The sequence below is a fragment of the Eurosta solidaginis genome, chromosome 3 (genome assembly GCF_040869045.1).
Source record: "Eurosta solidaginis isolate ZX-2024a chromosome 3, ASM4086904v1, whole genome shotgun sequence".
NCBI lineage: Eukaryota > Metazoa > Arthropoda > Insecta > Diptera > Tephritidae > Eurosta > Eurosta solidaginis.
In genome coordinates, this window is record NC_090321.1 from 286,708,883 (window position 1) to 287,285,598 (window position 576,716).

At 37.1% G+C, this 576,716-nt stretch overlaps 15 protein-coding genes across 43 annotated transcripts; 7 read left to right on the forward strand and 8 right to left on the reverse strand.

Annotated features, from left to right (window-relative positions):
• Positions 1 to 12,719: 12,719 nt before the first annotated feature.
• Positions 12,720 to 27,294, reverse strand: LOC137245786 (lysM and putative peptidoglycan-binding domain-containing protein 4). Its single transcript, XM_067776957.1, has 4 exons — positions 27,004 to 27,294; positions 26,728 to 26,944; positions 26,338 to 26,659; positions 12,720 to 13,812 (listed from the first exon to the last, which is right to left on the reverse strand). Exons 1-4 carry the CDS (start codon positions 27,015 to 27,017, stop codon positions 13,538 to 13,540), a joined length of 828 nt encoding a protein of 275 aa, XP_067633058.1. The 5' UTR covers positions 27,018 to 27,294; the 3' UTR covers positions 12,720 to 13,537.
• Rpt1 (26S proteasome regulatory subunit Rpt1) lies at positions 17,937 to 19,417 on the reverse strand. Its single transcript, XM_067776956.1, has one exon. It carries the CDS (start codon positions 19,314 to 19,316, stop codon positions 18,015 to 18,017), a length of 1,302 nt encoding a protein of 433 aa, XP_067633057.1. The 5' UTR covers positions 19,317 to 19,417; the 3' UTR covers positions 17,937 to 18,014.
• Positions 27,295 to 41,950: 14,656 nt separating the features above from the next.
• On the forward strand, positions 41,951 to 43,133 carry LOC137245789 (mitochondrial inner membrane protease subunit 2). Its single transcript, XM_067776960.1, has 2 exons — positions 41,951 to 42,410; positions 42,470 to 43,133. Exons 1-2 carry the CDS (start codon positions 42,317 to 42,319, stop codon positions 42,889 to 42,891), a joined length of 516 nt encoding a protein of 171 aa, XP_067633061.1. The 5' UTR covers positions 41,951 to 42,316; the 3' UTR covers positions 42,892 to 43,133.
• Positions 43,120 to 43,922, reverse strand: Tcs1 (Threonyl-carbamoyl synthesis 1). Its single transcript, XM_067776958.1, has one exon. The coding sequence runs from the start codon at positions 43,920 to 43,922 to the stop codon at positions 43,161 to 43,163; it is 762 nt and encodes a 253-aa protein (XP_067633059.1). The 3' UTR covers positions 43,120 to 43,160.
• A 55-nt stretch (positions 43,923 to 43,977) lies between these two features.
• On the reverse strand, positions 43,978 to 44,512 carry Polr3K (RNA polymerase III subunit K). The gene is made up of 2 exons (XM_067776961.1): positions 44,240 to 44,512; positions 43,978 to 44,164 (listed from the first exon to the last, which is right to left on the reverse strand). The coding sequence occupies exons 1-2, from the start codon at positions 44,378 to 44,380 to the stop codon at positions 43,979 to 43,981; spliced, it is 327 nt and encodes a 108-aa protein (XP_067633062.1). The 5' UTR covers positions 44,381 to 44,512; the 3' UTR covers position 43,978.
• On the forward strand, positions 44,508 to 45,177 carry LOC137245792 (dolichyl-diphosphooligosaccharide--protein glycosyltransferase subunit 4). 4 transcript variants are annotated; one of them, XM_067776964.1, is made up of 3 exons: positions 44,508 to 44,656; positions 44,881 to 44,996; positions 45,057 to 45,177. In XM_067776964.1, the coding sequence occupies exons 2-3, from the start codon at positions 44,896 to 44,898 to the stop codon at positions 45,073 to 45,075; spliced, it is 120 nt and encodes a 39-aa protein (XP_067633065.1). In that variant the 5' UTR covers positions 44,508 to 44,656; positions 44,881 to 44,895; the 3' UTR covers positions 45,076 to 45,177. The 4 variants fall into 4 exon arrangements, with proteins under 4 accessions (XP_067633065.1, XP_067633063.1, XP_067633067.1 ...); XM_067776962.1 differs by having other exon boundaries at positions 44,509 to 44,656; positions 45,054 to 45,177; XM_067776966.1 differs by having other exon boundaries at positions 44,570 to 44,699; positions 44,879 to 44,996.
• On the reverse strand, positions 45,073 to 45,940 carry l(2)k10201 (lethal (2) k10201). Its single transcript, XM_067776959.1, has one exon. It carries the CDS (start codon positions 45,907 to 45,909, stop codon positions 45,199 to 45,201), a length of 711 nt encoding a protein of 236 aa, XP_067633060.1. The 5' UTR covers positions 45,910 to 45,940; the 3' UTR covers positions 45,073 to 45,198.
• A 4,764-nt stretch (positions 45,941 to 50,704) lies between these two features.
• On the reverse strand, positions 50,705 to 52,862 carry SdhB (Succinate dehydrogenase, subunit B (iron-sulfur)). The gene is made up of 4 exons (XM_067778352.1): positions 52,670 to 52,862; positions 52,017 to 52,315; positions 51,820 to 51,954; positions 50,705 to 51,406 (listed from the first exon to the last, which is right to left on the reverse strand). The coding sequence occupies exons 1-4, from the start codon at positions 52,718 to 52,720 to the stop codon at positions 51,013 to 51,015; spliced, it is 879 nt and encodes a 292-aa protein (XP_067634453.1). The 5' UTR covers positions 52,721 to 52,862; the 3' UTR covers positions 50,705 to 51,012.
• Positions 52,863 to 79,381: 26,519 nt separating this feature from the next.
• Epac (Exchange protein directly activated by cAMP) lies at positions 79,382 to 298,666 on the forward strand. Of its 19 annotated transcripts, none has more exons than XM_067776973.1 (22): positions 79,382 to 80,166; positions 91,872 to 93,020; positions 105,498 to 105,582; positions 120,624 to 120,766; positions 134,240 to 134,331; positions 273,875 to 274,021; positions 284,802 to 284,853; positions 284,976 to 285,067; positions 286,035 to 286,121; positions 286,593 to 286,734; positions 286,807 to 286,993; positions 287,075 to 287,220; positions 287,295 to 287,439; positions 287,571 to 287,747; positions 287,852 to 288,013; positions 288,767 to 288,920; positions 288,992 to 289,199; positions 289,265 to 289,518; positions 289,586 to 289,756; positions 290,183 to 290,316; positions 290,900 to 291,249; positions 291,469 to 298,666. In XM_067776973.1, the coding sequence occupies exons 4-22, from the start codon at positions 120,727 to 120,729 to the stop codon at positions 291,594 to 291,596; spliced, it is 2,868 nt and encodes a 955-aa protein (XP_067633074.1). In that variant the 5' UTR covers positions 79,382 to 80,166; positions 91,872 to 93,020; positions 105,498 to 105,582; positions 120,624 to 120,726; the 3' UTR covers positions 291,597 to 298,666. The 19 variants fall into 19 exon arrangements, with proteins under 19 accessions (XP_067633074.1, XP_067633070.1, XP_067633068.1 ...); XM_067776969.1 differs by lacking the exon at positions 105,498 to 105,582 and having other exon boundaries at positions 79,382 to 79,590; positions 79,746 to 80,166; XM_067776967.1 differs by lacking the exon at positions 105,498 to 105,582.
• A 40,025-nt stretch (positions 298,667 to 338,691) lies between these two features.
• LOC137247240 (aldo-keto reductase family 1 member B1) lies at positions 338,692 to 340,481 on the forward strand. The gene has a single exon (XM_067778353.1). The coding sequence runs from the start codon at positions 338,894 to 338,896 to the stop codon at positions 339,827 to 339,829; it is 936 nt and encodes a 311-aa protein (XP_067634454.1). The 5' UTR covers positions 338,692 to 338,893; the 3' UTR covers positions 339,830 to 340,481.
• Positions 340,482 to 348,313: 7,832 nt separating this feature from the next.
• Rho1 (ras-like GTP-binding protein Rho1) lies at positions 348,314 to 352,539 on the reverse strand. The gene is made up of 5 exons (XM_067776987.1): positions 352,320 to 352,539; positions 351,493 to 351,653; positions 349,291 to 349,440; positions 349,154 to 349,234; positions 348,314 to 349,092 (listed from the first exon to the last, which is right to left on the reverse strand). Exons 2-5 carry the CDS (start codon positions 351,646 to 351,648, stop codon positions 348,901 to 348,903), a joined length of 579 nt encoding a protein of 192 aa, XP_067633088.1. The 5' UTR covers positions 351,649 to 351,653; positions 352,320 to 352,539; the 3' UTR covers positions 348,314 to 348,900.
• Positions 352,540 to 361,198: 8,659 nt separating this feature from the next.
• Ric (Ras-related protein interacting with calmodulin) lies at positions 361,199 to 370,838 on the forward strand. Of its 2 annotated transcripts, none has more exons than XM_067776989.1 (6): positions 361,199 to 361,311; positions 365,279 to 365,467; positions 365,545 to 365,601; positions 365,657 to 365,922; positions 366,023 to 366,151; positions 366,433 to 370,838. In XM_067776989.1, exons 2-6 carry the CDS (start codon positions 365,386 to 365,388, stop codon positions 366,544 to 366,546), a joined length of 648 nt encoding a protein of 215 aa, XP_067633090.1. In that variant the 5' UTR covers positions 361,199 to 361,311; positions 365,279 to 365,385; the 3' UTR covers positions 366,547 to 370,838. The 2 variants fall into 2 exon arrangements, with proteins under 2 accessions (XP_067633090.1, XP_067633089.1); XM_067776988.1 differs by lacking the exon at positions 361,199 to 361,311 and adding an exon at positions 361,512 to 361,775.
• Positions 370,839 to 373,009: 2,171 nt separating this feature from the next.
• On the forward strand, positions 373,010 to 376,760 carry LOC137245799 (polynucleotide 5'-hydroxyl-kinase NOL9). 2 transcript variants are annotated; one of them, XM_067776991.1, is made up of 4 exons: positions 373,010 to 373,904; positions 374,016 to 376,107; positions 376,180 to 376,332; positions 376,399 to 376,626. In XM_067776991.1, the coding sequence occupies exons 1-4, from the start codon at positions 373,097 to 373,099 to the stop codon at positions 376,415 to 376,417; spliced, it is 3,072 nt and encodes a 1,023-aa protein (XP_067633092.1). In that variant the 5' UTR covers positions 373,010 to 373,096; the 3' UTR covers positions 376,418 to 376,626. The 2 variants fall into 2 exon arrangements, with proteins under 2 accessions (XP_067633092.1, XP_067633091.1); XM_067776990.1 differs by having other exon boundaries at positions 373,011 to 373,904; positions 376,180 to 376,328; positions 376,399 to 376,760.
• Positions 376,352 to 377,563, reverse strand: mRpL34 (mitochondrial ribosomal protein L34). 3 transcript variants are annotated; one of them, XM_067776993.1, is made up of 4 exons: positions 377,454 to 377,563; positions 377,044 to 377,092; positions 376,754 to 376,985; positions 376,352 to 376,625 (listed from the first exon to the last, which is right to left on the reverse strand). In XM_067776993.1, the coding sequence occupies exons 2-3, from the start codon at positions 377,067 to 377,069 to the stop codon at positions 376,763 to 376,765; spliced, it is 249 nt and encodes an 82-aa protein (XP_067633094.1). In that variant the 5' UTR covers positions 377,070 to 377,092; positions 377,454 to 377,563; the 3' UTR covers positions 376,352 to 376,625; positions 376,754 to 376,762. The 3 variants fall into 3 exon arrangements, 2 of the variants coding, with proteins under 2 accessions (XP_067633094.1, XP_067633093.1); XR_010951403.1 differs by lacking the exon at positions 377,454 to 377,563 and having other exon boundaries at positions 376,689 to 376,985; positions 377,044 to 377,201; XM_067776992.1 differs by lacking the exon at positions 377,454 to 377,563 and having other exon boundaries at positions 377,044 to 377,201.
• Positions 377,564 to 379,337: 1,774 nt separating this feature from the next.
• Positions 379,338 to 494,954, forward strand: Dg (Dystroglycan). Of its 4 annotated transcripts, none has more exons than XM_067776997.1 (16): positions 379,338 to 379,716; positions 410,855 to 410,972; positions 461,834 to 462,293; positions 476,618 to 476,821; positions 477,171 to 477,296; positions 477,713 to 477,855; positions 477,924 to 478,016; positions 480,574 to 480,640; positions 482,477 to 483,523; positions 487,565 to 487,615; positions 488,340 to 488,713; positions 488,786 to 488,985; positions 489,164 to 490,120; positions 490,197 to 490,391; positions 492,147 to 492,308; positions 492,378 to 494,954. In XM_067776997.1, exons 3-16 carry the CDS (start codon positions 462,162 to 462,164, stop codon positions 492,500 to 492,502), a joined length of 3,876 nt encoding a protein of 1,291 aa, XP_067633098.1. In that variant the 5' UTR covers positions 379,338 to 379,716; positions 410,855 to 410,972; positions 461,834 to 462,161; the 3' UTR covers positions 492,503 to 494,954. The 4 variants fall into 4 exon arrangements, with proteins under 4 accessions (XP_067633098.1, XP_067633097.1, XP_067633096.1 ...); XM_067776996.1 differs by lacking the exon at positions 410,855 to 410,972 and adding an exon at positions 421,780 to 421,841; XM_067776995.1 differs by lacking the exon at positions 410,855 to 410,972.
• Positions 494,955 to 576,716: the final 81,762 nt, after the last annotated feature.

The window sequence follows — 576,716 nt, forward strand, 5'->3', positions numbered from 1 at the left end:
CAACAAGGCTACTCGTTTACATAAGAAGCAAAACAATATATCTTATCATTCACCTGGCGCACATATTAATTCTTAAAAGCTATTTTTGGTACTAAAATTTGCAAATTTTTATGTTTAACAGTATATAAGTATATGTAGAAACTGACAAAACATATTGAAAAGCACAGTTTCGAAAATAGGGTTCTTATATAATGCCCCTTTTTTAGGACCTAACACTGGTTGGTACGTAAATCTCTTTTAAAGTACAAATGTTAGTTAAGTTTATGCTTGAAAAAAATTACATATTTATGGGAAAAATGTACATACAAAAAAACAAAATTATATAATTAATAGTTTCGTTCAGCTTTAGACCAAATGCTCTCCCATCGTAAGTAATAAACTTTTGTTCTCTAAAACTACTAATATTTACTAAATTTCTTGTATGGGTGATATATCGAAATGAGCATCAAACTTTAGTATTTAGAAACGATGAATACACACACTTTTATTTCAAAAGACTGAGCAGTGTTATTAAAGGCTTCGGACAAATGACTCAATGTTGATTTTAATTAGACTTAGCAGAAATTTTGATGCTTTTTTCGCAGAATTAGAAGCAAATATTTAATTTATTTTTAAACTTCCGTAAAAGATTATCCACAAGTTAGGACCCTTTATCATAAAGCACGAATAAATATCGCTTTCTAGTGCGGGAACCTTTTTATACTCAGTTGAGCAGAACTCACAGAGTATATTAAGTTTGATTGGATAACGGTTGGTTGTACATATATAAAGGAATCGAGATAGATATAGACTTCCATATGTATATCAAAATAATCAGGATCGAAAAAAAACTTGATTGAGCCATGTCCGTCCGTCCGTCCGTCCGTCCGTCAACACGATAACTTGAGTAAATTTTGAGGTATCTTGATGAAATTTGGTATGTAGGTTCCTGTTTCGAAAATTTCGAAAAACCGGAAAATTGCGATAATTCATTACAAAAGACAGATAAAGCGACGAAACTTGGTAGATGAGTTGAACTTATGACGCAGAATAGAAAATTAGTAAAATTTTGGACATTGGGCGTGGCACTGCCCACTTTTAAAAGAAGGTAATTTAGAAGTTCTGCAAGCTGTAATTTGGCAGTCGTTGAAGATATCATGATGAAATTTGGCAGAAACGTTACACCTATTACTATATGTACGCTTAATAAAAATTAGCAAAATCGGAGAAGGACCACGCCCACTTTTAAAAAAAAATTTTTTTAAGTAAAATTTTAACAAAAAATTTAATATCTTTACAGTATATAAGTAAATTATGTCAACATTCAACTCCAGTATGATAAAGTGCAACAAAATACAAAAATAAAAGAAAATTTCAAAATGGGCGTGGCTCCGCCCTTTTTCATTTAATTTGTCTAGGATACTTTTAATGCCATAAGTCGAACAAAAATTAACCAGTCCTTTTGAAATTTGGTAGGGGCATAGATTTTATGACGTTAACTCTTTTCTGTGAAAATGGGCGAAAACGGTTGATGCCACGCCCAGTTTTTACACACAGTCGTCCGTCTGTCCTTCCGCATGGCCATTAACACGATAACTTGAGCAAAAATCGACATATCTTTAATGAACATAGTTCACGTGCTTACTTGAACTCACTTTATCTTGGTATGAAAAATGAACGAAATCCGACTATGACCACGCCCACTTTTTCGATATCGAAAATTACGAAAAATGAAAAAAATGCCATAATTCTATACCAAATACGAAAAAAGGGATGAAACATGGTGAGGTAACTGGATTGGTTTATTGACGCGAAATATAACTTTAGAAAAAACTTTATAAAATGGCTGTGACACCTACCATATTAAGTAGAAGAAAATGAAAAAGTTCTGCAGGGCGAAATAAAAAACCCTTAAAATCTTGGCAGGTATTACATATATAAATAAATTAGCGGTATCCAACAGATGATGTTCTGGGTCACCCTGGTCCACATTTTGGTCGATATCTGGAAAACGCCTTCACATATACAACTACCACCACTCCCTTTTAAAACTCTCATTAATACCTTTAATTTGATACCCATATCGTACAAACACATTCTAGAGTCACCCCTGGTCCACCTTTATGGCGATATCTCGAAACGGCGTCCACCTATGGAACTAAGGATTACTCCCTTTTAAAATACTCATTAACACCTTTCATTTGACACGCATATCGTACAAACGCATTCCAGGGTTTCCCTCGGTTCATTTTCCTACATGGTTATTTTCCCTTATGTTGTCACCATAGCTCTCAACTGAGTATGTAATGTTCGGTTACACCCGAACTTAACCTTCCTTACTTGTTATTACGAATAGTTGGCCTACTTTTTTCTCTACACACACACACACACACATACACGCACACGCATTCATGCTCTGATATTGTTTTATCCAAGCAATTTTTATAATTACCACTTTTTTAGGCTATAAAAAAAATTTTTTTTAAATACCAAAAACATAGCGGCTTTACTAACATTGTTGGGCTCACTTGTCTTTTTCTATACATTCTCTTTTCATAAAACAAACAAAACGCAACAAAATTATCAAAAAAAAAAAAAACAAACACAAATTCGTCTCTAAACATTTGGTTAAATATCACAAATGAAACACAAACAAAAATATCCATACATACATACATATATGCATCCAAAACAAAACCTCAAAAGGGGACACACCAAGTAAACGATACATCACAAGTAATTGAAAACCCCATCGAACCCCAAACCACATTATATCAAGCTCTGCCCGCGCATGTGGTGGAAGAGTCTACATCCATTGAAACACTCTCAAATCAATCAATGCAATCGGTAAATACCACCACTAGTGATGACTCGGATACAGTGCGTATTTATGATTTCAAGAAGCAGCAAACGATCATCGTGCGAAATGGTTTCAAGGTGTCGCCAACAGCTTCAACCGAGTCACTACCTGTCGATCCTTCCGATCCCATTTTGCTTACAGCCGCTACAATATCTACCTCCGTAGAAGACTCAGCACCAAATTCGCCGAAGACAAGCCGGCCCACAGACTTTCCATTAGAAACGAATAGTACCACATGCAGCGTAGCTACAGCTCGTACATCAATCACACCGACACGAGGCTCCACACCGATAGCATTTAAATTCCTACAACCAAAACGAAAATTAATTTACCCGAGCCAAATATTATCGGTGGACGAAGGCGCTAATGCGGTAAGTTGGGGCTTGTGGGGTTGTATCTTCCTCGAGAAATTCTTTGAAATTTTACTGGGATATTCTAATTATATTTATTTCTAGCTTACAATATCACCATCAGTTGAAAAGGCCGTAGTTGAGGAGGAAGTGGCACAGGTTATGCCATCCGTGAAGGCGCTGGCGCAAGCGTTTCTGCTTAGCTCTTCAACTAAAACAACGTCAGCTGAGAAACGTTGGAGAAAAGGGGTAAGCTATATATTTATGTAGCCTTTTTAAATTATAGTTATTATAATTTCACCCGGATATGTTTCTGAGCATTTGTACCCCGATCCTTTTTTATCATTTTGTAGTTGTATTTGACATCACTTGTTATACCCAGCTGTACTTGTATACATTATATTATAACTTTAATTGTAAAATATTTTGCGGGTTGAGCCATGTCCGTTCATCCGGCTTTCTGTCCGCTAACAAGATAACTTGAGCAAAGATGAATACATCTTTACCAAATGCGGTACGCGGACTTATATAGACTTAGAATGGATAGGTATTTGAAATGGGCGAAATCTGACGATAACCATGCCCACTTTGTCGATTTCGAAAATTTCTAAAAAGTGGCGAGACCTCAGTTTATCAACATTTCTTAATGGCTTAAGCCGATATCGAAAAAGTGGGCATGGCTATCGTCCGATTTCGCCCATTTTATATACCAACCTATTCTAGTTCTACATAAGCCCGTGTACCGTGTTTGACAAAGGTGTTTCCATTGGGTAGGCAATCGATTTTATGATGTAAGACATACATTTTTTGGAGTTTTGGAAAACAGGCGTTGCACCGCCCACATATAAACTCGATCTTAAATAAGCACAATCTGTAAACGACCATGCCATGTAAAACAAAGCATTCAAAGGTCTAACCGTAACAAAGTTTACTGATATTTGACCTCTGCGGTGATATGGTAGTGCAAAGTACACAGTTAAAAAATAAAAATCAGGTAAAAATGTGCTTGGGGCTTTTAGGATTTTGCACAAACATTAAGCTTGTAAATCGAAGGGACGTCGGCAGGTTTGGTTGAACTGGCCGGTCCATGAGGACCTCACATACATAGACAGAATGAGTTCGTAGTGCTACCAGAAGTTTGTTTAACGATCAAATTGAAAAACCCTATCAAAAACCAGGCCATATGCTATAAAAATAACTCCGTACTTTTGGCAAATACTAGAAGCTTTCTAGGACCTATGTCACTTGCTGCTTCTAGATCTGTGTATCGGGTATGTATGTATATCCCGAAGCGCCTGACCCATCAAAGAGCTAATCATTGGGAGGCACTTTCCACTTGTGACAAGCGTCCACAGCAGATGTGATAGCACCCCGCCCTGCGGCACCTCTTTAGCATGCCGTCGATCCATCTGGTTAAGACTGGATGTACTTCAATGTAGGTTAGAGACATTGTTGAAAGCCCGGGCAATGGCTAAGAAAAATCCCAGCATACTCCTTATATTCCACGGCTTTCCCTTGTTTATTACCACCTATGCAGTGCCTTTGGTGTATGCATGTTGTTGTTGAGAGCAGTTTTTTTATCAGCCTATCGGAAATGATGTTAAGCTAATTGGCCTATAGTATTTGGGATGCATATGAGCGATCTTCCACGAATTTGGTAGGAAAGCTGCACGAGCAATTCTCCAAGAGTGCGGTACATGATTCAGTCTTATGCACCTATCAAATATTATTTTAAGCCAAGTCCGCTAAGGTGATCGAAGTGTAACTGCTGTCTGCTGGCTCTTCTGAATCATCTCCCGATGGCAAATGTGTGTCGATAAGCACAACAAGAGACTCCTCACCAGTACGTGACCATTCCCCGTTCCCTTACTTTATTAGTCGCAGGACTATGTTTCCCCTTGCTGGGACGTTCGTCAACCTCGCTAGAGCACTCGATGTTCACACAGAAATTTTTTCATGTTTCTGGAATTTCTTCCAGTTCGTTGACCTAGGGTTTCTAAAGATTCCTCCCTTCTCTACCCTCTTTAGGGGGATGCTGAAGCTGATATACGCATGGTCGAAGAAGGATGGTCTGGCAAGAATCATCCAATCATAGCTTGATATATCACTTTGGAGCTCAATGTAATATCAAGGACATTGCTGGATGTTAGGCCAACATATGTAGGCACACTTTCCCTGGTGGCTATCTGCAAATGGGTTTGCACGATATAGCAATATAGAGATTCGCCTCTCTCATTAGTATTTCCTCCGCCTAACGCGGTGCGCAATTGCATCCGCGACTATTGCCAACCGCCCTTGCGCCAAATCCCTCCTCAAGGGTTAGGAAGAGTTCGCTCAACGCCGCTTTACTGTGTTGGAGGTTTATCTGTAAGACTTGCAGCACCATTGGGCTGTTTGTCCTCCTCCAGCATCTTTGGCTGTTTGTTCTCCTCTAACACCTTCGTGGTGACATCCGCGTCCTTGCCCCTTTGATCTTAGGCGCTCGAGGTCCTTTTGGACTTCGCTCACTTCTAGCGTGTTAGGAATGTTATACTTGGGACTCCTTTTCCTGATATTTTGCCCAGCTGCGTATACAATATATCCTCCGCCTGCTTGTTTATTTGGAAGATGTAGAACTGACCCTTCTCCGTAAGCCGAGATTCAGTAATCCTGTGTCGCTATATTTGCATTCTGACTCTGCAGAAGTCTTAGCGTATGCTCCGGCTTGTAAACGCATGGTATACATACTTTAACTTTTGGTACCATGGGGATCTGCGCTTTATCCACCACCTCAAACGGCGCATTCGTGCCTCGCCTTTGGAGGTTTGAAACCACTTCCTGCAGCCACCGCAAGCTCGCGATGTGGGCGAACGTTAGCATATTCACACCATTATATTATATTGTTCGGTCGACCACTGCACCCAAGCGTTGGACAATTCTTAGTGTTGCGCGGTACTGCGACAAAAGCTCCCTTACTTCCTCTTTAGTACCGTTCTCCACTCTACTTCTCCGCTTGCACTGGTATGCTTTTCTAACACGGAGCTCAATGGCTCTCCACTACTCTCGATCCCCGAGTCCGACACTCAGTCACCCCTTCCTCATCCTCCTTATTCAAATTAGATCTTGAGTCGTTCATCTTGGTCGTACGACCACCTGCCCGACAAGGCGGGCTAAGCGGTCCAGTATAAAATATGGGGAAAGAACCGTCCATCACAGCACCGTCCCTTACTGTGGTAAGGCCATCAATACTTCCCGAAGTGGCCCGGTATCGGGAAAATTTCGTTGGAATACAGCCGAATATATCCCCGTGCTGCAAATCGTCCAATAGGCACGGTCCAGGGTGTTATGGATTAGGGGGTTGCCGAAGGGACGCATTACTAAAATAAATATTTTTTTGGAAGTGGGCGTCCTACTATTATTTTAGGCATGTTTGCAAAAAATGAAAACGGCCGAAAACAACGCTCACTTCTTCAGTTTTGAAATTAAATATTTATTAAATTACTTACTTAATTGGCGCTTAACCGTCTAAATGGTTATTTATTAAATATCTGTATTTGATTTGCGAGACATGCTCATATTGCTTTATAGAATTGTTTTTATTATTGATATTAGAGAAAAGTTACGAAGTTTACAAACCGCGATGGTTACTAGGACATGTTTGTGAATTTCCCTTCTTCAACGGCTAACTAGTGGGGAGCTGAGTATTGAACTCGAAATCTCCAACAGTCGTACTTTATTCACTGAAAGAAAAATACTGGTAAAATCACAAATACGGTCAATTCAACCGAAATTTCTGTCAATTTTTATCATCGCAACAAGATGTTGAATCAACTGCGAACAAATCGTTGATTCGTAATTGACCGTTTTAGGAGTCAAATAAACAAAAAAAAAGTTGTTTCATTATACTTTACCCATAGTTTTGTTAAATTAACAATTATTACTGTCGCTCTAAGAATACGAATCAAAACTGTTAATATGAAAGGGATTTCTGTTGATTCGGAATAACCAGCGTAAACTGTTAAATTAACAGTGTTTATTGTCGAAATGACACTGACAGTGAAATCTATTGAAATAACAGATATTTCTGTTTTTTTCTAGATTAATAGCGTAAACTTTTACATCAACAAAGTTTTCTGTTCATACCTATGTATGACATTAATACCTGTGGAAAAAATAAAAGCCGACTAAATATATTTTTAAACTTACGTAGTTTTTTTATTTGTATAAATTACACATAAGCACATTTCATTTCTAATTATTTTATTGCTATATTTAGTAATATTAATTAAAATAATAATAGCTCAAATCTCAATTCAAATAAACAAAACTTATTCCGAATCACCATCGAAAGCTTACGAAAGTATGTTGCCATATATATACTACGTAAATATGTGAATATATAAATACGCATGCTTGCTACATATATATGTATATGTATATATGCTACATACATATTCACACACGCGTTAGTATATGCTCTAACGAAAATAAGAGCATGTACCGTTTGTTAAACCACATTGGCGCGGGTTTCAAGAACTTTATTTCCACTTTACAATTAAACATTATACACTTTATTACTTTGTTTTATTAAACGCACTTTCACCAAATTATATTTTTTATAATTTATTTAATTTATAGTTTTGAACTTGCTTACATTGCAAACATTGTTGGATTACGTGTTCCATTTTCTTCATGTTGGAGTACTCTACCAATACTCCTTTGCAATGCGTTTGCGGACCACCATTAGCCGATCATTGCTCGTTTTTTAACGACCGTGATCACAACACGATGATGATCGAACAGAGTTGCCAAAAGTAAAATATTGCATACAAATAACTGATAATAAAATTTTACTATGGCAACTCAGATAAAATGCAACCGCGCACTGTTTTTATGTATACATACTATAGTAAAGAGAAATATTAGTTTCTTTATTCACTTACTTACTTACTTAATTGGCGCTTAACCGTCTAAACGGTTGTGGCCGCCCAACAAGGCGCGCCTGTCGCTCCGCCAACCGGTGCCAATTGGTCACACCAAGGGAGTTTAAATCGTTTTCCACCTGGTCCTTCCAACGGAGTGGGGCCGCCCTCTACCTCTGCTTCCATAGGCGGGTTCCGATAGAAACACTTTCTTGGCCGGATCATCATCTTTCATTCGCATAACATGGCCTAGCCAGCGCAGCCCCCGCGTTTTAATTCGCTGGACTATGTTGATGTCTGCGTATAGCTCGTACAGCTCATCATTAAATCTTCTTCGGTACTCGCCAACGCGTAGAGGTCCATAAATCTTTCGAAGAACTTTTCTCTCGAACACTCCCAAAGCCGCTTCATCTGCTGTTGTCATAGTCCATGCTTCTGCCCCATATAGCAGGACGGGTACGATAAGTGACTTGTAGAGTATGGTTTTCGTTCGCCGAGAGAGGACTTTACTTTTCAATTGCCTACCTAGTCCAAAGTAGCATTTATTGGCAAGATTGATTCTTCGCTGGATTTCAGTGCTGATGTTGATGCTAGTGTTGATGCTGGTTCCCAAATAAACGAAGTCTTTTACTTTTTTGAAATTATGGCTGCCAACAGTGGCGTGGTTGCCAAGGCGCATATGCGCTGACTCTTTGCTCGATGACAGCAGGTACTTCTTTTTGTCCTCATTCACCATCAAACCCATCTTTACCGCTTCTTTTTCCAGTTTGGAGTAAGCAGAGCTAACAGCGCGGGTGTTTAGGCCGATGATATCAATGTCATCAGCATATGCCAGTAATTGCACGCTTTTTATAGTATATTGTTCCAGTGCGGTGCAGCTAGTATAATTTTCTTCAGCATCAATGTAAAGAAATCGCACGATAGGGGTCATCCTGTCTGAAACCTCGTTTAGTTTCGCACGGCTCGGAGAGGTCCTTCCCAATTCTCAATTGCTTCTCAATTGCTTCCCAATTGCTCAACGTCATTTTGCACAGCCGTATAAGTTTTGCGGGGAAACCAAATTCAGACATAGCGGCATATAGGCAGCTCCTTTTCGTGCTGTCGAAGGCGGCTTTAAAGTCGACGAAGAGGTGATGTGTGTCGATTCTTTTTTCACGGGTTTTTTCCAAGATTTGGCGTATTGTGAAAATCTGGTAGATGGTAGATTTACCAGGTCTGAAGCCGCACTGATAAGGTCCAATCAGCCGGTTCACGGTGTGCTTCAATCTTTCACACAATACACTTGAAAGGACCTTATATGCGAGTACTCTATGGAATACTCACAAACAAAGCGAGAGTGGGATCACCTACTCCTAGGACATCGCAATGTTAATTGGAGCACATTTTTTGTATGAATACAGATTAGATTTGGAGCAGTCCTATACTCCCAAAGGAGTATTCCTTACATTATTTATGGAGTACTCGCGTTTTTTGAAGGGTATTCTCAATTTCTTCACACGCATGTAGAGTTCCCACACATGATTTTTTCGAACAAAACTTGTAGTATAAATGTTTGACGTAACATTTTAAATAGAGAACTTGTAAGCTATAGAAAAGTAAAGAATGAAATCGCTGGAGTAACTTTACATCTAATTCGGCAAGTTCAATTTTCCTAACACTTTAAGTTGAAACGATTCCGAAACAACTCAAACTTTTATGTTGTCGGAAACATCAACATTAAAAAAGGATGTTTTTTATTATCTTATTAGGTTCGTTCGCGTGAGTGAAAATTCGTAAAAACTTGAACAAAATGTTACTAACTTTGGAAAAATCCTGTTCGTTCTAACAAAACTTTTGCAACAAGAGGGCGCAATTTTGCATTTCGCTTGGAGGAGAAGTTGCAAAATTGTACCCGACAAATAGGTGTCCTGGTATCGCATAATTTTATGCAGCTTTATGCAGAGTAAATTCAAGAAAGGGATTTTTCGTTTTGTATTGATAACTGAAAAACTAGTTTTTTGTTGTTTTCCAAATTTGTGTGTTTTTTCTATTGGTGGTTTTCTTATTTTGGTGTTTTTTTTTAAACAAGTCGCACCATCGTCATAAATACAAAGTGGAGAGCTCAGTGAGCGTAAAATTCTATTTGACATTTGTTCATGCATTGACTGCTGTTCGCTGTTGAAACGACCTGTAAGATCAGTTGTGTTAACAGAAAAATCAGTTAGATTGATTAGGAATCGTGTCAATTTTACAGAATTTTATTAACTTAAGAGCGACAATTTCTCTTCTGTTGAAATGAATAAACTAATTTGTTCGCTTGACAAAGGACACGGTCGAAATAACCATAACTCGATCAATTTCACCGAATCTCCGTTAAGTCAAGAACAACAGAACAGATTTGTTGATTTTACTAGCACCATTTCTTTCAGAGTACTAGTGTAATGGCCTTTATCCACTCAGCCATATGTTTGCCCCGCTGCTCGCTTTGCAATTGGTCTCTAAGTGCAACACTTCTCTAATATCAATATTTGTTAAATATTTTCCAAATAGTTTGGCAATCCCAATCCATTACAGAAAACTGGAAATAAATCATTATAGCCTTTTGTGGATGATGTTATTGCACGTGTATAAAAAAATGTATATTGGAGATTTAGTATTCTTTATGTTCGTGGCAAATTCTCTTTGATTTTCTATATTTCACATGTATATTAAACATGTGATTCTACAACTGGGTATATAACGTTCAATTCCAACCTTAGACATCCTTACTTGTTTTTTGTTTTTATTATCCCTATTCTTTATTTTAATATGCAGGTCCACAGCATGCCACCCACCTCCGAGAATTATAATAAACAAGATGCAATGAAGAAACCCGAAGCTCGCCTTTCCCTTGCCGAAGTAGCGGAGAATGCCACGATTGCATCGGATTTATCATCGTTGGAATCGTTAGTACTTTACTCTCTTCATAAGATCACCCCAAAATCAAACATTTATTTTTGTTTAAATTGTAGCGCTTCAACAATAAGCAGAGATGATTCGGATACCAAATCAGCGGCCGCACTATCGCCGATATTCCCATCTCACACCGAGCCAACTTCACAAAGCCACGCAGCTAACATAGAAGGCAGTAAAAGTACAACGAATGCGTTGCGGCGTGTCAGTATGTTGAAAAGTAATATTGCTTTCTTTGAGAACTTAAAGTTTAAGTAAAAATTACTGTTATAAAATGTGTAAATAATAAGAGCAGCAGCGCAAGAAAGGTGCACCGCTATCACGATTGTCGATTTTCGAACTAACTAACAGTCATCTTATCTATAGAACTTTCTGTAAATAGTCGTTATGAAGACTTGCAGCTTTCACAGTCCGAAAGGTGATACTTACTTTGAGATGCTATTTGGATTTATATTCAACTGAAGGTCTCGACTATTTCTGGATTTCTGGTCGGCAATACAACTTGGTCTTAAAGACTCGACTATCGAAACTTGTGATAGGGCTGTTAATTTTTTTAATACTCAGTGCTAATTGAAAAATATTTTGCGTATCTAAATATTTTTACTAATTGGTGCTATGCTGCACCCTTCAGTCATTGAATGGATGGATATGATCCTGGATTCGGTCATACTTATAAGGCATACATATGTATGTATGTAGGTTCATATCAACGCATTCGCGTGGCCAAGGGAGGATTGGGTTCCTAAATACGTATGTGTCCAATTAATATATAAATCTTTAGGAGAGGATCATGATTTTCATAAATTGGTTGAATTTGAAGGCCACCCAAAAACTAACTTCCTTATGCTATATATTTCGGAAAACAGTTTTTGCGTAACATTTCTACAGTGATGTTAGAACATTCTACATGTCATGGAAAAATTTTTCAAATAGAGAATTCGAAACTTTTTCTGCTGATGCAGCCTATGGAAGTTGTTTAATCCCCCTGATTTTGTGTCTGGCTACGCCTATATACATAAGATATGTATTCTTAAAAATATACTTGTGCCATTGACTTTAATTATTAAGTTCATCATCTTTGTAGTTCCCATAATATCAGTCGTTAATTTAAATACCTACAAAAATTCGTTTATTCGATTTGTATTATATTTTATTAATACATACATACATATATATATATATATATATATATAAATATAATACGAATATGTTTTTATTCTTTGTGCGTCTAATTATTTATTTTAAATTTCATCAGCATATGTCGGTATGTTTATGCCAAATTTATTTAAAACGTTTATGCATCCATAAAAGGCTAAACTGAAAGAATTGAATCACGAAAGAACCGTTTACCTTATTTTAAGTGTTGCTTTGTTTAAAGTTTTCTCAAGGCTAATATTTTCGTAATCGGCTGCGTTTCGGTAATGGACAATTAGCGTAGTTAGATCGTGCGATCAGGTGCCTTTTTTAAAGTGCGTATATAAGCTTTTATGAAAATATGTATTAACCTTGAGGAAGCTTTGCACATTTTCTAAATGAAACATTAAGGAGTAAGTCGATTGTACCAAATATTATTAAAAATAAAATAAACTTTATAAAACAAGTTTCGGGTTTTACTCATCAATTTGCACTTGGCCGTCTCGCAAGAAGGCGTGTCATGACAGCCGCATATGGACAATGAAAGAATGCAAGAAAACACAGTTTGTATTGTAAAATTAGGAATTTGCCACATCATTATCTTTTTATTTTTTACTTTACATTTCTTTATTATATTTTGTTTTTTGGTTTTACATACAAATCCACTTGAACTGTCTAAGTTAATTAGCAAAAAAATGCTGGAAGATTTATTTCTATATACAACTACACATTCTACCTTAATTCAAATCTTATTTCAATCAACTTTTTTGAAATTTTTGACAGTATTTAAGTAAAAGATACTTCTAGGTTTTTATATAATAAAAACATCGTACGACATATACATATATACAAACGAACGTAAAGTAAAAACTTTTTGTAAAAGATAACTGGATAAAAAAATTTATTTGAAAAAGAAAATTAATTTCAGTTCTTCCGCACTGTAACGAAGGCACTTTTATGCAAATTTACAAGTAAATTATTTTCTTAATTCAATTTTATATCATGCCGAGATAGATTTCTTATTAGACTCAAAATGTAGCTCCTTGTGATTCTTATTACCTCCTTTTTTTTAATTTCTAAGTTTTTTCCGTTTTTTTGTAAATTTTAAATACTTACATACAAATCTGTATACACTTACATACGTACATATCGTTACCTTAAGTTAAAAAGGAGCTAACCAAGAAACTGCGCTTTTTAATAGAATTTTGCCACTTGTAAAAATTGATGTCTGCAAGAGCAGTAAATGTGTTTAGGTCTTCTGTAAACTCTTAAATTTCTTAGTTAGGGCCTTTATGAATTAAGCTATACTAATATAAATGAAAATTTTTGCCCGATATCGTTCGAAAATTAGACACTTGTCAGTTAGCTCTTAATTCAATGCGTCAGTTCGCCATCGGTGTATTGCTGCCGCTGTTGCTGCTGCCACTACTTGTGGCGGTGTGTGGATGTGTCCAAAATATCACAATTATCAGTGGTATGGCGAAACACAATGCCAAGATTACAACAAATAAACACACCCATGTCATATCACCGTCGGAACCAGACCAATGCCAAGCATTTAATGATGATGGTCCTCTTATAGGTCGTGCTTGTGTTTCAGCAAAGTCGTCATTGAGTATATCATCCAACAGTGCTGTTGAGTCGTTCGTATCCGATTCTAGAAGAAAGTATTTGAAAAATATAAAGAAAGAACCGCACACGTTGTTACAAATAAAAAAATAATATGAGTGGGGATTCATCGAGATCTGGTTATCAACTTATCCGCTTGTGAACGGAAATCCCTGAAATATGCACACAATTTTGTGAAGTTATATGAGAGTCGATGATATCCTGATGACGTTTTTAGTAAGATTCCCTCCCATTCCTAATTTGTTATTTATTATACATATTTAAAATTGTTTGGTTTTCCTTCAGAAACACTTTTTTGATACCAGTCCGCGGATTTTCTATTAGGTTGGGTTAGAAAGCTAAGCAAGCCAGCATGAACCTTAACCTTGTTGACCCTAAACCGTTGTTTTGCTTACTGGTATGTTCATTACGATACGATACATCTAAGATTCCCAGTAAAAACTGGCATAAGCGGTTGTAAGCAATAAGGAATACTAGTTTCACTCCTCATAGATGAACCCTAGAATAAGATAAATAAAGCACAACAAACGCCTTTTAATAAAAACTTCTTTTAGGCTTATTTACGTTACAAATAAGCTTTATCCCTAAGGTAAATATACATTAAAAATAAACGTTGCCCAACCTTGATACATGATAAATAAAACCTACATAAGTATCTATAGGCGATCGTAATATTTTTAAGGAAACTGGATTTTCTTTTCATTTGAAATAATATAACGCCAATAAAACTAGTTTCAATAAGTAAATCTACTCTTTATCGTTTCGAAAAATCAATTAAAGACGTCAATTTTCATTTCTCGCTGTCTGAGGAGATATATTTCCGGTTTTAGGTATACTGCTTTTTTATTTTTCCTATACACTGGCGGGAGCTACATTGTTTTATGTCGGTTTCAAACGACATCTTGAAATAGCATTTGGTAAATGAATTTCCGGGCTGCCCGAACCACTACCGAGAAGTGACCCCGTTTAAGAAACTTAAAAAAGGATTGTGAACATAGGAACTAGAAGTCAGATGGTGTATAATTATAAGTTCTTTGCCAGCCTGATTTTGTAAGAGAAATAAAACTTATAATCATTTTGTTACCTATTCTACCTAGTTCATAGCCATTTAATCACGTTATTGTACTCAATGTATTATCCTATTATAACGCTTTATGTGAGCCTCGTTTAAGTTGGGTTAATAGCCTTATATAAGAGGTCCTAATACAGCATATAGTATTTTAAAATAAGACCTTGAGTAAGCCTTATTTTATTTGGTCCATAAGCTTTATAATAGGGTTGTTATATTCCATCCAATGGCTTATAATAATTCCTTATGTAATCCTTATTTTATATGGGCTATAACTTATAATAAGCGTATAAGCCTTATACATAACATTATCTTTCATATAAACGTTATGGAAATGCACAATAAATCTGCACAAAGGTCGAAGTGCTTCCAGGCCTAGTAATAATAATATAAGCATTTTGCCTGATGACATACTTACTTACTTAATTGGCGCTTAACCGTTTAAACGGTTATGGCCGTCCAACGAGACGCACCAGTCGCTCCTTCTCTCTGCCAATCGGCGCCAATTGGTTACACCAAGGGAGTTTAAATCGTTTTCCACCTGGTCCTTCCAACGGAGTGGGGGCCGCCCTCTACCTCTGCTTCCATAGGCGGGTTCCGATAGAACCACTTTCTTGGCCGGAGCGTCATCTTTCATTCGCATAACATGGCCTAGCCAGCGTAGCCGCTGCGTTTTAATTCACTGGACTATGTTGATGTCTGCGTATAGCTCGTACAGCTCATCGTTAAATCTTCTTAGGTAGTCGCAATCGCCAACGCGTAGAGGTCCATAAATCTTTCGAAGAACTTTTCTCTCGAACACTCCCAGAGCCGTTTCATCTGATGTTGTCATGGTCCATGCGTCTGCACCATATAGCAGAACGGGAACGATAAGTGACTTGTAGAGTATGATTTTCGTTTGCCGAGAGAGGACTTTACTTTTCAATTGCCTACCTAGTCCAAAGTAGCATTTATTGGCAACAGTGATTCTTCTTTTTCTGGATATCAGAGCTGATGTTGTTGCTAGTGTTGATCCTGGTTCCCAAATAAACGAAGTCATTTACTATTTCGAAATTATGGCTGCCAATAGTAGCGTGGTTGCCAAGGTGCATATGCGCTGACTCTTTGCTCGATGACAACAGGTACTTCGTTTTGTCCTCATTCACCATCAAACCCATCTTTACCGCTTCTTTTTCCAGTTTGAAGTAAGCAGAACTAACAGCGCGGGTGTTTAGGCCGATGATATCAATGTCATCAGCATATGCCAGTAATTGCACGCTTTTATAGAATATTGTTCCAGTGCGGTTAAGTTCTGCAGCTAGTATAATTTTCTCCAGCATCAAATTAGAGAAATCGCACGATAGGGGGTCACCTTGTCTGAAACCTCGTTTAGTTTCGAACGGCTCGGAGAGGTCCTTCCCAATTCTGACTGAGGTGATGGTGTTGCTCAACGTCATTTTGCACAGCCGTATAAGTTTTGCGGGGAAACATAGCGGGATATAGGCAGCTCCTTTTCGTGCTGTCGAAGGCGGCTTTAAAATCGACGAAGAGCTGATGTGTGTCGATTCTTTTTTCACGGTTTTTTCCAAGTTTAGGCGCATTGTGAAAATCTGGTCGATGGTAGATTTACCAGGTCTGAAGCCGCCCTGATAAGGTCCAATCAGCCGATTCACGATGGGCTTCAATCTTTCGCACAATACACTTGACAGAACCTTATATGCGATATTAAGAAGGCTGATTCCGCGATAGTTGGTGCAGTTTGCAGTATCCCCCTTCTTGTGGACTGGGCAAAGAACACTTAGATTCCAATCGTAGGGCATGCTCTCGTCCGCCCATGTTTTGCGAAGAAGCTGCTGCATGCGCCTTACCAACTCCCCGCCGCCGTATTTGAATAGCTCCGCAGGCAATCCATCAGCACCCACGGCCTTGTTGTTTTTCAATCTGGTTATTGCTATTCTGACTTCGTCATAATCGGGTGAGGGGACATTTATTCCATCATCATCGATTTCGGGATCGGGTTCGTCATCCCTGTGCGGTAAGTTGCTGTCTCCATTTAGCAGAGCATAGAAGTGTTCCCTCCATAATCTAAGTACTTTCAGGACATCAGTTACAAGGTCGCCGTCTTCGTTCTTACAGGAGTTTGCCCTGGTCTTAAAACCATCCGTCTGTCGCCGAATTTTTTGGTAAAATTTTCGGGCGTTATTCCTGGTCGCTAACAGCTCAAGTTCCTCGCACTCACGCCTTTCTGCCTCTGCTTTTTTCTTCCTGAAAAGGCGTCTCGCTTCCCTTTTTAACTCGCGATAGCGTTCACACACTCCTCTTGTTGCGCTCGCTTTTAACGTAGCCCTGTAGGCAGCGTGGGGTAACAAATAAAATGGGGTTACACTGAAATGACAGTCCTTGGTCGGGAAAAATCTCGAGTCGTTCCGGTACATAGAGCCGACTGCCTTGGGAAGCGAGAACCGACTGCCTTGGGAAGCGCGGCGTCTTCTCTTTCGGTTGCAACGCGGCATTCTTCATCGTACCAGTTGTTTTTCCGTGGCCGCCGGTAACCAATTTTTTCCTCGACGGCAGTACGAAGTGCTTTGGAGGTATGCTCCTACTGCTCCTGCATTCTTTCAGGCTGAGTTGAGCTCTCAGAGAGCAGGTGTGAGTCGAGTTGCGAAATCATTGGCAGTCTGTTGCGATTGCAGCCTTTCGACGTCTAGCTTTCCTTGTGTTTTTAGTTCCTTGGTTTTAGCCGCGCAGAGGTGGGTGCGTATTTTGGCTGCATCGAGATAATGGTCCGAGTCGATGTTAGGTCCTCGGATCGTGCGCATATCTGAAACACTGGAGGCATGCCGTCCGTCTATCACAACCTAACCGATCTGATTGCGAGTATTTCGATCGGGGGACAGCCATGTAGCTTGTAAACTGATGACATATGTACAGAAAAGTAAGGAGTATTATGTAGAATTCGCCAGACAACACAGATTCCTTACCGTTTCAAAACTTTGCTTTCAACACCACCTTGCCGTTTCGAAACTTTGCCTACGGTAACATGTCCTCAGTTCGGATTTCAGTATAATGCTTAACACAGTTCTTAATAATGACTCAAATACAAATTTTGTTTTATATTTTATTTCAAGAGTTTTTAATTTTTTACATATTAATGATTGAAATACTTAATCTAAACATAAGTTTTAATTGTATGTCATATAACGTGGAGTAGCACTGAATTTTGCATAGCTCTTGATAACCTTATTTACTGCCTCCAAAAAGTCTTTCTCTGTTGCCACTTTACGGCGAGCACGTATAGCAAACATGCCCGCTTCAGTGCATACTGAACGGATTTCTGCGCCAGTTGAATTGGGACAAAGGCGTGCTAATAATTCAAAACGTATATCTCTCTCCACCGACATGGATCGTGCATGAATTTTAAAAATATGGGTTCGTCCCTCTAAATCAGGAAGCCCAAATTCAACTTTACGATCTAAACGTCCCGGTCGCATCAATGCTGGATCTAGGGTATCGGGTCTGTTTGTTGCCATAAGTACTTTGATGTTGCCACGCGGATCGAATCCATCCAGTTGATTAATTAACTCCAACATGGTACGTTGTACTTCATTATCTCCTCCAGCGCCATCATCAAAACGTGCACCTCCAATCGCATCAATTTCATCAAAGAAAATTAAGCACGCTTTTTTCGATCGAGCCATTTCGAACAATTCACGCACCATTCGTGCTCCTTCTCCTACATATTTTTGTACAAGTTCAGAGCCGATAACACGAATGAAACATGCATCCGTACGATTAGCTACTGCTCGAGCACACAAAGTTTTGCCAGTTCCAGGGGGACCAAACAGTAAAACTCCCTTAGGTGGCTCAATACCAAGGTTAACGAATTTCTCAGGGTGCAACAGTGGTGTTTCTACTACTTCTCGTAACTTTTCAATCTGTTCCTTGCAACCGCCTACATCACTATATGTAACATCAGGTTTATCTTCAACTTGCATCATGGTAACTGTGGGATCAATTTTTGGTGGTAATGGAATATGGATCTGATATTTATTACGATCGACACCAACACGCATTCCTTCCTCGATATCGGTTGGAGCAACTGAATCAGCCAGATCAACGACAAACTTTGCAAATTGTTTCACATTTATAATGTACTTAGGATCATCCGAATCAGCATTTATTATTTTAGTACAACGTGCAACTTGCAGTGGTTGCTCATTTTGTAGTATCTGTTTATCAGCTGCCAAATCCCAGAGGGCAGGCGGTGCCAGACCAGTGTCGCTTTCTTTGATGCCCGTCAGTTCGTTGACTTGTTTCACTGCTTTTTGGATGTCTTCTTCAATAGTTTTAATTGCCTTATGGTATTGACTCTGACCATAGGTCTTTAGGAGTTCAATATCGCCTTCATCCAGAGATTTTATTTCTTTCTCTTCGATTTCCTCTCCTTTAACTTTACGTTGATCATCTCCCAAATAATCCGGCATTTTTAGTTTTTAAACTAAATTAAGTTGAGTAAATATCTTAATTTTTATGGCAATGACTAAACAATTTGGAAAATTGTGCTGTCAACACATGGTAAAAATAAAGTTTGCACAAAACGTCAAAAAGTGAAACAAATGGAAAAGAACAACAGGCTGCTCAACATTAGAACAAACTTAATACTTCACCATTTTTTTTTTTTTTTTGATGTGTGCCAATCAGAAAATTTTGCCCGAGGCTACAGAAATTGGTAGCAAAGTACTTTGAAGTTAAAATTTTTACGAAATACGAGATGAATTGAAATTTCACAACTATTCGAATTTTGGCAGCGGAACTGTTTTTTTTTTTTTTTTTTGAAATTTGATTGCGTACCTTCTTATCGCTGAAAGTCCCAGTTCCAGGTTATTATCCAATGCAAAGTATGTATGTACGTTTAAGCTGCAGACATTGGTGCTTTATCGGTAACCGTATCGGTAACCTTTTAACAGCTGATTCGACCAACCTTATGAGAATCAATGCAATCGATTATTGGTGCCGCTAAGGTCGTAACCGTATCGTAGCCAACCAATTGAGTTTTGGTTTACCGTCGTAACGATAAACGGCTGATTACGTTAGGGATACGGATACAGCGATACGACAAACGGCACCAATGAATGCAGCTTTAGTTATTAATTATCCATTAATTTGTTGGTTTGAGTCAACAGTATTTTCAATTAAATTATGGTAATAACTTTTCGGGTTTCTAATTTTAGTAAAAGCATTTCCTTCGTATTTAGGGGGAATATTTTGAATAAGGTGCCACGATTTTCAAACTTTTGTTGATTTGTAGGGGTATAGGGGGTCCTTAAAATCACAAAATTATCATCGACAACTCTAGGAAACTCTTAGTTTATGAAATATAAGCTTTTCAATTTCCAAATTTAGTAAAATTTCAACTTAAGTACTGCACTTAAAATTCGGGTCGCACATGTCGATAGCGGTATCAAAAGACGCGTATTTGTGTCAAGATTCAGAATCAGAATGCAGAAACTATATTTTTTATCTCGTTTAAAAGTTATTCGCGGAAACACGTCGGTACTATTGTCGCCTTTTTCGTTGTTGCAATTAAACAAACGAAAACAAATGAAGGTGGTGAATAGTGTTGCCAGCTCCGCAATAATATCTTTTTATCTTGGTAGAACATTATAAGGTGGTGGCACGTCGACATAAATGCAAACAAAAATACACTATCAATGTACAAAAGTTTCAAAATCGTGGCACCTTATATAAAATCCAACCCCTTTGATGATGATATCATATCATAAAAGTTATGAATATGTGTAAAACGAAAGTTTTACTTATATGCTTTTATTTCATGTAATTTTGAATTAAATTTCTATGATGACAATATTTTTAACATTTTAATAATTTTATTTGATTTTAATTGATCCGGATTTTGACCGGTCGCATTAATATATTTCTGCACAAATTGCATAAACGACGAAGTTTTTAAATTGTGTTATATATCTTTTTTGAATTATTAGTTCACATGGTTAAAGCGTAAGCTTATTAAAACACCAGGTTATCACTCCCAAGCAGCGGAGCTGTGGTGGTTAGTGCGCGTCGTACACTTTCCCGTTATATACAGTAAGTTGGCCAATTTTGTTCGCGTGTGAATAAAATTTAACAAATCTTAATTTAAATCTTTTTGGTGGTAAGTAGTCTTGGCTACTTCAAATAAAAACTTTGTTTTCTTATCCATTGCACAATTATGGTAACGTTTTAAAGGACGGTGCACCACCTAATTTTTATCAAAAATTATCAAAGGTGGTATCAAAAAAATTTTGTTTCTGTCGAAAGTTATTTACAAAAAATCGAAAAATGACCCTGAGGGGTTCCAAAATATGGGGCCCGATCCATAGTTTTTCTGCACAGAACACCTTTCTTCGTTAGCGGCCTTCGACCGCGATTTAAAAAAATAACCCTGGGTGGGTGCGACACCGGTTTGGGGATCAAAACTAAATGCGCACATGTACAACAAATCTGGCAAAAAACAACAACCACATGAAAATTTGAACCGATTTTTCGCTTATATCTTTTGACAGTTAATAAAAATTTAAATTTAAAAATTTTTTTTTTAATAATAAAAATTAAAATTTTCGCTTTCGGATTCTAAAAAGGTCGCGTCTTTTGATACCAACTTTGATAATTTTTGATAAAAAATAGGTGGTGTACCGTTTTGTAAAACGTTACTCAATTTTGTTGCAAAATTTAAAAAAAAGGAAAAAGTTTATAAAGTTAAAAAATGTAAAGCACGTAAAACGTCGCAAAAAGTGATGTCTTAAAGTGGCGTCACCGACTCCATGGTTGGTGCCGTAGAATATGGATGAAACTGCACAATCGAGTGCAAAAAAGCTTAAATAATTAGCAATAAAGATGTGAACAATTTTTATGAGCCCTCCATCGGTAGAGGACTAATAAAAATTAAAGAAAAAAGTGAAATTTCTGAAATGCATGTACATGCAATTTACCAGATGGCAGTCGGAGCAATTCCGCAACCAGCAATAGGTCTCAAGCCCTTAAAGGTAATGATGGCGCTTATGCCATCAACCGAGATAACGTTATCAAATAATCTGTCGAAAATAAAGACGATGATACCAGATAACAGTTCCATTAAAACTGTACTGGTGCCATTACAGCTAACTTGAACAACGCTGCGCAAGCTAGCGATGATGAACAAATCAATTCTCCAAAATTAGCCGTGTTTTTTTTTTTTTAATTCCTAAAACAGAAATAAAATCTCAAAAAAAAGGAAATTTCACTTCCTTGGGTTCAATTTCAGATGATATACATATTTAAGTAATGATTCGAAATTATCTACGAAATTTTATTTTAACCGTACCACATTTAAAAAATGAAAGATAAATTTTGACATTTGGCAAACCAAAGAAATCGTGCCTACATGAGCCTTCATGCAAAGGTTCCATTATTTATATCTCTGCAAAACAATCAGACCAATTCTAAATATTGAACACTTCGTGTTTAAACGTCGTCGCGTCAAGTTCGTTTCCCCACAGCTCAACCGCGTGCTATAAAGGGACGCGATTCATGCGGTTGACAACAAAATGGCGGACAGTGAGGGAAGCGAATTGACAAAAAATTTAACTTAAAACTAAAAAGTTAGCATACTTGGAGTAAACCATTAAATCAATATTTAGTACTTGGAGTAAACCATTAAATCGAGATATATAATCATTGTTTACTATATAGTTTGGCAGCTTAAGTAGAGGTTATGTTGCGAATAGAGTGGAAGGCAGTGGACTAGGCAGTCGAATGTCATATAATGAAGGAATGGTGTTCGGAGATTTTTCAAAGTTAAAAAAAAAAATGATAAAAGCTTTAATATAAATAAAACTATTGTTTTAATAACAACAAAAACGCCATATATATTCTGTATACATAAATTTGTAATGATTATCTTACTTTAAAATTTGAATTAAATAATCTAATTTTTTTTTTTTTGAAACTGAGTCGAGAACTGTGCGTGTGAATGTGCGAATGTTCACCGATCAGCTGTTAGTTGCGCTACTTGGTAAAATTTACAATGTATATAATAACATCACAAAATTAAACTGAAGAATTGGCGTTGGCGTTTTAGCTTTCGAGCTGGCCAAATGATTCGAATTTTATTCGATCTTCATCCGGTATTTTATATACACGCAATGAAGTAACTTAAATCACAAAAAAAAAAAAAAAATTCTAAATATTCTCGCGGAATTTTGTTCTCGCGGATTTTTTTATTCCCGCGGAAAAATTCCTCCAATTCTGTTCTCCTAGGGAGAACAATAATTGGGGAATAGGAATGTCGAATTTTCGAAGTCAGCTGTTTTGTCAATTGAAATTTCGTTGCACATTTCTTATTTTGTTTAAAAAATTGAAAAGTTTAATTATTGTTGCAAATTTGTTGGAAATTAAGAAATAAAATATAAACATTGCACAGTATTTATTGCATTTCATGTGGTATTCACTGAAATGAGTAATGAATTGGTGCCACAGCAACATCAACAGCGGAAAATAAGAAGAAGACGGCCGCATAACACAAATCTGCCGGAGTTGCCTGCTTTCATTCAGCAAAGCAATTTTCTGGCGGCCAAGTTGAATTGAATTCGTCCTTCATCATATGCCAAAATCTATTTAAGCCTTATTAAAAAATCCTTGCGCAATTTCTGGATGGCTGCATCAAATTTGTATACCAAGAGCTCTACCGTTGCTTATGATATACTTTTCAACTTAAAATAAAGAATATTGTGGTTGTAGCTGTTGTTGTATTAGAAGTGAGAATATTGTGGTAGAATATAAATACATCTTTTAGAACAAATTTGTACAAATAAGTGTTCTTTCTTAAAATAACCAATTTCCTTTAACTATTTTGATGCATTCCCTTTAATTTAACAAGTGAAAAAACTCCTATGAAATGACAGAGAAATCTTCCTCTCCCTCACATTCATAATCAGCCCAATTCTAAACGAAAATTCCGTGCGAGTTTTCTCCCTTCTCCCATTCCTCGTATTCTAAATAAAAATTCCTTGTGAGTTTTTTCACTTCTCCCTTTCCTCCTATTCTGAACAATGTTCGAAAAAGCGGAAACCGGTTATGGGAGAAAAGTAGGTATTATGAATGTGAGGGAGAGGGAGATTTCTCTGCCATTTCATAGGAGTTTTTTCACTTGTTAAATTAAAGGGAATGCATCAAAATAGTTAAAGGAAATTGGTTATTTTAAGAAAGAACACTTATTTGTACAAATTTGTGCTAAAAGATGTTTTTATATTCTACCACAATATTCTCACTGTTAATACAACTACAACTACAACCACAATATTCTTTATTTTAAGTCGAAAAGTATATCATAAGCAACGGTAGAGCTCTTGGTATACACATTTGATGCAGCCATCCAGAAATTGCGCAAGGATTTTTTAATAAGGCTTAAATAGATTTTGGCATATGATGAAGGACGAATTCAATTCAACTTGGCCGCCAGAAAATTGCTTTGCTGAATGAAAGCAGGCAACTCCGGCAGATTTGTGTTATGCGGCCGTCTTCTTCTTATGTTCCGCTGTTGATGTTGCTGTGGCACCAATTCATTACTCATTTCAGTGAATACCACATGAAATGCAATAAATACTGTGCAATGTTTATATTTTATTTCTTAATTTCCAACAAATTTGCAACAATAATTAAACTTTTCAATTTTTTAAACAAAATAAGAAATGTGCAACGAAATTTCAATTGACAAAACAGCTGACTTCGAAAATTCGAAATTCCTATTCCCCAATTATTGTTCTCCCTAGGAGAACAGAATTGGAGGAATTTTTCCGCGGGAATAAAAAAATCCGCGAGAACAAAATTCCGCGAGAATATTTAGAATTGGTCTGAATACCTACTTTTCTCCCATAACCGGTTTCCGCTTTTTCGAACATTGTTCAGAATAGGAGGAACGGGAGAAGTGAAAAAACTCACAAGGAATTTTTATTTAGAATACGAGAAATGGGAGAAGGGAAAAAACTCGCACGGAATTTTAGTTTAGAATTGGGCTGAATGTATGTATGAACATGATGCCATTCAAAAACCAGAATTTATGTTATAAAATAACTCTGTTCTCTTGGCAAATACTACAAAGCTCTCTAGGCCTATGCCACTTGCCGCTCAGGACAGGAGCACAAAACTCGATCGTTTCCTCCTCCAACCATCCTCCTTCCTACTTCTATCACTGACGAAGCCTAATTTAAAGGCATGTGACGCCAGAAGGTAGCGTCCAGTCAGAAGTCTAAAGTCCGCTCTATAGTATAAGGTTGCAAGACCTACACATAGTCTCTGACACTTTACAGCCGCACCCTTGGACCCACCCCTTTCCCGCCGTGCACCTCTCGCCTTCTCCTAACCTCGCCCAATCTTATTGGGACGACTACGGAGCAAGCTTCAAGGGAAGTGCCCTTTCTAGGTAATTCATCCGCTTTTTCACTCCCATCTATTTCCATATGCCCTGGGAACCAATATAGAAGTATGCTTCTTCCTGTCCCGATTCTTTCCAGGGATTGCTTACACTCTAACACACAAATAAATAAAAATAAACAAATGTTTGCATAGCTGCAGTTTAAGGTATTTTCTTCCAGTGTTTCTACTGCCTTGGTTACGGCTAATACTTCTAACTGAAAAACGCTCCACTACAATACCGTCATCTGCTTGGAGCACTAGAGAGCTGAAAAGTCTAAAAAATCAAAAGACCCGTTCGTTCAAACGCTGCAAGCAATCTGGAACAATGACTGTCTCTGCCGCTTACTCTATTTTATGTCACAAGTATAACATGGTGAGCTCTTATAAGAACTATATAAATAGGATTAAGAACTAAATTTTGTGTGACCCAAAGTCGTTTTACAGTTCCGTTAATTCGAAAAGGAAGATTAAAGTGTTTCCTTCTACGATGAAGCTAAATGGTCGGGCTAGCGCCTTAATGGAGCTGTGTTACCGGAGCGTACGAGATCTGTATCCGGCAAAGGACCATCACATTTATAACACTCCCCAAAGCATTCGGGGAGCAACCTTATCGCTACAACAACAACAACAACGTAAACCTAAATCTAATTATTCAAATAAATCAGACTCTCCGCCATCGGATTATCCATTCAGATTGTATCCACTCAATTTACAGGTGGGATCTTATATATGTAGTAATGATGTTCTAACTCATCTGGAAAATCTGAAAATTTTCCACTCCACTAGACCGGATCAAGAGAGAGAAGATCTAGGGAATGTTTAATGCAGTAAAATTTTAAGTTATAGAAAATATCCAACCAGGAACTGCATTGGAAGAAAATTCACTACGATATCTGCCTGGGGATTAAAAACGCTGTGTTCTGGTTAAAATTAAAAAAAGGCGAATTTCGAGTTTAATTTTCCCAGTGGTGAATTTCTACTCGCGATTTGATGGTTAACTGTTTCCAACTATTCGTTGCGTTGATAGTTCTTAAAGCTTCTAATTTATTTACTTACCTCTATCTGTGTAAGCGTTCTCCTTTTTCAACAGCTTCGAACTTAAAATTGCTTTGTTAATATTAGGCTGCTCATCAGTTCTCCTGTCGGACGAATTCACGGACGCAACGATAAGCTTTTCCCCTAACACCACTTTAGCATCTTCTAAAGGGTTTCTTACTATGCTTGCTTCTCGTTGTTCTGGACTATTACTTCCGCTTTTATGGACTATGGGTAAAGTTTCTAGCAATATAGAATGAGGTGTTACAGGTATTTTAATTACTTTTCTCGCGTACATTTCATTATCTTTATCAATTTTATTGAGTCGTTTTATATCTGCTACCTGTTGGACAGTATACATAAGATTTTAACTCGTTGTTCTTTTAATGATAGCATAATGTATTGGCTTACTGTGCAATGAAACCTTAATGCTAAAGCTTGTAATGACTCTCCCCCCTCAACTTTGGCCTCAATTGTGTTTTCAAAGCGATTTGCAGACCCACTAAAGCCAGAAAGCCGTTCCATTTGAAGAAAATCATCCCCATTGTTGGATTCCCTATTCAAAGCCATATTTGACATGCTGGCACTTTGTTCATCAATATCAAATACTTCTGATTGAAATCCTTTTCTAAAAAATAAGTTCAAATATATTTGCATTCATTAATGTGTTTAAATGCATTAATTTACCGCTGCCTTCGCATTTCATAAGCTATTTCTCCTTCAAATCACTAGCCTTAAGTGAAAATTTAGTTCCTCTTGGTCATACACTTTTGTGGTAAATATTGCACTCAGCGAAAACAGCCTGAATTGTTAATGTACTTCAGATTATATTATTAATTAATAGTTTTAGAAAACGGACTTCCAACTTCATAATATGTAGAAATGATTACAAAATCTATAGAAATAAATAATCCTCCAACTTCGATCGACAGATTTCGTTTAATTTACGTGTAATTACACACAACTCGAATAACGAAAAGTTCCGAAATGATATGGAAATGAAATAGTAATGTAGGGTGGCCCTTTTGTGCTCAAATTTTGAATTAAGACGTCAGTCTTGTTATCTACCATTTCAATCCAATCTTGCTATCTACCATTGCAATAGCCATCATCCAGTGATTTTCCTAGCTCCAGAATTTGTACAGAATGAGAAGGAGTTTGTGCTAGATTGCTACCACACATCTTCCAATTTCAACGTTCACCAGTTAACAGTTTAAACTGGTGTTAACATTTCTTTGATTTTCTCTTAAGATGATTTCTTTGAGGGTGTTATGTATTTACCAACATTTGGCAGCACTCTTTTTCCTACTGTCATTATTATTATATATATATATAAATACTCTTTCCTTTTTTCATATAGTGATATAATTACTACTGCTATAGCTATGATGTAAAATTCCTCACACAAGTAAATTGAAGTCTTTATTATATAGTATAACCTAAAATCAAGCGCGTGCATTTATTCCTTTTTAGGACATAACAATAGAAATGGCGACGAGTAGTAAAATCGGAAAATAATAATTTAGATAGACGGTCCAAAAATTTTACTAAACGTGTACAGATGTGTTAATTAATGGAAGAAAACAAAACTTCGAAGTCGACTCAGGTGCCGGCTACACGTTACTGCCGGAAAATCAATTTATGAAATTAAATATCAAAACACCGCTAAGGAAAACAAATATTGCCGTCCGCGTTTATACAGATGATGTTTTTGTGCCAATAGGAGTCGTTACTGTGGACGTAAAGTACAAAAATAGGAAATCAAAAGAAGGTTTGTACATTGTATCGTCGAAACGTACCGCATTACTGGGACGTGTATGAATACGCCATTTGAAAATTAATCTACATGAAATTGACGAAGACAATTCTAAAAACGACATTAGCCACAGCATATAAATTCTATATCAGAAATCGAACAGCAATTTTCAGAAATTTTCGAAGAACGTGTTGGATACATTCCAGATTTGGTTTGTAGTTTAAAACTCCGCCAGGGTGCAAAGCCAGTGTTCTTAAAAGAAAGGCCAGTGCCTTTTGCCATACGCGAAAAAGTAGAACGTGAACTGGATAATTTAGAACGAGACGGTATAATTACAAAAATTTGGGTTCACCTTTGGTGGTAATTCCAAAACCTGATGGTAATGTACGACTATGCGTCGACTATAAAGTAGCCGTTAACCCTCAGTTGGAAACCGCTCATTATCCAATCAAAAGAGTCGATGAAATTTTTAGTAGTTTAAAGAATTCTAAATATTTTTGCAAGTTAGACTTATACAAAGCATATCTGCATGTACGAGTTGATGATGACAGCAAAGAAGTGCAAACTACTTCAACGCACCGAGGTACGTACCAAATGAAGCGATTATCTTTTGGAATTAAAACTGCTCCAAGTAAGTTTAACCGTATTTTAGATCAAATATTACAAGGCCTCGAAGGTACAGTCTCTTATTTTGAATATATAATTATACATAGTGCAACGTTGAAAGAATTTGAAGAACATCTGATCAAATGCTTTGAAAGATTGAATAAATATCAACTGCACGTCAACAAAAGAAAATGTGAATATTTTAAAGAAAAAATTAAATACCTTGGATATATAGTAAGTCATAACAAAATAGCAAAATGTCCAGATAAAGTAAAGGCGATTATAGACATGCCAAAACCTCAAAATGTAGAGCAATTAAGAAGATTCCTTGGAATGATTACATATTATTCAAAATTTCTACCGGATATTTCGACAATTAATTCCCTTTACGCAAGCTTTTAGAAAAAAATAAAAAGTTTAATTGGACAACACAATGCGAAGAATCATTTAAAAAGCTTAAACAGGAAATTCTTAAAGACAGGGTTATAGTACCATTCAACGAAGCTTTGCCGATAACATTAGCGTGCGACGCAAGCCCAACGGGCATAGCTGCAGTACTATCTCATATTGTTGAAGGAGAGGAACGACCCGTCGCATTTATTTCAAGAGCATTAACAAAAGCAGAACAAAATTACAGCCAGCTTGACAGAGAAGCGTTAGCAATTATTTTTGCCGTTGATAAGTTTTTTATGTATTTATACGGAAGAGAATTTACATTACTGACAGATAATCGTCCTCTAACAAGAATATTTCATCAGAGTGCAAAAACACCAGCCATGACCTCAGCAAGACTACTTCGTTATGCTTCATTCTTGCAGGGATTCAACTACAAAATACAACATCGTAAAGATGAAGATAATGTGAACGCAGATTTTTTATCGACAGCACCTAACAACGAAATATCGACGTTTAAACATTTTTTGGATGAAGAAGTACGCAATATTCAGGACGGGACGATCAATCAAATATCGACATTTTCAATCAACGCCACTACTATTTCAAACGAAACAGAGCGTGATGTGGAACTAGCAAAATTAAAGAAGGACTTACTGGATGGCAAGAATTGTGATCCCAATTATTCGTTGCAAGATGGCGTCATACTTAAAGGTGACCGTGTTGTTATACCATCAAGATTACGTGCAGAAATTTTAAAAGAGCTACATTACACACATGTGGGCATAGTAAAAATGAAACAGCTCGCTAGGAAGTACTGTTTTTGGAAGGGCATCGACGCGGATATAGAGCGACTTGTAAAATCGTGTCCTAGTTGTGCGGATGTGAAAAAGAGTCCTCCAAAAGTTGTAACGCATCATTGGGAAGAACCAACCGAAAATTTTCAAAGAGTGCACATTGATTACGCAGGACCATTTCGAAATCACTATTTTTTCATACTAGTAGATGCGAAATCGAAATGGCCGGAAATTCGAATAATAAGGATGCCCAACCTCTGAAAAGACTATAGATTTAATACAAGATATTTGTGCGACACACGGATTACCACAAGCCATTGTATCAAACAATGCAACGATATTCCAAAGTACAATGTTTAGAGAATTTTGTTGCGAAAATGGAATTATTCAGAAGTTTATAGCCCCTGGACACCCAGCAACAAACGGATTGGCTGAAAGATACGTCCAAATTCTGAAAAGGAAGCTAACAGCGATGTATGACGAAAAATTACCATTGACTATCAAACTACGAGAAATCCTGTTTCTATTCAGGGCAACCCCTTTGGCAAATGGTCAAACCCCAGCCCAAATGTATTTAGGACGTGAATTAAGAATTAAATTGGATGCTATGCGGCCAGTCAAACAATTGAAATCAGCAACACATAATCCAAAAGTGCGTCATCTAAATGTAGGCGATAGAGTTCAAGTGCGTTGGTTGCACAGGAATAAACCTAGCTAAAAATTTGGTGTTGTGAAACCCAAATTCGGACATCTCCACTATCAAGTTAAGCTGGATGACGGTTATGAGTTGAAACGACATATAAACCAATTGTACAAGTCTGGTATTGATCAACCTAAAAAGCATGTAACGTTTGCTGAACCTCCCGTGCAAGAAAATTCAAAAAAGGAGGAAATCTACATTGAGCGTACCGTTACCACTCCGACTACACAACAAATACCAATGGTACAACCCAATCCAGTATCAACGCCTGACGAAACTGTAAGAAGATCGAGTAGGATCCGAAGACCTCCTGCACGCTTAGATGACCATTTTCTCTATTAAGCGTGGAAGACTGTTATGTATTTACCAACAGTTGGCAGCACTCTTTTTCCTACTGTCATTATTATTATATATATATATAAATACTCTTTCCTTTTTTCATATAGTGATATAATTACTACTGCTATAGCTATGATGTAAAACTCCTCATACAAATAAATTGAAGTCTTTATTATATAGTATAACCTAAAATCAAGCGCGTGCATTTATTCCTTTATAGGACATAACAGAGGGAATATAAGTATTTAATACGATTAATTATATTTAACTTTTATTCTTTGTAGGAAAATGTTTGCATGTTTTATGTTTTAATATGAATTTGAATTTAAATAAAATAATTTAGAAATTTAAAAAAGATAGAAAATGCTTAATTTGATTGGTAAATGGTGGGTTGAATATGGCATTGCGGCGTGGCAAACACGAATATACGCCAAGTTGGAAATCATTGTAAATTTTACCAAGTAGCGCAACTAACAGCTGATCGGTGAAAATTCGCACATTCACACGCACAGTTCTCGACTCAGTTTCAAAACAAAACTTTAGATTATTTAATTCAAATTTTCAAGTGAGATAATACTTACAAATTTATGTATACAGAATATATATGGCATTTTTGTTGTTATTAAAACAATATTTTTATTTATATTAAAGCTTTTATCATTTTTTTTTTTAACTTTGAAAAATCTCCGAACACCATTCCTTCATTATATGACATTCGACTGCCTAGTCCACTGCCTTCCACTCTATTCGCAACATAACCTCTACTTAAGCTGCCAAACTATATAGTAAACAATGTTGGAAATAAGACAACAGAAAAAATTAAATATGTTTGGCACTTGCAGCACTTGTTTGAGGCAAATTCGCTAATTTTCGATAAACAAAAGTCGATAGGTCTATGTCATTTTGCTCATTGCAAAAAGGTTTTCTTTAAAGTGCGGTTGACGTAATACGAATAAAAGTTGGTGATAATGTTGCTGTTGTTGAGAGTAATTAAGAAATTTATAAGTAAATAAAATAAGTATGATGTATGTATGTAAGTATGTGCACGTATTTTTACATGGGTAGGGTATTTACGCACACCACCAAAAGTACCTCAAAATGAATATTAAATTTGTTGGGTACATTTTTAATGTAGTGTTACGATTTGAATTGCAATTTTATTTTATTTTATATGATCAAATATTTTGAATATTTACCATGTAATACTTCTAGTTTAAAATCGTTTTATTTATTATTGTAGTTTATTATATTATGTTGTTGTTTTGTACATTATTATTATTTTTTGCTAAACTTTTTTTTAATTTTATTTATTGGGTACTATATTATTTATTATTCTCTAAATTTAGGTTTTAATAATTATGTATAAGTTCTTAAATTATTCTAAATATTTCAAATTTATAATGAGATATTAAATATCAAAAAAAAAAAAAAATGAAAATTATAAAAATTTTTATAACAAATAAATATTTTTAAGGAAATTTCTTTGAGTGTATAATAATAAAAATTTAAAAATTAATAAATTTATATTAAATTTAAATTAAACTATTTAATTCGTTATTTTTTTATGTAATTAATTAATTTTTTAATGTAAATACTGATACAGTTTTTTTTCTTTTCAGATCATATTCTTAACACGCGTATATTTTGTATATGTAGATGTAAATATATTTCGTAGAATGAGTATAAAGAATGAACTATTATTTGATCTGAATATGTATATAAAATGAACTTTTAAAAATTTATTAATAATATGAATTATTTTCTTTTTTTGTCGAAGGCCTTCAATGCAGAAAGGGGTTCGGCACAAAAATACTATGGATCTCACCACCGACTCGAGGTAATTCTTCGGTTTTTCGCCAATATCTTTTGAACGAATCAAAATGTTTATATTTCGCCTTGGGAGTATTAATACTGATGTCTAGACGCGTCGTTTGACACATCTTTCGATGCGTATTACAAGTCGACTCCTGTTCTTGACTTTTAACCCAGGATCTTTGCGACGGGGAGATGCCTAATCTACGATATATCACTGATTGTGGATTGACGTGGTACATTCCCATGATTCAATTACTAGAGGTTAGTTCTTCAATGACGGCAGAACTTTGACACTCCCAAATTGAAAAATCTGGACGGGTTGCTTTTACGAAGTAAGGAAAACGGGTAATAATTCAATCCCCTTTAGCGAAAATTGTAGTACAAAAGTACCTTTAGTAGTATATTAGTAGTGATAAAAAATTTGTAAATGGCAACAGGTTTTGGAGGAAATAATTAATTTTCTACTAAATATTTCATGAATTTATAAAGAGCTATGTTGGTTTAGAATTTTATTCAAAAATACACTATCACAATTTGTTTCAAAAACTCCCTATATGAGCATAAGTTCAACGCATTTTAACATAAGGGGGAGTTAATGAAAATCATTCTGAGGCGTTCTTCAATCTAATTCTAAAATAGGGCGTTTTTGTGACAAATCATGAAATGGGAAGTTTTTGAAAAATGTTTTGAGATAGGACTATATTTAAAAGGCAGCCGACATGGTCTTCCAAAAAAAATGTAAAAGAAAATGGCTTATTGTCTTAGAACTTTATGTTCCGGCCTTGACTTTGACAGAAGAGTTCAGCTTTTATGCGGTCCTGCTACACAGGGAGTTTTCACCTTTTTACTCTGAAATTTCGGAAAGCTCCTTTACGTTGAGTATTCATGGAAGTCTTCCGTTAATTTAGAATATTCGGAACACGTTCGTTTCATACTACCTCACGAAGTCCGAATATATCAAATAAGTATATGCTACATAATATTCCAAATATAAACCGATTTCCCAAATTCTTAAATGGTGACGAATTTTCCGAACGTACGGAATGAATAAGTTAACATGCTCAATGAGTACATTTCGTTATGGCATCTCCGATATTTACTAATTACATTTTTACGTAAATCGATTTACTAGTCGAGTTTTTGACGTTGAACGATGAATTTCGAAGTGGTTTAGGCTTCGTCTGTTCATAGGTTTACGAAAGTGCACGATTCCTTGATGTCCGTACTTTTCAAAAAATTACCTATGTTCAGCCACACTAATAGATCATGGCATAGTTAATAAATTCATCATAAAATTAAAATAAATGTTCTAAGGAATTATGCACTTCAGTACTTATCGGGGATTTGTAAACTGATTGCTTCCTATTTCTACTACTAATATTTTTCGAAAAATTGCAAAGAAACAACACTGTTAACGGATGTCAATTCGATTTGGGAGCAAAATGGCTGCAATTGTCAAAAAATTCGTCTGTCGAGCAAACCTTTTCTGATTGAATCATGGTACATCCCCATTTCTTAGATAAGAAGACGAAGAATGACATTTCACAAAAAGAATAAGCACAAATGAAACGGCCAAAACTTTTCCTTAGATAAGAAGCCTTTCCGTATATTTGTCAAAGAAATGGGGTAATTGCTCCGTTTTTTTTAAATTACAACAAAATCAATAAAAAATATCCATATATTTTATATGAACTAAAATTCGCATACGAAACCCAAATATTTATTGTGGAAACGAAAAGCACATTCAAATAATCGGGAAAGTGTTGCTGGTTTTCATAGAAGTTCTGTTTAATGGCATTTCGGAAATTTGTAAAATCTGTATTGATAGGGATTCCGATTGGTATAACGTTTCTCGATTGTGTGGGCTATGTTGCTCGAGTTGAAAAATTACCGAAGTCATTCACCTGTTCAGGTAAAACATGAACCTTTTAAACTTATAGTACAATTACTGAAATCGTTTTACTTGTTCAAGTGAAACGTAAACTGTTCTACAAGTAAGTGTTAGGGTTGGTATTGTTTCGGGTTTAGTTCGACTCAGTCACCCAAAAAAAAAAAATGTATACAACAAAAAGTTTTGTTTTGCTAACGCAAGCCAACCCGTATTACTTGTTATTTGCGTCTCTTAATATAGAGTTAATGCATTTTACTGATAATGCAACTGAGCTTGAATTACTTATAAAACTTTATTCCTTACCGAAACAATATCAACACTTTTGCTCACTCTAAAATCATATTCGCCACGATGGCATCAATAAAAAAAAATGTATTAGTAAAATTTTACCACAACGCAAAGCAGATTTTAATACCTGAAACACCTTTTTCTTTGTTTCACAGGCAGTATAAATTGCACACCCATGACCATTAAAATATGCTTTGTTTTTTTGTTGGTTAAAATTTGTTTCTTGTAGAAAAAAGGCAATTTACTATGACTTAAACATTACATAGATATATACTCGAATATGGTTTTTTTTTTCTTCTTTTAATTAGCTTTATACCCTTTTTTTTGCAACACTAAATATTTACGTTAAATTGATCTTCGTGGTTTTTAGTTATAGGACATAAACTTTACATTACTATCAATCTTGAGTTGTTTTTATGCTTTTTTAATATTAGTGCCTTTAACTACAGGGAATTCATTTTTCCATTTTTCTACCAAATTGCAATCCTATTTACAGTGCAAAGGTATTTAGCACATTGGTCTTTGTGTTTTATATAAACAATTCACTTTTAATTTAGTTGTGGCTACATTAACATTATATAATGTTGCGGAGTCAAAAATATAATTAAAAAAAAAGGTTAAGGCTACAAATACATAGTTTTAGTTCAGTAGTGGAACTAACTCACCGCTTTAACCGCTGATGTTCGTTATCGCAATTGGAATGCCCACAGGCCTATATTCGCTGTCCTGTGATTGTCATTGTAGCAGGTTTATTGTAGACCAATCTTGTCGTAGTTGGTAAGGGTTGCGCTAGTAGTGTTATTGCCGATATGGACGCAGTTAATAAAGATGCGCTAGTAGTGTTATTGCCGGCATGAGCGCGGCTAGTAAGGATGCGGCTGGTATTATTGCCGGTATAAGCGCAGTTAATAAAGGTGCGCTAGTCTTGGGGTCGGTGGAACCGCCTGTTGTTGGTGTTAACCTTAATGGCCTCAAGCCTATGTACGTGGCCCCGCTACGTGCGTTGCTACTGGTGTGGCGGTACGTCTGATGGTTGTTGCGCTCGTGGTTGCGCTTATGAAGGAGTTGGGGGAGGTACTACCGATGGTGATGCCCGTGGTAATAGTAGGCACCGTTGGTGGTGGTTGGCGCGGTGGTCCGAGGTGAACAAAAGACCCAGGTGGCGATAAAGCTTCGTGCTGGCCTTTACGCCAGTGGTAGTGTCCTCAATTGCCACTTGAACATGCCTAATGGTTGATAGGTTAAAATGCAGATCTAATTCTGGCGTTGTTTCATTGATGGGAAAATGTTCACGTTGTAAGTCCCAATAATCGTTTAAAAACACCATCGGTGAATACGTTTTACCACCATCATCTAATTTGGTGTCGATTTGGCCGGCAACTTGATTTTTCTTGATTTAGTTTCCCTTACCAATTTTTTTTCTTTCCTTAGGTGTATACGGCGGAAACTCAATCTTCCAAAAAAAAAGCGATTAGAGTTGGGTCGTTTCGTTCTGAACTTGTTCAATTGACCGGGTCTCTCAACTGAACAAGTGAACTAGATCTTCGATTTCGGTTCTTTTTGTTCTTTTAGTTCATTTGTTCTTTTAGTTCGTTTTATCCATGGTTCAACTATATACAGGTTGGCTCATCTGTAAAGCAACAAAATATGTCTGTTCAAATTGTCAAAAACTGTGTATTGGTGTTGGTGCGAATGGTATGGAATGGAAACATGAAACTTGGCAGTTTTTGTATGTGTAAGTAAAATGTTGCCAATGTGTTGGTTTCATTTTGAGTTTGCCATCTCCTTTTGACAATCCCTTCGACCATGCAATGACATAAATAAAATCAGCTGATGAGATGAGCCAACCTGTACATAATTTAACCATGGTTTTATCTAATGTTATCCTTTCTCTCTTCTTGTTCGCGAACATTGTAAATTCATACATATATACGCAGAAATTCACAGTGAGCACGAATGTCGACGATGCCACTTACACTAAAGATATGTGTGGCCATCTTTGTGTGTGGCACTGCTAAAACAATGTATGTATGGACTATTTATGAAAAACATGTTTTGTAAAAATCTAATTATTACATTTATTAAACTTGAAAAGTTCATATTTATGTACAATTTGTGTCTGTACTCTTTCAATTTCCTGAATCTTCAAAAATTTGTAACTTTTTTTGAAGTTAATTATACATATATATAAACTTATTTATTCACTACTCATTTAAATATACGTACACAAAGCATTGCTGCATACACACCCCCATCTATACCTTGTTGCCTTTTTTCGCGGGTGCGAGCAGCAGTGATCAAATTTGCTTGAAAAAAAGAACAGATGAACAAAAAGAACAACTTGTTCGTTCATCAGAAAATGAACGAAAGATTCGAATCTCTGAAATGAACGAAAAAGCACAACTCTAAAAGCGATCTTTTTCGTAGTGAAGGCAGGTCTGTCTTTTTCTTGTTTTTTCGATATCTTTTTATCGCAACTTTCGCCACATCGCTAGGTGTGTTCGCGTGAACACGCTCCCAAGTGGATCGTAGCCGTAGACCGTAGCAGCAGACCGTAACAAACTACGCCAGGGTGCAAAGCCAGTGTTCTTAAAAGAAAGGCCAGTGCCTTTTGCCATACGCGAAAAAGTAGAACGTGAACTGGATAATTTAGAACGAGACGGCATAATTACAAAAATTGGGGTTCACCTTTGGTGGTAATTCCAAAACCTGATGGTAATGTACGACTATGCGTCGACTATAAAGTAGCCGTTAACCCTCAGTTGGAAACCGCTCATTATCCAATCAAAAGAGTCGATGAAATTTTTAATAGTTTAAAGAATTCTAAATATTTTTGCAAGTTAGACTTATACAAAGCATATCTGCATGTACGAGTTGATGATGACAGCAAAGAAGTGCAAACTATTTCAACGCACCGAGGTACGTACCAAATGAATCGATTATCTTTTGGAATTAAAACTGCTCCAAGTGAGTTTAACCGTATTTTAGATCAAATATTACAAGGCCTCGAAGGTACAGTCTCTTATTTTGAATATATAATTATACATAGTGCAACGTTGAAAGAATGTGAAGAACATCTGATCAAATGCTTTGAAAGATTGAATAAATATCAACTGCACGTCAACAAAAGAAAATGTGAATATTTTAAAGAAAAAATTAAATACCTTGGATATATAGTAAGTCATAACAAAATAGCAAAATGTCCAGATAAAATAAAGGCGATTATAGACATGCCAAAACCTCAAAATGTAGAGCAATTAAGAAGATTCCTTGGAATGATTACATATTATTCAAAATTTCTACCGGATATTTCGACAATTAATTCCCTTTACGCAAGCTTTTAGAAAAAAAATAAAAAGTTTAATTGGACAACACAATGCGAAGAATCATTTAAAAAGCTTAAACAGGAAATTCTTAAAGACAGGGTTATAGTACCATTCAACGAAGCTTTGCCGATAACATTAGCGTGCGACGCAAGCCCAACGGGCATAGCTGCAGTACTATCTCATATTGTTGAAGGAGAGGAACGACCCGTCGCATTTATTTCAAGAGCATTAACAAAAGCAGAACAAAATTACAGCCAGCTTGACAGAGAAGCGTTAGCAATTATTTTTGCCGTTGATAAGTTTTTTATGTATTTATACGGAAGAGAATTTACATTACTGACAGATAATCGTCCTCTAACAAGAATATTTCATCAGAGTGCAAAAACACCAGCCATGACCTCAGCAAGACTACTTCGTTATGCTTCATTCTTGCAGGGATTCAACTACAAAATACAACATCGTAAAGATGAAGATAATGTGAACGCAGATTTTTTATCGAGAGCACCTAACAACGAAATATCGATGTTTTAACATTTTTTGGATGAAGAAGTACGCAATATTCAGGACGGGACGATCAATCAAATAGCGACATTTTCAATCAACGCCACTACTATTTCAAACGAAACAGAGCGTGATGTGGAACTAGCAAAATTAAAGAAGGACTTACTGGATGGCAAGAATTGTGATACCAATTCTTCGTTGCAAGATGGCGTCATATTTAAAGGTGACCGTGTTGTTATACCATCAAGATTACGTGCAGAAATTTTAAAAGAGCTACATTACACACATGTGGGCATAGTAAAAATGAAACAGCTCGCTAGGAAGTACTGTTTTTGGAAGGGCATCGACGCGGATATAGAGCGACTGGTAAAATCGTGTCCTAGTTGTGCGGATGTGAAAAAGAGTCCTCCAAAAGTTATAACGCATCATTGGGAAGAACCAACCGAAAATTTTCAAAGAGTGCACATTGATTACGCAGGACCATTTCGAAATCACTATTTTTTCATACTAGTAGATGCGAAATCGAAATGGCCGGAAATTCGAATAATAAGGATGCCCAACCTCTGAAAAGGCTATAGATTTAATACAAGATATTTGTGCGACACACGGATTACCACAAGCCATTGTATCAGACAATGCAACGATATTCCAAAGTACAATGTTTAGAGAATTTTGTTGCGAAAATGGAATTATTCAGAAGTTTATAGCCCCTGGACACCCAGCAACAAACGGATTGGCTGAAAGATACGTCCAAATTCTGAAAAGGAAGCTAACAGCGATGTATGATGAAAAATTACCATTGACTATCAAACTACGAGAAATCCTGTTTCTATTCAGGGCAACCCCTTTGGCAAATGGTCAAACCCCAGCCCAAATGTATTTAGGACGTGAATTAAGAATTAAATTGGATGCTATGCGGCCAGTCAAACAATTGAAATCAGCAACACATAATCCAAAAGTGCGTCATCTAAATGTAGGCGATAGAGTTCAAGTGCGGTGGTTGCACAGGAATAAACCTAGCTGGAAATTTGGTGTTGTGAAACGCAAATTCGGACATCTCCACTATCAAGTTAAGCTGGATGACGGTTATGAGTTCAAACGACATATAAACCAATTGTACAAGTCTGGTATTTATCAACCTAAAAAGCATGTAACGTTTGGTGAACCTCCCGTGAAAGAAAATTAAAAAAAGGAGGAAATCTACATTGAGCGTACCGTTACCACTCCGACTACACAACAAATACCAATGGTACAACCCAATCCAGTATCAACGCCTGACGAAACTGTAGGAAGATCGAGTAGGGTCCGAAGACCTCCTGCACGCTTAGATGACCATGTTTTCTATTAAGCGTGGAAGACAGTTGGCAGCACTCTTTTTCCTACTGTCATTATTATTATATATATATATAAATACTCTTTCCTTTTTTCATATAGTGATATAATTACTACTGCTATAGCTATGATGTAAAATTCCTCATACAAATAAATTGAAGTCTTTATTATATAGTATAACCTAAAATCAAGCGCGTGCATTTATTCCTTTATAGGACATAACAGAGGGAATATAAGTATTTAATACGATTAATTATATTTAACTTTTATTCTTTGTAGCAAAATGTTTGCATGTTTTATGTTTTAATATGAATTTGAATTTAAATAAAATAATTTAGAAATTTAAAAAAGATAGAAAATGCTTAATTTGATTGGTAAATGGTGGGTTGAAGATGGCATTGCGGCGTGGCAAACACGAATATACGCCAAGTTGGAAATAAGACAACAGAAAAAATTAAATATGTTTGGCACTTGCAGCACTTGTTTGAGGCAAATAGCGAATTACGAATTTTCGATAAACAAAAGTCGATAGGTCTATGTTATTTTGCTCATTGCAAAAAGGTTTTCTTTAAAGTGCGGTTGACGTAATACCATGGTTCAATTATGTACAGGTTGGCTCATCTCATCAGCTGATTTTATTTATGTCATTGCACGGTCGAAGGGATTGTCAAAAGGAGATGGCAAACTCAAAATGAAACCAACAAATTGGCAACATTTTACTTACACATACAAAAACTGCTAAGTTTTATGTTTCCATTCCATACCATTCGCACCAACACCAATACACAGATTTTGACAATTTGAACAGACATATTTTGTTGCTTTACAGATGAGCCAACCTGTATATAGTTGAACCATGCGTAATACGAATAAAAGTTGGTGATAATGTTGCTGTTGTTGAGAGTAATTAAGAAATTTATAAGTAAACAAAATAAGTATGATGTATGTATGTAAGTATATGCACGTATTTTTACATGGGTAGGGGTATTTACGCACACCACCAAAAGTACCTCAAAATGAATATTAAATTTGTTGGGTACATTTTTAATGTAGTGTTACGATTTGAATTGCAATTTTATTTTATTTTATATGATCAAATATTTTGAATATTTACCATGTAATACTTCTAGTTTAAAATCGTTTTATTTATTATTGTAGTTTATTATATTATGTTGTTGTTTTGTACATTATTATTATTTTTTGCTAAACTTTTTTTTAATTTTATTTATTGGGTACTATATTATTTATTATTCTCTAAATTTAAGTTTTAATAATTATGTATAAGTTCTTAAATTATTCTAAATATTTCAAATTTATAATGAGATATTAAATATCAAAAAAAAAAAAATTGAAATTTATAAAAATTTTTATAACAAATAAATATTTTTAAGGAAATTTCTTTGAGTGTATAATAAAAAAAATTTAAAAATTAATAAATTTATATTAAATTTAAATTAAACTATTTAATTCGTTATTTTTTTATGTAATTAATTAATTTTTTAATGTAAATACTGATACAGTTTTTTTTCTTTTCAGATCATATTCTTAACACGCGTATATTTTGTATATGTAGATGTAAATATATTTCGTAGTATGAGTATAAAGAATGAACTATTATTTGATCTGAATATGTATATAAAATGAACTTTTAAAAATTTATTAATAATATGAATTATTTTCTTTTTTTGTCGAAGGCCTTCAATGCAGAAAGGGGTTCGGCACAAAAATACTATGGATCTCACCACCGACTCGAGGTAATTCTTCGGTTTTTCGCCAATATCTTTTGAACGAATCAAAATATTTATATTTCGCCTTGGGAGTATTAATACTGATGTCTAGACGCGTCGTTTGACACATCTTTCGATGCGTATTGCGAGTCGACTCCTGTTCTTGACTTTTAACCCAGGATCTTTGCGACGGGGAGATGCCTAATCTACGATATATCACTGATTGTGGATTGACGTGGTACATTCCCATTTCTTAGATAAGAAGACGAAGAATGACATTTCACAAAAAGAATAAGCACAAATGAAACGGCCAAAACTTTTCCTTAGATAAGAAGCCTTTCCGTATATTTGTCAAAGAAATGGGGTAATTGCTCCGTTTTTTTTAAATTACAACAAAATCAATAAAAAATATCCATATATTTTATATGAACTAAAATTCGCATACGAAACCCAAATATTTATTGTGGAAACGAAAAGCACATTCAAATAATCGGGAAAGTGTTGCTGGTTTTCATAGAAGTTCTGTTTAATGGCATTTCGGAAATTTGTAAAATCTGTATTGATAGGGATTCCGATTGGTATAACGTTTCTCGATTGTGTGGGCTATGTTGCTCGAGTTGACGGTTAGTATTATATGCATCTACTTAATTAAAAATAATTAATATACTTCAAAAACATTTAGGTATTTCCATGCAGCCAGCTCTTAATCCAGATGCCAGCCAAACAGATTATGTATTTCTCTCCCGTTGGGCTGTTCGAACCAGCAGTGTTGAACGAGGCGATATTGTATCTCTTATTTCGCCCACGGACCCTTCACAAAAGATAATAAAACGCATCGTGGGATTACAAGGTGATGTTGTGTCTACGCTGGGTTACAAACACGAAATAGTGCGTATACCGGAGGGTCATTGTTGGGTTGAGGGCGACCACACAGGGCACTCATTAGATAGTAATACTTTTGGTCCTGTGGCACTGGGATTAATGACAGCTCGAGCAACATATATTGTATGGCCGCCAGAACGATGGCGTCGACTGCAAACCGAATTACCTCGGCGGCGTAGACCTATACAAGTAGCCAAATCAACAAGTTATCACAGCCAATAGTAACAAAGTGTGATAAGTATTCGAGATAATTAATAGTTTAGTATCAGGGCAAAACGTTATGCCAGATCGGTTTAAGAGTTCTCAAAGTTTTGATTGAAAATATGTACAATTCAAATAGTTAATGTGTTTACGTATAACATTTAAAATTGTCTAGTTATTATTTATATTCTAATTGTAAATACGGTTGGTAAAGAAAAAAAATAAAAATCAATAAAAAATGCTTGCCAATTTTTTTAAGTGCGTATATTTAGTTTTTATTTACAGTTTTATTAGTTTCGAGTAGATTTGTTTTTCAAGTCGTGTAATGTTTTCAGAGTTGATTTTAGAGCTACGCCTTCCCTTACTAATTTAAAAAAACCCGGCTGAGATAAATCCACTACCGTCGATGCGAAGCGACGTTCTTCACTCATGCCTATTTGACCTGCATCGAAAATGCCTCCTAGTTTTGGCCAGATTGCCTCGAATTCGTGAATATTTAAGCTGCTGGGCTCACCGGATCGATTAGCACTTGTAAGGGCAAGTGGTTGTTCATCAAACATAGAGCAAAGGTTTTGTATAAAAAGAAAATCAGGAATACGTATGCCGATTTTAGTTGTATTAGGATTTAAGAAACGATTACTTAGTTGCGCTGAACGTTCGAGGATGATGGTTATGGGGCCAGGAAGCAGCCCCTCTAGCAGAGCATCCTCTAAATGATCGGATTTTCCATAACGGCGCAACGCATTTAGGTTCTTCACACATATGGCTACTGGCTTATGGTAATCACGTCCTTTTATATTATAAAGCTTTTGTATGGCTTGCTCATTATTTGCATCGCATGCCAAGCCATAAACTGTGTCCGTTGGCAAAGCAATAATTTCACCATCTAATAAACACTGGCGGGCAAATAATAAAGCTTTCGGCTCTTCTACTTTGTTTATTTTATTATCTTGTGAGATGTTCAGCATTTTTTTAATTGTAGTAAAATTGGGCACGTTGAATGGAAGCAAAGTAATACCGGGTGGAAATGACGGTTTTAGCATGGAAATCATTTGGAAAAGTACAAAATAAATCTTTTCTGTCGTAAATATAGACTGAAGCAACTAAATTAGTCCCTCCAATTATGACCACAAATCTGATTGCAACACTTGTAGAATGTAGTCATTGGCTCATCAGCCGAACGCGTTTGCATTTGCATGAAATAAGCTCTTTTGTGAGAGCATGAAGGGCACTCAGCATCTGTAGAATCTACGTTCTCCCATGCAGCGGCACCACCCATAACATGATCAACTTCCTATGATTTACAATAATGGTGAACGAATGAGGATAAACCAATCAGTAAATAGATCCTTGCATCTAATTTATTTACCTTTAAACGTGGAAATGTTCGTGTTGCAATTTTCCGTTTGATGTTACAAATATATGGACATGTGTTGCAAGAAAAACGGTGACCACATGTATCCTGTTCGACCATTAATATATTACCACAAGTCGGACAGTACAGAAGCATCCTTCATACGTACATTCGATAGAATACAATAAATATTTGAGTTATTTGTCTTAATAAATTATAAGGTTTACTTGGAGCTGGAAGGAAATAAATAAGCTATCGATAATCTTAAATTCAATAAGCGCAAAAGTTGGGTTAGTAAGGGACTTTTCTAGAATGTTGGCATTACTGGCGCACCGCTTCGCAAGTGCTTCCAAGTTCAAGTAACGTCAATTGGACAATCTGAACACAACCGGCTGCGTCTTATAAAATTTTATTAAAGTTAATAATAAAGAGGTAAATTAAACTACGTACTTTTTTGCTGCACTTCTTGCTGTAAAGATGGGACATTGCATTTATGCAAGCTATTTCAGAAAAATTTCTCTCAAATTCGTCTAACAATCAATTTCAATAATACACCATGACGTGTCATTGTTTTTTGAGATAAATATTTTTAACTTTGTTGACGTGTTATTGCTCGTACAATCGCTAAATTAAAATCACACTTCGCTTGTTTACAGATCCGAAAGTCCAAGATGATAACCGACGTGCAATTGGCCATTTTCTGCAACGTTTTGGGTGTTTTTCTATTTCTTTTGGTTGTGGCATATCACTACATTACCGCCAATGCGGTCAAGTAAGACTAATCCTTTGAATGTGTAATTAAATCCCTTAACCTTTTGTTTTGTTCCAGAAGTACAACAAAAACCAAATAAATCATACTAAATATCCGGGATTTCTTGTAACATGCCACAATTTTTTTTAATGAATTTCTTTACCAGTTTTGAAGTATAAATATATGTACAACTAAACTTAAATTCTTACGGCTCTATAATTATTTAAATTTCTTCTAAAGCTTTATTCAAGCTAACCATATCGTTAAAGGAGTGTTTAATTCTTGATTTTGTTTTGACTTTGAATGTTTTTTCCTTTGGATGTCCAAACGAAAACGTTTTCGAAGCAAACGGATTTGAGGTAATCTCGGAAATGGCCATTGAATCCAGTGGGTTAGCAGTCTCGCTTTCTCTCGTATTTCGTTCATTCTTTTTGTTATTTGCTTTTCCACATAATTGCTCAAACCTATAATTACTAGGAAATTTGTGCACGCTAATGCAATGGTCCTTTCGTTGCTCCTGAGTTAACATCGTTTGTTTGCATTCCTCTAGCAAACATGCGTACATCGCCTTACCGCGTTCTACGAGAGTTGCAAAATAAGAATCGTGACGCTCGGAAACATGCAAATCGAGCAAATGCGCAGTGGGCAATGACCGCCGACAAATGAAACACAAATATCGATGCAAATTATTGAAATGTGTTTGGTATGCAGTGGCATCTTGGAAGATAAGCTGGCAGCCGGGTACATTACAGAAATATTCCGTAGACTTCAGCGTGGTTTCATCTTGCAACTCATCGTCAGTAGTAATTACGCCAAGCTTTTTGAATTTTGGAATGAATGCTTCATTCGCTGCAACAAAGAAATCTTCATCAGGTGATTTATAACCAACTGGAACAGTATTTAGTATGTTTATTAATTCCGAAACAGCCAACATTACATCGAAATGAAGAACTTTTATTTTTGATAAACACTTACATGAAGTTTGGCAGCACTGCCAATGTTAAGCTACAACTCCATAAGTTAACTGGTTTATCAATTATGGCCGATAAGCAATGTTTCTCATAATATATAAGCGTTCAACGCAATGTTATGCATGCCAGTAGAATCGCCACAATCGCGCAAGATGATGAGTTTGTAAATATAAAGGAACTTCAAAGTTGGTAATTGAAGTTTTTTTCGCCTTGCCCATTCTCATACAAAATTTCGCGAAGCACTATTATAAACATTCTCATTATACAAGGAAAATACTTGCTAACATATTTTGTGTCCTATTCATTTGTTATATTGCAGTTTTCAACTGTGAAAAATGTTATTAAAAGCTACCAACGAGTGGGAAAAATAATTTTCTCTTCCAAGGGTGCAAGCACCCTTAGCCAAAGCAAATGCCAAATTCTTCTTCTTATGCTTTGCTAGCAACAAAGGTTGGAAATGGCTATTTTTTCATGTCAGATGGCGCCAGTGTCGCTCAATCTGCCATTCTCGTTAAAAATACGTGCAGTCTACTCATAATGAATAAGATTGCGTTAAACACATCTATATGAAAACCTGCTTATGGGACGGGGCTTTTAGTTATATGAATTAGCTGAGAAGCGATGTGGAACTCTGCATCCACCAGAGACTCGCTGTGTAACTGAATCCACATTTGATGTGGTTTTTTAAACTATAAAGACACTCTCCCAAGGTTTTGGGGAGTGTTATCGGCGTTGATTTGCCGTGGTTGTGGAGTAAGAGCTGCGACAAAGATGACATTCCAGCTTGGAACTGCTCTCTCAGTCATGGCAGTCGGAATATGGGAATTTTCACATAAATTGGTATTATCCTTAGTCCCCTTTTATTTATTTATTTATTAAAAAGTAGCCTACGGCTAATTCAATAATTTCTATACAATTATTATTATACTCTGTTGAGCAGAGCTCAAAGAGTATATTAACTTTGATTGGATAACGGTTGGTTGTACAGGTATAAAGGAATCGAGATAGATATAAACTTCCATATATCAAAATCATCAGGATCGAAAAAAAATTTGATTGAGCCATGTCCGTCCGTCCGTCCGTCCGTTAACACGATAACTTGAGTAAATTTTGAGATATCTTTATGAAATATGGTACGTAGGTTCCTGAGCACTCATCTCAGATCGCTATTAAAATGAACGATATCGGACTATAACCACGCCCACTTTTTCGATATCGAAAATTTCGAAAAACCGAAAAAGCGCGATAATTCATTACCAAAGACGGATAAAGCGATGAAACTTGGTAGGTGAGTTGTACTTATGACGCAGAATAGAAAATTAGTAAAATTTTGGACAATGTGCGTGGCACGGCCCACTTTTAAAAGAAGGTAATTTAAAATTTTGCAAGCTGTAATTTGGCAGTCGTTGAAGATATTATGATGAAATTTGGCAGGAACGTTACTCCTATTACTATATGTATGCTTAATAAAAATTAGCAAATCGGAGAACGACCACGCCCACTTAAAAAAAAATTTGTTTAAGTAAAATTTTAACAAAAAATTTAATATCTTTACAGTATATAAGTAAATTATGTCAACATTCAACTCCAGTAATTAGATGGTGCAACAAAATACAAAAATAAAAGATATTTTGAAAATGGGCGTGGCTCCGCCCTTTTTCATTTAATTTGTCTAGGATACTTTTAATGCCATAAGTCGAACAAAAATTTACCAATCCTTGTGAAATTTGGTAGGGGCTTAGATTCTAGGACGATAACTTATTTCTCTGAAAAAGGGCGAAATCGGTTGAAGCCACGCCCACGCCCAGTTTTCATACACATTCGACGGTCTGTCCTTCCGCTTGGCCGTTAACACGATAACTTGAGCAAAAATCGATATATCTTTACTAAACTCAGTTCACGTACTTATCTGAACTCACTTTGTATTGGTATAAATGACCACGCCCACTTTTTCGATATCGAAAATTACGAAAAATGAAAAAAATGCCATAATTCTATACCAAATACGAAAAAAGGTAATTGGATTGGTTTATTGACGCAAAATATAACTTTAGAGAAAAACTTTGTAAAAAGGGTGTGGCACCTAATATATTCAGTAGAAGAAAATGAAAAAAATCTGCAGGGCGAAATAAAAAACCCTTGAAATTTTGGCAGGAATACTGTTCGTGGTATTACATATATAAATGAATTAGCGGTATCCAGCAGATGATGTTCTGGGTCACCCTGGTCCACAGTTTGGTCGATATCTGGAAAACGCCTTCACATATACAACTACCACCACTCCCTTTTAAAACCATTATTAACACCATTAATTTGACACCCATATCGTACAAACACATTCCAGAGTCACCCCTGGTCCATCTTTATTGCGATATCTCGAAAAGGCGTCCTCCTATAGAACTAAGGCCCACTAAGTTTTAAATAATCATTAACACCTTTCGTTTGATACCCATATCGTACAAACGCATTCTAGAGTCACCCCTGGTCCACCTTTATGGCGATATCTCGAAAAGGCGACCACCTATAGAACTAAGGCCCACTCCCTTTTAAAAAGACTTATTAACACATTTCATTTGATACCCATATCGTACAAACACATCCTAGAGTCACCCCTGGTCCACCTTTATGGCGATATCTCGAAAAGGCATCCACCTATAGAACTAAGCCCCACGCCCTTTTAAAATACTCATTAACACCTTTCGTTTGATACCCATATTGTACAAACGCATTCTAGAGTCACCCTTGGTCCACCTTTATGGCGATATCTCGAAAAGGCGCCCACCCATAGAACTAAGCCCCACGCCCTTTTAAAATACTCATTAACACCTTTTATTTGATACCCACATCGTACAAACATATTCTAGAATCACCCCTGGTACACCTTTATGGCGATATCTCGAAAAGGCGACCACCTGTAATGTACCTTAACTTTGGTACAAATTACTTTTGTTAAATTAAATAGAACGATTGAGAAGGCACGTGTTTTATTATAGTTCGTGTCTAGAACAATCTTTAATAATATGTATATCAAGAGTGTGTACAATAAAAGTGGTTGTGTAGTAATATGTATATATAGGAATGTGTATTGTGAATCGATTATATGTGTGTTCCTGAACCGATGATAGGTTCGTTCCTGACACCACCTATAGAACTAAGGCCCACTCCCTTTTAAAAAGACTTATTACCACCTTTCGTTTGATACCCATTTCGTACAATCAAAATCTAGAGTCACCCCTGATCCACCTTTATGGCGATATCTCGAAAAGGCGTCCACCTATAGAACTAAGGCCCACTCCCTTTTAAAATACTCATTAACACCTTTCGTTTGATACCCATATCGTACAAACACATTCTAGAGTCACCCCTGGTCCACCTTTATGGCGATATCTCGAGAAGGCGTCCACCTATAGAACTAAGCCCCACGCCCTTTTAAAATACTCATTAACACCTTTCGTTTGATACCCATATTGTACAAACGCATTCTAGTCACCCCTGGTCCACTTTTATGGCGATATCTCGAAAACGCGTCCACCTATAGAATTAAGCCCCACGCCCTTTTAAAATACTCATTAACACCTTTCGTTTGCTACCCATATTGTACAAACAAATTCTAGTGTCAGCCCTGGTCCACCTTTATGGTGATATCCCTAAATGGCGTCCACCTATAGAACTATGGCCCACTCTTTTTTAAAATACTCAGTAACACCTTTCATTTGATACCCATATCGTACAAATACATTCTAGAGTCACCCCTGGTACACCTTTATGGCGATATCCCGAAAAGGCGTCCCGCTATAGAACTAAGGCCCACTCCCTTTTAAAATACTCATTAATACCTTTCATTTGATTCCCATATCGTACAAACACATTCTAGAGGCACCCCTGGTCCACCTTTATTACGATATCTCTAAAAGGCATCCAGCCATAGAACTAAGGCCCACACCCTTTTAAAGTACTTATTAACACCTTCCATTTGATACCCATGTCATACAAACACATTCCAGGGTTAACCTAGGTTCATTTTTCTACATGGTGATTTTCCCTTATTTTGTCTCCAAAGCTCTCAGCTGAGTATGTAATGTTCGGTTACACCCGAAATTAACCTTCCTTACTTGTTTCTTATTAGCCGTGTTTTTTTACACGCCGTATACGTTTCGTTTGCGCGTGAAAAAAATGCCTATCCTCGCTTAGATAAAGCTTAGGAGACCCATCTAGCGGCAGTGGTTAAATAACTACACCTTCTCATTTTCATATGACGCTTTCTCATTTAAAATTGGAAATGGTGAAGACACAAATTTAAAAACAAAATGACTGAAAGTGGTCCGCATGGGATTTCGCTCCATAATCTAAGCGTTATGACGAAGATTTATTGGGAAGCCCCCTTTCTCTCATATTTCGGTTCGGTCCGCAATTGGTTGGCCATTTGGATTTTTTTTGTATCTTTTATGTATGTATTTGCAGAAATGTGACACGAGAATTAGTTCTCGACTTTACTGAAGTAATAAAAAAAATATTCCACCTAACGAGCAAAGAAACATCAAAATCTATAGAAGTTTTTTTATTATAAAAATTTTCAACCGGGTCGCCCCTGTGTAATGGCTTGGCAAGCAATCCGAGTGTATTTCTGCAATGAGAACCTATTCGGCGAAAATCCATCTGCTTGGAGGGGCCGTTCTGAGTCGGCATAAAACAATAGGCCCTTTCTGCCAATTCGTATGAAAAACTTCATTAATAATTGACACAACAACAAAGTCTGTCTTCGTTCAGGTATAGTGCATTGATTTGCATCCATTTATTTTTATTCGTAACCGTTAATCGCGTGTAAACAGTCAAGTGGTAATTACATAGTGTCCATAAAATAATTAGACATAATATTTTGGTATGAGCTTTAGAATACAAATTTCAAAAATAACACTAGGATTTAAGTACAATGAAGAGATTTGAAACAATAACCAAATATACTTTACAGTAGATCAAAATGGTTTGAAGCAAATAGCAGGTATCAAAAGTTGAACTTTCGATTAGTATGTATGTATATATCTTACTTTTTTTACTTTACGCGATCTCTACTTATGCAAAGCGGCCGTATCCAGCTTTGGTGCCGGCTTGCTTGCCATACCTGAGAGCAGTTTCTTGATTTCGGCGATCGCACGACCAGGATTCAAGTTTTTAGGACAAGTGCGTGTACAATTCATGATTGTGTGACATCTATAAACACTAAAGGGATCCTTTAACTTGCTTAGACGTTCAGCGGTATTCTCATCACGTGAATCAATAATCCAACGGTAGGCTTGCATCAACACTGCTGGACCCAGATACTTGTCTCCATTCCACCAATATGATGGACATGATGTTGAACAGCAAGCGCATAGAATACATTCATATAGCCCATCCAGCTTTGAACGATCTTCAACTGACTGCAAATATTGTGCTTTTCCCTTTGATTCGCCAACTTCGTTTCTAGAATTAAAAGAGTTATGGCCTGGTATAAATTGATAATGAGGAAAGGAAGACTTGTTTCAAAGGTGTTAAAATTAAAATCATAAAACAAAAACAAGAAAACATATGTAAATATATTAAAACCGTTATCAAAATATGTTCAATATTAAAGGCTAATAAGGTCCGCTTGCAGAACGGTAAGTTATATTTAGATTTTTAAAGTTAATTACATATATAATTTGTCAAAAAATGTACGAGTTTAACCCTTCATTAGAAGCTTACTCTGAGTTAAGAATATAATTTACCACTCTGCAAGTGGGCCCTAGAGGTTTTTATGTGCGTTAATAACTATCCAGTCATGCTGAAGACAACGAGCATTTAAAGTGCGATCTATGCTATCCAAGCACATCTTCAATTAGAAATATTCAACTTACTTGCGTTGTAACCACGGTTGAATGGAACGGTATTGCTCATAGAAATTATTCAAATCTGGAACTAAATCCCGTACAACATACATATGGGGCAGAGGATACACCTTCAAAGGTTTTGAAAGATTTGTATCAATTTTGCTGCAAATAAAAAGCATTTGACAAAACCAAAATGAAAACACATAGCACTACGCTTTTCTCACCTTATACAAGCCAAGGTATTTATGCCCCCAATATTCATTGCACACGATCCGCAGATTCCCTCTCGGCATGACCGACGGAAGGTTAATGTTGGATCCACTTCATTTTTAATTTTAATTAATGCATCTAAAACCATGGGTCCACACTCACGAAGATTTACTTCGTAGGTCTGCATATAAGGCTTCTCTCCAGCATTGTCTGGGTTCCATCGGTATACTTGAAAGCTCTTGATTTGTGGTACCCTTGCCTCTTTTGGTTGGGCCTGCTGGTCTAAGTGCTTTCCCGAAGTGAGCAAACGCAGCTAAAGTGATGTCATAAAAGAAAAATAGTAATTAGGTATAATAAATAAATTGATGTATATTTAATATCACTAATGGGTGTATATGGGTTGATTGTATTTATTATAGAGTATGAGTGAGCATTTACACCGGAAAAGGCAATTTTCGCATTGTGAAATAGCACTGTTTTCACTTTTATGTAATTAACATCATGTCAACGATTTAATACCGAGCAAGGCCGTTTTTTTGGTTTTTATGTGTCTTAACAAAGATCTGGAGCCAAAAATTGTTGAAACACAATCTTAACAATATTTTTGTTATGTAATTTAGTGATAAAGCTATCAATAATCTTTGTTTAGGTAGATTTCTTATATTACCTGCTGTCGTCCGGCTATAACTCCAACGCGATTTAATGCGACTAATGCCATGTTGCACTTAAGTTATGGTTTAAATTTAATTATCTCGGCTTTATTTGCAAATATTGTTAGATACAAGCAGACAAATCTACTTGTTTTGCTAAACACTTGTGATGGATGACAGCAGATGACATAGTGTACCTATACAAGTTGTTCACTAAGCGATAAACGTCAAAACTACAAACAGCCTCGCTCACCTGATGGAAATCTCAGGTCTAGAGTCGCATTTTTGGTCTCAACGACAACATTTTTGACTACCAATCGTATCGACTTTTTCAATCATTGTAAATTTTACCAAGTAGCGCAACTAACAGCTGATCGGTGAACATTCGCACATTCACACGCACAGTTCTCGACTCAGTTTCAAAAAAAAAAATTAGATTATTTAATTCAAATTTTAAAGTAAGATAATCATTACAAATTTATGTATACAGAATATATATGGCGTTTTTGTTGTTATTAAAACAATAGTTTTATTTATATTAAAGCTTTTATCATTTTTTTTTTTAACTTTGAAAAATCTCCGAACACCATTCCTTCATTATATGACATTCGACTGCCTAGTCCACTGCCTTCCACTCTATTCGCAACATAACCTCTACTTAAGCTGCCAAACTATATAGTAAACAATGTTTTCAATTTTTCAATCATTCGGCGCACTCGGTAATGGTATCCATTTTGAATCCGCTGTCATTCCGAATCCAGCGAGCGCCTGTCAGAATGCTTGACAGATAAGTCAACACACTTGTACTTGTACACTATGGCAGATGACAGCAAGTGGCGGCTGATTTTTTGCCACTATGTTTTATGCTTTTGGCCATAGTGTACCTATACCAAGTGTGTCAACTAAGCGATAAACGTCAAAACTACAAACAGCCTCGCTCACCTGATGCAAATCTCAGGCCTAGAGCATAGTGTACCTATACCAAGTGTGTCAACTAAGCGATAAACGTCAAAACTACAAACAGCCTCGCCCACCTGATGCAAATCTCAGGTCTAGAGTTGCATTTTTGGTACGTAAGAGTACTTCAAGCTGAGTTGCATTTAATAGTTAAATAAAACTTTGTAGTATTTACAGATGTAATAGTTGCATATATTTCCGCGGAAATAAGAATACTAGATTTGTAGACTGCAACAATGCAGAAACATACGGATAGCAAAATTTATTTAAATTAGAGTCAAAATATAAAGCGCCACACGTGTAACATGGAAAAATTTCACTTCTAAGGCTGTTTACACAAATGCATAAGGGCAAAATTATATAAAACGCTTTGGTCACTTCAAAAGCATAAACACTACTTTATTTTTGCTTGGATTATTTTTCTTGTATTTTCTCTTATATTTTTTGTCCAGGGAGCCAATAAGGTTTCAATACTGGTGGAAGTATGTGAACTATATTTGAAAAAACTAACGAAATACAAGAAAAATTCAACGTAGTTCATTAAAAACAAACAAGCCAGTTTGTATTTCGATAGGGTTTTTTGACATTAGGCAGTTTTTCTTTATTTTTTCTGACAAATGAAAATTTTGTTTTTAGTTTCAAAATTTTGTGCATAAAAACACAATTAAATTCAAAGTGTAAATTGTGTATGCAAATGAGTTTTCAATAAGTGTACATTTTTCAGTTTTTCATAGTTAAGGAATTGACCTCCAGATTCTTGTGTTACACAAATATAGTGAACTTGGGTACAGAAATTCAAATTAAAAAGTTTTTCACAATAATTTGAAAAACTACGTTTTCTCTCCTTTTTACATTTAAAGGAGTAACTCTCCGTAATAAATTAAACTTTTAATGAAAATCAATAACTCTGAACTGAACACTTTTCGCCAAAATATAAAATTAAAATGCTGTGAAACAGGAGCAACACTTTTGTTACTACATAAACCCTGTTTCAATCTTTTACGTCTCTTCACAGAACCCTAATTGACCGTTTTCAACCGAAACAACAATGGCAACCCAGATTTTCCCGTTATGCTCACTTAAGCGAGTGCCTGTCAGAAAGAAGTCAACACACTTGTACTTATACACTATGTTCACACGCACAGTTCTCAACTCAGTTTCAAAACAAAACTTTAGATTATTTAATTCAAATTTTAAAGTGAGATAATCCTTACAAAGTAATGTATACAGAATATATATGGCGTTTTTGTTGTTATTAAAACAATAGTTTTATTTATATTAAAGCTTTTATCATTTTTTTTTTTAACTTCGAAAAATCTCCGAACACCATTCCTTCATTATATGACATTCGACTGCCTAGTCCACTGCCTTCCACTCTATTCGCAACATAAACACTACTTAAGCTGCCAAACTATATAGTAAACAATGGTGGCGACTGATTTTTTGCCACTATGTTTTATGCTTTTGGCAGAGGAAGACTGTCAAGCGTTAACAAGTGTGCCCAAGTTGTAGAAGAGCTGGAAAACTATCGATATTTATATTATGGTCCGATGTCGATTATTTACTAACAGCATAAGGGCCGTTCCATTGGTTTATCGAGCTCTGGCTCTGGCTCAAATCTCATTGGAACGATCTGGATCAACTTTATGAAAACTGGCAGCACTAATATAAAACATCTGTTTTGTTGAAAATAAGAAGAAACGTACACAAAATTTTAAGATACTGATAGAATTATGAACATTTAAATAGTTTCGCACGTAAGTAAACTATTTATTTTCCTTACATCATCTTCAAGTTGTTTACTCTTTCAGTGTTTTTGCTTTTAAATATGGCGAATTCTTTTATGTATACACAAATGTACACATATTTAGTTCAGTGCTACAATGGCTCAACTATATGGTTGGCTCATCTCACCAGCTGATTTTATTTTTTTCATTTCACTGTAGTAGGGATTGTCAGAAGGAGATGGCAAACTTAAAATGAAACCAACGAATTTACAACATTTTCGGGGAATATTTTGAATAAGGTGCCACGATTTTCAAACTTTTGTTGATTTGTAGGGGTAGAGGGGGTCCTAAAAATCACAAAATTATCATCCGCAACTCTAGGAAACTCTTAGTTTATGAAATATAAGCTTTCTAATTTCAAAATTTAGTATAATTTCAACTTAAATCCTGCACTTTAAAATTCGGGTCGCACATGTCGATAGCGCTATCAAAAGACGCGTATTTGCGTCAAGATTCAGAATACGAAAGCAGAAACTGTATTTTTTTATCTCGTTTAAAAGTTATTCGCGGAAAACACGTCGGTAATATTGTCGCTTTTATCGTTGTTGCAATTAAACAAACGAAAACAAATGAAGGTGGTGAATAGTGTTGCCAGCTCCGCAATATCTGTTTATCATGGTAGAACATTATAAGGTGGTGGCACGTCGATATAAATGCAAACAAACATACACTATCAATGTACTTTGTTTTGTAATTCTCTGAATAATTTGAAATTAATGTACTTAATTGTAACAAGTGCAGAATACATACATTTGTCAAAAAAGAAAAAAAAAAACGGACTTTATAGATATTTTTATGTTGATTCCAACGGTAATTCTGCGTAGAACACCTTTCTGCATAGGCGGCCTTCGGCCGCGCTTATAAAAAATAACCCTGGGCTACGCCATGCCAAGTCCGGGTGTGTGGTATAACCGTGGCTACCGCCACGGTGATGTCCTTCTGCGTAGTACACCCTTCTGCGCGGCACCCCAAATAATATTAGACTTCAAATTATTAAAACTGCTTTACAAAAACAAAATACATTGATAGTGTATGTTTGTTTGCATTTATGTCGACGTGCCACCACCTTATAATGTTCTACCAAGATAAAAAGATATTATTGCGGAGCTGGCAACACTATCCACCACCTTCATTTGTTTTCGTTTGTTTAATTGCAACAACGAAAAAAGCGACAATAGTACCGACGTGTTTCCGCGAATAACTTTTAAACGAGATAAAAAATATAGTTTCTGCATTCTGATTCTGAATCTTGACACAAATACGCGTCTTTTGATACCGCTATCGACATGTGCGACCCGAATTTTAAGTGCAGGACTTAAGTTGAAATTTTACTAAATTTGGAAATTAAAAAGCTTATATTTCATAAACTAAGAGTTTCCTAGAGCTGTGGATGATAATTTTGTGATTTATAGACCCCCTCTACCCCTACAAATCAACAAAAGTTTGAAAATCGTGGCACCTTATATAAAATCCAACCCACATTTTCTTACTACATAAAAATGCTGCTTAGTTTTATGTTTTCATTCCATTCGTCTAACAGGAACACTCTGATTTTGGCAATGTGAACAAATGTATGTTGTTGCTGTAGAGATGAACCAACCATATAGTTGAGCCATGAGTGCTACCAACTCAAAAGTGGTTAGCTGTAAAAAAATCTACTACAGAAAACGAAACGAACAGAACTGCTATACGGATCAGAAATTGAACCAGATAAACATAGTGTACCTATACAAGTGTGTTCACTAAGCGATAAACGTCAAAACTACAAACAGCCTCGCTCACCTGATGGAAATCTCAGGTCTAGAGTCGCATTTTTGGTCTCAACGACTACATTTTTGTCTACCAATCGTCTCGACTTTTTCAATTTTTCAATCATTCGGCGCATTCGGTAATGGTATCCATTTTGAATTCGCTGTCATGCCGAATCCAGCGAGTGCCTGTCAGTATGCTTGACAGATAAGTCAACACACTTGTACTTGTACACTATGCAGATAAATATCAGGATCACAACGTTGTTGTTGCATTTGCATGTTAAATGTCTATCCGTATCTCGCTCAAGTCTCAATGGAACGTAACTATAGTGATGCTAATATTTGCCACACTGCCCTCCACCTAAGTCTGATCGTCCTGATCAGACAAAGTTTACGATCTAAACACTGCCAGCCTTTCCAAATGAACCACTTTCATTTTGTTTCGTGGTTTGCCAATGGGTTGAATGCGGTAAACTACATCGTTGATCCGTTTTTTTAGAACTTTGTATGGGCCTTCCCAGTTACACTGAAATTTCGGGGACAAGCCTTTTTTCCGTTGTGGGTTGTATAACAACGGTAAATTTCCTTCCCGAAAACCTTCCGAATTAATTGCTTTATCGTATCTGGCTTTCATCTTGTCACTCATAATCTTCGTTCGTTGCCTTACAAGATCGTGTATTTCTCTCATCTCTTCTTCCAAGACACCAATGGATTACTCGGTATTTCTCTCCACAACGGCATCTATCCCAAACTTCAAATCAGCTGGCAGTCGAAGGTCATTGCCAAAAATTACCTTTGCGGGAGTTTGGCCCGTTGTCTCATGCACTGCCGATCGGTAAGCCATCAAGAATAATGATATGTGTGTATCCCAATCTTTATGGAACTTGTCCACTTGTTTCCTTAAGAGCTCGTCAAAGGTTCGATTGAATCGTTCCACCATGCCATCGGACTGAGGATGCAATGCAGTTGTTCGAATTTTTCCAATGCCCAATGTCTTACACATTTCTTGGAACCCAGCTGATTTAAAATTGCTGCCTTGGTTAGAATGTAACTCCATTGGTACACCATACCTTGCAACCCAATTTTTTGTAAACACTTCTGCTACTGTTCAGCTTCTTGATTTGGGATTGGGTATACCTCTAGCTATTTGCTGAAATAATCCATAACCACCAGCACGTATTTGTTTCCGCGGTTGCTAGTTGGAAATGGGCCTGCGATATCCGTGGAGATCCTTTCAAATGGTGCACCTGAAATATACTGCTTCAGCTGGCCAAGACTTCGTGTTTTGGGCCCATTCGCTCTGCTGCATACCTCGCGGTTGACAATCCACTCGGTGACCGACTGACGGCAACCAACCCAATAGAATTTTTGCTCTCGAGCGTCTTCGTAATTCCAAGATAACCTCCTCTGGGACCACTGCCTTGACCATCCTCACTCTCCCATATTCGTGCAGGCAACAGGATATCAATTGTAAACTGTTCCCCTGGGCCCAATATGACTTCGCAATAAGACTCTCTGCTGACATCTCCTCTCTATTCGGTCTTTCGTTTCGTTCGAGTCCTTACATAACATGTGACAGATTTGTATCTTCTTAGTTGTTCCATGTCCCATTCATCCGAAGACGTTATAGTCATAAGCCGGACCCCTATGGTGTCCTCCTTAGCCCCAGCTTTCGGACAGTGTTTGCATTCCAAATTACATGGTCTTCGTGACATTGCATCGTCATTCCCATGGGTACTACCTTTTCGATGCTCAATGGAAAAGGCATAGCTTTGTAGTCGCTCGATCCACCGTGCCAATTGACCTTCTGTATTCCGGACTTCGGGAGCCTTTTCAACGCTGCGTGATCTGCCCTGACGCGGAATCGCTGCCCGTAGAGGTACTTGTGAAAAGGTTTAATGCACTCTACCAATGCCAACAGATCCTCTCTGGTCTGATCGGCTGTAATATGCAACTACCTTCTCCTGTCCATCGACCAGTTTTGACAAAACGCCTCCTATAGCATATCCACTCGCATCTGTATCTACAATAAACGTTCCTCCTGGAATCGGATATGCCAACACAACAGCCATTCAAAAGCTTTATTTTTCCTTGTAAGCTCATGGAGGCTGTTGGCTATACTGGCAAAATTTGGTACAAATAGGCAGTAATATGTGTACAGCCCAAGGAAACTTCTTACCTCATGCAGATTGTGTGGTCTTGGCCAATCCTTTACTGCTTCTATCTTTTCATTCGCGGTGCAGATGCCCTCCGTCGTTAATTAATTAATTAATTTATTTTTTATTTAAAGTCGACGACAAACTATGGTCGACTGCATAATATAAAAGATATATAAATATACAACTCAAAAGATAAAATTTAAGATATATCGAGATTTCAACAATGTTATATTACAAACAAAGATATATTAATGAACATTACACTTTAATTTCAGAATATAATAATAATAAGAAATACGAGCAGAAATAAGATCTTATGCCGAGATCTTATACTGGTGGAATGCATCAGATTCCGCTCCGCATGATTTCGGAATGCAGTGGATTCAAATCTTGCTGTTGGAATGCAACAAGATTTCAATCAGCATGTCATGGGAATCCGTCAGTGCTAAGAGTAGGGTAATGAGGATACGCCATCACAAGGCATAAAAAAGTAACATGACTTGTGTTGTTGGAATGCACCGGATTCCAATCAGCTCGATGCCTGACCCATAAGATTATACTGCCAGTGACTCATGAAAAAGCATGTTTTTTGGTTGATTTTCCGACAGGGTGGATAAATGATGTATATTGGAACGATTTTCCGTCATCCCTTGTCAAATTTGGTTTTGAGACAAACCGGTTTCGGCGTTGTGCCATCATCAGTGTCGATTTTCGTTCTGATCTGTTGTTGTCGTTTGTCCTGTATTTATAGTTCGTAGGTATATGAGCAGGTATTGTCAAATTGATGCTTGTGTATATTTAGCTTTGTGTATGTGCTGTGTGTTCATTCAGAACCGAGGGTGGTTTACTAATCGATTTGTGTGGCTGACTGGGGTATGTAGAAATCTGTGATTTTACTCGTTTGACCTTCTTTGTCGGTTTTTTGTTTTGGTGTGTTAATTGTTTTGTGTTTATTTGTTGTTGTGTGTTTATCTGTTGTACCTGTGTGATTAAGTTGTTTCCTGTAAACAAGTTTAAAGGCTCGAATATTGTGTCAGAAATTGTGTTTATCTGTTCGTTTATTATTCTACCGTCGAATGTTTTCTGTTTGTAGATTTCCATGTTTTCGAGCACGTTGCGACGTCCGCCCTTTTCTTGTATGTGAAGAACCCTAACCGTTTTATTGATGTTTGCTGGGGAACATTCATTCTCGACCATGTGATTCGCGAAGTTAGACTCGGGTATAATGTTTGGGTTCCGTATTTTTTTGTTGTAATCTCCAATATGTTTTCTGAATCTCGTTCTTATTTGCCGTCCTGTTTGTCCTATGTAACTATGCTGGCATCCGCAGGTAAGCTTGTATACGCCGTGGCTGCTAAACGGATCCTCTGAGTTAATGTTAGTTCTTAGTTTTCGCCCTAGATTGTTCGATGTTTTGAATGCTGTGTTAATGTTGTATTTTTTAAAGAAGTTTGCCAATTTATATGTTGCTTTTCCAGTATATGTCATAGTCGTCCAGCTATTATTTTCCTTTTCATTATTTCTTTTTGGTTCTCCATTTGTCCTTCTGAGCTTATCTACTAGTGCTTTTATATCCGTTTTTTGCAGCGATATTATATATGACCTCAAGTTCTCTCTTATATGCCTCTTGTGTAAGAGGTGTTCTTTCAAGTCTATGTACCAAGTGCCTTAATGCTGCATTTTACGCTGTTGAGGGTGATTTGAGGTATTGTGTATTATTGTGTCGGTGGCCGTTGACTTTCTATATATGTCATAGTTAAATCTTTTGGCTTCTTTATCAATATTTATCGTGAGGTCTAGATAGTTGATTCCTCCGTCTTTTTCGGTTTCCATTGTAAATTTTATATTTTCGTGCTGCTTGTTGAGGTACTCCAGTACAAGCTCTTCGTTATTTGTAGTTAAAACGCATATTATGTCATCCACGTATCTAGCATAAAATGACACGCCTAATTTGGACTTCAGCTCCTGTATGTACTTTTCTTCCAGATTTTGCATGAGCACTTCCATAAGAATTGCTGATGTGGGGCTTCCCATTCCAAGACCGTTTGTTTGTCTATATATTTTATTGTTGAATTGAAAACAGGTTTGACGTAAAGTGGTTCTTAGCGTATTTGTGATTTGCATACTTTTCACTTTGTTTTTTGTGTTATGAACTATTGTTGAGCTAACTATGTCCAAAGTCTCCGATAGTGGTATAGATGGGTATAAATCTTTTATGTCAAAAGATACCAATTTGCCAAACCAAATTTGACAAGGGATGACGGAAAATCGTTCCAATATACATCATGTTTTTTACGTTGTAGGAATGCATCAGATTCCAATCAACACAGTACTGTCTTGTTCCTTCTTAATGATACATGTTGATAAATGTTCCTCCATCCTTAAACGAGATAGTTCCTGTTTTTTATGGAAGAAATAAATGCCGGACAACTAAATTAAATTAGCTTGTATCTCTTAAATTAGATAGGCAAGTATTGTATTACGTATAGTGGCAAAAGTACATTCAAGACTGATACAGCTATACAAGACATTGTAGTGCGCGCACCAGATAAGAAGGCGATTATTTTTAGCAAAGTTTCGTCGAAAAAGGGGTAAATAAAAAGGAACGTAGTGTCTGGATACTCTAGGGGGAACCGCAAAAAACAAGCGGCTGAGAAGGTCCGCAGAATCAATTTCTCCAATAATGAGCTTATGGATGAACAATACCCCCAGTAATATTCTCCGTTTTTCAGAGTGGGTAAGTTAATAAGAAGAAGTCTACTTCTGTATGGAGGAAGGTGGAGACTTGAGTCCCAATTAAGGCCGCGCAATGCGAATATCAAAAATTGCTTTTGAACTGACTCAAGACGCTTTATATGCTTTTGAGAAACAGGGGACCAAACGCATGAGCAATACTCGAGTATTGGACGAACCAGCGATGTGTAAAGAACCTTAATAAGATACGGATCATCGAACTCTTTAGCCCATCTTTTAACAAATCCAAGTAAACCCAACGCTTTGATATACGCTCCAAAGGCGTACCATCTATTACATAAGGTTTCAATGCTGGCTTCACTCGGTGAAATGTCATATGCTTACATTTAGAGCAATTTAAAGCTAGTAAATTTGTTGTGCACCAACATTGGAACGAGTCCAAGTCGGGTCCAAGGAACTCAAATCGGTAGGACAGTAAGTGTAGCAAAGTTTTACATCATCCGCATACATTCTAGTATGGGAATATAATATTGTCTGTGGCAAGTCATTAATGAAAAGGGCAAAGAGCCTAGATGACTTCACTGGGGTACACCGGAGAAAACTCCGAACGATTACGACAGATTGCACTTGAACAGGACCTTTTGGGTCCGGTAAGAAAGATAGCTTTTCAGCCACATTAATAGGTGAAACGGAAATCCCAGTAAATCAAGCTTATGAATAAGTAGCTCATGGTTGACGGTATCAAATGCTTTGCTGAAGTCCGTGTAGATGACATATTGTAACGAATGTTAGCAGCACTGAGCGATGCTATCGTCTCTAAGCCGATGCTAAGCAGTGACGTGAATTCACATCCATAGATCAATCATTATCTATCTACATAAACGAAACAATAATTGCGTCTACACATATGTACCATGTACGTATACGAGCAGCGAAGAGTCAATGCACAAACACATGCATATATCTGAGATACTCCTATAAGTATGCAATGAGAAAAACTATAAAATTGTGCAATTGTAGTTACAGCTGAGAAGTTTGAGAGCTGCTGGACTAGTAGATTCTGGAAGCGCCTAGAAGATGCGAATGTTGAAATCCTAGAGTATAAAAGGCGGCAATTGTAGAGGCGCTGGAATTCAGTTTGATTTGAGATTTCGATTAAGATGCTATCTAGCGAGCAAGAGCAGTATTATTTTGAATAGTAGAGTTTCATTTGAGCTATCAATCAGTTTGGTTATTAAGCAAGCTATTCGTTGCACAGTTTGAGTGTTATTGTGAAGTACTTTAATAAATGCCATTTTGCATTATTACAAATTGGAGTTATTTAGTCAACAGTTTAGTGATTCGAACTTAGCAGAGGATTGCAAATAAGAGGATTTGCAAGTAAATTCGTTACAATTGGTGTCAGAAGTGGGATTGTTGAATAAATTCCAGAGGACAACAAGGACATGGCAAAGTTCAGTGAATTGAAGATCCAGCAACTGAAAAAGAAGTTGGAGAACCGTGGATTAAATACAACGGGCGATAAGATCGAACTTCAAGCACGGCTACGAGAGGTAATGGAGTCGCAAGGAATTGATGTGGACGAGTTTGTCTTTTATCCTGATGGGGACGAAGCAACAACAAAAATTTAAGAGAAAAACGAAACATCGCAGACAGTTACGAGCACAGACTTGAACATGATATTGGCTGCAATAACTGCTCAAACATCGACAGTGGCATCTCAACTGGAATCGCAGGAGACACGCATAACATCGAAGATGGAAGAACAGAAAACGAATATGTCATCACAGATGGAATCACAAGAAACACGAATAACATCTAAGATTGAAGCACAGGAGACGCGTATTTCTGAAATGTCGACACAGATTACATCCAAGATGGAAAATCAACTGGAAGAGCAAAAGACATATATGACATCTCAGTTGGTTGAGCAGTTGAAAGCACAGGAGGCCCGCATATCCTCGCAGCTGGTGGCACAGGAGATAAGGGTAACATCAAAGCTGGAAGCACAGGATACAAAAATTGTGCAGCTCGAGGACAAAATTGATGCCGAGATAGAAGCTTTGAGAGGTCGTATACAGGAGATGCAAATGAATCGCCCAGCTGTTTCAGCGAGTAATCCAAAGATAAAAACACCATCTTTTGACGGCTCTGTTCCTTTCCAATTCTTTAAGCTACAGTTTGAGAAGACCGCAGCAGTGAACAACTGGAGTGCTGAAGATAAAGTTGCTGCACTATTCATGGCGTTGAAAGGGCGTGGAGCTGAGATTTTACAAACCATTCCAGACGGCGAACGGAACTGTTATAAAGCATTGATGGGCGCTCTAGAGAGACGATACGGAACTGAGCATAGGAGACAGATATACCAAATGGAGTTGCTGAACCGCTTCCAGAGGCCTGGTGAAACATTGCAAGAGTTTGCGTCGGATATTGAAAGGCTAGCACATTTAGCGAATGCGGACGCAATCGTGGAATACACTGAACGGGTAAAGATTCAGAGCTTTATAAATGGCATACGGGACGTCGAAACAAAGCGAGCTACATACGCAAACCCAAAGCCAACATTCGCAGAAACGGTGTCACAAGCTCTGATTCAGGAAACAGCATCGCTTCTGTGTAAGCCAGTTTACAAAGCACGCCGTGTGGAGGTAGAAAGGCCAGAGTTGGTAGACGCAATATTGGAGGCGCTGAAAGGATCGCATAAGCGGAGTGAAAAAGTTATCAAATGTTTCAAATGCGGGAAGTCCGGTCACATTGCCAGTCATTGCGATCTTGATCCTAGTAGTTCCAACAATGTGGGTGGCCGTAAACGCAAAGCTGGAGGAGATGAGCAAGAGCGAGTAAGAGGTAGAGATCGATAGCTAGATCCAGCTATTGAATGCCCTGTGATATCTGTGTTGCAGTCTTTCCGTCAGAGGGAATGTGGATGGCAAAGAACATGTACTGACTGTAGATACGGGCGCATCTCATTCCTTGATTCGATCTGATTTGGTGTACAGGAGAGTAAAGTCATTACCTGGAGCAAGGTTGCGTACGGTCACAGGCGAGTATAACCAAGTCCAGGGAGAAGTGATATGTGAAGTCCTAATTGGGAAGGTCATGGTTTTACACAAATTCGTTGTGGCGGAGATCGTTGATGAAGTCATATTGGGAGTGGACTTCTTGGTTGACCATGACATCAGGATCGATATGCGGAGAAAAATTATGCGCTATAAGAACCAGGACATACCACTTAACTTTAGTTTGGAAAAAGGGTTCAGCAGTAATCGGGTACTGGTTGAGAAGACTCGACAAAGGCCACGAAATTCAAAGCTAAAGGTTGATGGAACAAATGGGCCAAACAAATCAAAACCGAAGGTACCTGTGAGAGAAACACTGGCATTGAAAAGCCAGAATGCAAGGGTGGTTTCAAGCCAAGGCACACTACTGCTGTGAAGCGTCGGAACGATACTGATTATGCAAAGCAAATCCGTCCAGCGCAAGCTCTACGGAGTAGTTCATTGGCCAAACAACAGAGTCTGAAGGAACGGCCCAGGGTAATGAGTAGTAAGATGAAACACTGGCATGACAAGAACTTTAATTCGGAAGGTTTCTTGGAGGGAGATTTGGTACTGTTAAACAACCCTCACCGGCGGAAAGGTGTTCCAGCCAAATTTCGGTGCAGTTGGGAAGGACCGTACAAGGTTGTGAAGAAGATCAGTGATACCATCTACCGCATACAAAGCATTGAGAAACCACGGAGTAGAAGAGTGGTAAATTTGGAGATCCAAGCGACGTTTAGATCGGGAGATTTGTCTGATCGGGATGAGATGAAAGGAATTTCCATCGGAACCCACGACCAAGTGGAAAATTATCTTAACTCTCTTGGTGTTACCAATTGGTGCCAGATAGCCAAATGAAGATGCGACTTGTTAGACGGCCGAAATTATCAAAGTAGGTAAGTTTCTTGCAACGTTTATTGAAAAGAGACATTGTGGCATACGCGACTGGCAAATACAAACATTTTAACTCGAGCTAAATATCTTGGCATGATTGTCGACTTCATATTTAGCTGGAAAATAAAAGTACAAAAAAGCCCTAGCAGCGTATTTTATTTGCAAAGGGCCTTCGGGGGGCACTAGGGATTATATACAATCCAGTTGTTCTTCGAACGATACAAACCTATGGCGCTTCAAGCTTTTGGGAGACGCTAACGGCGAAGGCTGGCATGCTCCCCCAGCGGGTTAGGGGGTCAGAATATACCCGCGGTAGTTATGCCTGTCGCAAGAGGCGACTAAAATACCATATTCAAGGGGCTATGTAGCGAAACCCTTCAGATTGCCAGCGCAATATATAGCTTCTCCAAACCCAATTGTCAATCTCACCTATCCGCGGCGAATCCTGTTTCACTAACAGACGAAGCTCTGGCGACCCCAAGCTCTTCATGGAACCTGGTGGTGGGGAGAGAGGGAATGGCCTGAAGGTTTAATTAGGCCACATAAATCGTTCCCGAGGTGGTCGGGCTAGCACCTTAATGGTGCTGTGGTACCGGAGCGTACCGGATCTGTATCCGGCAAAGGACCATCACATCGATAACACTCCCCAAAGCCTTCGGGGAGCAACCTTATCGCTACAACAACAACAAGGCTGGCATGCCTAGAAACTTCAGCAGCGTTCTCAAGAAGGGTTAATCGTGATTTTCCTCGTAGTGCCTTTGAATATGTATGAGCGCGCAACGGAAATAAACCGATTAGGCGCTTTTAAAACTGACATTACGTCCGATACGGACCATATTACAGAATTTGTTGACTTCCAGGTACAGAACATAAGGCATCAAGGAAAACCGAGGAATACATACAAGGTCTTTATAACAATATTTTGGTAGTAAACTAACTAGCTGCCTTCTAAAACTAAACAAATCTGCAAGGAGAGTACTTATGTACAAGAGTACAAGGTCACTGTGCTTTTGCTCAGATGCGTCGATGATGGTACATGTCAGTAAGCTCGTAGAAGTCTGGGATGCTAACCCAAATGTCCAAGTTAAAGGCATAGCTAACACAATCGCTGTACTGTTTCAACGCAAAGGTTCATTTAAGAACAACAATACACCAAGGTTGAGGGGAATGGAATACACTCATAGCTTTGTATTACCGAATTACATGCATTTCCGTTTTAAGAAAGTACACGTCGTTATTCAAGGTTGTTATTGTTAAAGCTTATACAAAGTACTAAGGCACCACCCCCAACGACTATAAATATAATAATTTTTTTTCGGAGTCGAAAAAGTCCTGGTCAAAAAATTGTCCTAGGTGAAAATGTTTGAGTTCCCAGGTATCCCTATAGCAATATCATGTCGAATTATGCATCCTTTTTATTTTTCGAATTTTTTCCATAAAAGTCCATATATAAAAGTAAAATCTGTATTTTTATTTTTTGAGTCCGATAGAACTAGTTAAACTCAGACTTTTAAAAATAAAAGTCCGGAAATAAAAGTTAAATCTGGACTTTTATATTTTAAGGCCAAAATAAAAGTCCCGCTTGATAACAAAGAAACGGCTTATCCGAATTAAACAATTTTTTTTATTTCGGATAAGCCGTTTCTTAGTTATCAAGCGGGACTTTTATTTTGGCCTTAAGAAATAAAGTCCGGATTTAACTTTTATTTCCGGTCTTTTATTTTTAAAATTCCGAGTTTAACTAGTTCTATCGGACTCAAAAAATAAAAGTCCGAAAATAATTTTTATCTTGATCCAAATATATTTAAAATCCAAAATTAATAGTTTTGCAAGGAATTATATTATAAAAGGAATAACAATTTCAGTCCCTGCTATAAACAGCCCTCAGAATTATTTCTCCAACGTTCTTTAAAATAGAGACGCCATTTGGTTTGGTTAAGGATGACTAGTGCGCTGGATTAGTTGCGGTATATCCATGATAAAAGGCATTTGATTTTCCCATAAGCAAGACATTGTAAATACTGCCTCACCTACCCATTCTAAAGTTGACATTTTTTTTTTAAAGAGAGTTACCATCATTAGATTCAAATATTCCAGAGATTATTGAGAGCAGAGACGTTTAATTGTTTCCTGCCATTGTTATCAATATTTAATTTTCCTACTTGGTGCATATGTAAATTCCGAAGTACATCTTTCATACGTGTATAAATGTAAGCTTAATGTGGTCACGTGTCGTTCGGGCAAAAGTTTTTCACGTACAGATTGTATGTCAGCATTTTGACAGACTTGACAGTCATGACTATAAAATAAACTTGCAATCTTGTTATAGTCTTTAGGACAAAGTGAGATGTATGAACATGTATGTATGTACGTAGAGGCCATATACATATGTATAACATTTATGTAGCAAAATGCAATTTGACGTCGCGTGGGATATAAGGACCTTTTTGGGTGAGCATGTGCTACTACTGTGATGTGAGAGCGCCCTACACTCATGTTGACACGATTACAGCAAAATGAAAAAAATGATACTCATGCGTCATAAACTTTTCTTTCATAGCATATTGATGTTGTAATTCCTACTTGCTGGGGTGTGCGTGGGGTTTATCACCCTCTCTTTCTCATTGGGTTTTTACAGCGGTTGCAAACCCTATTCTATACTATGGAGTTCTCGTTTGGTGGAAAGCCACAAAAAAATAACATGCCTCAAAAAATTAGAGGGGGTATGCAGACTATCAATGCTTAGCATTACGGGAGCCCTGAAAACAACACCGACGGCTGCACTGTATACCATTCTGCACATTCCACCTGTAGACCTGGTAGCAAAGAACATAGCGTTAACAACTGCAACCAGGCTCAGTGCCCATCATACGGCCATAGTAGTATAGTGTCATCAATTACAGGACGAACTGATTCCTTCTCTGCGCTTCGAGGGAGATCTTAAGGCCCCAATAGATGTCGATGGTTGGCGCAACGGTGCTCAAATGGTGGACGAGGCGATACATGTGTACACAGATGGTTCCAAAGTAGTGGAAAGAGTAGGGTCTGCGGTATACTGTACTGATCCGGAAATAAACAGATATTACAAGTGGCCAGATTACTGTAGCGGAAGAGAATAGCTTAAACTGCAACCGTGTTAACTTTTATATTGACAGTTAAGCAGCAATTAAGGCAAAAAAAAAAAAAACAATCTCGCAAAGCACAGCATCTAAATGCGTGTTAAAGTGTAAGCAGTCTCTGGAAAGAATCGGCACAGGGAGAAGCATACATATATATTAGGTCCCAGGGCATGTGGGAATAGAAGGGAATGAAATAGCAGATGAACTAGCTAAAAAGGGGGCTTCCCTTGAAGCTTGCTCCGTAGATGTTCCAATTAGATTGGACGAGATTATGTGTAGGTCTTACAACCTTATACTAACAAAGTTGCTTCTATTGAAAAGTGTTTAATTTTAAAAATGAAAGAAGCTAAGACGTTCCTGGTCAAAACATGAATCTTCTTTATTAAATAATTGCTTTCTCTTTTATAGTAATTTACTTAACCTATACATTCATAATAATCTTAATACTAATAAACTAAAAATATGTACATTGGTAATGGGGTATGCATATATGTAAGTTTGCATACAGTCTTTGTATACATGTAGAATTGTATGCATGACTCCATACATGTAGGTTTGTATACATTGTTAGCAACGTCAGCAGATCAATGCAAGTACTTTGGTTAATGTTAGGCATACATGTAAGTTTGTATGCCTGTCTCGCAACCTAAGCAGATCAATGCGGGAATTTGGTTAGTTCCCATAATTGGTTGTATGTAAATAATAAGCAAAATTTATTAGCTGTGAAGGGACACGGGTTTCATATTCGGCATTCCATTGATGTTAGTTAACCGTCTGGGTTAGTTCAAAAATTTATGTTGTAGAATATTGTAATATGATTGCTATTAAAATGTATTTGGCATGGAGGTTCATGATGCGTAATGCCGCAAGTGTATTACATAGATGGGTATGACGCATAATGCTACAGTATCATTAAAAAGAGAGGGCTGTAGACTCATGACGGGCATTCTGACTGGGCACTGCCTTCTGGCGTCATATACCTTCAAATTAGGCTTGGTCAGTGATAGCAGATGAAGGAAGTGCGGGTTGGAGGAGGAAACGATCGAGCACATTTTGTGGTCATGCCCTGCGCTTGCCAGGCTAAGAGTCCAACTATTAGGAGTAATACAGCTGTCAGATCTAGAAGCAGCAAGTAGCTTAAGTCCAAGAAAACTTTTAGTATTTGCCAAGAGGACGGAGTTATTTTATAACATACGTCCTGGTTTTGGATAAAACTTTTCAGTTTGGTCGTTAAAATAAACTTCTGCTAAAACTACGGACTCATTCAGTCTATGTGAAGTCCCCATGGACCGGCCAGTTCAACCTAACCTAACCAAAGAGGATAAATATAATAAAGAGACACCAGTTTGCTATGAGTGGCGAGTAACTCGCTGGAAATCAAAAAAATTGTGGGACATTTTTGAATTGTCGCGCATTTATCCATGAGGTGTAGTTGTGCAACTGTTATTTTTGGAAATAGAATTAATTAATTAAATACATATCATAATTTATCCTCTTTGACCTACCTCCTACTTGCTTTGACTTTTTCTTTAAAATAAAAAAAATTTAAGCATGTATAAAAACGGCAAGTATTTATCCGACAAGTTTCAGGTTACAAATTTTTTTCTGGAATTTGAGCCGTTTATTTGTTTCTCTAAACCAGTGACGGATCCAGAAGGTGTCCATGGGGTCCGGAAAAATAAAGCGAAAATGGCCATGAAAATACATATCTGATTAGTGACCATTGAGAATACTAGTGAAGAGTCTTTCGCATTCCTCCATGTTCTCATCCCCCTGTCAAAACAATTGATAGGGGGAGAAAGATACCACAAATGTCCAGAGAATGGAAGAAACGTGGTTAAAAAGTTTTTTTTTTACTCGTGGTAGATGAATTCAACTACCTAGATTCATCCATCCCCCTTGTGTTTCGAACAAACTTCTCTTTTAAATGAGTCTATAGGGAAGCAGACAACATATTAATATTCATTTACAAAATCTAGTAAATAGTGCAAAAATAAGCGCTCACTTAGTCAAACATATGTACATATATATAAATAATGTAACTTTTAAATAAAATATATAAATAATGTAACGAATTTGCTTGCAAATCCTCTTATTTGCCTTTTTGCTAAGTTCGTATTACTAAACTGTTGAATAAATAACTCCAATATTGAATAATAGAAAAATGGCCTTTATTAAAGTACTTCACAATAACACTTATACTTTGCAATTAGCTGGCTTAATAACCAAACTGATAGCTTAAATGAAACTGATGAAATAATACTGCTATTGCTCGCTAGATATCGTCTTAATCGAAACTGCTTGACAACTCAAATCAAACGGAATTCCAGCGCCTCTACAATTGTCGCCTTTTATACTCTTTGATTTCAACCTTCGCATCTTCTAGGCGCTTCCAGAATCTACTAGTCCAGCAGCTCTAAAACTTCTCAGTTGTAACTACAATTGCACAATTTTATAGTTTTTCTCAATGCATACTTATAGGAGTATCTCAGATATATACATGTGTTTGTGCATTTACTCTCCGCTGCTCGTATACGTACATGGTACATATGTGTAGACGCAATTATTGTTTCGTTTATGTAGATACATAATGATTGTTCTATTGATGTGAATTCGCGTCACTGCTTAGCATCGGTTTAGAGATAGCAGCACCCCTTAGTTTTGCTAATATTCGTAACAATAATGTAACAAACGCGGGGTAAAAACTTATCATAAGTTGTGCAGCGAAATAAAAGCTGAACTACGTTTTCCGGATCTGTTAGTATTTCTATGTAGGTTTGAATAAGTTTTTTGGCTGTTTCCTCATCAAAACGAACCATGGTCCCAGAACACCTCTTTCACGCAAACGTTCGTCCGACCATATTTTGCATAGGAGTTGGTGCATGCCCTTTGCCAAACCCCTGATCTCCGTGGTTGAACAGCTCTGCAACATGGTAGTCCGCCTTTCACCGGCACATTTCTAAGCTTTAGAATGCATATTACCATTTTAACTTCTTTATTTTCGAGTTGCAGAACGTACATATTAAATTCTGTAGTCAGGGATTGGGTATCGAGTTCGTCATCTCTTATCTAGCAGTGAGGAGAAGTGTTAGCATTTCGCCACTACCATGTTTACAGAAATCTTCCCCAGTTTTGATACCTTCCGTGGGATTTACGGGCAAAATGTTTGAGCATTGTTACAAGTAGGCGTCTCTCTACATTTTTGGCATCACGGTAACGCTCCCTACACCTCACATTACTGCGCCCGAAAGAAGCATGACCCTATAGGTAGCGTCTCATCGAACTAGTTGTTTTCTGGCCTCGCTTTAAACTTTTAGTAACTGCAGCTGAGATACATAGTGAGTGAAAAATGTGCTCCCATTGATCAGCTCCATCGATGTCCGTTTCTTCGCTGTACTGAAATGGGCGCTTATCTTGGTTGCCACATGAAGGGCCCCAGTAAATTTTTTGACTACATGGCGTGCACATATCAGGGATGCTGGTGCTATGTAAGCCATCGCCATTATGACGTAACTGATTTGGCTTGTGCTCTTTGAACAGGATGCAGTCGATAGGTTTGGTGTATTAATTAATGCTGAAACATGGGACTGTAGAATTTCGAGCCGTGGCGAAGTCAAGTGTAGTTTTGATATTTGGCAGGGAACTCTTTGGCTGTAACTCTAAATATCTTTAATCAAGCTAAAATAACACAAATCAAATTAGGAGTATAAGGTGATTTTATTGAAAATAATGCTCATCAATCATATTATTTCCACAAAACGCTTAACGCCTTTCTTATCTTTAGTCTTAAAACACATATTTATCTTCAGGTTTATTTATAATCGATTCATCCGGTATCCGTAGGAATAGCACTTTCAAAATCTTTATTAAAGGTATACTAAGTAAAGATGTCACACAAATTTTATTCCATAAATGTGAAGATTCTTAAACTCGGCAAGAAAGTGAATTACATATTTCCACATCATGAAGGGTGACATAAAAGAATCTATGGTATTTCATTCAGAAACTCCACAAAGCTGTGCAAAAATAGATATCACACACATAAATACATAAACGTTGAGCTAAAAGCTACGATAGTAACAGCTCCGATACATAAGCAGTTTTTCATATAGATGGATTTAACACAAGCTTATGCATTACGAGTAGATTGCATGTATTTTTATGGAGAACGGTAGAATGAGCGACACTGGCGCCATCTGATATTGAAAAGTAGCCATCTCACCAATTTTGTTCCAAGCAAATCATAAGAAGAAGAATTTGACATTTGCTTTGGCTAAGGGTGTTGGCACACTTTGCAAGTGAAATTATTTTTCCCACTGGTTGGTAAATTTTCTAACATTTTTCGCAATTAAAAACTGCAATATAGCAATCGATTACGACACAAAATATGTTAGCAAGTATTTTTGTGGCATAGGGAGAATGTTTACAACAGTGCTTCGCGAAATTTTGTATGTGAGTGGGCAAGGCGTAATAACCTTCAATTGCTAAGTCTGAATTTCCTTCATATTTACAAACGCAACATCTTGGTTGATTGTGGCGATGTTATTGGAATGCATATCCTATGATGATATCAAGCATTAAATGGGTACATTATTATCAGCATTATAAATGTATGTAAATATGTACGCTCATGAACACGATTACATTTACTCACAAATGTACATACATACGTACGTACATAAATAATTGTTTGAGTATTTTTTATGCAAATGGCAATTCAACGAATGTTTATTCCAAAGGCAACACAACTACTTTCCCATCTCAAGATTGCCGGTTTTAGTAAAATCAACAAAAATAAATAAATATGTATAATCTGCATTATACCCATATATAGTATGTAGATATATATGAATGTATTTAAATTGTTCTGCTTCTCGTTTACAATGTGAGTTATGCGGTTGAGGTAGTCAGCCATGTCCTTCCGTTTAATAATGAATGGAATGTCCGGTATGTGTCGTTTTCACTCACAAATCCCGTTACTTATAAGACAATTATACATATGTATGTAGCTTCATTCAAATTCGCACGTTGGACCGCACTGTCACAGGTTCTTCTGGGTTGGAATAGACATTTTTTGGCGCCATCAGCAAGCTTCTTATTCGCAAATGCAACCACGGCTGCCACACCATGTGTTCGTTTGGGACCAAAACTCAACAAAAAAAAGACCACATTTTTGTTTCTCTTTATTGTGATTCGTTGTAAAAAATAAAATTTGAAGATGTTTGCATGGTTTCCTTTACAAAATTTTACTAAACATAACGAAAAGAAGACTTTGCTTTAATTCAAACTGCATACAAAAATAAAATGTACTTTTAGGTACTATAATTTCCCATTTCAAGGATAAGTATATGTCTTTCACCAACCAAACATTAGAACCTAGTTTTGCTGACAAAGCTCTTAGTTCCAGCATAATGATGCTTTTTGTTTGGCATGTTGATACATATATTCCTTCACATACTCTCAATATCTCTCGGTATGCTTGAACATAAATTAAGTGAGTTGAAAATACATCAAATATAAAACAAATTAATTTTATTATTTTACTTAGTTTTCAATTCATTTAACTCGCCGGTCATCGTTATGGTTCCACCAGTGGAAAGCCCTGCCAAATATCTAAGAGGCACACGTGCATTTGAAAAAAAAAAATCTTTTAGCTCGACTAGTAAAAAAAAATTGATCACGAAAAGTGTTTGATAATCGATCGATATATCTAGCCACTAAAACAAGACTTTTTTCTCGTAAGTCCGTGTGATGTGTTTGCCCTATGATCCAACACTTTTCTTTTTAATGCTTCGCCTAAGGTAAAATGACATTGTCCTGCTACATTTTGTTGACTGAGCAATTTTTGTGGTAAGGATTCCACGGAAGTAAATTGAAAATTATATGTGGATTAATAAGAGTGGCAAATGTTGTGGCCAGTGTTGTGAATTTTTACCTCATTGAAAAAGAATGAAAATAACCAAAAACGTAGGTACTGCGTAAAAAGGACAAAAATTAAAAAAAGGGCACCAGCGGACCAAATGGGGTTGGAAAGAACCATTTTTGGTCCAATTGGACCAAAGTGGCAACCGTGAATGCAACTGCCTTCGTTGCATGGTGATGAAAGCTTTCGAGCGCAACAACTGGGAATTTGTAATAACGTATTCGTATATGAATTATTTGTAGTTACATATATATATGTATATGTATATGTTTGCAATAGTACAAGCATCCCTTCAAAAAATGCGATTAGTGTAGGCTGAGTCCGAGATGAGTCGCAAAGGAGTATGCAACTAATGCCAGTTTTGATCTCGAACGATAGGACAAATCCCTTTTGTACCCATATGGGAACGAATGAAGACTAATCTCCTTTCTCATCAAAAAATGTTAGTTTTCGTATGGTGCGAGGTTATGTAGATTTTAAACGAAATATTAAAACTGGCAAAAAATTGATACGTCTATGTAAAAAAAAATTATTAAGTCATTCCAAGAGATATTGGTCGAGGATAATGGATCATATGGTCCAAGTCATTTAGGTTCGGTACAGGACTCCGCATTTTTCTTAAATAATTCGAATCGTTTTAATTTTTTTGTACAATTTTACTTAAGATTTTTAAGAATTAATGAGCACCGGTAAATAATTATTGTTATTCAACTATTATTTTTTCTTATTTAACTCCCTTCGTTGCCTCTTTGTTTATGTTTCTTAAAATGGGCTACATAGATTTCATACTGACTAATCCCAAGTGCTCAACGAGTTGTGTTGAAAAAGTTTACTTCTTTCACTCAGAATGAAGAAAACCTTTTTCAATATTTGTAAAGAAGGCAATTGCAAAACCTTCTCCACTTTGGCTCCAACCATCACAAACGTTTTTCAAAATAGTTATAACTCTGATTTCATTTTACCTAGACCAATGAATAATATTGGCTGTATGGGTCATATACATCAGGGGTCTGAATTCCATAGCCCAATTGTGCTCTCTTTGCGTATGCGAAGGGGCAATCACTTTCAATCTTTGGATACGAATTAAGTATTGTTATTCACTGGCCTTTGCCGGGCTCTTTTGTTTTCTCGAATATTTCGATTAATTGCGGAATGATGATTTCCAGATCACGTCGTTTCCCGGATATGTTCGGAACTTTTTCCGGTTAAATTCGGGATAGCTTCAACATTGCTTTCGTGATCATTTCGAAATAATTTAGATATTTTTGAGGATCATTTTTGCACAATTTTGGCATCATGTCAGGACTATCTTCGGAACATGTCGGTTTGGTTTTCGCGATCTATCTAGGATTGATTATGGGATAATTTCGTGACAACTTCATGACGGACTAGGCAATGTGTTCGGTATAATTTCATAATGGTTTTCGCCATGATATTAGAACCTTTCAGGGAACAATTTCGCATTTCTTTAAGGATGTTTTTTAAATTTTGGTGTTATTTCGGGATCATTTAATGATTGTTTTCGAGGCAGCACTACGGATAATTTAGATATTATTTTCAAGATCATCTTGGGACCATCTGATCGTTCCTACTGAATCTAGTGGAAACACACCTAAAATGATTTGTATCGGGACCCAGCAACGTTTGATATTTGAAAATTTTAAATTTCAATTTAACAAATTTTGTTTGCGTAAAAAAGTTACCTTTAAAAACTTTCTTTTAAATCCGAAACAAAATTTGAATTCTTCCATTATAGTTTTTTTCGACCGTACATACATATGTATATCATAATTAACGCACTTGAATGTGGCATATGTCATATGTATGTATATACATATATACCACATAAATATTTAGCTATGTAGCTTAATACAAATGTTTGGCATACCATCAAAGTCCTTGTTGGTAGCGTTCAGCCAAAAGCTAAAACATACTCAAAGCGCAAACTCACCACAGCTCAACAGCTGGGGAGGACTAAAGACGTCGACGTAGCTTGTTTTGTAAATATATTCGCAACTACGAAACTACAGACTCACTGGATATGCTTGTATTCTTTGTACATTATATTTAAATTTCGTGATTTTATTAATGTTTTGTTTTTGGCGGTTATTTTGTATGAGGGGCAGAGCGTTAAACTTTGTGCGCCTTAAATGGCCAACAATGCTTGCTCAATGTTGCTTGTTTAGAGCATTCGAGCTTCCTTTTAAATTTAAATGGCGCTTTAAGAGTGCCAATTTTGCCCAAAACCGGTCACTAAAGTTGAATGTGTCCATAGTACATACATACATACGAGTACGATTTTATGTTTAATGGGACAGACAATTAGGAGGAAGGAATGGCTTGCAATTAAAACTAAATGACATATGATGACCATAACTGTGTAAAATTTGTATTTGGCTTGTGCCGTGCTTGTTGTGTTCTGCCCTACAACAAGTGGTGCGAATGCGAGCTTAGAATATATATTAATGCGATATTCAATGCAGTTTAAAGTTGCCAACTCCATAGTTGTTCTGGACTTGGCAATGATAACCATGCGACGGATACATTGATCGCGGCGTTTCTACCTAAACAAAAACACAAACCCATCAACACCGTGTGCACCTACAACAGCTGGACATCACCTTATTTAAGCCCCGCATGACGACCCGAGCGTCAGTCGCACCTCAGAATTCCGCAATTAAATTTTAACAGGTTAACCGGAAATATTCGAGTAGCTGCAAATCATGAGGCAAAGCTAACAGTCAAATTTGCCCTGACATTGGTCCAAGAGAGAATGTAAAGGCATAACTGTCAGGTGAGATGATGCCAACGTTGAAATCATTACCGTCCATGCATACCGTTCAGCGCGGTAAATGACTATGCCCCCACCCGAAATGGAGGAAATAGTCACAGATCGTCAAATATGTCGCAGCACTTATAAACTGCGTTGACTGCCAGCCGATGCCCACCTTAGCATCTACAACCTGCTCATACTCCTCTCAATACAACGATCTGCAAAATTTATCATATCTGAGCTGAGGACATTTATTAACTTTTAAAAAGAAAATTAGGAAGAATTCATAACATTCACAGATCACTCCCTCGCTGCCCTCCCCTTTCCGACTTATGTCCGGTAAGGCGTGTTTCACAAATTCATGATTTCGGCTTTGGCTCCCTTCATTCCGGCTGGTAAAATATTCGAACTAAGACTTCATTTCCCGGCCGAAGCTGCAGTCCCAGCGATAGCACGTGACCTGGCGAGGCAGTTCGATCCTGCAGATGATCTTATTAGGATTCTCAACATCGAGATCACGTGGCTGGTAAATAAACGCAAACTTGGCAAATGGAAAGAAAATCTAAGGAACTGTAACATCTCTGCAAATGTCGATAAACTGTAGTCAACCGTCAAAGTGATATTAAAATTTTGGAAAGCGCCAATCCATTTATTTTAAATTAATTCCGGCAAGCGCAAGGAGACAGTGCCTAGATAGACAAACCTGGATATCCTTGAAAGGCCCATAATATTAAAAGCGCAAATATAGCCAGACTCTTGGAAAAATCTACTCCTATTTTCAGCCAGGAGTGGAGTCACATCGATTGGTGAACTAGAATTTTTCCAATATTTCTCTAGTCGTCCTTCATCTCTATCAGTGGTTTTTGGATAGTAACGAATGTTCCATTTTTATGGTGCATTTTTGCAAATTTTAAAATACCGCCGTCTTCTAAAGGTAAGAAGTGTTTGGAATGTGACTGTCATATTTATGATGTTAATAGTGACCACCAAAAAAATCCGGACTCGTGTTTTCGTCCTTTTAAATACAACAACAACAAAACAATAATAATTTTAAGAATCAAGAAGCAGAACATTGAAGATAGCCGGAACCGGTTCGTCCCCAAACAAAATTTGACAAGTGATGATGGAAAATTGTTGTTATATATGTACATCGAACAGCATTGTGCTGTGAGAGTTCAGGGAAAGGAAAAAAACTCTGAAGTTGGCACTGAACTTAAACCGTATTGTCTCAAAACCATAACCAAATTAACTGAAATAAACTTCAAAATGTGTACGGCTTTCGATCAAAATTTGAACACTGTGATTTCCCCTGCTACTGTATATTTATAAGCACTTTATTGTATATTGAACAAACACAAATATTTTATTTGCTCCTCCACACAATCACACATGAATAAAGCAAATAACCCGAGTTAACAGTTTGCCTGTGAGGATAGCGCCAATTAAACTTTCGAAGGTAAAATGCAAGAATTACTTCAATCATTAACCGCGTGCCAGGTGCAGCAACAACAAACACCGAAAGCAGCTGATATCTTAGGGGATGCAGTTAACAAAAGCTTTACTGAGCGTGTGGTGAAAAGCAACATTTACGGCTATACAAGCCAACAGTTGCTCCTTTACCGACAATTAAGTTGAACGTGTCAAACGGAAAACCCCAAGCGGCCAAATTAGAACCAAAAGAACCAAGTGATAATATATTTAAAAAATTTCCAAAACTAAAAAAAACAGCATTACTTCTATAATAAACATATTTAATTGAGAATTTTTGTGCTCGGTGCGGGTTCACTTAGCCAAATGTGAAACAGCCAAATGAAGCAAACCAATTAACATTTAGTCTTATGTGTGTGTGTATGTGTGAAAATTCATCCTAAATAATTAAACCATTGCGTGCATTTGTTTAGTATTCTTGGCAAATACTTCGGCCCTTCGTGGGTGAATTGCGAATTTCGTAGGGGTGTGTTGAATTTCTAAATCTCGATTTGTTTTTCATTGAAGTAAAATGCGCCGAATAATTTTGAATTTAGTTAGTGGCGAACTTTTGAGCAATGCAGATGCTGCAATTAGAAGTAAAAAAAATTTTTTTTTTTTTCTTAAAAGAGAATAAAATCATATAAATACATATAAACATCTTTAATATATGTGTATACATACAACAAATTTAAAATACGCACGACAAAAAATAGCAGAAGGCGAAGTGAGGTATTGAGATTTCAATAAGCTTTCTCGAATAAACTTGAATGTGTTGAAAATATACTGGAAAAGAGTGAAAAAAAATTGTTTTTGTATGTACTTATTCTCGCGTGGCTGAACTAAGAAACGGAAGTATTTTAAAATTTTTTAGCGCGAATAATGAATAATAAAAATATATTACTTTGTTGATTGAAGTGCTCGTAGAGAGCATATTACTACATACTAGGTTAGTAACTTTATGCTGTCCAAAAATTTTTAAATATTTTTGTTCATAATACAATTATTACGCGGGCCGACCCAGACTGCCAGAACTTCCATGGGATGTCTTCTTATGTTTCCAGAGCATCAAATGAAAAGTAGAACAAACAGTTTCTGCTGAATACCCAGAAACTGTTGAGCGTCCCGATAGACATATACATGAAGAGGTCCCGCCTTCCAGAAACATAAAAAGTCATCTCCATAATCGCTATAAAGAAATTCGGCACTCAAGAAGTCAGCGATATGAGGCCTTCTGGGATATCCACAAGAAGTCGGCAGATTAGAAAGCAATTTCCACAGGGAGACGCGCGTCACTCCAGCATAACTTCGATCTGTATACTGTATTAGGTTAAACTCTTACTTATCCAGAATCAATCCCGACATTCCCAATGTGTGTCCTACTTGTGACGTGTCCCCTCATGATACCAACCACCTTTTCAATGGCTATGTGGAACCAACGCCTCTAAATCCCTCTTATCTCTTTGGTGCAACCCTGTTGAAACAGCAAATTTCCTTAGTTAGACGATACTGATGAAAATTTGTGGGTGGTCGCACTTATAAGATGTGGCGAAACAACGCTGCTACAACAACAACAACAACAATAGTTTCCCTCACAAACGCCATTTAAATTTTTCCGATAATTACTTCGGATAATTGAAATACACGTTTTTGTACCCTACGTCCTTGATCGCTGCGAATAAAAGTAGAATGTATATCACACTTTCAGGCAGACTTTCTTATATTGAGGCTGAAGTTCTGGAGCAGATTGAGTAGTCGATATACTACCTTTTGAGCTTTATTTTATTATTTTAATAAAATTTTATTTCGACCATCCCTGATTTGCTGAACACACCTACATATAGTTAGATGTCAAGCGACTAATGTGCTTAAAAGTAGACCTAACATTTGTGAACAAATTCTTGTATGTAGAAAGAGCGCTTCCCTTATATAGTTTAAAGAACAACCAATATATCAAATCAGCGGCCACCGTGGTGTGATGGTAACGTGCTCCGCCTACCACACCGAATGCCGTGGGTTCGCACCCCGGGCAAAGCAACATCAAAAAATTTTAGAAATAAGCTTTTTAAATTAGAAGAAAATTTTTCTAAGCGGGGTTGCCCCTCGGCAGTGTTTGGTAAGCGGTCCGGGTGTATTTCTGCCATGAAAAGCTTTCAGTGAAAACTCATCTGCTTGCAGATGCCGTTCATGGATGGAGTCGGCATAAAACATGTAGGTCCCGTCCGGCTAATTTGTAGGGAAAAACAAGAGGAGCACGACGCTAATTGGAAGAGAAGCTCGGCCTTAGATCTCTTCGGAGGTTATCGCGCCTTACATTTATTTTTTATTTTAATATCTCAAATCGCAAAGGGGAAATAGTTGCACTTACAGATTTTATATGTTGTTTTGTAATTGTTCGGCTTGGTAGACGATCTTTAGATTTACTCAGGTAGATTCCCCTTGAGCAACACCTGAAGGTAGTCGTTGTATTTGAGTGAGTAGCACTAGTCGTTCCGTCATCTATGCTTGAAATATCGAAAACTAACGCAATTCTTCCTCATTACATTTCTCAGACCCACTCCCTTCTTATCATTCCCGCTTGCTGCTAATTAATTTGAAACCATTAGAACTCAAAGGTCAACCCATTTCTTGTCTTTCATTTTCGGAGTTGTTAATGGAGACATTGAGTGCTCCTCTTTAATGCACGCGATTCATTTTCTTATTCTAACGAGGTCTCTTCGTTCTCATAACTCCTTTTATATTAAACATAAGGCTACTAAGTATGCGATAGATGCTCCATTGTCGAGCTCTCTACGTGAATTAAATTCCATTATGCTTGATTTTTCTAATCCAAAGTCTATTTTTCTTAATTTACTTAACTCTGTTTTGTAGCTAGGCTTATTTATTCGTTTTAGTCAGTAAGAACCATTGTTGTTTTTGACTTTTCGAAAAAATTAAATAAAAAATAAATTCGTTCTGTAATTCTCATTGCTGCCCACATGCATGATGACTACAAATACGTTACGTATATTTAAATCATAAAAAAAGTTATTTAACATTGTATATATTTATGCATAGATAATATCGAAAATTTAACTTGGTACGTAGCATGGTTGGACATTTTTGCCACCACTGTAGTACACCAGTTTCACCCGTTTGTTGAATCAGTCTTTCAAACTACCCGGAAGGTATATTTATCGGAGTTTTGGGATATAAACAAAAATCAAAATCGGGAGTGAAAAGAGGAATAATTAATTTTTTGCTTTTTATGAAAAAAAATAAATAAAAATAAAAAAATTTGGACTAATAATTTGGATTAAATTCTGGCTATCTGTTTGTGGCAACAATAGGTGAACTCATAAAAGTCGTTTACATGGTTCTTGAAATCAGATTCTACATTTTGTTTTAATGTCGTGCCATTATATAACATCCCTTTAAATCACTCTCGTGTTCTGCGAAAAGTTATTCTCTGTTATAAACTATTTTACTTTTTATTTACTAAAAGGTATTTATCATGGCTGTCGTGCTTTTAGGCGAATTAAAGTTGTAATGCTTCAGTTGCAACTGGACTTTTGAATATATTCGAAATAAAAATGCAAAAAGTTTAATTCAAACACGCATAGACGTTTCTTTTTTCACATTTATTAAATATTTAGTGCTTAGCGCATTTCGCGATGATGAAAAAATACCCGAACCACCCTACTTGGGCCACTCATACACACCTACATACATGGAATATCCAATAGCATTCAGCGCCATTTAAAGCCACAAATTTACAAACCAAAATATTTACGAAATTGCCTTTTTATGCTGTCATTAAAAATGCTTGAAAGCCTTAATTTTTGGTCGGTTTATGAAATTATGTTTTACTAATGGGATTGACTATTAAAGGACCAGCTTGCACAAAAAAATAGCTATAGACAAACATTTATTATTTACGCCTCAATAGGAAGGTAGGTAGGTTGAACTGGCCGGTCCATGAAGACCTCACATAGACTAATTGAGTCCGTAGTGTTATCAGAAGTTTGTTTTAACGACCAAACTGAAAACCCCTATCAAAAACCAGGACCTATGTTCTAAAATAACTCCGTCCTCTTGGCAAATACTAGAAGCTTCCTAGGACTTAAGCCACTTGCTGCTTCTAGATCTGACAGCTGTATCACTCCTAATAGCTGGAGTCTTAGCCTGGCAAGTGCAGGGCACGAGCACAGAACGTGCTCAATCATTTCCTCCTCCAACCCGCACTTCCTACATCTAATATCACTGACCAAGCCTAATTTAAAGGCATGTGACGCCAGAAGGCAGTGTCTAGTCAGAATACCCGTCATGAGTCTACAGTCCTCTCTTTTTAATGATAGAAGCAACTGTGTTAGGCTAAGGTTGTAAGACCTACACATAATCTTCGACACTTTACAGCCCCGCGCTTGAACCCACGCCTTTCCCGCTTGGTCGATCATGTGCACCTCTCGCCTTCGCCTAATCTCGCCCAATCTAATTTTAGGATGATTCCTAGATATTTTGTGCAAGGTTTCTCCTGTAACGTCACCCCTCCTAACTTAGGCCTGGTCCAATTTGGGACCTTGTACCTCTTTGTAAACAAGACCATATCCGTCTTCTCAGCCTTGACTTTCAACCCGACATTAGATGCCCAGGTATGAATATCCCGAAGCGCCCGATCCATCAAAGAACTAATCGTTGGAAGGCACTTTCCACTTATGACAATTGCAACGTCATCTGCGTAAGCCGTAAGTTTTACGTGTCCCTCATCGAATTGCCTGAGCAGTTGGTTGATGACCAGCGTCCCCAGCAGAGGTGATAGCACCCCTCCCTGCGGCGTGCCCCTGTCCACTGATTGCGTGGCCTCGTACAATCCCCATTGTGATGTAATCTTTCTGAATTTAACATGCAGCCGATCCATCTGATTAAGGCAGGATGTACTTTAATGTAATTAAGACCATCCATAATCGCCCATTTTGCAACATTATTGAAAGCCCCGGCAATGTCCAAGAAGACTCCTAGAGCATATTCCTTATATTCCAGGGATTTCTCTATGCTTATTACCACCCTATGCAATGCGGTTTCTACCGACTTGCCTTTGGTGTACGCATGCTGTGTTGTGGAGAGCAGCTTTTCATCCACGTTGGACTTTATGTACACATCTATCACCCTCTCAAAGGTTTTGAGCAGAAATGATGTTAAGCTAATGGGCCTATAGTCTTTGGGATACACGTGACCGATCTTCCCCGCCTTTGGTAGAAAAACTACACGAGCAGTTCTCCAAGAGTGCGGTACATGATTCAGTCTTATGCACCCATCGAATATTATTTTAAGCCATTCCACGACCGCCCTACTTGAGACTTGTAGCATGACCGGGAATATACCATCTGGGCCCGGCGATTTAAACTTAGAAAACGTCTTCACTGCCCACTCGATCTTGGTATCGGTCACCAAGCCCGGCACTACCAGCTCCGTGATCGAAGTGTGAGCGATGTATGCACGCTCTTCTAAGCCGTCTCCCGATGGGAAATGTGTAACGAGAAGCACCTCAAGGGATTCCTCACTATTACGTGACCATTCCCCGTTCTCTTTCTTTATTAGTCCCTAGACTATGTTTCCCTTTGCTAGGACTTTTTTTAACCGTGCTGTTTCGATTTAGCACTCTATGTCCGTACAGAAACTTTTCAATGAGTTTCTCTTCGCCCTGGTAATTTCACGCTTGTAGATCCTCAGTAGATCCCTGTACCTGTCCCGACACGCTTCGCTTTCCGCGGTCTTTGCGAGCTTAAACATTTCTTTTACCTGTCTTCTTAGAAGACTCAGCTCATTGCACCACCATGGCGGCTTTGCTTTTCCTCTGAATCTTCTTAGAGGGCAAGCTTTGTTATACGCAGTCATACGCGTCCTTGTTAGGAATTCATTCGATTCCTCCAGTTCCTCTACATTAGCAACCTATTTGGGTTGTCCCAGTTTTTTTCTACATGTTTCATAAAGGTTCCTCCCTTATCTACCCTCTTTAGGGGGATGCTGAAGCTGATATACGCATGGTCGGAGAAGGATGGTCTATCAAGAACCATCCAATCATACCTTGATATATCACGCTCGGAGCTCAATGTAATATCCAGAACATTGCTGGATGTTGGACCAATGTATGTAGGGACATTTCCCCTGCAAAATTGGTTTGCAGGATGTAACAAAACAGAGATTCGCCTCTCTCGTTCGTATCTGCTCCTCCCCACGCATTGTGGTGCGCATTTGCATTTGCGCCTATGACCAACCGCCCTTTCCGCCCTTCCTCCTGTACTAGCCTTTTGCACTCCATCGGTGGAACCTCCGCAGCATGGGCCATGTAGCAGGACGCCAGGATAAATGCCTGCTTATTCTTTTGCTCAACGGTCACCGCTACGAGATCCTCAGTGGTGTAATTAGGCATCATATATGAATGCAGCTGTTTCCTTACAATTACTACAGCTCGCACCCGTCCTTCGGTTTGCGCGTAGTAAACGCCAAACCCGCGCGCGCTAAGTCCAGAACCCTTTCCTCCCGATGAGAGCCACGGCTCCTGGATCAGCGCCACGTCAAACGAACCCTCCTCAAGGGTTAGGAGGAGTTCGCTCGACGCCACTTTACTGTGTTGGAGGTTTATCTGTTGGACTCGCAGCACCATTGGGTTGTCCCCCCCAGATCTTCGTCTTGATGTCGTCGTCCTCCCTTGCCCTTTTGGTTTAGATTATTCGAGGCCCCCTTCAGCCTCTCGTGACTGTTGTGCCGGGTGTTCCTCTGTGCGATTCACAGCACCATTTAGCGGTTGGTCCTCTTCTAGCACGTTCGTGGTTGTTGTTGTTGTTGTAGCAATGCTCGCCCCACCTAATAGCCGCGACCGATCACAAATTGTCATCAATATCCTCTAATGGGAGTCCAAGGAAACTTGCCGTTTCAACAGGGGTGGACCATAAGGAAAGGGGTGTTAGAGGCGTTGGTTCCACATTACAATTAAAGAGATGGTTGGTGTCATGTGGGGACACATTGCAAGCAGGGCATACATTTTGTATGTCGGGGTTGATTCTGGATAGGTAAGAGTTTAACCTGTTACAGTATCCAGAACGAAGTTGAGCAAGAGTGACACGCGTTTCCCTGGGGAGTATGCGTTCCTCTTCTGCGAGTTCTGGATATTTTTCTTCAAGCACTGGATTCACCGGGCAATTCCCGACATAAAGGTCCGACGCCTGTCTATGGAGTTCACCAAGGACCTGCTTGTGTTTTTCCGCTTCATACGGCTGGGTTCTCAGGTGCCGTATTTCCTCAAAATGCTTACGTAGATGACTCCTTAGGCCCCTAGGCGGTGCTGGTTCGTCAATCAGATGTCTGTTGGGATGCCCAGGTTTCTGGGTATTCAACAGAAACTGTTTGGTCAGCATCTCATTTCTCTCCCTGATGGGGAGTATTCTCGCCTCATTATGCAGATGGTGTTCTGGGGACATAAGACGTCGGGGACCTCCACGTGTCTTTTTTCCCTTAGGCTTTTGAGGTCCTTTTCGACTTCGCCCACCTCTAGCGTGTTAGGGTTTTTATCCACGGGACTTCTTTTCCTGAGACGCATGTAGATTTTGCCAGTACCAAAGGACATTTTGCCAAGCTGCGTATACAAAATATCCTCCGCCTGCTTGTTTATTTGGAAAATGTAGAACTGACCATCCTCGGTAGGCCGAGATACAGTAAGTACCTTCCAATCCTGTGTCGGTATGTTCGGATTCTGATTCTGCAGATGTCGCAGTGTATCCTCCGACTTCATCACGCATGGTATCCATACTTTAACTTTTGGTACCGTGGGGATTTGCGCTTTAAACACCACCTCAAACCGCGCGTTAGTGCCTTACCTTTCGAGGTTTGGAACCACTTCCTCCAGCCACCGCAAGCTCGCGATGTTGTCGCACGCTATCATCTTCACACCATTATACCATCCCTCCGAATCAAAGGTTGGAAGGGGCTTACTTGGTTGTTGCCGCATCATCTTAAGCATTAAGCCAATAACCTCCCTTTCCACAGATCTCCACCTTTCAGTAGTCATTTGTCCGAAAGGACTGCTACGATCAACCAGCGCCACAGTTAGTGACTGCTTTGCCACATCACTCATCTTCTCGGGAAAAGCAGGAGTCTTAGTGTTATCTCCCTTTGGCACCTCCGAGAAAGCCGGAGTCTTAGCGTTAACTCCCTTTAGCGCCTCCGAGAAAGCCGGAGTCTTAGCGTTATCTCCCTTCGGCTTATCTCCTACTTCCGTAATTGGAACTTCCCTCTGACTCGCAGCTTTCGAGGTATGTAGTTGCTACCTCGCTATTGGAGCCCATCTGTCTTACAGCTTTGGGCCTACTTGTCTTGTCTATGCGACTGCCCTGCCTCGCTGTTCTAGGACTGGGTCCTTTCTGCCTCTTGAAAGCAGGCTTCTCGCCTTCCGCCGAACGTTGCCTCTTCATTCTGCCATTCGACGCTTCTTCCTCCTCGCACCGGTTGCAGAACCGAGGGTTTCTCGCAGCAAACCTTTTGAACTGCCTTCGACCTACTTCTACCGCTTCATGGGCCCATTCCAAGCGCTCGATCTCCACTTTTGTTGGGTCGACCACTGCTCCCAAGCGGTGTACAATTCTTAGTGCTGCACGGTAGTGCGAGAGAGCTCTTTTACTTCCTCTGCTCCGTACCCTTCTCCACTCTTCTACTCCGTTTTCATTTGTGTGCTTCTCCAATACGCATCGCTTAATTCATATTTGTCGTCCTTGGATTGCGACTCAGTTCTCCTCTTTACATCGTCCTTATTACAATCAGGTAATGAGTCGTTCATCTTGGTCGTACGACCACCTGCCCGACATGACGGGCTCAGCGGTCCAGTATTATTTATATACGGGGAAAGAACCATCCGCCACAGCAGCGCCCCTTACTGTGGTAAGGCCATTAATACTTCCCGAGGTGGCCCGGTATCGGGAAGGCTCCGTTCGAAAACAGCCGAATTTATCCCCTGGCTGCAAATCGTCCTTGGTCACCGACAGCTTCAATAGGAAAATAGTAATAGAAATTGTTTTGGTACGCCGTTGCTTTAAGCTGATTTTAAGACACACTGACATACATATATTTACATACATACATCTGACCACGAAGATACAAACAGAAGGATGACTTGATGATAACAATCGAAAAAATATGATGAGTTGGCAAATTTGTTGTTTCGGTGACTTCGGTGGCTGAGATAATCTAATTGTCTCTATGGCCAATCTTGTATTAAGAAAGAACGGCTTTAGAAGTACCTAGAATGATGATATAAGCCAGTTTCTACTTAATTTTTTAATCATAATAATAATAATATGTCACGTCATATTTTCGAGCTTCACACTGGGAATATTTTGAACTCTTAATGACCAAAGTGTGCCTCTTTCTCTATCGGCATAAGGGATGATAGTTTAAAGAAAATTTATTCTCTCTTACTATCTAAAAATTCTCGAAGCAATGTCAATAGCATTATCGTAAATGGTTTCTAGAAAAAAATTTTACCGACCAATAAATTCATATCCATTTTTCTTTCTACATACCGAAACAAATTCACGTCCATAATGTTTTTTCAGTTTACTTTTAAATCAATGAATAGCAGTTTTTGTGGATTTTCTTGACTGTGAAGCAAATTACATGATAAGTTTCATTAAACAGTCCTCTGATTCAAGATTTCTCCGTATTCTTATGAAGAAAAGAAGTGGGGCTTATGTGAGGGCACGGCGAGGGCAGTTGCTCGGTTTTGATATGAATACGACTCCAAATTCTCTGCACGTATTTGGAATGTAGCTCGGCGATAAATAAGTAAATCAATGCAAAGCGTTTCTTTTTAATTTTTCCCACAAATTGGGACCTACATCTTTTACACCGACTACAAACGGCATCTGCAAGCAAGATGAGTTTTCACTGAGAAGCTTGAAAAATCTTGTTTCTAAATTGTTTGATGTTGCTTTGCCTGGTAGTTGAACCCAGGATCTTCGGTGTGATAGACGGAGCACGCTGCCACCGCCAGGAGGAGTTCAGTCCTGCAGATTAGAATGGACTGAAAGTTGCTTAGACCCATAACACTGAAAGTAAGCAATTTCACTCTTTTAACTCACCTGGGGGTCTTAAAATGTCATAGTATCATATCTGAATCTTTGTGCCGATGTTGATTAGCCATTCACAGCTAGCTTCTTGTATAAATGAACCTTCTTCGTTTTCTTTACATTGCAATAAGTCACAAAAAAAGCTTCCTCAGGACATGGATCGCCATGGAAACTGAAACTTCTTTGTTTTAAGAAAAATATCATTGATTTGGGCAGGAAATTGCTACGGCGAAAATGCTATAATTTTGGAAAAGAAGTTTTTTGACTGTAGTCATTCTTTGCCGTTCATCTGCTGAGAATTCATAAAAACTAAGAAGGCACTTAAAAATTTAAAATTAATGCTGAGTCGTTAGTCATTCCCTAAAGCACTTAATTATTATTAATTCATTAAATATAAATCGACAAAATAATAAGTCCAAAGTACTTACGTCACAGTGTTCCTTGAAGACAAACATGGTGTAATACAACCCAATACACAAGATTCCCTACATCAACGCTGTTCAAGAAAGTGATAGAGATGTGCATACATTTAAGCTACCTACAAAATCACCAATTAACGGTAACGCCTGTCGTTAGAACCATCACTGGCATCTGCTTGAACTGACTTCCCTTTTATTTGCCTGCTGTGAGAGTGAGTGTGAGAGTACCTGTGCATCACCGAATTCACCACCAAAGAAAAAAACGATTTACTACGCGTTCAAACAACGATAATGTAAACTCTCACACCCGTTCTCCTCCCATTAAGACTTAATTTAGTTAGTTTCCTTGGGAATATATAAAAGCTAAGCTGTGTGTTTGCTAAAAACTTCGTCTGATGACGTTTATAGCCAGCCTTCGACACAGAATACGTTTTGGTGATAGGTCATACTGATTCTTGCCAAGACGTTCAATTAACTCGTTTAAAGTATGAGAAAGTGAGGGCGACGGTGGGGCGACAGGAAGTCAAGGCGATGAAGAGCAAGTTAAGTGAAAGCGTGCAGCACATTTTTGCTTATTATTTTATTTGACTCTGACTCATTTCGTTGCTTGGGTGAACAAGTCAAAAAACAGTTAATTGCCAATGCGAGTTACTTATTTTTTTTTTTTTAATTTTCAGAAGGGGCCATACTTAATTGTTTAATAACCGAGGCCAGGAATGGCAGTGCAATTAAAGTAAAACGAGCACCATATTATAAACCTATCGTTCCACAGGCTCCGTATGTGACGGAGGGTTTTAGTTGCTTCCATCTACTTTTACTGCGTCTTGGAAGGGCGTCGCGAGGTCAGTACCCAAAAGCTGTCAACGCTCTATACCAGGGTATTTTGCGTGCCGTGCTTATTGTATGATTTGCAGCCGAGTAGCACATCCAGCTACATATATTTGATTAGACCCTTCACAATACCATGTAACCTCAGTAGTTCTTTCCCGTATTTAGTTATTAAACAACAAACCCACTTTGTCGGAAAGGTCGTCGTCCGACTAAGATGGATGGATAACAGAGATAAGAATGGAGAGACATGGGGTATTAAGTCGCAAGAAAGGGGAGTCATAAGTCAGACATAATGAGCGAGGGAAGTCACTAACCGCGGTGGACGACCGCCATATGAATCCGTACAGGGAAAATTAGTCCAGGATGCTAGTTAGAGAGAGCAAGAGAGCCCTCCCACAGTTCGCGGAAGCATTAACAATTTCACCCGCGATCGCTCCAATCAGGCCTAGAAATTGCGCTTTACATGGGCCCACATAGAAGTTGACACAGGTCGTTGGGAAGAGCTTTACCGCGAGAAGCCATCGATGCAGCAACGGGTTTAAGGAGGAAAAATCTTCGGATAATCGATGGACTGAAAGTGATAGGTCTGAAACCAATGGTGGGATTGAATAAAGTCTAGCGATATCAGACTATAACTAAAAAGACATCTTGATAAGCATAGTTATAGGGCTCTGCATTTGGTATCACACGTACATTTATGAGAATTGGTCAGTGCGGTCTCCAGGGGAAAACGGTTCAGCATATATTGTATTCGTTATGCTACGCTCACCAGAATAAGGCTCCAGTTACTAAAAGTGAAAAAATGTTCCGATCCTATGTTCTTCTTTGAAAACTTCTAGTGTTTGCCAAGAGAACAGAGTAATTTGGTAGCACAGCGGCTAGTTTTCAATGGGGTGTATGATGTGCGTTTCGTCGAAGGCCAAGGTAGCACTCAGTCAATCCAGTGTCAAGTAAAATGTCTCATGTATAAGAAAAAAACAGTATTTATCTGCCAAGATCCAAAAATTACACACCTCCAAATCATATTCGCCCTTAACTATGCTGATTTAATTTATTAAAACTAGAAGTAACCGAAGTTTGTCATTGAGTTCTGTCTTAAAAATGAGTTAAGACATATGGTTCAATAAATTTTTGTAAGGCAGTTTGTATGCAAGCCTGCAAGGAACAATGTCGCAAAAAAATTAACCCTTTGATGCGCCTACAAAAACTACTTTAATTGGATGCCTTTTCTTTAAACTCCATTTATCAGATTTTATGCCTTCATTCAATTAACCATTTCTTTTTATATATATTTTTTCTCGCTTTAGTTGGAACTTTATCGGCGCGACAATTTTGTTCACAACAATAAAAGAAAATGATTAACACATTTCAATTGGAAAAAAAATGTTCGTGCAATGACTTAATAGAAAAAAACCTCCCACCGACCACACAAATACAATAGCAATAAATGTAGCATCGGCCATATATGACAAACGGATATCAATTGCATGAACAGTTACATTGTCCACATATCCTGCTACAACGAACAAAGCGTGACCAATAAAGCGCTGGTCGCTTGCTCGGTCAATGTGATACCCACCTGGGGGCGAGACACCTGAGTCCGGAGTGAAGTGAATGTTGGTTTTGTGTAGGTTATGCTCGCAGTTACAGTTACTAAATTATTAAAACTACATCTCTTTGGCCACTACTGTATTAAACCAACAACAAACACAAGCGTATAAAAGAAAACGAAAAAAGCGACGACAATAAAAGAAATAGATAATACAAAGCGAGTGGGTGATAGTAAGTAACAGACAAAAGTAAATATAGACAACGCAACACAATAACGGGCATAATAGCTTGGTCCCTAAACGACGGTGAGGTTTTGTGGGTTTCGTGTGTCTGAACCAAAAAAAAGACGTCTATCAATAAAATATTTTCTTACAAAATACTTCGCACACGTTTTCAACCTCAATTGAAGGTGAGATGGAACGTTGAAGTGAGCATTTTATGTATTTACGTGTGTGGATAAAAATTGTAAAAACCATACGAAAAAATAAATACAAAAAACGACAACTAAAGTAATTTGGAGCAATTCTTGTTTAACAAAAAGCCGCACGCGATGCCATGAACTCTAAATAGTAAACCAAAAAATAGCAATTTAAAAAAGTAAAGACAAAACGTAAAAAAATAGAGCAGTTTACTTAGGGGAATAGTAGCGATGCCAAGAGGCGATTACAAACGGTGGAATATAGAAACGTGAGCAACGACAAATACGATAAACAGTGCATAGTTTAAGGTGTTAAAGGCGGGTTTTTTGAAACGACTGTAATTGGATTTACATTAAAGTTGTGTATTTGTGTTTGTAACGGTTATTGGATTCGCTGATAATATCAAGAATTGTTACACTTATTCCCGGTAACCGTAATGAGCTCAAACAAAATGGCGATGGAATGGATAACAGCAATGGACAAGCGGTGAGTGGACAGCTGGTGAATTTTTCTTATATGATTATCTGTTCTTGTTGCAATTTTGAATCTGCCACCTGACTATTTTAGATTCGAACATAATTTTAGGTTTAAAATTTTTTTAAACATACATAAGTGTTTATACTCGTAGATGTACACAAGGATTCCTTTATCTCGCAAGTCTCATATTAGCCATTCATGATTATACTTTTAGAGGTTCAGGAGCGTATGATCTTATTATGAGCTCAAATAAAAGTTCCAAGTTAATATATTTCCTGATTTATCTTTTACTACGTTTACACGTATAACATCTGAAGAATTGCTTGAATCCAGGCTTAATGACCAATGCCACAAAGTAAAGCATATTCGTAAGACATATTGCGTTTATCTACGTATGTAAAATATCGAATTGTCATTTAGAATAAAATAATTTTTAAGGATTATTGTTTTATACTTTGTTAAAACAAATGAACATTTTTGCATTCAAATATATTTTAATCTACTGCGACATTTTTAACATTTTCTATATGACATTAATCGCGATTTTGTGTTCTTTTTGTGTTAAGTTCTATAAATGTCATAACTTTATTTCAATTGTGTGGCGGCCACCGTGGTGTGGTGGTAGCGTGCTCCGCCTACCACACCGTATGCCCTGGGTTCGCACCCCGGACAAAGCAACATCAAAAATTTTAGAAATAAGGTTTTTAAATTAGAAGAAAGTTTTTCTAAGCGGGGTCGCCCCTCGGCAGTGTTTGACAAGCGCTCCGGGTGTATTTCTGCCATGAAAAGCTCTCAGTGAAAACTTTTCTGCCTTGCAGATGCCGTTCGGAGTCGGCATAAAACATGTAGGTCCCGTCCGGCCAATTTGTAGGGAAAATCAAGAGGAGCACGACGCAAATTGGAAGAGAAGCTCGGCCTTAGATCTCTTCGGAGGTTATCGCGCTTCACATTTATTTTATTTATTTTATTTCAATTGTTCGTCCAACTGTTGCTTCAGCTCAAATGTATAGCGCATATCGTATATACATATATGACACTCATAACATTATGCTTCAACATTTTTGAGAATAAAATAATTCCAAGTCGTGATGTTAGGCGCATACCCACAAAATTAAACCTCAAAATGGGATTGCATTCTCTGGTAAAATTTCTTTGCCAAAAGCATTTTAAACTTGGAATATTTGAGCTAATTAAAAAAATAAATCGGATCAAGTACTCATTCAGTTCTCACAAAAGAATTCTTTTGATCCCCTCAGCTGGCTCATAGTTTAAATATGACAAGGATAAGAAAATCCATTCCATCGCTTTTGCATAATGGTTTGGTCCGAGAGCATCCTTAGTAAAATCATAAATTATTCCCACTGTCCAAAATAGTGACCAAAAAGAGTTTTCTGGGATAAAGCTAAGGAGTTATGATGTTCCACTAAAATATCCCTCATGAAATTTTTATATAAAAAATTTCAGGTCACGTTGTTTGTACACGATGGACTCCTAAGCTACTTAACCGATTTCAATCAAATTTGCACACCCTGTGCTGTTTGATCCAACTTGAAAGATAGGATAGCGCTTCTGTGAGTTTCGATCTTTTCGAATAAATTCTATTCTCGGTTCGATTTGCCTGAAATTTGGCATAAAGGTAGCCCGTTGCCTAGATTAGTATTTATGACACTTTTTTCGCGAAATGGAGCAGTGACCAACTGTGGCTGCGACTGGGACTGGAACTGTGACTAGGACTGGAATTGGGAATAAGGGATGGAAAAGAACAAGAAGAATTAGAGAGAACAGAAAAAAGGGAAAGAGAAAGAGATAGATTTAGACTAAGATATAGAGATATGGATAATATTATTATAAACTATTTCTCCACTTTGTTTTCAAATCCTCCCACAAAATTTTGATCACTGTAGGAAAAATTTAAATTTATTCACTTAAAGAATAAACGACCAAACTATCGCTGCGTATGAGCGACAATTTTTAAATTTTCGTTCATCATGATTCTCAAGTGAACTAAAATTTCAACAAAACTAGTAATATTTGTATAAATGTAAGAAATTACCTTACGTAGCACTCGTAACAACGGTAGTACTCGTAACAACGGTAGCACTCGTAACAACGGTTATTAAAACAACAGAAATAACAAAATTATATTTATTATTTTGAAAAAATTTAGTACATAAATTTCTTGATTTCCACATTTCCCATACAGTAAAGTTGCTGAAGTGCAAAGTCAATTTTTAGAGAGGAACATCCCGAATGATTTCAAACAATTTCGGATTTAAAAAATAGCAAACAGTTGCATTTCGAACTATGGTGGCTGCCTATGGGTGTTTAACCGTTTTTGAATATTTGTTGTATAGGTACCAATTATTTTTGACAACGTTGTTACGAGATTGTGAAATATATTTATTTTTTGAGAGTAATGGGTGATGGTAGTGAGAGTGGGAGTGGGAGTGGGAATAGGGGGGAAGAAGTGGGAGATAGATAAATCTACATTTGAAAAGTGAGCCTCGCTTCAACTCTTCACTTCATTTCTCTTTCTTTTATTCGTCTATCCCTTAACCAATTTTCGGTTACAACGAAGTATGCCGGGTACGCTAGAATAGTTAGCAAGGAAGAAGAAGAAGTACAAGGGAGAATCCTCAATCACAAAAATACCAACAATACTTAATAGGACATATCTCCAAATCCAAAGGAATGGAACCAGTGGAACCAGATTCAAATTAACCGGTTTTTGCCTTGTAATTTATATAGCATTACTATTATTTCTTTAAAACAAGCTTGTTTACTCGAAACTGGCTATTTACGCAATTCAATTCGCCTTTCAAATGAGATTTCTGTTCGCAACAATGACTTTTCGTAACTTTTGCAGCAACCCTCAGCTCAGTTCATTAGGGCGTTTCTGACAAAGTTAATTACGCACCCAAAGTAGCAAAGCAGCAGAAATAAGCATTAAGTACTTAATGATGAGGGGCGCAAATGAATTCAACTTAAGAAAATAAGGAAAGTTGGAAAGTTATGGTTGTTGCTTTGCATTTATCAAGTGGAGGAGGCACCTGCAAACTTTGGGTCTAAATGTAAACAATTAACGGCATTAGTTTTACTCATATTATATTCTTACTCATTAGGCAAATATTAAATTGGGTAATGAGTTGTGATACTGCAATTCTTTTTATGTGAGAAACTTGCTGTTCCTACTTTCTTGCATTGCAAAGTCTTCAGAGCGAAAAGTGCTGACGTTGAGGATTAGATAGATTTATGCAACATTCCCTCAGTTTAAAGGCTCAATATCCACTTCAATAATGCAAGTGCCGATTAAGGTGATTAATTTTCGGTGCTCTCGAATCGTTGCTGAATATTATTATACTCACTTTCCACAATCTCCGATGAATTCGCGATATTAATAATATGAGTAACGTTAACAGAAATATACAAAGGATATCAGATTGGGTGGAAAAAAAATGATGCAAAGTCGAGGATTATGTTGAGATGCTCTCGACACAAAGAACAATTTTCTTATCCTTTCAAATGTAGTAGAAATCATTGTTTTGTAATAATTTGGTATTTGAAATTTCTAAATCGGTATGTTTTGAGATATTGAATTGATAAGTCTTGAGAATATCTATATTTACTTCTTATGCCCCTTTGAGCTCTGCTATAGCTTTCAAATAGTTATGTCTGCTAAACAACTTAAAGTATCTTGTTTCACCAAGCCATGGAAACACAGCGGAGATCAGAAAGAAATGAGAGGTAATTATGGAGCTTCTCTAGACCAAAATAATAATATATCAATTTTAAAAAGCGTGGAATAACAGCAAAGTGTAAATTTTAAGGGCGGCATTTATACGGATAGAAGCATATCATTTTCCTTACACTATCCCATTTTAAGCTTTAAATTGAAGGGCAGTCTTTTTCAACATAATTCATTATCTACTGCTAGTGCATTAACAAAGTATTTCTTAATAAGAGTTTGCGCCAGTATCGTAATATTTAGAAAACCCCGTTTGTAGGAGACGCATTTAGGACGACGCTCGGTCTGGCACTTTGTTTTTATCCGCCCAGTTTTATCAAAAACCTATCGAAAGTACACAAATATTTTCGCCGCTATCAACGCAAAGAACAAGTGGACCGCCCTTGTCGCAGCATTCACCCAACCTATAACTGGCCCAATACATGTCTACTAGCAAAATTATTGTTTGTAACAACTTTTTCCAAGTATCTAAACATTTTGTTCACTTTATTACGTTTACCATCACTCAAATTGAATCCGAAATCCCTTTTATTGCCCTTTTAAGCAAACACACCGAAAGCCATCTTTAATTGAATTCATTAGTTCTGATGTTAAACCAAAAATTTATGTGAATGGTGAAAGCGATTATACGAAATAAAAAATTTGAAGGCAGCGTTGCGCACCTTCCAAATTTGCCACAAGGCTCCTGATCCTAAGTTTCAGTCTTGAATCAAGCGCATATTTGTTGTTGAGTATTTACATGCACCAATTTAATGTATAAGATTTGCCGGTGACAGCCGTTTGACCAAGCAATCAAAATGACCATTTCTGATACCCACAGCATACTTGAAAGTTCACATTATATAAATGTCAATCAGCCCTTGGGTACACTTAGCGAAACCTGTTGGCTAAATAAACGCATACATATGTACATATATATAAAAAGATTTAGCATAATATCTCTGCAATAAATGGCGAGTACGTAATTCAGGCGTGCTGAAAGTAAACTGAAATTATCAAAGAGTACCCGTACATATTAAGGAGTAGAAGATATTAAACAACTTCCAGCGAATTTCAATACTTTCCTTAATGCTTTCTACAACATGACTTGGCTAGATTTTGCTATATCCAGATCGATCTCCCAATCTGCTTGGGAGATATGAAAGGAGACAGGATTCTAGAATTCCGGCTATGATCCATAAAACAAGAAATAACTGGAGAGAAGCAAGGGCCTGCGAAATTTCTAAGATCATGCTCAAATCCTACGATAGTACATTTGTGAAGTTGCTCATATCTCTTAAGAGAGAAGAGTTAAGGGTCATGCTTAGCACTGGACACTGCCAAAGAGGCACACTACTTTTGCCATTTTCGTGTTAGTTGTGGATATACAATAATTTGGTAAGATGGCAACTCTAAGGGATACATCTAATTCCAAATATTGGTATAGAAACAATAGGTGAAATACCTTTTGATTGATAGCCGTTTAGGCATATTTCCTTAAAAATTTATTAGGTGGCAATCTTGTATAAACATTCCATGGGGCAACGCATAAGGGAAAGAAACCTTGAATAGTTATATAGTATTATATATAAATGTATGTATTTATATGCAAAATTTTATCCAAATATGTTAAATCGGTTTCCAGGTAGTAATGGATGCAAAAAGGAATATATATGTTAACGTAAGGTGGTAGCCCTAGATTAGGTTAGATTAAGAGGGCGTACGTGGGAAATTCCCATACTTCCACTGGGGGTAATTTTTGTCAATTGTAACTGCAGTAATTGACGGGTGGTAACACATTCGTCTAACCAGATTACTTCCTAGCAATACTCAAGAAATCACTTGCTTCCTCTAATGAACTTCAGCAGGGGCGAAATATCCATCTACCTGACTGTCGAAAAACCATCCACCCAGAAATCTTAGTCGTATTTTTGTGTAGTATTGAGTATCGGCATAGAAAGGATGAATCGATCTTATTCCTTCTCATCCTGAGAGCTACAGCACAGGGAGCTTGTTAATATGCGCCACCGGCGGATCATTGGTGCAATAGCCTAATGACCGTAAGTAATCTCACTGCACATTTGTTTAGCTTGAGAAGGAAACTAGTTCATTTCCTGTCCAAACATAGCCATAAGGAGCTTGAGACATCGCAGTCATCTCGTCTGCAAATTCACAGCCTTTAATATAGCTGTGCCCAGGTACCCAGTATAAGAAACCAATGAGATGACTTACGAACGACAGCAAAGATCGACACCTGACGCTATCCGAACTTACCACATTGAATTGTAATTGCTTTAAGGCGATCCAATAGCTTTACTTCCGTTACCACATTCATATATTTAATGTAATTCAAGTTGTAAAATCAATCTTAGTGGCAACTCCCAGGTGGAAAATTTTAAATCCGATACACTTTCTATTCAAATCAATGCATTTTTTTTTTACTACTCCAATGTGATCCAAATGGAACGTAGTTTAAAGATTTCCTCGTTGATGTTACAGCATAAACATGGACATACACATAAATACAAACATACGGACGGGAAGGGTAACATATGTTTTAATGGAATCGCCAGACATTTAGAACCATTCTGGTTAATCAATCAATTTTCGTAAGACCTTTTTGTTTAACCTACGTGACGCTAACTAATACACATACACACACAAATACTAAAAAACATACTGACAAGAAAAAACCTGTCAACACTGCAAAAGAAGAAAAATAACTTTAGCACTCCCAACTCCTAAATTGGCATACAAGTGCCTGGAAATTACGAAGTAAGTGGCGATATTGAATTTCAGAGTGGCAAGAATGCATATAAATTTATTAATATGCATGATACAATATACTCACACATACAAACATACAAATAATGATATTCGTGTGAAGCTATATTCATGTGCGTGTATGTGTTCATATTTGAATGGATAGGCGTATACGAAAATACTGGAATCCATAAGGTGCGTATTCGACAGACCGGGCCGCCGGCGTTCCATATACTTTGCCACCCGCCTTAAATTGCTCTATTTATTTTTGGCCTTTGGCTATGAGTAACTCTGCCCATCCCTGCGGGACAATTCAATATAAGTTTGAAAAATTATTCCCACAATGGTGATAGACTGGATGTTTAAATGGTATTACAAATTCTTTTGCTTCCATTTGGTGTGCAGGTTGATGCTGAATATTGGTTTCCCAATTGGCACAATTTGTATACTCAGCGTGCTTTGAACACAGGGTATATTAATTTTGATTGGATAACGGTTGGTTGTACAGGTATAAAGGAATCGAGATAGATATAGACTTCCATATATCAAAATCATCAGTATCGAAAAAAAATTTGATTGAGCCATGTCCGTCCGTCCGTCCGTATGTCTGTCCGTTAACACGATAACTTGAGTAAATGTTGAGATATCTTCACCAAATTTGGTACACGAGCTTACCTGGACCCAGAATAGATTGGTATTGAAATTGAGCGAAATCGGATGATAATCACGCCCACTTTATATATATATATAACATTTTGGAAAACACAAAAAACCTGATTATTGAGTAAATAATACACCTAGAATGTTGAAATTTTACGCGTGTACTGATATTGAGACTCTTGATAAAAATTAAAAAAAAAAAATTTTTAAATGGGCGTGGCACCGCCCACTTATGATTAAATCAATTTTACAAATATTATTAATCATAAATCAAAAAACGTTAAACCTATCATAACAAAATTCGGCAGAGAGGTTACCTTTACTATAAGGAATGCTTTGAAGAAAAATTAAGGAAATCGGTCAAGGACCACGCCCACTTTTATATAAAAGAATTTTAAAAGGGTCGTGGACGAATAAAATAACCCATATCTTTGCAAAAAGAGCTTTATAACGATGGGGTTTCATTTCCCAAGTGGATTTATAACAATAAATAGGAAAAACTTCAAATTTAAAAAAATGGGCGTGGCACCAGCCCTTTTATGACTAAGAAATTTTCTGTGTTTCGGGAGCTATAACTCGAAGAAAAACTAACGGATCTTAATAAAATTGGGTCCACACATTTTTCCTATAGCAGGAAATATTTCTAGAAAAACTGGACGAGATCGGTGAAAGACCACACCCACTTTTATATAAAGGATTCTTAAAAGGGTCGTAGACGAAAATAATAAGCTATATCTTAGCGAACAAGAGCTTTGTATCAATAGAATTTTACTTTCTAAATTGAATTATAACATTAAATTGGAAAACACTTAAATTTGAAAAAATGGGTGTCGCACCGCCCCTTTTTTGTCTAAGCAATTTTTCTGAAATGAAATATGCAATTCAAGCTCACGCTGGGTATATAATGTGTTACACCCGAACTTATTTACTTTATTTATTCACAAGAACATGCATTGATTGGACAATACAGGGACGAACGACAAAATAAGAAATATAAGAATTTGTATTGACTGTTTGTATGTTTGTGTGCTCTTTTTTGTGCTTTTGTCACTGCCCTGAGTTCATATCTGCGCTCATAATTCAACCTCGTTCAGTAAATGCCGCCGGCATTACGGACAGAAAAATAATCTTTCTGAAGACCTTTTCTCTTGATTACCCCAAGGCCCATCTGATCTTCTCTCGAGAGAACTTTATATTTCAATATTCAATTTAGTCCGAAGTAGCACTTGCAGGCAAGTGTTATTCTTCGTTCGATTTCTGAGTTATTATTGGCTCACAGATAGACGAAGCCCTTCGCAGTGTCAAATTTACATCCGCCAAGAGTGGCGTGGCTGCCAATACGAGAATGCGCTGATTTTTTCTTTGATGACGTCATTGATAATAATATCCAAAAATAATCCAATGGGGGACTAAACCCGTAACTGAGATTTAAAGCCCTACTTGACAAACAAAATCCAATCTAATCAAGTCTAGTTTTTCATATATTACTGAATGATGGACCTGGTTAGTATTCAATGAGGTGTATTTGGGCCAATTATCTTCAAAAGAATATTTGCCTGAGCGAGCATTAAAAGAAATTTAAAAATGAAACTTGCGATTTTACACAGAAATTGGCTAAGAGCAGAAAACAGAAATCCATAGGCTCTGCTAGGCAGACCAAGTCATTTGAACAAGTTAAAACATTTCGATATAAAAAGCAGTATTTCAATTAGCATCCGCCGGTAGCAGAACAAAATAGGGGACTGCCTCAGTGCGTTGTAAGAATAAAATGGTGAATAGCTTGGCTTCCCTGAAAAAGAAATGTGTGGTGAATTTCGTTGTTTTAAGGATGATTATGTTGAACAAGCTTTCCCTTCATCAATTGCACATGATAAAGATGTTATCAGATACAACTTTGTATTTACATCATAGAAGAGTTTTAAATTTATTTTTTTTGAATCACTTCGTTACTTTAAGTTATTTGGATTAAATTATCTTTCCTTTTGACGCGTAAACTTTATGAGCTATGCGTTTTCATTGTAAATGCCCTTCACCCCTCGCAGCAGTACGTGCGTAGGGTAAGCACGATATGTATGGAACACAAGGTGATACGACATCTTACCGAAATTCAATTGTAGAAGGAAGCTTTTGCTGAATAGTTGTCATTAAAGATTATATGGATGAATGGAATGGAAAATTTTAAACTAAATATTTTGCATAATAATCTCAGGCCGTACCATACACCTTTACTGGGTTCCCGGCTCTAAACGAAAGGAAAAGGCCGACGAGTTGGCAAAGGAGGGTGAAACAATCGCTGAATCGACGGTAAACGTCCCAACCCGTTGCATATGATCCATCAAGCAGAAAAGGCATGGACACAAGCGTGGGGCTGCAAAATTTCTAAGATCATGTGCAAATCCTACGATATTAGACTGATAAATTAGCTTATCTCTCTGAAGAGAGAAGACTTATGGTTCGCGATGTTCATACTAGCTGGACACTACCTTCTGACATCACATTCTTGTAAGTTAGGCCTCGTCAGTGACAGCAGATGTAGAAAGTGCGAGCTACAGGAAGAGATGGATGGAGTTATTCTGTAACATAAGTCCTGGCTCCTGATTGGGGTTCTTCCGTTTGGTCGTCAAACAAATTCTGTAACACTATAGCCACATTCAGTCTTTGTGAGGTCTTATTGACGGGCTGTATGTGGGGACAAACAACGAAGTTAATTGCACAAACCCCTATTTCTGAGGAAAAAGTTGTAATTTCATTAAATTTCAATCATAATAAATTTTGAAGTTACAATCTTTTTGGTGAGATATCAGCCTCGTTTACCCTAAATTGCGAGCACATACATAGTACATAACAGTCCCAAATTCCACACATTTCAAACTATCTTGTAGTACTTTGTCCAGCAGCCACTCCTAAATAATAAAATCAGCGTTGTGTATATGAGTGTGTGTGTGCTGCTTGAACGCTTAGCAAATGTAGCGTAAACAACTTGGAAACATTTCAATTTACGTGCATCCTCGAGTTATTTCGTACTACGTTGTAAAATGTTACGTATACGCCCTGGCACACAAATGCTGCACGAAGCCTTGCGACTCCAACAGTGAGATTATTTTGTTAACACAGTTTCTCTAAACTAAAAATTTAAGAAGAACAAGATAAATATAACAGCAGATATAAGATACGATGGTCAAAAATTATAAAAAAGCGTGCAACTATTTTTGCTGGACTCCGCCTTCGTCCAAGCATCGATGCAATAACATGGTGACCAGTGATGACGCTCGTAAGTATTCTCACTGCAGATTTGTTCAGCTTGAAAAGGAAGCTCGATTTGCCTTTCGAAATATAGTCATAAGATCTTTCAAACTTCGCAACCATCCCGGTTAGTCCACAGCAAGTTCGTCGCCGTAATAGTGTATTCCTCGTTGGGTGATAACCCAGTGACGGCTGTACAAAGCCATCTCGTTAACAAATTCATTTACATGTTTTGGTAGAATTTCGAACCAATACATTTTGAAGTGAAATGTGTGTTAAAGTTCCTTTATGAATAGTACGAATAAAATCATATTTCCGAGGTAGCTGCAGACGAAACCCTTGTATTAAGAACGTGAAAAGGCAGGGAGAATAAGATGGGCAATTCACGCCTTTAAAATATTGGTCGGCAGTAAAAATTGTGTAGAAATACTTAGCCTTTTCAGTATTTGCCCAACACCAAAATGATAACGAAGGTTCAGCTGTTTGGTGCGACGCTATTGGACTTTATTCATGCAGAAAAAAACTCTTGCAAGCATACAAATATTCTTACATATATTGGAAAGCAAACAGTATGACCTAAACGACATTGTAGGTAGCGAATATTACGATAAATGTGCAAGAGAATGATAATAGTTACGTTAGCTTTATGCATATTGTATACATATTGTACATACATAGGTGACCTCAAACTGGTAAGTAAATATGAGGATCTTAAGAGTCATTTTCACGCTCCACAAAAATTTTCTATGAGAGCACCCTTGGTGCAGGAGCTCTCCTTAAACGAAGTCAAAAAAGCCTGTGTGGAACTTTACATACACATACACACCAATTTCGTGTTTCAATAGAAAATTTATTTTAGCCCTTTTTTCACTTATTCTAAAATTACTCAGGCAAATCATTGCAAACCTTCATTGATTATAATGATGAAATTTTATCAAAAGAAGCAAAACCATTTCGAGGTTTTACTAAATATTTCTGAGCCATTCATTCTTATTTGGAGTTTCCGTTACACGATGTTATAAATCAATGATTAAAATATGTAAATTCAGTATAGATAATATTCACTAGACTGAGTATCGCCCCTATATTTTAAGCTTAAGTTGAGATAGTCTCGGAAACATGATGAAAGGAGATTCAGGTGTTCTCACCCCGTTGACGTTTTCTCTTATTATGACAAGTTTGGCATGCATATTTTAGAGGGTTGTCTATCATACATAGCTGCCTTTGAATTCTACTACGATCGGAGTAGATTTTACTATACGTTTAGAGATATAATATCTATATAAGCCGCTACAATAATTTTTCAGACAAAAATATTTACGTAACTTTGTATTCCCCAAAAGAATACAGAAAACTAATTTTTGAGGAAATTTGTTAAATAGAACAGTCAAAATTTGGTACTTTTGTAATGCAAGTAAATACTGGTAATTAGAGCTGCTTAAAAAGTGAGGTTATGTTGTTGACATCACCCTTACTATTGCATTATGTTCGGAACAAAATTTTTTGATTATACAATGGAAATAGATTATTTGGTGTCTGATATCGAGGTTGTTTTCACGGTTTTGCCGGCTAACGAGCTAAGCTCTATAAAGTATGCTTTCCCTCTGGCTGCAGGGCTCGAAACGACATTAGAAGAAATTCCAGAACCTTTTAAAACAAAAAAAAAAAACAATAGTATATGAATTATAAAAGAAGAATTTAATCAAATTAGATTAAAAGATAAAATTTTGGCTGTGTTTCAAATCGTAAACCAAAGTTTCAAATTAAATAACGGACGTTTGCAACTTTTCATTTTGGAAGGGGACCCCATCCAGTCTAATATTCATGCAAAAGCTATTTTGGTTTTCATCAAAGTACTTTTGTGGGCTTGTAGCATTTCATTATATTTTAAGACTTAGCATAGTCAGTGTACTTTAATTCACACACACATAGATACACACTGACACTTGAACTGCCTATTTAACACGGTTTTGTTTTACTTAACTTCACTTACCTCTCACTCATGCCATCGTTAACCGCGACCCCATTTCTTTTTGTTTATTTTTGCGATTTATGTGTTGCCATTAATTTATTAATGTTTTTGTTTTTGTTTAAAGCTTCATATCCGAATTGTCTGCAAATTTTACGGTGATTGTGTGCGATTGTGGAGTGATTTGGAAACTCAGCTGTTAATGACATCAAGTGAGTCGAGCTGTAACTTACTTCAAAAATACTGAACCATTAGCATGTATGTATATTAGGGTGGGTCAAATTTATTGTTGAAAAGGCACATCCAGTTTCTGAATCTATGGGTAATACTGAGTAATATTGTCCATGGGACCATAGGTCTGAAATGAATTTCGAGCCTCCCTAATTTGTTAGAAAATTTTATATCCCAATCCGAATAGCGGCTCTCGCAAAAAACACATGAAAATAAATGTCAAATTCGGATTCGGATTGGGATATAAAATTGTCTAACAAAATTAGGGAGGCTTGAAATTCATTTCAGACCTATGGTCCCATGGACAATATTACTTAGTATGACCCAAAGATTCAGAAACTGGATGTGCACCTGCAGTTTTTTTCCCCCATTTTTCCCCATACAATTTGACCAGCCCTAATGTATATGTATATGTACATAGATATGTATGTATCTGCTGTACGTATTTGCTCAACTAATTTCATACAAAACGAATTTATTTAAGTGCAGTGTATTTTATTATTTACATTGTAATCCATTGTATTATTAAATAATAGAAGAAATTATTAAATAATAGAAGAAGGAAGAACTAAATGAAAATTTGGTTTGCATTTTGACTAAAATTTTTAAATAAATATTTTTTTGGCAATTTCAATTTCATGTTGTACGAATTCGCAATTTGAATTTGGGAATCAAGTCTAGAATCGTCAACAAAATTGAAACGAGTATTGAATCACTGAGAAACTTATGACCTGATGCAAAGTTTATTGGGATATATTTATTAGAGTGGTGCTTTCTAATCAAATAAGCGAGGTCCAAACCAAGGTCAAGAATATCACATATAAATTTTAGTCTCGACTGGAATGGGTTGAGGCGTGCTGCACTGGTGTTTAAGTTCAGATTACGCTATGAGTATTGAATGCAATTAAAATAGATATAAATTTTATTGAACCATTGTTCTACGCCGGTTAAACAGTTAGAATCAAGTTCAAAACTTAAGACTAATATTTTTGTCATTCGTATTACCGTTTGAAGGGGTAAGGCCGGAAAAATTCAGTAATTTGTTTTGTAAGGACCACCCTAATATTAATATATATATATGTGTGTGTATTTAGCCTCGGCAGAAAATAATGTAATGACTTCTTTTTTACTTTGCATTTTAATTTAAAGCTATCTTCTGAAGTTCGGTGCAAAAATATTAATGCTGGGAGGTTGATATATCGCTTCCCCGGTTCAGTAATGACGCAATTGTAAAATATTAAGTTTTGGTGAAGCAAGTTTCAATATTTGCATCAACTAGAAAAATGTGCGAATACAATAACGACGCAAGTGGTCTAGCGCGGAAACTATTTGTAATACAATGATAAAATTTATACAGAACAAAGATTAGCACTCTTTAAAGCTTTTGTGCGCGTTATCTCGAAACTTTAAAATTGACATTTGCGTCATTATTGAACCGGGGAAGCGATATGTTGAACTAGCCGGTTAATAAAGACCTCACATTGACTCAATGTGTCCATAGTTTATTTGTAACCCATAGTACGTTTATATGTAATCCAAAAGTAAAATAAATTGTTTGGTTCCTGGAATTCTGGTCACTTTTCCTCTTACGTTTCGAGATATGGCAAAACAAGTTATTTAATAATTTGGGAAAAATTTAAACAACGTGACATCAGGACGGACAAGGCGACAGCTGTTTCGATTATACCTTGTAAATCTCTTCAAAACCTTTTCTCCCGGGAGTGGGAGTCGAACCCTCACTCCTACGATTGTTGAAATGGTTACAAACGCATTCAGCTACGTCATGCCTTAGTTGTTGTAAAGTTTTTCCCAATTGCCTTCTTTTTGCATATTTTAATCTTTTACACATTGCATACTTCGTATGCAATTATGTGTTAAAGCTATGCTTGGTACGGCGGTTTTCAAAGAAACTAAGGCATGACGTAGCTGAATGCGTTTGTAACCATTTCAACTATCGTAGGAGTGCGGGTTCGACTCCCACTCCCGGGAGAAAAGGCTTTGAAGAGATTTACAAGGTATAATCGAAACAGCTGTCGCCTTGTCCGTCCTGATGCCACGTTGTTTAAATTTTTCCCAAATTATTAAATAACTTATAAAATTAAAAAAATTGCTTCAAATAAATGTTTTCATACATTTAAAAAAGCAATACGGGCAATCCCCGATTAAATCATACAAACATGGTAAAACATGTTGAAAAAAAAAAAAAAATCATCGCAACATCGCGGGTTCGAAACCCGCTTCCGGGAGAAAAGGCTTTGAAGATATTTACATCTATCACCTTTTCCGTCCTGATGTCGCGTTGTTTCAACCATTTCAAAATATCAAAAAAAGGAAACACCGTCTGTTTAAATAGTCTGCCCCATCTGCACAAAGATAATAAGTAAAAACTTTCTTTGGATTATAAAGCTTATTTTTATTTATAAATTCTGTATTGCCGATTCTTCAAGCAGTCCAAATATGAATGGTCTAGATCGAGTAGACCGAGCCGCGCCGTAAGTTCTGCTTTCTTCAAACTGTAAGAAGAAGCGGAAAAGATGGATTTGATGGTAAATGAGGACAAAACGAAGTACTTGTCGTGAACAAGCAATTTAGCGTAAAGTCCTTTCTCGGCCAACAAAAATCATGCCCTACCAGACCATGACAACATCAGATGAGGCAGCTATGGGAGTGTTCGAGGGAAAAATTCTTCGAAAGATTTGTGGACCTATGTGCATCGGCGATGGCGAGTATCGAAAAGATTTAATGATGAGCTGTGCGAGCTTTATACAGACAAAAAAATAGACCAACGAATTAAATATACAACGGCTATGCTCGTAAGGTCAGGTTATGCAATTGATAGATGAAGCTCCGGCTATGATCCCGAAATAGTTCACAACCAATCTAAAATATAGCTCGAAGTGGTTACCAATTGATACCGTAGTGGTCCTGAAAGAATGTTAAAGTAATAACAAAATCATACTGAAGTACTCTTGAGAGGCTTTAAAAAAAAAATCTGAAAAAAATTATAAGAACAATTATGAAATAATTTCAAAATGATCAAAAAACAATATCGAAATGTTACTTAAATAGTCCCGAAAGGAAGAGTGCTAGTGCTTACTTTTCAGAAATTTCATACACGCCAATCCACATGATCCCTTTACACAGAGCCCAGCGGTTTATTTGGCACATATATTACCTCGAAAGGCATGGCAGTCGGGAGAGGTGACTAAAATTTACAAACCCGATGGTTCAGCGGAAAAAACTCCTTCTCCAGCTAGTCGGAGACACAATCCGGCAAATGACTGTGCATATCTACAGCACTCTCGAAGCCCTTGGGGAATTTTTTTAAGTTTAAACCAACAACAACAATCCCCATATTACCGGCCTAGGTCAATGTGCACAGAGTTTTAACTTTTAAAAATAATTTGAAATTAACCAAATTAATAATTTGAAAAAAAAAACCAAACGATTAGTCCGGAAGAAACTTTGTGTCAAATTCTACGTAATCCTGTTCAGACATACTGTCGTGATTGAGTCACAAAAAAGATTAAAAAGTTATTGTTCCCAGGTGGCCGTCTTTTTTCCAAACCAAAAATGTCGTCCCTTTGGAAAATGTTATTGAACTCCAAATTTAGTAAGTTACAAATTTCTCTGCTCAGGCTAAATTTTCTACATGATGACATGCATAGCGCAATGATACAAGGTGGCAGCATGGTGACATACCTACAAACATAAATAAAAATTCCATGTACTTTGTTTTTGTAAATTCGATGGACAAAATCGTACTGCACCGGAAGTTGACGTATCAAATCAAATAAAAAAGTTTATAATCAGCTGTTCCATGCTGCCACCTTGTATCGTTGCGCCATGATAAATGTGTGAAAAATTTCCAACAGAGAACAACACAATTTTTTTTTATTTACAATTCATAAAAAAGAAACAAAAGTTCAAGTAAAATCCCATGATGAAATGAATACTCAGGTGTTCTCATCCCGTTGACGTTTTCCCTTATCCTGACAAGTTCGGTATGCATAATTTAGAGGGTTGTCTATCATACAGAACTGTCATTGAGTTCTACTACGATCATAGTGATTTTACTATATGTTTAGAAATGTTATAACTATATAAGCCGTTACTAGAATTGTTTAGCCAAAAAGATTAACGTAACTTTGTATTCCCTAATAGAATATAGACAAAATTTTGCAGAAAACTAATTTATTTAAACAATTTGTACGAAAAATTAAGCAATCCAAATTTATTACTTTTGAAATACACGTAAATACTGGCACTTAGAGCTGCCGAAAAAGTGAAGGCTATGTTGTTGACATCACCTTTATTATTACATCATGGTAAAATCTCATCTAAAAGACACAACTTTGATCAAATATTTTTTAACAGCAACAACTTAAAAACTGAAATTAACCTCTCAAAATAATTAAATTTTTTAATTGTTTGAACACCTCAGGTTGGGAGGAGAACTTTTATTAAATACTTTGTTAAGCAAATAATTAAACTTTCATCTGCTAAACTGACTACACAATTTTTTTAGCTGCCATATTTTAACCAAATTCCGTCCAAGTTTTAACATTTCCAATAAAGTTACAAGCCATTAGTAATTAAAAGCTCCCGGTGATAAGAGGAAGTGAAAGTTTTCAAATCATAATAAAACTTTAGACTATATTGGCCAAACAAGTGTTTAATAAGGAGAAAATTTCAGCTCAAGCAATAAAATGCGATGATGTAGCTTTTTTTTTGATGATGTAGCTGAGAGTGTGTGTGTGTGTGTGTGTGTACATACATAGTTTATAAACAAACATGTGTACTTATTTGGTGCATGGGATTGAATTTATTTTAAGTAAATTTGATTTAGAGCAAAACTCTTTGGCGCATAGTCATAGTCAAAATAAAATAGATTTTAAATTTAGTTGCAGCTTTTTGACGTAATTTTCTATGAGCTATCTGTCAAACACGCTGCAACTAAACTTAAAATTTTATTTTGACTATGACCATTGTTTTTACAAATGTATTACTTGCACTCGGCTACGGTAACTTTGACAAGTTTCTGAATTTCCACTTCTTTACGAGCCAGCTTTTCACGAAACTTTATCCATAGTAGGCATCTCCGTTTTTATTTTTGTATTTTTCTCACGCAAAAATAGAAATCTTTTTATGAGATTTGTATCGACTACGACGCCACGCATCACTCATCATAACATATCGCAGCAGAGAATGTGAATATTTTTTATATTTGTGACCCAGCCTATGAAAAGGTGGTTTATGACTCGAAAAAGAAATTGCGAGAAACAGCTGTTAAAGATAAACAATGCATTTCTTCAGTTTCTTTGTAGTAGTAATTTTTTTTGAGTCATAAGTCACCTTTTCATAGGCCGGGTCACATATATAATTATTTCTTATGTAAGTATAGGCGAAGTACGAGATGTGGCACCGTAGTAACCCACATTTCCCTCCCGTAAGCAAACTTCAGCGTAACGGATTTGACGCCGTTTTATTAATTTGCTACGTGGCTGGAATACCAATGCTGTTATATTTCGCAAATTTTCCAACAACCTTTAAATTGTACAAAAAAGACAACTGAAATTGGATTATAACTCTGAAAAAGTTTGATGAAAAATATGACTGGTTTGGTTAAAATAAGATTTAGCTAATAATATATTTTATTAGAAATTTATATGTAATGTACATACATATGTATGTATTTCCATGCATCATTAATCCGATCCGGATATGTAGATTTAAAATTATGACGAACAGGCAGGGGGCAATCTATGCAAATTTTCAGAATGGCTGCGCACTTCCTAGAGAGAAAAAGGATGAATGCACAGTTAGAAATTCGACCTTAAATTTTAAACATCCATCAGTTTAAACACTTTTCCAAATTTTTTGATCTAAATTTGAAACCTCTCAATTTATCGTTGTTTTTTTTTTTTTAAATTTTGTTTGGTTTAAATTTTAAACTTATTTGAACAATAAGTCTAACATCTCAGATTCATTCAAATCAAAACCAAAAAAGTTTCAAAATAGAAACTTGTCGAATCTTCTGGGCTTGAAAAAACCCCCAAAAAATTAAACTTGTTGCTGAATATAAAAAATATAAAAAATTTCATTGGGAAAAATTCCCGCAAGTCATAGATTCTTTTTCACAATATTTTGTTATACATACATACATATGTATGTATGTAGAGTTGTGATAGCTCAGTGAGTGGTGCGCTATTGTAATATGAAACATGTCCAATCGAAACCTTGGCGCAGTCCAGTAGACTTCTCTTGTTTAAACGTGAAACCAATTTCACGCAGACTGGTATAATCTACATTTAAAACCAAATTTGGTTGGGTCATATGTGTAGTACAAAAAAGTCTCAGATATATACTCAATATTTTAACCGTGTCGGAATGCAAAAAATGTATTGACCTCATGCATTCCAGGATGTTTTTTCTCCTATTGCATCCATTTATTAAAGCCTGATAAATGCAAAACGGAATGTTTATCGGAGAAGTTGTTTCGCTCGCTACGGGATCATATCGCTGCTCTTGGGATACATGCAATCATAGCTTCGAATTCGCATCTGCTGGAAGTTTTTGCAGACGTCCAATTTTGTTTATGAGATAATGAGTAAATTATTTTAAAAACTGAAAAAATAATCAAATTATTTATGTACAAATACAAGGCGTGATAGCCTCCGAAGATATTTCAGGCCGAGGTTCTCTTCCAATTTGCTTCTTGTCCTTTTAATTTTTCCTTTAAATTAGCGGGACGTGTCCTATATGTTTTACGCCGATTCCGAACGGCATCTACAAGGCAGAGTTTCACTGAGAAGCTTTTCATGGAAGAAATACACACCGTGTGTTTGCCATATAACTGCCGAGGGGCGAACCCGCTTAGAAAAACTTGTTTCTAACTGAAAAAGCTTTTTTCTAAATTTGTGATGTTGCTTTGCCTGGAAATTGAACCCACGATATTCGGCGTGGTAGGCGGAGCACTTTACCACAACACCACGGCGGTCGCCATAAATAACTCATCGGGTTAGATCAATATTATAATTGGTAATTACTGATTCATATTAATTGGCGTTATTCATTTGGAAAGTGAAATTAATTATTTTCCATGTGTTTTTTTTTTTTTTATGTCAAGCTGAGCTCCAGGACAATCGAATATGCCCTTAAGCACAAATGTAGTGGTGGCTAATTTTATGCATTATATATTACTTACCATACATACATAATACATGTTTTTATGTATTTGTATATATTAACGTGGTCATAAATACTGCCGTCCATAGCAAAAAGAAAATTAAATAAATAAATGCTTATTAAAACCTCAGTGCGGCCACCGTGGTGTGATGGTAGCGTACTCCGCCTACCACACCATATGCCCTGGGCTCACACCCCGGGCAAAGCAACATCAAAAATTTTAGAAATAAAGTTTTTCAATTAGAAGAAAATTTTTCAAGCGGGGTCGCCCCTCGGCAGTGTTTGGCAAGCGCTCCGGGTGTATTTCTGCCATGAAAAGCTCTCAGTGAAAACTCATCTGCCTTGCAGATGCCGTTCGGAGTCGGCATAAAACATGTAGATCCCGTCCGGCCAATTTGTAAGGAAAATCAAGAGGAGCACGACGTAAATTGGAAGAGATGATCGGCCTTAGATCTCTTCGGAGGTTATCGCGCCTTACATTAGTTTTTATTTTTTATGAAAGATAAAACAAGGTTTTAAAATAGGAATTTATTTGAAAACAAGTAAAGGTGTCTAAGTTCGGGTGTAACCGACCATTATGTACTCAGCGTGAGCTTCAATTGCACATTTCGTTTCGGATAAATTACTTTTCTACATAACACGTGGCACCGCCCGTTTAAAAAAAATGTCTCCCCATTTCCTCTTAAAATAAAACTTGATAAGTGAAATATCATTGATTCAAAACTATTTTTTGCTAAGTTATAGCTTATTATTCTAGTCGACGGCCCTTTTAAACTTGTTTTATATCTAAGTTGCCGTGGTCTTTTATCGATCCCTTACATTTTTACTGTTATAGGGAAAATTTGTGTACCCAATTTTACTACGACCCGTTAATTTTTCTTCGAGTTATAGCTCCCAAAACATAGAAAATTGCTTAGTCATAAAAGGGGCGCTGCCACACCCATTTTCAAAACTTTTAGTTTTCCAATTTAATGTTATAATTCAATTTAAAAAGTAAAATTCTATTTATACAAAGCTCTTGTCCGCTAAGATATAGCTTATTATTTTCGTCTACGACCCTTTTCAATTTCAATTTATTTAAAAAAAAAAAAAAAGTGGTTGTAACTGTAAGACAGAGTCTTTTATAGCACATCAGCGATTATACATTGCAAAATAATTAACAATTAAGCCTAAATTCTTATAAGACAATACTAACAATAATTATAAATTTAACGAATAGAAAGTTTTGTTGGTAAAAGAAAGAAAGGTGGAAATACAAGGAAGAGTATGAAGTTTTATCACAATCACATTAAGCTCACTGAACTGAAGTAGTCATGCATCATTTTTTTGTAGTTGTTCCTACACAATACACCCTTAATAGAATTTGGGATGGAATTCCAGAGCCTTACAGCATGTATAAAGAATAGCCTCGAAGAGCACAAATATAAATATCTGGGAATGATCAGTTTGCGGTGTCTACCAGACTTGGAAAATTTAAGTTTATCAAAAACATACTTTCGTGTTTGAAATTCAATGAATTTGTACATGTATATACAATTTTGCGCTGCTATATACTCAAAAATACTGCATCCGAGAACTTTGCGCTTCCATGGCGATATATGATCATATTTTTGTAGGCCGTAAACATAACGCGTGACGTTGTTAAAAGTAACATCAATTTTATGGGACGAAGTAGAGTCAGGATGACTGTAAACGAGCTCTGAGTACGTTATGTGTGGAAGGATCAAAAAAATCTTTTCTCTAACCGATCTCGCCCATTTTTTGTAGAAATATTTCCTGCTATAGGGAAAATCTGTGTACCCAACTTTATTAGGATCCGATAATTTTTCTTCGAGTATTGGCTCCCGATACATAGAAAATTGCTTGGTCATAAAAAGGGCGGTGCCACGCCAGTTTTTTAAATTTGAAGTTTTTCCTATTTATTGTTATAAATCCACTTGGGAATGAAATATCATTGCCATAAAGCTCTTTTTTGCAAAGATATGGGTTACTTTATTCGTCCACAACCCTTTTAAAACCTTTTATATAAAAGTGGGCATGGTCCTTAACCGATTTCGTTAATTTTTCTTCAAAGCATTCCATATAGTAAAGGCAACTTCTCTGCCGAATTTTGTTACGATAGGTTTAACGATTTTTGATTTATGATTAATAATATTTGTAAAATAGATTTAATCACAAGTGGGCGGTGCCACGCCCATTTAAAATTTTTTTGTTCAAATTTTTATCAAGAGTCTCAGTACAAATCCACACGTAAAATTTCAACATTCTAGGTGTGTTATTTACTAATCAGGTTTTTTGTGTTTTCCAAAATGTTATATATATAAAGAGTGGGCGTGATTATCATCCGATTTCGCTCATTTTCAATATCAATCTATTCTGGGTCCAGATAAGCTCGTGTACCAAATTTGGCGAATATATCTCAATATTTACTCAAGCTATCGTGTTAACGGACAGACGGACCGACGTACAGACGGACGGACGGGCATGGCTCAATCAAATTTTTTTTCGATACTGATGATTTTGATATATGGCATCCGACCACCTGCCCATACTTATTTCGTTCGAGCGTACCGCCGACTTCATCGTCACCGAAAAACGCACTTTCATAAACTTCAAAAAAGGAAAGTGGGAAGAATATAAATCTGCAACAGACAGCAGATTTGCTGCTCTCCCTATCCCGACTGATGCCCGCCAAGGGGAGCGTGCCTTCCGTAAGGTCATTGAAACCGCCTCGGCACATTTCATTCCCGCCGGGAGAATTCCCGAAATCCGGCCCCACTTCCCGGCGGAGGCCGCGAGCTTAGCGAGGGAACGCGACCTTATAAGACAGCTTGATCCAGGCGACCCCCAAATAAGGGATATAAACCAACGCATCAGATTGCTTGTGGACGAACACAAGCGGGCGAAATGGGAAGAGCACCTAAGAGGTTGTAACCTCTCTACCGGTGTAGGTAAACTTTGGTCCACCGTAAAGTCCCTATCGAATCCGACTAAGCACAAAGACAAAGTTTCCATCGCCTTTGGCGATAAGGTGCTGTCGGATGCGCAAAAATGCGCGAGCGCTTTCTGCCGACAATATATAATGCATCCTACGGTCGACAAAGATAGACGGAGAGCCAATAGACACGCACATAAACACAAACTCAGCGCGTCACCAATTACCATCACCGCTAGAGAGGTTGAGGACGCCATTGGTCGCGCTAAACCATCCAAAGCAGTGGGCCCAGACGGCATAGCCATGCCGATGCTTAAAAACCTAGGGAAAGAGGGTTTCAAATATTTAGCGCATGTCTTCAACCTGTCTCTTTCCACCTTTGTCATACCCGAGAAATGGAAAATGGCCAAGGTGGTCCCGCTACTAAAGCCTGGGAAACCAGCTAACGCAGGTGAGTCATATCGTCCGATATCTCTCCTATCGCCAGTGGCAAAGACGCTTGAAGCCATTTTGCTCCCTTATTTCCAAGCACATTTGCAGCTAGCCCCTCATCAGCATGGCTTCAGAAAACTCCATAGCACTACCTCCGCGCTAAATGTCATTAGCACCCAGATAAATTGCGGTTTGAATCAATATCCCCACCCTAGAACAGTACTCGTAGCGTTAGACCTATCAAAAGCTTTTGATACGGTCAACCATGGCTCGTTACTGCAAGACCTGGAAGGGTCCACCCTTCCCCCATGTCTTAAAAGGTGGACCGCAAATTATCTGGGTGGTCGGCAGGCATCGGTGCAATTCAGAAACGAAACATCAAAACAAAGGAGAATTAAACAAGGGGTGCCACAGGGTGGTGTCCTATCCCCGCTTTTGTTTAATTTCTACATATCTAAGCTACCTTCACCACCGGAAGGAGTCACAATCGTTTCCTACGCCGATGACTGCACAATAATGGCCACAGGCCTAGGCCCAAAGATCGATGAGCTATGCAATAAAATAAACGGCTATCTCCCTGATCTCTCCAGTTTTTTCGCCTCGCGAAACCTGGCATTGTCACCGACTAAATCTTCCGCGACCTTATTTACAACATGGACGCCCCAAATGTCGACAATATTGAACATCCACGTCGATGGCACTACGCTACCGACTGTCCTACACCCCAAAATCTTGGGTGTGACGTTTGATCAGGATCTACATTTTGGTGCGCACGCAACCGCAATTGTTCCAAGAATTCAGAGCCGTAATAAAATCCTCAAATCCCTTGCTGGCAGTACCTGGGGAAAAGATAAAGAAACGCTCTTGACCACATACAAAGCAATTAGCCAGCCGATTACGTGCTACGCGTCACCCATATGGTCGCCAAGCCTAAAAACCACCCACTGGAAGAAACTACAGGCCTGCCAAAATACTGCTCTCAGAATCGCCACGGGCTGTCTTCTTATGTCCCCAGAACACCATCTGCATAATGAGGCGAGAATACTCCCCATCAGGGAGAGAAATGAGATGCTGACCAAACAGTTTCTGTTGAGTACCCAGAAACCTGGGCATCCCAACAGACATCTGATTGACGAACCAGCACCGCCTAGGGGCCTAAGGAGTCATCTCCGTAAGCATTTTGAGGAAATACGGCACCTGAGAACCCAGCCGTATGAAGCGGAAAAACACAAGCAGGTCCTTGGTGAACTCCATAGACAGGCGTCGGACCTTTATGTCGGGAATTGCCCGGTGAATCCAGTACTTGAAGAAAAATATCCAGAACTCGCAGAAGAGGAACGCATACTCCCCAGGGAAACGCGTGTCACTCTTGCTCAACTTCGTTCTGGATACTGTAACAGGTTAAACTCTTACCTATCCAGAATCAACCCCGACATACAAAATGTATGCCCTGCTTGCAATGTGTCCCCACATGACACCAACCATCTCTTTAATTGTAATGTGGAACCAACGCCTCTAACACCCCTTTCCTTATGGTCCACCCCTGTTGAAACGGCAAGTTTCCTTGGACTCCCGTTAGAGGATATTGATGACAATTTGTGATCGGTCGCGGCTATTAGGTGGGGCGAGCATTGCTACAATAACAACAACAACAACATATATGGAAGTCTAGATATAGATTCCTTTATACCTGTACAACCAACTGTGTGCAAAGCACGCTGAGTATAAAGAAATGCAATTACTCAATTTAAAAATTCAATTTGGTCCAATTTGGCTTTTTACACTCTACTGCCTTTTTGATATGGACGGCAGAATGGTATGTAAAAAAATATATTTTAGTATTGGTATTTACCCGCAAAAAAAGCGAATTGCCTAAAATCTCAAATCCACAAAACTTAAGTTCAATTAAAAAAAAAATGGCAAAAAAACTTAATGATGCTACCCAACCACGAGTATAATTATTGAAAAATCATATACAAAAAAAAACTTGGTATATTTTTTTAGTTATACATTCTAAAAAAGAAGCACAATCTATTAATTGAAAAATGTTTTTATAAAAAAGTGGATCCACCTTAATGTATACATATAAAAATATTGGCATATCTAACTAAGGCATATAATAATATAGATATAAATAAAGTAAACGATTTGCTTTTCACATTTTCTGCTTTCATTGTGGTTCTATTGTGAAAGCTCTCTATTCATACTGTGAAACATGCTATTCGTTTCAGAAATTAAGTGAACTCATAAAATATTAATGTACTTATTGAATAATTTGTAACAGCTGTTAGGAGCCCCAGGAGTCATAAACCGCACCTGCAGGGCATGAAAAACATTACAAATTACATCACCCCTCAAGTTCGTTAACATAAATTTATGAATTAAAAAAAAATAGATGCGTATGAGCATTAGAACGGGTTGCTTCCCATACGAAATAATAAAGTTGCAAAAGGTTTGAACATTTTGTTGAGAGGGTTACGAATATATATATTTTTTTTTTTATTTGATATTTGCAAGTAAAGTCGAAATTGGATTTTTGTTGTAATTTGCCGAATTGACATCAAGTTTTGAGAAGCTTTTTAATTTCTCCCCAAGTCCTTTTCAGCTCTGCATACAACTTGTATAAGAGATAAAACTTGAAAACGACGTATTAGCTTAACAGGACATTACATGAAAATATAGAGCTACTAAAAACAAAACTAATGACATATGAGATTTTAATTTCAAATAACGAAATTTCTATTAAAAACTATATCGACTGTTTTGTATTGTTTATGAGAAAAAAATAATAAAAAAAAATATCGCGATCATCAATTCAAATTTAGGGGTGTCCGTTGCAACTTTTTTCGACCCAGTCAAATGAAAAAGTTGCAAAGCACACAGCTCCTGAACAAACGATAGGCTGGCTCTAAGTTTGTGATAATTATTGTGTGGAAATTGAACTCGTTGCTCATCTTCGATGTGGCACTTTCAGTTTTCGACAGTTTTAACATTTCAAGCTATTCAACTTGACAAAATTTATCTAATTTATCACAGATCAATAAAAGCCAACACAACATTAAAAATTGCATTTTATTATGAATTTTCACATCATATACATACATACATACATTCCCTTACCAATGTTTATACTCACACACTCAGTGGCTTTCAGTGACCAAGAACTGTTACAGTGTGAGGCGTAGCACAATTTGATTAAGGTTCCGTTGGTTTTACTTATACATATGTATGTATATGAAAATATCATTTGTAAAGATATGAGTGGTTGACTATCACTAGAAATTTGACGCGACCCACGCTTTTATTTATTTGTCTGATCAACACCCTAGATTAATGAGGAGTATGATTTTAGTATTATTATTACTTAACGTAAGTATGCTTAATGCTAATGCTAACTTAAAAATTTTTTAAATTATTTTATTATTTTGGTTGCCAGCATAAATATGACGTGTTTGGTTAATTCTTTCAAGTGCAACACATTTACTTACATATTGCTTTTGTTTTGTATTGATATTTATTTGCAATTTAATTTAAATAAAATTACGTTACATTGGTCATCGCCCGGCTATTTCAATTATAAAACATTTCAATTTTTTCTTCAACTGAACTCGTTTTTTTGTAACTTTGCGTTCAAATGCTAAAAGCTTTGGAATTTCTTTTATGCTCTGAATTGTCTTAAAAGTTTTGTTATTAAATTTGATTTAACTGCAACCTTGGAGCTTATGTTTGCTCACTCTTTTACCCCATTTCCTTGTGATTTAACATTTAACATTTAAGTTGACATGTATGTATGTACATATGTGATAAATTTTATTTACAACAAAGTTCCTAAAGGTCAACACAAGATAAGAAGGCGACAGCTTTTCAACCCGTTGAGTATAATATAACTTTATAACTTTTATGATTAGTTGTGTAAGTTTATGTATGAGTCATCATATGCTGACCCATAGGGAAAAACTAGCTCTTAAAACAAAAAAAAAAACAAGCTAACGGCTATGATTTCGTTAAAAAATTGTCACCCATACAACAGAGCTTTCCCTCATGCTCCTACTGTGGTGAGAAGTTGAGCATATCTCCGATACCCGAGACTGATACTGGGTACTGCTGCGTTTGCTACGCATCTTGCAGCCTACCAACACTACTTGCTACTTATACTCTCAGGGGGAAAGAGAGCTCCACAAGATCACCGACTCCACCTCGGCTAGGCTTCTACCAGCTTGTAAAACTCTAGATTCCGTTTGTTTGTACATTTCCTGCAGGACAAATACTTTGCCATGTCGTCTCAGAGTCGAAATAAATTGTGCATAATTCCATTAATTTTATTTCTTACAACGATGTTAAATTTCATTTCTACGTGACATTCTTCCAAAAAAAAATCGTATTTTAATTTTTAATCTATCCAAGTTTGTTTAAGTCCTTTGAATAATGCGTGAATATTAGTAACTGAATCCAATATTTCTTTTTCAGTCCCTGCGATCGTAATTTACGCGATGCGGAATTGATATCCTGTCGTCTGCGACGCGTGGAGCCATTGTGTCGTTTGCCTGGTTCGGCATTGCAACAATTGGCCATGTGCGGCTTTTATGAAGACTTAGAGAAAGGAGTGACACGTAAGTTTGAAAAAGGCAACCGCTAATTAATGTATGTATAAGTTAAGGATTCTTTTATTAAGAATTCCAAAAAAATATATTTTTAGGGTCTTTACGACCTTTATTGAGTCACATCAAAAGTAGAACTAACTTTCCAAAATTATTAACTTATAACTAAACTTAATTAATTGGCCGACTCCGTTGGCGTCGCTGCTGCGTTTTGCTATTCCGCGAATTAGCCAACTTTAGTTGCGCGTGTTGGGCTTCCTGTCTAAATGAATTGGAGCTTTAATTTGCTGACGTCGCGTCTGGCAATTTTGTGGGAAAAGTATTGAACTTCCGCTCTACATAAATTTAACTAATTTTGCTGACATTGCATCTTGAGCTTTAGTGGGAAATATTGTGCAACAAGAGTTGCATATCCGCTTTACCTGCATTTATTATTGCTTATTAATCATTTATTGTTGTAGCAATTGTTAACATATGCCATGTTAACACTTCCCCTCTTAAAAACGTTCGTCCCGAGCGTTGTCAAAAATAAGGTAAGTTATTAAAATTTATGTATGTGGGCTGCTCGTTTGAAATATCTTTAATCTCACCTAGAGTGATGCTTGGTGCAGGTATCTGGTTAATGTCAAGATTTGATAAAATTATTATCCTGTTTTTTGACTTCTTCCAGAATTTGCAAAAAATTATTATGATGATTAACGTAGTCACATCTGCTCCAATTGAAAGTGAGCTGTTGGATACCGTTGCTACTTTAAGAAGATTTATTCTGCGTATATTCTCTATGGTTAACTCTTTTAGAGCCTTGAGGGAGAGTAACTCAATTCGATTCTTTTCGATTGGTGCAGGTTGCAGGACTGCTGGGATAGCGGGAAATGATACTATGTCATAGTTAATGTACGTTTGACTATTAATTTTCAGCGTTGAATTATGAAAGTTGATAAGTTGTGTTCCTGATATATTCTTAAGCTCGCCATCTGTGAATATCTGTCTTTTAAAGCCATTAAGGAGTAATAGGAATGTGGTGGCCGTTGCTTTTAGTGCAAGTTGAATTAAGAGTACTTATTATCCTAGGCATACAAGTTTGATTACTTATGTCAACTAAATGATTCTGTCTACAGATTTCTATTTTCTTATAGCTATCGCAGTTTTTTTATTCCGTAAATTTCTTTTTCTTTTTTTCCTCTTAATATTTTTTCAAATTCTATATCAATTATAGTGTTGTCTGCTTTTACAACAGGTCTTAAAATAATTTTTTGAAATTTTTCTTTAATAACTAGTGGTATTTTTACCAAGTAAAAAATCGTCATATTTTGACTAATAACATTTATATTGGAAATCTCTAGTGCCTCTTCCGCATTTTTAAACGTTATTTTCTCAACATTTAACAATAGTGTATTCAATATGTCTTTTTTCTCCCACTGTATGGCGTATTTAATATTCGTCAATTCTTGCTTAATTAATCTTATTCTATTTTGTAAGTTGGTTATTGTTTCGTTTTCTACATAAACATCTTTCCTTATGTTATTAAAGAGATTATTTACTATATTTGTAATATTATTAATTTTTTCATTGAAAAGTTCATTTATAATTACTTGTTTATTATTATTATTGTTAATTTCGTTAAGATTATTTGTTATTACTTCAAGATCTTCATGATCTGGGCTTCCGGCGATGCATTTCCATGCCGTCCCTAAAATGTTTATAGATCTCTTGTGTTTCTTTTCAATTGGTTTGATCGTGTCTAATATCTGGAGGGATTGGGTTAGCTCGTGTATTAAGGTGGGATACAGGATATTATCCTTAGGTATGCCCGATGAAATAAATTTGTACATGTCTGTCAAAAATTGTTCGTACTTGTTGAGGTCAATTATATGTATAAGCCTAAAGGCACCGTTCTGTATTTTTACTAGTGCGTCATTAATCGTAAATGTCTGTAAATGTCTACTGTCGCAGTGGCACAGTAAATTAACAGGAGTCTGAAAATGAAAGGGTAAATTTTTAATTTCTAATATTGCTTTTATGGACTACTTTTCCTGTTTCTGTTAAAATGGTTGTGTTTCTGTCTTCCTTTACTACTTCTTTTCTAAACTTGGGGGAAATTTTCGTACCTAACCGTTTATTGATTTTCACATACACGGTTTCTCCTGGGTGAAAAATCTTTATGGGATGCCGGGTTTTATTATGATAAGAAGGATCTCTAAGCTGTTTATTTCTTAACTCGGAGATGTTTTCTTCCCTCGCTCTTTCGAATAGGCTTGGGTCAGTAGAGACTGTTCTCCCGAAAAACACCTCTATTGGTTTCTTTTTTGTTGTTGAGTGAATTGTATAATTATATTCGTAGACAGAGTTGTCGAGAAGTTCGGCGAATGAAGAGAAGGTGCGTTCTGCTTTTAAGCAACGCAATATTTCTGTGAGGGTCGAGTGGAATCGTTCCACTTGACCGTTAACGGAACTGGTATAAGGCGGTGTTTTGAAAACTTGTATGTTTAAAGTGTCCTCCATTAAAAATCTTATGGAAGCTGAGTTCAGGGATGTTTCGTTATCTATTATGACATATTCGGGTACGCCAAATTTAAAAAGTATTTCACGGAGAGGTTCCTTAACGTGTTCTATTGCTCTGGATTTAAGTATTTTGGTTTGAGCATATTTTGAAAATTTGTCTATTGCTGTCAGGACTATGTTTCGGTCGGTCATATAAATGTCGATGCGATTTGAATTTTATTTTCTCGACAATTTCTGTGAGCTCTTTTATGGGTTTTGATTATGATTTCTTCCTGTTCTTGTTCGTCTGTCACGTCCTGGACTTGCAGTTGTGTAAACCTGATCTTATAGTTGCTAAAGTGGATTGGGTATATTTCCTGAATTTTTCCAATAATTCGTTCTTCGGTTTTAATACAGTTTACTACGGAGGGGTTTAGGTATCTTTTAAGGCGGTCTATCAAAATTTCTGGGCTATAGTCGGGTTCCTCTAAAATGTGCCTGTGGTATGTGGGAAATATTATTTTAAATTGGTACGTTGAAGTTTCAGCTACTTTCAGAAATAGCTGATTTTTGAAAATATTTATTGGGATTTCGACGTGGGGAATTAAATTATCCGATAAACTCTCGTCACTATGTTGAGTTGAGGATAAGGAATTAATTGGTTCAGGTGGCATTCTTGAAAGGGCGTCAGCTACAACGTTAGTTGTGCCAGGTTTGAAGTGGAGTTCATGATTATATTCCTCTAAAATGGATTTCCAGCGTTTCATTTTAGAGTTGTTGTTTTTATTGCTAAGAGCCTGGGTAAGGGGTTGATGATCTGTAAATATTTTTACTTTTGCTGAGCCGTAAAGATAGTTCCTGAAATTGTTTAGGGTCCATATTATAGCTAAAAACTCTTTCTCGTTTGTAGCATAGGCTTCTTCTGTTTTGTTGAGTGTTCTTGAAATGAATGCGATGTGTTTTTTATCCTGAGAAAGGACTGCACCAATCGCATAATTAGAGGGATCGGTTGTTAAATGGAAATCTTTGCTGAAGTCGGGATATGCGAGTATAACATCGTCAGACATAAGGGATTTTTTTATTTTATCGAAAGCATCTTTTCCTTCTTCATTTAGTTCGATATTTATTTTAGCTGATTTGCTTTTAGATATACGCCCTTCTTCCCCTCTTAAGAGTATCGTTAGGGGTTTAGCCAACATGGCGTAATCTTTAATGAAGCGGCGGTAGTAGCCGGAAAGGCCTAAGAATGAGCGAAGTTGCTTAATGGGTTTTGGGTAAGGTATTCTTGATATTGCTTCAACCTTTGCGGGGTTTTTTGTAATTCCTCTTGAGGAAATAATGAATCCTAGGAACTCTACAGAGTCCTTGAAAAAATGGCATTTATCGAGTTGGATCTTCATGTTAGAGTCTTCTAGAGTTTTAAAAATTTGCTGTAAGTGGAGAGCGTGCTCTTCTTCAGAGTTGCTGAAGACGACTATATCATCGATATAGACGTAGCATAGTTTGCCGATGTAATGACGAAGAATGTCATCTAGGGTTCGCTGGAATATTGACGAGGCATTTTTGAGTCCGAATGGCAATCTCGTGAACTCGTACTTGCCATTATTGATTGAGAAAGCCGTTTTCTCAATATCGGATTCCTTGAGCGGGATTTGATGAAATCCGCTTTTTAGGTCTAACACGGAAAAAAAGTTATTTTTCCCGAGCTGAGACAATACTTCATTTATCTGAGGTATTGGGTAGCGGTCTGCTACAGTAATCGCGTTAAGCTTGCGATAGTCGATAACGACTCGATACTGCTTGTTGCCTTGGGAGTCAGGCTTTTTCGCTACCACCCAAACGGGTGAGTTGTAAGGTGACCTTGATGGTCGAATAATGCCACCGTCTAGCATTTTGTTTATTTGGGATTCAACTTCGCTTTTAAGCGACATGGGGTAGGGATAGTATCGTGTATAAACAGGAGTATCTTTATTGGTTCTGATTTCGCCTACGACTTTAGTGGTGTATGTAAGTTATCGTTGGGTTCCGCGAAGAGACTAGAAAAGTTTTCTACTAGATTATTGATTTTACTTTTCTGACTTGGTGACATGTTGTCTTCCTTAAGGTCAATTTTGTTAATTGATCCCGAAGCTAAATGTTTTATCCTAATTCTTGTGTTTCCTTTTATTTCCATAAAGTCATCCTTGACGTGGATCACAGCTGCGAGTTCCTTGAGGCTGTCGTTTCCAAGGATACCATGGAAGGATTTTAATGTGGGGAGAAGGTAAAACTTAAAAAGCGTTAAAAAGATTGAGATAGGTGTGTTCTTTGATTTCGATGTCTCCCGCTATTGATTTTGCAAAAAAAATTTTGTCGTTTCTGATTGGATTGGGAACAATGGAGGGCTGTATATAGTTTTTTGTAGATCCTGTATCTATTAAAAATTGTACAGTTTCTCCACTCTTCAGTTTGCACTGGAAGTAAGGCAGCGAAGAGTGGTTCATCCTAAAAAATGTAGGTCTGTTGTGTCTAGGTAATTGTCTTTGTGTTGTTCCTCGCAGTTGTCAGGAGTGGTATAAGTTTCGTCGTTGTAATAATCTGCATTTGTCTGATCGTCATTTGTCATGGTAGGGGAATATTCCTCAGGTTGGTCGGCATCTATATGGTAGTTCCTTTGGATTTTGTTTGGGGGAACTGGTGCTGGACGGTTTCCGGTAGGAGGTCTCTTGTTAGTTGGGTCACTAGGACGCGGCCTATTCAAATAATTTATGTTGCGCGTTCTTAGCGACTGGTCTATATCCATGGGTTCTGGACGTGGCTGAGGCTTCTGAAAGGGCCTCGGTGGTGGATAGTTTGGTTGCTGACGATAATGATTAGCTGGTTGTGGACGTTGGCCTTGACCACTTACCTGTGGTGGTTGGTATGGGTTGGTTGCGTACAATCTGGGTTGGGGCATGTATGCCAATTCTGGATAGAATTCATTATTTAGCCTTCTAGGAGGCAAAGGTGGTCGAAATTCCTGCGGCTTTCTACCTTGGCCATTATTGCTTAGAGCATAATGTGACCTGAAATTCTGATTTTCTAGTTTAAGGCACAGGTGGAGTGCCTGAGGGAGGTCCGACGGTTCTCTCATTCCTAGGAGTCTGGGGAGATCTCCTTTGAGGCCACGGACAAAAGTGTCTAGGGCTTTATCCCTATAAGTGCGGGTTAGTAGGTGCATGGCTTCTGTGCCGACTTCCATGCAGCCTAGTTTATTTAATATTAAGGACAAATGAGAGTATACCCGTTGGTAAAACTCTTGGATTGTAAGGTTACCCTGTACGAGTGAAGTCATTTGGTACTCGAGGGTACCAAGGTCGCGCTTGTCCGCGTAATGGAGTGTCAGGCATTTTGATATGGCCTGCCAGTCTAATGGAGTGTTGTACGACTCCAGGGCGACATCGGCGTTGCCCACAATTTTATTTCGTATGACATTAAGTATCCCATAGTATTTGGGAGTTCCTCTTTGAGGCTCGTATATTTGGAGGATTCTGTCCACACTTTTCCTCCAAGATGTGAATTCTCCTGGGTTTCCAGAGAATTCCCGAAGACGTCTTACGACATCCGGAATTTTGCCTAGTTCGGAAACATTACCGGTTAAATTTGTATCGATTGTAATGTCCGTAAAGTTCGAAAAATTCGCGTTAGGATTTAGGGCGGCTTGAATTAGGTTCCGCCTCTCGGTTTTCAGGATATTGGTGACAAGTCCTGAGACAATATTTGTAAGTTCTTCCATTAAAAACGCATTGGGGTTACGAGGAGCTTGCTGACCAGAAGGTGCAGCTGGAGCTTGGGGTGCGTTCAAGATTGGTGACGAACGAGGTTGTTTGGATTCATTTCAACTGTTAAATTTATTTGATATAATTAATTTCTTTTATTAATAGTAAAATTCAATGAACCGAACCAATGGAAAATCTAAAGTATAAAACCTTTCTTTGAGTTTTTTACAAGAAGTGATACATTTAGTTATTTAAATTTTGGTAATTGATTCACTTTTATCATAAAATTTTCTCGGCGTTGTCACTAATTATTCACAAAGGGTTAATTCATCACTCTTTTTATTTTACTTTTTATCAATCTAGCTCTCAATGGAGGCTTGTTACTATTCATAAAATTTTAATTCTATGGCGAATCCTTTTTTCGCAGATTTATATTTTATTTTGCTTTGCAATTTTTTTGTTTCTCCAATAAAATTTCTCAAATTAATTTTTCATTCTACTTTAACTTCAAAATAAGATTATTTTTCAACTTCACTTTTCAAACGATTTCCTTTGTTATCTACTATTTATTTACTTTTAATATTTAAAAAATTTTATTTCACAAATTTCTTTCACTTACTTATTTCTAAACTTAACTTACATTGCTAGCTTCTCCATTTTTTTGGGGAAGGTCCTTCGCGTACCGGCTGACGACTGGGCGTCTCCTTTTTGTCCTTGGTCGGTCTACTGGGGGGCCGATATACGCTGCTCCTATTCTCTGGCCTCAGTTGCTGCTTTCGTTGCTTCTTTCGTTTTTCCTTTTCTTAAAGTATTCCACTCGAATATTGCACGCTTTCTTAATCGCGCGATTTTACACGGTTTTTTTTCAGTGTTTTTCGGAACGGAATCTAAAGGATGTTAACCACTACTTTTTGCAACCCGCGAACAACCGTAGGCCCCACGTTAGTAGAACTAACTTTCCAAAATTATTAACTTATAACTAAACTTAATTAATTGGCCGACTCCGTTGGCGTCGCTGCTGCGTTTTGCTATTCCGCGAATTAGCCAACTTTATTTGCGCGTGTTGGGCTTCCTGTCTAAATGAATTGGAGCTTTAATTTGCTGACGTCGCGTCTGGCAATTTTGTGGGAAAAGTATTGAACTTCCGCTCTACATAAATTTAACTAATTTTGCCGACATTGCATCTTGAGCTTTTGTGTGAAATATTGTGCAACAAGAGTTGCATATCCGCTTTACCTGCATTTATTATTGCTTATTAATCATTTATTGTTGTAGCAATTGTTAACATATGCCATGTTAACATATATAATGTGGGTATGTATGTTTTTGTCAAAAAAAAGACAACATTTCATTTTACGACGGATATTTCAAGTTACCACCAAAATGCCTATTTCATCTGTTAACGGGTTCAAATCCCACTCCCGGGAGAAAAGGCTTTGAAGAGATTTACAAGGTATATAGAAGCAGCAATCGCCTTGTCCGTCCTGTTGTCACGTTGTTAAAATTTTTCCCAAATTAATAAATAAATTTAATTAAAAAATTGCTTCAAATAAATATTTTCATACATTTAAAAAGCAGTTAGGGCAATCCCCGCTTAATTCATAAAAAGTTCTTGATTTATATTTTTTTATTGCGATCCTTTTACATGTTTATACGAAGAGGAGGGATTGGAGAATTAGGAGAAAATGTTAACGAAATTTTCATAAAAATTATTTTCGCAATTTGTTACGTTTTCTTTGCCCAAAAATATTAACATAATATCATTTTTGAGCTCAGAATATGAAAAGCGCGTAAAATATTTAGTTACCGGTAGTAAGAATATTTTTTACCCAATCGTTAAACAATTTTTATAACTTTTACAGTCCAAGAGCTGGCAACACCAAATTCACATCCTTTTTCCGTATCAGTAATAAATTTGATTTCCAACTTTCGATGATGCCAATATGTGATAAATGTGTTTGTAAATTACATTTTGTAACATTGGTGTTGGTTGGTTGGTTGGTTGGAGTGGCGAGTCCCAATTGACTCCAATTAGCGCTCATGCGCCGTTTTGATACCACAAACTCGTGAGTTAACCAATGAAAAGGTGTTGTAAGAATAATGAATATTTTCACGCGCCTCAGGGAAAAGCCCGTCCCCCTATGTTCATCCCGTGGAGTTTATGAATTTGAGAAGCTCTCCCGTCCGAACACCCTTGAGTTCTGGGAGGCTTTCGAAAAAGGGCTTTCCAAGAAACTTTATTCTGCTTCGACAGTGTGCTGGGCATTCGCACAGCAGATGCTCAACCGTTTCCTCCCCCTCCGGACGCTTGCAGCTGCGACAGGAGGTATTGTGTTCCAGTCCCATCCGTGCCGCATGTACCCCAATTGTGCAATGCCCCGTAAGCACCGCAACTACTATAGATATATCCCTTCTGTTCATCTTAAGGACAGCTACCGATCGTTTTTCGTTATATAGTGGCCACATGCTCTTGGAAACTCTACAGGTCCGCAACCGATTCCACCTATTGTTGTCCTCACCCAACCAGTGCTGGGAGATGCGACCCTTGAACATTGGTGTAGTAATTAAAATTGTATCTGCTTGTTATTCTGACATCTGAAAACATTTTACGCCTTGCATATTTTAACACAATCTTATGAGCATCTACATACATACGTATAAACTTGAATGAAAAACGTAGCTTATGGCGTTTTTTATGTTACCCTCATGTTGCACTCTCAATTTCTATTTGTTGAAATAACTGAATTTGTAGGCAATGGTGCCCCTTTTCTTATTCAAAGGGAATATATTTTGTGAAAGGGACACACAAACTTACAAGAGAGTAGAGAACAATGAACAGGGTGACATTATTTCAGAAAAAAAATGCCCTTAATCTTTCTCTAGCTGGCGGCTGCCGCACTATGGGATAAACTGGAAAAGGTTGTCTCAAAATCAAATTTCTCCGCAACGATTAAGGCTAGACGTATAAAACATAAAATGCTTAAAAAGTAATTTTTTGGGACGTGAGAAAAATCGGATATTGGAAAAAATGTCAAAGTAAAATATTGAAATACGTTTTTAAAAAATAGATTTTGCATTTTTTTAAGGTTTTTTCTTACAAAAGAAGAACTAAATGTTTCCTTTTTTAGAAATCAAAACCTTTATGGATTTTGGGATGCTGAACTTGAATATGTAAAAATGAGGTATCACGAAAATTTTTACTCAAAGTACGAATGGTTGAATTTTTATATCGTTACAAATTATCTATTATATCTGAAGAATTTTCAAAACTGTATTAAAGTTCACCTAGTTTCCAAAATGAAAAAAGGTAAATGCAATTAAAAGTTTCAAAAATTAGTTTTGAAAAAAGTGTTGGAAAGCGCAATTTTGCCATTTTTAGCTGTTTTTAATTGTGAAATAAAAACAAAAGCAACTTTTTTTTAATTCCAAATCACATTTTTTATAGATTTTGAGTTGCTGAACGCGAATATGTAAAGAAAAATATGTGTTCAAACAATAATTTTTGCGAAAAGTGTATGCCATCGTTTTAGGTGCAATTTATATAAGCGAAAATGCCTTAGAATTTTTAGTTTTTTTGTAACGAGTTAAAAGTTGCTCATATAAAGTTATTATTATTTTTATCAACATTCGAATCTTTTCATATCAGCAAAGAGTTGGCCCATCAAGCTTTTTTTTGTTTGCTAATTTTAACCTTGACCGTTACAGTGAAATTTGATGTTGAGACAACTTTTTCCCATTTACCCATAGTGCGCCATCGTGTAGTTGTAATATGCTGGCCTAACTAACCAATAGCTCCCGACTAAAGTGGCGGGGCAACTAATTTAGAAATATTAACATTTTTCAAAAACAAGGTGCCTTCGGCAGAGGTTTGACAAGCCCATTCCATGAAAAGCTTCTCAGTAAAAATTTATCGTCCTTGCAGATGCGTTTGGAGACGAAATAAAGCTCGTAGGTCCCGGCTCACCAATTTGTAGAACTAAGATTATCCTAACCTCATTTCATTTCACCTCTCATGTGGATAAACAACATTCAAAAGAATTTCTTTAGTGAATAATGGCTTTTCAATCTGTACGATAAATGCCACAAACTTACTGGAGCTAAATAGTGTTCGAATTAACCTGGACCATAAGGCCAAATTCCTAGGAATAGTTCTGGTGAAAAAACTGAACTGGAAAGAAAACGCAGTTCAGCAACAAAAGAAAGCGTACATTACGTTAAAGAGTCATTGACAAAAATTGGGACTAACCCAAGACAATATATGCAGATGGACTTACACCACAGTTAGTCGACCCATATTGCTATATGGGGAAGTCTTATGGTGGCCAGCATTATGCAAGGAGTCAAACCTGTTGTTGGGAAAAGTGCACAGGTCTAGTATGATCAGCAAAAGCGGTGCTCTAAGAACAACGTCAAGCGAAGCTCTTCAGATCATTCCTGATACCTTACCCTTAGGCGTAGAAAGATACGTAGCGGCGGCAGCGTCAGTCCTTTGTTTAAGTGAGTCGTATGGTATGACTAATAGAAAAAACAGAACAACATACTAAACAGTTATAGTTTTCTTCGTCAAAGCTCTGATCGCTTTGCGACCACAACAGTTGCGAACAGATATTTCATGGCATCATTTCCAGCAGGGATGATTGGGTGGAGTCGGGCTAGTGCTAAATTAAACGGAAGAGTTTGACGGGTGATTTACTCAATTAAGCGAGACCTCCAACTCTCTTTTCGACTATCTGACCTTTATATCTTCCAGGCAGCTATTTGTAAGCTGTCATAAAAGCTGCAGTTTTGATGGGAAAACACAATATCAGCAAGGCAACTAAACTGTTTGGCTCTTACTTATTCAATTCTGAACTAACATTGAACTGTTGTCGATGTCTTATGGCCCAACAGAACCGTGTATATCTTACATGGATTCCGGGATGCAGAGACGTTGCGATCAACTGTATTGTAGACGACGAGCTTGCTGAGCAGGGCATTCCCAATCAGATTCTTCTTAACAAAGAATGTTCGCCTTAAAATGTAACGTTATTATTAACGCTTCAACATAAGCGACATCATTTCGTTTCCGTTAAAAACAAAATCAAACTTATTTTAATAACTGCTTTAACAATAACATTCGGAAGTGTTTCAACGGAAACGATTGAGATTTCTTGATTAACGTTAAACTTAACGTTACAATTCATCCTTGCTTGAAACTAATAGTCTAAGAGCCCGTGACTGCCAGACATTTGACATTTTATAAAAGTTGAAATTTCGTCAGAGCATACCTCCAACTGAAGCAGGATTGTTGGTGTATTATAAAACTTCCGTCATGGTGGCTTTAACTGATATCGTGCAAAAATTTTGCAGAAAAATAGACCTTTCTTTCGTCATTTTATAAAGACTGATTTTCATATATGGTCTTCGTCACGATATAAGAAGCCACTAGCTACTTCTTTATCTCCTAATTTGAAAGCCACGTCTTTTCTTAACAAGTCTGATAATGGTCTAGCAATAATAGCAAAGTTTTCTATAAACCGTCGAAAATAAGATGTTAGCCCTAAAAATCTCTGTATACCTTTTTTGTCTGATGGCAATGGAAAATTCTGAACAGCTTTCGTCTTTTCTTCTGATATTTGCACTGTGCCGTTTTCTATTACATACCCTAAAAACTCCACTTTTCGTTTTAAGAATTGACATTTTTTCCATTTAATTTTTAATCCATGTTCGTAACTAACCTTCAAAACCTCTTTTAACTTCTCAATACCCTCATTTTCATCTTTTGCGGGTATTATCAAGTCATCCATATATGTAATCACTGTGCCTTTCTGAATTAGCGTTCGAAACACAGCATTAATATACCTACAGAATACAGCTGGAGAATTCGATATACCAAATTGTACTACACAAAATTCATACTGTCCATCACTTGTCACAAATGCAGTGTACTTCCTCGACTGTGGATCTACTGGAACATGAAAAAAACCGTTCGACAAATCTAAAGTTGTGAAAACTTTCCCATTTTGCAATCTATCTAAGACATCGTCCATAACTACCATCGGGAAATTGTCTCTTACTATCTTTTTATTGAGTTGCCTATAGTCACAACATAAACGTTTCCCTCCATCCTTCTTTGAAACAACCACAATCGGGGAAGCATAGTTAGAATTGCTAGGTACAATTATGCCATCTTTTAACCAATCCCGTTAACAAAACCCGTTACTTCCGTAGCCAAATCTGTATTTAAATGTTTAACGTCTGGTATATTTACTTCTTCTAACTCATTCAAATTCATTACATCGAACTCTTTTATCCAATTTTCCGTTTCACTTTTTTGACGTATCTCCGCTGTTTGCTTATTTCGTAAATTCTTCTTTTTAAAAACATTGCGCTATCGATGTCAAAAGAAATTATGAATTTGACAGTCAACTTACTTAGGGAAAAGTTGGCAGAGTTAAATCTTTCAACATCAGGCCTAAAACGTGAATTACAGAATAGATTACTCCAGCACTACGGGTTGTTACGTAACGATCAGAGTGAAGATGATGTCAAGCAATATATGACACTTCCATAGTGGCTTTGTCCAGCCAGATACTTTTTATAATGCATAACTGTACTTTTCCACAAAGCTAAATACTTTTTCATAAGCTGAAATTTTTTACGGCAAACAAAATTTCATAAGTGTTTTTTAAAGATTTTGTATTCGAATTTCAGTATGAAATTGCTTCGATGTTCTTTGAAGTTTAGAAGGATTAAAAGTGTCTGGCTAATCAAAGCCACTGTGGAAAGTGTTTGGCAATGAGGCTAGTGGCTTCTTATATCGTGACGAAGACCATATATGATATGATAAGAAAGGTCTATTTTTCTGCAAAATTTTTGCACGATATCTGTTAAAGCCAACATGACTAAAGTTTTATAATCACCAACGATCCTGCTTCAGTTGGAGGTGTGCACTGACGAAATTTCAACTTTTATAAAATGACAAAGGTCTGGCCGTCACGGGCTCTTACTCTATAAAAAGTTCTCAAATATATACATATGTACGTGTTTATTTGGATAACTATTTTTAGAGCTAGGCGCAGTATTTTTTGTAGGGTACCCAAAGTGGCGCTGTCAAAAGAGAAATTGGCACAGCTGCGCTCATTTTTCTAGTCGAAAATGTTCATCTTTTCTGATTGCCTAAAAGTATGTTTGCCTAAATTTTTGTACTTTGTATGTGTTTATTAATATATTTTTTTGTTACATCGCCAACATCTCCATATTCCTTTTTTTGTTTCTGTATTCGCAGTTTTTCGTGCCGGTGAACAGGGCCGTTATTGGTATGCAGTTCTAGGTGGTTCACTTGAAGTTCGCTACCACGCTCCAGATACCGATGGCAAGGTGAGTAACTGCATTGTAATTATTTTTATGTAAATATAATATAAACAAAAGCTAGATGAAAACGCTTTGTTGTTTGCCAAAAGCTTATGCCAACAAACTGAAAGATATCGTGTTTAATGCTTACATTTCATTTTTTGTTTGCTCTCTAAGGGCAAGGGTTCAATTTAAAAATATCTACTGCCAAAGTTTTTGATTTTAAATGTGAAGTGCTGATTTTATCAAATTTTTTATATGAAAATAACCAATTGTGCAACAGAGGTTAATCTTCCTTTCATATTCATGGTATTTTTTGCTTTGATTATTTTTCGTGCCAGCCCGATCAAAACATATCGATTGCTTAGTGGAATATCACTCTATTCAAAAACGCTTTATTTCAAAAAACCTTTAAAAATCGTCCTATTTCAAATACAATTGAAACATTCTGACGTAATATAGGCGGTTTTAGAAAAAGGCAAAAAAAATGCTAGACGGGATGCTTTTCGCCAAGAAGTATTCAATACAAAAGATTTTGTGGTTCGCTAAAAAGAATCACAAAAGTAATTTATTCTCATCTAACGTCGAAGAAACGGAAAGAGTACTTCTTTTGTAGTTTTATTGGCACCTCAAAAATGCAAATCAATGCAAACAACAATAAAATTTAAAAACAACAACATTCGCTGAGTCTGACAATAAAAGCTGTCAATCGAACAATGACAAATCAGTCAAAGTGATGCCGAGCAAAGCAACTTTGTGGCAATAAACCAACGATTTGGCAACAAAAAAAATGCACAATGAATGACGGTAAAGGACGTTCGTCGACCCAACGGGGACAACAAATGGCGCTTTCGACATATAAAAATTGATTGTGCTTTCGCTATGCAGACACACACACGAACACAATTCTACATCCAGTTGCCATTTTTATTGTCAAAAGCGAAATGAAAAACAAATTGTGAAAAAAATGAAATGAAAAAATATGTAAAATTGAATCATAAAATTGTTTACTGCATACACCAATTGTGCGTTGCATGTCAACAGAATTTTGCAACAACAACACTAATTTGCATATCTTTTACAATTTTTTTTTTCATAACTTTCTTTTCTGCTAAATTTCTTAATATTACATACAGCTATGTTGAAAATATAAATTCAGAAACCGAAATTATATTTTTTTCACGCCGGAGTTTTATCTCCAATCTCCTAATATTTCTTTGACACTAAATTTTAAAATGTGACAATAATAGTTGGAGAAATATGTTCTGAATACTTGAAAAATCAATAATTCTTTTTATAATCCTGGGATATATTTTCCAATTACATGCTAACAATAACAACTAAATAAATGGACATTTAATTTTTTTTTTATATTTATTTGATAATTTTGGACAATGGAGCAAATGTGATTTGTGATATTAATGAAACAAATAATTTTTACTGAACAATTCAGATAGAAATTTCATAAATAAATAAAATATTTTGAAGGAAGATCGAACATATTATCCCAGTTGTCTCGAAAGGGTTAAATAACTGAGAATAAAAAGAGAGCAATTTGTCGTTTGCTGAATTTCTCTTCCATGTACATTAGTGGAACAAAAGCCCAAACCAAGGCGAATCTATACCAGGTGCCGTGCAGAAGAATGTAAAATCAAAAGAAAATGTTCATTGATTTCGATTAACTGACATATTATTGTACAAGGCGTTGTATAGAAAATTATAAAGTAGAGGCAATCAGCTGCTGGGATAACAACTCCTGGTACTGAATTCGCCTTGGCCCAAAGTTTACAAAAATATTTCGAATCATTTTTAGTGGAAGATTAATAAAATATATATTTCGCTTTTGTGTTATTTATTTATTTATAATTTTGAAGCTTTAAAATTACATTTTCGTAAGTTCATATTAAAATGAAAATTAAAAAAGCTATTAAAAATAAATGGAAATTAAATTAATTGCAGCTTTTTGGCATAATTTTCTATGAGCTATGTGGCAAAAACGCTGAAATTTAAAACCTATTTTATTTTAATTATGACTATGCGCCCTAATTTTGAAATTGTGTGATTTTTTTACCCGTCACTGTACATAAAAAAGTAAATGCTTAGTTGAAAAGTTTGAAATTGTGTCAATTGTTCGAGTTGCTACTACTTATGTGCACTTTTGACTAAAGCTATTATTTAGGTTAAACTTTCAATTTTAATACGACAATGCAATGAGAAGTCGACAAGAGATTCAGAGCGTAAATCCCGAGGCCTCAAATTTTGTTTACCTAAGTACGAGCAGTTTCTTGTTTTCTATAAACGTTTAGGTAATTCATAGGTCTCCTATTCGTCGTAAGTGTTATAACTTATGCTTTGCGGTTGTTTGAAATTAAAGATAACAACAAAATGTTTATGTATTTTAGCTTAGGTTAGGTGGTAGCTGCCATGATAAGGATAGCTCACTTGGACAACACGAAGGTCCGTTGTGATACCACATACACCAAAAATAACGGTGACTTAGATCTAGCTACTTAGAGAATCGTTGGGTAGCAACGATAAAGCTCCGAATGATACCGATCTCAACTTTGGATAAATCCTCGGGAGATCCAAGTGAGTCGCGACCGAAATACTTTCGCCTAGTTCTGGCAAAAGCTGGGCAATCAAGCATAAAGTGATTTGGTTATTCCACCTCATCATCCTCCATACAGCTGCAGCAGGATGGAGTTTCCAGTATATTGAGACGTACGCATGGATACCCCTGGGACAGTGCCCTGTCAATACCCCAATGACCATTGATAGGTGAGCCTTAGTGAACCCAATTATTTCAGCAGACTTCCTGCCATCCACTCAGTTGTACCGATGCGAGCTAAGAGATCCGCTTGACAGTTACCCGGAATATCACTATGGCCCGAGACCCAGATAATCTTAATTGTAAAATAATTCGATGCAATCGCAAGCGAGGTCAGGCACACCCACACCACCCTCGATCGCACTGTAGTTGAGCTCAAGGCCTTGATAGCCGCTTGGTTATCAGAGTAGATGTTAAATTCCCTAACTGTAGTAGCACTGGATAGCATTACATCCACCGCATCCTTAATCGCAGCAACTTCCGCTTAGAATACACTGCAGTGATCAGCCAACTTAAACTTGCGGCTTACATTTAGCTCTTGACAAAACACCCCCTCACCAACCTTTCCGTCCAGCTGCGACCCATCCGTGAACAAGTTAACCGGTCCCATGCCCCAGATAATACCTCTTCCCCACTCCTCTCTCGGTGGAATGACTGGGGTGAAAGTTGTATAGGGAGCAGTTATCGGCATACAATAGTCCGTTCTGTCCGGGATAAAGTCAAAACTGGTAAGAAGGCTAGAGTGCCCGAAGTCAGAAAGCCCACAGCCCATATAATGAAGCCTTGCCGCGGCCGCCTTTCCCGCAATATCTACTGGATATATGTTCAGCATGACGTTCAGTGCCAAGGTAGGTGTTGTTCTGAGAGCGCCACTTATACCGATCAGCGCCGTCTGTTGCACTGACATTAACATTTTAGAAGTGCTCGCCGTGTCCAGTGCTTTCCACCAGACCAGCACCCCATATAGCAGAATCGGTTTGACCACCATCTCATAAAGCCAGTGTACTACTCCTGGCGAGAGTCCCCATCTCTTTCCGATAGCCCCTCTGCAGGAGTACAGGCAACGGCGGCCTTCCTGGCCCGATCTTCCACATTGGGTCTCCAGGACAGTTTCTTGTCCAAAACAATCCCCAAATATTTAACCCTATCACAAAGTACCAACGGTACCCCTCCAGTCGAGGGAGTTCTGAAATCGGGCATCCTATATCTCCTTGTAAAAAAAACCAATTCCGTTTTTCCCGGGTTGACCGCCAATCCACATGATTCAGCCCACCTAGCCACAGTATCCAGGTAGCCCTGCAGAACATCACGCAGGGTGCCCAGAAATTTGCCTCTGACTAGGATAGCGAGGTCATCTGCACAGGCAACCACCCGACAACCATTGGCTTCCAGCTCCACAAGAAGCTCGTTGACTACAACAACCCAGAGCAGAGGAGATAGGACACCCCCCTGTGGCGTGCCCCTGCACACCTTGCTCTTAATTATGGCCCCTCCCCACTCCGCTGTGACAATTCTGCCGCATAGAAGTTTGCTAATAAATTCAACCAGAGCCGCCTCGACTCCTAAACCCACCACAGCTCTTTCGATTGCCCCCGGTAAGACATGGTTAAAAGCCCCCTCGATGTCTAGAAAGGCACCCAGAGCATACTATTTGTGTTCTAGGGACCCCTCTATTTGCTTTACAATCGAATGGAGAGCCGTTTCTGTCGATCTGCCCTTGCAGTACGCATGCTGTGAAGCCGACAGTAACCCCCGAGGTATCCTTTCCCGTAGGTACAGGTCAATCAACCGCTCAAACGTTTTAAGAAGAAACGACGAGAGACTGATTGGCCTGAAATCCTTAGGTGATACATGAGAGCTTCTGCCGGCCTTCGGAATGAAGATAACCCTTACCGTGTGACAAGACTTCGGGATATAGTTAAGCCTGAGGCAGTTAGTGTAGATGATGGCCAACCAGCGGCAGGAAATCCCCAAAGACTTTTGAAGTTGCGCAGGAATGATTCCATCCGGGCCCGGATACTTATAGGGCTTGAACGACCCTATAGCCCAGGTTATTTGACTTTCCCGTATTGGAATGGCAGGCACTTCTGCATGGCCAACGACCGCCGACCATGCAGGCGAAGATCCCTGTTAATGTATTTTACTGATGGCCCTTGTTGTTGTTTTTGTAGCAGTGCTTCGCCCCAACTAACAGCTGCGACTGATCACAAATTGTCATCAATATCCTCTAACGGGAGTCCAAGGAAACTTGCCGTTTCAACAGGGGTGGACCATAAGGAAAGGGGTGTTAGAGGCGTTGGTTCCACATTACACCTAAAGAGATGGTTGGTGTCATGTGGGGACACATTGCAAGCGGGGCATACATTTGGTATGTCGAGGTTGATTCTGGATAGGTAATAGTTTAACGTGTTACAGTATCCAGAACTAAGTTGAGCTAGAGTGACTCGCGTTTACCTGGGAAGTATGCGTCCCTCTTCCGCAAGCTTCTTCAAGTGGGTAATTTTTAGGCTTGGCGACCATATAGGGGACGCGTAGCACGCAATCGGCTGGCCAATTGCTTTGTATGTGGTAATGAGCGTTTCTTTGTCTTTTCCCCCAAACTGATGGCCCTTCTTGTGGATGTATATAAATATGACAAAGAACACAATGTGGGTACAAGATTCGTATTTTCAAAAATACTACATAACACCTTAAAGGAGTTCAGCACCGCCTAATTGTATTTTACACACTTATTTATGTACAATGCAGTGAATCTCTCTTCGTAAGTCATTAAATACTTAGAATTTTTCGCAGCTCACTTCCGAGAGTTATAAATTTATACATGGAATAGTCGGGTTGCAATATTTCAGTAGCCTATTGGGAATTCCGAGTACATGCAAAGGCAAAACTAGAGATCCGAAACAAAAATTCCCTTAAACGCCTTGTAACTCGGAAAAGTCTTTAGATGCAAGGCAACTATTTCGGCAAATGTTTGGAACAAAATATTTAGTAGGTTATTATAAGTTTGAAAACAGACCGTAAGGTTGTTTGTACATTATTTTCGGATTTCAACAAAACACCGCAGACTTTGGGGTACACTTTTTCTCAACATCCCTCGCACTATAAACTAATTGCTTTGATATCCGCCGAAGAGGCTTGGTAATAGGGCCACGAAAATTGCTTCTCAAAGTGGGTATCCTGCCAGTACTAGAACAGCAGGGGTGCAGAAAATATCACACTGGTCCTATCCACAATGGTTGAAATTTTTCACGTGCGTATTTTACTGTTTCATGTAGAACACATTTGACAGTAAATGTAAAACAGTCTACGCTTCCTATGGCTTCTTAAGAGAGAATACCCTTATTGTAATATTCAATTTTTATACTCAGTTGAGCAGAGCTCACAGAGTATATTAAGTTTGATTGGATAACGGTTGGTTGTACATATATAAAGGAATCGAGATAGATATAGACTTCCATATATCAAAATAATCAGGATCGAAAAAAAATTTGATTGAGCCATGTCCGTCCGTCCGTCCGTCCGTCCGTTAACACGATAACTTGAGTAAATTTTGAGTTAAAAAAAATAAAAATAAATGTAAGGCGCGATAACCTCCGAAGAGATCTAAGGCCGAGCTTCTCTTCCAATTTGCGTCGTGCTCCTCTTGATTCTTCCCTACAAATTGGCCGGACGGGACCTACATGTTTTATGCCGACTCCGAAAGGCATCTGCAAGGCAGATGAGTTTTCACTGAGAGCTTTTCATGGCAGAAATACAATCGGAGCGCTTGCCAGACACTGCCGAGGGGCGACCCCGCTTAGAAAAATTTTCTTCTAATTGAAAAATCTTATTTCTAAAATTTTGATGTTGCTTTGCCCGGGAGTTGAACCCAGGGCATACGGTGTGATAGGCGGAGCACGCTACCATCACACCACGGTGGCCGCTTGATGTTGAGTTATCTTGATGAAATTTGGTATGTAAGTTCCTGGGCACTCATCTCAGATCGCTATTTAAAATGAACGATATCGGACTATAACCACGCCCACTTTTTCGATATCGAAAATTTCGAAAAACCGAAAAAGTGCGATAATTCATTACCAAATACAGATAAAGCGACGAAACTTGGTAAATGAGTTGAATTTATGACGCAGAATAGAAAATTAGTAAAATGTTGGACAACTGGCGTGGCACCGCCCACTTTTAAAAGAAGGTAATTTAAAACTTTTGCAAGCTGTAATTTGTCAGTCGTTGATGATATCATAATGAAATTTGGCAGGGACGTTACTCCTATTACTATATGTACGCCTAATAAAAATTAGCAAAATCGGAGAAGGACTACGCCCACTTTAAAAAAAAAAATTTTTTTTAAGTAAAATTTTAACAAAAAATTTAATATCTTTACAGTATATAAGTAAATTATGTCAACATTCACTCCAGTAATGATATGGTGCAACAAAATACAAAAAAAAAAAATTCCAAAATGGGCGTGGCTCCGCCCTTTTTCATTTAATTTGTTTAGGATACTCTTAACGCCATAAGTCGAACAAAAATTAACCAATCCTTTTGAAATTTCGTAGGGGCATATATTTTATGATGTTAACTGTTTTCTGTGAAATCGGTTGATGCCACGCCCAGGTTTTATACACAGTCGTTCGTCTGTCCTTCCGCATGGCCGTTAACACGATAACTTGAGCAAAAATCAACATATCTTTAATGAACCTAGTTCACGTACTTACTTGAACTCACTTTATCTTGGTATGAAAAATGAACGAAATCCGACAATGACCACGCCCACTTTTTCGATATCGAAAATTACGAAAAATGAAAAAAATGCCATAATTCTATACCAAATACGAAAAAAGGGATGAAGCATGGTAAGGTAATTGGATTGTTTTATTGAAGCGAAATATAACTTTAGAAAAAACTTTATAAAATGGTTGTGACACCTACCATATTAAGTAGAAGAAAATGAAAAAGTTCTGCAGGGCGAAATAAAAAACCTTAAAATCTTGGCAGGTATTACATATATAAATAAATTAGCGGTATCCAACAGATGATGTTCTGGGTCACCCTGGTCCACATTTTGGTCGATATCTGGAAAACGCGATCACATATACAACTACCACCACTACCTTTTAAACCCCTAATTAATACCTTTAATTTGATACCCATATCGTACAAACTCATTCTAGAGTCACCCCTGGTCCACCTTTATGGCGATATCTCGAAAATGCGTCCACCTATAGAACTAAGCCCCACGCCCTTTTAAAATACTCATTAACACCTTTCATTTGATACCCATATCGTACAAACTCATTCTAGAGTCACCCCAGGTCCACCTTTATGGCGGTATCTCGAAACGGCGTCCATCTATGGAACTAAGGATTACTCCCTTTTAAATACTCATTAACACCTTTCTTTTGATACCCATATTGTACAAACAAATTCTAGGGTCACCCCTGCTCCACCTTTATGGCGATATCTCGAAACGGCGTCCACCTATGAAACTAAGGATTACTCCCTTTTGAAATACTCATTAACACCTTTCTTTTGATACCCATATTGTACAAACAAATTCTAGGGTCACCCCTGGTCCACCTTTATGGCGATATCTCGAAAATGCGACCACCTATACAACAACCACCACTCCCTTTTAAAACCCTAATTAATACCTTTAATTTGATACCCATATCATACAAAGACATTCTAGAGTCACGCCTGGTCCACCTTTATGGCGATATTTCGAAACGGCGTCCACATATAGAACTAAGGCCCACTCCCTTTTAAAATACTCATTAACACCGTTCGTTTGATGCCCATATTGTACAGACAAATTCTAGGGTCACCCCTGGTCCACCTTTGTGGCGATATCTCGAAACGGCGTCCACATATGGAACTAAGGATTACTCCCTTTTAAAATACTCATTAACACCTTTCTTTTGATACCCATATTGTACAAACAAATTCTAGGGTCACCCCTGGTCCACCTTTATGCCGATATCTCGAAACGGCGTCCACCTATGGAACTAAGGATTACTCGCTTTTAAAATTCTCATTAACACCTTTCATTTGATACGCATATCGTACAAACGCATTCTAGAGTCACCCCTGTTCCGCCTTTATGGCGATATCACGAAAAGGCGACCACCTATACAACAACCACCACTCCCTTTTAAAACCCTCATTAATACCTTTAATTTGATACCCATATCGTAAAAACACATTCTAGAGTCACCCCTGGTCCACCTTTATGGCGATATTTCGAAACGGCGTCCACCTATAGAACTAAGGCCCACTCCCTTTTAAAATACTCATTAACACCGTTCGTTTGATGCCCATATTGTACAGACAAATTCTAGGGTCACCCCTGGTCCACCTTTATGGCGATATCCCGAAACGGCGTCCACCTATGGAACTAAGGATTACTCCCTTTTAAAATACTCATTAAGACCTTTCATTTCATACTCATATCGTACAAACGCATTCTAGAGTCAACCCTGATCCACCTTTATGGCTATATCCCTAAATGGCGTCCACCTATAGAACTAAGGCCCACTCCCTTTTAAAATACTCATTAACACCGTTCGTTTGATGCCCATATTGTACAGACAAATTCTAGGGTCACCCCTGGTCCACCTTTATGGCGATATCCCGAAACGGCGTCCACCTATGGAACTAAGGATTACTCCCTTTTAAAATACTCATTAAGACCTTTCATTTCATACTCATATCGTACAAACGCATTCTAGAGTCAACCCTGATCCACCTTTATGGCTATATCCCTAAATGGCGTCCACCTATAGAACTATGGCCCACTCCCTCATAAAATACTCTTTAATGACTTTCATTTGATACACATGTCATACAAACACATTCCAGAGTTTCCCTCGGTTCATTTTCCTACATGGTTATTTTCCCTTATGTTGTCACCATAGCTCTCAACTGAGTATGTAATGTTCGGTTACACCCGAACTTAACCTTCCTTACTTGTTTTATGCTCTATTTTATGCTAAGCTTCCTGAAGTCATTCGCTTAAATAAAGTTTCGTGACTTTTAATGAATTGACAAGATTATACATGCGTACGTACTAGAGATATACGCCGCCGCGAATGTCAAAAATATCGGCGCGTCGGCGGCGTCCGGCGCGTTACTATATTTTCTCGTTTAAGACTGTTTAGGCCATTTATTGTTCATGTCGAAAATTGGTCGGATATGGTCGAAAGTGGTATCAGCGGATGCGCAGCACTGCCAGTTATAAGAAACTAATTGCGAAATTTAACTCTCTCAAACTGTTCATAAGTTATTAGAAACAAAACAGGCGCTTGCGATGTCAGCTTAAAACAGACTTTGCATCATCCAATTCACCAAGTTATTAAAACAAAACACTAAAAGAAAAGTTATATAATAAATTTATATGCTCACTTTGCATATTTTTTTTTCAAAAAATGTTTAATGAACAATGAATTCAAATAAAATTACCCACGGCGAACATGTTTTCAAATTGTCCTCAAGTTGTTAAAAAAAGCAAAATACACAAAAAGTGCCCATTTTTAAAAAAAATTTATATTGCGATTGGCTGAAAGAATAAGCGATATCAGTGATGCAAAATCCTTTAGTAGGTTCTAGGGGCATAAACACCCCTTTGAAATGATTCTTACCTCATACTTCAGTTGAGGATATATGTACGTATGAGAAGGGTTTGAAAAATCACTTGGGCTTACATTCAAACATCTGTTGCTTATTTTCGAAACTATACAAAGCGTCTGAAATGTTAATTTTGAGTTTCACATTTCCTAAAGTTGGCGGCCCTATCCAAAACTAGTCCCTTGGAGTGAATCACATTGATTATAGCCTATCACCCAAGTTTAAATATCACCTACACGTTACGGCTCCTTTTACAAATGTGACTGCGTAGGCGCATATATTTAGCAGGTGAGGCTTTGTCCTTCGCAAGAACACTCAAAGTGGTGAAGTAAAAGCTTTCCCAATACAGTCGAACTAATGACCGTGTGTGCTACTACCCTAACGTAGTGGACAGTCAAACTAGTCTGAAGCTACGCGGTCATCCATAATGAGCTCGTATATCGTAAGGCCGGAAAACGACAGTTAACAACTTTCAACTTAAAATCGGTCGACTTTCATTCTAAAATATCGTTTTGATTTAACGAAGACTATTGACATCAATGTTGTGAACACAAACGTCTGCAAACTTTGGTCTACATTTTAAAAATTTTATCCAGGGTCCTTGTAAAATTTTAATTATGTAGATGCGCCACGAGAGTCATAAGTATTAATAGACCATTAATAGCAACCGTAAGTCGCCTTTGTGCGTGACCGCCAAGGAGCCACAAATGATTTAAAGAAATTGTGTTCGCGACGATTACTAGGAGTTAGCCCTAGGTGAAACTACGCTTTGAACGACATATACAGCCAAAAGTGTGACTATTTTATGTATCTCTATTTCTTTTCAGCAGACGCAGCAGTACCAATTCCAAAGACCGGGGTTAGGTTCGAAGCCTCTCTGGAGTAAGTGAACGAGGGTCAATCCCTCCGCAAGGAGATACTCCTGAAAATTTTTGAACGGTCTGCGAGATTTTGAGGAAAAAATTCCGGATCTTTTCGAAATGGTCAATACGTTGATTTCCTTAAATATATACAAACATAACCTTTCCTAAATATTATTTTTTTAAAAAGAGAAATCAAGCTTTTTAAAGTAAGAACACCGGCGTACGCCGGCGCGCCGGCCACGCCGCCACCGCTGATAAAGTGATCGGCGTAAACCTCTAGTACGTACATACATAACTTTGCTTCTAAATACATATGCCTACGTGAGGATGCATACACTTACACACATAAACATGTGATGCCTGTAAACACATCAAACATATTTTGAACTTATAAAATTAAACGAAAAGAGTGGTAAAGCTAAATTAATTTTAATGTTGTCGTAATTAAAAATAAAAATTAAATTAGAATAGAAAAGATGAAAACAAAAATGATGCATAGAAGGAGAAAGAATACTAGAAACACATTTGCTATATTTTGCCCCATTTTCACACAAACTCCCTCCCTCGCATAGACCGACCGGCAATATCCGCTAGCAGTTAAAATCCAGAGCAATGCAGCAACGTTCCCGTAAAAGAAAAATCTCATTTATTAAATGGATGACATTTGTTTCAAAACGCGTGGCGCAATTAATTTATATTGTCATGACATTATAGACTGAACGAATGGTGAACTTGCAAAGGTGACACGAAATTAAAGTCGATTTGTCAGTGCCCGTGTAAGGTAACCCTACAATAAGTGTTGCGTGACCATAAGGTCAAGCAATACGTATGGAACATTCACAGTGAGGGTTACCTCACATAATGTCAAAGTGAATGACGCCAGATTTTTACGCGCATTCAACTCGGGCAGTCATCTAAATTTTCGCTAAGTAATATCGTGTACGGATAAAATATAAGAAATATAGCGGCTCACCTATAAATTTGTCTGACACAAATAAAACCAACATTATTGTGAAAGTTCGAGTGTTTTATTTTAATTGCGGTGATCAAACATTTCAACAGTAGTGAAATACAGTGCGTGCATGCAAACGAGTGCATACCTGCATATCAATCTGCACGATTCTATACTGTCTGAGACACATGGAGACCATTTTGGCCACGCCAGAATCGGTCTCGCCACATGGCGACCGTGACCATGCCTGCAGAAAAATGGTGGCTCCGGGGACCTGGAATAATTCCCTGCAGCACAAAATTAAAAGACATTTACAAATTTGCTAAAAACTAAGTGCGTGGTGGTTGTGATGCGGTGGTGGTTGTAATAAAAAAAAAAAGTACATACATACAAAAAAATTTTACATAAAATGATATAAATTACACAAAGCTGATTGCAACAAATTCAAAAAATTACATGAAGTAATCTATAATTTAAAACTACAAAATCTAACTACAAAAATTACAAAATTTCAAAAAAAAACATTAAAAATTTCAAAAAAAATTACAAAGTTTCAAAAAACTACAAACGAAAAAATATGTAAATTTCAAAAACTACAAAAAAATTTAAAAATTTCAAAAACTACAGAAAAAAATTTAAAAATTTCAAAAACTCCAAAAAAAAAAATTTAAAAATTTCAAAAATTACAAAAAAAATTTAAAATATCAAAAACTACAAAAAAAATCATAAAATTTCAAATACTACAAAAAAAATTTTTTATAAAATTTCATAAACTACAAGAAAAAGGTACATCCTAAATGGCAAAATATACTTTTTAGAACTTCGTATATACATACATTTAAAAATTAATTTGAACTTGAACCAAAGTTACGTGTGGAATTGTGGTGGTACATACATACATATATGTAAAAAGTTTTTGGAAGCTGCTGTACCATACCATAACGTTGACACATAAGCACAACCACCCGCTACGTTTTAATACGCAGTACCGTTAGTAGCAGTAAAATCATGCTATACATAACAAAAGTAAGAAGAAAAAACCAGTCGGCGACGGCATCACTTGGACGGCAACATCTACATCGGCAAGAAGCGGAAAAATACCAACAACACATACACCAGCAAGCAGAAAAGACAAAAAGCGGTACAGTAGAGTAGATTAGAACATACGTACATATCTAATATTTAATTTCTGTGTATAAGTAGACACTTTGCTTCTGTATGTAATCTTTTTCAATACCTGTATACTATGCATGTAGCAAATCAACTTGACACTTTTGCCTTTTTACATATGTACTTTTCTCTAAACATTTGTATACTATGCATGTAGCAACAAAAATTGACACTTTGTTTCTAAACATTTGTATACTGCGCATGTAGCAACACATTTTTCTTCTCACAATTTAACCAAATATTTAATATAAACATTTAAATATCGAAAACTTTTTGAATGTACATTAAAAATAATTTTAAATATACGGCCACCAAATGCATATTATCACGCATATATTACTATATTCTTTCTTTTTCAAACATTAACATGGAACTTGAATTTTTTATTTTAAATGCGAACACTGCTTCGTAATAAATACAATCGGAAAAATATTTTTTTAAATTTACACATTTTTTTAAAACCCTTTTGAAACGCAAATTATACATCAATTCTATATGTATAATACCAAAAATATCAAACCTTTTCGCCAAAAGTTTGCGATAATTATTCGAAGCTAATCAATTTTGAAATCTCTCATTGACTTCAAATATCAATATAGACAGGTTACAGTCACATAATGGTAATGGTGAAAATTTATTTTATCGGTGGAAGCTTAATTTCCCTTTTTCCAATTATTTCTTCGGAAATTGAACATAGTGAATATCATAAACATTTACACATTTTTTGCAACAAATACAGTGCCATTCAAATAGTTAACAATTCCTTCGAAGCATCACACGAATACAGTGTATTCCAAATATTTCAACATATCTTACATTTGCGACTCTTTTCAAACTGTGTATTATATACAGTGTCTTTCAAATATTCCAACAGTTTCTTTTCTTTTGGCATTATTAAACGAATACAGTGCGGTTAAAATATTTCAACATTCACTTGCATTTACAAAATAAGTCTTAAATACAGTGCCTTTGAATATGCGAATCTTTACCATTTACCAATTAACTCATCGATTTTGAATATTTCGAATATTCTCTGATTTCACAAAAAATTTTTTTTTTCTTTTTAAATTGCATACCACAATTACACAGTGAATGAATAGTTTCAAATTCATTTTTGTATAAACAGTGCCTACAGCGTTAGTCTTAACATTTTTCCGAATTTTTTTTTTCATGAAACATTTTTTTTTTTCTGCCACGGAGGTAAACATTTTCAATAAATGTAATAAAGTTTTCAGATGTCAGTTGTCAAATGTCAGATTTTGATTCCAATTTCAAAAATTTACGCTCTAATTTAACTAAAGTTACTAAACGAGTTTTAAATAACCGATCTATCTCAGCGAAAAAATCAATAGAATACGAAGATGCTTTAATTAAAAGCTATAACCAAATAATAATACAAGTAAATTCATATTTTGAAAATCGAGATAAGCCTAGTTCAATAATCGAAAGTTTGTCAAAGTGCAGAGAACAACTCACTAAATGTTTTTCTAGAATTAACTGCAATATAAAAATACCCAAAGATCTTTCTGAATTAATACAAGAAAGCGAATCGAGTTCTGATTTTGACACTGAGGAAGAATTATCTGACGCATCGACAACTTCAGCATACAAAGCTAGTATTATTAAAAAAAGTCACGTATCTTTTCTTGAGGATTTCCCTGGATTTTCCAATACACTCCACAATAATAATTTAGACACAATTAGCGAAGAACAACCAACAATGGCGACTTCAGAGCAAAAGAAAACTTTTATTACTATGTGTGCATCCATAATTAGAGAAAACTACAGCGGCGATCCGCTTTCACTTGCATCCTTTATAGATAAAATAGTTTTGATAGAAGATTTGATGGAAGAAAATTTGACAAATACTTTCATTTCGTTTATAAAATCCAAGTTAGAAGGGAAAGCGCGTGAGGCAATTCCAAATGAAGTAACAACAATTCAACAAATAAAAGATGCATTAAAAGGTAGAATAAAACCTGACAACTCAAAAGTTGTTGCAGGAAAAATTGCATCGTTAAAAGTTTTTAATAATAATCATACCGAATTCGCCAAACGTGTTGAGGAACTCTCCGATGCTTTAGAACGATCATTAGTTATAGAAGGAATGACTCAGGAAAAAGCGCACGAAATGGCAGTCGAACAAACCGTCAAAGTTTGTCGGCTTAACACTCGCTCAGATCTTGTAAAATCAATTTTAGCGTCAACTACGTTTACTGATTCTAAGGATGTAGTTGCGAAAATGATCGTAGAACAAAATAACCAAACAAGTGAAAGGCAGGTACTAGCGTTTAGATCACGTTATAACAGGCAAAATAATAGTTTTCGAGGTAACTTCAGGTCAAATCAATATAATAGGAACAACTTTTCGAGGTACAACAACAATTTTAACAGAAACAACAATAGCAATTATAGGCATAATAACAACAATAATTATGGCTCGCGAAATAATGGTAATTTTCGAAATAACAATAGCAGGCCCGTAAACAGAAACAACAGCAATAACAACAGTAACAACAACAATCGACGTTCAAATACTACAAATAACGCTAGTGTACGCACTTTAAACGCCAACGGCCCTCAGGAGCGAACACTGGGGGACCAGAATCTGAATTAAATAACGTTTTTCAAAATAAATCAATTTATTGTTTAAACCTGAACTACTCAGATTTTATCGAACTGAATTGCAATGACTCTTTTAAAACATGCACTTTCTTAGTAGATACACAGGCTGATATATCAATTATAAAACTTTCAAGTTTAAAACAAAATGTTTCTATAAATAACAACAATATTATAAATATAACGGGTGTTACGACAGATACAGTTTCAACATTGGGTACCATTAAACATAACTTTTTTATTCAAATTTTTCAATTCCACATACTTTAAATGTAGTAGATGACAAATTCAACATACCGTCAGATGGTATTTTAGGCAAAGACTTTTTGAAAAAATACAATTGCATCATAGACTATGCAAACGAGAGCATAACAATTGGCATTGGCAAAAATATTCATAAAATTTCAATTTTACATAATACAACCGATAATACATTGATAATTCCTCCTAGATGCGAAGTTTATCGCTTATTTAAGCTGAAAAAATCTAAACATCCAGTTTTTATAGACGCACAGGAAATTTGTAGTGGTGTGTTCACCGCAAAGTGTATTGTTGACACCAACAATCCGATAATAAAGGTATTAAACGTCACTGACGAGGTAAAATACGTAAGAAATTGCAACATAGTTACGGATGAAATCACCAACTACAACGTGTATAAAATCAATGATCTTTCAAAAGATTCGAAAAGGTCAGAGGAATTAAAATCAATTTTAGAAAAACAAATGCCAAACTATGCCAAACCAAAACTTCTCGATTTATGTCTAAAATATGATGATATTTTTGCACTAAAGACCGATCGTATGACACTTAACAACTTTTATGAACAGAAATTACGATTGACAGATACAAATCCTGTTTACATAAAAAACTACCGTTTACCATATTGTCAGAGAGAGGAAATTAATAAACAAGTTGATAATTTATTGCAAAACGATCTTATAGAACACAGCTATTCCAACTATAATAGTCCATTGATACTTGTGCCAAAGAAAAACCCAAATGGACAGAAATCCTACAGGATGTGTGTTGACTTTAGAGCCGTAAACAAAAAATTGATAGCAGACAAATTCCCACTTGCACGAATAGACGATATTCTTGATAATCTAGGCAGAGCCAAATATTTTTCTACAATGGATCTGTATTCAGGTTTTCACCAAATCCCATTAAATAAAGATTCTAGAGACATCACTTCATTCAGCACTGATCGTGGTGCTTTTCGATGGAAAGTTTTACCATTCGGTTTAAACGTAGCTCCGAACTCATTCTCAAGAATGATGTCAATTGCCTTTTCAGGAATTTCTCCAAACCAAGCCTTTTTATATGTCGATGATCTTATAGTCATTGGGTGTAGCGAAGCTCACCATCTTAAAAATTTAGAACAAGTCTTTCAAACATGCAAAAAATTTAATTTGCGTCTCAATCCCGAAAAATGCAACTTCATGCGTTCAGAAGTCACTTTCCTAGGACACAAATGTTCGTCAAAAGGTCTACTTCCAGACGATTCCAAAATAATTGCAATAAAAAAATATCCGAAACCTTGCGATAAAGATGCAGTAAGACGATTCGTGGCATTCGCCAATTATTACAGAAGGTTTATACCAAATTTTGCTTCCATAGCAGCACCTTTAAATAAACTTAGCAGGAAAAGAGTAGAATTTAAATGGGATCAATCATGTGATATAGCATTTGAAAAACTCCGAAAATCTTTAATTTCTCCTCAAATTCTCCAATACCCAGACTTCAAAAAGGAATTTATAATTACTGTCGACGCTTCAAAAATTGGTTGTGGTGCCATTTTAAGTCAAAATAAAGATGGCATTGACTTACCAATTTGTTTCGCGTCCAAATCATTTAATAATTCAGAACAAAAGAAATCAATAATTGAGTTAGAGCTTTTAGCTATATTTTTTGCAATAAAACAGTTCAGACCATACATATATGGCACACACTTTACAGTCAAGTCCGATCATCGTCCATTAGTTTACTTGTTCAATATGAAAGATCCCTCTTCAAAACTTTCACGTATCAGACTTGAACTGGCAGAGTACAACTTCACTATTGAATACATAAAAGGTAAAACGAACGTAGGAGCAGATGCACTCTCTCGCATCACAATAGAAGAAATTAAAAATTCAGGAACATCAATTTTAGCAGTACAGACAAGATCACAGACAAAACAAAAACAATTAATGCAACAAGAAATACTCAAAGAAGAAAAAGTAAAAGAAAACATAAAATTACAAGTTTATGATAATTTTTCAAACAAATTTTCAAAGAAAATACCCAGAGTAAAATCCCAAATAAATTATGATAAAAGTGGTAAAATTACGAATTTTGAATTAAATGCGCATCTAAAACACAAAAAGATTGAGTTAATTAAGGTTGCGTGTGCTAACAAAATAATACATTTAGATGAATTACTTTTGAAGCTACAAAAAGAAGCTGGCAAGCGCAATATTAATATAATTGAATTGCAAAAAAATGATAATCTTTTTAAATATTTTTCGATATCAGATCTGAAAACCACTGGGAATAAAATTTTAAAACACTTAGAAATCGTCCTAACCGAACCCGTAGAAACTGTGACAGACGAAGACAAAAAACAACAATTAATAACAATTTACCATACCGACCCTATTTTAGGAGGACATTTCGGTAGCAAAAAAGTTTATGCAAAACTCAGAACCAAATATTATTGGAAAGGCATGACGCGCGATATAGCGAAATTTGTTAAAAACTGCGAAAAATGTCTTTTGAATAAGGTTAAGCCAAAAACAAAAGAAAATTTAGTCCTAACCGAAACACCATGTAAGCCATTCGACATTGTTGTCATTGACACTATAGGACCTCTACCTCAATCCGATAATGGTAACAAGTTCGCTGTCACCATTATATGCGATCTCAGCAAATACTTAGTAACGATTGCGATACCTGACAAAAGTGCAAAAACGGTCGCATCAGCTATTTTTGAAAATTTCATACTAATATATGGCATTATGAAAACAATTAAAACCGATTTAGGTACCGAATACAAAAATGAAATTTTTTCAGAGTTAACAAAACTATTAAAAATAGAACATAAATTTTCCACAGCGTACCATCATGAAACTCTTGGCACAGTAGAGCGAAATCACAGAGTTTTCAATGAATATTTAAGATCTTTTCTAAATCCCAATTTTTCCGACTGGGATGTTTACTTGAAATATTTCACTTTTCTTCATAACACAACAACAAACACAGTATTCGATAATAAATTCTCACCATATGAATTAGTCTTTGGCAAAGCAGCTAATTTACCAAAAGAACTGCAAACCGATAAAATAGACCCGATTTATAACATAGAAAACTATTCGAAAGAAGTTAAATTTCGTTTTCAAAAAACTCACGAATTAGCGAATAAAACAGTTACAGAACACAAATTAAAAAATCAAACCGGATATAACAAAAGTTCACAACCAATATCTGTCAAGGTATTTGACAAGGTATTGCTTGAAAAAGAACCCCGCGACAAGCATAGTAGTATCTATATTGGTCCGTATACCGTAATAGGTATTGACGGCGTAAACGTCACGTTAATTGATGACGAAACGAAAAAGAAAAAAATAGTACACAAAAATAGAATAAGAAAAATTAATTAAATTAAATTTTTAAATTCAAGATTATTTAAAGTTAATCTCTATCGTTAAATTAGAAATAAAATGTTTTTCTTCCAAACCTGAAAAAAAAAGGACAATGAAATCAAATAAATTTAAGCAATCATTAAAAATTAAGAACTGAATGTATACAGTAGAATTAAAACACAAAAAATTTTGTTTTCTAATTATAAAAACTAAATTTAAGTTCTACTTTAGAACTAGACTTTACAACTCAATTCTTAATTTAGACCTAAACATAGATGTAGATTTAAACTTAGTTTAACAGTCTTAAACTTTTAAAGTTAATTACATCGCTTTTGGGACAGAAGAATTTGGCCAATTCTTCTTTTCCAAAGGGGAATGATGTAAGGTAACCCTACAATAAGTGTTGCGTGACCATAAGGTCAAGCAATACGTATGGAACATTCACAGTGAGGGTTACCTCACATAATGTCAAAGTGAATGACGCCAGATTTTTACGCGCATTCAACTCGGGCAGTCATCTAAATTTTCGCTAAGTAATATCGTGTACGGATAAAATATAAGAAATATAGCGGCTCACCTATAAATTTGTCTGACACAAATAAAACCAACATTATTGTGAAAGTTCGAGTGTTTTATTTTAATTGCGGTGATCAAACATTTCAACAGTAGTGAAATACAGTGCGTGCATGCAAACGAGTGCATACCTGCATATCAATCTGCACGATTCTATACTGTCTGAGACACATGGAGACCATTTTGGCCACGCCAGAATCGGTCTCGCCACACCCGTTGACATTCCCCTCCATGTGTAGCAATGCAAGAATTTTGTAAACTTTACAGTATGTATTATAATATCAATTTTTAATTTTATTTTGATCCAACACTGCACGTTCTGCATCGATCTCTGCATTAAAACATCTATTTACTTTCATAAATTTATGTATATATGGATGCTTCCAACGTTACGGATGTTCCATCCTGGCACACTCTTTTGAGTGAAAAACCTTAGCAGGCAATGGATTTGGAAAAGTGTCTTTTGCATAGAACAACGTTCGCAAACGTCTATGCAACACAATTATACATTTTTCCATAAACAATGCACAGTTATTTTAACTAAATAATAAAGCTGCTATTCCATCGGAAGCCGTCTCACCCTTACTAATAATTGCATCTGACAAAAAAAAAATTAATTTTCTACATGTTGGTATCGTCAAAGGAGGGAAACTGAAAACAAAAATTTACCAGCCATAACTCTATATTTTATCCTATTTCCTTTGCTTCTAAATACGGATGTCTATAGGAATACTTCCTGGGCCGGAGCGTCTTCATCCGTTTGCATAACATGACTTAGCCAGCAGACCAGCAGTAGTACCAGTCAGTTTTATCGCATTATTATTCATTTTTAGCACATACGCGCTAGTAGTTGGTACGTACGGTTCATGGAAGGTACTCAATATTGGGCCCTTCAAAATTCCCATTGTTGGTCTACTGACATTTATTGCCAGCCTATTTTTTTCAAATCAAAAATTTGTCAAATTGTTAAGCAAGATATGAAGGGAAGCGGTCAGAGGGAATAATCTGGTGTTCCAATATGTTTATCCGCTGAGCTGAGAGCACCCACAGCATGAAAGAATTTCGAACAAAGTTCCACACACAGTCTTACTTAGGAACTTTTTTATAGTTTGGAAATTATTAATCTGAAAGATCCAACTGTAAATGAGGGAAATGACTAGGATCAAATTTACCTTTCCAATTTACACATGTATTAAAATATTTTTGCAAAATACAAATACTTCTTAGATAGTGAAAAAAAAAACTTTACTTACTTACGAAAACGGCATAATGAATAAATTAAGGAACAGAAAATGTCTTAGTCAACTTGTCTCAGCTTTGTTAGTAAAATTGCCACTATTACTAATTATTTATTTATTTTTATGTATATTTGTATAAAGACATCCCAGAAGAAAAATGAAGGAGAACGAAGCACTAAAGAAGTCATTTCCCAGTGTTTAGGAACCTTTTCCTCTGAAAGATTTCGTTCATTACTATATCCATCGTGTACTTTTACATCAACTTTGATTGTACGTAATGACGTAAAGGAATCGAGATAGACATATCGTTAGCTTAATGTGAAAATGTGCTTTTTACGAATTTTACAGGAGACGAAAAAAACTGAATAATTTTTGAAATAACCCTTTTTTCAAAACTGTGAATGAGGATACTTTACTTGCAATACTTTTGAGTGTAGAAGCTTTGAAAAAGTTAAATAAAGATCATGTATGCTAACCCAGCAGCTATTTTATATGACTTAGCACAATTTCCTCACTCAAAACAAATTTTTTCTCCTGACTTAGCACTTTTTACTCAATATGTTTCCCCATCACTCCTCCCCTTTAATGATTGAAATATAACACTAAAACTATATATTTCACAAAAAATACTATTTATTTGTTAAACTATTTCTAACTATTGGCGGCCACCGTGGTTTGATGGTAGCGTGCTCCGCCTACCACACCGAATGCCCTGGGTTAACACCTCGGGCAAAGCAACATCAAATTTTTAGAAATAAGGTTTTTCAATTAGAAGAAAGCTTTTCTAAGCGGGGTCGCCCCTCGGCAGTGTTTGGCAAGCACTCCGAGTGTATTTCTGCCATGAAAAGCTCTCTGTTCGGAGTCGGCATAAAACAAGTGGGTCCCGTCCCGCCAATTTGTAGGAAAAATTAAAAAAAAAGAGCACAACGTAAATTTGGTAGAGAAGCTCGGCCTAAAATCTCTTCGGAGGTTATCGCGCCTTACATTTATTTATTTATTTTACTTCTAACGGTTCTGATCTGGACTCTTTTGCCGGATGGTTCGCAGACAATAACTTATTTTTAAATTCAAACAAATGCTGTGTTTTGTCTTCTTCCATAAAGACAACTGCCACATACATTATCTACAAACTAAATGCTAAATCTCTTAATAGTTGTCAAGAGAGTAAAGACTTGGGTATAATTTTTGACTCCAAACTCTCTTTTTCTAGTCACATTGATTTCGTTGTTTCAAAATTTATTGCAATGGTTGGGTTCAGTAGACGAAACACCAGTGACTTTAAGGACCCTATGATGTTGAAGGCACTTTATATATCCTTGGTCAGAAGTGGTATTGAATATTGCTCAAGAATATGGAATCCTTTCTATGAATCTAACTCCTATAAAATTGAGAAAATTCCAAAAAATTTTACAAAAATTGCTTTACGTATGCTTCATTGGCCAGACGGCCTTCCAGCATATACCAGCAGGTGCAAATTGCTTGATCTTCAGGCTTTGCATGACAGAACAACTTGAATCTCACTCATGCTTGCCTATAATGTAATAAACGTTAGCACGAATTGCTCTGATTTATCTACTTTGTTCATTCCATATATTCCACTGCGTGATCTTCGGCATAAAAGATTATGTATCGAAATAACTCATAAAACGAATTATGCTATGAATGAACCTATAACTAGGACTACACATCTAGCAAATCGATTTACTAGTGTTATTAACTTTAAAAACAGCTTATATAAGTTTAAGTTTGAATTGTTTTCTATTTTTAATTAGTTTGTAAGAAAGTATGTAGTTATCGACATGTAAGAATTGAAGTAGATTATGGTCAGCGCAAAGCATTTATCAAACACCAAAGGCATGTCTCAATTGGGTGAATCCAATTTCGAGGGGTTGTGTTCGCAACCTTCTCAAGGGGTTGCCAGCACAATATATAGCTTCTCCAACCCAATTGTCAACTCACCTAACCGTGGCGAATCCTGTTTCATTGACAGCCGAACCCAAGTTCCTCATCGAACTAGAGGTGGGGAGGGCGGTATGGCCTAGAAGGTTTAATGTGGTCATATCAACCGTTCCCGAGATGGTCGAGCTAGTAGTACTTTAATAGTGCTTTGTTACCGGAACGTACCGGATCTATATCCGCCAAAGGGCCATCAACATCGGTAACACTCCCCAAAGCCTTCTGGAGTGTCTTTATCGTTAATACAACAACAACAACAAAGCATGTACTTTTGGACTGAATGAATTAAATAAATAAATAAAATGGGCGCACAAATAAATGACTAGTAATTCAGATTGATATTATTGACTGGTCGACTTAGCACAGTTTTTTCAAAAGCTGACGACTTAGCAAATTTACTCACCATGCCCGCAGCACGTAAAAATTAAAAATTTTAATATTTTTTTTGTGATCGATGTATTTTGAATTCAGTTTTAAAACTGCATTAAAATACAATTTTTCAAAAAAAGTGACTTCATATTTTCACATTAAGCTAACGATATGCATACCTAATTACAAGCATCAGCATCGAAAAAGATTTTGACTGAGCCGTGTTCGTCCGTCCGTCCGTGAACACGACAACTCGAGTAAATATCGAGAATTTCGAAAAATGAAAAAAAACTGTGACAATGCATTATCCAAGACTCATAAATTGCGCAAACTTGCCGAGTAAATTAGTTTTATGGCTGAAAATAGATATTTTGTAAAATTTTATAAAAAGGGCGTGCCCACATTTAGTAGAAGAAAATTCAAAAAGCTTTGATAGCCGTAAATCAAAAGGCGTTGATATAAATTTGCAACCTGGCATAAGAATGGCTCTTGTTATAAATAAAATCGGTTGACTAACAAACCCATTTGCATATACAGATGGACATACACATTTACAAGACTTCAACAAAACTTCAAAAGTTCCAATGTTGCTCTAAAAACGTTTCAAAAACGATCAAATTAGAGTCCGAAGAAACTGGAATAAATCTTTCGAAAGAGATCATGAAATGGTTTTAATATGACATCAAAAAGTGTCAGAAAACGCTTCAACTTTTAATGCAACTTTAAATTTTTGGGAGCTCATTTCTGATGGGAAATATATGAAAAATGAGCGTCCTATAGATTTTAAAGGAGGCTTTTCCCCTCCTTTTGGCTAGGTGGGTCAATTCTCGAGTAGGAGACCAAAAATCACTCTCATCGGAACGTTACCCATATGTGATTTGCTCTTGCTTAAAAGCTATTTTGTAATGCCTTCTGAAGGGAAACTTTGACAACTTTTCTTCTGGGGTAAATGTACATATGTAAGTATAAAAAATGTATATGTATATAACCTAGTATGCATCAATCATTTGACAAACAAACGCTAGCGCATGGTCATTCATAATATATTGTCGACAATATCCGATTACAACGCATTAACATGACTCCTAATTAACTACCGTTTATCAAATTCGCATGAGAAAACTACTTATGGGGATGTAATTGCATACATAAATATATACATATGCATACAAGTTAATTGGCTATATTTGGAAATGTGTAAGTTCTTTTTATTGAACTGTAATATGCAACCACACGAACTGCAAACAATATAGACTTACTTACATATTACTTATAATACGATGACAACAACAACAACAATAACAATATCACTAACAAGCGCAAAAAAAAAGCCAAACAGCAAAAAAATTAACAAAATAAAGTGAGAATAATGATAATGATTACAGTCATAATGATTATGGGGTCTGTTGTCAGTTTATTGTTGTTTGTTTCATAGTTGTTGGTGACTTGTTGCTGGTTGTTTGCTGATTGTTGGCTGACATTGTTGACTTTCCAATTGCAGTTTTGCTTATTTTAAAGTTGACATTACTCTCCGCCACTGAAATTGGAGACAAAACCATTAACAAACAGTCGTGGAAGATATATACACACTGCCACATTTGCACAAACAGCAGCGAGCACGACAGTTTTTATCAAATTTCGACAGTTAAATTCTTCTTTGTTATTTTTGATAATTTAAGAAAAATCTCCCATGAATTTTTTACCTAAAACTATACACCGATCTCAAAAATGATGTGAAAAAAAAATTTGAAAATTCGAGAGGAGGAAAACTCTGAATTTTCTTGAGCTGCTATTTTACATCACAATCAGTTTTATTCCAACAAAATACAATTTGAAGGTCTCTCAAAATTTCCATTGATTTTTATACTCAGTTGAGCAGAGCTCACAGAGTATATTAACTTTGATTGGATAACGGTTGGTTGAACAGGTATAAAGGAATCGAGATAGATATAGACTTCCATATATCAAAATCATCAGTATCGAAAAAAAATTTTATTGAGCCATGTCGGTCCGTCCGTCCGTTAACACGATAACTTGAGTAAATTTTGAGGTATCTTGATGAAATTTGTTGTGTAGGTTCCTGGGCACTCATCTCAAATCGCTATTTAAAATGAAATATCGGACTACAACCACGCCCACTTTTTTGATATCGAAAATTTCGAGAAACCGAAAAACCGAAAAAGTGCGATAATTCATTACCAAAACAATGGGCGTGGCACCGCCCACTTTTAAAAGAAGGTAATTTAAAAGTTTTGCAAGCTGTAATTTGGCAGTCGTTGGAGATATCATGATGAAATTTGGTAGGAACGTTATTCCTATCACTATATGTATGCTCAAAAAAATTAGCAAAATCGGAGAACGATCATGGCCACTTTTTGAAAAAAATTTTTAAGTAAAATTTTAACAAAAAATTTAATATCTTTACAGTATATAAGTAAATTATGTCAACATTCAACTCCAGTAATTATATGGTGCAACAAAATACAAAAATAAAAGAAATTTTCAAAATGGGCGTGGCTCCGCCATTTTTCATTTAATTTGTCTAGAATACTTTTAATGTCATAAGTCGGACAAAAATTTACCAATCCTTGTGAAATTTGGTAGGGGCTTAGATTCTAGGACGATAATTTATTTCTGTGCAAAAGGGCGAATTCGGTTGAAGCCACGCCCAGTTTTTATACACAGTCGACCGTCTGTCCTTCCGCTCGGCCGTTAACACGATAACGTGAGCAAAAATCGATATATCTTTACTAAACTCAGTTCACGTACTTATCCTAACTCACTTTGAATTGGTATAAAAAATGGCCGAAATCCGACTATGACCACGCCCACTTTTTCGATATCGAAAATTACGAAAAATGAAAAAAATGCCATAATTCTATACCAAATACGAAAAAAGGGATTAAACATGGTAATTGGATTGGTTTATTGACAAAAAATATAACTTTAGGAAAAAACTTTGTAAAATGGGTGTGACACCTACCATATTAAGTAGAAGAAAATAAAAAGTTCTGCAGGGCGAAAAAAAACCTTAAAATCTTGGCAGGAATACTGTTCGTGGTATTACATATATAAATAAATTAGCGGTATCAAACAGGTGATGTTCTGGGGCACCCTGGTCCACATTTTGGTCGATATCTTGAAAACGCCTTCACATATAAAACTACCACCACTCTCTTTTAAAACCCTCATTAATACCTTTAATTTGATACCCATATCGTACAAACACATTACAGAGTCACCCCTGGTCCACCTTTATGGCGATATCTCGCAAAGGCGACCACCTATAGAACTAAGCCCACGCACATTTAAAATACTCATTAACACCTTTCGTTTGATACCCATATCGTACAAACAAGTTTTAGAGTCAGCCCTGGTCCACCTTTATGGCGATATCTCGAAAAGGCGTCCTCCTATAGAACTTAGGCCCACTCCCTTTCAAAATACTCATTAACACTTTCATTTGATACCCATATCGTACAAACAAGTTCTAGAGTCAGCCCTGGTCCACCTTTATGGCGATATCTTGAAAAGGCGTCCACCTATAGAACTAAGCCCACGCCCTTTTAAAATACTCATCAGCACCTTTCGATTGATACCCATATCGTACAAACAAGTTCTAGAGTCAGCCCTGGTCCACCTTTATGGCGATATCTTGAAAAGACGTCCACCCATAGAACTAAGCCCACGCTCTTTTAAAATACTCATTAAAACCTTTAGTTTGATACCCATATCGTTCAAACAAGTTCTAGAGTCAGCCCTGGTCCACCTTTATGGCGATATCTTGAAAAGACGTCCACCCATAGAACTAAGCCCACGCTCTTTTAAAATACTCATTAACACTTTCATTTGATACCCATATCGTACAAACAAGTTCTAGAGTCAGCCCTGGTCCACCTTTATGGCGATATCTTGAAAAGGCGTCCACCTATAGAACTAAGCCCACGCCCTTTTAAAATACTCATTAACACCTTTCGTCTGATACCCATATCGTACAAACAAGTTCTAGAGTCAGCCCTGGTCCACCTCTATGGCGATATCTTGAAAAGGCGTCCACCTATAGAACTAAGCCCATGCCCTTTTAAAATACTCATTAGCACCTTTCGTTTGATACCCATACCGTACAAACAAGTTCTAGAGTCAGCCCTGGTCCACCTTTATGGCGATATCTTGAAAAGGCGTCCACCCATAGAACTAAGCCCACGCCCTTTTAAAATACTCATAACACCTTTCGTTTGATACCCATATCGTACAAACAAGTTCTAGAGTCAGCTCTGGTCCACCTTTATGGCGATATCTCGAAAAGGCGTCCTCCTATAGAACTTAGGCCCACACCCTTTTATAATACTCATTAACACCTTTCATTTGATACCCATATCGTACAAACAAAGTCTAGAGTCACCCTTGGTCCACCTTTATGGCGATATCTTGAAAAGACGTCCACCCATAGAACTAAGCCCACGCTCTTTTAAAATACTCATTAACACCTTTAGTTTGATACCCATATCGTACAAACAAGTTCTAGAGTCAGACGTGGTCCACCTTTATGGCGATATCTCGAAAAGGCGTCCTCCTATAGAACTTAGGCCCACTCCCTTTTAAAATATTCATTAACACTTTCATTTGATACCCATATCGTACAAACAAAGTCTAGAGTCACCCCTGGTCCACCTTTATGACGATATCTTGAAAAGACGTCCACCCATAGAACTAAGCCCACGCTCTTTTAAAATACTCATTAACACCTTTAGTTGGATACCCATATCGTACAAGCAAGTTCTAGAGTCAGCCCTGGTCCACCTTTATGGCGATATCTCGAAAAGCGTCCTCCTATAGAACTTAGGCCCACACCCTTTTATAATACTCATTAACACCTTTCATTTGATACCCATATCGTACAAATAAGTTCTAGAGTCGGCCCTGGTCCACCTTTATGGTGATATCTCGAAAAGGCGTCCTCCTATAGAACTTAGGCCCACACCCTTTTATAATACTCATTAACACCTTTCAATTGATACCCATATCGTACCAACAAAGTCTAGAGTCAGCCCTGGTCCACCTTTATGGCGATATCTCGAAAAGGCGTCCTCCTATAGAACTTAGGCCCACTCCCTTTTAAAATACTCATTAACACCTTTCGTTTGTTACCCATACCGTACAGACAAGTTCTAGAGTCAGCCCTGGTCCACCTTTATGGCGATATCTTGAAAAGACGTCCACCCATAGAACTAAGCCCACGTCCTTTTAAAATACTCATTAACACCTTTAGTTTGATACCCATATCGTACAAACAAGTTCTAGAGTCAGCCGTGGTCCACCTTTATGGCGATATCTCGAAAAGGCGTCCTCCTATAGAACTTAGGCCCACTCCCTTTTAAAATATTCATTAACACATTCATTTGATACCCATATCGTACAAACAAAGTCTAGAGTCACCCCTGGTCCACCTTTATGGCGATATCTTGAAAAGACGTCCACCCATAGAACTAAGCCCACGTCCTTTTAAAATACTCATTAACACCTTTAGTTTGATACCCATATCGTACAAACAAGTTCTAGAGTCAGCCCTGGTCCACCTTTATGGCGATATCTCGAAAAGGCGTCCTCCTATAGAACTTACCCTTTTATAATACTCATTAACACCTTTCGTTTGATACCCATATCGTACAAACAAATTCTAGAGTCAGCCCTGCTCTACCTTTATGGTGATATTCCTAAATGGCGTTCACCTATAGAACTATGGCCCACTCCCTTTTAAAATACTCATTAACACTTTCATTTGATACCCATATCGTACAAACAAAGTCTAGAGTCACCCCTGGTCCACCTTTATGGCGATATCTCGGCGGGTAGATTTATTTTTTATATGCAGGGCCGGATTAACAGGTAGGCAGAATAGGCAGTTGCATGGGGCCCCGGATTTTAGAGGCCCCCTAAAAATGAAAAAGAATTCTAAAATTTTCTTACAAACATAAAATCATGGCTCAATTATATGGTTGGCTCTTCTCATCAGCTGATTTTATTTTTGTCATGGTCAATGGCAAACTCAAAATGAAACCAACACATTGACTACATTTTCATACCACACCAAAGAGGATAAATACAATAAGAGCCGTCACTCGTTATTTTGTGGCGAGTATCTCGCTGGAAATTGAAAAAATTGATGCCGAATGTTTTCTGAGAGGGACATTTTTAATTGTCTCGCATTTATCCATGCCGTGTAGGCCCCTTGTACAACTGTGATTTTTGGAAAGAGAATTAAATAAATTAATTAAATACAGTCGAAAAATAAACACAAATATCCCACGAAAATGTATAGAAGAAATTTAAAAACATTTCGCCCAAAAAAAAGTAGCGACTACCTCTCAGTATCGAGTAAATGCCAAAAAAATAACGAGTGACGGCTCTTGTTGTATTTATCCTCTTTGACCACACACAAAAACTGCTATGCATTTTAAATTTTACCAAGTTGCGCAAATAACAGCTGATCGGTGAAAATTCGCACATTCACACGCACAGTTCTCGACTCAGTTTCAAAACAAAACTTTAGATTATTTAATTCAAATTTTAAAGTGAGATAATCCTTACAAATTTATGTATACAGAATATATATGGCATTTTTGTTGTTATTAAAATAATAGTTTTATTTATATTAAAGCTTTTATCATTTTCTTTTTAACTTTGAAAAATCTCCGAACACCATTCCTTCATTATATGACATTCGACTGCCTAGTCCACTGCCTTCCACTCTATTCGCAACATAACCTCTACTTAAGCTGCCAAACTATATAGTAAACAATGCTGCTATGTTTTATGTTTTCATTTCATTCCATTCGCCTAATACCAATACACAGATTTTGACAATTTGAGCAGACATAATTTGTTGCTTTACAGATGAGCCAACCATATAGTTGAACCATGCATAAAATTCTAGAAAGTGAAAGAAAAATATAATCAGAAATGAAAATAAATTTTACTCAAATAAATAAAACTCAATTCACCGCATTCAAAAGGTGACCGCCGACAAACTAGACAAGGTTCCTAAAAAGGACATTTCCGACTCATTTGACAAGTTGTATGAGAGTGCAAAGAAGTGTATCGAAGTGAAAGGAGAGTATATCTATATATATAAAAGAAAGTCGTGTTAGTTACACTACGCATAACTCAAGGACAGATGAACCGATTTGGCTGAAAATTGGTGGAGAGGTAGTTTAGAACCAGGGAACGGACATAGGATACTTTTTATCCCGTTATGGCTAGGGTCTTGATATCAAAACGTGGACCTCGGTAATCCTGGGATGAGTTTGTACAATATGGGTATCAGATGGAAGCTGTTTATGAGTACTTTGATACTGGGTATTTTTTGTACCCCTGGGTGACTAGGGTCTCGATATATAGGCCAAAACGTGGACCCGGGCACTCCTAGAATATGTTTAAACAACATGGATATCAAATGAAAGCTGTTGATGATTGCTTTAGTACAGGGTAGTTTTCATACCTATTGGTGACTAGGGTCTCGAGATATAGGCCAAAACGTGGTTCTGGAAACCCCTAGAATGTGTGTGTAATATGGATATCAAATGAAAGCTGTTGATGAGTGCTTTAGTAGAGGGTAATTTTCATATCCCTGGGTGACGAGGGTCTCGAGATATAGGCCAAAACGTGGACCCGGGTACCCCTAGAATATGTTTGTAGAATATGGATAACAAATGAAAGCTGTTGGTGAATACTTTAGTAGAGGGTAATTTTCATACCTGTGGGTGACTAGGGTCTCGAGATATAGGCCAAAACGTGGGCGCGTGAACGCCTAGATAGTGTTTTACATTATGGGTACCAAATTGAAGATGTTGATGAATGCCTTAGTAGAGGGTAGTTTTATAACCTAATGGTGACTAGGGTCTCGAGATACAGGCCAAAACGTGGATCAGGGTAACACTAGGATGTGTTTTTACATTATGGGTATCAAATTGAAGCTGCTGGTGTGTGCTTTAGTGCAGAGTAATTTTCATATCGCTGGGTCACTAGGGTGTTGAGATATAGGCCACAACGTGGAACCGGATACCCCTACAATGTGTGTGTAATATGGATATCAAATGAAAGCTGTTGCTGAGAGCTTTAAAGTAATTTCCTTTGTCATATTCGATTTAGTCGCATCAACCTGCCAAACTGATAAATAAGCATGCGAAGCCGAAATAAAGACATGATTAATAATACCCACACACCTATATACATATGTACGTCCTATTCGATTTGCCTGAAATTTGGTGTATTAGTTTGCCTGTATTAGTATTTACGATCCTTTTTTCCGGTAACTAGACCAGAGATGGACTGGGATTGAGATTAGGACTAGGACTGGGGCTGAGACTCGGAGTGGGATTGGGACTCGGAATAGGACTGGAACAAAATACATACCACCCTCTGGGACTGGCAGTAAGGGATGAAGAAGAATGAGAAGAACTTGAGAGAAGAGAAGAGAGGGAAGGAGAAGGAGACTGAGAAAGAGAGTGAGACGAAATAGAGATAGATGAATCGAAAAAGACGGAGGGAGGAGTGAATAAAAGGATTAAGAAAAATATAAGGGGGGAGGCAGATTTAGACGGAAATCGCTTATTAAGATGTATGCAGATAGACCAAATTTTAGGGCAGAACAACGTCTGCCGGGTTTTCTAGTTGAATAATAAGAAAGGTTTATAACTTTTCTTCAGTTGGAAGGTCATACTGGTGAAAGTCTAGCGAATCAAACCTTAAAGTTTCTTACAAAAGACTGTGCTTTAGATATTCAAAATTGTAGAGGACAATAATATGACAACGCATTAAACATGTCCGGGAAGTATAATGATGTGCAAGCAAGAATATTGAGTTTGAAAGAGAATGCGATCTATGTTCGCTGTTCCGCGTATTCCCTTAATTTGGTTGGAGAGCATGCTGTGAAGTGCTGTTTTTATGCAGTAAATTTTTTCCCCATTATGCAGACATTATATAATCTTTTCCGCTTCCACCTATCGTTGGGCGTATTAAAAAATAAAATAAACAATGAGAAAACTTTGAAGACATTTTGAACTACACGCTGGGAAGCACATTCGAATGCGACGAATGCAGTTTACGGTTCATTTGATATCATATTAGGGGCTCTAGAAATCATTGCTGATGATGAATCACAAAATACTGATACTCGTTATGAGGCGACGTGTATCGCGAATAAAATGCAAAAATTCGAATTTGGTTTCATGTTGATTTTATGGAACTCTAGTCTGACTGCTATGCGTTCAGTGTATAAGTCATTGTGTATAAGTTAGAAGAGAGTTTCGTTTCATTCCGTGAAAAGTTCAATGATTTCGAGAAAAAACAAAACAATTATTACCTAGTGTAGGTTATACAGAAAAAAACGTACTCGTCGTAGAAAAAGCCAACCTAATGACGAAAATGCTATAAGTCCAGAAGTAAAATTTTCGCCTCGCTATGATTTAAGGACAAAAAAATTGATTTAGGACAAAAGGTTTCCTCGAAATCATCGACAATCTTCACAGTGAAATCAAACGACGTGCGAAAGTGTATATAGAAGTTTCAGAGAGATTTGCATTTCTCATCAACTTTTCTCCAAGTGATGGAGACCTCCACGAAGCCATAAATAACTTAGTTCGTTTTTATTCTAGAGATTTGGAAGAATTTTTCATTAAAATGAAACAATTCCAAAGTTGTGTGAAATCCAGATACACTCATGCGCAAAAATCTCATAGTCATTTGTATAAGATTCTAATGGAAGATCAATTAGCCGATGTATTTCGTAGCACAGAAATTGCTGTTCGAATTTTTTTAACAAAGATCACAAATTGTTCTGCCGATCGATCCTTCTCGCAATTAAAAAGAATCAAAGCTGCTGAAAGAGCTACGACGCGACAAGAGCGACTCGAGATGTTAGGTATACTTTGCATTGAGTCAGATTTATTTAACAAAATCGCCATTGATGATATAATTGATGAATTTGCCGAAAACAAATGTAGAAACGACATGTTTAAAATGTAGATAGTAATTTTATTGATATTATCACATTGTGACAATAAAATTTTTATGAAAGATATGTATAAGTTTGTGTTTTTTAATCGAAAAAAAGAAGGGACGCACGTGAAAAAGGGTCACCAATTTGATGGTTGCATAGGGCCCCGTTGAGGGTTAATCCGGAAAATCGCAAACGATTTTGGAAACAAAAATAGTTATAAATCAATGTTTGTACTTTTCTGGACTAAAATGATGAAGCTACAAAACTGCATACTCAAAAAATTCTGAAAACTCAAAAAAACAATTTCGAAGTTTTCGTAAAATTTTCTCGAATTTTTTCGAAAACGTTTTGATATTCGTTAGCATAGTTTCAAACAAAAAGAAAAATAAGATTCTTCTTAAATTATCGAAAATTAAAAAAAAAAGAATTAAATTACGAAATTTGATAAAAATTATCACTGCTATTTTAGTGCTCACTGCTTTACATATTGTGATTCACTACAAATGCTACTAATGTAACATTTTCGAAACACGAAGAACTTTTCCAAAATATTTTTGCAAGGGTGAAATGCCATAAATAAAAGTGGAATCGCATTTTTCCGATAACTAATATAATATGGTCATCAGCAGTGTTGCCTGAACTTTTTCAGAAAAAAGGCTAGATGAAAAAAAGTTGTTAAGGCTAAAAAACTAAAACTTTAAGGCAACTTTTCAAGCGTATATAGGCAAATCCCAAACTTCTATCACATAGTAGGTATAAGATTAAATATGTGTATGAAGGAAATAAGTTGGTTTATGTTGGTTTTGTTTCTTCTCATTCAGATCAGGGAAATATGATTTCAAAAAAAGCTTTATCGGTTTTTCTTATTTGACTGTTTTAATAACAAAATATAACGCCTTTTCTTTATATAGTTGCGCTGTGCAAACGTGCACTTGAAATTCAAAAATCTTTCGAATGTTAAATATTTATGTGTACATTTTATATTTTTTCCTGAATATTCGACTAACATATTGTAACGAATTCTGCGGATTTCTGATATTTATGCTCCTTCTGCTAACGTTCAAATCGCTAAACTGTTAAATAAATCACTCCAATATTCAGTTTTACAAACTGGTCTTTATTTAGATTCCTTGGGAGTAGTACTTCACAAATATACTTCACAACCAATAGCTTGTTTAAATCAAAACTGATTAATCATTCCCCAGCTTGCGCTGCTTTCATACTCTCTGTTGCCTCGTCCGCATATTTCTACTAAGGTCTAGACGTTTCGCCTTCTAGAACTGTTGTATCTCGTGCTTGGTAATTGAGCTATATGCATGTGTATGTGTGAGTAACAACTTCGGCTTATGACTACATGTGTGTGAGTGAGCTATCTCTCCTTCGCCTTCTATGCATGTATATAAACGATGATTGATGTGTTCATGTACACAAGTGTAGCTTGCTTTAATGTTTTTGTTGTGGTGCTTTTATTTACTAACACCTTAGTGATGCTAAAATCCGCCACAATATTTTATTGGTGTCTAAAATGTGTTGCGCCCATATTCTCTTTCATAGGTTGACTTAAATATTGACCTGTAACTTTATTTCTGTTCAGTCTACCAACAAAACTTATACGTCGTCACAAAAATATCATTTTTGCAGTTTATATAATGACATTTATTTCGCTGCTTGGTATTGAGTTATTCACAGTACTTGAAATTCCCTCCACTCCTCGCAAAACTAAAAATTCGAAAACAAACCTGAAAAGACTGGTAAATGAATTTTTAGCAAACGTATTTTTATATTCTCGAACCTGTCCCAAAATTCAACTGTTGAACCGATATTATCACATTAGATGCAATTTGCAATGGCTTCGAGTTCGTTATTTAGGGCACCATATAGCATTGCATAGCTCTTTTGTCTGCATGTGAGCTTAGAAAACCAATTGAAACAGCCAATCGAATCGAATGTCAAACACCCAGACCGAGACCGATATTAGCGATACTAGCGTTATCTTTTTTAAGCCCTAAAATTTTTAACTTCCAGCTCAAATGCATTCAAATTGAATCTAACCAAATTGGTTATCTAGGTTTTCCAAAATTTTGCAAAAAAGCTGAAAAGATCTAAAAACTTCTGCAAAACGCTTAAAAAAAGCTGAAAGCTAAATCTCAATTTTTGAAACTAAATGGAGGGAAAAAAGTTAAATGTAGTTTGAAAAAAAAAACTTAAATGGCAACACTGGTCATTAGGCGAAAGGGCTTGGAAGTGAGGGCTAGTGAAGGAAAACAAGACAGTTTTCGTGTATTTAAGTCAACAAAGAAATAACCGACGGAATAATTGCCATTGGCATCGCCCGTTATCAACTCAAAAAATGGTTTTTGCATCATATTTTCATTTATTGTTGATTTCATTTTATTGTTAATTTTTTATCACCCTGTATTATTTGCGCTCCTTCCCTCATTTCCTTTTAATAAATGTAATTGTTTTTTTAATGGTAATTTCCGTTCAGTTTGATTAATTTATATGTAGTTTTTCAGCTTTACTGATCTATTAGGGTCAAGTGCAAATAAAATACGATAATACGAATATTTTAAATCGTGTAATTTTTATTTCTAATGTTGTTTTTGTTTTTTGTATTCTGTTATAAACAAATATACACCACCCCTGAAGAAGATAAGGATAATTACCGAAACGTTGGGCTAAATGGTGGAATAAATCGTATTTTATTTGCACTTGACCCTAATAGATCAGTAAAGCTGAAAAACTACATATGTAATTGTTTTTTGTTTTCTACAAGAACTGGGTCTCATAATTAGATACATACATAAATAGATACATAATAAATTCATATTTTGCCTCTATTTTTTTAAGTCTCACTTAAATGTAAAATCTTTTCCTACGCAATAGAAATACAATACACACATATCTAAGTATTATTTACATATATATAATTTATATAACTAAATGTATTTATGCTCTTAAAAATTAGCATAATAATACCGCATATATAAATAGAATCATGTTTTTGTCTACTCACAAAGTATTTTAAATCAATCTCAAGAGGCCTTTGTGCATGGGGAAGTCAGAGCTCTTGTTGGTTGTGACTCTGAATGCCTCGCGTGACTTAAGTCAAATTTGTATCTTCTAAATTGCATAAGACCATGTGAGCCGAATGTGGAGTCACTGCACTTGGGCATTTCCTCAACGCCAACGTTGTCTACACAAATGCAATATTTTCTATAAACATACAAAATCGGCTACATATGTATGTATGTACCTACTTTCTGACATAGATATTTGCGTACAAATATGGCAACATCTGTGGGTTTAATCACATACACACATATTTCTATGTAAATGGGGAATTCCTTCACAAATCGGAGAGATCTAGCAAAAGAACAAAATATCACACTTATAATCTGTGAAGTTTGCGAGATCTCCACATAAAATCCTTAACTCGTATCAGAGGAATAAGTTTTTACAATAAGGGAGTTCCAAGTTCTGTGAATTGGTTGTTGGAAACGGAGCGTGAAAAACTTGTTTGATTAAAATTTTTTTTCTTTTCACATTTTATATGTACCTTGCTTATTTGCTAGGTATTGCTTTTTTCAAAAATACTATGGTTTTTGGTGTTGCTTATTTGCAGTGTTGTACCAAATGTATAGCCGTGTCTTTTGTTAGTGTATTGCAGAAATATTTAACACTAATTTTCAATGCAATGATGTTGTGGGTACCATTTGCATTAAGTCTTAAAGTCGGCCCATGTATTTTTATTTTCAAAATCTACCAAAATTTAGCTACCAAGAGCTACATATTTATATGTAATACTCCTATATTGCTAATAGAAAATACTCGCATTGAGTTTTGAATTCGAAATCAAAACAAGACAGCCTACGAAATTATTGTGATTGTAGCAGCATAAGTGTCACAACAAAAAATTTAAAAGGAACATTCCATTAATGAATACAAAAACAACAATATATCGGCACTCTGATGGGTGTGAGGGTACCTAGCCTGACGTAGCAATATAGGATTATCACATATATGGCTATGTAGATAAATTATGTCCTGGTCGTTTGAGGCTTTAACTTTAAAGGGACATGAAGGATATGAGGCGTGATTCTTTACTTTTAAGATGATATCAGGATGACAACTATATGTTCAGAAAACGACCCGATGTCCTGAGTTGAGTAGGTACACCATTGGCATAGTCCTAAAAAAAATCAATCCTTGACAGACACTAGGTATGGCCGAAGGAAGCCAATCTTAAATGATTTTATATATAAAGCCTTTGAATCGAGCTTGAGTCGAATCGAGGGCATTGTGTCGATTTGAAAAGGAATAACCCATATGCAGTATTAAATTTATAAATGGAGAAACAAAATGTTTTCTTATTATTTTGTATGTTAATACGATATAACGGTGTGTTGTTGTTGTTGTCACTCCTGCTCTTGTTGTTAACAGTTGTTCGCTCAATTACTTCAATGAAGGTGGGCAGATAAATTTACTTGTTTTACTAGATAGCGTCTCTTCAAGCTTTACAATAAATATTTGCTCGCGAGCGAGTAAATTACACCGACTTGCTGCTTTTTCGTACCGGCACTCAAAATTGTGCAGCATTTTTGGAATTAATACGCGTCGAACGTTGTGACTCAGCACATCATCGTTCGTAATTATCACGCGTAGTGTTCACAACGTGAAGAAGCAACCACCCGTCCATTCAAATAAAACCACCTTTTGTGGACCGGTCAGTTCAACAAATGTTTTTTGGCAATGCACAAATGAAAAAAGTTCAAAGTTTGCGTAGAAAGTAAGGAACCCCCCATCGCCTTTTGTGTTATTATGTTTGTGATCTTTTTGCCATAAGAATTTGTGTTTGGTTCGATGTCGTTGCTGAGCCAGTGAGTGAATAATCAATTTTACTTTGTGCAGCTAAAAAGAAAATGTGCCAAATGTGTATGTGCATAATCATCTAAAGCAGAATGATATATATGTACATATTACATTCGAGTGTTCCAAAAAAATATTGTTTCTCGTATTTCGGGTCTGACCCAAATGGGCTTAAAAACTTCATATTTTTAGGTTGTTGCTGATGTTGTAGCAATAAGGACACTCCCCGGAGCAACGTTTCTTTATCTTTTCCCCATGTGCTGGCGGCAAGCGACTTGAGGATTTTGTTGCGACTTTGGACTTTAGAAACAATCTCGGTGGCATGAGCGTTGAAGGTTAGAGTATCCGCCACGGTTAGAGGAGGTTGACAATTGGGTTGGAGAAGCTATTAATTGCGCTGGCAACCAGTTAAAAGGGTTGCGCTACACAACCTGTCGAATCAATTTGGTAGTTTAGTCGACTATTACGACAGGCATATTCTAAGCCCCCTAACCCGATGGGGAAACAAATATAGAGGTCGCTACACTCATTTGAAAATTCTGGATTTCAATCAACACCGTGCGCGCCTATATAAAATTTCGAAATTTTCGAACTTACCTTGTTTCAGTCTTCATATTTTCCTCTAAATTTAGAATACTAAGGAATATTGACAAAAAAATTGTTTTTGAACACTCTAAAATGGAATAGAATCTATGAGCCTTTTTTTTGTATAAAATAAAGTGTTAATTGTGTATGTGTGCATATAATTCGAAATCAAAAAGTCCTTTAATATTAAACAAATCTCTAAAAATGCAATAAAAAGTGAATAGAATTGCAGCGAAATGCAAGCAAAGCGAACACAAATAAATTCCTAAATATTTAGGCCACAACAATTTGTTTTCGATTCGTAATTTTCCACAGCTAACAAGCTTTTAATGGGAAAACATTAACAAATCGAAGATAACAGCAATCAATAAGGTATTTATTTATTTTGATATCAATTGTTTGTTTGACTTTAAGTATGAATTACATATGTACATTATATTTATGGCAGGCAGATATTTCGTTCACAATCGCAGATACATATGTACACACATACATACTTTATTAATATAAACATTTAATGTCGATTACAGCGTTCTCAAACAAGAATATGACAACTAGTCTAATCATAGAAAATCGGATTGGCTTTTTGCTATAGAAATTATAATAATACTAATAATAATAAAACCAACGGATTACTACCCTCTAAAGCACGCCGAACCGACACGAGGGCCGCATCTGAATGGCGCACGGATTTTGTTTTTGCCGAGTTGTTGATAGGCGGAGGTTTGTTAAGCGTCGAGATCTAAAGCTGGAGACATTGGTGCTTTATCGGTAACCGTATCGGTAACCTTATAACAGCTGATTCGACCAATCTTATGAGAATCAATGCAATCGATTATTGGTGCCGCTAAAGTCGTAACCGTATCGTAGCCAACCAATTAGGTTTTGGTTTACCGTCGTAACGATAAACAGCTGATTACGTTAGGGATACGGATACAGCGATACGACATACGGCACCAATGACTCCAGCTTAAAGGTACGTCCACACCGGTAACGAAATAGCAAAGTTGTATAACAATTGTTTTAAAACAACTTGCAACTTGTTATAAACCAAGTTATCTAATTCCTTTGATCTTTACCGACAATCTCTGGGTAACATGTAACCTGCTATAAAAACAGAAAAAAAGTTACACAACATCGTGTTATACAACACTTTTTCAGTTGAATTTCTAACAAGTTACATAACATTGGTTATATAACTGTTTGTAACATGTTTTGTTACTGGTGTGGACGCACCTTAAAACTGCTCAGCTACAGAATAAAAATCATCAGCTGAGCATAATACATAGTATGTTAGAAATGTTACATGTACTACTAAGGGAACTTACCCAAACTACGTGACCCATTTTCTACAACTTTTATCCCCCTCTCCCCTCGGTGACCAACGGTGGTATATTTTAAGACCCCCCATTCCACCTTTAGTTTACACGTAGTAGTTCATAAGTATGATTTTAAATTATTTTTTGCTAACTTAAAAAAATGTATTTGATTTATATTTGTTTTTATTAATTCGGCACCCGCCGCGTTACGCGAAGCGTGCGTGCATACATATAATTACAAGTTAATAATATTAAGAAGAAAAAATGTATTTAAAAACATATTCGAACAACAACTTAATTTATAAAGTCTTTTTCCTTTTTATTTCTTTTCATCTAATTCAACTTTATAAAGAATACGCTTCCAGCATCAAGCCCCTGGGATACATCGTAGATTATGGGAGCAGTAGCATCAGGAGTTTCCTCAGACGTGATTATTTTTTCCTCGTCGACATCCTCGATGTCTATCCACTCCGCGCTTTGCTCCACGATACATAAGATCGCTTTTGGTCTCCTGGAGAGGACATGCAGGGTCGCATGCGATACACGTCGTCCACTGCATTACCATGCACGTTTTCTGATGATTTCCCATGGTAATTTTTGACGCGAAATAAATTCCACAAAAAATTGCAAGATTTTCTAGAGATTATTGACTACGTGACAAAGCCCCAATCCCTCCCCTCCCCCCTGTTACCAGGTGTAATACCTAAAGAAACCCCCTCCCCCCCTAAAGGGGTGCGTGACAAGGTGCATGACTTGGCAACTAATTTAATAGCTAACTTTTTTATAGTTAACTAAATGTGAGTTATTTTGGTTCTCCCGTAAAACAGTCAGCTACTAGCAAGCTTTATTTTAGCAATTGTTAGTTTTATTATTCCGTAGAGAGTATCTAAATCTAAAGATGAACTTTTTTTTGTGCTTAACAGAGCAAAGATTTATAGTTCATACTGAGACTTTGGCTACGACAAAATTCATCTAAGGGCGCCTTTATTGAAACAAAATCACCATAATTGTAACAAGCGTACGCAGCTCCAGAAAAAATCTGAAAAATGCTACCACTACCACAATATTAGTTTTATTCAATAAATTTCTTGCTATGTGAACGAAGTTTATAAAAGTAAAAGTATTTATAAAAGATCAAAAAGTCAGTCTTATTTCAATAAAAAAAATCATTTTTAAACTTAGAAAACAACGTGAAATATACCACTTTAAAAATTTTAACGTAATGATTGTAAGAAACGGAACTATTTTTTCTGATATCTACATCTCAAAATCAATAGCATTCCGTTACCTTTATTCCGTTGTCTCTTTTTGTTAACGGGATATTAGCAAATAACTGAAGAAAATATGAATAAATTGAAAAAAATTTATTTGGAGTTTAAAAAGATGCATTCTTTACCAATTAACCATAATTAACCAATTATATTCTTTACTGCGTAGATCTATTGAACGGTGTAATTAGCTGGTGTCTAATTTTTCTGCATTTAGAAAATTATGTTCCGGTTTTCGAATTAGATACAATTTGAATACCTTTACACATTTTGAATACCTTTACTAGAACAGCGGCTGCCGTGATGCGGATTGAAAATCACAGAAAGCTTAAATGACAAATATGAAAATGTCTACCTATTTACAAAAATTATTTTAATACTGTTACCATATATGTAGTACTCCTATATTGCTAATAGAAAATGTATTGCATATATGACAGTTACCCATTTTAGAGCTATTTGGATTTAAAAAATGTATTTCGATCATATAATCTTTTTATACCTAGCGACGACGACTGAGTCAGCGTGCTTTGCACACAGTGTATATTAACTTTGATTGGATAACGGTTGGTTGTACAGGTATAAAGGAATCGAGATAGATATAGACTTCCACATATCAAAATCATCAGTATCGAAAAAAAATTTGATTGAGCCATGTAATTATTGAGATATCTTCACCAAATTTGGTACACGAGCTTATCTTGACCCAGAATAGATTGGTATTGAAAATGAGCGAAATCGGATGATAACCACGCCCACTTTTTATATATATAAAATTTTGGAATATACAAAAAAAAACCTGATTATTTAGTAAATAATACACCCAGAATGTTGAAATTTGACATGTGGACTGATATTGAGACCCTACATAAAAAATTGAAAAAAAAAATTTTTTTAATGGGCTTGGCACCGCCCACTTGTGATTAAATCAATTTTACAAATAATATTAATCATAAATCAAAAATCGTTAAACCTATCGTAACAAAATTCGGCAGAGAGGTTGCCTTTACTATAAGGAATGCTTTGAAGAAAAATTAACGAAATCGGTTAAGGACCACGCCCACTTTTATATAAAAGATTTTTAAAAGAGTCGTGGACGAATAAAATAAGCTATATCTTTGCAAAAAAGAGCTTTATAACAATGGTATTTCATTTCCCAAGTGGATTTATAACAGTAAATAGGAAAAACTTCAAAATTTTAAAAATGGGCGTGGCACCGCCCCTTTTATGACTAAGCAATTTTGTATGTCTCGGGAGCCATAACTCGAAGAAAAACTAACATATCGTAATGAAATTGTGTACACATATTTTCTTTATAGCAGAAAATATTTCTGGTAAAAATGGACGGGATCGGTTAAAGACCACGCCAACTTTTATATAAAACAAATTTAAAAGAATCGTAGACTATAATAATAAGATATAACTTAGCAAAAAATAGTTTTGAATCAATGATATTTCACTTATCAAGTTTTATTGTAAGAGGAAATGGGGAGACATTTCTTTTAACGGGCATTGCCACGTGTTATGTAGAAAAGTAATTTATCTGAAATGAAATGTACAATTGAAGCTCACGCTGAGTATATCATGTTCGGTTACACCCGAACTTAGCCTTCCTTACTTGCTCGTTTTTTTTTGTTTTTTTTTTTTTTTTGCCGAGTCGTTGAAAGGCACGGATTTGTTAAGGGTCGAGATCTAAAAATGCTTAGCTGCAGATTTATTTAAATTCATCAGCCAAGGAAGACACTAATAAGGTTGGTTAAGTTCGACTGACATATAAATAGTTAGAAAATAATGATAATCACGTTAATAGGATAAAGATGAGATAGATAACCGAAACAAGCCAATTTACAAACCATAATAAACAAACCGATCGAGTTTCTAAAAATGTTTACATTCTTCTAATCTAATACTATGTTCAAACAGAAAAATAAATTAAGGCAATTTCGATTTAAATTGAGTGGTGTTCATACAACTCTATTTAGCTTATACAATAGTAATTTGATAGCTAGTTGGCTCATCTCTACAGTAACAACATATCTTTGTTGCGACTGTCAAAATGTGCGTGTTGGTATTAGGTGAATGGAATGGACTGAAAACATAAAACTTTGAAATTTTTGTGTGTTGTAAGAAAATGTGTTCAATGTTTTGGTTTCATTTTGAGATTGCCATCTTCTTTTGACAATCCCTACCCGAGTGAAATGAAAGACATACAATCAGCTGATGAGATGAGCTAACCATATAGTTCAGCCATGCGTAACTGACGTTTAAATATACTCAATAAACACACTTTACAATGTTGCATTTGCAGTTTGAAACAATTTATTACGCAATTTTTTTTTAATTGGCATTTTTATTATTACAATTTATTACATCAAAAATTGCGTAATAAAATGTCCAAATGGTATAAATTGCCAATTTGGTGTGTGTTTGCACCTAGTATAATAAATAAATAAGCAAAATGAAAATTAAATTTGTGTGTACTTATTTCATTTTTTGTTATTGTTCTCGATGTTTATTTTATTTTTTACAACAAGACTTTAATAATAAAGTTAAGAGTGAGTAAGAGCATTCGGAATCAATATATCAAATAATATTAATCAAATTCAAACTTTAACGCTGTGAGTAGAAAGCGAGGAAACGTATAACATACTCGTACATATGTATGTATGTGTGTATGCTTATAATATGTGCATATATTTATACTCAGCTGAGCAGAGCTCTCAGAGTATACTAACTTTGTTCGCATAACGGTAATCCCTAACGGCATAAACTAATCGACATAGATATGGACTACTATATATCAAAATGATCTGGGTGAAAAAAGAACTTCATTTAGCCATGTCCGTCAGTCCGTCCGTCCGTCAACACGATAACTTGAGTAAATTTTGAGGTATCTTGATGAAATTTGGTATGTAGGTTCCTGGGCGCTCATCTCAGATCGCTATTTAAAATGAACGAAATCGGACTACAACCACGCCAACTTTTTCGATATCGAAAATTTCGAGAAACCGAAAAACCGAAAAAGTGCGATAATTCATTACCAAAGACGGATAAAGCGATGAAACTTGGTAGGTGCGTTAACCTTATGACGCAAAATAGTAAATAAAAAAAATTTTGGACAATGGGCGTGGCACCGCCCACTTTTAAAATAAGGTAATTTAAAAGTTTTGCAAGCTGTAATTTGGCAGGCGTTGAAGATATTATGATGAAATTTGGTAGGCACGATACTCCTATTACTATATGTGTTCTAAATAAAAATTAGCGAAATCGGATGACGAACACGCCCACTTTAAAAAAAAATGTTTAAGTCAAGTTTTAACAAAAAATTTAATATCTTTACAGTATAAAAGTAAATTTTGTCAACATTCGACACCAGTAATGATATGGTGCAACAAAATACAAAGATAAAAGAAAATTTCAAAATGGGCGTAACTCCGCCCTTTTTAATTTAATTCGTCTAGAATACTTTTAATGTCATAAGTCGGACAAAAATTTACCAATCCTTGTGAAATTTGGTAGGGACATAGATTCTATGACGATAACTGTTTTCTGTGAAAATGGGCGAAATCGGTTGAAGCCACGCCCGGTTTTTATACACAGTCGACCGTCTGTCCTTCCGCTCGACCGTTAACACGATAACTTGCGCAAAAAACGATATATCTTAACTAAGCTTGGTTCACGGACTTATCTGAAGTCACTTTATCTTGGTATAAAATATGGCCGAAATCCGACTATGACCACGCCCACTTTTCCTATATCGAAAATTACGAAAAATGAAAAAAATGCCATAATTCTGTACCAAATATGAAAAAATAGATGAAACATGGTAATTGTATTGGTTTACTGACGCAAAATATAACTTTAGAAAAATTTTGTAAAATGGATGTGACACCTACCATATTAAGTAGAAGAAAATGAAAAAGTTCTGCAGGGCGAAATCAAAAGCTCTTGGAATCTTGGCAGGAATACTGTTCGTGGCATGACATATATAAATAAATTAGCGGTACCCGACAGAAGATGTTCTGGGTCACCCTGGTCCACATTTTGGTCGATATCTCGAAAACGCGTTCACATATACAACTAAGGACTACTCCCTTTTAAAACCCTCATTAATACTTTTAATTTGATACCCATATCGTACAAAAACATTCTAGAGTCACCCCTGGTCCACCCTTATTGCGATATCTCGAAAAGGCGTCCACCTATAGAAATAAGGCCCACTACGTTTTAAATAATCATTAACACCTTTCATTTGATACACATGTCATACAAACACATTCCAGGGTTACCCTAGGTTCATTTTGCTAAATGGTTATTTCCCCTTATTTTGTCTCCAAAGCTCTCAGCTGAGTATGTAATGTTCGGTTACACCTGAACTTAGCCTTCCTTACTTGTTTTACACATAATTGTACATAAAAATCTATTACTCGTGCTGCAGAACTCATAGAAGATAAATTCGATTTAAAGTATCCTTCATCAAATATGGTGTCAGCTTCGGCGATCAACTCTGATGATGATGAAATGATGAATTAAATAAAAAGTTGTGTCTAGTTTTCAAAGCACTTCCGATTCTCCTTCAATGAATAAATTTTAATAAAAAATAAATCAAAATTTGCTAGTTTTTCACGCGAATAATGAAACGTGCTAGTCTTCCATTAGACTGACAATATGATAGAAGAACTCTTGATAAACGAATTTTTTTTACGTTTGCACTTGGTGAATGCCAAAATGTTTTGATGTAAAATGAAAATTATTAATTTTGTACTGTTATATAAATATAATGGAAATGGAAAATAAGTGTTCCTGAAATTATTAAATGGCAAGTCCCTTAAAAACGAAGAGATGACTACTTTGGAACGTCGTAGAAATAAAATCGGCGCCACCAGTATAATCCAATTCTACGTAAATTATCATTATACATTAGGCTGGTTAATTAAATTTTTTTTCGAATTTTTACAGGTGCTCAGTTCTTAAAATGTGCTGTTTAGTGCAAAAATGCAGTTGTAAAAGTATGAGCTCAGTCGGGCTTTGCTTTCCCGTGCCTAAAAACCCCTGAAGTTGGCCAAGTCACAATTTTTCGCGAAAAATCAATAACATTTTTTTTTATTTGCAATATATTATACATGTTGAAATAAATTTATTGTCAAATGAAAGGAAATTAAATGGACTTTAAAGTATATAACAGACATTTTCCTTTAAAAATGGGTGGTTTGATAGATATATAATATTTAATGAATCAAGTTCGTGTGAAGTGACCTGGTATGGTATTGCGCTGTTCCCTACAATTTTGATCAAGTCAAGTTCGAGTTTATTGATGTTCTCTAAAACTTTTTAATATGACATATTTTTAGCACCGTATACGTTCAGACCACCACGTTCATATTGAGCCATAAGGTTTGTTTATTGAACTGCTCTAGCTTACGCCAAGTTGAATTACTTCACAAAATTGTGTTTCATGACCACTTTTCTTGCTCTAGGTTGCTATATCTTTTGTTTCATGAGTATGCTCAAAACAAAACTAAAGTAATCCAGATCACAAATTTCTGCTCTAGCTTTTTTTTGTGGAGTAAGTTAGAGCAGAGAAGTAATTGTCAGTCAAGAAAAAATAAATTTTTGAAAACTTCAAAAAAAAAAAACTAGCTTGCAAGAAAAACCACGTTTTTGCATACGTGCATTTGCATTAATTTTGAAGATTAAAACAAAACGAAATAAATGGAAACTATCGAAATTCAAGTGTTTCTGTTTCATGTCATTTCTGCTCTAAGTTGCTCTATTTCTATTTTGTCAGCTGCCCTACTCTGCTCTGCTCTGAACTTTTTTTTGTTCATTAAACAGACCTATAAACTCGAATTTTTTGACAAAAACAACACAAAATAAAGTCAAAAACGTCCCATAAATAATAGTTTATGACTCAGCATGAATATAATCTAATAGTTTTAAAATTCTTTATGCGAATATTGATACTTGAAACTTCTGGCATATTTTAGTTCATTTGATATTTATACATAAAAGGAATTTACATTGCCCAACCTTGCAGTCCTGTTGATTTTCAAAATTGCCTAGTGTAAACGGGTCGTACAAAAGCAATATCTTGTCAGATGCCGAAAAATGCTGTTTGCAAAGTTGAAAAACTATATAACGAATGGAGATCACTTCAAAGGAATTTAGCATTGAAGACAAAATGCCAGGAAGGAAAGAATCTTGCATTCAAATCCAAGCTGCCCGACCTTTTTGATATAGCAGTGGAAGATGCCATTTCCAAAATGTCGAATAAAGAAGATGTTCGATTTTTGGAAAGTCAAAGAATGAAAGGTCGCAAAGGTCACATGGAAGGTGTCGATAGAAATACTGATCGAGCTGATCAAAGAAGAGTAGAAAGAGAGAAAAGAAGAGAAGTTTGTGAAAATGAGGCTGTGAAGTTTTTTAAAAATGTTTCCATAGATAAGTTTATTTCTGACCAATCTCTTGTATTTTTCGAGTATTTTAACGTCAGAACGGATTTTTTGGCAGAGGTCCCAATGAGCTGATTTGATAATAACGACTTTTTGAAACTTCAAAGTTTTGTTAGAAGCATAAAAGTAGTAAACGGCACGGCAGAGAGGGGAGTTAAGTTACTTCAAGATTTTAATAACACTCTTACAAAAGACGAGGAGTAGACCCAATTCTTGCTTCTGGTGGTGGCGGATTGCCGGCGGCTTTACCCCGATGCTTCAAAGTGTACCCTTTCTCAACCCGTATCCGATGACTGAAATTGAAAATCAACATTTTTATATTTTTTAATCCTTTTAACTTTTATTTTTAATATGAATTCTTTCTTCGAATGTGAACTCTAGAATGGCTACCATCATCTCACCATTTTGTAAAACATTATATTCGTTAATTAAAGACTGAAAATACATAACTACAACAATTTCTTAACTTCCAGTTTTTTCTATTATAATAAATAATGATACTTAAAAGCATCCGTTGATTTCGGATAAGGTAAGATATCAGTAAACGTAAAATTGTTTTCGAAATTTTGAGGAACAGCGAAATTCAATACCAGGTAACAATCTTTGTCCACTAAATGTTAAATATATTTTCAACTGCCCAGTTTTAGGGAAGAAATGTTATTATATAATTTAAAGTCTATTAAATTTTATTTCGTTTAATAATACACCTGTTGCAATGCGGATATCTTATCGCAGGTTAAAACAAAATTTTTTCGAGTTTTCGGTAAAAATTGGGATTTTGTCAAACTTCCAGGCTCTTTAGGCAGGGGAAGGTGAATTCCGACTGAGCTGAAACTTTTACAATTGCATTTTTATATCTAATAGAACATTTCTAGAAGTGAGCACATACAAATTTCGGCGAAAAAAAAACTAATCTGTATTGAAAAACCACCCTATTATACATATATGTATACGTCGTGTGGGTGTGTGGACTTAAGTGTTTAAGTGCTCATCTTGTACTACATAGGTAGACCTTTGTATGTGTAGATATGTACGTGCATTTGTACATAAGTGAAGTTTTATTACGTATTGAAGTCGTAATAAAAATTGAATTATACTGCATATCCATATCCAAACAACCGAGCCTGCCAATGAACATGTGCAGTTGAGTGTCCATGTGCTTGAATGTGTGTGTGGACAAGTTTAGTTGAATGTAAAGAAAATGGATTGCTCTTGAACTATTTGGATTATTTAAAATAGTAGTTGTTGTTGCATACTATGGCCTGGCATACAAGCGTTCTGTATGTACATTAGGGTGCACAATTGAATTGTTCCTTAAGGCTGATGCTGGCCACATCATGGATGGTTGCCGCAAGGGTGCAGAAATGGCAGAAAATACGAGTCACGTATATACCAACGGTTCAAAATTAACGGACGCCGCTAAAAATATTTGTTGGTCTTACGATTCCTAATGAAAAAAAAACTTGAGGCTCATCATGGCCGTATTAACAGAGTGTGTCCTTCTGGCGTAATCTGCTTCTAAACAGAGCCTCGTCTTTGAACAGATGTAGATAGGTTGATCACGTTTTGTGTTTATGTCTACGTTCGAGAGCTCAAGGTCCCAATTACAAAAAGCGGTAGAATTATCAGGTTTCGAAGTAGCAATAAATCTTGGTTGTCAAACAAATTCTGGAACACATTCAGTCTGAGTAAGGTCTTTATTGACTGACCAGTTAAACCTAACCCGAACTTAATGTTTCCCAAGTCCATTTTAATTTATCATTGACTTCAGTGCTACTTTGGTAACAGTGCTCCCGAAGCATAAGGGGAATCCATTCTCTCTCATCTCTGTAAGACTTTGAAATCAAGTCTTAAAGTACAATAAAACTTCCAAATTACAATTATTACGAGGCCCTTACGTAACTGCACACATACGTACATACATTTCTGACAATGAATTCTATGTTAAGAAAATTGTTGGTCGTACGAATGTTTTATTTAGTCTTAATGAATCTGACTGTCAGAAAATGTAAACAAGTTTGCAAAGTTAATATCTCAAAGTCAGAATTTGGCTTAAGGTAACTGTTTCTTAAGCATTAATTTTAGCAATGATGCTAGTCGCTTCTCTATTCCAGCCTTGCAGCAACATTTTTGTTACCGGTTATGAAAATGGCAAGCAACTTTTACATTCGTTTGGTATTCTGCTTGCTAATATTACAGGAATAAGATGTTACCACGCATAATTGGACGTGTTCAATAAATATTGTTTTGAAAACAAAAGGCAGTAGTGTGAAATATAAGATTTTGTGGCAGAATATTTGGTGCCCTTTGCGAATCTAACCGCGTGTGGCAGAGTTTTCTTAAAAGCAACAATATTTCATAAAAGTAATAGTTTCATCAGTGAAGAAAAAACTTGCATAATTGTCTACAAAGGACAAATCACGCGAAATGTGGAAATCGTAAGCGGAGTACATTACAATGAATTATCCCTAAGGAGACTCTGGACGAAATATATTGAATAGGTGACTTTATCCCCTCGTTATTGAAATGGGCGGCAACGAAAGGCGGATTTTTGTTAACCATGGGCTACCAAATTATTTTTCCTTAAGAGATGCTGTACCGTTGCGATTGTAATTTTTATGTCCATACTATCTATCGATTCCGCGGAAGTTTCTGGAGCAGTTTTATATGTATTCAGAATAGTTATGATGACTATATTCGTATCAACGCGTTCAGTGACCTTTCGTGGTCGTCCACTTCGATAACGAGGGAATAAAGTCACCTATTCAATATATTTCGTCCACGATTTCCGCCTACGATTTCCATACTTTGCGTGATTTGTCCTTTGTAAACAATTATGTTAATTTTTTCTTCAATGATAAAACTATTAAAAATAAAAAATAAATGTAAGCGCGATAACCTCCGAAGAGATCTAAGCCCGAGCTTCTCTTCCAATTTGCGTCGTGCTCCTCTTGATTTTCCCTACAAATCGGCCGGACGGGACCTACATGTTTTATGCCGACTCCGAACGGTATCTGCAAGGCAGATGAGTTTTCACTGAGAGCTTTTCATGGCAGAAATACACCCGGAGCGCTTGCCAAACACTGCCGAGGGCGACCCCGCTTAGAAAAATTGTCTTCTAATTGAAAAACCTTATTTCTAAAATTTTGATGTTGCTTTGCTCGGGGTGTGAACCAAGGGCATACGGTGTGGTAGGCGGAGCACGCTACCATCACACCACCGCCAACTATTACTTTTATGAAATATTGTTGCTTTTACAAACACTGCTAGAGACTTTTTCGCCTTAAGATACCACCTAATGTTAAGGAATTGTCGATATTAACCACGAGAAGTAAAAAGTTTCGTTACGTAGCTGTAATGACCGTAGAAGCGCCGTAACAGGGAATCATTTTTCGTCAGCTTTTTTTACTGTAAGTGTATGCCTATGTTGCTCGGGTTACATAAATCGTGGTTACCTAAATACCGGTAACGCTTAGCATAAAGCCGTAAGTGTGCAAATAAGACTTAGAAATCTTTTGATATGTATATGAAAATGCATGCATACCAATTTTCTTTTTTTTTTAATCTGGCTTCGCTACTATATTGCACACACCATTGAACTTCTTAAACAGCCCCCAGCGATATACATTTATACTAGGTATAGGGACAATATTTTAATTCCGGGCCGCTTAAAACCACTTTTCCTTGGATAACTTAATGTTACATTGTTTGATTGAGGATCAAAAATTAAGTTTTTCCCACTTTTTGTTAAAAAAAAATATCGGGCAGGCTTTTAAGTTTTTGGTGTTACACGGCCTTCGGGGAGTGTCCTTATCGCTACAACAACAACAACATACGAAATTCATATTTGGTTGTCCCCGTTTGAAAAATATTTTATCTCCAATATCCACTATAGTTTGTTGAAATGTTGTTATTATGGTTACATAAACTTTACAAAAACAAAAAAAAAAACAGTACCGAAACACCGATTTTTATGGAAATATATATTGAAACTAAAACGTTAGTTATATAACCGGCGAAAGTCTGCCGTTCTAAGTGAGTTTATAAATGAATTTGGGTATATGCAAATCTTTGCACGATTCATTTGTTTTAATCACTGAAATATATCATTTTCTATGCTGCCATATTGCTGCTTATAGGACCTGACAAAGTTGACATAGTCATAACCATATTTTTACTTATCCATATCAAATTGGCATCAGTTATTGGTGCCTTAACCTAAAAATCGTGACAATTTCATAAAAATGAAGAAGACGCAAAAAATTACAAACATATACCACAAAAAATAAGTCTCTTAGTCAAAACGTATCCAAAACAATAAATAAAATCTACAAAAAGTTAATAAATTCTCCAACTCAAATATTTTTTTAGGGTATGGATATGGCGACAAACAAAAAACCAATTGGTTGGCTATGGGATGGTTATGGCTTTCGCTTTATGGTATGGCACCATTAATCGATTACTTTGATTTCCATAAGGTTGGTTCGATCAGCTGTTTTATCTGGTTATGGTTAAGTCACCATTAACTGGCCCTTTAAACGGCCCTTATGGCGTTTTGCTGCTGCGTTGTTAGAGTAGTCTGCCTGCCATGGTTAGTGAGTTGTCAGTCGACATTTTTTGTTTGTTGTTGGAAAGCTTGTGATATTTCACAGTTGGCGTCAGTTGGCTTTCTACAACAATTATGAATGTATAAATTTGGAATTCCGTTTATTGCTGGCACAATCTACATTATATTATACTGGATGTTTGCTTTAAGCATTTTAAATGCCACCTGCAAGCAAACACCACGTGGCCATAAACAAGAGCGTAGGAAACAACGTTATAACGAAAATCTACAACGAAAATAACCAAAAAAAAACTCTCAAAATGTGAATGAATGTAACACATGCACATTCTTTGGTGGCTTTTGTTTTTGTTAACTCATTGTTTTTTTTATTTTAATTTTTGGGATAAATAACTCAGCTAAAAAGTGCCTAATCTTTGGATTTAAGCACATCGCTGAAGTGACGGCTGGGATATTTTGACTCGGAATTGCGTTATTGACCGAATTTTAATTAATTATTCCCTAACTGAGTAATACAAAACAAATTTAATATAAAACTAAGCTAAATAATTAATACGAAATATTAACAGTTTCCAACAGGGACGAGTGGGACAACGAAATCACATCCCAAACGTAAACTAAGCTATAAAAACATTTTCAAAACTTGCTGTGTCATAAGGTTCAATAAATAAACTAATCTCTTATTTGCATTTCACTATACTAATATATTATACACAAAACAAGTACAAGCTTATTAAAAAATGTGACGAGTAGGACAAGTCGTATTGGAAACACATGATTTATGACGATGTAAAGAGGAGGACTGAGTCGCAATCCAAGGACGACAAATACGAATTAAGCGATGCGTCGGACTCGGGGAGCGAGAGTAGTGCTGATTCAATTAACTCCGTGTTGGAGAAGCACAGAAATGAAAACGGAGTAGAAGAGTGGAGAAGGGTACGGAGCAGAGGAAGTAAAAGAGCTCTCTCGCAGTACCGTGCAGCACTAAGAATTGTACAACGCTTGGGAGCAGTGGTCGACCCAACAGAAGTGGAGATAGAGCGTTTGGAATGGGCCCATGAAGCGGTAGAAGTAGGTCGAAGGCAGTTCAAAAGGTTTGCTGCGAGAAACCCTCGGTTCTGTAACCGGTACGAGGAGGAAGAAGCGTCGAATGGTAGAATGAAGAGGCAACGTTCGGCGAAAGGCGACAAGCCTGCTTTCAAAAGGCAGAAAGGACCCAGTCCTAGAGCCGCGAGGCAGGGAAGTCGCATAGACAAGACAAGTAGGCCCAAAGCTGTAAGACAGATGTTCTCCAATAGCGAGATAGCAACTACTTCGAAAGCTGCGAGTCAAAGGGAAGTTACAATTAAGGAAGTAGGAGATAAGCCAAAGGGAGAAAACGCTAACACTCCGGCTTTCTCGGAGGCGCTAAAGGGAGTTAACGCTAAGACTCCGGCTTTCTCGGAGGTGCCAAAGGGAGATAACACTAAGACTCCTGCTTTTCCCGAGAAGATGAGTGATGTGGCAAAGCAGTCACTGACTGTGGCGCTGGTTGATTGTAGCAGTCCTTTCGGACAAATGACTACTGACAGGTGGAGATCTGTGGAAAGGGAGCTGATTAGCTTAATGCTTAAGATAATCCGGGAACAACCAAGTAAGCCCCTTCCAACCTTTGATTCGGGGGGATGGTATAATGGTGCGAAGATGATAGCGTACGACAACATCGCGAGCTTGCGGTGGCTGGAGAAAGTGGTTCCAAACTTCCAAAGCCAAGGCACGAACGCGCGGTTTGAGGTGGTGGATAAAGCGCAAATCCCCACGGTACCCAAAGTTAAGGTATGGATACCATGCGTGATGAAGTCGGAGGATACACTGCGACTTCTGCAGAATCAGAATTCGATCATACCGACACAGCATTGGAAGGTACTTACTGTATCTCGGCCTACCGAGGATGGTCAGTTCTACATCTTCCAAATAAACAAGCAGGCGGAGGATATTTTGTACACGCAGCTTGGTAAAATGTCCTTTGGCACTGGCAAAATTTACATGCGACTCAGGAAAAGAAGTCCCGAGGATAAAAACCCTAACACGCTAGAGGCGGGCGAAGTCGAAAAGGACCTCAAAAGCCTAAGGGAAAAAAGACAGGTGGAGGTCCCCGACGTCACCACGAACGTGCTAGAAGAGGACCAACCGCTAAATGGTGCTGTGACCCGCACAGAGGAACACCCTGCACAACAGTCACGAGAGGCTGAAGGGGACTCGAATACTCTAAACCAAAAGGGCAAGGGGAGGACGACGAAGGTGCTGGAGGGGGACAAACAGCCCAATGGTGCTGCGAGTCCTACAGATAAACCTCCAACACAGTAAAGTGGCGTCGAGCGAACTCCTCCTAACCCTTGAGGAGGGTTCGTTTGACGTGGCGCTGATCCAGGAGCCGTGGCTCTCATCGGGAGGAAAGGTTTCTGGACTTAGCGCGCGCGGGTTTGGCGTTTACTATGCGCAAACGGAAGGACGGGTGCGAGCTGTAATAATGGTAAGGAAACAGCTGCATTCATATATGCTGCCTAATTACCCCACTGAGGATCTCGTAACGGTGGCCGTTGAGCAAAAGAATAAGCAGGCATTTATCCTGGCGTCCTGCTACATGGCCCGTGCTGCGGAGGTCCCACCGATGGAGTGCAAAAGGCTAGTACAGGAGGAAGGGCGCAAAGGGCGGTTGGTCATAGGCGCAGATGCAAATGAGCACCAAAATGCGTAGGGAAGAGCAGATACGAACGAGAAAAGCGAATCTCTGTTTTGTTACATCCTGCAAACCAATTTGCAGATAGCCAACAGGGGAAATGTCCCTACATACATCGGTCCAACATCCAGCAATGTTCTGGATATAACATTGAGCTCCGAGCGTGATATATCAAGGTATGATTGGATGGTTCTTGATAGACCATCCTTCTCCGACCATGCGTATATGAGCTTCAACATCCCCCTAAAGAGGGTAGAGAAGGGAGGAACCTTTGGAAACCCTAGGTCAACGAACTGGACTAAATTCCAGAAACATGTGGAAACAAAACTGGGACAACCCAAAGAGGTTGCTAATGTAGAGGAACTGGAGGAGCCGAATGAATTCCTAACAACAAGGACGCTTATGACTGCGTATAACAAAGCTTGCCCTCTAAGAAGATTCAGAGGAAAAGCAAAGCCGCCATGGTGGAGCAATGAGCTGAGTCTTCTAAGAAGACAGGTAAAAGAAATGTTTAAGCTCGCAAAGACCGCGGAAAGCGAAGCGTGTCGGGACGATTACAGGGATCTACTGAGGCTCTACAAGCGTGAAATTACCAGGGCGAAGAGAAACTCATGGAAAAGTTTCTGTACGGACATAGAGTGCTCCAGCGAAACAGCACGGTTGAAAAAAGTCCTAGCAAAGGGAAACATAGTCCAGGGACTAATAAAGAAAGAGAACGGGGAATGGTCACGTAATAGTGAGGAATCCCTTTAGGTGCTTCTCGATACACATTTCCCATCGGGAGACGGTTTAGAGGAGCCAGCAGACATCTCTCACACTTCGATCACGGAGCTAGTAGTGCCGGGCTTGGTGACCGATACCAAGATCGAGTGGGCAGTGAAGACGTTTTCTAAGTTTAAATCGCCGGGCCCAGATGGTATATTCCCGGCCATGCCACAAGTCTCAAGTAGGGCGGTCGTGGAATGGCTTAAAATAATATTCGATGGGTGCATACGACTGAATCATGTACCGCACTCTTGGAGAACAGCTCGTGTAGCTTTTCTACCAAAGGCGGGGAAGATCGGTCACGTGTATCCCAAAGACTATAGACCCATTAGCTTAACATCATTTCTGCTCAAAACATTTGAGAGGCTGATAGATGTGTACATAAAGTCCAACGTGGATGAAAAGCTGCTCTCCACAACACAGCATGCGTACACCAAAGGCAAGTCGGTAGACACCGCATTGCATAGGGTGGTAATAAGCATAGAGAAATCCCTGGAATATAAGGAGTATGCTCTAGGAGTCTTCTTGGACATTGCCGGGGCTTTCAAAAATGTTGCAAAATGGGCGATTATGGATGGTCTTAATTACATTAAAGTACATCCTGCCTTAATCAGATGGATCGGCTGCATGTTAAATTGCAGAAAGATTACATCACAATGGGGATTGTGCGAGGCCACGCAATTAGTGGACAGGGGCACGCCGCAGGGAGGGGTGCTATCACCTCTGCTGTGGACGCTGGTCATCAACCAACTGCTCAGGCAATTCGATGAGGGACCCGTAAAACTTACGGCTTACGCAGATGACGTTGCAATTGTCATAAGTGGAAAGTGCCTTCCAACGATTAGTTCTTTGATTGATCGGGCGCTTCGCGATATTTATACCTGGGCGTCTAATGTCGGATTGAAAGTCAATGCGGAGAAGACGGATATGGTCTTATTTAAAAAGAGGTACAAGGTCCCAAATTGGACCAGGCCTAAGTTAGGAGGGTGACCTTACAGGAGAAACCTTGCACAAAATATTTAGGAATCATCCTAGACAGTAAGCTGTCATGGAAGCTCAACGTGGAGGAGAGGGTCAAGAAGGCCTCAACGGCACTCTATGCATGTAAAAGAATGCTGGGGTGTACGTGGGGCCTATCGCCCTCTCTTTCTCATTGGGTTTTTACAGCGATTGTAAGCCCTATTCTATACTATGGAGTTCTTGTTTGGTGGAAATCCACACAAAAAACAACATACCTAAAAAAATTAGAGGGGGTATGCTTAGCATTACGGGAGCCCTGAAAACAACCCCGACGGCTGCACTTTATGCCATTTTGCACATCCCACCTGTAGACCTGGTAGCAAAGAACAAAGCGTTAACGACCGCAACCAGGCTCGGTGCTTCGGGACAGCTTGAGCGCCGACCATATGGCCATAGTAGTATAGCGTCATCAATCACAAGACGAACAGACTACATGATTCCCTATATGCGGTTCGAGGGAGATCTTAAGGCCACAATAGAGGTGGAAGGTTGGCGCAAGGGTGCGCAAATGGCGGACGAGGCGATACATGTGTACACCGATGGTTCCAAAGTAGTGGAAGGAGTAGGGTCTGCGGTATACTGCGCTGATCCGGAAATAAGCAGATCCTACAGGCTGCCGGATTACTGTAGCGTTTTCCAAGCGGAAATATTAGCCGTAACCAAAGCAGTAGAAACCCTGGAAGAGAATAGCTTAAGCTGCAACCGTATTAACTTTTATATTGACAGTCAAGCAGCAATTAAGGCAATAATCTCGCATAGCACAGCATCTAAATGCGTGGTAGAGTGTAAGCAGTCTCTGGAGAGAATCGGGACAGGGAGAAGCATACATCTATATTGGGTCCCAGGGCATATGGGAATAGATGGGAATGAAACAGCGGACGAACTAGGTAAAAAGGGCGCATCCCTTGAAGCTTGCTCCGTAGATGTCCCAATTAGATTGGGCGAGATTAAGCGAAGTCGAGAGGTGCACATGATCGACCAAGCGGGAAAGGCGTGGGTTCAAGCGCGGGGCTGTAAAGTGTCGAAGATTATGTGTAGGTCTTACAACCTTAGACTAACACAGTTGCTCCTATCATTAAAAAGAGAGGACTGTAGACTCATGACGGGTATTCTGACTGGACACTGCCTGCTGTCGTCACATGCCTTTAAACTAGGCTTGGTCAGCGATAGCAGATGTAGGAAGTGAGGGTTGGAGGAGGAAACGATCGAGCACGTTCTGTGCTCGTGCCCTGCACTTGCCAGGCTAAGACTCCAGCTATTAGGAGTGATACAGCTGTCAGATCTAGAAGCAGCAAGTGGCTTAAGTCATAGGATGCTTCTAGTATTTGCCAAGAGGACGGAGTTATTTTATAACATAAGTCCTGGTTTTTGATAGGGTTTTTCAGTTTGGTCGTTAAAACAAAGTTCTGGTAACACTACGGACTCAATCAGTCTATGGGAGGTCCTCATGGACTGGCCAGTTCAACCTAACTATGATTAAATTTCAACTGGTCGATGTCGGCTCATTGAAGATATCTAGCAAAAATGTGTAGACCAATGATCCCATTGATTCCAGTTTAGAGAATATATAGAAATGTTTACCGTTGCATCAATCAATGTCTAACTTATAGTTTAGGCCAGACTTCAAACCACCTAGAAGTTTTGACATCCAAAATATGGAACCGGGTAAGGAATGTTTTTGCACAATACGGAAGTCAATTGAAAGCTGCTGTGGAGAAACTTGGTGAAGCTACCGTGCCCGATTGAAAATGGAGTACAGTAGAAGTCGCAATGCGTTCGCTTTAAGCTTGGATTCATTTCGGAAATTAATTCCCTTGTCTACTTTCCTGCAGCATTGCTGTGTCACTGCTGTTGTCATCGTTGGATCGAATATAAGGACCTTTTTTTATACCTTTCATGAAAATGAAATGGTATATTAATTCGTCACGAAACCGAAAATTGTAAGTCCTTAAAGAAAGATAGATAGACCCACCATTAAGTATACCGAAATAATCAGGTTGAAGAGCTGAGTTGATTTAGCCATGTCCGTCTGTCCGTCTGTCTGTTTGTATGCAAACTAGTCCCTCAATTTTTGAGATATCTTGATAAAATTTGGTGAGCGGGTGTATTTGGGTGTCCGATTAGACATTTGTCGGAACCGACCGGATCGGACCACTATAGCATATATCCTCCATACAACCGATTTTTCAGAAAAAGAGGATTTTTGTAATATCTTACCCAATTTAACAGATTGAAGCTTCAAACTTCACCATATACTTTCGTATATTCCTTATATTGTTGCCTGAAAAAATTGATGAGATCGGTTGTATATATAGTATATATCCCCCACAACCGATTGTTCAGATAAGGAACTTTTCGTAATTACTGCCCTATTTTAAGAGCTAGAGGCTTCAAATTTCAACGAATGCTTACGTATATAGCATATATTGTTGTCTGAAAAAATGATAAAGATCGGTGGTATATATAGTATATATATATATTTTCGCAAATTTTAGCCCCATTTTAACAGCTAGAAGCTTCAAATTTCACCAAATACTTACGTATATAGCATATATTGTTGTCTGAAAAAATCATAGAGATCGGTTGTATATATAGTATATATCTCATACAACCGATTGTTCAGATAAGAAACTTTTCGCAATTTCTACCCCATTTTAACAGCTATAAGCTTCAAATTTCTCCGATTGCTTACGTATATAACATATATAGTTGTCTGAAAAAATCATAGAGATCGGTTGTATATATAGTATATATCTCATACAACCGATTGTTCAGATAAGAAACTTTTCGCAATTTCTACCCCATTTTAACAGCTATAAGCTTCAAATTTCACCGATTGCTTACGTATATAGCATATATTGTTGTCTGAAAAAATCATAGAGATCGGTTGTATATATAGTATATATCTCATACAACCGATTGTTCAGATAAGAAACTTTTCGCAATTTCTACCCCATTTTAACAGCTATATGCTTCAAATTTCACCAATTGCTTACGTATATAGTATGTATTGTTGTGTCAAAAAATCATAGAGATCGGTGATATATATAATATATATATGATGGTATATATAGTATATATATATAGTATATATATATTTTTTTGCGATTTCGGCCCCATTTTAACAGCTAGAAGCTTCAAATTTCACCAAATGCTTACGTGTATAGCATATATTGTTGTCTGAAAAAATCGTACAGATCGGTGGTATATATATTATATACTTCATATAAACTGTCATTTTTGCCCCTTTTTTACGGCTAGAAGCTTCAAAATTCATCAAATTTCATCAAATAGTTACGTTTACGTCATATATTTTTAAAATACGTGATTCGTAGTCATAGTTTTTACACGCAGACCACAAAAAACCTGAAACTTTGCATCCTCACACAAAGTACCTACCTGTTTTTTATTTTATATTTATCTTAAAAATCGTTAAGGTATGTAGATCTGTTCACTATATATTTCTTATCTTATACATCCGATTATTCGGAGATTACGAACGGGATAAGTTTATTGTTCAGCCCCATTCATGAAAGGTATGAAGTCTTCGGCATAGCCGAAGACAGTCCCGTCCTTACTTGTTTATCGCTGCTAAATTTCTATTTGAAAACAAAAACAAACTAAGCGAGTAGAACTATGTTGCTTACTTTGTTATTGCTTTTCCATTAACATTTTTTTCTAAGCGAGCAGAAAAAATTTAAAAGCAATAGAAAAAAGGCTCAAATATCTACAAACCACATCTTTCAAATAATGCCAATTTAGCTATTTATTACAATTTCTTCTCATTTCAGATCTTCCCATATAAAACATAAAGCAGATGATAGCAAATAAAAGACATAACAATTTCGCTTTGCTTTTTGGCAACCCAAATCATGAAAATCTTTCTGATGCCCTTTTATAGAAGTCAATATAAAATATTTAGCGCTGTTTCCTTTCTAATCTCGTAATAACACTTTCTTCCCTCTTTGCCATTTACTTTTTCTTTCAAAGGACGAACCCAAATGTCTTTCTTTGTGTTACTGCTTTTTGCCAAAGGGAAAATATTATTATGATTTACATATATACGCACATTTTTGTGTATCAAAAATCTTTGAAAATGCGGTGGCAACGGAATTGTTGACTCATTCAATATTTTTTCAATGGCATTTTCCAGCTTTAGTGAGCCAAATGTGTTTTCCATTCAAATCACAACGCGAAGGAGAACCAAAATAAATGATTACATTTACGACAATGGATGAGAGGGAGTCGTTTTGTTTTCCCCTTTGTTGGTCTTTTTGTTTTGCCTTAAGCATATGATATGATACCGTTAAATAGCTTAGTAGCTTTTCGTGTCGAAAAAAGAAGTGTTGCCGCTTAATTTAAATATTTTATAGGCTGATTTTATTGCATGAATAAATATGTCTTTTATTAACATGGGAAAACTGTTGGGAAAAGTGTATTGCACACTTTATAGTTCAACAATACACCTACAGTATGACCACGCTAAGCCGAACCTTGTTGCGGGAATAATAGTAAACACAATTGTTGCAAAAACCTTCAGTCAGCCTTAATTCTTTTTCAATACTATTTTTTCTTAAAATAAAATTCCGACTTAACAATTTTAATTAGGTTGAAAACGCTTGTTTTAAAAAAGCGATCAAATGATTCGTGATTTACCCCTCGAAAGATGAAAGATTGGCGGCGGCCGTAGTGTGGTGGTAGCGAGCTCCGCCTACCACACCGAAAGTCCTGGGTTTAAGTCGTGGTCAAAGCAACATCGTAAACTCAGAAATAAATTTTTCCAATTAGAAAAGTCGCCTCTCGGCAGTGATTTGGAAAACACTTCGTTCGGACTCGGCATAAAAAATGTAGGTCTCGTCCCGAAAATTTGTTGGAAAATATAAAAAGTGCAACACGAATTGTATGAGAAGCTAATCCTAAATCTCCTCTGCAGTAAATTTTTGTGTTTGTACAAATTTTTACCCCGATTCTTGTTCTATTCTACGGCGCCTACAAGAAAAAAAGCATTACTGCGCAGGTATTTTCTGGTGTCAAACAGCGTAATTTAATGGATGCAAATTGTTGTCAGTATGGAAAGCACCATATGTACTCGACGGGTTTTTAAAGACCCTGTAGGCTATTGGCGTACGAATTTTAACCATGATATTTATATAATTCTGCTGCGGTTACATATTATTAAAATTATGTTGTATGGTTCCTTTAGCTATACGTTCGGAAAGGTTTTCCTCCAATAATTATTGATGATTAATGCAATTTTGCGTTATATATTTAAAAATCGGACGAAGCGACTCATGAACCTCTTATCAATATATAAAAACAGTTGGATGCATTTTTGTCAGCATGGATTCGGTTTTGGACACCAAAAAATGGGAAAGTGGCAACTCTGTCGTCTACCCTGTCGGAAAATCTACAAAATAAATTGATTGATTACTTAACATATAATCGCCAGTTGTGTATTGTGTACGTTAATCTAAGATATTGGCGAGCTACAATAATCGAAGTGTTGCGCTTGTCGAGGGCTACCTTGCGCGATATAAATTCATGCATGTAAAACGCCTAGTGCACCGTCATTGCTGCCATCCCAGTAACCGTCTGTCCGGAGACTAAAAAACATCCTCCTTCTAAACCGATCGCCCACCCCGGAGACCGCTTTCTCAAAGGATCGGGCTGGTGTTTCATATTTCTCATTAACCTAATAACTCAAAGCTCCAAGTTATGCTACTGCCAAGAGGTTTAAAATATTCTTTGCATAAATGCATAAATATTTGTATGCGAAATTTAAAGTTTAGTCTCCAAACATGTATTTGTAAGTATTGACCTTGAACTCATCACCGCCATATAAACATACATATATGAATATGTATGAAAATACTTAAACTTAGTGCGTGACATGAAAATGAATGCAAATTATGGATAAAAACAAAAAGTCAACAAGTGAAAGATGCAACACAGAAAGCTCGAAAAACTAAATTGCTCTGTTGTAAAGTTTCTCATGTTATAACTGCAACAAATCATAAATTGCTGCTGACACATGTCAACACTTGTGCCAGAATGCCATCGGCAATGACAGCGGTCGCATAGACTCACAGATCTATTTACATATGTGTAAATGCGTGCTATGGTTTTATTGTCTGCTATTTTGCGCTTAATCCCTGCAGGAATAATTTGGCAAACATTATTTTACACTCAAACAACTTCCTCAAAACAAGGAAAATGGAAAGGTTTTACGCTATATAAACGTTTTTTTTTTTTGTATTCAGAAAAGGGAAAAAGGAGAAAGTTTTCATGCTTAAATATCATGCAATTTAGCATTTCGCTTGGAGGAGAAGTTGCAAAATTGTACCCGATAAATGTGTGTCCCGGTATCGCATAATTTTTTGCACAGTAAATTCAAAAAAGGGGTTTTTCGTTTTGTTTTGGTAACTGAAAAACTAGTTTTTTGTTTCCCATTTTGTGTGTTTTTCGTTTTAGTGTTTTTTTTTAACAAGTGGTACCATCGTCATAAGTACAAATTAGAGAGCGCAGTGAGCGTAAAATTCTCTTTGAAATTTGATCATGTATTGACTGTTTATCGCTGTTGAAATGACCAGTGAGATCAGTTTTGTTAACAGAAAAATCAGTTAGATTGATTAGGAATCTGTCAATTTTACAGAATTTTGTTAACTTAGGAGCGACAATTTCTCTTCTGGTGAAATGACTAAACTAATTTGTACGCTTGACGAAGAACTCGGTCGAATTAACCATAAATGGGCTACTCTGCCTAGCCAGAGTGACGTATTCGCAGAGAATGTGAACCGGCATTTCATCATCCATATCGTATCGGGTATCGGATAGATTTAACTTACTTAGGTGATATAAGGGGTTTTTAGGTCCTCCCTGCTTAGATTAATGAGTTTGGCTGATACTTTCGTTGCCGGATGTATACAAAGTTTGGCCTGTCTTTGCTCTGCGCTGTCAAGCCCGTGACGTCTGAATTGTGTAGTTTCCCAGTTAGTTATAGATCCCCTGGTGTGTGATTTTGTAAGTCTACAAAAGGGCCCTGGACCATAGAATGCTGCTGTAGCACCCTGCTTTGCTAGGTAATCTGCATGTTCATTACCTTTATCTCCTTAATGTCCGGGAACCGATCCTAACAAAACCTTGTTTTTGGCTCCCAGGGCATTAAGGATTTCAGTGCATTCATCCACTAGCTTAGATATAACTGTGGAGGAGTAAATTGTGATATGGAGTAAAAAGTCTGAAGAGGTACTTAGATACATCAAAAGCCTCCAGATACAAAATTAGGCTGACAGGTCTTGCACAATAGATCTGCACAAAAGGTCGCAGTGCTTCCAGACCTAGTAATAATAATAGTATTTCCGAAACATGAACTTCAAATTTACGACCGTCTTTTTACAGCGATCGACGCAAACTAATGTGGCTTTCGACAAGCCATCGATAATCGTCACAAAGTCTTTATTCTGAATTTCTAATTCCTAGAAGGGCAATGCACCAACAAAATTTTCTGAGGGGGTTTTGCGTGGAAACTGCAGAACCACAAAGGCTTTACAAGGCAAATATTTTGTTAGCGATGAATTAAGTACAATGCAAAACAACGAAGTCCCGCAAATGTGATCCGAACCCGATGATCGCATAAAAACGCGCCTATTTTACACGGAATTATTGAAGAGAGGTTTAGTAATAAAATAAGACCAAATATTTTGTGCATAAAACAAATATGATATCTTATCCGTCAACTGCCTGACTGGATGATTAAGATGACTACTCTTTAACGTTTTGGCAGCGCTTTGATAGGATGTTCAATATGTCGACACATACAACCGGCTATCTTCATCTATCATCTAGAGAAAAACGCAGGACGAGACCACAATAGTATCTTTAAAAATCAGGTCATCGTTTCTATTTGTTTGTTTGACGTCTATGCTGAAGCTACCACACTTGTCTTAACCGCAATGGATAAAGGCGTATGTATGTATGTATATGAGTGAAATAGAAATATTATACATATCATAAATAAAAATGAAATAAAAAATGTTCAACCCTTCCTTTATATAAATGCTCAAAAAACAGCGGTAAATGTGTTCTTAAAGGGCCAATTAAAAGTGACTTATCCATAACCAGATAAAACAGCTGATCGAACCAACCTTATGGAAGTCAATATAATCGATTAATGGTGCCATACCATTACGCTAACGCCATAACCATACCATAGCCAATCAATTGGTTTTTGGGCTTTCGGCATATCCATAACCTAAAAGTATTTGAGTTGGTGAATTTATTAACTGTTTGTATATTTTATTTATAGTTTTGGATACGTTTTGACTGTTTGTTTTGTGGAATATATTTGTAATTTTTTGCATCACAATGGAGATGGTTATGGATATGGGTAGGTTTACGACTATGGCGTTAGGGTTATGGAAGTTTAACTGGTCCTTAAGCCACGAGTCTGCAAAAGTTGAAAGTGATTACCCTTAAGCTTACGCAATGAGAGCACAATTGTGTTATAGAATGCAGACCCCTGCCTTTAAGACAGACATAATGCTTATTAACAATAGGTAGCTGCTGTAAACAGCTTATCAAAAACAAAACTATAAAGGTAGTATATTCCTAGTTTCAAGACTCTAGCACCATGGGAAGTTACTCAGAAATCGATACCCATGTTCAAGAATTTTGTACTAAAATTGGCGGACAAACATGAAACCGACCGAATATAAAGTAAAAGTAAAAAGAATTTATCTACACGTAATATGCCAATTACTTACTGTATCTCGGCCTACGGAGGAAGGTCAGTTCTACATCTTCCAAATAAACAAGGAGGCGGAGGATATATTGTACACGCAGCTTGGCAAAATGTCCTCTGGCACAGGCAAAATTTACATGCGACTCAGGAAAAGAAGTCCCGAGTATAAAAATCCTAACACGATAGAGGTGGGCGAAGTCGAAAAGGACCTCAAAAGCCTAAGAGAAAAAAGACAGGTGGAGGTAGCCGACGTCACAACGAAGGTGTTAGAAGAGGACCAACCGCCAAATGGTGCTGTGACTCGCACAGAGTAACACCCGGTAAAACAGTGACGAGAGGCTGAAGGGGGCCTCGAATACTCTAAACCAAAAGGGCAAGGGGAGTATGATGACGTCACGATGAAGATGCTGGAGGGGGACAAACAGCCCAATGGTGCTGCGAGCCCTACAGATAATCCTCCAATACAGTAAAGTGGCGTCGAGCGAACTCCTCCTAACGCTTGAGGAGGGTTCGTTTGACGTGGCGCTTATCCAGGAGCCGTGGCTTTCATCAGGAGGAAAGGTTTGTGGACTTAGCGCGCACGGATTTGGCGTTTACTACGCGCAAACGGAAGGACGAGTTCGAGCTGTAGTAATGGTAAGGAAACAGCTGCATTCATATATGCTGCCTAATTACACTACTGAGGACCTCGTAGTGGTGGCCGTTGAGCAAAAGAATAAGCAGGCATTTATACTGGCGTCCTGCTACATGGCCCATGCTGCGGATATTCCACCGATGGAGTGCGTCATAGACGCAGACGCACATGCGCACCACAATGCGTGGGGAGGATCAGATACGAAGGAGAGACGCGAATCTCTATTTTGTTAAATCCTCCAAACCAATTTGCAGATATCCAACAGGGGAAATGTCCCTAGATACATTGGTCCAACATCCAGCAATGTTCTGGATATTACATTGAGCTCCGAGCGTGATATATGAAGGTATGATTGGATGGTTCTTGATAGACCATCCTTCTCCGACCATGCGTATATGAGCTTCAGCATCCCCCTAAAGAGGGTAGATAAGGGAGGAACCTTTAGAAACCCTAGGTCAGCAAACTGGACTAAATTCCAGAAACAAGTAGAAACAAAACTGAGACAACCCAAAGAGGTTGAGGAATGAATTCCTAACAAGGACGCTTATGACTGCGTATACCAAAGCTTGCCCTTTAAGAAGATTCAGAGGAAAAGCAAAGCCGCCATGGTGGAGTAATGAGCTGAGTCGTCTAAGAAGACAGGTAAAAGAAATGTTTAAGCTCGCAAAGACCGCGGAAAGCGAAACGTGTCGGGACGAGTACAGGGATCTACTGAGGATCTACAAGCGTGAAATTTCCAGGGCGAAGAGAATCTCATGGAAAAGTTTCTGTACGGACATAGAGTGCTCCAGCGAAACAGCACGGTTGAGAAAAGTTCTAGCAAAGAGAAATATAGTCCAGGGACCAATAAAGAAAGAGAAAGGGTCGCGTGATAGTGAGGAATCCCTTGAGGTACTTCTCGATACACATTTCTTATCGGGAGATGGTTTAGAAGAGCCAGCAGACAGTACTCACACTTCGATCACGGAGCGGGTAGTGCCGTGAACAGTGAAGACGTTTTCTAAGCTTAAATCGCCGGGCCCACATGGTATATTCCCGGCCATGCTACAAGTTTCAAGTATGGCGGTCGTGGAATGGCTTAAATTAATATTCGATGGGTGCATACGACTGAATCATGTACCGCACTCTTGGAGAGCTGCTCGTGTAGCTTTCCTACCAAAGGCGGGGAAGATCGGTCACGTGTATCCCAAAGACTATAGACCCATTAGCTTCACATCATTTCTGCTCAAAACCTTTGAGAGGCTGAAAGATGTGTACATAAAGTCCAACGTGGATGAAAAGCTGCTCTCCACAACACAGCATGCGTAAACCAAAGGCAAGTCGGTAGACACCTCATTGCATAGGGTGGTAATGAGCATAGATAAATCCCTGGAATATAAGGAATATGCTCTAGGAGTCCTCTTGGACATTGCCGGGGCTTTCAATAATGTTTCTAAATGGGCGATTATGGACGGTCTTAATTACATTAAAGTACATCCAGCCTTAATCAGATGGATCGGCTGCATGTTAAATTGCAGAAAGATTACATCACAATGGGGATTGTACGAGGCCACGGAATCAGTGGACATGGGCACGCCGCAGGGAGGGGTGCTATCACCTCTGCTGTGGAAGCTGGTCATGAAAATATGGAATCAAGTCAATATCCGTTAAGTAAATGGTAATAATTACTTTTGATGTGAATGTGAGTGTCAATGTATACACAGTTAGCCATCAAAAAATGGTACCAGCGATTTTATAAGTTCATTATTTTCCATTTCTCATAATCTCATATCTCATAAAAAGGCCTTATATGAACTAGAGCTCACGATTACTTCTAGAACACAAGCGAGAATTTCAAGACTCGCAAAATCAAGAACTCGGCTTCTCGTATCTGGAAATACTTGTTAGTCTCTCGATCTTCTCGACATTCAATTTTGTCGGTGATGTTGGAAATGATTAGGTCCATAAAAACTTATGGAACGAAATTCTCGTCCAAGTTGTGCTGCCAGCGTAGTTTTCACGAAGCACCTAAGACTAGCAAAAACACTATGGACTCATTCAGTCTATGTAAGGTCCTCACGGACCGGAGAGAGACTTGTATGGTGTATGGTGTTTGCAATGTGTGGGCAGGACAGTTGTCAAGGGAGAAGTAAGTATCGCTACATATGTAGCACTGAAAGAATGTGCAGCGGCTCCAGAATATGCGGCCTTTTAAGCCAGACGTCGTGGAGCACATGCAAAGGTGCCACCATCTCAAGGCATGTATACGCCTGTGGCTGCCACTGGGCATGGCGCCAATAAATTATGTATTTATTTTGACCCAATGGGCCCACCGCGCGGGCGTCAGCAAGAATCCATTTGAGATCCCTTCTGCGCCATATTCAACAATCGATCGGACATTGATCATCGCCCTCTTATCTATGTACAAATATATGTGGTGCTTTTAATTGCCCATTAATGCGCATTTACTTAATTGCACATAAAGTATTTAGGAACAATAAAATGAAAAGTCGAAATGTTTTTGTTTTTAAAATTTTACATTTTGATTTAGGTTGAAAAGTATGTTTATACAAACACTAAATTTTTTTGCACTGCTCCCTGCTGCTGTCAAACACGAATGAAACTATTTGGCAAATAGCAAATCAGGGGTGCCGTAAGAACATACTTAATTAGCTAAGCTTAATAAGAGCACTTTGTGATGTTGTGATTGATAAGGGACATTTTTTCAGTGCAAGTTTAAACTGCAATTAACGTTGACTATAGTTCAAATTTCCCACTTTGGCCGCTTAAATTTAAATTAGCAGTAAAATTGCATGTTAACGGTACTTGCAGGATACAAAAGTTGACTTCATTGTTTTATGAAACGGGCCCAGATCGTTTTCGTATACATTCCGAAATGGGGTGGTTTTAAGTGAGCAGAAGATTTTGCGGTTAGTTGAAGCAGGCCCGTAATTTAAATCGTTTGTCTAATTTTGTTTGTTGTTTAAAGATGCGAATATTTTATACTTTTCTCTTCATTGCTCCTTTTCCTTTCAGCTTTTAAATGAATACACAGATCACATATAGTTTTATTATTTTCTTTATTAGCGCAAATCATGTTCAACACAACCATCTCGCTACGCAGTTCACTCAATACTGCCCTCACTCGCCCGAACACTTTCTTCTTTCCTGTGCTTCTTTCTAGTGCGTCTTTTTTATAAGCCTTTTGTGTTAGGGAACATCCTTAAAATCTCTGTTGGTGATATCGATGGGTATGTCAAAAGATAAAAGTTTGAACACTTTTGTCAACTCAACGGTCTGATGCTCCTCAATTAGTTCTCTTGCGATAGCTAGAGAGCGTTCCTGAGCGGCAACATATCCTTAAATATTGTCTGAGCTATTAGGACAGTTTATAACATTGCATTTAAAATTAATTATGGTTCTCATCGTCGTGGCCAACTTGTGGTCCCCTTCGGGTTAGGGGTTAAAATATGCCCGCAATAGGCATACCGATCGTAAAAGGCGATTATAATACCATCAACACAACAACAACAATATAATACCATGGCTTACCCATCCATGAGTGGTGTATTCCTCGAAAGGGAACAATTTGGTCTATATATATTGTTACATTGATACTTGTATATAGGTCTTATCTCCTTTCCTTTTTTTGACTCCCTAGTAAGCGAGGGAGTTCACTTTTGGAGAAGATGGCGATAAAGCATCCTTAATGCGGTCTCTTCAGCTCTTGAAGTTAGAAATAAAGTATTCTTTTGGGAGCTATGCGATCTTTTCGTTAAAAAGGTTAGCAATAAAGTTTTATCCTTGGCCGTTCTGTCACCAACGGCTCAACGGCTTCTTTACCTTTTTTAAGCTATTCATATAAATTTTCAATTGATTCTTCCGCGGAAGTTTAAGGAAAAGGTAGATCACATCCCTCAATTGGGGAATTGTATCATGTCTCTGAGTAGTCAAAGGATCGGAACAAGGTGCAGTGAATTATTTATGATTAGCTTTTTTTGGTACTCACGGTGAAGTTGTTGTGCAACCGGATGCCATTATTCATAAAAAGGAAAACTTTTTTGATAAAACTTGTACTACTCCGCTGGAGAGACCAGGCGGAAAACGATTTAAACTCCTTTGGTCTGACCGAGTGGCGCCAGTTGGCAGAGAGAAGAAGCGACTGGTGCGCCTCTCCGTTTAAACGGTTAAGCGCCAATTAAGTAAGTAAGTAAGTGTACCAAGGTAAGACCGTTTCATTGTACAACCCACTGCAAGCCATTTGTTACATACGATCGTGGACTGAAGTTGTTGGCTGGGAACATGGAGCCTGGTGATCTACGTAATTAAATATATGCGTTGTGTGTTTGATATAGTGAGGCTGAGTCATCCGATGGTAGATACTTGTAGTCCATGTCTTCATTTCGATTAACAAATATATGCCATATTCGAATATATCAATTTAAAACATACAAAAGTGAGTATCAAAGTATGTATGTATATATTCAAAGGACTCAAAATGTAGCTGTTTATTATATTGGATGAAAAGAAATTAAAGAATTGGATTACAATTATGCGTGGTGAAATGCGCGTTTGACTTGATTCCCTGTTGGTGACAGGGAAAGGGTGCATAATTTGGAATTTCGCATTCGAAAATGTTTTCCTTCTACATATTTGGAGTGCCATTCAATGTAAATTTGGTAGCAGCAGACAATTTGGTATTGGACACGTTGCCATAGCAAATGAAAGCAACGGATCCTGAAAAACCTTTTTTCGGTTTAAATTTTTTCTTTGCATATTTGCAGCACAAAATCCTGAGCTCCTATTTGTTCTGTCACGTGCGGGAAATGATGCGTTCTGAATTCATATAAATTGTAACAATAGAAATTCAATGATATTAAAGAAATGCGTAAGAACATATGATATTTGCATTTTTTTAAGTTTACATTGTTGTGATATTTACATAAAAAATTGGGTGTTTGTATTCTTTTTAAAAGCGATTGCAGTAAATACACACGTCGGATATATGTGGTAAGATATGTACATATATTCAGATATATGTACATACATATGTACATATATTTCTATGTAACTCTTGTTTGCATATTTTTTCTCTAGGATTTTTATTTGTATAGATTTTTTATGGTGCAGTCAATTTGAGACTTTTGTATTTGATTCTAGCAAATAGTTTGGTAAATGCTTTCTTGATTATACAAATGTAAAATAACCAAAAGTGAACTCTGTAGTTATGCCATGAGAACTCCCATGTTTTAGCAGGGGCAACCCCGTTTTAAGCTAAATATCTTGAGATTTGATAATAGGCATGGTAATAGGGCCACGAGAAAGTGCTTATCGATTGGGTACCTTGCCACTGCTAGAACAACAGGGAATGATTTCTTAAATATTTTTTCTTTTTTTGTATGTTGGAAAGCTTAATGTCCACAACCTATAGTAGAATCAATTTGAAATGCCCTCCATCTAAACCACATTAGTGGTGAAGCCCGCACGGTCAGTTTGGTCGATTGCAGCTTGCATCTCAAGCATCTCCAAGTCCTCCCGTAAAAATACGCTATAGAGACTTGATATCAGGACAGCATACAATTTGTAAAACAACAGAATGTGGTTCGGGATACGGAGAAGTTAATCGTTTCGAAGAGATAATACCAAGCTTGATTATTGAAAAGACTTTACACCGGATATTTGCATAATTATTTGGTTGTAAATAACCGTTACTTTGCATCGGCTCCGTTCAATAGTCACAGATAAAGATTTTGTTCAATTCAGTTACGAAAACGTTTATTAATACTTAGTAGTGTCCTGCATAAATTTAGTTTGTTGCAACATTTGCATAATCCCCCCAAAAACAAAGGAACTGTAAATAGATAAAAGGATGCAATGGCCATTATTTCCCTTTTCATTTACATATGTACGTAGTATAAAAAAAAAACGAAAGTCAACGAAAAAATGTCAGGGTCGTTTTAAGATATATTTAAGCTGCACACGTTTTCAATATTTTCTTTTGTACGTGCACATATTTACTTAACTATAAAGGGTGTTCTGTTATGGCTGAAAGAACTTCCCACTTCAATATGAGCATTCCACAGAAAAATTTTAAATTACTATCAGTTTAGAAAGATATAATTTGAATAGGCAAAAAAGTAAATTGAAAACTCAAATAAGCACCAATCCTAGATTTCTGAGCAGAAGAAAATCAAAATTTAAAACCTGAATTTCGTACGTGTCCCTTACAAAGAAATTAATTGTTACACTACAATTTTTTTGAAATAAATACATAAATATTTATTTTTTTTGTTATTTTAATAAACCTTGATTCAAATAATACCAAATCTGAGGTTTGGTTATTTGAAATATTATTGGTTTCGTTTTTGCTGTTATATCGGCCTATGGATTTGTAAGATCGCGGTTTCGAATCCAGCTCCAGGCCCAACAATAATTATTTTATCATTATTATTGTTATGATAAATTTTTTGAATTTGAATAGAAGAAAGAAAACATTTAGACAACTGCCAAAGCTCGTTGTATAGATCCATTTCGGAAACTGCTAAATTTCTGATCATACAAATCAAAAATAGGCCGATATAACAACAAAAATTGTTAATAAATCCCAGAGCACAGGGAAAAAAGTGTCAATAAATATGAGACTATGGCATCATTGCCATGAAACAAGTCCAATGCTCACATCGTTCCTGCAAGAGATGTCGCAACGCTGTGAAAATAAATTGGCAAGAAACAGGATAGAAATAGAAATAATGAAGACAAACAAACGACCGCTGTGATAGCTGAATGGTTATAGCAGCGGCGCCTAAACGTTGCCGATGAAGGATCTTAGCAGTTCCCAAAATGGATTTATACAACGAACGAACCAGCGATCTTATTATTGGTTTCGCTGATATTTCACCTGAGTCATTGTAACAACAAAATGAATTTTTGCTATGCATATTTCAAAAGCAACTTTTTATTTTTATTTGAACATGTACTACACAATATTAATAAACTACCAACGTACCAACTGTGGAATACTCAAGTTACCGTTAAGACGGATTTAAATAAACGCTTTGGTGGCTTCAATGCGAAAAAGTGGCAAGGCGTTTTATTGTTATTATATGGCGCTGGTTAAGCGCCAAAGCGAAGCTTTCTGCACCATCGTTGATGTAATTTTCTTTATGTGGAATCCTTTGAAATCTGTCAGCCACATATGAAGGTTAGTTAAGGGGAGTATCAATTTTGTTTAACACAATTGAACATGGTTTTGTGTTTTCACAATAAGTTTTGGTAAATTTTTTCTGAAAACTATTCCCAAATATCGAATTGGCTGGAAATCCTAATCTAAACATGATGAAACAAGACTGTGCTGCTAGGTATTGCTGAGAAAATAACTATTGAAGAAATATGTAAAACCAGATTTCCTCGAAAAAGTTGACTTTAAACAGAAGTGTGGATTTAGAGATATTTGTATGCATTGAGTTGATCTTTGTTTGTATATTTTATTAATTAAAACAACTCTCCATGAAACACCCTTTCGTGCAGGGCCGCCGAGAGAAAATCCGGGCCCGGGGAAAAAAAATACGGGCCCCCAAACTAAAATGAATATATTCTCAAAATCAAAATTACCATCTTTTACATATTTATATGCATTTTGTGTATACATGTATATTATATTCAATGAATATATAGTTACGAACTTTAATTTATCTACACATTCATACAGAACAACATATGAGTAAATATGTTTACATAGAAATATACATATTCTTCATAAAATACTAATATATTTGTAGAATATAAATTATTATATTGATTGCGAGAAATATTACACTTTAAAAATCGGTGAGGTGTGAAAACTAATGAAAAAATAAGTACAGTTTATTACTTATAGAGTTTTATTTAAATATTGCATTAATTGTATGCAATAAATTTCTTTAAATCGATGTTTACATACATACATACATACATTTATATCACTGTATAAGAATTTGCATCATACCGAATTTTTCTGCTGCAACAGAAAACGAATTCAACTTTTATAAAATTTTTTGAAATTTAAAATGATTGCTATCTACGAAATGTGATTAAAGGTGTGGTTTGTTTATTTTCTGTAAGCAAAAAGCTTGGATAGCATTTTGAGATTCCCGGGCCCTCCAAAGCCCGGGCCCAAGGGTAATTACCCCCTCGGCCTCCCCCCTCCCCCCTTTCGTAGGGGCTGCTTTCGTGTTAGTGTTAGTAAAAAAAATTTAAAAGCTTTTACCAAAAAGAACAGAAGAGTTAATGGATATGTGTATGTGTGTGTGTTTAGTTATGTATAGATTTGCACAGAATAATAAACTGGCTGACTCAGTCAATTATAGGGGAAATTATACTTGAAGGACCAGCACCGAATAATAGAAAAAATGCTTACCTTTTAAATCGAGGAATATATCGAGTGCAAGGAGCGGCCGCTATTACTTAAGAGCTGCGCCTTTGGGTCGCCTGTACTCTTAAACATCTGCTATGCTATGGTGAAGATAATAATAGATTTCGATTTTAGCTTTATTTGTTTGTGTTTAATTCAAAGATTTGATTACTACACCCAAAAAATCTGGAACAAAGTCAACTAACTAATATGAATGAAAGTATAACTACTTCGTGGGAAGAAGTTACGAAAATAAAGATGTGGTGGAGCCTATATGGGTAGTAGTCAGATCAGAACTTTACTAAGGTCGAAATAGATTTACTACATTTTTAAAAAATGGCTAAATATTTGAGGCCAGGACTCTTTATTATGACCAAATACGTTTGAACTTGGTATCTCATGGTGGTGAGGTTAAAGTGAGTACTGAAAGCTGGAATTTATATCGAATAGCTTTTTTTTATTGCTGGCTTTAATCATCATGGATGTAGCCACAAACTTCACACCTCGTAAGCATATCCAAATATTTATGAGTATCAAAAGGTTAAAAATTCAAAAGCTAAAACTTTTTAAATGCTGAACCCAATTTTCAGCTAAATAAACAGAAAAAAACGACAAGATTTGACATAAAGCTCATTGCACTCACGTTTCCTTCACTCACCTTTCTGAAAGTTTAAAAGCCTAATTACACGCCCGAGGAGTTTTCAAATAAAATATTGTGGGATCGTACCACAATTGAGAGGTCAACGATGACCATACAAATAATATTCGTTTATACATATGTATGAGCTGCAGCTGCCGTCTTGCGCCACAGAAAGTCCACTTTCTGCATGACTGGAAATTTGATGTGCACAAAAACACAGTCTTGCTTAAGTTCTATAGTAGATATGTGTGGGATTACTTTGGATTTTTTTTATTAATTTATTTTTTTTACTTTATGGTAAATATTTGAATTTGGCTTTAAAATAAAAAATAATATTTGAGAGTAATATCGCGAAAATGATTGAGGTTGAAGACAGAGTGGAAACGAAAGGGCTTATTTCTTATGGAAAGCGTTAAAAGTTGTCAGAGTGCCAGCAACGTTTCAAGCATATAAAATGTAAGAAAACGAATATCGATTTACGCTTAGCATGACTCATAACAAGCACTATGGCCTCAGCATTAGTTTAATTGAAATGAAATTTAAAGATCTTTGTCTAGACCCCGTCCCGAAAAATGTGGCTTATGTGGCTTACGAGGACGGATGTCGATACCGGAGGACCGAGGTAGTTTAGGTCCCAACAATATCTCAAATTTCCACCATATACACTTAATAAACAATTTTAATCAGTACATATCTTGATACCTATGGCCAACATAAAATAACAAAGAGATTACAATTCAATTTAACTGTATTATTAGCTGAGTTTGGCCCCAATGGCGACGGTACAAAAACATTTACCAGGCAGTTGACAATTTGCGATTATATATATTTGCTTTTATCTTTATTTAATTATAAGTCTTTGGAATGCAATCCTTACAGACTATGTACTTAACTAATTTATAGGTTACATACTAATTTTGTGTACAAATCGAACCACTTATAGGGCTGAGTCGATAAAAGCATTAATTGGCATCGAAAAATCCAAAGTGATAGCATCACTTAGTGAATTAAACTCCCTTAAAGCACGATTTACGGGAGCATTACGAGCATATAGCGTTCTCGTATTAATCCCATAGAAAGGAGACACATTACGAAGAAACCGTTGAGGGACATTAAACCGAATCCTTTCTTATAAGTATGGACAGTCAATTAGGAGGCCCTTGACAATTTTGAAAGTAAAGGACAAGTACAGTATAGATCTGCGACACTCCAAGGATTTGAGATTTAAAGTGTAAGACGAGCAGTGTAAGATAGTATGGGCTCCCCAAAAATTTAACGTCCAAAGAGCATACTTAAGAAAACGTTTTTGTATTCCCTCAAGTCTATTTATAGCTGTCGTAGTACTAGGTCTCCAAATAAAGACAGCATATTCTAACTGAGACCTGACAAAAGAAGTATAGAGAGCTTTAAAAGTATAAGGGTCACAGAACTTCGCGCCCTAACAAAACCCAACATTGAGTAAGATTTAGAGGTAACGTGGATAATATGACTATTAAAGGAAAACTTGCTATCAAATATAACCCCAAGGCACTTAATCTCACTAAGACATTGAAGTTCACAATTAGAAATTCTATATTTTGAGCGAAGTATATTGGATGACTTTGAATAGGTCACATGAAAGCATTTAGATGCATTTAAGGACAGATGAGACTTGAGACACCACAGATGTAGCTTGGTAATGTCATTTTGCAATTTCAAATAGTGGTGGGATTACTTTCGAATTATATTCCAATAAACGTTATTCGAATAAACAAATAAATTTATTCGTTTCATATAATCCGAATAATATTTATTCGAATTTTTTATTCGTTTATTCGCTTTCATTTATTCGAATTCCTTCCTTATTATAGTGCGCACTATCCGGATACTTCGAATAGTAAAATAAAATACATTGCGTTTATGTTACGCTCATCGCTTGTGCAGATGAGCATGCACATATATGTAGGTAAACGTACATATATTTATGTGTGTATAGATGCATATGTTTTGGGGTTGCTTTGTTAATAGGGGGACTCATGAAAGCATATAAACTTATAAGGTGTAAAATTATATCCAGTTAAACACGCTGTCATATGAACGCACCTAGTAATACTCTTGATAAACTTGATTGTTTATCAGATGTATTATTGCCAAACAAAAATTTTTAGATTGTTATACAAAATTAAAAAATGCCAAGATAAGTGAAAAATCAAAACTAAAACATCTGTAGTAAGATATTCTTGTAAATGACTTGCTAATGTTGGAGATTTCTGATGAAAATGCCTGCTGTAATGTCTGCAAGGTTGCATTCCTTTGAGTTTACCGCGTTTACACAATGAAATGTGCGCGTAAATTTATACAAATTGTGTAAATGATTTTTCATAGAAAATTTGACAGTTCGTTTACGCACTAGATACATTTATACGTTTACACACTTTATAAGGCATTTATACGGTTACATGAGTCCCCCTAATATTCATTTATTTAGATACATATATTTACGTAACCAAAGTTGTACTTGAGTCTTAAGCTAGAAATAGTTATCGGGGTCGTTTACCACTGTACTGATCACAGAACTTTGTTTATTAGTAAACAGGTGTGGAAATGTTCATACATAATGGTACATGTAAAATATATACCTAATTTTAATAAGATTAATATGGTAAGGATTTTTGTTTCCCATATACATACATATATATGTATGTATGTAATTTGTATGGAAAATTTTTGTTTTGATATCTTTTGGTTTGTATAAACATCTAATTGGTCACCATTAAAAAAAATATTTTTACATGTCATTGTCAACATTTTTTGCGAAGTCTAATGAATCAAAAGTTATTTAAGGTCAATGTTAACTTAATGAAAACTTTGGAAAAAAATTTCCTAAAATAAAGTTTGAAGCAATCCATTTTAAACGTAATAAAATTCTAGTGGAATTAGGGACTAGTTTCAAAAACGGCTGTCTGTCTGTTTTTGCCGCTCCTTAAAATTTGGTTGTCCCTGAACGCGTTAAACGCTGTAATATAAATACCCAAATGTGCATATAAGCATATTCTAACATATGTACATGTTGTATTCTTGCAGATTCCTTTGAAATTAGATTCATATACAAGTGCATGTGGGTATCTCTATGTATATGTATTCAAGAAAATGCGCAAGGGGTGATATGAAATAAGAATCCCACCTACTTTTACGGTTAGCGTGGGTACTATGTTTATTTTTTTTAATTTCATTTTGTTGATGCTTGGACTAGCTGAGTATTCTTGCTTGCGGATGAAATTTTTTTCTTTTAAATCTTTTGGTTTTTGCAATACTTTTATTTGTGCATACTCGTGTATTCTACCTGCTACTGACTGACCTAGGTAGGTTGAACTGGCCGGTCCATGAGGAACTGACTGACCTAACTACTGCTACTGTCTGATCACAGTCCTACAACCATAAAAACATACGCGTAGGGAATTCTAAGACGTAAATTTGCATATACATAGATGGAAATATTCAGGCAAACTTTTCCTTCGGTTTTTAGTTGTGGGTTTTTAATCGATTATGTATATGTTCTTTGTCTTTCTTTAAATGCCGCGCTTGGAAATTTCGTTAACAATAAATTTTAACCAGCATTGTCCTTTTATATCCTGTATCGCGTAACTTATTCATAATTAAAAAACGACACAATGGAAAGTATAAAATGGGATACCATCTTTTGTTTGTTGATGGTGTGGGTACCTATACTCCGTATTGAACAGAAGACAAATCACTTATCACAAATGATCACTAGAATTTTTTTTAGGTTTATTTCGAGTTATAAGACATTCGAAAAGCAAAAAACCTTAACCTTTGCCCTTCAAAGTGAACAATTTTTTTTAATTTCATGATAAAATTTCTTTTATTTCTTTTATATACATACATACAATAAAAACAATCTTAGCTTAATTACTCATTTCAGTGTCATAAAGCTGATTTTTTTTATTTATATATATGTAAATGATGACTTAGTTCTAAAATCTGTGTAAATATTTAATTATTTTTTTATTTTGGTGTAAAAATATTAAAGCTGATACAAGATATGGTTTAAGTTTACTTCTTGAAGGCTTAACAATATTACCAGCACTTGAGAAAACTCGCTCGGAACATGTAAAATTATTTGTTTAATGGTGACCAATTAGATGTTTATACAAACCAAAAGATATCAAAACAAAATTTTCCCATACAACATATGTATTGTCACGGATATTAGCATTACTAAATTATCCCATCACTAAGGCGATGCTAAGGCCATGCCAAGCAGTATTCACGTTAATAATCAAATCAAGTATACACATATATAAGGCAGCCCAGAGAGATGTCACACACAGATGCATTTACTTTTACGGCTATGTGCGCGCGAGAGACTGTAAACTACAAACATTCACATCAATAATTCAATCTTTATGTATCTACATAAACGAATAAATAATTGCGTCTACACATATGTACGTATACGAGCAGCGGAGCGGTAATGCACAAACACATGCATATATCTTTTCTCAGTGGTCACAAGAGAGGGCAATAATTTGTGCACGTAGTTGTGGCTGGCGATTTTGTAGCCGAAACAACTAGTAACTTCTGGGAATCGAAGAGCCTAGAAGTATGCAGCGTAAACTATAAAAGCGGTGCAGGCGAGTAAGAAGTAATTCAGTTTGATTTGAGTTGTCAAGCAGTTTGATTAACACGATATCTAGCGAGCAATAGCAGTATTATTTTGAATAGTGGAGTTTCATTTGAGCTATCAGTTTGGTTATTAAGCTATTCGTTGCACAGTTTGAGTGTTATTGTGAAGCATTTTAATAAAGGCCATTTTTCCATTATTCAATATTGGAGTTATTTATTCAACAGTTTAGCGATACGAACCTAGCAAAAGGGGCAAATAAGAGGATTTGCAGCAAATTCGTTACAGTATGTATGTATATGGGAAACAAAAATTCCTACCATATTAATCTTATTATAATTAGGTACATATTTTACATGTACCATTATGTATGAACATTTCCACACCTGTTTACTAATAAACAAAGTTCTATGATCAGTACAGTGGTAAACGATCCCGATAACTATTTCTAGCTTAAGACTCAAGCACAACTTTGGTTACGTAAATATTGAATATTAACAAAGCAACCCCAAACAAACAAAAATATATGTACATATGCATCTATACACACATAAATATTTGTACGTTTACCTACATATATGTGCATGCTCATCTGCACAAGCGATGAGCGTAACATAAACGCAATGTCTTTATTTTACTATTCGAAATATCCGGCTAGTACTATCCGAATAATAAGGAAAGGAATTCGAATAAATGAAAGCGAATAAAGGAATAAAAAATTCGGAGAAATATTATTCGAATTACGAATACCTGGCGAATAAAAGAGTTTATTATTCGAATAATTTTTATTCGAATAGTCCCACCCCTAATTTCAATGTATCATCACGCGACTTAATAATTGAGAACAATTTTAGGTCATCAGCGTAAAGGAGACATTTAGCAAATGTAAAACAAATGAAAAAGACTCTATGCAATACTCACTGAGAACAGCAAGGTTAGAAATCGTCGACCTGTCCGCAACGAAACCATGCTGATAAGGAGAAATAAGGGACTCAACCGCAAAACTCAACTTAGCATAGACTGCATGCTCAAAAATTTTGGAAAGAGTGGTCAGTTTGGATATGGGTCTGTAGTTACGCACATCATTTTTGTTGCCACTCTTGAAGATAGGCGTAATAGACGTAACCTTCCAATCATCAATAAAATTCCCAGAGGAGAGTGATTTGTTGAAAATAAGTTGGAGAGGATAAACCAGGGCCGAACAATTTTTCAATAAGATGGGAGAAAATTTGTCTAAATCTGTTTGAGAAGACAACTTAAGATTATTAATAGCTCCACTAATATCATCAGAAGAAAGATGTAGAGCTCCGAAATTTAAGGCAGAGTTCAGACTATTCGAAAAATCGAGCGGTTGATAGCTATCATCCACAGAAAATTTGGATTTAAAAAATCAGCAAATAAGTTAGCAGCCTCATTTGGAGTTTTCGCCGAGTTATCATCCAGGAAAAGTCCGGTAGCCACACTAGCGGAACACTTTTTGTCCTTAAGATATTTCCAAAAACTTTTTGGATTCGATTTGATGTTACTCTCGATATTGCGCATATACTCAGAATAAAGAGTTTTATTCAAAATATTAAAATCCTTTAAGTACGACTTATATTTACTGAAGAACGTGTTATTCTTATACTTCTGAAATTTTTTTAAGAATTTGTTTTTAAGATTCTTAAGGCTTTTTTTAATTCCTTAGTGTACCAAGGTAATTTGTACGCTCTTTTTACCCGCAATAGAATCCCCTATCCAAACATTGGTGAATAAAATAGACTTAAAAGTGGAAAAGCTAACAGAAGTATCAAGCCCACCAAGTAGCTCCTCCCAATTTATTTCAAGTAAAAAATCATTGAGACTTGCAAAGTCACACAAAGAATAATTAAAGATTAATCTACTGTCAGTAGTAACCGGAGGAAAATGATAAAAACTAAACTCGACGACAAGTGGTAGATGATGACTGTCCTTAGAAGTAACTGGATTCAAGCACTCACTAACTTCACAACAAAAATTGTCACTTATGAATATGAGATCCAATAATCTATTTAGAGTATTAAAATACTTATTAATTTGAATTAAGTTAAGACTACAACTCCTGATTTGAGATGACATTATTGGGCGTGAGACCGTATTTATTAGAAATGCTGGTTAACCAATGAATGTTAGAGAGATTAAAATCGCCAAGCACGCAGAGATGGTGCCTTTTAACGTTGTTTAGGGCTAATGATGCAATGTTGTCTGCGTGGGCCCTGTATAACTCAAAAGAGCTGCCCGGTGGTACGTACGACACGAGAAAACATAAAGAGCCTTGCGGTGTGGAACCGCTAACACATATACAAAGCTGATCCAGTAAAGAGTCACCATTCGAAAGTGGGACTAAAGACGCTTGCAACTGACGCTTAATGGCGATAAGAACACCACCTCCTCGAAGGCAGCCAGTTTTTTCAGCATCGCGATCTTTACGAAATACAGTGAACAAATTTGAGTTGAAGAATTCACCATCGAAAAAGTTCTTGTTTAACCATATTTCAACGAAAACAAAGATGTCGTAATTCATTTGCTCACTAAAGTTGTGCACCAATTCAGACTTGATTCTCATACCAGATACATTATGAAAGTAATGTTATATGCTTTCCCGTAGTTTTATTTTCAATCTTCATTTACGAGGCTCGTCAGTTACACCAAAACTTGTTACCAATGCACAATGCATTTATATATATTTGGGATGTAACAGAGCTTTGGTTCCGATTTCGATACGTCAAAATTCTAGATTGATCTGGTTCCGAATGTTCGGAATTGGATGCTTAATGGAAGCAAAGTGTTTGCGAAAGTGAGAGTGAGTATCATTCTCTTGAATTTGCTAGGTGTGTGTCTCTTTTACCTTGATCTCACCTCTGACATTGGTTCCGCTTCCGATAAAGCAACTTTATTATCCGATTTTGGTTCAGGTAAGCCCGCTAAAGCCCTAATTCATATTCACATACCTTAGGCTCATAATTATGTAGGAACTCTTTACTATCGATTAAATGAAATGCAATTAAACGAAAAACATGTTTAAATGAACTGTGAAAATGTTCAGGGTTTAATTTGTAATAAATGAAGACTCAAATAATCTAAATGTTTTTCGAATTTAAGGTCAAATTTCCCTGTTTTTTTTTTTCATGAAAAGCTTTTCAACAATAACTATAATAAGACAATACATAATACTATAAATCCTACCAACTTGTAGAAGACGAATAAAAAAGATCATGTGGAATTTCGGCCTTTAATTCCTCAAAGTTAAATTTCCGCAAAATATTTATTATTATTAAATGGATTTTAGGTCAGGTTGAGATATCCCAAATATGCCATCTCTCTTTTTAGACCCAGAGTTTCATATTCGACAGATAACCAGGTCCATATTTTGGGTCTCAAAGCCTAGGAGCACTTAAGCACATGCAGTGGTTTCTGTATCCAATGTAATCAATACAAACAAAAAATAGCATGTGAGAATCCCAAAAGTTAAATACACAAAGTTTGGTAAAGAATTTAAATCTATAGATGACTAACATATTTCAATAGATGCCGATTAGAACATTTGCTTGTGGTGAAGCGAGTGACCTCAAACTCGTGCACAAAAATTTTAGAAATTCAGAAGAGAAGCAATTGGTAAATAACACAAAATCTTTCGCAGCAAAGAGGAATGAAAAAAAGAAACAAACAAACAAAAAACCAAATACAAGGGGATTAGCAGTTAAGGGTAATAACAGATTAGAGGCAAAGCAAAGTGAAGCGGATTGACAAAAGGCGACACCGTTATTACAATGAAACTGCCGTCTCAGAAAAAAAAAATATTTCAAGTGTCGACAAGATTATTGCTGTAATATCATATAAAGTGGCTGAAATTAGATATTGCAGATGAGCAAGAGAAAAGCTTAACCCAAGCATAATAACAATAACAGCAACAAAATTAGATGAATATAAAATAAAAACTAATCTGCTTTAATAAGTGTCAAAGATAGTATACTCGAAAGGACAAAGAAGCCGTGGAACCCATCTAATGGCATTTTCTTTTCTGGAAAAATGTGGCCCTCATGCTGCACTCTTAAATTCTGACTTTTGACCTAAATCACCAGGCGGTCTGCATAAAAGTTCAATTGGTAGGTAATGGTGGGTAATGGTACCCCTTTTCGTTTTCAGTGGAAAATTATTTTGTGAAAGGAACACACAAACTTACGGGAAGGCTGAGAGAACCAACAGGGCGACTTTATTTTCAGAAAATAAAACTCCATAGCAGGAGTTTGTTTTAAGGTTGGTAGTTTCATAATTGCAGACAAATTTTGAAAAAAAAAAAATAACCAAAGTCTTGCTGAAAAACAATTGTTATTTAAATTTACTTTTATTGATTTATTTAAGAATCAACAAATTCAACAGCTTATGGACTGCTGAGTGGAATATCGCCCTATCTCGGCTTTGGTTTCGAAAGCAGAAATATTTTCAATAATGCCTTATTTCAAAGATTGTTCAAAAACGCCCTATTTGAACTCAAGTTCAATACATTTTGACATTCGCTGGGACGTTTATGAAAAAAATTATGAGATAGGACGTTCTTTAGTCGAATTCTGAGATAGTGCGTTTTTGAAACGAAAACCGAGATAAAGTTATATTCCACTCAGCAGTCGACATATTAAATATGCATTGTACCCAAATTAGTATGTATTATTCAGATTAATGTAGTGTACTATAATTATAGTCAATGCTCGTATCAATGGTTCGTGCTGCGAAATACTTTCATGATTTATTTAAGCCGGTGTGCTTGAGATATGTTTTAATGAAAGTTTCCTTTACTGTAAGTCTTGCTGAATCTGCAATTTTGTGGTCATTTTGCTACCAAAATTAAAACTCCACATCGGGACTTTTGTTTTGTTTTTTGAAATATGTCAATTGTGTTCTTAGATGATAACAAAACAACCAAGAATACTCGACTCGACAACTAGCTCAAAGCTAGGTTGAACTGCCCGGTCCGTCAAGATCTTAGATAAACTGAATAGTCCATAGTGTCAAAGTACTTAAGGCAATTTTTCTATACCGAAGTCGCCCCTCGGCAGCGGAATGTCAATCCCTTCGAGAGTATTGCTGTCATGAAACGTTTCTCGGCAAAAATTTGTCTTAGCAGTTGCCGCTCGAAGTCAGCTTAAACATGTTCATACATTGGAATAGAAGCTCTGTCTTAATCGTTATTCCTAAAACGAGATGATAACAAAACAACCAAGAATACTCGACTCGACAACTAGCTCAAAGCTAGGTTGAACTGCCCGGTCCGTCAAGATCTTAGATAAACTGAATAGTCCATAGTGTCAAAGTACTTAAGGCAATTTTTCTATACCGAAGTCGCCCCTCGGCAGCGGAATGTCAATCCCTTCGAGAGTATTGCTGTCATGAAACGTTTCTCGGCAAAAATTTATTTGTCTTAGCAGTTGCCGCTCGAAGTCAGCTTAAACATGTTCATACATTGGAATAGAAGCTCTGTCTTAATCGTTATTCCTAAAACGCTCTAATATAATTCCTTTTTCAAACTAAACACATAATTTATGGGAATTTAAGTGATCTTAGTTACTTATTCAGACAAAAGAACTCCTGAACTTATTTAAACTAATAACCTAAACATAAGTAATTGTATAAGCTCACTTACTGTGCTTCTTTCACGTATGTACGTATAAAAAAAAAAACAAATTATGAAAAAAAGAACAATAAAGCATAATAAAGTGCTCAAATAGACGTTCCATTACAAATGTAATTAAATTCTAATCCTACGTTGCCTCAATCTAGAAATTCATGCTCTGCGTATGATCTTTATCATGCCGTGCTGGAATGTGCTCGTGAACCTGTCTAATAATTTGCACGAACTACTCTAGAATAAATATGATTTAGTTGGTTGTGAATGTTATTGTTGTTCCTGCACGATGTGCCTCACATAAATACAAGGAAATTACTATCATCGCTCTCGACTCGACGCAACGTAGGAGACAAGATGAATTTTACTTTCAACCAAACCTCTTACAAACTTACCTCATGAGCGGCTCATTATAACTACGTAATTAAACGGTTGTAAACAATAAAGAGTACGACAGCGGCAAGTAGCGTAACTCTGCAGATGAATGACATATGTCTTATATAAGGTTAACATTTTTTGTTTGTGTTCAAAGATATACATTTAAGCATTTAAGCGCTATAAACTTATGAAACTTTAGCTGATACATAGACAGAAAATAATCTATATAATCTCTGTATTTTATGATAATATGCAATATATTTGCATAAAAACATGCAGCATCCCAACAAGCATGAAGTTAGATAAAGGCTAGAGTAAGATTAGGGGACGACGCGAGAACTACTGGAGAAATATAGCGTTCTCAAACCAAATGGGACCTAATTACCAAATCGGGAAAATTTATAGTTCTCCAATCGAACTCTAATCTATTTCTCTAATGGGATTATAGTGTTAATAGTTCTCTAATTATTCTCGACTAGATGACTAACCTCATTCTCTAACAATTTTCCCTGATTTTGAGGTTCCAACCAAACTTATCGCCGACTATTTTATGGGATTCCACAACGTAACTCAAGATTTCACGGGTTTTAAATGCAAATTTTACATAAAATTTGTTGTTTTTTCTGTGTGGCAGAATGAGAGAGAAAAGTGTCGCGATAAATTTCGGTATAAGTAACTGAAGGGACCGCAATTTTCCCATGAAGAAGATATTTAATCGGGGCCCGCTAATATAAGCAGAGGAAGGGTATGGAACCGACTATCTATATTTAGCGTCATTTGGCAAACAAAAACAACAAAAGTAAGCTTCTACTGAGTCCTTACGTTTGGAATTTCATTTAATTAAAATTGTACGCCTCCTCCAAGTTATAAGCAAAAAGTATGAGCTGTAATAGTTATCTAATCTATATACTCACTGAAATTGCGTTAAATTTTTTTTTACATGGGGCAGAGTTTACCGGCCACCCTAATCCTACTTTGATGTTGAACCTTTTATTCCAAATCCGGTTATTCTCCTACAGAAAAATCCGCATCAAAATCAGTCTGTCCATTTGCTATTGTAGCACCATTATTGGCAGTAAAAGGGTTAATTTAAATCGATTATTCAATTAATCATTTACCACCTCATATTTGTGTAGTTACTAACTCATTTTTTACGAATGCGGCATCAAATCAAAGGAAAACAAATTTAAGATAAAAAAAAATGTTGGCAATAATAATTACACATTTTCTTACCGACTACAAATCGTTGTACATATGTGTGTATGTATGTCTAAATGAATGTATGTATGTATGTATGTATGAAAACATAATTTTGTTGTGTTTAAATATTGTATTTTAAAAATAAATTAGCAAATTATCTACTAAATACCATAATTTTCTATTATAAAAATAGAAATGTACGTATGTATCCACCTTGTTATGTGTATGACATACATTAATATTTCTCAATAACTTAATTATGTTGCGTATTTCGGTGTAATAACCTCAAGATGCGCTTTGCCAAAGTTAATGACGATAGGAATGTTGGTTTGCATTTGAAATATTTAATGAAAACAGTTTCGGCGTTTGGCTTACGATGTGCGGCGCATTATTGCTGTGAATGTTTTCTCATTAACCAAACCATACTGCAATGAGGATATTTACCAAAATCATTTATATTTTTCAAAAATTCCCACAAAAGTATTTGCCGAATGATTCACACTGGTGACAGGTTCGGAAAGAGCTTAATAGGGGCCGCAGCAAATTCTTTCAAGAAAGAGGTATTAGTTTCTTATAGAATCCCTGCAGTGAATCGCACTACACCTCCAGCGGGTTAGGAGGTTAGAATATACCCGCGGTAGGTATGCTTGTCGTAAGAGGTGACTAAAATACCAGATGGATTCAACGGGTTGCCAACGCAATATATAGCTTCTCCAACCCAATTGTCAACCTCACCTATCCGTGGCGAATCCTGTTTCATTAACAACCGAGGCTCGACCCCGAACTCCTCATGGATCTAGGGCGCGGGAGGGCGGGATGGCCTAGAAGGTCACATATGGTTATAACAAATCGTTCCCAAGATGGTTGGACTTGGTACCGGTACTTGGAACGTACCGGATCTCGCTTCCCAAGGCAGTCGGTTCTATGTACCGGAGCGACTCGGGATTTTTCCCGACCAAGGACTGTCATTTCAGTGTGACCCCATTTAATTTGTTTCGTCCCTCCCACAAATTGTCATCCTCCCAGCAGCTCCTTGCAGCAGGACTGCTACATATTCTCTTACTCCGGGAAGGTATCGAACCCAATCCGGGTCCGTCTCCTGACCCCGGTCCTGAGAAATGGTTTTGCTGCATTTGCCAGAAAAGAATCTTTTTAGGACGGTCATACTCTGTTCAGTGTGTCTCGTGTAAGGGATGGTTGCATCGGACAGGTTGTTCTGGGCTTGATCCCAAAACCCGACGTCCACGTAACTTTTATAAATCTTTTGTGGCTCCTTGCTGCTCACGCCCAAGGGCGTCCCGTAGTCTACGCCTAAGCGTATCCCCACTACCTTCCAGCAGCTTCGCTGCTCAGCAAGCCACAACAAGTACCCGCTGTTGCTCGCGCCTCACGGCGCCAACAACTCAAACAGCTGATACCACTCATAACTACTACCTTCGTAGTAGAGCTGGTAGCAATGCTCAGCATCAGCCCCTGCCCCCGTCTTCTTCTCCCCCCCTCTTTTCTGGCAGCAATCGTGCAGGTCAGGGAAACAGACTCTTAGTCCCTGCCTCCGTTTGCACCGTCTGCCAGCACAGAATATATAGGTTTGCGACATCCGCTCAATGCAGCTCCTGCCTTGGGTGGTGCCACTTTCCTAGATGTTCTGGTCTCCGCGACGGCAACCCCTCGACGGGTTTCATCGCGCCATGTTGCCAGGTCGCAAACCCAAATCATCCGGGTACCCCAATGCTTGCCCAAGGGCGCCCAGTCCCAAGGCCACAACAGCAATTGCGTCCTGGCCTTCCACAACCTAGGCGTAGTCACCCCTCACTTACCCCTAGAGTGGCGGCGTCACCCCTCATGCACTTCAGAATTCTGCAGTTCAACTGTAATGGACTAACTGGGAAGATTACGGAGATAGTCGATTTCATGAAGCGGCACAACATCCGCATTGCTGCGATTCAAGAGACTAAACTCACAGCAAGATCTGCATTGCAGACCTGCTCTGGTTATAATGTCCGCAGGAAAGACCGCGAGAGCGGAAATGGAGGCGGCCTCGCGTTTATTATACACCACTCTGTGCAATATCATATATTTGATCCTGGCATCGACCGCAGTGACAATGTCTTAGAACGTCAAGGCCTATCTGTCCGGTCAGGCGATGCAAATCTAGAAATCATCAACATCTACATCCCTCCTGTCACCTGTTGCCCCAGTGGATACCGCCCTAATATCGAGGCCTTACTCACTGGTAACAATCGCATTATCTTAGGCGATTTCAATGCCCATCACGACCTATAGCATTCAAACTTGCGGGCGGACAGTAGGGGTGAGATGTTGGCGGATCAAATAGACGAAACGACGTTCTGCACAATAAACGGAGACGCCCCCACACGTATGGTAGGAAGCTGTCATAGCTCGCCAGATATCTCAATCGTGAGCGCAGAACTCGTAAACTGCGTCAACTGGCAGCCGATGGTAACATTGGCATCCGACCACCTGCCCATACTTATTTCGTTCGAGCGTACCGCCGACTTCATCGTCACCGAAAAACGCACTTTCATAAACTTCAAAAAAGGAAAGTGGGAAGAATATAAATCTGCAACAGACAGCAGCTTTGCTGCCCTCCCTATCCCGACTGATGCCCGCCAAGGGGAGCGTGCCTTCCGTAAGGTCATTGAATCCGCCTCGGCACATTTCATTCCCGCCGGGAGAATTCCCGAAATCCGGCCCACTTCCCGGCGGAGGCCGCGAGCTTAGCGAGGGAACGCGACCTTATAAGACAGCTTGATCCAGGCGACCCCCAAATAAGGGATATAAACCAACGCATCAGATTGCTTGTGGACGTACACAAGCGGGCGAAATGGGAAGAGCACCTAAGAGGCTGTAACCTCTCTACCGGTGGAGGTAAACTTTGGTCCACCGTAAAGTCCCTATCGAATCCGACTAAGCACAAAGACAAAGTTTCCATCACCTTTGGCGATAAGGAGCGTTTTCTGCCGACAATATATAATGCATCCTACGGCCGACAAAGATAGACGGAGAGCCAATAGACACGCACATAAACACAAACTCAGCGCGTCACCAATTACCATCACCGCTAGAGAGGTTGAGGACGCCATTGGTCGCACTAAACCATTCAAAGCAGTGGGCCCAGACGGCATAGCCATGCCGATGCTTAAAAACCTAGGGAAAGAGGGTTTCAAATATTTAGCGCATGTCTTCAACCTGTCTCTTTCCACCTTTGTCATACCCGAGAAATGGAAAATGGCCAAGGTGGTCCCGCTACTAAAGCCTGGGAAACCAGCTAACGTAGGTGAGTCATATCGTCCGATATCTCTCCTATCGCCAGTGGCAAAGCCGCTTGAAGCCATTTTGCTCCCTTATTTCCAAGCACATTTGCAGCTAGCCCCTAATCAGCATGGCTTCAGAAAACTCCATAGCACTACCTCCGCGCTAAATGTCATTAGCACCCAGATAAATTGCGGTTTGAATCAATATCCCCACCATAGAACAGTACTCGTAGCGTTAGACCTATCAAAAGCTTTTGATACGGTCAACCATGGCTCGTTACTGCAAGACCTGGAAGGGTCTGCCCTTTCCCCATGTCTTAAAAGGTGGACCGCAAATTATCTGGGTGGTCGGCAGGCATCGGTGCAATTCAGAAACGAAACATCAAAACAAAGGAGAATTAAACAAGGGGTGCCACAGGGTGGTGTCCTATCCCCGCTTTTGTTTAATTTCTACATATCTAAGCTACCTTCACCACCGGAAGGAGTCACAATCGTTTCCTACGCCGATGACTGCACAATAATGGCCACAGGCCCAGGCCCAAAGATCGATGAGCTATGCAATAAAATAAACGGCTATCTCCCTGATCTCTCCAGTTTTTTCGCCTCGCGAAACCTGGCATTGTCACCGACTAAATCTTCCGCGACCTTATTTACAACATGGACGCCCCAAATGTCGACCATATTGAACATCCACGTCGATGGCACTACGCTACCGACTGTCCTACACCCCAAAATCTTGGGTGTGACGTTTGATCAGGATCTACATTTTGGTGCGCACGCAACCGCAATTGTTCCAAGAATTCAGAGCCGTAATAAAATCCTCAAATCCCATGCTGGCAGTACCTGGGGAAAATATAAAGAAACGCTCTTGACCACATACAAAGCAATTAGCCAGCCGATTACGTGCTACGCGTCACCCATATGGTCGCCAAGCCTAAAAACCACCCACTGGAAGAAACTACAGGCCTGCCAAAATACTGCTCTCAGAATCGCCACGGGTTTTGAGGAAATACGGCACCTGAGAACCCAGCCGTATGAAGCGGAAAAACACAAGCAGGTCCTTGGTGAACTCCATAGACAGGCGTCGGACCTTTATGTCGGGAATTGCCCGGTGAATCCAGTACTTGAAGAAAAATATCCAGAGCTCGCAGAAGAGGAACGCATACTCCCCAGGGAAACGCGTGTCACTCTTGCTCAACTTCGTTCTGGATACTGTAACAGGTTAAACTCTTACCTATCCAGAATCAACCCCGACATACAAAATGTATGCCCTGCTTGCAATGTGTCCCCACATGACACCATCTCAACCATCTCTTTAATTGTAATGTGGAACCAACGCCTCTAACACCCCTTTCCTTATGGTCCACCCCTGTTGAAACGGCAAGTTTCCTTGGACTCCCGTTAGAGGATATTGATGACAATTTGTGATCGGTTGCGGCTATTAGGTGGGGCGAGCATTGCTACAACAACAACAACAACGTACCGGATCTGCATCCGGCGAAGGACCATCAACATCGATAACACTCCCCAAGGCCTTCGGGGAGTGCCCTTTACGCTACAACAACAACAACGACAACACCATTTTTTAGTTTTAGTTCACAAAGTTACAATTTAAGTTTAGACAATTAAAATTGAAGCTCGAAATTTCCATTTATATTTCAGTTTCCTGATTTTTGCTTAAGACGGCAGAATAACATAAATCAGTGCCCGTATTACGTTTTACGACCAGCGACTGACTGCAATTGTCAAACTATTTCTAAATATTATAATAAGTTATGGATCTAACTAAAGGTTACCACTCGTCCCTCACTAGTTCACACAATTCAGTAATCCGATCAACAATTTCAGAGCTATTGTAATTTAAAAAATTAGTTTCGATCACGGTTCGTAAAACATAATACAGAACCAGATTAATTTAATTAAAGGAGTGTCTATCATCTCTTATAAACCGGCGTTAATTGCATTTAAACTTGATTTTTTGATATCTCCAGAATTGTGCTACGAGCAGGGGGTATGGGGCGTATAAGTAACTTTTTATTGAAAATTTCTAAACTTCAATCGAAATTTTCTGAAAAGGTGTCGTCCCGAGCTCGTGCGAACTAAGGCATAAGAAGACGGTAAGAGCTCCAATCTTACCCCTGGCAGTGCGTTCGACTGACACTTGTAAGATTGTGTTGTCCTACGAAATGGCACTCACCCCCGTTGACACACCTTTAGCCCGCGTTCTTAACTCAATCAGCCGTAAGCAATTGTGAGATGGTAGTTGCCTTTGATTGATTAATTTAAATGCATAGCTCAATCAATAACCTTCTCTTTATAGGTGGAGACTTCAAAAAGTTTAAATTTCGACCCCAAAAAAGCTGTTTTACTGTGTAAACTTAGATTTATATGCGCAACTTTAATTTTAATGAATCAATCAATTAGTACTCTCTATGAAAAAAGGCAAACTAGTTGGAGGTATTTACACATAATTGGCAGTATGGATGTAAAAAAATCAAATGGTTTCGATTTTTTTATTGAATAAATATTTAAAGTGACATACAACAACAACAACGCTAGGGTAAAATTCGAAAATACTCACTTAAATGAATTCGCTAACTCGACCATCAACTACACCAGAAGCAATTGAACTGAATATAAATACAACAACACAAACAAACAAGCATCTACCGGCACTCATTGCACCCGCACCCGTATCCGTCACGACCATTTATAGTGCAACGCCCTCTCCTATACACAGTTCGTTGATGTTACGGCATCACTTTTCTCTGCTGGTTGCCGATTCGATGTCGTTATTGTCAGATCCATTACAATCTGTTGCTGTTGACGTAACAACATTTGAAATTCTATCAGTTAGTTTGCATACTTAGCTCGTCTGGTAGTGAAATGAAACTCGACGACGATGGTCATAATGAAGGCAGTTTAAACGATGATGACGGTGTTTGTTGATGTTGATAGGTATTATTAGTAAGTTAGATAAGTGGTTTGTTGGTTAATGAAATGGTCTGGGATGATGGCGCTATGGGCTAGCGATGTGCATTGTAAGACAAAATTTCAACAAAATGACTTTAGAGTGAAAGAGGCACTGGCTCATGTTTATACGTATAAATTCATATATTTCACAGCTACATCTAAACAGCGATCAGCTCAAACACTTTGTTAAGAAAAATGCTAATAACTGCCATATATGCTAAATGAATTTCTAGTTTTTTCGTCTTTATTGAATTGGTCAGTGTTGAATTAGAAAACCCTCCAGTACTCATAGCTTCCAAACAAACTCGAAAGTTTTTAGTTAGCTCCCTTCGAATCTGAGAGTGATGGCTTCAAGGTATGTGCGTGTGTTGTATGTATTTTATAAAAATGGAATAGCCTCAAAGCCCAGGTCGTTTCACAGGCACGAATGTGGAACTGTTACAATGAAAAGTTGACCATTGTTGATGAGCGCATTTGAAAGCTTTGTACATTTGAGTGCGTGCCCATTGCTGCTCCCAACATTGGTCTCGTGGGTATGACATCGAATGACGCTGTGACGCTTGACTGCCCACAAACATTCAAAAGTTGTTGCATGAGTGGTTAAGGGACAGTCAGTCGGGCGCCAGCAGAACTGTTACATTTCGTTCTGCACGCAAATGAACTCAATGGTTTGATTTTTGCCACGCCAACGCCAGTGAAGTGTACAACCTGAAAAGTTAACTTCAACCATTGCCGTTAGTAGATTATAGTGCACTTGAGTGCATACACACAAACGCACACCCACACAAGACTGCGTGCAACCGCGCTCCAAATCTTGGCAACTGGCGGCTTCAGATCTCTTACTCGATTATTTTGCCAAAATTCAAATTAAGCGATTGCATTCAAAAGGCCGTATGCGGTTGTTGTAACGGTTTCTATTCTCTTAGTGTTGGGTAATTGGTTTGAGCTCGTGTGTGACAGCCTTTCCGACTTCATTCAAAACTTTTCCACTCTCATGCTCATACACATACGCGCATTCATACATTTGTATGTAGCTTTTGTTTGTGACATGCCATATTAAAAAAAAAACATACAAGGCGCGATAACCCCTGAAGAGATTTTAGGCCGGACTTCTCTTCCAATTTACGTAGTGCCCTTTTAATTTTTCCTACAAATTGGCGGGACGGGACCTATGCACATGTTTTACGCCGACTACGAACGGCCTCCGCACGGCAGATGAGTTTTCACTAAGAAACTTTTCATGGCAAAAATACACTCGGAATTTGGGATGTTGCTTTGCCCGGGAATTGAACCCAGGATTTTCGGTGTGGTAGGCGAAGAATGCTACAACCGCACCGCGGCGGTCGCCATATTAGGGTGGATGAAAATCAATTGAAATTTGATTTTCTTGAATGCACTTCAGAAAGAATTGCCAGACTTGACTAATGTTAGAGCTTTTATTTTGAATACACAGCTCTTCAGCCCACTCAAATTTAATTTAAAGAAGTAAGGAAGGCTAAGTTCGGGTGTAACCGAACATTATATACTCAGCGTGAGCTTCAATTTACATTTCATTTCAGATAAATTACTTTTCTACATAACACGTGGCAATGCCCGTTAAAAAAAATTTCTCCCCATTTCCTCTTACAATAAAACTTGATAAGTGAAATACGATGATGACGTTGGCGGTTTTCGAAATGGTCCATCGCAATATGCCAGTAAATGTTTCTTTCTTTTCAGTTTCTCTTAGAAAAAACATAATAATTGAAATTCAATTATTATAAGCCGGTGTTAAGCTCATGAATTCTTAAATAAAAATATCATTGATTCAAAACTATTTTTTGCTAAGTTATAGCTTATTATTATAGTCTACGACCCTTTTAAACTTGTTTTATATAAAAATGGGCGTGGTCTTTAACCGATCTCGTCCATTTTTTCTAGAAATATTTTCTGCTACAAGGAAAATATGTGTACACAATTTCATTACGATATGTTAGTTTTTCTTCGAGCTATAGCTCCCGAAACATAGAAAATTGCTTAGTCGTAAAAGGGGCGGAGGCACACTCATTTTCAAAAATTTGTGTGTTTTCCAATTTAATGTTATAAATCCACTTGGGAAATGAAATACTATTGATATAAAACTCTTTTTTGCAAAGATATAGCTTATTTTATTCGTCCACGCCCTTTTAAAAATCTTTTATATAAAAGTGGGCGTGGTCCTTAACCGATTTCGTTAATTTTTCTTCAAAGTATTCCTTATAGTAAAGGCAACTTCTCTGCCGAATTTTGTTACGATAGGTTTAGCGGTTTTTGATTTATGATTAATAATATTTGTAAAATTGATTTAATTACAAGTGGGCGGTGCCATGCCCATTTTAAAAAATTTTACAAATTTTTATCAAGAGTCTCAATATCAGTCCACACGCCGAGTTTCAACATTCTAGGTGTATTATTTACTAAATTATCATGTTTTTTGTGTTTTCCAAAATTTTATATATATAAAAAGTGGGCGTGGTTATCATCCGATTTCGCTCATTTTTAATACCAATCTATTCTGGGTCCAGATAAGCTAGTGTACCAATTTTGGTGAAGATATCTCAATATTTACTCTAGTTATCATGCTAACGGGCGGACGGACGGACGGACGGGCATGGCTCAATCAAATTTTTTTCGATACTGACAATTTTGATATATGGAAGTCTATATCTATCTCGATTCCTTTATACCTGTACAACCAACCGTTATCCAATCAAAGTTAATATACTCTGTGTGCAAACCACGCTGAATATAAAAAGTGCAGGTCTTCAAAAGCCAAATAAATGTTTTTATTGCTGTTGTAATAGAAAAAAACTCTTATCAAAGATTTTAAGGAGTGGAAAAGATGTGAGCAGTTCAATTTCCTACAAGAATTTTAAGTTTCGTTGGTGGCCCGGCAAGGCAAAGCAGTATTGCAGTACTCTAACTACGATTTCATAGATACATACATATTTTGTTGCTACAAAAAATTGTTTTAAAATTGAAAATCACTTAACTAAAATCATAAGCATCCGATCGAATACTATGGGACATAGTCATAGTCGAAATAAAATGTGATTTTAAGTTAGATAAACGTTTTTGACACAATTTTTTAAGCGCTATCTGTCAAAAATGCTTAAACTAACTTAAAATCGCATTTTATTTCGACTTCCCAACGACTTAAGTGGTCGCCATTTCTTTCAAATCATACTCCATACTACTCTAAAAAAAACGGAGAAAAAGTAAAGCGTGATTGGCTCGTTTGGAGTGCAACAAAAGAAGCGCTTTTTTGTTTTCCATGCCGGCTTTTCAGCAAAATTTTCGAAAATACCCGATCAGCTTTGACAAAGTCTTCAGGTTATTCTAAAGAAAAAGGTTGGAAGAGGTTACACGACAAAATTCCTGAACATGAAGATAGTCAAAATCATAAAACTTGCTATATAGAGTGGCGCCAATATGAAATGAGAATACGAAATGCAAGTTCAGTGGATTTTCTCTTAGCGGAAACCTTTAAAAATGAAGCAGCTCACTGGAGAGATATAATTCGCAGAATTCTTGATTTTGTTTTATTTCTTGGAGAAAGAGGATTGGCATTTAGAGGGGATAATTCATTGATCGGAAATCCAAAAAATGGAAACTTCCTTGGTATTTTGGAACTGAGCAGCAATTATGACCCTTTATTTTATGAAAATCTGGAGAAGGTGAGGGAATCTCAAACGAAAAAGAATCGTCTCCAGGCACATTATTTCTCTGATAGAATACAAAATGAGTTCATAGAAATCTGTGCAAGTTAAGTAATTAGACAGATATAAGGCGAGAGAAAGTCCGTCAAGTATTACACAGTAATAGGCGATGCAACCCCTGATTCGGCGCATATTGAGCAGACTGTTTTTATATTGCGTTATGTTTTATTAGACAGGGACTCCAGAAAATGGAAAATCCAAGAACGCTTCTAAGAGTTTGTCGATTGTAACGCAAAAACAGGAGAAGCTATCGCTGAGCTGATTCGCAGCACTCTAAAAAAAGCACAATATTCCACTGGATGACTGCCATGAGCAAGGGTATGATAATGGCAGTAATATGAGCGGTCATTACAAATGAGCGCAGAGTCATATCCTGCGAGATAACTCCCTGGCAATATTTGCACCTTGTGCTTGTCATAGTTTAAATTTATGTGGAGTGCAAGCTGCTGAATGTTGTGCAGAAGTCATCACATTTTTCGGTATTATGCAGAAATTTTATAATATCTTTAGCGCAAGCCCTCAGAGATGGGAAATTCTCAAGGAAAAAACTAATTGCTCCTTGCACAGCATGTCACAAACACGATAGTCTTCTCGTGTGGATAGTGTGAAACCTTTCGCAACTCACATTCCCCAAATATTGAAAGCTATTGATGAAATCAAGCTTTTGAATCTGAGTTCAGAAACAGTAACGGATTGGAAAGGTATTGAAGCATATATGGGGAAATTTGAGTGTTTTCTCTTAGCCTCTATTTGGCTCAAAGTGTTGACGGTATTCAACGAAAATGACATTGCGATTAAATTAAGTTTTTTGTGGAAGAATCAGGATCTGACGGAAAAAAAGCCCAGAGAAAAGGCAGCGGCATTCTACACGATTTATGGTATCGATATTTCTACAGATCTAATAGATGAAATCATTCATCTCAAAGCCATCCACTTAGGAAATTTGGGATGTGATTCGCTGCTACCATTTCAACTTCTGAACAAATTTCATGACTTGAAGATGAAAGTATTATTTCCGAACATCTGCATAGCATTAAGAATATTTTGCACACTTCCAGTCAGAGTGGCTGAAGGGGAGCGTTTTTTTAGTATATTGTCTCGCGTGAAAAATTTTTTACGTTCTACTATGAGCCAAAATCGCTTGATAAGCCTTGGAACATTGGCGTTGGAGTCCAGCCTTGCTCGCAGCATTAGTTTTGAATCGGTAATTTTCATATTTGCAGACCAAAAAGCACGGAAGGTTTTCCTTGGCTGATTCAAGCTCTTAAAATGTACATATTTAGAAAAAGTTAATGTAAGTAAATCAAACAATGAAATCTAACATTTCATTTATGTACATAAGTTCTACAGTAAATCTTATTTTATATGAAATGAAACTGACAATTTGAATTGAAAAATGTATGTATGTTATGTTATTTTTTTTACTGGTTTGAGTTTATTTTTTAGGGGGCCCGTAAACGCGAACTGTCCCAGGGGCCCGCTCGGCTCTCTGCGGCCCTGTGCTCATTTGCTCTTGAGCAAAAAGATGTTTCGTACAATGTCTAAATGTTTGCCATTAATTGACACATATTCCCTTTGGTAGGCAATCTTTCGAAGGCACTTCGAATGTACTCCCAGAAAGTGAGCTTGCTATCCATCCTACGCTGTACCACTGAACGCTCAGAGCTTCGTACTATTATTTTAAAGAAATGTGATGTTACTGCAGCCGTAAATAATGCAGATCACTGACCTTTTATTTCATACGTTACACTCAGAAAAAAATTTCTCCCGATTGAAGAAAAATGGGAGTGAAATGGCACTTAAGAAATTTTTTCCTCATTCCCATGGCCAAATTTCTTTAAAATGAAGAAAAATTCTTCAAATTGAGGAATTTTTTCTCATTTTGAAGAAATTATGGCCATGCGAAGAGGAAAAAAAATATTAAGTGTCATTTCATTCAAGTTTTTTCTGAGTGTAGATACCGGTATTTATCAAGATATCTAGTGGATATTGCGGTATCATTAAATAGTGGTTTAGTGCCTCGAGCATGCCATCTCATCTGGCTGTATTAAACAAGCTTTTGGAATATCGGTATTGCTTTGAGGCACGTTTTCCTAACTTTCTTGACTATGTCTATCGTTTCTGCTATCGCATCTACTGTGGTGTGGCCTCCGCCAGACCTAGGAGGTTCTCAATATTCCTGCTGTGCCACGATTCGCTCTGTACTATTGAAACTCACTTGACAATTGTTATTTTTTGGTAAGTTACATATTTTTATGGAAAAGATTCTGTGATTTTAAAATACTTTAACATTCAAATATAGAGAAACAAATCAGATAAGCGATCGTTGAGTGATTTCATAAAAGTATTGCATTCAAATGAAAAGCTTTGATGAACATATTTTTCCCGTTAATATTAAAGCCCCTTATCTACTAGCAGCACGTTTTGCCGTGGACCATTTCGGCTCACCCTAATACCGAACAAGCACTTGTTTGTGCAAGCTTTTAGTGTTTGCATGTTACGAGAAAATCGGTCATTTCATATGAAACCTCACTGATCATTCGCTATCGTTGTCAACGCCAAGCTGTGTTTTGGGTCGTCAAGCGTCGAATGCTACATTTTTCATTGGCTTCGAGACTTGCGTTAGTTAGGCTCAATTGTAGATTTTCAGTTTTAACGCGACAATAGCCGCGAAGTGAAGTTGTAAGCAATCAAAAAAATTATGTACAAGTGGTTAAAATTAAGAAAGATTTGAAAGACATACGAATGTATGTATGTATATACATATTGATTGATGAAAATTAGAATATATGATTTGTGTGGAAAACAGACACATTATGGAATATCGAAGACAAATTAAGGAGTTGATGTTTTTATAAAAGCGATGAAATAATTTTCTAAAAATGTTGTCTCGTCGTGCTTGTTACAATGTGGAACGCTGTGAACGGCAAAACTTAGAGGTACGAACACGCAATAAAGACTTCGTAAATATCAAAAATTATATCTGGATCCTCAATAGAAGACAAGTAAACAGGTTTGCGGAAGTGGATGCCATATTCTAGACCTACCCACGATTAGTTATTTAATATCCTATCAATTTCCATATTTTTCCTATGGAAATCTTAGCTCTTGAACGGTTATTGCCGTCCAACAAGGCGCGCCAGGCGCTTCTTCGCTGTGCTAACTGGAGCCAATTGGTAACACCAAAGTAATTTAAATTGTTTTACATCTGGTCCTTCCAGCAGAGTGAGAACCGCCCTTTTTCTGTGCTTTCGTTGGCGAGTTCGGATAAAACTCTTTCTTAAGGTTCATGAACATTATACGACGCGACATGTACCGAAACCGTCGCAAAACGTCCCGACAAAATTTGTCAATGCATACTAAGCGACAGTGACGCGACACGTTCCGACAAAAATAATTTTTTCTTTGTGTAAACACGTGTTTTAATAAATTCGAAAAATAACATTTTAATTAAATAATAAGGTATTTTATACCATTTCAATAAGTCCAGGCCATGTTGGGCATCAGCGACATGTTTGTAAATAAATATTTGAAAATGGTTTGACATGTCGTAGAAGTGCTGCGAGGTAATGCACACCTAGCGATAGTGGAACGACACGACACGACGCGGCATTTTTGCCTAGTTGGTCAACTTGGTCGTGTCGGGTCGTGGCGTGTCGTACGACTGTCGCTAGGAGTGCATGGTTCCCTAAGAATACATGCAAAGAATATTTTGTCGGAACGTGTCGCTACATGTCGCGTCATATAATGTGAACCTTTAGTCGGATCATCTTCCATTCGCATAATATGACCCAGCCAACGAAGCTGCTTCGCTTCAATTCGCTAGACTGTGTTGATTTCTGCCTAAAGCCGGTACAACATTTCATTGAATCTTCTTCGGTACACAACGTCGGCAATGCGTAGAGGTCCGTAAATCTTTCGAATAACTTTTATGTCGAACACTCCCAAAGTCGCCTCATCTGATGATGTCATGTTCCATGCTTCTGCGCCATGAAGCAGGATGGGTACGGTAAGTGTAAATGTACGCTTTTTTGTTTAAGTTGAAAAACCGTTTAAAAATTACGCATAAAGGTGATCTGCGCGGAAGTACTATAGATCGCGTTGCATAGCCCGGGCTCGATTGGCTAAGGGGTTGTTATTTTTGAAGCGCCGCCAAAAGCGTGGAAACTAATTTTCATATGTGGTGACACGTATCCGTATATTTCAAGAATATACAACAAAATACACAAAACTACTAAAAATTGTCATTTATATATTTTTTTGCTTCAATTTTTTAATCGCTGTTCTATATGTGCTTTTATTAGTTAGTATGCTCTTTCACTTTTATACAATAATTAGCAAAGATTTAGCTAGGTTAGGTTGAACTGGCCGGTCAATAAAGACCTCACATAGACTAAATGTGTCCATAGTGTTACCAGAATTCGTTTGACGACCAAACGGAGGAACCCCAATCAAGTGCACGGACATATGTTATAGAATAACTCCGCCCTGTTGCCAAATAATAGCAGTTTTCTAGGACCCAGCTTAATTGCTGCCTCAAAATCTGGTAACTCTGCCGCCCCTAATAGCTGGAGCATTGACCTGGCGAGCGCAGGACATGAACACAGAATATGCTCAACCGTTTCTTCCTGCAGCTCACACTTCCTACACTTGCTGTTACTGACGAGGCCCAGCTTATAAGCATGTGACGCCAGAAGGCAGTGTCCAGTCAGTATACCCATCGTGAGCCGTAAGTCTTCTCTCTTCAGAGATATGAGCCACTTTGTGAGTCTAATATCGTAGGCTTTGCACATGATCTTAAAAATTTTGCATCTTCTATCCCTTTATGACCGGATGTATGGTCCGGTCTGAGCGAAGTTTTTTCAATGCTTTTTTGCATTCGAGAACACTTCTTGACCCTCACTAGGGTAGGCAAGTTGTCGTTAGTGTGAGGGCTTAGCCCGAACTCCACAGCGCCCGACTATGAGGCGGAGCTGTTTAGGACTGACATTTACGCCGTTTCGCCCCATAGGAAGGCGGCGGGATGTCGGTGACCAAGAACTGCCAACCCCCTAATCCAGGGTGTTATGCGGACCGTGCCTATTGTATGATTTGCAGCCAGGGGATAAATTAGGCTGTATTCGAACGGAGCCTTCCCGATACCGGACCACCTTGGGAAGTATTGATGGCCTTACCACAGTAAGGGGCGCTGCTGTGGCGGACGTTTCTTCCCCGTATATAATACTGGACCGCTGAGCCTATCGGGCAGGTGGTCGTACGACCAATATGAACGACTCATTACCTGATTGTAATAAGGACGGTAATAAGAGGAGGACTGAGTCGCAAGCCAAGGACGACAAATATGCATTAAGCGATGCGTCGGACTCGGGGAGCGAGAGTAGTGCTGATTCAATGAACTCCGTGTTGAAGAAGCACATAAATGAAAACGGAGTAGAAGAGTGGAGAAGGGTACGGAGTAGAGGAAGTAAAAGAGCTCTCTCGCATTACCGTGCAGCACTAAGAATTGTACAACGCTTGGGAGCAGTGGTAGACCCAACATAAGTGGAGATCGAGCGCTTGGAATGGGCCCATGAGGCAGTAGAATTAGGTCGAAAGCAATTCAAAAGGTTTGCTGCGAGAAACCCTCGGTTCTGCAACCATTACGAGGAGGAAGAAGCGTCGAATGGCAGAATGAAGAGGCAAGGTATAGTGTTAACTACTTTGTACTCTTTACTTTAATTTTTAAAATAATTTTAATTGAGTTTTCGTGTTAACTTAAAATTTTGAATAACTTCAAAAAAAGAAAATTCTAATTAGTTGGAAAATATCTAAACTCAAAAATAAACAAAAATAAATTTTTTATTGCAAACCAAAATAAAAGAGTTTTTTAAAATATCAACTTGAATGTTGATATATTGGCGATCCTACCAACGATCCTGCGCAAATATTTTATTTCATTAATGACTGTAATGATTACGAAAATTTCCATTCGCTAATTTTTAATTAAAATGCATTTATTATCTAAATCTATATCTGTCCGTGCTTGTATATATAATACCTCGTGCTTGTGATAAATGATTTTTGAACAAAAAATTTCGCAATTTTAAAGTAACTACTCCGTCATATTTACAACGATTTAAATAGTTGTGCGAAACAGACTAAACGAACAGCCATCAGTTTGTTTACTTAAAATCCAATTTGGAAATACATTCGCCATCAACAAAAAATTATGAATTTAGTGATTATAATACGAAGCTATAATTAACTTTAAAAATATTTCGTTTTGAAAGTGCTTAAAACATTTACTATTGTGAAAATAAGTGAAAGTCCATAGACATTCGTAGATGGACTGTGTGGAAACACCCGAAAACGGAAATCAAATTTTAGCAGATTTGATGAACAAAATAGTTTAACCAATTGTTAAAACTTTTAAAGAAACAATAAAAAAATTAAAAAGTTAAATCATAGTACCATAATTGTAAATCGCACATCGATTTAAAAAAAAAATGAAACTTAAATATACTTCAATTAATAAACAATATTTTGTGCAAATTGCATATAACAGTCGCTGTAAATTCTATATACGAAACAAAAACAAAAAATAAGTGCGGACAATCAAATAAAACATAAAGTACTTATAGCAGAAATTTACTAGTAGACATGCTATAAATTTTATGCAACATAAATAAAAATAAAATTTTTCTACGAATCGTTAATTAATAAAGAACTCTAAAAAACAATATACTACGCTTAAAACAATAGTTAAGTTTTCCACTTCACTACAACAAGAGCTATTACAACAATTTTACGCAAAATACACACAAGAACGGATTTAAAGTATAAGACATCACGATGAAAATGATGAGATTCATAAAGAAAACAACAAAGCCATTGCATAAACAGCAACAACAATGAATTTAATTGTTATCACGCCCAAAAAAACGCCATTTATTCCCTCAAAATCTCTACAATCATCAATCAAATACTTATTAATTTGAATATTTTTTTACTAATTTAATTTTATGTAAGTATAATTTTTATTTTAATATCATATTACAAATTTTCCAATTATAATTTAAATTAAAATTTTAAACCTTTTAAACTTTTAAATTTATTTTAAGATTATTTTTATATTTTAACAATTTTAATATAGTTATTTAAATTTACTTATTTTTTATATAAAATTAAATATTTTATTTAAATTGTTAACTCCCTTTCCAAAAAAAATCTTAAATATTTTCTTATTTTCTAATTTTTCATTTAAATTTCTTTTCATATGGTTCTACGTTCACCAATACGAACTCGTAAATTTACAAATTCAGAAAATCAAAATATCAACCATACAAATAACATCATGACTCACAATACAACTCAAAATTCTAACATTAATACAACACAAAACATCATCTCTAATATAACACAAGATACTTCAAGACAAGATAACTTTACAAATTTTTCTTCTACTAAATCTATTAAATTACCACAATTTTGGCAAGATTCTCCTGATGCCTGGTTTTTACTTGTTGAAGGACAATTTGAAATTAATAATATCAATGATGATAATTTAAAATTTCAAAATATTCTTATTACTCTTCAACGAGATACTATATCTAAAATTTTAGATGTTATTAACCCTCCTCCTCTTTTTAATAAATATGATACAATCAAAAAAAATTCTATGTGAAAGATTTTCTCTTAGCGAAGAAAAACGATTAGAACAATTATTTTCAAAAACTGAACTTGGTGATCGTTCACCATCTGAATTATTCAGATTTATGAAATCACTTATAGGTTCTGCCTCCATAGTTAGCCAAGAATTACTCTTTAAATTGTGGATTCGTAAATTACCACAAGAAATACAAATTCATTTGACTTCCAATAATAATCAAAACAGAGATGAAATTATTATTTTAGCTGACAAACTTTTTGATTTAATCAATAAACCTCATTCTTCCAAATCTCCTGTAGTCTCAAGTATAAATAATAATATTTTAGAACAATGCGTTAAAAATTTAACTGAATTAACTACGGCTATTTATCAAAATTTAAATAAAATTTCGAATGATATTAATCAATTACAAATCCGTTCAAGATCTAAAGATAGAAATAGATCTAAATCTCGAAATTTTTCAGGATCAAGAAATTTTTCAAACAATCGTAATTTTAATTCACAAACAACTATTTGTTGGTATCACAAAAAATTTAAGAATAACGCTCTCAAATGTATACCCCCATGCAATTTTAATCAAAATCATAATTCAAATTACGAACAAAATTTAAACTGAAACGATCCATTATGACGGTGACGGATAATGGAACTATTATTAAACCTACTCGTCGCCTATTCATATTTGATAAATTCAATAAACTTAATTTTCTTATCGATACCGGTGCAGTTGTATCAGTTATTCCTTTTTCTAAATTTAAAATTTATAAAAGAAATTCGGATCTTACTTTGACTGCAGCAAACGGTTCTTCAATTGAAACTTTCGGTACAAAACTACTTAAAATTGATTTAGGTTTAAGAAGAGATTTTGAATTTCCATTCATTATTGCGAATATTGATACACCAATTTTAGGAGCAAACTTTTTAGAAAAATTCGGAATTATTGTCAATATTAAAAATAAAGAAATAATGGATTCTACTACAAAAATTAAAGTTACTGGATCTTCTGGATTTTCTGATATTTTCTCACTCAAAATTCCTATTGTCGAAAATAAGTTTTCAAAATTACTTAATGAATTTCCATCTATTACCTGTGAACCAGATTATACTAAACAAGTTAAACACCATACGGTTCACAGGATAGAAACAAAAGGTATTTTACCATTTTCGAAACCCAGACGTCTTGATCCAATCAAACTTAAAATTGCTAAAGCTGAATTTGAATTTTTAGTTAAAACGGGTATATGCAGACCCTCAAGTTCTCCTATTGCATCTCCACTTCATCTCGTTCCTAAAAAAGAACCAAATGATTGGAGACCTTGCGGAGACTATCGAAGACTTAATTTTATTACTACACCAGATCGGTATCCTTTACCACATATTCACGATTTAACAATTGATTTAAAAAACAAACAATTTTTTTCCAAAATTGATCTTGTGCGTGCTTACCACCAAATTCCAATGGCAGAAGAAGACATTCATAAAACTGCAATAACTACCCCTTTTGGAATGTTTGAATTCGTAAGAATGCCTTTCGGTTTACGAAACAGTGCTCAAACTTTCCAACGCTTTATTAATGAAGTATTTTCTGATTTCGATTTTGTATTTACATACATTGATGACATTCTTATTGCCAGTGATAATGAAGATCAACATATAAATCATTTAAAATCAGTTTTCAAAAGACTTGAAGAATATAATTTAAATATCAAACCTTCAAAATGTACTCTGGGTGTAAATAAATTAAATTTTTTAAGTTACGAAATTTCAGGCGAAGGTATTAAACCATCTTTAGATAGAATTGAAATTATAACAAATTTTGAAAAACCAATTTCTATAAATAAATTACAAAAATTTTTAGGTATGATAAATTACTATCACAGATATATTAAAATGTTAGCAACAGAACTTAGTCCTCTGCATGAAATGTTAACACATGCAATTAAAAACAAACTTAAACAATTAAATTGGACAAATGAAACCACAACAGCTTTCGAAAATGTTAAAAAACTTTTTGCCAAAAATACTTTACTTACACATTTCGACAAAAATGGTATTTTATCATTAGCAGTAGATGCATCAAATGTTGCTATTGGAGCAGTTCTTCAACAAACTAGCAATAATATACTAGAACCCTTAGCTTATTTTTCAAGAAAATTAACTACAACAGAAACTAAATATTCAACATTTGATCGTGAACTTTTGGCTATTTATAATTCAATTAAACATTTTAAACATTTTCTTGAAGGTAGAACTTTTACTATTTATACTGATCATAAACCTTTAATTCATGTTCTAAATTCTAAAGTAGATAGATCTCCTCGTCAACTACGTCACCTTGAATATATTGCTCAATTTACAAATGATATTCAATATATACGTGGAAAAGACAACATAGTTGCCGACACACTTTCCCGTATTCCAGAAATAAATGCAATTTCAACTCAAGATATAAATTTAGAAACTTTATATAAAGAACAACAAACTGATACATTTTTACAAAAAACCATTTCTGATCAAAATTCTAAAAATAATTTAAAGGAAATTCATATTCCAGTTATTAATTTAAATATATGGTGTGATGTTTCTCTACAACCTTTTCGACCTTATGTTCCACATTCTATGAGAAGAATTATATTTGACAAAATTCACTCATTATCTCATCCAAGTATAAGAACAACTAGAAAATTAATTCAAAATAAATATTATTGGCCTAACATGCGTAAAGAGATTAACGATTGGACTTCATCTTGCATCAATTGTCAAAAATCCAAAATTTCAAGACATACTAAATCTCCTATCCAAAAAATTCAAATACCATCCGGCCGTTTTGAACATATTCATATGGATATTGTTGGACCTCTTCCAGTTTCAAATGGAAATTATTATATTTTAACAATTATTGACAGATTTTCACGTTGGCCTGAAGCTTATCCGCTTAAAGATATTTCAACAAATACTATAGTAAAAACTTTTATTCAAAATTATATACCACGATTTGGTATACCATTAAATATTACAGTAGATCAAGGTTCACAATTCACCTCAAAGTTTTTTACAGAATTAACTAAACTTTTAGGTTCTCATAAAATTCATACATCTCCTTACCATCCCCAAGCAAATGGCATGATAGAGAGATTTCATCGAACTTTAAAAGCAGCAATTATAGCATCAAACGACTCGGTTCATTGGTCTGACATTTTACCATTCATTCTACTTGGTTTACGAACTTCTATTAAAGAAGATTTAAAATGTTCATCTGCTGAACTTGTTTATGGCCAAACACTTAGAATACCTGGTGAATTAATTATTTCAAATAGTAATAAAGAACATGATTTTTCTAATGACGCTCTTCATAAAATAAGAGAATATTTTTCACTTGTTCGTTCTAAAGTTTTTCATCATAACAAAGAAAATGTTTTCGTTCCTAAACAATTAGAAAATTGTGAGTATGTTTTTGTTAAAGTTCTTCGTAAATCTAATTTAGAATCACCTTATGAAGGACCTTTTAAAGTTATCTCTAAGAAAAATAAAACATTTACAATTCAATACAAAAATACTATTAAAAATATTTCAATTGATTTACTTAAACCAGCAAACATACTTATTAACACTAATTTAAATACAAATACATTAAACAACAAAAAACAAAAAAAGGTTACTTTTAATATTAATTAATAATTTGTTTGTTTCAAATTTTCTTGGAGGGGGAGTAAATATAGTGTTAACTACTTTGTACTCTTTACTTTAATTTTTAAAATAATTTTAATTGAGTTTTCGTGTTAACTTAAAATTTTGAATAACTTCAAAAAAAGAAAATTCTAATTAGTTGGAAAATATCTAAACTCAAAAATAAACAAAAATAAATTTTTTATTGCAAACCAAAATAAAAGAGTTTTTTAAAATATCAACTTGAATGTTGATATACAAGGTTCGGGGGGAAGGCGACACTTTTGCTTTCAAGAGGCAGAAAAGACCCAGTCCTAGAGCCGCGAGGCAGGGCAGTCGCATAGACAAGACAAGTAGGCCCAAAGCTGTAAGACAGATGGACGCTAATAGCGAGGTAGCAACTACCTCTAAAGCTGCGAGTCAGAGAGAAGTTCCAACTACGAAAGTAAGATATAAGCCAAAGGGAGATAACGGCTTTCTCGGAGGTGCTAAAGGGAGTTAACGCTAAGACTCCGGCTTTCTCGGAGATGTCAAAGGGAGATAACCGTAAGACTCCGGTTTTTCCCGAGAAGATGATGTGGCAAAGCAGTCACTGACTGTGGTGCAGGTTGATCGTGGGAGTCATTTCGGACAAACGACTACTGAAAGGTGGAGATCTGTTGAAAGAGAGCTTATTAGCTTAATGCTTAAGATGATGCGGGAACAGCCAAGTAAGCCACTTCCAACCTTTGATACGGGGGGATGGTATAGTAATGTGAAAATGATAGCGTGCGACAACATCACGAGTTTGCGGTGGCTGGAGGAAGTGGTTCCAAAACTCCAAAGGCAAAGCACGAACCCCCGGTTTGAGGTGGTGGATAAAGCGCGAATCCCCACGGTACCAAAAGTTTAGGTATGGATACCATGCGCGATGAAGTCGGAGGATACACTGCGACTTCTGCAGAATCAGAATCCGAACATACCGACACAGGATTGGTAGGTACTTACTGCATCTCGGCCTACCGAGGAAGGTCAGTTCTACATCTTCCAAATAAACGAGCAGGGGGAGGATATTTTGTACACGCAGCTTGGCAAAATGTCCTTTGGCACTGGCAAAATTTACATGCGACTCAGGAAAAGAAGTCCCGAGGAAAAAAATCCTAACACGCTAGAGGTGGGCGAAGTCAAAAAGGACCTCAAAAGCCTAAGGGAAGAAAGACAGGTGGAGGTCTCCGACGTCACCACGAAGGTGTTAGAAGAGGACCAACCGCCAAATGGTGCTGTGACTCGCACAGAGGAACACCCGGCACAATAGTTACAAGAGGCTGAAGGGGGTGTCGAATACTCTAAACCAAAAGGGCAAGGGGAGGACGACGACGTCACGACGAAGGTACTGGAGGAGGACAAAGAACCCAATGGTGCTGCGCGTCCTACAGATATACCTCCAACAGAGTAAAATGGCGTCGAGCGAACTCCTAACCCTTGAGGAGGGTTCGTTTGACGTGGCGCTGATCCAGGAGCCATGGCTCTCATCGGGAGGAAAGGTTTCAGGACTTAGCGCGCGCGGGTTTGGCGTTTACTACGCGCAAACGGAAGGACGGGTGCGAGCTGTAGTAATGGTAAGGAACAGCTGCATTCATATATGCTACCTAACTACACTACTGAGGACCTCGTAGTGGTGGCCGTTGAGCAAAAGAATAAGCAGGCATTTATCCTGGCGTCCTGCTACATGACCCATGCTGCGGAGGTTCCACCGATGGAGTGCAAAAGCTAGTACATGAGGAAGGGCGCAAAGGGTGGTTGGTCATAGGAGCAGATGCAAATGCGCACCACAATGCGGGAGGAGGAGCAGATACGAAGGAGAGAGGCGAATCTCTATTTTGTTACATCCTGCAAACCAATTTGCAGATAGCCAACAGCGGAAATGTCCCTATATACATTGGTCCAACATCCAGCAATGTTCTGGATATTACATTGAGCTCCGAGTGTTATATATGAAGGTATGATTGGATGGTTCTTGATATACCATCCTTCTCCGACCATGCGTATATCAGCTTCAGCATCCCCCTAAAGAGGGTAGAGAAGGGAGGAACCTTTAGAAACCCTGGGTCAAAGAACTGGACTAAATTCCAGAAACAGGTAGAAACAAAGCTGGGAGAACCCAAAGAGGTTGCCAGTGTGGAGGAACTGGAGGAGTCGAATGAATTCCTAACAAGGACGCTTATGACTGCGTATAACAAAGCTTGCCCTCTAAGAAGGTTCAGAGGAAAAGCAATGCCGCCATGGTGGAGCAATGAGCTGAGTCTTCTAAGAAGACAGGTAAAAGAAAAGTTTAAGATCGCAAAGACCGCGGGAAGCGAAGCGTGCCGGGACGAGTACAGGGATCTACTGAGAATCTACAAGCGTGAAATTACCAGGGTGAAGACAAAACTCATTGAAAAGCTTCTGTACGGACATAGAGTGTTCCAGCGAAACAGCACGGTGGAAAAAAGTCCAAGCAAGGGGAAACATAGTGCAGGGATAATAAAGAAAGAGAACGGGGAATGGTCACGTAATAGTGAGGAATCCCTTTAGGTGCTTCTCGCAGTGAAAACGTTTTCTAAGTTTAAATCGCCGGGCCCATATGGTATATTCCCGGCCATGCTACAAGTTTCAAGTATGGCGGTCGTGGAATGGCTTAAAATAATATTCGATGGGTGCATAAGGCTGAATCATGTACCTCACTCTTGGAGAACTGATCGTGTAGCTTCCCTACCAAACGCGGGGAAGATCGGTCACGTGTATCCCAAAGACTATAGACCCATTAGCTTAACATCATTTCTGCCCAAAACCTTTGAGAGGCTGATAGATGTGTACATAAAGTCCAACGTGGATGAAAAGCTGCTCTCCACAACACAACATGCGTACACCAAAGGCAAGTCGGTAGACACTGCATTGCATAGGGTGGTAATAAGCGCAGAGAAAGCCCTGGAATATAAGGAATATGCTCAAGAGTATTCTTAGACATTGCCGGGGCTTTCAATAATATTTCTAAATGGGCGATTATGGGTGGTCTTAATTACATTAAGTTCATCCCGCCTTAATCAGATGGATCGGCTGCATGTTAAATTGCAGGAAGATTAAATCACAATGGGGATTGTACGAGGCCACGAAATCAGTGGACAGTGGCACGCCGCAGGGGGGGTGCTATCACCTCTGCTGTGGACGCTGGTCATCAACCAACTGCTCAGGCGATTCGATGAGGGACCCGTAAAACTTACGGCTTACGCAGATGACGTTGCAATTGTCATAAAGGGATCGGGCGCTTCTGCGGAGAAGACGGATATGGTCTTGTTTACAAAGAGGTAAAAGGTCCCAAATTGGACCAAGCCTAAGTTAGGAGGGGTGACCTTCAGCAGAAACCTTGCACAAAATATCTAGGAATCATCCTAGACAGTAAGCTGTCATGGAAGCTCAAAGTGGAGGAGAGGGTGAAGCAGGCTTCAACGGCACTTTATGCATGTAAAATAATGCTGGGGTGTACGTGGGGCCTATCGCCCTCTCTTTCTCATTGGGTTTTTACAGCGATTGTAAGCCATATTCTATACTATGGAGTTCTTGTTTGGTGGAATGCCACACAAAAAACAACATACCTCAAAAAATTAGAGGGGGTATGTGGACTATCGATGCTTAGCATTACGGGAGCCTTGAAAACAACCCCGATGGCTGCCCTGTATGCCATTCTGCACATTCCACCTGTAGACCTGGTAGCAAAGAACATAGCATTAACAACTGCAACCAGGCTCGGTGCCTCGGGCAGCTTGAGCGCCGACCATATAGCCATAGTAGTATAGCGTCATCAATCACAAGACGAACAGACTACCTGTTTCCCTATTTGCGCATCGAGGGAGATCTTAAGGCCACAATAGAGGTGGACGTTTAGCGCATGGGTGCGCAAATGGCGGATGAGGCGATACATGTGTACACAGATGGTTCCAAAGTAGTGGAAGGAGTAGGGTCTGCGGTATACTGTGCTAATCCGGAAATAAGCAGATCCTACAGGCTGCCGGATTACTGTAGCGTTTTCCAAGCGAAAATATTAGCCGTAACCAAAGCAGTAGAAACCCTGGAAGAGAACAGCTTAAGCTGCAACCGTGTTAGCTTTTATATTGACAGTCAAGCAGTAATTAAGGCAATAATCTCGCATAGCACAGCATCTAAATGCGTGTTAGAGTGTAAGCAGTCTCTGGAGAGAATCGGGATAGGGAGAAGCATACATCTATATTGGGTCCCAGGGCATATGGGAATAGATGGCAATGAAAAAGCGGACGAACTAGCTAAAAAGGGCACATCCATTAAAGCTTGCTCCATAGACGTCCCAATTAGACTGGGCGAGATTAAGCGAAGGCGAGAGGTCCACCAAGCGGAAAAGGCGTGGGTTCAAGCGCGGGATGTAAAGTGTCGAAGATTATGTGTAGGTCTTACAACCATAGACTAACAAAGTTGTTTTTATCATTAAAAAGAGAGGACTGTAGACTCATGACTTATATTCTGACTGAACACTGCCTTCTGTCGTCACATGCCTTTAAATTAGGCTTGGTCAGTGATAGCAGATGTAGGAAGTGCGGGTTGGAGGAGGACACGATCGAGCACGTTCTGTGGTCGTGCCCTGCACTTGCCATACAGCTGTCAGATCTAGAAGCAGCAAGTGGCTTAAGTCATAGGAAGCTTTTAGTATTTGCCAAGAGGACGGAGTTATTTTATAACATAGGCCTTGGTTTTTGGTAGGGTTTTTCAGTTTGGTCGTTAAAACAAACTTCTACGGACACACTACGGACTCAAACAGTCTATGTGAGGTCCTCATGGACCGGCCAGTTCAACCTAACCTAACTGTGTGAGATTAATGCCTTAATCGCCCCTGACTATCAATATATATATTGACGCAACTGCAGCTTAAGCACGCTTCCTCCAGAATTTCTGCTGCTTTCATCACTGCTATAATTTCCGCTTGAAAAACGCTGCAGTAATCTGGCAGCCTGTAGGATCTACTTATTTCTGGGTCGACAAAGTAAACAGCAGACCCAACCCCTTCCATTAATTTGGAACCATCCGTATACACGTGTATAGCATGTTCTACCATTTCTGCACCCCGGCACCAACCCTCCGGATCAATTGCAGCCCTAATATCTCTTTCGAAGCTCAGGCACGGGCCCATATATTCCGTTTGCCTGATATAATATGGCGCTATACTGCTGTGGCCATAAGCCTGCACTTGTTGCCGTTGCTAACGCGATGTTTTTGGCCGTTAGGTCTGCAGGCGACATGTGTAGAGTGGCATGCAATGCTGCTGTCGGAGTAGTTCTTAAGGCTCCCGTTATGCTAATTATTGATACTCTGCATACCCTCTTAAGTTTTGTGGTTGGCCCCCAAACAAGAACACCATAGTAAAGTATGGGTTTAACAATTGCCGTAAATACCCAATGAGAGAGTTTGGGTAATAGGCCCCACATAGCATCCTCTTGCATGCATGGAGTGCCGCGGAGGCATCAATATTTCGATAAAGATTTTATGGCTGCAATCGACTTTAATCGATTTTTATTTACTGCTTAAGCGTTTCGGGTCATCAACTTATTGGTCATAAATTTTTACAAACAAATCTAAGCCGTTATGCATGTAAGTGTGTACATATTTACATGGCTGTTATAACTGGTTGCAACAATTTGCCAAGCGGCATTTGCCCAGCACATCAAAGAAAAGTCACATAATTAAAAATACATCTAATCTAATATCTAATCTAATCTAATATATATTATAAATGGGAAAGTTTGGATGTTAAGATGTTTGGATGTTTGGATGTTTGGATGTTTAGATGTTTGGATGTTTGGATGTTTGGATGTTTGGATGTTTGGATGTTTGGATGTTTGGATGTTTGTCCAGACATTTGTCTTTGTGACTCAATAACGCAAGAACGGCTGGACCGATTTGGATGAAATTTTGCACACATATAGCCAATAGTCTAGAAGGATCTACTAGCTATATATTTTTCAAAAGGGGCGTGGTCTCCGCCCCCTAGGAACAGTTATAATTTAATTATTATATTTTTTCGTCTTTGCGACTGAATCACGCCAAAATGGCTACACGGATTTTGATGAAATTTGGGACACAGACAGTAGTCTACTAGCGAAATTTTTTTCGAACATGGAAAGAGGGGTGGGGGTCCCACGACCCTTCGAGAAATTATTTTTCATAATTTTTACACATTATAACTTTACGTATACTGGCCTTCACCAATATCACAGACTCAAGGGGTCAAATAAGTCGAGGGCTTACAAAGTAAGCAGTGACACCCTCCGCCCGCCCCCCTTTATCTCCCCTCTGGTAAAATCCATAAATTGTTATAACTCAATCTAAATTTTCTCCTAAATCAATAGTTTTTGGTATCTGGTACATACAGAACGAGATCTAGACAATTTTGGATGAACGATCAGTGGTCCTCTCCTCTACTCCCGCCATCCGCCCTCCATCAATTGTTTTTATTAGCACGCTTTTATTAGCTTTACCTGTATGTTTCTATCTAACTTTTTATTCGCTCCAATGCGCCTGCTGCCTTATTAACATGGTTTTATAATTAGCTTCACCTTATTTGTAATCCCGTAAGGGTCATATCGAGACCATTCCGGGACCATTTCTGGATGGTTTTCGGGATCGGTCCGGGATTACGCCGGGGTAATTTCGGGAATTTTTCGGGACTATTTCGGGATCATTTTGGGACCCTTCCGGGATCATTTCTGTATAGTTTACGGGATCCGTCCGGGATCCCGTCGGGGTTATTTTGGAACATTTTCGGGACTATTCCGGAATCATTTCGGGAATATTTCGCGATCATTTGGGGACCCTTCCGGCATCATTTCTGGATGGTTTTCGGGATCCGTGCGGGATCTCGTCGGGGTCATATGGGGACTTTTTCGGGATCATTTGAGGGCTCTTCCGGCATCATTTCTGGATGGTTTTCGGGATCCGTCCGGGATATCGTCGGGGTCATTTGGGGACTTTTTCGGGATCATTTGGGGGCTCTTCCGGCATCATTTCTGGATGGTTTTCGGGATCCGTCCGGGATCTCGTCGGGGTGATTTGGGGACTTTTTCGGGATCATTTCTGGATGGTTTTCGGGATCCGTCCGGGATATCGTCGGGGTCATTTGGGGACTTTTTCGGGATCATTTGGGGGCTCTTCCGGCATCATTTCTGGATGGTTTTCGGGATCCGTCCGGGATCCCGTCGGGGTCATTTCGGGACTTTTTCGCGACTAATACGGGATCATTTGGGAACCCTTTCGGCATCATTTCTGGATGGTTTTCGGGATCCGTCCGGGATCCCGTCGGGGTCATTTCGGGACTTTTTCGCGACTAATACGGGATCATTTGGGAACCCTTTCGGCATCATTTCTGGATGGTTTTCGGGATCCGTCCGGGATCCCATTAGGGTAATTTCGGGACTATTAGGGGATCATTTGGGAACCTTTCCGGCATCATTTCTGGATGGTTTTTGGGATTCGTCCGGGATCCCGTCCTGGTCCTTTCGGGACTTTTTTTCGACTAATACGGGATCATTTGCGGACCCTTTCGGCATCATTTCTGGATAGTTGTCGGGATCCCGTCACGGTCATTTCGGGACTATTAGGGGATCATTTGAGGACCTTTCCGGCATCATTTCTGTATTGTTTTCGGAATCCTTTCGGGATCCCGTCAGGGCCATTTTGGGACTTTTTTGGGGCTAATACGGGATCATTTGGGGATCCTCTAGGGGTCGTTTCGTGACTTTTTCTGTTTTATTTCGGGATCATTTGGGGACCCTTCCGGCATAATTTCTTGATGGTTTGCCGGATCCATCAGGGTCATTTCGGGACCATTTTGGGATCATTTGGGAACCCTTCCGAGATCATTTCTGGATCCTTCCGGGATGCCGTAGGAGCCATTTCGGGATTTTTTGTTACTTTTCCGGGATAGTTTTTGGACCCTTCCGGGATCATTTCTGGATCTGTGCGGGATCCCATCTGGGTCATTTCCGGACTATTTCGGCATCATTTTGGGATCCTTCCGGAATCATTTCTGTATGGTTTTCGCGATCCGTCGTTGATTCCCTCGGAGCCATTTCGGAACCTTTTCTGGAGTATGTCGGGGTCATTTGGGGACTTTTTCGGGATCATTTGGGGCTCTTCCGGCATCATTTCTGGATGGTTTTCGGGATCCGTCCGGGATCTCGTCGGGGTCATTTGGGGACTTTCGGGATCATTTGGGGGCTCTTCCGGCATCATTTCTGGATGGTTTTCGGGATCCGTCCGGGATATCGTCGGGGTCATTTGGGGACTTTTTCGGGATCATTTGGGGGCCCTTCCGGCATGATTTCTGGATGGTTTTCGGGATCCGTCCGGGATCCCATCAGGGTAATTTCGGGACTATTAGGGGATCATTTGTGGACCTTTCCGGCATCATTTCTGGATAAGTTTCGGTATCCGTCCGGGATGCCGACGAGGTCATTTCGGGATTATTTCGGGATCATTTGGAATACCTACCGGCATCATTTCTGGATGGTTTTTGGGATTCGTCCGGGATCCCGTCGGGGTCATTTCGGGACTTTTTCTCGACTAATACGGGATCATTTGCGGACCCTTTCGGCATAATTTCTGGATAGTTGTCCGTTCGGGATCCCGTCACGGTCATTTCGGAACTATTAGGGGATCATTTGAGGAACTTTCCGGCATCATTTCTGGATAGTTTTTGGAATCCTTTCGGGATCCCGTCAGGGTCATTTCGGGGCTTTTTCGGGATCATTTAAGGATGGCTTTCAGGATTCGTCCGGGAACCCGTCAGGGTAATTTCTGGACTTTTCCGAGACTATTTCGGGATAATTTTGGGACCTTCCCAAGATCATTTCTGGATGGATTTCGGGATTTGTCCGGGATGCCCTCAGGGTCATTTTGGGACTATTAGGTGAGCATTTGAGGGCCGTTCCGGCATCACTTCTGGATGGTTTTCGGTATCCGTTCAGGTTCACGTCGGAATAATTGCGGGACTTTTTCGGGATCATTGGGGTCCCTTCCAAAATCATTTCTGGATGGTTTTTGGGATTCGTCCGGCATCCCGTCGGGGTCATTTCGGGACTTTTTCTCGACTAATACGGGATCATTTGCGGGCCCTTTCGGTATCATTTCTGGATAGTTGTCGGGATCCGTTCGGGATCCCGTCAGGGTCTTTTCGGAACTATTGGGAGATCATTTGACGACCTTTCCGGCATCATTTCTGGTTAGTTTTCGGGATCCTTTCCGGGTCCCATCAGGGTCATTTCGGGACTTTTTCGGCATCATTTAAGATTGGTCTTCAGGATTCGTCCGGTATCCGTCAGGGTAATTTTTTGGACTTTTCCCAGACTATTTCGGGATAATTTTGGGACCCTCCCAAGATCATTTCTGGATGGATTTCGGGATCTGTCCCGGATGCCGTCAGGGTCATTTTGGGACTATTAGGTGATCATTTGAGGACCTTTTCGGCATCACTTCTGGATGGTTTTCGGTATCCGCTCAGGATCCCGTCGGAATTATTGCGGGACTTTTTCGGGATCATTTGGTGTCCCTTCCGGCATCATTTCTGGCTGGTTTTTGGGATTCGTCCGGCATCCCGTCGGGTTCATTTCGGGACTTTTTCTCGACTAATACGAGATCATTTGCGGGCCCTTTCGGCATCATTTCTAGATAGTTGTCGGGATCCGTTCGGGATCCCGTCAGGGTCTTTTCGGAACTATTAGGTGATCATTTGAGGACATTTCCGGCATCATTTCTGGATAGTTTTCGGGATCCTTTCGGGGTCCAGTCAGGGTCATTTCGGGACTTTTTCGGGATCATTTAGAGATGTCTTTCAGGATTCGTCCGGGAACCCGTCAGGGTAATTTCTGAACTTTTCCGAGACTATTTCGGGATAATTTTGGGACCTTCCCAAGATCATTTCTGAATGGATTTTGGGATCAGTCCGGGATGCCGTCAGGGTCATTTTGGTATTAGGTGATCATTTGAGGACCTTTCCGGCATCACTTCTGGATGGTTATCGGTATCCGATCAGGATACCCTCGGAATCATTGCGGGACTTTTTCGGGATCATTTGGGGTCCCTCCCAAGATCATTTCTGGATGGATTTCGGGATCTGTCCGGGATCCCGTCAGGGTCATTTAGGGGTGCGTTCGAGATCCCATCAGGGTCATTTCGGGACTTCTTCGGGAATATATCGGGATCATTTCTGGATGGTTTATGGGATCCGTCCATGACCCCTTAAGGGTCATTTCGGGACTATTAGGTGATCATTTGAGGACCTTTCCGGCATCACTTCTGGATGATTTTCGGTATCCGTTCGGGATCCCGTCGGAATCAATGCGGGACTTTTACGGAATCATTTGGGATTCCTTCCGGCATCATTTCTGGATGGTTTTCGGGATTTGTCCGGGATCCCGTCGGGGTTATTTCGGGACCTTTTCGGGGCTAATACGGGATCATTTGGGGATCCTCTAGGGGTCGTTTCGTGACTTTTTCTGTATTATTTCGGGATCATTTTGGGACACTTTCGGCATAATTTCTTGATGGTTTGCCGGATCCATCAGGGTCATTTCGGGACCATTTTGGGATCATTTGGGGACCCTTCCGAGATCATTTCTGGATCCGTCCGGGATGCCGTAGGAGCCATTTCGGGATTTTTTGTTACTTATCCGGGATAGTTTTTGCACCCTTCCGGGATCATTTCTGGATCTGTGCGGGATCCCATCTGGGTCAATTCCGGACTATTTCGGGATCATTTTGGAATCCTTCCGGAATCATTTCTGTATGGTTTTCGCGATCCATCGTGGATCACCTCGGGGCCATTTCGGAACTTTTTCTGGAGTTAGTCGGGATAATTTAGGGACCCTTCCTGGATATTTTCTGGATGGTTTCTGAGATCCGTCCGGGAGCCCGTCAGGGTAATTTCGGAACTTTTTCGGGACTATTTCGGGATCAATTTGGTACCCTTCAGGCATCATTTCTGTGTGGTTATCTGGATAAGTCTAGAATCGTGTCGTTGTCATTTCGGGTTTTTTTGGGACTACTTCGGGAACTTTTGGAAACACTTCCGGGGCGTTTCTGGATGGTTTTCGGGATCCGTCCGCGATAGCGTCGGGGTCATTTCGTGGCTTTTTCTGGATAATTTCGTTATCATTTTGGGATCCTATCAGGTTATCAGCTCATAAAGTTCTTTTTTTTTACTCAATTACAAAAATAATATGCATTAGACAGAAAAAAAATTTTAAACAGATAACTTTATAAGCAGGCTAACGTGAATAGCCCACATATTTCATTTTCTCCTTGCGGACGGGGCCGCGGGTAAAGGCTAGTATATATTATAAATGGCAAAGTTTGGATGTGAAGATGTTTGGATGTTTGGATGTTTGGATGTTTGTCCAGACGTTTGTCTTTGTGACTCAATAACGCAAGAACGGCTGGACCGATTTGGATGAAATTTTGCACACATATAGCCAATAGTCTAGAAGGATCTACTAACTGTATATTTTTGAAAAGGGGCGTGGTCCCCGCCCCCTAGGAACAGTTATAATTTAATTATTATATTTTTTCGTATTTGCGACTGAATCACGCCAGAATGGCTACACGGATTTTGATGAAATTTGGGACACAGACAGTAGTCTACTAGCGAAATTTTTTTCGAACATGGAAAGAGGGGTGGGGGTCCCACGACCCCTTCGAGAAATTATTTTTCAATAATTTTTACACATTATAACTTTACGTATACTGGCCTTCACCAATATCACAGACTCAAGGGGTCAAATAAGTCGAGGGCTTACAAAGTAAGCAGTGACATCCTCCGCCCGCCCACCCCCCTTTATCTCCCCCTCTGATGTAAAATCTATAAATTGTTATAACTCAATATAAATTTTCTCCTAAATCAATAGTTTTTGGTATCTGGTACATACAGAACGAGATCTAGACAATTTTCGAGGAACGATCAGTGGTCCTCTCCTCTACTCCCGCCATCCGCCCTCCATCAATTGTTTTTATTAGCACGCTTTTATTAGCTTTACCTGTATGTTTCTATGTAACTTTTTATTCGCTCCAATGCGCCTGCTGCCTTATTAACATGGTTTTATAATTAGCTTCACCTTATTTGTAATCCCGTAAGGGTCATATCGAGACCCTCCGGGATCATTTCTGGATGGTTTTCGGGATCGGTCCGGGATTACGCCGGGGTAATTTCGGGACTTTTTCGGGACTATTTCGGGATCATTTTGGGACCCTTCCAAAATCATTTCTGTGTAGTTTTCGGGATCCGTCCGGGATCCCGTCGGGGTTATTTTGGGACATTTTCGGGACTATTCCGGAATCATTTCGGGACTATTTCGCGATCATTTGGGGACCCTTCCGGCATCATTTCTGGACGGTTTTCGGGATCCGTCCGGGATCCCGTCGGGGTACTTTCGGGATCATTTGCGTACCTTCGAGAGATAAATTCTTGATGGTTTCCGGGATCATTACGGGACTTTTTCGGGGTCAGTTTGGGTCCTTTCCGTAATCATTCCTGGATGGTTTTAGGGATCCGTCCGGGATCCCGTCGGCGTCATTTTGGGACTTTTGCGGGATCATTTGGGGTCTCTTCCGGCATCATTTCTGGATGGTTTACGGGATCCGTCCGGGACCCTGTCGGGTCATTTTGGGAATTTAGCGGGATCATTTGGGGTCTCCTCCGGCATCATTTCTGGATGGTTTACGGGATCCGTCCGGGATCCTGTCGGGGTCATTTTGGGACTTTTGCGGGATCATTTGGGGTCTCTTCCGGCATCATTTCTGGATGCTTTACGGGATCCGTCCGGGATCCTGTCAGAGTCATTTTGGGACTTTTGCGGGATCATTTGGGGTCTCTCCCGGCATCATTTCTGGATGGTTTTCGGGATCCGTCCGGGATCCTGTCGGGGTCATTTTGGGACTTTTGCGGGATCATTTGGGGTCTCTTCCGACATCATTTCTGGATGGTTTACGGGATCCGTCCGGGATCCTGTCGGGGTCATTTTGGACTTTTGCGGGATCATTTGGGGTCTCTTCCGGCATCATTTCTGGATGGTTTACGGGATCCGTCCGGGACCCTGTCGGGGTCATTTTGGGTCTTTAGCGGGATCATTTGGGGTCTCCTCCGGCATCATTTCTGGATGGTTTTCGGGATCCGTCCGGGATCCCGTCGATGTCATTTCGGGACTATTTCGGCATCATTTGGGGTACCTTCCGGTATCAATTCTAGATGGTTTTCGGGATCCGTCCGGGATCCCGTCGGAGTCATTTCGGAATTTTTTCTCGACTATTACAGGATCATTTGGGGACCTTATCGGCATCATTTCTGGATGGTTTTCGGAATCCGTCCGCGATCCCGTCAGGGTCATTTCGGGACTATTTCGGGATAATTTGGGGTACCTGCCGGCATCATTTCTGGATGGTTTTCGGTATCCGTCCGGGATCCCGTCGGTGTCATTTCGGGACCATTTGGGGTCAATTCCAGCATCATTTCTGGATGGTTTTCGGGATCCGTCCGGGATCCTGTCGGGGTCATTTTGGGACTTTTGCGGGATCATTTGGGGTCTCTTCCGGCATCATTTCTGGATGGTTTTCGTGATCCGTCCGGGATCTTGTCGGGGTCATTTTGGGACTTTTGCGGGATCATTTGGGGTCTCTTCCGGCATCATTTCTGGATGGTTTACAGGATCCGTCCGGGATCCTGTCGGGGTCATTTTGAGACTTTTGCGGGATCATTTGGGGTCTCTTCCGGCATAATTTCTGTATGGTTTTCGGGATCCGTCCGGGATCCTGTCGGGGTCATTTTGGGACATTTGCGGGATCATTTGGGGTCTCTTCCGGCATCATTTCTGGATGGTTTACGGGATCCGTCCGGGATCCTGTCGGGGTCATTTTGGGCCTTTTACGGGATCATTTGGGTTCTCTTCCGGCATCATTTCTGGATGGTTTACGGGATCCGTCCGGGATCCTGTCGGGGTCATTTTGGGACTTTTGCGGGATCATTTGGGGTCTCTCCCGGCATCATTTCTGGATGGTTTTCAGGATCCGTCCGGGATCCTGTCGGGGTCATTTTGGGACTTTTGCGGGATCATTTGGGGTCTCTTCCGGCATCATTTCTGTATGGTTTACGAGATCCGTCCGGGATCCTGTCGGGGTCATTTTGGGACTTTTGCGAGATCATTTGGGGTCTCTTCCGGCATCATTTCTAGATGGTGTACGGGATCCGTCCGGGATCCTGTCGGGGTCATTTTGGGACCTTTGCGGGATCATTTGGGGTCTCTTCCGGCATCATTTCTGGATGGTTTACGGGATCCGTCCGGGACCCTGTCGGGGTCATTTTGGGACTTTAGCGGGATCATTTGGGGTCTCCTCCGGCATCATTTCTGGATGGTTTACTGGATTCGCCCGGGATCCTGTCGGGGTCATTTTGGGACTTTTGCGGGATCATTTGGGGTCTCTTCCAGCATCATTTCTGGATGGTTTTCGGGATCCGTCCGGGATCCTGTCGGGGTCATTTCGAGACTTTTGCGGGATCATTTGGGGTCTCCTCCGGCATCATTTCTGGATGGTTTACGGTATCCGTCCGGGATCCTGTCGGGGTCATTTTGGGACTTTTGCGGGATCATTTGGGGTCTCTTCCGGCATCATTTCTGGATGGTTTACGGGATCCGTCCGGGATCTTGTCGCGGTCATTTTGGGACTTTTGCGGGATCATTTGGGGTCTCTTCCGGCATCATTTCTGGATGGTTTACGGGATCCGTCCGGGATCCTGTCGGGGTCATTTTGGGACTTTTGCGGGATCATTTGGGGTCTCTTCCGGCATCATTTCTGGATGGTTTACGGGATCCGTCCGGGACCCTGTCGGGTCATTTTGGGACTTTAGCGGGATCATTTGGGGTCTCCTCCGGCATCATTTATGGATGGTTTACGGGATCCGTCCGGGATCCTGTCGGGGTCATTTTGGGACTTTTGCGGGATCATTTGGGGTCTCTTTCGGCATCATTTCTGGATGCTTTACGGGATCCGTCCGGGATCCTGTCAGAGTCATTTTGGGACTTTTGCGGGATCATTTGGGGTCTCTCCCGGCATCATTTCTGGATGGTTTTCGGGATCCGTCCGGGATCCTGTCGGGGTCATTTTGGGAATTTTGCGGGATCATTTGGGGTCTCTTCCGACATCATTTCTGGATGGTTTACGGGATCCGTCCGGGATCCTGTCGGGGTCATTTTGGGACTTTTGCGGGATCATTTGGGGTCTCTTCCGGCATCATTTCTGGATGGTTTACGGGATTCGTCCGGGACCCTGTCGGGGTCATTTTGGGTCTTTAGCGGGATCATTTGGGGTCTCCTCCGGCATCATTTCTGGATGGTTTTCGGGATCCGTCCGGGATCCCGTCGATGTCATTTCGGGACTATTTCGGCATCATTTGGGGTACCTTCCGGTGTCAATTCTATATGGTTTTCGGGATCCGTCCGGGATCCCGTCGGAGTCATTTCGGAATTTTTTCTCGACTAATACAGGATCATTTGGGGACCTTATCGGCATCATTTCTGGATGGTTTTCGGAATCCGTCCGCGGTCCCGTCAGGGTCATTTCGGGACTATTTCGGGATAATTTGGGGTACCTGCCGGCATCATTTCTGGATGGTTTTCGGTATCCGTCCGGGATCCCGTCGGTGTCATTTCGGGACAATTTGGGGTCAATTCCGGCATCATTTCTGGATGGTTTTCGGGATCCGTCCGGGATCCTGTCGGGGTCATTTTGGGACTTTTGCGGGATCATTTGGGGTCTCTTCCGGCATCATTTCTGGATGGTTTTCGGGATCCGTCCGGGATCCTGTCGGGGTCATTTTGGGACTTTTGCGGGATCATTTGGGGTCTCTTCCGGCATCATTTCTGGATGGTTTACAGGATCCGTCCGGGATCCTGTCGGAGTCATTTTGAGACTTTTGCGGGATCATTTGGGGTCTCTTCCGGCATAATTTCTGTATGGTTTTCGGGATCCGTCCGGGATCCTGTCGGGGTCATTTTAGGACATTTGCGCGATCATTTGGGGTCTCTTCCGGCATCATTTCTGGATGGTTTACGGGATCCGTCCGGGATCCTGTCGGGGTCATTTTGGGCCTTTTGCGGGATCATTTGGGTTCTCTTCCGGCATCATTTCTGGATGGTTTACGGGATCCGTCCGGGATCCTGTCGGGGTCATTTTAGGACTTTTGCGGGATCATTTGGGGTCTCTCCCGGCATCATTTCTGGATGGTTTTCAGGATCCGTCCGGGATCCTGTCGGGGTCATTTTGGGACTTTTGCGGGATCATTTGGGGTCTCTTCCGGCATCATTTCTGGATGGTTTACGAGATCCGTCCGGGATCCTGTCGGGGTCATTTTGGGACTTTTGCGAGATCATTTGGGGTCTCTTCCGGCATCATTTCTGGATGGTTTACGGGATCCGTCCGGGACCCTGTCGGGGTCATTTTGGGACTTTAGCGGGATCATTTGGGGTCTCCTCCGGCATCATTTCTGGATGGTTTTCGGGATCCGTCCGGGATCCTGTCGGGGTCATTTTGGGACCTTTGCGGGATCATTTGGGGTCTCTTCCGGCATCATTTCTAGATGGTTTTCGGGATTCATCCGGGATCCCGTCGGAGTCATTTCGGAACTTTTTCTCGATTAATACAGGATCATTTGGGGACCCTTTCGGCATCATTTCTGGATAGTTTTAGGGATCCGTTCGGGATCCCGACGGGGTCATATCGGGACCATTTGGGGTACCTACCGGCATCATTTCTGGATGGTTTACGGGATCCGTCCGGGACCCTGTCGGGGTCATTTTGGGACTTTAGCGGGATCATTTGGGGTCTCTTCCGGCATCATTTCTGGATGGTTTACGAGATCCGTCCGGGATCCTGTCGGGGTCATTTTGGGACTTTTGCGAGATCATTTGGGGTCTCTTCCGGCATCATTTCTGGATGGTTTACGGGATCCGTCCGGGATCCTGTCGGGGTCATTTTGGGCCTTTTGCGGGATCATTTGGGTTCTCTTCCGGCATCATTTCTGGATGGTTTACGGGATCCGTCCGGGATCCTGTCGGGGTCATTTTGGGACTTTTGCGGGATCATTTGGGGTCTCTCCCGGCATCATTTCTGGATGGTTTTCAGGATCCGTCCGGGATCCTGTCGGGGTCATTTTGGGACTTTTGCGGGATCATTTGGGGTCTCTTCCGGCATCATTTCTGGATGGTTTACGAGATCCGTCCGGGATCCTGTCGGGGTCATTTTGGGACTTTTGCGAGATCATTTGGGGTCTCTTCCGGCATCATTTCTGGATGGTTTACGGGATCCGTCCGGGACCCTGTCGGGGTCATTTTGGGACTTTAGCGGGATCATTTGGGGTCTCCTCCGGCATCATTTCTGGATGGTTTTCGGGATCCGTCCGGGATCCTGTCGGGGTCATTTTGGGACCTTTGCGGGATCATTTGGGGTCTCTTCCGGCATCATTTCTAGATGGTTTTCGGGATCCATCCGGGATCCCGTCGGAGTCATTTCGGAACTTTTTCTCGATTAATACAGGATCATTTGGGGACCCTTTCGGCATCATTTCTGGATAGTTTTAGGGATCCGTTCGGGATCCCGACGGGGTCATATCGGGACCATTTGGGGTACCTACCGGCATCATTTCTGGATGGTTTCCGGATCCGTCCGGGATTCCGTCGGCGTAATTTCGGGACTATTAGGGGGTTATTTGGGGACCTTTCCGGCATCATTTCTGGATAGTTTTAGGGATCCGTGCGGGATCCCGACGGGGTCATATCGGGACCATTTGGGGTACCTACCGGCATCATTTCTGGTTGGTTTTCGGGATCCGTCCGGGATCCCGTCGGGATCATTTCGGGACTATTTCGGGATCATTTGGGTACCTACCTTCATCATTTCTGGATGATTTTCGGGATCCGTACGGGATCCCGTCGGGGTCATTTCAGGACTTTTTCGGGATCCGCCCGTGATCCCGGCGGGGTCATTTCGGGACTATTTCGGGATCATTTGGGGTACCTAGATGGATAGTTTTCGGGATTCGTCCGGGATCCCGTCTGGATCATTTCAGGACTTTTTCGGGATCATTTGGGGTATCTTCCGGCCACTTTTCTAGATGGTTTTCGGTATCCGTCCGGGATACCGTCAGGGTAATTTCGGGACTATTTGGGGATAACTTGGGAACCTTTCCGGCATCATTTCTGGATAGTTTCCGGGATCCTTCGGGGATCCCGTCAGGGTCATTTCGGAACCCGCGACTAATGCGGGATCATTTGGGGACCCTTTCGCCATCACTTCCGGATGGTTTTCGTGATCCGTCCGGGATACCGTCAGAGTAATTTCGGGACTATTTGGGGATAACTTGGGAACCTTTCCGGCATCATTTCTGGATAGTTTCCGGGATCCGTCGGGAATCCCGTCTGGATCATTTCGGAACTATAAGGGGATCATTTCATTTTTCATCTTTCTTTAAGGGGATCATTTCACCTTCCAGCATCATTTCTGTATACTTTTGGGGATCCGTCCGGGATCCCGACGGGGTCATTTCTGGCCTATTTCGGGATCATTTTGGGGTACCAACCGGCATCATTTCTGGATGGTCCGGAATCCGTCCGGGATCCCATCGGGGGAATTTCGGGAATTTTTCGGGATCATTTGGGGTCCCTTCCGGCATCATTTCTGGATCGTTTTCGGGATCCGTCCGAGATCCCGTCGGGTTTATTTTTTTACTTTTTCGGGAAAATGTCAGGGAATTTCGAGACTGTTCTTGGATCATTTGGGGATCCTTCAGGGATAATTTCTGGATAGTTTTCGGGATCCCGTCGGGGTAATTTCGGGACTTTTTCACGACTATTTCGGGGTCAGTTGCCCTTAAAGATCATTTCTGGGTGGTTTTCGGGATCCGTCCGGGATCCCGTCAGGGTTATTTCGCGCCTTTTCGGGACTATTTCGGGATCATTTTGGGACCCTTCCGCGATAATTTCTCTATGATTTTCGGGATCTGTTCGGGAGCCCTTCGTAGTTTTTTCGCGACTTTATCTGGGATAAATTGCGGACCCTTTAGAGATCAATTCTGGATGGTTTTCGGTATCGGTCTGGGATCCCCTCAAGGTCATTTCGGGACTTTTTCGGGACTATTTCGGAATCATTTTGGGACCCCTCCGGCATAATTTCTGGGTGATTTTCGGGATCTGTCCGGGATCCCGACGGAGTTTTTTCGGGACTTTTTCCGGACTATTTCTGGATTATTTGCGGACGTTTCAGAGCTCAGTTCTGGATGATTTTCGGGATTTGTCCGGGATCCCGTCGGAGTTATTTCGGGGTAATTTTGGGACCCTTCCAGGATAATTTCTTCATGATTTTCGGGATGGGTCTGAGTTTTTCGTGACTTTCGGGACTATTTCGGGATCATTTGCGGAACCTTCAGAGATCAATTCTGGATGGTTTGTGGACTTTTCCGGGATCATTTGGGGATCCCTCCAGAGTCATTTCTGGATGGTTTTCGGGATCCCGTCAGGGTCATTTCGGGCCTTTTTCGTGACTACTATTTCGGAATGATTTTGGGACTCCTCCGGGATAATTTCTGGGCGATTTTCGGGATTTGTCCGGGATCCCGTCAGAGTTTTTTCGGACTATATCGGGATCATTTGCGGACCGTTCAGGAATCAAATCTGGATGGTTTTCGGGATCCGTCCGGGATCCCGTCAGGGTCATTTCGGGACTTTTCGTGACTACTTCGGGATTATTTTGGGACCCTTCCGGCATCATTTCTGGATAGTTTTCGAGATTTGTCCAGGATCCCGTCGGCATCATTTCGTGACTATTTGGTGTCATTTATGGACACTTCCGGGATCATTTTAGGTCTCTTCGAAACCGGTAATTCAACACACATGGCCGTGGATTTACGGCAAATTATTCGTAATTAAAATTCGGTATGTTTTATCTTTAATATATCACAGCTTTTTCGTTCTATTTTTAAATGAATCCTGTAACGAACTATTACAACTATAATTAAAATTTTTGTAATATTTTAACCAACTAAATACCCGAAAAAGCAACACCACTTTCATTTAAAAACTTCTTTTTGGTTTTAGCTAATTGTAGTTTCACTCCTTTGTTCTATGAGTAGTAATTCTTTCACCCCTGTCATATCAATTAATTTAACTTAGAAACAAAATGTATTTTTTTTAATTCGAAAAAAGTGTATTGTACTATTCATGTAAGCGTGCCCATCAGCTCAGTTAGTTCTTTTTTTTTTACTGTATTAAAAAATAAAATACATTGACAGAAAAAATTTTTAAACAGACAACTTGATAAGCAGGCTAACGTGAATAGCACATATATTTTATTTTCTCCTTGCGGACGGGGCCGCGGGTAAAGGCTAGTATATTATAAATGGCAAAGTTTGGATGTTAAGATGTTTGGATGTTTGGATGTTTGGATGTTTGGATGTTTGTCCAGACGTTTGTCTTTGTGACTCAATAACGCAAGAACGGCTGGACCGATTTGGATGAAATTTTGCACACATATAGCCAATAGTCTAGAAGGATCTACTAGCTGTATATTTTTCAAAAGGGGCGTGGTCCCCGCCCCCTAGGAACAGTTATAATTTAATTATTATATTTTTTCGTCTTTGCGACTGAATCACGCCAGAATCGATACACGGATTTTAATGAAATTTGGGACACAGACAGTAGTCTACTAGCGAAATTTTTTTCGAGCATGGAAAGAGGGGTGGGGGTCCCACGACCCCTTCGAGAAATAATTTTTCATAATTTTTACACATTATAACTTTACGTATACTGGCCTTCACCAATATCACAGACTCAAGGGGTCAAATAAGTCGAGGGCTTACAAAGTAAGCAGTGACACCCTCCGCCCGCCCCCCTTTATCTCCCCCTCTGGTGTAAAATCCATAAATTGTTATAACTCAATCTAAATTTTCTCCTAAATCAATAGTTTTTGGTATCTGGTACATACAGAACGAGATCTAGACAATTTTGGAGGAACGATCAGTGGTCCTCTCCTCTACTCCCGCCATCCGCCCTCCATCAATTGTTTTTATTAGCACGCTTTTATTAGCTTTACCTGTATGTTTCTATCTAACTTTTTATTCGCTCCAATGCGCCTGCTGCCTTATTAACATGGTTTTATAATTAGCTTCACCTTATTTGTAATACCGTAAGGGTCATATCGAGACCCTTCCCGGATCATTTCTGGATGGTTTTCGGAATCGGTCCTGGATTACGCCGGGGTAATTTCGGGACTTTTTCGGGACTATTTCGGGATCATTTTGGGACCCTTCCGGGATCATTTCTGTATAGTTTACGGGATCCGTCCGGGATCCCGTCGGGGTTATTTTGGAACATTTTCGGGACTATTCCGGAATCATTTCGGGACTATTTCGCGATCATTTGGGGACCCTTCCGGCATCATTTCTGGATGGTTTTCGGGATCCGTGCGGGATCTCGTCGAGGTCATATGGGGACTTTTTCGGGATCATTTGGGGGCTCTTCCGGCATCATTTCTGGATGGTTTTCGGGATCCGACCGGGATATCGTCGGGGTCATTTGGGGACTTTTTCGGGATCATTTGGGGGCTCTTCCGGCATCATTTCTGGATGGTTTTCGGGATCCGTCCGGGATCTCGTCGGGGTCATTTGGGGACTTTTTCGGGATCATTTTGGGGCTCATCCGGCATCATTTCTGGATGGTTTTCGGGATCCGTCCGGAATCCCGTCGGGGTCATTTCGGGACTTTTTCGCGACTAATACGGGATCGTTTGGGAACCCTTTCGGCATCATTTCTGGATGGTTTTCGGGATCCGTCCGGGATCCCATTAGGGTAATTTCGGGACTATTAGGGGATCATTGGGAACCTTTCCGGCATCATTTCTGGATAATTTTCGGGATCCGTTCGGGATGCCGACGAGGTCATTTCGGGACTATTTCGGCATCATTTCTGGATGGTTTTTGGGATTCGTCCGGGATCCCGTCGTGGTCCTTTCGGGACTTTTTTCGACTAATACGGGATCATTTGCGGACCCTTCCGGGATCATTTCTGTATAGTTTTCTGGATCCGTCCGGGATCCCGTCGGGGTTATTTTGGAACATTTTCGGGACTATTCCGGAATCATTTCGGGACTATTTCGCGATCATTTGGGGACCCTTCCGGCATCATTTCTGGATAGTTTTCGGGATCCCGTCACGGTCATTTCGGGACTATTAGGGGATCATTTGAGGACCTTTCCGGCATCATTTCTGTATTGTTTTCGGAATCCTTTCGGGATCCCGTCAGGGTCATTTTGGGACTTTTTCGGGGCTAATACGGGATGATTTGGGGATCCTCTAGGGGTCGTTTCGTGACTTTTTCTGTTTTATTTCGGGATCATTTGGGGACCCTTTCGGCATAATTTCTGGATAGTTGTCGGGATCCGTTCGGGATCCCGTCACGGTCATTTCGGAACTATTAGGGGATCATTTGAGGACCTTTCCGGCATCATTTCTGGATAGTTTTCGGAATCCTTTCGGGATCCCGTCAGGGTCATTTCGGGGCTTTTTCGGGATCATTTAAGGATGGCTTTCAGGATTCGTCCGTGAACCCGTCAGGGTAATTTCTGCACTTTTCCGAGACTATTTCGAGATCATTTTGGGACCTTCCCAAGATCATTTCTGGATGGATTTCGGGATTTGTCCGGGATGCCCTCAGGGTCATTTTGGGACTATTAGGTGAGCATTTGAGGACCTTTCCGGCATCACTTCTGGATGGTTTTAGGTATCCGTCCGGGATCCCGTCGGGGTCATTTCGGGACTTTTTCGCGACTAATACGAGATCATTTGGGAACCCTTTCGGCATCATTTCTGGATGGTTTTCGGGATCCGTCCCGGATCTCGTCGAGGTCATTTGGGGACTTTTTCGGGATTATTTTGGGGGCTCTTCCGGCATCATTTCTGGATGGTTTTCGGGATCCGTCCGGTATCTCGTCGGGGTCATTTGAGGACTTTCGGGATCATTTGGGGGCTCTTCTGGCATCATTTCTGGATGGTTTTCGGGATCCATCCGGGATCCAGTCGGGGTCATTTCGGGACTTTTTCGCGACTAATACGGGATCATTTGGGAACCCTTTCGGCATCATTTCTGCATGGTTTTCGGGATCCGTCCGGGATAACGCCGGGGTAATTTCGGGACTTTTTCGGGACTATTTCGGGATCATTTTGGGACCCTTCCGGGATCATTTCTGTATAGTTTTCGGGATCCGTCCGGGATCCCGTCGGGTTTATTTTGGGACATTTTCGGGACTATTCCGGAATCATTTCGGGACTATTTCGCGATCATTTGGGGACCCTTCCGGCATCATTTCTGGATGGTTTTCGGGTTCCGTCCGGGATCCCGTCGGGGTACTTTCGGGATCATTTGCGTACCTTCCAGAGATAATTTCTTGATGGTTTCCGGGATCATTACGGGACTTTTTCGGGGTTATTTTGGATCCCTTTAGGCATCATTTCTGGATGGTCCTCGGGATTCGTCCGGCATCCCGTCGGGGTCATTTCGGGACTTTTTCGCGACAAATACGGGATCATTCGGCATCATTTCTGGATGGTTTTCGGGATCCGTCCGGGATCTCGTCGGGGTCATTTGGGGACTTTTTCGGGATCATTTGGGGCTCTTCCGGCATCATTTCTGGATGGTTTCCGGGATCCGTCCGGGATCTCGTCGGGGTCATTTGGGGGCTCTTCCGGCATCATTTCTGGATGGTTTTCGGGATCCGTCCGGGATCTCGTCGGTGTCATTTGGGGACTTTTTCGGGATCATATGGGGGCTCTTCCGGCATCATTTCTTGATGGGTTTCGGTATCCGTCCGGGATCTCGTCGGGGTCATTTGGGGACTTTTTCGGGATCATATGGGGGCTCTTCCGGCATCATTTCTTGATGGGTTTCGGTATCCGTCCGGGATCTCGTCGGGGTCATTTGGGGACTTTTTCGGGATCATTTTGGGGCTCTTCCGCCATCATTTCTGGATGGTTTTCGGGATCCGTCCGGGATCCCGTCGGGGTCATTTCGGGACTTTTTCGCGACTAATACGGGATCAATTGGGAACCCTTTCGGCATCATTTCTGGATGGTTTTCGGGATCGGTCCGGGATCCCGTCGGGGTCATTTCGGGACTTTTTCGCGACTAATACGGAATCATTTGGGAACCCTTTCGGCATCATTTCTGGATGGTTTTCGGGATCCTTTCGGGATCCCGTCAGGGCCATTTTGGGACTTTTTCGGGATCATTTAAGGATGGCTTTCAGGATTCGTCCGGGAACCCGTCAGGGTAATTTCTGGACTTTTCCGAGACTATTTCGGGATCATTTTGGGACCTTTCCGGCATCATTTCTGGATCATTTTCGGGATCCGTCCGGGATGCCGACGAGGTCATTTCGGGACTATTTCGGGATCATTTGGGATACCTACCGGCATCATTTCTGAATGGTTTTTGGGATTCGTCCGGGATCCCGTCATGGTCATTTCGGGACTTTTTCTCAACAAATACGGGATCATTTGCGGACCCTTTCGGCATCATTTCTGGATAGTTGTCGGGATCCCGTCACGGTCATTTCGGGACAATTAGGGGATCATTTGAGGACCTTTCCGGCATCATTTCTGGATTGTTTTCGGAATCCTTTCGGGATCCCGTCAGGGTCATTTTGGGACTTTTTCGGGATCATTTAAGGATGGCTTTCAGGATTCGTCCGGGAACCCGTCAGGGTAATTTCTGGACTTTTCCGAGACTATTTCGGGATCATTTTGGGACCTTCCCAAGATCATTTCTGGATGGATTTCGGTATCGGTCCGGGATGCCGTCAGGGTCATTTTGGGACTATTAGGTGATCATTTGAGGACCGTTCCGGAATCACTTCTGGATGGTTTTCGGTATCCGTTCAGGATCCCGTCGGAATCATTGCGGGACTTTTTCGGAATCATTTGGGGTCCCTCCCAAGATCATTTCTGGATGGATTTCGGGATCTGTTCGGGGTCCCATCAGGGTTTTTTAGGGATTCGTTCGAGATCCCGTCAGGGTCATTTCGGGACTTCTTCGGGAGTATATCGCGATCATTTCTGGATGGTTTACGAGGTCCGTCCCGGATCACTTAAGGGTCATTTCGGGACTATTGGGTGATTATTTGAGGACCTTTCCGGCATCACTTCTGTATGATTTTCGGTATCCGTTCGGGATCCCGTCGGAATCATTGCGGGACTTTTTCGGAATCATTTTGGATCCCTTCCGGCATTATTTCTGGATGGTTTTCGGGATTTGTCCGGAATCCCGTCGGGGTTATTTCGGGACCTTTTCGGGGCTAATACGGGATCAGTTGGGGATCCTCTAGGGGTCGTTTCGTGACTTTTTTTTTGTTACTTTTCCGGGATAGTTTTTGGACCCTTCCGGGATCATTTCTGGATCTGTGCGGAATCCCATCTGGGTCATTTCCGGACTATTTCGGGATTATTTTGGGATCCTTCCGGAATCATTTCTGTATGGTTTTCGCGATCCGTCGTTGATTCCCTCGGAGCCATTTCGGAACTTTTTCTGGGGTATGTCGGGGTCATTTGGAGAACGGCAGATCGAGCGATTTGGGTGTCAACCGCCAAGACAAAGAAGTCACCTTCCAGCTTTTGATGCAAGCTAAGCATAAGAAGAAGAATTGCACATTTGCTTTGGCGAAGGATGATTTCACTCTTTGCAATGAAACTATTTTTCCCACTCGTTGGTACTTTTCTAACACGTTTCACAGTTAAAAATTTCAATTTACCAAATGAATAGGATACAAAATGAGTTAGTAAGTATTTTTCTTCTATAGTGAGAATGTTTCTAACAGAGCTTCCCGAAATTTGTGAATAGCACATATATTTTATTTTCTCCTTGCGGACGGGGCCGCGGGTAAAGGCTAGTATATATTATAAATGGCAAAGTTTGGATGTTTGGATGTTTGTCCAGACGTTTGTCTTTGTGACTCAATCACGCAAGAACGGCTGAACCGATTTGGATGAAATTTTCTACACATATAGCCAATAGTCTAGAAGGTTCTACTAGCTATATATATTTTTCAAAAGGGGCGTGGTCTCCGCCGCCTAGGAACAGTTATAATTTAATTATTATATTTTTTCGTCTTTGCGACTGAATCACGCCAGAATGGCTACACGGATTTTGATGAAATTTAGGACACAGACAGTAGTCTACTAGCGAAATTTTTTTCGAACATGGAAAGAGGGGTAGGGGTCCCACGACCCCTACGATCGAGAAATTATTTTTCAATAATTTTTACACATTATAACTTTACGTATACTGGCCTTCACCAATATCACAGACTCAAGGGGTCAAATAAGTCGAGGGCTTACAAAGTAAGCAGTGGCACCCTCCTGCGCCCCCTTTATCTCCCCCTCTGGTGTAAAATCTATAAATTGTTATAACTCAATATAAATTTTCTCCTAAATCAATAGTTTTTGGTATCTGGTACATACAGAACGAGATCTAGACAATTTTGGAGGAACGATCAGTGGTCCTCTCCTCTACTCCCGCCATCCGCCCTCCATCAATTGTTTTTATTAGCAAGCTTTTATTAGCTTTACCTGTATGTTTCTATATAACTTTTTATTCGCTCCAATGCGCCTGCTGCCTTATTAACATGGTTTTATAATTAGCTTCACCTTATTTGTAATCCCGTAAGGGTCATATCGAGACCCTTCCGGGATCATTTCTGGATGGTTTTCGGGATCGGTCCGGGATTACGCCGGGGTAATTTCGGGACTTTTTCGGGACTATTTCGGGATCATTTTGGGACCCTTCCGGGATCATTTCTGTATAGTTTTCTGGATCCGTCCGGGATCCCGTCGGGGTTATTTTGGGACATTTTCGGGACTATTCCGGAATCATTTCGGGACTATTTCGCGATCATTTGGGGACCCTTCAGGTATCATTTCTGGATGGTTTTCGGGATCCGTCCGGGATCCCGTCGGGGTACTTTCGGGATCATTTGCGTACCTTCGAGAGATAAATTCTTGATGGTTTCCGGGATCATTACGGGATTTTTTCGGGGTTATTTTGGGTCCCTTTAGGCATCATTTCTGGATGGTCCTCGGGATTCGTCCGGCATCCCGTCGGGGTCATTTCGGGACTTTTTGGCGACTAATACGGGATCATTCGGCATCATTTCTGGATGGTTTTCGGGATCCGTCCTGGATCTCGTCGGGGTCATTTGGGGACTTTTTCGGGATCATTTGGGGGCTCTTCCGGCATCATTTCTGGATGGTTTTCGGGATCTGTCCGGGATCTCGTCGGGGTCATTTGGGGACTTTTTGGGATCATTTGGGGGCTCTTCCGGCATCATTTCTGGATGGTTTTCGGGATCCGTCCGGGATCTCGTCGGGGTTATTTGGGGACTTTTTCGGGATCATTTGGGGGCTCTTCCGGCATCATTTCTGGATGGTTTTCGGGATCCGTCCGGGATCTCGTCGGGGTCATTTGGGGACTTTTGCCGGATCATTTGGGTGCTCTTCCGGCATCATTTCTGGATGGTTTTCGGGATCCGTCCGGGATCTCGTCGGGGTCATTTGGGGATTTTTCGGGATCATTTGGGGGCTCTTCCGGCATCATTTCTGTATGGTTTTCGGCCCCCGTCCGGGATCACGTCGGGGTCATTTCGGGACTTTTCGCGGCTAATACGGGATCATTTGGGAACCCTTTCGGCATCATTTCTGGATGGTTTTCGGGATCCGTCGGGGATCCCGTCGGGGTCATTTTGGGACTTTTTCGCGACTAATACGGGATCATTTGGGAACCCTTTCGCCATCATTTCTGGATGGTTTTCGGGATCCGTCCGGGATCCCATCAGGGTAATTTCAGGACTATTAGGGGATTATTTGGGAACCTTTCCAGCATCATTTCTGGATAATTTTCGGGATCCGTCCGGGATGCCGACGAGGTCATTTCGGGACTATTTCGGGATCATTTGGGATACCTACCGGCATCATTTCTGGATGGTTTTTGGGAATCGTCCGGGATCCCGTCACTGTCATTTCGGGGCTATTAGGGGATCATTTGAGGACCTTTCCGGCATTTTTTCTGGATTGTTTTCGGAATCCTTTCGAGATCCCGTCAGGGTCATTTTGGGACTTTTTCGGGGCTAATATAGGATCATTTGGGGATCCTCTAGGGGTCGTTTCGTGACTTTTTCTGTTTTATTTCGGGATCATTTGGGAACCCTTCTGGCATAATTTCTTGATGGTTTGCCGGATCCATCAGGGTCATTTCGGGACCATTTTGGGATCATTCGGGGACCCTTCCGAGATCATTTCTGGATCCGTCCGGGATGCCGTAGGAGCCATTTCGGAATTTTTTGTTACTTTTCCGGGATAGTTTTTGGACCTTTCCGGGATCATTTCTGTATCTGTGCGGGATCCCATCTGGGTCATTTCCGGACTATTTCGGGATCATTTGGGATCCTTCCGGAATCATTTCTGTATGGTTTTCGCGATCCGTCGTGGATCCCCTCGGAGCAATTTCGGAACTTTTTCTGGAGTATGTCGGGATAATTTAGGGACCCTTCCTGGATATTTTCTGAATGGTTTTTGAGATCCGCCCGGGAGCCCGTCAGGTCATTTCGGAACCTTTTCGGGATCATTTTGGAACACCTTCAGGGATCATTTCTGTGTGGTTCTCTGGATACGTCTAGAATCGTGTCGCTGTCATTTCGGGTTTTTTTGGGACTATTCGGGGAACTTTTGGACACCCTTTCGGGGCATTTCTGGATGGTTTTCGGGATGCGTCCGCGATAGCGTGGGGGTCATTTCGTAGCTTTTTGTGGATAATTTCGGGATCATTTGGGATCCTATCAGGTTATCAGCTCATTTAGTTCTTTTTTTTACTCAATTACAAAAATAAAATGCATTAGACAGAAAACAAAATTTTAAACAGATAATAAGCAGGCTAACGCGAATAGCCCATATATTTAAATTTCTCCTTGCGGACGGGGCCGCGGGTAAAGGCTAGTAATTATATAAATTAATATAACCAGAATGGGAAAATAGGTTGAGCATAAATTCAATTAGCAACTTGTGTGTGTGTGCGAACACTTACATCCATATGTAGATGTTTACGTAAGACCTGAATATTTCCACAAACAAAGCCCAACAACTTTCTTTTTAGTTTATGCAATTACAATGGACCGTTATGTTAATTAAATTAATATACGCTGTCTACTGCGCTCAGGTGGGTTCAAAATGAGGTTTGGGACCTCCCATACAATACTCGCGCAATTGTGAATCTCATTATCCGATTTGATTACCTTTTCCGTTAAGTGGGCCAGCGAATTGCCCATTCTAAGCAATCTTCTTTATTGTACGGAGCATTAGTACGTAAGTAAAGTTCTCCCTCGATGAACAAAAATCACGTCCTACAAATCGTTCGTCATACTTCTCCTGATATATGGCTCGGAATTATGGACGGTGCCGAGGGAAGATGAGATGGCTCTTGGAGTGTGCGAGAAAAAGTTTTCCACACGATTTGTGCTCCTTTCGGTGATGCTGACGGCGAGTATCGAAGGAGGTATAATGATGAGATTTTTGAGCTTTGCACAGATATGAAGAAAGTGCAGCTAGTAAAATCCTAAGGGTTTCGCTGACTAGGTCATATTATGCGAATGGACGAGGAAACTCCGGCCAAGAAAGTATTTCAGTCGACATCGCAGCTTTGAAGCAGAGGAGGAGGTAGATGTCCTCTGAGTTGGGTGAGGAATAGGGACGCACATTTGCCTCTCTTTTTGCTCCCAATTGACGTCAGTTATCGCGAAATAGGAATAGCGGAGTGACTTGTTGCGAAACGCCCAAAATCTCTTAGGAACAATTAATGGTGATGATGATGATGAAGTACTCCCCCAGCGGGTTAGGGGATCAGAATATACGCGCGGTAGGTATGCCTGTCGTAAGAGGCGACTAAAATACCAGATTCAAGGGGCTGTGTAGCGCAACCCTTCAGGTTGCCAACGCAATATATAGCTTCTCCAAACCCTATTATCAACCTCACCTATCCGCGGCGAATCCTGTTTCACTAACAGACGAGGCTCTGGCGACTCCAAGCTCGTCATGGAACTTGGGGGTGGGGAGTGAATGGCCTGAAGGTTTAATGTGGCCACATAAATCGTTCCCGAGATGATCGGGCTAGCACCTTAATAGTGCTGTGGTACCGGAGCGTACCGGATCTGTATCCGGCAAAAGACCATCACATCGATAACACTCCCCCAAGCCTTCGGGGAGCAACCTTATCGCTACAACAACAACAACAGCAACATGATGAAGTACCTTTTACCGAGTTAATATTTGGAATACTTCTCTTTGGCCGACCATGTTGGAAAAATAGTGTTTACTGGTCTTCAGAGAAAACGGTGGGGATGGGAGAGGTGAAAGGGATAGGAGATGGAAGCAGAGAGCGAGAAAGATAGAGATTGGATAAAGTCAGCTAAAGTGAAAGAGAGAGAAAGAAAGCTATATGCAGGAGAGGGGGAGAGGAGTGTGGAAGTGAGCGAAGTAAGTATACATCATAAGATATAAATAAACAGAATGGCGCTCTCTAATAAATACCTACTTCTGAAGAATTCACCTCGCCGGGTCTAGCTTACTTACTTATTTATGTGCAGCATGACCGTTTACGCGGTTTTGGCCGTCTAGGTAACATTCATTGAATAAAAATTATGGCTAATAATTTAATTAACTAAATATTACACACACGAAGTATACACTGTAGGTATTAAATATATATTTTTTTCTTTTCTTTTTTATTACAGACACCAGTTACTTTGTGTAATCTTGGCGTGGGAGCCACATTTGGTGAATCCATTTTACATGATCTTCCCAGGGACAGTACAGTCGTTACGAAAACTACTTGCGAATTACTTCGTGTAGAGCAACAAGATTTTCGTCTCATTTGGGAGGTAAATTAAATTTAATACAAATTTACTTCGTGATGCTATTTATTTTCATTTAGCTTTACAAACTCAACTATTTCTACCTGCTTTTCTCACCTGCGTTCATTAGCTTTTTTTTGTTTTTGTTCAAAATGAATTGCAAAGCAATTTCATCCTTTTTAATATCCTCTGCAGTTGTTGTACAATTCACCCTTCGTATGTGTTTCCCCAAAACTATCACCCTCCGCTACAACAACATCCCTTCTGCTCAACCACAGCGAGATGCTGCTGCACCGCAAATGCAGTTAAAATTGAAATCACTTTGGCGCCCGCAGCAAAAATGCGTTTTCGCGTCAATAAGCATTTCAATCAACCAGCTTTACATTTTTTTTTTTGATTCCTGTGACCCTTCGTCGGAAAATTAATTAATGTGGGCGAGATTTGCGTTAACACACAAAAGCATACATAAACACCAAAACTTGATTGTTTGTATATTGAACCGGTCGCTAAAAAAATTTGGTTAAAAGTTTAGAGTCCCTTTTGCATTCTGAAAGCCTTAAGTAGTTTATAAAAAATATTGAATAATTGAATTAAGTAACTCGAAAAAATGTCATTGTAAAGACCAAAATTAATAAAAAGGTTTGGTTAATTAATGTCTGGTTCAAAGTGAGAGAAGGCATTTTCATATTATTTCAAAAATGTACAGTGGCAAACACAATTTTATAATAATAAATAAGCGAAATCTGAGAAATTTTTTTTTTAGTTATTTTATCATTACTTTATTTTTAGATCAAAATGTTTTATTCCACCTGAGAGGCTGTAAACTTGCAAAAAAAATCATATGACGAATGACGATTGCATTGCATGCAATTTCAGCACAGTAAATGATTTCGTAAAATATTTCGTACAATCATACATATTTAAGTAGGTATGTTTGTTATTTTTTACAAACAATACATATACATATATACACTAACAAATCCTCTCTCGCTTCAAAACTAGTCCAACCCATTCCATAACGTTTCCGTCTTCCGATTGCTCTCTATTTGTGTCTTCCTTTTCTTAGTGGTAATAACTTTCGCTATTCCTTTCAGTTTTTTTCTTCTTTCTCTCCATTTCCCAAACTCGCTCCCAAAGCTTTCCCTGTTCCCTTTTGGTCTTCCCCTCCTCATCCCTTTTTTTATTCTTCTCTATCTTCTAACTTCCCCAGGGTGGAACAGGGACATGAATAATCTATGCAAGACATGTCGGTAAGCATTCAATCTTGCTAAAGCCTCCAGGGAGGCTGAAAATGGGATGCATACAAGATGATGCTAGGGTACTATAAGAAACTGCTAAGGTCGACGAAGAGGACCTCCTGGCGGAAGTTTTGTAGCGAAATGGAGACAGTGTCTGAGGGATCTAGGCTCAGAAAGGTGCTCTCTGGTACTCCAAAATGTGTCCTGGGATGCCTGCAAGTATCTGATGGGACATGGACGGATTCGGCAGAGAGCACCCTTTGCCTGCTCCTGAGTACGCACTTTCCGCGCGCTAGTGATGAAGTAATGAATTGGAGGGAGATTCACACTGATGAGCCGTATGAGGGGAAGTTCATTACTATGTGTAAAATTAAATGTGCTCTAACGTTGTTGAAGCCCTTCAAAGCACCAGTGTCGGATGGGTTGGCTCCGGTACAACTCCAGCAAATAAGTGAGCTGAGTTCTTTGTGGTTGTATAACATTTTCAAAGGAATTGTGCTCTATTCAACGGGGTTGGAACGATTCAATGGTCACCTTTATACCAAAAGCTGGAACGACGTGTCACGTGACCCCTAAACACTTCAGACCGATTTGTCTGACATCTTTCCAGCTGAAGACACTCGAGAGGTTAAGGGACTCTACACTAAGTGAGTCCATGGAGGGGAAGTTATCGACATCCCAGCATGCGTATATGAACGGGAAGTCCACGGAGATGGCATTGCATGCAGTTGTCTCCCAGATCGAGAAATCCTTGGCGTACAAGGACTTAACACTCATAGCTTTCATCGACATTGAGGGAGCTTTCAACAATGTTACGCCCTCTGCGATAACTGATGCACTAATCGGCTTGGGGGCCGATCCGGGGCCAGTGAAACTTGTTCAGCAGTTACTGTTGCGAAGAAAGGTTCATGCTAACCTGGCAGGCTCTACGATGGTCAAACACATACGGAGAGGCACCCCAGAGGGTGAGGTACTTTCTCCATTTCTATGGGTTGCCACACTTAATGAGCTCTTGGTTCTTCTTGAGAAAGATGTTTGCGGCATATGCTGATGCCCTTCCGCTGTTAGTTAACGGGAAGTTTCCGCAGACACTATGCGATATAGTGCAAACGAAGCTGAGACTGGTGGAGAACTATTCCAGGAGTAAAGGTATATCGGTCAATTCAGCCAAAACTGAACTGGTTCTGTTCACCAGGAAATATAAGATACCTGCGTTGCAGCTGCCGGTGCTAGCGGGTATGGCCCTGACGCTGAGGGACTCTGCCAAATACTTAGGAGTAATTTTGGATAGGAAGCTATCCTGGAGGGAAAACGCTCAGGAGCTTGTGAAAAAAACAACGGTGGCACTGTACAGCTGTAGGGGAGCTGTTGCGCGAAGATGGGGATTATCACCGGATATTACCCTGTGGCTCTACACCGCTGTGGTTAGATCAATTCTTTTATACGGGACAGTGATCTGGTGGACGAGTTTAGATACTAAATCAAACCTACGGATATTCCAGAAGGTACAAAGAAGTGCTCTAATCTGTGTGGGGGTCCTCTTCGCACCACTCCTACGGAGGCGCTGGACACTATTTTTAATGTGTTGCCAATAGATTTAATGGTCAAGCAATGTGCGGCCTTGTCTGCTGAGCGCCTGCGAGAGTTATCCGGATGGAGAGATAATGTGGATGGCCATGCAGCCATCCTTAATTATCTGGATTCGCCTTCGTCGGACTATTGCGCTTCGACTGTATTTTTCAATATGAAGTACGAGATTATTATCCCGGATAGGGATTATTGGTTAAACGAGCCGCCGGACCTGAGCGATAGGCTGCAGATATATACGCTGCATATAGGCTGCACTAAAATCACTTGGATCGGTCACATGTAAGTGCAGGACAGTAGAGAAGTGCCACAAATCTCTTAACGAGATCGCTGAGCAAACTTCCCTTAGTCTGGTGTGGGTGCCTGGACACTCGGATATACCGGGCAATGAGATGGCTGACGAACTTGCAAGAGGGGGCACATCAGTTCCACTTTCGTCGTCCTGGAAGGGATTGAGCATGCCGCTCGCTACCTGTAAGCTCATTTTGAAAGGGATTTTCCTTAGGGAAGCGGGTGTGAGATGGAGCAATCTTGAATCCTGCTTCCACTCCAAGCTCGTGTGGCCTGAATGGGACGCGCATATATCTCTGGTGGTTGCGTTTATAACTGGCCACATAGCAATCGGGAGGCACGTACAACGGCTGGGTGCTCCCTATAATGATTACTGCAGGAGCAGCAAAGACGAACAGGAGATAGAAACATTTTCTGTGCGATTGTCCCGCGCTTTGGCACAAGAGGAAGAAATCTCTGGCATCTCCCTTCTTTGACGATCTTTGTGATCTGGCTAAGTTGGAACCTAAGAAACTCCTCACGTTTGCTGTATCGACCTATTGGTTTGAGTAGGGGAGAGATCCACGTGGTATCACAGTGGAACCTTTTTGGGCCTAAGTGCACTGGTGCTCGCACCGGTGGCCACTTTAACCTAACCTAACTTCCCCATAATGTTTCTCTACTTTTCTGCTCCTTCTCCCTTTACTTATCATAGCCTTCTCCAATCATATTTTTCTTCATTTTGTTTCCGGCTTTACACTCCCCCTCTCTCTTTTTCCACGCCTCTACTATCCCAGATCTTCCTTTTTTCGGATCCTCTTTCACTCCTTTTATATCCCTTTTCCATTTTTTGCAGCCTTTTTCATTTCGTTACCTTTTTTCTTCCTCTTTCTATTTACATCTTACCCTCTCCCTTTGGTTTTGGAACAAAGTAGTATGTCCAGTTTCCAATGAAAGAAACCCGAGTTCGAACTCTTTTTGGCATAAATAGAAATATCGCACCCGATTGAGTCTAAAATATTTATTTTTTAATTTAAAAAAACACCATATTTTGGAAAGTCCAGATACACATACGTTATATTCAATATCTCATTCTCAGTTAAAAACTAGACTGGGTGAAAAAAAAGTTGAAAAAGTCCGCCCCTAAATTTGAAGCCTATGTTGAGAGGGTCTCGGAAAGATTTTTTAAATTTTTTTTCCTTTTAAGTCCTTTTGATCTTCATAGTCGTTTTCTTAAAGTTTTTTTTTCTGCTAAACCAAAATATGAAAACATGATGACGTGATAACGACTGCAGAGCTCTGAAGGACATTAAAAGGGACTATAGAGATTGTTAAGGCAAATTTAATGACGTATTACTATTTAAAATGGATCAAAAAAAATTGTTTTCCAAGATTCTCTCAACTTAAACTCCCGTATGCCCAATACCCACAGCCTAATACCCAATTTCTATGTTAGGGCGGCAGTAAAGATATGTGCTTATATGTATATATTAGACACATACATACATACAAACACTTCCAATTATCACCTGCGCAAATGTTTGTGATGAATTTAAAATTTCTCGCATTAAATTTTTTGGTAACTAATTTCTTGGGACTAATAACTCCTTTATGTAGAACATATGTAGTTTCTTTGAAAGTTCTAAGAGATTAACAAGTTTATGCAAACAGTCCACTGAACCAAGGTCGGATAAGAGAATAGATTTGTGTATATACCTTGTAGTGACGTCAGATTTGTTAGAAAAGTTACAAGTTACCAAGTAGTTCCAGTTCGAGCCCATATCCTCTCCGATGTGAGCAGAGTACTTATCTAACATTCCCGATGCCATTTAAGTTATTTCCACATTTAAGTATTTTCAACAGATTGCTATATTTACGTATAAAATCTGACAATTTATATCTAATTATGTTTTATCGAACTCAGATCCGATGTTCGTCCCAGTTTCGGATCTTCTAGACATCGTGACTTTAATCTATGTAACGCCAGTTTAATGTTTGTTGAAGTAGCGAGGGTTTTAAAGTACTACGTCGAACTTCAAACCAATCTACCTCTACTTTGGTCAGGTACTTAGGGTCGCTAGGTTTGCCTGCAAATATATATTTTGAAACACGTATTAGTTTTCTTGATGCTCCCATTTCGGTTCCTTTAAATCAGATTCTCAATTCTTGTTAAACACGACTCTTATTAAGGGATCCTAATATCCGCATATCCGTTTCCAGCTAAATTGCGCATCACCAAAGCGCAACCATATTCGGTTGTTTTTATTTAATTTGCATAGAAAGTTTACTTTATCGCCAGAATTTGTTGCCCTCAGTGGGAGACAGTTCGAAATAAATTAACTGATAACAACGCTTGTTATACAAACCACACAACTACACACACACGCAATCGTTTCCATGTATGTATAAATGTATTTTAGATACTATGAATGTCTTTAGTAGTTGATAACTTCAAGTGCAAAAGCACAAGCACACCTTTATTGGGTTGATAATGAGAATTAAATTTACAGCAAAAAAAACAAAAACATATTTACCATTAAGAGAATAAACTCAGCTAACTTTGAAATCAGAGTTGAGGGTAGTGCATTAATAGTCAGATATTTAGTGATAGTGCAAAGTTATTCACTACCACTTTTCAAGTTGGGTTTAAAAATGTCAACCTAACTATGGGATAGTGAAGTGAAGCCGAAACTTTTTCACACTGAAAACTGGAAGGAATTCTTGTTTTGTGAAGAGAAAAAGTGAACACAAATTTTCACACATTTGCGCGAATTAAATTAGAATTTATATACAAATGGGAATTCCGATATAACCAAGCCAACCAATGAAGAACCAACATTGAATTTGTACTAAATATTTTAGTATAGGTCAAGTTTTAGTGGTGGAGAAGGAAGGGCTACTGAAATGTGCGTAAAAAATACTGCGCAATATGGTGCGTTTAAAATTTAGTGCGGTACCCCCAACTATGTTTGAAATTTGTAACATACAGGGTGCTTAAAATGGATATGGGCGCTTTTTCAACTGTTAGCCTCTTACTTACTAAACAGGATACACTCAATGTTGGGAGAAAATGGACTAATTGGTACTTTGGTGTTGAAAAAAAGCTAGATTGTCAAAAATAAAAAAGGTTAAATAAAAATTTTTAAGGCTAAGAAAAAAAAGCTAAAAGTTTAAGGTAACTTTCTATGCGTTTTATTAATTTTTTTCATAACAGTCATAACAGAATAAAAAAATTTAATTAATTTTAACTCCAATTTCATAAAATATAAAAAAGTTGTCAGCAGATGCTAACTGTGTTTTAATTTAAAAGGGATACATGGTAAATAAAACTAAACTATAATATTGACAGGTCGGATCAACTTGATCCTGTGGAGTTTTTGATGTTTGAGTTCTTCAATAATTTTGAGCGTTGCCTTGTTGTATGTGTATATAATCCGAAAAAGTCATATGATTTGGGTAACTTTTTTAAGAGTTTCGATAAATATAGTGCAATTTATGAACACATACTCTTGTGTGGAGACTTAAATATTGATTTGCTTGTGGAAAACGATCGGTCCAAACATTTTGTTGATAGCATTTCAGGCGTAGGATTGGAAGTTGTAAATAAACTTGCTACTCGTTTCGGACCCCATTGCAAACCTAGTTTACTTGATGTATTTTGTGTGGCTGACATGGGCAATGTCTTACATTTTGATCAGCTTTCTCTGGGAGGTATTAGCGACCATGACTTAATTTTTTTGAGTTATAATGTAGTTTTGCAATCTACGAATACTATCTCCATTAGCAACCAGTACGTTCGTGATTTCAGTAGAATCAATATCAGAGCTTTAGCTGCTGAAGCATCTTCACTTCCTTGGAATGACAGTTGGTTTGAAGCAGACATAAATAAAAAAGTTGAAAATTTTTCCAATTTGGTTAACTACCTATTTGATAAATATGTCCCACTTAAGAAAATTAGAGTGAACAAAAATAAGCAACCATGGTTCAGTCGAGATGTACTTCAGGCAATAAAAGCAAGAAATAAAAGCTATTCACTTTGGAGGAAATCTCCTTGTGAAGAAAACTGGCAGGCTTATAAGATATTGCGAAACAGAGCTACGAAAATTACTAGGGATGCCAAAAGGGGTTATTTCCGAAGCAAACTTGATCTATGTCTACCACCAAAGATTCTCTGGAATAATCTAAAACAACTTGGTATTAAGAATGATTTAAAATCGGAATGCTCGATTGAGGCTGATGTAATGAATGATTTCTTTGCTACCAAGTTACCGAATGAGAGTGAGTCAAATATTTCCAACGACGATTCTTTGCTTGATTGGTGCAGTAAATTTAACTTTTCTAATATTACTGAATCTGAAACAATACAATCCATATTTTCAATAAAATCAAATGCAACAGGGGAAGATAAAATAAGTCTAAGATTTATTAAACTTATATTACCATATGTGATTGCGCCATTAACGCATATTTTAAATTTTGCTTTAACATCTCTAAGTTTTCCTGATGCTTGGAAGGTGGCTAATATTATACCTATTCCAAAAAAGGTTAATGCTTCCCAACCATGTGATTTTCGGCCAATAAGTATTCTTCCCTGCTTATCAAAAGTGATGGAAAAGCTCTTATCGAACCAGATTAGGAAATATCTGACTGAAGAAAATTTGCTTTCGGAAAATCAATCAGGTTATCGCATTGGACATAGTTGCTCAACCGCTATGCTCAAGGTTTTAGAAGACATACGACCAAAATTTGACAATGGCGAACTCACAATTCTTACGTTATTGGACTTATCTAAGGCATTCGACACGGTCTGCCACAGAATTCTCCTGCATAAGCTAAAAAAATATTTTGGATTCAGTAGCGATGCTGTGAAGCTGCTTGAGAGCTATTTGACAAACAGGTACCAACGGGTAATATGTGGGGATCGTGGATCCAGGTTATTACCAGTAAAATCTGGGGTTCCACAGGGTTCTATTCTTGGTCCAATTTTATTTAGTTTGTACATTAATGACATAGAAAAATGCTGTCGTAAAGTATCCATTCACCTCTACGCGGATGATGCTCAGATATACCTTTCTGCCCCTCTTGGCTTAATAGAGGATTTAGTTTGCCGATTAAATGAAGATTTAGAAGCTATATTTCAATGGTCTAAAAAGAACAAGCTACACCTTAATGCATCCAAAACACAGGCGATCGCTATTTCACATTTTTCCTACAATCTGAATGGCATTTCTCCGCTAGTTATAAATGGAAGTGTTGTGAAATATGAGAAGAATGTCAAAACTCTTGGATTTATCTTAAATAAGCACCTAACTTGTGTTGATCATGTGAATTCCTCAATTAGTAGGTTATATTATATGTTAAGGCATTTATGGAAAACGGCTTATTTTATTCGAGAAGATATAAAACTTAAACTTGTCAAAAGTCTATTAATACCAATAATATCTTACCATGAATTGATATATGGTTGCCTGGATAAAGCTTCCATGAACAAATATCAACTACTGATTAATAATTGTGCCAGATATATCTATCTTAAACGGAAATATGATCATATTTCGAACTTCTCAAAAACTATTCTTGAATGCAGTTTATCAGCATTCTTTGACCGTCGTTTACTAATATTTATACATAAGATTATCTTTTCTTGTACGCCGGAATGCCTTTTTGTAAAACTTACTTTCGCACAATCATCCCGTACTTGCAATCTAATTGTACCGTATTTTAAGTATTCAGTAACATCGAGAATGTTTTTCGTTAGGGCTGTGCAGTTGTGGAATGCTTTGCCTAATAAAGTAAAATTAGAATCAAATCCTAAGTGCTTCAAATTAGCTGTACATCGCACCCTTTGTTCTTGAACATTCTTTTGTATTTTACTTTTTCTTTTTCTTTTTTACTTACCTCCATGGAACATATGCTGTATGGTTTGAATGTTACTTCTATTTTTGTTTCTAGCTTTTAAACTTACTTTGTACTAGTAATAAGAATAATAGCAAATATGGCACTGTAAAAGACTATGTCTTATATGTGTATTTTAAATAAATAAATAAATAAATAAATAAATATAAGTTTTCGTAATATGTTTAAGGTAAATGGTTTTTTATTTGCAAAAAAAAGAACGCCGATAAAACTATTTTCAATAAGGAAACCTATTTTACTGTCTGAGAACCTCTTTTTCAAGTTTTTGACATAGTCATAACGCCATAGTCATAACCATATTTTTACTTCTCTATATCAAATTGGCATGCTATGTTTTAATCAATATTTGCAAATTAATTAAGAAACTGAAGAATTTTGCAAAACAAGAAATGGCCGCCTGGGTAGAATACCACCCAACTTGGACTATCATTTCAAGATCGTCCTATCCCAACAAACTTTTGGAAAACACCCAACAATAGAATTTGATTTTGAGAAGGCCCCACCTCAAAACCTTCTATCGCGGAGAAAAAATCTGTTCAGTACAAATGATAATCAGATTGGCATTTATTAAAAACATTCTGAGGGAAGGTGTTTATCAACCGAATTCTAAGAAAGGGCGCTTTTGAAAAATTCTAGGAAGGTTCTTGCATACCTTTTGAGACATGTTATATACATCAGAACAACTTTTATAAAGAAACGTAAATATTTAAATTATTGTTTCTTTTTTCGCAATTTCTATTGGAAATGACTTTAGGTTTCTGTTCTCATTTAAACTCTTTGTCAAACTCAAATTTTGTTTACACGTGAGCAGTCCCTAATGATTCACCTACTCTATTCGTTAGATTATTTTTGTCTTTTGGCGACTTTACACGTGCAAAACAGAACAATGTTTTAGAAACAGTAAACAAACCATACTTTACTAACTTCCTAATTTAACTAATACACATATACATATATTTCAATGTATGTAGGTGTTAGTGTAATAAATTTTAAAGAAAATATTATTAATAAAAGTGAGTGCATATTGAGCTGGCGACAATATGCCCAGAAGTGGCTTTGAATATGAGACGAAATGCAAAGATGCTAAGTGCCAAAAAAATGACAGCAAAAAAACAACCAAAAGTAGTTCGCAGTTAATCCCTAGTGACACTGTGTGCGATTCGTGCGTACTCCTTCGTTATGACCGTTTCTCTGCGCAGGAATCTCCGTTTGACTACCGCGACAGCAATCGGCAATCAGGCAATTTGCGGAGAAGCTTGACATGCAGCTCTTTAAGAAATCATATTTCTACGTCGCAACCTCAGAACAGTATGCTATTTCAACAACAACAACAACCTACCCGCAACCATCCAACGATGGCGCGCTCATTTCCACGTACTTTGTCCGCCATCGAGCTCAGTTCAGTCAATGTAATTGCATGTTAAATATGCTTGTAGAACTCTATTTACGTTTACATTTCTGGCCAATGTATTGTTTTATTAGTTTTTCTCCAGTTTAACATTTTTCCATCTTCATTCAACTTCCTCGTAGTATTATCTTGCATCTTTATATGTGACCTGGAATCATGAAAGGGACCTATTGTGCGGGTTCTGAACTATATTCCAAGCTTCAAGCTTATAGCCTATCGGGAAGCCAAGCTAAACAAAAACTTTAAACGCGTTTTTCTCGAAAACTTGTTTTCGCACAATAGGTCCCTTTCATGATTCCAGATCACATATGTATGTCATATGTTATATTTAAGCGTCTGTTAACTCGATTTATGCATAGAAATTTCTTTTTTCTTATATATTTTGTAGAAAAATAAAGAATTGATGAATGACATAATTACCAGCTGTAAATTAAAGAATGGTGAGTTTATACATTTTTTAGGCTCATCGTACGCCTACATCCATAGGCATATGAAGCATAATTATCTGATATTATATCTTACAAGTACTTAATAAAATATGGTTTTCTGCTTCATTTTCAAGGATTCGGATCTGGTGTTTCACCAGTCACCTCATCGCCAACTAAACGTCCTCTAAGTCCAGATCATCCAAATCCTGCACTACCAATTACTGAGGTAAGAACCATCTATAAATATATACATATGTATGTATGTATTAGTTTGGTGTAAAATAGAAAAAAATTCAATCCAGCATTTCAATATGAATAACAGACAAGTCAAAGCGATGACTTATTTCGATTTACTAATTTGAGCTTCTTATTGCGGAGTCATAAAATTCAGTGGCGCAGAGTATGACTCCAAAAAAAATAGGCTTTAAATTTAGTTGCAGCCTTTTGACACAATTTTCTATTAGCTATCAATCGAAAAAGCAGCAACTAAATTTAAAACCTATTTTATTTTGGCTATGACTATGCGCCAGTATGTTTTTAGGCTTCTCTCAAATTATTACGAAAAATCATTAAGTTTTGCATGACCTGAATTGTTTTCAGAATATGAAATACTCAATTTGAGATAGATTTGAGAACTAACCGTGTTTTCTAATATCAATTTATACCTCTAAATTGAATTTCTAATAACCATATTCCTACTGAAATGCAAATTATTAAAATGAGATTTTCTCTACTTCTCAAATAGAGAAATTCAATTTTCTCTAACCGTCCTATTCAGCAGCTCTCTCTGAATTCCATTTCGTTCCAGTCAGGTTTGAGAAAAGTTGAAGAAAATGAAAGTTTTCCTTCGAGGCTTTCAATGGGTATTTGAGATTTAAGAAGAGAGCTAGTTGTTAAATGCATCTCACATTCAGATTAAACAAAAATGCTTACGACTTATTATTTCGGTTAGAAAGCCGCGGATTTGCCATTCTATGTTGAAAAAAAAAAAAAATACTACATTATTTGATGTTGCCTATATGCAATGGCGTAGCAAATGCATAGCCGAATGTTTTGTTGGTATATTGTGTAAATATACTCCACCAGTTGGCAAGCGCAACGATGCTAGATCATTGCACATATAAACTCCCCTAATATGTTTAACAATATTTATCCTTGATTTAATTATTGCATCGAAATATTTTCTCCAACAGTCTCCGAGTCCTACTATGAACCGCATGGGGTGGACTTTGCGAACTCTACTCGTAGCTGATAATTTAAGTTGTCTCAAGGATAGAAAAGTGAGTAAATGCCGTAAATAAGATTTATGTGGATGTGTGTATGTCAGTGCAAAATTAAAAAGGCCTGTATAGTTTTATAGATGAAAGGCGGACAGCGGACATTAATGTTACTAAGCAGTAAGTATGTGTGTGTGTGTAGGTTTCTGTGACAGTGGCACCTGGGTAAAATTTCTTATTTCGGAACAAATAACCTTCAGGAACAATTTAATATATGGTGGTAGAAGGTTGAATGTGGTCATATTAAATCGTTCCCGATATGGTCGGGCTTTACCTTAATGGTGCTTGCTACCGGAACGTACCGGATCTATATCCGGTAAAGGGCCATCAACATCAATAACACTCCCCAACAACAACAGCAAGAATTTTGTTGCACAACTGTAATATACACGATACACATTCTATATACCTACTTCTTTCTATACACACACATACGTAATAGAAATGATTATATACATTTATTTCCTTCAATAGGTTGCTGGCAAATTAATACGAAAATGTGCACCTGGCACCGAGTTGGTTGATTGGCTGCTAAATTTGTCATCCATCGTGCATACCCGCGCTCAAGCAGCTGGCATGTGGCAAGCATTGCTCGAGGAAGGAGTACTCTCACATGGTGAGTCAATGACAATCGTCAATTTTCATCCTTTTTTTTGCTAAGGCTAAAAGGAGTAAATGCCGTTTACAGTAAATAAGGAGCAGCCTTTTAAGGATAAATGTTTTTTGTACCGATTCCGTGTTGACGAGGACGGCACTGCTGGTGGTTATCCAACAGGCGAAGATATCAATGCGGCAAATGAACATATTCGTGATGGTCTGAGCACACTGTTCCAACGTGGTCCAGATGCTACTTTACGCATGATTTTACGTAAAACGTAAGATGAAGCCCTTTGCCTGGAAATTGAATTGTTTAGTTATAAATTAATTATAATGTTTTAACTTGTCATATTTTACAGTTCACACGAACGCACGCCTGAAGAGCTTGAATTAATATTTGAGGAGCTTTTGCACATCACTGCACTCTCGCACTTGTCAACCAGCATAAAACGTGAATTATCATCTATTATCGTTTTTGAATCTCACGCCCATTCTGGCACCATACGTAAGTTCAAACAACTTTTGGTTTTGTTATTTAGTTTTGCGCTGTATTTATTTATGTTTAATTGCAATTAACAGTATTCAATCAGGGAGACGAAGGTAGATCTTGGTATATTCTGCTCAAAGGATCAGTGGATGTTGTAATTCATGGCAAAGGCACTGTGGCCACCCTAAAGACTGGTGATGATTTTGGTAAACTCGCTTTGATAAACGATGCTCCCAGGTAAGTTGAAAAGCAAAAATTTACTCCCGAGTCAGGAGTCCTGACTTACGAATACGCTACGACATCTTCAAAAATATCCCAACAAACGAAAACATCTGAATATGAATGATCGAGAAATTTTTTTTCTGTAGAGCTGCCACAATCGTCTTAAAAGAAAATAATTGTCATCTACTACGTGTTGATAAGGAACATTTCAATCGCATTTTACGTGATGTGGAGGCCAATACATTAAGGCTACAAGAACATGGCAAAGACGTCTTAGTGCTGGAACGAGTGGCTAAACAGCGTGGACAGCATTCGGCATTCAAGTAAGTTAAATATGAAAAGGTCAAAAGATGTCCATAGAGAAATTGCCTACCCAAAAGAAAAATATAACACCTTCTTTTCAATTAAATTTTTGTTTCCAATTTAGGTACACAGTCATGTCGGGAACACCATCAAAGATGTTGGAGCATTTGCTAGAGACACGGCTCGGCAGTCAAGTGAGCGGATTGGATCCATTCTTGGATGATTTCTTGCTCACCCACATCGTTTTCATGCCAGTTGTACAGTTGGTTGATGAGTTGGCTAATTAATATCCTTTTTAAAATATGTACTGTAAACTTTTATACAGAGCGCTCACCCTCATATATGAAATGTGGGATATCTCATTAATTGCCTGATAGAGAGGACTGGTAACGACAAAAAAATGGACAGATATTATTACATAATACTACTTAATTACCCAAAGAATTCAAGCAAATCGCCAACCCAAGTAAATCGTATGAACGGCAAATCGCCAGAATAGCACGCAGCAATAAATTTTAAATTATTTTTAACACAGATCAAAGATGTTTGATAAATAGGTCGGAGGTAAAAATAATAGCTTCCAGGACTATTGCAGAACTATCTCAGAATTTTTTAGGCATTTAAGTTCAATTTTTAGAATATTTAAGTTCATTTGGAAATTATACTGTTTTCGGGATCATTTCAGGTCAATTTCGGTACCGATATGGTTAATTTTGTAAGTAATTGTTTCCGAGGGCGAGGGACCCTCCCTTCAATGTAGCCAATAGATGCTTTTAGACTGTTAGCTGTATGTGTACCATACGTAATCCAAATTTAATTTTACCGTCCCGTCGTCATTGAAAAGAAACATCTGGACAGCCACATATCACAACTTTTTGATCATAGAACACACTTCTGGGACCTTATAGACCGACCAATTCAACCTAACCCAACCAGATACACATAACTGTAGACTTTCTAAAAGGTGACTGTCACGTAGTTGTGAAAACTACAAATAAATTTAATATAACCACTCATCTTTTCCTTAACTTCATTGCACTTTTCATTGTGATGTGAATGATGGTTCGCAAACTCCCGAAGATCGGGAATATATAATTAATTTTAAAAGGCGCGTTGTGCAGTTCATGCAAAAATGGGTGATGGCTGTACGGCATGCCGCTTTCGATGAACCAAGCGTCTGTGATTTTATTGAGGTTTGACTACTGTGACTATGTTCCCTTCGATTTCCATTCAAATTTTATATTTTGTTTTCTTTTAAAAATAGGATTTGGCTGCCGAGGTTGAGGCCGATCCAGAACTGAACGAGGAAACGAGTATCATACATAATGTACTTACACAAATGTCTCGTTATCAGGAGGACCGAAATCAAAATGCTGGCCAAAAATGGAAGTTGCCACCAAATGGTCAACCGATTTGCTTATTTAGCGGTAATCCTACACCATCAAAAACTGTTATACGGCCCGATGATGATAGTAAGTCGATAATCTCATTCGGTTTTATGCTGTCACTTAATACTTCAACACGCCCTGTTTAACAGTTATATTCCGAGTGTATTGCGCTGATCACACCTATTGCACTTTACGCTTCCCACTCCACACGACTGCAGAATTGATAAAGGCATGCGCGGCTGATAAGCTGCAATTGAATCGAGCGCCAGAAGACTTGGTAATGGTTGAAGTCAAATCAAATGGAGAACGTTCGGTATTTAAAGACAACGATGTCAGCATTCCCACTGGACTCAGTCTAAATGGTCGACTTTTTGTATCGTTGAAGGATCACATTGATGCATTGGTAATAACTTGTTGTTGTTAAATTAACAGTCCAATGCAGTAAGTAAACTCCTTATAATTTTGTTTAGAATCCGCTTCCCGAACAAGAGGGCCCCACAGAGGGCATAGAACTCGATTTAGAAATTTTAAGTACCAAAGAAATCGCCTACCAAATTACACTTTTTGATTGGGATCTATTTTGGGCAGTACATGAATATGAACTACTCTACCATACATTTGGAAGACATCACTTTGGAAAGGTAAAAACTTAATGTTTCTCATCAGTGTACGAGCTAGCTGCATAGTTTGGAGATTAATCGTATTAATGGGGAAAGTTATTGTCCTGGTTGATTGCAATCTGCCATTATTCGGAGCGACTTTTTTCATGAGTATAGTCTCTGCTTTGAAACTATTAAGTCTCAAAAATCGCATTTAGGTCGCATACTAGCATGGGAAACAGTTGCCAGTTTTAGTAGTTACATCGGAAATATATCGCATTGCAAGTCGGATCGCTGAGTTTTGTGTTAAGTGAAGCCACTCCTTCTTTTCCGTCTAATGACCATTATACTAAATGGCAAAGTGCAATCAACAAAGATAAAATTTACGCTAGTCAACTGGATCCTGGATGAATGGCACAGTTCAATTTTATTTGTTTCGCTCTGTAAAATGTTACTTTTTTTTTAAAGATAACTGCAAACCTTGATGTATTTTTGCGCCGCTTCAACGAACTTCAATATTGGATTGTAACCGAGATTGTGTCAACAAGCAGTATGAGCAAACGTGTGGGTTTATTGCGGAAATTCATCAAATTAGCAGCCTAGTAAGTAAATTATCTTAAATATGATGCACTTAGGGCCAATTTTACAGCGAAGAGTGAACTCACATTCCACTCTCACACCTACTCCAACTCCCACTACCTCTACCACTCCCACTTTCACATTCACTAATGGCGTTTTCTTTTCTGGAAAAAATGTTGCCCCCATTTTGCACTCCTAAATTAAAACCTTTGAACTGTGTTACCTTGCGCTCTCAAAAAAAGCCAACTTTTTAGGTAATAGCGCCCCTTTTCTTATTTAGTGAGAAGTATTTAGTAAGAGATCACAAACTTACGAAAGAGCTGAGAAGGACAAGCAGTGCGATACTAGTTCCAGAAGAGGAAACGCCACAACACTCTTACTCCAACTGCCACTTCCACTCTATAAAGCGTTGTGCACTGAAACTTTATAGCTCTGTGCCTACCTACGTATGAATATAGCGAATTTTACCATGTCCTAATAGAGCCGTGGCACGGCCCACTATTCCAAAATTCTACGCAGATTTATTGTCAATAAAACGAAATCGGCCTTTGAAATACCCAATAACTACGTGAACCTATTGTAGATAAAAATATATTTTCCCTACAGCTGTAAGGAGTATCAGAATCTAAATGCTTTTTTCGCCGTTGTCATGGGTCTCTCAAATATGGCAGTTTCACGACTTGGTCAAACTTGGGATAAAATACCATCGAAATTTCGAAAACTTTATCAGGAATTCGAAGCACTCATCGATCCCAGCCGTAATCATCGTGCTTATCGCGTATTTGTTGGTAAACTTCAGCCGCCAGTTATACCATTTATGCCACTTTTACTAAAGGATATGACGTTTGCACATGAAGGAAATAAAACGAGCTTAGATGGATTGGTTAATTTCGAGAAGATGCATATGATGGCCCAGACTATGCGTACAATTCGTTTTTGTCGTTCACGAAGTTTAGGTAAATTAACCGAAGCCCGAATCAACACATTAATCATATGTCACCCGGTCTATGAAAAGGTGGCTTATGACTCAAACAAAATTACTACCACTAAGAAATTAAAAAATGCATTGTTTATCTTTAACATCTGTTTCTCGCAATTTATTTTTTGAGTCATAAGCCACCTTTTCATAGACCGAGTCACATATATGATATGTTTTTTTTTTTTGTTTTGTTTAGGTTTGGAGCCACCATCACCAAAGAGCGAGGGAGAGGTACGCTCATACATTAGTTGCCTGCGTGTTATTGACAATCAGCGCACTTTGACAGCTATGTCGGCTAAAATTGAACCAACTCGTAAAGTTTAAAGCGAAAGGCGCTATAAAACACATAAAGGAAGATAATTATGTAGAAGTGCTGACACATTCAATAGATTTGCAAATTGTTTTCCTATACTCATTCCTAGCCTTAAACCTAAAAAGCAGTACCAATTCGCCTCAATCTACATAGCGTCATACAACGATACAACTTTTGATATAATTTGAAAAACACAAGGTGCTAAGAAGCTCTATACTAAAACGTAATAAGTACACCCTTAACTTTTTTTTGAAATATGGATGGGATTTAACTTCACTTTCTAATACCTAAGTAAAAACCTTTATGAGAAGTAAAACAACAGAAGATTAAGCCATTCTGGAACATTCTGAAAAATATGTTTCATACCAAAACGCATAGGTTTATACAAGTATTACATTTCGTCGACGCCGTGTTAAAATCTTCTGACTGTCCTTTTCACTCAAAACCACTTTTTGATGCTAATGGAAAGGGAGACAATCTCTGCGCATGATGGTTATTGAAAAGTTTGTGTTTATTGTCCAGAATCGTTAAAAAAAACATTAACAATAAAATCTGCTAAATCCAACAAAATCATGAAAAGCTGCTAAGCTCATACATTTGGAAAATTTTACGTTTTCATTTAATTTATTTTTTAGTATTTTTTAGCGCGGCGTTGATGAATTAAAAATAAAAAAATAAATGTAAGGCGCGATAACCTCCGAAGAGATCTAAGGCCGAGCTTCTCTTCCAATTTGCGTCGTGCTCCTATTGATTTTCCCTACAAATCGGCCGGCCGGGACCTACATGAGCTTTTCATGGCAGAAATACACCCGGAGCGCTTGCCAAACACTGCCGAGGGGCGACCCCGCTTAGAAAAATTTTCTTCTAATTGAAAAACCTTATTTCTAAAATGTTTATGTTGCTTTGCCCGGGGTGTGAACCCAGGGCATACGGTGTGATAGGCGGAGCACGCTACCATCACACCACGGTGGTCGCCAATGTTGATGAATTACTTAGTTGAAAATTTTGTTATGTTCAAACGAATGAGGATAACTTGTGGACTAAGAAGTGAGTATTTGAGTACTCCACAATTGATGCTCATATGGTCCAATTTACTTTGCAGTGTCCTAGGGCAGGAAAACTTACTCCAACTCGGAATATTCATTCAGAGTAATACACACCTCCATATCTACTAGCGAGTCCTTCCGAGATATCACAAAAAACTACTTCATGAAGTACTTACAAGCGGAACAAGAGCTGTAGTATTTTTTATTCTATATTAAAGAACTAATATGACAAAAATGGTGAATATATTCCAGCCAATTTTTGCAGGATACCAAAACCCTATGTTCTATAAATACCAAATACTATTCACACCAAAATGTATGGAATCCAATAACCTCCAAACAAAACCGCAGTAATTTCATAAGAAATAATTACAAACAAGTATATGTTTTAACTTGTTGTTATTATTGTAGCCTAGCCTGCATATTTGTAATCGGATTTGCCTCGCGTATGTGAGGTTGACAATTGCGTTGCGGATGCTATGAATTGCGCTTATTAACCCCTTGAATTCCATGTTTTAACTTCGAATCTATTTGTCCGATAAAAGTGATTTATTGGCTGTATGTTTGTTCCTTCATAACTGATATAATATCATAAGTGTGATATTAAAATATGTATCCATTTAAGACGGTACACTTTTTCTCATCTAAGAACTTGTTATAAGTCTTTTATTGCATTTTGGTTTGGAAAATGATTTAAGATCTGTTGGTGCTTCCTTAAGTGTTGATGAAGCAGCTTTCGCCCATTGTTGGGCGGCCTAGCATCTTTAAACGCTTAAGCGGCAAGTAAGTGAGAAAATAATTAATTAAGCTTTTCCTGCCCTAAAAATATAGTGACATGATAAGTGATTATAGATAATTGAAAACTTAATTAAATACTGAGATTAGCTCTGTTTTCTTCCTGCGGACGTACCGTTTAATTATTGAATGTACCGTAAGACTTTCAGCCAAATGTTATTTTAAGTTTTGAGGATACAACTATTTGTCGTTGTATTCAGATGTACATATGTAGGTACACAAGTATTTAGTATATATTTATACAAATAATCTTAACGTTTTGATTTTATTTTTAGCAAATTTTAAAAGTATAAAACTAACAAAATTTTTTTTTACAATAACTTTTTAAAGAGTTTTGCAAATTATAAAAACATCACTGATGACATAAAAGCCTTCTTCACTAAACTAAAAAGCATAGAGCCGTTATATCAATTTATGAAAATATATTGAAACTTTTTATGCATTTTATGGTAAAAGAAAATTTATGGAACTCATTTCCCATCTTCTTGTTAGCCAAAAACAAAAAATAATTAGATAATAAATTTTAAAAATATATGTAAATAAGTATTTGCAATAATCTCTTTAATAATCGACACTTATACTAGAAACGATTCTCTATATAATGCATATATTTTTATGATCCCAAGAACTTGAATTATAACAAATAGAAATTCTGAGTCTATCAATATTTATCTAAAGAACATATGTAGGCCCAGTTTTCCAGAGCGTGTTCGAACTACAGTTTAAGTTGACTGAAGTTTATCCCTGCCTTTTTGGCCGTTTGCCTAGATTTTTAAAACTCGCAGACGCTTTAAAAAAGCGGGCCTTGCAAATATTATTTCAAGATAAGCCCATTCCAAAAGCTCAAAATATGTAAACCACGTTAACAAAGATGAGCTTCAATAAGCCATGGTTTCCACAAATCAATAAATAAACGAATTTTGTAACCAAATTTTTTAAATGCATATGTATCTGGTAAATTCGTTTTGTATGTTTATAGATGTATGTATATAAGTACAATTTTCTACATATTACATACATACATACAAAGGGAAATTAAAATTGTTAAATAACAAAAGCCTTTCATTACTTTATCTACAGTAAACTTCACAAATCGTCCATTTATTATATATGTAAATATACATTTACCAACTAAAAGCAAACATTTATGTACATATATCAATTTTAATATAACTTGTTCCAAAATTTTGCTTCCTAATTCTGAAGGTCTACAAAAAACATACAGAAAATTTCTTGCTTGAATTAAGTCGTAGCTCTCACCGGAAGACTCGTTCGTGGTTACCAAGTTACCTAAAACTGTTTCGCCTGTGAAACCCGCCTATGAATTATGCGGTCCCGCGAATTATTCAACCTGAACTACCACCGTCTAACAGAGAGCTACATAAGCTAAGTGTAAAAAATTAGTATGCTTATCCGATAGTGAATCTTCGTTTTCAATTGGTCGCTATCAGAATAAAGCAAACAAAAAAACAACAAACAAAATATTATGAATCGTAACTATTTAGATAAAAATTATATATGTGATTAGATTTGACAATCTTAAGATAATGCTATAAAATAATTACAAAACTCTACATTGAACTTAACACCAATAATAATAAAAAGTAATAATAATATTTAAGAAACTTTAAAGGCGTACTCACCGTTGCGATAAAAAAATCGGAATGGTATTTTTAATTTTTATCTTTATAACTATTTGTAACTGCTTCTCCTGCTTAAGGGTTTGACTAAATTTTACGATCTTCATTACTGCGAATTTTATATGAGCTAAAAAACAATACAATTTTGAATTTTGATAACATTTTTTTGGCAGCCAGTGTATATGTTATGTTTTAACACACATTTTACACATATAATAGAAATAAAACTTACAAATATACGAAAAATTGCACAATGTATCCAATAGAAGCAATTTAGAAATAAAAATTTTGTGTTATACATGAATATATATACGTATGTATGTATGCATATTGAATTAATATAATAATTAACGTTGTAATAACTTATTCCATTAATTCTTCAACAAATCTGCATACCTACTTATTTTAGAAACAAACAAAAAATAAAGGTTTGCATGTTTGCATTTACATCCATTCAATGTTGTAGGTAGGGCATTTCATATCGTATTGTCACCTTTTTTATAATCTCTGAGACTCTCTATTTTATTTTTCCAATAAAAGTTTTTAGAAAAAAACCAAAGTTTTAAAAAGCTAGTTAAAAAAGCACAAAAAACTCCACCTCAATTATTAAGAAAACTCAAACGATGCATATGAATCTATCAAACTTTTCGTAAAAATGATAAACCGTTATGGGTCTACAGAACTCGTAGTCATTATATTTTCCATATTTCCTGATTCAGAGATGCCGATTTTTTTTCTAGAACTAGAACCATCTATAGCATAGTTCATGGGGAAGGGTGTATTGGCATTGGTTATTGGTTTCCTTAACCTAAATGATGTGAAATATTCATAAAAAAGAAGAAAATTAAAAAAATTTATAACAAATTGCACAATTAATAGGTCACTAAGTCAAAACGTATCCGAAACAAAAAAAATAATAAATTCACCAACTCAAATATTTATAGGTTACGGATATGGCGTAAAACCGAAAACCCAATTTGTTGGCTATAGAAAGGTCATGGGTAGGGCGTTATAGTATGGCACCATCAATCAGTTACATTGATTTCCATAAGGTTGGTTGGATCAGTTGTTATATGGATATAGATATGGCAAGTTTGCCAAGCCCTTAACTGATACTGGTCGAAAATTATTATTTGTTCTTATATATTTCTTTCTCTTAATAAATTATAAAATAACAGAAAAACAAAAACAACGACGGAGAGCCTTTTCTTAAAATACAGAAAAGTCAAAATACTTGTTAAATGAATATGCAAATGTTGTGTCCAATCTAAAAAATGTTCATAAAATTTGCCAAAACTGGTCGAATAAATGAGAAATCTATAAAAAAAACTTTCGTATAACACCAACCAGTATTTGTACGATAAGAAGATCGCTGAGCTAAGGAGACATACAGAAAAAAAGGGTTAGGTCTATGGGCACATACAGACATACATAACTACACAGACATGTGTACAACATATCTGAAGAACTCAGAGCTCAAACTTCGTATCGAACAGAAGGTGTTTGTGGAAGTGCACATAGCATTGTGTGACACCTAGAAGATTTTGAAGATCTAAGAATTACTACATACAAGATTTTTACCCCTAATCGAGTTACGGGTAGAAACCCAATTTTTCGTACCCTTGGACCCTTACAAGCCTATAACTTTTTTGGTTATAAACCGATTCTCAGTTTATTTCTGATTCACACCTTTCCAAAAATATACATATGTTCCAACTAGAGTTTTCGGGTTTTGTCACCTTTAGTGTTATCTTTATGCACTAATTTATAGGCAGATTGCATCGATCCTGGAAACTAGTTATGTTCAATCAGCATTCATTTTTTAAATACGTTAAAAACTGATCGGGTTATTAAATTTGTGTACTGTTTATGACAAAGAATGATGTTTCTTCCAACCAAAGTTGGTAAAAAAACTTAAAATCAGTTGAAAATAACATAATTTATAATGATGTATATTGGAACGATTTTCCGTAATCCCTTGTCAAATTTGGTTTTGAGACAAACCGGTTTCGGCGTTGTGCCATCATCAGTGTCGATTTTCGGTCGTTTATAATCACTTTCTGAGTCGTTTTGATACAATTTTATATTTTTTCAAACTTGGCTTTCATGAAAATTTGAATAACTCAGTCAGTTTTGAACATATTTTAAAAAATTAATTTTCTTTTGAAGCTCAGACACGGGACCATATATTCCGTTTTCACTCAAGCCTTGTTGCAGTTGCTAACGTAATGTTTTTGGATACTATGTCTGCAGGCGGGATGTGTAAAGTGGCGTGCAATGCTGCTGTCGGGCTAGGTTTTCGAACTCCCACTATGCTAATCATTGATACTCTGCACAACCCCTCAAGTCTTTAGGTAAACGTAATTTCTTGTGTGGCTGTCCACCAAACAAGAACTCCATAGTAAAAAACGCAAATAGCCAAATGAAAGAATTTGGGTGATAGGACACACGTGCATCCTAGCATCATCTTGAATGAATACAGTACTGCGGAGGCTTTCTTCGTTCTCTCTTCCACATGGAGTTTCCACCGCAACTTACTATCTGGTATAACTCCTACATACTTTGTGCTATATTTTTCTTGTAGGGTTATCCCTCCGAGCTTAGGCTTAATTCAATTAGGGACCTTCCATTCCCTAGTAAATAATACTAGATCTGCCGCTTATGATGATAGAAACGTGATCGGCATATGCCGTAAGTTTGACAGGGCCTCTGTCGAACCGCCTTAGCACTTGGTTTTTAGCCAGCGTTGTTGTTGTTGCACCATTAAGGAAACTCCCTTAGAAACTTGGGGATTGTTATCGATGTTGTTGGCCCTTTGCCGGATACAGATCCGGTACGTTCCGGTAACAAGCACCATTATAGGACAATCCCAACCATTTTGGGAATAATTTAGTATGACCATATGAAACCTTTTAGGTCATACCGCCTCCCCACATAGACTAATTTGCCTTTGGTGTAAGCATGTTGTGCTGAAGAGAGGAATTCCTCGTTCATTTTTGATTTTATATGCACATCTATTAATCTCTCCAGAGTTTTGGGCAGAAAACATGTCAAACTAGTACACAAAATCCTGAACTCCCAATTATTTTTCTGATTTCACTTTTAACACTTTACTACTTTTTGCTCTTGTAAGCTAATGGTAAGTTTAGACTGTTTGTTGGGGTCATATTCTATGTATGCATGTATGTATGTATGTAGATGTATACATACAAACAGATACAATAAAGACGAGTCATACACTGTAAGAAAAATAACTCCAATTAACTATAAGTAATTTAACTTTAAATAGACAAAAAAAAACGAGAAAAGTAACCGTTAACAAGAGTTATTGCAGTCCTTCAGGCAAAATGTCAAAATTCACCACTACATACAGACATAAAATGACACTCAATAGAGCAATATTGTAGATTTTAAATAAATATACATATAAATGTTTACATTATGTTTATTAATGGTATAATATTTTTTTATTTCTTTAACACAAATTCCGTATGTACTTACATAAACATATTTACAATTAAAAAGTGTAAAAAAAAGTAAAAATGTAGTGTAATCTCTCAAATAAAAATAAATGAATATAGACAAATAGAAGAAATTAAATGGTTTTACTAAATATGAAATTGCTATGGATTTGAGGTAAGATTTAACAAATATGTATTTTAACAAGTAAGGAAGGCTAAGTTCGGGTGTATCCAACATTACATACTCAGCTGAGAGCTTAGCTGCGTTGGTTTCGTAGGATTTCGTAGATGGTTTAAAAGTGGTTTTTAATTCCATATCACATACGTTTGGGAAATATCGAACAAATTGTAGACCAAGGGTGACGTTTTTTGGAACGATTCATCCTTTGTCAAATAAGGGAAAATCACCATGTAGGAAAATGAACCTAGGGTAACCCTGGAATGTGTTTGTATGACATGGGCATCAAATGAAAGGTGTTAATGAGTATTTTAAAAGGGAGTGTGCCTTAGTTCTAACGATGGAGGCCTTTTCGGGATATCGCCATAAAGATGGACCAGGGGTGACTCTGTAATGTGTTTGTACGATATGGGTATCATATTAAAGGTATTAAAGAGGATTTTAAAAGGGAGTGGCTCTTAGTTGTATATGTGAAGGCGTTTTCGAGATACCGACCAAAATGTGGACCAGAGTGACCCAGAACATCATCTGTCGGGTACCGCTAATTTATTTATATATATTCATATTGGTTCACGATACACTACAAATGTAATACCACGAACAGTATTCCTGCCATGATTCCAAGGGCTTTTGATTTCGCCCTGGAGAACTTTTTCTTTTTCTTCTACTTAATATGGTAGGTGTCACACCAATTTTACAAAGTTTTTTTCTCAAAAAACCAATCCAATCACCATGTTTCATCTATTTTTTCGTATTTGGTATAGAATTATGGCATTTTTTTCGTTTTTCGAAATTTTCGATATCGAAAAAGTGGGCGTGGTTATAGTCGGATATCGCCCATTTTGAATACTAAGAGTGAGTTCAGATAAGTAGGTGGACTAAGTTTAGTAAAGATATATCGTTTTTTGCACAAGTTATCGTGTTAACGACCAAGCGGAAGGACAAACGGCAGAATGCCAAATTTTATCATGATATCTTCAACAACTGCCAAATTACAGCTTGCAAAACTTTTAAATTAGCTTCTTTTAAAAGTGGGCGGTGCTACGTCCATTGTCCAAAATTTTACTAATTTTCTCTTCTGCGTCATAAGGTCAAGTTTCATCGCTTTATCCGTCTTTCGTAATGAATTATCGAACTTTTTCGGTTTTTTGAAATCGAAAAATAGGGCGTGGTTATAGTCCGATTTCGTTCATTTTAAATAGCGATCTGAGATGAGTGCCCAGGAACTTACATACCAAATTTCATCAAGATACTTCAAAATTTACTCATGTTATCATGTTTACGGACAGACGGACATGGCTAAATGAATTTCTTTTTTCGCCCAGAAAATTTTGATATATAAAAGTCTATAGCTATCTCGATTAGTTTATGCCGTTACGGGGTACCGTTATGCGAACAAAATTAATATTCTCTGTTAGCTCTGCTCAGCTGAGTATAAAAACATGCACACGGATGTTAGGGAAGGGATAAGGTCTATATAAATTGAAGCGCACTTCCCTCAAGTAGCTCAATGAAATCAATTTCTCGAGACTTTCACTACACAGAAGATTTACGGCTATATTCCGAGATAAGGTCACATCTTCGCATGCCGTCGGATAAACGCTTGCTATTCGTATAGGTGTAAGTTCATAGGCTGCAAATATATATTTTTTTGGAGAGTCAGTTAAGATCCGAACAATGTAGGAACTTCGTATAATAATATCGATCTGGTTCATCAATTTTAATTGATGCAGCCAACTTTTCTCTCGAAGCCTCCCAGAGCCGCTCATATGATGGTGTCAAAGTCAGTATTTCTGCACCACATAGCAGGATGGGTACGATAAGTTAGTCTTAGAGATTGATTTTCGTTTGCCGAGAGGACTTTACTTTTCAATTTTAAGCCAGTTCCAAGTAGGATATGTTGGCAAGAGTGATTCTTCCTGGATTTCAATGGTGACATTGTTCTTTGTAATTATGCTGGTCTCCAAATAAACGAATCCTTTCCTTTTTCGGGAATTATGGCTGCCTCAAATGAGTTGCTTTTTTGATGGCGGAAGGTGCATCATTTTGTGCTCGTTCGCCATCAACGAGGTGTCAACAATCGCGTAAATGGATTTGCACGGATTTCATTTTGACCCACCCTATTGGTGGACCAGCCAGTGTAATTTTTTCTAAGCGCGGCCAAAGGCAGCCAACGCAGCAAAGTGTTCTGCGCCAAAATAGTGTGAATCCCACCCCCCGTTTCAGAGGGACCCGGGGACATTTCCCGGTTTTTCGTTAATACCTTTTGAACAGTAAAACTTTTATTTCCCATCTTCGGATTAATAATACTAATGTAAAGACAGTGGAATAATTTAGTTTTATTCGCACGTAAAATATAGATTGGAAAGCCTACTTACACATATATTTAATATTAAAGAAGAACCAATCGGAATATATATAAAAAAAAGTAAAAACGCAACGTTTGACACCTCTCCCGACCCCTCGGTCGACCCCTCTTCTGGACTATTACCCAATATATTTGTCAGGACCTAAGATACTGAAGATGTTGTTGTTGTTGTAGCGATAGGGGCACTCCCCGAATGTCTTGGGGAGTGTTATTGTTGTTGGAGGTCCTTTGCCGGATGCAAATCCGGTAACAAGCACCATTAAGGTACTAGCCCGACCATTTCGGGAAGGATTTGGTATGACCACGTGAAACCTTCTAGGCCATAACGCCCTCCCAGCCCCTAGATCGATGAGGAACTGGGGTCGCCAGAGCTTCGGCTGTTAAATAATGGGCTCGCCACGGGTAAGTGAGGTTGACAATTGGATTGGATAAGCTATATATTGCGCAAGCAATCCCTTGAAAGGGTTGTGCTACACAACCTTTTGAAGCAATTTGGTATTTTATATGTCGTTTTTTAATCTGGGTATTTCTAAAAATGTAATGTAAAATGTATCCTGATTTCTTATCCTGTTTTCCTCGCCACCTTCAACCTTCTCTAAGGGTTAAACTTACTACCGTACCACTATTGCAACTCTCCTTTAACCTTAATTTCTGTTCTTCATCCCTAGGCTAAGCTCCATTAAAATATATTTGAATGAAGATGTCTTATCAATTGACTATTATCTATTGTTAATTAATTAGTTAATTTATTGTCATATTTTTAAATATTACATATTTTTCTTTGTTTTGTTACTATTTTTTTTTTATCTTATGCTGTTTTGACCAGCACTTTAAAATAATTTTGTCAAATTGTTGTGCTGAGAAATTAAATAAAATACATTACAATATATTACAATACAAATATGTATTAACTAACACTCATCTCTTCTGGGCTTTTCCTCGGATTCGATATCAGCCCTCAGATAACTCACCTTCGTAGCATCCCAAATATCTATTGATTAGGCCAAAAAAAATTTTTTTTTGTATTTATTCACGGTCTTTAAGACCTAGTTTAAATTAAAAAAGAAAAAGTTCATTACAAATTTAATGATTTACACATATATGTATGTAATACTCCTATATTGCTACAAAAGACTAGGTATGTACATTCCCAAACATCAGAGTGCCGATATTTTGCTGTTTAAACATTTTTATTTTTGTATTCAATAATCGAATGTACCTGAATTTAAATTTTTTCTTCTCACACTTATGCTGCTACAATCACAAAATTTGTATAGGCTGTCTTGTTTTGATTTCGAATTCAAAACACATTGCGAGCATTTTCTATTAGCAATATAGGAATATTACATATATTGATTTACAGTATAAAAATAATTTTTCTTTAAACTTATTAATATTTTCACAGCCTTTTATCTCATTTGGTAATGCATTATACATTTTATAACCTATATATTCTAAAGTCTTTTTAGCGAACTCAGTTCTTACCATAGGCAGTCTTATATATTTATTATATTTTTAATACTTCTAGTTTCATAGTTGTGAATTTCATGATTAAAATGTATTTTGTTGCCCAGGTACTTCGGAAGTAAGTATTCCTAGATTCACACGATGAATAAATTTCAATGTAAAGTTACTTATGGACTGTTTTATACTAAGCCAATTTAACATATTGTAACGAATTTACTTGCAAATCCTCTTATTTGCAATCTTCTGCTAAGTTCGTATCGCTAAACTGTTGAATAAATAACTCCAATATGTAATAATGCAAAATGGCCTTTATTCAAGTACTTCAGAATAACACTTGTACTTTGCAACGAATAGCTTACTTAATACCAAACTGATTGACAGCTCAAATGAAACTCTACTATTCAAAATAATACTGCTATAGCTCGCTAGATAGCGCTTAATCCAAATCTCAAATCAAACTGAATTACTTCTTACTCGCCTGCACCGCTTTTATAGTTTACGCTGCATACTTCTAGGCTCTTCGATTTCCAGAAGTTACTAGTTGTTTCGGCTACAAAATCGCCAGCCACAACTACGTGCACAAATTATTGCCCTCTCTTGTGACCACTGAGATAAGATATATGCATGTGTTTGTGCATTGCCGCTCCGCTGCTCGTATACGTACATATGTGGAGACGCAATTATTTATTCGTTTATGTAAACACATAAAGATTGAATTATTGATGTGAATGTTTGTAGTATACAGTCTCTCGCGCGCACATAGCCGTATAAGTAAATGCATCTGTGTGTGACATCTCTGGGCTGCCTTATATATGTGTATACTTGATTTGATTATTAACGTAAATACTGCTTGGCATGGCCTTAGCATCGCCTTAGTGATGGGATAACTTAGGGTGGTAATATCCGTGACACTGCCCTCCACCTAAGTCTGATCGTCCCGATCAGACAAATCTCTCGATCTAAACGTTGCCAACCTTTCCAAATGGACCACTTTCATTTTGGTTCGTGGTTTACCGATGGTTTGTATGCGGTACACTACATCGTTGATCCGTTTTACAACTTTGTATGGGCCTTCCCAATTACACTGCAATTTCGGGGACAAATTTTTTTTACGTTGTGGGTTGTATAACAGCACCAAATCTCCTTCCTGAAAACCTTCTGAATTAATTGCTTTATCGTATCTGGCTTTCATCTTGTCACTCATAATCTTTGTTCGTTGCCTTATCAGATCATGTATTTCTCTTAGCTCTTCTTCCAAATCACTAGTGGATTTCCTGACATTTCTCTCCGCATTGGCATCTATCCCAAACTTCAAATCAGTTGGCAGTCTAAGGTCATTGCCAAAAATTACTTTTGCAGGGGTTTGGCCCGTTGTCTCATGCACTGCTGATCGGTAAGCCATCAAGAATAATGGCATGCGGGTATCCTATTCTTTATGGTATTTGTCTACTACTTTCCTTAAGTGCTCCTCCAATGTTCTATTGAATCGTTCTACCATACCATCGGATTAAGGATGCAATGCAGTTGTCCGTGTTTTTCGAATGCCCAATGACTTACACATTTCCTGGAACACAGCTGATTCGAAATTCCTGCCTTGGTCAGAATGTAACTCCATTGGTACACCATACCTTGCAACCCATTCGTTTTTAACCACTTCTGCTACTGTTTCTGCTTCTTGGTTTGGGATTGGGTATACCTCTGGCCATTTACTGAAATAATCCATAACCACCAGTACGTATTTGTTTCCGCGGTTACTAGTAGGAAATGGACCTGCGACATCCATGGCGATCCTTTCAAATGGCGCACCTGAGTTATATTGCTTCATCTGACCATGACTTCGTGTTCTGGGCCCTTTCGCTCTGCTGCAAACCTCGCAGTTCGCAATCCACTCAGTGACCGACTGACGGCAACCAACCCAATAGAATCTCTGTTTAATCTTCTCGAGCGTCTTCGTGATTCCAAGATAACCTCCGCTTGGACCATTATGCAGCTCGCTGAGCACGTCAGGAATCCTCTTTCTGGGAACAACTATCAGTTTATTCTTGTATTTACCATCCTCACTCTCCCATACTCGATGAAGGCAACCGGATATCAATTCTAAACTGTTCCACTGTGCCCAATATGACTTCGCAATGGGACTCTCTGCTGACATCTCTTCTCTGTTTGGTCTTTCATTTCGTTCGAGCCCTTGCATAACACGTGACAGATCTGCATCTTCTAGCTGGCACTTTCTTAGCTGTTCCTTGCCCCATTCATCTGTACATGTTATATTCATTAGCCGGACATCTATAATGTCTTCTTTAGCCTCGGCTTTTGAACAGTGCTTGCATTCCAAACTACATGGTCTTCGTGACATTGCATCAGCATTTCCATGGGTACTACCTTTTCGATGCTCAATGGAAAAGTCGTAGCTTTGTAGTCGCTCGATCCACCGTGCCAATTGTCCTTCCGGATTACGGAACTGCAGAAGCCATTTCAACGCTGCGTGATCTGTCCTGACACGGAATCGCTGGCCGTAGAGGTATTTGTGAAAATGTTTAATGCAGTCTACCAATGCCAACAGCTCTCTCCGCGTAACACAGTAGTTCCTCTCTGGTTTTCCAATGGAACGGCTGTAATATGCAACTACCTTCTCCTGTCCATCGACCAGTTGTGATAAAACGCCTCCTATAGCATATCCACTCGCATCTGTATCCAGAATAAATGTTGCTCCTGGAATCGGATACGCTAACATTGGGGCAGTGCACAAACGCTCCTTCAATGTTTGGAAAGCCACTTCTTGCTCCTTCTTCCATTCAAAAGCTTTGTTTTTTCTTGTAAGCTCATGGAGGCTATGGGCTACGCTGGAAAAATTTGGTACAAATCGGCGGTAATATGTGCACAGCCCAAGAAAACTTCTCAATTCGTGTAGGTTCTGTGGTCTTGGCCAATCCTTTAAAGCCTCTATTTTTTCGTTCGCAGTGCAGATGCACTCTGTCGTTACCTTGTGACCCAAATAATTGACTTCCTTTTTAAACAGCGCACACTTTTTGGGACTTAACTTCAGACCAGCGCCAGCTATTCTCTGGAAAACTTCCTCCAAGTTCTTAAGATGTTCATCAAAGTTCTTGCCCAATACGATGATGTCGTCCAGGTACACCAAGCATGTTTTCCAATGTAGTCCTTTCAGTACCTGGTCCATGAGTCTCTCAAAAGTAGCTGGTGCATTACAAAGTCCAAAAGGCATCACTGTAAATTGCCAAAGACCATCACCGACACTGAAGGCTGTTTTCTCTTTATCTTCCTCCTTCACCTCCACGTGCCAGTAGCCGCTTTTCAAGTCCAGCGTGGAAAACCATTTCGTACCAGATAGCGAGTCTAGAGTGTCGTCAATTCTTGGCAATGGGTAGCTATCCTTTTTCGTTACGTCATTCAACTTCCGGTAGTCCACGCAAAACCTCATTTTTCCATCCTTCTTTTTTACAAGTACTACCGGTGAGCTCCATGGACTAGCTGATGGTTCGATTTCTTGAATAATTTGACTCACAACTTCCCGCTTCGCCAGTGGAACACTACGTGGAGCTTGACGGATCGGCCTCGCATCTCCAGTGTCAATTTGGTGTTTCACAACGTTGGTGCGGCCTGGTTTAGAATCATCCTGGTCAAATATGTTCGCGTACTTTAGGAGCAGTTGTTTTGCCTTACTCTGATAGGCTTCCTCTAGCCCATGCGTCCATGCCGTGATATCATTTGAAAGATCAGTATTACTAGATGAAACGTATTCCTGGAGCTGTTCACAGTTAATAACTACTTCGGCCTCTTGGCATCTTCCCAAAATAGCTCCTTTGGTCAAATTGAATGGTGACTTGAACTCATTGAGTACTCTTACCGGAATACGTCCATCTTGATTTGTCATAGCCAGGGTTTTTCCTACAAGTTCCAAGTAGGATATGTTGGCAAGAGTGATTCTTCCTGGATTTCAATGGTGACATTGTTCTTTGTAATTATGCTGGTCTCCAAATAAACGAATCCTTTCCTTTTTCGGGAATTATGGCTGCCTCAAATGAGTTGCTTTTTTGATGGCGGAAGGTGCATCATTTTGTGCTCGTTCGCCATCAACGAGGTGTCAACAATCGCGTAAATGGATTTGCACGGATTTCATTTTGACCCACCCTATTGGTGGACCAGCCAGTGTAATTTTTTCTAAGCGCGGCCAAAGGCAGCCAACGCAGCAAAGTGTTCTGCGCCAAAATAGTGTGAATCCCACCCCCCGTTTCAGAGGGACCCGGGGACATTTCCCGGTTTTTCGTTAATACCTTTTGAACAGTAAAACTTTTATTTCCCATCTTCGGATTAATAATACTAATGTAAAGACAGTGGAATAATTTAGTTTTATTCGCACGTAAAATATAGATTGGAAAGCCTACTTACACATATATTTAATATTAAAGAAGAACCAATCGGAATATATATAAAAAAAAGTAAAAACGCAACGTTTGACACCTCTCCCGACCCCTCGGTCGACCCCTCTTCTGGACTATTACCCAATATATTTGTCAGGACCTAAGATACTGAAGATGTTGTTGTTGTTGTAGCGATAGGGGCACTCCCCGAATGTCTTGGGGAGTGTTATTGTTGTTGGAGGTCCTTTGCCGGATGCAAATCCGGTAACAAGCACCATTAAGGTACTAGCCCGACCATTTCGGGAAGGATTTGGTATGACCACGTGAAACCTTCTAGGCCATAACGCCCTCCCAGCCCCTAGATCGATGAGGAACTGGGGTCGCCAGAGCTTCGGCTGTTAAATAATGGGCTCGCCACGGGTAAGTGAGGTTGACAATTGGATTGGATAAGCTATATATTGCGCAAGCAATCCCTTGAAAGGGTTGTGCTACACAACCTTTTGAAGCAATTTGGTATTTTATATGTCGTTTTTTAATCTGGGTATTTCTAAAAATGTAATGTAAAATGTATCCTGATTTCTTATCCTGTTTTCCTCGCCACCTTCAACCTTCTCTAAGGGTTAAACTTACTACCGTACCACTATTGCAACTCTCCTTTAACCTTAATTTCTGTTCTTCATCCCTAGGCTAAGCTCCATTAAAATATATTTGAATGAAGATGTCTTATCAATTGACTATTATCTATTGTTAATTAATTAGTTAATTTATTGTCATATTTTTAAATATTACATATTTTTCTTTGTTTTGTTACTATTTTTTTTTTATCTTATGCTGTTTTGACCAGCACTTTAAAATAATTTTGTCAAATTGTTGTGCTGAGAAATTAAATAAAATACATTACAATATATTACAATACAAATATGTATTAACTAACACTCATCTCTTCTGGGCTTTTCCTCGGATTCGATATCAGCCCTCAGATAACTCACCTTCGTAGCATCCCAAATATCTATTGATTAGGCCAAAAAAAATTTTTTTTTGTATTTATTCACGGTCTTTAAGACCTAGTTTAAATTAAAAAAGAAAAAGTTCATTACAAATTTAATGATTTACACATATATGTATGTAATACTCCTATATTGCTACAAAAGACTAGGTATGTACATTCCCAAACATCAGAGTGCCGATATTTTGCTGTTTAAACATTTTTATTTTTGTATTCAATAATCGAATGTACCTGAATTTAAATTTTTTCTTCTCACACTTATGCTGCTACAATCACAAAATTTGTATAGGCTGTCTTGTTTTGATTTCGAATTCAAAACACATTGCGAGCATTTTCTATTAGCAATATAGGAATATTACATATATTGATTTACAGTATAAAAATAATTTTTCTTTAAACTTATTAATATTTTCACAGCCTTTTATCTCATTTGGTAATGCATTATACATTTTATAACCTATATATTCTAAAGTCTTTTTAGCGAACTCAGTTCTTACCATAGGCAGTCTTATATATTTATTATATTTTTAATACTTCTAGTTTCATAGTTGTGAATTTCATGATTAAAATGTATTTTGTTGCCCAGGTACTTCGGAAGTAAGTATTCCTAGATTCACACGATGAATAAATTTCAATGTAAAGTTACTTATGGACTGTTTTATACTAAGCCAATTTAACATATTGTAACGAATTTACTTGCAAATCCTCTTATTTGCAATCTTCTGCTAAGTTCGTATCGCTAAACTGTTGAATAAATAACTCCAATATGTAATAATGCAAAATGGCCTTTATTCAAGTACTTCAGAATAACACTTGTACTTTGCAACGAATAGCTTACTTAATACCAAACTGATTGACAGCTCAAATGAAACTCTACTATTCAAAATAATACTGCTATAGCTCGCTAGATAGCGCTTAATCCAAATCTCAAATCAAACTGAATTACTTCTTACTCGCCTGCACCGCTTTTATAGTTTACGCTGCATACTTCTAGGCTCTTCGATTTCCAGAAGTTACTAGTTGTTTCGGCTACAAAATCGCCAGCCACAACTACGTGCACAAATTATTGCCCTCTCTTGTGACCACTGAGATAAGATATATGCATGTGTTTGTGCATTGCCGCTCCGCTGCTCGTATACGTACATATGTGGAGACGCAATTATTTATTCGTTTATGTAAACACATAAAGATTGAATTATTGATGTGAATGTTTGTAGTATACAGTCTCTCGCGCGCACATAGCCGTATAAGTAAATGCATCTGTGTGTGACATCTCTGGGCTGCCTTATATATGTGTATACTTGATTTGATTATTAACGTAAATACTGCTTGGCATGGCCTTAGCATCGCCTTAGTGATGGGATAACTTAGGGTGGTAATATCCGTGACACTGCCCTCCACCTAAGTCTGATCGTCCCGATCAGACAAATCTCTCGATCTAAACGTTGCCAACCTTTCCAAATGGACCACTTTCATTTTGGTTCGTGGTTTACCGATGGTTTGTATGCGGTACACTACATCGTTGATCCGTTTTACAACTTTGTATGGGCCTTCCCAATTACACTGCAATTTCGGGGACAAATTTTTTTTACGTTGTGGGTTGTATAACAGCACCAAATCTCCTTCCTGAAAACCTTCTGAATTAATTGCTTTATCGTATCTGGCTTTCATCTTGTCACTCATAATCTTTGTTCGTTGCCTTATCAGATCATGTATTTCTCTTAGCTCTTCTTCCAAATCACTAGTGGATTTCCTGACATTTCTCTCCGCATTGGCATCTATCCCAAACTTCAAATCAGTTGGCAGTCTAAGGTCATTGCCAAAAATTACTTTTGCAGGGGTTTGGCCCGTTGTCTCATGCACTGCTGATCGGTAAGCCATCAAGAATAATGGTATGCGGGTATCCTATTCTTTATGGTATTTGTCTACTACTTTCCTTAAGTGCTCCTCCAATGTTCTATTGAATCGTTCTACCATACCATCGGATTAAGGATGCAATGCAGTTGTCCGTGTTTTTCGAATGCCCAATGACTTACACATTTCCTGGAACACAGCTGATTCGAAATTCCTGCCTTGGTCAGAATGTAACTCCATTGGTACACCATACCTTGCAACCCATTCGTTTTTAACCACTTCTGCTACTGTTTCTGCTTCTTGGTTTGGGATTGGGTATACCTCTGGCCATTTACTGAAATAATCCATAACCACCAGTACGTATTTGTTTCCGCGGTTACTAGTAGGAAATGGACCTGCGACATCCATGGCGATCCTTTCAAATGGCGCACCTGAGTTATATTGCTTCATCTGGCCATGACTTCGTGTTCTGGGCCCTTTCGCTCTGCTGCAAACCTCGCAGTTCGCAATCCACTCAGTGACCGACTGACGGCAACCAACCCAATAGAATCTCTGTTTAATCCTCTCGAGCGTCTTCGTGATTCCAAGATGACCTCCGCTTGGACCATTATGCAGCTCGCTGAGCACGTCAGGAATCCTCTTTCTGGGAACAACTATCAGTTTATTCTTGTATTTACCATCCTCACTCTCCCATACTCGATGAAGGCAACCGGATATCAATTCTAAACTGTTCCACTGTGCCCAATATGACTTCGCAATGGGACTCTCTGCTGACATCTCTTCTCTGTTTGGTCTTTCATTTCGTTCGAGCCCTTGCATAACACGTGACAGATCTGCATCTTCTAGCTGGCACTTTCTTAGCTGTTCCTTGCCCCATTCATCTGTACATGTTATATTCATTAGCCGGACATCTATAATGTCTTCTTTAGCCTCGGCTTTTGAACAGTGCTTGCATTCCAAACTACATGGTCTTCGTGACATTGCATCAGCATTTCCATGGGTACTACCTTTTCGATGCTCAATGGAAAAGTCGTAGCTTTGTAGTCGCTCGATCCACCGTGCCAATTGTCCTTCCGGATTACGGAACTGCAGAAGCCATTTCAACGCTGCGTGATCTGTCCTGACACGGAATCGCTGGCCGTAGAGGTATTTGTGAAAATGTTTAATGCAGTCTACCAATGCCAACAGCTCTCTCCGCGTAACACAGTAGTTCCTCTCTGGTTTTCCAATGGAACGGCTGTAATATGCAACTACCTTCTCCTGTCCATCGACCAGTTGTGATAAAACGCCTCCTATAGCATATCCACTCGCATCTGTATCCAGAATAAATGTTGCTCCTGGAATCGGATACGCTAACATTGGGGCAGTGCACAAACGCTCCTTCAATGTTTGGAAAGCCACTTCTTGCTCCTTCTTCCATTCAAAAGCTTTGTTTTTTCTTGTAAGCTCATGGAGGCTATGGGCTACGCTGGAAAAATTTGGTACAAATCGGCGGTAATATGTGCACAGCCCAAGAAAACTTCTCAATTCATGTAGGTTCTGTGGTCTTGGCCAATCCTTTACAGCCTCTATTTTGTCGTTCGCAGTGCAGATGCCCTCTGTCGTTACCTTGTGACCCAAATAATTGACTTCCTTTTTAAACAGCGCACACTTTTTGGGACTTAACTTCAGACCAGCGCCAGCTATTCTCTGGAAAACTTCCTCCAAGTTCTTAAGATGTTCATCAAAGTTCTTGCCCAATACGATGATGTCGTCCAGGTACACCAAGCATGTTTTCCAATGTAGTCCTTTCAGTACCTGGTCCATGAGTCTCTCAAAAGTAGCTGGTGCATTACAAAGTCCAAATGGCATCACTGTAAATTGCCAAAGACCATCACCGACACTGAAGGCTGTTTTCTCTTTATCTTCCTCCTTCACCTCCACGTGCCAGTAGCCGCTTTTCAAGTCCAGCGTGGAAAACCATTTCGTACCAGATAGCGAGTCTAGAGTGTCGTCAATTCTTGGCAATGGGTAGCTATCCTTTTTCGTTACGTCATTCAACTTCCGGTAGTCCACGCAAAACCTCATTTTTCCATCCTTCATTTTTACAAGTACTACCGGTGAGCTCCATGGACTAGCTGATGGTTCGATTTCTTGAATAATTTGACTCACAACTTCCCGCTTCGCCAGTGGAACACTACGTGGAGCTTGACGGATCGGCCTCGCATCTCCAGTGTCAATTTGGTGTTTCACAACGTTGGTGCGGCCTGGTTTAGAATCATCCTGGTCAAATATGTTCGCGTACTTTAGGAGCAGTTGTTTTGCCTTACTCTGATAGGCTTCCTCTAGCCCATGCGTCCATGCCGTGATATCATTTGAAAGATCAGTATTACTAGATGAAACGTATTCCTGGAGCTGTTTACAGTTAATAACTACTTCGGCCTCTTGGCATCTTCCCAAAATAGCTCCTTTGGTCAAATTGAATGGTGACTTGAACTCATTGAGTACTCTTACCGGAATACGTCCATCTTGTTTTGTCATAGCCAGGGTTTTTCCTACAAGTTCCAAGTAGGATATGTTGGCAAGAGTGATTCTTCCTGGATTTCAATGGTGACATTGTTCTTTGTAATTATGCTGGTCTCCAAATAAACGAATCCTTTCCTTTTTCGGGAATTATGGCTGCCTCAAATGAGTTGCTTTTTTGATGGCGGAAGGTGCATCATTTTGTGCTCGTTCGCCATCAACGAGGTGTCAACAATCGCGTAAATGGATTTGCACGGATTTCATTTTGACCCACCCTATTGGTGGACCAGCCAGTGTAATTTTTTCTAAGCGCGGCCAAAGGCAGCCAACGCAGCAAAGTGTTCTGCGCCAAAATAGTGTGAATCCCACCCCCCGTTTCAGAGGGACCCGGGGACATTTCCCGGTTTTTCGTTAATACCTTTTGAACAGTAAAACTTTTATTTCCCATCTTCGGATTAATAATACTAATGTAAAGACAGTGGAATAATTTAGTTTTATTCGCACGTAAAATATAGATTGGAAAGCCTACTTACACATATATTTAATATTAAAGAAGAACCAATCGGAATATATATAAAAAAAAGTAAAAACGCAACGTTTGACACCTCTCCCGACCCCTCGGTCGACCCCTCTTCTGGACTATTACCCAATATATTTGTCAGGACCTAAGATACTGAAGATGTTGTTGTTGTTGTAGCGATAGGGGCACTCCCCGAATGTCTTGGGGAGTGTTATTGTTGTTGGAGGTCCTTTGCCGGATGCAAATCCGGTAACAAGCACCATTAAGGTACTAGCCCGACCATTTCGGGAAGGATTTGGTATGACCACGTGAAACCTTCTAGGCCATAACGCCCTCCCAGCCCCTAGATCGATGAGGAACTGGGGTCGCCAGAGCTTCGGCTGTTAAATAATGGGCTCGCCACGGGTAAGTGAGGTTGACAATTGGATTGGATAAGCTATATATTGCGCAAGCAATCCCTTGAAAGGGTTGTGCTACACAACCTTTTGAAGCAATTTGGTATTTTATATGTCGTTTTTTAATCTGGGTATTTCTAAAAATGTAATGTAAAATGTATCCTGATTTCTTATCCTGTTTTCCTCGCCACCTTCAACCTTCTCTAAGGGTTAAACTTACTACCGTACCACTATTGCAACTCTCCTTTAACCTTAATTTCTGTTCTTCATCCCTAGGCTAAGCTCCATTAAAATATATTTGAATGAAGATGTCTTATCAATTGACTATTATCTATTGTTAATTAATTAGTTAATTTATTGTCATATTTTTAAATATTACATATTTTTCTTTGTTTTGTTACTATTTTTTTTTTATCTTATGCTGTTTTGACCAGCACTTTAAAATAATTTTGTCAAATTGTTGTGCTGAGAAATTAAATAAAATACATTACAATATATTACAATACAAATATGTATTAACTAACACTCATCTCTTCTGGGCTTTTCCTCGGATTCGATATCAGCCCTCAGATAACTCACCTCCGTAGCATCCCAAATATCTATTGATTAGGCCAAAAAAAATTTTTTTTTGTATTTATTCACGGTCTTTAAGACCTAGTTTAAATTAAAAAAGAAAAAGTTCATTACAAATTTAATGATTTACACATATATGTATGTAATACTCCTATATTGCTACAAAAGACTAGGTATGTACATTCCCAAACATCAGAGTGCCGATATTTTGCTGTTTAAACATTTTTATTTTTGTATTCAATAATCGAATGTACCTGAATTTAAATTTTTTCTTCTCACACTTATGCTGCTACAATCACAAAATTTGTATAGGCTGTCTTGTTTTGATTTCGAATTCAAAACACATTGCGAGCATTTTCTATTAGCAATATAGGAATATTACATATATTGATTTACAGTATAAAAATAATTTTTCTTTAAACTTATTAATATTTTCACAGCCTTTTATCTCATTTGGTAATGCATTATACATTTTATAACCTATATATTCTAAAGTCTTTTTAGCGAACTCAGTTCTTACCATAGGCAGTCTTATGTATTTATTATATTTTTAATACTTCTAGTTTCATAGTTGTGAATTTCATGATTAAAATGTATTTTGTTGCCCAGGTACTTCGGAAGTAAGTATTCCTAGATTCACACGATGAACAAATTTCAATGTAAAGTTACTTATGGACTGTTTTATACTAAGCCAATTTAACATATTGTAACGAATTTACTTGCAAATCCTCTTATTTGCAATCTTCTGCTAAGTTCGTATCGCTAAACTGTTGAATAAATAACTCCAATATGTAATAATGCAAAATGGCCTTTATTCAAGTACTTCAGAATAACACTTGTACTTTGCAACGAATAGCTTACTTAATACCAAACTGATTGACAGCTCAAATGAAACTCTACTATTCAAAATAATACTGCTATAGCTCGCTAGATAGCGCTTAATCCAAATCTCAAATCAAACTGAATTACTTCTTACTCGCCTGCACCGCTTTTATAGTTTACGCTGCATACTTCTAGGCTCTTCGATTTCCAGAAGTTACTAGTTGTTTCGGCTACAAAATCGCCAGCCACAACTACGTGCACAAATTATTGCCCTCTCTTGTGACCACTGAGATAAGATATATGCATGTGTTTGTGCATTGCCGCTCCGCTGCTCGTATACGTACATATGTGGAGACGCAATTATTTATTCGTTTATGTAAACACATAAAGATTGAATTATTGATGTGAATGTTTGTAGTTTACAGTCTCTCGCGCGCACATAGCCGTATAAGTAAATGCATCTGTGTGTGACATCTCTGGGCTGCCTTATATATGTGTATACTTGATTTGATTATTAACGTAAATACTGCTTGGCATGGCCTTAGCATCGCCTTAGTGATGGGATAACTTAGAGTGGTAATATCCGTGACACTGCCCTCCACCTAAGTCTGATCGTCCCGATCAGACAAATCTCTCGATCTAAACGTTGCCAACCTTTCCAAATGGACCACTTTCATTTTGGTTCGTGGTTTACCGATGGTTTGTATGCGGTACACTACATCGTTGATCCGTTTTACAACTTTGTATGGGCCTTCCCAATTACACTGCAATTTCGGGGACAAATTTTTTTTACGTTGTGGGTTGTATAACAGCACCAAATCTCCTTCCTGAAAACCTTCTGAATTAATTGCTTTATCGTATCTGGCTTTCATCTTGTCACTCATAATCTTTGTTCGTTGCCTTATCAGATCATGTATTTCTCTTAGCTCTTCTTCCAAATCACTAGTGGATTTCCTGACATTTCTCTCCGCATTGGCATCTATCCCAAACTTCAAATCAGTTGGCAGTCTAAGGTCATTGCCAAAAATTACTTTTGCAGGGGTTTGGCCCGTTGTCTCATGCACTGCTGATCGGTAAGCCATCAAGAATAATGGTATGCGGGTATCCTATTCTTTATGGTATTTGTCTACTACTTTCCTTAAGTGCTCCTCCAATGTTCTATTGAATCGTTCTACCATACCATCGGATTAAGGATGCAATGCAGTTGTCCGTGTTTTTCGAATGCCCAATGACTTACACATTTCCTGGAACACAGCTGATTCGAAATTCCTGCCTTGGTCAGAATGTAACTCCATTGGTACACCATACCTTGCAACCCATTCGTTTTTAACCACTTCTGCTACTGTTTCTGCTTCTTGGTTTGGGATTGGGTATACCTCTGGCCATTTACTGAAATAATCCATAACCACCAGTACGTATTTGTTTCCGCGGTTACTAGTAGGAAATGGACCTGCGACATCCATGGCGATCCTTTCAAATGGCGCACCTGAGTTATATTGCTTCATCTGACCATGACTTCGTGTTCTGGGCCCTTTCGCTCTGCTGCAAACCTCGCAGTTCGCAATCCACTCAGTGACCGACTGACGGCAACCAACCCAATAGAATCTCTGTTTAATCTTCTCGAGCGTCTTCGTGATTCCAAGATAACCTCCGCTTGGACCATTATGCAGCTCGCTGAGCACGTCAGGAATCCTCTTTCTGGGAACAACTATCAGTTTATTCTTGTATTTACCATCCTCACTCTCCCATACTCGATGAAGGCAACCGGATATCAATTCTAAACTGTTCCACTGTGCCCAATATGACTTCGCAATGGGACTCTCTGCTGACATCTCTTCTCTGTTTGGTCTTTCATTTCGTTCGAGCCCTTGCATAACACGTGACAGATCTGCATCTTCTAGCTGGCTCTTTCTTAGCTGTTCCTTGCCCCATTCATCTGTACATGTTATATTCATTAGCCGGACATCTATAATGTCTTCTTTAGCCTCGGCTTTTGAACAGTGCTTGCATTCCAAACTACATGGTCTTCGTGACATTGCATCAGCATTTCCATGGGTACTACCTTTTCGATGCTCAATGGAAAAGTCGTAGCTTTGTAGTCGCTCGATCCACCGTGCCAATTGTCCTTCCGGATTACGGAACTGCAGAAGCCATTTCAACGCTGCGTGATCTGTCCTGACACGGAATCGCTGGCCGTAGAGGTATTTGTGAAAATGTTTAATGCAGTCTACCAATGCCAACAGCTCTCTCCGCGTAACACAGTAGTTCCTCTCTGGTTTTCCAATGGAACGGCTGTAATATGCAACTACCTTCTCCTGTCCATCGACCAGTTGTGATAAAACGCCTCCTATAGCATATCCACTCGCATCTGTATCCAGAATAAATGTTGCTCCTGGAATCGGATACGCTAACATTGGGGCAGTGCACAAACGCTCCTTCAATGTTTGGAAAGCCACTTCTTGCTCCTTCTTCCATTCAAAAGCTTTGTTTTTTCTTGTAAGCTCATGGAGGCTATGGGCTACGCTGGAAAAATTTGGTACAAATCGGCGGTAATATGTGCACAGCCCAAGAAAACTTCTCAATTCATGTAGGTTCTGTGATCTTGGCCAATCCTTTACAGCCTCTATTTTTTCGTTCGCAGTGCAGATGCCCTCTGTCGTTACCTTGTGACCCAAATAATTGACTTCCTTTTTAAACAGCGCACACTTTTTGGGACTTAACTTCAGACCAGCGCCAGCTATTCTCTGGAAAACTTCCTCCAAGTTCTTAAGATGTTCATCAAAGTTCTTGCCCAATACGATGATGTCGTCCAGGTACACCAAGCATGTTTTCCAATGTAGTCCTTTCAGTACCTGGTCCATGAGTCTCTCAAAAGTAGCTGGTGCATTACAAAGTCCAAAAGGCATCACTGTAAATTGCCAAAGACCATCACCGACACTGAAGGCTGTTTTCTCTTTATCTTCCTCCTTCACCTCCACGTGCCAGTAGCCGCTTTTCAAGTCCAGCGTGGAAAACCATTTCGTACCAGATAGCGAGTCTAGAGTGTCGTCAATTCTTGGCAATGGGTAGCTATCCTTTTTCGTTACGTCATTCAACTTCCGGTAGTCCACGCAAAACCTCATTTTTCCATCCTTCTTTTTTACAAGTACTACCGGTGAGCTCCATGGACTAGCTGATGGTTCGATTTCTTGAATAATTTGACTCACAACTTCCCGCTTCGCCAGTGGAACACTACGTGGAGCTTGACGGATCGGCCTCGCATCTCCAGTGTCAATTTGGTGTTTCACAACGTTGGTGCGGCCTGGTTTAGAATCATCCTGGTCAAATATGTTCGCGTACTTTAGGAGCAGTTGTTTTGCCTTACTCTGATAGGCTTCCTCTAGCCCATGCGTCCATGCCGTGATATCATTTGAAAGATCAGTATTACTAGATGAAACGTATTCCTGGAGCTGTTCACAGCTAATAACTACTTCGGCCTCTTGGCATCTTCCCAAAATAGCTCCTTTGGTCAAATTGAATGGTGACTTGAACTCATTGAGTACTCTTACCGGAATACGTCCATCTTGTTTTGTCATAGCCAGGGTTTTTCCTACAAGTATGTTCAGGGCTGATTTATTTGCTGCTTCGACAACCCACAATTTGTTTGTCCCACAATCTCCATCTACCTTTGCCCAGATGACTGCTTCTGATTTTGGTGGTATTTGCTGACTCTCTTCCACCAGCACTCATTTACTGCTGTAGCCTCTCTCGTAGCCGAAATTAAGTGGCACATCCATGTTCTTATATCGCATCGTCTTGCTTTGCATATCGATCTTGATGCCTTGGTTGATTAAGAAGTCCACTCCAATTATGATTTCATCAACAATACCTGCCACTATAAAATTGTGAAGTACCGTGACGTTCCCAATTGCTACTTCACATTCTACTTCTCCAATTACCTGGGTGTCCTCTCCCGTGGCTGTACGTAATCTTGCTCCAAGCAATGGTCTTATCTTCTTGTTGACTAAATCCGTTCGAATGATGGAATGAGATGCACCTGTATCTACAGTCAGTAACCGTTCCTTTCCGTCCACATGTCCTCCAACAGTAAGATTGCTTGACCTTCTTCCAATTTGCGAGATAGAGATTATGGGGCATTCAATTGAGGGAGCCAGCTGTCGCCCCTTGCGGCTGACTGTCTTTAGTTTAACGATTGAGTGGATTTGGAGATTTGCTCGTCTCCTTCAGCTCTGCGTTTACGGCCACCCACATTGTTGGAACTATTGGAATTGCTACTGCAATGACGTGCAATGTGACCTGGGTTACCGCACTTGAAACATTTCATAACTCCGGCATTTTTCTGTTGTGATTCCTTCAGAGATTCCAAAATTGTATCTACCCACTCCGGCCTTTCTACTTCCACACGATGAGCTTTGTATGCTGGTTTACTCAATAATGACGCCGTTTCCTGAGTCAATGCATGGGATACCGTTTCAGAAAATGTTTGCTTTGGGTTCGCGTATGTGGCTCGCTTCGTTTCGACGTCCCGTATGCCATTTATAAAGCTCTGAATCTTCACTCTTTCCGTGTATTCCACGGGTGCATCCGCATTTGCAAGATGAGCCAATCTTTCAATGTCCGAAGCAAACTCCTGCAAAGTCTCGTTAGCTTTTTGGTAGCGGTTTTGCAATTCTATTTGAAATATCTGTTTCCTGTGTTCGCTTCCGTATCGCCGTTCTACAGCAGCCATCAATGCGTCATAACTGTTCCGTTCGAACTCTGGAATAGTCTGTAAGATTTCGGCAGCTGGTCCTTTCAATGCTACGAAGAGTGCGGCAACTTTATCTTCCACATTCCAGTTGTTTACTGCTGCGGTCTTCTCAAACTGTAGCTTAAAGACCTGGAAAGGAACAGAACCGTCAAAGGATGGTGTTTTTACCTTTGGATTACTCGCTGAAACTGCTGGACGATTAAGTTGCAATTCCTGTATACGACCTCTCAAAGCATCCACCTCTGCCTCAAATTTTTCTTCAAACTGCGTTATTTTCTCGTCTATACGCGCTTCGAGTTTTGATGATATACGCGCCTCTTGCTCTTTCAGTTGTGTTTCCATCTTTGATGTAATCTGTGTCGACATTTCTGAAATACGTGTCTCATGCGATTCCAGCTGGGATGCCATATATGTCTTCTGCTCTTCAAGTTGAGATGACATTTGCGATGACATTTCTGAAATACGTGCCTCCTGTGCTTCCATCTTCGATGTTATACGTGTCTCTTGCGATTCGAGCTGTGTTGACATATCGGTTGATATTTGTGACGACATTTGCTTCAGCACTGCTAGTATCGCGTTAGTGTCTACATTCGGAGTCTCTATCTTCTCTTCCAATTTAGTCGCTGGCTCTTCCACATCGGGATAAAAGACATACTCGTCCACATCAATTCCTTCCAACTCCATTACCTCTCGTAGCCGTGCTTGAAGTTCGATCTTATTGCCGGTTGTATTCAATCCACGGCTCTCCAACTCCTTCTTCAATTGCTGGATCTTCAATTCACTGAACTTTGCCATGTCCTTGTAGTCCTCTGGAATTTATTCAACAATTCCTCCTCTGACACCAATTGTAACGAATTTACTTGCAAATCCTCTTATTTGCAATCTTCTGCTAAGTTCGTATCGCTAAACTGTTGAATAAATAACTCCAATATGTAATAATGCAAAATGGCCTTTATTCAAGTACTTCAGAATAACACTTGTACTTTGCAACGAATAGCTTACTTAATACCAAACTGATTGACAGCTCAAATGAAACTCTACTATTCAAAATAATACTGCTATAGCTCGCTAGATAGCGCTTAATCCAAATCTCAAATCAAACTGAATTACTTCTTACTCGCCTGCACCGCTTTTATAGTTTACGCTGCATACTTCTAGGCTCTTCGATTTCCAGAAGTTACTAGTTGTTTCGGCTACAAAATCGCCAGCCACAACTACGTGCACAAATTATTGCCCTCTCTTGTGACCACTGAGATAAGATATATGCATGTGTTTGTGCATTGCCGCTCCGCTGCTCGTATACGTACATATGTGGAGACGCAATTATTTATTCGTTTATGTAAACACATAAAGATTGAATTATTGATGTGAATGTTTGTAGTTTACAGTCTCTCGCGCGCACATAGCCGTATAAGTAAATGCATCTGTGTGTGACATCTCTGGGCTGCCTTATATATGTGTATACTTGATTTGATTATTAACGTAAATACTGCTTGGCATGGCCTTAGCATCGCCTTAGTGATGGGATAACTTAGGGTGGTAATATCCGTGACAATATTGTTACGAATGTTGGCGGCACTAAGGGGCACTGCCATCTCTAGGCCGATGCTAAGCAGTGGCGTGAATTCACATCAATAATTCAATCATTATGTCTACACCAGCTACGGCCAAAACATATACAATCACATATTGCGGTTCTGCTGGACAATGAGAGACTGAAGAGAACAAGTCGCTCACGCGTCTAAAAAATCAATGTTGCCAACGTATTGAAATCGAAAAAATTCATGGTTTAATTGTGGAAGGAAAAATGGACTTTTAAATATTAGTAGTAATGGTGAAATTGTATTGATTAATAGCCACTTACCCATTTTAAGTACTTTAATTAATTGATATTTACCTAATATTTTAATTTTGAAAAGGGATTTTTATATGTTGCAATTTGACGTAAAGCTAAACTGTTTGTAGAACGGGTCCAACAGTTGCGATTTGGAATGCGCCCATTGTAAAAGTCTTGGAAATGGCGGGTGCAAAAAAGTGAAAGTGAAGTTATTGGTGAAAAAGTATGTATTCCTTATTACCCGAACTTACTATATGTATGAAAAGCCAAATTGATGTTACCGAAATTTTTTTTTGTTATTTTTAGCTTTGAGAATCAACAAAAAAACAACAACAAGTTAATAATAAAGAAATAAATATTTACCGAAGTTTAAAGACAGTTTCAAATATAAAAACTAAAAAAATTCACTTTTAGAGATTAAAAAAAAATTAAATGTGAATTTTTCCTCAATATTTTTTTGTTTACTTTAAGGAACTAAATTCGTAAAATTAATTTTTTGCAATTAAGGAAAATAAAAAATTAATTCTTATTTAAATATTTTTTAATTCATTGCAAGTTCTTCAATATTTATATCATTTTCGTATCTATTAATTCTTAAGATATCTTCTAAGTGGTTATCCATTAAATTATGTCTATATTTAGACTTAACTATTTTTAAAAAAGAAAAAAGGACTTCGCAATTATACGTGGCACCAAACATTGAATATAGTTTTAGTATTTCAGACCTTATTTTTGAATAAGACACATCGCTTACTTTTTCCCAAAACTTTAGTCCTATGCCAAAGGACAGTGATGGATCGGCTTGCATAATTTTCAGCTCTTGTTGAATTCCTTGACTGTAATTTTCAATATTGCATGTTAATGGATTGTCGTGAAGATCTATTGCATTTTTGATAATATGGAAATCAATAAATTTTTCAGAAAATTTTTTAATCAAGGTATCAATAATTTCTACAAACTCTGTTAATTTATTTTGAATTGGAAGTTCCGCAAATACTTTTGATGTCCTTGGTAAAAATGTAAAACTTTTGTTAAGAATTTCATTTTTTAACAGTCTGAGCTTATGACCCAATTGATTTGTTGCAGAAACCAGATCAAAAATATGTTTGTTTTTACCTTGTAAAATGAGATTAAATTCATTCAACATGAGTGATATATCACTAAGAAAAGCTAAGTCATATATGAATTCGTAGTTTTTCAAGTGTGAAATCAGTTGTGCGCAGTTTTCTGCTAGGCTTTGTTGCAAAAATTGAATAACTTCTTCCCGTAAATCAAAAAGTCGTTGCAAACTTCGCCCACGACTTAGCCAGCGAACGTTAGTAAACAAAAGCAGATATCCGTAATCTGCTTCAACCTCTGCTAAAAATTCTTTAAATTTTCTGTTCGTCAATGCGTTGTGTCCTCCCTTTATTGTATTAATTACTTTTATTGCAAAGTGCATTGCATTCATCATATTAAGATGCTTCGAAAATAAAGCGTGTTGATGTATTACGCAATGGAACGCAGGAACATTAACATTATTTTTTCGTAAAAACCCAACAAACCCTTTATCCCTCCCGGTCATAACCTTAGCACCGTCAGTGCATACTGCACTCAATTTATTTTTATCCACGTTATTGAATACTTGGGTATTTACTGCTTCCCATAAGGTTTTACCATTCACGTGGCTGTGCATTGAAACGAGACATAGAAAATCCTCATGAATTTCAAAATTTTTATTTACTGTCTTCACATAAATTGCAAGTTGGCTTGTTCTTGAAATATCGGTAGTTTCGTCCAGACATATAGAAAAATATAAGATATCCTGCAATTTCTTCATAACACTGGAATAAATATACCTACTTACATTTTCCATTCTGCGAATCATACTTTGCTTCGAAAGTGAAATCTTATCAAATAATTTTCCAAACTCTTCTCCTTCTTTGCCAAATAATTGAAAAATATCCTTACAGAGGTCTTTAAAAAATATTCCGTCTGAATATGGGCGGCATTTTTTTTGCTAAAGTTATAGCGACCATATAAGATGCTGCCTTAATTTCCTTACTCCTGTTCCCTTCATTATTGGGCCCAATTAGGTTCAACTTGCTCTTGAGCCTTAGAACAAAATTTTCCCTCTCTTTACTACTGAGCTCATAAAATTCATTAGCATGGCATGTATGATAATGGCGTTTGACAAAAAATTTTGTTGCACGCGCAATTTCTTTATGGCACACCATGCATTTTGCTCCTCTCTTTCTATTATCAACAACTAAAAAATCTACCTGCCAGTTCATATTAAACATTTTTAATGCGACTTACCACGACTTGTCTGCTCGAAAGTTGCGCATTGAATGAGGAGAAAAACCCTTCCGCGATCACAGCGAAGCAGTAAGTATTGGCAACACTGCTTCATACTGATTGGTAATATGTGTGTGAAAGCAGCGCAGTTATCGTACTATACGTGTGAAAGCAGAAGAAAAAAATTTGGCACGCGTGCCTATGAAATGGAACACACTGGTCTACACATACGCGTGCACGCGGCGGAGAAGCAACGCACAAGCACATGCAGATATCTTATTTGAAATGCTCCTTAAGGTATGCAATTGTGATTGTGGAAGTGTCGCTCACACATACAGGCGCATGGGGTATGAGAGAAGCTATAAAAATTATACAACTGTAGTTGTAGCTGAGAAATGTATAACTAACTAGTAAGTTGTGGAATTAGAAAAGCCTAGAAATATGCAACGAGGAGGTCGGACAGTATAAAAGGGCGACAACAGTGGAGGCGAAAATCAGTTTCATTTGAGCTATCAATCAGTTTGGTTATTAAGCAAGCTATTCGTTGCAAAGTATAAGTGTTATTGTGAAGTACTTTAATAAAGGCCATTTTTCCATTATTCAATATTGGAGTTATTTATTCAACAGTTTAGCGATACGAACGTTGGCAGAAGATTGCAAATAAGGGGAATTGCAGTAAATTCGTTACAATTGGTGTCAGAAGAGGAATTGTTGAATAAATTCCGAAGACTTCGAATACAACTTGGACATGCCAAAGTTAAGTAAATTGAAGATCCAGCAACTGAAGAAGGAGTTGGAGAGCCGTAGATTGAATACAACCGGCATTAAACTAGAACTTCAGGAACGACTACGATAGGCAATGGAATTAGAAGGAATTGACATGGAAGAGTATGACTTTCATCTTGATGGTGAGGAAACAACAAAACTGGAAGAGGCAGACAGTTACGAGCACAGACTTGAACATGATTTTGGCTGCAATATCTGCTCAAACATCGACAGTGGCTTCTCAACTCGAATCGCAAGATACACGTTTAATATCCAAGATGGAAGCACAGGAGTCACGTATTTCAGAAATGTCATCGCAAATGTCATCTCAACTGGAAGAACAAAAGATAAGTATAGCATCCCAACTGGAATCACAGGAGACACGTATAACATCTAATATGGAAACACAGAAGAACAGAAGACATATATGGCTGAGCAGTTGAAAGCACAAGAATCTCGCATATCTTCGCAACAGTCAGAACAGAAAGCAAGGGTATCATCAAAACTGGAAGCGCAGGATGCAAAAATCGCTCAATTTCAGGCAGAACTCGATGATTTGAAAGGTCGTATGGAGCAGTTACAACTAAATCGCCCAGCTGTTTCAGCAAGCAATCCGAAGGTAAAGATACCATCCTTTGACCGTTCTGTTCCTTTCCAGGTCTTCAAGCTACAGTTTGAGAAGACCGCAGCAGTGAACAATTGGAATGCGGAAGATAAAGTTGCTGCACTGTTCGTGGCATTGAAGGGGTCAGCAGAAGAAATCCTACAGACGATTCCCGAAGGAGAGGGGAACAACTATGAAGCATTGATGGCTGCTATAGAACGACGTTATGGAAGCGAGCATAGAAAACAGATATTCCCAATTGAGTTGCAAAACATCTACCAAAAAGCAAATGAGACATTGCAGGAGTTTGCTTCAGATATTGAAAGATTGGCTCATCTTGCAAATGCAGACGCACCGTGGAATACACTGAAAGGGTAAAAATCCAGAGTTTCATAAATGGCATACGAGATGTGGAAACGAAGCGGGCTACATATGCGAATCCAAAACTAACATTTGCTGAAACGGTGTCACAAGCTCTGATTCAGGAAACAGCGTCGCTTCTGTGTAAGCCAGTATTCAAAGCACGCCGTGTGAGTAGAAAGGCCAGAGTGGGTAGACGCAATATTGGGGGCGCTGAAAGGATCGCAAAAGCGGAGTGGAAGAGTTATCAAATGCTTCAAATGCGATAAGCCCGGTCACATTGCACGTCATTGCGATCTTGGTCCTAATAGTTCCAACAATGTAGGTGGCCGTAAACGCAAAGCTGGAGGAGATGAGCAAGAGCGAGTAAGATGTAGAGATCGAGAGCTGGATCCAGCTATTGAATGCCCTGTGATATCTGTGTTGCAAATTGGTAGAAAATCGAGCAGTCTTACCGTCAGAGGGAATGTGGATGGTAAAGAACGTGTACTGACTATAGATACGGGCGCATCTCATTCCTTGATTCGATCTGATTTGGTCTACAGGAGAGTAAAGTCATTACCTGGAGCAAGGTTGCGTACGGTCACTGGCGAGTATAACCAAGTCCGGGGAGAAGTGATCTGTGAAGTCTTAATTGGGAAGGTCATGGTTTTACACAAATTCGTTGTGGCGGAGATTGTTGATGAAGTTATATTGGGAGTGGATTTCTTGGTTGACCATGGCATCAAGATTGATATGCAGAGAAGGGTGATGCGTTATGAGAACCAAGATGTGCCACTTAACTTCAGTTGGGAAAAAGGGTTCAGCAGTAAGCGAGTGCTGGTGGAGGAGATTCGACAGAGACCACGAAAGTCAAGGAAAGTAGATCAAGCAAAGGTTGATGGATCGAATGAGCCAAATAAAGCCAAATCAAAGGTACCTGCGAGAAAAACATTGGCATTGACGAACCCTAATGGACGCACTAAAACGACTGAAAGAATTTTCCAGAAAGAATGCAAGGGTGGTTTCAAGCCAGCGCGCACTACTGTTGTGAAACGTCAAGACGATACTGATGATGCAAAATCAATCCGTCAAAATCAAGCTCTGCGAAGTAGTTCTTCATTGGCCAAGCAACAGAGTGTGAGGGTAGGGCCAGGGAGAAGTAAGATGAAACACAGGTATGACAAGAACTTTAATTCGGAAGGTTTCTTGGAGGGAGATTTGGTTCTGCTATACAACCCTCACCGGCGGACAGGTGTTCCATCCAAATATCGATGCAGCTGGGAAGGCCCGTACAGAGTTGTGAAGAGGATCAGTGATGTCATCTACCGCATACAAACAATTGGGAAACCACGAAGTAGAAGGGTGGTTCATTTGGAGATGCTAGCAGCGTTTAGATCGAGAGATTTGTCTGATCGGGACGATAAGACTTAGGTGGAGGGCAGTGTTACGAATGTTGGCGGCACTAAGGGGTACTGCCATCTCTAGGCCGATGCTAAGCAGTGGCGTTAATTCACATCAATAATTCAATCATTATGTCTACACATACGCGTGCACGCGGCGGAGAAGCAACGCTCAAGCACATGCAGATATCTTATCTGAAATGCTCCTAAAGGTATGCATTTGTGATTGTGGAAGTGTCGCTCACACATACAAGCGCATGGAGTATGAGATAAGCTATAAAAATTATACATCTGTAGTTGTAGCTGGGAAATTTATAACTAACTAGTAAGTTCTGGAATTAGAAAAGCCTAGAAATATGCAACGAGGATGTCGGACAGTATAAAAGGGCGACAACAGTGGAGGCGAAAATCAGTTTCATTTGAGCTATCAATCAGTTTGGTTATTAAGCAAGCTATTCGTTGCAAAGTACAAATGTTATTGTGAAGTACTTTAATAAAGGCCATTTTTCCATTATTCAATATTGGAGTTATTTATTCAACAGTTCAGCGATACGAACGCTGGCAGAAGATTGCAAATAAGGGGAATTGCAGTAAATTCGTTACAATATTGTGACGAGTATGAGTGACACTAAGTGATACTCACATCCCTAGTCTGATACTAAGTAAATGAAATCACAATAACAATAAAGCAGACAGTCACTTGTATCTACATAAACGAATCAATCATTATGTCTACACATACATATGTACGTATACGCAGCTGAGAAGCAACGCACAACCACATGCATATATCTGAGATACTCCCGAAAGGATCCAATGAGAGAAGCTATAAAATCGTGCATCTGTAGTTACAGCTGAGAAATTTGATAGCTGATGGCCAACTAGTAGATTCTGGAAATTGAAGCGCCTAGAAGATGCGAACGAGGAAATCGGAGAGTATAAAATGCAACAATGGTAGAGGCGCAATAATTCAATTTTGAATTAAGTACGCTATCTGTCGGGCAATAGTAGTGTTATTGTACTTTAATAAAGGCCTTTTTGCATTATTAAAAAGTGGAGTTATTTATTCAACAATTTAGTGATTCGAACTTAGCAGAAGGTTGCAAATAAGAGGATTTGCAGCAAATTCGTTACAATTGGTGTCAGAAGAGGAATTGTTGAATAAATTCCAGAGTTGCAGAGCACAACAACGACATGGCGAAGTCAGGTGAATTAAGGATCCAGCAACTGAAAAAGGAGTTGGAAGCCCGTCGATTGAATACAACCGACATTAAACTCGAACTTCAGGCACGACTACGAGAGGCAATGGAATTAGAAGGAATTGACGTGGAAGAGTATGTCTTTCATCTTGATGGCGAGGAAACAACAAAAATGGAAGAAACACAGACCTGGACATGATATTGGCTGCAATGTCGGCACAAATGTCCGAAATGTCATCACAAATATCCAACAACATGTCATCCCAACTGGAATCACAGGAGACACGTTTAACATCCAAGATGGAAAAATAACTGGAATCACAGTCGACACAGATTACATTTAAGATGGAAACACAGTTAGAAGAACAGAAGACATATATGGCTGAGCAGTTGAAAGCACAAGAATCTCGCATATCTTCGCAACTGTCAGAACAGGAAGCAAGGGTATCATCAAAACTGGAAGCGCAGGATGCAAAAATCGCTCAATTTCAGGCAGAAGTCGATGATTTGAAAGGTCGTATGGAGCAGTTACAACTAAATCGCCCAGCTGTTTCAGCAAGCAATCCGAAGGTAAGGACACCATCCTTTGACCGTTCTGTTCCTTTCCAGGTCTTCAGGCTACAGTTTGAGAAGACCGCAGCAGTGAACAACTGGAATTCGGAAGATAAAGTCGCTGCATTGTTCGTGGCATTGAAGGGACCAGCAGCCAAAATCCTACAGACGATTCCCGAAGGAGAGCGGAACAACTATGAAGCATTGATGGCTGCTGTAGAACGACGTTATGGAAGCGAGCATAGAAAACAGATATTCCAAGTTGAGTTGCAAAACCGCTACCAAAAAGCAAATGACATTGCAGGAGTTTGCTTCAGATATTGAAAGACTGGCTCATCTTGCAGATGCGGACGCACCCGTGGAATACACTGAAAGGGTAAAAATTCAGAGCATTATAAATGGCATACGGGACGTCGAAACAAAGCGAGCTACATACGCAAACCCAAAGCCAACATTCGCAGAAACGGTATCACATGCTCTGATTCAGGAAACAGCGTCGCTTCTGTGTAAACCAGTTTTCAAAATACGCCGTGTGGAAGTAGAAAGGCCAGAGTGGGTAGACGCAATATTGGAGGCGCTGAAAGGATCGCAAAAGCGGAGTGAAAAAGTTATAAAATGCTTCAAATGCGGGAAGCCCGGTCACATTGCACGTCATTGCGATCTTGGTCTTAGCACTTCCAACAATGTGGGTGGCCGTAAACGCAAAACTGGAGGAGATGAAAAAGAGTGACACGATGTAAAGAACGAAAACTTGCCCCAGCTATTGAATGCCTTGTGTTATCTGTGTCGCAAATTGGAAGAAAATCGAGCAGTCTTGCCGTCGAAGGAAAGCTGGATGGCAAGGAGCGTGTACTGACTGTAGATACGGGCGCATCTCATGCCTTAATCGAGCACTGGTGGAGAAGACTCGACAAAGACCACGAAAGTCAAAGGCAAAGGTTGATAGGTCGAATGGGCCAAATAAAGCAATGTGGTATTTAATATATAAATCACTATTTAATAATAAGCACTATCTATTTTTATAAAATATTTTTATTTAACCGCTCCATAAAGTATGTTACAAAACGTTTTAAAATATTTCAACCGAATGAAAATTTTTGAAAGACAATATTTTACAATTGAAAAATAAAAATTAACAAGAACAAAAAAATTCAATTTATTTAAAGTAGGTACATTTAAAGTTGAATATAAATATAACCCTACAATACTCCCCCTTCCGGAGATTTAATGTTAAATAAATTAAAAGTAACTTTCTTTTTTGTTTTTGTGTTAGGTATCTGTATTTTATCAATCATTGCTGGTTTTAAACGATCAATAGGAATAGATTTAATTTCATTGTTTATTTCAATTTTAAAGTTTTTAATATCTTTTTCAATAATTCTATAAGGACCTTCATACGGATGTTGCAAGGAATGTTTGTTTATTACACGTACAAAAACAAAATGACAATCTTTTAAATCTTTTGGAACAAAAATACCACTAGAATTTTGATGATGTTCCAAATTTGATTTAAAATTTTTAAAATGTTCACGCAAACTACTTAAAACATCCGTTGAAGTTATATTCTCTGTAGTTGAAACAAATAATTCACCAGGTAATCTTAAATTTTGTCCATAAACCATTTCAGCCGGTGTTGCTGAAATATCTTCTTTAAAAATCGATCGCAAACCCATAAGTACTATTGGTAACTCTTCATACCAATCTCTGGATCCATTCCTAGCCATTATTGAAGATTTAAGCTGTCTATGAAAACGTTCTATCATTCCATTAGCTTGGGGATGATAAGGAGAAGTTGTTATTTGATGACTTCCAAGAAGTTTCGTTAATTCTGAAAACAAGTTTGAACTAAATTGAGATCCCTGATCTGTTGTTATTTCTAATGGAACTCCAATGCGTGAAATATATTCTTTAAAAAATTTATTTACAACCGTAACTGCAGAAATATCTCTTAGTGCGAATGCCTCTGGCCAACGTGTAAATCTATCAATTATAGTTAATATGTAACGATATCCTTTTGAAACAGGTAAGGGTCCAACAATATCTAAGTGAATGTGTTCAAATCTAGATATTGGAATTGGAATTTTCATAACTGGAGATTTTGTATGACGATTTAGACCAAGTATTAATATCTTTATTCATTTTAGGCCAAAAATATTTCTTAACTATCAAACGACGTGTAGCTCTACTACCAGGATGTGAAATCCCATGTAACATATCAAATATTATTTTTCTTAAATTGTTTGGAATGAAAGGCATAGGATTTTCTCCTGACACTTCGCACCATATATTAAAGTTAAGAACAGGAATTTTTATTAGTTTCAAATTTAAAAATGTTTGCTCTGAGGTAAGTTTGCTTAATTCACTGTCTTGTTGTTGTTCACTTTGTAAAATTTTTAAATTAATGTCCGAATTATTAATCGCTTCTACTTCAAACGCACGAGACAATGTATCAGCTACAACATTTTCTTGTCCTTTAATATACCTAATGTCATTCGTAAACTGAGCAATAAATTCCATATGTCTAGTCTGTCTTGGACTGCGTTCTGTTTTTGAATTTAAAGCAAATACAAGAGGCTTGTGATCTGTGAAAACTGTAAATTCACGTCCTTCTAGAAGGTAACGAAAATGTTTAATGTTCAAATAAATAGCTAATAGTTCCCTATCAAATGCACTATATTTAATTTCGGATGGAGACAATTTCTTTGAAAAGAATGCAAGTGGTTCTGACTTATTATTAAATGTTTGATGTATGACACCACCTATTGCCGTATTGGATGCATCTACATTTAAAGAAAGTTTTGCATCTTTGTTAAAATGATTTAACAATATCGCAGATGCAAACTTTTCTTTAATGCATTCGAAAGCTTTATTAGATGTATCGTCCCAAATTAAAATCTTGTCTCGCTTCTTATTTGTTCTATTAATTAAATCATAGATAACTGTCGTAAACTCTGCTAATTTTGGTATATATCGATGGTAATAATTAACCATACCAATAAATTTTTGTGCCTGCTTAATAGATTTTGGACGATCAAAATTTCGAATGGCTAAAACTTTTTCTTCTGAGGGTCTAATTCCCGTTTCAGAAATATTATGTCCTAAAAAGTCAACATTTGTTATGCCAAAAGTACATTTACTTGGTTTTATATTTAAAACGTACTCCGTTAGGCGCTGAAATAGTACGCGAAGATCTTTGAAATGTTGTTCCTCATTTTCGCTTGCCACTAAGAGATCATCAATATATGTAAAAACAAAGTCTAAATCATTAACTACTTCATTAATAAATCGTTGAAAACTTTGCGCGGAATTCCTAAGCCCGAAAGGCATTCGTACAAATTCAAACATGCCAAAAGGCGTAGTGATTGCAGTTTTATAGATATCCTCTTCTGCCATTGGAATTTTGTGATAACCTCTTACCAAATCTAATTTTGAAAATATTTTCTTATTTCTTAAATTCATGTTGAAGTCATGAACATGGGGCAAAGGATAACGATCAGGAACTGTTACGACATTTAATCTTCTAAAATCTCCACAAGGACGCCAGTCATTTAACTCCTTCTTGGGTACAAGATGTAAAGGAGATGCTAGCTGAATTAGAAGGTCTACATCAGGGATGCATCTTAACGTTAAGCTAATCGTTTATCAAAAAATTTCCACCGTTTCCGTTGAAACACTTCGAAATATTATCGATAAAGAAATTATCAAGATAAATTGTATCTCGTTTTTAACCGAAACGAAAAGCTTTCGTTAACGTTAAAAACGATAACGAAAACGTGATACTTTATGTTTGAATTGTGCTGGCAATGCTATAGCCATGGTGAAGCCGTAAGGTGGCAACAACGAGCGCACATACACACACAAACTCTATGTAATTTGTTTGTGTAATTCGTTGGTGGTAATGTCAAAAATACTCTGAGAAATGTTCGTACTGTCAAAATTCATGAGAAAAGTTGCAATCAGCTTGGATAATGCTTTCACCTTTAATGACTCCGCCATCAATCAGCTTTGCCAGCATAGTTTGAAATTAATAATCAACATAAACGATTTGATTTCGTTTTGATATGGCAGAAAACGAAACGAAATCATTTCGTTAATTTGACGATCTTAACGTTAATAAACGAAACGAAATGACTTCGTTTCGTTTATTAACGTTGATTATCGTAACGAAATGATATCGTTTCGTTGGTTAAGCATGCCTGGTCTACATATCCCTGTCTTTACTAAAAAATCGAATTCAGTTTTAGCTACTTTGAATTTAATGGGGTCTAAACGTCTTGGTTTAGAAAATGGCAAATTTCCTTCAGTGACTAATCTGTGAACTGTTGTATGTCTAACTGGTTGTGAATAATCTGGTTCAGAAAATAAAGAAGGAAATTCTTTTAGTAACTTTGTAAATTTGTTATCAACAGCGAAAATTTTGGTAGCGAAACATTACAAACACATGAAATTGTGTTAACTGAAAGACTTGTTATCGGATCTACTAAGCATTTGCGTTTAACATCAACTAAGAGACCATATTTACACAAAAAATCAGCACCGATAATTGGTTTAGATATATCCGCTATTAAAAACGTGAACGGAAATTCGCGACGCAGTCCTAAATTAATATTTAAAAGTTTTTTACCGTATGTCGAAATCGTTGAACCGTTAGCTGCAGTTAAAATAATATCTGATGACTTTTTCGAACTTGAAGATTTTGAAACCGGAAGCACTGAAATTTCTGCTCCACTATCTATTAAAAAATTAAGTTTGTTTGTTTTATCAAAAATAAATAAGCGACGTGTAAAGGTGTCTAAATGTCCGTTGTTTGTCGCCGTAACAACGGATAACTTTAGTTTGACGAACTATTATTTTTAAAAGCGCATGGTTGTTCGCACTTCAAAGCCTGATTACCAAACTTATAATGATACCTACAGAGCCAATTTCGGTTGTCACGAGACTTTGATCGATATCTAGAAGGACTTCTAAAACGATTCCTACTAAAAGATCGGGACCTTGAATAATTTTGACTCATCTGATTTTTAATTTCACTGATCTCTAATGACAATTTTTCAAAATTTTTGCACATCATGTTAGTTGTTTGAACCAAATTTGAAATAATTGCATTTTCGCTTTTAGAATTTGGAAAATTACTAACTGAGGCTATTTCATTTTTATTATAAACTTCCCAAATATTATCAGCTAATTTAACTAATTCACTTATTTCACTCAAATTCGAACTAGTAAGAATAATACTTAAATTTTTGGGCAACTTCCTTATCCAAAGCTTTTTAAGAATTTCTTTGCTAAAATTGTTTCCAGAGAGTAGCACTAGAGACCGATAAAACTCAGAAGGTTTACGATCTCCCATTTCTGAATCGGATAACACTCGATCTAATTTGGCATTCTCACTTAATGAGTGCCGTTCAATTAAAATTTTCTTTAATGCAGAATATTTGTCATTTTAAGGAGGATTTTGAATAAAATCAAGAATTGTCATAACTACATCCTGTGGAAGTGCAGTTATGACATATTCATATTTTGTCCCTTCCTGAGTAATGTTCTTTCGACTAAATTGCATTTCAGCATGGATGAACCATGCTTCAGGGCAATTAGTCCAAAATTGGGGAAGTTTTACCGATGTAGCAAAAATTTCATTATTTTGATTCACATATGGATTTGGTAAATCATTTTGATAATTTTCATTATCCAAATCAATAAGTGAATCGTTTACTTGATTTCGTGGTGTAGATGTACGTATATTATTTGATGGTGAATGAAACATTGTTAATAGAAATAACTACAAAAATTATATTATAGGAAGAAATAAAAATGTCCGGAAAGGAGCGTTTACAAAACCCAAATTATTAATCTATTTTGATACATATACAGATACATATAAATAATATTAATACTAGATACAGCTCACCAAATATTTATCGTAATGGTTTTAAAATTGATTGATGAATTTAGACAATGTATTGTGCAATGGCTTTAAAATTGATTGATGAAATTGGACAATGTATTGTGCAATGGCTTTAAAATTGATTGATGAAATTAGATAATGTATTGTGCAATGGCTTTAATTGTTTGTATTTGTAGCTTTTGTTGTTGTTGCTCTTGCAATGTTTGATTGAAAGGCTGATGTTAATGATGCAGCGGTAACGTCTGAAATAATGACAATCCAAAAATACGACGAAGACGACGTCGTGCAGTTGAAAATAAACTAATTTTATAGAAGTGAATCTAGTTTTTGGACCACCACGTCTACGTCAAATACGCGTTAGAGAGGGCTCTTGTGATGTTCACGATATATTTGGTATATATTTTCAACTTGTTTTTCAGATAATTCTTCGAGTATTGAGGACACTTCACACTAGTTTAAAGGTACGAATTACAAAACTTTTAGCGAGTTAGAGCTGGACGTTGCAAGATGTTACGCACTTTATTTGAAAGTGAATTTAAATAAATCTCTTCGCTGGTCTTTTGTAAATCAATTAAAGTTTGTTCAAGTGCACCACCTTTAACAATTTGTTTAAGAATTTGCTGATAAAAACGTAATAAGTTGGATATAGTAAACAGAACTATGGTATCGTTTTCGGAAGTCAATATGGTTTCCACTCGCATAATATTGTCACGGATATTAGCATCCCTAAGCTATACCATCACTAAGGCGATGCTAAGCGATGTTCACGTCAATAATCAAATCATGTATACACATATATAAGGCAGCCGAGAGATGTCACACACAGATGCATTTACTTATACGCCTATGTGTGTGCGAGAGACTGTAAACTACAAACTCACATACATCTGAGAGACGCTGAAAAGTAGAAAATTGTAAACAAGTAGAAACTATATGAGAACTATAAACACTCGAAATAGTTGGTAAGTTCTGGCAATAGAAGAGCCTAGATGTATGCAGCGTAAACTATAAAAGCGGCACAAGCGAGTAAAATGTAATTCAGTTTGATTTGAGATTTGGATTAAGCGCTATCTAGCGAGCTATAGCAGTATTATTTTGAATAGTAGAGTTTCATTTGAGCTGTCAATCAGTTTGGTTATTAAGTAAGCTATTCGTTGCAAAGTACAAGTGTTATTCTGAAGTACTTGAATAAAGGCCATTTTGCATTATTACATATTGGAGTTATTTATTCAACAGTTTAGCGATACGAACTTAGTAGAAGGGCAAATAAGAGGATTTGCAAGTAAAGTCGTTACAATATATAAAAGAATTAAAATTTGATTCGTTGTTTTTGAAGGACGGTTTTATGTTTGGCTGGCTAGATCGCCAATGTGGTATTTAATATATAAATCACTATTTAATAATAAGCACTATCTATTTTTATAAAATATTTTTATAACCGCTCCTAAAAGTATGTTACAAAACGTTTTAAAATATTTCAACCGAATGAAAATTTTTGAAAGACAATATTTTACAATTGAAAAATAAAAATTAACAAGAACAAAAAATTTCAATTTATTTAAAGTAGGTACATTTAAAGTTGAATATAAATATAACCCTACAAGCAAAATCAAAAGTACCTGAGAGAAACACTGGCATTGACAAAACCTAATGGACGCACAAAAACGAAGCAACGAATTTCCCAGAAAGAATGCGAGGGTAGTTTCAAGCCAGAGCGCACTACTGTTGTGAAACGTGGGAACGATACCGATTATGTGAAGCCAATCCGTCAAGAGCAAGCTCTACAAAGTAGTTCATTTGCCAAACAACAGAGTGCGAGGGAACGATCAAGGATAATAAGTAGTAAGATGAAACGCAGGTACGATGAGAACAATAATTCGGAAGGTTTCTTGGAGGGAGATTTGGTACTGCTATACAACCCTCACCGGCGAAGGATCCATCCAAATTTCGGTGCAGTTGGGAAGGCCCGTACAAAATTGTGAAGAAGATCAGTGACACCATCTACCGTATACAAACCATTGGGAAACCATGGAGTAGAAGAGTGGTACATTTGGAGATGCTAGCAGCGTTTAGATCGCGAGATTTGTCTGATCGGGACGATCAGACTTAGGTGGAGGGCAGTGTGACGAGTATGAGTGACACTAAGTGATACTCACATCCCTAGTCTGATGCTAAGTAAATGAAGTCACAACAACAATAAAGCAGACAGTCACTTGTATCTACATAAACGAATCAATCATTATGTCTACACATACATATGTACGTATACGCAGCTGAGAAGCAACGCACAACCACATGCATATATCTGAGATACTCCCGAAAGGATCCAATGAGAGAAGCTATAAAATCGTGCATCTGTAGTTACAGCTGAGAAATTTGATAGCTGATGGCCAACTAGTAGATTCTGGAAATGGAAGCGCCTAGAAGATGCGAACGAGGAAATCAGAGTATAAAAGGCAACAATGGTAGAGGCGCAATAATTCAGTTTTGAATTAAGTACGCTATCTGTCGGGCAATAGTAGTGTTATTGTACTTTAATAAAGGCCATTTTGCAGTATTAAAAAGTGGAGTTATTTATGCAACAGTTTAGTGATTCGAGCTTAGCAGAAGGTTGGTTGCAAATAAGAGGATTTGCAGTAAATTCGTTACAATATTTAACATTGTACTTCTAGGTGTTCTATTCGGACATTTTAAAATTAATCGCATTGCGTTGTTTTGCTGTATTTGGAGTTTTTTATCTGTGTATCGTTTGCTAATAGTAGAATTGTAGGACAGTATATAAAATGTAGTTCAATGATCGATCTGTATACTAATATTTTATGACGTTGGTTAATATATTTACATTTTCGGTACATGAAGCCTATTTTCTTTGCAATTTTAGCTACTAAATTACTTATATGTTCTCCAAAGTTCAAGTTCATATCGATCAAAACTCCTAAATACTTCATTTTGTCGACTCTTTGAATTTCACTGTTTCTTATTTTCAAGTTAACATTGCTTGGATTATTGATAACAGTGGTACTTAGGTATTTCGAAAATACCATAAATTTGGTTTTATCCACATTTACTTTCAACTTTCTTAGGCACAGCCATTTGTATAAGGTTTCCAAATCCTCTTGCATCTTTGACATAGCACAATCCGTATTTCTTTCACTGATGGTAATCAATGCATCACCAGCAAATAGGCGAATTTTGCAATGTTTTAAGCATGATTTAATATCGTTAATGTATATTGTAAACAATATTGGTGCCAGTACTGAGCCTTGCGGTAGGTCAATGCTTACATCAACAACCGATGATAATGAATTTCCAATTATCGTTCTTTGCTTCCTGTTGCTCAAGTAACTTCGGAACCATTCCAATTCTTTTCCCCTAATACCAATTTTAAACATGACATCCAACAGAATATTTCTATCAATTGTTTCGAAAGCCCGTTTTTAAGTCTACGAGGACCGATAACGCAACTTTTTTGTCATTTATATCCTCTTTCCATTCTGCAATTATCATATTCAATGCTGTTTCACAAGAATGACTTTTCCTAAACCCAGATTGCTCAGGTATATTATATTATTTATATTATATCGTGTTTTTCTAAGTATGCTACTAGTTGATATTTAACCACTGTTTCCATTATTTTTTCATCTGCAGGTTATGTATTGATTGGACGTAGCTCCTACGGCTTCACTGTATTTTTAACTTTTTCCACAGGTACTATTGTAGATATTTTCCAGAAATTAGGAACAATGCTGTTGTTTAATGAATCGTTTATGACTTCTTTGTAGAATTGAGACTAGTGTCGACTCGAATATACATATGAAAAAGCATAAAACCAAAACCGGTAAAGTTTTGCCAGTCAGTGATTGTCAGTATATGGGGAAATATCAGGGATGCATCTTAACGTTAAGCTAATCGTTTATCAAAAAATTTCCACCGTTTCCGTTGAAACACTTCGAAATATTATCGATAAAGAAATTATCAAGATAAATTGTATCTCGTTTTTAACCGAAACGAAAAGCTTTCGTTAACGTTAAAAACGATAACGAAAACGTGATACTTTATGTTTGAATTGTGCTGGCAATGCTATAGCCATGGTGAAGCCGTAAGGTGGCAACAACGAGCGCACATACACACACAAACTCTATGTAATTTGTTTGTGTAATTCGTTGGTGGTAATGTCAAAAATACTCTGAGAAATGTTCGTACTGTCAAAATTCATGAGAAAAGTTGCAATCAGCTTGGATAATGCTTTCACCTTTAATGACTCCGCCATCAATCAGCTTTGCCAGCATAGTTTGAAATTAATAATCAACATAAACGATTTGATTTCGTTTTGATATGGCAGAAAACGAAACGAAATCATTTCGTTAATTTGACGATCTTAACGTTAATAAACGAAACGAAATGACTTCGTTTCGTTTATTAACGTTGATTATCGTAACGAAATGATATCGTTTCGTTGGTTAAGCATGCCTGGGAAATATGTAATGCGCATAATTACATGGTTACATATATGGCAAAAACAAGAAATGTCAAATGTGACTCATACCTATGCGTTTCTTACACAAAAAACACTTTGACGTTCCGCGATAAGACTACAAATACTTAGTTCATGTAAAGAGTAAAAACTAAGTGATTAGTTTTATTGTGATATCATCATAAGGAGCTAAGATGTCTCCTACAGCTCCAAAAATAAAATTGAGCAATGGTCAGGAAATACCATCCATTGGGCTGGGCACCTGGCGATCGCGTAAATCAGAGGCAGAGAGTGCAGTGAGGGATGCCATAGATTTGGGTTATAGACATATCGACACTGCTTTTGTTTATGAAAATGAAGATGAAGTGGGGCGGGCAATTAATGCGAAAATTGCTGAAGGAATTATTAAGCGTGAAGATATATTTGTGGTCACAAAATTGGCCGGCATACATCATGACCCTCATCTAGTGGAACATGCATGCCGCAAGAGTCTATCAAACTTGGCACTGGAGTACATCGATTTGTACCTCATGCACTTCCCAGTTGGTCAAATTTATGCAGGCGATGAAAATGTGCATGGCAGTTCCAAACTCTCTGACGTAGACTATTTAGATACATGGAAAGCTATGGAAAAGCTTGCAGATTTGGGTTTGGCACGCGGTATTGGATTGTCCAATTTCAATGCCCAACAGACGGAGCGTGTCTTGCAAAATTGTCGTATTCGGCCGGTGGTAAATCAAGTAGAATGTCATCCCGGTTTTAATCAGAAAAAATTGATAGAATTTTCTCGACAACATGAAATTGTTATAACCGCATATGCACCACTAGCACGCCCGAAGCCGGAGCACCAATGGCCACCTTTTTTGTATGATGCCAAGGCAAGAAATTTGGCACAAAAATATAGAAAAACGGCAGTTCAAATATGTTTGCGATATCTACTGCAGCTGGGTACTATACCGATACCAAAGTCGGTAACGAAAAGTCGAATAGCCGAAAATTTTAATATTTTCGACTTCGAATTGAGTTGTGATGATATGAAAGTGATGGACGATTATCACACAGGGCAGCGATTGATACCCTTCACAGCGATGAGCCAACATAAATATTTCCCATTCAATACCGAATTTTAGCTCAATAGTACATAAACATGTACATTAGGGTGGTCTTTATAAATCAAATAAGCGATTTTTCGATGGCAATACGATGGCAATACAAAAAATTTCACACATATATTTTGGTTTCAATTCGAGACGGTTAAAGAGTGTCGCACAGGGGTCAAAATTAAGATATGTATCTCTATATAAACTCAAAAAACTAAAATTTAATTTTTCAATTTTCAAACCCCAAAATCGATAGTACCATAGTTGGCGATATCACGTACATGTGTATACAAAATGCCCCCATAAGAAATGGTTAAAGCGTGTCGCACAATGATTAAAGTTAAGTTTTTAATATATTGAGTCGTCATAGGGCAATCTGAGCTCGTATCCCTGTACAACATGCCTTAACCATTTCCAACGGGGCCAGCTTTATATGTGATATTTTTAACCTATGTACTATCGTATGAAGAGGTAAGACTGGACAAAATTTTGTATTTGATCCACGAGGACCACCCTAATGTACCTACATATCTGTATAGGATTTTGTTTTAAATAAACCGAAATTTTTACAAAGTGATCAGGGTTGAATAAATTTTTGAATGTCGTAAATGGACTAATAAAAACACAAAATTTCAATAAAAATTTATACTAAAATGTGTACTTACGTAAATTTGCATTAAAAGGCTTTTTAATTAAAAACTTTATCGATGCTAGGGATGTGATGAGGCGACTGCTGCGGTCGTGGAAATTGCGGTACGCTACAGCTATATGCAAATCGGTGAATCTAGTATGCTGTCCAAAACTGTGGCAGTATCAGAAACAAATTTTCTCTGCTACTGCTCCGGCTCTGAACATGAACAGAGCATAGAGCAGAGCCGTAGCATAAACAAATGGTAGCATTTCTTAAGCTGGAGACATTGGTGCTTTATCGGTAACCGTATCGGTAACCTTTTAACAGCTGATTCGACCAACCTTATGAGAATCAATGCAATCGATTATTGGTGCCGCTAAGGTCGTAACCGTATCGTAGCCAACCAATTGGGTTTTGGTTTACCGTCGTAACGATAAACAGCTGATTACGTTAGGGATACGGATACAGCGATACGACATACGGCACCAATGACTCCAGCTTTAGACTCTTGTTATGACCTACGTAGTGTTTTAGCGCGGGGCAAATGGCAGAATAGATACTAGGAACGATATATTTGTAGTGGAGCGAGGGCAAAATAAAATATTGCGATTTGCTATGCTGGGAATTGTTATGTAGAATTTTGTCACGCCCACATTTGTACTTTTTTAGATTTGGTAATAGTTGAGGAAAAAATATGAAAGGTTTCATTTGGAACTTTGAAAGTCCATACTTATGTTCTGGAGGCTAACTTCGAAATCATCCTTATACATCTAGATCAGATATCGGCGTTTCATACATCTTAAGATGGTGAGCAACTCACACAGATAGCCTGCGCTCTTTGTTTAGTGAATGGTTCAGTCTGCAATGAGCAATTGGCGTGCCAACATAGAGTGTTGGTATCGCTATTTGCGCAGCGAAAAATATATGCACGTATTTACGTAAATACATTTTATTAATACGAATTAATTTAACTAATTTAATGTGAAAAAATGCAACAGGATCTAATAGAGACTGTAAATTTTATTTGAAAATAATACTAAAAATTCTCGATATTTGGCGAATTTTCATCAAAATTCTTAATTTTTTAGTGTATATATAGTTTTGTTGCCCATTTATTTCTAGAACAATCAGGTGTCAGTCTTAAATTCGTAAATATTAATAGTAATAGTAAAAAACGTATGTATTTATTAGGAAAATTATAGGGACCTATTTTTATATGCAAGTGGAATTTAAAGTAGTAAGTAAAAGATAATAAAAACATTTTAAGGACTACCTTTATAAAAATTGATCAAAAAGCAGGTCTTTATGAAATTCCTATCAAGCAGCATAAAATATTCGCTTGCCATTGTGCGCATCAATAATTTATTATTTATTGTGTGCTTAGCCGTTTCAGTCTAACAAGCGAATGATCAGTGAATCAATTGGTTCGTGCGATCAAAACGCTCTCACTAATACATCCACACAACATTTTTGCCGACACTTGATCTAGATTAAGTTAAACAGGACTTCGTGTTTTTATTTTTGTGATAAGAGAGCCCACTCACAGCCGAGGAGGGCAATCGGTAATTCAGGCAACCATTGCATCGGCTTCGGTTAAAGGCCAGTTGAACCTTTCTCATTTCCACTGGAAAAACTTACAGAACTCTATAAAACTAGCATCAACGCAATCTTTTGACGAAAAAGGGAATATATTAATCCAAAGAACGAGCTATCCGTACCAAAAAACAATAAATTATCTGAAAAAATCTTCACATTTAAGTGATTGGTCGAAAAAAGAGTAAAAAGATTGTGATTACAAAAAATTAAGCTTCACCTCTTGAGGAGATTTAAGGAAATGGATCTCAGAAACCAATTCCAGGTATCAAGGAAACTTTTTAGAGTATTTTTAGTCTAACTTTTAAAGTTTCAACAACTTGATATTTTCAAGCAACAAATTTTATGCAATGAATCAGGGATATCTTTTCTATTCAAAATAAGCCTGAAATTACAATTGCCAAACGTCTTTACCACTGACGCTTAAAACTACTGATTACATTAATACCACTAAATTCTATGTTACGAGTATATACATTATCAGACAGACTAGAAAAAACTACTTATTTGATTTCAATAATAAAATCACTTCACTGGAATTAAATAAAGCTATTTGCAGAGTTTAGACACCAAAGTTGGTGATCCCCAAAAACTTAATCCGAGTGGAAACATAAAGGACTGAGCTTAAAATAAAAAATGTCTGAAGTATTTGATTGCAAATAGCTATGCCACACGATTTTGAAAGTTGTATCGATAAGTGAAATTGAGTGATGTTGGATTTGGCCATATATAAAACTCCGCTGTGCTATTTTCACGTATATTTTCCTATTTTCCAATCGAAATTATGGAAACAACTGAAAGCCCATAGCACGATCAATTCATACTTAACAAGTAAGGAAGGTTAAGTTCGGGTGTAACCGAACATTACATACACAGTTGAGAGCTATGGTGACAACATAAGGGAAAATAACCATGTAGGAAAATGAACCGAGGGAAACCCTGGAATGTGTTTGTATGACATGTATATAAAATGAAAGGCATTAAAGAGTATTTTATGAGGGAGTGGGCCATAGTTCTATAGGTGCACGCCATTTAGGGATATAGCCATAAAGGTGGATCAGGTTGACTCTATAATGCGTTTGTACGATATGGGTATCAAATGAAAGGTGTTAATGGGTATTTTAAAAGGGAGTAACCCTAGTTCCATAGGTGGACGCCGTTTCGAGATATCGACATAAAGGTGGACCAGGGGTGACCCTAGAATTTGTTTGTACAATATGGGTATCAAAAGAAAGGTCTTAATGAGTATTTTAAAAGGGAGTAATCCTTAGTTCCATAGGTGGACGCCGTTTCGAGATACCGCCATAAAGGTGGACCAGGGGTGACCCTAGAATTTGTTTGTACAATATGGGTATCAAAGGAAAGGTGTTAACGAGTATTTTAAAAGGGAGTAATCCTTAGTTCAATAGGTGGACGCCGTTTCGAGATATCGCCATAAAGGTGGACCAGGGGTGACCCTAGAATTTGTTTGTACAATATGGGTATCAAAAGAAAGGTGTTAATGAGTATTTTAAAAGCGAGTGATGCTTAGTTCCACAGGTGAACGCCGTTTCGAGATATCGCCATAAAGGTGGACCAGGTGTGACCCTAGAATTTGTTTGTACGATATGGGTATCAAATTAAAGGTATTAAGGAGGGTTTTAAAAGGGAGTGGTGGTAGTTGTATAGGTGGTCGCCTTTTCGAGACATCGCCATAAAGGTGGACCAGGGGTGACTCTAGAATGCGTTTGTACGATATGGGTATCAAATGAAAGGTGTTAATGAGTATTTTAAAAGGGAGTAATCCTTAGTTCCACAGGTAGACGCCGTTTCGAGATATCGCCACAAAGGTGGACCAGGTGTGACCCTAGAATTTGTTTGTACAATATTGGTATCAAAAGAAAGGTGTTAATGAGTATTTTAAAAGGGAGTGATGCTTAGTTCCACAGGTGGACGCCGTTTCGAGATATCGCCATAAAGGTGGACCAGGTGTGACCCTAGAATGCGTTTGTACAATATGGGTATCAAACAAAAGATGTTAATGAGTATTTTAAAAGGGAGTAATTCTTAGTTCCATAGGTGGACGCCGTTTCGAGATATCGCCATAAAGGTGGACCAGGGGTGACCCTAGAATTTGTTTGTACAATATGGGTATCAAATGAAAGTGTTAATGAGTATTTTAAAAGGGAGTGATGCTTAGTTCGAGAGGTGGACACCGTTTTATAGATAACGCCATAAAGGTGGACCAGGTGTGACCCTAGAATTTGTTTGTACGATATGGGTATCAAATTATTAATGAGGGTTTTAAAAGGGAGAGGTGGTAGTTGTATAGGTGGTCGCCTTTTCGAGATATCGCCATAAAGGTGGACCAGGGGTGACTCTAGAATGCGTTTGTACGATATGGGTATCAAATGAAAGGTGTTAATGAGTATTTTAAAAGGGAGTTATCCTTAGTTCCATAGATGGACACAGTTTCGAGATATCGCCATAAAGGTGGACCAGGGGTGACCCTAGAATTTGTTTGTACAATATGGGTATCAAAAGAAAGGTGTTAATCAGTATTTTAAAAGGGAGTAATCCTTAGTTCCATAGGTGGACGCCGTTTCGAGATATCGCCACAAAGGTGGACCAGGGGTGACCCTAGAATTTGTTTGTACAACATGGGCATCAAACGAATGGTGTTAATGAGTATTTTAAAAGGGAGTGGGCCTTAGTTCTATAGGTGGACGCCGTTTCGAAATATCGCCATAAAGGTGGACCAGGGGTGACTCTAGAATGCGTTTGTACGATATGGGTATCAAATTAAAGGTATTAATGAGAGTTTTAAAAGGGAGTGGTGGTAGTTGTATATGTGAAGGCGTTTTCCAGATCGCGACCAAAATGTGGACCTGTGACACAAACATCATCTGTTGGATACCGCTAATTTATTTATATATGTAATACCTGCCAAGACTTTAAGGGTTTTTTATTTCGCCCTGCGGAACGTTTTCATTTTCTTCTACTTAATATGGTAGGTGTCACAACCATTTTATAAAGTTTTTTCTAAAGTTATATTTCGTGTCAATAAACCAATCCAATTACCTCACCATGTTTCATCCCTTTTTTCGTATTTGGTATAGAATTATGGCATTTTTTTCATTTTTCGTAATTTCGGATTTCGTTCATTTTTCATACCAAAATAAAGTGAGTTCAAGTAAGTACGTGAACTAAGTTCATTAAAGATATGTCGATTTTTGCTCAAGTTATCGTGTTAACGGCCATGCGGAAGGACAGACGAACGACTGTGTATAAAAACTGGGCGTGGCATAAACCGATTTCGCACAGTTAACATCATAAAATCTATGCACCTACCAAATTTCAAAAGGATTGGTTAATTTTTGTTCGACTTATGGCGTTAAAAGTATCCTAGACAAATTAAATGAAAAAGGGCGGAGCCACGCCCCTTTTGAAATTTTCTTTTATTTTTGTGTTTTGTTGCACCATGTCATTACTGGAGTTGAATGTTGACATAATTTACTTATATACTGTAAAGATATTAATTTTTTTGTTAAAATTTTACTTTAAAAAAAATTTTTTTTTAAAGTGGGTGTGGTCCTTCTCCGATTTTGCCAATTTTTATTAGGCGTACATATAGTAATAGGAGTAACGTCCCTGCCAAATTTCATCATGATATCTTCAACGACTGACAAATTACAGCTTGCAAAAGTTTTAAATTACCTTCTTTTAAAAGTGGGCGGTGCCACGCCCATTGTCCAAAATTTTACTAATTTTCTATTCTGCGTCATAAATTCAACTCATCTACCAAGTTTCGTCGCTTTATCTGTCTTTGGTAATGAATTATCGCACTTTTTCGGTTTTACGAAATTTTCGATATCGAAAAAGTGGGCGTGGTTATAGTCCGATATTGTTGATTTTAAATAGTGATCTGAGATGAGTGCTCAGGAACCTACATACCAAATTTCATCAAGTTACCTCAAAATTTACTCAAGTTATCGTGTTAACGGCCATGGGGAAGGACTGACGGACGACTGTGTATAAAAACTGGGCGTGGCATCAACCGAATTCGCCTGTTTTCACAGAAAACAGTTAACATCATAAAATCTATGCCCCTACCAAATTTCAAAAGGATTGGTTAATTTTTGTTCGACTTATGGCGTTAAAAGTATCCTAGACAAATTAAATGAAAAAGGGCGGAGCCACGCCCATTTTGAAATTTTCTTTTATTTTTGTATTTTGTTGCACCATGTCATTACTGGAGTTGAATGTTGACATAATTTACTTATATACTGTAAAGATATCAATTTTTTTGTTAAAATTTTACTTTAAAAAAATTTTTTTTTTAAAGTGGGCGTGGTCCTTCTCCGATTTTGCCAATTTTTATTAGGCGTACATATAGTAATAGGAGTAACGTCCCTGCCAAATTTCATCATGATATCTTCAACGACTGACAAATTACAGCTTGCAAAAATTTTAAATTACCTTCTTTTAAAAGTGGGCGGTGCCACGCCCATTGTCCAAAATTTTACTAATTTTCTATTCTGCGTCATAAATTCAACTCATCTACCAAGTTTCGTCGCTTTATCTGTCTTTGGTAATGAATTATCGCACTTTTTCGGTTTTACGAAATTTTCGATATCGAAAAAGTGGGCGTGGTTATAGTCCGATATTGTTGATTTTAAATAGTGATCTGAGATGAGTGCTCAGGAACCTACATACCAAATTTCATCAAGTTACCTCAAAATTTACTCAAGTTATCGTGTTAACGGCCATGCGGAAGGACTGACGGACGACTGTGTATAAAAACTGGGCGTGGCATCAACCGAATTCGCCTGTTTTCACAGAAAACAGTTAACATCATAAAATCTATGCCCCTACCAAATTTCAAAAGGATTGGTTAATTTTTGTTCGACTTATGGCGTTAAAAGTATCCTAGACAAATTAAATGAAAAAGGGCGGAGCCACGCCCATTTTGAAATTTTCTTTTATTTTTGTATTTTGTTGCACCATGTCATTACTGGAGTTGAATGTTGACATAATTTACTTATATACTGTAAAGATATTAAATTTTTTGTTAAAATTTTACTTTAAAAAAAAAATTTTTTTAAAAGTGGGCGTGCTCCTTCTCCGATTTTGCTAATTTTTATTAGGCGTACATATAGTAATAGGAGTAACGTCCCTGCCAAATTTCAACATGATATCTCCAACGACTGACAAATTACAGCTTGCAAAAATTATAAATTACCTTCTTTTAAAAGTGGGCGGTGCCACGCCCTTTGTCCAAAATTTTACTAATTTTCTATTCTGCGTCATAAATCCAACTCATCTACCAAGTTTCGTCGCTTTATCTGTCTTTGGTAATGAATTATCGCACTTTTTCGGTTTTACGAAATTTTCGATATCGAAAAAGTGGGCGTGGTTATAGTCCGATATCGTTCATTTTAAATAGCGATCTGAGATGAGTGCTCAGGAACCTACGTACCAAATTTCATCAAGTTACCTCAAAATTTACTCAAGTTATCGTGTTAACGGACGGACGGACGGACATGGCTCAATCATATTTTTTTTCGATCCTGATTATTTTGATATATGGAAGTCTATATCTATCTCGATTCCTTTATATATGTACAACCAACCGTTATCCAATCAAACTTAATATACTCTGTGAGCTCTGCTCAACTGAGTATAAAAATATCTCGTGATCGCGTGAATCTCAAAAAAGCACCAATTCGCCCATCGAAGTAATAAACGGAATAGCCCCGGTACATTAAGACCATTTCAAACCAGCAAACTTTTTCCCATATCCCATCACCTCCCCCATACTCGCTGAAATCAATTAATATTTAACATGACATTCTTATCGTTTTAAATCTTTTTATTATTTTATTACAAAATTTTACACTTGAAATAAAACGCATAAAATTGGAAAATAAGAGAATCTGAATTGAAAAACACTATATCCTATGATTAAAAAAAAGGACCCACTAAAACTGATTTTTAGTCTCTTATGTTTTTATTCGTTTACTTTATTATTAAAATACTTTATGATTTGATTTGAATGATGCAATTGCTAAACATTAGGTCGATTTGGAAATTGAATGCATTGAATCTGTGGTATGTATGTATATTTCTCTTTAGCTTTGAAAATGTAGCTAGTTCATCATCTGTTAATATATACGGCCATTGCATTTATGAATACAGATTCTTAATTTTACAAAATTATGATCATTATTTTAGTTTTCATCATAATTGGTAGTAAAAAGTAGCAAAATTCACAAATATATATTTTTTGTTTTATTTGTTTCTGGTGGTCGTTTATTATTTTTTTTTTTTTGTTTTTTTATAAATTTTTTTTTTTTTACTTAATATACTAAAAAGAAAAATTAGGGACGTTCAACAAAATCTACACTAATACACTCATAAATTTTGTCCGATGTTTTTTTTTTTGAAAGTGTTCAGTGTTCCTGTTGCCGTTTACACTCCCATTTTTGTGCATGTGTGCGTGTATGTATGCAGATTGACATACTTTCTTTCAGTACCGACTTTCTTTTACTTCCTTAATACCACTCCCTACTTTACCTCTAAATGTATATATCTCATTTTCAGATGTTTTTTCAATACTTTCTTCTCAGGGATTTTCAAACGCTCATATAAGAATGCTTTGTAGAGTAAATAATTTTAATTTTTTTTTTCATATTTGTTTACTTTTAAATACATGTTTATAATAAAATACGATTGAAATAAGATTATTATGTAATAATCAATCATGATGAAGGAGTTATCTCTATCAAATCCACATTTGAAAAGTTATGCCCATTGTAAAAACAGAGGAAATAATAAATTGGGAGTGTATGTTTTTGCTTTGTTTTGCATATAGCGTATATAGCATAGACTTGCTCTTTTAGAGCAAAAGGCATTTGGTCTTCTTCCTCTTCTTAACTTGTAATGCAGCTCTAGTAGCCGTTTCGAAGACATCTCGTACACCTTCTTTAGATTTGGCCGAACATTCTAAATATGCGAAGGCATTAATTTTCTCAGCCATTGCCCGACCTTCCTGAGGTTTAACAGGCTCCTGTTTCATTTTTGCAAGATCCTGTAAAATGCATGATTATGTTTAAAATTGCTCTCAGAATTCGTTAATTTTGCGGACTTACTCGAATAGTGTTTGGATCATTTCGCAAATCCTTTTTATTGCCTACTAAAATTATGGGAACATTTGGGCAAAAATGTTTTACCTAAAAAAAAACAAATGTGAAAAATACCATATTCAGTGAAAGATAGATAAACCAACCTCAGGAGTCCATTTTTCAGGTATATTCTCTAATGAATCGGGTGAATCCACTGAAAAGCACATAAGTATAACATCCGTGTCCGGATAACTTAGTGGTCGAAGTCTGTCATAATCTTCTTGTCCTGCAGTATCCCATAAGGCCAGCTCTACCTATAATAAACAACAATCAAATAATTCAATTTACTCGTTTTGTTTTGCACATAATCTCAACTTAAACTTTAAGCAATATTTATTATAGACTATCCCACATAAAAATAAAAACGGTTTATAAAGATTTTTTAGGTAACATTTACATACGAATTTCCAATTATAATAGCTGTATAAACCTTTTTTTCACAAATAGGCAAAAGCATTCAGGTCCTCAAGGAGTGGTTATTTATTTGTTTATTTATTACGGCCAGAAGCCTAATTCGTAAGTTGGATTATATTACAGTGTTTTATCTTATAGCTAAGGTTTTACAATATTCATATAATTTTGTTTTAAAAACTGTTATTTGGTTACAACTTTTTATTTCCTTTTTAGACCCTTGTAGAAAATATTCTGTTGATCAATTTCAGTTCTAAAAAACGGCAATTTGAAATTATGTTTGTTCCTCGTATTTATGTTGTGAGTTTGCTCAACTAATACTATATTTTTATTTAAATACTCAGGTACATTTCCATGTTTGATATTAAATATGAATTTCATGGAGTGGAAAAAAATATTTTGTTTCACACTTAAACAGGCTAAAGTCTTCATCATGTCAGCCGTTCGTGTATCTCTAGGTTTCTGAAGAATAAAACCAACCCCGTTGTCAAGACCACATACACGCGCCGAATCCTGTGGCAAACATGAATTTTCCTTACACATATTTGGAAGGCGAGGTCCTTGTGACCCAAGTTCCTCGCACAACTAGGCGTGAATGGATGACCTAGAAGACTCAACGTGGCCATTTAAAATCGTTCCCGAGATAGTCGGGCTGGTATCAGATCTAGATCCAAAAATTACCATCGACTTCAGGAAGTGTCACTATACATACAACAACAACATTGTGGTTTTGTCCAATGCCACACTCTGTTTATTTGGATGTGAACCATAGATTGTGAGGTCATCTGGGGGATTTTTCGTGGAATTTGTTTCGAGTTGATAAAATTCAATTCGAGGGATATGACAGTTTGTTTAGCTGTTAGCGATAGTGGTTCTAATTCCACTGAAAGACCATGAACACATAAATGCAACACAATTTCATACATATATCCAGGAACGTGCTAGAGGCAGGAATTTTATAACCCTGGGTTGTCTGCTAACTCGCCATTGTGTAAGGCAATTTAAATGTATAACCCCTCGTCAGGTTAACTCTGAGTTAAAAAAGTTAACTTGCCGTTCTGTAAGGGGTTAAATTTATTTTAGAAGCGATAAAAGAAATTGAAAAAAAAAATTAAAATAGCTCAGAATTAGAAACTGCAGTTTTAAACATTCCATAGTTCTGCTGAACGCAGGGTCGTGCGCAAGGGGGGTTCTAATCTTATCAAAAACTGATGTTGTTGTAGCGATAAGGTTGCTCCCCGAAGGCTTTGGGGTGTTATCGATGTGATAGTCCTTTGCCGGATACAAATCCGGTACGCTCCGGTATCATAGCATCATTAAGGTGCTAGCCCGACCATCTCGGGAACGATTTATGTGGCCACATTAAACCTTCAGGCCATTCCCTCCCTCCCTACCCTCAATTTCCATGAGGAGCTTGGGGTCGCCAGAGCCTCGTCTGTTAGTGAAACAGGATTCGCCGCGGATAGGTGAGGTTGACAATTTGGTTTGGAGAAGCTATATATTGCGCTGGCAACCTGAAGGGTTGCGCTACACAGCCCCTTGAATCTGGTATTTTAGTCGCCTCTTACGACAGGCATACCTACCGCGGGTATATTCTGATCCCCTAACCCGCTGGGGGAATCAAAAACTGATGAACGAATTTTATAATTCAGCTGCAAAAATTTAGGCAGCGATTTAGTTTAGCACCCCCCCACCCCCCCCCCCCCCGGCGGGGTTTAACTTGGTATCAAATGAAAGAGGGAGTTCTCCCGATCACAAATATATATATTTTAAAGTGCGCAAACTCATAATTTAAAAGTTATTTGTTGTGCTATTCCAAAATTTACTTTATATTGGGTGAGGCAACCTAATGTATATACATACATTAATAATGTACAGAAACAATCTTGACTTACTTGTTTTCCATCGACTTCGATATCCGCAACATAGTTTTCAAAAACAGTTGGAACGTACACCTCTGGGAATTGATCTTTACTGAAAACAATCAGAAGGCAAGTCTTACCGCAGGCACCATCGCCTACAATTACCAATTTCTTTCGAATCGTCGTCATTGGTTCTGTAAAGTGACATCACAAGATTATTTATTTTCTTACACATACGCATGTGGGTATATGGTATATGTACAGGTAGTATATATATAAATGTTAATATCTATCGATAAGTTAATATGCAACAGTTGGAAAAAAAGTTGGAACATTATTCATACATATATGTACATAGCCGTACACATTTATGTGCATTATTGAAAGAAAAGCAAAGTTTTAAATAGTTATGATGTGGTAATTTTCTTCTGTGGATTATCCGTTTGGAGCATATTTCTTTCTAGTATCATCTACTGGATGCAGGAGCATCTACAACAAGTGTGCCTCTGAATTTTTTGTATCACAATCCTCTGATTATATTCAGTGATAATCCACAATATCCAAATTCTCGTCCGTAGGTCCAGCCGACTCTGCGAGCAGCGCTGCTACTTCCTTTGCTCAGACGGAAGCGCCTCAGACGTCATCGCAAATACATCACAATAATCACCTTCATTAGTTCAGTGATCACTGTCATCAACCATTCGCAATTTGTGTGGAATTTTTTTTAACTTATACCCATCCTCTCCGCCCCCTCCCCTTCGCACACACCCGTAATAATTTTCAACTTTTTCCATTTCCATTGACGATGTCAACGCTTCTGCTGCTTTTACTACTGTTTGCTATTCACATTTTTCACTTACAGAATTTGATAATTTCGTCTGCCTCACACTCCACAAATGCAACTTTTTGGACAGTAAAAAAGTATAAATGGCACTAGAGAAATGCCTTCCAACCTATATTCTATTCTTTTTTGTGCAAAATTCCGCGGATTTCAAGTTTATTTTCAATTTTTTCCAACTAATTTTCTTTTTACACAATTCGCCCGAAAATGATGATGAACAACGCCTTTAAAATATAAGTGACGAGTTCAGCCGATGGGCATAGAGTAGTGCCAATTTGAAAAAAACAATTTACCCGCTTCGTAAGTGCTTCTATAAAGAAAGCGCAATAGGCATATAACTGAAATATAGAAACGGCAATTGCACCATAATTTCTTTTATTCAACTTTTCATATTATTTACTCTCAAAACTTTATGCAAACAAATTCAGAACTTTGTTTTATTTTGAATAATTTTAAGTCGAAAATTGCCATTCAAGAGAAAAGGGAAAAAGGCAACAACACTGAAAGTTACGAAGTGCTTGAAACTTACGGAACAGGGAAAGGCATCTACAAGTATGGATCGTTACATGAAATAAACAAGAGTGAGAGAGTGAGCTGTACTGAAAATAAAATGGCGCTGAAATTAGTAACAGAGTTGCTTTTATGGAAGGTACCTATAAGTGCATGAAACACACCACCCAACTTTTTGCGACCAATAATTATTAGAAGCAGCGACATTAAACTTTTCCTTTTTTTGGGTAGTTTAGGCAACTCTAGAGCCATCTGATGTTCTTGGAAACGAATGAACTTGTGTTTACAATCGAATGAACTTCAAGACCCATTCCTGGAAACGAATGAACTTTTGTTTACAATCGAATGAACTTCAAGACCCATTCTTGGAAACGAATGAACTTTTGTTTACAATCGAATGAACTTCAAGACCCATTCCTGGAAACGAATTGAGAGAGAATAAAAGTTTCGTATCAGGTCATCAGCAATGATGACATGATATGAAACTTCTCGCTCTCTGAGAGCGCGTGAAAATGTGCATTTTTTATAACATTGACCATAGATGCCATCATCCTCAAAATCAAATTTGGGCATTTCGGAATAACTTTGGGGTATTTTACATGGTAAAGGTTTAATTTATGATTTTCACCGAAGACTTACTCAAGATTGTCAAATGGGATATCAAAAAACTCGAATTTTTTCAGGATCACAAATACAAAAAAAGCTTATTTTACCCGTTAAAAATTTTTCCGTGACAACACGTGAAATTTAATTTTTTGATAGCTAAGATAAAATGTACTTATCTCTTTTCGTGCGTTAATATAACAGCTCATTTAATTTTGTTATTTCTTGTACCTTTTTTACAAATTTTTGATCCGCTTATGTAGTTGAATACACTTGAAATGAAAAATAATGAAAACGCACCGATTTTCTTGGAATTTTTTTTGCGTGGTTTACGCAACTCTGATCTTCAAGACCCATTCTTGGAAACGAATGAAGTTTGTTTACAATCGAATGAACCAATGTTTACAATTGAATGAACTTTAAGACCCATTCCTGGAAACGAATTGAGAGAGAATGAATGTTTCGTATCATGTCATCATTGGTCATCAGTGCTCGCAAGTATACCGCCGAAGCAATAACATCGTTTTGTTAAAAATGTCGTCATAATAATTACACATTCGTTTAATTGTAAAAGTGTTTTGTAAACAAATGTTCTATGTAGAGTAAAATTTATAGATTTTGTTCAATTAAAATTAACTTTTTGTCTAATTAAAAAGGCATTCGTGTACAAAAACATTAAAATTGAATTTTTATAAGATAACAGAGCTACAAAACAAAACTTTAAACTTTGTATAATGGAAGAAATATGCTGCATGAAATAACGGAGCTACGAAACTGTAAAAAGAACAGTAATGGTGTGATTAGTTCTACTTAACATTAAAATCGAAAGTTAAAGTACATAAATGCATAAAATACTACTAAAAAAAATTTAGTAATCAAGATAAATAAAACAGTTATGGACAACATTTAATACAAAATCTTCGCATGAAGCTACATGGATAATCAAAAGAGATATATCTATTACACTGGAACTTTTTAAATTGTATATGAATACAACTTGACATGAGACATTATAAATTGGGAAAATATAAACTAAATTGGACAAAAGTACAAAGATTGGATACGATAAAATTTTGTGACAATATATACACACACGTTTTTTTTTTTTAATATTTTAATTTATTATATGAACTATTCATATAACGGGGTAGAGATTATACCTTATATATAAATTGTGATAACATATAACTCCACAAAGGACAAAAAGTACAAGTAACGGGATTGAAAATACCCTTATCATATATTAATGTACAGTCATGTACACATGTAACCGGATAGAAATTCACATAATACATAATTAAAGGTACGGTTATGTACATATATTCACATTATAATTGCAACGCTATATAAACTTAATATGAAGAAATACATAACCAGAATGAATATAAATTCATTAAAATATAACAGCTGATACGACGAAAATTCATTTACAAAAATAAGATTATGTAAATATTTGCAAAAAAGCACAACATAACAACTGTAAAAAGTGCATTACCGGACCTTGTCTAACCTGGTTTCAACTTCACAATTAAACAAATTTATACAATTGGAATTACAACTTTACAATTAAAAAATTAATAATCTACATAAAGAAAACAAGTCACCACTGGGAATTACCCAAAACGCTGAATTCGTTAACAAATCAACACGACACATGATAACTAAATTAGTATTTCTATGACAATGGGAGGATGTCTGAGGCCACTGGCTTGGGCATGATGGAGTATCACTTGCTGGATGGGAGTGAAATTATAATACTGACATAAAAATATAATTCAAACGAAGAATTACAAATCTTGAAAAAGCACATGGCAACAAGCCATATATTTAACAAGTACAAGGAAAAAATTTGTGCTACGTGTTTTTACTTTGCGACATGTGTTAGCTGCTTAGGCACGTCTAAATGTTGCAAGTACATTACCCTTATATGTTTCTTAACCTGGCGCTTTAAGAGGCAATTTATCAGTTGAGTTCTGTATTTCATTCTCATCTTACGTCCCTAAACGAAACGAAAAAAAGCGAATAGAAGAAATTAAAACGTAAAACCTTTTTTGAGAACGCGAGACAGTTTACTGAATAGCAAATCGTCTTAAAATTAATATTCACCCCAAAATGTCTACTTGTGACTAGAGACCGGTTACTAAATTCAGATATATATCCCCACTGTAATTTTTTATGATATCCTTAAAATGACAGTCAGGTTCATTCAGAGATTGTTATCTTTGAACTTTGGTTCAAAAATCAAAGAGGATAAATTATTTACAACGATTGGCGAGTAACTCGCTGGCCTGCTAGATACAGCTTGCCAAAATACTGCTCTCAGAAACGCCACGGTCTGTCTTCTTATGTCCCCAGAACACCATCTACAGAATGAGTCGAGAATACTCCCCATCACGAAGAGAAATGAGATGCCAACCAAACAGTTCCTGTTGAATACCCAAAAACCTAGGCATCCCAACAGACATCTGATTGATGAGCCAACACCGCCCAGGAGTCATCTGCGTAAGCATTATGAGGAAATACGGCCCCTAAGAACAGCCGTATGAAGTCAAACAACAAGAAGCAAGCCCTCAGTGAACTCCACAAATAATGCCGAGAATTGCCCGGTGAATCCAGTACTCTAAGAACAGTACCCAAAACATGCGGAAGAGGAACGCACACTCCCCAGGGAAACGCGAGTCACTCTAGCTCAACTTCGATCTGGATACTGTAACAGGTTAAGCTCTTACCTATCCAGAATAAACCCCGACATACCAAATGTGTGCCCTGCTTGCAATGTGTCCCCACATGATACCAACAATCTCTTTAATTGTATTGTGGAACCAACGCCTCTAACACCCCTCTCATCATTGTCCACCCCTATTGAAACAACAAGTTTCCTTGGACTTCCGTTATAGGATATTGATAACAATTTGTGTTCGGTCGCACCTATTGGATGGGGCGAAGCACTGCTACATCAACAACAACAACAGTAACTCGCTGGAAACAAAAAAATTGATTTCTAATGTTTTCTATGAAGGACATTTTTGAATTGTCTCCCATTTATCCATGCGGTGTGGGCACCTTATGCAACTGTGATTTTTGGAAAGCGAATTAATTAATTTATTAAATACAGTCGGAAAAATAAACACAAATACCCCACGAAATTGTATTGCAGACATTTTATGCACATCTCGCCCAAAAAAACCAGCGACTACCTCATAGAAAAATTGAGCAAATGGCTACGATTAACGAGTGACGTCTCTTATCATAATTTATCCTCTTTGGTTTAATTTTGTAATATGAGATCCCAAAGAAATCCCGAAAATTGCGCGGGAGTCGGGTGTTCTGAGACGGGATTTCCAATATACGGTTGTCAAATATTGTTAAAAAAAAATACTGACAAGGGCGAATCTATACCAGGTGGTGGCAAAGGAAATTCAATCAATTCGCCGTGCAGATGAATGTCAAGTCAAAAGAAAATTTTCATAGATTTCGATTAACTAACATTTTGTTGTACAAGGCTTTGTATGGAAAACTATCAAGAAGAAGCAATCAGCTGATGGGATAACAACTCCTGGTACTGGGGCCCGATTCACTATCTGTGAGTTCTAAAGTGTACACAAGAAATTGAGTAAACTTTGAAATTCTGATTCTGTAAAGCAAAGCTGTGAACAAGAAAACTCACTGATAAAAACTTCGTGAGTTTTCTTGACAGCCAGTGTACACTATTGTGACATTCAAACCTCATACGCACTATTGCAGAATAACTTTTTTCTTTTCATGGCGTCTGATAAACATCATAGTGTACAAGTACAAGTGTGTTGACTTCTTTCTGACAGGCACTCGCTTAAGTGAGCATAACGGGAAAATCTGGGTTGCCATTGTTGTTTCGGTTGAAAACGGTCAATTAAGGTAAGGCCACGTTACGCTGCACTACGCAGCACTGCGCTGCACTACAAAATATTCTTTGCATGTATTCTTAAGAGGCAATTCACACCTAGCGTCAGCAGCACTGCGCGATCCGGCACAGCGCGGCAAATTTGATCAACTAGGCAAAAAAGCCACGTTGGGAAGTGTCGCGCAGTGCTGCTGCCGCTAGGTGTGAATTGCCTCTAAAGAATACATACAAAGAATTTTGCACCATCTTTTTTCAATCTGGGCAAAAGAGTGTGGAACTCTCCTTCCTCATATCTTGAGGATGAGATGTCTTGCACCCATAGCAACGACCTTTTTCTTTTCCTTTCCTCTTCTTCGCACAAAAATGAAATAATTACAGCTTCAAAAACTGTGTCGTCCATTTTGCAAACAAAAATAAACACAAACTTTTGCCGCAATGTGTCGCTCGATTGCCGCTTAATGTGAATTGCCAAAATATGTCGCTCTGTGAGGCGCCGCTGCCACTACGTGTCGCGCAGCGTAATGTGCGCGTACCTTTAGGGTTCTGTGCAGATACGTAAAAGATTGAAACAGGGTTTATGTAGTCAAAAAAGTGTTGCTCCTGTTCCACAGCATTTTAATTTTATATCATGGCGAAAAGTGTTCAGTTCAGAGTTATTGATTTTCATTAAAAGTTTAATTTATTACGGAGGGTTACTCCTTTAAGTGTAAAAAGCAGAGAAAACATAGAGTTTTCAAATTATTGTGAAAAACTTTTTAATTTGAATTTCTGTACCCAAGTTCACAATATTTGTGTAACAAAAGAATCTGGAGGTCAATTCCTTAACTATGAAAAACTGAAAAATGTACACTTATTGAAAACTCATTTGCGCACATAATTTACACTTTGAACTTAGTTGTTTTTATGCAGAAAATTTTGAAACTAAAAAAAAAATTTTCATTTGTCAAAAAAAAAAAATTAAGAAAAAACGGCCTAATGTCAAAAACCCTATCGAAATACAAACTGGCTTGTTTGTTTTTAATGAACTACGTTGTATTTTTCTTGCATTTCGTTAGTTTTTTTTAATATAGTTCACACACTTACACCAGTACTGAAACCTTATTGGCTCCCTCGACAAAAAATTTAAGAGAAAGCAAAGAGAGTAGATTAATAAGAGGGAGCATTGTAGAGTTGTTCATTATCCACAAAGTGGGACGGCTGCACCAGGAATACACCATACGTTTTGCTCCTGCTTCGTTTTCACCATCTGGATTAAAAAAGTCATGAGTCTGGGCATTTTAGTGATGTAAATTGCATGGCGCCAGCGCCAATGCGGTGCCTGCTCAATGGTAACTCATTGACGCAATAACTCCAAGCGAATTTTTGACGCTACTTAGTAGTGAGTGCGTAGTACATTTCACTTGCGCTATTGAGTGAAACGACTTTTGTGGGTCAGGCACGAGTTTGGTGTTATTGGCGCTACTGGCAATAATGATACTGAGCTGATGACGGTAGCGCTGGTAGTTCAGCTTTTGAATCAGAGAAAGAATTGATGACCCGTGTAAATTATTATGGCTTTGGCTATTATTGGATGTGACTTTCAACTAAATAAATGTTGCGGACATAACAAGCAGAGTCATTTTTGAGTTTTATATTTTATATTTAATGCACAATTAATATGGGGGTGTTTGAGCAGCCAATTAATACCAGTAGTATTGCTAAAGTGCTACTTAGTTGATGGAATGTCGCTAATTTCCTAGATGTGATCAATAGATTGTCAACATTTAGTCCAACGAACGCGCGAAATTGCCACATCTGCTCAAATGTTGCTGAAGAACGTTATCCGCTGTCATAAAAAGTAACACTGTTGCAGCTCGAACACACCCTATATCGAGAAAGTAACAAATAGACAACTTAGCTTTTTTTTTACAAATCGCTTGGCTGAGATTTTCATTTGCTGATTTCACTTAAGCTGTTATGCCAATATTTTTCAGCCAGCTCATTTTCAAAAAGGTAGTTTTTCCAAAGGCAAAATAAATTACAGAGTTATACAGCCTTAAAAAGTCAACTATGTTGAGGCGGACAGCATAGCAAAAGGTATGGTGAATTCCTCGTACAGCCAGCCCACAATTTCCACAAAGCTTTAGAACTCTACAATGTACCGTCTTATATTTACGGCCCGACTCTTAGCGTTACCGGTAAAATAGTACCCAGAACATTATGTAACCGAAAATCGTTACCAGTTGTTTTATTCACGATTCTGGCCAAAGTAGTAACGCTGTCATCACCGAAAAACTCACCAGTGTATGTGGTGAAATTTAAAAGTTGGTTTTCTTCGCTTTACCCATGGCGGAACGATACAAGGTGGCAGCATGGGACATCTGAATAAAAACTTTTTTTTTATTTAATTTGATACATCAACTTCCGGCGCAGTACGATTTTGACATTTGTCCATCGAATTTACAAACACGAAGTACATGTAATTTTTATTTATGTTTGTAGGTATGTCACCATGCTGCCACCGTGTATGGTTCCGCCATGGCTTTACCGACGCCGTGTGACTTGTAGATACGATGTTAACGAATAAACGGGACGATGTGTATATACATATGTGCATACGTGCATACGTTTTTACATAGCTATATTGTAATATATACTGTGAAAGTACATGGAAATATGCATAGCAAGAGGCAACACTTTTTTACTATTATGTTTACTTATTTGCGCTCACAATTCTTTATTTTTCAGTATTGCCTTTTTCTAAACAACAGCTTTTGTGTGGTTACATCGATGTTACCACCTATTTTAGTGGGTAAATAATTATCCGGCTACTTTCGTGGGCAGAATACCAAAAGGGTACAAGAGTTACCACATGAAGAAAGTTGCCGTGGTGAAGAAAGTTGATACCAAATTAGAATCAGGCTGTTATAGAGAGTCTTTGGAGAAAGTACAAGAAAAATACATAGAAAATAAAGTAGTGTCATATAGGAGTTTGATTTGTTTGCACTTACAGCACCATTTTATTTGCAGGAGACTTTCACAGCTACAAAAATTAAGGCGGATTTACACAGACGCTTTGGTTGTGTTGCATTCATTAATTCATCTGTCGGGCGAAGTATCGAAAAATTTACATAAATGCTTTGGTTGCGTAGGGCTTTGACAACGCCACACGAAAAACAATGAAACGCCGTACGTTATCTTTGCTTTGTAGCGACCAAAACATTTATATAATTTTGCCCTTATGCATTTGTGTAAACGGCCTTAGAAGTGAAATTTTTCCATGTTACACGTGTGGCGCTGTATATTTTGACTCTAATTTAAATAAATTTTGCTTTCCGTATGTTTCCGCATTGTTGCAGGCTACAAATCTTCTAGTATTCTTATTTCCGCGGAAATATATGCAAATATTTCATTTGTAAATACTACAAAGTTTTATTAAACTATGAAATGCAACTCAGCTCGAAGTACTCTTACGTACCAAAAATGCAACTCTAGACCTGAGATTTGCATCTGGTGAGCGAGGCTGTTTGTAGTTTTGACGTTTATCGCTTAGTTGACATACTTGTATACATTGTAAATTTTACCAAGTAGCGCAACTAACAGCTGATCGATGAAAATTCGCACATTCACACGCACAGTTCTCGACTCAGTTTCAAAAAAAAACTTTAGATTATTTAATTCAATTTTTAAAGTGGGATAATCCTTACAAATTTATGTATACAGAATATATATGGCGTTTTTGTTGTTATTAAATCAATAGTTTTATTTATTATTAAAGCTTTTGTAATTTTTTTTTTTAACCTTGAAAAAACTCCGAACACCATTCCTTCATTATATGACATTCGACTGCCTAGTCCACTGCCTTCCACTCTATTCGCAACATAACCTCTACTTAAGCTGCCAAACTATACAGTAAACAATGCTTGTATAGGTACACTATGATAAACATTTTCTCAGTGACATATGACTTTTACATTCAGCACTCCTTCAGCAAAACAATGTGCACAATACATAACAGAATCGCAGGAAAATTTAAAATGTAAGTTTTGTGTGCAAATGAGGTTTCAATAAGTACATTTTTCAGTTTTTCACAGTTAGGGAATTGACCCCCTGCTTTCGCCTTGGCTATTGATCAGTTTTCATTGGAACTCCGCTGACGTCAACCAGTGGAAACATATGTTCATGGTTCAACTATATACATAATTGAACCATGCATATGTTTATCCTTTTTGTTGTAAAATGTCATTTCAGTTGTCACTTTTGACAGCACTTAATGTCACCAAATACACAAAAAGTGTCGAAAAATCGAACCATAACAAAATGTTGCACCCAAATTAATTTTGCATTTCTGCAAATTGAAAACAAAGTCGAACATTTCAATTAAATCTAACAGTGATATTAATACGTGTAGAAATTAAAATATGATTCGCATCATGCTAATAGTTTCTTTGTGATTGGTTTGCTTGATTTTATACAGATCGAGCTGCACAATTTCATTGCAAGGTAAGGAACAAATAAATTATGTACAAACATAAACAAAATAGTTTCTCTGCGCCACTGCTTTCTATTACTTGGAGGTTCGTAGATATTTTAATTTTCCTTAGGAACCAGTCCAGTCTCCAGTCGTATAGATCTGTTCTCCTTACCCACTTCAGACATCTTATGCTAATATCTGATCGCCAGTTCTTCATTACTTCCATACGTCTTTGGAACTCGCTCCCTTCTAGACTTAGGCTTATAAGCAATGTTCTGCTCTTCAATAAAGAATTAACAAGTTTCTATAATAACCTAGACAATTAAAATACTGATTTCTTCTAAGCAAATGTACTCTATCATTCGTTTATTTATTTATTAAATATATTATTTATTGTAACCTTTTCTTAGCCATAGTCATTAGCTTTAAGTTTCAAGTTTAAATTGTTCCTATTTTATGCCTTTTACCGACTAGCACTGTAAAATAATTTTTGCCAAATTGTTGTGCTGGGATGAATTGCCTAATAAATACAAATACAAATATTAAATTTGCACATGGCCGAATTAGTGCGGACTATCGTAAATCGGACGAGGACCCTTAAAATAATACTTTTAACTTACGAGACAGTCCCCACCTTTGAATTTTTGGTGGTATGTTTGGCTACCATGCTAAATGAAAAAAATTTAAATAACGCGGTCGTCCGTCGACAGCGTTTAGCACGGCCTCAAGATATAATAAGAACAAATTTTACGCAGCAAAATGGCTTTAAACCTATTTGAAATTAATCACTAAACGGGACATATAAAATTTATAATTTAGCGCGGAGCTCAGGTGAGCCAACGTGTTAAGAAGGGTTTGACCATCTCGAAGTTGCGTTTAGATACGTTGGTTGTGGGGACACTACCTGCAGGGCATATATTTCGTATTACGTATGACCTGAGCTAAGTTTACATAAGTAAGGATTAAACTGTTGCAGTATTCCAAATTGAACTTGGCCAGAGTGACCCGCATCTCTCTGAAAATAATGGTTTACTCCTCTGAAAAAGCGATTGTTTTCTAAACACCGCTACACCATATAAGTATCCCCTGCGGGTTAGGGGGTTAGAATATACCCGCGGTAGATATGCCTGTCGTAAGAGGCGACTAAAATACCATATTCAAGGGGTTGTGTAGCGCTACCTTTTCAGGTTGCCAGCGCAATATATAGCTTCTCCAAACCCTATTGTCAACCACACCTTCGAGCGGCGAATCCCGCTTCACTAACAGACGAGGCTCTGGCGACCCCAAGCTCCTCATGGAACTTGGGGTGGGGAGGGAGGGATGCCCTGAAGGTTTAATGTGGCCATATAAATCGTTCCCGAGAAGGTCAGGCTATCACCTTAATGGAGCTGTGTTACCGGAGCGTACCGGATCTGTAGCCGGCAAACGACCATCACATCGGTAACACTCCCCAAAGCCTTCGGGGAGCAACCTTATCGCTACAACAACAGCAACAACCACAACCGTATAAGAGTGGTAATGGGTAAAAAGATACAGCCTCTGTCGTAAGAGGCGACTAAAATACCAGATTCAAGGGGCTGTATAGCGCAACCCTCCAGGTTGCCAGCGCAATATATCGCTTCCCCAAACCCAATTGTCAACCTCACCTATCCGCGGCGAATCCTGTTTCACTAACAGACGTGGCTCTGGAGACCCAAACTCCTCAGGGAACTTGGGGGTGGGGAGGAAGGTGATGGCCTGAAGGTTTAATGTGGCCACATAAATCGTTCTCGAGATGGTCGGGCTAGCACCTTAATGGTGCTGTGGTACCGGAGCGTACCGGATCTGTATCCGACAAAGGACCATTACATCGATAACACTCCCCAAAGCCTTCGGGGAGCAACCTTATCGCTACAACAACTACAACAACACAGTCTACTGAATAACGTATGTAATTCACAAACGATTAAGTGTCGTAACAAGAACAAGGTCGCGAATTATAGGCCCATTGCAAAATTATCATCTGTTTCAAAATTATTCGAGTACATCGTGAAACAAAAAATGTACTTTGCTGTTAAACCTCTAATCACTGAAAATCAGCATGGTTTTATGGCCGGTAGATCCACTGTAACAAACCTATCTATCTTCTCTATTTTTGCATATCTTCTTTTAATGACCGTTGTCAATTTGATACTGTGTACACTGATTTCTCAAAAGCATTTGATAAAGTTAGTCATTCAATCCTGATTTCTAAATTGACTCGCTTGGGCTTCCACTCGATGTTTTTATCATGGATTAAATCATTCCTCCACCAGCGTAGCTGTGTTGTGGTTATAGACAATAACTCTTCAAACCCATTCACAGCTACCTCCGGGGTGCCTCAAGGTAGCATACTTGGCTCGTTACTTTTTGTAATTTTTATAAACGATATTTCCACCTGCTTACATCACTCTAATTTTCTATTATACGCTGATGACCTAAAGATTTTTAATACCATCGCAAACTCAGACGACGTGATTAAAATGCAATCTGATTTAGATAACGTTGCTGTTTGGTGTCGTGCCAATAACTTGCCACTAAATGTTAGCTAATGCTTTCTTGTAAACTTTTCTAAATCACGTGGCCTCATTCCCACTTCCTACTCTCTTGATGGGACCCACCTCTCAACTCTTAACGAGATAAAGGACTTGGGTGTTGTCTTCGATTCGAAATTTTCTTTCACGACTATTATAAATTCTACTGTTGCTAAGGCGTATTCACTTCTGGCTTTTATTAGGCGTTCCTGCACAGACTTCACGGATCCATACACCCTCAAGTTATTGTTCACTGCACTAGTTCGTTCGAAGCTGGAATATGCCTGTTTTATTTGGAGGCAATATCATGAATGCCATATTGTTAGGCTTGAACGTGTGCAGAAAGCGTTTGTTCGGTTCGCGCTGCGCTCGATGAACTTTTCTGAACCGATTCCATCTTATAAATCCAGGTGCTCACTTATCAAATTAGAGTCCCTGGAATGCAGAAGAACTGTCCTATCGCTCACGATTGTTTATGACATCATTAATGGCGTAGTTCATGCACCTTGTCTCCTCAGGAGTCTCCGATTCCATATCCCTATAAGGCCTCTTCGTAATATACCTATTTTCTATACGGATTGTGTCCGAACCCTCTATGCCTCAAACGCACCTTTGCTTAGAGCTATGACCGACTTTAATCGCATCTCTGATTCTTCAGATATTGATTTTGCTCTTTCTAAGTTTACTTTTAAAACAATACTTACTGATTTCTTTTCAAACATATAAATGTTCTGGTCAATCTCTTCATAGCATGTAAGTTTTATTGTGTCTATACTCAACTTATGTACTATACTATTAAATAATTATCTAATTTTAATTTAACATTGTTATCTAGTCTGTAAGGGCTTTAAATGCCGTAGACTGAAATAAAAAAAAAAATATAAAAAAAATAAATTAAAAAAATAAAATCTATCTTTATCCATTAAATATTTGTTTTTCTTAAGACTACTTTTGATATACTTTCGGAATCGTTTTAATAGACATTTATAACGGACATACATAAAACGGATATCACATCCTATCATGAATACAATGGCTCATATCTAAGGAAATCCCTTGAGGAATATTAATTAGCAAAAACTAAGCTATGCCAGAAAAGCGAAATACGCCGCATGAACTGCGTGTCTATAAGATTGTCATACTAGGGGATGGAGGGGTTGGTAAATCGGGTAATAATATGTCGAATATAATTTGTATTTTTCATTAATACTAATTATTTTATATATTTATATATTCAATGTACTAGCTGTGACTTTGCAGTTTGTAAGTCATAGTTTCACGGACTATCATGACCCAACAATAGGTAAGTAATTGCCAATTATAGTTTAACAATTAAGATTATATATATTCATTTCCAGAGGACTCCTATCAACAACAGGCAGTAATCGATGGCGAAGCCGCACTATTGGATATACTCGACACAGCTGGTCAGGTAGAATTTACGGCAATGCGAGATCAATATATGCGTTGTGGGGAAGGTTTCATAATATGTTACTCAGTAACTGACCGGCATAGCTTTCAGGAGGCATCAGAGTATCGCAAACTAATTCAACGCGTTCGACTTTCAGAGGATATCCCCTTAGTACTAATAGCAAACAAGATTGATCTGGTTTTAGCAAGAAAAGTAAAATTGAAAAAAAAAAAAAAATAAATAAAAAATTAAATACATAAGCATTACCTTAACAATGTACGTATTTCCTTTATTACATTGTTTAATTAAACAGGTAACCACTGAGGAAGGAAAGAATTTGGCAAATCAGTTCGGCTGCCCTTTCTTTGAGACATCTGCATGTGAAAGACTTTGCATTGACGAACCTTTCTATACACTTGTACGTGAAATACGTAAAAAAGAGGTAAACACTTGCTTTGTATATCGACTGATGAGTGGAGTATCACCAGATCTCGGCTACCGTTTCGAAAAAGACCTTATTGAGAAAGTGTTTGAAGAACGCTTTACCTTAGAATTTCCTTTTCATACGCTCTGATTCATACTTTACGTTATTCTGGCAGTGGAGGTATTTATGAAAAGTAATATGAAAAAGAAATTCTGAGATAAGACGTTTCGAACTGGCAGTCAGTTCGGGCTTTGATATGTTACATTTTGATTTATATTATTAATACTTTTTCTTTAAAGGCACAGGGTAGTGGCACAAGTTCCGAAAAGTTACATTCCCGTCGTCGAAGCCGATGGTGGCGAATACGATCGATTTTTGCCTTGGTATTTCGTCGTCGCCGTAATCTTAATTAGGTTTGAACGAGTAAGGTGTCCGCATACATATACTGAAATATGTATGAGCCATTATTAGAGCTAGTCTTAAGTGGATCTGAGTATAGCAAGGTTGTGTATACTTTCATGCAACATTTTAATGTTATGCATTCAATCAAAATCGGATACAAAATTGGTTGCAGATTTTAATAAGCTGCAAATAATAAACTAAATATTGTTTCCAAAAAATACGTTTCAATGTAATTCATACATATGTATGTATATGGTTGAAACGAAATTACTATAGTTTATATTCTAATAATATATTTGTAGATGAAATTCACAAAATACAAAAGGAAGTTCCATTTGAAAAATCTTATTTTATATGAATCGCTCAGCCTAAAAGAATTTCGATTTGGATTCAACTAGCCCTGTGCATGAATCAACCAAAAGAGGTCTGTTAGGCAATGGCATCTTGCTGCCTGGTGAAATTGATATCCCCATAGTAAATGAACGTTCAGTTAATCCGCTAAGGGCACATTCTTTATAAGAATCGTTATTGCAATAAACTGCTAGCTTTCTGTTAAGAGGTAAAACTTTCGTGCAATATTTTTAGATATCCATATTGCAGAGAAAAGCCATATATCAAAAATATATTTTTTCTCGCGAACTTTTTCATGGTTTTTCCCAAAAATTAAAACATTTGTGGAAGTGTTTTGCAAGCGGAATAAAAACAGTTAAGAAATTCCAAGGTCATAATTAAAACAGTAAATATCAAATCGCACGATGTTGCCTAAAACTATTCAAATATTTCAGTGAAAATCAAGCTGATGTTAGTATCAAACTCGGTTGTCACTACAAAGCAAACCTCTAGAAATTTGGGTTTCAATGAAAAAGTGAAAGGAAAATGTTTTTATAAATCCTCACACAAGTTCCGATAAAATTAATTTATATTTTTACAAAGTCAGATAATAGCATTGGAATGCCTTGAACGTCGCAAAATGGGCTGGAGTTTTCAAAAAATTACCAATAGTCTGTCAACTTCATGATTTTGGATTTATTTCATTAATAATATTTTTAAAGTAGACGTTATAAAAGTAGCAGGTGTCATACCAATGCTCAAAATTTCATAAACATATAAATTAGGAGCCGCAATTTAAGTTCACACATCAAGTTTGGTCATTGTAGGGTACTATTTTGTCATAAATCACGTTTTTTTTCATTACAAAATACGATAGAAGAAAGATTTCGGCTATTCAAAATGGCAATGGAAGATACATAGGTGCCGTTGAATCCACATACCAAATTTCATCTAAACCATGCATGCAACTAATCTATCGAAAGTCGGTGGTGGTCTTGGCAAAGGATTTTATTTTATTAGAGCCATAGGTTAGGTTGTGTATAGTCGGCGCTTATCAATTCACGTTTTCAGAGAACAGGCCTGAAATATTGTGTTTATTAATATATCATTGTTAGTGTTCGAGATAGACACACGCATATATTTATATAGGTATAAATACGTAAATTCGCTATACTAAAAAAGGGTCTATACATAATTCTGACATACACAATCCTGACATAAATAACTCCAACAAGAACAAAATTCGGACACGAAATTCCGATAAAAATCCCGATCAAATATGAACATAACTTAAAAGAATTAAACTTTCACCTTTTGATATATTTATTTGTGTTCTACTGCTATTTGTCTGGATTGTGTGTTGACGGTATTTCTGACAATTGGATTAAAAATATGAAATGTTGCAACTAACGAGCACAAAGTCTTAAAAACTAAAGTACTAATAATTTTTGTTGTTATATCGGCCTACTGATTTTAAGATCGCGGGTTCGAATCGAGCGCAAGGCCTAACAATAATTTTTTATCATTATTATTGTTATGATAAATTTTTTCTTAATTGAAAAAATTTTTAAATTAGAATAGAAGAAAGAAAAAATTTTACACAACTCCTAAACGTTGCCGATGAAGGAATTTAGCAGTTCCCGAAATGGATCTATACAACGAGCTTTGGCAGTTGTCTAAAATGTTTTCTTTCTTCTATTCTAATTTAAAAATTTTTTCAATTAAGAAAAAATTTATCATAACAATAATAATGATAAAAAATTATTGTTAGGCCTTGAGCTCGATTCGAACCCGCGATCTTAAAGTACTAATACATATATTAAATACATCCTCAAGGAACAAAAGGAAAATCTTGGTATTATTTATTCATAAATTGTAATATTAAAATAATGAGATCGATCTGCTCAAAACATGACTTTATTCTTAAAATTGTTAATAATTTAGTGTGAAAATGTAAGCAAGCGGATGTGAACAACTACTAAGTAACAAAATAATTTATATTCAGATATGAATGTTATTATGTGGATACCAGAATTGAAAAAGCTTTTTAATTGATTAACAAATAATATTTTATTTGGTATATGTATGTAAATAATTTGATGCATTATACTGCTCATATCTATTTTTATGATTTACTTGTTGTTTTAAAAAAATTGTTGTCTGTTAACAAATACAGCAGCTAACACGATTTAGCAGCAGCAATTTTTATAAAATTTCGTACATTAAAATTTCCATGACTTTTGTAACGGAAACTATGCAAACCAATCTCAAAAACATATTCGAAAAAATACGAAGGTTCGAAAAAGTTTTTATTTAGGGCTTTCTGAATTTTGTTTAAGTATGCAGCTTGATTTTTGGCGCGTAAAGGGGTTTGCCTTTTTTTTGTATGAAAGAAAACTAGAAAAATGTTTCAAAAATCAATGCGAATTTTGGCAGGCCTATAAATTGCACTTGTGAGACTAAAATTGATTGGGCTACAAAACCGCACACCCATATTTTTTGGAAAACGATTTTAAGATTGGATTGAGATAGCTTCAGTTTATCGAGAGTAAAAAAAAAAACATTTTAAAGTACTAAATTTGATAAAAACTGCCAGTGCTGTTTTCAGGATCGCTGCTATATGTAACTATAAATATATTTCTAAGTTCATCTTACCGTACCTGAGTGAATAAATATTACTCATAAAACTAATACATTGTGACACTCGGATGTTATTGATCAATAAAAACTGTTACTAAAATGGTAAAATGCCAGAAAAGGCACAAAACTTGTAACTTAATGTTCCTTCGTTATTGAATAGTTTTAAGTTTGTTTTATTTTATTTAAATGTCCTAATTAGTTCATGAAATAAACACAATATACATATATCTATGCATATTTATTTTGGCTGAATCATTTTGAAGAATTGTAATTTTAAGTTTTTCTTTTACTTATGAGATAAGCATAAGTTACTGTATATGTTATGTATTTTTAGTGTTTATGTAAATCGAATAAAACTGGACACTTTCTAATTAGTTCGAGTCAAAAATGAATTATACTTGAAGGCTAATGCTTGCAAAGTACCTGCAATTTGAATCGATTATGTTTAGAGTAAAGAAGCCTCAAGAGTTTTTCTTTTGCTGGGTTTTTCAGTGCGAGCGTAAATCCCAGTTAAAGTTGACTAGAATTTAACCCTGCAACCTCGCCCGCTTAAGCTGAGATGAGCAGCAAAATTTTGTTATGCCTAGGTTAAACTTTAGTCTACTTTAACTAGAGTTTAAACTCGCAGTGAAAAACTAGGCATTATTTGCATAAATTTAGTTTTGTGAACTATGCAAACGATGGAATTCATACCGGTTACATAGTGAATATTCAATAGTATAACCTGTTTGATTATAATGATATATATAAGTATGACAATTTTCGGAATGTTTCACCCTCGGGATTTCCGGGATCTCAAAATTCAATCCCGGGACTACCCCGAAATCAAACCATGTTAAAGTTGAGCGAGTATACACCCTCGGCAATCCCGAGAATTTCCGGGACTTTAAAACTGGGATCCCGAAATTCCTTGATTGTCATTCCTTGGAGCTATGTATATTAAAAAATAATTTCAAGACGCATAAACGCTTTATTATTACAGCTTTTAAAAACTTTTGCCGCTTACGTTAAAGACAATTGAATTTACGTTTTGTTTTGCTATCTGTTTCGTATAGATTTACAAAAATTTGTAAACAAAACTCTGCTGTTATTCACAATAGCACATCTATCGCGCGTGTGGAAATCGCAATATGAAACCTGATTTTTTACGATACGCTAGCAAGCGAACGTTATTGTTATATATTTTGTTTTTCGTTTTAGGAGATATACCATATTTCTAATTCGAAGTATCCTTATGTGGGTATATAAAAACATAATAATTAAAAAGTTAAAAGGAAAATTGTTTGATGTCTACTAATAAACATTAAAATAAATGCTAGATTTAACAAAACGATATATTTGTTTTTGCTGACTTTTTAAAAGTGCGTACGTTGTTGTAACCGCAAAAACACTCCCCAGGAGAGCGTAGCTGTAAACGCCATTGTAAAATTTACAATGATAAACGCACAGCTGATACATATCCTACTTGTAAACCTTAACAATGGCCATAGATATGGCTAAATAAAAATGTGATTACGACAATGGGAATAATTTCACTTGGAAAGTGTGCCAGCACCCTTAGCCAAAGCAAATGTCAAATTCTTATGCTATGATTGCGACAAAAGCATGGTACAATAACTCCATGGTGCCATCTGATAATTAACAAACTCTAATTAATTTACATACATTTCATGTAAGGGCATATTTTGGGCAAATGAATTGGTTTTTGTTTGAAAAGAAATAAGCAAAATTTCTTCAATTTGCTGCAAATACGCAAAAACTCAAAATCTGCAAAGAGCTCAAGTAAATATGGATACTCATTTCATTTTGGCATATTTCCCCACATTCATAATGGCCGCCAAGAAAATACACCACAAATGAGTAAAATGAAATACGAATATAAATGGGCAACAACTGGCCGACTATGTCTCAGTCAACATTCGTTACTTCGTTCCAGCGAGCAAATTCGCTACTTTTTGACGATTGACGCCTCTTATATATCTATCCTCTTTGGTAAAAGCATCAGAGTTCCATTTTACATGTTTTTTCATTCGAAGGTGGTCATATGGATCTACCGTTCTCCTTAAGAATACGTGCAATCTACTCATAAAGGGCGAATTAATGGTCTTATAACCATAAAGCCATAACGAGATAAAAGAGCTGATCACACATACCTTATGGAAATCAATGTAATCGAGTTAGCGTTATGGTATGGCACCATTAATCGATTACATTGATTTCCATAAGGTAGGTTCGATCAGCTGTTTTATCTGGTTATGGTTTTATCGTTATAAGTCACCATTAATTCGCCCATAATGCATAAGATTGTGTTAAAACTGCTTATGTGACAGAGCTATTAGATTGAAGAACTGCTTGTGTGACGAGGCTTTAAGCACAGTCTAAAGCTGGAGTCATTGGTGCCGTATATCGTATCGCTGTATTCGTATCCCTAAAGTAATCAGCTGTTTATCGTTACGACGGTAAACCAAAACCCAATTGGTTGGCTACGATATACGGTTGCGACCTTAGTGGCACCAATAATCGATTGCATTGATTCTCATAAGGTTGGTCGAATCAGCTGTTAAAAGGTTACCGATACGGTTACCGATAAAGCACCAATGTCTCCAGCTTAAAGCGGGAGTCATTGGTGCCGTATGTCGCATAGCTGTAGTCGAATCCCTAACGCAATCAGCTGTTTATCGTTACGACGGCAAACCGAAACCCATTTGGTTGGCTACGATACGGTTACGACCTTAGCGGCACCAATAATCGATTGCATTGATTCTCATAAGGTTGGTCGAATCAGCTGTTATAAGGTTACCGATACGGTTACCGATAAAGCACCAATGTCTCCAGCTTAAAAGCCAAATTAAACTTCCTTAACCCTAACGCCATAGTCGTAACCATATCCATATCCATAACCATCTCAATGTGATCGATTAATGGTGCCTTAACCTAACAGTCGTGAAAATTTCATAAAAATGAAGAAAACACAAAAAATTACAAACATATTCCACAAAAAATAAGTCTCTTAGTCATAACGTATCCAAAACAATGAAGAAAAACTAAAAAAAGTTATTAAATTCACCAACTCAAATATATTTAGGTTATGGATATGGCGAGAAACCAAAAACCAATTGATTGGTTATGGCGTTAGCGTTATGGTACGGCACCATTAATCAATTACATTCCTTTCCATAAGGTAGGTTCGATCAGCTGATTTATCTGGTTATGGCTTTATGGTTATAGCCGGAGTCATTGGTGCCGTATGTCGTATCGCTGTATCCGTATCCCTAACGTAATCAGCTGTTTATCGTTACGGCGGTAAACCAAAACCCTATTGGTTGGCTACGATACGGTTACGACCTTAGCGGCACCAATAATCGATTGCATTGATTCTCATAAGGTTGGTCGAATCAGCTGTTAAAAGGTTACCGATACGGTTACCGATAAAGCACCAATGTCTCCAGCTTTATTTCGCCCTTAAAGAAACTATTCGGCCCGTTCGGCACTTTGCGATTGCTAAAAGAACATTCCTAATTGTTTTGGTTTTCCGTTTACACGTTTTTGATTTGTCGGAATTATTAAATAGTTAATTAAAAGCTTATTACAATGAAAGCTAATGGATGTGTTCCAAAGAATGACAAATTGAAAAGGAACCTTAAGAAATTATTTAAAACTCAAAAGATAAACCTGGATGATGAAACGAATGGTGCTGCCTGCAACCCAAACCCAAGTATGAGCCGAAAACGATCATTTGTTTCGGAACCTTTGCCGCGGGATATGGGAAAAAAGTATAAAAAGGCCAACAATTCCACTGAAGTTGTTCCGAAAAAGAAAAAAAATAAACATGGACAATCTGAGCCCGTGCAAAGAACAGTAGTTAGCCCAAAGTTAAAAAAGAAATCAAATGTTTCGACGAAATCAACGTGTACCGAGAGAAATCCTAGTAGCGACGAAAGTAAAACGAATCATTCAAATGATAAGTCCACCAAAACGTCTAAAGTCAACTCACCCAAAAAACAAACCCCCTCGCTAAAAAATAAGGTACAATTCAGCCTGCCTTTAGTAAATTATAATGAAATAGATGAGGTTGACCGATCAGAAACCGATGTCATTGAAAATTTTGTGACTAATTATAATGGGGAGTCTAGCTCCGATGATGACTACGAATATTTCGGTAGCAGCGTTAACGACGATTATTCTGAAGATAGTGATGAATACTTTGAGGACAGTGGTAGTGAAGATTATTCCCAAGAGAGTGATGAATATTTTGACGACATCCATAGTCCCGATTATGAGTACTCTGATTACAGTGACTATGAACACAGTTTCCCAAATAGATGGGATTGCTCTTCGGAAAGTGACCCTGACTATGAACTTCCTGAAAATGTTCCTGAAGACTTGGTGATACATAAAGGTAGGCGAAAATTGTTTAATACCATGTTTATTCATTTTATCGTGAAAACTTACGAATAGTCAATTTAAATATACATTTATAAATTTAATTTTAATGGTGCATACCTAATAGGCACGGCCCAAAAACGTGATCTAACCATTGAAGATGACATACATTTCGACAGCGATAATGATGATCCTCAAATTATTGAAATGTCTTTTGAGAGCAATGTTAAAGAAATAAAGCAACCCGAGGTGCATTCAAAAATTGAGCTGCACAATGTTAAAAAAAGTGTGGGTATAAAGCAAAATGTTATAAAAAATCTAGACCTATGCAGTGATACTGAAAAAGAATGCCCTGCCTTGGTACCTATTATAGATGAAGAGGGTTTTGAATTGTACAAGTCGGGGAGTGATTCTGGATCATATCACGAGCTGAGCGATAACAGCTCTATAAGTGAAGAAGACATAAACCTAAAATATTCACAATGTAGACAGGATTGTGAAAGCGATTGCGAGATGAGCCCAACTATAAAAAAGCAAAAGCAACCTTTTAGGGTGGACATCATTAATGTAAAAAACTGTACTCCACAAAAACCCAAGAACATTGAATTGGTTCTAGATAATGGAGAAGATAAAACAGAAGCAGGCCTATCAATTTCAGCAGTTAATGAAGTAACCGAGAACCAGATAATTACTGTTAATATCTGTAATAAAACGAGCAACATGTCAGAGACATTTTATAGCAATACCACTAAGAATCAAAAATTAGTTAGTTCATTGACATTGGAGAGCGAAAGCCGAGACACTAAAACGATGCAAGCTACACAGGCGGCAAAAAAGAAAACGGACATTGGCGATTGCGAAAATTCTCTAATATCATCTGTAGATATTACGAGTGTCAATGATGAACCTACAAATGAATTGCCATCACCGAAACAAGCACCAACACAAAATACACAAAAGACCGCAAAAGAAACATTGACCTCTCGCACGATATTTATAAATGCTGTCAACTCTAATATAGTGCTTGTATTGGTTAAAGATCCCTTTTATTTGTACGGGACTGTTAATATGACACTTTTAGCTGGAAAAGTCGAAATATATGGCTATAAACCATACCTAAACGAAGAATGTGAAATATTCTCTCCCCGTGGATGTAGCAAGGTACAGATAGCATGCATTCCATCTGGCACAGAACCTGAAGCTTGCCAAATAGCTGGCAAACTGAAAACATTTTTGTCATCTTTTAGCTCATTTGATTTGCAACGTATTGAAAATGATTTTGAAAGCGGTCAAGACGCAATACTACTTTTGAAACGTAATACACGTCGAACCAAAGTTAAAAAGATTTTTAGAAATTACATGAACGAAAATGTTTTTCCAAATATGAATTCCATTCAACGAGATAGGCCCTTTTATACTAGTGAATATCAATTAGATTGTGTGATAAACATTGAAGCTGAAAGATGTTTAAAGGTGTCTCAAGAATGGCAAAATTTTTCTTTTACCACGAGCTCGAAAGTGCTATTGGCCGGTGGAAAATCGGTTGGAAAATCTACGCTACTACGCTACCTATTGAATACTCATTTGGAACATTGTAAGCAAGTACTTGTTATTGATTTAGATATTGGGCAGACTGAGTTATTTGTACCACAAACCGTATCTTGCACAGTTTTAAGTGGACCATTATTAGGCCCTGGATTTTTTCTTAATCTCCAACCAACTCGTGCCTATGTCGTTGGTCACAGCAATATTGTACTTTGCGCTCATGCGTATATGCGAGCTGTTAAAAATCTTATAGATTTTTGCTATTCTAAGGAAGAGTTTTCTGAAATGCCTTGGCTAATTAATACAATGGGTTATAATAAAGGATTTGGGATGGAGCTAATGAGCGTTTTAGTTCAACTGATAAAACCTACTGATATAATACAACTGCAGAGCAATAAAGAAATTAATAATTTTGAAGACTTGCTCTATCCGCATGTATTAGCTTCGACGCCATGCATCATATATACGGACGACCTGTTCAAAGAAGAAAATGTTGAATCCAAGGTTGTGGAATATAGGTTGCACGTGTCAAGTTCAGCCATATTACAGGCAAGTCGGTATCAACGTGATTGGGAAATGAGTGCCAAAGATTTGCGTTATGCAACATTTTTGTCTCGGCTAAGTGCCGTGCTTCAAGGAAACGCTGAGTGGTTGACGGATTGTGTGCCATTGAGGTACGTAGTTGCTATCATAACGAACGATACAATTATTTATTTATTTATGTTTAAATCATTTTCATTTTTCAGTGCATCAATTAAGGAGCTTCACCTTGTAGATATGACCTGCAATAAATCTACACGTCAAGATTTAATCCTTGCTATTGAAGCAAATCTAGTTTACTTGTGCCAAAGAGATGAAGAAAATAGTGATGTTCCCCTTCAATGTTTTGGCATCGGTTTGTAAATAATTGCAACAATATCATTTAAATACGTATATTACATAAATTTGTATGTGTATTTTTACAGGTATCGTACGCTGTATTGATCTTGATAAAGTATACCTTTTGCCGGCCATGGCCTATGAAAACTTAAACAAAGTTAATTGCTTAGCCTTGGGTGAAATGCCACTACCATCATCATTGTTTACTAATCAGGGTCCTAAGGTGAGAAATATGGCTGCTTTCTTATACAATACTGTTGATGCAAGAACTTCCAAATCCGTTAAACAAATTTATCACCGTCCTGCGCATTTTCTACAAGGAAAACACAAAGACATTCTCAACAATTAAAACTGATCAATAATATTATTTACTAACTTTCATTTTTTTTCAACACACAGTTTTATTTATTTTGTTTAAAATAAAAATAAATTAATTCTAACCATAAAAGGCTAATGTGACAGTACATGTCTTCCTTTAAGTATTCGGCGCATAAGTACGCGACGTCCTTCGGCTGTTGACATGCGTGCATCCCAACCATGCACGTTGATTCGTTTCACCTCGCGAGGTTTAGGGAAGTGACATCGGACCTTGCATTTGAGTATTGCCCTATTGAATACATGTGCGTCCCGATTTAAAGTCAATTGCACTGTATTTACAGCAGCTACGAACGACCTGTAAATTAAATAATAAATCCACGGTACATTTATATGCTTAATAACCATATACATACCTATTGAAGAAGCACGCAAAGAACATGGCTGGTATTCGGGAGAAATACCTTCAAAATCATTGTAAATTTTACCAAGTAGCGCAACTAACAGCTGATCGGTGAAACTTCGCACATTCACACGCACAGTTCTCGACTCAGTTTCAAAACAAAACTTTAGATTATTTAATTCAAATTTTAAAGTGAGATAATCCTTACAAATTTATGTATACAGAATATATATGGCGTTTTTGTTGTTATTAAAACAATAGTTTTATTTTTATTAAAGCTTTTATCATTTTTTTTTTTTAACTTTGAAAAATCTCCGAACACCATTCCTTCATTATATGACATTCGACTGCCTAGTCCACTGCCTTCCACTCTATTCGTAACATAACCTCTACTTAAGCTGCCAAACTATATAGTAAACAATGTTCAAAATTGTTCAAAATGTTAATCTTTCGTCATTTAATTTTCCAAAGAACAAAAAAGAACAGCTGATATAAAATAGCACGTTCAGTGTGAGCCTTAACCCTATCACGTCATCTTTGGCATATAGCTAGAGTTGGATCGTTTCCGGGTCTCTCAACTGAACAAGTGAACTAGATCTTCGATTTCGGTTCAATTTGTTCTTTTAGTTCATTTGTTCTTTTAGTTCGTTTTATCTAATGTTATTCTTTCTCTCATCTCGTTCGCGAACATACATACATAAATTCATACATACATACACAGAAATTCACAGTGAGCACGAATGCCGATGATGCCACTTACATTAAAGATATGCGTAGTCATCTTTGTGTGTGGCACCGCTACAACAATATATGTATGGACTATTTATGAAAAACATGTTTTGTAAGAAACTATTACATTTATTAAACTTGAAAAGTTCATATTTCCAATTTGTGTCTGTACTCTTTCAATTTCCTGGATCTTCCGAAATTTGTAACTTTTTTCTTTGAAGTTAAATATAGATATATATATATATTAACTTATTTATTCATAACAAATTTAAATATACCTACACAAAGCATTGCTGCATACACACCCCAATCTATACTTGTTGGCTTTTTCCACGGGGGCGAGCAGCAAATTTGCTTAAAAAAAAAGAACAAATGAACAACTTGTTCGTTCATCAGAAAAAGAACGAAAGATTCGAATCTCTGAAATGAACGAAAAAGCACAACTCTACATAGAGCTATTGATTTCAACCATAGAGGAATGGACTTGCAACTCTTTGTTTCGAGAGAGCGCTGTCAAAATTACATTTTTTATAACATATCTATTCTCTTTGGTATACGTTAAAAAATATAGTTTGTTAAAGAATTGTCTGCACACCAACACTGTTGCATGCAATTAATGCACGCCCGTCGTGATAATTTGCTCCGCAGTAAACTTTACGACATGGCGTTGTTAAAGCGAAATACCTTTCTAAACGGTTTATGTACTCGCCGCAAAGAGGATATATATCACACACTGGAAGAAAATACAGGCTTGCCAAAACAATGTCCTCAAGGGCTAATTAAACTTCCTTAAGCTGGAGACATTGGTGCTTTATCGGTAACCTTTTAACAGCTGATTCGACCAACCTTATGAGAATCAATGCAATCGATTATTGGTGCCGCTAAGGTCGTAACCGTATCGTAGCCAACCAATTGGGTTTTGGTTTACCGTCGTAACGATAAACCGCTGATTACGTTAGGGATACGACATACGGCACCAATGACTCCGGCTTTAACCCTAACGCCATAGTCGTAACCATACCCATATCCATAACCATCTCCAATGTGATCGATTAATGGTGCCTAACCTAAAAATCGTGAAGATTTCATAAAAATGGAGAAAACGCAAAAAATTACAAACATTTAACAAAAAATAAGTTATTAAATTCGCCAACCTGAATATTTTTAGGTTATGGATATGGCGTGAAACAAAACCAATTGGTTGCTTATGATGGTATGGTTATGGCGTTAGCGTTATGGTATGGCACCATTAAAGGCTTGGTTTCCTTGAAAGCGGTGCCGCTATTTAGCGGCCGTTAGGTCGTAACCGTGTCGTAGCGAACCAATTGGTTTTTAGCTTACCGTCGTAACGATAAACAGCTGATTACGTTAGGGATACGACTACAGCGATACGACATACGGCACCAATGACTCCCGCTTTACGGGGAAACATGCCATCTGAGTATATATTTCCTCGTTGCTCAAGGCATAAGTGAAACTAAAAACATCTGGCTGCTTTGGTAATACAATTAAGAAGGAGCGATCATAACAAGCCAACCGATGACAGCAATTGTCACAGTGACAATATTAATTTTTTTGTTCATTTCGATTTTGAACGCTGATTGTGCATTCATTCAATTGCGAGCTGTCCCCCAAATATAAAGTTATTGTGTTGTGTATGCATTTGTGAATTGTGTTTGCCAATGTACCAAAAAGATTAAAAACAAGCAATGTTAATGAAACAAAAAAGAAATTACGATTAAAATTAACGGTGCTGTTTATAAAAGTCATTTTTGTAAAGTGAAAAACCACCTCTGTTCTGGGGTTTGGTTTGCGTGTAATTTAAAAGAGTATACATACATACATACATACATGTGAAAAGTTTTTTTTTATCAAATATTGAACTTACAATCCTATTGATATATAAACAAAAAAAAAGATATCTAAACAAGCATCGACATTAGCTGAATTTCGCAAGGTAAGAATCAGTACGAAATCGTAAAAAACATTACAGTAGTAGTTGAAGGGACCTTTGCTTATACTTATATACATACATATATATTCGTTTATGTTTTAACCTGAAAATTTGTATATACATACATTTCCTGTGCTCTAAAAGGTGAGGTTGTGTGTACAAAAAATTGCCAAATCGATTGGCTGCATATCTACATATGTACATATATGTGCTACTCCTTTCTTGAACCGTCTCTAAACCTGTCTCGCTGCAGCCATGTCTTCCGTAAACATGGATGTATCTATTTATGTTTGTGTTTCCCAGTTTTACTTTTGTTACTCATCTTTTGATGTTTCAGCTAAAATTGCTGTTCCACCTTTCTGAAGCTTAACCCTCAAAAATACATATAGCTGCACTCTTGGGTAATAGGTGAAATAAATCGATTTTTTTACCTTTTTTCTGCGTAAATACGCAAATTTAGTTTGATACACACGGAGGAGGTCATAAGCATATATTACAGGGCTATTGCATTGAACTTCAGCTGGTTGGAGCATGAAGTACAACCTCGTTTTCATCTACTGAAACGTTTAGTATACATAGTGTGTAAGCAACTGCCCATTGATTATACAAAATTCAATCAGCTTATAGCTGTTTATTTCAGTGTGTCCGTCGACGGTATTGAATACTCTTCCTTTGTTTAACTAAATCTGCACATTTTCATTCGATTTTAATGGAAAGAGAGACTGCTGCAGCGTAACGTTTACGAGGGAGGAAGCAATCAAATATTTGTCAGTGGAACAATCACCCTCATCTGAATTTATTTTGGCTGCGAATCATTGATAAAGGCAGCTGGTATGCGTTCATTTTGCCAGACCAGTGGTTTGTGGAATAGAGAACAGAGCCTGTTTTAAACGTGTGCAAGTGTTTATATATACATACATATGTACATGCAATGCATGTCATGCATACAATTAATGTAAGAAATGTTTTTACATGAATAGATTTACATATTTGAATGGAGAGGAAAAATATTACACAAATATTCTTATATTTTTTAAAGATATATTTGGTTCTACTAATATAAAAAAAAGGCGGCCGCCGTGGTGTGGTGGTAGCTTGCTCCGCCTACCACATCGAAGATCGTGGGTTCAACTCCCGGTCAAAGTAACATCAAAATTTTAGAAACAAGTTTTTTCTATTAGAAGAAAATTTGCCTAACGGGCCCCCCTCGGTAGAGTTTGGCAAGCACTCCGAGTGTATTTCTGCCATGAAAAGCTCTCAGTGAAAACTCATCTGTCTTGCAGATGCCGTTCAGAGTCGGCATAAAACAAGTAGGTCCCGTCTTCACGCCAATTTGTAGGAAAAATTATAAGGAGCACGGGGCGAATTGGAAGAGAAGCTCGGCCTAAAATCTCTTCGGAGGTTATCCTGCCGTACATTCATTTCATTTCATTTATTTATTGCGGCAAAAAAGCCTAATTCATAAATTAAATTATATTACAATTTACTATCTTATTGCTAAGGTGAAAAAAAATCTTTTGCTTGACACTTAACCAGTTCAAACTTCTCAGCATATCAGCCGTACGAGTATCTCTAGGTTTTTTAAGAATAAATCTCATACATCTGTTTTGCATCTTTTGAAGTTTATCTATCTATTTCTTTGTCTGACACAATGAATAGAATAGATGGGCAGTTTACAAAGTGCGGTTCTATAATGGACTTATATATAATTGTTTTGTCCTTTTTTTGAATATATTTCGATGTTCTCTGCATAACCCCAATTTTTTTTGCAACTTTCTGGACTGTGTAGTTTATATGTTCTTCAAACTTGAGTTTGTTATCAATTATAATTCCCAAATATTTTATACTGTCAACTTTTTGTATGCTTTCATCATTTATTTTTAAACCAATTATATCCTCATTAACGTTCCTTGTTATTATCATAAATTTCGTTTTATTTATGTATATTAAGTTTCAGTCTATTTCTGCACAACCATTTATACAGGTTATTCAGTTTATGTTGTATTTTAGAAAGTGCAGAATTAATATAATAATAATATAAAATTTGTAGCTTTTGCGAAGCGGATCAATCAATCTTACGAATCGGAAAATATCCCCAGAGGTCAGGAAGGCTTGTTGGCTTTAGATCTCTCACACGTCAATCCAGTTCTTCTCACAATAGCTCGATGGGATTTAAATGAGGGGGGGGGGGGGGGGGGGGTTATGGTGGACACTCCATTGTATCAAGATCACCTGCGATTTTTCGTTCTAAATAAGAAGTACAAAAGTTTTGATGTATGTTTCGGATAGTTATTTTGTTGGAAAATGAATCCACGACCAAGCAAATTAATGCCAGATTGTTTTGCATGGCGTTGGAGTATACTGTGATACTGCTCTTTTTCATAACTCCTTCAATCTTTTTTAGCCCTTTCGCGGACAAAACGGCAAATGCCGTCAAATTTGTGCAGAAATAAAGGGACATGACGGGGTTTCCCGTCATAAATTATTTTAAGAAATGTGGCAAACCTGTAGCTCCCGCAGACAATTCGATTATAATGTACAGATTCACAAAATGTATGTCCCTATAAATTTTAATCATTTCAAATCTAAGTTAAACAGAAACGGTGTAACGGTTGTTTTACGCAAACATGAACATGCACTTTTTCGTAGAATCAATGCGTCATATCACGTCAGTTTTTGCATGCATTCAGTGAGTTGCGTCCTACCAGAGCGGTTTAGTTTTCCAGAGTGCGAATAAAAATTTATTTTTTTTAGATTAGATTATTTATTTATTACGGCCAGAAGCCTAATTCGTAAATTTGAAAATATTACAGTTTTTTATCTTATAGCTAAGGTTTTACAATATTCATATAATTTTGTTTTAAATACTGTTTTTTGGTTGCAACTTTTTATATCCATAGGCAGTTAGTTCATTGTAACTTTTCAGACCCTTGTAGAAAATGTTCTGTTGATCAATTTCAGTTCTAAAAAACGGCAATTTGAAATTATGTTTGCTCCTCGTATTTATGTTGTGAGTTTGCTCAACTAATGCTATATTTTTATTTAAATACTCAGGTACATTTCCATGTTTAATATTAAATATGAATTTCATGGAGTGGAAAAAAATCTTTTGTTTCACACTTAACCAGTCTAAAGTCTTCAACATGTCAGCCGTTCGTGTATCTCTAGGTTTCTGAAGAATAAATCTCATGCATCTATTTTGAAGCTTTTGGAGCTTGTCTACTTCTTTATCCGATATTATGAATAGAATGGACGGGCAGTACACGAAGTGCGGTTCTATAACTGATTTATATAAGATTATTTTGTACTTTTTCTGAATGAATTTCGTTATTCTCTGCATCACTCCTATTTTATTAGCAACTTTTTTAATTGTATAATTTATATGATCTTCAAATTTGAGTTTATTATCAATTATTATTCCTAAGTATTTTATACTGTTAGCTCTTTGTATGATTTCATCATTTATTTTTAGCTCGGCTATATCCTCCTCATTGATATTCCTCCTTGTTATTATCATATATTTAGTTTTATTTATGTTTAGTTTCAGTCGTTTACCACACAACCATTTATACAAGTTATTTATTTCATGTTGCATTTTGGCGAGTGCAGTATTAATATTATTTTCACTTATCATAATTAATGCATCATCCGCAAAAAGTCTAATTTCACAACCTTTGATAGCATTGACTATGTCATTTATGTATATAAGAAATAATATAGGTGCCAATACTGAGCCTTGAGGTAACCCTATGGGTACCTCTAATTCATCCGACGTCACAGCATTTATAACTGTTTTCTGCTTTCTCTGCTTCAAATAGTTGCGGAACCTTTTAAGTTCAATATCAATTATGCCAATCCGCTGCATTTTTTTATTAATATCTCTCTATCCACCGTTTCAAAAGCTCTTTTGAGGTCAAGGAAAACTGAAACCACTACTTTTTTGTTGTTTAGCTCTTCTTTCCAATCAGATATCACCAAGTTCAGCGCTGTCTCACAGGAGTGTTTTTTTTCCTAAATCCTGACTGTTGGTAGACTAATATATTATTTACTTCAAGATGATTCACCAACTGATTCTTAACAACGACTTCGAGAATTTTAGCATCACTTGGCAGGGTATTTATGGGTCTAAGTTCTTCAGGTTGCATTGTCTTTTTAACTTTTTCCACAGGTATTATTGTTGACGTTTTCCACATTTCAGGTACTACACCATCTTCTAAGCTGTTATTAATTATTTGAGCATAGAAATATCCGGTATACGATATACAATCTTTTAGTACACCTTCGGATAGCAGTTTTCTTCCACCTATTTTATATTTAAAGTCTGTTAAGATATTAATAACATCATCGGTGGTAATTTCAGCAAACTTTAATTTTGAATGGACTTGTGTATCCTCTAGTGCTACTTGACAGGTTTCGATGTTATTATTAATTTCAATCGGACAGTTTACAAAAAATCTATTTAGACCATTCGCCAGATCGGTTTCGTTTTCAACCAGTATGCCATCCAGTATCACCTTTTTTATCCCTTCGTTATCTTTAGTTTGGTTGACCGTTTGTTTGAGATATTTCCACATTTCTTTAGCATTATATTCATTCAAAATGATTTTATTCTCCATATACTTTATTTTTTTCAATTTGACTAATTTTTTGTAAGACCTATTTATATTTTTATATTCATCCCACTCTCCAGTTTGTAACACACGCGTGTACATATTGTATTTATATTTATTCATTTGTGCCAATTCTCTATCATACCATTTATTCATTAACTTGATATGCACTTCTTTCTCGTAGGTTAAACTTTCCATAGCCTGAATCATTATATTATTAATTAATTCGACTTTTACATCAATTGATAAGTTTATAGTAAAGTTGAAGTTAAATGATCTAAGGACGCTTATTAAAATATCACTATTATATTTGTCCCATGCTATGATTTTTTTGGTCAGTCTCATCTTGTATACTTTGGACGTTTTAATATTAAATTTTATAGTTTCATGATCAGATATTTTGTATTCCTGCAAATTATTACAGAGAATTTCATCCGAGTTTGAAAATAATAGATCAATTTTCGATTCACTTGTATCTGTGATTCGCGTATTAAATTCTATTTTTTGGCTCATCCCCATCACAGCAAATATCTCATTTAATTTAGTACCATATGTTGAAATGCAGTTCATGTTAATATTAAAATCACCGACTACTATATTGTAACGAATTTACTGCAAATCCTCTTATTTGCCCTTTTGCTAAGTTCGAATCACTAAACTGTTGAATAAATAACTCCAATATTGAATAATGGAAAAATGGCCTTTATTAAAGTACTTCACAATTACACTTATACTTTGCTACTCGCTGGCTTAATAACCAAACTGATTGATAATTCAAATTGAACTCTACTATTGGCCGCCAGATCGCGTGCTTAATCAATAACTGATTGATTGCTCAACTCAAACTGAATTACTTCTTACTCGCCTGCCCCGCTTTTATAGTTTACGCTGCATACTTCTAGGCTCTTCCATTTCCAGAACTTACCAACTATATTCGTGTGTGTATAGTTCTCATATAGTTTCTACTTGTTTACAATTGTCTACTTTTTAGCGCTTCTCAGATGTACATATGTGAGTTTGTAGTTTACAGTCTCCCGCACACACATAAGCGTATAAGTAAATTCATCTGTGTGTGACATCTCATCTCTCGCTGCCTTGTATGTAAATGTTGCTCGTCGGAATGTGTACATATGTGTAGACGCAATTATTGATTCGTTTATGTAGATACATAACGATTGAATTATTGATGTGAATTCACGTCACTGCTTAGCAACGGCCTGGAGATGGCAGCACTCCTCAGTTTTGCTAATATTCGTAACACTGCCCTCCACCTAAGTCTGATCGTCCCGATCAGACAAATCTCCCAATCTAAACGCCGCTAGCATCTCCAAATGTACCACCCTTCTAATCCGTGGTTTCCCAGTGGTTTGTATGCGGTAGATGGTATCACTGATCTTCTTCACAACTTTGTACGGGCCTTCCCAACTGCACCGAAATTGGGCTGGAACACCTTTCCGCCGGTGAGGGTTGTTTAACAGTACCAAATCTCCATTCCGGAAACCTTCCGAATTATTTTCCCTGTCGTACTTGTGTTCCATCTTACTACTCATTATTCTGGATCGTTCTCTCGCACTCTGTTGCTTGGCCAATGAAGAACTACTTTGTAGAGCTTGTTCTTGACGGATTGGCTTCACATACTCAGTATCGTTCCGACGTTTCCCAACAAAAGTGCGCGCTGGCTTGAAACCATTCTTGCATTCTTTCTGAAAAATTCTTTCAGTCATTTTAGTGCGTCCATTAGGGTTTGTTGATGCCGGTCTTTTCCTCGCAGGTACTTTTAATTTCGCTTTATTTGGCACATTCGATCCATCAACCTTTGCTCGATCTACTTTCCTTGACTTTCGTGGTCTCTGTCGAATCTCCTCCACCAGCACTTGCTTACTGCTGAACCCTTTTTCCAAACTGAAGTTAAGTGGCACATCTTGGTTGTCATAATGCATCACCCTTCTCTGCATATCGATCTTGATGTCATGGTCAACCAAGAAATCCACTCCCAATATAACTTCATCAACGATCTCCGCCACAACGAATTTGTGTAGAACCATGACATTCCCAATCGCGACTTCACATGATACTTCTCCTAGAACCGTGCTGTCTTCTCCAGTGGCTGTACGCAATCTTGCTCCATGCAATGGTGTTATCTTCTTGTTGACTAAATCCGCTCGAATGATGGAATGAGATGCACCCGTATCTACAGTCAGTAAACGTTCCTTTCCATCCACATGTCCTCCGACAGTAAGATTGTTTGACCTTCTTCCAATTTGTGAGATAGAGATTATGGGGCATTCAATTGAGGGAGCCAGCTGTCGCCCCTTGCGGCTGACTCGCTTTAGTTTAACGATTGAGTGGACTTGGAGATTTGCTCATCTCCTTCAGCTCTGCGTTTACGGCCACCCACATTGTTGGAGCTATTGGGACCGGTGCTGCAATGTCGTGCAATATGACCTGGGTTGCCGCACTTGAAACATTTAATAACTCCGGCATTTTTCTGTTGTGATCCCTTCAGTGCTTCCAAAATTGTGTCTACCCATTCTGGCCTTTCTACTTCTACACGATGAGCCTTATATTCTGGTTTACTTAATATGGAGGCAGTTTCCTGAGTCAATGCATGTGATACCGTTTCAGCAAATGTCAGTTTTGGGTTCGCGTATGTAGCTCGCTTCGTTTCCACGTCTCGTATGCCATTTATAAAACTCTGGATTTTTACCCTCTCGGTGTATTCCACGGGTGCGTCCGCATTTGCGAGATGAGCCAACCTTTCAACATCTGAAGCAAACTCCTGCAATGTCTCATTTGCTTTTTGGTAGCGGTTTTGCAACTCAATTTGGAATATCTGTTTCCTATGCTCGCTTCCGTAACGTCTCTCGACAGCGGCCATCAATGCTTCATAGTTGTTCCGCTCTCCTTCGGGAATCGTCTGTAGGATTTCGGCTGTTGGCCCTTTCAATGCCACGAACAGAGCTGCAACTTTATCTTCATCATTCCAGTTGTTCGCTGTCGACGTCTTCTCAAATTGGAACTTAAATACCTGGAATGGAACAGAACCATCAAACGTTGGGGATTTTACCTTCAGAGTAGACGTTGAAGTGATTGGACGGTTCAATTGTAACTCCTGAATCCGATCTTTCAAAGCATCCATCTCGGCCTCCACTTTATTTTGTCGTTCACTAACAGCCTCCAGCTGCGATGAAAATTTTGTTTCCTGTGCCTCCAGCTTTGTTGAGATACGTTCTTCTTGTGCTTCGAGCTGTAATGTTATGCGTGCCTCTTGTTCTTTTAATTGTTCTGCAATTTGTGACGCCATGTGTGTTTTCTGTTCTTCCAATTGTGATGCCATATATGTCTTCTGTTCTTCCAGTTGAGATGACATGTTGGTGGATATTTGCGATGACATTTCTGTTATACGTGCCTCTTGCGCTTCCAGTTGGGATGCCAATTGCGACGACATTGATGCTACTGTCGATGTTTGTGCAGATATTGCAGCCAATATCATGTTCAAGTCTGTGCTGGTAACCGTCTGCGATGTTTCGTTTTTCTCTTCAATTTTTGTTGTCTCCTCGCCATCAAGGTGAAAGACATACTCTTCCACATCAATTCCTTCTGCTTCCATTGCCTCTCGTAGCCGTGCCTGAAGTTCGAGTTTAACGCCGCTTGTATTCAATCCACGGCTCTCCAACTCCTTCTTCAGTTGCTGGATCTTTAATTCACTGAACTTTGCCATGTCCTTGTTGTCTTCTGGAATTTATTCAACAATTCCTCTTCTGACACCAATTGTAACGAATTTAATGCAAATCCTCTTATTTGCCCTTTTGCTAAGTTCGAATCACTAAACTGTTGAATAAATAACTCCAATATTGAATAATGGAAAAATGGCCTTTATTAAAGTACTTCACAATGACACTTATACTTTGCTACTCGCTGGCTTAATAACCAAACTGATTGATAATTCAAATTGAACTCTACTATTGGCCGCCACATCGCGTGCTTAATCAATAACTGATTGATTGCCCAACTCAAACTGAATTACTTACTCGCCTGCCCCGCTTTTATAGTTTACGCTGCATACTTCTAGGCTCTTCCATTTCCAGAACTTACCAACTATATTCGTGTGTGTATAGTTCTCATATAGTTTCTACTTGTTTACAATTGTCTACTTTTTAGCGCTTCTCAGATGTACATATGTGAGTTTGTAGTTTACAGTCTCCCGCACACACATAAGCGTATAAGTAAATTCATCTGTGTGTGACATCTCATCTCTCGCTGCCTTGTATGTAAATGTTGCTCGTCGGAATGTGTACATATGTGTAGACGCAATTATTGATTCGTTTATGTAGATACATAATGATTGAATTATTGATGTGAATTCACGTCACTGCTTAGCATCGGCCTGGAGATGGCAGCACTCCTCAGTTTTGCTAATATTCGTAACAATATTATGGTTACTTTTTTCATATTTATCAATTAGAATTTCATTTAGGTATTCAACAAAAGCTGCATCACTAGTGCTCGGCGAGTGGTACAGAACTCCAATCTGCCACTTTTTATCAACCTTCTTCAGTTTTATTACAATGCACCAAACGTTTTCATTTATGTTATCATTATAGATTACTTTAACATCAATTGTATTATGTACATAAACTAACACACCTCCTGTGTGCCTACTATGGGAATCACATCTTATCATTTTATAGGTTGCTATTTTTATTAATTTTTATTAATTTTTTAAAATGTTTTACCACAATTTTCCTGCTCGAAAAATGTGCAAAAGGTTTTCACGTCTGCTCACGTCAACTCTATAAATTTATAAAAGTAAGTAAAGTGAAAATAATTAATAAATATATAATAAAAATAAATAATTATCTAAATTGTTGAATAAGTAAACAAATTTGTGAATTGTGCACTGTGTTTTTATAGAAAAAAATGGACGGATACAACAAGCAACAAGAACGGATTCTTAAGCTTTTTGAAGAACTAAATTCTGATGGTGAATCAGAAGTGCATCCTTTCAGCGATGACGGAGGGTATGGAAATGATCCGGACTATGTGCCAAATAATGAACGTGAAGGATCTCGAAGTTCTGATGACGAGTCCGATAAGGAAAATCGACCACAATGTAGCACTTCGAGAGTTGCAATTACTGAAAATTGTGAAGATGAAATTGGAAAGGATGATGTTGATTTATGTGTTCTCGATGACGCAGGTGTAGGTTCCGATGAGAGCTCAGATGATACCTCAGCAGAGAAGCCAGATCTTTGTGAGACAGAGTCTGATGCCGAGTGGTTTGAAAATGTAAGATATATACCTCAATTCAATTTTGATTCTAGCAACTGTGGAGTGAAAATTAATGTTCAAGAAAACTGGACTCCAAGAAATATTTTTGATCAGTTAATGACGTCCGATATAATGGAAATGTTGGTTGATTCAACAAATGCATACGGGTCAAATCTTTGTGAAATTAGTCGTCCCCATACTCGAAATGCACGTTTTACTGTTTTTAAACCTACAGACATTGAAGAAATGTACAAGTTCTTGGGAGTTTGTTTGCTTCGCGATCCTTTGTATTTCCATACTATATTTAGGCATACGATGAGTGGTCGCAGGTTTGAGCAGCTTTTACGTTGCATGAGTTGCTCGAAAAAAAGTGGAGATGAAACCAAACTCAGAAAAATTAAGCCGTTACTGACGCTTTTTCTCCAAAGTTTTCAAAATGCTTTGAATCCCGGAGAATACCTTTCGTTAGATGAATCACTTCTACTCTTCAGGGGACGGTTACAGTTTCGGCAATATATCAAAGGAAAAAAGGCCCAATATGGTATTAAATTGTACGAGTTAACAACAAGCGATGGATATGTTTTGAACATTGAAATATATCAAGGAGCAGAACACGATAAGCAAAAGTCAAAAGTCGGAAATATCGTTAATCTTCTTATGTCCCCATACCTCCATAAAGGACACCACCTCATCATGGACAACTTTTACAACAGCGTTAAACTCTCTAAGGAACTCCTATCATACAAAACGCATGTCACAGGTACATTACGAGCAAACCGTAAAGGTAATCCTAAGATTGTAACTGGCACTAAACTTTCTAAAGGAGATTACATATGGCGTCGACAAGGCCAAGTGTATGTTTCGAAATGGTGTGATAAGCGAGAAGTGCTTTGCATAACAACTGCAAGTCATCCCGAACTTATTCAAACTACGCGTAGATGGGGTCGAACAATCAACAAACCAAAAGAAATTGTTGCTTATAACAACCATATGGCTGATCCGCAATTACGTACGATAAAAATAATAAAACAACAAATTTAAGAATTTTTGCGCATATTAAACATAAGAAACTCGAGTTACTTAGTTTTGAGCTTGTTAACGAAATAATGACTTTAGAGAAATTACTTTCGAGGCTTGAATCAGAAGCCGGCAAACGCAAAATTAAACAGATCCAGTGGAGACAGTAACAGACGAAGATACAAAATTAAAACTTATGAAAATTTACCATAATGATCCCATTTCTGGTGGACATTGCGCAAAATTGCGAATAAAATTTTATTGGAAGAACATGACTCGTGATATATCGAAATATATCAAAAATTTTAAAGATTGTCTTTTAAACAAGGTTAAACCTAAAGCAAAAGAAAAACTTGTTTTAACACCAACTCCTTGTAAACCATTCGATATATTAGTAATTGACACGATAGGACCCCTACCTGAGTCCAAATATGGTAACAAGTTCGCACTTACCATGATTTGCGACATGACTAAATACCTGGTAACAGTCGCTGTACCAGACAAATCGGCAAAAACAATCGCTTCAGCAATTTTTGAAGGATTCATTTTAACTTACGGCACAATGAATGCCATAAAATCAGATTTAGGTACTGAATTTAAAAATGAATTATTCGAAGAATTAACAAAGCTTTTAAATATTCAGCATAATTTTTCAACTGCATACCATCATTAAACTGTTGGCACGATCGAACGTAATCATAGAGTTTTTAATGAATACTTACGTGCATATTTAAAAGATACTTTTTCTGATTGGGATGTTTATTTAAAATATTTTACTTTCCTACACAATACTACGAGTAGCACAGTTTTCGACAATCAATTTTCTCCTTTCGAGTTGGTCTTTGGGAAAAAGGCAACTTTGCCTAATGAATTAACAAAAGAAAAAATTTACCCAATTTATAACGTCGAAAACTATGCCAAAGAAGTCAAGTTTAGGATGCAGAAAACGTACAAAATGGCACAAAACCTAATTAATAAAAATAAGGTACAAAGTAAAAATATGTACGATAAAACGGCACGACCTTTAATTGTAAAAATCGGAGATAAAGTACTTTTACAGAAAGAACCACATCATAAACACGAGAATATATATCAAGATCCGTTCACTATAACTAAAATTAACGAACCTAATGTAACTATTTTTGATGAAGTTACAAGAAAAGAAAAGATTGTACACAAAAATAGAATTAATAAAGTAAATCAATAACTACTTGTTTATACTAAACTCGTATATACAACAAAAAAAAATTTTTTTTTCCTTTACAAACAGCCAAGAAGGCAGAACAAAAATCATACAAATCTAAATTTAAACAAAAAAAAAAAAAAAAACCGAAAATTTTTATATATCACATATGCCAATTGGCATAGCAAAACCTCCCCAGTTTCAAAATCATAAGATAAAAATGTTAAACTATACATTTAAATGAAATTATTACAAAACGAAAAAAAGACTATATTATAAGTTAATAATACTTTAAACGTTATAAACAAAAAAAATATACTTTAACTAATAGTTTAACTAGTAGTACAAAATACAAAAAAAAAAAAAAAAAAAAAAACAAAAAAGAACTTAATTCTTGAATAAAAATTTTTATATACATATATCATGCAACTACTATTTGCATATTGCAATGCAAAAATTTCAATAACATTGTACAAATAAATTATCTTAAATTTAAACTATTTCTCATATTAAATAAGTCGATAAAACTATGTATTAATTGGAACATAGGCTGATGTATGTTTGAGTCCAATATACAACATATTTTAAATTGAATAATATCGGGCAAGAAGAAGCCAGCAGAATTGATCACTCTGCTGACTTCTTCCCAAAGGAGGGTGATGTAACGACACCCTAAGAGCAACTCACCACATCAACCATACATCAGCTGATGTATGTATTAGTTGACCGAACACGCTCGCACGGGCGAATGCAACCCGGCGTGTGAGTGGCTCGGCCATTATAATTTGGCACTGAAAAACGTAAGAAAACTTTACCTAAGTTATATTGTAAAAACTGTGAAAGTTAAAGATATTATAAAAATAATAAAACCCGGAGAAATTGGATGGCTAAACATAAAGTTGTTTATTTGTTAATTATTGGATGTGCTTATTGGAAGCCCTCCAAGATCCACATTACGAACTCTACAAAATCGTAAGTAGAGTTCACAATGCCATCGGTCATGCTAAACCATCCAAAGCAGTGGGCCCAGACGGCATAGCCATGCCGATGCTTAAAAACCTAGGGAAAGAGGGTTTCAAATATTTAGCACATGTCTTCAACCTGTCTATTTCCACCTTTGTCATACCTGAAAAATGGAAAATGGCCAAGGTGGTCCCGCTACTAAAACCTGGGAAACGAGCTAACATAGGATAGTCATATCGCCCGATATCTCTCCAATCGCTAGTAGCCAAGACGCTTGAAGCCATTTTGCTCCCCTACTTCAAAGCAAATTTGCAGCTAGCCTGTCATCAGCATGGCTTTAGAAAACTCCGTAGCACCAACCGCGCTAAATGCCATTAGCACCCACATAAATTGTGGTTTAAATCAGAAGCCCCACCATAGAACAGTACTCGTAGCGCTAGACCTATCAAAAGCTTTTGATACGGTTAACCATGGCACGTTACTGCAAGACTTGGAAGGGTCTACCCTTCCACCATGTCTTAAAAGGTGGACCGCAAAATTATCTGGGTGATCGACAGGCATCGGTGCAATTCAGAAACGAAATATCAAAGCCAAGAAGAATTAAACAAGGGGTGCCACAGGGTGGTGTCCTATCCCCACTTTTGTTTAATTTTTACATATCAAAACTACCTTCGCCACCGGAAGGAGTTACTATCATTTCTTATGCCGATGACTGCACAATAATGGCCACAGGCCCGGGCCCACAGATCGATGAGCTTTGCAACAGAATAAACGGCTACCTCCCTGAGATCTCCAGTTTTTTCGCCTCGCGAAACCTGGCATTATCACCGACTAAATCATCCGCGACCTTATTTACAACTTGGACGTCCCAAATGTCGACCATTTTGAACATCCACGTCGATGGCACTACGCTACCGACTGTCTTACACCCCAAAATCTTGGGTGTGACGTTTGATCAGGATCTACATTTTGGTGAGCACGCAGCCGCAATTGTTCCGAAAATCTAGAGCCGTAATAAAATCCTCAAATCCCTTGCTGGCACTACTTGGGGAAAAGACAAAGAAACGCTCATTACCATATACAAAGCAATTGGCCAGCCGTTTGCGTGCTACGCGTCCCCTATATGGTCGCCAAGCCTAAAAACTACCTACTAGAAGAAGCCACAGGCCTGCCAAAATACTGCGCTCAGAACCGCCACGGGCTGTCTTCTTATGTCCCCAGAACATTATCTACATAATGAGGCGAGAATACTCCCCATCAACCTGGGCATCCCAACAGACATCTGATTGATGAGCCAGCACCGCCTAGGGACTTAAGGAGTCATCTCCGTAAGCATTTTGAGGAAATACGGCACCTGAGAACTCAGCCGTATGAAGCAAAAAGACACAAGCAGGTCCTTGGTGAACTCCACAAACAGGCGTCGGACCTTTATGCCGGGAATTGTCCGGTGAATCCAGTACTCGGGGAACAGTACCCAAAACTTGCGGAAGAGGAACGCATACTCTCCAGGGAAACGCGAGTCACTCTGGCTCAACTTCGTTCTGGATACTGTAACAGGTTAAACTCTTACCTATCCAGAATCAACCCCGACATACAAAATGTATGCCCCGCTTGCAATGTGTCCCCACATGACACCAACCATCTCTTTAATTGTAATAATGTGGAACCATCGCCTCTAACACCCCTTTCATTATGGTCCACCCCTGTCGAAACAGCAAGTTTCCTTGGACTCCCGTTAGAGGATATTGATGACAATTTGTGATCGGTCGCAGCTATTAGGTGGGGCGAAACATTGCTACAACAACAACAACAACTTGAAGACGATTATTTAAAGCAGATAAACAAAAATCTGAGAATATGCTAAGTTAATCACAGTGGATCTACCGGACATGAACCCACGCTGATTGTCAATGACTACATAGACGCTTGATAGCAAAATACATTTTTTGCTTTACAATATACTTTTTTAAAACACTAGACAACTTTGCTATGGAACTATAATTAGCCACATTATTCTTATTGCCGCTCATAAAGATTGGGCTAATGAAAGTTACCTTCCATATATCAATAAATTCACCACGCTCGAGGGATTTGTTGAAAATCAAGAAGAGTGGGATCGCCAGATCCAAACAATTTTTAAAAAGATAATACGATACGTCGTCAATATTAGTATAGGTAGATGATTTTATGTTTTTAATTCCCCCTATCACATCGTCGATGGTAAGGGTCAACGCACCAATGTTAATAGGATAGTCTACCATGGAGGGGAACTTCCGACTGCATAACAAAGTTGGAGCGGAAAATGTCCGCAAAGAGATTAGGGTGACGTAGGGATAGTCGAGCATAATTTTTTGAACTTTAAGTAATTCCAAAACACCTTGGGATTTTCTTTAATATCCAATTCATAGTTACGGACAAAATTGTTATGGAGTCCCTTGCCCAACGCTTTGAAATTCTTGGAATAGCGAAAATACTAAGCTTTATATTCCATTAACTAGGTGGACTCGAACTTTTTGAAGACCTTATTCCTCAAAGTCTTAAGTCTTTTAAGTCTTTTGGTATACCACTGTAACAGCGATTCTTGTTCAAAGGTACGTTTTTTAAACAAATTTCATTAATTGCATTTAATAAAACTTAAACAACGGACTATGTTGATGTCTGCGTATAGCTCGTACATCTCATCATTAAATCTTCTTCGGTACTCGCCATCGCCAACGCGTAGAGGTCCATAAATCTTTCGAAGAACTTTTCTCTCGAACACTCCCAAAGCCGCTTCATCTGCTGTTGTCATGGTCCATGATTCTGCCCCATATAGCAGGACGGGTACGATAAGTGACTTGTAGAGTACGATTTTCGTTTTCCGAGAGAGGACTGTACTTTTGAATTGCCTACCAAGTCCAAAGTAGCACTTATTGGCAAGAGTAATTCTTCGCTGGATTTCAGAGCTGATTTTGTTGTTAGTGTTGATGCTGGTTCCCAAATGATTCAAGGTTCGATTCGAGCTCAAGGCCAGAATTTTTTTATTTTCTACTTACTATTCCAAAAACAAAAAAAAATTTCAATTATAGAAAAATTAAAAAATAATAATAATTATCATTAGAAAAAATTATTGTTCTGGCCTTGAGCTCGAATCGAACCTTGAATCTAAGTCGTTTACTATTTCGAAATTAATGCTGCCAACAGTAGCGTGGTTGCCAAGGCGCAGATGCGCTGACTCTTTTCTCGATGATAGCAGGTACTTCGTTTTGTCCTCATTCACTATCAAACCCGTCTTTACCACTTCTTTTTCCAGTTTGGAATAAGCGGAACTAACGGCGCGGGTGTTTAGGCCGACGATGTCAATGTCATCAGCATGTGCCAGTAATTGCGATAGTAAAAAGGCTGATTCCGCGATAGTTGGCGCAGTTTGCACTATCACTTTTCTTGTGGACTGGGAAAAGAACACTTAAGATTCCAATCGTCGGGCATGCACTCGTCGACCATATTTTGCGAAGAAGGTGATGCATGCGCCTTAAAACTCCTTGTTATTTTTCAATCTGGTTACTGCTACTCTGACTTCGTCATAATCGGGTGGGGGACATTTATTCGACCATCATCGATTGCAGGATCGAGTTCGTCATACCTGTGTGGTAAATCGCTGTCTCCATTTAGGAGAGCAGAGAAGTGTTCCCTCCATAATATAAGCACTCTCTGGACATCAGTTACAAGGTCGTCGTTTCCGTCCTTACAATGGGTAAGATCACTTCCCCGAAAAAGAGCCTCCCAGTCAATGGAGGAAACTTTTTCAATCAATGGAGGAAACTTCTTTATTTATTGATATGCAGTTTTGATTCACATATAGTCGACTTATATTCAGCAAAGAACGCAGTTTTGGCACCTGTATTGTAAATAATAATATGAACTACCCCAATGAATGATAAATAATCACGTTGTGTATTGTTGATAGAGTTTTTGCAGAGCAATGATACCATGTTTTGAGAATGATGACCTGTAATAGTGGGCAAAGTGTTAGAGTTCTATATCGAAAGCCATGATGTTGGCTCTCAAGGCAGGTATTATTGAAAACGTTAACCGCGGACGGACGGAGATGGACTTGGTGCAATCAAAATATTTTTCGACTCTGATAATATTGATATACGGAAGTTTATGTCTATTTCCACTATATTACATCATATCACTCCAACGTTATCCGACTAAAGATGTAATTTACAATGCTTAAGTTTAGCTGGGTATAAAAGTGTATGCAGATAAAAGGGGTTTGCTTTTGGAAAACACAATTTTTTCCTGATAGAGATATTTCCAAAATGAGAATTAATAGCATTTGCGCTAAGTTTTTAAAGCTGGCATTAATCTATATATATAAAATTGAAATGAATGATGTTCGTTCCTGTCCATGTTTTGCTGCCGATACGAGGCCAATTTTATTCGTACTTTTTTCATATTATAGAAATCAAATAGGGGAAGGTTTTTAGCAAACAAAATTTAAAAAAACTTCTAGGGTCTTGAGATATAGGTCAAAACGTGGACCCGGATAACCCTACGATGTGTTTGTATAATATGGGTATCAAATGGAAGCTTCTGATGAGCACTTTAATATGGCGTACTTTTCGTATCCCTAGGTGACTAGGGTCTCGAGATGTAGGCCAATGTGTGGACCCGGGTACCCCAAGAATGTCTTTATACAATATGGATATCAAATGAAAGCTGTTGATGAGTGCTTTAGTACATGATAATTTTTCGTTCCCCTGGGTGACTAAGGTCTCGCGATATTGCCCAAAACGTGGATCAGAATTACCTTAGGATGTGTTTTAACATTACGGGTACTAAGTATATCAAATTCAACCAGACTAAGTTACGGTCCGAGGAATACATTCACTTACGGAATGCAGTGAATAACGATGGAAATGTGGATGACATCGGTAGAATAATCATATTACCAGCAACATATACTGGTAGCCCGCGACACATGCATGAATATGCACAGGCTGCCTTGGCGTATTTTCGCGCTTATGGACGGACGGATGTGTTGATTACTTTTACATGCAATCCGCAATGGAGTGAAATCAAAGACCATTTGTTTCCTGGCCAATCCCCAATTGATCGACACGACATAACTGCACGTATTTTTAGAGTGTTTGGAGAGGTGTGTTGTTATATGTATTCCGTTGAAGGGCAAAAGCGGGGATTACCGCACGCACACACATTGATAAAATTACACCGGATCAAATTGATAGTGCGATATCAGCTGAAATACCGGATCAAACGATTGATCCATATTTGTTCGAAATCGTTACAAAAAATATGATGCATGGACATGGCGGTGCATTGAATGTGAACTCTCCGTGCATGATTGATGGAAAATGTTCGAAGCGATACCCACGAGCATTAGTTTCGAATACGGTCACAGGTGACGATGGATATCCGGCATATCGTCGTCGATCCACTGATGGCAATGGTAAATCAACGATATTTAAGATGGGAAATCAAAATGTTGAAGTTGACAATCGGTGGATTGTTCCATATTGTCCATTGTTGTCCAAAACATTCAAAGCGCATATTAACGTGGAATACAGTAATTCCGTTAAATAAATTAAATACATTTGCAAATATGTAAATAAAAGAAGCGATATGGCTGTATTCGGTGCAGTCCAAAATGACAACGACGAGATTCAAAAATATCAACTGGGGCGTTATATAAGCAGTAACGAAGCGATATGGTGAATTTTTTCATTCCCAATACACGAAAGACATCCAACAGTCGTTCATTTAGCGGTTCACCTTGAAAATGGCCAACCCGTTTATTTTACTCCTGAAAATGCAGCGCTTTGAGCAACAAGTGCACCGTCTACAACTTTGACTGCCTTTTTTCATTTACATATGTCAATCGGACGATTTTGCAAGAACATTGTTATATGCAGAAGTGCCACAATATTTCACATGGGATAAATCCAGGAAAACATTTCAAAGGCGAAAACAAGGAAAACCAGTTCAAGGTCATCCAAATGTGTTCTCAATAGATGCATTAGGACGCATTTATGCAGTTCATCCAAATAATGCTGAGTGTTTTTACTTGCGCATGTTGTTAATACATGTTCGTGGCCCAACATCATTCCAAGCTTTAAGAACAATTAATGGTGAATTGTGCGCTACATATCGTGAAGCATGTCAACGATTAAATTTGTTGGAGCTTGCCGTTTCAGCTATAATAGCCAGTCCACATCAAATTCGAACATTATTTTCGATAATAATTGCAATGTGCTCCCATCTTATCCATTGGCATTATGGAATAATTTCAAAGATTATATGGCAGATGATATTTTAAACCAAATGAGTCGAAATACTGCAAATTATGAGTTGGAATTCACATTGGAAATTTACAATGAAGCATTGATAAGGATTGACGGCATTTGTTTGTCGATGTCTAACAAATCGTTAGTACAATTGGGCATGCCAGCAGCAAATCGTCCAATGCATGATATGTTCAATCGAGGACTGGAGCGTGAATACCATTATGATTGTAATGAACTAAACACATTTGTAACATCAAATTTAACGAAATTGAATGACCAACAGCAACATGTTTATGATACAATCATGAATAATGTTAGCCATGGAACTGGTGGATTGTTTTTCCTAGATGCTCCTGGGGAACAGGGAAGACCTTTTTGATTTCATTGATATTAGCAACAATTCGATCAGATAATAACATTGCGTTGGCCCTCGCTTTTTCCGGAATTGCACATTACTGGAAGGCGGTCGCACAGCACATTCTGCATTAAAGTTGCCTTTGAATATGCAGGTAAATGAAACACCATATATTTCGAAAACATCTGGAATGGCAAAAGTTCTTAAAGCATGTAAGCTCATCGTATGGGACGAGTGTACTATGGCACACAAGAAATCATTGGAAGCACTTGATAGAACTTTGAAAGATCTACGAGGAAGCCAAACAGCCTTTGGAGGTGCCATGATTTTATTGGCTGAAGATTTCAGGCAAACACTACCTGTGATCCCAAAATCCACGGCTGCAGATGAAATCAATGCATGTTTAAAATCATTGTATTTATGGAGACATGTAAACATGCTTATTCTTACGACAAACGTACGTGTTTAAATACAAAACGATCCGTCCGGCCAAATGTCCGTCGATCCAACAGGAATGATTACATTGCCTAACAATTTCTGCACTTTTGCACAGTCTAAAGAGGCATTGATACAGAGTGTATTTCCAAACATAGTTCAACATTATAAAAACTATGATTGGCTCAGCGAATGAGCAATTTTAGCTGGGAAAAATAAGGACGTCAATGATATAAATGCAGCTATTCTGGATCAAATACCTGGTGACATAGTTGCATATAAGTCAATGGACACTATTACTGATCAAGATGATGTCGTAAGTTATCCAACTGAATTCTAAAACTCACTCGATGTTTTGATACCCAGAATTCCACTGATGCCGACGGATTTACCATACGATTTCAAACGTTGGAAGTTCACTATTCGCTTTGCCTTCGCTATGACAATTAATAAGGCGCAAGGACATTCTCTACAAATGTGCGGTATTAATTTAGAATACTTAATTTTTGCTCATGGACAATTGTATGTAGCTTGCTCACGAGTAGGCAAACCATCATCATTATTTATTTACGCGAAAGATGGAAAAACCAAAAACGTTGTTTACCATAAAATGTTACACTAAAGTTCGAATGAAATTGTATCAAACAAATTGCTTTGTTTCGTATTAATTTTATTCTCTTTCAGCAAATCATTGAATTTGTCGCCTAGTGAAGCGGGCGAGGGTACGCTAGTGTCATATATGAAAGGTGAGTTACAGATCATTTTACCATCTAAAAAATTTTACCGTCTAAAAATCATTTTTTGTTAAATTTGCTGATGGAGGGTATCGAATACAAGCCGACGATGTATAAAACCAACAAGTTTACCAAAAATTTATAAATGCGAACAAAAGAATTGGAATTGTAAATTTAAATCATTCCTGCGAAAAGAAAAGGATTACTTCTTTAGGAGTATACGAGTGCGATGTCCTAGGAGAGGAATACTTTCACCATCTCCGAGTACTCCATTTCCTTGTTTCTTAGTAATGCATGGAAAAATCCAAAGTCGCTGGAGTCGGTAATCTGTATTGGGAGTACTAATATAACAATGGAACACATGATTCAATGTTTTTTGCAGGAATTGCAGCTTGTTGATTTCTATTATTAGGCTAGCGAAAAGCAACCCTTATTAGTAAACATCCTGTACATGGATATATGTATTTGTAAGCGTAGAGTAAATATAATTTTTAGATTGATAGCAGAGATAGGTATTCATCCAGCTCTCATGGACGTTGTTTAAACCCGGGCCCGTATCATGATATTCGATCCGTGATCGAAACATATATGTAAACAAAACATATCACTATACTTTATAACTACGTATGTATAACAAATTGTTGTGAAAAAGAAGCTGTGACGTCCGTCACTTCAACTTTATATTTTTAGTTTTTATAACCTTTATGGTTTCGTTTTACAACCAGAAATGTCTAAAAGTCCCTATTCGATTTAAACTAAACCTTAAGCCGATTAAAATTAAAAACTGTTGTAAATTGAAAGCTTCGCATCTATATATGTATATAAAAATGAATGTCAGTTTGTGTGAGGCTTATAGAATCAAAAACTATCCGGTCGATTTTGTTCAAACTTTCACATCAGTTGCGTATACCTCACGCTGTGGTTGGCACATTGGTTTGGTTGCGATAAACGCACAGGGTCTCGAGATATAGGCCAAAACGTGGACCCGGGTACCCTAGAATGTGTTTATAGAATACGGATATCAAATGAGATCTGTAGAGAGGGTAATTTTCATGTAGTAGAGGGTAATTTTCATACCCCTGGGTGACTAGGATCTCGAGATATACATAGGCCAAAACTTGGACCCGGGTACCCCTAGAATGTGTTTATAAAATATGGATATCAAATGAAAGCTGTTGATAAGTGCTTTAGTAGAGGGTAATTTTAATACCCCTGGGTGACTATGGTCTAGAGATATAGGCCAAAACGCGGATCAGGGTAACACTAGGATGTGTTTTTACACTATGGGTATCAAATTGGAGCTGTTGATGTGTGCTTTAGTCAGAGTAAGTTTTATGCCACTGGGTGACTAGGGTCTCGAGATATAGGCTAAAACGTGGACCTGGATACACCTAGAATGTGTTTTTACATTATGAGCATCAAATTGAAGCTGTTGTTGTGTGCTTTAGTACAGAGTTAGTTTTACACCGCTGGGTGACTAGGGTCTCGAGATATAGGCCAAAACATGGACCCGGATACCCCTACAATGTGTGTGTATTATGGATATCAAATGAAAACTGTTGCTGAGAGCTTTAAGTTATTTTCATTGTGATATTCGATTTAGTCGCATCAACCTCGCAAAACTGATAAATATGCATGCGAAGCCGAAATAAAGACATGATTAATAATACCCACATACCTATTTACATACATACGTCGTATTGGATTTTCCTGAAATTTGGTATATAAATTTGCCTATATTAGTATTTACGATGCTTTTTTCCGGGAAGTAGACCAGAGACGGATTGGGCCTGGGATAAGGACTAGGACTGGGGCTGAGAATGATACTGAGACTCGGAGTTGGACTGGGGCTGAGACTGAGACTCGGAGTCGGACTGGGACTGAGACTCGGAATGGGACTGGAACAAAATACATACCACCCTCTGGGACTGACAATAAGAGATGAAGAGAAATGAGAGAAGGAGACTGAGAAAGAGATAGAATGAGACGAAGATGGGAATAGATGAAGCGAAAAATACGGAGGGAGGAGTGAATACAAAGATTAGGATAAAGTGTAGAGGGGGGAGGGCAGAGTTAGACGGAAAAAGCTTATTAAAATATATGCAGATAGACCAAATTTAGGGCAGAACAACGTCTGCCGGGTCTGCTAGTTTTTAATAAAAATGTTTGAAAAATTGCTTGAACCTGTAAATGATTAAACATTTAGGCTTAAATATTAAACAGTGGAACTCTTAAATGGCGAATCGGATAATTGACATGTCATATATGTTGGGGATCATTTCGAGAACTATAAATTTCTCATAGTTCGGAGAATCTCAAAAAAGTATGTTATCAACTTTCTTAACATTTTTCAAAGCTGGAGAAATATTTTTGTTGATGTCTATTGGGATGGGTCTTCCGCCTGTGCTTTCACAAAGAAGCTTATTTATATTATATATGTATATATATCGAACTCATGCGTTTGTATGTTTATGTCAATAGAATGTATGTGCCTTGATTATTTTCCTTTTTCTTTGGCAGTTTGTTATGCCTTTACGTCCCTATCACCATCTCTTCAACATATTTTTAGTTTATTCGCTTCTCTGTGCTTTGCTTTGCTTTGCGTCTTTAGTGAAATTACGAATCATAATTGTTTTCACTTGAACTCACGCCCGGGTTACTCGAGTGCGTTCTGCACCAAAGTGGCAACAGCATCGCCGTGATGTTCACGAAAATTTGCTTGCGCTTGTATATTTTTTGTATTTGTACTTACAAATATAGATATGTATTTACATAAGGAAATTAAAAAAAAAATTATAACACACCAATATTTGGCTGTGCTTAAGCATGTCGAAAAAATTTTGAAAGTTTATATTGACTTTAATGCCTTAAAATTTTGAGAGCTTTTGTAAACACACTTGAAAATTCCAATTTAATGAATCTAAATACAATAAGAAATTCGTTGCTTATTGTTATTTAGGAATCAAATTACTTACAATAACAAATTAGTGCGTAATGTATTTGATTCTCAGCAAAGTCACCTTTTTAGTTTGGTTCAATTAATCTCAACAAAACAGATTCTTTACATCCGCTCTTTAGTTAAATTCATATTTGTCGTTGCTACCAAATAGCCCCAAAAGTTCTAAGTTGAATGAAAACAAGTTTTCCCAATTCGTTTTTGTTTCACTCACTGCTCAGCGAAAACAATTTATTCACAGTTTTATGACAACGTTGAGACATATTTTTTAAAGATTTTTTTGAGGCGTCGCGTCGACAGGAACTTAATTGAAGGAATGCGGGTTCGAATCTCACTCCAGGAAAAAAATATCTTGGAGAGAGATGTATACGGTATGATCGAAATTGTCGTCTTCGGCTTCCCGTTATGTTTGTTGTTTAACTTTTCTCAAAAACTTTCAGTAAATAGGAATTTGAAATAGTTAACTGTATTCACGTCAACATTGATTAAATCAACCAGTTAATATTTTTTAAATTGTAACCTCTTTTATGATGATATTTTATTAGTGTAGCATTAGAAAGTATTCCAATTTCAATTCCTGGAACAACAGCGTTACTATGTGCTTTGGTACATATGGTACATACATATATATATTAGGGTGTTCTTTTCCTATGTTGGGTTTTTTTTACGAAAAATCTCAAATTTTTATATTGAACAATTTCACCATCAATTTCTTGTTGATTTTGAAATTTGAACGCATTCTTATCAATCTCAGCAACATTGTGAAAGAATATGGTTTTTCTAACGGGTACAATACAATTTTTTTCATAAATTGCTGTGCAAAATTGATCAATGTCAGCAGATCATGGGGTTCGTTTTGAACCAATTTTAAATGAGTTGCATTTTTCTAGTATTTCTGAAGATGTGTTTTTTTAAAGAATCCGAATGCGTAATAAAAATAACGGTTAACATAACATTTTAAAAACAAAAAAGGTACTGGTTAATCTTATTTAAGGATTATTTTAGTCCGTTATACTTATATTCCAGCTTGGAAAATAAAGGACACCCTAATACATATATATGTATGTAATATATAATGTATTACAAGCAATTCCCATCTCATTTCAGTAATAGCCTAGTAGTGATCTCAGACTATATATACACTTGTATACATATGTATGTATATCTATATATGTATACACTGCATAAAATCTTTCTTTATACTACGGAAGAAACAAAGAATCGTTGAGCTAAAAAGTAAATAAATTAATTTTCGGTAAGATCAGATTTTTTGTTGTTATATTTTCCCTCCGGCTCGGCCTAATATTTCTTCGGAGGTTATCGCGCGGTAAGCTTCGATTATAGTGACTCTTAATATAAATACATTTTTCATCGCCGGCCTTTCTTTAAAAAGTTTATATAAGTTTTTTAATGTTGTTTTTTTTTTTATAATTTCTGAAACTTCTATTTCTCACATATTTTGGACTCCTATCGGCCTCACAATCATGAGCGCTCAGAAATGTTTGTGATCACAATATCAACATTAAAAAAATTGACACTGCAACCCAAGCATTTCGCTCCGTGTACATTTGTTGTTGTTGCAATAACGAAAATTATTCTTTGTTGCCATAATTACTAGCAATTAAACTTCATCAAATTTTGATACGGGTGCGGTAATGCTGATCCACCACAATGCTACACATACATAGATCGTAAGTACGACAATAACAGCAACAACAATTATTGACGATATGCTTGGTCGTTTGGTTAGTCGGTCGGTTAGTGCTTAATTTTTTTTTTGATATTGTTCGAAAGACGTTAGTGCATTGATTATTCGTCGATTTATTTGTTCATTACTTAGAAATCCCCCTTCCTACAACTCAAATTCATTGTCACGCAAATCAAGAACTTTTACTGAGACAGTCGATTTCTTGGCGGTTTTCCTAAACCTTTCAGTTTGCAATGAAAATTTGTATTCGACTCTGACGCTTAAAAAAACGATTACCACTTAATTAAGATCCTCGAAAAGAAGAAGAAAATCATGAATAGAACGAAAGCAAAAGACATAAATGAAAAATTTTGACTGGATTGTCAGGGACATATTGGACCGCGTGCCAAAAGCCAACCACTGTGGACATGCTTTCATATATATATCTTGTACATAAACACTAACAAACATATTTATATACACAGTTGCTGCAATTTAGGGAAAGTACAAAAAGTTATTTGATCATATGTTTCATTGTGTGAAAGAATGTATGTATGTATGTAAATGGCAATGCACTACAAAACACACATACATACATCCATACATGAAATGTGTATCCACTTCTACATCGTAAAGCCGTTCCCTGACCGCAACAAGAACCACCAAGTCAGATAGAATTGAATTGTTTGTATTGTTTATCGATCGTTTGTAATTTGAGTCAGTACTCGTGTGTGCTCTACTCCTTTTTGAAGTGACTCATCGCTTTATTCTTTTATAATTACGACTTTGATTCAAGTCGATTTGATTCCTCCTAAAAAAACAACAACAACAACAAACAATAAAATCATTGGCTTAAGTGGTTCTACTTCGAGATCTAAGAACGTAACTCCGCCGATCAAAGAAAAAATGAAAAAACAATAACTACTTAAACTGAGTCACTTAAATAAATGGGCATTTATTTGTGTGGTAAAACTAGCAACATACACAAAAAAAGCAGAATTGTTTAATCAGATAACAAATATTAGAACAAATAGAGACCAATGATTTAAATATTTTAAGCCTTTACAAAAGCGAACTACATAAGTATTGTCACGAATTTAGTGAAATTGCGTTTATTCCGAATCTTCTGATAACGTTTGAATCGCTAAACTGTTGAATAAATAATTCCAATATTCAATAATGCAAAAATGGTCTTTATTAGACTACATTGAAAGTACTTCACAACCAACAGCGTGCTTAACCGTCCTGTGCGTAGATGGGTACCCGGGTACCTTTTGCATATTCAAAAGCCATTTTTAAATAATCTACAAATAGAAACGAGTTAAAATTGTGTGGCATCGTATGGGAATAAGTTTTCTACAAAAAGGAGAGACAAATATAATTTCATAAAGATGATTTTTTTAATAAATTAGTTTTTTATTACTAAAATTAGTTTTTTATTATTAGTTCTCATGGCTGGGATACCCGGTACCGCTAGTAGTTCTCACGTATGAACTGCCTTGTGGTGCCCGGGTACCCAGCCATGCGTACTAAGAAGAAAACTTTTTCATGAACAGGACGGTTAAATCAAACTTATTACTGACTACTCAGCTTGTGCTGCTTTTATACTCTCTGCCCCAAATGTCTAGACGTATCTTCTTCTAGAATTTTCTATTTGATTACCCGCTATATGCGTGTGTATTTGTAGTTTATAGCCTCTCGCATAGCCATATGCGTGTGTATATGTGAGTACTACTTCGACTGATGACTACATCTGTATGTGAGTTATCTCTTCGTTGCCTTGTATGTATGTGGGTAAATGATGATAGATGTGTTTATGTAGCTTGCTTTAATGTTTTTGCTGTTGTGCATTTACTTAGTAACAGCTTAGAGATGCTAATATTCGTTACAGTATAATTAGAAATACGTTTTAAGTTCTTCATCTTGTTGCGATCGATGGTCGTGTAGTTGTGTGGCACTGTGCTGAGCGTAGGTGGAACTTCCAGAGATTAATACATAAATATAATGGAAAATGTTCATTCTAAATAGACACGGCCAGGCGATATATGTATGTATGAGAGCTTATATTTTCGCGATGAAGCCACAGGTCATCTTTTTTAATTGATTCCCTTTCATTCCTCAAATTCTTCGGGTAAACAATTGTTGGTGTACCACTTAAATATAGCTAGCATTTGCTCGAATGGAACAGTCACGATAGATACTTTGACTATTTGCCGTAAAATGCTTCGTCTGCGACCATCTTCAAACCCGAAAATATTCGATTATTCTACAGTTTGGCAACCTTAATATTTTGAATGTCCGATGTCGGAGCATTTATAACTGACTGTTGTTATGTTATGCTGGCTCGCGGTCTGAACTTTGCAAATAAAACGTAATTATTTCTTATATCAATGCATGTTGAGTTCCTCTAGCGGAAAACGACGGTTCGAATGAAAAATCTATATACATATATATGTCTATATGAGACACACAAAAGCGAATAAAGCTTTTAAAATATAAACTAAATTATTTGAAAATAAAAATGTAAGGAAAATTCTGCTCTGCCAATGCACTGATTCTTATCTAAATCCAAATTTCGGCAAAATGTTTATTATTAATTAAATATTTTAACGGTGCACATGTAGAACAGCTGCCTTTCGGCTATTCCACTTGACGAGAACTATAACAAAAAATTGCATATCTGAGAAACTCGTCATAGTCTTTGTTTGTACTGGCCAGTCAAACCATTTAGTTATAAACTGCAAATATCTCCGGGCAGGTCAATACGCGTCGTTTGACACCTCTACCGATATTTTTGGACACGTATTAGCAGTCGGCCCATGTTTTAGACTTTTACCAAAAAAGTTCAGAAAATTAAAATTAAATATAAGGCGGGGAAACCTCCGAAGAGATTTTAGGCCGAGCTTCTCTTCCAATTTACGTAGTGCCCTATTAATTTTTCCTACAAATTAGCGGGACGGGGCTCACATGTTTTATGCAGACTGCGAACGGCATCTGCTAGGCAGTTGAGTTTTCACTGAGAGCTATTCATTGCAGCAATATATTGGGAGTTCTTTCCAAACACTGCTGCGACCCCGCTTAGAAAAATGTAGAGTATTCTTTTTTTTAGTAGCTGGGTGTTTTCACTATTGGTTATTTGCTGATTTCCGCGTTTCCTCTGCATCGACTCACCATTTTTATTAAAATATCTACATCTATCTGCACATGAGTGCACACTACTTATGTACATATGTATATGCCTTCGAAATCGTTGTTTGCTTCTATTTTTAAAAGATTTGTGTTTTAAATTTTTGGGGTAGTAATTGCTCTGTGGCAAATTGGGGGCTGCGTCATGTACCAAACCGGGCGTTAATGAAATCACGGTAGTGGAAATGAACTTGCACGTGTTCTCATACATACACACATACCTACTTATAATTATGTATATAAAATTGTACGTACAATATTGTTCATAAAAAACACTTGGCATGAATGTAATGGCGTTTGATTTTATTGAAAAAAAAAAAAAATTGCCTCTAATTTGCAGCTTTCGAGTTTTGTAACCCGACTTTTTGCAAAATGAAAACTATTATTGATTTTAGGAATAATTCCAGGCACCTCTGAAACTATCCCAGAAATGGGCAAGGGACCAATCTATTTCAAAACGGAGAGAAAGGGAATAAAGCGGAAGTGGACGGCAACGAGGAGAGAGGAAATGGAAAGGGACTGATGAGGTACAGGGAAAGAACGCCAGAAGCAATTGGGGAAGCGATGGACAGTGATAAGGATTGAGAGAAATAGAGACAGAAGAGGAGAAAAGAGAGAGTGAGATAAAGGAAGAGAGATACGTATGAGGATAAAGTTAGGAAAGGCATAGTGAGGAATTCAGATAAATGAAAGGGAAATATGAGAGTAGGGTTGCGCGAGGAATGTTGTAACAGGTGTTAAACATTGTGGATAAGACAAGTGTGATAACTTCTGCACAGACGTCAAAAATATAAATAGAACCGATCACCTGATTTTTAATTGACTATCGTGGTCCCATTCTGTATCTCTTTCTATCACCCGCTGAAGATAGCTAGCCATATACGCAGCCATATTGAACATCCTGTCAAAACGCTTAAAAGTAAGCATCTTGAACATCCTGTCACGCAGTTGACGGATAAGATATCACACTTGTTTTATCCACAATGGTGTTAAAACTAAGCTTTAATCGAACAATGGCAAATACCTAATTCGACGTGTATCAACACACAAAAAAAATCGTTTCGAAAATTACGTACCAAAGTTGTGTATTCCTTGTTCACAGTAAAACAAAACTGATAAGTTATTTTAGCTCGTTAACAAAACGAATTCAACTCGTTTAATGGCCGAGGCACAATGAAGTTTTTCATATAGATGCGTTCAACGCAATCTTCTGCATTCAGTAACATCGCCACAATCTCGCAAGACGTTGCGTTTGTAAATATGAAGGAACTTCAGACTTGGAAATTGAAGTTTATTTCGCCTTGGCTATTCACATACAAAATTTTGCATACAAGAAATATACATACTTCTTAACATATTTTGTGTCTTATTCATCTGTTAAATTGCAGTTTTTAACTGTGAAAATTTTTTGGAAAAGTTGCGAATGAGTGGGAAAAATAATTTCACTTGCAAAGTGTGAAAGCATCATTAGCCACAGCAAATGTCAAATTATTCTTATGCTTTGCTTGCAACAAAAGTTGGAAGTTGGCTACTTTTTCATGTCAGATGGCGCCAGTGTCGCTCAATCTGCCGTTCTCCATAAAAATACGTGCAATCTACTCATTATGCATAATATTGAGTTAAATGCATCTATATGAAAAACTGCTTATGTGACGGGGCTTTAAATAGTTCGTTAAGCCATTTTCAATTAGGTTAATTTTTACCCCAATTACCGTTTACAACTTAACTCTGGTTGGGTTGAAATTTCGCAATTTGGTATTACAGATTAAAACTCAACCTGTAAAAAAAAAAATGTCGGTTCAGTTGTCTAGTATAACAACTTTTTGTGGCATTAGTTGTCAAAGACGTCAAAATCTTAAAACTGATTACTAGCAGTTGTCTCATACAATTTTGCAGTTGTTTTCAAAAAATGTAACGTTTTGCAAGACAGTTCACCACCTAACTTTTAACACAAATTTCCAAAGCTGGTATCAAAAGACACGTTTCGACCTCCGATTAAGAATCCGAAAACAAAAATTAAAAATTTAATTTCTGTCATATCTGTCGGTTCAAATTTTTATGTAGTTGTTGTATTTTGCCAGTCTTTTTGTACACACTAATGCAGAAAGGCGTTGGACCCACCCAGGGTTATTTTTACAAATCGCGGCCAAAGGCCGCCAACGCGGAAAGATGTTCTGTGCAAAAAAACTGTGGATCGGGCCTCATATTTCGGACCCTTTCTGGCCATTTTGTGGGTTTTTGTAAATATTTTTCGACAGAAACAAAATTTTTAATTTCCGCTTTAAAATCCTGAAAACGGAGATCGAAACAGGTCTTTTGATACCACCTTTGATAAGAGTTAGATGGTGCACGGGCTCATAAAACGTTACGAAAAAAAAAAAAAAAAAAATTTAAAGCCGGTAGTTAAACCTTTTTTAATCAAACAATAATCAACAATTTTGTACACATTTATAGAAAAAACAACGTTTAAACGAAGGATTACATTGAATAACTTTTTGACTTTATGGAGCGACATTCCGGACGAGGCTGGTCGCACTTCGGATGCAGCCAAAATAGGTGAAATTATGCGAACGTGAGTCCCATTGATACTAATCACTACTCCTGGGAATCCTGTTTTAGAGTAAAATACAATTTTTGCTGTTTGGGGTTTAATCTAATTCGCACAAATATGCTCCTCAATAATATCTAAAACCAATGCAACACCAAAATCATTTCCACAGCATTTTTGATAGCTGCCATCAGCAAGGAATCTGAGTGTTTAGTAATGAGCAAACTGCTTCCTTTCAAATCTGCAAAATAACTTCATTTGAAGCTCATCATTTGTCACTTGAACATTTTATTACTTGGTGCTTGGTAGTTTCAAGGAATTTGAATGATCACGCGAATGTTTTTCGTATTCGCGACATATCAATCACCAACATTTTCGCCGTTATAAAATAGATTTCATATAATATCCGTTTTGCTTTTAATAACAAAATCACTTTTGAAAATGCTTAAATTTTCGCCACAAATTGATCAGCTGTTCATTTATCTGTCAAATATCACTTTCTTAGGTTGGCAACATCAATTCATCTTCAACTGAAATAAGTTGCAATTCGTAATACCAAACAGGAGTTGAGTTGTTTTAATTACAACCCAACTAATTGAGTTATTAACCGTAATAGGGGCATTCATTTCATTTATTTGGGAATTATTAGTAGAATAAGACCATCTTCCGGTCTTTTATAGTACAAAACATTATTACATGAACATTTTTATAAACATTTATGTAAATAGGAACAATAGAATTTAAATCTTAATATTAACAAACTTCAAAGAAGAAGAAACATATAACATGATTATATCAGCAAATATAGATAAATAAACCACATGATTAAAATAAAGAACAAGATATATAAATACTACAAATATTACAATTCAGGTCGATTGTGATGAAAAAAAATTATAAACAATTTCTTTCGTTTATACAGTTTCTTACAGTAGCTGGAATAGAGTTCCAAGTGCGTATGGTGTTAACAAAAAACAGTCGAGTTGATGGAACAAAGTTGAAATTTGGAACAATAAGATTATTTAAACGGTTAGATCTAGGAAACATAAGTTTTTCGTATAAGTAGGACGGTGTTTTTGTGGTAATTAGAAAAATACAACTCCTAGCCTTCAAGTAATTATGAATACCACAGCCCAGAAGCAATGACTTCCAAGCAGAAACATGTTCAAACTTACTTAGACCGTATACATAGCGTGTTATATGATTGAAGGCTATATCAATTTTATGGGTAGAACAAGATTCTAGTTTATTGTATAGTAACGCTGAGTAAGTGATTATAGGCAACAGTGGCTGAATGGCCAATTTTTTACGTATAACGGCTGGGGTAAACATTGACGATTGCCTTAAATTGCGTAGAGTACCGTATACCCTCCCTACCATAAAATTAATATGATCTGTGCATGTCAGGTTAGAGTTTACCATAAAGCCAAGTTTTTTACTTTGTTAACTATTTTTATCAAATTCTTATCGATATATATGGCTGGGAGGTTACCAATTTCGATCTTCTTTCTAGATATCGGCAAAACATAAGATTTATTAGTGTTGAGGCAAAAATCATTTTTACTAGCTCAGCGAGAAATACTCAGTAAGTCAGCATTTAATTTAGAGCATAAGTCATTGGTCCTGCTAAAATTATCAGCCAAGTACATTTGCACATCGTCAGCATAGCAAGCTAACGTGGTTGCACTGTAGAAAAACGTCGTTAATAGATAAGCTGAATAATAGAGGTCCAAGGATAGAGCCCTGTGGAACTCCCATGGTCAATGGTTTAGGCTGCGATAAATCGTGTCCACTCGCTGATATCTGCCGGTCAGATAGCTGCTCATAACTTTTACTGCATTTTCACCAAATCCAAAATATTTTCTTAATTTACTGCATAGCAAAATGTGATTAACGGAGTCAAAAGCTTTCGAGAAGTCTAAGAGGCAAAGCAATGTTAGCTCATTTTTATCAAAGGACAACCGTATATCATCTATAATTTTTAAGAACGCTGTTGAGCAACTCTGGCGGGCTCTAAATCTTGATTGATAGGGGAAAGTAGTTTCTTAAATTTGTTCCGAGAGCAGACTTTCCAAAATCTTTGACAGCACAGGTAAAATACTTATGGGACAAAAATCATTTGGTAAACTTGTATCTCTATTTTTAGGCACAGGCTTTACAATGGCGTCCTTCCACAGGTCAGGGAAGCATGATGTTGCAATACAGTGGTTAATAATGTGCGTATATAGGTACCTATATGGCAATATAAATTTCATTGAAATACCGTCTCCTCCCACTGCATTGGATCTTATTTTAAAAATGCATCTAGGAACATCACTCTCAGATACAGTTGAAAACTCAAATGATGTGTCTGAGTAGCACATAGATATAGATGCCGTGAAATTATCAGGCACATTAGTTCGTGGAGTCCTGACAAACTCGCCATTTAGCACATCAGCATTAAGTTTACAGTCGCCAGTTTGTGTAGACAACGCTGTTGGTTTGTTTGTATGTACATTCAATGCCTATTTGTTCAAACCCTCTTAACTTCATTCGCAATTTCCCTTTCGCAGACCTTTTTCCCATTACTCTTTCAATTCTCGCCCATGGTTTTTTGTAACTGCTACCATTTCTTTCGCTGTTATATATAAAATATTTCGGTCATTTTAGTGGAGTATTTTGTTTATATTATCTATACTTTACCCTTTTGATTTTTCCATAGCTACTGTTTCTGCCTCAGTCAAAATCACCGTCAGAGTCAATATATGTACATATGTATGTAAGTACCAGTGAATATTTTCGAAGCTATCGTCGTTCCAGTTCATTGATGATGACAACCATTTAGGCTTTATGAGTAAGTACTCAAGTAAAAGCAAACGCAAACTGGAAACCTAACAGGCCAGCAGCAAGGCGATTCCATCAAAATATTACATACATATATGCATATGTACCATGGAATATATATATATACGTACGTACATATCTATGTATAAATGAACATCAAACAATTTTGCGTCTCACATATGGCGTATATCATTTCTGTCGGAATATTCAAAAAAAAAAAAGGGAATATCATTTCTACTTTTAACATTTGCAAAGGCCAGATATAGCACTCTCACAGCGAAATTTCAAATACATCGACCCATTCCAATAGAAAGGTCGTAACTTAAAAGTTTTGTTAAAAATGACGTTTCTCATACATTCTGTTAAAAAAGACGTATCTCAGGAGGCCATTTCAAAAGGTTGTAATTGCAATCAAAAATTGTTTGACAGAAGAGATAGGTATGAACTAAATATAGTTTAATTTCTTTTCACAATTCGTTAAAGAATTGAAATGCTAAATTATACTATAGAAAACGCATGAATCTATTTCTGGTTAACCAATTTATGTGTTTTACGAATTGTAAAAAGCAAATAAATGAAGTTAAATTCAAAGCTCTTTTGATAACAAAATATGTTTCTCAGGTACAACTTTTTTAACTGGTCTCCTGAGATACGACTTTATTAACGACTTCCATCAGATACGGCCTTATTAACAGAATCTCTGAGATAAGTCCTTGCTAACAAAACTCGTAAGCTACGACTTTTCTATTAGTATAGGTCGATATATAATATAGAGTACCCAGCAGATTTTGTTCGGCCCGAAAATTGGCTTACCTACGTTTAAAAAGTGGACATAGAGTTTTACCTCAATTTCCTACTCCCACTTTCTTACCCATCCCTCACCCTCCTTCCACTTCTCTTCCTCTCCTCCTTCTCTTTCCCCTGAATGCTAATAAATCGCATTAAATAGTTTTTCAAATAACAAGCTTGTCAAGGTACCCTTCCCGGACAAAATTATAAATCTAAAGCATACAGTCTTTTAGGAGGAGTTAAGTTACAAACTCAAATACAGAAAAATTTACATATATATATTAAGATGATCAGGTGAAATCCCCACTAAAAATATTTCTTTTGAAATACGGCGTTAAATACCTTCTCTTTGTTATATCAATTAAATTTTTTGACTTCATATAGGTGTCAACCTTTTAAAGACATTCTCAATGTCAAGAAAATTCTTAAAATGTAAAGTGATACCTGTAAAACCGTTTTAGCATATCTAGATTCAAAGTTTTTTCTATTGATTCTGCGTTCAAAGAAAAACAACTCTTTAACACTTTTTGATTTATAGGCATTTGAAAATGTCACGGTCGCGACATGGCTAGTTTTTTAAACGGTTTTATTTATGTTGACTTGACAGGCTGGACAGCACTTTTTTGTAATTGAAATTTAAGTAACTTCCCGATAAGCTACAAGCTTGAAACTTGGAATATAGTTCAGAACCCGATGACAATGCAATAATAAGAAAAATATCGCCGCTAGGTGGCGCTAGGATCGAGATATTCACAAAAATCGTATTTGTTGTCCGATTTGGCTCATATTTGGAACAAATATTACATACAGTCCGGTAGAAGTGACATCAAAATATTTTGGAGTTGGAGGAGGGACAAGCATACGTGGCGCAGAGTCGAGTAAAGTCTTTGGAAGGATTGTGTATGAGGACTTAGATTGTAACAAATTGTCCGGAAAGAGTCCTTGTAATAATGAGTCACTAAATGAACTAAATAGAATGAGAAATAATAGGCAATTAAATTAAGACTAAAAACTTGAAAATAAAATAATTAAAAAAAAATTTTAAGTTAAACGGTTTTATTGAAAACAATACTTACATGAAGTAATAATAATACTAAAAGCTAGAAAATAATTAGGTCCTAGGTACTAGTCATCACACTCCTCATCAATCTAGGGCGTTGATCAGACAATTAAATAAAAGCGCCTCACATTTTTAGAAATTTCACGGGTCCAACGCTTTCATTTAATCGTCTGATCAATTCCCTAGATTGATGAGGAGTGTGATGACTAGTACCTAGGACCTCATTATTTTCTAGCTTTTACTATTATTATTACTTCATGTAAGTATTGTTTTCAATAAAACCGTTTAACTTAATTTTTTTTTTTTAATTATTTTATTTTAGTGCATTTTGGACGACATCTCCACAACCGGTTGCTATGTGCAAATAAAATGTATCATATCTTGATAGTATAAACAGCTCTTTTCGTGTGATATCAATATTGGTGTAAAATATCTTGGGATCATCCAGGTCCAAACTTTGGTCAGCATTTCGAAACGATTACGATTTTAAAGATTTTTGTATGTATACTTTTATAAACTTTGAACCCAGCTTACGACTTAGTCACAGTATCCAAATGGCAAAAAAAATTTTTAAAATGTCTGTTATGTTACTTTAAGGAAACGCTTTTGACACCAAATGACCAGTAGCTTAAGTTAGGTTAGGTTGAACTGACCGGCCCATGAGGACCTCACATATACTGAATGAGTCCGTAGTGTTACCAGAAGTTTACTTAACGACCAAACTGAAAAACACTATCAAAAACCAGGCCCTGTGCTATAAAATAACTCCGTCCTCTTTGCAAATACTCGAAGCTTTCTAGGACTTAAGCCACTTGCTGCTTCTACATCTGACAGTTGTATCACTCTAATAGCTGGACGCTTAGCCCGGCAAGCGCAGAGCATGATTAGAAAACGTGCTCGATCGTTTACTCCTCCAACCCGCACTTCCGACGTCCCCACTGACCAAGCCTTATTTAAAGGCATGTGACGCCAGAAACCAGTGTCCAGTCAGAATACCCATCATGAGTCTACAGTCCTCTATTTTTAATGATAAGAGCAACTTTGTTAATCTAAGCCCCGAGTTTGGACCCCGCCCTTTCCGCTGGGTCGACCATGTGCAACTCTCCCCTCTCTTGTCGTCGTCCAATCTAGTTGGGACGTCTAGGGAGAAAGCTTCAAAGGATGCACCCTTTTTAGCTACTTCATCCGCTTTGTTATTCCCATCTATCCCCATATGCCATGGGATCCAATGTAGATATATGCTTTTCCCCTTCCCCATTCTTTCCAGAGATTGCTTACACTCTAAAACACTTTTAGATGCTGGGCTACGCGAGATTATTGCTTTAATTGCGGCTTGGCTATCAGTAAAAAAATTAACACGGCTGCAGTTGAAGCTATTCTTCCCAGTGTTTATACTGCTTTGGTTACCGCTAATACTTCTGCCTGAAAAACGGCAGCTTAAGGATTTGTTTATATCCGGATCAGCACAGTATGCCGCAGACCCTACTTTTTCCACTACTTTGAAACATATGTACATTACACTGGACATATTTTGTATGAAAAAAATCAAAGTTTATAAAAAGCGGTACCGCCCCCTCAAATTATTCCTTTTTGTGTAGTTAATTAATTTCCACACTCTTGGGCAGATAACTTAAGGTTAAGGCGTGGCACATTTCCATTGAATATGCTCGGGTTTTTTGTTATTTTCGAGAGCCATGAACGACAAACCCATTTAAAAAGTTTTTAATGCGCTTTTTCCCTTCTAAAGTGTATTTATCTTATCTTATATATAAATAGACAAGATGAAAAAAAGTGGAACCGTTCTCTGCTAAACTATAATTCTAAGGTATACAAATTATACATGTATTGATAGGAAAATTTGAGCTGCACTGTTATCCATAAATAAAAAAAATTTAAAAATCATTTTAATATAAAAAATTTAAAATAAAAGTCACACCACTACACATGCACTTATTCATACTATAGACACGCTGTGTGTGTGTGTAGTTGCTTTTTGTGTACTATGCTGAATCGTCAGCATGGCCGAGGAGTTGCTTTGTACAAATGAAACAAAAATACATAGCTGATCAAGAATCAAATGTATTTCTTTTCTTTCCTTTCTTTTCCATTCTATTCTTTTTTCCTTTCCTTTGTTTTGTTTTCTTTTCTTTCCTCTCCTTTCCTTTCCTTTTCTTTCCTTTCCTTTCCATTCCTTTCCTTTCCTTTCCTGCCCTTTCCTTTCCTTTTCTTTATTTTCCTTTCTTTTAATTTTCTTTTTATTTCCTTTCTTTTAATTTCATTTCTCTTCCATTCATATTCCTTCCTTTCCTTCCTTTCTTTTCCTTTCCTTTCCTTTCCTTTCCTTTCTTTTTCTTTCCTTTCCTTTCCTTTCCTTTCCTTTCCTTTCCTTTCCATTCCTCTACTTTTCTTTTCTTTCATTTCTTTTATTTTCATCCTTCCATTGATTGTCCTTCCTTTCCTTTCCGTTTCTTTCCTTACCTTCCCTTTTCCTACCTTTTGTTTACGAGAAGCACATTGATTAAATCATACTCTTCCTGCCAGAGCAATATAAAATTTCCCTGTTTTGAGCTTATTTATTCATTATATTACCCATCGAATGTTCCTATTATTATATTAAAATGACAAATTACTTTTACTTCAGTATTGAAATTGTTAAATATAGCAATATATTAATATTAATAAAAATTTTAACGTTTTTAAATAACTCTTTTTCTTACTAAGGTAAATATCGTTAGGTATGAACAATAAAAATTTGATATATTATTTTAACTGCTTATGTGGTTGAATGTCAACCACTAGGCGAACTCTAGTAACTTTAAACGAGCAATTCTTGTTTGTTTGTATAGCCGAACGATCTCGGGAACGGCTCAACCGATTTAAATGAAATTTGGCACAGAGATAATATATATCTTTTAAGACTTTCTACCTAGGTGTTGCCACTCAGAATGTTTCACAAGGTTGCCACCTATTCGAAATTAAAAAAAAAATTGCATGAGATATGCCGATATGGGTATCAAACGAAAGGTATTTCACTCCGCATTACAATAGGAAATTTTTGAGTAGGGTTGCCAATTAGGGTTGCCATTTAGGGTTGCCATCTTTTCGAAATTAAAAAAAAATTGCATGACATATGTCGATATGGGTATCAAACGAAAGGTATTTCACTCCGCATTACAATAGGGACATTTTTGAGTAGAGTTGCCATTTAGGGTTGCCACCTACTGGAAATTAAAAAAAATTGCATGAGATATGCCGATATGGGTATCAAACGAAAGGTATTTCACTCCGCATTACAATAGGGACATTTTTGAGTAGGGTTACCATTTAGGGTTGGGTAGTTAGACGAAATAGTACTCAACTTACTCATATTCTATTAAAGCTTTAAAGGAGAACATTAAAGTTAAAAATCTTTGTACAAAAATCTTACACATGAATCGACTTAATTTTCTAAATTGCATACACGCTAATAAAATTGAAATGCAATATCAAGGCACCGCACAGTGTTTCGGCTATAAGGCGACAGGTGGAAAAAAGTCATAGTGACAGATAAAAGCGAAAATGTGTTTATGTTAGAGGGCAATTACTAAAAGTCGTGTTCGCAAAATTTCGGGTAATTAGCTGCCACCAATCTTCGAAAAACGGTGCATTTGTGTGGAAATTTGTGAAATCCGGGTGATATGGATTAATCGGTTTAAGTTAGTTTAGCGGTAATAAATTTAATATAAACCCTTATCTTTTAAACGATATCTATTCAGTACGAGTCATGGATAATCCAGGTAAAATATTTAAAACAACAAAGAATTGTAAATGTTTTAGAATAGTAGCAAAAAAAAAAGTGAGTACCCCTTAGTAACTCAATAAAAGTAAATTCATATTGTAGAGAATTTTATTTAGTTTCTGCTCATATAAGCCGATTGTAGCGCACGGATTTGCAAAAATGTGTAATTTTTAATTTTTTAAATTTTTCGATTTTCAGTTCCATCTTATATAATTTCACGAAAAGAATTTTTCCAATTGTGGCAAAGCTACCCTAAAAATGAAAGACTTGAAAAAATATATAGTAACACACAGATTAACCTTTGTATATCCGATAATGCGAAAGATGAACTAAAAAGAAACATTAAATTGTTGATGTTGAAAATTGATAAGAAGTGGAATTTCGCTGGTAAACGGATTGAGCGGTTCTCTTCTAAGTATGAGCAATGGTTGAATGGCGAGGATATAGTTTTTCTACTGGAGGAACCAGATGCTCCTTCGTATGCTGCTGAAGAAACTCAAAGGACTTCCAAGACTGTGGGCAGAATACTAAAATTAAAAGAATATAATTCATACTTACAATTACACTTTGGAGGAAATTTTGTTCGCTGCCGAGCACGTCCTTAGGCTCGCAAGGAAAAAAGATGCTGCTAGTATTATTAAAGACCTAAGCGATGACTTAGGTAGTGCTAAAGATATGAAAATAAATAAATGCTTCAAAACAAAGGTGTCTCTCTGTTGATGAAGCGATAGGCCTCTACTTTGACGCTAAATTAACTACCAATAACTATAAATTATTGAGCAATGCAGCTCTGGGTGTAGATCACGATGTCTTTCCATCGTTCTATAGTTTAAGGAAATCTAAGAAAATATGCTTTCCACCTGAGGAAGCAGTCATGTGGATGAGATTTTTGCTAGTTTTACATTGCAGTCTTTGCTAGATATAACCACTAAGCGCGTCTTAGACACTTTGTCGCTTTCTGGAGCTGACAAAGTTCAATCAGCAACACTTATTTGCAAATGGGGCTTAGATGGGAGTTCAGGGCATAGAATGTACAAGCAAAAGTTTGAAAATGATGCTGCAACTGACGAGTACTTATTTTTAATTTGTTTCGTGCCTTTAAAGCTTTTGTTAAATGATGACCACGATACTCCAATTTGGATAAATTACAGACCCTCATCAACACGATATTGTCGTCCAATCAAATTTATTTTTTAAAAAGAAACACCAGATTTAGTGAAACGCGAAGCAGATAATATAAGGGCTCAGATTAATCAATTGAGGCCAATTGATTGTAAACATTTCCTAGTGAAACATACTCTCCTCTCAACAATGGTGGATGGAAAAATATGTAACATACTCTCACGGACGAATGGTAACCAAAATTGTTACATTTGCAATGCCAAACCTAGTCAAATGAACAAACCAGTTGCATCTTACATTGCAAAGACTGAAAATTATGTCTACACTCCATGCGCTGATAAAAACATTCGAGTGTTTATTACATATATCATATAGATTGCCCCTAAAAGTTTGGCAAATCCGAGGAGAGAACCAAAGCATTTTTAATGAAGGAAAAAGCCAAATCAAGCAGAAGTCAGAGACGATTGCAAGTTTTGAAATATTTATTTACAGTAAATACATAAGTGAATGATAACCTTATATGGAACTATGTTGTAGTTCTGTTTTCATTAAATAAACGATCTGAGACAAAGTATGATTATCTTTACAATAAAAAGGATTTAAAAGGGTAAGAGCTGGGAAATTTTTTTTTTGAATCACCCTAATGTATATGTAGACACACACACACACTAAAATTTTTAGTATTAGAAGCATGGGGCTACTGTATAATCCAATTTCAGTGGTTAAGTTAATATAGGAGCACAACTATAATGGTTTTGACTTTTTTCACCTAACTCCATACAGTCGAAACACTGTGCACCGTGGCAAATTCTAGCAAAATATATTTAAATGCATATTTTTGGAAAATATGAAATGAATAATTGCAATTTCTCACAGATTACTATTAGAAAGATTTCTCACCGTAGCAAAAAGATATCTCACCAAGGTAATTTTCTCCCGTTGAACACTGGAGGTATATGTATGTTTAATTTGAAAACAACATTTAACCATCTAACTACTTACCAACAGATGGCGCTTAGGGAAGTAAGTTGACATTTAATTAAACTAACTGATAGTTGTCATTCGTGAAATTTACAAGTTTTTGGAATGTAATAAAATTGTGAGACTTTCATAGTGTATAACTAAAAAAATGTTTGAAATTAATAATTCGGCGCATGAAGATACTCGACCTAAATAACTTAGTTATCGATTACACTAATTGTCATAACAATCCCTTATACTATAGGCTGGAATTACCCATTTCAAATTTTTCATTCCAGTTCATTTTGCGGTTAGTGTTCGATATCTTTTTGAAATCTATTTTTAAGGAAATCAAATATTGGTAAGTAAAAATATATAATATATGTGCATATAAAAAAAGTAGAGTTTGATTAATGATGACATGTAGAACAAAGTAAGTTATGGGGCATATATGAAGATTGCCGAGCAAAGCTCGTTTGCCCAGGTACTAACAATTAAATGAATGGCAACACTTTTTGGAAACGGGCGTGGCAGCGCCTTTTACTTGATTATGTATTGGGTGCCGTTTCTGGAGCCGTTTACCGACTGACGTAACATAAACATTTTTAAATGGGTGTGGCAACCTCTTTTGACAAATGAAGAAGAATTGACCTACAGTGAAAAACTCTACACTTATTTTCTGTACAAAGAGGAATACTTTTTATAAAATACTCAAAATCATTAAATAAATGCCCCTTTTTCGATAATACTTAGGGCAAAAAAACTGAACTAAAATAACTGCACGATGGATCTCTAGCTGAGTATATGATGCTCGTTTACATCCGAACCTAGACAAATTTTATTGTGCTTCTTTCACGTTTGTTAAAACTGCATTATGGTTCTCCATTCAAATATTTGGCGATTCTGCTGGCTCAAGGTCTTTTTAATAAATGAAACACATAGGTTTTTTTCTTCCGATATATTTCGGTTACACTACGGTACCGTTTCATTTATTAAAAAGACCTTGAGCCAGCAGAATCGCCAAATATTTACAAGAACACAGGTCGCAAAAAATCCAATGGTTCTCCATTCAGTTAAAAAAAAGCATTTATTTCTCTTTTTGATCCAAATTTCTCACTTCACGCATATTATCCATCATCCAGTGAGATTCCTAGCTCCGCGTCTCGCTAAGTTCTCACGCGAATGCCCTGGCTCATTGGGAGATTGGAGAAAAATAGGCCGTGATATTTTTGTACAAATGAGTTGTGATAGGCAGATCTCGCCGTTGTGTTTCATTTAAAATATCCGGCTAAAGGCAAAGCAGCGACATCTATTTGGAAAAGGTAGGTTTATTAAAGGCAGCGTTGCCAAAACAAAGACAAGAAACTAACAAATTGATGGGTTTGATGGTGAATGAGGACAAAACGAAGTACCTGCTGTCATCGAGCAAAGAGGCAGCGCATTTGCGCTTATGAAACCACGCTACTCTTGGCGGCCATAATTCCGTAATAATAAAAGACTTCTTTTATTTGGGAACCAGCATTAATACAAGCAACAACACCAGCTCTGAAATCAAGCGAAGAATCACTCTTACCAATAAATATTACTTTGGACTTGGTAGGCAATTGAAAAGTAAAGTCGTCTCTCCGCAAACGAAAATCATGCTCTGCAAGTCACTTATCGTGCAGGTCCTGCTATATGGTGCCGAAGCATGAACCAAGACAACATCAGATGAAAAGTTCTTCGAAAGATTTATGGACCTCTACGCGTTGGCGATGGCTAGTACCGAAGAAGATTTAATTATTTACCATTTACCATTTATTTATTAAGTCTATGAACACCTGTTCTTACAGACTACCAATGAAAAAACTATACAGCATATTATTAACAAAATTCTTACAGACTACTAACAATTTTCATACAATTAAAAAACAGACTACAATTAAGAAATACAAAAAGTTAACAAGTCAGTGAAAAACTAGCACTTACAGACTGTACGAGCTTTACGCAGACATCAAAATAGTCAAGAAAATAGTCCAGCGAATTAAAACGCAGCGACTACGCTCGTTATACCATGTTATGTGAACGAAAGATGAAGCTCCGGCCAAGAAAATATTTTTTCGGAACCCGCATATGAAAGCAGAGGAAGAGGGGCCCCACTCCGCTGGAAAGGCCAGGTGGGAAACGATTTAAACTCCCTTGGTGTGACCAATTGCCGCCAGTTGGCGGAGCAAAGAAGCGATTGCCGCACCTTGTTGGACGGACATAACCGTTTAAACGGTTAGGCGCCAATTAAGTATAAGTAGAGGGCTGTAGTAAAGTTCATTTAGGTAAGTTTTTTGACACTAAGTGTTGTCAAAAGGGGTGTGTTTATTAAATGTCTTTTGGCCATTTTATTAGAAATTTTCATATTTATAAAAACTAAGGATATAGACTTCCTTCACAATAGTTCAATTGTTCTTCCAGTAATGGCTATCGAAATGCAAAATAATGAATGGTCGAAAAAGGAGGGATGGGTGAAACACCCATTTCAAATATTGTCGTTTTTTAAATTTTTTGTTATAATGGTATTTTGAAAGTAAAATAAGATTGATATTAAAATATTTTTCGCAAAGATAATGCCTTTTACATTGGCCTATGATATTTTATTAAAAAAAAAAATGTTTATAAAATAGGCGTGGTCCTTAACCAATATGGGAGAAATATGTATGTGTACAGAATTTTGACTTCATACGTCAATTGGTCTCTCGAAACGTTTGAAAATGCTTGATGGAAAACTGGGAAGTACCACGTCCATTTTCAAATTTCGTTTTCCTTTTTCATTTTCTTGTTATAAATACACTATAAATAAAACCGCATATTTACAACTTTTTTAAAGATTTTGGTGATTATTCTCGAAAATTAAAAAAAAAAAACGGGTTTGGGCATTTTCAATAAGAATGTGCCACGCCTTAAGCTGGTGTAATCTGCCTAGGAGTTCGGATATTTATTACTTTCATACAAAGGAATAATCTGTTGGGCGGTAGTCTTTTTGCGGAAAACAAATTTTTAGGACCGCTCTAATGTACATACCCCCAGATGCATTGGACTGGCCATGACAACGTTGGCGGAGGTGAGGTATGCGCTACATATTCATTATGGCTGTTTGTTTAAGCTTTTTCAAGTATTTTCGGACTTTTCTGGTTTTTTGTTTTGGAAACTTTCTGTTGAATTTTCGTTGTCCGTCAGATTGAAAGTTTCGTCATCTCGCTCCAGAAGCAATGTTTTAGGCGTGGTGCATTGCATTTGAACTTCTTACATATTCGCTTGCACATTAACAACAAACACATACGAACATACATACATACATGCATAATTTAATATGCATAAATGGTTTGTGCGTATGCGCATTCGCTTTTAGTTTGTGTTTTTCTGTCTGCATTCTTGGTTTGTATTTTATTTTGGTTGCTTTCGACTTATTTCACTTGGCTCGTTATTCATTTAGCGTTTTGCGTTCGTTTGTTCTTTCTTCTTTTTTCAAGTTTTATTTTGACTTTTTGCATTTTGAGATTCTCGCGTTCGTCATATTGGCCTGGCCCCTCTTTTGGGGCAACATGTGCTGTTGTTTCGATGTTGTTGGTTGTCATGCATACATACATATCTACAAGTTTGTATGTAAAATATTTATTTATTTTTCTTTTTTGATATTAATTGCTGCATCGGCTGAAATATATTTGTTTATATAAACAACACCTACATTCATTTTTACGTACAGCTGCAAACACGAAAATGGCAGTGAACAGTTTTAGGAAATTTTATAAATGATTTTCTTTTTTGTCTATTTTTTTGTCTATAAAAAAAAATAAGTAAAAACCAGAAAAACCCTTAAGAATCTGCATGAAATTTTCGTTTTTTTTATGTACCTACACTTTTCAGAATTGCAGTTTTGTAGGCCAAACAATTTTAGTCAAACAAAATGTCAGTTATATATAAGTCCTCCGAATTTCGCATTGACTTAGTTTTTCTTCCATAAGATAATGCGCATGATAAAATTTTTTTTATGTGGAAAAAAACGTGTTACACCGTTTGGACCAAAAATTGTTTGATTTCAATGCGAATTTCAAGGGACTTGCACTTTGTCAGACGACATTTTTAAACACTTCTGGAATTTTCGAATATTTTTGAATCCATTTTTGAGATTTGGTTAGCATACTTTCAGTTACACAATTCGTTGCTAGAATGAACAAAACCAGACAATAATTGAACTAAATTTACTAAATCTGTTCACTGCTATTTTCGTGTTCCCATCTGTACATATCCACATATTTATGCGTGTATAAAGACTTTTGCATATTTTTCCAAGTAATCATCCCATTTCAACTTTTACCACACCTCTTTAAGCTGAAAATATGAAAATATTGCATTGCTGCAATTCAACTCAACCAACTAATTATGACTACATACATAAATCCACTGCTTATCGACACATAAAAATATTGGAGGTATTGACGATTCCAAAGAATGTCAGTCTTCCGTTCCTACGTCAGCAAGTCATGCTCCACGCAATCACTCCAATTCAATACTTCCTAGACCGGTGATCTTATATTTTCCCCAACATCGTTTAACCAACAATCCACTTGATTTATATTCATAAAACTTCCGTATCTACAAAAACGTCGTCCAGTACTTCATTAAATGTTCTTCAGTACTAACCAAAGACTTTTTTTCTCAAATATTCCAAGAGCAATTCCATCTGAATTTGCCAAAGTTGAAAACTCTGAATCATGTATCAGGGAGGCTGATATGTATTGACTTTCCTTATGCCAGATTGATTATTGTGATCGAATGGACCCCCATTACTTTCGCCTTTTAGTCACTCCCAGTGAACTCCAACCGTTCTGTGGTCTTCTAGTTTTTGTTACTAGGTTGGATATGGCCCGTCTAGTTCTGCTGGTGAAATTATTTTCGGCATCTGAAAACTTCTTTGGTTTCCAGCAGTTAAGAGAATTTTCCAAACCTGACTGGTCTAACTAACAATGACGGCCAATATTCTTTGGCAAGGTTATTAAACGTTTTAATCACAAATATTTAAGTTCCTCCTCATATATGAGCACCGAAAATTCTCAGATTTTATTTTATTTGAAAACATTATTTCGCTAACGTGAGCATATTTAATACAATAATTACCCAACAAAAAATCGCACAAGTGATGAATATAAAATAACGAGCATAATTCGTTAGTGTTTGCATAGAATAAGATAAGCCATGCTGCATTTTATATATTTCTATAATAAGCGTACCGCCGTGGTTCTCAATACCAGAGTGAATGTCTGGCATACCAATTATTATATTCACTTTAACGTCTTATAATCAGGGTTTGGATTTAAAGGCAACAAAAATTTGCAAATAGGCAAAATGAGTTTTCACAAAAGGCAAAAAAAAGCATTTATTATTTAAAGGAGAAAATCGGTATAAATCTACGTTCTAAAATCCAATTTTACATTAAGTAATTTAAAATCGTCTTGAAATAAAAATGTGTTCTGTACTTGAAAATATTGAAATTAAAACTATTTTATATATCCGTACGACAATGCATGGTAAATATAAAAAGGCAAGAAAAAGGCAAAGCACCTAGAAAAGGCGAAAAAAGGCGAAATAAAAATTTATATTTTTAATAAAAAAGATGTCAAACGCGTAATTCTTGATTTCATTTACAGATAGGACCAAGACGACAAAATAGGCAAATGCCTTAAAATCCTAACCCTGCTTGTAATAAAGCTTTATCTTACTAAAAAAAAAAAAAAAAAAGACTGCTCTTACTTCACTTAATAATTAATGTAGTATTTGTATGTTTCTGATGTTTCTTTTCTATTTAATGATTCAAGGTTCGATTCGAGCTCAAGGCCAGAACAATAATTTATTTCTAATGATAATTATTGTTATTTTTTAATTTTTCTAAATTTGAAAAATTGTATTTTGTTTTTGGAATAGTAAGTAGAAAATTCTTCAGACAACCTGCCATAGCTGCGCAGATAGATCCATTTCGAAGGGTGCTAAGCCTTCATCATCAGAGTCATTTATCAATAGGCTGATAAAAACAAAAACAATTGTCTTTTCTATTTATTAAAGTATTACACTGAGCTGATGATATCTTTTCTGTAGCTGAGCAGTTTTAGATCTCCAAGCTTGAACAACCACTCGGCAACAAAAAAAGCAAAAATATCTAGTGATTAACAAAAAGAAAAAAAAACAAAAAAGTTTCCAAGCGGGCAGTGGCTCGGCAAACATTCCCAGTATATTTCTACCATGAAAAACTCCTCAGTAAAAAATCTACTGCCTTGCAGATGTCGCTCGAAATCGTCTCCCGAATTTGTGGGAAGAATTCGGTGGAGTTAGATGCAAAGGGCTAAAGTAAGAATTTTTAATCAACAGTACTTATGTTAACTTGAGACACTAATACCAAACAGAAATATGCTTTTATTTTTGACTTACTGCCTATCAGAGTTAAGGAATGCAATCACCTCGGAATGCAATCCATGCATTCCCATTCCGAGACGAACATTTCTGGATTGCAGCCTTTATTCCTTTTTTTAGAATAATGAACTAATTTTTTTAGTCATATTCCTTTTTCTTAGTCCAAACTAATTATTCCTTTTTGGATTCATCATATGAAATAATACGATTTAAAAGCACTCCTATGGAATAACAAAATTCAAAGGCAATCATTTTTGTTAGTCCGGACTAATTCTAGTTCGATCTTTACAACTAACCAGATGTAAACCAGTAAATTGCACGTTAACGGAAAATTATAGACTTACATTATTAATACCAACCGATAGAACATTAAAAGTTAACACAAGTCTACTATTATCTCATTCTGAAAAACGGAAAAAAAATTGCTCTAAGTACTTTGTATTTAACTCCGCAGAATTAAAAAATAGGCAGGCGCAAATAGCAGACAAGTTTTCCTGAAGTCGAGAATTGAACTCAAGGATTTCCGGTTGCTAATATTGCAGGGGCTACTGTTAGGCAATGATGGCGTATATTTGTACTTATATTTCTTTTGTCCAATGCTCAACTTGAAGAGGATTAATTTCTTATTGCCTAAATACAAAGATTTGTGAAGTGTGCCTTTGGTAGAAACCATCAAATCAGCTGATATCGTATTATAATTTACAATCCCTTATACATAAGTTTTTTTGTTGGGTATCTAACTGTAAGCGAATGCACTTGAGAATGTATGCTGAAACACTTGTGTGTGTGAATAAACATAACATTAATCAGGCTACGAGTTGACCCAAATATTTTCCAAATGCTCAAAGGTGATTAAACCGTTCAAAGATAAGATACCCGAAAATTTCGATTTTAATTTCATACATGTACATGGATTTTGTAATTTACATGTATGTGTGTGTGCTTGTGATGTTTAATACATCAATGGAGAGATCGAATTAATTAGCTAATTTATAGTTGATCTTACTTAATTTGGGTCTTATAAACTAATTGGAGATAAGACGGAAACTTAAGAAAATTCGCAAATAAATAGAAAAGTTTTAAAGTTATCAGATTTTACGTGGCCCTGTCTTTGTTATTTATTAATTTTTATATGTTTATTGTATACGAAAATTACGTACATTTTATTGCATGAAAAATCTTTCTAATTTGGAGTATGATTGTGCTCCATAATTGGTTCTAATTGGTGTTGCTCAATCTCCAATGCTGTTTCTCGAATACGTTTAAAGGGGTTATCCATACCGAACAAGGAGAGCTCTTCTGATATGACAATAATTATGGTTCTTTAGTTGATAAAATATATAAATACTTTGTTTACATTCGAAGTCAAGTCGTTTGTCTAGGATTGAGAAAAGTAAAAACGCGAGCATATATTTTTCCAATGCTTTTTACGTGTCTAGATCATCCCATTTTGACTGTTAAGTGACTGTACGTAGATTCATGAAGTGGTAGCCACTTGATATTTTTGATTCATTAAGTGATATTCTATGTACAGACCTACATATTTACATACACACTTTTGAACTTTATTCAGTATTCAACTCAGTTCTATCTCCTAACCTCGCTTATTCATAATTATCAACCCTTGAGATGAGTAGGCGCGTAATTTGAATAGGCTCGAACTCGTAAAGTAGTGATTACTATGCGTGCTTAAAGCCTATTGTCCGAATTTGTGTACTCTGGTCGTTTATCCCAAACTCACGTGCTGCCATTTACATTGGTAACAAAAAGTATCTATTTTTAAATTCAAACAAAATTATCACACACCTTACTTATTTACTTACTTACTTAATTGGCGCTTAACCGTCTAAATGGTTATGGCCGTCCAACAAGGCGCGCCAGTCGCTCCGCCAACCGGCGCCAATTGGTTACACCAAGGGAGTTTAAATCGTTTTCCACCTGGTCCTTCCAACGGAGCGGGGGCCGCCCTCTACCTCTGCTTCCATAGGCTGGTTCCGATAGAAACACTTTCTTGGTCGGAGCATCATCTCTTATTCGCATAACATGGCCTAGCCAGCGCGGCCGCTGCGTTTTAATTCGCTGGACTATGTTGATGCCTGCGTATAGCTCGTATAGCTCATCATTAAATCTTCTTCGGTTCTCGCCATCGCCAACGCGTAGAGGTCCATAAATCTTTCGAAGAACTTTTCTCTCGAACACTCCCAAAGCCGCTTCATCTGCTGTTGTCATGGTCCATGCTTTTGCCCCATATAGCAGGACGGGTACGATAAGTGACTTGTAGAGTATGATTTTCTTTCGCCGAGAGAGGACTTTACTTTTCAATTGCCTACCTAGTCGAAAGTAGCATTTATTGGCAAGATTGATTCTTCGCTGGATTTCAGAGCTGATGTTGTTGCTAGTGTTGATGCTGGTTCCCAAATAAACGAAGTCTTTTACTATTTCGAAATTATGGCTGCCAACAGTAGAGTGCTTGCCAAGGCGCGTATGCGCTGACTCTTTGCTCGATGACAGCAGGTACTTCGTTTTGTCCTCATTCACCATCAAACCCATCTTTACCGCTTCTTTTTCCAGTTTGGAGTAACCCGAGCTAACAGCGCGGGTGTTTAGGCCGATGATATCAATGTCATCAGCATATGCCAGTAATTGCACGCTTTTATAGTATATTGTTCAAGTACGGTTAAGTTCTGCAGCTAGTATGATTTTCTCCAGCATCAAATTAAAGAAATCGCACGATCGGTGGTCACCCTGTCTGAAACCACGTTTAGTTTCGAACGGCTCGGAGAGGTCCTTCCCAATTCTGACTGAGCTGATGCTGTTGCTCAACGTCATTTTGCACAGCCGTATAAGTTTTGCGGGGAAACCAAATTCAGACATAGCGGCATATAGGCAGCTCCTTTTCGTGCTGTCGAAGGCGGCTTTAAAGTCGACGAAGAGGTGATGTGTGTCGATTCCCTTTTCACGGGGTTTTTCCAAGATTTGGCGCATTGTAAAAATCTGGTCGATGGTAGATTTACCAGGTCTGAAGCCGCACTGATAAGGTCCAATCAGCCGGTTGACGGTCGGCTTCAATCTTTCGCACAATACACTTGAAATGACCTTATATGCGATATTAAGACGGCTGATTCCACGATAGTTGGTGCATTTTGCAGTATCCCCCTTCTTGCGGACTGGGCAAAGAACACTTAGATTCCAACCGCCCTATCGGGCATGCACTCGTCCGCCCATATTTTGCTAAAAAGCTGCTGCATGCGCCTTACCAACTCCTCGCCGCCGTATTTGAATAGCTCCGCAGGCAATCCATCAGCGCCCACGGCCTTGTTGTTTTTCAATCTGGTTATTGATATTCTAACTTCGTCATAATCGGGCGGGGGGACATATATTCCATCATCATCAATTGCGGGATCGGGTTCTTCATCTCTGTGCGGTGAATTGCTGCCTCAATTTAGGATAGATAGAAGTGTTCCCTCCATAATCTAAGCACTCTCTGAACATCAGTTACAAGGTCGCCGTTTTCGTTCCTACAGAGTTTGCCCCGGTCTTAAAACCTTTCGTCTGTCGCCGAATTTTTTCGGTAAAATTTTCAGGCGTTATTCCTGGTGGCTAGCAGCTCAAACTCCTCGCACTCACGCCTTTCTGCTTCTGCTTTTTTCTTCCTGAAAAGGCGTCTCGCTTCCCTTTTCAACTCACGATAGCATTCACACACTCCTCTTGTCGCGCTCGCTTTTAACGTAGCCCTGTAGGCAGCGTCTTTTCTTTCGGTTGCAAAGCGGCACTCTTCATCGTACCAGTTGTTTTTTCGTGGCCGCCGGTAACCAATTTTTTCCTCGGCGGCAGTACGAAGTGTTTTGGAGATATGCTCCCACTGCTCCTGTATTCCTTCAGGATGAGTTGTGCTCTCAGAGAGTAGCTGTGAGAGTCGAGTTGCGAAATCATTGGCAGTCTGTTGTGATTGAAGCTTTTCGACGTCTAGCTTTCCTTGTATTTTTTGTTCCTTGTTATGTTAGGTCCTCGGATCGTGTGCACATCTAAAACACTGGAGGCATGCCGTCCGTCTATCACAACGTGATCGATCTGATTGCGAGTATTTCGATCAGGAGACAGCCATATAGCTTGATGTATCTTTTTATGCATGAACCCCGTGCTGGATATGACCATGTTTCGAGCACCGGCAAAGTCAATCAGCCTCAGTCCGTTAGGAGAAGTTTCATTGTGTAGGCTGAACTTTCCGACTGTAGGGTCAAAAACACCTTCTTTGCCCACCCTGGCGTTAAAGTCACCAAGAACGACTTTTATATCGTGACGGGGGCAGCGCTCGTATGTGCGTTCTAATTGTTCATAAAAAGTGTCTTTCACCTCATGTCTTTCTCCTCTGTCGGCGCATGGGCGCAGATGAATGATATATTAAAAAATTTTGCTTTTATTCGGATAGCGGCGAGACGCTCGTCCACAGGCGTGAACGCCAGCACTTGGCGACAAAGTCTCTCTCCCACCACGAATACGACGCCGAAACTGCGCTTATTTGTATGGCCACTCCAATAGATGTCACACTTTTTGATCTTCTTTCCTCCTTGCTTCGTCCAACGCATTTCTTGGATGGCGGTGATGTCAGATTTTGCTTTGACGAAGACATCAACCAAAAGGATACTTGGCCGCAAGCGACCGGCAGTAGTGAGCTGCTTGAACCGCATGCAAAAGAATCGCTCTGGCCATTCCCAGGTGAATGGCGGTCAGAAGCTTTCTCCACTTTCGTGGACTTCTACACACGGCTCCACCTTCCACACGCCTTGATCAATAGGGAGTTAACTAAAAAATCTGAAATTTCGAGGCTATGAGTACCTCCGGACTTTCCAATTGAAAACCTACCGAACTGTGTAATCGAGTTTTTAATACCTCCACTTATCAACGAAAAAAGGATGTGTAAAAATGTATAATTGCATTGGCGCATACGAGAGATACAATCATTTTTTCGCGTTATCTGAACATTGTGATTCTTTGAGTTGATCGCTGTTTTGATCTAGATATGCGATATGTAAAATAAGCAACACTTCAGCGTTGTTGTTGTTGTAGCGATAAGGACACTCTCCGAAGGCCTTGGGGAGTGTTATCGATGTTGATGGTCCTTTGCCGGATGCAGATCCGGTACGTTCCGGTACCAAGCCCGACCATCTCGGGAACGATTTGTTATGACCACATGCGACCTTCTAGGCCATCCCGCCCTTCCGCCCCCTAGATCCATGAGGAGTTCGGGGTCGCCAGAGCTTCGGCTGTTAATGAAACAGGATTCGCCAGGCATAGGTGAGGTTGACAATTGGGTTTGGAGATGTTATATATATATTGCGCTGGCAACCCCTTCAATCTATTTGGCATTTTAGCCGCGTCTTACGACAGGTATACCTGCCGCGGGTATATTCTAACCCCCTAACTCGCGGGGGAGAGGGGGAACACTTCAGCGTCCCTCTGCAACATACAAAAAATTCGACTGTTTTAAAGTTTAATAGCAATTCGCAGTTCGCACAGATTGAATGTAGATAATTTATTTATTTACATACAAAATCAAACTAATCGCCAGCACTTTTTTCGATTGCAAACACGGTGGTCGCCGTGGTGTGGTGGTCGCGTGCTCTGCTTACCACAACGAAGATCCTGGGTTCAAGCCCCGGACAAAGTTACATCGAAAATTTCGAAAAATATAGTTTCAATTAGAAGAAAGTATTCCTAAGCCCCTCGGCATTGATTTGGTAAGCACTCCGAGTGTATTTTTGCCATGAAAAGCTTCTCAGTGAACACTAATCTGCCTTGCAGATGCCGTTCGGAGTAGGCATAAAACATGTCGGTCCAGTCAAAATTAAAAGGAGCACGGCGCAAATTGGAAGAGAATCTCGGCCTAAAAGCTCTTTGGAGGTTATCGCGCCTTGCACTTTTTTTAGACACATTAAATGTAACTTTGGCAAGTATGCAATTTAAAATTAAGGTCGTCTCTCGGCAAACGAAAATCATGCTCTACAAGTCACTTATCGTACCCAGCCCAATATATAGTGCTAAAGCATGGACAGTAGCAGCATATGATGGGTCGGCTCTTTGAATGTTCAAGAGAAAAGTTCTTCGAAAGATTTACCGAGCTTTACGTATTGTCGACGGCGAGTACTGAAGAATATAATGATAAGCCGTACGAGTTGTACGCATACATGAACATAGTCCAGCTAATTAAAACATCGGATACGCCGGCAAAGCTATAATATCCGAATGAGAGATGATGCTCCGGCCAAGAAGGTATTCGCATCGAAACCCGCCTATGAAAGAAGAAGAAGAGGGCGCGACCCACTCCACTGGAAGCACCAGGTGGAAAACGACTTAAATTCCCTTGGTGTTACCAGTAGGCGCCAGTTGGCCAATGGAGAAGCGATTTGTTGGACCGGCAAATACGTTGCAACGGTTAAGCGCCAATTAAGTAAGTAACAAAAACCAAATAATTTTTTAGCACAATTCTGGCACAATATTCGTCAGAACAGTGAGCTTTACCATTTGGACGAACTGCTGGTGGTCAAGCGTGTTGGAATTTTTCGGCTTCCTACTCCAAAATATTAGACATAAAATTGTACATATTAGGGATGTTAATCTCTGGATACTGTATATTGTTTAAGTCCCGCAAAACCCTGATTGAAAAACCGTGTTCCTAAATTTTTGACGTTGCTTTGCTAGAAAGGTTGAACCCAGGATCTTCGGCGTGTTAGGCGGTCGCAAAGTCGCAAAGCGGATTGAAAATATTAACCAATGGGGACCTAGTTTGGGGCCAAAAATTTGTGGGTGCAATATTGCGGTGTCTTACAATGGAATCTGTCAAGCGGTTTCTGAAGTATCGATCTAAGTATGCATCCATATGGGAGCCAGATAGACGCAAAATTGGTTTTTTCTAGAACATGGGTATCAAACAAACTTTCGCCAGGGCATCCCTACGTAATTCGGAGAACCCCCTCAAAATGTGTCCCTAGATAGGCTATAAACCTCTTACAACTCTTAACAATATTTGAATCTAACGAATGCCCTTTTTCCTTTACTTATAAGACAGTTTGAAAATGTTGACTTAACATCTGTGTCAAACAAAGAGTATGTGTACCAAATCACTTCTTATCTTAACAGGCCGAACAGTTTCTGTTGAATACCCAGAAACCTGGACATCCCAACAGACATCTGATTGAAGAGGCCATACCTCCCAGGGGCCTAAGAAGTCAGCTCCGCAACAATTACGAGGAAACACGGTCCCTACGAATACAGCCGTAAGAAGAAAAAAACACAAACAGGTCCTCAGTAATATATCCTCAAACAGGCGTCGGACCTGTATGCCAGGAATCGCCCGGCAAACTCAGTTCTGAAAGAAAAATACTCAGAACTCGCAGAAGAGGAACGCATTCACTCTAGCTCAACTTCGATCTGTGTACTGTAACAGGTTCAACTCTTACTTATCCAGAATCAACCCTGACATACATAATGTATGTCCTGTTTGCACTGCGTCTCCACATGACGCCAACTATCTCTTCAATTGCAATGTGGAACCAAAGCCTCTAACACCCCTCTCACTCTGGTCCACCCCTGTTGAAACTGCAATATTCCTTGGACTCCCGTTAGAGAATAATGATTACAATTTGTGATCGGTCGCGGCTATTGGATGGGGCGAAGCACTGCTACAACAACAAAAACATCACCAAATTTGTAAATTATTTTTAAAAATTTACTTAATTTTCCCCCCTCACCCTTTATGTTCTATTATTGAAAATATTTGTTTGGATTATGTCTTATCAGGATTTTGAATTGTGGGGACTTTGTTATGTTGGGATACTGTGTTTTCTGCATATTGCCATACCGGGATTTTTTATCTCGACATATTGGGCCGTTTGGATTGTTTCCTGTCGTGATTTGTCAAACTATCTTGTCAGGGTTCTGAATGCCGGCAATGTTTTGTACAAGGGACGTGCCATACCAAACAAATTCACTATTTCAACTTGGTTTATATTTCATTATCTTTCAACAGAAAAAAATTGATCCGTTGCCAAACAAATACCTAAATACCGAGATTGCAATCATCGAAAAAATGTACATCCCTTGCACTTGAAATATATTTTGTACATTCATTTGAAAACTATTTCATTATGAATGGTGTCACTATGAATATGCGCTTTCGGTACATTCAAAATTTTAATATTCACAAGCACAAACACCTCAATGTAATTAAACATAAAAAAACATTAATATTCACAATCCAGCGCTGTCCAAATAAATACATAATATTTAAAACATATGTCCATACATACAAGTACATACATACATATGGACTTAGTTATGCATTTTTGTATCAAACCTGAATACAATTAAAAAAAAAAAGTCATGCAGTGAAAAGCTTCCAAATTAAGTACCTGCCAAATAAACACTTTTCTGGGTCTGTGCGTGAATATGTCAAAGTTGCTGAGTTAAAAGTTTTTGATATATGAATGAAACTGCTATCTGCATATATCGCACTTTTGAATTTATGAATTTTTATGCATAAGAAAAATTTTTAAGTTATAGAACAGCTATTTTTATGGAAATGCAGCTGTTTTTTACAACCGGCTGTGGAGATATCGCCCAATATATACTAAAAAAATCGAACCATGTCGCTACCGTAAAATTTTAAAATTCTAATAAATAAAAATTAAAGCAGGGGTGTATATTATCACCACTGTTGTTTATTGTGGTCTTGGAATGGGTGCTTGAAATATTCGACTCGCAAAATGGGGGCATTAACTGGAGACTTAACTCCAGTCTTGAGGATTTGGATTACGCAGATGACATTGTCCTGCTATCACACACACACCAGCACGTGCAGGCAAAACTCGACCACCTGCATCACCAGTCGTCAAAGTTTGGGTTGAAAATAAATATAAGAAAAACCGAATCTATGCGCATTAAAGGTAACAACTCATCAAATTTCACAATTGATGGCCAAAATGTTGCAGATACCGAAAGCTTTACATACTTAGGAAGTATTCTCGCCGTAGATGGTGGTGCAAAAAGAGATATACACGCTCGAATCCAAAAAGCCCGGGGAGCTTTTGCCAGACTTCGTGGTGTATGGCGCGCTAACCACCTTTGAACTGAAACAAAAATAAAAATTTGTAACGCATGTGTGAAGTCCGTTTTGTTGTACGGCTCGGAAACTTGGCTCGTAACTGCTGAAACTAAAGCCAAGCTACAGTCCTTCATTAACCGCTGCTTGAGAAATATAATGCAGATATGGTGGCCTAGAACGATATCGAACGAAGAGTTATGGAGGCCGACCAACCAAACCAGTGTACATATTGAAACACGGAAGCGTAAATATGGCTGGATAGGCCACACATTACGAAAGCCATATGATGACGTTGCACATGCTGCCTTAACCTGGAATCCCCAAGGGACACGATGCAGGGGCCGACCAAAGGTGACGTGGAGGAGAACGGTTCTTTAGGAAACTGGCAAATCGTTTAACGAATTAAGGCAAATAGCACGAAATAGAGATAATTGGAAAACTGTTGTTGAATCCTTAAGCTCCTAATTGAGTATGGAATAATAATAATAATGTCGCGACCGTAACGCTCTTCTTTCACCTTTCCTGGGCACTACTAATTAACTTTAATTCTAGCTTCTTGGAAGTCCTTTCCGCATAAATAATTCAATGATTACTTTGACAGTTTTGTTTAAAATTATGAAAGTTTTATACAAAGGTGTCGCGTCCGTAACAATGGAATCTCATATGTAAATACCTTACAATGCAATAAGGTAAGCCGCGGCATGGCAACAAAAAATAAACAGGAAAAATCGGCACCCTCCAAATCAACCCTCACTGCAGATCACTCACGAAGGACTTTGCCAATGCACATTAAGATGGCTTTTATTTTTCGAAGTTTTTTGATAATCGGCTTCAACTTCAGAAGTGTAAGGTACCTTAAAACAGATAGCGGCACAAGGAGCTAAAAGGTTGAAATAGAGTAAGGGTAACTAAAGCTTCTCCTAACTATAGCGTTCTCCGCCTACCACACCGAATATCCACGGTTCCATTCGCGGGCAAAGGAACGTCAAACATTTCGAAACAAGTTTTTTCAATTGGAAAAGGAAAAATTAGAAAAATTGGAAGAGCTCGGCCCTAAATCTCTTCGTAGGTTATCGCGCCTTTTTTTTTTTTTTTTGTTTAACTAAAGCTCTGATTTACAAATCAGAAGAACATCGCCAAGCAGCATCCTTCATCATATCTGGTTGATGGATTTCTTTGAATCGCAGTTTCTGAAATATATTTTTGTGGATCCAATAAAGTCGCTCATAATGCTCTGTGCCGAAGTGCGTTTACAAAAACAAGCAGTTACTGGAAAATAATACAACAAAAGGAGTGCACATTCCGGCTGCTCAAAATTCAATCGGCGTCGTATTAAATGCATTTAAATTTAATTTGCTTTGACTTTTTTTCTCGCTTCGATTACAAGTTTTCTGTTGTTGCGCTTTCTGTTGCTACTTACTTTTATATGTATGTATATAAACATTTCCAGAAATTCACTTAATCTTGTTTACACATGTACATACGCATATATGTATGTATGTATGTATGTATGTTTGAATGCACAATTATTTATGATCGCAATGAATTAACATACATAAATAAATATTAAGTTTATAAAAAATTGTGTAGGAATTTGCCTGCTTTGGTTAAGAAAATGGTACGCGATTACACTTTATAAGTACTTTCACAGCCATTTCATATCTCAAAAAATTATACCAATGAAGTCAGGTTGGCAGTTTCCTTTATGCGCCGGGCTTCAAGTTTTCGCTTCTAAAATATTATTAGAACACCGAGAATTTGATGGAAATATTTAATTTTTGTGGTATAAACTAACATTTTTCCTAAAAATTTTTTTGTGACAATATATTTGAAATATGTCAACGGTGCTCTATGGGGTAAATGGGAAATAGTTGTCTCTAAATCAAACTTCTCTGGAACGGTTTTGGGCTAGAGTTATCAAAAAAACAAAAAAAGGTTGACAGGCCCATGATGAAATGAATATTCAGGTGTTCTTATCCCGTTGACGTTTTCCTTTTTTCTGACAAGTTCAGCATGCATAATTTAGAGGGTTGTCTATCATACATAACTGCTTTTGAATTCTACTACGATCGGAGTAGATTTTACTATACGTTTAGAAATATAATAACTATGTAAGCCGCTACCAGAATTTTTTAGACATAAACATAAACACAACTTTGTATTCCCCTAAAGATTACAGACAAAATTTTGCAGAAAACTAAATTTTTTGACGAAATTTGTAGGAAAAATTTAGCAATAAGAGTTTAGTACTTTTGTAGTACAAGTAAATACTGGCAATTAGAGCTGCCGAAAAAGTGAGGTTATGTTGTTGACATCACCTTTATTATTTCATCATTGACAGGCCAATTCTTTGGCGATATGAAAAAAAATTGGATACTGATGAAAATTTCGTGTTAAAAAAAATTATTTGCATTTTTTTACCGTTTTTTAATTATTATAAATAACCTAGAAGATTATTTTCTTTAAAATCAATCCTACTTTAGATTTTGAATTGCTGATAAAAAACTTAGTTTTAGGAAAAATTATTGCTAGATCATAATAGATTTTTACATAATCTAGTTCAGCATCTCAAAGTCTATAAAAGGTTCGATTTTTAACAAGAAGACACATTTAGTTTCTCTTTTATAAGAAAAAACCAGTGAAAAAATGGAAAATAATGTTTTTTAAATTTTCTCACATCCCTAAAAAATTGGCATTTCAACCAATTTTTGTTTTATAAGTCTAGCCTTAATCGTTGCGGAGAAATTTGATTTTTAGACAACTTTTTCCAGTTTACTCCATAGTGGGGGCGGCCGCCGTGGTGTGGTGGTAGCGTGCTCCGCCTACCACACCGAAGATCTTGGGCTCAATCCCTGGACAAAGGAACATTAAAATTTTTGAAACAAGTAGTTTCAATTAGATGAAAGTTTTTTCAAGCGGATTCTCCCTTCGATAGTTTGGCAAGCACTCTGATTCTCAACTGGCTTGCAGATGCGGTTCGGAGTCGGCGTAAAACATGTAGGGCCCGTCCCACCATTTTGTAGAAAAAATTTAAAGGAGCGCGTCGCAAATTCGAAGAGAATCTCTGACTAAAATCTGTTAGGAGGTTATTGCGCCTCGCATTTATTTATTTATTTATATCAACTGACAGAGAAAGGAGAGTTAAAAAAAATAAAAAATATAAGTAACAAGTAAGGGTGTCTAAGTTCGGGTGTAACCGAACATTATATACTCAGCGTGTGCTTCAATTCTACAGTTCATTTCAGATAAATTACTTTTCTACATAACACGTGGCACCGCCCATGTAAAAAAAGTGTCTCCCAATTTCCTCTTACAATAAAACTTGGTAAGTAAAATATCATTGATACAAATACTAGAGCAGCTTATTATTCTAGTCTATGATCCTTTCAAACTCCTTTTATATAAAAGTAGGCGTGGCCTTTAAGCGATCCCTTCCATTTTTAACACGCTTATATTAGCTTCATTTGTATGTTTGTAACGCTCTAGGCTAGGTGCGCAAAGAGACCTATCTAGCGGCAATTATTGAAGAAGGCAGGGGTAAATAACTCAAAACAAAACGAGTTGTGTTTAATAGCGGAGACAGGAACCTCTGTGCTATGGCGAGTTGTTTAGTTTTTTTTAAACTATATTTAATACTAGAAATATTTCCTGCTATGAGGAAAAGATGTGTACCCAATTTAATTACGATATTATGTTAATTTTTCTTCGAGGAATGGCTCCCGAAACAGAAAATTGCTTAGTCATAAAAGAGGCGGGGCCACGCCCATTTTCAAAAATTCGAATTTTTTCCTTTTTTTGTGTTATAACTCCACTTTGGAAAAGAAATATAATTGATGTAAAGCTTTTCTTTGCAAAGATATATGTAACTTATTTTATTCTGCCACGACCCCTTTAAAAATCTATTATATAACCACACCGTTAATTTTTCTTCGAAGCCTCCGTTATAGTAGGCCGCACATCAAATTTCAACATTCTATGTGTATTATTTACTAAGTAATCAGGTTTTTTGTGTTTTCCAAAATTTTATGTATATCAAAAGTGGGCATGGTTATAATCCGATTTCACTCATTTTCGATACCAATCTATTCTGAGTCCAGATAAGCCTGTATACCAAATTTGGTAAAGATTTTTCAATATTTGCTCAAGTTACTGTGTTAACGGACGAACAGACGGACGTACGGACGAACGGACGGACATGGCTTAATTAAATTTTTATTCGATACTGATGATTTTGCTATATGGAAGTCTATATCTATCTCGATTCCTTTATACCTGTACACTATAACAGAAAATAAAAACGTTTGGAAGCAACAAAACTAATAAATAAAAAATCTTAGCATAAAAAAAAATTATAATTTATTAACAAGCATTTGCTTAATTTCTCAATCCGTAAAAGCTGAAAAAATTCAGGATGTTCGTTTTTGGGAATCGACTAAGCGCAGTATAATATTAGTCAGCTAGCGTTAGATTTTTGGTATTAGAAGTCAAGGTGCTCGATTCTCAACTCGAGGAAGACAAATATTGTGATGAGTGTATTTTGGAGGGCCGAAATAGCTTTTAAATCAGCCAGTGTAGTAGTAAAATAGTCTTTTATAAAGGAGACTTGCCTTGCTCAGTTAACTCGAAAAACTGAGTGCCTCCCCCATATCCGCTGGAGTTTATTTTCGTTTTTTTGCAAATATTGGCAACATGAGTAGAGGAAATTAGAAATTAAGATAATTCAATATCTTTTATAATTTAGAACAACGAGATATTTGTGTTAGCGATGTGTAGCTGTTCTTATGTATGTATGTAGGTGTACATACAAATTTACTTCTTCTTCGGCTTCTGCTTATAACATAGAAATGTTAGCTGGTACCGCAATAAACCATATCCCAAAGCTTAACAAAATCTAGTCACATTTTTGTTTTTTCACTGCAAATGCCATTATTACTCCATTCATCCATCTACTTCTCATATCTCACTTCGTGATTCTTCATTGCAACAGAACTGGTTTTTTGGCTCCTTTCATTTACTGCATTTAACTTTCTGCATTTAACGATTCCTTTGTCATCGTCACTACATCTTAGGCCATTTATGCGTTTCGTTTCGTTTTCTGGTGAGATATAGGAAGTTGATGAAAGACAGCAGTCCATTTTTACTGTCGACTAGCCCACTCGCTGTTGCTCTTAGTGGCGCTCGCCTACATTCCATATGCCTCCCCTTGGGCCGCCCTTTGACCAGGTCCACGATGTGTCTGTCTGTTGGCGGGTGCGGTTGGTTCGGTATGAGAGCGAGTTTACGTTGTTGTTATTGTGTTTTTGATGTTTGTTTTTGTTTTTGTCGGTGCTGTCGTCAATGTTAGATGTGAGGAGCGCCTCTACGTGTTTGTCCTCCCTCCTGAATGATGATGGCATGCTTCGCTGCATTTTAAGTTCATTTTGTTGTTAATGTTGCCGCACTGAGCATGCCACTGTTGCTGGTGCGACTAAATTCGTTGGTGCCCTATGTACGTGTGTACATACATATGTATATGCTTGAGCGAGTGTGCTTCTTTGTACAAAAGTATCTAATGAATTGCTATTTTAGTTGGCCCGCGCGTTAGATTTGTTGTAGCTGTGGGGCGTATCTTGACGACATACAAATGTTCCTATTAGCATACATACACATGCCTAATCACCCAGTAGAAGCCAACTAAAGCATTATCAAAGAGTCCCGAAATTATTCCGAAAACATTCTCCAAATGGTCTCCAGTAAACAATCCCAAAATAATCTCAAAATAGTCCCGATATCAGGTCAGGTCAGGTTGGGTGGTAGCTTCCCTGATGAGAGGAAGCTCACTTGGACAACATGACGGTCCGTTGTGATACCACATATAATAAACTAAACTAACGGTGACGTAGATATAACTACTTAGAGAATCGTTGGGTAGCAACGATAAAGTTCCGAATGATCCCGATCTCAACCTTGGATAGCTCCTCGGGAGATCCAAGTGAGTCACGACCAAAATACTTTCGCCTAGTTCTGGCAAAAGCTGGGCAGTCAAGCATAAAGTGATTTGGTGATTCCACCTCATCATCCTCCATACAGCTGCAGCAGGATGGAGTTTCCAATATATTGAGACGTACCGCATGGATACCCATGGGACAGTGCCCTGTCAAAACCCCAATGACCATTGATAGGTGAGCCTTAGTGAACCCAATTATTTCAGCAGACCTCCTGCCATCCACTTTCGGCCAGAAAGATCTTGATATCCTACAAGACGTAGTGTCCGCCCAACGTTTGCTGAGCTGACTCGAGGCCCAGCTATGGAAGAGCAATCCACAGGTGGCTAGCGGAATCCCGAAATCCCTACAGCCATCTTCATCCGGTTCAGTTGTACCGATTCGGGCTAAGAGATCCGCTTGACAGTTACCCGGAATATCACTATGGCCCGGGACCCAGATAATCTTAATTGTAAAATAATTCGATGCAATCGCAAGTGTGGTCAGGCACTCCCAGACCACCCTCGATCGCACTGTAGTTGAGCTCAAGGCCTTTATAGCCGCTTGGCTATCAGAGTAGATGTTAAATTCCCTAACCGTAGTAGCGCTGGATAGCATTTCATCCACCGCATCCTTAATCGCAGCAACTTCCGCTTGGAATACACTGCAGTGATCAGCCAACTTAAACTTGCGGCTTACATTTAGCTCTTGACAAAAGACCCCCCCGCCAACCTTTCCGTCCAACTTCGACCCATCCGTGAACAAGTTAACCGGTCCCATGCCCCAGATAATTCCTCTTCTCCACTCCTCCCTCGGGGGAATGACTGGGGTGAAGGTTGTATAGGGAGCGGCCACCGGCATGCAATAGTCCGTCCTGTCCGGGATAAAGTCGAAACTAGTAAGAAGGCTAGAGTGTCCGAAATCAGAAAGCATATAACCCATATCACGAAGCCTGACCAACGACCGGGCCGCGGCTGCCTTTCCCGCAATATCTACTGGATGTATATTCAGCATGACATTCAGTGCCAAGGTAGGTGTTGTTCTCATAGCGCCACTGATGCCGATAAGCGCCGTCCGTTGCACGGACACTAGCATTTTGAAGGTGCTCGCCGTGTCCAGTGCTTTCCACCAGACCAGCACCCCATATAGCAGAATCGGTTTGACAACCATCTCATAAAGCCAGTGTACTACTCCTGGCGAGAGCCCCCATCTCTTTCCGATAGCCCCCCTGCAGCAGTACAAGGCAACCGCGGCCTTCCTGGCCCTATCTTCCACATTGGGCCTCCAGGACAGCTTCTTGTCCAGAACAATTCCCAAATATTTAACCCTGTCAGTAAGTACCAACGGTACCCCTCCAATCGAAGGAGTTCTGAAGTCGGGTATCTTATATCTCCTTGTAAAAAGAACCAATTCTGTTTTTCCCGGGTTGACCGCCACTCCACATGATTCAGCCCACCTAGCCACAGTATCCAGGTATCCCTGCAGAACATCGCGCAGGGTGCCCAGAAATTTGCCCCTGACTAGGATAGCGAGGTCATCTGCATAGGCAACCACCCGACAGCCATTGGCTTCCAGCTCCACAAGAAGCTCGTTGACTACCACAACCCAGAGCAGAGGAGATAGGACACCTCCCTGTGGCGTGCCCCTGCACACCTTCCTCCTTATTATGGCTCCTCCCCACTCCGCTGCGACAATTCTGCCGCATAGAAGTTTGCTAATAAATTCAACCAGAGCCGCTTCGACTCCTAAACCCACCAGAGCTCTTTCGATTGCCCCCGGTAGAACATTGTTAAAAGCCCCCTCGATGTCTAGAAAGGCACCCAGAGCATATTCTTTATGTTCTAGAGACCCCTCTATTTGCTTTACAATCGAATGGAGAGCCGTTTCCGTCGATCTGCCTTTGCAGTACGCATGCTGTGAAGCCGACAGTAACCCCCCAGGTATCCTTTCTCGTAGGTACAGGTCAATCAGCCGCTCAAGCGTCTTAAGAAGAAACGACGAGAGACTGATTGGCCTGAAATCCTTAGGTGTTACATGAGAGCCCCTGCCGGCCTTCGGAATGAAGATGACCCTAACCGTGTGCCACGACCTAGGGATATAGTTAAGCCTGAGGCAGTTAGTGTAGATGATGGCCAACCAGCGGCAGGAAATCCCTAAAGACCTTTGAAGTTGCGCAGGAATGATGCCATCCGGACCGGGTGACTTATAGGGCTTGAACGAATTTATAGCCCAGGATATTTGACTTTCCCGTAGTGGGATGGCAGGCATTTCTGCATGGCCAGCAACCGCCGACCACGCAAGCGAAGATCCCTGCGCAACTGGGACATCGGGAAAATGATTGTCCAGTAAAAGTCTCAGGGACTCCTCGCTACTCATCGACCAGTCCCCACCATCATCTCTCAGATACCCCCGAGGGGCGGGATTCCTAGAGAGTATTTTTCTAAGCCTCGCGGATTCATTGCAGCCCTCCACGTTTTCACAGAAGCTTCGCCATGAATCCCGCTTGGCTAACCTTATTTCATATTTATAAATCCCCAGACTCACCTTATAGAGCTCCCAGTCCGAGGGTAGTCTACTCCTCCTGGCTCTATTAAAGAGCCGCCTACTGGACGCTCTTAGGTCGTCAAGGGAATCAGACCACCAGGGCGGCTTGCCCTTCCCCCTGTAAGTTTTCAGTGGGCAGGACTGTTGAAAGGCGCTATTGCCTGCCAAGGTGAAGTTTTCCACCAGATCGTCTATTTCAGATTCGGACAGGTCCGAACCAGCGATAGGCGCCTCAGGCAATAGCTCTCCCAACTTCCTACAATACAAGTCCCAGTTGGTACTTTTAGGGTTCCTAAAAGATATTTTACCGGGACGTTCTTCATTCACCGAGAACTGAATATATCGGTGATCAGAGAAAGAGTGCTCGTTGAGAACCCTCCATCCAGATATCCGATCTTCCAGTTCTCTGCTAACCAGGGTGAGGTCCAAGACCTCCTCCCTTACCGCAGTAATAAAAGTCGGGTCATTCCCCCTATTACATATACAAAGTCCCTCATCTACAATAAAAGTAAATAAAGACTCACCTCTGGTGTTCGTATCCGAGCTCCCCCATATGCTATGGTGTGCATTAGCATCGGCACCTATGATTACGCCAACACCTCTCCGCCTTGCTTCAGCGGTGATTTCGCCCAGTATCACAGGCGGTGGTCCCGTTACGTCCCCATGGGGCATATACGCTGAGACCACCCACAATTCGCTACTGCCTCGCTCGAGGCAGACCGTGGTTACGTCAGCATTGCTGAAATTAGAGAGAATAAAAGCTTTAAATTCCTTTTTAATAAGCACACAGGATCTAGGCCTACCTGCCTCCCCATGCACCAAGGTGTTGAATTTTCCCGTCCTTAATCCAGAAATTTTTCCGCCGTTACTACTCAGCCACGGCTCCTGGACAAGGACAATATCCACTCCGCCTTTCTCAAGACAGAGCAACAAGTTTGCGGAAGCCGCCTTAGAATGCTGAAGATTGATTTGACGGATTTCCATCAACACCACTCTTCTTCTTCTGCACCCCATCCTTGGCGGCTTCGCCCTCGGAGACTAGGAGGTCCTCCTCCTCCCCCAACAGACGACTTACACTGATGACGGATCCCGCCATCGATGATTCGCCCTCGGAGGCCAGGAGCTCCTCCTCGGCCCTATCATCCAGACGACTAGCACTGATGACAGATCCCGCTATTGACGGGACGTCAACAGTGCTTTCGCTGTCCAAATTAGCGGAGTCAGCATCCACAACCATGGGTACTGGCTCCCCTGCGGACGCCTCCACCTCCCGAACAGTCTCTGTGGGAGAGGAACCATCCCCCCTGGAATCGGCGTGGTAGATTTTAAGAACCACACGCTCGAGGCCATAGGAGATAACTCCCCTCGTGTCAGAGAGAGGACCGGTGGACTCTGCGTTTAGCAGAATCAGCACTTGCCGACGTGGCCCAACAGCCTCCTCTACTCTGAGGACCCTCCAGTTATGCGTCGGAAGGTTCGGGTTGCAGTAACGCATTAGTTCGAGTATTTTCTCCGGCTGAGATGGCCCGGCAGGCAACCACACCCGAGCCCTCGGTCGAAGGGGGAGATCCCTCCGTTCCACGGCCTCGAGTCTGGCCCCCCTCCAGACCTCCCCTACCAAAGAAATTATTTTCTTAAAGATACAGGCCGACCGCTCGTCAGCACAAGTAATCAGTCTAAAACCATGATACCACCCCGAGTATTCGAAGCATGGCCGCGTACCTGGGCTCTCCATAACAGCGGTCATATAGGCCGCTGATATGGCGCTGGCGACCCACGGCCACTCCTCTCGGGAGATGGCACCATCCTCCCTACTCCTATCCAGGACCCCGAGGGTGATGGAGCCTGCACGTTTAGCGATTTCGCTAAACGAAATTGCGTCCCCACCTCCTCGGGCCCTTTTTGTCGTTGAGGCATTCCGCTCATCCGACCTTTGCCGCTTCATAGCCCCCAAACCCTGCTGCTCACCCGCATCGTTCGACACCGGTGTGTGGTCGTCGCAAGCTACGACGCTCCTGGCCCACTCCAGCGTCCGGGAATGCTTCTCAGACATCTGAGCTGCATCCCTTCCGCCGTAGCGCTCCAAGATCTTCTCAGCTAAGCGCCGATCACCCAGAGCTTTCCTACGCGGCGTCGATCGCCTACCTTTCCCGGCAGGCTTCGACCCCAGGGCTCCCGTTGGGAAAGCTCCTCGCGACAGGGCTTCCTTACTAGTACTGGGCTGCTCCGTCGCATTCGTCGGACCTCTGCCTTTCCCTGTCACAGCCCCATATGGGCCTACATTGGGTGTCGGTTTCGACACCCCTCCACTAACCGAACTACCCGTACCTACGGGGTTTGAAACCAAACCCCTGCGCTGATCCGTCTGATCAGCCCTTTTGACCCGCCGGGAGCTTTCCCGGCTGGCGGCGACCTGCTTCGGAGCACTCTCCGCACCTGTCGCGTCCCCCGCACCATGACGACTTTCGCCGTCACTCCTACCCTCCTTTTTCTTCGTCTTCGTGTCCATTCTAAGAAGTCCCCCCTCAAGGCCGCTATCCGGAGCCGATTGTGTAGTCGCCCTTCAACGGTCCCGTGGTTATCTATGCTGCGCAGGGAGGCCACGCGAGGGTTGACGCATTACCTTATGAGTAATGCGTTCAGAGCCAGACCGGACGCAAAGCGGGAAAATCTTCAACCGCACCTACACCACCAACTTAACGGCGACGGAGCCGGAACGTACCTTGAGGCCCGCCACGGTTTTAACGGGACGTGGGCAGGTGCAGCATTAGCCTACCAGCCATTTCGATAGGGTTTCACCCCGACCTACTAAGGTGGCAGAATACTGCACCTACCAGCCCAAAGTCATCAATTCCTATCCATAGTCAAAATCAAGTCCCTAACAATCCGGTTCGTCACCATTGAGTACCGATCTTGACCCTTAACATGGTCCTCCCTCCCCTGAGCTCGGCACAATGACTCAGGGGTGCGGGTTTTATCGAGTTGTCCTCTCTAGATCCGCCATTATCAGTAGAAGCAGGGGCACCTCGTGCAGGACGTGACAACCAATCACGTGTGACAATTCGTCACTATGGCCGGTCTAAGACTGATACCAGTCCCTGATCCAGAGCCTGGAACCACGTATGATATCCAAGCCAAGTATCTTAACCCCCTAGTCCCGATATGGACCTAAAAGAATTTGAAATGACCCTGAAATCAAGACTGAAAATTTTGCAATAGTCCGAAAATGATCCTGAAATGGTGTCGAAACGATGCCGTAATAGATTTAAAATAGTCCCGAAAAAGTCTTGGCTGTTCCGGAAAACAATCTGGAGATAGTCCCGACATTATCGGTAAATGGCCCCGAAATAGTCCGGATATGATCCCAAAAGCAGTTCCGAAAATAATTCAAAAATTATGCTGAAATGATCTGGAAATAGTTTCCAAATTCTCCCTACATGATTCCAAAACCAATCCCGAAATAGTCTCGATGATACCGAAATTATTCCTCATATAGTCATAAAATGATCGCGAAATACTAAAACTTGACGGTGTCTCAGACGACTCTAAGTAATCCCGAAGAAGACCCCGTTTTCCTCGCCCCCTCAAAAACATATAAATTAATAGAATTTTTATCATTGGTTTGCTTCGGGTCGGGTTCGGTTGCGGGCCAGAAAATCGAACTCGCCCGGTCACTGGCGTGCAACAGCTGAGGGTGATGTTATTGTTGCATGGAATGAGTTATAAACAACAAACAAATGTCTACACTTGCGTTTAGCAGTTTTGTTATTTTTCTAAACTTTTAGTTTAACATATTTACATACATAGTTACAAACATACACACATATGCACATACATATCTACAAATTGAAGTGACTTTATCTTTCAAAGTTAAATATGAAATTTGTAATATTTAGCCGTAAGATTACACTGATTGAAGACACTGGATAAGATCGGATATCTAGCGCTAAACTCTGTATTTTCAATGAATTGAGAAACATCGTAGGAACATAAATTTTCCAGCCAAGTGGAACGTATTGACCTAACGAAGTCCAATATAACTTTCTGCATTGAACTTCTTATAGTTATGGAATCGAATCTAGAGTCTATTGCTAGTGCAGTTTGGCAACATCTAATGTTCATCATGCATGGAGACTTGATGTATCCACTCATACAAAGGCATTGCTCATTGTGCACTTTTCATTGGCAATTTTGTTACAGACATCTGGCGGTAAGGATCCATTAATTTTGCGCTTAATAAAAATGTTGACATAAAACAATTCCATATTAAATGATTTTGCTGGCATAACATAGCAGCCACCATGGTCATGCTGTGCCCTCATATGGACTTTTTCATTTTTTGCATGCTCAACATGTTCCCTCTTACATACGTACATATGTATGTACATACACTAATTAAATATTTTATTATGAATTAAGTTAGTTGATGAGTTGTTCTATGTGTTTTATTAATGCATTCTATTTGTTGAACTGTTTGTTGTTGTTCCCGTTTTTGAAATATTTTATCACTTTTATTGGGTTTTGAAATCGAGTACCGGAGGTGTGTCATTGCTATCTCTCAGGAAAATTGCATAATGGCTTGATAAGTGCGTATGTGTGTTTTCATGGGGGGCAATATTTATGTATGTGGCATTGGAAATGTAGCCATTAACTGTATTTTCTATATCTAAAATTCTGCTCACGTGTCATCAAAAATCATTAAACTTTCAATTTATTTAACTTTTTCTACCAATGTAATGGTCGGCTATAATTTTGTTTCTAGTTTTGTTACGTGCCTGAGTTACATATAAATAACATGTTCATATATTTTGTATACGGGGCTCAGCAGATTTGTAAGAAAAGTCCATCGCAGTCTTTAGAAGTGTTGCCAGACCAATTTTGGCAAAGCGGCTGAATTGAAAAAAATACGCCAAAAATCTGCTATGTAAAAATTTCACAATTCTATAGACGTCTTCCGGTTCTTTAAATAAAATCTTTTGCGAACAATTCCCCAATATTTGTTACCATATGTATAACGGATCTAGGAGTTTACATTCAATTTTGGGAGCTGTTATTATGGCCATTGGAGGGTCATTGATCGGCCACCCTTGTCAGACAGATAGACCCAACATCTCTTTAAACAAAAAAACCCTGGGTTAACAGGCTGAAACAAATACCGCCATTTGTGGATAGGAAACTAAAGAATTGTCCTTTAAAAATCCCGTCTTCTATCCATTGACTTCTTGCATTTTACTACTTATGTCGTTAAGGAATGCGCCCGCGACTGTTATTTATTTAAGAATGATTTTCCTCTCGTTGTATTTGTGTATTTCAACGTTTATAAAAAAAAACTGCCATGATTTTGAAACATTCCTTAACTCGCTCGTTTACAAGGCAAAATTATGTAAAATTGGTGCGACGACGTTACTTGTGTGTGCTTATGCCACATGTTTCTGTGGGCGCATAGGATTTTTGTTTTATAAAATTATATTTTTGATATTTCTGAGAACTTAAAATGTTTGTGTTTTTGGCCTAGTTAAGACATTGTAAATCTTCAGCAGGCATTTAAAACTTTTCATAATTGTCCAGCAGCAACAAAAACGAAAACTTCTATTTTAAAGTACAGTAACTGTCAAAGTTATAAGACACTCTTAAAATTTTTTTTATATGACAAATATTCATTAGGGGTATTCTCTCTGTCTAGAAACTATAGAAAATGTAGACAATACATTTGTGAAAAATTTTCTACGGTTTCTCTATATTCAAGCCGATGTATATTTAAATATATAATGTATAAATATGACAAGAATGTTGTGCCGAAATTTTTTATCAAAAAAAATTCTTTTTTGCGGCAGTTTTTTTTTTGTTTAGTTGCTAAATGTTCAGATCGAAAGGATATTACTTGTGTTAGTGGTGCGTTCTCTGAGTGTTGTATATTTGGTCTAGAAAAAGTGACTAGACTGAGAGAATTGCCCTTTTATAAATATTTTGTTAATAAACATTATGCAAAAATGAATGATAATTCATGCTGCTAAAACATACGAAAATTTATATTGTTTAGAATTTCAAAAAAGTTGATGGTTAATCAGTCGATTAACTCAATTTGTCGGAAACCTTGGCCCAAGGGCATAAGTTTGACTATTTCTTCTTACCTTGTGCTGCTAAACAAGTCTATTATAAATCGGTGCTCAATTTTTATGCTGTGAAGCCAATATCAGTTTTGGAAGACCATTTTGTAAACCTGTTTAGGCAACAAAATCGCGCACGTAAAAAAATTCTGAAAAATCTAAATACAAATTTTGAATTTTTTTTTTTGAAAATATTTAATTTCAGTTATAAATTTTATGGCAGTTTTTTCTTAAATTATCGAAAACAGAAAAGAATGATAAATGACACTGAAGATGACACAATGCCGAATGCCGGTTTATTTCGAACCAGAATTTGACCAGGGATGACGGTAAATCTTATCTTACCAAAATACTTCGAAAAAAGAAGAATTTAATTGACGAAATTCGATTAAAACTGCTATTTTCGTGTTCGCAGCTGTGTACATACATACATAGGTGACAGTAACTTGTGTTATATGGGATGCGGAACATCAAATGGGCCGCATAAAAAATTCAAGTTAATATTGTATTAACCGTCGCGTTTTTCAGCGCTCGTTATATCCGGAAATTAATTCATCTAATAAAAATAACTTAATATTCTTGAAAGATAGGGCGAACATATGAACTAACTGTATACACCGAAAGAAATGGAGCTAGTAAAACTAACATCTCGCGTTAGACATTCGGTAAAATTTAATAGCATTATGGTTAATGCAACCGAGTTTTTTTTTGTTAAGAGAACGGCTTTTGTTTGGCCATTGCAACACAGGAGAAATTGCTGGTCTCAAGTTAATAATATTCTGTAAAAATTGCAGATTCCCAATCATTCTTGTAGATTTTATTGTTAAAACAACTGATTTAACTTTTCATTTCAGCAGCGAACAACTCTCGCCCACGGCGCTCACTACTTTGTTCTTATAACAATGATGCCTCAGAAATCTTTATCATACCAACAGCCTTCACTGGTTTTCTAATTATGACGGAGAAGCTGCAGAAAACAATTTTTTTCAATTTTTGTGGTAATTGTCATTCGTTCCATCGACAACTATTTAATTATTGTAGACAGCAATAACTAAATAATTAAAAATTTGTATTTTGGATGAGAGATTGAGCTCAACTAGCGCTTTAATGCAGCAACTTGACTAATTATTAGCTCTCCGTGTGAAATTGATATTCAAAGCATTTTATATATATATTTTGTTTTTGGGACTAAGCAGTTAATACTTCCGTTTTCTCCACCATTTCCCTCTACCATGAGTACCAAAAACTGCTTTCGAGTGAAAAGTGGAGTTAGCAGCTTTTATCGCCGAGTCGACGATATTTACCTTCGTACCTATGTATTTATGTACACTCAGAGAAAAAATCGTTCTAAAACGAACGAAACAAGTTCAAAATTAAGAACATTCGCTGACAAAAGTCTGTAAAGTACGTTTTTTCTTAACTCGTGACCGATGGGCTTTTTTTAAGAACAGTTTTTCCAAGCACGCCGTTCGTATTTTATGACCATTTTGGTATTGATGTGTGCATAATATGCATTTTTTCATATGTTTCTCTTATTGAGAAATTATTCTTATTTCAAGATGTAATCTGCATATATACTTAAAATATTTCATAACAAGTTTGAGAATTATCTGTGCATAAGTGAATGGAAAAATAATTGCACGAAAAATAAAAGATAAAAAATTCTTTTAAAAAATTTTATAATTTGACGGTGATCGAACTCGCGCCACGCGATCGCAACCACGTCATCATAACCGCTGGGCCACTACAGTTGCTTCATAGCTTGTGCCAATTGTTGTATTTAACATTGTAGTACACACGAATTTTACCGTTTCTTTTTACTTGAACTTAATTTAAGAACATTGTTCTCATTAATAGAACATTCGTTCATATTTTATGACCAGCCGTTCTCTTTTCAAGAAAATGGTTGTCAGTTCAAGAACAAGGTTGTTGTTTTGAGAACAGGTCGGTCGTGTTTCAAGAACAAACAAGTAAGAACATGAAAATCTTGAATTGACTCCAGTGGTGCTGGATTTTAGAACGTCGTTTTTCTCTGAGTGTACATACTGGCATTGCATAGCGGCATGTCTGCATAAAAATTTCCAACTAAGATTTAACAAAAAACTTCAAAACATTTTTCATGATCATTTTACACTGTTATTCCATTTCACATACGAAAAATAAATAATAAAGCGCAATACAACAGATTACTTATGTACGTTGTATATCATTTTACTTGTGGCTATTAACTACTCAAGTATGTACAAGAAAAATAGCATAGCTACACAATTTTTATTACCTACCGTATTTTTCAAATCTCAGCCTTACCTTTGCTTATATAAGCTCAAATAATTTTCAGTTGGGGTATTCACGGGATCCTATTTATCAGATTATCTTCTCTTTGAGGTTATATTTTTTATACAGTTTACAAAAAGAATTAAAGAAAAACAAACCCGGATAATCATCGTTATTACCTGAGAACTATCGTATCAAGAGACAGCACAAGTTTTCAATCGGTTCCTATGCATTGATTTCCACCGAAACATTTAGCAATGGATCTCCTACGAAGTGACAATATCTATTACTTCTTTCTAAAGCTAAATTTTCTAGATTTTTATAAAAAAAAAAACAAGAAACTACTACTACAAAATTTGTGTTTTTTTACATAACTATCACTACGAGCATTAAAAATGTGTTTATAATTTATTGATACGTTGTTGTTGCTATGCTAATTTTAAGTCAAGTTGCTTAATGGAGGCTATCAGTGAACAAAAACTAAATTGAGATGAGATTCCAAATTCGTGCATGCATTCATTCATGTAAACTGGCGATAAGTCAATGGAACTCCATTCATTATATTGGGCGTTATGTGGATGAGTTACATCTGAGTATATTTAATTCAGAATAAAATATGTAATTATGTAAATGAAAAGGGTCATCTCTCATAAATTTTAATATACTCAGCTGCTTCGTAACAGTTTCCAGGTCCACCACTAAATAAGAGTTCTAAAGCGAAAGCGAAAGTTTTGGTTTAGGAAGATAATGAAAGGGGCATACATACATACATACATGTGTACATACAAACAAACAAATTCACTATAAAGACATCAAAAACCGACGCTAATCAAATACTAATTGAAATGGTGTCAAAGTCATTAATGCATGAAGCTGCCGGCGTTTACAGTTTATATGTAACTAGCAGACCCGTCAGACGTTGTTCTGCCCTAAATTTTGTCTATATGCATACATTTTAATAAGCTTTTTCCGTCTAGCTCTGCCCTCCCCCTCTTCACTTTTTCTTAATCCTTTTATTCACCCCTCCCTCCGTCTTTTTCGCTTCATCTATCTCTATCTTCGCCTCACTCTATCTCTTTCTCAGTCTTCTTCCCTCTTTTCTTTTCTCTCAAGTTGTTCTTATTCTTCTTCATCCCTTATTGCCAGTGCCAGAGGATGGTATGTATTTTGTTCCAGTCCCATTCCGAGTCCCAGTCGCACTCCGCGCCTCAGTCCCAGTCCTAATCCCAGTCCCAGTCCGTCTCTGGTCTACTTCCTGGAAAAAAAGATCGTAAATAGGCAAATGTATATACCAAATTTCAGGCAAATCGAATAGGACGTATGTAAATAGGTATGTGGGTGTTATTAATTCATGTCTTTATTTCAGCTTCGCATGCATATTTATCAGTTTTGCCAGGTTGATGCGGCTAAATCGTATATAACAATAAAAATTACATTAAAGCTCCCAGCAACCGCTTTCGTTTGATATACATATTACACACACATTCTAGGGGTATCCGGGTCCACGTTTTGGCCTATATCTCGAGACCTTAGTCACCCAGCGGTATAAAAATTACTCTGTACTAAAGCACACATCAACAGCTTCAATTTGATACCCATAATGTAAAAACACATCCTAGTGTTACCCTGATCCACGTTTGGCCCATATCTCGAGACCCTAATCACCCAGGGGTACGAAAAATACCCCGTATAAAAGTACTCAAAAACAGTTTCCATTTGAAACCAATATTGTACAAACACATCCCAGGATTACCCAGGTCCACGTTTTGATCTCAAGACCCTAGCCAGAACGGGATAAAGAGTATCCTATGTCCGTCTCCAGGTTCTTAGCTACATCTCCACCAATTTTCAGCCAAAGCGGTTGATCCGCTCTTGAGTTATAAATAGTGTAACTAACACAACTTTCTTGTATATATATACATCACATTAGAAATTTAAAAAATAACAGTATTTCTCCACTATTTAATGGATGTTACATATAAACCTTCCTCTTCAATCACTCTACCTATTAAAAAACCGCATTAAAATCCGTTGCCTAGTTGTAAAGGTTTATGCATTCAAAGGAACATAGGGACAGAAAAAGCGACTTTGTTTCATACTATGTAGTGATGATGTTAGCTTCCTGTTGCTGTTATTGTTGTAGCAGTGTAATAGGTGCGACCGATCACAAATTGTCACAACAATTTAGTTTGTACGTACATTATACTTTTCGATTTATGTAGTACCATCAAGGAAATGCCCACAGTACAGATTCTCCTTTGATTTCCTCACTAGCCGACTGCCCATTTTTATCCGAGTCGTTGGAACTCTGTCGTAGGTATTTGAAGTGCATCTTTCATTGAAAATCCATTAGTCCTTTAAGTCAACTTTTTATGCAACTACTTGTAGGCATTAGACAAGAATGTAAAAGCTTTGTTCATAATGCCACAAAAATATTACTGTGAATTTTTTTCGGGGTGCATAGGTATATGTATATTAAACCGTGCCGAGAACGAAAAAATTGATTTGAAAAAACTTAAAAAAAAAGTTATAAACACAAATTATGTATACAAAAAAAAAAAATTTAGAAAAAAATAGTACGAAACGATGTATAAAAAATATACATATAGAAAATAACATTTAAACAAGATTATAAAATGCCTTATAAAACCAGTCTAAAATAATAACATCATAAAGGAAAAAAAAAAAAATTTGCGAAAAACATTATAAAAAACGTTAAAAAGCAAGCCTATAAAGAAATTAAAAATAACAAAAAAATGTAATAATTAAAACAAAAAAGTAAAAAGTAATTTGGGAAATCCTTAAAAAAATTTGAAAGCAAACCCTATAAAAAAATTATAAAAGAATTATAAAAATAAATAAATTTTAAGTTATAAAAAATCATCAAAGTAATAAAAAAGAAAATTATATAAAAATAAAAACATTATAACATTAAAAAATTTGCTGAAGGTATACTTTAATGTTATGTAATGGTGAAAAAGTTTTAGATCTGCAGAAGGTTATACCTATAATTCACTCTTTGTTTATATAAGAAATTGCCTTAAGTATAGAGAACTTATTGTCAACGAATTTTGCTAAATGAATTGTTTAGTTATAAGTGATATTAAGACACACAACATTTATTGTTATTGTCTGGAATCTTTATTTATTTTTATGTATTTATAGTTTTAATTCATTTTGCTTTACTTTTGTAATTACTTGTTGAAAGAAAATAAATAAATCACTACTATTACTACTTTAATGGTATTCTTCTTCTTGGTTTTGTTATTTTCTCGACTTGGCTTAAAAATATTTACAAAAATTCGATAAATTTGTTGTTTTAAGGCTAATGAACCAAATTCAAAACTAAAGACTTGTCCTTTAAAAATCCTCCATCCATCCATTGATTCCATTCAAAACTATCACCCATATGATGCAATCCAACTGTTCCTATAATTTATAATGCTCCAACGAAAAAAAAAACTAAGAATTGTCAGTCATATATCTCCAATACTTTTTGTTTTCGACACGGTCTAATGTGTCTTATATAGCAAAACCTAAATTTAAATTTTAATTAAGTAATTTCAATCTCTATTTGTGTGCACAATCTCACAAATATATTTGCATTTTTTATGCAACAAGCATTAATCAGCACTCGACTATTAGTTGGCGCCACTTCATTATTTGAAAAGCTCAATGGTTAGACACTAAAATTCGCATTTTACTGTCAGAATATTGTCGGTATGTATGATGTAACTAAGCAAGTACAAATGTACATTATGGTGTTCCGAATAACGCATTAATCACCGGATATACAAACTTACATTTGTATATATGTATGCAACTACAAATACATACAAAATCATATAGCGACATCATTTCCGTTGGTAAATAACCCTCATGGTCATGATTCATATCGAAGAGAGGGCGAAGAGTCAAAAAGCCACCGCTACCACTTTTAAGCTACAAATTCGGTGATGTCAGCTGCCGGCCTTTGTATATGAGCATTGAATAACAGATGTATCAAAATTGTTTGTCAACATTTCAATGAATACATTTAAATAAACACACACATGCACACATAAATATTTTTTCATATAAATGCATACATATAGCCTACATTTTAATAATATGCACATACGTCCTTAGCTTAGTAGAATATTATTCGTTCTAAATAAGTTTAAACAATTTTTTTTTTTTTGTTTTTGCATATGTTTAAGTGTAATAAAACCGTGAAGTGCATATGTTTAAGTGTAATAAAACCGTGAAGTGCTAAAAACAATTGATAACAAGTAAGGAAGGCTAAGTTCGAGTGTAACCGAACATTACATACTCAGCGGAAAGTTTTGGAGCCAAAATAAGGGAAAATCACCATGTAGGAAAATGAACCTAGGGTAACCCTGGAATGTGTTTGTACGATATGGGAATCAAATGAAAGGTCTTAATGAGTATTTTAAAAAGAAGAGGGCCTTAGTTCTATAGGTGGACGCTTTTTCGAGATAACGCCATAAAGGTGAACCAGGGGCAACTCTATAATGTGTTTGTACGATATGGGTATCAAATTAAAGGTATTAATGAGGGTTTTAAAAGGGAGTGGACCTTAATTGTATATGTGTAGTGGTTTTCGAGATATCGACCAAAATGTGGACCAGGGTGACCCAGAACATCATCTGTCGGGTACCGCAAATTTTTTTTATATATGTAATACCACGAACAGTATGCCTGCCAAGATTCCAAGGGCTTTTGATTTCTCCCTGGAGAACTTTTTCATTTTCTTCTACTTAATATGTTAGGTGTCACACCCATTTTGCAAAGTTTTTTCTAAAGTTATATTTTGCGTCAGTAAACCAATCCAATTACCATGTTTCATCCCTTTTTTCGTATTTGGTATAGAATTATGGCATTTTTTTAATTTTTCGTAATTTTCGATATCGGAAAAGGGGGCGTGCTCATAGTCGGATTTCGGCCATTTTTTATGCCAAGATAAAGTGACTTCAGATAAGTACGTGAACTAAGTTTAATAAAGATATATCGATTTTTGCTCAAGTTATCGTATTAATGGCCGATCTGAAGGACAGACGGTCGACTGTGATTAAAAACTGGGCGTGGCTTCAACCGATTTCGCCCATTTTCACAGAAAATATTTATCGTCCTAGAATCTATACCCCTACAAATTTCACAACGATTGGTAATTTTTTGTTCGACTTATGGCAAAAAAAAGTATTCTAGACAAATTAAATGAAAAAGGGCGGAGCCACGCCCATTTTGAAATTTTCTTTTATTTTTGTATTTTGTTGCACCGTATCATTACTGGAGTTGAATGTTGAAATAATTTACTGATATACTGTAAAGATATTAAAATTTTGTTGAAATTTGACTTAAACATTTTTTTTTAAAAAGTGTTTTTATTTTTATATAATTTTGCTAAGTTTTATTTAACACACATATAGTAATAGCAGTAACGTTCCTGCCAAATTTCATCGTGATATCTTCAACGACTGCCAAATTACAGCTTGCAAAACTTTTAAATTACCTTCTTTTAAAAGTGGACGGTGCCACGTCCATTGTCCGAAATTTTACTAATTTTCTATTCTGCGTCATAAGGTAAACCCACCTACCAAGTTTCATCGCTTTATCCGTCTTTGGTGATGAATTATTGCATTTTTTCGGTTTTTCAAAATTTTCGATATCGAAAAAGTGGGCGTGGTTAAGTCCGATATCGTTCATTTTAAATAGCGATGTGAGATGAGTGCCCAGGAACCAACATACCAAATTTCATCAAGATACCTCAAAATTTACTGAAGTTATCGTGTTAACGGACATACGGACGGACGGGCGGGCAGATATACATACATAGCTCAATCAAATTTTTTTTTCGATACTGATGATTTTGATGTATGGAAGTCTATATCTATTTCGATTCCTTTATACCTGTACAACCAACAATTATCCAATCAAAGTTAATATACTCGTGTGCAAAGTACGCTGAGTATAAAAAAAAAATGTAAAATCAAGCATTTTCAAGAATATATGTAAATACAATAAAAAACGACATAAATACTCTTAGCAAAACAAGCAAAAAGAGATGTCAACAGAATTGTGTCAATGCAAATTACCGGTTAACTTTTTCTCAAATATTACGTATTTTGTATTTATGAATCAATTTAAGTCGATGACTAATGAGCTAATTATGTATTTTATAAACATACAAAAAGATGTTCAGATAGATTATGTAATACGCTTCTTTGAAACGCCAATGGAGACCAGGTCTTTCTTCAACTGCCGCTTCCAACTCTGTGAAGGGGAACCCTACCTCTGCTTCCAAATACGGGTGTCGATAAAATACTGATATTTTTCTTAGGTAACAGCAAGTACTTCGTATTGTCCTCATTGCCATGACCGCATGACCTAGCAAACGGTGTCCCGTTAATATTTCAATCAAAGCGTCTAAAGGGAGACGATTAAAATTAATCAGGAACCTGGCTCGGTTTTCATTTATGCTGGGTTTGGTTGGATATGGCACATGTAGGACCATCTCACATTACCTCTCTCAGTGCTTTCAGATACGAGCCAGAATTTGCAAGTAGCAAGAGGAAGAGAAATGTTACTGGTTTAACTGCCTCTGTTCAATGGCCTTCCTCGCTAGTTCATCAGCACCACAGTTCCCAGGTACACTTCTAGAATCCACATGATCACTGTCAGGCATCGATTAGGCGATTTGTTAAGCGACCGTCTGCGGTCAGTTGCTACTTTCAAAGTAGTGTACCTGCCCTAAAGAGCTATCATATATGCCTATTAGAGTAAACTTTCTCGGACATGTATCTCTATTTTTATGGTGATAGCATGGAGAGCTTTTTTCGGCATGTTATTTATATTTCTAATATGCATACCCTAAGGTGTCTAGGGTTTTGCGGAGAAAAGACAAGGGTATTCGGCCTGAAGTCGTTTGGCTCTGTGTGCGAAGCCCATACACCTTTGGTGTATGAATATTGCTTAGCCTCGGTCCATCGTTTTGGATTATGACAAAGTATTAGATAGGGTCTATAGTTTTCCGTAAGCATGTGAAAAATAATTCTATTTGGCATTTGTAGATCTGCGGGAAGATGCTATGGGGCTCTGGAGATTTAAAGATGCCCTTTCGACTTTGTAAGAGGAGATTTAATCCCCTTGGAGGGGTAGCTGGCAGTGTGGCTGGCAGCTATAGGGGCTCCTTCGGTGCAGCCTGGAAAGGGCATCAATACTTCTGAAATTTTGACTAGAGGCCGTCAGGCTTTTGCGGATGCGCCCCGGCCGTTAGGCGGGTTTGACGGGTTATACGTTAGGCCTTACTATTATAGGTCAGTACAGCTTAGCACATTAACAACATTTTTCGTAGCCTAATTTCATCCGAGTTTTCAGTTACATTACTCTGTAAACTCGCATTTCTAGCGATGAGCCTAACTGAGCCCTTAGCGTTGAGCGAAACCTATCGTGAGAATTGTGTAAACGAAGCGAATTTGGTATATTAGTTTTAAAAGTTAGCCAACTTGTTCGTGTTCTGTTTTTGTAGGCTGCAAGAGTAAAAGGTCTTATAAAAAGACAGATACGAAAATTACTTCTCGTCTAACAACTGTCAGAATTTGATAAATTAAACAACAGAGAGTAAGAGAAAGCCTTTTGTTGTTGGGGCCGACACGACACGGTAAGCATCACTTTACAGGATGCTCATCAGCATCAGAGGTAAATGTGTGAGCGTTCGTTTATTTCTACGGGTTATTCGTGTTCGGCAGTCCAAATCCAGTAGTTAGCTCTCAGGCAAGTCTGCCCTAAATTTTTGATACAAAGCAAATGTTCCACTAGAACTATTTCAATTAAAATTATGTCCCGTTGATGAAATATCTCTTCTTTTTAGTTTTTTTGTTAAATTGCTAATAAATGATTTAAGTTGAATTTGTGCATTTTCTTATATTTTCAGATGGAACTAGCAAAATAATGTACCATTACAGCTACAGCAACAACAAATTTGGAACAGAAGAAAATTTTCTATTTTTCTACTTAGCTTTGTTTATTGGCACAAATTAATATTGCCAACATTGCAATTTACATGAATTGAATTGAGTGGCGGCATAAACTCGTCGACATACTCGACGAAACCCCCCAAAAGCACACACACACATATATGCAATAGTGCACTAACACATTAACATTTCACCGCATACAGGCGTCTATGTTGGGAGAGCAGCAACAACAACAACAACAACAACAAAACATCAACATTTAGCACGAAATAAAAAAGTCTGAATATGCGACGGATACCAAAATTTGATTTAACGTTACCGAGCAAAGCGAAGACGCTGTTGTTGTTGGTGCTATTTGGGCTCGCATGGCTGGGTTGTACACACGCTGAGCGTGATTTCAACTTCAACGACTCTCAGGTATGTAGATGAGTAGTTTGTATAGTTAAGGTCTAAATGTGCAAACAAACACAACACACCTATGTATATATAAAAGGAGCTAACTTACAAATGTTGAGTTTAGAAGCTATGCATACTATCGCGCTCCTTAATTCAATATCGATCGATCTGTTTAGTCGTTTTGCTGTTAGCTTTACAATTTATTGAGAACTACTTTTTTGAAAAGTGACAATTCCTCCTGGACCATTGTTTACTATATAGTTTGGCAGCTTAAGTAGAGGTTATGTTGCGAATAGAGTGGAAGGCAGTGGACTAGGCAGTCGAATGTCATATAATGAAGGAATGGTGTTCGGAGATTTTTCGAAGTTAAAAAAAAAAATGATAAAAGCTTTAATATAAATAAAACTATTGTTTTAATAACAACAAAAACGCCATATATATTCTGTATACATAAATTTGTAAGGATTATCTCACTTTAAAATTTGAATTAAATAATCTAAAGTTTTGTTTTGAAACTGAGTCGAGAACTGTGCGTGTGAATGTGCGAATTTTCACCGATCAGCTGTTAGTTGCGCTACTTGGTAAAATTTACAATGTCCTGGACATATGGGAGAAGCCGTGTTTTTTCGCATTTTATGACCGACGCGATTTTTGAGTTGATCGCTATTTAGAGCTGCGTGTTATATGTAAATAAATACATAACTCGATTTCCAATTTTTGTTCTGCGTGACATTTAGATTTGACGTTTGCACACATGCTTTACATTGTCGCAACGCATGCTTATTTGGGTTAGGGCAAAAAACGCCGGTTGTTTGCGTGCGCTAAAAAAACGCAGTGCGGTTTTATTAGGTTGGCATGTAAGGACCAAGTACTTTGGCGTGTCATTTTGGATTTGACTCAGGCGATCCGAATAAATGAAACGTGATACATATTTCGGAAAATATTCACAAAATGAGAACTTGAAAATACTAGTTCTTGCTCAATATCCAACCAATGCATTCATTTTTTTTTTTAAGATATCCCCGTTTTCGAGATATGTGGATATAAATTCGTTCACTTTGGAATAGCTAAACGGTTTTTGATAACGGCTATATCGCAGTATCTTTTGACTATTCCCAATATAACCGGCGAAGAACAAGATAAGAATAGCTGTACTAAGTGGATATAAAAAATCAAAGTTCAGCTAGAATATGTCTTTGTATCAGGACACATTTTTCACTGATTTTTGTCCATTTATATAAAGCAGGTGCTTGAAATTTTTTAATATTCTTTTTGTTCGTCTTCAAGACCAGGCTGTAATTTTGTAAAATATATTTTGCAAGTTATTTTATGTTAAATTATCATATACATATGTATGTAAAATAAATTGCTGTGCGTTAGTCTCGCAAAAGCTCAAAAACGTCTAGACCGATTTCGCCAATTTTCCTTTTGTTTTATTCATTGTGGTTTAAGGACGGTTTACAAACAAAAGATTAGAAAAGTGGGCGCGACCACGCCCCCAGGCAATATAAATTTAATCTTGCCAAAAATCCGACTTTGTTAGGCTCAAACTATGGGTTCTGTATCGAATTTTGGACGATTGGGCAGGAAAATTTAAACTCGCTTTGTCTTCGCAATTGTTTGGAGCACGTATTCAATATTATGTGTACAAATTTTATATTTGAAGAAATTGGCGTAGGAGACGGACTGAGATTGCAATGAGAATAGGAATGGGCATTGGAATGAAAATGGGAGTGAGAATTGGATTGGTAGTGGGAGAGGTAATGGAAGTGGTAGTGGGAATGGGTTTCGAAGTGGGAGAAAGTTCAATGGAGTAAGATATGGCGTGACAAAGTCTGCCAGGTATGCTTGTTATATATGTACATATATGCAAGAATAAATTAAAAAAAACAAAGTTCATAGACCGTATAGCCGCCTATTTTAAAACTCACGACTCCCCTTTTACTGAACAAGTTCGACTTTACTTGCCGCAAAATGTCTAATTTTTCGAGATTCCGGGGTTAATGCAGCCATGACTGAATTGATCACCCTAGTAGGCATGCAGTTACTAATGACTTGCTAATTGAATTTTGTTGTTTGTTATGTGTTTTGTCGGTCGCTATAACCAAAAATCTTAAGTAAACAGAAAATGCATTCAGTAAACATACTCTAATTCTGAGAACCTGCTTCCGTTTCCGCTGTATTAAAACCCATTTTCTTCAAAGCAACCCTGCAAATAATGCGGTTAGTCCAGGTTGAATGTGGGATAGATAAGCCGGCTTTGATCTCTTTATTTGAGTTGACTGACTCCTTTTGTGTGAGCATGTTCTATGCATAAATTAATTGCACTCCTGTACAACCGAACTGCTACTATCGGACAGATCTCTTTGTATCGCCTCGGGTACTGTCGGATTATTAGTTATTATTTTTTCGCACATGGGTACGGTCGAACAGGTCCCTTCATTCTATCGTTCGGTTACCGATTGCATGATTTTCAAAATTCTAATATAATATGTTAGCTTTTTAGTATTGTATTGGCATAGACAAAAAAAAACAACAATAAAGCAACAAAAGGTACTAGTATTCTAGTTTTGGTATGGAACTCCTCATTTATCTTAAACTTTTTTTGGGAGTGACTACTTATTCGGAAATTCCGGCCAACAATATTTTTTGTTATTCGTCCGGAAGGTTTGTTGTTAAATTATTTGCAACAACGACTCCTAACGGCATCTGCAATTAAATACTTTTTACGCTGAGAAGCTTTTTATGGCAGAAATACACTCGAGAGTATTCGTGAAATCTTGCAGAGGGTCAACCTTTTTTTGGAAAAACCTTTGTCGTTGCATTACCCTGACTTTGAACTCAGGGCGTTCGGTATGGCAGGCGAGCACGCCATCACCACGCCACGGCGACCGCATTAAAATTTATACCGCTTAAGCCCACTTGGAGAACGGCAAGTTGTCTTTTTAATGCTGAGTTACCTTTAAAAATTTGTCATAATTGTAGAGTTTAATCCCTCATCTCACGTTAACTCGGAGTTAAACAGCCCAATTCTAAACGAAAATTTCGTGCGAGTTTTTTCCCTTCTCCCATTCCTCGTATTCTAAATAAAAATTCCTTGTGAGTTTTTTCACTTCTCCCTTTCCTCCTATTCTGAACAATGTTCGAAAAAGCGGAAACCGGTTAAGGGAGAAAAGTAGGTATTATGAATGTGAGGGAGAGGGAGATTTCTCTGCCATTTCATAGGAGTTTTTTCACTTGTTAAATTAAAGGGAATGCATCAAAATAGTTAAAGGAATAGTTAAAGGAAATTGGTTCTTTTAAGAAAGAACACTTTTTTGTACAAATTTATGCTAAAATATGTATTTACATTCTACCACAATATTAATACAACAACAACAACAACCACAGTATTCTTTATTTTAAGTCGAAAAGTATATCATAAGCAACGGAAGAGCTCTTCGTATATTTGATGCAGCCATCCAGAAATTGCGCAAGGATTTTTTAAGAAGGCTTAAATAGATTTTGGCATATGAATTTGCTTTGCAGAATGAATGCAGGCAACTCCGGCGGATTTGTGTTATCCCGCCGGTCTTCTTCTTATGCTCCTCTGTTGATGTTGCTGTGGCACCAATGCATTACTCACTTCAGTGAATACCACATGAAATGCAATAATGTGCAACCTTATTTCTTAATTTCAAACAAATTCGCAACAATAATTAAACTTTTCAATTTTTTAAACAAAATAAGAAATGCGCAACGAAATTGACAAAACAGCTGACTTCGAAAATTCGAAATTCCTATTCCCCAATTATTGTTCTCCCTAGGAGAAAAGAAATGGAAGAATTTTTCCGCGGGAATAAAAAAATCCGCGAGAACAAAATTCCGCGAGAATATTTAGAATTAGTCTGAAAATAAAACTTGCCGTTCTGCAGGTGGGACTTTGTGTATTTGGCTTATTTAGCACAAACATAAACATTTTAAATTTTAAATTAAGTGAAAGACTTAACTCGGGAAAACTAAAATTGGCTATGCATTTGTTTCCATTTGTAATGTTTCAAATTATTGTTTATCTGGTATGTCTTTACTACAACAAAACACTTACGAAATTCGTTGTACCGGAGTAGTCATTTCCTAATTTTTCTATGAATTTTTTTGGTTTATTCTTTGTTCAAATTTTATGGGCTCATTCGGACCGACTTCAATTTTTATCTTTTCAATTGTGCGTAATCTTATCATGCGAGATTCCTTCCGTGACTCTAAGGTATTGTTATTATAGTGTTACATACACATATCCATACATACATATATATTTACATGCCTTTATACCACCTCTTGTTTATGTACCTTACCTGTTTGTGTAGTTTTCTTTTAACAGCAACTGACAACTTTTAATAAGTCAGTTGTTTTGAAAATAGCATTAGTTCACTTTTTTATAAAAATTTCTTAACATTTTGTTTAATAATTGGAGTAGCTTAGCATACTAAGGTTTCCACTAAAAAATTGTTATTCTAAAAGTGGACTTACGTCATTTTCAAAGGAACTGGTATATTTCCGCTCAACATGATATTATTTATGCGTCAGACAGGTACATAAACCACTAAAATCACAATTAAATTGAAAAAAAAAAAAAAAAAATAAGACTCTGCTTCTGAGAAAATTATTGAAGCAAATATTTTTTTGAACATATGTATGTTTGAACAAAAAAATCTGTATCTTTCATCATTAGCTTTGTCTACAAAATTATTATGAGTATTCTGGCTGTCTATGTCCATGCAAATTCGTTCAGTCGGTCTACCGTCATTGAGTCTCATAGACAAAAATGTGGACATCCCAACTTTCACATTTCAAAAAATCAGTTTTATACAGGGAACATTTGAATGTGACTCGAAACAACTTTGCCAATGCAAGAATTTTATCTTTCAGAATATATTCAATAAGATATCTATTTCTCGTAGGCAACAATATAATGGAGATGAAAATGGCAAGTTTAATGAAAGTGTGCAATGTTGGATGAATGATGGGATATGTAGTGCGTGGTTCCTTTTGTTGTAATTATAAAATGGGGTACAAAACAGACCGTCTTGGTCACTCAGTTAAAAGACGGAGACAATTGTGTGTTTACTTACTTCCAATCTTAAGTTTTGTTTATATTTGGCTTCGTGATCAAATATGCAAGCCAAGAACTTACTGCATACCAAAAAAAAAAAAAAACTCAATCTGTGCATTCCTATAAGCAACATCTACATATGTACCAGTGAGCTGCATTTATTCATCTTTTAAGGTTATTAGTGGACTAACCAAAAAATTAGTATTATTGCGTACACAAACAAAGAACATCAAGCACTTATATCCACCAAAACATATTTACATAGTCATGCTTCGTAAAATGAATAACCGCTCATAAGCCACGAAGCAGTTCAGTAATCAAATGTCTTATTGAGCAAGAAAGTCAACTGTGTTATACAAAAACACTAATTGGAATTAGTAAGACTAATAGTGCAATAAAATGAATATAGTCATATCAGTCTTCTGACGCTAGCAACACAACGATGTACACGAAACTAAACTGCTATGGAATCGTGATATACGATCACGGATCGAAAACTATATTCAAGCAGGCGATAAAAATTAGGCTATCCAACTATTTAAAAAAATAATAATATTTTATGGATCTAGTGAGTACGCGTTGTCCCTAGTTTACATATTTCATTAAGCGGGAGTCATTGGTGCCGTATGTCGTATCGCTGTAGTCGTATCCCTAACGTAATCAGCTGTTTATCGGTACGACGGTAACCAAAAACCAATTGGTTGGCTACGATACGGTTACGACCTTAGGGGCACCAATAATCGATTGCATATATTCCCATAAGGTTGGTCGAATCAGCTGTTATAAGGTTACCAATACGGTTACCGATAAAGCACCAATGTCTTCAGCTTTAATCCGATGCACCATTTCGGAGCTATTGTGATTTGAAAAACGGGATTCGATCACGGATCGTATGTTACGATTCGGCCCCTGAATACAGCGCTAAAGAAAAACCGATAGTAAACGAAGTATACAGTGTATTACACACGAAACCAACATACTACTGAGTTAAAGCGACTATGATTTAAGTTTATACTCAACAATGTCATATATGTATGGGCCATATGTGTTGCGGGGCACTCGTATGTATTTTCTATTTTATGTGCTAGTTACTCATAGTATTTTTCTGTACTTGACTAAGTACACATTTAGACAAAATTTTTTGGCTCATGACTAAGCGCACTAATTTTATTAGTACTCAAAGCAGATCTCTGCGATGAACGTGCAAACATATGTATTTAGATATTTTTGTATGTTTGTATACGCTCACATAAGAACTTTGTGCGTAGTCCTTCGTTTATATTCTTAAACCTTTTTACAGTGGGGGAAGTTAACAATCCATAGTCAAAATAACGCTGAAATTAACTCAGTAAATAAAATCATTCTGTTAAAATGAATTCTGATACAATTTATTCAGTGTATGAAGCCTTAACTCTAGGTCTTTCGCGGCCAGAAGATACCGATTTTGTCAAGGCTTGACTTCTCTCTCAATACTATAGGCCTTCTAAGAAAATTATAGCAAGGCCATTGACGGTTTTCTAAGTTGTACTTTCAGTTGCAATATTATCTTCAAAATCTAGCAGAGAACCTTTTTAATAATTATTTTTCAAATTTTTAAATCAAAAAGTCAGATAGAAGCAATTTCTCTATTTGATATTTGAATACAGGAAAGTAATTCCCGCGAGCCAAAGAATATACATGTATCTGAAATTACGATCGCGGGTTCGAATCGAGCTCAAGGCCTAACAATAATTATTTTATCATTATTATTGTTATGATAAAGTTTTTCTTAATTGAAAAAATTTTAAATTAGAACAGAAGAAAGAAAAAATTTAGACAACTGCCAAAGCTCGTTGTATATATCCATTTCGGGAACTTCTAAATTCCTTCATCGGCAACGTTTAGGCGCCGCTGCTATAACCATCCAGCTATCACAGTGGTTGTTTTGTTTGTCTTCATTATTTCTACTTCTATCCTGTTTCTAGCCAACTGATATTCACAGCGCTTCCCTTCTATACTAATTTAAAACTTTTTCAATTAAGAAAAAATTTATCATAACAATAATAATGATAAAATAATTATTGTTAGGCTTGAGCGCGATTCGAACCCGCGATCTTACAAATCAGTATGCCGATATAACAACAAAAATTGTTATCTGAAATTACCTTTATTTTTTTGGCTTTTATTATAAAAGTCAAAAGATAACTTTTAAAATTGACTTCTACTATAAAAGTTGAAAATAAAAATAAAAGTTGACTTTTATTATAGAAGTCAGAAATAAAAGTTACAAGGACTTTTATTAAAAAGTCAAAAATAATTGTTAAAATTTGACTTTTTATTCAAAACTCAAAACTGCTTTTCCATGTTTTTAGAAGAAGATATCTCCGAATCGATAAGTAATACTTTATCTCATAGTAATACTTTATCTCACAAAATAAAAACGCAATTAAAGCCTATATGAACTTCAATTGTATAACGGTAGTATAAAAGTCAACTTTTAACTTTTATTTTTTTATACTTTTATAAAATTGTTATTAACTATTAAGTTTGACTTTTATTTTAAACGTCATATCGGCTACGATTCCTGAAATCTAGCTCACGCAGAATATCTCTTTCTGAGCTCAGAAGGACTAAATTCATGAGTCGCTCTTCCCCCAAATATGTGCGAAGTTGGAGAACGATCTTTCACTTGTGCAATTTGTTGCCATCATTTACAGATATAAACGCAAAAAAATCTCTGAGTTGACAAATGTAGGCCGAAGATTGATTATATTTTTTGATGATGTGGTACAAAAAAAAAAAACTCAGTTGATTCCTTTTCCCCTTTTGTGTCGCTTCCCAAAGTGTCTTACAAATCTCCAACACAAGGGGTTGCAAGAGAAAATTTGCTGATCGAACTCGTAGAGACTCATAGTCGCTGGTCTCTGACAACTTTTCAGCAGCCTCTTCGTATGTATCGAACGCATATCTTTTTTTTTACATTTACAAATGAAAGCAGATAAGTGGGAGTGTTAACAGCAGTTAGTAGGGGGATCGCAGGTCTTTGAAGAGATTTGATAGTTGATTCAAATCTTTGAAGAATATCATGCGAAAAGGTAACGCGGGTACAAATCCAACTTTCACGGCTTTTGTAGCATCAGCACGACATGTCCAGCGATTAACTCAAACGCTTAGGACTGTAAGATACTTTGAGTGATGATAAGTTGCTTATTAATATCTCTGATCTCATTGTTGAACTCAAACACAAAAAGCTCTACTAGAAAATAAAAAAAAAATACTGCATGGCGGCAAGTGCTGGCTTCTGAATTGAACCACGTCAGTTTTGCATATCGGTGCTATAATTTTGTAAAAACATAAGTAAATCATCTTCCATGTTTTCCCCCGTGTGCCCACAATTTGGTATGAAAGTGAGGCTTTCTATGTATCTGATAGTTACAGACAGTTGATCAATGTGCGCTTCATCGGATAAATTTAGTTTTAAGTCGTCCTATGGGGCCCCTTAAATGTGGGCTCCCCGAGCTGCGGCCTTGCTCTTGATCCGTCCCTGAGTACACCCTTAGATTTTTCAACGTACTTTATATCCATTGTAAAACATTTAAACCAAGAAATCTCACTCGGTGTGGAAAAGGAGCCCTTCCCAGCAGGTGTATAGGTATACTAATGTACATATATATACATACACGAATATAAAAATGAACCTCGGTATCTTCAGGTACCAATAAACAAATCCATAGCCATTGACATTTGATCTTCATGCCGCATTCGTCTAATGGTGCACTTAAACGTTTGTGTGTGTGAACAAATAACCATGAAATTCCATTTTATTTATTTATTTTTATTTACATACAAAAATTAATTACATCCATGTCCGCTATTTAAATAGATTATCGCGATGAGCTCAGCAGAGTTTGTTTCATTGGAGATTTAATAATTAATTCATTCATAGATCCAAGCGGGGCTTCCTTTTATGCGATATTATAACCTCTGCTAATTATGTTTCTAAAGTTCTTTGACTTCAACTTCAATGGACGTGACTTGTTTTAGCTAACGCACAGTTTACAGAAAATGCTAAAACACATAACACATCCATACAGTTGAGAAAACGAAAATAGCAGTGAAAGTTCTTAGCAAATTTTATCATTTATTTTATTTAAACTTTTTTTCGTTTATTTTATAGGAAACTTTAATAAATTGTGTAAAGAAATCTCAAAAATGTTCTCGAACAAATTGGAATCCAGAAACAATTTTGTAGAAGATTTCAATTATTCAAGGTTCGATTCGAGCTCAAGGCCACAGCAATAATTTTTTCTAATGATAATTATTGTTATTTTTAAATTTTTCTAAAATCGAAAAATTGTATTTTGTTTTTGGAATAGTAAGTAGAAAATTATCAGTGATTTGCAACAGATGGCGCAACGCTGATTAAATATAGTTGGTAAGAAGGAATAGAAGTAGCAAATTTGCCAGTCGAACAAACCACCGCTGTATACCTAAATGTTAGTGCAGCGTGCCTAAAGCGTACTGATGATGAAGGCTTAGCTCCCTTCGAATTGGATCTATCTGCGCAGCTATGGCAGGTTGTCTGAACAATTTTCTACTCGCTATTCCAAAAACAAAATACAATTTTTCAATTTTAGAAAAATTAAAAAATAACAATAATTATAATTAGAAAAAATTATTGTTCTGGGACCGTATTACGTGTTACGATCAGTGACTGAAAACCATTTTGAATGAAAACTGCGTCAACTGGCAGCCGATGGTAACATTGGCATCCGACCACCTGCCCATACTTATTTCGCTCGAGCGTACCGCCGACTTCATCGTCACCGAAAAACGCACTTTCATAAACTTCAAAAAAGGAAAGTGGGAAGAATATAAATCTGCAACAGACAGCAGCTTTGCTGCCCTCCCTATCCCGACTGATGCCCGCCAAGGGGAGCGTGCCTTCCGTAAGGTCATTGAATCCGCCTCGGCACATTTCATTCCCGCCGGGAGAATTCCCGAAATCCGGCCCCACTTCCCGGCGGAGGCCGCGAGCTTAGCGAGGGAACGCGACCTTATAAGACAGCTTGATCCAGGCGACCCCCAAATAAGGGATATAAACCAACACATCAGATTGCTTGTGGACGAACACAAGCGGGCGAAATGGGAAGAGCACCTAAGAGGTTGTAACCTCTCTACCGGTGTAGGTAAACTTTGGTCCACCGTAAAGTCCCTATCGAATCCGACTAAGCACAAAGACAAAGTTTCCATCGCCTTTGGCGATAAGGTGCTGTCGGATGCGAAAAAATGCGCGAGCGCTTTCTGCCGACAATATATAATGCATCCTACGGTCGACAAAGATAGACGGAGAGCCAATAGACACGCACATAAACACAAACTCAGCGCGTCACTAATTACCATCACCGCTAGAGAGGTTGAGGACGCCATTGGCCGCGCTAAACCATCCAAAGCAGTGGGCCCAGACGGCATAGCCATGCCGATGCTTAAAAACCTAGGGAAAGAGGGTTTCAAATATTTAGCGCATGTCTTCAACCTGTCTCTTTCCACCTTTGTCATACCCGAGAAATGGAAAATGGCCAAGGTGGTCCCGCTACTAAAGCCTGGGAAACCAGCTAACGTAGGTGAGTCATATCGTCCGATATCTCTCCTATCGCCAGTGGCAAAGACGCTTGAAGCCATTTTGCTCCCTTATTTCCAAGCACATTTGCAGCTAGCCCCTCATCAGCATGGCTTCAGAAAACTCCATAGCACTACCTCCGCGCTAAATGTCATTAGCACCCAGATAAATTGCGGTTTGAATCAATATCCCCACCATAGAACAGTACTCGTAGCGTTAGACCTACAAAAGCTTATGATACGGTCAACCATGGCTCGTTACTGCAAGACCTGGAAGGGTCCACCCTTCCCCCATGTCTTAAAAGGTGGACCGCAAATTATCTGGGTGGTCGGCGGGCATCGGTGCAATTCAGAAACGAAACATCAAAACAAAGGAGAATTAAACAAGGGGTGCCACAGGGTGGTGTCCTATCCCCGCTTTTGTTTAATTTCTACATATCTAAGCTACCTTCACCACCGGAAGGAGTCACAATCGTTTCCTACGCCGATGACTGCACAATAATGGCCACAGGCCCAGGCCCAAAGATCGATGAGCTATGCAATAAAATAAACGGCTATCTCCCTGATCTCTCCAGTTTTTTCGCCTCGCGAAACCTGGCATTGTCACCGACTAAATCTTCCGCGACCTTATTTACAACATGGACGCCCCAAATGTCGACCATATTGAACATCCACGTCGATGGCACTACGCTACCGACTGTCCTACACCCCAAAATCTTGGGTGTGACGTTTGATCAGGATCTACATTTTGGTGCGCACGCAACCGCAATTGTTCCAAGAATTCAGAGCCGTAATAAAATCCTCAAATCCCTTGCTGGCAGTACCTGGGGAAAAGATAAAGAAACGCTCTTGACCACATACAAAGCAATTAGCCAGCCGATTACGTGCTATGCGTCACCCATATGGTCGCCAAGCCTAAAAACCACCCACTGGAAGAAACTACAGGCCTGCCAAAATACTGCTCTCAGAATCGCCACGGGCTGTCTTCTTATGTCCCCAGAACACCATCTACATAATGAGGCGAGAATACTCCCCATCAGGGAGAGAAATGAGATGCTGACCAAACAGTTTCTGTTGAATACCCAGAAACCTGGGCATCCCAACAGACATCTGATTGACCAACCAGCACCGCCTAGGGGCCTAAGGAGTCATCTCCGTAAGCATTTTGAGGAAATACGGCACCTGAGAACCCAGCCGTATGAAACGGAAAAACACAAGCAGGTCCTTGGTGAACTCCATAGACAGGCGTCGGACCTTTATGTCGGGAATTGCCCGGTAAATCCAGTACTTGAAGAAAAATATCCAGAACTCGCAGAAGAGGAACGCATACTCCCCAGGGAAACGCGTGTCACTCTTGCTCAACTTCGTTCTGGATACTGTAACAGGTTAAACTCTTACCTATCCAGAATCAACCCCGACATACAAAATGTATGCCCTGCTTGCAATGTGTCCCCACATGACACCAACCATCTCTTTAATTGTAATGTGGAACCAACGCCTCTAACGCCCCTTTCCTTATGGTCCACCCCTGTTGAAACGGCAAGTTTCCTTGGACTCCCGTTAGAGGATATTGATGACAATTTGTGATCGGTCGCGGCTATTAGGTGGGGCGAGCATTGCTACAACAACAACAACAACAACAAGCTATAACCATGCAGCTGTCAAACTATTTCTAAAAATTATAATACGTTATGGATCTAACGAGTACTATTTGTCGCTATTTCAAATATGCTATTAATCCGATCCACCATTTCAGAGCTATTGTGATTTAAAAAATGAGTTTCGATCACGGATCGTAACACGTAATACGGGCCCTGGCCTTGAGCTCGAGTCGAACCTTGAATCATTTATCAATAGGTCAAATGGCCTTTATTAACATTAGGTCTACTATTCAGCTTCTAGGGCAATCATTCGGATCATCAGAACACGGAATATGTGGGTACTTTTTAATTAACTTGAAATATTAATTTTTTATTTAATGAACCAAAATATCCTTATATACTACCTTGAACTAGAGCTGTCAGCCCTTCGGTTTTCGACCGGAGACTACGGATTGTAGGGTGTCTTCTCCGGTCTTCAGATTTCAGACAATAATATCTGGGCCTAAACGCGTGATCGTTTGAAACATAGGCCTTTCAGGTAAAATGTGTGAAACCTAAAAACCCTGGTATTTTGCGTTAATCCTTTTTAATAACAACACTCAACCGCTCCTTGCTGCTGTTTGATATACTAAATGAAATTTTCGGTAGTTCCCAAATTGATATTTGGCGGAATTTTAATGTTATTTCATCTTTAAAAATGATTCTCACTTAATACTAAAGAAGCAGGAGAAGATATGGCAGAGGGTTGAGAAAGAGATAGAGAGGAAGTAGAAAAGGGGAGAGAGAGGCGTGGGGAAAATTTTTGCATACATGAAAGCCAAAGTTCCGACAGATAAAGTTTGCTCTATCCGCTGGTAACATAAATTTATGATTTGATAATTAATTAATATAATTACTTCCAGAGATATTCAGTATGAAAGATTTAATTAGTTTGCGAGATTTCACGCCTTTTGATGTATAGAACAAGATAAGAAATCGAGTATTTTATTCGAGCTTAAAAATCCTTTTTTTAAATCGGGTTATTTTACTTAAAATAAGTCATCGGCTTCGGTTTATGTAAAACGCCAAATAGTAGATAAATACCGAACTTTCGGTTCGGTTTCGGTTAGAAAACCTAACTTCGGTCCTACGCCAATATAAACGCATATATTTTGTCTATTGGCCACACGAACCCGCTGTGAAAATTTCATAAGGATTGGTTGTGGATTTTGGACGTCATAAAGGACACATATACCTAAATATTCCCTCGCAATTTTATTCTCGCGTATTTGTTATATTCCCGTTGAAAAATTTTTCCAATTCTTTTTTCCTAGAGAGAACAATAATTGGGAAATATGAATTTCAAATTTTCGAAGTCAGCTGTTTTTCAAAATTACATTTTTTTGATCAATAAAATATAAACAATGCACAGAATTTTATGCATTTTATATGGTATTAGATGAAATGGTGCCACAGCAACATCTGCAGAGAGGTATAAGAAGAAGGCTGTGCGATAACACAGATCCGCTGGAGTTGCCTTCTTCCATTCAGCATAGCGTTTTTCTGGCGGACATGTCAAGTTCAACTCTTCTTTGGCCATATGCCAAAATCTATTATATAGCTTTCTTTATCTCCTATAGAAAATCTTTGGACAATTTCTGCATGGTTTTGCATTACATTTCTTAAGAGCTCTATTTGTTGCTAATTTATATACCTTTCGCCTTAAAATAAAGAAGATTATTGTATAATATTAATGACTTTAAGTCAAATTGTACAACTTAGTGTTTTTTCGTTAAAGAAAGAATTTATTTAAATTACTTTGCTGTGCTCCCTTCAATTTTACAAGTGACAAAAATTCCTTTAAAATGGCAGTGAAATCTCCCTGTCACATTCATATTACCTACTTTTCTCCTTTAACCGATTTTCCCTTTTTCGAACATTGTTCAGAATAAGAGGATTGGGAGAAGGGAAAGAACTCGCAAGGAATTTTTATTTAGAATTGGGCTGATAATGTTATGTCCTGATTTAATGGATTTTTGTTTTAATTAATAACTATTTTTTATTCAATTCCCAATTAGGTACCCCTACTTGAACCTCGCGACGAGCCTGCCCACACTCGCTACGGCCATGATTCATATTCGGTGGAAGTATCGAGCTGTCGTTCAGCCAGCAGTGAAATCGTGCTGTCACTAGTGCTTAAAAATCACGATTGGACTGATTTAAGTGACAATAAAAAGGACAAAGTACTTGAGAAACTATCAAAGTTCTTTGCTATACCGAAGGTATGAACAAATATGAATTGTTTACGTTAAAAACAAACGGTAACCGCTAATAACGTCGTAAACGTCAATTACTAAAAAGCGTGACTCCTTGTAAGTTACCATAAATATTGGTATTTTTCGTTGCTGAAATATCAAATCTATCAGAATTATATTTAGCACTATGAATCATAGTTTGTGAAAAGTTGAAGAAAAAGAACCGCGATGTTTTAATTTTTTTTCTAAATTTCCTAAAAATTATAGATTGCTACTTACAACGTTATTCGCGATTGGCCTTCAAATACAGGCTGAAGCATACAATTACAATACAAAATATACAATATACTGTAATATTCTATTATTCCTCTGGCAGGAATTTATCGTTATGGAATCTGTAACAAAACGTGAACTCAGCGAAATGCAGAAGGAATCAAAGCGCAGAGGTCATAATAAGTGTCATAGTAATTATAATAGTCCTGTGGGACGCGTTAGCTTTGTTGTAAGTTGATGAAGTTGAACAGCAAATTAGAAAACAAGAAATAATAAGCCTGTACATACACCTGTGAGCCAAAAAATAGCAACAAAAATGATTTGAAAATTTTATTACTTCATTTCCATTTTTTTATTTTCATTTCTAGAAGAAAAAAAATATATTAAAAAAACGATAGTGTACGATTGTATTACAAAAACTCTATAAATCTTAAAAATTGTACCGAAATTGGTTGATATAGATTTTCAGATATAAAATTCAATAGTCTTTTTTACATTAGCAAAAATAAAAAATATAGTAACTTTTACAAATAATTTTTGCTGCTAATTTTTTACTCGCGGGTGTATATGCATAAGTACATATATTCTTTCCTTCCTAATTAATTATGAATTTTTCATTTCATTTATTGTAAATATTTAATTTAGCTTGGCTGTGGCTCTAAATATTTTACAATGAGCGAACCAATAAACAAACAAATCGGTGCACAAATGAAGGATGGTTCTATTGATAACATAACTGACGAAAAGTTTTGTTGGTGGGTCATATGGCACAAGCATTACAAAACAAGGTAAATAAAAATTATTGAGTTTTCGGAATTTTTATAAAGCTTTCCCATTTTTTTTTTTGATACAACAGAGCGCAACGGAGTCGCCGTCAAACGGACGGTTCTGGTGCAGATGAGGTTGATGATGATTATGATTATGAATATGATGAAGATGATGAAGAAGTGTAAGTATTAACAACTACACTGTGCCAACAGAAAAGCCAAAAGTACAAATAATTGGAATTAATCCGTTGTTTCCTGATCTTGCCTAAGCGTGGAAGCCCATATTTTCGTTACTTGACTGTCAATCTGACATTAAAATATATATTTTTCTAAATGTTGCGTCTACTTGGCTTTGCTTTTGCAAGTCCTTCGACTGTATTCCTGTCATGAGAAGTATTTCATTGCCTTGCAGATACCATTCGAAGTCGGTATAAAATATTTAGGACTGCCAATTTGCAAGAAAAATTGAAAGACAGCTTTAAATGGTCACACTTTTGGCTCTATGTCTCGTGCAAAGCGTAGTTTTACCGAAGGATATTTTCTAGACTAACTCCTACATAATTTGTGGCTCCTTGCTGGTCACGCACAAAGGCGACTTACGGTTGCTATTAATGGTTTTTAATGCTCATGACTCTCGTGGCACAGTTTTAACGATTAGCGCCAAAGGGCGCCTCCACGCCTCCTGGCCCTCACACCACATGCCAGCACAGAGGCTGTAGGACTACGACTTCGAACTCATACCTTCGCCGATGTCGGATTTTTTTTGTCGCGGTATGCTGCCAAACACTACCAGAGAAACACATTGAGACGTTATACTGTTTTCACACAGAAACTTAATGATCTCATTTCACCTGCTAATGAAATCGTAAATTTTTTGCTTTCACACAGAAGTAACTGCTCGATTAGTATGAAGGATGAGACCTACAGTCATGGCGGAACGATACAAGGTGTGAGCATCGTGACATACCTACAAACAAAAAAAATTCCATGTACTTGTAAATTCGATGGACAAATGTCAAAATCGTACTGCGCCGGTAGTTGATGTATCAAATCAAATAAAAAAGGTTATAATCAGCTGTTCGATGCGGCCACCTTGTATCGTTCCGCCATGCAGATAATGACATTTACTTTGACAAATGACATTTTTAAGCACTGAACACACCAAAAGCTAAGGAGCGGAACGCTGCCAACAGAGTTGCATTGTGCTTTTGACTTCATTAGGCATTCGATTAGCTACTAATGAAATAATAATAGATTCGATTTTTGTAGGGTAGATTGAGCTCAATAAGCGTCTTAATGTAGAAAATTGCCTTTATTATTCAATAAGCCGTCTGTGTGAAAATAGTATTAGGGAGTAACTATTCAGCCAAGGATGCCGCCCTCAGAATCATAAGCAGTCCAAGTGGATATCATTGCGTAACTCATGGGTAAAAGTAGTATAATCGGCAGCGCATCTACATAATTTCAATTTGACAAGGACTCTGGATACAATTTTTAAAATGTAGACCAAAATTTGCAGCCGTTAAAACGATATTTTAAAATGAAAGTCGACTGATTTTAAGTTGAAAGATGTTAAGGTTATATGCTCAGTCCAAACTGTTGTTTTCGGGGCTTTTGATACAAGAATTAAAGGTTCAGTTTTCAGACTAGTTAGGTGATATTTAAACTTGGTTGATAGGCTATAACCAATGTGATTCACCGCAAAGGACTAGTTGGGATAGGGAACTTTAGAAAATGTCAAACCGGGAGGCTTGGGTGTTGAATGATGAAGTGTGAAAAGCAAAATTAACATTTTTTAAAGTTTCGCAAATAATCAACAGATATTTGAATATAAGGCCAAGTGATTTATTAAACCCTTCTCATACTTACATATATCATCAACTTAAGTATGAGGCGAGAATCATTTCAAAAGATTGAAAGGATTAAACTCCTGGAAACTACTAAAGGATTATTCATTACTGATTTCACCTATTATTTTAGCCACTCGGGATATAGAATTTTTGAAAAAATCGGCACTTTTTCGGGTAACTTGCTTTTTTGTTTAACAACTTGAGGACAATTTTAAAACATGTTCGACTTGGGTAATTTTATTTGAATACATTGTTTCTTATTAATTTTTTGAAAAAAGTATGCAAAATGAGCATTTAAATTTTTTATATAACTTTTCTTTCCTTTCGACCATATCCCTACTATATACGTAAGCGTTTTTGTTTTTGTTTTGCCCTGAAGAATAGGCACAGATTCACACTTTGAATATAAAAAAATTTTCGTAGTACTCCCATACGCCCTCACATATGTACATATATAAATTCGATTCATATGAAAGTGCCTGAATTTCTTGTGAAAGTGCAAAGACAAAAAGCACTTCCATATGAAGCCAAGGCACTTCGGTATGATATTCAAATTTACACTAACAAATTGAGAACAAAAAATGTTTCAAAAATATTGTAGCACTGAGAAAAACTTGAATTCAAAATTCTTTAAACATTTAAAATAAATATTTTTTTTTTCAATTTAAAAAAGTTTTAGTGTACATAAAATTTTGTTTATGTATTGGACTTGCATTTCCATATAAACATTTTTGAACAGCCGGGTTTATAAATGTTCCAACAACGACAACTACTGAAGATTTTGATATGCTTGAAAAATTTGTTATTTCGATTTTTGGCTTTGTGTTTTTTAGTTTCGTTATCATTTAATATATTATTAACTGAATTAATTTCATTTTCTTTTTTAAAGGGATAACGTAACAGAAGTGCCAGTAACCACAGTGCATGCACATCGTCATCATCACGGAGCTGGCCAGGTGAGTGACATCTTTCTTATACTTCAAAATAAAAGAACTCTAAAATAAAAAAAGCGAAATTCGAGTTAAATGTTTCTCGCGAAATGGTGTACTTATTGTGGTAATTGTTGGGGATTTCACTTATTTCAATAAAGCACTTGTAATTCATAATTTAATTGTTCATTTACGAATAAAATCGCTAAATTAGATTTACATACATACATATGTAGTTACATTCATAAATATTAAGACATATTATATATATGAGCAGTTTCACACTATTTCGATTAATCAAATTCTACTTTGATACTTTTTGGATATTTTGTAGACCGGGTCCAAAAGTAGCTATCGCGCAAATTTATGAGAAATGTAATATAACAAAATTATGTAAGCAAATTTGCCAAGTGCAGCTTAAGTAAACCCTACAGCCGTCTGATGGGTATTTGTTAAAACAAATCGAAAAAATTTAAAGCGATAAATAACACGGCCTCACAAAAAATGTAGGTTCATGTGGTAATGCGAAATATTATTACCTAGATTTTTAATGCGTTTAGCGGTATGACCGATTTCAAGGGGTTGATAAGCGCAATACAAAGCTTTCGCAACCCAATTGTCAACCTCACCTACGTGAGGGGAATCCTGTTACAAATATGAATGTATTATACACATACTTAGCAGACGAGGCTCTGGCGACCCCAAGTTCCTCATTGAACTAGGGGGTGGGGAGAGCAGGATGGCCTAGAAGGTTTAATGGAGTCATATTAATAGTTCCCGAGATGGTCGGGCTAGTACCTTAATAGTGCTGTTACCGGAACGTACCGGATCTGTATCTGGCAAAGAACCATCAACATCGATAACACTCCCCAAAGCCTTCGGGGAGTGTCTTTATCGTTAATACAACAGCAACAACAACAACCGATTTCACCATCATTAGCGATTAAGCGTTTTTTGATGTATCTGCCGCTTTTGCTAGTTCTGATAGCGAATTCGGATTCAGCACCTCAAAATGCTGTATTACCAGATCCGCGCGACTTTTTTGTGAAGGTGTGTAGTCTACAGCTTTCATTCTGTTCGAAGCCCTGACTTTTGGCCCCTTATAGGTCCCGGGCAATATATTTTAATTTTTCCTTAAATCCGAGTCAATAGCCAATTTGGCTCAAGTTAATGATATTTGGATATACAGCCAATGGATGAATCTGTATAGAATTTTGAGAAGTAGGCGGTACCACGCCCCTACTATTAAATCTTCGTGTTAATTTGTAGCAGCTATCCAACACTTGGTTCTACATTTGATTATATGTATATGTGAGGGAGTTTCGAGTGAGAGTCAGAACGGAAGTGAGAGTGGGGGTATCGATGTATTGAGTTTTACCATAACTTGGTACATATAAGACGTATATCTGCTACTAACTAAAATACATTTTTGGGGTTTTTTATTGAAACAGCAGGGAATAGCTCATATATATATATATATATATATGTCTGTACGTATAAACACGGAAATCGGTATCTAATTAATTTAATATTTGTTAAAAATCATTGATAATCAAATGATGTTTTTCCTCTGGTCTCTTTTTCTTCTCTCTATCTTTTTCTGTGCTTACATCTAAACGTTTTCTGTGATTTCGAACGTAAATGAATTAAACAAATCATACAAATATTTATAATTGTAAACTTACATACATTATACGTCATTATTTTTTATACTATTTATATTAACTAACTTTCACCGTATTTTCATACGCTCACTTAAACCTCACAAAAATGCATCATACACATCACTTATCCACACACATACATATACATATATAAACGCACACACAAATCATGCTCCTTGCACCACATTAACATCGGTAGATGAATATCGCGGATAATAAGCTAGAAGAACTGTCGTCAGCAGCGGCAACAGGAAATCAAATCGCTGATACGGCAATCAGTACCGATTTCGAAGCAGAGGATCCTGCTGTCGCAGCTGCATCATCATCAAATACCAAGCAGTCATCTTCGAAAGATAAATCGAGTTTTGCGCTTGCGAATAAGCAAGGCATCATCGATGAAGAAATCGTTGAGAGTGTCTCACAGCTAGAATCTGTTATAACTAAAACTATTGAAAATACCAAAAACATTAAGGAACTTCCTGTTATAGAGGAAGACGATGGAGAAGAAGATATTCCAGTTGCTGTGGAAATTGAAAAGGAATTGGATGTGCCAAATGCACTTGAAGAACTTAATACAGACCAAACAAATAAGTTGGATATGAATTTAAATATGAAAGAGAATGAACTCATAACCTCAAGTGTTGGCTATGAAGCAATACAAACTGACACAACAACACAAACTTCATTGAATAATAAACATTATAATGATAATGAAAATGAATCGTACGGAGCGCCCGCCACAACTGTCGTCGATAAGTCAAGTTTCACTCAAAGAGAATACGTTAGGGCACGCGCTGATGATAAAAAACTAAATAAAGCGACACTTGACCTCTCAGAGGGTTCGGCTGTTAATGAACTAATGGAGTCAAGAGCGTCATCTGGTACTGAAGTAACTATTAACCCATATCCAGTTGTGTCCAGCACGGCTACCATAAATCCGATTCTTATTGGCATCTCAAGAGATGAGACGACCTTGCCATCCACTTTACACATACCTTTCAATACCGCTTCGACCACACTTACACCTTTTTTGCAAATTGTTAATGCGACCGCAACGCCAGTAACCGAATCAATGCCATTTTTTTCATCCTCTGCATCGTTTTCATCATCATTATATCAATCATCGTCTACCGTTTCGGCTGTGTTATCATCTACTTCGCCACATGTACCCACATCCATTCCAACAACAACCATAGCTTCATTAACGACAACAACACCGACTATAACCACACAACTTTTAACTAAGGTAAATAATCAATAACTTTTTCATGTGGCTTCATTTAACTCCCGTTTTTGTAATTCCCCTACAAAATTTAAATACAAAACTGTCTGCTAAAAATTCTAAATTGTGTATACATAGATGAATACCTATCACATATTCATGACTCAATTGCTAATGGTTTTCTGGGTCGTGACTGCCAATTTTACAAAGTATCTCATTTAAATATAGTCACAAATTTTTTACTGCCGTATAAACATTAGTGATTTACTCATGATGCCCATTTTCATTGTTTTATTCTGTATCGCTGTATTGTATAAAATACCTACATATTAATATACAGTTATCGTGCGTAGTTTATAAGATCCAATATTTATCTATATACATTTCAAAAAAGTTTTGAAACATCATCTTGTCAATTAAATAATATAAGCAAAATAGGGGCAAGGTTTAGAGGCGAGGAAGATTGTGTTATTTTTTGATTGTCGTCGCCGCAATAAAAAAATGTTTATTTAGTTAAAAATGCAAAAAGCAATTACTTAAATATCTCTGAAACATTTTTTGTAAATTACCGAAGTCAATAATAGAAAAGGGAGGACGTCACCACTTATGTATACATAACACTTGCACTTAACAAGAGGGTCGAAAAGTCGGGTCGAAATCTCGTATCCCCTCATGCTACACAAATCTTAAACCTTCCGCTCGCGTTTCTTTCATGCCTGTTGGTGACTTCGTTTATATTTTTTATTTTTTCTGTGTACCAGGGGAAGTGGGAGTAAATGCCCCTTATTTTTCATGCCTTCTACATCTCCCAACACTGGCGCCAGCGTACCCACGCGTCAAGGCCACGGTATAAATTTTACTTTCTTTACATAGTATATGTTCCACCTACACTGCCTATCGGCTCTTCAAGTACTGATTTGCCTCCCTGAAGTACATATGTTGACAAAAACTCGACTTGTCGCCACCCACCCAGTGAAGTAATCGAATCGAGAACAAAAATCCCAAAAAAGCCGAAAACTCCGATTTTTTTCTCATTGGACCGAAAAGTTGCCCCACGTTTCCCCATACATCCCAAAGACCTGTTCTTTAGACTTATGAAGATAAAAGAAATCTGACTTCAACAGAGGCACTAAATGCTTAACTACTTTGATGTATTGTGCTCAGCTAAACGTGTTGCAACGCCTCTTTTTCTCAGCACTTCGAATTAGATATTATTCGAAGCTAATGCATTGAAATCGTCTTATTTTAGCGGCAGCAGCCAGTGCCTAAATTCCGTCATCCAAATAGATGGGAAACACGTTCGTCTGGCCATATTTATTATTCGATTTCCAACACGATTTGAAAGGTGTTTTTATTAATAGAATAAATTTTTCGATTCAATTTGGGTAGCCTTGAAAAAAAGTTCTCATAATATTTCAACAAAAAAGAGACAAATTTATTTTATTATAGCATTTTTACTTACATACATATATAAACAACGATTCGAACAAGAGGTCAAAAATCATTTTTGAGCAAATGTTCAATTGAGCCGCGAAGAAGGAGACATTTTAAAAAATCCTACATTTTTAGAAGCTCTCGAAAATCCGTTTAATCTTTAGCTAATTTTTTTTTATTAAAAAATCCCACAAAAGGAGTGGTTTTAGAGTCGCTGCCTCCACCACAAGAGCTGTAAAAATTAACAATCATTTCGATTTCCAATCAGCTATTGCCCAGATTATTTGATTGTAATCAAATTTGATTGCTTTTTGAAGACTTGTTATAATTTTCAGCTGGCTTGACATTGAGTCAGGACACATTCGGCGCATTCCAATACATGTTTTTTCACGCTAAACAAATATGCGCGGCTGAAGTCTTGGTTTATAAAGTACAAAGCTAGTTAGTACTAACCGCCATTCTGGTACCATATTCATTAAAAAAAATGTTGCAAAAGCCCCAAAATGATTCTTTTTTGAGACTGATTGCAATACAAATGTTCGTACAATTAATGATTATAGATCCGAAGCATGCTTGAAAGAAATGATTGTAGCAGAAACACGAGTGTAATCACATACATACATGCAAATGATTGTAGATTGCAATTTGGTTACAATAAATGATTGTATAATCAACGATTGTAAACAAAACGTGATTGAAATCAAATAATCAGAAGTGATTGTTGATTGTGCTTTTACAATCATAAAAAATACATTCACACACGATAAAAATCAAACGTGATTGGAATATTTGCTGTAATCAATCAATTTTGATTGCAATATTCTGGGCTCTGCCCCCATCTAACAGTGGATTTTTGATCAATCATCATCCTCTATCAGAATGTTCACCACCACCTAACTCCACCGATCTGGACATTGGCCAACTGCTCACCGGTTTTGCGTGAGCATTTGTCATCGGTTGCATTTGGCAACAACCATCCGTCTTCTCCGTTATCCCCCCGCTTTTCCTCTTTGCTTGTACCAGCGACTTAGTCGTCTACCGCTCATCTCTCCATTATCCACAAAAGTTACAATTCTTCGTTACGGTCGGTGTGCAGCTGAGTTAAATAACAGCAACAAAAATATCGTGTATTCATTAGTCAAAGAAGTTGGCCCTGTATTGGCTGAGTGCTACCTCAGCCTTCGTCGAAACCCACCTTAAACTAGTTTTTAGAATTTAAAGTGCCTTCGAAACTAGAAAAATTAGTTCTTAAAAAGAAAATAAAAAAATACATTCTGTCCTCCTGTTATATAAATAGTTTATGCAAATGATTTAAAAATCTGTATCAATTAATTTGCTTATTATGCCAGTAGTAGTATCTTTAAGTATTGGTTATTGGTCATTGGTTATTTTCTATTAAAAACTCGATTTATATGGATTCTGCATGCGCGTTTCGGTGTGCAGGAAGAACAACAAACAACGAAAACTTTGGCCAATTTTGCTTTCTCTACTTTGACTCCGTTAATTTGGGATGATTCGGAAGATGGCATTAAAAGTGTTTGGGGCACCCCACCAAATAATTTGTCTATATTTGAAACAACAAAGCAACCAACAACCATAACGAATACAACAACTGAATATCGCATGAAAATTGAAAACGATGCCAGCATTCATGGTGCAACGATGACGTCCGCGACAACCTCTGACACAACATTTGCAACAACAATCACACCAACAGACAAATTTGTTAAAAAGGTGAAATGAAAGCCCTAAATCAAAATGTATAGTAAAATATTTACAAAGTCAACGGAATACCGTAAAGAAAGTCATAAACTTTGCGCCATCGTGCAAATTTAATAATGGAAATGCAAATAAATATTCTAATTGGTGAATGCATGCGCGAAAGCAAAAGAAAGAAAAAACAAAACAAAATAAAGTTATTATTTTTTAATTAGCACCTCTTAATCCTCTGCGTGCCTGCTCTCAACCCGAACATTCAAAAAAAAACCATTCATCGTCATAAATATGCTCACGCATGCAGTTACTTATGATGCACACACATACATACATAAATACATACATATGTATATAGATACAAGATATGTTGTTAGTTAGCAATGCCCATCGTCAACATCCAATATTCCTCCGATTATTGTTAAAATTTATTATGTATTTTATTTGTCAAGGCACTGTACCGCTACATTCGCACCTCGTAAAGTTGTTAATCGCCTTTCAGTTATTCGTTGTAAGATATACTCTTCAAGAAGTAGATGAATGACTAACGGTTTTATGGTATTTTTACAGGATTATTATATACTAACGTTTTTACATTAAAAATTTTAAATATGCATACCTACACATATATACGTTATAAGCTCTATGCACAATTGGCATGGCATCATACATACATACATACGAGTACATACATATTTGACATGCAACTTATGTCATTAAATTGTAATAGTTGACTGTTATACAATGTCAAATTATATTTTTATTTTTATTTTTTTTTGCAAATATTTCAAAATGACTGCTTTAATGAATTCCATGAATTTTTTTTTTTGCTTATTTATATATTTACAACTTCAACTAATCATCACTGTTGGCTACAATCAATCCCGGAAATAAAAAAAACATCAAAATCGAAATCAGGATGACAATGAAACGAGCACAGTACTGTCTGGACCAGAAATCAGTCGCACAGTGAGTGAATTGTTTGCCCTCTAAATTAAGGGAGCTGTAAACATTTTCAATCATTTGCTTTAAACAATGACCGTTCTATTGATCTGAATACAATCAAATTTGGCTTTTAATTTAATTGTAAATTTGACAATCATCGATTGCAATCGACCTTATGATTGAAATCACAAAAAAAACCCCAAACTTGGTTTTTAAGTTAAATAATGTAAAAATAAAAAAAAAAAACGTACACATATATTTAACAAGCGAAAGCCGATCGCGAAAGTTCCAATAAATCCGATGAACTATTTCATGCAAGATGTCATTAATCACAAAGATGATTACGTCATTAATTAGTTTTTTGATTAACCTTAATGCGGATTACTTGACGAAACATCTTTTTTTGATTAATCGAAGAGTAGGACTACACGATTAATCGAGTAATTTCAAATGTGATTAATAAAAAATTGAAGTAGTTAATTAAACGCACAACTCCAAATAGAAGGCACGCGGATGGCTGCTGATATATCGTTAATATTGTGTCACCTTATAAAACTAAGGTATACGAAAAAAGGCGAATTATTGAGAATGAGTGATTAAAAACAGGTGGCTGCAATTAATTACTCTGAAGTGATTGTCTATTGTAGTTTTAACTGTAATCTAGTGTGATTCCAATCTTTTACAGCTCTGTACATTACTCACTTAACTTTATAATCATCTTCAATTTTATCCGCAATCAAAATTCTAGTCCTTTACAACACCACAAGCTTTGGATGTTTATGGCTCTTCTTCAACTGTTGCACAACAAGCACCATCAACATCCACTTCCGACACGGCCACTACACCTACAATATCGAACAGCGAAAGTACAGCATCCACATATGGGTCTACAGATTATATTGAACCCAAAGTCGAGAATACGGCGCCAATGATACGCGCGCGCTTGCAGAAGTTTGCTATGACATCGGGCAAGGCATTCTCATACTCGGTGCCGCAGGATACATTTTATGATGCAGAGGATCTTACAAATTTGCGTTTAGATTTGACAGACAAAGATGGTCGAGAATTGAAGGCATCATCATGGCTACAATTCAATCCAGAAACGCATGTCCTATACGGCCTGTAAGTGCTAGCATTTTTTTGTAATTGTTCCCGTTAATAGTCGAATGGAATTTCTACTTCACCTATTTTTAGACCATTGGATGATTCTGTATCGAAGTGGCAATATCGTTTGTCGGCTACAGATTCAGGTAACGACTCAGTCACGGAGACACTGGAAGTAGCTGTACAGCAGCATCGTGGTGTGCGAACTGTAAATCATGAGATAAGCATCACTGTAAAGATAAACGAAAAAAATATAAACAACATTGATTGGCAGCTAAAATTAATGCGAGGTAAGTAGTTAACGGTTAAGCAGGATCATTACTCTCTATCGCTATTTGAATATCTTTGGCAAAAATATGTATGCGATTTGACAGATTTCCAATCGCTTTTCCTTTCACATCGCAATACAGAATAAGGGCCCGGTCATAAAATAATTTAAATATATTATATATCGTTTTTGTATTTTAGATGTTGCCTCGACACTAGGTGATGAAAATACCAACTGGATTGTTGTGCGTGAAATCCGTCTAATGCCACAAGATTCGAATACGGCCACCTTTGTATATTTCAATGAAACTTTTCCCACCAGCGAGTGTCCGGAGTACGAACTAAACAAGTTGGTTAAACGGTTAGATGCTAGTCGTCTGAGTGATTTGGTTTATCCTACTTTGAGTGTCAAATCAATAACTGGCCAATTGATTGGCGCCTGTCAGAAGTCACATATTACAAAACCGAAGCCAACTACACATATATCAACAAATGTGCCACCCCTGCCACGCAATCAAGTTGATCGTGTTAATGCTACTGTTGGACATTTACTTGTTTTTAAAGTTCCAAGCGATACATTCTATGATCCAAATGACAATGAGCATCTAACTTTAACACTCAAAACAAAAGAACACAAGGAATTGAATCCACGACATTGGTTACAATTTGATTCGAAGAATCAAGAATTTTATGGCATACCCAAGAGTGGTGATGCTGGCTCAGAGGAATATCTATTAGTAGCACAAGATGCTGGCGGACTAAGTGCAACAGATGCTTTGGTTGTGGTGGTTAATCATGCACCTAAAAAAGAATTTAGCGTTTACTTTAAAGCGTACCTGGCCATACGACATGAGCAATTTAATGCCGATTTACAGCGCAAATTTGTGGAACGCATTTCACAGCTCTTTGGCGACACAACAACACAATATGTTCAAATACGTTCGGTGACGACACATCATGATTCAGACAGTACAATTGTAAATTTCTATAATACTAGTTTGTATAAAACACATAATCGTTGTCCTGAAGAGGAAATTGAGGCAGTGCGTAGTGTATACTTAATCAAGGATCATATGGTACGTGATCATGTGAAAAGAATGCTTGGGCCTGAATTAAATGTAACCAATGTGCAAGCATTACCGTTAGGCTTGTGTCATCGTAAGTTAAAATTTTTGTTTTTTAATGAAAATGGTGTGACTTAAAAATACTTAAATTATATTATTTTTTTTTTTAGCTCAAACTGATATTATACATCGTGACTATGCACCCACGAAGACCGACGACCCCACTCTTAAATCTAGCTTCAGTGAGCAGTACCTGTACACAATTATATTGCCAGCAGTAATTATTGTTAGTATGATAACTATCGCTTTACTGATTGCCTGCTGTTTGCATCGTCGTCGCCGCAAGAGTGGTAAAATGGAATTAGGTCAGTAAAATACTATTTCTGAATTTTTATTCGCTGAAGAAATTTTAACGATATAACCCGATACGGTGCTTTGCTTAACCCCAGCGGGTTAGGTGGTTAGAATATACCCGCGGTAGGTATGCCTGTCGTAAGAGGCGACTAAAATACCAAATAGATTCAAGGGGTTGTGTAGCGCAACCCTTTCAGGTTGCCAGCGCAATATATAAAATAAAAATAAATGTAAGCCTCCGAAGAGATCTAAGGCCGAGCTTCTCTTCCAATTTGCGTCTTGCTCGTCTTGATTTCCCCTACAAATTGGCCGGACGGAACCTACATGTTTTATGCCGATTCCGAACGGCATCTGCAAGGCAGATGAGTTTTCACTGAGAGCTTTTCATGGCAGAAATACACTCGGAGCGCTTGCCAAACACTGCCGAGGGGCGACCGCGCTTAGAAAATTTTTCTTCTAATTGAAAAATCTTATTTCTAAAATTTTGATCTTGCTTTGTCCGGAGTGTGAACCCAGGGCACACGGTGTGGTAGGCGGCGCACGCTACCATCACACCACGGTGACCGCCATCACATTCCGTAGCGAATCCTGTTACATTAACAACCGAGGCTCTGGCGACCCCGAACTGGATGTATCTAGGGGGTGGGAGGGCGGAATGGCATAGAAGGTCGCATGTGGTAATAACAAATCGTTCCCGAGATGGTCGGGCTTGGTACCGGAACGTACCGGATCTGCATCCAGCGAAGGACCATCAACATCGATAACACTCCCCAAGACCTTCGGGGAGTGTCCTTATCGCTACAACAACAACATCTTTGCTTAAAATAATTGCAAAACAGTCCTTAAACGATCTCGCAAAAGGCAAAAATGATAAAACAAACAGTACCAACACAATAATGAGATATTCCGGAAATAATGCACAAGTTGTTCGAAATAATTTCTAATAAATCGGAAAACAATTCCAAAATTATCCAGATATAGACCTAAAACATCCAGATCGCACTGAATTCGACCTCAAAATATACCTGAAATTATCTCGAATACATTCGGAAAATCTTGCTGAAATAGTTTCGATATGATTCTTAAAACAATCCGGATAGGCCAAAAAAAAACTGGAAATTCCTTCGTACATGGTAATGATAGCGAAAACAATCCCAAAATAGTTTCGAAATAGTCTCAAAAACAATTCCGAAATGGTTCCATAATGAGCTCGAACACACTACCGAAACTATCGCGAAATAATGTCGAAAAACCCGAAATTAAATCAAAAATTAAACCGAAATTGTCCCCGAAAATAGTCTCGAAATAGCAGCGAAATAGTCCCGAAATGATTTTGAGAGCAATCCCGAAGTAGTTCCAAAATGAGCCCGAACACAATTCCGAAACGGTGCAAAATAATGCCAAAAACATTCGCAAAACCGTTCCGTTCTGATCTCGAACAAAATTCCGAAGCAATCTCCAAATAGTCAGATTTTAGAAATGATGTGGGACTATTGCGAAATGCTCACAAACTTGTCGCAAAAACGATTCCGAAATAATCCCAAGTTTGTTCTAAAATATACCAGAATACAATAAAGTTTTATAAGTAATTAAAAGGTTACATTTCGCGATTATCGAAATTTCATCAAAACTTGTTCAGTCCCAAGGACAAACATCTGGACATCAGACATCCAAACTTTCACATTTATAATGTTTATAGTACATAATCATAATATGTCGCATAATGTTACTTAAACTATTTGGCTTATGCATGCTTTTGCTTCTAGGTGACGAAGAGGAACGTCGATCTTTTCGAAAGAAGAACATACCCGTCATTTTCCAAGATGAGTTAGATGAAAAGCCTGAAATCGGTAACAAAAGTCCAATCATTTTAAAGGATGAAAAGCCACCGCTATTGCCACCTTCTTACAATACGTCGAACATGAACGGTACAAAAAAGTATACCTACATTTTATAATAACGTGCTAATGTCATTGGTTATTCTCTTTTAATTGCAGGTGATAATGATGTAGATGAGTATGTGCCACCGCCAGCCGTCGTAGTGGGAGGAGGGCGTGAGGCGCGAGGGAAATCACCAGCCACGCCATCATATCGAAAACCCCCACCATACGTTTCACCATAAAAAAATAAAGTCAAATACGTGTTAAATTATTTGAAAAGGAAAGCGAATTAAGATGCTTGAGAAATTTAATTTTACTGTGGCATCTATACTTCAAAAATACTTGAAAACATTACTACTTATGTAATTCACTATAATACTTATACGTTTTTTAAGTTATGGAATAATGTTGTATAAGAACAAACTAAAAGTAAATAATAATTTAATACTTAAATAAATAGCATAGAAAAAAGAGACAAAACTACAAATGATAAATTTTAAACCGAGCAAATATGTATTACTTAGTTACATCATGAGTTGTATTGAACTTATATATTATATACATCCATAAGTAGATATAGTCAAATGATCATCTGACCAATCGTCTGTTACGAACTTATGAACAAAATAATTGTATTCATTAAACAATCAATATGCAACATTTTTTCTCCATATAATGAGATTTAAAAGAAAATATTTGATTCGAAGATAAAAAAAAATTATAAATTTTGGTATTTGGCTGACTTCATTTAGTACTTTTTATCGCTAAATAAAACTGAGATCGAAAGTTTTGTTTGATAAGCAAAAACAAAAGTTTTGTAAGACGATTAGAAAGGTTTTCGAATGTCACTATGTCCATATGAAACTATTTTAAGCCATCAGATAATATCAAATCTACCAATGATTAAAAAAATATGTTCCTTATTTTTTGCATTTTTTTTTTGTAAAATATTCAGTTTTTTAGCGAAAATCTTTTTTAATGCCCCACATCAGAAATCAAGAAAACAAAAATATAAGAACCATGAGAAAAGATGTTGTATTATAATCGAAATGAAAACGAGTCACAATCATATAAATATGAATTCATACATATTTGTGTATGCACTAAATATTTTAGGGTTTTCAATGAAGAAGCAAACATGTTACAAAATTATAAATAACAATAACTCATATGTAGAATAATAAAAATGTGCGTTCAAAGGCAATTTCTATCATATCCGTTTATACATTTTGTACAATAACAATGACTACTTAAGTTTGCCTTCATCGAGCGGCAATACTTTAAAATGTTGGGCTAAACACAATAGAAGCTAATTTCACAACACGTATTTTATATTTTTATAAATTTGAACTACTCGCGTATGTTGTAGTTAATATAAAATCGATACATTTGGCATATTTGTAATTGATAAGTGAAATGAAAAATAGTAAGTAAATAGAAAAAGATTTGTAAGCATATAAAATGCATAAATGAGAATCATACTTTACTACTTTAAGTAGTGTTATTCAAATTAGGTTACAATTTTTTTGTTTAAATATATACAAACTTTTATTTATATTACATAATTTAGCTGTAGCGCGTCTGTATGCAGCTGGATAAAATAAATTTGGTACCATTAACCAACAAAATGCCACAACTCAGATGCAGACCAGTTTTGTCTTGGATGATTCTGAATATCGCAAAAACAACTAAACCTCATACAAAAACAGCAATGAGTTTATAAGTTGAAGGAAGGTGAATATCCCTGAGGGAAAAAATTAATACACACGTTTTTTCCCTCAGTGATATACGTCAAATATTTTTGAGTAGTGACTGTTTTTAGTTTAGGGTGCGATATGTATTAAAACTATTTTATACTAAATACTTTAAATAGGTTGACTAAGGTTCGATGCCACGATAAAAAACTTATTTTTAAGTCCAAACGAATCGAAAAAAAAAAAACAAAATATTTCGATAGATCCGGTCACAAAATATAGCCATATTCCGGTTATCGAACTCGACAAAATATCTCGAATTTGGTTTGAATAGCTGTTCTGGTTTTCCCAAATCAAGTTAATTCTTGTATTTTTTCAATTCGAGTAACCTTCAACAAATGAATTGGAAATAATTGAGAAATTTTAACACGATTGCTAGTATTCGGCCTATCAGTGGCTGACAATTGTTATAGCTTAAATTTTAGCAGTTATAATTTTACTATAACAATTTTCAATCAATGCGAGTCAGAATATGGCTGTTAAAATCGATTATATTTTTTTTATTAAAACTGGAACATGCCTAGTAACTTCTTTTTGTCTGTCGTTTACATTTTTTTAAGAAAAATTTTATACAAAGCTCATAAAAATGTTAATATACTGCCATAATGTTTCATATTTGCAATAAACACACATACATTCAACAAAAATACATACATATTTAGTCTGCTGTTAAATTTGAAAATTAATTATTATGTATACATCTTTATTTTATTTATATTACCCCTTAAATTTATATTTATATACATATACGTTACATATATTTTATACATTACGAACAATCAAAATGTCTATAAATTTAAGCTGAATAGAAAACAATTGAATTTTTGGTGTTTTCCTAGTTTAACATACATCTCGAAAGTAATCCTTCAATAAGATTGCATAATATTATATAACATAAAAAATCGAAGGTTATAAATAAAAAATGCCAAAGATAAAATCACATTGAAATTTTTATTTCTACTAAAGCATTGAATTTTTGTTTTCTAATGATGGGAAAAACTTCATGTACTTTCCTATTTCGGGGAATGTTTTTGCCGCTAAAACAAAGAACAATAGTAAAATATTCTCTCAACTCAAAATCATTCAAATATTATTTTACTTTGCGCACGAGTTGCACACTCCTTGTAATTACAATTGATTTTTCTTGAAGTTTTCTCTTGCATACTCCAAGGCCCGCCGCTTTTGTTTTCTCTCGACGTAGGCCATGATACTGTTCATTTCGGTTTGCGTCAAAAACTTACAGACAAAATAGGAATGCTTTCGCAGCGGTGGTACGAAGCTAGTGAGAAATGAGCTGCCAGTGCTTCGCTACATTGCTACATCTCATGCCGAGTAATGTATCGGTGTCGTTTGTGAGTGACTTCTCGGTGGCAAACTTTCCTTGGGTCACTGCATGTACTTTCTTTGCTGCACAGAGGTACGTGCGTATCTTGGCTGCCACAAGGTAATGGTTCGAGTCTATATTTGGAATTTTTGGCGTGATACTTCCAGGACACTGGTGCCTTATCTGTGTCGAAAACGGCTGGTCTCTAGATCTTTTGAGACAAACCGGAAAAGGCCAGGTAGCCTGGTAATTTTTTTTTCAGCAGAACCTGTTACTGCAGATGACTAATTTCGAGCAGCGGCGAAGTCAATTTACCCTTAACCTGTTGGGAGATTCTATACTGTGGAGGCTGAATTTGCCGACTGTAGGATCAATTACTATTTTCTTGCCCCGGCGTTCATGTCGGTCGTATCAGCCTTTGGAGCATAGGCGCCAGTCTTCTATTTCACAAATCCGTCAATCAGGCGGTCTGTAGCTTCTCGTTGAAGAGTCTGGAAATTCCAGGTACATACATGCCCTCAATTATTAGTCTTTTAATTGAAAAGTCTACGTCCCATTGTCTTAGTCCATTTGATATGGACATCAAATACCGATACATGACGGTTTGGCCCTTTCTGGACTTCTATAAATCATTAACGTTTCCTATATTGTTTTCATTTTAGCTCATGTTGCCTGGAGGTCTTTCTATTTGGATTGATTCCAACATATGTATTTCTGTCGTCGTTTTGAAATTATTAAGACGTATTTCGCTTTTCAACCAATCAAATTTTGACAAGTCTATTTTACCCGAATCAAGTTACATCACGAGCCTTACTCTGAATCGCGATGCGAAATGAAATCCTATTCGAAAGCTACCAACTCTTCTACATTTTGTGTCAAGTCCAAATCAAATTCCTTTCGCATAACGATCAGGGATAAATATTAAATTTAAAAAGATACATTTTAGATGAGATTGGCCATCCAAAGAGAAGTTTTTCTTTATCAAATTACGAATTTATTTATAGGAGTTATTTAATCCTTATAATCGGCGGTATCTTGGAAATTAATTGGAAACATCATCAACTTCCTGGAGCACAAAAGAGCTCACGCGATACAAACTATACGAAACAAGGTCTGTCTATGCGGTTGATGCTACTTATTCTGCGTCACAAGTACAACACGTTAAACAAAAGTTGCCGACCGACCGCCGCGATGCGATGGTAGCGTGCTCCGCCTACCACACCAAAAATCCTGGGTTTAAGTCTCGGGCAAAGAAATATCAAAAATGTACAAACAAGTTTTTTCAATTAGAAAAAAATTCTAAGCGGGTTAGCCCCTCGGCAGTGAGTTGGCAAATGCTCCGAGTGTAATCTGCCTGCTGAAAAGCTTCGCAGTTAAAACTCATTTTCCTTGCAGATGCCGTCCGCAGTCGGCGTAAAACATGTACATACATAGGTCCCGTACCGCCAGTTTGAAAGAAAAATTAAAAAAAAGCACGGCGCAAACTGGAAGAGAAGCTCGGCCTTAAATCTCTTCGGAGGCTATTGCGCATTGCATATATTTTATATTTTGTTTATAAAGAGTATATTAATAGGGTAAGGAATACAATTTTTGTAACCCAAGGTCTTTTTACAACTTCTTTAATTCCAAAATAAACAATGTATAATGAAGTATAGCGACCTAATTTCTAATGACGATTCCGTAATTGATAATATGTTTGACGATTCGGTAAAATTTAATTGCTTTTTTTCATTTAGATTGCCTTCACTGAATTCAGCGACGTTTTCTTATATTAATGCTGAGGATTTTCTTTGACATCTAGAACATTTCAAAGTTTCCTATTCTGGCGGATCTGATCGAATTCCGTCAAATGTGCTAAAACTGTGCTCAACACCTAAATACCTTTTAATTCGATGTTCGATTACTTAAATCATTTGCTCAACAGTATTTTCAAACTTTTTTGGAAATGAGCTGGTCATATTTTCAGTATTAATTGGATTTTAGAAAATAGTTTAATATATAGCCTGATTTTCTGTAGACACATTTAAAAGTAAAGTTTGTTTAAAGCACAACTGGGCCCTTAATGGCACTTTAGCTAATTAGCTGCGAGCAAAAAACAAAAATTTCTTCCATTCTCTGGGTATTCGCGTAAGCCATTCTCCCTGCCAGCTCTTATTTGATAGGTAGGTATAACAATAGAGGAATAGAAAGACTTTTCACTTGTATGAGCTCCCGATGCGTACAGATATCGGACATGCCTATTTTTTTTAACGCCTTTTTGAAGAAAAATATGTTTCCTAAGGACTGGAAGGTTTTTTATAATTCCACTCTATAAAAATAGGGAGTTGTGTTACAAATTATAGAGGAATTGATTTGATAAAGTCTCTCTTTTCATACTTTTATCCAAACTCGATCAATTAGGCCTTCCACCTTTATTTCGGTCTTGGGCTTCTCATCTAAATGAAAGAACACAAACAGTTATTTTGTTTTGTTGATATTCCGACAGAGTGGATAACTGATGTATATTGGAACGATTTTCCGTCATCCCTTGTCAAATTTTGTTTTGGGACAAGCCGGTTTCGGCGTTGTGCCATCATCAGTGTCGATTTTCGTTCTGATCTGTTGTTGTCGTTTGTCCCGTATGTATAGTTCGTAGGTACATGGGCAGGTATTGTCAGAATTGATGCTTGTGTATATTTAGTTATGTGTATGTGCTGTGTGTTCATTCAGAACCGAGGGTGGTTTCTACTGACCAATTTGTGTGGCTGACTGAGGCAGGTAAAAATCCGTAATTTTAGTTTTTTGACCTTCTTTGTGAGTTTGTTGTTTTGGTGCGTTAATTGTTTTGGGTTTATTTGTTCTTGTGTGTTTGTCTGTTGTACCTATGTGATTACTTTGTTTCTTGTAAACAAGTTATAAAGGCTCGAATATTGTGTCAGAAATTGTGTTTATCTGTTCATTTATTATTCTACCGTCGAATGTTTTCTGTTTGTAGATTTTCATGTTTTCGAGTACGTTGAGACGTCGGCCTTTTTCTTGTATGTGAAGAACCTTAATTGTTTTATTGTTGTTTGCTGGGGAACATTCATTCTCGACCACTTGATTCGCGAAGTTAGACTCTGGTATAATGTTTGGATTCCGTATTTTTTTGTTGTAATCTCTAATATGCTCTCCGAACCTCGTTCTTATTTGCCGTCCTGCTTGTCCTATGTAACTATTTTGGCATCCGCAGGTAAGCTTGTATACGCCGTGGCACTAAACGGATCCTCTGAGTTAGTGCTAGTTATTAGTTTTCGCCCTAGATTGTTCGATGTTTTGAATGCTGCGTTAATGTTGTATTTTTTAAAGAAATTTATATGTTGCTTTTCCAGTATATGTCATAGTCGTCCAGCTATTATTTTCCTTTTCATTATTTATTTTTGGTTCTCCGGTTTGTCTCAAAACCAAATTTGACAAGGGAAGGCGGAAAATCGTTCCAGTATAAATAAAAAATAAATGTAAGGCGCGATAACCTCCGAAGAGATCTAAGGCTGAGCTTCTCTTCCAATTTGCGCCGTGCTCCTCTTGATTTTCCCTACAAATCGGCCGGACGGGACCTACATGTTTTATGCCGACTCCGAACGGCATCTGCAAGGCAGATGAGTTTTCACTGAGAACTTTTCATGGCAGAAATACACCCGGAGCGCTTGCCAAACACTGCCGAGGGGCGACCCCCTGTCTTCTAATTGAAAAACCTTATTTCTAAAATTTTGATGTTGCTTTGCCCGGGGTGTGAGCCCAGGGCATACGGTGTGGTAGGCGGAGCACGCTACCGTCACACCACAGTGGCCGCCAATATACATACATCACAAACAGTTATATTTAATAATTGTTGTAACCTCATTTTATCATTGTTACTTCCGGCGTTCAACTAGGCACAGTGCTGTTCCTTCTGTTCATTATTGGACCTAAACTTGTTATGCCTATCGCTCCCCAGAGTCGCTTCAGTCAGAATAATGTAATGTCATTATAATGGCACTAATTTGAATTACAATTTGAATAGTAAATCGAACTTTGAATTGTAGGAACCGTTTCGTGGCATATGTCACGATTTCAATAAATCGTGCAAAAACTTAGACATTTCCGACTCGATATACGAAATTTAAAAAAATGTACTTACTACTTAAAATGTAAGGTTAATCGGAGTAAAGGGCGCAAACGCTCTATAATTTAGGCCACACTTAAACTCTTAGATTCAATTTAAAGAATGAATCGCAGAACTATCGCATTAAGAGACATTACTTGTGCTTATTCTGTCCTCTCGCAGTGCTTTCGCTTGACACTTCTAGCATTGTAATGCCCTAGGAATGACAATTGTCCCCTTTGCAGATTCGTTGAACGCGTTCTTAAATGGTTCATTCGTTGGTGGTTCTAAAAAAGTCGCTGCCTTTGAGTAATATATTTAGATTTATATAGCTCCGAGTTAAGCGTTGTTGGAAAAAGTGTGGTTACTAACTGGCCCTCTCTGAATCCAACTAACACCAGTTTGGAGGTAGTCAATAAATCTGTAGGAGGAAACTTTGGCTTCGTGTAACTGTCTCCAGTATTCGCTGCATGGTTGTTATGTTCAATTAACCCTTTGTATTGTGTAGCTGTAATTATATAATTTTATTGTTTGTTACTTTAAATTTAAATTTTTACTTTTCTGGGGGGTTATCTACAGGACGGATAAATATAATAAATAATTAAAAATTTATTTCTTGGCCAGCTCGAAAACATCCTATCTCAGAATACGTTTAAAGAAACCTCTTTCTCATTTTTTTTTTCAAAGTCCGTATATAACACGACATATCTCAGAAATATTTTTAAAAACATCCGAGCCGAGCTTAAAATTTATTTAGTATACACTGAGGTATAACGTTTTTGAGTAATATTCTGAGATAGTTAATTTTTGTTACAACAGCCGAGATAGGACGTTATTCCACTCAGCAGCCTAATCAACCAAATAAAAAATGGTTTTTTAAATTAAGTATTTGGCCCAAAGAAAACGGTATTGTACGTTAAGTGAAAAAATTTACACACAACTGTACAGTGAAATACTAATAAAAAGTAAAAATAAATTGCACTCTAACTACAACTAAATCAACCAATCATTACTCACATTTGTTCCTTTCAAAAATAAACTTGACACAAAAAAAAACTTAAATTTAATTAAAATTATGAGATACTTATTAATAACAATTAGTCTTACCTAGTAAGTACGTACATATGTAAATGAAAATATTTTTATGTCTACATACATATGGACGAAAAAAAATTTAGTGTGTGTCAGTTTTATTTGAATATTTACGCATAGACAAAAATTTAGGGCGACCGCGTTGTGCGGTGGTAGCGTGTTCCGCCTACGCCACCGAATATCCTTGGTCACGCTCCAGGCAAAGAAACTTAAAAAATTTTAGAAACAAGTATTTTCAATTGGATGAAAGTTTTTTCTAAGCGGGGTCGCCACTCGGCAGTGATTTGGCAAGAGCTCCGAGTGTATTTCTGCCATGAAATTTTTACTTTTCTCGGGGGTTATCTACAGGACGGATAAATATAATAAATAATTAAAAATTTATTTCTTGGTCAGCTCGAAAACATCCTATCTCAGAATACGTTTAAAGAAACCTCTTTCTCATTTTTTTTTTCAAAGTTCATATATAACACGACATATCTCAGAAATATTTTTAAAAACATCCGAGCCGAGCTTAAAATTGATTTAGTATACACTCATCTGCTTTGCAGGTGCCATACAGATTCCGTATAAAATATGTAGGTCCCGTCCCTGCAATTTGTAGGAAAATTTAGAAGGAGCATGACTCAAATTGGAAGAGAAGCTCGGCCTACAATTTCCTCAGAGGTTATCGCGCGTTGCATTTATTTTTTATTTATATTCTATATTGTTTTCAAAATAATTTCGAAAATCAGACATCAAATGATAATTAAATAAAACCGATACACACAACATTTTTTCCTGATACAACCTAATGTAAATACATTGAAACAATTCAGGATTTTTGTATATTCGCTCAAATGATTTCCTACATCCCACGAAATAATTAACCCAACCAAGCCAATTCTTCCGAAAATAAGGAATACGACTTCAAAAAATGAGAGAAACCAATTAAACCAACAAAAGAACAAATACAATAATTAAATGTAAGTACATAAGAAGACAAAAAAAAAACAAAAATAATAACAATATTAATAAATATTCCATGTACATATATACATTCATATATATATTTTGCTGTAAAGTGTTGTAATTTTAATGAAAATAATTGCCAAGAAATAATAAATCGTTTATACATACATATATACAAATAATAAGCAATTTGATGGAGCGTTGACCTTAATTTGTCAACATTTTTAAATCTAAATGCGATCCCTGTGCTATTTCGGTACCAAATTATGGTGGTTCAGAATTTAAGTTGAAAACTGTTTTTTGTTTAATGTTTCAGAAAATTTTATCGATTAACATAATTTGTTTTGAGTCTCACATTTAAGAATCTCACTTTTTATCCTGAAAAAAAAAAACTTGAAAATCATTTTTGGAACGAGTCCTAGGCCCATATTAAATTTAAGTAATTACTATTCTGTCGTCGCAATAAAGAATGTGGCTATCAAATTTTGCGTATTGGGAATTAAAATTTAAACTTTTTTTCCATAAATAGCAAGATCACATCCAAATTAGGTCAGAATGCTTATTTTAAATAAAATAATTAAAAAAAGTTTTAAGTTAAATGGTTTTATTGAAAACACTACTTGCATGAAGTAATAATAATACTAAAAGCTAGAAAATAATTAGGTAGGTCCTAGGTACTAGTCATCACACTCCTCATCAATGTAGGTCGTTGATCAGAAAATAAAATAAAAGCGTTGGGCGCGTAAAATTTCTAAAAATGTTTAAGGTTCAGATGGTCTTACTTATGACTATTAATAGAAATCTAATTTTCTGATCAACGTCCTACATTCATGATTATTAATTATTTTCTAGCTTTTAGTATTATTATTACTTTATGTAAGTATTGTTTTCAATAAAACCGTTTAACTTAAAATTTTATTTTTTTAATTATTTTATTTGCAAGTTTTTAGTCTTTATTTAATTGCCTACTTTCAGAGAAAAACGCCGTTCTAAAATACAGCACCACCGGACTCAATTCAAGCTTTTCATGTTCTTACTTTTTTGTTCTTGAAAAACGAACGACCTGTTCTTAAACCAACAACCTTATTCTTGAACTGACAACCATTTTCTTGAAAAGAGGACGACCGGTCTTAAAATATGAACAAATGTTCTATTAATGAGAACAATGTTCTTAAATTAAGTTCAAGAAAAAAGAAACGGTAGAATTCGTGTGCACTACAATGTTAAATACAATTTTTGGCACAAGCTATCAAGTAGTTGTAGTGGCCCAGCGGCTATGATGTCGCGATTGCGATCGTGTGGCGCGAGTTCGATCACCATCAAACTCTGAAGTTTTTTAAAACAATTTTTTTATATTCTATTTTTTTAACTCTTATTTTTCGTTCAGTTCCATTCACATATGCACAGATAGTTCTCAAACTTGTTATGAAATATTTTAAATATATATTCAGACTGCATCATCAAATAAGAAAAATTTCTCGATAAGAGACATGAAAAAATGCATATGCGTTTTTCAAACGTTTTGGCTTTTAATAATAATTTTTTTGTTATTAATATTTTTTTATTAATAACAAAAACATTATTTATTAATAAAAATTAAATAAATAAATGGGTAATAATTAAAAAAATTACGTTTCTCCCACCAATGATCAAGCACAAATCGTTCTTGATTTGAGACCAAAACGAAGGGTGAGAACGAAAATTTTAAATCAAGCCCAAGGAGTGCTTGAAATAAGCACAGATGGTTCACGCATCAATACCAAACTGGTCATAAAATACGAACGGTTAAAACAAGCCCATCGGTCACGAGTTAAGAAAAAACGTTCTTAACAGACTTTTGTCAACGGATGTTCTTAATTTTGAATTTGTTTCGTTCGTTTTAGAACGATTTTTTCTCTGAGTGTATTATTTCCCATTCTATTTACTTCATTTAGTGACTCATTATTACAAGGACTCTTTGCTGACAATTTGTTACAATCTAAGTCCTCAATACATAATCCTTCCAAAGGCTTTACTCGACCCTACGTCATGTATGCTTGTACCTCCTCCCACTCCAAAGTATTTTGATGTTACTTCTACTGGACTGCATATAATATTTGTTCCAAATACGAGCCAAATCGGACATCACAGGTCGCTTTCTATTCATGTATGTATTATGTGTTCCAAATATGAACCAAATCGGACCACAAATATGATTTTTTGAAATATTTCGATCCATGCGCCATCTATCGAAGTTTTTTCTTTTTATTGTATTGTAATCGGGTTCTGAACTATATTCCAAGTTTCAAGCTTGTAGCTTATCGGGAAGTTACTTAAATTTCAATTACAAAATTCGTGCGGCCCAGTCAAGTCAACCTAAATAAAACCGTTTAAAAATGACCAGCTTCTGTTCGAAAATTACAAACAAGTTGAGTTTAATATGTCAGTTTCATTTAGAATGTAGATACCCACATTCTTTTTATTTACTTTTATAATAATTATATCATAAACTAAAATATCGTTGATTGGATATAATTTTTGAGTTGTCGTCATACCGGGAACACGTCAGAACTTTTTGCACTGAAGCCACAAATTCTAATGAGAATCTCACAATTTTCTTTGTTTGCATGTTTAATGGTGTGTAATTTTAACTTATTTGTAAGAAATCATGAGCCTTAACATTGGTCCGTCCTGATGTTACATTGGTTAAATTTTTCCCAATTTATCATATAATAATAATAAAGCGCGGTGATTAAAATTGTTAAAATCGTAAAAGATTATTATTATATAAGAAAGGGGATATTATTTACATTTTAGTAGCCTTTAAGTTTTATGTATACAAATTAGTTAAAAGGATCAGCCCTTCGTTGCGTTTTGTTAGTCCTGAGTGCTTCGCGAAAACTGCGCTGGCAGCCCGCACGACATGGGCGAGAATTTCCTTTCATATCCTCTATAAGCGTTGCTTGGACTGCTGCATCTCGAGTTGTTTCATTTTCCTCATCATCTCCACCATCTAACCCCATATGCAGTTATTCACTGGATTTGGATTTAAGGAGGTGGATAGTCATTCACTTCAAAATATAAAAAAATTAGTTGAAAGAAAGAAACATTTACTGGCATATTGCGATGGTACCATTTCGAAAACCGCCACGAATTCATCGTCAGGTAATTTCGTAATGTTATCAAAGGTTTCACCGAGATTCGAACAGTTTCTCTTAGAAAACATAATAAATGAATATTCATTGAATACTCAATTATTATAAGTCGGTGTTAAGCTCATGAATTTATGAACACACCATTAAAACAAACAAACATAAATTTCAACTATCGTTATTAATAAACAACTAAAATGAAGTAAACATTTATGTACAGGTTAATCAGATGGTGCCATTTTGAGTACACCAAGTCATTATCATCAGGCAAATTAGTAATGTGTGCTATTTTTCTGAGGTATCGTTTGAAAATTTGCTGTTTGTGCCAGTTTTTCCCATTTTCATACCAACAATACAATGTAGAACTTTTCTGTCTCTATATTTCTTATGCAAGGCATGGGATTTGGGTTTGGAACACACTAAGAAAGTTTTCGAAAATTAAAAAAAAATTAAATACTTTGCATATTACATACAGAAAATTTGGAGACGTGGTTAAGGAAGAAGCTTAAAATCATGACGGTAAGGTTTTGAATAAACTGGCCATCACCACGACTTTGGCGATATTTTATGAGTGTCTTCACATAAAAAACCGAATTTCACAAAAGTGTATTTAGTAATAAAGATTTTTGTGCCATATGCACTTAAATATATTATATCGTCGGCTCAGAGAGATAATTTCCAACATAAGCATAAAGCTTGAAACACAATGCTCTGACGCCGCGAAATAAACGCGACGAACATCGCCTTGTCAAAAATAGAATCCCCATAATTACATGAAGGTGAACACAATGAACGCCAAGAGCGAAATTTACGCGACGTCATTTTGCGACGATGGATTTATTTCTATCGTCGCCGCCGGGCGATGACGACAAACATCCCAAGGGTTACTGCTGTTCAATTTTTTAAGTATAAAAAAGAAAACATAATATCCAAAAACACATTTTTTTTCTTTACATATAATTTTTAATTTTTAATTTAATTTCTTAACATTTTTGTTTTGTTTTGTTAATTTCTCAACATTTTGGGCGTGTTTTAGCAGTCAAATGCTAAAGCAGAGAATTAAAAAAATTTTAATTTTTTTCATCTTTATTTCTAAATAATGGCCACTCTGAATAAACAGCGTCAATTTCGCCCGGCATTGTGTTTTAAGTAGACGAAATGTCTGGGCGTAATTTGAAAAATGTCATCGCCCGACGCGGCGTATATCGTCGTCGCTCGGCATTGTGTTTCAAGCATAAAGAGCCAAAGAAAGCTGAAAAATCCATAGAAAATGGCACTCAAGTAATTCTTTTATGCAGTACGCAGCATTTACGAAATTTCTATTACTATTTGTTAAAGATTTTTTGGAAGTAATTCGCCCGGCAGCTCTGGCTTTACAAAGAAACAAACAAAGTTTGAAATTCAATGTTCTGTATGTATTGTGCATGACACACTACGCGTTTACTTAAAAAGGGCCCATTACTGATACTTAGCATATACCTGACTTGACTTGGCGTAAACTTGGTAACTTAGCCACGATTATACTCCACTTAACGCATACAATCTGGTATAATTAAACAATTTTAATTATAATTTAATCTGGCATCATAATCAGCATTGTAATTTATTTTTAAATAAATATCAATTTGTATGACAAAATGTCAAAATGAAATGGAAACAAACAAATGGCATCTCAAAATGTAAACGTCACTTAGAAGTTACATAGAAAATCAAAATTCAACAGACTTCTAAGTCAAGTTAAGTGTTGCCAAGTTTTGAGTAATCAGTACATGCAATATGTTCATTTAACAGAACTGTAAGTGACAGTTCTCAAGTCAAGTCAAGTCTATGCTAAGTATGAGTAATGGACCCTTAAGTATTTTCAACTCAAATGGAACCATTTCAATAGTTTTTGTTAGATTTGAGCAAAGCTCGTTTATTTATAAAAAAATTATTAAGAAAAATTACGAAACTACTTTAGGCGAAGATTGATATAATTTTTATTTTATAAGGTAGTAAACTTTAAACTCCGATCTTGTCATCGAAGCCAGATTTCCACTGTGTGTTTCATCTACAATTAAATCTGAGTTTAACTTTGCTGCTTTGGCTGTTTCAGTAAGATTCATAAATTTATTTGAACTCCCAATCAAAGCAAGGCATACAACTTTTACTCGTATCTACTCCTCTTTTAAATTACATTCTTCTTTCTGTAACGTCCGGCAAGATGGAAACACCCATATGAAGAACGAATGAAAACTTCACTACATTATTACTTGTCGATTTGTAGAATAATATAATCCCTTATGCCTACCACTTGTATCGTCGAGCAAAACTACCCACCCACATTTTGCAAAAATATTGCACTGATGAATTTATGACACGGAGAGCTGTCGATTGAGATGAAAATCATAATCAAAAAATAATTTTTTTTTAATTCTGGCCCATATTTATTTCGATGATGAGTAAATTGTTGAAAACCGGTATAAATAATGTTATGTCGTTGTTGTTGTTGTAGCGATAAGGTTGCTCCGCGAAGGCTTTGGGGAGTGTTATCGATGTGATGGTCCTTTGCCGGATACAGATCCATATCACCATTAAGGTGCTAGCCCGACCATCTCGGGAACGATTTATTATTAAACCTTCAGGCCATTCCCTCCTACCCCACCCCCAAGTTCCATGAGGAGCTTGGAGTCGCCAGAGCCTGGTCTGTTAGTGAAACAAGATTCGCCGCGTATAGGTGAGGTTGACAATTGGGTTTGGAGAAGCTATATATTGCGCTGGCAACCTGAAGGGTTGCGCTACACAGCCCCTTGAATCTGGTATTTTAGTCGCCTCTTACGACAGGCATACCTACCGCGGGTATATTCTGACCCCCTAACCCGCTGGGGGATAAATAATGTTATCAGTAGCAAGTTTTAAAAAATTTTGGTAGGGCTCGGACCAAAAGTACCACTGATTCGGATTCATTACGTGGAAGTTCTTATGACACGTTTCGCACACTCAGATCAAAACAGCTTTGAACTTAAAATATCTCAATATTCAGGAAAGGCAAAAATGTGATTAGACTTCACCATATGCGCCAATATAATTTTTATTTTTTACCAAGCCCTCTGGGTGGGTAGTGTTTAATGGAGTATACATATCGAGAGATATTGAATTGGGGAATCTGGTTGAATGAATAACTTCAGAATTATTTCAGATTGTGCAGAAAACTATCAAAGAATTTTTGAGTTAAAAAAAGTTATTATTTTGTTGTGCCGATGTTACTGACAGATTTCAGTCTCTGTTTAGAGACTAAAAGTTATATCGCATGCCTACTGCGGTATCCGACGGATGATTTTCGGGGAATTGTGAGTCAACTAGCAATAAAACAGTTGCAAATTTGACAATTAATGGTTACAATACTCAATACTCCCAGCTGACGATATAGCATATAATGAAATCCTTAGTTAGTCACAAAAAAATAAAAAAAGAAAAAAAGAAAAAAAAATATAGGTTAGGTGTTCAGAGTGGCCTTGTTAATTCGTTGATAGTGTGTGTTTCGATAAAATATTTAACTGGATATGTAAATGATTTGGCAAATGATATCCATTTTAATATTGGTATTTCTATTAGTTGGAAAAAAATTACAAAAAGTTTTCATTCGAAGATACAATAGTTTGTTGGATGATTGTCATGATTCTAGTCATTCCTTGTAAAATTAGTTTTCTGTTCCAATATACACCAAATTACCAAAGAATTGACAATGCCGTTATGTATACCAATTTTAACGTAAAACATTTTTCAATAACAACTAAAAAGGAGATTTACTATAAAATATAGCATGGCATATTGTACTTATGACGTACTGCATAAACATAATATTACACATTTTTTGTATGAATAAAATATCTCCTAAATATAATTTTCACATATAATTTGTAAGAAGGATTGACCACTTGAAATCCAAATCTTCTACTAAACACATATGTATTTATATTTTGATAAATAACAACAAATAAAAAAGTTATTCAAAATAAAACGCTGATGAATATTTATTTATAAAAACGGATATACAAACCCATAAAAATATTTGGTGTTTTATGGCCTTGGGTCAGGTTAGGTTGAACTGCCCGGTCCGCTTACCAGAAGTGTGCTTAACAACCAATATAAAAAATCCTATCAAAAACCAGGACTTATGTTAATTAGAAATTTCAAATTGGCGAACTTAAGGCCGTAAAGTAATGAAAGACAAATATTTTATAGGGCAGACTTTCCATTAAGGAATCAAGATTTCGAAAATTTGGGAGAATAGGGGAAAGTGTACAGATTATTAAAATATTACGAAAAGTAAATAAAGAAAACATTTTATTTCAAAAAAAAAAAAAAAAAAAAAAAATGCACAGTATTTCTGCGAAAAACCCCTTACATTAATTGAGGTGCCGAATACCGTCTCTGCACCCCATCCGACCCAAAACCGCCTACGCTCTCCACAGTTAATGGTAATGCTGCTTTTCACTATTCAAATTAATATCCAATGCAAATAATTCATTATATTGCATCGAAGTAAAAGTAGCTCTCTAATTGAAAGCCAATTCATTTTCTATTTTCCAATAAATATATTTCTTTAAGTGAAGCAACCGTTCATGTTCAATGTTCAAGACTTCAATGTCAGAATGGGCTAACCTAGTGGATTTGTCTTATAGTATAGATATCTAGCGCGGGGTTGCTCTTATCGAAAACAGCAGTGTGTTAGATATCTGCACGTCGGCGAGTACCCAACAGGGTTAATTGATGAGTTGTACGAGCTTTCATTGGAATGACCTTTTTCAAGTGGTAGGAAAACTTCGTACATCCCCGATAGGGCGCTAATAGATAGTGAAACGTTAATTTAGTATAGTGAATAGATGCGGCAGTTCTACGTGAGCCCTTAAACCGTGTAAGCCGGAGCAGAGCTTCTGAAACTATCAGCTACTTTATATATCGCACAAGTTAATTGTCGTATCAAAAATATAGACAAATTAAAATTTTGATTTGTTTTAATAAATTTTTGCATAAATGACTTAAATGCATTATGAAGGTCATCGAAGCAGGTGAGTATTTATTTATTCATGTGGTTTCTGTATTTAATCGTTACTTTGTTACTGTAAGTGACTATTGGTGAACTTTGTTGAAATATTTTATTGCACATCAAATTACTTCTCATCCCCTCCAAACGCTTCGCATAGGCAAATAGCTTTGTAAATGCGACATAAAAAAATATTTATTTGAAAACCATTAATCCTTTCGAAGGCTTAAAATTTTTATATTATTATCACGCCTCACTTAAAGCTTAGTTCACATCGTTACTATCAAACTTGGACAGTTGGATCTGTCAGCTGGATATTTCTTATACCAGGTATGCACTCATCTAATCATACCTTAAATAGCACTTCATTGCTCATTTTTTGAATATCTCGGCATACTCCAATTAAACCTCGTCTCCAAATTAGAAGACGAACACGCATATACATCCAGATATAAATAATTTCACAATTTTCATTCATTTATCAACATTTCTGTGTTTACACACGCATAAATGTGTAATTTAAAACTGCTAGCCATAATTAAAAGCTGATTGTAATCAGATAAATCATATAAATGCCCTTTTCACTCTACATAGTTATTTAATAAAACAATGACGATTTAAAACTACACACACATATGTACATATCCGCTTATAAAATGCCAATACCAAATGCCAAGAAATTAAAGTTTTAGGCTTCATTTGACGAATTTTGTCAATCATTGTCCGACTCGAATTCGTTATTTTGAATTTATTTGGCTTTATACATAACTACGAATAAACGTATGAATGTATGTATAACCGAGACTTTGCCTTACGGAGAGTAATACATTCTAATGTAATGCAAATTATTTTATTTTATTTTATTTGTTTATACTATTAAAAATAAGATTTGCTTTACAATAATCAAGCAGAAGATCAGATCCCATTGATAGGGGATGCCATGGCGCATGAGCAATATAATTAATTATCGGTAATTGTTTGTTTATTTAGGGACTTCGAGCCGATACGACATGATATTTGTACTTGAGTATATTACGGCCATATTTATGCTTTGCTGCCAACCTCTAATCCATAATTCATTTTGGCACATGCATGCTTCTGGCAAGCGGGCGACGATATAATCGTTACCCGCCCTTCATCAAAGAAGATGATACGGGTTGAAACTGGCCCGAGTTATATAATCTTCTATTCCTAAATATTGGTAAGTGTCATTTTACAACTTATGCTAAAGGTTATGGTTTAGTTCCTACATCGTATAGTATCTCAGACGTTCAATTAAAAAAGTCAACTGAAGTCAAAGATTTGGGTGTGTATTTTGATACCAAACTGACTTTTACCACTCACATAAGCTATATAGTTTCTAAAGCATACGCGATGTTGGCTTTTATCCGCTGTAACTGCTCATTATTTTTAGATCTTTATACTCTCAAACTATTGTACACATCTTTAGTTAGATCGAGTTTTGAGTATGCGGTATTTGTTTGGAGACTTTTTCATGCAGTTTATATCAAGAGGTTGGAGTCTGTTCAGAGAGCTTTTGTGCGCATTGAATTGCGTTCGATGAACTTTGTAGACCCTGTACCATCATATCACTTTTGCTGTTTATTGATAAATCTTATGTCACTAGACTCCAGGCGAACTCTGCTGTCAATGTGCGTTGTCTTTGATATCGTTTCGTGCTCAATTGACTGTTCTTACCTCCTCATGAAAATTCGTTTTAATGTACCCCGTCGTATCCTTCGTTGTAACGATTTGTTTTATATGGGTATTGCTAGAACGGTTTATGCAATGAATGGTCCCCTTAGGAGGACACTTTCTCAATTTAATGCTTATTCTTATCCCTTGGTGTTTGATTTTAGTTGTAGTAAATTTACATTTAACAACCTGATAATCAGATACTTGTCATAAAGTTAACTATACTTTTTATATAAGCTATGTAAACTTGAAGTTTTGTATATTAACAGTCTATGCACACCTTTTTTGTTGATTAAATAAATAAATATAAATATAAATAAAACTTCCCTTATTTGATTTATTAAACTTAACTGAAAGAAACCGTTAAAATACCGAATAGTATTGAAAATATATGGAGTTAGCAGCTTTTTGTATATTTTTTTTAAGTTAACAGGTTTTACTTTTAGTAATTTTAAGCAGTTCTGGACAGTAAACAAACTTTTACAACCAAGTGAGAAAACCGTTCCCCATTGCATCATCATCAAAAAGTCGTTTTCGGTGAAAAGTAGAGTTAGCAGCTTTTACTGCGGCGTCGGCGATATGTTTATATTTAAATTTACGAGTCTTTATTGCATCGATGTTATTTTGTACATATCATCATCATCATTGTCATTATTAATAGGTGCTTAAACGCCAGGTGATTTTGGAAGTTGTGTGACGGCGCTACTCCTATTTCGCAATAACTAACAATTGGGTGCACCGAAAAAATTCAAGTCTGCCTCCATTTGTTCCTTAAAAGTCAGTGGAGGCATATTCTTTCCTCTGCTTCCAGCTACTGATGCCGGCAGGATAACTTCCTAAGCCGGAGCAGCTCCTCTGTTTGCGAAACATGACTTGGCCAGGTTTGTGGCGCTGTTTTCTCGAATGCTCCAAGAGACATTCCATCATCTCCCAATAGCGGTTATGATTCCCAGCCATAGTTTGGGATAAATATGATGAGAGACTTATGGAGCATGAGACCAAAGTAGCAAGAATCACAAGGACCAATCTTCATATCGATACGGGCATCAAGTATTCGGCGATAAATGCAAAAATAATTATTTTTATACAAAACGTATCGAGCTAGTAACTCCTGGGCGATAGACGATAAAATTATTAGAAAATTTCTGGCAGGGCAGTTTTCGCACGTACACAATCATCTTTTCACTCCAATACAACTCAATTGTCAACAGCGAGCGCAGATCAGTAGATAATTTGACATATGTCATTGTCATAGTAAATTTTTACACTACATAAAATGTAACTCACTGACATACACAGCCCAAGTATTTAACGAACCCGCAATACAGATATTTATGTAATGTATATGTCTGTACGATTGTGTGATAAAGCAATGCGTTCCCATATTGAGTGCTCTTTTTTCACAGATCCAAATTTGTTTAATCATCTTGTTTAATCATCTTGACTTACACGTGTGATAACCACTTCCAGAACGCCAAGTTATCCTTTTTAACTCAGAGTTAATAGAAACTTTTGTCAAACGGTCAACCCCCCATAAGTAGGTCTTAGTTTGGTAAAAAGAAATTACTAAAGGAATTATATCATATTTATTCTACGATATTATCCGTTGAACCCATTTTTTAAAGACAACATCAAATATATATTTATGCAATAATGAGGGATCACAATGCTGAGGTCAAAAACTGACTTAAGCCCTTTCAACCTAACTCCACAGATTGATGATTTGCAAAATGCTGATTGTAATGATTTTCAAACAAAATATATTTAAAATACTGCGATAATCATATTTATGCAATCCATGCACTCCCATAATAATAACTGGAAGTCATACTAAGAATGACTGCCGATTTTCCCCGGACACCCCCAAATTTGTGAGTTACGAGCATATACACCTTTTGCAGTTTAAGTTCGGAAAATTAAAATTCAAGTTCAGAAAGTTCGTCAGGAATTTTTTCTTTCATGCAATGGAAATAAAAGTATGTAAGATGGTAAATGTTAGTGCTAATAATTTCACACAAGGATATGAAGGCCTACTATTTGTTAAGGAAGCATTGGACTTCTTCTTCACATAAATCAATTTTGCTCACATTAAGGGAATAGCGAAGGAAAAACACTTTCCTCTCTTCTCTCTCCTCTCATAAGAGGTCAGTTACAAGGATATCCAACTATATTCTTAGTGTCACAAGCATTAGTCTGCATTGAGTATGACATCACTGATGACGAAGATATGACCACTTACACAGTCAAGGGAGGGTCCACAATCCCGCAAAAAACGTAAAGTACTGTGGGCACAGATCAAGTCTTCCTCCACATGCCTCTCGCAACTCTATAGAGTTCTCCAACTTCAACTGCTTCCAAACTGTGATGTCGACTGAAATACTTTCATGGCCAGAGCGTCCTCATGCACTTGTTTCAAAAAGTTGTCCTCCGTTGCATTTCTAAGCTCGGGATGTACAGGCCTTGAAGAAAATTGGAGGTAAAGTATATCCAAGCCACCATTGTAAACGAAGCATCAACACTTCCGTAAATAACATATAAATATTACATTACGTAGTATGAATTGGAGTAATTTTTGAAAAATAACACCCTACTTTATTGAAAAGAAAGTTTAAAAAAATGTAAAATTGTACTAAGATGACAAAGAAATGTTTACTTTGCTCATTGTGGTCTAAATTTAGAATTTCCCTTTCCAGACTAATATGACCGTAATTCTTGTAGCAACCAACTGATTTTAGACCTTTTACTAGGTATTTTCTGGTGTAACACAGTGTTATTGAATTATAAGGCCCAGTTTCTCAGTGCGAAATTAAACTACAGTTAAAAGAAAACTTAGCATTACTCTGCCAGTTTTGCCGTTTAAACTAATATGAACGGTTAAATCCTCTAAAATATTAAACTTCTAATTTCCCGGTTTGGTTACGAGATTTTATATTACGTTTTGTTATTTCATTATTAAAAGAAGCAAACGTAAAAGTAAGAAAATCTCACAAAAAGCGCTTCCAACTGTAGTTGTTGGTATTATAGAATTTTCGTCATTTCAGGAATGAAAATACAGTAAAGTTTGAGCTTTGTGTTTAGCGTTATATGGAAAGAATTTCAACCTATGCCAATTTATAATTGGTTTTGATGTTGCAAAAAAGCAAGTATAAAAGATTCAAATACTTCCCATCAAATTATGACGACCTCTTAAATTTAGTAATTTTTTCATTCCAATCATAACAACAAGGGATGACGGAAAATCGTAATGAACACACAGCACATACACATAATTAAATATACACAAGTATCAATTTTGACAATACCTGCTCATGTACCTACGAACTATAAATACAGGACAAACGACACCAGATTAGAACGAAAATCGGCACTGATGATGGACAATGCCGAAAACGGTTTGTCTCGAAACCAAATTTGACAAGGGATGACGGAAAATCGTAATACATCATATATCTACCTTGTCGGAAAATCAACAAAACAAAATAAGTCATAATCATAAGTGTAGTTTAAGTCATACACAGGAATGCAAAGGATTGCGGAATACATTCCTCCGAATATTGTAGTCCGAAGAATGCAATCCATGGAATAAAAAAGGATTAATTACTCCGAAATATAAAAAGGAATTTTTATTTATTATTCCGGACACTAAAAAAAGTTATTGTAATTCTCTGGAGCTGCAATCAAAGGAATAATTATTTTAAATGGAATGCCAACAAATAAAAAACGATTTCAAGGACCATATTAAAATGTTTATTGGAAGGATAAATTCTTGCTTAATTTAAGAAAATATAGCTGCAAATGAAATGAAATTTTTATTTTTAGCAAATCGGGGTTGTTTGTTCGATTTAGGCCCGGTTTTTCGCTACAAGTTCAACTCAGTTTGTCAGTTAAACTACGCTTAAACTTATTCTGCAGTTTTTATACTCAGTTGAGCAGAGCTCACAGAGTATATTAACTTTGATTGGATAACGGTTGGTTGTACAGGTATAAAGGAATCGATATAGATATAGACTTCCATATATCAAATTCATCAGTATCGAAAAAAAATTTGATTGAGCCATGTCCGTCCGTCCGTTCGTCTGTTCGTTAACACGATAACTTGAGTAAATTTTGAGGTATCTTGATGAAATTTGGTATGTAGGTTCATGGGGACTCATCTCAGATCGCTATTTAAAAGAACAATATCGGACTATAACCACGCCCACTTTTTCGATATCGAAAATTTCGAAAAACCGAAAAAGTGCGATAATTCATTACCAAAGACGGATAAAGCGATGAAACTTGGTAGGTAGGTTGACCTTATGACGCAGAATAGAAAATTAGTAAGATTTGGGACAACGGGCGTGGCTACGCCCACTTTTAAAAGAAGGTAATTTTTAAAAGTTTTGCAAGCTGTAATTTGGCAGTCGTTGAAGATATCATGATGTAATTTGGCAGAAACGTTACTACTATTACTATATATGTGCTAAATAAAAATTAGCAAAATCGGATGAAGAACACGCCCACTTTAAAAAAAAAAATGTTTTAAAAGCCAAATTTTAACAAAAAATTTAATATCTTTACTGTATATAAGTAGATTATGTCAACAGTCAACTCCAGTAAAGATATGGTGCAATAAAATGCAAAAATAAAAGAAAATTTCAAAATGGGCGTGGCTCCGCCCATTTTCATTTAGTTTGTCTAGAATACTTTTAATGCCATAAGTCGAACAAAAATTTACCAATCCTTCTTAACTTTGGTAAAGGCATAGACTCTATGACGGTTACTGTTTTCTGTGAAAATGGGAGAAATCGGTTGAAGCCACGCCCAGTTTTTATACACAGTCCACCGTCTGTCCTTCCGATCGGCCATTAATACGATAACTTGAGCAAAAACCCATATATATTTACTAAACTTAGTCCACGTACTTATCTGAAGTCACTTTATCTTGGTATAAAAAATGGCCGAAATCCGACTATAACCACGCCCACTTTTTCGATATCGAAAATTAAGAAAAATTAAAAAAATGCCATAATTCTATACCAAATACGAAAAAAGGGATGCAACATGGTAATTTGATTAGTTTATTGACGCAAAATATAACTTTAGAAAAAACTTTGTAAAATGGGTGTGACACCTACCATAAAGAGAAAAAAATGAAAAAGTTTTGCAGGGCGAAATCAACACCCCTTGGAATCTTGGCAGGAATACTGTTCGTGGTATTACATATATAAATAAATAAGAGGTACCCGACAGATGATGGTCTGGATCCCCCTGGTCCACATTTTGGTCGATATCGCGAAAAGGCGTCCACCTATAGAACTAAGGATCACTCCCTTTGAAAATACTCATTAACACCTTTCATTTGATTCCCAAATCGTACAAACACATTCTAGAGTCACCCCTGGTCCACCTTTATGGCGATATCTCGAAACGGCGTCCAGCTATGGAACCAATGATCACTCCCTTTGAAAATACTCATTAACACCTTTCATTTGATTCCCAAATCGTACAAACACATTCTAGAGCCACCACTGGTCCACCTTTATGGCGATATCTCGAAACGGCGTCCACCTATGGAACCAAGGATCACTCCCTTTGAAAATACTCATTAACACCTTTCATTTGATTCCCAAATCGTACAAACACATTCTAGAGTCACCCCTGGTCCACCTTTATGGCGATATCTCGAAACGGCGTCCACCTATGGAACCAAGGATCACTCCCTTTTAAAATACTCATTAACACCTTTCGCTTGATACCGATATCGTACAAACAAATTCTAAAGTCACCCCTATCCCACCTTTATGGCGATATCTCGAAAAGGCGTTCACCTATAGAACTAAGGCCCATTCCCTTTCTAAGTAACACCTTTCATTGGATACCCATATCGTACAAACACATTTTAGAGTCACCCCTGGTCCACCTTTATGGCGATATCTCGAAACGGCGTCCACCTATGGAACCAAGGATCACTCCCTTTTAAAATACTCATTAACACCTTTCGCTTGATACCGATATCGTACAAACAAATTCTAAAGTCACCCCTATCCCACCTTTATGGCGATATCTCGAAAAGGCGTTCACCTATAGAACTAAGGCCCATTCCCTTTCTAAGTAACACCTTTCATTTGATTCCCAAATCGTACAAACACATTCTAGAGCCACCACTGGTCCACCTTTATGGCGATATCTCGAAACGGCGTCCACCTATGGAACCAAGGATCACTCCCTTTGAAAATACTCATTAACACCTTTCATTTGATTCCCAAATCGTACAATCACATTCTAGAGTCACCCCTGGTCCACCTTTATGGCGATATCTCGAAACGGCGTCCACCTATGGAACCAAGGATCACTCCCTTTTAAAATACTCATTAACACCTTTCATTTGATACCCATATCGTACAAACACATTCTAGAGTCACCCCTGGTCCACCTTTATGGCGATATCTCGAAACGGCGTCCACCTATGGAACCAATGATCACTCCCTTTGAAAATACTCATTAACACCTTTCATTTGATTCCCAAATCGTACAAACACATTCTAGAGTCACCCCTGGTCCACCTTTATGGCGATATCTCGAAACGGCGTCCACCTATGGAACCAATGATCACTCCCTTTGAAAATACTCATTAACACCTTTCATTTGATTCCCAAATCGTACAAACACATTCTAGAGCCACCACTGGTCCACCTTTATGGCGATATCTCGAAACGGCGTCCACCTATGGAACCAAGGATCACTCCCTTTGAAAATACTCATTAACACCTTTCATTTGATTCCCAAATCGTACAAACACATTCTAGAGTCACCCCTGGTCCACCTTTATGGCGATATCTCAAAACGGCGTCCACCTATGGAACCAAGGATCACTCCCTTTTAAAATACTCATTAACACCTTTCATTGGATACCCATATCGTACAAACACATTTTAGAGTCACCCCTGGTCCACCTTTATGGCGATATCTCGAAAACGCTTTCACTTATACAACTAAGGCACACTCCCTTTTAAAATACTCATTAACACCTTTCATTTGATACCGATATCGTACAAACATATTCTAAAGCCACCCCTGGCCCACCTTTATGGCGATATCTCGAAACGGCGTCCACCTATGGAACCAAGGATCACTCCCTTTTAAAATACTCATTAACACCTTTCATTTGATACCGATATCGTACAAACATATTCTAAAGTCACCCCTGGTCCACCTTTATGGCGATATCTCGAAAAGGCGTTCACCTATAGAACTAAGGTCCATTCCCTTTTAAAATGCTAAGTACCACCTTTCATTGGATACCCATATCGTACAAACACATTTTAGAGTCACCCCTGGTCCACCTTTATGGCGATATCTCGAAAACGCCTTCACTTATACAACTAAGGCACACTCCCTTTTAAAATACTCATTAACACCTTTCATTTGATACCGATATCGTACAAACATATTCTAAAGCCACCCCTGGCCCACCTTTATGGCGATATCTCGAAACGGCGTCCACCTATGGAACCAAGGATCACTCCCTTTTAAAATACTCATTAACACCTTTCATTTGATACCGATATCGTACAAACATATTCTAAAGCCACCCCTGGCCCAACTTTATGGCGATATCTCGAAACGGCGTCCACCTATGGAACCAGGGATCACTCCCTTTTAAAATACTCATTAACACCTTTCATTTGATACCGATATCGTACAAACATATTCTAAAGCCACCCCTGGCCCACCTTTATGGTGATATCTCGAAACGGCATCCACCTATGGAACCAAGGATCACTCCCTTTTAAAATACTCATTAACACCTTTCATTTGATACCGATATCGTACAAACATATTCTAAAGCCACCCCTGGCCCACCTTTGTGGCGATATCTCGAAACGGCGTCCACCTATGGAACCAAGGATCACTCCCTTTTAAAATACTCATTAACACCTTTCATTTGATACCGATATCGTACAAACATATTCTAAAGTCACCCCTGGTCCACCTTTATGGCGATATCTCGAAAAGGCGTTCACCTATAGAATTAAGGCCCATTCCCTTTTAAAATGCTAAGTACCACCTTTCATTGGATACCCATATCGTACAAACACATTTTAGAGTCACCCCTGGTCCACCTTTATGGCGATATCTCGAAAACGCCTTCACTTATACAACTAAGGCACACTCCCTTTTAAAATACTCATTAACACCTTTCATTTGATACCGATATCGTACAAACATATTCTAAAGCCACCCCTGGCCCACCTTTATGGCGATATCTCGAAACGGCGTCCACCTATGGAACCAAGGATCACTCCCTTTTAAAATACTCATTAACACCTTTCATTTGATACCGATATCGTACAAACATATTCTAAAGCCACCCCTGGCCCACCTTTATGGCGATATCTCGAAACGGCGTCCACCTATGGAACCAAGGATCACTCCCTTTTAAAATACTCATTAACACCTTTCATTTGATACCGATATCGTACAAACATATTCTAAAGTCACCCCTGGTCCACCTTTATGGCGATATCTCGAAAAGGCGTTCACCTATAGAACTAAGGCCCATTCCCTTTTAAAATGCTAAGTACCACCTTTCATTGGATACCCATATCGTACAAACACATTTTAGAGTCACCCCTGGTCCACCTTTATGGCGATATCTCGAAAACGCCTTCACTTATACAACTAAGGCACACTCCCTTTTAAAATACTCATTAACACCTTTCATTTGATACCGATATCGTACAAACATATTCTAAAGCCACCCCTGGCCCACCTTTATGGCGATATCTCGAAACGGCATCCACCTATGGAACCAAGGATCACTCCCTTTTAAAATACTCATTAACACCTTTCATTTGATACCGATATCGTACAAACATATTCTAAAGCCACCCCTGGCCCACCTTTATGGCGATATCTCGAAACGGCGTCCACCTATGGAACCAAGGATCACTCCCTTTTAAAATACTCATTAACACCTTTCATTTGATACCGATATCGTACAAACATATTCTAAAGTCACCCCTGGTCCACCTTTATGGCGATATCTCGAAAAGGCGTTCACCTATAGAACTAAGGCCCATTCCCTTTTAAAATGCTAAGTACCACCTTTCATTGGATACCCATATCGTACAAACACATTTTAGAGTCACCCCTGGTCCACCTTTATGGCGATATCTCGAAAACGCCTTCACTTATACAACTAAGGCACACTCCCTTTTAAAATACTCATTAACACCTTTCATTTGATACCGATATCGTACAAACATATTCTAAAGTCACCCCTGGTCCACCTTTATGGCGATATCTCGAAAAGGCGTTCACCTATAGAACTAAGGCCCATTCCCTTTTAAAATACTAAGTAACACCTTTCATTGGATACCCATATCGTACAAACAAATTCTAGAGTCAGCCCTGGTCCATCTTTATGGCGATATCCCTAAATGGCGTCCATCCATAGAACTATGGCCTACTCTCTCTTAAAATACTCTTTAATACCTTCCATTTGATACACATGTCATACAACCACATTCCAAGGTTACCCTAGGTTCATTTCCCTACATGGTGATTTTCCCTCATTATGTCTCCATAGCTCTCAACTGAGTATGTAATGTTCGGTTACACCCGAACTTAGCCTTCCTTACTTGTTCAGTCTAATTTAACTGAAGTTTAAGCTGAGCTTAAGCGGCCGATCTGGCTAGGTTAAACTTTAGTTAGTTTGCGTTCGTTCGAAATGGTGTCGAATATACCAAACAAGCATTCGGGCTTGAGTACCATTAGAGCTCATGTTGATAACTAGGCATACTTTTAAAATGTCGATAGCTGTTTCCAAACAGGGGCCCAACTCGTGAATTATAACGAACTCAGAAAAGAGGGAATTTTTTATAAAACAAACACTTCTATTACTTAAGCTGAAAAAAATTAATTCCCAACTTGTGGTTCTCCAACTGGACTCAAATGTAAGATTCCATACTCGACAGTATTTTGACGAAAATAAAATAAAATGTGTATAATTTATTTTTTCATTAATTACGCTTCATTACTGCTATCAACCAGGTGTTTATTTCTCACAAGAAATAGCTGCTGGCTTTGGGTGTACCACCTTGAGGATTTTTTTCCACTCCACCTCAACTCGATATCCAAGATCAACTGGAGAAATGTGTTGGATATTCATTTGAGAACTGTACATTTCCCAAAATCTCTCAAAGGCTGGTTAGTGATTGGAGAATGAAGTTGGATATCAACTCGAAAACTATTTGGTTTAAGAATAATTAAATAATGGTGTTGGATATCACCTCCGGAACTAGACATATATTTCGCTGGATAAATATTTTTTCCATGTTTGTTGGGTAAACAAAATCCAGCTGTTGCCATATCTACAAATTATCTAGATACCAAAAAACCAATCTTGCCCAAAACGAAAAGCCTATTCCCAAGGCGGCCTTAAACTGTGACTGAAAAACTGCTGAGTAGTTTAACTGGGGTTTAAATTTGACTAAAGTTTAAGCAAACATATTTTAAGCTTAGGTTAACCAATTACTGAAAGATCGGGCCTTACTATGAGACCATTCGTTATTCGGATTAAATTCGGAAATAAATATTTTTGTGATTATATAACAATGCATTTACATACATGCACCACATATTTACAAGCGTATTTGTATACATACATTTAGTAGAAAGGATGATTGTTCATCATAAAAGATCAATTGTTGTTGTATTGTTACTGTCGCCACAGTCAACCGTATTGTTATTACGTATTGTCCTTGTTATTGTGGTTATTATTTGCTCGAATTATTGGTGAATATTGTCCAACGGACGGTTACTAATGACACCAACCTGACAGTTGAATGTAGTTTGAGGCTACAAAGTGGCACGAAGTTGCTCACCAAATAAATATACAAAATTATGTATGTATGTATGTATGTATATTGTACCTACCTATTTATTTGTATATTATTATAGGGCAAAGAAGAATATTTGGACAAAACACCAATGTTAAATATTGAATTTTTTTTGAAATTTAAGTAGCGCAAAACAGACAAAGAAAATGTGTATTAGGCCCTCATTGTCAAGAGAAAATAAAAACCTTACCAGTTGTGTGTTAGTCCTCAAGTTATTTGCATTCTTGGCAAATTGTGAGGGACTCTGCTTGAAATACACTACAATATGACGGAAGCTTAAGAAATGATGAAAAATTTCTAGAAAGTACCAGTATATACACTGAAAGAAAAAGACTGGTAAAATTAACCGAAATACGGGTCAATTCAACCGAAATTTCTGTCAATTTTTATCCATCGCAACAAGATGTTGAATCAACTGCGCACAAATCATTGATTCGTAATTGACCGTTTTAATAGTCAAATGAACAAAAAAAGTTGTTGCGACAGCTTTGTACGAAAGTACCAATGTTGCGGCATTTGCAAGGCAGATGAGTTTTCACTGAGATCTTTTCATGGCAGAAATACACTCGGAGTGCTTGCCGAACAATGCCGAGGGGCGACCCCTTAGAAAATTTTCTTCTAATTTAAAAACCTTATTTCTAAAAGTTTTATATTGCTTTGCCCGGGGTGTGAACCCAGGTTCTTCGGTGTGGTAGGCGGAGCACGCTACCATCACACCACGGCGGCCGCCATATACATACGTAAATATGAGCATACATATAGTACACAGCATATATAAGTATAAAGTAGAGAGCGCAGTGAGCGTATAATTCTCTTTGAAATTTGCTCATATATTGACTGTTGATCGCTGTTGAAATGACCAGTGAGATCATTTATGTTAACAAAAAAATCAGTTAGATTGACTAGGAATCTTACAGAACTTAATAGCGACAATTTCTCTTCTGTTGAAATGACTAAACTAATTTGTTCGCTTGACAAAGAACTCGTTCGAATTAACCATAACTCGATCAATTTCACAGAATCTCCGTTAAGTCAATAACAACGGAACCGATTTGTTGATTTTCCTAGCACCATTTCTTTCAGTGTAGATACGTATACCGTTATCAACTTCCATGTGCCTCTCTTCTTATAAATCTTCCATTTAATATTATCGCTGCCTCGTAACTTCCGTTGGCGAGGATAATATCTAACCTCTTTCGGAAATGTTTGTGCACGCCGTGAGAAAATTAAGGCTACTGCTATGTTCGTCCTGAGTATAATACCAGTACCTAGACTCCCTGAGTCTCAGTGTAGATGTTAAGAAGAAGATTTTAAATGTTGCCTTAAGCCGTCGACACTTTGCTTATCAATTGGCTATTTCGTTATTAATCTCACAGCGATTTACTTAAAAACGATTGGTTTAGAATTTAAAGTCAAAATTTCTATCACCGCTACAAACTTAGTTGCTTTTCATTTGCCACTGGTATCGAGTACGATTCCTGTTTTTCACAAAATCAGTAAGAGATTATCCCTGGAAAGTGCATTTCCATTTAACATAAGCTCCAATTGTAACAGGTTGTGCTGGTCACATATTTTCCAACATACCTAAACCTGTGTGTTATTGTTTGTTTGCTTTGTTTTTGTTTAGATGGATATACATTAGGGCGGCTAAAGAAAATCTAATGGTTTTTTTAAGAGACCTAAGAACCCTTCAATTTTGTTACCTATAACAATGGAATAATCTATGGAAAATCTCAGCACTGTAGAACATAGGCAAGGCAGTGCTCAATAAGCTTTAGTTTTGACAAAGTTTTGTAAAACACTTAATTTTAAAAAGTTTTGGTTTTTTTTAAGGATTCAGAAGTTAAACATTTTAAGAATTTTCAGCATAAGATTTCTGAATTTTAAAATTAATATTGTGACGAATATTAGTGACACTAAGTGATACTCCCATCACTAATCTGATACTAAGTAAATAAAGCCACAACAATAATGAAGCAAGCTGCTACACTTGTATGTACGTAAACGAATAAATCATTATGTCTACACATATGTACGTACACGCAACAGTGAAGAGATGCACAAACACATGCAGATATCTTATCTGAGATGCTCCCAAAAGTATGCAATTGTAATTGTGGAAGTGTCGCTCACAAATGCACGCATATGAGAATCTATATACGTGCATCTGTAGCTATAAATATACGGCGGTAACTAAGTAAATTCTGGAAGCGCCTAGTAGATGCCACGAGGAAATCACAGAGTATAAAAGCACCAGCGGTAGAGACGCTAAGAGTAGTTTCAGTTAAGCACGCTATCTGTCGGGCAATAGCTCAGTTTCATTTAAGCTATCAGTCAGTTTGGTTATTAAGGAAGCTAGTTGCAAAGTATAACTGTTATTGTGAAGTACTTTAATAAATGCCATTTTTCCATTATTCAATATTGGAGTTATTTATTCAACAGTTTAGCGATACGAACGTTAGCAGAAGATTACAAATAAGTGGGAATTGCAGTAAATTCGTTACAATATATAAAGTTTGCAGCAAAGCCCTAGTCCTGACTAAATAAACGAAGGGTTCGATTGAAAAACTAGAAAGTATGCATTCACAGTGGCTACTTAAAAAAAAAAATAATGCCCAGTTGACCAAAGAACTGAGAAAAAGTATATCCAAAAGGAAGAAAGAGTACTAGAAAAATTTAAAAAAAAAAAGTGAAGCGAAAAGAAAAGTCGGATCCTGTTGCAAAAACCACGCTTTCTTCTATTAATCCATCTAAAGCAGCAAGGCCCAATTTTTCAACAGAGATGATGTCTAACTTAGATGATGAGACAGCGACAACTTGCTTGATATTTTAGGTTTACAAAAGGTAGATAGGCTACCAGTACTAATTTCCTATGCTAATGGAAATGAGAAATTGCTAGGCCTGCCAAAATTTGCTAGTGCAACAGGTTAGGAAACTGGCGATGCAGTATTTTAAACTCTTATGACATGGGATCTCGACGATAAAGTAATTGGTACGTGCTTTGACACAACAGCCATCAATAGTGGTATCGAGAATGGTGTATGCATTTCAATTGAAAAGCACCTACAGAAAGAGCTTCTATCGTTGCCGTGTTGATATCACATCATAAGGGAAATAATTTCGAGTTTAAGTTTGGGACCTTCATGCTCACCTGAAATTCACATATTTAAAAGGTCAAAGGAATCATGGAAAGGCGTTGTTAGACAAGACCTTACTTCACTAATTTTTTCTCCTGGAGAAACTGAATTAAGAAATCGTGCGGTTTTATGTCTTACATATATGCTTATGAATTCTACATGTTTATTTATTTATATTATTTAAACAATTTGTGCAAGTTAGAGTCGAGTCTGTTAGATAGTAAATCAATCAGTCTTCATTATTACAAAGGTAAAAGGACTTAAATAAATATAATTCCAGAGAAATAAATAAAAAAAAAAAACAGTAATAATTCTAACATTTTCATATTAAATAGAAACATTTTCGGAGATAAGTTAAGAGTTCAGGAAAATTGTTACTGCTTTTTTTTTAATCATCCTGATTTTCGTATAGCTTTTGTCTTAGATGGAAGTGAGTTCCATTCTGTCATCGATGTCATTCTCGTTCACATCCACATATTTCGTTCCAATATTGTTTGCATTACCACACAAGAAATACGAGTTCATGACATTGGGGTCGTGGTTGCAGTCAATGTTATGTTTCTTAAAGACTCCAAAAGAGCGAAAATATTTCTAGAGCACTTTCGTTGGAAAATTTCTATTAAATTTAATATTCAGGTATGCTGCTTTAGCATTCCATATGAAAAGGGTACCTGGATTTTTCAGAAAACGGTAATCTTCCAAGTGTTGGGTTATCATCCCAATATGTCTTCTATTCCTTGTAAGTCCTCTCACGTGCTTTATGTGTTTGCTGCTTTAGCATTACATATGAAAAGGGTACCTGGATTTTTCAGAAAACGGTAATCTTCCAAGTGTTGGGTTATCATCCCAATATGTCTTCCATTCCTTGTAAGTCCTCTCACGTGTTTTATGTGTTTCAAAACCTCCGATGTGAAACACGGCTTTTATGACCGTAAAAAAGGTAACAAAAAAGGTTATTAAAATATTTTACCTTCTCATCCAAATTAGAAATGGACCAACAACCACTTAAATCAAGACGAGAGGGTTCTTCATTAAATTATCCCATATTTGCACCATTGTAGTTTATGCAGGTCATTACAAATGCAAATTTTTAATACTTTTACTGAGGGATTCATTGTTAAGCAGATCTACATTACAATCTCCACAGATAATTACATGATCATAATTTAAAGAAAACTCTGTTATCTTGCGAAATAGCCATGTTAAATCGTTAGACCCACTGGGTTTATAAACTGAAGCTACAAAACAATTTCTTCTGGCATCCCTATTTCAATAAAAAGACATTCAACCTCGTTCGCAAGTTCTGAACGATATACCACTTTTGGATTTAAAAAAGCTTTGTAGTAAACTGGAACACCACCACCACCACCACGTATGTTATCTTTTCTGTAATTTCTCAGTAATAAATATTTATTCATAGAACAAGATTCATCAACTATGGATTTGAATCAGGTTTCCGTGACACAAATTATATCAATATTTCGATCGGCAAATACATATATGACAAAAGTAGTCTAGCTCTGAGTCGTAAGACTCCGCATATTTAAGTGACAAATATTAACACCACCATATAACTAGCACACCTCTTACAAATGTTACGCTTACACTTACATCTTACATTTAGGATTCCCCCATACCCTAACCAAAGATATTTACGAAAGTAACTTTAATTTCATCACTGCTACATATGTAAAGTTTACTTTACATCTTGTCCGAATGCAAAACACCAACAAAGCTTGCATAAAGGCATAAGCCTGTTTTTATTCTCTAGCACCTCAAACCCTCATGTTTCAACGCTTTAACGTTAGGTACACTGGATTAGAAATACCCAACAGACAAGCTTACATGATTCTTCATCATACATATGTATGTATCTATGCAAGTGGAATCAAAAATACTGTCAATATTGTTGTTATTGTGTCATTCAATATCTGAATGCGTTCGTTAGGCCGAACTCATATTGAACTTCCCACATTGCATCGCTTCGCTTTACATTCCATAAACTTTGTGTAGTAGGATATAGGTGAGACGCCGTGGTGTGATGGTAGCGTGCTCCGCCTACCATACCGAAGATCCTGGGTTCACTCCCCGGGCAAAGCAACATCAAAAAAGGTTTTTTCAATTAGTATAAAATTCTTCAAAGTGGGGTCGCCCCTCATCAGTAGTTGGAAAGCCCTCGAGTGTATTTCGCATGAAAAATACTCTCAGTAAAAAATCATTTGCCTTGTAGATGCCGTTCGGGGTCGGCATAAAATAAATAGATCGTAGGAAAAATTAAAATAATCACGACGCAAATTGGAAGAGCAGCTCGGCCTAAAATTGCCTTGGAGGCTATCGCGCCTTACATTTTTTTTATTCATTTATTTTATTTGAGAGTTATTAGTACATGAAGATAACACACAATTGTGTGCGTTTATGAATATACCAGGCAAAGCAACGCAACAAAGTGTTCTTTTTGAATTCGGCATTATATATATGGGGTATTCCATCCCATTTCGACCAATTTTGAACCCGACCCCTTTTAGAATTGGCTGACAGTTTTTCTTCTTTTTCTAGCTTACGAAAGACGTTTTTCAGAATTTTTTCAAATTTTTTCATCCAACTCAAAAAAAGTTATGAATTTAAAAAAAAAACACCGTTTTTGTTTTCAAAATGCTATAACTTTTTCAAAAATTGACCGTTTGGGATATTTTTTTTTTTTAATTTGTTTTTAAATGCACTTTTCGGAAAAAATACAAAAACATTTTTAAAGTTTTTTTTTTAATTTTTCAGTTTTTCGAGATTTTTCGAATTTCGCCATTTTTTTTCTCATAAAATACTTCAATCAATTCTGCAATCATCCCCACTAATCCCGGAGTGGGCCAATTTTTTTTATATTTTTTTTTAAAGTTAATTGAAAAAAAAAAATTTCAAAAATAAAAATTTTTTATTATCAATTTTATTTATATAACAAAAAAATTTAAGAAAATGATTTTTAAGTATTCTTTTCTTTATATATTATGGTATTATTTTTAGAAAACTTACATGTTTACTGTATCAGTCATTAATCCTGATTATTTTAATCGTAGATTACCATAATATATAAAGAAAAGAATACTTAAAAATCATTTTTTTACATTTTTTGTTATATAAATAAAATTTATAAAAAAAAATTATATTTTTTTTTTGAAAATTTTTTTTTTCAATTAAATAAAAAAAAATATAAAAAAAAATCGGCTTTCTTCGGGTTTAGTGGGGATGATTGCAGAATTGATTGAAGTATTTTATGAGAAAAAAAATGGCGAAATTCGAAAAATCTCGAAAAACTGAAAAATTAAAAAAAAACTTTAAAAATTTTTTTGTATTTTTTCCGAAAAGTGCATTTAAAAACAAATTTAAAAAAAAAGATCTCAAACGGTCAATTTTTGAAAAAGTTATAGCATTTTGAAAACAAAAACGGGGTGTTTTTTTTAAAATTCATAACTTTTTTGAGTTGGATGAAAAAATTTGAAAAAATTCTGAAAAACGCCTTTCGTAAGCTAGAAAAAGAAGAAAAACTTTCAGCCAATTCTAAAGGGGTTGGGTTCAAAATTGGTCGAAATGGGATGGAATACCCCATATGTATATCAGTGACAACAGTTAAGGTCGGTATTTGTTAAAAATTAGTTATTACGAGTATTATCTTCTTTGTATTTTATCTATTATCACGCAAGTTTTCATATCTTTTATTAAAAAAAAGGCTATGGACTAAAAACAAAGCAGCCAAAGTGTGCATTTTGTTTACTTGAATTTGTAATAACAACATGGCTCAAGGTTGGTTAAGAAAAAGAGCTTAGTTTACACAAAAATTTTCAGTTTTGTTTGGTATGAATATCTAAAATATTTTAAACAAAATAATAGTGAACCAAATAGTTCTTTTTTCCGTAAGAGTTCTTGCATCAAATGAAATACCATTTTAACCCGTTGAAAAAAATGGAAAAAACAAAAATGTATAACGTACGAGTATGTAAGTATATAAATTCTATAAGCACAGAGCGAATTGGCTCATGCGTAGAACAGTACGTGTCGATAACGGTTGGCGTGTGCCGGTGCTTGAATTTTCAGGGCTTTAGTGCTGTTGACTGGATGATATTTCTGCTACTTTTGCTTACTGACAATTTCGCTGATGTTCTGTTGTAGTTGTCCACTAATGATGTTGTAGGATCAATAATTAGCGCAAAATTTTCGAGTAGTAACAGCAAAGCAAGCTGGGGATCATCGAGTCGTTTGTCTTGTCCATGCACCGAAAATTTAAACAATTTATTTTTGAATCGAGTTTTGCTGTAAAAATTGTTACGGTGTTGAACTATCTTCCATATTGCCGCCTACTGCGTGCAAGGGCAATAAACTCTTCGAACAACTCTCTTTCGAATACTCCAAAAGGCAAGGGATTAACTTCATTTCGAACCAAAGTTGCAGTAGTTGGCAAAGTGACTCTACGCTAAAATTATTGCTGAATTTATTCTCACTGATAACTCTGGTTCTTACCCAGAAGAAGTTCTGAGAATCTATATAAATAAGTGAAAAAGAGTCTAAATATATAATCAACCCATAAAGGGTTAATGTACTTGTTTACACAGTTTTAATGTTAGAATCGCGTCAAAAATAAATTATTTCTTGTATTTGATTAGCCAGACAGGCTCATATTGATTCATATAGTTTTTCTTTGCTTTTGATATTAGAGAAAAATTACAAAATTTGCTGGCGGAGATTCTTACTTAGATATGTATGTTTTTGAATTTCACTTCTTCATCTGCTAGGTTTTTTTAGGTGATGACTTTTGAAATTACTTACAGTCATACTGGTGTTAAGGCCTCAGCCATCTGAATGCCCATCTGCTCGCTTTGTCTCTAAGCTTTGTCTTTTTGTTGCTATTATATTCATTATTTTTATCAAAAAGTGAGGGAATACTTTTCGGAGCGTTCAACAGAACTAGATCAGAGAGAGGACGAAAATCGACACTGATGATGGCACAACGCCGAAACCGGTTTGTCTCGAAACCAAATTTGACAAGGGATGACGGAAAATCGTTCCAATATACATCATTTATCCACCCTGTCGGAAAATCAACAAAACAAAATAAGTCAGAACTAGATCAGTTACATTGGATGTTTATAGCAGTGCGTATTAGCATTACTAATATCGAAAAGGGTAAACGTACCAGAATCCCTAAGCAAACTACCCTCATTTCAAGTACAAAAAAATTTAAATTTTGCCCGATCCCTGTGCCAACCCCCTAATCCAGGGTGTTATGCGGACCGTGCCTATTGGACGATTTGCAGCCAGGGGATGAATTCGGCTGTGTTCGAACGGAGCATTCCCGATACCGGACCACCTCGGGAAGTATTTATGGCCTTAACACAGTAAGGGGCGCTGCTGTGGCGGACGGTTCTTTCCCCGTATAAAATACTGGACCGCTGAGCCCAAGAAGAACGACTCATTACTTGATTGTAATAAGGACGATGTAAAGAGGAGGACTGAATCGTAATCCAAGGACGACAAATACGAATTAAGCGATGCGTCGGACTCGGGGAGCGAGAGTAGTGCTCATTCAATGAACTCCGTGTTGGAGAAGCACACAAATGAAATCGAAGTAGAAGAGTGGAGACGGGTACGGAGAAGAGGAAGTAAAAGAGCTCTCTCGCAGTACCGTGCAGCACTAAGAATTGTACAACGCTTGGGAGCAGTGGTCGACCCAACAGAAGTGGAGATCGAGCGCTTGGAATGGGCCCATGAGGCGGTAGAAGTAGGTAGAAGGCAGTTCAAAAGGTTTGCTGCGAGAAACCCTCGGTTCTGCAAGCGGTACGAGGAGGAAGAAGCGTCGAATGGCAGAATGAAGAGGCAACGTTCGGCGGAAGGCAACAAGCCTGCTTTCAAGAGGCAGAAAGGACCCAGTCCTAGAGCCGCGAGGCAGGGTAGTCGCACAGACAAGACAAGTAGGCCCAAAGCTGTAAGACAGATGGGCCCCAATAGCGAGGTAGCAACTACCTCGAAAGCTGCGAGTCAGAGGGAAGTTCCAACTACGGAAGTAGGAGATAAACCAAAGGGAGATAACGCTAGGACTCTGGCTTTCTCGGAGGTGACAAAGGGAGATAACACTAAGACCCCGGCTTTTCCCGAGAAGATGAGTGATGTGGCAAAGCAGTCACTGAATGTGGCGCTGGTTGATCGTAGCAGTCCTTTCGGACAAATGACTACTGAAAGGTGGATATCTGTTGAAAGGGAGCTTATTAGCTTAATGCTTAAGATGATGCGGGAACAACCAAGTAAGCTCCTTCCAACCTTTGATTCGGGGGGATGGTATAATGGTGTGAAGATGATAGCGTGCGACAACATCGCGAGCTTGCGGTGGCTGGAGGAAGTGGTTCCAAACCTCCAAAGGCAAGGCACGAACGCGCGGTTTGAGGTGGTGGATAAAGCGCAAATCCCGACGGTACCAAAAGTTAAGGTATGGATACCATGCGTGATGAAGTCGGAAGATACACTGCGACTTCTGCAGAATCAGAATCCGAACATACCGACCCAGGATTGGAAGGTACTTACTGTATCTGGGCCTACCGAGGGTGGTTAGTTCTACATCTTCCAAATAAACAAGCAGGCGGAGGATATTTTGTACACGCAGCTTGGCACTGGAAAAATTTACATGCGACTCAGGAAAAGAAGTCCCGAGGATAAAAACCCTAATACGCTAGAGGTGGGCGAAGTCGAAAAGGACCTCAAAAGCCTAAGGGAAAAAAGACAGGTGGAGGTCCCCGACGTCAACACGAAGGTGTTAGAAGAGGACCAACCGCCAAGTGGTGCTGTGACTCGCACAGAGGAACACCCGGCACAACAGTCACGAGAGGCTGAAGGGGGCCTCGAATACTCTAAACCAAAAGGGCAAGGGGAGGACGACGACGTCACGACGAAGGTGTTGGAGGGGAACAAACAGCCCAATGGTGCTGCGAGTCCTACAGATAAACCTCCAACACAGTAAAGTGGCGTCGAGCGAACTCCTCCTAACCCTTGAGGAGGGTTCGTTTGACGTGGCGCTGATCCAGGAGCCGTGGCTCTCATCGGGAGGAAAGGTTACTGGAATAGCGCGCGCGGGTTTGGCGTTTACTACGCGCACACGGAAGGACAGGTGCAAGCTGTAGTATTGGTAAGGAAACAGCTGCATTCATATATGCTGCCTAATTACACCACGGAGGACCTCGTAGCGGTCGCCGTTGAGCAAAAGAATAAGCAGGCATTTATCCTGCATCCTGCTACATGGCCCATGCTGCGGAGGTTCCACCGATGGAGTGCAAAAGGCTAATACAGGAGGAAGGGCGCAAAGGGCGGTTGGTCATAGGCGCAGATGCAAAGGGCGGTTGGTCATGGGCGCAGATGCAAATGCGCACCACAATGCGGGAGGAGGAGCAGACACGAAGGACAGAGGCGAATCTCTATTTTGTTACATCCTGCAAACCAATTTGCAGATAGTCAACAGCGAAAATATCCCTACATACATTGGTCCAACATCCAGCAACGTTCTGGATATTACATTGAGCTCCGAGCCTGATATATGAAGGTATGATTGGATGGTCCTTGATAGACCATCCTTCTCCGACCATGCGTATATCAGCTTCAGCATCCCCCTAAACAGGGTAGAGAAGGGAGGAACCTTTAGAAACCCTAGGTCAACGAACTGGACTACATGTAGAAACAAAACTGGGACAACCCAAAGAGGTTGCCAATGTGGAGGAACTGGAGGAGTCGAATGAATTCCTAACAAGGACGCTTATGAATGCGTATAACAAAGCTTGCCCTCTAAGAAGATTCAGAGAAAAAGCAAAGCCGCCATGGTGGAGCAATGAGCTGAGTCTTCTAAGAAGACAGGTAAAATAAATGTTTAAGCTCGCAAAGACCGCGGAAAGCGAAGCGTGTCGGGACGAGTACAGGGATCTACTGAGGATCCAAGGTAGAATGGGCAGTGAAAACGTTTTCTAAGTTTAAATCGCCGGGCCCAGACGGTATATTCCCGGCCATGCTACAAGTTTCAAGTATGGCGGTCGTGGAATGGCTTAAAATAATATTCGATGGGTGCATAAGGCTGAATCATGTACCGCACTCTTGGAGAACTGCTCGTGTAGCTTTCCTACCAAAGGCGGGGAAGATCGGTCACGTGTATCCCAAACCTATAGACCCATTAGCTTAACATCATTTCTGTTCAAAACCTTTGGGAGGCTGATAGATGTGTACATAAAGTCCAACGTGGATGAAAAGCTGCTCTCCACAACACAACATGCTCTAGGAGTCTTCTTGGACATTGCGGAGATTTTCAATAATGTTGCAAAATGGGCGATTATGGATGGTCTTAATTACATTAAAGTACATCCTTGCCTTAATCAGATGGATCGGCCGCATGTTAAATTGCAGAAAGATTACATCACAATGGGGATTGTACGAGGCCACGAAATCAGTGGACAGGGGCACGCCGCAGGGAGGGGTGGTATCACCTCTGCTGTGGACGCTGGTCATCAACCAACTGCTCAGGCAATTCGACGAGGGACCCGTAAAACTTACGGCTTACGCAGATGACGTTGCAATTGTCATAAGTGGAAAGTGCCTTCCAACGATTAGTTCTTTGATGGATAGGGCGCTTCGGGATATTCATACCTGGGCATCTAATGTCGGGTTGAAAGTCAATGCGGAGAAGACGGATATGGTCGTGTTTACAAAGAGGTACAAGATCCCAAATTGGACCAGGGGTGACCTTACAGGAGAAACCTTGCACAAAATATCTAGGAATCAGCCTAGACAGTAAGCTGTCATGGAAGCTCAACGTGGAGGAGAAGGTCAAGAAGGCCTCAGCGGCACTCTATGCATTTAAAAGAATGCTGGGGTGTACGTGGGGCCTATCGTCCTCTCTTTCTCACTGGGTTTTTACAGCGATTGTAAGCCCTATTCTATACTATGGAGTTCTTGTTTGGTGGAAAGCCACACAAAAAACAACATACCTCAAAAAATTAGAGGGGGTATGCAGACTATCGATGCTTAGCATAACGGGAGCCCTGAAAACAACCCCGACGGATGCACTGTATGCCATTCTGCACATTCCACCTGAAGACTTGGTAGCAGAGAACATAGCATTAACAACTGCAAACAGGCTCGGTGCCTCGGGGCAGTTTGAGCGCCGACGATATAGCCATAGTAGTATAGCGTCATCAATCACAAGACGAACAGACTACCTGATTCCCTATCTGCGCTTAGGGGGAGATCTTAAGGCCACAATAGAGGTGGACGGTTGGCGCAAGGGTGCGCAAATGGCGGACGAGGCGATGCATGTGTACACTGATGGTTCCAAAGTAGTGGAAGGAGTAGGGTCTGCGGTATACTGCGCTGATCCATTTTCCAAGCGGAAATATTAGCCGTAACCAAAGTAGTACAAACCCTGGAAGAGAATAGCTTAAGCTGCAACCGTGTTAACTTTTATATTGACAGTCAAGCAGCAATTAAGGCAATAATCTCGCATAGCACAGCATCTAAATGCGTGTTAGAGTGTAAGGAGTCTCTGGAGAGAATAGGAATAGGGAGAAGCATATATCTATATTGGGTCCCAGGGCATATGGGAATAGATGGGAATGAAAAAGCGGACGAACTAGCTAAAAAGGGCGCTTCCCTTGAAGCTTGCTCCATAGACGTCCCAATTAGACTGGGCGAGATTAAGCGAAGGCGAGAGGTGCACATGATCGACCAAGCGGGAAAGGCGTGGGTTCAACCGCGGGGCTGTAAAGTGTCGAAGATTATGTGTAGGTCTTACAACCTTAGACTAACAAAGTTGCTTCTATCATTAAAAAGAGAGGACTGTAGACTCATGACGGGTATTCTGACTGTACACTGCCTTCTGGCGTCACATGCCTTTAAATTAGGCTTGGTCAGTGATAGCAGATGTAGGAAGTGCGGGTTGGATGAGGAAACGATCGAGCACGTTCTGTGGTCGTGCCCTGCACTTGCCAGGCTAAGACTCCAGCTATTAGGAGTGATACAGCTGTCAGATCTAGAAGCAGCAAATGGCTTAAGTCCTAGGAAGCTTCTAGTATTTGCCAAGAGGATGGAGTTATCTTATAACATAGGTCGTGGTTTTTGATAGGGTTTTTCAGTTTGGTCGTTAAAACAAGCTTCTGGTAACACTACGGACTCAATTAGTCCGTGTGAGGTCGTCATGGACCGGCCAGTTCAACCTACCTACCTACCTGTGCTTGACACCTATACTGTAGCGTTGCCCATTGTTTGGTTGTTATTGTCGAAATATTTTAAGAAATTTGTTTAGCTGAAATCCATGCGGAGTTCCTAACAAATTCCCATTCAATATTTTACTATAAAGAACATAGTCACTGTCTACCTTTGCTGCCGCCTACTATAAACGGTTGTACGATGCTTAATTTTTCACCTACTGATCAGCCTTATTGTTGTTGTTAATGTTCGTAATCAGAAATGTTTTTGTCACGAAGTTTTTTTTATGTTCTTGCCAGGCGAGGTAATTTCAATTCCTATGGTAACATTTTTTCCAGGTGTTTTAAACTTTCAAAAAATCTACGAGTTGTATATGTTTGTTTATATGTGTAATAAATACCCTCACAGACATGCCCTATTTACTCAAGATTCACATTTTCTGTAGCAAACAGATTTTTCATTGCAATTTAATATATTTTTCGCGGTCTATGCACGATAAAACAGCAACAAAAGCAATAATATTAACAACAATAAGCCGGATTACCTCGAAGCACTCTCGAGGATTCTTGCAATTTTCAATGTGTACATTATTAAGTTCGCCAACAACAACAGCAACTATGAATTATACAAAAAAGAAAAACAAGTACACACATACACACGAACAGATGTACCATGGATGGGATTTATGTGCATTAGGGTGGGTCGATTTGTATGGACGAAAGTTAACCGATATCGCGCAATCGATTTTTAGATAGAATTTGGGTTCGTATACCCAAAAAAATAATTTTCGAGCCTGCGAAATTTCATTTTTTTGACTTTTTTTCGATTTTTATTCATGACCTACTAAAAAAATATTTTTTTTTTTTCAAAAAACTGTTATCGACAACGTTTTTAGCGGACATTTTTGGGTCGGACAGGGTATACATGAAAATTTTACAATCAAATGAAAATTTTTTAGTAGCAAAAAACCTTAAAAATCAAAGTCGAAAAGAAGTAAAAAAAAAATGAAATTTTAGAAACAAGTTTTGTCAATTAGAAGAAAGTTTTTCAAACTGGGTCGATGTCGGCAGTAATTTGGCAACAGCTCCGAGTGAATTTCTGCCATGAAAAGCTTCTCAGTGAAGACTCATCTACCTTGCAGATGCCGTTCGAAATCGGCATAAAACAAGTAGGTCCTGTCCCGCCAATTTGTAGGAAAAATTAGAAGGAGCATGACGCAAATTGGAAGAGAAGCTCGGCCTCACATCTCTTCTGAACCTTGCATTTATTATTTTTATTATCAAGCCTCAGTTCTATAAGGAATATTAGTTATATGTCGTCCTTATAATACTCCTTATTTTTCTGTACTAACATCTTCAGGTTTATCTGAAAGATAACGATATGCATAATAATGCATAAGGAACTATGATAAGCCATTGGGTAGAGTATAACCACCTTGTTATAAGGCTTCTAGAAAAAATAACTAAAATATGGTTTACATAAGGCCTTGTTATAAGATTAGGACCTTTTATATAAAGCACTGCTAGAACAACAACCCACTAAGAGTCAGGCTTACATAAGGCTTCGTAATAAGATAATACATCGAATCAATAACCTGATTATAAAGTTTACGAAGTAGAATAAGGGATAGTATAGCATAAATTAACATTATTAAAAGCCTAATTGCACATATCAAATCAGGCTTGCATGGGATTTATAACAAGACACCATCTGACTTTAAATTCTTTCATTCATCTTTATAATAACTAGTGATGGAACGATATTTCACTATCGGTGATTGAATCGCGGCGAATTAAAAATATCTATACTGATAGATAACCAAATATCCAAATATCAGTGATTGGCGATATTTCTTCACTCGGCTGTGTTTACTTTTAGCTAGTTTTCTCTTTCAGGCGACGTTATTTTGAATTGATATTTTTATAAACGACGATTTGATCTGGTTGGCTGCGAAAACTTGGTTATATTAATTTAGTAAAAATCCGTTTTAATACCGAATGAAAGATGAGAGCAAATTATAGTAAAAAAAAAAGAAGTGAAATGTGGCAATTTTATGAGCCCATAAATGAAACGCATGCAAAGCCCGGTAATAATTGTAAAAGTCGCCGTTCATATAAATATTTCATGCAGTGTATAAACGAGATTAAATGATTAAATTTTGTTGTTTTTAATTAAAAATGATGCCAAATAGACCTGGATCTTTAGACTTGGTCTAAGATTGGTTGCCTGTGTAATTACTAAGCTAATACTTCTAGGCAGTATCCCTTAGCAGTTTTATAAAATTTGTGTTTTTGATGGAAAAATAAAGGAATCATAGAAATATATATGACTCGTCTTTTTGTAAACAGATTAACTCAAAATTTAGGTTTTTCGGGAGAATGCAATTCAAGTTTTGCTATATTATAAAAAATAAATGTAAGGCGCGATAACCTCCGAAGAGATCTAAGGCCGAGCTTCTCTTCGAATTTGCGTCGTGCTCCTCTTTTTTCCCTACAAATTGGCCGGACGGGACCTACATTTTTTATGCCGACTCCGAACGGCATCTGGAAGGCAGATGAGTTTTCACTGAGAGCTTTTCATGGCAGAAATACACTCAGAGCGCTTGCCAAAAACTGCCGAGGGGCGACTCCGCTTAGAACAATTTTTTTTTATTTTGACATATTATATGGTTGTATTTTCCGGCTAATTTCCTGGGCACTGAAGTGGGTGGCTAATTTTCTGTCAAAGAATATTTTTATAATAGTTTGAAGAATTTGTTATATTTTTCCTCTGCACTTTTCATTAAAAATTAATTCACTTTACTATAAAAATATTATGCAGCCAAATACAAATTTCAGAATAAATTCATTCGGAGTATTTCTGAATACATCGGTGTAGTATAAAAATAATAGTAAATAAATCATGTTTTTATGGTGTCACATGTACAGTTTTATTTCGGGTTGATTCATCTTATATTTAAAAATCAAAGCATTTTCAATTAGCAAAATTTATAAAACAAAGATGTATAGACATCTATTTCCGCTAGTTTCATCTCATTGGGCGTAATACGAGACTGAACATAATGTCGTCAGCCAGTTGATAATATTGTATCTTAATAATAATATAAGAAAATAAGAATTTCACATTGCATCCATCCAATTTTGGTTCATATATTCTGTATACTAAACTAAATTAATGTATAACATGCAATCTACTCTGGTAAACAAACTTAAACATTCCTTTTTTATATCCAAGTATACAAATTGCACATTCGCTTATTAAAAATAAATTGAATTGATCGCTATAGCTATAAAAAATAGTCGCGATTGAAAAATATCCATCACTATTTCACTGATACTTCAAAATCGCCGTATCGGCCATCACTAATAATAACCTCTTTCAAAACATTGTTTAAGTATAGATTGGTAATCTGTCATCGAAAAATCATTTTCAATTCCTACGTTGAAGTTACGGAACAAGTAACATTAAAAATACTTTTTGAAAGTTTTTCTGAGCGGGGTCATTCTTTTGTAGTTCGGTCAGCCTAGGAAGCATATATCAGCCACGCAAATTTTCTATTCAAAAATTGATTTGCCAGAGTCGGCATACAAAACGTAGCTCTTTCCAACGTGTAGGAAAGCACAAAGGTCTATACCAAAAACTTGAGATAGAGCTGCTAAAACAGCAGGTTCTTTGAAAGGAAAAAAGTATATTTGTTTCCTAAAAAATATTGCGATAATTTATCGATCATAGTTAGTTAGGAATAAGGCTTATGTGTAGCTTAAATGGGCCTAAAATAAGGCATTATTAGGTGTATTATAAGGTGTGCCATGTACGTTATTTACCATATTCTAAGGTTTATCTATCAGGAGGGAAACCAGTATTCCTTATTGCTTACAACCGCTAATGCCAGTTCTTGCTGGGTGCTGGGATTTATGTGCATAAACATACATACATTCGCAAACACATTAATGCATGGGTTACTTATCTATGCCAAAAGATTGTTCTTTAGGTGAAACTTCAAGTTCTGCTTGGAATTTCTCAAGCACTCTTAAAGTCGTCAATTTTCTGATTTACTTAGCAGGCGCTTTGTTGTTCGCTAATTGAAGTATTAAGCTTATCTTTTTAATTTTAAGTATATATGAGTATGCAGGTGGTTATGTGTGTATGTAAGGTATGTTTGTATGTATGTGTTTTGCGGGCAATGATCTTGAGCTCCTTTAATGACTGCTATGCGCATAGTAACTCAACATGTTCGTATAGGTAGACATAAGCTGGAGACATTGGTGCTTTATCGGTAACCGTATCGGTAACCTTATAACAGCTGATTCGACCAACCTTATGAGAATCAATGCAATCGATTATTGGTGCCGCTAAGGTCGTAACCGTATCGTAGCCAACCAATTGGGTTTTGGTTTACCGTCGTAACGATAAACAGCTGATTATGTTAGGGATACGGATACAGCGATACGACATACGGCACCAATGACTCCGGCTATATCTAGAAGTTTTTTCATACAACACCATTGACATTATAATTCTTCCGGCGATTGGAAATGAAAACAAAAATATTTCCTATGAAATTAAACTAAAATTTTTGTAATAAAATTACACTTTCATGTAAATTGTTGAAAAAATGTCTCAAAGGAGTCCCTTTTTGTGTACTCGCTATTTAGTTTGTTTTTCAGTATAAATATTAATTTCCTTTGAATAATTTACCTTTCATCAAAGCCAAGATATTATCATTAAGCATTTTTATACCCAGCTGTAATTGTACACAGAGTATATTAACTTTGATTGGATAACGGTTGGTTGTAGAGGTATTAAGGAATCGAGATAGATATAGACTTGCATATATCAAAATCATCAGTATCGAAAAAAAATTTGATTGAGCCATGTCCGTCCGTCTGCCCGTTAACAAGATAACTTGAGTAAATATTGAGATATCTTCACCAAATTTGGTACACGAGCTTATTTGGACCCATAATAGATTGGTATTGAAAACGAGCGAAATCGGATGATAGCCACGCCCACTTTTTATATATATAATATTTTGGAAAACACAAAAAAAAACTTGTTTATTTAGCAAATAATGCACCTAGAATGTTCAAATTTGACGTGTGGAGTGATATTGACACTCTTGATAAAAATTTGGGCGTGGCACCGCCCACTTGTGATAAAATCAATTTTACAAATATTATTAATCATAAATCAAAAATCGTTAAACCTATCGTGACAAAATTCGGCCGAGAGGTTGCCTATACTATAAGGAATGCGTTGAAGAAAAATTGACGAAATCGGTTAAGGACCACGCCCACTTTTACATAAAATATTTTCAAAAGGGTCGTGGACGAATAAAATAAGCTATATTTTTGCAAAAAGGAGCTTTATATCAATGGTATTGCATTTCCCAAGTGGATTTACATATAGCAATAAATAGGAAAAATTTTAAATTAAAAAAAATGGGCGTGGCACCGCTTCTTTCATGACAAACAATTTTCTCTATTTCGGGAGCCCTAATTCGAAGGAAAATTAGTTCAGAATAGAACCATATGTATATGTATTATTGCGAAGCAGACAAAACAGCATTTAAAGTGTACAGTTGGGTATGTAATGTTCGGTTTCGCCCGAATTTAGACTTCCTTGCTTGTTATTTTTGTGTTTCGATGTTCCATAAAATTCAGCTTTGCCAAGGCCCAATGTATGCATAGATAAATTGTACGTTACTAAAGTAATGATGATGAGTATGAAGTGATGTTTTATCACAAATAAATAATAACAAAAGTGCATTATGCAGCTTTTGAAGCTTTGTAATTTGTGAATTTGTAAGACCAAGCCTTAGGGAGGATCGAGTTAAGCAAAACTGGTAATTGATTTCGTGCGAATTGGGCGGCAGAAAGAGTTAATAACTTAATCATAAATAAAAGTTTCATGTGGAACAAATTTTTATTTTCGATGTTTTTTCTTTATACAGGAACACTGGGCGTATGATGACAAGTTTTTGTTTGGCATGAAGAGTGTGCATCCGCATAATACCAACGAATTCATTTGTATTGTTCTGAACAATCCATTGTGATTTACCTTAAAACCCTCTGATCTGGCTCTGGATAATTAAAAAAAAAATCAGCTTTCTAGGCAGTTACCCTGCATGTTTACACGTCGAACTTCACCAGTACTTGATACTCACACCTTTTTCATATTATCTAGTTATTCCAAGCTTCGTGATGTGGGCTGGGGGTAATTCAATACTGGAACGAAAAGTGGACGGAAGGGGATAGCAAGAGGTTTTCTCAACTAATTCAACTCCCTAAGGCTCATTTAGCCGATGTGATTGGTTATGACGAGACACTGTCCAATGCATGTCCTGGCAGTGCCTCTTAAAATACTGCAAACCTCTTCCGCTTGCAACTGCATGCATAATGCTGAGGTGAAGTCATCCAGTCACTTCATTCATGCAGCTTTTGCCATATTTTATTACTTCGCTCTATGCTCTATTCCCTACAAATTTGGTGATGTAACTGCATTTAAAGTAAATCTGTTGGCCACTTAAAAGCTAAATAAAATTGGTAGCTTTATTTAAGTCCAGCGATCTTAATTCAATCCAACTACACATACATACAAAACATATGTACGAATATATTTAGTTTTATCTTAGTTTTATGGAAAACTCCGACTCACCTTGAATCGTGCACGATGCCAATATTTTAATTAGGCAAAATTGTGAACGGCACCAAGAATGTCTGCTCTTCTCTGCTCGTCACATGCAAAGCCAAAGCGCAACAAACGGAAAAATGTTCTACACAAATTAACTTGGGATTTTCCTGTTCAAATATATATAAATTAAATGCAAATAATTAAGATTAATTTACTTTCTGTTGTTGGTTGTGTCATAGCAAAAGTGGATGGGTGTGAGTGTGCGTGTGTGTGATTTTATGTGGAAGTGGTCGTTATTGTTGGATATTTAAACACGAACATCCTAAGGCAATTCTACAGAATTTTTTACACCCTGAAGCATAATCTTACTTACCTATGTACATACATAGATATAAACGTTTTTATGTATTTAGGTAAAAACAGAAGTCAATATTTGCTTTCCTTTGTAAGAAACTTCATTCTCGTATAGCATTTTGTTGAGTAAATTTTGAAGACATAATCAAATTTAATTACTTTTGCTGATCAAAAAGTGAAATAATTTTTGATAAAATTGTTGGTCTCGATTTTGAATCAAATTTATTTTATGTTAGGTGATGATACATGATATTGATACTTTTAAATCAACTTTCTAAATAATTATCTTCTGATATTCTTCTAAATAATAATAAACTTTCCAATAATAAATTTTGCTTGCTAAAATTGTACTTTTCATTGAAAACTATAAGACTGACGGCAGAGTGCTCACTATAAGCTGTGCAGCTGGATGAAGAACAATTTTTATTTCCATTTATTTTACAAGCCACTCTGCCCACTTTTACAATTTTCCATAAGAAATAATTTTCAAAGATTTCCATATTTATATCGCAGTAACGCTGCAATGTGACACCCCATATAAGGAATGATTTTTCAGAGATATTTTATATATATTGTCACGGATATTAGCATCACTAAGCTATACCATCACTAAGGCATTGCTAAGGCCATGCTAAGCGATATTTACGTCAATAATCAAATCATGTATACACATATATAAGGCAGCCGAGAGATGTCACACACAGATGCATTTACTTATACGCCTATGTGTGCGCGAGAGACTGTAAACTACAAACATTCACATCAATAATTCAATCATTATGCCCACACATATGTAGGTACACGCAGCTGAGAAGCAAGGCACAACCATATGCAGACATCTTATTTGAGATACTCCTAAATGTAGGCAATTATAATTGTGGAAGTGTCGCCCACACATACAAGCATGGGGTATGAGAGAAGCTATAAAATCGTGCAATTTTAGTTATAGCTGAGAAGTTTGAGAGCTCATGGACAATGCTAGTAGACTCTAGAAGATGCGAACGTGGAAACCAGAGAGTATAAAAGGCCGCAGATGTAGAGGCGCTGGAATTCAGTTTGATTTGAGTTGTCAAGCAGTTACGACTAAGACGATATCTAGCGAGCAATAGCAGTATTATTTTGAAAGTCAGTTTCATTTTCATTGTTAACCTATATTCATAAGAAAATTGATTTCAAAGTTATATTCAATAGGAGCATAGGTAATAATATATGGTGTATTGTGTTTGAAACAATACGATGTATTACTAAGTGGAGGGTTTGTGCGTTATATCACTCACCAAACACCAGTGATGCCGAATTCATAAGACATATTAATGAGGTGATGGAAGATTGCTTTTCTGAAAGCGGCAACAATATCGTTATTGGCGACTTTAATATAAATGTCAATACACACACAACATACTCGAGACAGCTAATTAGGACATTCGAATCACTAGCAATGTATCAATTAATTAATTTTAATACAAGAATAACAGAAACAACGCAAACGAGAATAGATCTACTCTTTAGTAACAAAACTGAAGTTGAAGTATCGAATTTGGATTCGCATAAAATATCGGATCATGAAACTATTTCATTCAAACTACCAATTCAAAAGAAGTACCAAATGAGAATCTTTGAAAACCGCGTGTGTTGGAATAACTATGCAAAAGACCACTTAGTAAATCTCCTTAGAACTTACAACTTAGCTGAACTAAACAACTGCGAAGTTAGCCTAAAGGTCCAAAGAATAAACAACATCCTTAATGACGTAATGGCCACTTTAACATATAAAAAGCGAGTTCAAGTTAAATTGATTAATAAATGGTACGACCATGAACTAACAGAGTTGAATAAGCTGAAGTATGAACAATTTAAAATAGCAGAGAGAACCAATATTTGGGATAACTATATTACAATAAAACGATATTACAAAAAAGCAGTTAAAATAAAAAAGAAAACATTTATGGAAAACAAAATCTCAAGAAATACTAATAACCAAAAGTTAATGTGGAAATGTCTAAAAGATGCCATAAATTTGAGTAGTGAGGTAGCACAAATTCAAAAAATTTCTATAAATGGTACTCTCATTGAAGATGATTATGAAATAGCAACTGAATTAAACCGTTACTTTAATGAGAGCATAATCGGAATCAGAGATAGCATTGAAATCTTCGAAGCAGGTGGAAATCAAATGGAGATAAGCAGAAGCGTGTTTAAATTGAAGGAAATAGATGTTGAAGAAATTATGAGAGTTACAACGAAATTAAAAAACAAGTACGGAGGAAAAAAATTAGTAACGGAAGGTGTATTAAAAGACAGCATGGAGTACTTAGGATATACCTACACATGTATAATTAATGAAAGTTTCCAATTTGGTGTATTTCCAGACTGCTGGAAGACCTCAGTAATTGTACCTGTGGAAAAAGTAAAGGGAACAATTAAACCAGAGGAGATACGACCCATAAATACCTTACCTAGCGATGAGAAAATAATAGAAACTGTAGTTAAGAACCAATTGCTGGATTACTTAAATAAAAACGAAATTATTATAAAGGAGCAGTCGAGGTTTAGATCAAAACACTCGTGTGAAACTGCACTTAACCTGGTAATTGCAGAATGGAAAGAAAGTAGAACGAAGAAACAATTTACAATTTCAGTTTTCCTCGACCTAAAAAGAGCTTTCGAAACAGTAGACAGAGATATTCTTATAAGAAAACTGTATAAAATTGGCATAAGAAACATAGCGCTTAACTGGTTCAAAAGTTACCTTAGTGGAAGAAAGCAGAAAACTGTAATAAGAAATAAGATTTCCCCCGAAGTGGACATTGAAATAGGATTGCCACAGGGATCGGTGCTTGCAGCAATTCTTTTTATAATTTACATAAATGATATTAAAAACTGTATCAAATACTGCAAAATAAGATTATTCGCTGATGATGCACTTTTGACTATAAGCGGTAACACAATTGATGAGGCAGCCTCAAAAATACAATCGGACCTACAGGCAATATATAAGTGGTTGTGCCAAAATATGCTTAAAATAAACATAGAAAAGACAAAATGGATGATAATGGGGTCTAGAGTGGCTCAAGATGATGTATCGCTAAAAATAGCAAATACCCCTATAGAAAGAGTAACCCGAATAAAATACCTGGGAATAATTATAGATGACAAATTAAAATTTGATGAACATCTTAAATACATCGAAGGGAAAATTTCCAAAAAAATAGGGTTCATGTTTCGTTCATGCAGGCATATTAGTATGCAATACAAAATAATGGTCTATAGATCCATTATCGAGCCGCATTTTATTTACTGTCCTACAATCCTATTCGCATTAGCTGATTCGCAAAAATCCAGGCTACAAATTAAACAAAACAAAGTTATGCGTTTCATATTAAGAAAACGGTATGATACCCCAATTAAAGATTTACTAGACAGCTTAAACTGGCTTAGTGTAAAACAGAACATCACTTACTACACATTGAAGTTTATACACAACATAAAGTTGGGAAACTTGCCGAATTACCTAAGTGAACGTGTCAGACTAAACAGAGAGGTCCATAGCTATCAAACAAGACACAATAACAACTTTTACTTGCCGGTAGTGAGATCTGAATTCGATAAAAAAAGTATATACTACGAAGGAATTAGAGAATATAATGATCTGCCAATTGATATTAAAAACTGTAATAATACCAAAAAATTCAGAAAGTTATTATACAGCTACTGTAAAGCGCTACCTGTAAAGTAGTTAAATTTATTTAGTAAATAATTTTATAGATTATTATATAGTTGAAGTCAAAGAAATTCAATGAATTGAAACAAATATGTAAACATTAAAAATACTTTGTACCTTATTAAATTATATAGATCTTCAAGATCGTAAATAAATAAATGAATTGAATTGAATTGAATTTAAGCTATCAGTTTGGTTATTAAGCTATCCGTTGCACAGTTTGAATGTTATTGTGAAGTATTTTAAAAAAGGCCATTTTTCCATTATTCAATATTGGAGTTATTTATTCAACAGTTTAGCGATACGAACCTAGCAAAAGGGCAAATAAGAGGATTTGCAGCAAATTCGTTACAATATGTACCTTTTTTACCCAGAAAATATTATATGCAAGGAAGGTAACATAAACACAATTTATTTCAGAACTAAAATATAATGTAATAGATTAGTGACTGAAGTATCATACATATTTGTACAAGATTACTTATCATCATTTTGTATTCCTTTTTGTGACGTTTGCCATCATATAAAAACGGTATAATCATACGATTGTTAATTAGTATATAAGATATTGCACAATAAACTTTCCTTCTTTTTCGTTACCATCGATCAAAGGCTCAAGGCGTATTATAAAATATGCTCTATATTAAGAAAATACTTCAATACTACACTGAAAGAAAAATACTGGTAAAATCAACCGAAATACGGGTCAATTCAAACGAAATTTCTGTCACTTTTTATCCATCGCAACAAGATGTTGAATCAACTGCGCACAACTCGTTGATTCCTAATTGACCGTTTTAGTAATCAAATGAACAAAAAAAGTTGTTGCGACAACTTTGTACGAAAGTACCTATGTTGCCATATAATACGTAAATATGTGAACACATAAATACGCATGCTCGCTACATATACATACATATGTATGCACTTACTAACCGAACTTCAATTGTGCTGGCACACATTAAGCATTATACACTTTATTATTTTGTTTTATTAAACTCACTTTCACCAAATTTTATATTTTGTAATTTATTTAATTTATAGTTTTCAACTTTGCTTTTTAAATAGAATGAAAATAGTAGTCACAAAACTAATTCTCTTCGCTCGCATGTAGTTGCCACACTTGATTTTTTCGAACAAAATTTGTAGTATAAATGTTTGACATAATATTTTAAATAGAGAACTTGTAAGTTATAGAAAAGTAAAGAATCAAATCGCAGGAAGGTAATTCACCACTGGAGTAACTTTACATGTAATTCGGTAAGTTTAATTTTCGTAACGAGGGCGCAATTTTGCATTTCACTTGGAGGAGAAGTTGCAAAATTGTACCCGATAAATAGGTGTCCCGTTATCTCATAATTTTTTGCACAATAAGCTCAAAAAGGGATTTTCGTTTTGTATTGATAACTGAAAAACTGGTTTATTTTTGTTTTCCCATTTTGTGTGTTTTTTCGATTTGGTGGTTTTCTTTTTTTGGTGCTTTTTTTTAAAAAAGTGGCACCATCGTCGTAAGTACATAGCAGAGAGCGCAGTGAGCTCATGTATTGACTGTTGATCACTGTTGAAATGACCAGTGAGATCAGTTGTGTTAACAGAAAAATCAGTTAGATTGATTAGAAATCTGTCAATTTGGCAGATTTTTTTTAAATTAAAAGCGACAATTTCTCTTCCGTGGAAATGACTAAACTAATTTGTTCGCTTGACAAAGAACTCGGTCGAATTAACCATAATTCGATCAATTTCACCGAATCTCCGTTAAGTCAAGAACAACAGAACCGATTTGTTGATTTTAATAGCACCATTTCTTTCAGTGTACAAGAACAAAACTGCCATATCACCTTATATGTTTCAAACACGCAAATCTCAAAACTTTATTTTCAAAGAAGCTCTCATTTTGCACAAAACAAGAAAGAATTTCGTTTGCTGGGTTGGATCTGTTTTGGTCGATATGTATAAAGAAAAAACCAAGAGTTTTTACTTTTCTCTTCTATGCATTTCGACGCATCCGCGTCATCTTCAGGAAGTCTATTTTATTTTCAAACAAACAATATGAAAAATACAAATACCTAAAGAATGCTCCTAACCGAAGGTGTAACTAACCAATTCTTCACAAGCCGCTTTGAAGTAAATACGTACAGGATGGAACCTACGGAAGTTGTGAGCTCTTTGATATATGTATGTATTTCCTAATCGTATTAAAAATGTTTCCAAAACATCATACAATATAATTGGAAAATTATCATGAAATCATCAAAGGATAACTGTGAAAAGCCATCAAATATTACTCCAACATAAGCACAGTGTTGTTGTTGTTGTAGCAGTGCTTCGCCCAGCAGAAAATTATAGCCAGCAATGAACTGACAGAAGGTCCATTTTTATATTTCCAAGACTTAATTCTCTTACAGGGAATGCACCCAAATATAAATAGATACATATGTATGTAAACATATTTGTATAACAAAACGTGCTGAAAAGGCTGCATGTGCCAGAAGGTATTATGTCAAAGAATTTGTAGGTGTTTGTGGGCTTACTTGAACCAAGTGGCCATGGTGACTGTTGCCACAACGGGGGTGTCAACTAGACAACGCAAAGGAACAGCATGACCACTCATGAAGTATAAATACGACAAAGCTCTGTGTTGCTAATTCACCAGGAATGCTGTGCGGCATTCAGTCATTTTACCCCACCCTCTATGGATTCATCACATGCAAACCGTCATCAGATCAACTCAGCGAGCCATTAGCCCATTGGACTGTATTCAACTACATACCAACATACAAACTGTATGCCTGTGTATGTGCGTGTGTATGCTCGTAGTAATTTCTTCCTTTCCTTTTGCCTTTCATTAATTCGCATTGTTTTCATTCTAGGATTTATTTCGTTTATTGCTGTTATTACAGTAACTTTTTTTAACACAAATGTGGATACATACATATGTATGTGTGTGTGTGTGTATGTGCATGTGTAAATTTAATACTGACATTGTTTAACTTGAAATGCAAAATATAAGATTTTAATGCGAAATAATTAGTAAGGCGTTGATTGGCTTTAGTGTTTAGATATCGCACGTTTTATTGTAAACAGATGTAAATCAAAAATTAAATTTTTCGATATTTTGTGATACCCCAAATAAGGCAACTGGTAAGATTATGTTTCCATATTAAAATACACCACGGTACAAATATGATGAAAAAACAAAACTGTGTTTACGTTTTCCCAAAAAATTTAAAGTTTTCAATAACATCCGTTTGCAATTAAACGTGCGATATATGTAAGTATGTATGTTTTAGTGACGCTTGATCGTTGAAATGACTTTGGTCATCCGCAACTTGACCCAGGCATCATAATATAGGCATTTCCAGCGGACTTCATAACTTCTCCAACCAAATTTTCAACCTCAGATACCCGTGGCAAATCCTGTTTATTTAGAGGGCGAAGCTTTGGTGGCCCCAAGTTACTAACGGAACTAAGAATTGGATGATCTTTAAGGCTCCATATGGTCAAGTTAAATCATTTCCCAGGTAGTCGGGGTTGTATCTTTATAAATGGTTAACTTTTTCGGAACGTGCAGGATAAATATCCAGCAAAAGGATCAACATCGACAAATCTCCCCAAAACTTACTGGGCAATAGTACTATCTGATAAAATGCAAATCAACGTAATGAGGGATTGGTTGCAGTATTTAACTCCCCTATTCTTAATTTCGATAGAAAGCAAGTTTAAGTGCTGTGGACCTCCACAGTTTTGACACGTTTGCTCGGTAGCTAATGTTCAATTGCGAAAGTGCCTTTATAAATGACTAGTACACCCGGCAGACGTTGTTCTGCCCTTACTTTGGCGTACCTACAAAACTTTTAACATTTTAACCCCCTCTATCTCCGTGTCCTCTATCCTTTTATTCATTCCTCTCTCGGCCTATCTCTCTTTTGCGTTTTATCCACTCTAGCTCTCTCCTGGATACTTTGTTATTTTGTCTTCACGATCAGCATAAAATTTAGCATAAAAAATATATTGAAGAATATACAACCTCATTCTGTATGGCGAACGAGACCCTTATCGAACAATACCTGCTTTGGAGATATCGTCTTCTAATCTGTATCTGTATTTATTATTTAACCATTATTTGTACACTTTTTATTCAGCTAATCTGCTCAGAATTTTCATGACTACTCTCTAAAACTCTAATCAGTGTATTTTGTGTGCATAAACTATATTGAAAACAAGTAAGGAAGGCTAAGTTCGGGTCTAACCGAACATTACACACTCAGCTGAGAGCTTAGCTGCGTTGGTTTCGCAGGGTTTCGTAGATGGTTTATAAGTGTTTTTTAATTCCATATCACATACGTTTGGGAAATATCGAACAAATTGTAGACCAAGGGTGAGGTTTTTTGGAACATTCCTTCATTTTTAGTCAAATAAGGGAAAATCACCAGGTAGGAAAATGAACGTATGGTAACCCTGGAATGTGTTTGTATGACATGGGTGTCAAATGAAAGGTATTAAAGAGTATTTTAAAAGGGAGTGTGCCTTAGTTCTATATGTGGACGCCCTTTCGAGATATCGCCATAAAGGTGGACCAGGGGTGACTCTAGAATGCGTTTGTACGATACGAGTATCAAATGAAAGGTATTAATGATGGTTTTAAAAGGGAGTGGCCCTAAGTTGTATATGTGAAGGCGTTTTGGAGATATTCCTGCCAAAATGTGGACCAGGGTGACCTAGAACATCATCTGTCTAGTACGGCTAATTTATTTATATATGTAAAACCACGAACAGTATTCCCGCCATGATTCCAACCCACCTATCAAGTTTCATCGCTTTATCCGTCTTTGGTAATGAATTATCGTACTTTTTCGGTTTTTCGAAATATTCGATATCGAAAAAGTGGGCGTGGTTATAGTTCGATTTCGATAATTTTAAATAGCGATCTGAGATGAGTGTCCAGGTACTTACATACCAAATTTCATTATGACACCTCAAAATTTACTCAAGTTATCGCGTTTGCGGACGGACGGACGGACATGGCTAAATGAATTTCTTTTTTCGCCCAGATCATTTTGATATATAGAAGTCTATATCTATCTCGATAAGTTTATTCCGTTACGGGGCACCGTTATGCGAACAAAATTAATATACTCTGTGAGCTCTGCTCAGCTGAGTATAATTATGTTAAAGCTTGTGGTGTGGTAGACGTGTCCTACCAGAGTTTTGCTACGCTTCGCTGCCTTACACTGAAGTTCGCTCATGCCATATCTTTGTATTCTATCGTCGTTGAGGTACTCTGAAGCTTACGTTGTCGTTCTTCGGGTAGCTTTAAGTTATTCGGGAACTGCACGAAAGCAATTGTAATGATGGTTTCGTCCCTTGTTTCCGTCAGTTTGTTTTCGCTTTCACAGCGGCTGTTCGTGGTAGAGAATGCGGCGTCCATCGTGCTAAAAACAGACGAACGCCGATCGTTTTCGACACAATAGCGTCGAACCAAAAACTAGAACTTTTGTTTAAGAATGTTAACGAAATGTTTAAAAATTTGTACGAAAGATTATTTTTGAAGGTATGTATGCATTCTTAGCCATTTATGTTGCATTAACTTGGCAACACGCATAATTATGTACACACATTTTTCAAGCTGATATGAAAGAAAATACATATGTATGCACATGCATAGATGTACTCCCGAAGTTGAATAACGCTAGCGAATGCTATGTATGTATGTAATTGACGCATAATGTCCCACTCAAAGCAAATTTGCTCGCACAGTTCAAGCAAACAAACACACGCACGGCATTTTTTAGTAAAAATTTTACTCTTTCTCAGTCTCCTTCTCCTTCCCTCTTTTCTCTTATCTCAAGTTCTTCTCATTCTTCTTCATCATTTATTGCCAGTCCAAGAGGGTGGTATCTATTTTGTTCCAGTCACATTCCGAGTCCCAGTCCCACTCCGAGTGTCAGTCTCAGTCCGTCTCTGGTCTACTTCCCGGAAAAAAGGATCGTAAATAATAATATAGGCAAATTTATATACGAAATTTCAGGCAAATCGAATAGTACGTATGTAAATAGGTACGTGGGTATTATTAATTCATGTCTTTATTTCGGCTTCTAATGCATATTTATCAGTATTGCCAGGTTGATGCGACTAAATCGAATCTCACAATGAAAACTACTTTAAAGCTCTCAGTAACAGCTTTCATTTGATATCTATATTACACAGACATTCTAGGGGTATCCGGGTCCACGTTTTGGCCTATATATCGAGACAATAGTCACCAGTAGATATGAAAACTACCCTGTACTAAAGCACACATCAACAGCTTCAATTTGATACCCATAATGTAAAAACACATCCTAGTGTTACCTTGATCCACGTTTTGGCATATATCTCGAGACCCTAATCACCAATAGGTATGAAACGTACCCTGTACTAAAGCACTCATCAACAGCTTTCACTTGATATTCATATTGTATAAACACATTCTCGGGGTACCCGGGTCCATGTTTTGGCCTATATGTCGAGACCCTAGTCACCAATAGGTATGAAACTTACTCTGTACTAAAGCACTCATCAACAGCTTTCATTTGTTATCCATATTCTATAAACACATTCTAGGGGTACCCGCGTCCACGTTTTCGCTTATATCTCGAGACCCTAGTTACCCGCGGGTACGAAAAATACCCCGTACGTACCAAAGTACTCATAAACAGCTTCCATTTGATACCCATATTTTACAAATATATCCCAGGATTACCCAGGTCCACGCTTTGATCTCAAGACCCTAGTCAGAACGGGATAAAAATTATCCTATGTCTGTCTCCTGGTTCTAAGCTAACCCTCCACCAATTTTCAACCAAATATGTTCATCCGTTCCTTCCTCCTCAATCATTCTTTATCTATTAAAAAAAAGCGCATCAAAATCCGTTGCGTATTTTTAAAGATTTAAGCATTCAAAGGGACATAGGGACAGAAAAAGCGACTTTGTTTTATACTATGTAGTGATGATCATCCATACATACCTATAAACCTACGCCCGAAGTTAAATAACGCAGCGAATGCTATATATGTACGTATGTGTGTGTTGCATCATGCCTCACTCAAAAGCAATTAGCGCGCACAGTTCACAGCGAACAACCACACAAACACATTTTTTGGTAAAAATGTTACTTTTGTTTAAACAATTTGGCTAATTTTTTTGATGCAGATCGAAGGTCAATCTTTCAAAGTTTTACTGAAAAGTAGAATTTTTTAAATCCATCTATCCGTTTATGAGTTATAGCTGTGTAAACAAAAATTTTATGATTTTTTACTAAATTTTGGCAATTTGCCACGCCCCTATAATATATATATATAAATCTTATATATAATATATGTACCATCTCACGTACATAAGCTTTCAAATGCAAAAACCCGTTTTAAAATCGGAGCATTCTGTATGAAGTTATGTGCGTACATGGCATTTAGCGACTTTATTTTATAAGATTTATAGAAGATATAAATCATCAGAGCTTTTGATTGAATGTCTGCAAACATAGTGAAAGGAGACACCCTTTCGCAACTGAAAATCCAACCATACTTCTCATATCAGATCTACCAGTCGATTTTATAGCCTCTGTAAGCTCGGATTTCATTAACTTTAACATTGCGAAAGCTTCAAAAAACATACTGAGAGTGTGAGTTTCCCAAGCTCATTGATTTACCTGAATAACAGGGAGGTCGACCCGAGGTGGTGTGCTATCTCATTTCTGTTCAGCATCTACATAATCGGTCATCCTTTTCCATCCTTATGCAATTGGCCGGCTGATCTTGTGTTCCGCCTAGCCAATATGGGCTTACGACTCACAAAGTACCATCCGAAAAAATTGCAGGTCAGCAAAAACTCTTAGCTCAGAACTACCATATTATGACGTCAAACCTACTCACACCATCGCAGCAACTTTTTTTATATTTCGCAAGAGAATTGCAATAGATTTGAGTAAATAAAATAAAATACGAAGAAAATAATCTAAATCAACAATAAAAAAAATTTGATTATCAATGAATGTCTTCAAATTTTTCGTCCCAAGAATCCTTTTGCTTTAAAATGGACATTCCTGTGGCAATAATACTTCTTTTCCATCTTACGAAAACAAAAACAAAACAAATTCCAGCAAAAAAAACTTTTTTCTGTTTTTCTCTGCAATAAGCTAAACGTGTCCTCACACATATTTATGTATGTATGTATGTATGCAAATTTAACATATTGGGAAAATTCGTATTGAAATGTAACTCCATATGGAATTTCTTTGGTCATTTGACCTCATTTTAAATCGAAAATCAGCCAATCGATAGCTCCCATAGGGCACTGTATGATTTATATTCAATATTAAAAGTAGAAATGGTGCGTCCGTATATAATTGAAGTTGCAGGAGATGAGCCCATTTTTATGTAGAGCGCAAAATAATTAAAGTTATATATAAAGTTGGTTGAAGGTGATTATGATTGAGAAAAGAAAGAATTGGTATATATGTATAACATCTCCATGGTTATTGGTTTATCTTTTTAAAAATTATTTCATTTCAGTTTATTTTGTTTTTGTAATATAGTAAAAATTATAAGCACAAATGATGATAACCTAATAAACACGCACGTTAATCGTTCAATTATGTTTTAGAATTGAAAAGTATAAATGTATATGATACAATTTTTTAGTTTTAATTTTGTAGGCTTATTTGATATGACGCCCACCGTGGTGTGATGGTAGAGTGCTCCGCCTACCACACCGTATGCCCTGGGTTCGCACCCCGTGCAAAGCAACATCAAAATTTTAGAAATAAGGTTTTTCAATTAGAAGGCAATTTTTCTAAGCGGGGTCGCCCCTCGGCCGTGTTTGGCAAGCGCTCCGATTGTATTTCTGCCATGAAAAGCTCTGAAAATCCTTGCAGATGCCGTTCGGAGTCGGCATAAAACATGTAGGTCCCGTCCGGCCAATTTGTAGGGAATATCAAGAGGAGCACGACGCAAATTGGAAGAGAAGCTCGGCCTTAGAAATCTTCGGAAGTTATCGCGCCGTACATTTATTTTTTTTTTATTTGATTTCATGTCGTTTTAATGCGAATAAAACATATCTATTCCATTATTACAATCCATCGATACTGCTTTCGGTTCAGTTTCCTTTTTTCCCTTTGTTTTCTGGCCTTTCAGTTTTTTTGCTTTCCTGCACCTTCCTTCCCTTGTGTTTTTCTCCTTCCCCTTCCCTCCCCGTCACTTCTCTACACCACCCTTCTCTTTTCTTCCACCCCCTCCCCTTCACTTTCCTTTAATTTCTTGTTCTGGCACATTGTTAGCTACAAAATTTCGCTTGATGTGGTCTGAGGAAAATCCTTCTGCAAATTATCTGACAGTTCAAAAAAATATATGCACCATTCCTCATTTCGCAAAGTATGTTGCATACTTCAAGGGGACCTATTGGACTTTTGGGTTGTAACCTACATACATTAATCCAGGGGGCCTACTCTGTATTGCGATGCGAAAGAAAAAATACGCGAAATCGCAAAATCGGTACTCTGTATCCTTGACATTCGCATGTATATTTTGACTTTCGCATTCACATTTTGCCCATTCGCAATTTTTCTCCCTTTTCGCATTGCCGGCACTCTGTAAAGCGAAAGCGAATGTCAAACAGCATTAATTTTCGCATTTTTCTTGCTACAAGTAATAGGCATTCGCATTGTTCAAATATGTAAGTATTAATTGATGATTTTATAAATTGATATCTTTATATTCATTTAAAAATATATAGGACAACTCAAAAAACAAAACAAACACAAAAGCTACAATTTGTAATCCTAGTGGACTTAAAATACATAAATAAATAACAATTAAATCGAAAACAGTTTTTTATAAAGCATTTCTATTTGAAATCATGTCATTTTTTATTTGTTCTCTGATACAACTAGCAATATTTCCCATTCTATGATTTTCGACGTTTTCTGTATTTATCACGTTCACTTCTTCCAGTTCAATTTCTGAACTGGGAGGATTTCTTCATTTAAATCAATCCTTTCTTCATTTAAATCGTTCCATAATGCTACAGAATCCTTTTTTTAATTTGTTCAACAAAAATTAATCGTTTGCCGAAATTGTAATCGCCTTGTTTCTTTTGTTCTCTTTCTTTGAGTTTGGTCAGTGATGCATACTCAAGCAAAAAATTAGCGAAAAATAAAAAAGCGACATTGTTAGCGATGCGATAGCGCTACAGAGTTCCAATTACCTTTCGCATCGCAATTTATTTTCGCATCGCACTGCCTTTCGCATCGCAATACAGAGTAGGCCCCCAGGTTTTTTCATCCTGTGTTGTGTTCCGTACCCAAACAATTCCTCACACATTTTGGCATGTGGGTATAATAAAAATGTGTGAATTAAAGTAAAACATTAATTTTAATGACTGTTTCTAAAATTGAAAAGTTTTATTTGTATGTCGCTTGGTATGGTGGTCTCAATGGTCAGCAACCACTTATTGACCAATAGTATGCAAATAATTACGTTAATATGTATGAAGCGGCATATGTGATCCTGCAAAGAAATGTCTTTTTATTCTGTGCTCATTCTATGCACAGCTGGCTAGAAATCTGTCTGGCGCCAGAGCATGGCTGACTTAACAGATTTTAACGAAAAGGCTGCAACCGGCTTGGATGCATAAGACACACACATACATACGTACGCACAATAATTACACTATGTTATGTACATATGTATGTATATATACGCATGGCTGTACGCAATAAACTTTGTCAGCTATGAAAACAAAATGAGCCACAAATACAAGCAGACTTGGCCACTGACAGGGTAAAGCTAAGCAACAGCAGGAGCCCGGTAACGTAAAGTAAACACAAAATATCTTCCAGCCAACAACAACAAATAACTACCCCCATTTCGTTGAATCGAATTTTCTGAAAATAGGTGACATTTCGTGACTTGACTGACGCCAAACGATGGAGGCGCCAAGTCAACTGATTTCAGCCTCAAATGAATCCATACATATTAAGCTCTCAAACCACAAGTAGCCCATTCTACTTTGACACACAACAATAATTAAGTCTCGAAAGTATAGATAAAGCAACATCCCACCTACAAATATAAATACATTAATTTGTTCGCAGCTCTATTTCACGCTCGCAAGCAGAAGCAAAATGTTACAGTTAAAACAATCATATATACAGCTTTAACATTCATATAAGCAGTGAGAAGCTCCATATTTCCTTATAATGTCCTTTTTAACTCTGAAGTAGTTTACACATAGTTTTGTCTTTTAAACCAGTTGTAGCCACCTTAAACAATACATCTCGGTTTCTCGGTTTTTGAAAGTGATATTAAGGTTCGGTTTTTCAGTGCGAGTTTAATCTCCAGTTGACGACAATAGTCTTAGTACAAGAAATTATAGAACTTCTCCAGACCTTCATAATAGGAGCGTTCCATTGAGTTATCGTGCTCTAGCTCACTATCAAATCTGGATCAAATTTATGAGAGCTGGCAGCACTAATATAAAACATTTGTTTTGTTGACGGTGGTGGTCCACATTCTCTTTTCCCTAACAGTGAAATTTATTTTATTAACATTTGAATAGTTTCACACGTAAACAAACTGCTTATTTTCCTTACATTTTCTTCAAGTTGTTTACATTTTCCGTGTTTTTGCTTTTAAATATGGCGACATCTTTTTTGTATACACATATGTACACATATTTATTTCAGTGCAACCAACTCAAAAGTCGTTAGCTGTCAAAAATCTACTACAGAAAACAAAACGAACAGAACTGCTATACGGATCAGAATTAGAACCACATAAATATCAGGATCACAATGTTGTTGTTGCATTTGCATGTTAAATTTCTATCCGTAACTGGCTCACGCGTCATTGGAACGTTACTAATGATATATCTACTCTAAAAACCGAACTTAAGTAACCAGTTAAAATATACCCCCATTTCGGCTGTATCTGAGAGTAGTTTGAATATATTCAGCCTCGAGGACTTCAATCATTCGCCAGATTTTCTTTTTCTTTTTTGCGATCTCTTGAAGCCTACAATGTCCGCAGTGCCGAGACGTATTGATAGAGGAATGTGCTCCCGCTGCTCGGCTACACCGTCAGATCGAAGACTGCGCTCCGTTTGCAAATATGAAAGCTGAAAGAAGTGATAATCAGGTAATTCTGGTTTCATGTTTTCATCCACGACACTGGTGCTACGGCTGCCGTCGGTGATTGATCAGGAGGTAGTAAAATAACTTGGTTTTTTTATACAGGAGTCTGGAATTGCTGAAGGTAATATTTTTAGCCACGACGAAGTATTGAACCCCAACCCTTAGGAGATAATATGACGTGGATGCTAAATGTTCCTACTGTTGGTCCAAAGGCTCCTCCCTTGCCCAACTAGGCACCAAAGTAGGCAAACACGAATTTGATGCGATGGCAGGGGCAGTCATTGTATTTATTTTCTTCTTCCTACATAAAATGGGTTCTTAGCCAAGTCTCCAGCATCACGTATTGGTACGTAGGCAGCGAAACGTTCGCCGTGAACAATTAAACTTGCTGGGCAATTTTATTTCCAACACAAAACCTGCCCCCTGGCTCCGAATCGTGTTTCCCTTCTCATGTCGGGAACTGTACACATCGAAGCCATAATTTTCGTTTTGTCAGACTTGTTTTCTTAATAGATTTGTGCTTCAAACGTTTAAGGCATTCCCATAAACACTGAAATAAAAAACATCACTTAATATTTGAAGATAAAATGCTAACCTCCAAACAATTTCTCTGAGTGTAGTCGAACGCTCGATATCGAATATGAAATTATATGCACATGTGGGTGTTATATGTCCTCAGTATGCTACGTCAAACGCGGCCAAATCAATAAAAACAAGCAAGAGATTTTAAGTTCGGATTGAATCGAACATTATACACTCAGCCGTGAACTTTTATCGTACCTTTCATTTCATTTTAGTTCTTTGATTCTTTGTTTCAGTATACACGCCTTATACTGATTGATTTTTCCCACTTTTGTTACATCTATTTACCATTATAAAATAAATAGGTTTAACAAATCTTTTCAGGACCGGTATATTCTCTTTGATGATATGGCTCTGGAAGTGCTGGAAATTTGTTTTTAAAAAAGGCATTTTTTCGCATTTATTTATAAAATGACATTCAAAGAAACAATCACTGTTATTATTAAAAGTACGTGTTTTACGGTTCGGTACATAATACTCCGTAAAATAGAGGCGGTGTCACGCACATTTTCAAAAATTTCTCAGTTATTCAATATTCTTATGCGGTTTTTTATTCGCAAAAGTATTGCTTATTTTTCAATGTACGATTCTCTTATATAAAAGTGGTCAAGGTCCCCAACGTGTGAAAAGAGGTTATTGTTAGTGAATTGTTTACTGAATAACAAAGTTGTGTTTTCCAAAATTTTATATACATACAAAGTGGAAATGGTTATCGTCTAATTTTGCTCGATATGGGATGATATGTAAGTGGCAACGAATGTTAATTTTAATAGGCTAAATTTGGTTGAACTGGACGGTTTATGACGACTTGACATAGACTGAATTAATCCATAGGGTTACCAGATGTTTGTTCAATGACAAAACTGAAAAGCCCAATCAGTAACCAGGACCTATGTTATAAAATACCTTCGTTATGTTGGCAAATACTGGGAGCTTTCTAGGGCCTATGCTACTTTCTGCTTCTAAGTCTGATAACGGTATCACTCCTAATAGCTGAAGTCTTAGCATGGCGAGCGCAGGGCACGAGCACAGAACGTGTTCGATCGTTTCCTTATCCAATTCGCTTTTCTTCCATCTGTTATCACTGACTAGGCTTAATTCAACGGCCTGCACACGATTTGTGCGCTCAATATTGCACAGGTCATGTGTATGAGCATTGAGTTCAGTGAGAATTTGTTTCCCCACGTGTGTGCGCTGAACATGAGTGTGCAAGTACGAACTCTGGGTTAGAATAACGAAGAGACGGACTCTGTTTTTTAAATGTTTTTTTTTTCCACTAATCATTTTGATATAAGGAAGTATATATTTATCTCGATTAGTTTATGCCTTCACGGAATACTGTTGTGCGAACAATGTTTTTTTAACATCTTTATACCTTTACGCTTAAACTTTATATGGAATGCTAAGCGTTAAACTTTTCTACTCTTCTGAAATTGCTGCGCAAAAAATTAGTACTCCCCCCCCAAAAGGTTCAGAAATCCGAATTTTACATTCAAATGTTCAATACTTAAAGTATTTGAAAAATAAAATTTTGTATGGAAAATCTTCAAGTCCAAGGTGTGCAAATGAAAATATCTAGCATCAAGACTGGTGCAATTTTTTGCTCAACGGAATATCATAGAGAGTAAAATTTTTCGTATGTGGTTTTTCTTGCGTGCAAAAATGTGCTCCAGAACAATTTTTTTTGCGCGGTTTTTGCAACAATTTTAAAAATAGAAATTTATTTCACAGAAATAAAAATGTGCTCTTAAAGAGATTTTAATTACAAGCAAATTGGTGTTTGAATTTTCAAAATCGGTGGAGCCTATCGGCTGCTATTCAACTTTAAAAGAAAAAGGACAAGGAAAATTCAAATGGCGATAATTAAGCGTACAATTTTTTTTTTGAAAAATCGAAGACGAGCATTTGTTTGTATTATCAATAGCTATCGATGTGGCTCAAAAATAAATTATGACGTTTTTCGGTGAACACTTTCAAAAATTTTCACTCTGTGTCTTTAAACATAGCATTTATTTACAGTGTTTTATTTAAATTGGGGGGATGTGTGGAATAACGGTATAACTCAAGAATCAATCTTTTGAGAAAAGTGAAATAAACTTAACAATGTAGGTAAAAATAAATTTATAATAATCCTACTTGGTAGGATTTTAGATAGTATGATTCTTTGATGAGAAAAAGTAACAAATTTTATATATACATAATTTTATTAGAAAATGATTTCTTTTTTTTTTTTTGAGTTATACCGTTATTCCATAGATCGAATATCAAATATTTTGATTGAGATACTTTATTAAACAAAATAGTAGATATATTAATAACCATTGTTAAATACATTATATTCTATTATTTAGATGTGCTTATAACTATTTGTTATTTCCGTTTGTTATGTTTAGCAATTTTTTTTTTACTACGTTTATCATTTTTAAACTTTTTCTATTTTTACAATGGAGTTCTCTGTCTGCTTAGTCGTTTTTGAAACCACTTCAATTCTTTTATTTTTCAGTTCTTTCTGGTCTATGACATTGAATGTATTTTCTTACAATTTCAATGCTTCACTACTGCAAAATTTTATTAGAGAGTTATACCGTTTTTCCATAAATGAAGCTAATATTTTTGTTAAATATCACTATTATTTTCTAAGATTAATATGGTATGTGTATGTGATCGTGCTCTTTTTATTTAGTTGATTTATGGAAAAACGGTGTAACTCGACTTATACCATTATTCCACACATCCCCTCAATTATATAAGTATGAAATGTATACACCCAGTGATGATAAAAGTACCAAACAAAAAATACAAAAAGTATTTAAAAACAGAATACATACATACTTTCGAAAATACTTTGAAATCGAAAGCTTACATTTTGGTATTATTAAGCGCTGTACGCGAATCAAAAGCTATGGCTTATACACAGAGGTTTGTGTCTCCGCTTTTCGCTACAACATGTTCTGCAGCTAGTTGCCGCTAGAAGGGTCTCCTAAGCATTATCTAAGTGAGGATAAGGGTTTTTTTTTTACGCGAAAACGTAGACGTAAATACGTGTAAAAAAACACGGCTATTAGTATGCTCTGTGAGCTTTGCTCAGCTGAGTATAATATGTGAGAAAAAATAATAAAAACATTATTAAATATAACCACCACAGCGACAAGACCTCGAGCTAGGAAAGATCTTTCTTATTTACTGCATTCACACAGTCATTCATTAACACAATTGCCAGAGTGAAAGAAAAACTTTGCTCCCAAGGAATACGGATCAAGTGTAGAATTGAAAATGTAAAAAAAACAATGCAGCAACAACTATCAGCCGCACCCCACAAGTATAATGGGAAGGTAATTGTACACCAATTTGGTTTATGAATACAAATTAACTCGAGTGCCAGCGACGGAGTTCAAAGATTATAAACATTATTAAGTTATTATTATTGCCAGTGAGTACTAACTGCGGGGGGTGGGAAGAAGCACGCCGTAGCGGTGGCATTTTTGAGTTAGCAACCATTTGCCAATCATCGCTTTTCTTCCGTCAGGCAACAAGTCTTTACATTGGAGAGCTATGAATATAGAGAATATGAAGCGAATAACAAGCGGTTGACAAACATACGGACATACAAACAAACGGATAAGCGGTAAAAATTATTATGCCACATACACTTCCTAACACTTGGGCATACATACACACATAAACAATTATATGAATAGGAACTTGTGAATAAACACAGATACATACATATGCACGCTTGTAAGCATTTACCTATTATCTAAAGAAAACAAATTAAAAAAGGGCGGAAGGATATGCAAAACACCTACATACACACATACACATCTAGATATGATTGTGTGAGTTAGGTGCGCGTGTAAGAAATATTTCCCATCCCATCCCATTCAATTCAACATCAAACAAAACAAACCAAAATAAGAAACTTCGACATCTCCATAAAGTAGCACAACAATCATACAAATTAATGCATTTGATTACGTCACTCACCTTCCTCGTCTTTTCATCTTACAAAACATTTTTTGTAACTTTTTAAGTATTTTTTAACAAAGTTATATAGACGAAAAAAGTATAAAGTTCTTATGCAATACAAATAAGTTATTTAATTGGTTATTAATAGAAAACGAGCAAGTTGGTAATCATAAAAATGTGGTAATATAAATACATAGTACCTGGGCGGCCGTGCTTTGCTCGGCAATCTTTGAGTATGCCGATAACACACTTTGTTCTACATGTCATCATTAATCAAGTTTTACTTTTTTTTATATGTACATATGTATATTATATATTTTTACTTACCAATATTCGATTTCCTTAAAAATAGATTTCAAAAACATATCAAACACTAACCGCAAAATGAACTGGAATGAAAAATTTGAAATGGGTAATTCCAGCCTATAGTATAAGGGATTCTTATGACAATTAGTGAAATCGAGAACTAAGTTATTAAGGTCGAGTATCTTCATGCGCCGAATTATTAATTTCAAATATTTTTTTAGTTGTACACTATGAGAGTCTCACCATTTTATTACATTCCACTTGTAAATTTCACGAATGACAACTATCAGTTAGTTTAATTACATGTCAACTTACTTCCCTAAGCGCCATCTGTTGGTAAGTAGTTAAATGGTTAGATGTCGTTTTCAAATTAAACATACATATACCTCCAGTGTTCAACGGTAGCAAATTACCACGGTGAGATATATTTTTGCTACGGTGAGAAATCTTTCTAATAGTAATCTGTGAGAAATTGCAATTATTCATTTCATATTTGCCAAAAAAAAATGCATTTGAATATTTTGCTAAAATTTGTCACGGTGCCTTGATATTGCATTTCAATTTTATTAGCGTGTATGAAATTTAGAAAATTAAGTCGAATCATGTGTAAGATTTTTTTACGAATATTTTTAACTTTAATGTTCTCCTTTAAAGCTTTAATAGAGTATGAGTAAGTAGAGTACTATTTCGTCCAACTATCCCAACCCTAAATGGCAACCCTACTCAAAAATGTCCCTATTGTAATGCGGAGTGAAATACCTTTCGTTTGATACCCATATCGGCATATCTCATGCAATTTTTTTTTAATTTCGAATAGGTGGCAACCTTGTGAAACATTCTGAGTGGCAACACCTAGGTAGAAAGTCTTAGAAGGTGATACATTATCTCTGTGCCAAATTTCATTTAAATCGGTTGAGCCGTTCCCGAAATCGTTCGGCTATACAAACATACAAATATACAAGAATTGCTCGTTTAAAGTTAAAAGATAAACCATGCCCTCAATTAATTTTTATACAATAACATATTATGTAATTCCTTAGGATATAAATATAATTATGTAAACCTATGGGAATAAAAATATGGAGGCCACCGTGGTGTTATGGTAGCGTGCTCCGCCTATCACACCGTATGCCCTGGGTTCGCACCCCGGGCAAAGCAACATCAACATTTTAGAAATAAGGTTTTTCAATTAGAAGACAATTTTTCTAAGCGGGGTCGCCCCTCGGCAGTGTTTGGCAAGCATTCCGAGAGTATTTCTGCCATGAAAAGCTCTCAGTGAAAACTCATCTGCCTCGCAGATGCCATAAGTCGGCATAAAACAAGTAAGTCCCGTCCCGCCAATTTGTAGGAAAAATTAAAAAGGAGCACGACGCAAATTGGAAGAGAAGCTCGGTCTAAAATCTCTTCGTAGGTTATCGCGCCTTACATTTATTTTATATATAGGAATAAAAAAGCTAACCGTAGAATTATGTTACGACCCGAAGAGTGGTTTTAGGTGGACATAACTCGAAAAGTAGTGAAATTGGAAGCCTTAGAATACTTGACTTTTCATCATTTTTGTACGTGAAGGAAAATGAATAAAAATAAAAGTGATAGCCATAATTCTTTTGTTCTCAAACAAACACGCCATAGTGTCTTTACGGTACATCTTATTGATAAAAATATTAAAAAATTATAAAATGAATATTAAAAATGCTTAAAAAAAATATTTGATTTTATTCATTTTTTCATTGTGGAATATTTTCGGGTCGAAGACGACCCTTAACGTAGGATTGTGAAGTATATCTCCGTAGATATGCGGTTATGAGAATGTCTGACAATATGTTAACTCTTTTAATTTTTATAGTAAAATTCGCATCATTCGGGGAAATTTAGTCACATTGGATACTAAACAATGGCCTTTCATTCATACGAAAAAAAATATGGCGGTGCAAAAGGCGCGATATTCCAAATTATGGAGATTCTCTTCCGATTTGCTTCGTGCCCCTTTTTATTTTTGCTACAAATTGCCGCTGACTTCGAACCTCATCTACGAGGCACTTAGAATCTTTTGATGGCAGAAATACAATTGACCTTCAGATAGTTTCTATGTAAAAATATTCAAGCATTTATACTACATATATATTTATACAACTTTCCTACAAACAAGCCGTGTGGGGTGGGGCGTATGAGTAACTTTTCTGGACTAAGAGTGAAAAAGTTTCGGATACTTAAAATTTTTACGTGCCACAGCCTTTTTTGTTTGTTTTAATATTTCTGAAAGAAAGTCAACAACAACAACAAAGGGTGACAAATTTTATACCTGGATAAGGATTTTAAAATTGGTTCTAGTTTTCGAGATATTATTTGTACCAGAAAGTGCAATAGCACACTTTTCTGATATATTTAATACACTCTAAAGCGAAAATTGTAAATTTACTACCAAAATGGTAGGCAATACTTTAACCACTATAAATGTGCAATATTGCACATCTTTATTTCTATAAATCTCTTGTTGAATTTTACGCAAAAAATGTGTAATAATGTGCCTAAAATTGTACGCACCAGTTGCTTATATTTACACCCTAAGGGCGCGATTTTAAACACTAAGGGCCTAATTTTTTGTAGCTGTGGTACACAGTGGTGACACCTTCAACCACGGCGTTTTTAGCAGAATGACTTTTTGAAAAATGGACTGCAAGACATTGCAGCTTGAAAACTTTTTATTGCAATTTGGGAACAAACATTCAAACAAATTGGAACTCAGTTCCCTATGCGCATATATTTGCAGAACTGCTTTGCACACACTTCACACACAAACATTTCCAATATATATATATATATAATAAGTGACCGAAATTTACACATTTTTGTTTGAGATTACAAAGCATGTATACTTTTACAAACTTCTTGCGTAGAACTACGTACTTTTCGGGTGTAAATCAAAATATTATACGTTTTTTTTTATAGTAATATCATCCATTTTTTTATTGTTTATTTTCAACATGAATACGTACAAAAAATGGGCATTTTTACGCCAAAAAATTATTCCAACAGGAATTTACCCCCATTTTAATCTTTATTTCATAAAAGAGTTTTAGAGTGTAGACTTTCTTTATGGGGCTCCTCGAAGTAGGGGGCTTGCGTCAACAAATCGCCTCAGACTCTTGAAGTCCTCAAAGTGATTATACGTCAGGAATACTATTTCATTTAAAAATAAATAAAAAAAAAAAAAAAACAGAGGCTTAAAATGTACCCATCTCGAACCGGCACCACGGTTGGTTTGTGATATTTTTGACCTTGGTATTTCCGATCGAGGGACGCCACTGGAAAAACTCGCTTTTTTTAATTTATAAGGACCCTTAAGCACATGTAGTGCTGACACTGCATTATTTATATCTTATACCTGCTTACACCAATATTTTTTGGGTAAGTCTATAACATCCATACGTAAACATACATATGTATGACCTATCCTAAAAGAAAGGTGGTAGCTTAAACATTTTACAAAGTTGTTAATAAGGTCGTATGTGAGTGAAGTCGTTAATAAAGGCATATTTTAGGAAGCTGGTTAAAAGGTTGTAATTGGTGTAAATATTTTTTTGACAAAAGAGATATGAACTAAATTTAGTTCGTTTACGACTTAAAATGCTAGAACGCAAACGAATCTATATTTTGATTTACCAATTTATGTCTTTTGTAAATTGTAAATAGGAAGTAAATAAAGTTTAATTAATAATAAACCCAACGGAAGCTTTTTTGACAAAAATCAAATATTTTTTTCAGTTACAACCTCTTTAACCGGATTCAGGAGGTAAGTCCTTCTTCCAATTCTTCTATTAGTATAGTTAAATAAAAAAATAAATGTAAGGCGCGATAACCTCCGAAGAGATCTAAGGCCGAGCTTCCCTTCCAATTTGCGTCGTGCTCCTCTTGATTTTCCATACAAATTGGCCGGACGGGACCTACATGTTTTATGCCGACTCCGAACGGCATCTGCAAGGCAGATGAGTTTTCACTGAGAGCTTTTCATGGCAGAAATACAACCGGAGCGCTTGCCAAACACTGCCGAGGGGCGACCCCGCTTAGAAAAATTGTCTTCTAATTGAAAAACCTTATTTCTAAAATGTTGATGTTGCTTTGCCCGGGGTGCGAACCCAGGGCATACGGTGTGATAGGCGGAGCACGCTACCATCACACCACGGTGGCCGCCAGAATAGTTATGTTTTTAAATTAGTCATAATACATAACACTGTCATCTATTCCTACGATTCTCGGGAAGAATTACCTCGTTGATGGAACTGTAAACCAGTAGATGTTCAATCAACACCAGTATATTGATTTGCGTCGTGAGGGTGACACGTGCTTCGCAAAGATATCCGACCCAAATTTTTTGCAAATGGTTTAACCATTCAGTTTATTTCTTCGAGAGGTTGTTTAATGTGATGAGTGCATTAAAATAATATCTGATGCATGAGCATACAACGATAAGAATCAATCAGGTCTCGCTCGATTACCATTTTATTATACACCGGGAGAAATTTGAAACCGTTGATGAGATTTCACTCCATTTCAAAGTTTTTTGTACCAAATTTGAAAACGTGGAAAATAATACAAGGCTTTGAATCAGTTTAGATTTTAAACTGAACTGCATAGACAAATTATGAATAAAACTAACTCAGGGCCGTGTCGTATTATACGATCCGTGATCGAATTCAATTTGTTAAATCGCAATAGCACTGAAATGGTGACTAAGATTGAGGTAATACGTGAAACATTTATAGGCTGCAAGTTCTTATTTATGTTCACAATTATCATTTGAGTGAAATTGTTTTTTCATCCGTGATCGTATAGCCAACACGATATTGGCGTAGGTCTGAAACCTTTCATAGCTTTCAATAAAACAAAGAGTGGCATTAAGACCTGGTCGTCTTTTGTCAAAAACCAAAAATATAAAAAATTAAAAATTCGAGTTCATTTTCATTTGAACGTAAAAACGTAGTAAAGCACGGTATCCAAATCATAAGAAAACGCTCAAGAAATTTTTAGACTTTCCTCTTGTAATTCAAACATGAAATTTTTTTATTTCAAAATATGTATGTATTTCCATGACGTGACGGTTTATCATCACTGACATACATAAGCCGTGATGTAAAACCAAACATAATATTTTTCATTTTGTTTATAAAATTGCTTCCGATACCATAAATTTAAGCCTGAAAGTATTTTTGAGCATTTCTTGGACCTTTGAAGAAATACTCAATGCCCAAGAAATCCTTGTAAATTTCAATTGATGCATGCAGACTGCATCATGAAAGAAATTTTATAAAGAATGTGTATATTGATAAAAGAAAATACATATTTTAAAATAAAACAACTTCAATTTTGGCTTACAAGTGGAAAGTAATAAAATGTTTTTTAACGCTTTCTTACGATGTGGGTACCGTGCTTACTGTAAGGGCCATCCAGCGTGAAATCTGGATATTTTTTGTATTGGCGCAAAATCGTAATCGCGTATTACAGCGAAGCGTGATATTCATAAAAAGAGCCGAAGTCCTAAACGTACAAGCGCAACTTGGAAACTTATGAGCGTATTGACGTCAATAAAACCTTGCACATCCCCGCCGAGAAAGTCAACTTCAAAACTTAGTAGGAACGTTAAAGTAAAGAATTTTAGTAATAGTTGTTTGCCATGAAACGAATATCAGGAATCAAACAAAGTTTTCACTTAATATCCCAACATTAAGAAACAAATAATAATTTAAAATAAATGCAGCATCATATATGTATGTAAATATATCTAAATACATAGGTTTTTGTGGATATGTATGTATGTATGCACAGTAATTGGTTGCTAGCCAATATACCAACTTGTTGCTGCAATTGCAACACATTTAATCCACAACAATGACGACGTAGTCGTAAAAGTGGGCCAAACGTCTGTCTGTGTCTGCACTCATTACAGAAGTTCTCCATCTCTGAGCCATCGTTGCCATTGCCAATGTAAGTATATATGTACATATATCCCCATTCTTTTTATTGTTGTATGTTGGTACGTACTCATACAATTTAAAGTGGAGTCAAATTGTCCTATTGCCTTGTGCGCAATTGTCTGGCTAAGTTCTTATTGAATCAATGCAACAAGTAACATATGTTTTGCCCTCTGGCATAGCACAGCGAATTCTATCACAATGCAACACAATGTATACAACAATGCAAGCAAACATACAAGCATATGTATGTACATATATAGTTATGAGTGTGTTTGTTTGGCTTATGGCAGAAATGTCGTCGACTAAGAAACATTCCCAAAGTCAAGTCATCAAGCCATTCAAGCTTTTCATTTTTCAAAGTAGTATTTCTACCTCTTAATTCGATGGTGCTTATGTTGTTGTGCCCTTTTAACAGTTTGGTTGTCACTACCTTCGTTGCCTACATCTATTTTTTCCTCATCGCCCATATTATTCCGTTCGTGCTCGGCTTTCACAGCCGCTATAAAGATATACACACGCACGCATACTTAAGTTCATTCGTAAATATGTATGTGCGTGTGTGCAACTTTTGACTTTTGAACTTATTTTTGCCACCGTTAGACAATTTGAACAGCATCAACAGCAAAGCCAGTTTTAATAGCTGCATACCTAAATACATACAAACATACATACATTTATACGCACATTTCCGCTCTTACTATCAACTTGTCATTCCCATACTCTCATCTTACATAAATGCAGACTTACATATGTTCAAACAATGTGTGTGTATATCATTGAAATTTTGTTTCATTTAAATTTTCATTCTATTCCTCCGTATTTGTTTGTGTTTTTGCTCATTTCACGCTACCAACACAGCGCCCATTATAGAAAGGCATACGATTTACGCTCTATGTACATATATTCGCTTCGGTTGAAACACGAATTGCCATTTGCCTGTTGCTATCAGCAGCCTGTTGCCGCTATGCAAACATTTAATGTAGAAAAATTATATACAAACATATGTATATTTGTACATATCCACATAAGCATCTAAGAATAAATCCTGTTGTGGCCCCTTTCCCAACCCCATTATTTGATTCTATATTACTGAGCAAGTTTTTTAATGTTCGTCTATGTGTTTCGAGTTAAATCGTGACGCTGAGTCACTCAATTGGTTCTCAGAAAAGCTGTAGCGCTACTCAAACATATACTACACTTGTTTAAAGATATGTTCTCTGTTTCAGTTGCTCCTTCGTTCGGCTAATCGATTGCTTGTTGCACGAATTAAGGATGCGCATGCGCTTTGCAAAGTTTGGGGTAAAATTTTTTTTTCAATTTCATGAGTAAATTAAAGCAACAATTGTAATTAATTGCCCCATGGAAAATATTTTTGCTAACCAAATACTTATGATGGTATTTTGTAAAATAAAAATAATTCTGAACACAATAAATAATTTTTTTTTATTATTAAGAGTTAACTGCGACTATGGCGCACGAGCAGGCACCAATTTTACCGGTTAATATTGTGCCCATGTTGTTTTTTCTTCAATACAACTATTTCCAAAAGGAGTTGTATACAAGCAGAATATTCCTATACCAGTGTCCCAAATGTCTTTTTATTTATACGCAATTCATATCCAGTAAGAAAAAAAAACTATACAAAATACTTTACGAGAAACTTAGTCGACACTTCGCGGTCGCCCTTAGCAAGTTTATCACTTCTTTCATTTCATTTCATTTATTTGCAGTCAATGGAATAAAACCTTACAGACTAAATATATTTAATGAAACTTATATACATATATAGACCGGAGAACTTAAAACGCAGAGTTTAAAATAATTAAAAATTTAAACCTTGGTAGTAAAAAATCCAAGGAAACCGTAACGCTCAGTGAGTTAAACTCACGTATAGCACGGGCAATAGGAGCATTACAGGCATAATTAGTTTTAAGATTGTCACCATAAAAGGGATAGAAATTTCGGAGAGAACGTTGAGGAACATTAAATCGAAACCGCTCCAGCAAGTACGGACAGTCAATAAACCCATTAATAATGTTATAAGCGAAACTTAAGCAGATAATAGATCTACGATCCAACAAGGACTTAAGGTTTAATAGCAAGAGACGAGAAGAATAGTGAGGCATAGGTTCAGAGAAGTTTAAAGGTCGAAGAGCATATTTAAGAAAGATCTTCTGTATACGCTCTATTCTATTTACAGCTGTCTGCTGGCTTGGTCTCCAAATAAAAATTGCATATTCCAAACGCGACCTAACAAAGGCCGTGAATAATAACTTGATCGTATACGGATCTGAGAATTTTATAGTATTACACCTAACGAAACCAAGCATAGAATATGATTTAGCAGTTATATAGTTTACGTGATTGTAAAACGAGAACTTACTATCAAAGATAATACCGAGATCTTTAATTTCATTAACATTTGGCGGGGTTCAAGGAAAAATAAGATTCCTCGCACCAGCGATAGAGTTTGTTAATCTCAGAGTTTGCTAATGTCAATGTAATGTATTATCGTAACAAATCTTAAAATTGGTTTAGCCAAACGTTGGGACATCATAAAGTTCTTTGAAACTAAGAGCAAAAACTAGAAAATAACAAATAATAAGAACAAAATAATAAAAAAAAAACATGGTAAATCAGGATAATATAGTACTATTCGATCTTTTCCAATCGGTAGGACCGAATGGGGTGATACCGGAAGTGGTGCAAGCCACTGACGACAAATTTTTACTTGCAATCTACTCAGAAACTGAAGATTAGAGGACAATAAGCTTCTCGTCGTTTTTCCCGAAAACACTGGAAAGATTTTTTGACCTTGTCATAAAACTCAAGACTTCATAGTTTCATGGATTGATTCGATGCTTTGGAGTAGATTCGTTAAAACAACTTGAGGCGTCGGATCTATAAGTAGCATGACTACCAGGTACACATCTCAGGTAGGCAATTGTCCCTGTTCAGCAGAAAAATTAAAACTCCCTCCTTCAACTTGACAAAACTGAACGGCTAAACGATGAATATCATTCCTAAAGCCAAATACCTCGGCTTAATACTCACAAAATAAATCGCTTCATTCCTTTTTTGTTGATGTCCTGGGATGCCGAAGGGCACAATCATATATCTGCGCGATCAGTGTTCCGACAGTCTAGCAGAAGTAGGAAAAGTCGATCTAATCTTAATTAGTATGGGAAAGTAGTTTATTGAAGAGTTTTCGAAAGGACTTGCTTAAACCAATATGCCCTCCCTCGGCACTCACAAGGGGTATTCACAATGGAACAAAAATTTGTTCGAATAAACCTAATCTAACCCTTTGTAGAAATATATTTACTTGAATATGTTATTACTTTTCTTAGACTTTGGATATCGTCTTAGAAATGTTTGATTTGCTAGTATTAGTGAAAGTCTTCCGTACCTCCTTAGCTTACAATTTAGTTTCGTTGTCGTGAAGCTAAACGAAGCGATTTCCTACTGGGTTTGTATGGGTGTGCGTAAGTGGGAGCGTATCTATTATGTAAGTGCGTCTGTAGGTGTTTACAAATAAAAGAGGTTGTTATCGACTATTTTCATGGCTTATCGTCTGCTTCACAACTGAGTTCGTGTGAATAAAACATATTGAAAGTACCCTAGAATAAGCACGAAACAGAAACCAGCATATTTGTTTTTTCACGCTTAAACATCCCTCCCTTAATATTACTGCTATCTGATGTAGGTTGTTGCGCTTATGTCTGTGCACGTCTGTATGCCCGATATACCGCGCCCAAGTTGCCAACGTTACAATATGAGACCTTCTATTCTGTGGAGCGTTCAATGAGAGAAATTATGGCTGACTAAAAGAGAGACATCATAAACATATCACATACATATGTTGAGAGTTTTGATAAACACCGAAACGCACTGAAAAACTTTTTGGGTAATCACATTTAATTGAGTCTACTCTCGAGATAACTTTTCACATTTCATTTTAGTGGCGGATGTTTGGGCAATTACCAATCTAATAATGGATGATATTTGTGATGTACGTACATATGTATGTATGTGGGTATACGAGCAGGTGAGAGCTGTACCGTAAACAGCGACTCTAAGAACTTACTTGACGGTGAACTGAGGTAAATAGACCGATTATATTAAGAGCCTTGGCCTTGGTTTTGCGTTTACATTTTTAATAGAGAAGTAAGTGTGGAAAACTTTGTGCGCTTGTTTCTTTATACAAAATGTAACCGGCAGTATTTAGTATTCTGAACACATTAACTAATCCAATACCCGAGTCCCAAGCGCTGACCCCCCATATATACATTCTATGAAAAAAGAGAAGCTTCGAATTCCTCAGTCCTTCTAAAAGAACAAATTAAATTAAAAAAGGACCCACAATTAAGGACGAGACTACCTTTTGCCGAGCCGAAGATCTCATGTTTTTCATGAATGGAGCTTAAGAATAGTCTGATGAAATATCAAGCTAGCTTTTAAAGGAATGCAGAAACCTCTTATCTGAAAACCCGTTTGTGTCGGATATAGGATATATATAACCGACCTTAAAATTTTGTTCAGAGAACAATGCATGCCTTATACTAAGTATGTAAGCATCCTGTAAAATCTCAAGCTTCAAGCTAATAAAATATGAAGGAAACGAGTGAAAGATATATGCGGACATGACTAACTCAACTCAGCTCGTCATTCTGATCATTTCAACTTACTTGTTGCTAGGTCTTTGTCTTCTTCTTTGAGGCCTAATATTTTTCGAGATTCGGCTTAAACTGAATGCATTTCATTTTCATGAAATAAAAAAATCAAATAATAATAAAATAAGGTATGCCCAAGCGAAACTGATATTCCGAAGACCCCATCCTACTCTTTGAACAAATAATAAAATAATAAAGAAGCCAAATAAAAAATAAAAATACTAGCTATCCTAAATATCAAAGCTTAGACAGCCAGTGAAATAAAAAAATGGTCAAAACTCAATATACCTGGCTTGATCTTTGGCAGCCCTAAAATCATGCAGAAGTCAGTATTAAGAAATATTAAATGTTCACTCTTTTTTAGTTACATTCACAAAATTATATCTATCACCGAAGACCGTGGGTTCAACTCCCAGTCAAAGTAACATCGAAAATTTAGAGAAAAAAAAAATGTTTTGAAAACAGTTTTTCTAAGCGGGGTGGCTCCTCGGCAGTGATTTGGCAAACACTCCGATTGTATTTCTGCCATAAAAAGCTTTTCAGTGCAAATTCATCCGCCTTGCAGATGCCGTCCGGAGTCGGCATAAAACACGATGCGAATTAGAAGAGAAGCTCGGCCTTGCATTTATATTAATTGTAAGCCGCATTCACTACTGGTTATATATAAATTAAATTTAATTTCGAAGTCATGTAAAGTGGAGCAAATGGAGTAGCCTCGAAGGATACGTTTTGAGTTGAGTGAAATTTCGTTGAACGTTACTTCAATTTTAGTTTGACTTTACTCAGAGAGCGTACTCGAGAGATACTTACATATATAGCATAGCAGCTGACTCTTGATAATGGAGCTTGTGTTGGTAGTGAATTTCGGTTTAGTATTAGTGTTCGGTGCCTTCTAGACATTCAATTTGATAAATTATCAAATTGTATGGCAGTCAGATAAAGTATATCAACAGGATAGGACATTAAAGAGAAACGCAAGCGATAAATTTGATTAAAAGAAATCAGCATAAATCAGTTATAATAATTAATTAATTAAATACAAAAAGTAGTTTGCCAGCTTTTACAAATTGAGCCTATTAAATAATGTGTGCAACCTTTGAGGTAATTTTTTGTTATTTTGATTATTTTCCCAACGGCTAATTAAAGCACGTATAGAGACGTCTGTATGTATGTACATATGTATTAAAAAAACGAGGCTCTGCGGTAAACGGCTAAAGGAAGTTTGAAGTAGATTTTAATTAAAGCTTACTTCCGGGCGGTTTTCCGGATATGCATTTGGACTAACCAGAAGGTGAGTGTTGTTGTAAATTATTTAGAAAATAGTGCTAGACATCGCCCGAAGCCGCCATATGGTACGGTAAGTATGCCTAATTACACATTCGATTGCCCCTCATACACATACACCCACACAGATACGCAAATCCATGCAACATTATAAAAAAATATTAACCCTTTGAGTAAATACATAGATACCCAGTAGGTACACACACATCGTTTGTTTGTTTTGACATCTCTGCGTACAAGATTGATAGCTTAATAAGCCGTTGGCAGTGTTGAGCAAAAAGTTATGAAAAGCACAGCAAATAAAAAAAAATAGTCAAGTGCTTGTAATTATAAAAAAAATGTAAGGCGCGATAACTACCGAAGAGATTTTTGGTCAAGCTTCTCTTCCAGTTTGTGTAGTGCTCCTGTTAATTTTTCCTACAAATTGGCGGGACAGGAGCTACTTGTTTTATGCCGATTCTGAACGGCATATGCAAGATACTGAGATCTTTTCATGGCAGAAATACACTCGGAGTGCTTGCCAAACACTACCGAGGGGCGAACCCGCATGGAAAAATTTTCTTCTAATTGAAAAAACTTGTTCCTAAAATGTTGATGTTGCTTTTCACGAAGTGTGAACCCAGGATCTTCGGTGTGGATAGCGGAGCACGCTACCATCACACCACGGCGGACGCTTCTAATTATACAAATACTAAAATTGGTTGAAGAGGATTCCATAAAGTTAATACACAAATATAAACTACATCAACTGTCAACACATACACATATGTAGGTACAACACGCATACATACAAATCAATTTCAAAATTTTCAAAAGTAAATTTCGTGCTTTTTTGTTCCAGTCAAGACAAGGATTAATCAAACGAAATATGACGTTTCTATGTACGCATCAATGCAGCTATGCACATATCTAAACAAAAGTACGAAAATAAACATCTGTACATACATACATACACGCAATATACTGGACATCCTAGATTTTTTAATACACATACCTTATTGGCTTTTGTTTTTTTCTCCGAATTATATCGAAGAGAGTTTGATTGGCAAAGTCGAAACATTCTTGACGTACGCCAGCCAATATTACAATATTTGCTAAAAACTTCGAAAAGCAACCATATTTGATTTTCAGACCTTATCTACAAATGGGCATATGGAATGGTTTTTATCCAAATGTGTATACGTACACTAACATACACACATACTAGTATACAGATACATATCTAAAAAAGGTAAGTTTCCATATGTTGAGTTAAAATTGCATTTTTATTATCCTAAATATGAGTGTTGTTCATATTATGACGTACTACATATTTAAAGTACAAAGTTTTTCACTTGAAATTCAATGATTCTATTTGATCAGAAATTTATTAAATTCAAAATTTTTTTTTTAGCATAGGATTTCCAATATGGGGCATTCTGCTAGGACTTATATTATCTTGGCTTTAAGGATTCAAACGAATATAAGGTTCATCAATTAGTGATAACA

Excerpts from the sequence above, each read along its gene's own strand:
- Rpt1 (XM_067776956.1), bottom strand. The coding sequence starts at position 19,316 with ATGCCGGATTATTTGGGAGATGATCAACGTAAAGTTAAAGGAGAGGAA.
- LOC137245786 (XM_067776957.1), bottom strand. Across the intron at positions 26,660-26,727 it reads CATTAAGGTTTCATTGCACA|GTAGCAGATATAAAACGACT; the intron begins GTAAGCCAATAC and ends ACTGTCCAACAG. Across the intron at positions 13,813-26,337 it reads GAACGCTTACACAGATAGAG|AATCGGATACGAACGACTCA; the intron begins GTAAGTAAATAA and ends ACTTTCTTCTAG.
- LOC137245789 (XM_067776960.1), top strand. The coding sequence starts at position 42,317 with ATGGCATTTCGGAAATTTGTAAAATCTGTATTGATAGGGATTCCGATT. Across the intron at positions 42,411-42,469 it reads CTATGTTGCTCGAGTTGACG|GTATTTCCATGCAGCCAGCT; the intron begins GTTAGTATTATA and ends AAAAACATTTAG.
- Tcs1 (XM_067776958.1), bottom strand. The coding sequence starts at position 43,922 with ATGATTTCCATGCTAAAACCGTCATTTCCACCCGGTATTACTTTGCTT.
- Polr3K (XM_067776961.1), bottom strand. The coding sequence starts at position 44,380 with ATGCTTCTGTACTGTCCGACTTGTGGTAATATATTAATGGTCGAACAG. Across the intron at positions 44,165-44,239 it reads GAACATTTCCACGTTTAAAG|GAAGTTGATCATGTTATGGG; the intron begins GTAAATAAATTA and ends TGTAAATCATAG.
- LOC137245792 (XM_067776962.1), top strand. The coding sequence starts at position 44,896 with ATGATAACCGACGTGCAATTGGCCATTTTCTGCAACGTTTTGGGTGTT. Across the intron at positions 44,997-45,053 it reads ATTACCGCCAATGCGGTCAA|AAGTACAACAAAAACCAAAT; the intron begins GTAAGACTAATC and ends GTTTTGTTCCAG.
- SdhB (XM_067778352.1), bottom strand. The coding sequence starts at position 52,720 with ATGGCATTAGTCGCATTAAATCGCGTTGGAGTTATAGCCGGACGACAG. Across the intron at positions 52,316-52,669 it reads TTATAGCCGGACGACAGCAG|CTGCGTTTGCTCACTTCGGG; the intron begins GTAATATAAGAA and ends ACATCACTTTAG. Across the intron at positions 51,407-51,819 it reads CAACCGTGGTTACAACGCAA|AAACGAAGTTGGCGAATCAA; the intron begins GTAAGTTGAATA and ends TTTTAATTCTAG.
- Epac (XM_067776967.1), top strand. The coding sequence starts at position 92,971 with ATGAGCTCAAACAAAATGGCGATGGAATGGATAACAGCAATGGACAAG. Across the intron at positions 285,068-286,034 it reads CTGCACTACCAATTACTGAG|TCTCCGAGTCCTACTATGAA; the intron begins GTAAGAACCATC and ends TTTCTCCAACAG. Across the intron at positions 289,200-289,264 it reads TATACGGCCCGATGATGATA|TTATATTCCGAGTGTATTGC; the intron begins GTAAGTCGATAA and ends CCTGTTTAACAG.
- LOC137247240 (XM_067778353.1), top strand. The coding sequence starts at position 338,894 with ATGTCTCCTACAGCTCCAAAAATAAAATTGAGCAATGGTCAGGAAATA.
- Rho1 (XM_067776987.1), bottom strand. The coding sequence starts at position 351,648 with ATGACGACGATTCGAAAGAAATTGGTAATTGTAGGCGATGGTGCCTGC. Across the intron at positions 349,441-351,492 it reads TCGAAGTCGATGGAAAACAA|GTAGAGCTGGCCTTATGGGA; the intron begins GTAAGTCAAGAT and ends TGTTTATTATAG. Across the intron at positions 349,093-349,153 it reads ATGATCCAAACACTATTCGA|GATCTTGCAAAAATGAAACA; the intron begins GTAAGTCCGCAA and ends TGCATTTTACAG.
- Ric (XM_067776989.1), top strand. The coding sequence starts at position 365,386 with ATGCCAGAAAAGCGAAATACGCCGCATGAACTGCGTGTCTATAAGATT. Across the intron at positions 365,923-366,022 it reads ATCTGGTTTTAGCAAGAAAA|GTAACCACTGAGGAAGGAAA; the intron begins GTAAAATTGAAA and ends TTAATTAAACAG. Across the intron at positions 366,152-366,432 it reads GTGAAATACGTAAAAAAGAG|GCACAGGGTAGTGGCACAAG; the intron begins GTAAACACTTGC and ends TTTTCTTTAAAG.
- LOC137245799 (XM_067776990.1), top strand. The coding sequence starts at position 373,097 with ATGAAAGCTAATGGATGTGTTCCAAAGAATGACAAATTGAAAAGGAAC. Across the intron at positions 376,108-376,179 it reads ACGGATTGTGTGCCATTGAG|TGCATCAATTAAGGAGCTTC; the intron begins GTACGTAGTTGC and ends TTCATTTTTCAG. Across the intron at positions 376,329-376,398 it reads CCTTCAATGTTTTGGCATCG|GTATCGTACGCTGTATTGAT; the intron begins GTTTGTAAATAA and ends GTATTTTTACAG.
- mRpL34 (XM_067776993.1), bottom strand. The coding sequence starts at position 377,069 with ATGTTCTTTGCGTGCTTCTTCAATAG. Across the intron at positions 376,986-377,043 it reads TTTGCGTGCTTCTTCAATAG|GTCGTTCGTAGCTGCTGTAA; the intron begins GTATGTATATGG and ends TTTAATTTACAG.
- Dg (XM_067776997.1), top strand. The coding sequence starts at position 462,162 with ATGCGACGGATACCAAAATTTGATTTAACGTTACCGAGCAAAGCGAAG. Across the intron at positions 480,641-482,476 it reads ATCATCACGGAGCTGGCCAG|ATGAATATCGCGGATAATAA; the intron begins GTGAGTGACATC and ends TAACATCGGTAG. Across the intron at positions 487,616-488,339 it reads GACCAGAAATCAGTCGCACA|TCCTTTACAACACCACAAGC; the intron begins GTGAGTGAATTG and ends TCAAAATTCTAG.